The sequence below is a fragment of the Pipistrellus kuhlii genome, unplaced genomic scaffold, assembly GCF_014108245.1.
Source record: "Pipistrellus kuhlii isolate mPipKuh1 unplaced genomic scaffold, mPipKuh1.p scaffold_m20_p_13, whole genome shotgun sequence".
NCBI lineage: Eukaryota > Metazoa > Chordata > Mammalia > Chiroptera > Vespertilionidae > Pipistrellus > Pipistrellus kuhlii.
In genome coordinates this window covers 14982146-15446797 of record NW_023425438.1, presented here as the reverse complement: position 1 = coordinate 15446797, position 464652 = coordinate 14982146, and the positions used below count along the sequence as shown (strand labels likewise).

Below are 464652 nucleotides of genomic sequence, written 5' to 3'. Positions count from 1 at the left end.
CTAAAATTCCACAAACAGAAAAAATCGAGGCATCAGTGTAAGATATTAGATGAATCACAAAAATACAGGTTTTTAATGCATATAGTTAAGACAGAGAGAGGAAAGGCCACACACAGGTCAAAGTAATGTTCTGGGTTCAGGTATGTGTTTATCTTAGATTAAAATCTTTAACTCAACAACTTCATTCTTGTTTTAGTAGACGACAACAAGTTTTTAAAAGTGGTAGTTTAGATAATAATAGAAATATCACGTGACCTTGGAGTTAGGATGCCAGGTTCTAGGCCTGGCTTGCAACTCTCTATGAATAATGTGTAACTTTTCTGTTCCTTCATCTTTCCATTCTATATGATAAAAGCCTAATATGCAAATCAACCAAATGATGGAACGACCAGTCACTATGATGCGTGCTGACCACTAGGGGGCAGATTCTCAACTCAGGAGCTGCCCCCAGCCTGCAGGCCCCAGGCTATCCATGGCAGAGGTGCAAGCAGAGGCCCTCTAATCACCCTGCTGGTCGCCCCACAGAGGGAGGCAACCACCGGCAGCAGGGGTCAGGGACAGCAAGTGGGCGGCACCAGGCCAGCCAAGGCCGGTGCCAGAGGGGGCACCCTAGATTGCCCTGCAGTCACCCTACCAACCAGACCTTAGGACCCTCGGGCACTGGGCCACTAGTTTGTATAATAAGAGTGTAGATAATCTAGATGATCTAAGGCTCCACTCTAGGTGTCTTGGGCATATCTCCCAACTAGAAGATGCTTTCTACAGGTTGCTCTACACTAACAATACCAAGGTAAACTTGGGTGTTTATGATGTAAGCCAGGAACTTGGAGGTCACTCTTTATTTCTCTCTCATCTCTCATTTCCTTGATTCCTTTCACACACACACAAACACAACTGCTCCCTGCTAGTTCTATCAAGTCAATAGGAGTTTGTAGACAACCATTTAATGGAGGTTAAATTTTATAAATTAAAGTAGATTTTAGAGCTAATGATCACTAGATTTTAATGTAAATAAAACTGGTGTGCTTTTAAAATGCAGAATAATGTGTAATAATTCTATATATATATATATATATATATATATATATATATATATATATATATATTATTGATATTTTACAGAGAGGAAGGGAGAGGGATAGAGAGCTAGAAACATCGATGAGAGAGAAACATCGACCAGCTGCCTCTTGCACACCCCTTACTGGGGATGTCCCCGCAACCAATGTACATGCCCTTGACTGGAATCGAACCGGGACCTTTCAGTCTGCAGACCGACGCTCTATCCACTGAGCCAAACCGGTTTCAGCATGTGTAATAATTCTTTGATGTTTTAATCTAACTCTTATTAGCTCGGAAATTATACATATGCTGTGAAACATTAATTTAAGATAACCATTAAGGAAAAGAACATTTAGTATATTTCTAACCTCAGTAAAACTTTCAGTAGTTTCAGTAAATAATAACTTAATGGAATTCTGCAAATATATCTGAATTATATTCATTTTTTATTTCAGCAGCAGGGTCTCAGGTTCAGTCAACTTTATATTTAACCTACAATTTACATAAGCTGAGTATTGGGTTACCCTACTTAACAGGCATATAAATGACTTGTATTTTTAAAGTTAAAAATTTTCTTTTCTGTTGTGAACTAACCTTATCTAACCATATCTCTCAATATTGTCCACTAAGGATGTTGTGTGTTTACTTATTACTTTAGAATATATTTCAAATCACATGAAATTATGGCGATATACTAATTAGCATTTGATAATTTACACAATGGCAATATATACTGCTACAAACAATTCACTACAACACCTTTTTTAGTTGTATTATGTTAACTATATAAATACATAACATTCTTTAAATTTAGCTTAAGATATATAGAAAACTTAGTATGGGATTAAATATTTTGGTGACTTTACATTTGTATATATAACAACCTGAATGCATCCTCTAGCCTATTTTAATAAAACTTAGAAATATTTCTGTCTTATTTCCCTTTGATTCAGCTATTAGTTCATATCTAATGCTTTGTATTTAGGTTAAAAAAAAAACAACTGTCATCGTCTCATATAAATTCCAGAACTTTTTATTTAATGTCCCATCATAGTTGGAATATCTGAACAGCTGGCATGCCAACTGTTTCTTTTGGGCTGGGAAGTTTCACAAATGGGAAAACTAACAAAATCTTTCCCTGTCTGACCAGCTAGATGTTCATTCCTGAGAACATATTTACAACTTTACTTTGAGGCTCTATATATTTTTCTTTCAGTTCATCAGAACATATCTCTCATTCTTTACAATAAGTAAGTTACACAATATGAGATTTTCTTGACACTTCAATTCCAGGCTATCACAATAGTTTCTGTGGTTTACAAAGGTGAAAAAGGCTCAAGACCAAACTTAGACTAATGATCAAAGGAGAGAAAAACAGCCCTGGCCAGTGTGGCTCACGGTTAGAGCATGGGCCAGAGCACCAAAAGGTAGCGGGTTCGATTCCCAGTCAAAGGCAGCCCCCTTGCCCCAGCCATGTGGGAGGTAACAAGTTGATATGTCTCCCTCACGTCAATGTTTCTCTCTCTCCTAACTCTCTCTCCCTTCCTCCATTCCATTCTCTCTGTAAAGCAATGGGGAAAATGTCCTCAGGTGAGGATTTTTTAAAAAGAGAGAGAAAACAATTAGTAAAATAATGAATGAAGTCATGATTTAAATATGCTTCAATTCTTTTATTTCCTTTTGTTGCTGTTTTTTGTTTGTTTAAAATATATTTTATTGATTTTTTTGCAGATATGAAAGGAAAGGGATAGAGAGTTAGAAACATTGATGAGAAACATCGATCACCTGCCTCCTTCACAACCCTACTGGGGATGTGCCCACCACCAAGGTACATGCCCTTGACTGGAATCGAACCCGGGACCTTTCAGTCCGCAGGCCGACGCTCTATCCACTGGGCTTTCTATTTCCTTTTGAACTAACCTTTCTGCTTTCATTATTTTTAACCGTGCTTATGCTTGAAAGAATACAGTAGATTATCTCCTTCGATAACTGCAGCCATTTCTCCTATCCCACGTGCCTTTTGCAATGATCCTTTTCCTCCTCCTTTTACCGAGAGGGGAGGCCTCCTTCCCTCCTCCCTAGCTTGTGGCCTGTGACTTCCTCAGACACAGAATGCAGCAGAGGTGCCACTGTGCCACTCTGGCCCACCCCTCCCAAGGCCTGGTAGTTTCTGCTTTTCGTCTCCAGGGAAGCCTGCCGCCATGCTGTGGAGAAGCGTAGGCTGGACTACCATCCATAAGAAACCGCGTGGAGAGAGACCACTGGAAGGGATCAAGGCCTTCGTAGCCCTTCCCACTTGGTGCAGCCACCAGTGGAACGTAGCCAAAGCTGTGTCCCCAGCCAGCAGCAATTAGAACAGGGTCATGGCCCAGCTGAGCCCAGTCAACCCTCAGAATTACGGAAATAATACATCATTCTTGTTTTAAGCCACTATGATTGGGGATGTTACGTGATATAGCAATAAGGAACTGAAACGGTATGCTTTTAAATGAAACAATTGTGCTAATATGCTTTGTAATACAAAAAGCTATATAAATAGTATTACTTTTGTAGTACTACTTTTGTAAAAAGCTATATAAATATCATTACTGTAGAACTTTTGGAATATATTGACTTCTGCAATTAATAGGTGATCACCTAAAAGAAATGCATCGAATTCTTTTAATACAGTTGTTACCATGTTTCCTCCCTAAGAAGCATGCATGAACCTTCACCCCATTCAGCTGCTCATCTTTCACTCGGTGCCTTTTGCATTTCCAACATGAAAAGGCGCTTATTTTTAGCAAAGAAAAATGCCAAGTTTTTCTTTTTACCTCAATTTTGTTTATTAACACTATTTTAAATGTTTGCTTATTGTCTAGCAAACACTATCAAGTTATCAGGTACTGGGCAAAAACAGAGGAAATTAAGCCTTTAATGGATAGGTAGCCACAAAAAAAGGGGGGGGGAGGCGTCTATTGGTGTTAACCAGAAAGGCACACATTAAGATCTCACCAGAAGAGTTAAAGAAGACACCACCACCACTATCAGGAAATCATCGGACCACAATGCCAGGAGATTTCCTGAGGGTTGATATCACCAAAGATAGAAGAGTATGGCTGGGGAGGAACAACTAAATTGTGAAGAAAAGGCATTTTAGGTCTGGGAATACACAAAACCAATTTAATTCTGTGTTCCTTAAGCAGTCCTGAATAATTAGTGCCAGAAACCCAAACCTAACATTGTCACTGGTAATATTATATGTAAATGAAGCTGGCCTACCTTGATGGCTCTGAATGGTCAGAGCTATTAACTCATTGACTCTAGGTTGAGTCAATAGTGGTAAAATGTAAAAAGAGCTGGCCAACCTCTATGGCTCTGAATGGTCGGAGCTATTAACTCATTGTCTAGTTGAGATAGTGGTAGTTGAGGCAACTTTAATTTGTTGATTCTATGTAAATTCTTGTTGATTTTTCTGTTGTTGGAATTTCCCTCCTAAGAGATGTCTTTGTCTCAGAATCTCCAAAGGAATGGTAAAAGGCCAGAACACGGAGTAGTCCTTCCTAGAGGTGGACTCTGGCCTGGCCCCCCATTTTCTCAAATTAACTCTTTTCCAGTCCCAGTCTCTCTCTTCATTTTAGTGTGCGGCCTTCTCCAGAAACTGGACTCTGAGTGGGCTCTGTACCACGCAGGTCGTGTTAAGGGATCCCACAATTAGCTATCGGAAACAACTAGAGAAAAAAACCAACAGATCCGACTCTTAATTTAATCTGTGTATTCCAGCAATTAAAATTATATGAAGTGTCACTTCCTGAGGCAGTGAAGAAGTGTTGAGTGAGAAGAAAAGTCAGTCCCAACTTTAAGAAGCACTTGCAGAGAGGGGAACAAAGGGAAGAAGAGGGAAAATTGGTATTTGTCACTTCTCCTACAACAGTCTCCATCTCAAGATCACTTTTCCACTATTCACACCTTCCTCTTTCCTATTCATCCTTCGTTCTAGCCATATATCTACTATTTTTTATTTGAATCTCTATCCTGTTATTCTCAAGTTTCTTCCTTTACCAAATACCCATCATTCCACTCTCTGCTCTGGCAAATACCTGCTCCGTTATTCAGTTTCCTTCCTCATGGATTTGCAAATCTATTTACTACTACCTGCAATTTTCATCCTGAACAATCACCCCATATTTAACCTTGTCTAATGTAAGAACCCCCTATAAAGCATCAGTACTATGTTATATAAATTAAATTTTAAAATAATCTTAGATTGAATTCAAACAAATCCTAAAATAGATTTGCTTTATTTTTTAATTCCAATTCTTATTTTTTCCTCTTTATTGAATTTATTGGGGTAATACTGATTATCAAAATTATACACGTTTCCGGTGCACAATTCTACAACACATCATCTATACATGATATTATATGTTCACCAGCCCAAATCAAGTCTCCGTCCATCACCATTTATCCTTCCACCAAACTATATTTACTTAAGAGATTGACATCTCTTTAGATGCTCTATAATCTGCTATTCCTTAAATATATTCCCATTTAGGAAAAAAATCCCTCACCAAAATTGTCTTTATCAAATATTCCCTCTAAATCATTGGTTTTTAGCCATGAGTTGCTCTTAAGGGTTCCAGCAGACTCCCTCATCCACTTCCTCACCCAGATTCCAAATGTAACCAGGGGCCACTATTGCCCCAAACTCCAGAGCTCTGGTGGGATGCTGCCTGGACAGTTCACAGTACTTAAAAAAATAAATTTAAAAAGAAAATAAAGACATAGCAGTATCTTATAGGTATACAAATACGTTATGCCTTTCTTTCTTTGATTACCTGTATCAAGTATTTATCAGTTATAGTGGCCTTTTTATAGAAGCGAGACTTCCTCAGTCAATTTGCTGTATTTTTTTTTTTTTTTTAAAAACCTGGAACAAAGGACCTCTGCCCCTTTGCCTCTTCTGCATCCGGAGCCCGTTAGGACTTGGAATAGAGCAAGACCATGACTAATTCTGCCCCACGGGCTGACTAGTCTAGGAGAGATAAAAATCCCTTCCTCATTCTGCCTTAAATATTTAACATTTAGAAATTCATCTGGGTTCCAAAGTAATTCTACTGAGAAGATGGGGGAAGATAAAGTACCAGTTAGAATGTTTATGTGAATTTGCTCAAAGGAATCTCTTTCCCAAGAGCAGTTTGTCAGCAGTAACTGAAAGAACAGAGCCGGGGCTGGGGCTGCCGAGCTGCTGGGTGGCTAGAGAGCTCCCTGAGGGCCTTGGGTCTTTCCTTGGGGATTGGAAGTGGAGGGCACCACCAGGGGTGAGCAATTGAGGTGGAAATGTGTCTTCAGCAAACCATGTCTACTTTGAAAATTTAGCTGTGCCATCCCTGGCCATGGCTCCTTACAAAGAACATGCATGGGGTACCTTGGCCGGGTTGTAGAGCCAACTCTGCTACCAGCTGAACTGTGTTGAGCCTGTTCCTTTCTCTCTCTGGCCCCTCAATCTAGAGTAAGGAGTAGTCAAGCTCAATGTGTTTGAGATTCCTTCTAGCTGTGATATTTTGTGAAATGACATAAACAAACAACTGTAATCTGTCTACCCCTGGTCCTGTTCCTGGGTCCTCTTCCACCCTCCTCTTCTCAGGTCTGTCACAGATGGATGGGAGAGGTGAGGACAGAGAAAGGACCCTATAGGGACTGTGCTCGATCTGCTTCACCTTCCTGATCCTCTCCAAAATCTCCTTTCTCCGTCCTGTTTGTTGTGGAGGCTAGATCCATGGTGGCCAGTGCAAAATCCTGGGGTGCAGTTGCTTTGCAAGAGGCCAGCTTTTTAAAAATAAATCTTTATTGTTCATGTTGTTACAAATGTTCCTCATTCCCCCCCCATTGCTCTCCCCCCCCCCACCAGGTTCCCACCCCACTTTCTGCCCTATCCCCAGCCCCCATTGTCCTCATCCATAGGTGCACAGTTTATGTCTAGAGAGGCCAGCTTTTATTTTGTAAGCAAACCAAAAGCACATAAGAGTATTAGATGGTTTATACTTTTCAACATCGGGCTTGGTTTTTATTTTGTTACTGCTGTCATTTTGCCTTCATAAGCACTTTAATCTGCTTGTTGCCACAGAGAATGGCACACCATAAATAGATGAGCTAGATGCCACTCTGAAAAGGAAGAATGCCATTCTTGCCCAGTAAGTGTACAGCATGCCCTTAGATCAATAACATCAGCAAAGAAGAATACACATGTCTGAAAGGATAGCTATTATGTACAAGTGAAATCGAAGTTTCACTTCTCAAATTGCACAATTCCTAAGGATTAAAGTAAATCCTTGGCCGAACCCCAAGAAGACTCCATCTAGCAATGCTGCCAGGAGATTTTCCGGCACAATCAGTATGTAATATCCCAGAACGTTATTTACAGCATTTTCATTTTATCCCAGGTTGCTAACCACCAGTTACTTTATCTTGCACAAATTTACCAAGTGATTTTTGTGTTGTTATTTTTGATTTCTGGAATTTCTAAACCTATAAGGGAGCATTAAAGATGAGGGCAGTTCAGTATTTTAGGAAATTTGACTGGATCAAAACTAGAGAGAAGGATTAAATGAGAGAAATATCAAGCCTTCTGTAATACAAAGGAAATAATTTAAATCAATATTCTAAGTATAAAGCTGTTAACGTATTTTCCGGCGTATAAGACAACCCCCTAATTTTATAGTTAAAACATAGGCTTAGGCCTATTATTTGCTGTATAAGACTACCCCCCACTTCCGAGGCAACACCAGTTCTTTTTTTAATAGACCGCCTCTCTGACGCTAGCCAATCTGAGCAGGCTTTTTACTAGAACACAGTGTCGTCTTATACGCCGGAAAATACGGTATTTTAAAATATAAATTATGGAGGCATTAATGGAGGCAAATTATGGCTTTGTCATTCATTCAATTTCATTAATTAATGCAGGTATTGTGTATTTACATACATATATTATTATTACATATTTTTCTGATTCCAGAGATGATAACAGTATTCACATTATTTTAAAATTTTAAGCCTCCAGCCCTAGATGGTTTGGCTCAGTGGATAGAGTGTCAGCTTGCAGACTGAAGGGTCCCAGGTTCAGTTCTGGTCAAGGGCATATGCCTGGGTTATGGGCTCGATCCCCAGTAAGGGGTGTGCAGGAGGCAGCCAATCAGTTATTCTTTCTCATCATTGATGTTTCTCTCTCTCTCTTTCTCTCTCCTCCCTTCCTCACTGAAATCAATAAAGATATAGTAAAAAAACAAACGAACAAAAAACACCTCCAAACATTTTCCCACAATTCCTTCTCTTCAGAAATAACCAAAATTAAGTGTTATGTAAGCATTTCATACGCTCATCCTATAAAACTGCTTTGCAACTTGCTTTTCACTTTCTAATGAATCTTTATGCATCAATTTCTACACATTTGTCCCATTAGTTTGTTTGTTCCTAACATTGTTTTTAAAAGTATTCAAGACTTAGGGAGATGTTCATTGTCTGTTAGTGAAAAAAGCAGAATACAAACCATTACATGTGGTATGATCCTAAATTGGATAGAAGAGGGGAATGGAAAAGATCATGCACAAATTCATATAAAAGACTGAAAGAAATACAAAAATAATTGTTAATAATGGTTAGTTCTAAGTGGTAGAATTGTGGATAACTTTATTTTCATCTATATAACATTTTTTATTTTCTAACTTATCTATGATGAGCTTATTGAAAATAGCATTGGTTCTTTCTACATCCAAAAATAATTTAGGTTTCTTGTAGGAAATCTGAAAAATACAGATAAAGACAAATAAGAAAATAGGAAGTCACTCATAATCCATTACCCAGAGATAATAATTGTTGCCATTTAGATATATTTTTAAATAACTTCTTTCTGGATTGTGTGTGCATTACAAAAATAAAATTATTCTCTGCTCACTACTTTGTGATGGCAGAACAACACCTCTTCTCTTTAATGGCTAAGCCCCTGTTGGAAAGGCTTGCAGATCTTCGTGTGCTTTTCTTTTTCATGCCCCCTTGTGATGCCAGCCAGCACCGGAGTACGACCATCCAATGCAGGTGTCCCTGCTGCTTGAAGTCAAGCCAGGAGTGGGCTTAACTACCATCTCCTTTGCCTGCTAATAATTGATTTAGAAATATATCGCAGGGATGGACTAATCAATAAAAGGGACCAGAGACACCTTTCAGTCCTGCAGACACCATAAAACCAACCACAATAAACCACATAAAACCAGACACAATAAAACCATTATTCTTATAACTGTCTCTTTTCACTTAAGTGTATTGTGAACATTTAAAATTTTTCATTATACACTCTTCTACAAAATGATTTTTTGATTATACAGGACCCTAATTCATATATAGGATTCAGTTATTACCAGTTTTTGCTCTTATAATTGACGTACTGAACATATGAATGGATGAATCTTTGTGCGTATATACTGTACAATAGTTTCATCTGGATAAATTGCTAGAAATGGAATTGCTTAGTCATATGGTCTGCAAATTTTTAATGTTTCTGATACTTATTACCAAGGCATTCTTCAGAAAAGATTTAGCAAGTTTATTTCCCAGCAGTGGTATGAAAAAGTAGTCATTTTCCACGCTTTTAGGAGTGCCAAGTTTTAATTGGGAAAATAACTTTTAGTACTTTTTCTCTTACTAGGAAAAAGATAAATGTTTTTAACAGAAAAAATTATTATGTACAAATATACAGAGAAACTTACTATGGACAAATGTACAAAGAGAAGAAAAATTATTAAGGACATCATCAACCACTGATGCTCTATGAGTGTATATGTGTACTCATGCTTATATACATATATATAATTATTAAAAGTAAATTATGTAATAACAGCTAATACTCATTGAGCACTAACTCTTTGTTAGGTCCTGTGCTATGTTTTTAAAGTAAATTATCTCATTGAATCTTCACACATCTATAACATAGTATTTTTAGTATTTAATATGCCCATTTTCAAAAAAAGAAAAACTGAGTGGAGAGATTAAGAAACTTGTCCTAATGGTTGGCAAACTCATTAGCAGAGTCAAATATCAACAGTACAACAATTGAAATTTCTTTTGAGAGCCAAATTTTTAAACTTAAACTTCTTCTAATGCCACTTCTTCAAAATAGGCTTGCCCAGGCCGTGGTATTTTGTGGAAGAGCCACACTCAAGGGGCCAAAGAGTCGCATGTGGCTCACAAGCCGCAGTTTGCCAACCACAGACCTAGGCAATATAGCTAATATGTGGCAGGTAGAACTGAGATGAAACTGTCTTTTTTTTAAAGTCCTTATTCTTACACCCAATAGGAAGTCGGTCAGCTTTGCTAAAAGCGTAAGTACTGGCCCAACCCCTTCACTTAAACAAGAGCATTTATTGTTTTTAATTAAAAGGATGCTTGTAAGTGATTGAAAAAATATGAAATAAGGGTGAGAGGGCCCTAGCCAGTTTGGCTCAGTGGATAGTGCATCAGCCCACAGACTGAAGGGTCCAGGATTCAATTCTAGCCAAGGGCACATACCATTTGTAGCTTGCTCCCTGTGGGAGGCAATCCATCACTGTGTCTCTCTCAGATGTTTCTCTCTGTTTCTCCCCCTCCTTTCCATTCTCTCTAAAAAATAAATGAAAAAATATCCTCGGGTGAGGATTAACAAAAATAGATAGATGATAGATAGATAGATAGATAGATAGATAGATAGACAGACAGACAGATAGATAGATAATTTGTTTAAAAAATAAAATAAGGGAGGGAGGGACAAATCTTCTTCACAGAAGAATTCCAAATAATATATGTAGATACTGTTCCCTCCAAGAGGTTGAGCTCAGCTCCCCTCCCCTTAGTGACTCTGTTCCAAAAAATAAAGTATGAAAGCGGGAAAACGAGTGGCGTTAGAGTGGAGAGACCTAACAGCCCCCTCCTCACGTGGTCCAGGTTACCATCACCAGTGGTCAGTCTTGTTGATGTCATGTACCCCTAACCTGGGTGAAGAGAGAGGTACTCGCCTCTGCTGTTCTTCCCACACCCCACACCCCAGTGTAAGCATGAGAAATCAATACCAGACAAACCCAGACAGAAGGACGGCCTACAAACTACCTGACCAAGATGCAAAACTGCCAATGCAGTGAAAGTCAAAGAAAGACTAAGAACCTGTGACAGAGCAGAGGGGACATGATAACGAAATGCAGTGTGGGATCCCAGACTGGATACTGGACCAGAAAGGGACCTTTGAGGAAAAGCTAGTGGAGCCCAAATAAGATCTGGAATTTAGTTAATAATAATGCACCAATGTTGGTTTCTGAGTTTTAACAAATGCACAATGGTAATGTAAGATTTGGGGAAAATGGGTGAGGGTTTCCAGGAACTGCCAGCAGGTTTTTAATATAAATTTAGAATTATTCCAACATAAAAGTTTGTTGGTTGGTTGGCTGGTTGTTTAAGGGTGCTTGTTTCAATATGGACACCACTGAGGTTAGCAGAGATAAGGTTTCAACTATGGCAGGCTTTTCAAACTATCAGGGGGTCTAAACCAGTCTCCTATCATCTTGTCATGCCCAGCATCCATCCAGGGTGAGGCCAAAAGGGAAAACTCAGACAGGGTATGGCAGACTGATCTATAGCCCTGAGCCCAGGGAATCCAACTAGTTTTCCTATTGAGTTTGGTTTTATGATGTCTGCAGGACTGACATCATAAAAGGTGTCTCTAGTCCCTTTTATTGATTAGTCCATCCCTGCGATATATTTCTAAATCAATTATTAGCAGGCAAAGGAGATGGTAGTTAAGCCCACTCCTGGCTTGACCTCAAGCAGCAGAAACACCTGCATTGGATGTTCGTACTCCGGTGCTGGCTGGCATCACAAGGGGGCATAGAAAAGAAAAGCACACAAGATCTGCAAGTCTTTCCAACATGGGCTTAGCCATTAAAGAGAAGAGGTGTTGTTCTGCCATCACAAAGTAGTGAGCAGAGAATAAGCCATCAACATTCACAAGCATGTCAGGGAGCGAGCTGCAAGAAGTGAGCCCCGCCCTGGCTCAGTGGATAGAGCCTCGGCTTGCAGACTAAAGGGTCTCAGGCTTGATTCTGGTCAAGGAAACATGCCTGGGTTGCAGGCTTGATCCCCAGTAGAGGGTGTGCAGGAGGCAGCCAACCAATGATTCTCTTTCATCATTGATGTTTCTCTCTCTCCCTCTCCCTTTCTCTCTGAAATCAATAAAAATATATCAGAAGAAGGAGAAGTAGGAGAAGCAGCAGCAGTAGGAGTGAGCCCCTCAGGCACTCAAAGAGTTCTGGAGCCGAAACTGGTTTGGCTCAGTGGATAGAGCATTGGCCTGTGGACTGGAGGGTCCCAGGTTTGGTTCTGGTCAAGGGCGTGTGCCTTGCTTGCAGGCACATTCCCAGTGAGGGGTGTGCAGGAGGCAACTGATCCATGTTTTGCTCTCATAGATGTTTCTAGCTCTCTGTCCCTCTCTCTTCCTCTCTGTAAAAAATCAATAAAATATATTAAAAAAAAGAAAAAAGGGAGAGATCTAGGGAAGATCTAGGGAAGGCCAGGTGTGCTCACTGACAGGCTCAGCAATGCTGTCTGGGCCAAAGGAATGAGAAAGTCTCCTACTGGATCTGTGTGTGGTTGTCCAGAAAATATTATGAGGATGAATATTTAACAAAAAAAATTATATACATTGGTTAGCTTTGTACCTATCACCACTTTCAAAAACCTACAGACAGGCCCTGGCCAGGTAGCTCATCATCCCCAAACGCCAAGGTTTAATGTTTAATCCCCAGTCAGGGCAGATACAAGAACCAACCAATGAATGCATAAGTAAGGGAAAATAAAAGAGTATCAAGAACCCAGAGAACAATATAACCCTGTTTGTTATCTTTTAGCTGGACTATCTCCCCAATATTTCTTTTGATCATGAACCAGTGCTGTTTCCCTGGTTACAAAAGCCAGTTCTCTGGGACAAAGGGCACAGTGGATGTGTCGTTCCTGGAATTTGTAACGGCAAATGCCATGCTTTCATGGGAATGTGTATATTTGTGTCCTAAGCATTTGGGAGAGACTAATTGTAGATTTATAAGCTACGTTGGCTCTCAAACTGTGTAATCTGCTGCTTTATTTTTTCTTCACTTAAAAAATCATGAACATCTATCCCTGTTATTAAATGTTCCTCTACAAATCTTCCATAATGTGTGATGGTCTCAAAATGGCCATAAAAATTAAGGATGCACGTCAAAGGGATACCCTGTGGTTGTTTAAAAAAATGAGATAGCTCTCAATGTGCTCATACTGAATGACCTCTAAGAAGAATTAAGTGTAAAAAGCCAAGGGCAGAGCAGTGTGAATAGTATGCTACTATTAAATATATTTCTGCTACATATAAATGTATATCACACACACACACCCACACACACACACACACAGAAGGGTGTCTCTGGAAGGATTGAAAGGGAAGAAAGGAAGAAACTGGGACATTTGTCTTCAAGGAGGAAACTACATGGCTGAAGTATATGGGTAGAAAAATTGTATTTTTTATTGAATAGCCTTTTGTATATTTTTTGTAAGGCACTCGTGAATTATTTACTTTAAATGAATACTTTTAAAATATTATAACTTCGTAGTTAATGCCTGAGTAATATATACACCAGGCTCTTTCCAATGATTACTATTGCCTATAACGCTTCATGCCAGACTTAGTAGCGAAATCTTTGCCTACATTGATACTAACTTCTTCCAAATAAGTTAGTGTACATGAAATTACTGGATCAAAAGGTGGAATATTTTTAGGATTTTTTAAAATATATTTTAGCTGAAACCGGTTTGGCTCAGTGGTAGAGCGTCGGTCTGCGGACTGAAGGGTCCCGGGTTTATTTCCGGTCAGGGACATGTACATTGGTTGCGGGCACATCCCCATTAGGGGGTGTGCAAGAGGCAGCTGATTAATGATTCTCTCTCATCGACATTTCTAGCTCTCTATCTCTTTCCCTTCCTCTCTGTAAAAAATCAATAAAAATATATTTAAAAAAAAAATATATATATATAATTGATTTTTTACAGACAGAAAGAGAAAGGGATAGAGAGCTAGAAACATCAATGAGAAAGAATCATCGATCAGCTGCCTCTTGCACACCCACCACCGGGGATGCGCCCGCAACCAAGGTACATGCCCCTGACCGGAATCGAACCCGGGACCCTTCAGTCCGCAGACCGACGCTCTATCCACTGAGCCAAACTGGTTTAGGCCATTTTTAGGATTTTTAATGTTTTGCTAAATTTTTCATTTGTTCAATGAATTTACATATTTCCTTTTACCCTCACTAACAAAAAAAGAGTATATTTTCTTTTCACTTTGGTAGGATAATATTTTTGTTTCCTGTGAAGCACGTGGATGATAGGCTTTCCACATCCTTGCCTACGTGAGGGTATCCTAGTTGTATCAGTTATAGGTTTTACAGTCAGTAAGAATTTTCTCTCACAACTTTGAAGGGCTCTAAACCTGGCATCGCTGATCTTAAGTCTGGCATTGACTTAGGTCCTTTCCAAGTTACCAGGTTTCTTTCTTCCCTCTGGAAGCTTTCAGAGTTTGGGCTTTGTGTTAGTTGGCTTTCTCTGGATTAAGGTGAGTACGAACCTCCAAACCTTAGTAGCTTACAGGTGCTTACTTCCTGCTCACGGGAAGGGTCGGTGGCTGTGGTTCGCTGTTGCAGCTCTGCTCCAGGCTGCGGGCTGAGAGCATGTGCGGGCTCAGTGGGGACCAGGCTAGAGGAGCAGGTCCTATTAGGGCTGGGCCCTCATGGCAGCGGGTGGGTGCGGGAACAGAAGCCTGCTGGGAACCTGCAATGCCTCTAGAACACATGTGTCAAACACAAGGCCCGCGGGCCAAATCCATCCCGCCAGGCCTTGCAATGTGGCCCGCACCGCGCTGTCATTACTGCACTCCACTGCGTTTCCATCACAATGACAGTTTATGACTGTTCAGTAAACCATTCGGCCCGCGATTTAGGCTGGATTTTAGATTTTGGCCCCTTCTCTGATTGAGTTCGACACCCCTACTCTAGAATCTTCTGTTCAGGAGGGTGGAGATCACATCTGCTCACAGTCTGCTGCCCAAGGCAAACCCCTGGGCCAAGGACAAGTGAAGTCCACCTGCATAGAAAGAAGTTTTCTCCTTGGAGTTCTGAATTTTTCCCCTAGGAAGTGTCCAGCCATGAATTCAGCTCCTACTTTTTTTTTTTTTTTTTTAAGAATGGCTTTTTAAAAAATATATATATTTTATTGATTTTTTTTACAGAGAGGAAGGGAGAGAGAGAGCTAGAAACATCGTTGAGAGAGAAACATCGGCCAGCTGCCTCTTGCACACCCCCTACCGGGGATGTGCCCGCAACCAAGGTACATGCCCTTGACCAGAATCAAACCTGGGACCTTTCAGTCCGCTGACTGCCGCTGAGCCAAATGGGTTTCGGCCAGCTCCTACATTTTTATAAAAATTCTGTTCACATAAAGCAATCTGTGGTCTGTAGCCTTGACTAAGCATGGGAAGAATGCAAGACAGAGGTGGGGCATTTATAGCTGTCGCACACAAAAACTTCAGATTTGAATTTTGACACTCATGGGTGCAGAAGTCCTTTGACGCCCTCATCAGTGGGGTCTCTTAGCTTCCACTTTACCCATGTAGTAAGCAAACACCCTCCTTTTCTCCCTCCTCTCTGTCCTCCTACCGGTCCTCCTCACCCCTGAGTCTCTTCAGTTCTTGGAATTTGGGGATGAATGGGTGGAACTTGAACAGGAAGTGGCCGAGCTGACAGAAGATGATTAAGTAAGCCTGTTTCGGTTATCTCGTGCTGCATAACAGACCACCTCCAAACTCAGCGGCTGAGAACAACAGCCATTTTATTATCTCTCTCAGTTCTGTGGGCCCATCAGAGCTTGGCAGGGGGGCTATTTCCAAGGGTCTCCTGGGGCTGCAGTCAGGGAGTGTGGGGCTGCGACACCCAAGACAGCTGTCCTGCAGGTCTGGCTAGCGGGCTGGGGTGGGATGCTGGGCAGCCGGCATCTCCCTCTACCCCTGTAATCTCAGGCCCTTTCTCTGCCCAGGTGATCGCCACAACGCGCCTCCAGCAGGACTTCTCACGTGTTTGCACAGGCTCCAAAGCACTCAAACCTGTTATCCGAGCGGGACCTATAAATACGTCAAACGTAGACACTATCAGGAATGGGTAGGCCGTATGAATACATCCTTGAAATATATGTTGCGCCCTGAGAGGGACAGTATATGTTCTTTGTAATCTTTAAAATTGTTTGTAAAATTTATAATTTTTTAATTCGGTGTTTCCATTTTTTGGGGTATTCTTTTCTATTTGTTTGTAATTTTGTATTTTTCCTTTGTGCTTTATATATAAATAAATGAAAAAATATATATTTCATTTATTTTAATTAAGTATAAATAAAAAATAATAATAATCCAAAATTACGTCCACTGGACGTGACGTACTGACACGTCCTAGTGAAAGAGTACGCGCCCGCTGTGTGTTGCGTAATTAAAAAGGGAACTCCCGGTTAACAGAAGAAGGCCTCAGTCTGGAAGCCACTTTCTACTGAGTCCCAGGGCCAGCCTAGACTTAGTGGGGCGGGGGCTGCACAGAAGCACCACCAACAGGAGGCCTGCTGGGAGCTGGGGTTCCTAGAATACCACCATGTGGGGCTTTGGAACCCCTGTTGTGTGTCAGGGGGTGGGTGGGTAGGGAATGAGCACTTCAGCCAGGTGCTGTGTGTGTGATGTGAGGGAAGCAGGGGGGCATGGCTGATCAAGCCTAGCAGCAGGGAATGGAACCACTGTTTTCAGCTCCCTATTAGTAACCTGCATTTCCAAAGCACCTCTCCAAGATCCTTCATGGCAAATCAGTTTATATATAGCTTTCTCCAGAGCGATACCCCGCTGTCCATACGCCAAGCTACAGCTCTTTCCACATTCCATCATCCTGTGTAACCTCTCCTCATCCATCAGCTGTCTTTCATAGACCTGTTGACATATTTTCTCTGTTGTGGCTTCCCCTCCAGTTCTCTGTCATTTCGGGTTTCTCTGAAGCTTCTCAAGCAGAAAGCCTGGAGCCTATCAATATCTTTGCTTAGAAAGAGCAGCCTCCTATGAAAGAGAAAGGGGGAAATATGCAGTCAGTTTTCAAGAAACCATCTCTTCCTCTCCCCGTGCTCCCTTCTTACCCTTGACCCATGAAGTCATATCTACAGTCTTTGAGCGTTGGGATTGAGCCTCCACCCTTTCTCCCACGTAGCTCATCCACCTTTTCCTGAAGGTAAATCATCTGATGGGCGAGGTCAGGAAAAGGGTCTGATTAAAGAGTCTGAAGAAGACCAGGTCACCTTCTTCTCTTTTTAGGACCCTCTCCTCTTTCTAGTCTCACTCTCTCTCTCTGATTATGTAATGATTCCACTGTTAGCTGAGAGCAGTGAAACAGCCTTGGGGTTGTCTCCTGAAGTGACTTATCCATCTAGAAAGGAAAGTGATATTATTACCCATTTCTAATTATATCACACTTCGATTTCATTAAACATGCATCAAAATATTTTAATTTTTTGTCCATTCAGATCTTATGTGCAGAGTGCTTATAAGGAGTATATTAAAACAGTGGATGGATGAAGTGTGATAATTTCCAAAAAACAAAACACAAGGGTTATGCATAATAGTTTTATCTCTAAGTCTTTCTGGGTATATTTTATTTTCCACAACATGAAATACACATTTCCAGAATTCAGAAAAAGGAAAATGTCAAAACAAAATGTAACAAAGTAACTTTTTAAAAAATATATATATTTTATTGATTTTTTTACAGAGAGGAAGGGAGAGAGAGAGAGAGCTGTAATAGAAACGTCGATGAGAGAGAAACATCGACCAGCTGCCTCTTGCACACCCCCCACCCGGGATGTGCCCACAACCAAGGTACATGCCCTTAACCGGAATCGAACCCGGGACCTTTCAGTCCACAGACCGACGCTCTACCACTGAGCCAAACCGGTTTCGGCTGTAACAAAGTAACTTGATGTGAGACTTGAACTCGGGATGTTTTTAATTCTTTGTGGCGAGAGCCTGGAAAAGGGCTAGACTGAACTGGGTTTATGCAAACACGAGCTCTTGTTGCCTCATCCGTGGTGCTCCTTACGACTGAATAACTCAGACACGGAGAGATGTACTGACACCACACTATTTGCCACTGGTTTTTGCCCTCTCTGAGTGGAAATAGGCTTTCCCGTAAGAGAAATTGATATTCCCACTATTGACCATCCTTACATCAGATAAAGGAAGGCCTAAAGTGCTTTTGTTGCAGGGTGGAGCCACAGATGGGCGAGAACAGCCAGCAATAAAGCAAGCGAGGTGGGGCTGATGTGGACACTGAAGGCTCCTCTGCCAAGCTGCTGCCTCCGAGTGTTTTCTTCCCTTTGCCCACCAGTTTCTGTAATGAAGCATTTAAAATGACACCCAGGTATTGATGCACCGTGAGAAATGAAAGAGCTGTTATACAGATGTGATGGGACAGTTAAGGGATCATAGCTGATAGTGATGATATTAAAGTAAAAAAAAAAAAAAAAAAAAAGTAAACATTTGTAGTAAGGTGACTTCAAAATCCAGTGGTTCAACTACAGAGACGTTGACTTCTCTGTCACATGACAGTCCCAGGTGAGACTGTCATGTGACAGAGTGTTCTGCAGCCCCCACAGCTCCCAAGATCAAGCTGGTTATCACGTTTCAAGCCAAAAGGAAAGGAGAAGAGGGAGAGTGACGGGCCAGGAAATTCCTGTTAAACAAGAGAGATGGAGTTTTCACATCCCATTGGGTGAGCTTAGCACACAGTGGGCAAGGGAGGCGGGGCAGTGTGCTCTCTGGCTGGGCAGGCATGTCTCGGCTCCCTCTTTTCTCTATGGAAAGAGGCTGTTTACATCTTGAGAGACATGCAGCTTTCTCAGCGACAGTGATCATCGTAGAGACCAGGCGATGCCAGTGGAGTGGTGAGCTCAGCAAGCGTGTGGCCGCTTGAGGGCTTGCCTAGAGTAGAAGATTACAAGAAACACCCATTCAGGGCTGGTCTGAGGCAGCAGGGGAGTCTCAGGAAGAGCTAGTGGACACTTTGAAGGGGGTTCATTTCAAGCAATAAGGTTAATGGGGATTCATTATCCTAATCGGAAGGATGAATTTTTTCCCTTTGCTTTTATTGAGAGGCCATGTGGTAGAGTAGAAGGAGCAAGGGCTTGGGGTGAGGAGGCCTGGCTTTCAATCTTCGTTCTACTTGTCATTTAATAGCTTTGAGATTAGATGGTTCCCGTGTTCAGTTTCCTCATCTACAAACTGATAAGAACTTTCCTTCTCAGTTTGCAAGATTGTTGGGAGAATCAAATGAAACAGGATTTTAATGTCCTACGTAAATTATAAAAATCGGTGCAAATATAAAACTTATCTTGCTATGAAATAACATGATGCAAGAATCTAAACAAACAAAAATCTACAAAACCTCTGGGCAATCTCTCCTTTGCAAAGGAGAGCTCTGGGCTGAACGTTGCAGTTAATAGCTCATGCTGCCTCAGACCCATTTTGGAATGAGGCAAGGTTTGTATAAAAACATTAATCAAGGATCATAAATCTGGAGGCATTGCAATATGAGTCTTATTGTTGTCTGTTTTCACCATTTGGCTATGTGGACAGAAGACACCCACTCTTTGGCCCGTCAGAGCCTTCCTTTTGCAGATCTTGTGTAAGGAAGGACCTTCAGAAGTGATAGCCTCAATATTCGTCTCCAGCTTCAAGCAGCCACCTCTGAGACACAGCACCTCTCCATAAATTCATTTTAATTTATTTTTTTAAAAACATTTTTATTGATTTTTTACAGAGAGGAAGGGAGAGGAAGAGAGAGCCAGAAACATTGATGAGAAAGAAACATCAATCAGCTGCCTACTGCACACTCGCCACTGGGAATGTGCCCACAACCAAGGTACATGGCCCTGATCGAAATCAAACCTGGGACCCTTGAGTCCACAGGCTGACACTCTTACCAACTGAGCCAAACCCATTAGGACTATAAATTCATTTTTAAAAGGCAAAAGAAAAAATACTAAGTAAATCTCAAACCAAAATGCCGACTGTGAAGAAAGAAAAAGAGGTCAATAGTATTTTTCTGGGAACTTTTCGTTAAGTGACTCTGACATCCTGAACCTATCCCATCATGGACTCAAATGAAAGGCCATTTGCTCTGTCTCCTGAACTTCTCTGCACACAAACGCACTCACACTCATGAGGCCATTTTGCTTTTCCCTTTACCTGTATGAAACCCCAGGCTCAGAAAAGGAGCCTCTGTACTCATCCTTCCTTTGGTGGAGATGACTAGTTTAATTAACTTTTTACTTCTTCTTCTTCTTCTTCTTCTTCTTTTTTTTTTTTTTTTTTTTTTTTTTTTTTTTTTTTTAATATTTAACAGGATGCAAAACTTAAAGGCAAAGGAATAGATAGATCTCTACTTGTGACATTTCAGGTATCATTCAAGCTTAGTGCTTAAATGCCCATCTCCCAAAAGTCTCACATTAAAGACCTAATAATTTTGTACCTTTGCCAGTTTATTAAATGAAAAATGGTACCTTCTGGTTTTAATTTGCATTCCTTTCATTATAAGCTTTGCATGGGTGTTTTTGCCACTCATGTGTTTTCTTTGGAATGTTGCTTATTTAGGTCCTTCAGGAGCTTAGTAGAAAGATCACTGGGCAGGGAGGGAAAAGACCTGGGAGTCAGCCCAGCCCACCTCAGGCATCAGCTTTTTTTACCTATAAAATGGGGGAGGCTGGCTCAGGTAACCAGGGTATTTATTCTGTAAGAGCTTTAAAATGCATGCCTGACAACATACTGGTAATAACCAGATTTCTACTATTTTTTTTTTTTTTTTTTACTTAAAGATAGCCAATCTCTTCAACAAAATAAAACCAGGGGTCAAAATCATCTAGTGCCCTTACAAGCTTCATAAACAAATAGGAGTGACTCATCTGCAGCCCACACTCACATGAGTGAAGCCAATCTCACCAGCATCTACAGGCCTACACTTCTCTTGTCTAATTTCAGAGCAGCTTCTCACCTGAGCCCTTTCTCTGCATGAGTTATGTTTATAGAAATTAGTTTAATAATTGCCCTTCTTAGACCTTATCTACTATATTTCCCTTAAAGTCTGAGAGGGCTACATTAGATTGTATCTGCGCTGTTTAAATACTACATACAACCTCCAGCGGGTGGTTCAAGTGGTGAGTTGTTAAAACAAGTACCTGCCGCTACCTGATAAAATCCAGACACATCACCGAAACTGGTTTGGCTCAGTGGACTGAAAGGTCCCGAGTTCGATTCCGGTCAAGGGCATGTACCTTGGTTACGGGCATATTTCCAGTAGGGGGTGTGCAAGAGGCAGCTGATAAATAATTCTCTCTCAATGATGTTTCTAACTCTCTATCCCTCTCTCTTCCTCTCTGTAAAAAAAAATCAATAAAATATATATTTTTAAAAATCCAGACACCTCAGTAGAAGTGATGGCTAAAATATCACATTTCTGGTTACAAACATAATTACCTAAATCCTCTTTTGGAGAAGGGTAGGTAGGAGTTAGAGCACCTACATCAACATTTCCCTGGTATAGATTCTATCTAGTAAAGAAGTAGAAAGAAATTCCAGATGTAAAGATCCAAACACTCGAGACTATTTCTAATAAGCTCACACAAAACTAGGCCTGCACTATTATTGATAGATTTTTTTCTTCCAGGTTCTTGTTATTGGTTTTGAAAGATTTCTAGAAAATATATATTACACTTGCCTGTTTGTAACAATCTGGTCCAGAATGAAACAACCAAAGTTAGGAGTGACATTGAAAATAGGAAAGTTTAATTATAATGAAAGGTAGATTCTCTAGAGCTGTGTGTCCAATATGGTAGCTACAAAGGGAACTCTTGAGATACGGCTGGTTCTAATTGAAATGTGCTTATTGTGTGAAATATACAGTGAATGCTGAAGACTTAGTATGAAAAAAAGAGAGAATATAAAATATCTCATTAATAATGTGTATCAATTACATGGTAAAATAGTATTTTGGATATATTGGGTTTTAAAAGTTTTATGCATGTACTCCTAACATATACCTATATTTACTTAAATAATGCCCATATACCTGCTAAGCCAAACCATGTGCATTAGAAAATATTTATTTTAGTTATTGGTACAAAAAATTTTGCTCTTACTAAAAATATCATTATTAGTAATAACAATACATTTTCCCCATCTTGTTACAAAGTATCTTATAAATACTAGTGGCTCGCTGCACAGAGTTGTGCACATTGAAAGAAAATTACTTAGAAGAAATACTTTAATACTGCTATTTGCCCTTTCTCTATAATAGAAGTGTCAGCCAAATTCATGATCGACAATGACAGATGGAAACACGCATGTGATTGGAGCCAGTGAGAGCTTCATATGTATTGTGCATGTGCGAGTCAATGTTTATTTTTAAGATGCCACTGTGCATCATACACTGAGTGGCCAAACTATTATGATCTTTGAATGCATAATAATCTGGCCATTCAGTGTATGTGTGTGTATATATGTATATTGGATGGACATGGCCACCAAGTACAGTCACCTCCCAGAAACTCTAATATATATATTAGAGGCTTAGTGCATGAATTTGTGCATGGGTAGGGGTTGGCCAGCCTGGCCAGGTGGAGGAGATATGGGCGGTTGGCTGGCCTGCCTGCTGGTCGAACTCCTGGTCCAGGGGACAATTAGCCTTTTATTATATATGATATATACTGAGTGGCCAGATTATTATGCATTCAGAGATCACAATAATCTGGTCACTCAGTGAATGTACTGGATGGTCGGACAGATGGACAGTTGGTGACTTAGCCTTTTATATATATAGATTCGACTAAATCCATTTACATAGGCTTATCTAGCCTACAATATTCCACAAATACTCAATATGCTAAAAGACAAAGAATGAATGGAAGTTCCACTGTCAAACTACTCATGCCATGGAAACCCTCCTCTCGGATGTCACTGTAATAAATTCACAACTCTCAAGGAGAACTTAAAATATTGTTTCCATAGTTCCTTGGTTTTGTTCGTTCGTTTGTTTGTTTCAGCTGTTAAGATAAGGCAGTATTTCCCAAACTTTTGACTTATGTGTACTCCTTCTATAATTTTCATAACGCTGAGTACCCCTCGTACTCATGAGAACATAGAATTAGGCACAGCTAAGCATGGTGCAGTGTACAGTGGTGCCTCACACAACGAACTTAATTCGTTCCAGGAGCAAGTTTGTTATGCGAAAAGTTCGTTATGTGAAACGCGTTTTCCCATAACAATACATGTTAAGAAAAATAATTCGTTCTGTAGCATAAAATATGCTAAGATGACATAAAAAAAGATAAATTTTTTGTTATTATTTTTATTTAGATACATCTAAAAACATATTTAAAAAAAAAAACACACACACATTTTTTTAATTTTAAGACAGACTAAGTAGAGTCTACCGAATCTTGCACATCTTCATCCATTTTCTGCTTTTTGGCCGATGGTTTCATGAAAAACCTGTCCAAAGTCGTTTGTTTTTCTCTTTTCTCCAACATCTGCCGGAAATAACAGCCAAGAGTATCGGAGTAAAGATCGTTGATCCTGTTTGCTTCAGCTGAATCCGGATAGTGGGCATTGGTAAACTCCTGAACTGCTTTCCATTTGACCAGGATGTTCTTGATGTCAGCAGTTGGGATTGGTTGATTGTTTGATTGTTGCTCCTCGTTATCAGATGACGCTTCCCTTTGAGCATTGTCCTGTTGCTGGACCAGAAGTGCTTGGAGCTCTTCAGTTGTCAGCTCTTCTTCGTGTTCCTCAATAAGCTCCTCTACATCCTCTTCCTCTACCTCTAATTCCAACCTTTGGGCCACTGTGATGATGTCCTTCACCACTTCTGTGTCATCAACTACCTGTTTCATTTCAACAGAAATCACCTTCCTGCTTTTTTTAGAAGCCATGATATAAAAAAAAATATTGAGTTTAACTTAAAAGGACGACTGCCGTGATACGTGCGTGATTTAATTCGTAATGAAGAATGATTGCCGCGATACGTGCTTAAGTTAAGCGCAGTGACTAACGACTGCCTGCAGTGCCTGCGCGGAAGGATGCAATACATCGGCAGCGATCGTGGAAGCTCGGGCGAAGCAGTCGTGGAAGCTCGGGCAAAGCGGTCGTGGAAGCTCGGGCGACTTCGTTGTGTGAAACGAAGTTCGTTGTGTGCAGCGTTCGCTGTGCGAGGCGTTCTTTATGCGAGGCACCACTGTATATCCCCACCAAACTCTGGTGCAACGAGTACCCCCACCAAACTCTTCCCATACTCCTGTGGGTATGCGTACCACACTTTGGGAAACGCTGAATAAGGTAACATTCACCTGGAAAGAAACTGAACTGGAAGCTCGTTCATCTCAACTTAATAGTATCTCGCTTACAGTCTGCGAATTCTTGAGAATTTCCTGAATTTAGAGGAATACTCCCCTGCATAATGACTTTACTGTGTGGCATTCTATTCAGTGAGATTTCAACTTCAATGAAAATGAATTTGGTCAGAAAAGTATTCTGCTTGGATTTCTACTGAAAAAGGCCTTAAATCGTCAATTCAAACTAAAATGTAAATCCCCACCACACCCAACTTCCAGAGCCTAGGGAAGCTGGGCAGCTGGGGCTTCAGGGAGTAAGGAAAGAGAAGAGGGGAGACACTATTTTAGGAGCTTTACTGTTAATTACATCATCTACAGACTATAAACAAGTATATGGAAAAGGGATTCGAAGAGAGGTAAAGAAAATGCCTTGTCTATCTCTACCCACCAAGTGCAAAGTCTTATGTCTTAGCAGAAGCTGACAAGGACATTCCAAGAAGGATTGGGTGGACATGGCCACCAAGAACAGTCACCTCCTAGGAACTCTAGCACCTTCCATCCCCCAATCCCAGCCCCCAGAACAGGTGGCTGGGCTTTTTGCAAGACTTGTTTAAACAGCCAGTAAAAGAAAAGTATGTGTTTAATTTTGGAGAAAGGGCCTGCTGTTCTAGATGATTATTTTTAATTAGCTAATTTCTGGGAGTTGATTAAATTTGAAAATAATTACAACTTGTGAACTATTTAAGACCCTCAGGTTGTGACGCTAGGGCTGCCTCAGGAATTTGGGGATGGGTTGACACCCTGTGACCAATTTCCAGTCCTGAAAACAAGCATCCTTTGTCTACAGAAGAGACCGTGGTCATGCAAATTTTTTCTAGTTCTTCTCTGCCTGGAAAGAGACTCCCATCTGGCCAACTTCTCTTTTTTTCTCCATTTTCTTGTATAAAAATATGCAGAACACAAATGCATGGACCACCAGAACAGCAGATTATGTCGCATGCATATTGCAGATAAAAATTGAAATATGGCAAGAAGTTAAAATTTGTCCTTGGGAGAAGCATGTAAAAGTCAATTTATTTGCATAATAATATTATAAAAATTCTAATAACTCTAGAATGGAAAGACAAATAATTTTTGGGAGGGGGGAGAGGTAATTGCCAGTTTGAAAAAACTAGGCATGAATAAATTTAAGAGAAATCATTTTAAAATTTAGAATATTTAAGACTAGGATGTGAACTTGTCTTTTTTTTTAAATATATTTTATTTATTTTTTACAGAGAGTAAGGGAGAGAGATAGAGAGCTAGAAACGTCGATGAGAGAGAAACATCGACCAGCTGCCTCTTGCACACCCCCCCTCTACCGGGGATGTGCTCGCAACCAAGGTACATGCCCTTGACCGGAATCGAACCCGGGACCTTTCAGTCCGCAGACCGACACTCTACCACTGAGCCAAACCGGTTTTGGCTGAACTTGTCTTATAAATAGAAAATCTTAAGACTTTAAAAACACTGTGAAGATTATATGTCTGACTCAAATTTATAAAGCACTTTCACACCCATTATATTATTTTTCCACTATACACGGAAAAATACGGTACTCTAGTAAGCACTGAAATAAGAATCATTTTAATAGCTGTATTAAATTCGCAAATTAATTTTATGTTTAGGTTACTCTAGTAAGCATTGAGATATTTTTAATATGTTTTTATTGATTTTAGAGAGAGGAGAAGAGAGAGGGAGAGGGAGAAACATAGATCAACTGCTTCCCGCACACTCTTCACCAGGGATGGAGCCCAAAACCCAGGCATGTGCCCTAACTGGGAACCCAATCGGCAACCTTCTAACCATGGGACGATGCTCATCCAACTGAGCCACACCAGCCAGGGCGCATTGAGATAATTATGTGAATGTATTGTATTTAATAGATCCTAAACACTGTACTAATTAAAGACTGAAACCAAATATCTCATTTTATTATTCCATCATGTTCTTGCCAATTATGAATAAGTATCTTCTTTATCTGATCAAGGATCAGAGATCAGAGTCAAATTAATTAAACCTAAAGTCACAACAAAATACTGTGATTTACACCTACTCTGAACCAACCCAGGCTAAGAATCATGGGGACGTCAATATGGTTTTCAATAGCCTTTTGCCCTTTCCAAAATACTGGCTAAACTCTCTTACCTTGCTTGAATACATTTGTAGTGTAGAATACAATTTAGATATCAGGTTACTTCATCAAAGTTAAGGAGTAGACTTTGTTCCTGCGCTCAAGATTCAGTATAAATATAGGTAAGTGCCAGTCAAGAATCACTGAGTCTTCTTGTGTCCGACACCAAGGATGCTCTCAGTGACCCTGAAGCCAGGTAGGGAGAATACTGGAACAGTTTAAGGGGTAAATAAGGGATTACTTCGACACCAAATAGATGGAAACTGTAACTGATTTTATTAAACTGGTAAAAGCAGATACTACACCAAGAAGCAATAACCACAACTGATTTTAGCACACTGAATTTCCAAAGTGTTTGAATCCATAATGGAGAGGTAACGGGGGAGAATAAAAAAGTAGGGCAAAGTAAAGGAAAGTTTCACTGTATAAAAGAATGTCAGCTAAACAATCCACCAAATGAAAAGGCAGCCTGGAGAACGGGGGAAAATATTTGAAAGCTGTATATCAGATAAGAGGTTAATATCCAAAATATGTCAAGAATTCATACAACTCACTAGCAAAAACAAAACAAAAAAAACGCAACACAAAAAAACACAAGCAATCTGATTAGAATGGGCAGAGGAACTGAACATTTTTTTCCAAAGAAGACATACAAATGACCAACAGGAATGCGAAAAGACGTTCAATATCACTAAAAATAAAATATTTCAAAACCAGCCAAAACCAGTTTGGCTCAGTGGAAAGAGCGTCGGCCTGTGGATTAAAAAGTCCCGGGTTCGATTCCGGTCAAGGGCATGTACCTTGGTTGCGGGCATATCCCCAGTACGAGTGGTGCAAGAGGCAGCTGATCGATGACTCTCTCTCATTGATGTTTCTAACTCTCTATCCCTCTCTCTTCATCTCTGTAAAAAAAAAAAAAAAATCAATAAAAAAAATGTTGCTAAAAGACTTGATCTTAGATGTTCTCACCACAAATAAAAAAAGATAATTATGTGATAGCAACGTTAGCTAATACTGTGATGGTAATCATATTGCAATATGTAAATAAATATATCAAATCAACATGTTGTACACCTTAAACTTACACAATGTTATTTTATTGAGACAATTATATCTCAATAAAAGAGAAAAATACCAGCTGACAAATGTTTAATAAGTGGTGAAAAGTCACTTATTATTGAAACGCCAGTGTTATCATTAATTTAAGCAAGAATTATCTAAACCAGAGGTTCTCAAACCTCAGTGTGCATCAGCAACGAAGGAGCTGCCCCCTGATGGTCAGTACACTTCCGCAGGGGGATCACCGTTCAGCCAGAGGCCAGGCTCACGGCTGGCAAGCGCAGCTGCCGCAGAGGGAGCCTCTCCTGACTCCACAGCAGCATTACCGAGTGGTGGCAGCAGGCACAGCGCAAGCAGCTCCTCCCTGGCCAACTGCTGCTTGCTCACTGCTATTGAATACATCCCCTGAGGGGTTCCGGACTGCAAGAGGGTGCAGGCCGGGCTGAGGGATGCCCCCAACCAGATGCACAAATTTTGTGCACTGGGCCTCTAGTTTAAAATAAGCATTTAAAAGGGGGGTGGGGCCGGCCCGGGGTTTACCTCTTGCTGGTGAACACCGATGCGCTGGGGACCCTGGTGTCCCAGCCTTTCAGCAAGGCGTCGTCCCCACCTGCGGAGAGAAGCACGGCTGACCGTGGCCTGCAGCAGCAGGTGGTATGTCTCACAGCGGGAACCTGAGGCCGTGAGGGGAGGGGCCCCTTTTCCTGGGTTTCAGGTCAGCACCCCGCCCAGGCACCGAGCCACCACTGCCTTTGGACTCGGAGAGGCGCCTGCGGGGAAGAAGGGAGAGCTGGCAGCTCCGCGGCAGGCCTGACGGGCATTCCCAGGTCTCCGTGGCGCAACTCCGAGTGAGGGACAGCAACCCGAGCTGCCGTGAGGGCTCCGTTACACCAGCGAGGCCAAGCTCCGGGGCTGCCTGCACGGCCCTGGCCTTGGCGGTGACCTCTGTCACCTGCTCCTCCTGTCACTGCTCCTCTCGACTGTCCAGCATCAGGCTCCCCCACTCCAGGCCTCCCCACAGGACCGGCTCTGCAACGGGACCCTCTGCACCGGCGCAGCACCCTGGCCCCTGGCTCTATCCTTACCAGCACCTATTGCCTCGGCCCTCCTGTGCAATTGGCTAACTCAGTGGTTGGCAAACCACGGCTCTCAAGTTTTTTGCAAAGGCCAGCTTAGGAGGACCCTAATTAAGTTCATAACAATGGACCTACCTATATAGTTTAAATTTAAAAAACTTGGCTCTCGCCGAAACCGGTTTGGCTCAGTGGATAGAGCATCGGTCTGCGGACTGAAAGGTCCCAGGTTCGATTCCAGTCAAGGGCATGTACGTTGGTTGCGGGCACATCCCCAGTAGGGGTGTGCAGGAGGCAGCTGGTCGATGTTCCTCTCTCATCGATGTTTCTAGCTCTCTCTCTCCCTTCCTCTCTGTAAAAAATCAATAAAATATATTAAAAAACAAAACAAAAAAAAAAAAAAATAAAAGGGGGGTGGGGGGAGGGAAGGATCAAGAAAAACTAAATTAAAAAAAAAATAAAAAAAAAACTAAATCACAGTGGTAGAAATTACCAATACCTTTTTCTAAGTTCAGATGCTATCCATGCTCTTGGTCTTGGAGTCCTGGGATTGAAGAGGGCAGGCCTTCCTGGAACTCCTGCCGGGCAGGGTCACATCCAAACCCCAGAGCACTTCATTATTTATTTATTTATAATATATTATATTGAGTTTTTACAGAGAGGAAGAGAGAGGGATAGAAACCTAGAAACATGGATGAGAGAGAAACATCGACCAGCTGCCTCTTGCACCCCCCCCCCCCCCCCACTGAGGATGTGCCCCCAACCAAGGTACATGCCCTTGACCAGAATCGAACCTGGGACCCCTCAGTCCACAGACCGACGCTCTATCCACTGAGCCAAACCGGTTTAGGCTTTAGAGCACTTTGGGAAACAGAGTTCTACTTTTGTGTCTACTGCTAACAGACTTGTTTGACCTTGGGCAAGTACTCAGCTTTTCTTCAGGCTTTATCTCTTTACTTATAAAATGATGATCTTGGATTAAATGTTTCCCATGGGCCTAATGGCAATGGGTTCCAAAGCCTGAAGAAATTAGGCTAGAAGCAACGTCTGCCTCCTGCAGCTTTGAAATGAGAAAATGGCAGCACAGAGACACTGTCTCTAGTGAAAATGGTCCTTATCACATTACATCAGGGTGTTGTTGGTTTTTTGTTTTTTTTTTTATTAGAAAACTCTTGCCTTAGCATCTTAGCAATATAGATTCTAAAGGAACATGAAAGAAATGTTTTAAGACAAATTAAAAAAAAAAATCAATGTTGCCACAGACACTCTGCTGTATATGGGGAACTGGGAATCACTTTACTCTGCAGAAATAGATTAACTGAGTTCTACTGAATGGAGCATTACTTTCTTCCACGTGTAAAATCACAAACCACACTTATAAAATTCTGTGTGATAATGGGGTAAGATACAATAAAGGAGACCTGATCAGAAAATATGCTTCTTTGCTACTAGTTATAAAAGGTGGCTAGCCATAGCTGGTTTGGCCCAGTGGATAGAGCATTGGATTGCAGACTGAAGGGCCCCGGGTTCAATTCCAGTCAAGGGCACATGCCCAGATGAAGGACTAGATCCTCAGTAGGGGCTGTGCAGGTGGCAGCCATTCAATGATTCTCTCTCATCAATGTTTCTCTCTCCCCCTTCCTCTCTGAAATCAATAAAAAACATATTTAAAAATACACACATACACACACACACACACAAAATATATATATATATATATATATATATATATATATATATATATATATATATGATGGTTAGTTTATACTCAGTGCCATTTAGACAAGTTCCAAGCTTACCCCCTTTACAGATTCTTTATTCTGTCTTTTTTTTTTTTAATATATTTTATTGATTTTGTACAGAGAGGAAGGGAGAGATAGAGAGTTAGAAACATCGATGAGAGAGAATCATCGATCAACTGCCTCTTGCACACCCCCTACTGGGGATATGCCCGCAACCAAGGTACATGCCCTTGACCAGAATCGAACCTGGGACCCTTCAGTCCCCAAGCCGATGCTCTATCCATTGAGCCAAACCGGTCTTGGCTCTTTATTCTGTCTTGAGACCATTCTGAGTAATGCATGGAATTGGTGTTACTATGGTCATACCTTGAAGTAAGGGAACCTCAAAGACCACTTCTCCAGTCCTTTATACAAGAATTTCATCAACAAAGGTCCAGGAGAGGACAGGGTCATTTGATGGGCATGCAATAGACAGTTCTCAGTGGAAGGAGAGAAAAAATAGGAGTAAACATGGGGATTTGCTTCAGTGAATGTGCACAGAATCTCCGAGGAATTAGGAGCTTGGAGTTAGACAAGTGAGAGGCTTGAGAAGTGAGACTCAGGTAAGGAATAGGGAGACAGAGGTGGAGGCAGCTGGGAGGCCAGGATGGGTGGAGTGAAGCTCTGGTACCCGAGGTCTGAGCCTGTCTGTGGGGTGGGGAAGACGCAGATGGCCCGGAGCAGCCGAGCTTGCTTCCATTTTATCCTCATATTACAAGTGCATGATAATGCCACTTTCAGCCAAGCCATCAGGCTGAAGCCATGTAGTTCTGGGCTAGCCATGTTCATTGCATATTTTCCCCATGTCTCAGGCAGCACTGCCTCCCCTCTTCCTACGTCACCCTCCCCCACGCCAGCCACACACCCTTTTGTCAGGCCCCTCACAGCAGCGGGTTGTAGAGCCAGCAAAGGAGAGCAAAGCCAAGCCCCAAAAGGCTGTGACAGTGCAGTCTGCCAGCACACAAGTATTTAAACATCACATCCGATGATGAAAGAATAGCCAAAGGATCATATGGTGCCAGTTATCTGTACCGCTGTGTAACTTGAATAATAATAAATAAATAATAAATACATTGGCCTTTGCACTGGAGGATCTCCGGTTCAGTTCCCAGCCAAGGGCACATACCTGGGTTGCATGTCGATTCCCACCCCAGGAGAGGCATGAGTGGGATTCAACCAATCGATGTGTCCCTATCGATGTTTCTCTCTCTCTCTCTCTCTCTCTCTCTCTCTCTCTCTCTCTCTCTCTCTCTCTCCCTCTCTCTCTCCCTCTCCTCCTTCTCTCTCTCTGTCTCTCCCTCCCTCCCTCCCTCCCCCCTACCTTCCCTTCTCTCTAAAATCAATGAAAAAAATGTCCTCACTCCTTGAGTGAGGATTAAACAAACAAAAAATAACTAAAAAGAATATTAACAAAGTACTTAATCAGAACTGTTTCTACTGAATGCTCAGTAATAAGAAAACCTATTTTTGTCCAATCAGCTGGGCAAATTAAAACTCACTTCTTCTTTAGCTGTTACTGTTGCTTTCCATTCCAAGGTTTTGTTGTTTTGTTTTAATTTCTATGTTCGAGTTAAGGAAACAAAAACTACACAACCCATAAATCAAAGCAATCTCTTTCGTTTGTAGACAAAGGAGGTTCAGAGGAAAACCATTCCGAACCAGCAGCACTCTGCCTTGGGGAGAGAGACTTTTAATAGAATCCTTATGAAACTGTTTTCCTGGCATTCTCTTCATAAATCATGCATGTATAAGTAATTTTCAAAGATTTAGGGAAATGAACTGTTGCACAAGGGATGATGGGATATGCTATTATTATTTTTTATTTGTTTTCTTTCCCTTTCTTTTTTTTAGAACTGCTGGTAGTTTACTGGAAAGAAAAGAAGAGGTTATCTCTGTCAGACGCAGTAAAAGTGTCTATTTCAATAGAAGGTTGTGTAGGTCTAAAAAGGAGAAGAGAAATGTTGAAAAGAAATCAAATAATACAGGCCAGTAAGCCAGGAAGAGTAAATAATTTGCATTCTGCTTCCCTAAACAAGAGGGTAAACAGTTATGCCAAAGTACTTAGGGAAGGACTGATAAAAGAAATCTGACAGTTATTGTTTATTCAGAAAATATTACTTTAGAAAGCCCGCAAAAAGGACTGGCAAGGAAAATCAGATCTTAAAGCAGATCAGTATGTTTTTCCCCTTATACAATTCCTCCGAAATTTGGCAATACTTACTAAATAAATCACGGCAATACATTTCTTTGCATAAATTCAATAAGACCGGTCTCCAATAGTGGTTTTATTAACCAGAAACTTCGAGTAGAGTATCATGTCTTAAAGAACTCTGCCTGAACTCTAAAGACTTAAAGCCAATAAGAGTGCCACAGAGAAAGCCTGGTATCCTGCTTGGGAGCTCTGAACATGGCTGGTGCTGGAGCATCAGGCCCATGCCCTGCCATCACCGGCGGTTGGTCAGAGCAGAAAGGGAGCAATAAGGAGGACTCTGCATCCCAGCCGAACCCTACACACTCTAGGCCGTGAGGAGGAGGAGGGCTGCGGTGAGACTTGAAGCCTAGGGCATGGACCCGGGTAGAGCCACTACAGGTGAGGACTTCACCAAACTCAGCAGATACCACTGGCAGGCTGGATGGCAGCTGGATGGCTCGGCTTCCTGGCCCTACGGGGCCCATTAAGATTCAATCATGAAATTCATTCGGCAAAGGTAGTCAGTGACCATTTTTGTTGTGTTGACGCAAACAATCAGGCCAGATTAAATACAATAGAAACTCAGTCTTGATTTGGCTCTTTTGATAAACATGGGGGTAATTTGGAGGAGAAAAATTCCATTTCAATAGAAATTGTTAAAACGGAAAGGTTTTCCTTCCCTTCCGCAGGACCATTTGTCACCGTTTGTCTCCGCCAGGTCACAAGCCCACCTCCTTCGGTGCCCAGGCCTCCCTGTCCCTCTGACAGACAGCAAGGATCTCTGGCTCCGAGAGAAATCTCTGACCCGCCTCAGCGGGAAGAAGCTTGAAGAGCCCACCGACGTCCATTTTCCCTAAAAGAATTCAGAGTCAGGATCCTTGAGGTAATATCAGGCAGTTAGATCTGAGCAGAGCAAGGACGATGGGCCAACTAGCACTACCAGATGTAACGAAGTCTTTCCATCTCTACTTATGTGAGACAAGGGGACTCCCCAGAAGCAAGAGGGAGTGAAGCTGCAGCGGGAGCAGCCCGGGAAATGTTTCTCTCCTTCTCCCTTCCTTTCTCTCTAAAGCGAATAAAAACATACAAAAAAATAAAATAAAAATGATAAGGATGTAATAAAAATACAAGTTTTCCAAAAATGCCAGCTGACCAGAGGGCCTGACTGGCTCTATCATTTGCCATACGGACTTGGAAGAAAACAGGTTCTCTAGGTCACATGCATTTATCTAATAAAATCTAGAGTCACTCCCCTCGTCTGGAAGATCCTCTGAGCTCCCAATGGGGTAACAGCCCTGAGAGCAGAATGAACAAGGAATAAGACTTTAATAAAAAAATAAAAAAATAAAAGGTCACTAGTACTATAGAGTTCAGAAGTTATTACCACATCAAGGCATGAGGTCTGACTTCAAAAAAACTCAAAATACTATTTCAGATTTCTTAGAGATACTAATATCATAGGGATGATATTAGAAAGAGTCACTATTGGGTAAGTAAAATTCTCTCCTTTGGCTTATTATTACTCTATCACTCCGAAAAGAGCATTTCAAAATACAATATAAAAAGTTAAATAATTAGCCCTCTAGTTTGTCAATAATCATCAACATTGCTAATGTACTTTGCCACTGACCCAGCAGTCCACTTGAGGGAATTTATCTTCAGACATACTTGAATACAAGCAAAATAATTTTACTCATCGCAGTACTGTTTGTAATTAGAGATTGGGGGAGGGGGGAAGTCCTTCAAAAGAAAACAGATAAATTATTGTACACCTATGTAATAGAATTCTATAAATACATGACTGCTAGTGGATGTGAAGTTTCTATTTGGGGGTGATGAAAATATTCCAGAATGGATTGTGGTGATGATTGCAGAACTCTGTGAATATGCTCAAAGCCATTGCTCTGAACAACTTAAATGGGTGAATTATACAGTATGTGAATTTTATCACAATAAGCTGTTTTTTTTTGTTTGTTTGTTTGTTTTTTAATAACATATACTGCTGAAACCGGTTTGGCTCTGTGGATAGAGCATCAGACTTCGGACTGAAAGGTCCTGGGTTCGATTCCGGGCAAGGGCATGTACCTTGGTTGCGGGCACATCCCCAGTAGGGGGCGTGCAAGAGGCATCGATGACTCTCATCGATGTTTCTCTCTACTCTGTATCTCTCTCCCTTCCTCTCTGTAAAAAATCAATAAAATAAATTTAAAAATAAATAAAATTAAAAAAATAACATATACTATTTAACTACAAAGGGTAGAAATAAATTTATTTTTAAGAAATTTGGAAGACTTCACCTTAACCAAGTAATCCGAGTTAGTATCAGTAATGATGGGACAAACTGTCATTATGTCCCCTTGATATATGCTCAGAAGGACACGTCACTATGTACAATACCTGCCAAAAAATGCAAAACTTAAAAAAAAAAAAAAGCACAATCTGAATCTTATCATGGAAGAACTTCAGACAAACACAAATTGAGGGGACCTTATAAAACAGAACGGCCTGTCGTTTTAAGAAATGTCAACATCATGAAAAACAAAGACAGACTGAGGAACTGTTCCCGATTACAGGAGACGAAAGAGACATGGAAATTAAATTCCGTGTGCAATCCTGCGTTGGATCCTAACCCAGGAAAAACAATCTGTACAAAGAACATTGCGGAGACAATTGGTGACACTTGAATAAGGTCTGTAGATTAGATGATAGCATGTGGCAATGATAGCTTTCTAAGCTTAATCACTTTACGATGGTTATATGAATAAAAGCCCTTATTCTTAGAAAATGCACACTGATTCAATGAAATGTTTGTGGTGAAGGGCGATGGTGCATGCAAGTTGCTCTCTAGTAATGCTGAAGACATATACACACACACAGGATTCTATGTATGTACGTACCGTATTTTTCGGACCATAAGACGCTCCGGACCATAAGACGCACCAGTTTTTAGAGAAGGGAAATGAAGAAAAAAAGATTCTGAAACAAATAGTGTCCTAAAATATTTTATGTGCATTAAAACCCAACATCACAGTCATAAACACATGTAATCAACCCTGTAAAGTAAACAGCAGCATTTAGAACCATTTTAGAGCCGGGCAAGCACACAGAGACCACACAGAGCCGGGCAAGTAAAAAAACTTTTTTTTTAAAGTATATGTGTAGGCTATATTTGGACCATAAGACACAGGGACTTTCCCCCCCCCCACTTCTGGGGGGAAAAAAGTGCGTCTTATGGTCCGAAAAATACGGTATATATGTATCTAGAGACAAGGACAGGGACAGAGAAGGAATGATACCGCAAATATGGCAAAATGTTAAAAATTGGTGAGTCTGCATGAAAGGTATGAGAATCTTTGTAAGCTTTTGAAACTGTTCTGTTAAAAATTATATTTGTGGCCCGGCTGCTGTAGCTCAGGGTTGACTTATGAGCCAGGAGGTCACGGTTGGACTCCTGGTCGGGGCACGTGCCTGGGCTGTGGACTCGATCCCCAGGGCGGGGCACACAGGAGGCAGTGGATCGATAATGCTCTCTCATCACTGATGCTTCTATCTCTCTCTCCCTCTTTCTTCCTTTCTGAAATCCATAAAAACATATATTTTAAGAAAAAGAATGTGTGTGTTTAAATTTTAAGGTAATAAAACAGCTGTGTGCTTCCTTCTTACCAGTATCACAACAGATTCTTGTGTAAAACCTCCCCAGTTGCTGACACTGTTCCACATTGCTTTTTTCCTATCATTTATGACATATCTTAAAAATCTCTGACTGCCTCTTACGTCCTTCATAAATTTGGCATGAACGGAATACCATGTTATATAATTTTACTACTTATGTATGTACCCATAAAAAATATTAATTTTCTATTATTGTGGCATAATAACACATGACTCCAAAGCTTAGCAGCTTAAAAACAATACACGTTTATTATGTCACGATTTCTGAGAGTCAAGGATTTAGAAATGGATTCTATGAGTGGTTCTGGCTCCAAATCTCTGAAAAGGCTTTCAGTCAAGATGCTAACCAGATGTCAGTCATCTGCAAGCTGGACTGTGGGGGAGAGCTATTTCCCAGGTGGTCTATTCACATGGCTGAGGGCAGGAGGCTGCATTCCTCCCCAAGTGCTCTTCTCCATTAGGTGTTTGAGTGACCTCACAACATGGCAGTGGCTTCTCCGGGAGCTAAAATCACAATGTTGCCCTAGCTGGTTTGGCTCAGTGGATCGAGCATTGGCCTGTGGACTGAAAGGTCCCAGGTTCGATTCTGACCAAGGGCACATGCCTGGGTTGCAGGCTCAGTCCCCAGTAGGGGGCGTGCAGGAGGTAGCTGATCAGTGATTCTCTCTCATCATTGATGTTTCTGTTTCTCTCCCTTTCCCTTCCTCTCTAAAATCAATAAAAATATATTTTAAAAAAACAAAACAAAAGCTGAAACCGGTTTGGCTCAATGGATAGAGCGTTGGCTTGGGGACTGAAGGGACCCGGGGGTTCGATTCCGGTCAAGGGCATGTACCTTGGTTGCGGGCATATCCCCAGTTACGGGGTGTGCAAGAGGCAGCTGATCAATGACTCTCTCTCATCGATGTTTCTAACTCTCTATCTCTCTCCCTTCCTCTCTGTACAAAATCAATAAGATATATTTTAAAAAAAATAAAAAATAAAATCACAATGTCTTTTAAAATGTAGCCTCAGAAACCACATACGTAACTTCTACAAAATCCTCTTTTGCAGACTGATGATTAAATAAGATTGTCTACTCAGTGTGGGAGTGGTATCTGTACCAGGAGGTAAGATTCACTGTGCCATTGAAGAGGAGAATAAGACATTCTTTTGAGGGGGAGACCAGCAACCTGACTCTGCACCTAGTTAATCAGTATCCCTAAAGCACATTCCTGTTAGCCTATAGTCTAGTCACTGCCCTTTCCTTAATGATCTGGTCTTGTAAGACTTGTTTACCTAAATACTCACATAAACCATGAACCATACACAACCCCAGAGTGTGTTATCAGCGCTGGCACTCACAGCCCCCACCCCAACACACGGGGCTTTTTGCAAAGCCTGAGAAAGGTCAGGAAGTCTGATCCTTATTTGGGGGACAAAAAAAACCAAAGGGCATAAAGAGAAAGTTTCCTCCATATTGGTTTGCTCAGGACTTGGAAACAGGCTCCCCTGAGGTACTAATACATCTGGAAACAAATGGGTTATTCCTGTATCTCTGAGCACTCCTGTGTGTGTATTTTCTGGTTGCCTGGTAAATTCTGTAACACCATCTTGAAGGTTAGGTATCATAATAAATGCAACACAACTCAGTTCTACTTAGTTTTTTTGCACGTTATATAATAAATTATTTAGTAGATAGTTTCTGTGTCTTGCTCAATGTGTTTTCCCATGTTGGAAGTTCACAGGCATCCTATCTAATAAAGAGGGGATATGCTAATTGATCACCACTCCATCACAAAGATGGCTGTACCCACAGCTGAGGCCAAATTCCCATAAGGAGCCTTAAAGAGCAATCAGCAGGGACCTGAGGCTGTGCCCCCTGCCCAGCAGGGCTTGACAAGGGTGTGACTGGCCTAGTCTGGATCTAGCCCAGTGGGGGTGGGGGAGGCCTGGTCTGAATCTCACACAATTTTGAGGTGCAAGTTGGTGGGCAGAAACTTGACTCTGATAGGAAGAAGGTTTTCATATACATTTTACTAATTTTCTTTCATCTCTAATACTTCTATTATAGAGAAAGGGCAAATGGCAATATTAAATTATTTCCTCTAATCAATCCCCTTTTCATGTGCAGGAATTTCATGCACCGGGTCACTAGTATTTCCATATTACTAGTGCTCTTTTTTAAAGATTCACTTATGTTGAGGTGTGTGTTAGTTCATTTGGGCTGTTATTTAAAAAAAAAAAATACTACAGACTGGGTGGTATATACTAGTAAACAACGGATGTTTGTTTATCACAATTCTTGAGCTTGGGAAGTCCAACGTCAAAGCACCTGCCTGCTTCCTGATTCATAGATAACTGTCTACTCTTGTCTTCACGTGGTGGGATGATGGATGAGTGAGAGATAGCTCTGGGGTCTCTTTTATATTGGGCCACTATTCCCATTCATTATAACCTAGTCACTTCCTCCAAACCCCAAGGCCAAGTACCATCACCTTGGAGATTAGGATTCAGCAAAGGAATTGGGGGGGAGGGGGCGGGGAGTGGAAGGGCACATAAACATCCAATCTATTGAAATGTATATGACTTCAGTTTGTTTTTTCTTGCCCTATAGTATCCCACAATTTACCCATTCTACTGTTTATGCAGTTACAAACAATGCTGGGAGGGACTTTCTCTGGGATATATATACATATATATGCTATGAGAATACACATGCTTATTTACATAGGACATGCCCATGTTCATCTTTTGAAATAAGAAATAGTTATCTAAAGTAGTTGTGCTCACTTATTTTCCCATTGCAGTGGATAAGGGTTTCCATTGCTTTACATCCTTGCCAAACTTAGTATTGTTCGACTTTTTAAAAAATGTGCCAATTCAATGGGCATGAAATAAGTGTTTTCAAGGTGGTTTGAAGTTGCATTTCCCTAATTACTAATGAGGTGACCAGCTAACCATCATTATTTTTTCTAAGGTAAACTATCTGTTCTGGATAGTAATTTTTTTTTTGGTGATGCGAGTTGATGGCTGACACTACTGTGTTTATGCTTGCTGGGCTCTGAAGTTTAAGGGGCAGGAATCTGAATTGAAGTTGAGGAAGACTTGGGAGGGAAAGTCGCAACTGAGCTGTGAGGACAGCGTGGATTAAGAGTCCCACCATGAGCCATAACCGGTTTGGCTCAGTGGATGGAGCGTGGGCCTGCGGACTGAAGGATCCCAGGTTCGATTCTGGTCAAGTGCATGTACCTTGGTTGCAGGCACATCCTGCAGGAAGTAGCTGATGGATGTTTCTCTCTCATCAATGTTTCTAACTTCTATCCCTCTCATTTCCTCTCTGTAAAAAAATCAATTAAAAAAAAAAAAAAGTAGTTCCACCATGAGCGTGTCTGTGGGTGATGGATGGGGTGAAGCTGTTTCGGGTGGAACTGAAGCAAAAACTGGTTATGAGCATTCCAGGCAGACACAACTGCATAGGCAGGAGAGAGAGAGACAGACAGACAGGATAGGTTTATAGGAGGCAACATTACATTTTGAATGAGAGCTACAGCTGGAAAGGTAAGTAGTGGCCCCTATTGTGCAAGGCCATGAAGTCCAAGCCACGGACTTTGCACTTCGTTCTGGGACTGCAGCGGGGAGGACTCCTGAACGGGAGCACACTGGACCTGAGGTTTGCTCCAGGAAGAGAATCGTGGCTGCTGTATCCAGGCAGGGAACCCTGCGGCTGCGCCTGGCTGCGGTGCAGGGAGTGGAAGGGGTGGCGAGAGCGGAAAACCGCACTCCCACCTGCAGGGGGCGCGCCGCCCGGCGGCTCGCCCTCCCCACCCCCTTCCCTTCCTTCCCTGCAGCCGGAGTCCCGCCGCCCGGCGCTCGGAGCTCGCCTAGCCCTCCTGACACGCCCCCTCGGGCCTCGGCTACGCCGCCTGGGCCGGCGCCCTGCGTCACGTCCGCTGTGGCTCCGCCGGTTACAACCCGAGGGGGGGGGGGGGGGGCCCGCGCACGGACGCTCTGCGCCTGCGCAGCAGTGCAGCCAGCGCGGAGGGGCCCTCGCAGCTGCTGCTTTCGAGTCTGCACCGCACGTTTGAGCCCCCGTGGCTGTCTCCTCACGCTGCACACCCGCAGGTGTTTTGAGTTTGTCCCTAAAGCTACTATGCAAACGGTGCAGCGAGGGGGTGGGGGGACACCTCCCCACCCCTCCCCGTGGGAGGGCTCTCAGCTGAGAAGCGCCCGGGCTCTGCTCGGCGATGTCCCTGCGGCCGCTGGCTCCCCGTCTGCAGCCAGGACGTCCTTCCCAGCGAACACCTGCCCCCGCCACGAAGCGTGCCCAGCCCGGGCCGTGACCCGTGATCCCAGGGTTGTTTACCTCTGCGGTCCTATCAGGGAGTGGAGCTGAAGGTCAAGCCCAACCTCCTCCTAACCGTCCCTAACGTCCCGGGGGAGTGCATGTTCGGTGTGGTCTGTGTGTGTGTATGTGTGTGTTTTACATGCACACTCCCAAAGATGGTCCGTTTCCTGGGACAACTCTGCTTAGATAGTCTTCCTGGAAGTTGCCTACATTCAACTTGCATTCGTTCAAAATTATTTTTTGAGCACTTACTTTCCAGCGATAGCTCTCGCTTAAAATGATCCGTTGCCTCCTATAAACCTATCGTGTCTGTTTTTCTCTCCTGCCTAGGCAGTTGTGTCTGCCTGGAATGCCCATAAATAGTTTTGGTTTTTTCTTCTTCAAACCCACCCGAAACAGCCAAGTACTGGAGATTCTGGGGCTGCAAATAAGAAATTAGAGTGATTACAAAAGAGTGTTGATTTATTCGAGCTTGCATTATAGTAGACCAACGACTAAAAATTAACGGGACCGTGATTTATGCTGGCAAGGAAAAGAAACAGGCCACGGCTTACAGTGGGAATAGGTGGGAGCCGCTTAGGGTTGTCAGAGAAGGCCTCTGGGAGGTGGTGGGGATGATAACCAGCCGAGCGAACCTTTGGGAGCAGAGAGCAGAGCGAGTTCCAGGCTGGGGGGAGAACAAAGCCCTGGAGGCAGAGAAGAGGTTGGTGTCTGCTGGGAATAGAAGGCCAGTGTAACTGGCGTGTGCGGAGCCAAGATTTAAAAATGTGAGAAGGAAAAAAAAAAAAAAAAGGCTAAGAATGCAAACAGGAGCCACACGCAGGCTTAGTGAGCCATGGTCCGAAGTCTGAAAGGAATAGTGGGAAACCAAGGAGTGATTTGGGTCAGGAGCCTGACCTTAAATCCAGTTGCTTAGACTCACACAAACATATCCTACACCTTTCCCATCACAGTCCTTTAGATAGCTGCAGATGGCTGAAGGTGCAGGAACACTATAGATAATGCTCCTTTTAGCATTCCACAACCTTCCACGAAGTGCCTGTTCTGTGCAGAGCTCCTAGCGAGGAGGGACCTGCCTTCCAGGAGCTGGTCACTTCGGTGGAAGAGAAATCCTAGATGAAAACCCACCAGCGAAGTGGTGCGGGGCTGGGGAGCTAGCTGCAGGCGAGGTCTCCGTTTGCACGGGCGGTCAGTGGTGATTGGAGGCCAGTGGTGAACGGAGTTCATCGTGTGGAGTGGGTTTGAAAGAGGAACATAGTGAATTTTACACACACACACACACACACACACACACACACACACACGTCCACGTTTGATTCTGCGATGATGTGCAAAGGCGGATTGGAAACACTGGGATCGCTTCTATTATTCTCTCACAAATCCCGAGCAAGTTTTCCTGAGAAAGCCAGCTATCTTTTGTCCAGTCTGTTGACTAGGCTCTGGGGCAGTCGTCCTTATCTAGCTCCGTGTGTTCGGGAGCAAAGTACACACACACACACACACACACACACACGCACACACATGCACACACACCCCTTTCCGACAAGAAAGGCGCCGGGACTGCACCAGAAGGGGTGGGCTCCTCCGCGGCCCACGCACACCCTGGGCGCCGCCCCATCCTCCCTTCCCCGCTCCCGCCCCGCAGGGCCCACTCGGCCCGGGGTGCGACCTCTCGGACCCCCTCGCCTCCCCCTGCAGCCCCGGGGCGCCTCCCCCCTCTCCCCCCCGCCCCCCGCGGGAGCCGGAAAACCCGGAGCGAACCGGCCCTGCCCCGCGGCGCATGCGCAGCGGCGCGCGCTCCCGCTCGCTAGTAGGAAGCTCCAGCGCTGCACCGGCGGCGGCGGCGGCACCTCCTCCGGCAGCCGATCCCCCGCCGCGACCTCGGGCCTCTCCCTTCCCCCGCCAGACCCACCCCGGCCCCGCTCCGCGCCTCCCGGGGCCGCTCCGGTCCCGCGGCCGGGGACTGCCGCCGAGCGGGCGCAGCGGCCGGAGCGCCCCTCCACACGCCCTCCCCCAGCCGCCGGCTCCTCCGCGGGGCCAGGCCGGGCCAGAGCGCAGCAGACCCGGCGGGCGGGCGGGCGGGCGGCGCAGGGGAGCCCGGCCCGGGGCGGTGGTGCGGGATGCCGCCGCCGCCGCCTCCGGGCTGCCCAGGCTCTCGGCGGCGGGTCCCCGTGTCGGGTGGGCGGCCGGGCGCGGGCCTCGCCCCTCAGCCCGGTCTCCGGGGCTAGGCGGGCCGCGCGGCGCCCCGAGGGGGCCGGGCCGTCCGTGCGTCCGTCCGTCGGTCCGGCGGGGCCGCGGCCCTGCTCGCTCCGCGCTTCGAGCTCGCCCTCCCGGGCTCGGCCGCCGCCGCCGCCGCCGCCGCCGCCCCCTGCCCGCCCCGAGGCGCCCGGGGCCACCATGCAGGCGCCGCCGCTGCCCTACGACTTCTTCAGCGACGAGAACGCGCCCAAGTGGCGGGGGCTGCTGGTGCCGGCGCTGAAGAAGGTGAGCGCGGGGGGACCCGCCGCCAGCCGCCCGCCGTCCCCGCCGGGGCGCCGGGCCGGGCCGGCCGGGGAGGCGGGCGCGGGGCCGAGTCCCTCTTTCTTCCCCGGTCTCGCCGCCTCCGTGCACCGAGCGGTTCCCCCCTCTCGGCGGTGACATTCGCCCCGTGTGTGGCGAGGCCGCGGGCGGGCGGGGGGAGTGTGTCCCGATCAGACAAACCGCTGACAGGTCCGTGCCCTCCCCCGGCCGCCGCGGCCCGAGCCCAGCGGAGGTCAGAGCAGGCCGCGCCGCCGCCGCCGCCCCGGTCTTCGCCCCGGAGCTGCGGGCCGCGGGCCTCGGCGTGCAGGGGTGCAGGCTGCCCGCGGCAGGGGGCTCGGCAGTGCTGGCCCGCACGCTCGCTCCGTGCAGTGGCAGAGCTCGCCTGCCAGCAGCCACAGGGCCTGCCGTGCTCTCCCCCTCTGCGATCCCTCTTCCTTGTCCAGTGTTCCCTCCCTCCACTCAGGGGAGCAGGGGCCGGGGCACGGGCCGTTCTTGGCTTCCTAACGAATCTTGGTGCTGCTATCACTTGGTTTTGTGGATTCGAAATGTGAACCATCTTGGTTACTTTCATTTGGTTTTGTGGATTAGCAATGTGAACCGTGTGTGTGTGTGTGTGTGTGTGTGTGTGTGTGTGTGCAAGTGTGCCACATTGTTATCTGAAGTTACAACACGGTCTGTACTTTTTAAAACGTCTTAGGGAATGTGGCTACATTTTGTTGTGGCTGCTGCTGCTGCATTTTTTAAAGCTTCTAAAAGCAACATCCAACACATTGAGACCTCAGGAACTGGTTTGAATGGACATGAACTTTTCTGGTTTGTTTTCCTTCTGCCTTTCCTATAAACACAGGGATTGTTTTACTCTTTTAATCCTGTTTCTAAGTCCCGATGTCTTGTTGCTCCTACAGGGTTTCATCTTTTCTGGTGGGAAAAATTTTTTTACTCCTACTGAGCTTTGAGATTATGGGTAATATACCTTTTGTGCTAAATGCTTATCCTTTCAAAAAACGGTGTCTAAAAAAAAAAGAAAAAAGGTGTCTGGTATTCCTCTGAGGCCACCAACTTTTACTTTCCCTTTTGCTCTGTTCTCCTTCCCCCCCTTGGTGTCTCACTGAGGAGACTATTTGGTTTGTTTCGCAGTTTTACTCATATATTTCAGATATAAGTGACTGTTTTTTTCCCTTCAGGTGTCTGACTAGTTGCAGACATCTCTGTGATAATTGTTTTCCAAGAAAACCAAGGAGATGGAGTGTGCCTTGTGTTCTTTATTCATTAGGAATCCCATCAGGCTCTCCCTCTATTTACTTTTGCTTTACCTGCAGCTGGCATCCCTTTTCCTTAGATAATAAAAGGCTAATATGCAAATTTTCCCCAGGGGAGTTCGATGGGGAGACCAGGAGTTTGATATCTGGCCATGATGTATGCTGACACCCTCCCCCCCCTGCCAGTGCAGGACATGGTGGTGATGGGGGGCACCCAGTGGCAGGGGGCTGCTTGAGGGAGCCAGGGAAGGAAGAGGTAGGGAGCCAGGGAACCTGGGAACCTGATGGACCCTGATCGCTGGCCAGGCCTAGTGACCCTACCCATGCATAAATTTTGTGCACTGTCTAGTCTTAGCTCATAATAAAAGGTGAAAAAGAAGTCTCAGTGATGCTAGAGCTGATTGGTATCCTGACCAAGGTGGGGAGGAGACAGAAAAATTGTTCAGAACATACAAAAGAACTCATAAGACACCATCAGTTTGGGGCTATTTTGTCTAGTGCAAGCAATGCCAACCCTGGGGGAAGCACCAAGATACCCTCTCAGTGGAGGGGCCTAGGAAGTAGTGAAAAGAGCATTGTAGGCTTTGGCAGACAGATCTGACTCCTGCACACGGGTGGCCCTTGCTGAAATCTGTCCACAGACACATTCTGTTTGACTGGCACCGTGTTATTTTAATTTCAATGCAATTAGTTGCCAAAATTTTAAAATGGGACATATTACATAAAACCTGACTTTTGAGCTTTTCTTGAAGAATAGGAAGCTCTTCCCGCATTGGGCACGCATTCAAGCAAGGCAGTAAAACTGCCGGAGCTGCCCTTTTTAGACATAGCACGTGGTGTTTCCCACTTACCACAGTCCCCACCATCTCTTTGCTCATTGACATTAACCAACTTTGACTGGAAGCAGAGATACTCTTAAATGACAGTGGAAGTGATGGGAGAGGTTGGAAGTGTACACAATCCAGCTGATATGTAAGTTTCTTCCAATTCTTATTTAATTTCTTATTCACTAATGACGATACTAAGCCAACTAAGGCGAGATTGAAAATATATTTTATATGTGGATAAGCTTTTGGTGCCTCAAAACCTACATTTTCACCTGCCTGCAAGACATTTCATGTGGCTATCTCCGTGTCTTGAACTCTTCCTTTAGACTTCCTGCACTGCTGCAGATGCACCCAACTTGTGTTATCTCACCTGAGGCTCTTTGGACATGCTGTTCTTTTCACCTGGACTGCTCTTTGCCTGGCCTAACATTACTCATCCTTCTGGACTAATTTAACCTCAGATCTTTTCTCAAATCTTCAGTGCTGAGTTGGAAAATCTTTATTTTCTGTTAGCACCCTAGCCTAGTACTTAACAATGAATTTTAAGTTTCTATATAATTGTTCCCCCTGCCCTGTTCTTTCTCAACTATATTGGTGGGGCCTTGAGAACAGGGATAACGGGTGTGTGCGTGTATGTGTGTGTGTGTGTGTGTGTGTGTGTGTGTATTCCTGACTGAGGATATGTTTATTGAGAGAGAGACAGACAAAGAGAGACAGAGAAACATTAATGTGAAAAAGAAACATTGATCAGTTGCCTCCGGTATTTGCCTGCAACCTATTATGTGCCCTGACCAGTAATTGAACCCACAACCTTTTTGGTGTATGGGACGACACTTCAAAACAACTGAGCCACCCAGCTAGGGTGAAAATAGGGATGATATTCTAATCTTCATTTTACCCTCCATCCATGCAGTACCTGACACCTTGTAGGCACTTAACTTTGAATGAATGGGTGTCAGAATACTCAAACTAAAATCATCACCTACATCTCTTCCACCTACAATTAAAGAAATATTATTCCTGTTTAATGGCTTTTATGTGAATGGTTCAAAACTTTGGAGTCATCTTTGAGTTCTCTCTTTGCATTATTGCCCACACCCAGGCACAGAGCCGGTAGATTCATTGCCCTTTGACATGTTCTTCTAATCTATTCCCTCTTATTCCTAATGCGCTGAGTTTACTTTCGCATGTTACTGGGACAGTCTCTTAACTGAATTCACAGCTCCTCACTTTGCCTTTATCCACTTGTCAAATTTCAGAAGTTACAGTACACTTGTGAATGTATCATCCTGTTCAGAATTGTTGATGTCTTTTGAGGCCATAGGATGAAGTGCACATTCTTTAGCATGGAATTGATGGTGTCGATGATCTGGCTTCGTCCTGCTTTTGTGACTGGATTGCCTACTGTAATCTTTTTATTCTTTATGCTTCAGCCAGTCTGAACTTCTTTTTTTGAATATGCTCAGAATGTCTTTCCAGTTAAGTTCTATCTTCTTTATTCCATAAATATATGCCTACTACAGACCAAGTATTACCCTCAGCTTTGTGCTGAGGATAAAAAGGTAAATGACATCATCCAAAGAATGATGGGAAGTGTCAGCGGGTGACTGATAAGGAAACTAGTGTATAGAGAATGTTTTGTATGTTAAGCTGGGGGAGTTTGAATTTTATCTTGAGGGGATAGAAGTATAGAAATTTTAATAGGGGAGTGACATCAGAATTGAATTTTAGAAAATTCATTTGGCCATAAAGTGAGATGTGGTGATGAATTTTGTTTGAGATGTTTAAAAGGCAGAGTTGACAGGACCTGGTAACTCACTGAGCGATTGGGGGAAGTAGCAGGAGAGCAGAAAGTCTTAAGCTTTTGGTTTGAGAGCCTTTAGTCAGGATGGAGAATATAAGAGGAAAACCTGTTGTCGGGGTGGAGAGAACAGCATGCTAAGAAGAGTTGTGGACATCTTGATTTAGACGTCCTTTTGGGTTATCCAGGTGGACTTGTCCAGTTGGGAGTAGGTTGTTGGTACCTGGCAAATCTTATTTGGAACTTATGGTTATACACATAAAGCCGTAAGAACAGATGAAGCCTGTATCCGTACAAAGGCTTACACATTAATGCTCATGGAAGCTCTGTTCAGAAAAAAATAAAAATAAATTTTAAAAAATGAAAACAACCAAAATGTTTATCAACAGATGAATGAATAAACAAATTGTGGAACAGCCATAAATTAGAATACTGCTCAGCAATAGAATGAAGTATTGATACACGTGACAATGTGGCTGAATGTCAAAATAATTAAGCTGAATGAAAGAAGCCAGATTAAAAGAGTATATACCATATAATTCTATTTATATAAAAATTCTAGAAAATGCAAACTAATCTACAAGGACAAAAAGCATGTCAGTAGTTGTTTTAGAAGGGAAGATTTTATGCTCATTTATCTCCTTTGTGCCTAGTTTCAGGGGTATGTACATATGTTAAAATTTAACAGTGTCCAGCTCACATATATGCAATTAATTGTATGTCATTTGTTCCTCAAATAAGGTGCTACAAAAAGTAGATGAGGCCACTCACTGAAAATGATTAGAAGTAAGAGTGAAATAGGGCTGGCATTAGAACTGGGGAAAAGTGTATGCTATGATGTGTAGGGGGAGAGCAGAGGGAAAGCAGTGAGTAAAAGAGATTAAGAAGGAACGACCCTAGTGTCTGAAAAGCTGAGAAAGGCGTTTCAAGAAGAGTCACAAATGTGTCAGGCTAAAGGAGGTACCTGAAAACTATTAGACTTCACAGCTGGAGGGTCACTTATTTCTAGCAGTTTCAGTGTGAGAGGAGAAGATGGAAGAGCATGGAAAAAGAGTAACAAGGACAGATGACTTAAAGAGCTATTTCTGTGGCAAGAAGTGGATTCAAGGTTGGGAAAGACCTGTGTTTTTATTTGAAGAAGAGAGAAACTGTCTTTGGGGAAGGAGCGGAGAGAGAATGCTGGTGAAATACTGAACAAGGAGGAGATGAGCTCAGGAACACAGCATGGAATTTGCTTTGAACTATTTGCTGTACTATTTTAAGTGCCTTACAAATGTTCCCTGATTCTCACAGGATAGAATACTATTATTGCCTCCATTTTACAACAGAGGAAACTGAGGTTTGGAAAGGGTAATTTTGTTAGAGTCTGCATTTTTAAACACTTATGTATGCTACCTCCCTTCTTCTGAAATGGGAGGGAAAGAGATGAAGATGGTTTTGTAGGTTGAAAAGCAGGGAGTTCATGCCAGGTAGCTTCTGTTTTCATAAAATGAAAGGCAAGATTTTTACATAGAGTGAAGAAAGAGAAATGAGTAAGGAGTTTAATAAGCATGATCAAATTTTGGAATTGCTGCTCTGGAATATGCAGAAGGAGCCAGCAGTGAGTTCGGAAGGAATTGCTGAGTGGTGTGGAGTGTGGAGACTATAAATTAGTTGATAGCTGTGAGATTTTCCGCCAGCAGCACTCATTAGTTAATGGGTTGAGGGGCGATAGTTGGTTGCAGGTGACTGCGATAGGGATTAAGAAGATAGAGATATTTCAGGTGATAAGAGAGGAAATAAAGCTACTAGAGAAGTAATAAAGGTGTTAATGGGGGCTCCATGGATTAAAACCCTTGATAAGTTGGGAGAGGAAGGTGATGGGTGCAGATAGGGGACCACGGTTAGAATGATGATTATTTGAGTTTTAATCCAGAGGTGAAGGAGATTAGCTAATTAGAAGCTCTGAAGCTAGTGTATTGAATGATGAGTTGCATACATGGGTGATGGCGAAATCCACGAGGATTAGGTGTGTATTGCAGTGCAGAGGGAGACTGTGTGCCAGCAGTAGCAGGTAGGTCTAGCTATCACAGCAGTGAGGATGCTTTAGCCAAATAATAATGAAAGTGGCAGCTACTCACAACTCCCATAATGTGTTTTTTATTATAGCTATAGATGGAATAGGAAAAAAGTGTACTACATTTTAAAATACTTTTGTCTTGTGACCAAGTTTTTTACCCAACATTTTATTATGAAAAATTTAAATATTCAGAAAAGTTGAAATAATTGTAAACACTCATATACCCATCATATAGATTCTGTAATTTACATTTTACTGTTTGTCATTAGTCGGACATCCCTCGAGGGCTCCTGGATTGCGAAAGGTTGCAGGCTGGGATGAGGGACCCCCCCATCAAGTGCATGAATTTCGTGTACCAGGCCTCTAGTATAGATAGAATCATGCATCATATATTTTTTGGTAAAACTTTTGAGGTTGAGTTTATTAAGAATTCAGTTCTTTTTTTATCATATAAATGTGTCAGTTCATTTTTCAAGTAGGTGGTTACCTGGGAAGTTTCCAGTTTTGGGCTATTAAGAATAAAGCTGCCTGGCCGAAACCAGTTTGGCTCAATGGATAGAGCGTCGGCTTGGGGACTGAAGGACCTGGGTTCGATTCCGGTCAAGGGCATGTACCTTGGTTGCGGGCATATCCCCTGTAGGGGGTGTGCAAGAGGCAGCTGATCGATGACTCTCTCTCATCGATGTTTTTCTCTATCCCTCTCCCTTCCTCTCTGTACAAAATCAATAAAATATATTTAAAAAAAAAAGAATAAAGCTGCCTGGAATATTCTTATATCAGTATTCTTCTTTTGTAGACAACTGTTTTAATTTCTCTTGGGTAAATACCAGGAGAAATGTCCCAAAGAGTAGGTGTCTGCTTAGTTTAAAAGAAACTTCCAAACTTTTTCTCAAAGTGGTTATACCCATTTTACATCCCTACCAATAGTGTATGAGAGTTCCTGTTGCTCGACATCCTTGACAATATTTAATGTTATTAGTCTTTAATTTTAGTCGTTGTGATGGGTATGTAGTGGTATCTCATTGCGATTTTAGTTTCCATTATCTTGATGACTAATGACATTGAACACTTATTCTTGATCTTACTGGTCCTGAGCATTTGTATATCCTTTGGGCAGTATCTGCGTAAATCTGTTGCCCATTTAAAAATTTGAGTTATTTTCCTTTATAGTATTTAGTTGTAAGAGTATTTAGTATTGAGTTATAGCCGAAACCGGTTTGGCTCAGTGGATAGAGCCTTGGCCTGTGGACTGAAGGGTCCCAGGTTCTATTCCGGTCAAGGGCACGTACCTTAGTTGCAGGCACATCCCCAGTAGGGGTTGTGCAGGACGTAGCTGACTAGTGTTTCTCTCTCATCGATGTTTCTAACTATCCCTCTCTTTTCCTCTCTGTAAAAAAATCAATAAAATATATTAAAAAAAATTTTTTTTTCTCACCTAGGATATGCTTTCAGACAGAAAGGGCAGAGGGTAGAGAGGGAGAGAGAAACATTGATGTGAGAGAGAAACATCAATTGGTTGCCTTCCATACATTCCCCAACTGGGGATCAAACCCACAATGCAGCTATTTGCCCTGACCAGGAATAGAATTGGCAACCTTTCAGTGTACAGAATGACACTCAACCAACTGAGACACTCTGTCTGGGCAGTTCATTTTCCTAATGGTATTTTTCTTTGATGAGCAGAAGTTTTTAATATTGATCAAATTTATCAGCCTTTTTTCTTTTAAGGTTATTGCTCTCTGAGTTCAAGAAACCCCTTGCCTGCCACCAGGTTATGAAGATAATCTCCTAATGCTGTTTTCTAAAAGCTTTATAGTTGTTTTTAAAAAACAAAAATATTTTATTGATTTTTTACAGAGAGGAGGAGAGAGGGATAGAGAACTAGAAACGTCAGTGAGGGAGGAACATCGACCAGCTGCCTCTTGCACACCCTACGGGAGATGTGCCCGCAACCAATGTACATGCCCTTGACCGGAATCGAACCTGGGACCTTTCAGTTCTCAGACCGACGCTCTACCACTGAGCCAAACCGGTCCCGGCAACACTGTAGTTTTTAGTGTAGAAATCTTACATATCTTTCGTTAAGTTTAATCCTAAATCTTTTGGTTTTTTTTTTATGCTATTGTAAAGTGTTTTAAAAACTTATTTTCTAATTGTTTGTTGTCAGTACAGCGCTGCGCTGGCCAGCCATGAGCTGGCTTCTGGCTGAGCAGTGCTCCCCCTGTGGAAGCGACTGACCATCATGGGGCAACTCCTGTATTGAGCGTCTGCCCCTTGGTGGTCAGTGCGCATCATAGCGAACAGTCATTCCCAGTCATTCTGCCTCCACAGTTAGGGTCAATTTGCATATTACCCTTTTATTAAATAGGATTTTAAAGGGTCACTGTTTGCTCTCTAGAGCATAGATTCAATGACAGCAGAACTGCTGGCAAGAAGGCCAGTTAGGAGACTTGTGCAGCAATTCACAGACGGGGATAATGGTGGTCTGACTAGGGCAATAGCTGTAGGTATAAAGAAAAGTGGACAGATATTAGAATTGGGGGTGGATTGGTGATTGAATGACAGGGTAATGAGAGAGGAGTTAAAGCTAATTCCCAGGTTTCTGCCTTAGAAGTCTTAAGCTGTAAGGGTGATGAAAGAGGGAATACTGGGAGCAGAGCACACTTGGAGGGGAACTAAGAAACCATCAGTACTCTGGGAGAGAGTTTGTGAGAGAACTGTGATAGGACAGATTGACACTTGGGGGATAGCCGAGTGTGGCAAGCCTGGAAGGCATCTTGGTTGGACTGTCCTTGTTCATTGCAGGCAGGTATACTGAGCATTCTGATGATATCTTTCAAAGTACATTTCAATGCCATTTCCTTTGCAAAGACTTTCTACTACAACTCCATCCCCTAAGTCAGGCATCCTCAAACTTTTTAAAGTGGGGGCCAGATCACGGTCCATCAGAGAGCTGGAGGGCCGGACTATATGAACTACTAATTCCTACTGTAACACCTCGGCTGCGCTCATTGCCCAAAAAACCTGGCGGGCCGGATCAGACTCCTCTGCGGGCCGCATGTGGCCCGCGGGCCGTAGTTTGAAGACGCCTGCAAGTAAACGAATCTCTTAATTTCTTTAGTATTCTAAATCTCGATTTTAGCACTTAATGATAGTCTGCCCTTTAAAGTTTGTTTGTATCTGTAGTTTCTCTCCTCCTCTATATTGGGAGTTACTTGAGAACAAGAATAGGTTCTTACCTATTTTGTATTCTCTAGAATGCTTAACATATTTCTCATGTATAGCAGGTGCTCAGTACATATTTGTTAAATTGCACGTGGTTCTGAGTTTATCCCCTCAAGAATACTAATGTATGGAGTTAGGTGGGTTGAGGTCTTCACTTGTCAAAAAGCATTCGAATCTTCAGCCTAGTTTTTAGCAAACAAGGAGGCAACTGATCTATATTTTAGCAATGATTCATTTAAAATGGCTAGATTTTTCTTTTAAAGTATAATGCTTCAAAGGACAAGCAGATGCCAAGATGGGATCAAGCATGCAAGAAATGTATTAGAACTGCTTGTGAGAGAAAATGAGGATGGAGGTCAGGAGAGTTGTCAGACTCTGATGTAAGTCTGACTGTAAGTCAAGGAGAGGAGAGGAAGGAAGGAACTTTGGGTGAAAGTGTCTAACATTGCTGTGCAGTTCTAAGAAAAGTTCACCAGCCTCAGGAAGTCCTTGAGTGAAAGTTGCCTATCACAGGCATTCCTCAATCCCAGGATAGGCTTGTCTTACTATGTATGCCTGCTCTGCTCAGTCATTGACAGGGAGCAGTCAGTGAGAAGCTGGGCCCTCAGTCGTTAGGTTCCCTGTGGTCAGAGATCTGAGAGGTTCGTTTTCATAGCCAGCCCGGGTCAATGAAATTATCCATTCAAATGGGTACTAATTTGTTCCCCCCAAACCCTTTATGCTTAAAAACAAACATGTTAGAGTAAGTCTAATGGTCAAAAGTTAATTATTGACAGTAATAGTACACAAGCTGGTTATCAAAGTTTGCATTTCATTTTGAAGTTTATTTATAATTAAACCTTTGTACAAAACCACAAGCAAAGCAATAAAGATAAAATAAAACAATGCAAATGATACTCATGCTATTCCTATGTACTAGTGTATCAGGAATACTTTAGGCCCGTAGTCGCAGACTGTGGCTCGCGAGCCACATGCGGCTCTTTGGTCCCTTGAGTGTCTGGCTCTTGCACCAAATACCACAGCCTGGACGAGTCTATTTTGAAAAAGTGGCATTAGAAGAAGTTTAAGTTGAAAAAATTTGGCTCTCCAAAGAAATTTCAATCATTGTACTGTTGATATTTGGCTCTGTGGACTAATGAGTTTGCTGACCACTGCTTTTGTCACTTCAGGATTATCAGGAGCAGTCCAACCATCCAGCCATAAAGATGTTTGCTTGTTGACTTGCCATTTTAAGTTGTTACCTCAGAGCAAGTGAAACAAATCAGTGAAAGAAATTTTCATAAAGTCAAATTCTGGCAACCTTCCTTTGGAGTTGAGGATGGGTATACATTGAAGAAATTGAGTAATTAATTTTTTTTTTATATTATGGCCCCTGAATTACTCATTATTTTTAAAAATATATATTTTATTGATATTTTTACAGAGAGGAAGGGAGAGAGAAAGCTAGAAACATCGATGAGAGAGAAATATCAACCAGCTGCCTCTTGCACACCCCCTTCTGGGATGTCCCCACAACCAATGTACATGCCCTTGACCGGAATCGAACCTGGGACCTTCCAGTCCGCAGACCGATGCTCTACCGCTGAGCCAAACCGGTTTCGGCTGCTCATATTATTTTTAAAGGTTTTTTAAACTATAACATGGAGCCAAAACCACTTTGGCTCAGTAGATAGAGTATTGGCCTGCGGACTGAAGGGCATGTATCTTGGTTGCGGGCACATCGACCAGGAGGCAGCTGGTCGATGTTTCTCATCGATGTTTCTGGCTCTCTATCCCTCTCTCTTCCTCTGTAAAAACAAACAAACAAAAACCAACGGAAAAAAACAAAACAAAACTATAACATGGAGATGATTTTGGAAGAGTTTCTTTAATGCTACTTTCCTGTTAATTTTGAGTGATTTTGTTTTATTCACTAAATTTGTTAAGCACTTATTCTATAGTAAGCATTATGACTATCCAATTTAAAAAATATAATTGCTATTTTAAAAAATATATATTTTATTGATTTTTTACAGAGAAGAAGGGAGAGGGATAGAGAGCTAGAAACATCGATGAGAGAGAAACATTGATTAGCTGCCTTCTGCACCACCCTTCACTGGGGATGTGCCCGCAACCAAGGTACATGCCCTTGACCGGAATCGAACCTGGGACCCGTCAGTCCACAGACCGACGCTCTATCCACTGAGCCAAACCGGTTTCGGCCATAATTGCTATTTTTATGAAACATATCTGCTGATAAAAAATATTGTAATCTTCTCACGTGTGTTAAAGCATCCAAATTGCAAATGGGATCAATTCTCGTATAGTTTAGTTCAGGGTTAAAAATAAATAATAAAACAAGTTGAGATTTTTTAAAAGTTATTTTTAATTAGCAGGCTTTTTGTAATAAGATAACTTAAATTCCAGTTATTTTTTTATAATTGCTTAAACAAAGTTTTTTCTTTCTTATATAGACAAGTCCAATTTTCTATTTTACTTATAATCTAAATCATTTGCACATTAATTGATTTCTGTGTGTGACCCAATAATTTGTAATGGATTGCACTTACTGATAAACATCCACAGATATTTTGCATAAAAACTTGGGTAGGATTCTGATTTTTTTACATACATTGAATAACTTTTTCTTTTGATTTTTTTTGTGCTAAAAATATATAGTTTACATAAAATTAGCCATTTTAACAATTTTAAGTATTAATTCAGTGCCAGTAACTACATTTACAGTGTTGTGCAACCATCACCCCAAACAGAAACTCTGTACACATTAAGCAATGACTCTCCACTTCCCCCTCCTCTAGCCCCTGCCAACTTCTAATCTATTTTGTCTCTATGAATTTGCCTATTCTATATATCTCATATAAATGGAATCATACAATGTTTGTCCTTTTGTCTCTTGTTTCACTTAGCATAATATCTTCAAGGTTCATTCATGTTGTGACATGTATCAGAATTCCATAATTTTTAAGTCTAAATAATATTTCATTGTACATATATACCACATTTGTTTATCCATCTATCTGTTGGTTCTACCTTTTGCTTTTGTGAATAATGCTACAATGAATGTTGGTATATAAATATCTGTTTAAGTCTCTGTTTTCAATTATTTTGGGTATATAGCTAAAAGTAGAATTGCTGGGTCATTTGGTAGTGCTATTTTTAGCTTTTAGAGGAACTGCCATACTGTTTTCCTAGCAGCAATGAACAAAGATTTCAGTTTCTCTAAATCCTCACCTACACTTGTTTTCTTTTTTGTGTGTTTTTTTTAATTATCCTAATTGGTGTGAAATGATGTCTCAGTGTGCTTTTGGTTTGTATTTGTTTTTTCCTAATAATTATCACATGCTTCATTTCCATTTGTATATCTTTGGAGAAATGTCTATTCATGTTTATTACCCATTTTAAAATTAGCTTTTTTTGTTTTTGAATTTTAGGAGATCATTATATATTCTTGATATTAAACCCTTATTGGGGATATGATTTTATAAGTATTCTCTTCCATTCAAAGCCAACTGAAAAGTTGTCTTTCAGTATATTGATAATGTTCTGTACGCAAAAGCTTTTAATTTTCATAAAGTTCAATTTTTTTCTTTCATTGCTTGTATTTTTTATGTCATATTAAGAATCCATTACCGCCGAAACCAGTTTGGCTCAGTGGTAGAGCGTCGGTCTGCGGACTGAAAGGTCCTGGGTTTGATTCCGGTCAAGGGCATGTACATTGGGCTGCTGACACATCCCCGGTAGGGGATGTGCAGGAAGGAGGCAGCTGGTTGATGTTTCTCTATCATCGACGTTTCTGGCTCTCTATCTCTCCCCCTTCTTCTCTGTAAAAAATCAATAAAATATATTAAAAAAAAAAAAGAATTCATTACCAAATAAATTCAAGGCCATGATATGATTTACCCTTAGGTTTTCTTCTAAGAACTTCATGGTTTTAGCTTTTCTTTTTTTAAATATATTTTTAATTGATTTTTTACAGAGAGGAAAAGAGAGAGAGAGCCAGAAACTTCCATGAGAGAAACATGGACCAGCTACCTCCTACCCCCCCCCCCTCCCCCCCACCGGGGATGTGCCCGCAACCAAGGTACATGCCCTTGACCGGAATCGAACCTGGGACCCTTCAGTCTGCAGACTGACGCTCTACCACTGAGCCAAACCGGTTTCGGCCATGGTTTTAGCTTTTATATTTAGGTTATTAATCCATTTTAGGTTAAATTTTGTATTTGGTGTGAGTTAGGTGTCCAATTTCTCTCTCTCTCTCTCTCTCTCTCTCTCTTTCTCTCTCCTCCTCCCTCTCTCTCTCTCTCCTCTCTCTCTCTCCTCTCTCTCCTCTCTCCTCCCTCTCTCCTCTCCTCCTCTCCCTCTCTCTCTCCTCCTCCTCTCTCTCCTCTCCTCTCCTCTCTCTCCGCTCTCTCCTCTCTCCTCTCGTCTCCTCCTCCTCTCTTCTCTGTCTCCTCTCTCTCTCTCTGTCTCTCTCTCTCTCTGGTCTCCTCTGTCTCTTCTCTCTGCATGTGGCAATCCAGTTATCCCAGCACCATTTATTGAAGGGATTAATCTTTATCCATTGGATAGACTTGGCGTTTTTGTAAAAAAAAAAAAGAAAAATCAGTTTACCATAGCTGCATAGATTTATTTCTGGACTCTTGATTCTGATATATGTGTCTATATGTCTATATTTATGACAGTACCACACTGATTACTGTAGCATTGTATATTACGTTTTGAAATTAGGAAGTATCTTCTTTATTATTATTTTGGCTACTTAGGGCCCTTTGCAATTCCATATAAATTTGAGGAGTGGCATTTTCATTTCTGCAGGAAAAAAGATTATAACAATTTTGATTGGGATTGCATTGGATCTGTAGATTGTTTTGGTAGTATTGACAATATTGTCTTCCTAGCCATGAATACAGTATGTCTTTTCATTTGTTTAGGTGTTTATTTATTTATTTAGTAATGTTTTGTAGTTTTCAGGCTAAAAGTCACCTCCTTGATTAAATCTATTTCTAGGTATTTATGCTTTTATTTTCCCCCCTGAGCATTCTTTATTATAATTGTGTTATAACAGTAAAAAGCTAGGAAAATTACAGGACAAGTGGAATAGGGCCCTAGGTATATTATGCTTTTAGATGTTATACTTCTTTTAGTTGCTAATGGAATTACATTTGTAATTTTTAGATTGACATTGCAGGGATGTAAAAACAAAACTGTTCTTTATGTATTGGTTTTATTCTGCAATTTTGCTCAATTAATTTACTAGCTGTGGTAACTTTCCTATGGATTCTTTGGTATATATTTTTCTATATACAGGATTACATCATCTGCAAATAGCAAACATAGTTGTTGTTTTTCCTTTATGTTGTGGATACCCTTTTTTTTTTTTTTTAAGATTATGAGGAATTATCAGTTTAAAAAAAAGGGAATGAAACCTGATATATGCTGTAACATGGATGAACCTTGGAAACATTTGCTAAGAGAAAGAAGCCAGACAAAGCACAGGTGTTTTATGATTCCATTTATTTGAAATACCTAGAATAGTCAAATTCATAGAGACAGAAAGTAGAACAGTAGTTACCATGGACTAGGGAAAGGTGGTAATGTGAAGTTATTGCTTAATGGGAACAGAATTTCAGTCTGAGATGATGAAAATGTTCAGGAGATGGGTAGTGGTGATGTTGCACAACACTGAATGTACTTAATGCCACTAAGCTGTAGACTTAACTTGTTTAAATAGTACATTTTGTATATTTTACCATAATTTTAAAAAATGTTTATTGGATTCACCCAGGCATATTGAATCCGAATCATAAAACTTAATTTTTTTTTTTTTTTTTGCTGACAAGACTTTATCATTTGACAGCTCTACTGTTCTTGCTATGTTAGCAATACGTAATATTTAAAAAATTAAGATATACTGATTCTTATGAACTCTTAAGTCTATACATGCTGTTTCCTTTACCTAGCATGTTATTCCTTTCATTTTCCCAGCCCACTTTTCACCTAAATTCTATTCATCCATCAGATTTCTGCTTTAGTTTCCTTCTCAGAACTACTACTAGGTTAACTTAGCTCCACCTCCATAGCCTTACAGAATCCTCTAATAAGAACAATAGCATAACTACAGCTAATATTAAGTAAACACTCTGTACGGGCACATAATTATTATCAGAAGGATTAATTAATTTCCTCAGGGTTACACTCTGGTAATTGAAAGGACTGAAATTTGAATTTAGACAGCTTAGGCCACATTTAACCTCTTTATTACTATGTTTCTTATTATGTAGTCATTTTTGGAACTAATGTCTTGTTCTCCTGTAATTTTAAAGTCTGAGAGGGCAGAAACTATGTGTATCTTATATCCTTATATATAGCACAATATCTGTTGGACGCATGTGTGTATTCATGTATCATATTTGGTATATAGCCTCTTTTACTCAAAAAGTATGAAAATTGATAAAATGGAATTCACAGATGACAATGACCATTTTACCTTCTATAAATAAAAATAAGATAATGGCAATACATGTATTACGAATTTCTGCTCTAGCTTTAAAGATACTGTTTAGAATGGGATTGAAACTTAATAGGAGAGGATGGCCCATCTGGTGTGGCTCAGTGGTTGAGCAGCAACCATGAACCAGGAGGTCATGGTTGGATTCTTGGTCTAGCCTGGGTTGTGGGCTAGATCCCCAATAGGGTGTGCAGGAGGCAGCTGATCAGTGATTCTCTCTCATCATTGATGTTTCTTTCTCTCTCTCCTTCTCCCTTCCTCTACCTGAAATCAGTAAAAAAAAAACCCCACAAAAACCACTAAATAAAAGGCCCGTCAATATGCGAGGACACCAGGTCCAGCAGGACAAGGTCACTTAAAAAAAGATAGGATGGCTGAACCCGTTTTGGCTCAGTGGATAGAGCGTCAGCCTGCGGACTGAAAGGTCCCGGGTTCGATTCCGGTCAAGGGCATGTATCTGGGTTGCGGGCACACCTCAGTAGGAGGTGTGCAAGAGGCAGCTGATCGATGATTCTCTCTCATTGATGTTTCTAACTCTCTATCCCTCTCCTTTCCTCTCTGTAAAAAATCAATAAAAATATATTTTTTAAAAAATAGGATGGATAGGAGCATGTAGTGGGGAAGGAACATGGAAATTTTATAAAACCCTCCTAACTATGTTGGGGCGTTGCTGATAAGGGATTTCTGCCACAGTTGGAATACTCTTAAGTGTGGAGATTAAAAAGATACCCGGCCAGTATGGCGCAGCGTTTGAGCACTGATTTATGAACCAGGAAGTCACAGTTCAATTCTGGGTCAGGGCGCATGCCCAGGTTTTGGTATTGATCAGGAGACAGCCAATCATTGATGTTTTTATCTCTACCTCTCCATTCCTCTCTGAAATTAATAAAAACATATATATATATACATATATATATATGTTTTTATTAATTTTATTAAAAAATATATATATATTTTAAAGGAACATGCTTGAAGAAGAACTAAAAAAACATTTTCTGAGTCAGTTCTTTGTTTTATTGGTGTTATCACAAAGTAATAAAAATTTGGGAAGGTCATATGTATTGTTTTTAGAGCAAGACAAATGAAATATGATATGAACTTGGCACTTGATACATGTTTGGAATTTGATGTGTGTAGTTACTTTCTGTGGGAAAGGACTTTGAATATTGCCTTTCCCATGGCTAATGTACACACAACAAAACAATTATGAAACATTTTATTTTAATGAAAATTAAATGAAGTGAACAATTTCAATTACATTTAAAAGTTATATGTATACATATACACATAAAATGTTACAAACGTGCATAAATATGACAGTTATTTTCAGTAGTTTTTTTTGGGGGGGGGGTTGGTTTTATTCTTTTTTTCTTAACTTTCATCCTCACTCATGAACTGTCAGAACCCTGAATAATCCATGTTAACCTAGGTTATATTATTCCATATTTCTTTCCATGTTGTCATGTGCATGTACAAATGTTTATCTGAATTACATTAGAAACACACATATGTTTGTGTGTGTGTGTTTTTGATCATTCCCTGTACTTCAAATTGTTCTGTCTTACTCAGAATACTTTGTGGAAATCTGTCAAATGGCATAGCTCTAATTCCTTTTTTTTTTTTGAGAGAGAGATTTATTGTTCTACTTATTTATGTATTAATTGATCGACTCTTGTATGTGCCCTGACCAGGGATCAATCCCGCAACCTTGGTGTTCTGGGACAGTGCTCTAACCAGCTGAGCTACCCAGCCAGGGCTCACTTTATTCTTTTTAATGGCTACATAGTTGTGTTAGTTTGCCAGGACTTCAATAAAAAAGAACCACACACTGGGAAGCTTAAACAACGGAAATTTATTTTATTACAATTATGGAAGCTACAAGTTCAAGTTCAAGGTGTTGGCAAGTTTGATTTTTTTTTTCTGAGGCCTCTTGTTTTGTAGGTCGTTATCTCCTTCCAATGGTTTTCCCTCTGTGTATATGTGTGTCCAAATTTCCTCTTCTTATAAGAACAACAGTTGTATTGGATTAGGGCCTACCCTAATGACCTCATTTTAATTACCCCTTTAAAGACACAATCTTCAAATAGAGTCATATTCTGAAGTACTGGGAATTAGGACTTCAACATATGAAAATTTAGGGAATACAATTTAGCCTAGTGTAATATTCCATAATTTACTTAAACATTCCCTTACTGATGGACATTACATTATTTCTAAATTCTTATCACGATGAACTGTGGTGCAATAAAAATCTTTTGTTTGTGTGTCTTTTATTTTTATAGAACAAATTCCCAAGATGTGGTTGCTGGGCTATGGGGTATATTTATTTTTAATTGTAATAGCAGTATACAGCCAGACTGGGGGTTGAACCAGAAACCTGTTTGCCCTCACCAGAAATCCAACCCGCCACCTTTCAGTAACAGACAGACATTGCAACCAGTGAGCCACAGTGGCCAGGGCTGGATTACTTCTTTAAAATTCTGTTATCAGTTAGCATCTCTACTAGCAAGGTAATAGAATAACCTGTTTCTAGCATTGCTGTAATCATTTTAATTTTTGCTAGTCTGATCAGAGTAAAACATATCGTTCCTTTATTTTGCATTTCTCTTAATTCTGTTAAATTTTAGGATTATTTAATAGGTTTGTATTAGGAAATTTAAAATGTCAAGCTTCAATGAAGCTGTAAAAAGTTATTTTAAGAAGAACTTAAATTATTATCTAGGTATATTGCCTATTCCCACTTAATGAGTTGAGGTTCAAAAGTTCGTTTATAAGTTGCTTGGGATTTGAAACACCCTTTCTTAGGCAGTATTATAAACAGTGATTAGATTCTCAACCCACCCTACAAAGCATGCTTAACTCATAAAGTTATTTCTAATATTATATGGAACTTAACAGTGTCATTCATTCATTCATTCATTCATTCATTCATTCATTCATAAGTACTCCATGAATAGAACGCTTTTTTTCTCTGAATTATCCTTATGTAGTTAGGTTCTGTGGTTTCTGGGAAAGAGTGCAAGATAGTAGGCAAGGAGTGAAATGAACAGATGACATGGTAGTAATAATGCAGTATAGATAGGATATAAACCTGGCTCTATTAGAGGAGAGGTAATATTTCTGGGTTAACCACCAGTGATGTGTTTACACAAAACATTCATTAATTGTGTGTAAGTAGTGTATTCAATTCCTAGAAAAACTTAGATGTACTTTAGTTACATCTGTAGTTTCCCTTTTACTACCCACTCCTTCTTCCCCCCACAATGCCTCACCAAAACAAAAAACTTTATTTACGTTGAAAAACAAAATCTTGGGTTAGAATCCGTGATATTTCCAAGGTCTCTTCATCAAACAGGGCAGTAGCAAGCAGGGAATCAGATAGGGGCCATTACAGATTATTTTACGTAAGAGCATCACTCAGAGCAAGGGCAGGCCTACAATGGCAGAGACGAGGAGGTCTGATTCAGTCTTGCTCTGGCCTATATCTCCCCACACTGGGAGGTCACCACAGGCAGCTTGGGTTTATTGTTGGGGCACATGGGGACATTCTCATCACTAGAAGTCCATCAGTAGTTTTTCCTAAGCACCACATGCTTTCCATCCAGCCAATCACACTTAGAGGAAGTGATGAAGAGTTGACAGCCATTTGTACAGGACCTGTTTGCCATTGAAAGCAGTCCTGGAGCTGAGTGCCTAAATTTAAAATTTTCAGTATAAATTTTCATCTGCAAATGGTTCCCAGTCAATACTGGCAACTCCAGTATCATCCCCGTTAACAAACTCTCCACCCTGAATCCAATCCTTTATAATCCTGTGGAAAGTACTCCCTTTGTATCCCATCAGAACCCCATCTTTTCTAAATTCTCCAGCACACACCTACAAAGAACTACTAGATCTTTGTGGCCAACTTCCTGGCTGCCAGTGAGAATACCACAGGGCCCTTGCTGGTTTGTCTCAGTGGTTAGAACATCAGCCCAAGACTGAAGGATCATGGGTTCGATTCCTGGTCTAGGGCACATACTTGGCTGCAGTTCGATCCCTGTCCCTGTCAGGGCACTTGTGGGAAGCAACCAGTTGATTGTGTGTCACATTGATATTTCTTTTTCTCTTTGTCTCTCTCCCTTTCTCCCCTTCACTCTCTTTCTAAAGATCAATAGAAAATAATATCCTTGCGTGAGGATTAAAAAAACAACAACACACAACACCACAGGGTTCACAGGGTTTGAATTTGCCACCACCATGGCTCTAACCTGGAAGCAGAACTTGGGAGCACAAGCTTTCTCCCTTATACTTAGGTCTCATTTCAGTAGATTGGGGTTTAAAATAAGATTAAAAAAAAAACAAAACAAAAAACTAAATGGCTGGAGCCCTCTTTGTATTAAAATATAAGCTCAATGAGAGCCAGGACTTTGTATATCTTGTATACTACTGGATCTCTGACATTTAGAATAACATCTTGCACACAGTAGACCTTCGATAAATATTTTTTTAATAAGTCCCAACTGAGGGGAAATTTTTTCTTTTTTCATATTTTTATCCCCCTCCGCCATTGATACGTATAAGGAAAGAGACTTAGCCTAAACTAAACTAAGGTTTTAATATAAATGGTTCATAGCAAAGCATCCTTGTAGCAGAGAGATTCTTCAGCATACAAATCTAATTATGTCTATGTTTTGTTTAAAACTCTTCGATTATCCCGGGTTCGATTCCGGTCAAGGGTATGTACCTTGGTTGCGGGCATATCCCCAGTAGGGGGTGTGCAAGAGGCGGCTGATTGATGACTCTCTCTCATCGATATTTCTAGCTCTCTAGCTCTCTCCCTTCCTCTCTGTACAAAATCAATAAAATATATATTAAAAAAATTGCTATAAGTATTCTTTGCAGAAACCGGTTTGGCTCAATGGATAGAGCGTCGGCCTGGGGACTGAGGTCCTGGGTTCAATTCCGGTCAAGGGCATGTACCTTGGTTGCGGGCATATCCCCAGTAGGGGGTGTGCAAGAGGCAGCTGATTGATGACTCTCTCTCATCGATGTTTCTGACTCTCTCTCTCCCTTCCTCTCTGTACAAAAATCAGTAAAAATATATTAAAAAAACAACAACAAAAAAAAAACCTCTTCAATTATTTTCTGCTCCTGATCACTTCCCAGCTCCTTAATATGACATACAAGCCCTCCCTTTCTAGCCTTAGCTTTCCCACAGGTTCTCTTTGGTCTAATTCTTGCAGTTTCCCCAACACACCATTTTGTCTTGGCCTCTGTGTCTTTTTTATGTTAGCTTTTTTACTAAAATCCCTGCTTCCTTATCTTCTGCCTGTTGAAGCTTATTTATCCTTTATTCTCCAGTTCAAGAATGTTTTACTTGTGAAGGCTTCTGATACTTCTCACATATCAACAGCTAGATCATTCTCTTTTTTGGTCATCACTGTACCTTAAATATTAACTTCATTTTAGCTTCATCATATTGAAGTCTTTGTTTATAAGCCTACCTCCTCTGTGAGATGAAATCTTCAAGGGCAGATGCCATATCCTCATTCATTTTGTGTCCGCAGCAAATAAGGGGAGGAGGGGGGGTTTGCATATGCTATATATGTGGACCTAAAGACTGATAGGCCCCCCCAAAAAAGTTTTAGTTCATTTTATTTATAGAAAAGATTTAAGCTCTTGTTTATTTTTGTCTTTAAATTTTTTTTTGCAAAAGATTTCTGCTTTAACTTTTAAATGAAAATCAGAATGAGAAGAAATAAGCATCTACATTGACTCAACAGTCATAATACTGAGAGATTTAACAATACAAATCTTTATTATGGGTAGGCAACTAAGTAATTGCGGATTTTTTAAAAATCAAAGAATTTTTTTATGGAACTAAATAACTTTATTCTGTAATGTATTGCCCATTTTGATCAATGACCTTTTGCCATCTTTCAGGCAGCATCATAATCCCACGTTCAAAAAACTTCTGGTTTTTATTAGCAAAAAACTGAATCAAGTACGATTTGACATCATCATCATTATTGAAATTTTTACCATTCAAGGAGTTTTGTAAAGATCGAAACAAAAAGTAATCAGATGGTGCAAGGTCAGGACTATATGGTGGATGTGGCAAAACATCCCAACCAAGCTCCATTAATTTTTGCCAAGTGACCAAAGATGTGTGTGGCCTTGCATTGTCATGATGGAATACAACACCTTTTCGATTTGTCAATTCGGGCCGCTTTTCTTCAACTGCATTGTTTAATTTCGTTAGTTGTTCAATGTAGACATCAGAATCGATCGTTCGGTTGGGTGGTAAGAGTTCAAAGTAGACAATTCCTTTGTAATCCCACCAAACTGATAACAAAACCTTCTTTTGATGAATATCAGCTTTTGATGTTGTTTGAGTTGGTTCACCTGGCCTGCTCCATGATCTTTTCCGCTTGATATTGTTGTAAACAACCCATTTTTCATCGCCAGTTATCAGTCGTTTTAAAAATGGATAATTTTCATTACATTTCTTTAGCAAATCGCAGCTGCTAATGCGTTGTGTTAACTGTGATTCTTTCAGTTCGTGAGGAACCCATGTATCGAGTTTTTGAACATAGCCAAGTTGTTTTAAGTGATTTTCAATGCATGTATGTGATACATGAAGCTTCTCTGCAATCTCACGTGTTGTACTGTGACAGTCCGAATTGATTATTGCTTTGATTAGGGCGTCATCACTTCAACTGGACGACCAGAGCGTTTTTCATCTTTGAGTGAAAAATCACCAGAACGAAATTTGGCAAACCAATTTTAACACTGCCGTTCTTTTAAGGCTTCGTCACCATAAACAACACATAACTTTTTATGAGCTTGCGATGCGTTTTTCCCTTTGCGGAAATAAAAAAGCAAAATATGACGAAAATGTTCCTTTTGATTTTCCATTTTTCAACGAATGCCAAACGAAAACTACAAAACAGATCAAAAAACTTTTTTTTACTGATTAACAGCTGAATAGCCAACTATCAAATAACAAAATGTGTTTTACATTTGTACTACGTCTGCAAACCTAAAAATTCAACTGAAGCCATATATGTGTGAAACCCGCAATTACTTAGTTGCCGACCCAATATTTACGATTGTAAAGGTTTTGAGAATACCAGTTTTATTTCAAATTCTCCTGTTATAATTATAAATAAAAATAAAAAATCTGGGCTCAAGATACGACAAAATACAATCTAGAAGCCTTTCTGATTCTTCAGAAAGCCATTAGCTTAGAAAAGGCTATTAAAGATTCATCAGAATTCAACATAGTTTATTCTGGCAGTTTGCCCGAGGGATTCTGAATACACTTAGAGAACTCATATATCAAAGAGCTAGGAATTGATTTAGACCTAATCCTTTTGCTTTTTCAGATCCCACAAAATCTGGCAATACTAGCCAACAAAGTTGCTTCTGAATCTTAGAAATTACTAGAGATGAACTGTCAAAATAGAAGCAGGCAGTCCTTAAGGAAAGTTTAAAATTCAGCAGGTGGCACTTTTGTTGAAGATCATGATTATATCTTCAAAGAAATACTGTCATAATCATATGAATTCTTATTCATGGCTATCATTAATTCTTTAGTGAATTTTTTTGCATTTATTTTACTTAAAGTAATTGCATTTAAAGAAGTATATGAAGCTTTCTATGTCAATAAAACATAATATTTTCAAAAAATGAAAATAAGGGAAAACTCACGCCTAGTTTAAACCCAATTCTAATGTTAATTTTAATTATGAATGCACATGTCCGCCCGCACACACGCCCACCAACACACACACACACACACACACACACACACACACCCTCAGTGAATATCAACTATGAATGGCTTCAGAAGGCTGTCATAAGGTTGGCAGAGTAACCTATTCTGTATAACTTTGAATGATTGGGATCATTTGATCTATTAAATGTCTGTGTACATTTATATGGAATGGAACACATGGAATACTTAGCTGAAACACTATCTCATAGAAGAGAAGATTTTTATTCTATCTGTATAAGAAATGTTACACTACTGCCTGCTCATTGAAGAAATCTCTTAGCATATCTTTTTTTTGGTAACAGTTTTATTTTATTTTTTTTAATTTTATTTTTTTCCAATTTTTAAAAATTAATTAATTTATTTTTACATATTTTATTGATTTTTCCCCCTCCCTCCCTCCCACACATCCCCTCCCTTCCCAGAGCTTTATGTCCATTGGTTGTACTTATATCTCTTAGCATATCTTCCTTGAAAGGTAAAGAGCAAAGTCTGTGTATTTCAGGAATTGATGCTCTGCTTGTCTTTAAACATCTACCATTGCCCATGTTTTTCAGTCATAGGTTTGAAGTAATGTTTTTGTTTTTAAGGAAGTAAAATAATTTATTACTCTCTTGTATAAATGAACTTTGTGATCACTATTTGACAGATATAAGATACAATAAATGTTAATGTCCAGAAACTTAGAACAGTGGCATCATGCATTATTTATCTAATAGGTTATATTTATAAATATCAATGAATAAAAGTATTTGAATTTCTAAAAATTTGTTTTACAAGATGTCAAATAACATTTGAATGATATGTGTCTAAATTTTAAACATTATCAAGTTTTTGTTTGTTTTTAAACCATAGCATTTCACTGCTTTGGTTATATACAATTCATTTGATTCTGCATATTAGAGTATTAGGTCCATATGAGCAGGGACTGTTGTCTGTTTGTTTGTTTGTTTGTTTGTTTTTGGTTAATCCTCACATGAGGATATTTTTTTCCATTGATTTTTAGAGATTGTGAAGGATGAGGAGAGAGAAACATTGATGGGAGAGAGACACATCGATAAGTTGCCTCCTGCATATGCCTGGACCAGGACCAGGAATTGAACCTGCAACCAAGGTAGATATATATCCTTGGCTGGAATCAAACCCGGGACCCTTCAGTCTTAGGGCTGATACTCTATCCACTGAGCCAAATCAGCTAGGGCAAGAAACCACTTCCTTTGCTCATCCATAGAAGCAGCTTCCTTATCCATTAAAGTTTTATCATGAGATTGCAGCAGTTATGTCACATCTTCAGACTCCAGTTCTAATTCTAGTTTTCTTGCTGTTTCTGCTACATCTGTAGTTACTTCCTCACTAAAATCTGAATCTCTCAGAGTCATCCATGAGGGTTAGAATCAACTTCTCTTAAAGTCCTGTTAATGTTGATATTTTGACATCTTTACATGAATCATGAATATTCTGAATGACATGTAGAATGTGAATCTTTTTCAGAATGTTTTTAATTTATTCTGCTCAGATCCATTAGAGGTATCACTACCTGTAGTGGCTATAGCCTTATGAAATGTTTTTCTTTAAGTAATGAGATTAAAAAGTTGAAATAATTTCTTGATCCATGGGCTACAGGATGTATATAGTGTTAGCAGGCCTGGAAACTACATTAATTTCATGTATCTCCATCTTAGGTGACCAGGGGCATTGTCAATGAGCAGTAATATTTTGAAAGTAATCTTTTGTTCTGAGCAGTAGGTCTCAACAGTGGGCTTAAACAATTCAGTAAGCCATGTTGTAAACAGATGTGCTGTTATCCATGTTTTGTTGTTCCATTTATAGAGCACAGACAGAGTAGATTTAGTGTCATTCTTAAGGGCCCTGGAATTTTTAGACTGGTAAATGAGCATTGGCTTCAACTTAAAGTCAAAATACCAACTTCTGATAGATATTTACCTGATAGATATTGCCTGAAAATACAGCTGCAGAAGAAAAGGGAAGAGGTCAGAATATCAACATTAACAGGACTTTCGAAGAAACTGATTTTAACTGTCACGAATGACTTTGAGAGGTTCAACACTTCAGTGAAGGTAACTATAGATGTGGTAGAAACAGTAAGAGAACTAGAATTAGAACTGGAGCCTGAAGATGTGACTGACCTGCTGCAGTCTCATTAGCATCTAAGTAGAGAGCTACCCTGTCCTTGGAAGTTTTGAAGCCAGGCATTGACTTCTCTTCTTCAGCTATGAAAGCCCTAGTTAGCATCTTCCAATATAAGGTTGTTTAATCTACATTGAAAATCTCTGATTGAGCATAACCACCTTCACTGATTATCTCATGTATATCTTCTGGATAACGTGCTGTAGCTTCTACAACAGCATTTGCTGCTTCACCTCATGTTTTTATATTGTGGAAAGATCATCTTCCTTAATCCTCATGAACCAACCTCTGACTTCAGACTTCTTCTGCAGCTGTATTGCCTCTCTCAGCCTTGACAGAATGAAGAGAGTTAGGGCCTTGTTCTGGATTAGTCTTTGATTTAAGGTGGGGAGGTGGGGGGAGGAGAGAGTGTTGTGGCTAGTTTGATCTTCTATCCAGACCACTAACACTTTCTTTAGATCAGCAATAAAACGGTTTTGTTTTCTTTCCATTTGTGTGTTCACTGGAGTAGCACTTTTAATTTCCTTCAAGAACTTTTCATTTGCAGTCATAACTTGGCTAACTGGCACGAGAGGACTAGCTTTTTGCCTGTCTTGACTTTTGACATGCTTTTCTCACTAAGCTTAATTAATCATTTGTAGATTTTGATTTAAAGTGAGAGATATGCTGGTAAGTTTTACAGAGGCCAGTGGCTTGAAGTGCCTCCAAAGAAATAATAAAAAAATAAAGGTAAAGATTATTGTTTATGAATGAGTGACCACCAAATTATCTTCCTAAAGTATAGACAGTACAAATCATCAAAAGTACCCATTTGTATTCTTTGGTAGAGGGTGACTTTGTGTTCAGCCAACATTTATCAAGCTTGTATTATGTGCTCTGCACAGTGCTAGATGCTGGAGTTACAATGATGAATAAGATAAGAAATATCCCTCTTGGATTTTGTCATTTAGTAGGAAAGATATAGTTACATAAGGAACAGAGATCCATAGTAGTACAATTTTGCCCAAGTGGTATTGTAAGTAAAAGTTTTAGCTACCACTGGTACTTGACAACCATATAGTCTATATCTATCCCCGGCTCAGCCTCTCCCACCCTCTCTGAATTCCCACAGGGTAACTGATTTAAAAAAAATAAAATAAATTGAAATTATACAATTAGATATGTGGATCTCTAAGAACATGTTAATAATAAGCATGGATGGTACATGTGGCTGGGGAAAAAACGGTTGAGAACTTCCGACTCTCCTGACTTCTGTGTCATAACATTCAAATTTTTGTGAGCCATACCATGTTTTTGAGTACAACCCAAAGTGAAATTAAAAAAAAAAAATTATTTGGCCCTGGCCAGTGTAGTTCAGTGAAGTGTTGGCCCATGCACTGAAGGGTTTTGGCTTTGAGTTATGCAGGAGGCAACCAATTGATGTGTGTCTCTCACATTGATGTTACTCTCTCTCTCTACCTTTCGCCATCCCTCCCTTCCACTCTCTGAAAAGCAAAGTATCCTTGGGTGAGGATAAAAAAAAGTATATTGGTTTTGTTTGTTTAATTAGATGCCAGCAAACCTACATTTTAATTACTTTGCTTTTTGTTTATAGGTCCAGGGGCAAGTTCATCCAACTCTTGAGTCTAGTGACGATGCTCTTCAGTATGTTGAAGAATTAATTTTGCAATTATTAAATATGCTATGCCAGGCTCAACCCCGAAGTGTTTCAGATGTAGAGGTATGATAAATTTGCATTGTATTTAATATATAAAAATATATATGTGTTTATTGTAATTTTAGTGAAGGGGAAAGAGTTGCTCTTCAGTTCAACTCTTTAAAAATTAAGACTGGATTTATTTTACCTTTGTATTGGGAGAATGATAGCTTGTTTATACTTTAGCTGTCAAAGCATTCCATGTTTTGCTTTTAATCTAAAATGATCATTTGTTGGCCTCTAAACACTACTTCTTATGCTAAATTTCATACCTGTAGAGTAGAATATGTCCAAGTATTTTGTTTGTTTTGTAAAGCCAGCTATCCTTTTAAGGACATCACAACTAATTTTTTTTTTTTTTTTTAATCTTCAGGGGTATTACATGTATTTTAGATAGTAAGTGGACCCCTTTGTACCGATTGGGAGGGAAACACCTAAAAATCTAGGAAGGAAGTTCTACAATTTGTTTCAAAGATGACATTACTCCTGTCCTTTTAGGGTTATAGTTTAGTGGATAATAACATAATGTGATATATACTATAGGGGATGTGGGAAATTTTAAAAGGAGCAAACTAAAAGTATAGGCTTTGGGGCTTAAGGTTAGCATCTCAGAAGGAGAGCCATCTAAACTGAAGGAGTCAAAAGTTTGAGAAGAAAGAAATAAGATTTTAAGTACTGAAAATGTGAGATAGAGCTGGGAAAATAAAAGTAGCTTATGGCAATGATGGATCATTTGATATTAACCTGTTAACCGAGCAGGACCTATAAATACGTCAAATGTAAACAATATCGGGAACAGGTAGGACGTATGAATACGTCCTTGAAATATATGTTGCGCCCTGAGAGGGACGGTATATATTTTTTGTAATCTTTTTTTAAAAAAAATATTTTATTGATTTTTTACAGAGAGGAAGGAAAGGGGAGGGATAGAGAGTTAGAAATATCGAAGAGATGAGAGAGAAACATCGATCAGCTGCCTCTTACACACCCCCCACTGGGGATGTGCCGGCAACCAAGGTACATGCCCTTGACCAGAATCGAACCAGGGACCTTTAGGTCCGAAGGCCGACGCTCTATCCATTGAGCCAAACCGGTTTCGGCTATTTTTTGTAATCTTTATCATTGTTTGTAAAATTTATAATTTTTTAATTCGACGTGTCCCATTTTTTTTTGTCGGTATTTTCTATTTTTTTTTTGTAATTTTGTATTTTCCTTTGTGCATTATATATATAAATAAACGAAAAAAATATATATATTTCATTTATTTTCATTAAGTATAAATAAAAATAATAATATGAAATTATGTCCTCCGGGCGTGACGTACTGACACGTCCTAGTGAAAGAGTACGTGCCCGTTACAGGTTGCGTCATTAAAAAGGGAACTCCCCGGTTAACAGGTTAATGACCTCAAATGTATAGTTGTACAAATCTTTTTGACATTTCTTTTGCAGTACTCAAGTGTGGGCACACACAAAAAATAGTTGGGTTAAATGGCATTTCACCATGGATATACAGTAGAAGAACAGTAGGGCAAAGGAGTTGCGAAGACTGGTAATAGCAGTGCTTTATTGCCCTTTTCAGGACATAATGCACATCTCTACTAAGAAAAGGGTAATATCCTAATTAAACCGTACGACTTCCAGACGACCTTCCAGTGTCCTTCCAGACAAAGCCATGGTGGTGGGGCCAAGGCAGAGGTGGTTAAGGGTGATCAGGCCAGCAGGGGAGAATAATTAGGGCAATCAGGCCAGCAGACAGGTGAGCGGTTAGGAGCCAAAGGTCCCGATTGCAAGAGGGATGCCCAGTTGGTCCTGGATTGAAGAGGGTGCAAGCCAGGCTGAGGGACCCCTCCCCTCCCCCGAGCACAACTTGTACACCAGATATCTAGTAGAATATAGTAATGACTTAAAGCACACAGTAGCGAGGGAGGAGAGATCTCTGTCTACCCAAGGTCCTGTTCTGTTTCCCTGAGGGTTGAGGCAATCCAATGAGAAACTACTGAAAAGGACATCAGAGAATCTAAATTGGATAAGGAAAAAAGTGAAATGTAATAGCTGGTGTTTGAGTACTTGCTACAGTATCATGCACTGGTCTAAACACTTTTATGTTTTATATTTCATTTAAAGTTTTTAATAACCCCATGAAGATGATACTACTTTTTCCCCTTATTAGAATGTAAACTCCAGGGATTTTGTTGTTATTGTTCACTGCCAGATTTCTACCACCTAGAACTGGCACTGAGAAGGTACTCAGGAAATATGTATTAAAAGAATAAATGTGGAAACTGAAGCAGAAAGGGTAAATAAGTTGCCCAAGTTCACAGCTAATATGTAGTGAAGCCAAGACTGTAACCCAGAAAGTCTAAGATTTGGGGGCATACATTACCACTAAACTATTCTGCCAGGTGGGAGAGAGCAGGCAGATTGGAAAAATTTGGAGGGAACAAGGTATTGGATTTCCTAATAAGGTCCGAGAACTGAGAACACTGGAATACCTGAGTGAGAGACAGAGAATAGATTGGGATCAGACAGTTGTTGGTTTCTTTAGTAACATTGTTACAAAACAGGATGTGGCCATGTGGTGGTGGTTGGACTAGAGATGAAGAATTAAGAGGCCATGGTACTTTATGTATCCTTAATGTAAATAATAAAGTCCCTCAAGATGATGCAGGACTTTACATGATAGTGGGAAAGAGTGATGTTCCAGAAGCAGCTTGCAGAGTAGAAAAGATGCAAAATTCACCTTCATGTGGGTTTTGAGATAAGGCTAGTTCCTACTCTTAAGTCTTTAGGGAAGATCCAAATTTCAGTTGAGTAGAGAGATATTGAGAACAATGAATTACAGAGGTTGTGAATGTAGAAAAGATTGTGTACTATGGAATAATAATTTATTTGTTGTTCATAATTTTTATCTTTACCTTTTCCCCCCCCTCTTCTTAAAGAATACCCTTCAGCATTTCATGTAATCCTGGTTTGATGGTGATGAACTCCTTTAGCTTTTTCTTATCTATGAAGCTCTTTATCTGACCTTCAACTCTGAATGATAATTTTGCTGGGTAGAGTAATCTTTGTTGTAGGTTCTTGCTGTTCGTCATTTTGAATATTTCTTGCTCCCTTCTGGCCTGCATAATTTCTGTTGAGAAGTCAGCTGACAGTTGTATGGGTATTCCCTTGTAGGTAACTAACAGTTTTTCTCTTGCTGCTTTCTCAAGATTCTCTGTTTTTTGCCCTTGGCATTTTAATTATGTGTCTTGGTGTGTTCCTCTTTGGATTCCTTTTGTTTGAAATTCTCTGCACTTCCTGGACTTGTAAGTCTATTTCTTTCACCAGGTAGGGAAAGTTTTCAGTCATTATTTCTTCAAATAGGTTTTCTATATCTTGCTCTCTCTCTTCTTCTGGCACTGCCATAATTCGGATGTTGGTATGCTTGAAGTTGTCCCAGAGGCTCCTTAAATTATCTTCATATTTTTTAATTCTTTTTTCTTTTTGTTATTTTGGTTGGGTGTTTTTTGCTTCCTCGTATTTCAAATTTTTGGTTTGATTCTTGGAGTCCTCTAGTCTACTCTTGGATTTCTGTATATTCTTCATTTCAGACAGAGTATACTTAATTTCTTTCTGGTCCTTTTCCATTTTTTTTTTTTTTAAGCATTCTCATTAAGATCCTTGAAGGTCTCACTAAGTTCCTCAGAGGTCTCACTAAGTTTCTCAGCAGTTTCTAAAAGATTCTTGAGTAACCTTATAACTGTGGTTTTGAACTCTATATCCAGTAGTTTGCTTTCCTCCATTTCTTTCATTCATGAAATCTTTCTTTGTCTCCACATTTTGGCTGCTACCCTGTGTTGATGGAGTGGCTTTGTGTGGTAGGTGACCTATAGGGCCCAGTGGCTCAGCCTCCCCAATCACCTGATGTGGACACTCTTGATGCACCCCTTTGTGGGCTGGATGCACAGTCTTGTTATAGTTAAGCTTTGATTGCTATTGGTACTCTGGGAGGAATTGACCTTCAGGCCAATTGGCTGTGAGGATCAGCTGTGTCTATAATGGAAGAACTGCTGTGCTGGAGACACCCTTATGGGGCAAAGCTTGCTTCAGTGAGGCTTTGGTGCTCACTGAGTTTGCCTCTTGAGTGTGTTACTTATGGATGTGAAGAGTTGAAATCTGGTGTCGTCTCACACTGATCACTAGGTACACTGGCTCCTGGATCTTCAAGGAGGTGCAAGTCATCTACTTTCTGAGGCCACCTAGCAGGAGCTACAGCAAGATCTGCAGATTTCTCCTCTTTGCTTAGGGTTTGGAAGTTTTAGAGCTGACTCAGCTGCAGTTTGTTAGGTCAAGCTGCAGTAGGGCAAGCCATTCATATGTAAAAGCCGCTGCACACAGTTTGGGTGGTTTTGTAAATTGGGCGTGGTGGGGTCTCAGGGAATCACTAAGGCATGGCAAACAGTGATGGCTGTCAGTCAGCCATGTTTCTGCATCCCCAAGTCCCACTCCCCAGTGCAGTAAACTGATTCCTGCACGCACCTCTGCGAGAAAGCCACCCTCACTTTCTGACCCCATGCCAGACAATTCAGTTTCTCCCCATAGGAGTCTGGGTCCCCAGAGTCTCCCTGGAAACTGGAGTTCAGAGCCGTCGGGAGCTTGTGTCTCCCTCCCACTTGAAAAAGACAACCACGTCCTCAGTTGCCAGCCCTCTCCTCTTGCGCCTCCGTACCTCTGCTTTTCTGCGGCTCTGCACCTCCTACAGTCTCAATACACTTTTTTCTTTCCTTCTAGTTTTAGAATTTCCACTCAGCCAGCTTTCCTGTGGTTCTGGGTTATAGTCATTTTGTCTTTTAGTTGTAGTTTTGGTGTGGTTGTGAGAGACAGCACATGCAGGTGTATACCTTATGCTGCCATCATAGTTTCCTCCCCTTCTTTCTTAAAAACAACATATACAATTGTAATTTTAGGTAGATAAAATTGAGATGGAAAGGGATTACTGTTCTGTTTTCTTTTTCTTCCACCCCAATTCCTGGCTATAATTTTCCTCTGTAATGCCACCATGTGTTGTTTTTTTTTCAAAGATACATGTTGAGTATCTTTAGAATGGTCAGACTGGGTTCACCTTCTGTTTTCTTCTACTGCTTCTATCACCACTGTATACAAGTGCTTTTTAAACTCTAGGTCATAAGATCACTTTAGTGCATTGCTCATTTTTTTTAATGAATAGAAAATATTAGTTCATTGCATATAATGACAAGTTTTATACTTTGTTCCAGTTTAGTGTGTGTAATGGGTAAGGATATAAAATGTATTAAAGTTTTATTATTTCTTTCTATGAGTTTTAAGGTTAAAAAAAAGTTTAGCCACAGGGTCATATTATTATAAGGTTTGTACCATTGTTATACCGATTGAATTAACCGTGGACTAAAACCATTGATGTGAAAATTTTAATTGGGAATCATAGTAAAGTTGTTCTATTGGAATAGCAAGTCTATAATTTTGACTTGATGAAGGAAAGTAATTTTTGTTTTTGATGTTCCTTTCTATCCCTTCCCCTTCCCTTTTGTCTTTTTTTTTTTTTATAATCCAAACTGCCCCAATATTTTGGATTTTTATGTTTGCCTGTATTATATGAGGATAAACTATTCTGGCAAAAGCTTTTCAATTAGACATTTGAAAAAGTATGTAAATTCCATTTTTAACTACAATAATTTCTTTCAACACATTTCTAATTCCATTAATTAGAATTAAAATGATCACTTCTTATATTTGGCAACTGATTTAGCTTTGAATATAGACAGTGAGAAAGTTTATTAAACTTGAAAGAGTTAAACTATTCTTAATTTATAAATTTATTCTTAACATGTCCTAGAATAACCTGCCTATCCCCCAACCCCACATTGTATAAAAATCTATTTTTTACTTTCCATTTTAATAACAACTGAAAAAACTTCTTATTTAGATTTATAATAAGGAGTGATGTTTAATTTTATCTAGTAGTACTAAATACTAATTAAAAATCCATGTTAAAATTATGTAATAGCGACCTCTACTGGTTTTAATTATGGTATCCTGAAAGGTGATTTTAAAAACTTGAGAGGATGACAGTATTTTTGTTTGAAGTGAATTACATTAGCTTATTAAAGCAGGGAGATTCAGCTTTTACATTAACACGAGTTCTTGCACTTTCAGTGGAAATTCTAACGGAATAAGTGCTGGAAATTAAATTAAAGTATTTTGTTAAAAAGTAATAACCTATGGAGAAATCAAACTCTAATGATGAGCTACAGTGTACTAAAATTTGTTACTAATATAAACCTTTGGTTTCTATGATTTGTAAATAGGTTTGAAGGCAAATACCTTTGTATGATGGATATTGAAAAAAATTCTTAGAGGTTTCAAGTGTAAAATGAGCTTGTAATTGGTATTGAAAGTATGGACAATGAATGAGAATTAGATTTTAGATATTTACTTCTTGAGCTTGTCTTATTCTATGAATTTTTATATCAATTATGTTTAAAATGGCTTCTACTCATTCTTGTTATTAGCTTTATCATAGTGAAATTGAAATTCAGAATGTGATTTTTGCCCATAATACAAGAATTAAACATGCCTCATTGCCTAATTAAGAAACTAATACGTTGACAGCTATAGTTTAAGTAATTTTGTAGTATAAGAAGTATACCACATGTGAAATACTTTTGGTATTCTTGAATTTTAAAAGTAAATTGTATGAAGAGCACTATTTAATATATTTGTTGCTTAGTTGTTATTTTCCTATTTTCCAAGGAACGTGTTCAAAAAAGTTTTCCTCATCCAATTGATAAGTGGGCAATAGCTGATGCCCAGTCAGCTATTGAAAAGAGGAAGCGAAGAAACCCTTTATCTCTCCCAGTAGAAAAAATTCATCCTTTATTAAAGGTAAAGCTGAAATACTGCCTCTTTTTTGCCTTTTAAAAGCAAAATAAAACCCCTACTTTTCAAACACTAAGAATAATATATTTTATGGGTAATAGAGTCAACTGAAAAGTAAACAAATAATGTTTTTTTCATTTAAATTTCTCCATGAATTCATGTCATGGGGAGGTATGATATGATAATAGGAATGTGTAACTTGGGCAACATGATTTAAAGTAATTTCAACAGTAATAGTCAAGCAAATTGAAAGAACTAAGAAAGTTTTAATTGGATTTTGTTCATCTCAGAAATCAGTAGAAGAACCTATGAGAACTTATAAAACTTCTTTCTTGTTGGTTTGACCTGAATGTCCCTATAAGTCCTTCAGGTCCTAGTCCTTCACATCACTGAATGGCAGGGACCTCTGTGAGACTGCATTGGGCTATGTGCACCACTTGAACAATTATTCCGTAAAGATTACCTGGTCATCGGTCCTACTTGTTTAAATCACTCCATCAGCTGAATCTCACCAGAGATAATAGAAAGAGTAACTGAAGCAAACTCTTAATAATGCTATTTTTATTTTAATACAGTGAACAAACTATTGATTAACTCTTACATAAAAAATATAGGTATTATAAGAATTAAAACAATAACACTGATATCAATAATTTGTTCATACTATAATACAAGCAAAATGTTAATGCTTGCATGCTTGATCTAAGTTTTATTAGTGAGCCAAGTTATTATCATTATCCCAAGTTTGTAGATGAGGTAATTGAGGCAGAAAGTGATTAAGTAACTTATAGTCCAACTGCACAGGACTGTAAGTAACAGAGTTAGGAAATCCAGGTCTATTTAATCTGTCCAGGATTTAAGGCTAAATGATGTTTAAGAGCGTCAAAAGGTTATATTTTATACTCACATTGTTTGAATAGAATTATCTGCCTTTATCTTACTAAATGGTCTGAGGAAATAATTGCAAGATATATAAAATTACTAAACAAGTAGTAATTGCCTACTTTGTAATTCTCTTTTCATGATTTTTATCATGCATATGTTGAATTACATTCTAAGAATTAACAAGTTGAGATATGTGTATGCTGTATTAATAATCCTACATTTTAAGTTTTATGGTCTAATAATAGATCTTTCAACTTGTTAATATATATATATACCTTGTTGCTATAAATATTTAATAGTTTTTACATATCCTGTCATCAACTCATAAATAAACTTATTTCAAAGTTGGCTCCCCCCCCCGCCCCCATTGGATTGTTTAGAAAATATAATTTGTTTTCCTATAGGAACTGGTAAACTCCATAAAGCCCATGGTTTCTTTGAGGTCTAATAACAGACTATTTAACATGCTGTTAATAACCAGTATTGTTCCGTAGGATATAGCATGAACTGTTTTTCATGTAAACAGTTCAGATAGCAGGGTTTTGGAAAGCCCAGGTCCTTTGGAAAGATCAGAGGTATAAGGCTAATATTGGGCCTAGTAATAATTAATGTCATTTTTAAACATTTGTTTAAAATCTTTTTTTAAAAAATATATTTTATTGATTTTTTTACAGAGAGGAAGAGAGAGGGATACAGAGTCAGAAACATCAATGAGAGAGAATCATCGATCAGCTGCCTCCTGCACACCCCCCACCGGGGATGTGCCCGCAACCCATGTACATGCCCTTGACCGGAATCGAACCCGGGACCCTTCAGTCCCCAAGCCGACGCTCTATCCATTGAGCCAAACCGGTCTCGGCTTGTTTAAAATCTTGCTTGGCGTTGACTTGTATTGACATAACCTTCAAACATGTGGTATCTACAGAACGTGTGAAGTGCAATTAACAAGTTTTGCTTGAAAAAGTTTGTGTTTGGTTTGGTTTTTGTTGCAAAACTAGGGCTAAGAAGATGGCGGATGAAGAGCATATTCGGCACTGCATGCTTTACAAGTTCCAATTAGGAAGAAAAGCAAGTGAGGCTGCAAAAAACATCTGTAGTGCTCTTGGTTAAGATGCAGTTAGCGCCAGAAAATGCCAGCGTTGGTTTGAGAAATTTCGCAAGGGAAATTTTTCGTTAGATGACAAGAGTGGTCGAGGCCATGTGTCCAATTTTGATCAAGAAGCTCTTCAAGCTCTTTTGGTGCAAAATCCTCAAATTACCCAACAAGAGCTTGCGACAACTTTAAATTGTTCACAAAAAACAATTTCCAATCAATTGCGTGCACTTGGCAAAGTCCAAAAGTTTGGAAAATGGGTTCCTCATGAGTTGACTGACAACAACCGTAATCAAAGAGTCACAATTTGCAGTTCGCTTCTCTCTTGTCAAAACCGTTTGCCGTTTTTAGAGCAAATTGTTACCGGAGATGAAGAATGGGTGCTGTATGTTAATTTGAAAAGGCGGCCTCAATGGTTGGACAAAAATGAGGCTCCGCAGCCCACGCCAAAACCTGACTTGCATGCAAAAAAAAAAGTGATGTTGTGTGTTTGGTGGAATTTTAAAGGAATTCTTCATTATGAACTTTTACCATCTAACCAAACCATTACAAGTGCAGTGTATAGTGCCCAATCGGAAAGGTTAGCCCAAGCTTTAAGAAAAAAAGAACCCGCGCTGATTAATCGGAAGGGCGTAATTCTTCACCACGATAACGCATGACCGCATACTGCAAGAATCCCTGCTGAAAAACTGCGCCAGTTGGAATGGGAAGTTCTCCCTCAACCTGCATATTCTCCTGATATTGCCCCTTCCGATTACCATTTGTTTTGTTCTTTGCAAAACTTTCTTCTTGGAAAAAAATTTAATAATGAAGAATGCCTCAAAAATGCATTGACCGAATTTTTTGCATCAAAATCACAAGAATTTTACAACAGAGGGATTAAAATGCTTCCTGAGCGTTGGGCACAAGTAGTAGAAAACAACGGCAACTATATTGTTGATTAAATTTTGTTGTATTGTTTAAATAAATTCGATTTAAAAAAGTATTAGAAAACGACATTAATTATTACTAGACCTAATAGATACTTATTCACATACACCAGCACTGTATGAACTCCTGTTCCGGAGAGAGGAAAAGCCCTCTTTTGTCACGGTCAATTCCAGGCGTTCTGACTTAGGTCACAGCGAGCATGCCCCATTTCCCGAGCTTGGGCCTCCCTTCTTAGGTTATGGGTTACCTATTCAGCCATCTGTACTTCTTAAGCATTTCACATGGTGGTGGGTTATTTGGTCTTATCTTTTCTTAGCTCACATCTTCCAGTAGTAATTAATACATTATTCATAGATAAGCCACTTAAAATTAAATGTTGTTGATAATCACAGGCCTTAGTAAAAGGTAAGCTAAATTGTATGCATGTTTTAAATCACTATCGAAGTTATATTATATGATTTTTAAACATGCTTTTCTTTTAATTTTTCAGGAGGTCCTAGGTTATAAAATTGACCACCAGGTTTCTGTTTACATAGTAGCAGTATTAGAATACATTTCTGCAGACATTTTAAAGCTGGTGGGGAATTATGTACGAAATATACAGCATTATGAAATTACAAAACAAGATATAAAAGTAGCAATGTGTGCTGATAAGGTAAGATACTGATCTTCTCTGTTTTGTTCTTAAATATTTATGTGACAATGCTATTCAGACAGAATAAAATTGTGTATCTTGTGTTTACAGTAATTAATGGCAAGTACAAAAGATATTTTAAGAAAATAGAATATTACATATAGTATTAAAATGTGTTTAAACATGTCATACAGTTTTTCTTTTATGTGTTGCTTCAAGTAGAGTTAATAATAATCTCTTATTAACGATATCTTAAAATTTTATTTGGATTTGGACATTTGTGAAAATACTAAACCCTTGAGAGTTTTATTTTAATACCTAGCTTTCTTTAGATACTATTTTAATGATTTTACTTTAATAAGAGCAAACATTTTTTAAAGTTAAGCATATGTGATTCATCTCATTTGGTCCGTATGACACTGTTTACAATAGGTGCTCTGATATATCAATACATTGTATAAAAGGGAAACTGATGTTCATAAAGAATTTGGTCCAGAATATTCCAGGAAGTTTCAAAGCCTAGACTTGAACTCCAGATCTGACTCTAAAGTTCTTAGTCATTGCACTATACTACCTCAGAATTTTCATTTTATAAAAATGACTTTGTGGGGGGGAAAATTTTTTCTGATGAAGCATTTCATTCCCTTTTTTCTCAATATGTTGTTATTGACTTGGAATATTATTTCTGATTACTAAATCCACTTATGTTTTAGTATTTATTTGTTCTTTTAGAATGTGAATGTATAGAGTAAAAATCACCTGATCTGATAAAGGATTTAAAAGGGTTTTTATTTTTTATTTTTAAGTGAATAAATATTTGGTTTTAAAGTATTTACTTTTCAATTAACATAAAATATTTGATACTTTTAAATGAATCATATGAATATTTTTGAGTATATATTATGGGCTCACACAGGAAGGTGATGAAAGAGAAGTATAAACAAGGTTTCAGAGTCGATAGTTATTTTTGTGAAACAAGCAGAAAGTCATTCAAGAGAAGATATTATTTTATCGTGTTATGGGGATAATGATATAGAAGTTTACGGAAGAGGAAAGATGATGTTCAGCAAGAGTTATAATGGTAGACTTCTTAGAAAAAACAAGACTTATTTTTATCAATATCCAGCTAATATAGGCATAGAAGTTTATAAGAATTATTTGAATATGAGGTGGTAAGCCCTAACCAGTTTGGCTCAGTGCAGAGAATGTCAGCCTATGGACTGAAATGTCCCAGGTTCAATTCTAGTCGAGGGCATATGTCCTGGTTGTGGGCTCGATCCCTGGTAAGGGGCATGCAGGAGGCAGCCAATCAGTGGTTCTCTCTCATCATTGATGTTTCTCTCTCTCCCTCTCCCTACCTCTCTGAAATCAATAAAGGTATATTAAAAATAAAAATGAGGTGGTAAGACCCTGAAATGAAGTGGTGATGGCATATTTATAAAACAAGAAAACTAAGAGAAAAATCCAAGATAGGATTGAGAATAAATTAAAAATAATAAGTTAACAAGAGAGATAGACAGACAGAAACTAGTATTGATAGAGAACTTGGGGGAGTCTGTGATACCAGATGTTAAATTCTGTTTTAGAGAAACTGAGTTGGGGTGGTGGCAGTATAGCCAAGAAAAGATAATTGTGTTTGCTTTTTGTCATTTAAGAACTGTCTTTAAGAAATTGTTTAGACTGCTTAACTTTAAATTTGACTATAGATTCACATTTTATTACGCTTTTTAAAATCTCCTTGACTATATAGGTGTTGATGGACATGTTTCATCAAGATGTGGAAGATATAAATATATTATCTTTAACTGATGAAGAGCCTTCCACCTCAGGGGAGCAGACTTACTACGATTTGGTAAAGGCATTTATGGCAGAAATTAGACAATACATAAGGGAACTGAACTTAATTATAAAAGTTTTTAGAGAGCCCTTTGTCTCCAATTCAAAATTGTTTTCAGCTAATGTAAGTATCATTATGTTCATGTATATTATTGCATGGGTTGTTAATTTTACATGATCAATGAAATTTGAATTTTTATACTTCATGATTGCTAACTTGTTAAACATTTTTAAGTTGTGGGATTTAATTCATAGTGACTGATCACAAAGTTGCTACAACCATGTCAATAAGTTTAACATTATAAATTGAAAACTAGACAGATTAAATACCTGCAAATGAATCTTTAATGTTCTCCAAAGAAAAAACCTCTTATTTAAGCAGATATTTTGTTTTGTTTTGTTTAATTTAACTAATTTGAATCATTCAACCAACACTTTATCACTGCTACATATTTTAAGTGCCATACTTAGCAATGAGGATTCAAAGATGAATAAGGAAAAAAATTTCCCTCAAGTTTAATCTAGTCAAGACAAAGAATATAAACTTAAAATTAAATTGCAATACAATGTGGTAATTACCATGATTTATATATATAAAAGGCTGATATGCTAATTGTCCCTTCCTCTGTCTGAGCAGTCACTATGACCCTCACTGACCACCAGAGGGCAGATACTCAATGCAGAGCTGCCTGTCTGCAGTGACTTGGCAGTGGCAGTTACTGGTGACGCACCCTGAAACCAGAGAAGAGGGAACCCAAATACTTTTCATTAAAATGCCATTTATTGTTATTTTTAAATATATGTTTTTAGATTTCTGTGGTTTTAATTTCTAATATAGTAAATATTAATAGGTATAATTATAAACAAAGGCCCTTTGGGGTATTTAATAATTTTTAAGAATATAAATGTATCCTGAGACCAAAATATTTGAGAACCACTGACCTAGAGAAATGAAATGCATTTGCAAATTGTACATTATTGCAAAAGGAATTCTGGCATTATCTTTTACTTAAATTTATAAGTTGTTAAAATTTTGTGATTTTAAAATGATTTGACTCAAAACTTGTTTTTTATTATACAACCTAACTGAGTGTGTTTTTCTTCCCAACAGGATGTAGAAAATATATTTAGTCGTATAGTGGATATACATGAGCTTAGTGTAAAGTTACTGGGCCATATAGAAGATACTGTAGAAATGACAGATGAAGGCAGTCCCCATCCACTTGTAGGAAGCTGCTTTGAAGACTTAGCAGAGGTAAGTGCTTTAATTATACACCAAACAAAACTGCATAAAAGCCCTGCTTTGCATTGAAATTGGAATCTTAATTATTATTTCCAGCTAGGGTTATAGATCCTAACTGCTGTCTACTCTGCTTTATTGTCCCTTCAGAGGGTCATTGTTAACATTTGTTTCTCTTATGGAACCCAGATAAAATAGTCTCTTGTTCGTTAAAAAAAACAAAACACGCAAATCCCATCGAGGGGAGGCATTTACAGCTGAAATTGTCTATCTTTACATAGCAAGGATAAGAAAAGCTGATGAAGGCCCTATCCGTGAAGAGGCCATAGAATTTGGGTGTAAGACCAAACTATTTTATGTTCCATCTAAACTCTGCTACTTATAAGTTGTATGTAACCATGGGCAATTTACGTATTTCACATCTCTAAGCTTCTGTATTTATATTTGTAAATTTGGATTTTTGTGACAATTAAATAAATAACCTACCTAAAATATTTAGCTAACCATCTCCACACAGGAAGCTATTCAATATATAAAGACAACCACACATCTTTATTTAGAGTAGGAGTGGTGAAATGATTCAGATATCATGGGATTAGGAAAATGGTTACTCTCTCCTTGGATATTTCAAATGCTGAAATACATGTTAGTCCTAATAAATTAGCATTGATATTCATTCTGAGATTTCTAGCTCTTTCTTTGTTCTCATTTTAAAATCTACTATACTTTGCCAAAACCAGTTTGGCTCAGTGGATAGAGCGTCGGCCTGCAGACTGAAGGGTTCCAGGTTCGATTCCGGTTAAGGGCATGTACTTTGGTTGCAGGCATATCCCTGGTAGGGGGTGTGCAGGAGGCAGCTGATCGATGATTCTCTTTTTCATCGATGTTTCTAACTCTCCCTCTCCCTTCCTCTCTATAAAAAATCAATAAAAATATATTTAAAAAAAATAAAATCTATACTTTTTGTTATAACACAGGGTTATAAAACAAAAAATTCAAAATTTTTAGGCAAAAAAGATTAGAAATGGAATAGACATTCAAGGCAGTGAGCTTCGATAGCGGGACGTGAAAGAATAACAAAGACTAAATGTGTTCCATGGAAGTGGGCAAGGCTTCTTGCTTCAAGGCCCTGATTGTAATAGGGTAATGGGGAAATCTGCCAACCTGTTGCTTATAAGGGTTTATAGAAAGTTGTGGTGGACCTGACTGAGGAGACAAAAACACTACTTTACAAAACAGAATATTCCATAATATTAAGCCGATGTGATTACAGCCGAGACCGGTTTGGCTCAATGGATAGAGCGTCGGCTTGGGGACTGAGGGGTCCTGCAGCCAAGGTAGGGGGTGTGCAAGAGGCAGCTGATCGATGACTCTCTCTCATCGATATTTCTAACTATCTCTCTCCCTACCTCTCTGTACAAAATCAATAAAATATATTAAAAAAAAAGAATATTCTAACAGTTAATACATAGGTATGTATATTATTAAAATGTTTTTGAATTCTGTAAGTTTTGCATTTAAACCAGAAAATTAATCATAAAATCATCTATTAATTTACACATGGGAAGAGCTTGCCATTCTATAAATTTTTTCTTAAGAATAAACTTATGTGATTAGAGCTTGGATTCCCAGTTAGTTTTCAATTTTTTTCTCAATATTAGCTACTTTAGAATAATAATACTAGGTACTGTTTTTTTTAGTGCTTATTATGTACATACCCAATTATAAGCATTTGCATATGATATTTTTAAAACAACCCCTTGAAGTAGGTGTTATCTGTATTTTCCAATGAGGAAGCTGGCTTAGAGAAAGAAAGTAGTTTGTCAAAAGTCACACAGCCAATAAATATTACAATAAAAATTGGAACTCTGTGACTCTAAAGACATGCTTGTAAGACACTACACTGTGTAGCTTTTTCTTTATATATGTAGTTCTTATAAAAATTCTGTCGATAGCCGAAACCGGTTTGGCTCAGTGGATAGAGCGTTGGTCTGCTGACTGAAGGGTCCCAGGTTCGATTCCGGTCAAAGGCATGTACATTGGTTGCGGGCACAAAACCCAGTTGGGGGTGTGCAGGAGGCAGCTGGTTGATGTTTCTCTCTCATCGACATTTCTAACTCTATCCCTCTCCTTTCCTCTCTGAAAAATCAATAAAATAATATATTTTTAAAAATTCTGTCAATAAAGTTTATTGAAAGGGAAGGAGGGCAAACATCTGCTATCTATGATGTCTAGAGTTCAGGATACCCAAGATAGAAGCATCTGATCACATTTTTTCTCTCTCCCCCATCCACTTAATTCATACCTGACATCTTTCTGTTGTTATTGTTGAAACTCTCCATTCCAGTAAAATCTACAATGAGCTGGGCTGTAATTTCCAATGTTATATTATTATAGAAATTTTTAGTTGGAAAACAGTTGAAAGTATTGAAATTAGAAAATGAACTAGGTGCCAGCTTGAGAATTCTGATGACTTGGGATTTTGTGTACCATACTGCATTTCACAAAGAACAGAAGTGAGGTCTTCTAAGTCCTGAACATGTGTTGTTTTTATTCAGTCTTTCCTTTTAAAAAAAGAATCTGATACCATTAAGGCTAATTAATACATAAATGTCATTTTCTTAATCATTCCTTTTTATTTACTTTTACTTCATGTCTCCACTAGATGTCCCCTTCCTCTTTCTAGAATTACCCTTCATAGAAAGGAGCTCTTGCTAGAATGTAGAGCACCTTTTTTGTAATTTTGTTTTTTTTTACCTGGAATATGGCATAAGATGGGAAAGAGTAGAGATCCTCCTCCTGCTAAAATATAGATACCTGCCTTCTTTTTCCTCAGGAATCATCAAAACAAGTATATTATAATCTTTTAGACATAACTATTACATATGTTTGTTAATGATTTGTGATAGTAAATTTTTTGATAATTTGAATTAAATTGTTTGTCTTGTGAAAACTGTAACAATGAATTTTAGATGATTATAAACTGTTAGCTCTGACTTACAGAATGTGAAAGTAAAAGTCTGCCACTAGAAAATGACCATGAGAAAATAAATGTCTGGCACCAGTATCTAAATGTTTATCTAGTGGTAGATATCTATATTCTTCGGTGTTTAGGCTAAACTTGTTTTTTAGAACCCAAAGTCTCTCAATTCTTATGACCATGTTTATTGATACTCTACTAGAATCTGTTGATGAGATGTCATAACATATAAGGATCTCATTACTTACCAGATTTATTGTCTAACTTGAGAATATTAGATTTATTTTGTTAAAATTATAATTAATAGTCATGTAATATTGTTTAGAGGCTTTAAAGGAAAGATGTAATTGTGCTGGTAGAGATGTGCCCATAATTTAATATTTATGTTTATGGATTGTGGGTGTTTTTTTTTATGTTCTACTTGGAGAAAGATAATTTATGTTTTACCTTCTTTATTTTCTAAGGAACTGGCATTTGATCCATATGAATCATATGCACGAGATATTTTACGACCTGGTTTTCATGATCGTTTCCTTAGTCAGTTATCAAAGCCTGGAGCGGCACTTTATTTACAGGTATAGTTATTTTTAAATCAAGATATATGACATCTGAAATATAAACTTAAAAAATTAAATCACTTTGTTTTCTAGTCAATAGGCGAAGGTTTTAAAGAAGCGGTTCAGTATGTTCTACCCAGACTGCTGCTAGCCCCTGTTTACCACTGTCTACATTACTTTGAACTTTTAAAGGTAAGAAAAGTATTCAGTTGTGATACAATTTTTTTACCAACTTGTGTATGAATTATTAGGTGAGCACCCATGGACAATAGTCTGTATCTATTTTCTTTTTCTAGTTTAGAAGCAAAAACAAATGCATCTTCAGTTTTAATAATGAATTAAAGCAACGACCAGATATTTTTTATCATGTGTCCTTATATTTTGTTTACATTGTTGGTGATTTGGAAACAACATTGGATTTATGCATCCTAGTACCTATTTTGGGACCTTAGCAGATTTAGATACTTAAATATAATAGTATGGGGATAAGGCCAAATAAGGAAGATTTATTATCTCATTTTTTTTAGCTCAAGTTTGCAACTATCTCTATAAAACGGTTTATCTTTACTTTAGAAACAGTGAATTATGTATAACCCCAGTAAAAATTCACCATGTTATAATAGTTCAAAATACTCAATTTCAGAAGCACTGACCAAAATGAAAGGATTTTGTCCCCTACCTTTTTCCCCCCTGTTATACTGACATTAGCTAGGAAAAGGGGAAACCTTACTCTATATAAATTATTATTGAAGATAGTACTTTTTATTTTTATTTTTAAATATATTTTATTGATTTTTTACAGAGAGGAAGGGAGAGGGATAGAGAGCTAGAAACATCAATGAGAGAGAATCATCAATCAGTCGCCTCCTGCACACCCGTCACCGGGAATGTGCCCACAACCAAGGTACATACCCTTGACCAGAATCAAACCCGGGACCCTTCAGTCCGCAGGCCGACGCTCTATCCACTGAGCCAAACTGGTTTTGGCAAGATATTACTTTTTAAATATTTTATGTATCTAACTAGAGGCTCAGTGCACAAAATTTGTGCACAGGGGAGGGAGAGGTTCCTTAGCCCGGCCTGCACCCTCTCCAATCCAGGACCCTTCTGGGGATGTCCGACTGCTGGTTGAGGCCCACAATCTGGTACTGCTGGCTCCTAATTGCTCACTTTCCTGCCTGCCTGATCATCTCTAACCCCTCTGCCAGCCTTCCTGATCACATCCCTTACTGCCTCTGCCTGCCTGTCTGCCTGCCTGATTGCCCCTAATCGCCCTCCTCTGCCAGCCTGATTGCTCCTAACTGCCCTTCCTACTGGCCTGATCAGCCCTAACTGCCCTCCCCTGCCGGTCTGATCACCCCTAACTGCTCCCCTGCTCCCTGATCACCCCCTAACCGCCTTTGCCTCAGCCCCTGCCACTGTGTCTTTGTCCAGAGGAGGACCAGACAACCAGAAGATGTCTGGTCAAACCGGTCTAATTAGCATATTACCCTTTTATTAGTATAGATGATGTTGCCTTTTGATTATGGATAGCCCTGGCTGGTGTTGATCAGTGGTTAGAGTGTTGGCCCTTACACCAAAGGGTCTTAGGTTCAATTCCCAGTCAAGGGCATGAACCTGGGATTATAGGTTGGATCTCCAACCTGGTCGGGTCGCATGCAGGAGGTAACCAATTGATTAGTCTCTCTCACACCAACATTTCTGTCTTTCTGTCTGTCTCTCTCACCCCAACCCCCTCCAAGGGTCCCTTCTGCTCTCCCTAAAAAACAATGAAAAAAGTTACTTGCGTGAGGATTAAAATATAAATAAATAAAAATAGATTATGGATATGCTCTTAAAATGTAACCTTTTTAAAAAAGTTTTAAATATGTGAGATAATGTTATTGAACTAGCTCCATTAAGATAATAAAATAAGACATGCATTAATCTATTATTATTTCTTTAGCTTTTGAGAGAATTATTTATTAAAAATAAACAATAAAAATATTAAAAGTTCTACTTAATCTGATTTTGTTATGGCGAATGTATTACTAGAAATCATGTTTATAGTTTACGGGAGTACATAAGGAAATGGGCTCTCTATAATGAATTAGTGATGAATAGAAGCCTCTGGATTTGGTCAATTGGAAGAACTCACATCCCTACATTTCCCTATCTTTCCGCTGGTCTCTTGAACTGAAGTTACATTTCTCAAGTATGAATGTTTGAATTGGGAAAGGACTAAGGGAGCTAAAGCAGAATTCCAGAGCTCTTAGCTTTGTATTCTAGACTTCAAACAAAATACCATTTAAAGTCTTTGGTAATATAGGATAATTATTTTTAAGAGATTAATCAAGAGGAGCACTTTGTGCATAAAATTTTTCTTTACCAACAATTCTTAATGGGAAACCATTGTCAAAATGGGACATTTACAAACAAGTTGATTACATAGAATCCTTCTTCATAATGGTATCACTGATAATGGAATTTTTACCTAAAACTATAATTAAATTCTGAAGGATTAAAATTTATATGAAAACTCAAAGCAGTTATTAATTTATAAAAATAAAAAGCCTTGATGAAGTTTCAGAAAGCTGTAAAACCTAATCATCTTAATGAGAGAAATTAATTATTTACTACCCCCATGTATAGGTAACTAAAATATTTTGTAACAGTTTCTTTTTAATAATTGCATCATTCAGCAATTTAAAATATTTCTACTGGTTTAAACATATTACTGCTAGATTTTTGTGAACTAGATTTGAAGAATAGTCCTTCACTTTCCCCCTTAACATCTCAAAAAGTGTATCCCCAAATGCTTAAGTATGGGAATCATGGAAAAGGATTACAGATAAAAACTGAGAACTATGAGGTGTTGTGGGTGGAAAAGTTAGGATCAAGAACTGAGAAATATTAAACATTTTCCCTCCCAAAGTAGTCTCTTTTTTAAATACTATGTAAAACAAATTCAAAAAGGCAAATATGAATCGTGCTACCTCATTCACATTACACACCCACTAATGGCCTTCACATGGTGTGCCAAAAACTCTGTGAAGAAATATGCTCTGCAGTCCCCTTTTACAAATATCTTGTGTGCATGTGTTAATGGCTTTGGTTTGCTGCTTTTCCAGTTTGGAAACTGGACAATATCAAACATCATCTACTCTAGACCATTTTTTCTCTACTTTTTATGCTGTGCATGCATTTGGTGTAAGTGCTATATGCTCAAGACTATTCTTTTTACAATGTCCATGAGCTAATGTGTTAATACCAGCAATAAAAAATTTAGAAAACATAACTTCTCTCTCTCTCTAAGTCTCATCAGAATAACCCTAGTAGAGGTCTGTCTTGATTTTATTCACTTGAACTAGCTTTCTAAACTTGGAAATGATCCTGAAACGATGAGCTCGAAGCCGTGAGCTAAATGGCATTGTATTTGACCGCAGATGTTGAATGTCTAAAGTTAAACACAGAATAGTGTAATTTGGGAGCTGTTACAAGTAAATAGCTGATTATTGTCCTATTCCAATTCTAGATAAACTAAACTGTTGAGAGGGGCATTTATAGTTTTGGTAATTTTCTCTCTAGTAAGAAAAAAACATTATTTTAAAAGGTATTTTATTTTCATAATGAGAGATCCTTACATTTTTAAGTGTTGATTTCCTGCTTAAAGTTTTAGATTCCTTGCTACACTTCAGATTTCAACTTGCTTTTACATTATTCTTGCATTTTGACTATTTTTCTCTTTATTTCCTCTCCTAGAATTCCAGTTATCTATATTGGTTCTACTACTTTATGTTATTCCACAAGTCTCTGAAACTTTCTTTTTCTTAAATCCCTTTTTCTCATTTTCTTCAATTTGGTAATTTGTATTGATCTGCCAATTGAATTGTTAGTTATTATACTTGTTCTAGAATTTCCATTTGGATTTTGTTTGATAGTTTTCAGATATTCCCTATCTATCCACTTAATCAGACCATGTTTACCTTTAATTCTTTGAATGTGATCATAAAAGCCACTTTGAAGCCTTTCCTAAATTCAACCAACATCTGGGCCCATTTGGAGTCAATTTCTATAAATTGACTTTTTCCCCCCTGAATATAGGCTACTTAACTCCCCACCCCACCCCCCTTTTTTTTGTATGTGTGCTAGTTAACGACAGTGGGTTTTGTAGTGTTCAGGATTGTTAGTTTTTGGGGGGTTTGGGTTTGGGGATTTCATGCTGGATTGGGGTGTGTGTGTGTGAATGTGTGTGTCTATAAATATGTTGGTTTTCCTGAACTAAATTGCAAATTTGTCTCTTCTGTGTTATGTAGCAGCTAACACAACCTCTGTTCATTTTTACTTCCTTTTTTTTTTTTTTTTTTACATGCTTTCTATTTTTATTTCTAGTCTTATTACTATGGCTAAAACTTCTTTTGCTGTGTTGAACAAGAGTAGGGAAAGGGGATATATCTGTCTTGTTCTTGATCTTAAGGGAAACATATTTAGTTTCTCTCCATTGAGTATGATGTTGGCTGTGGGTTTGTCATGCAAGGCCTTTATTACATTGAGGTGTGTTCTCCTCTATCCCTACTTTACTGTGAGTTTTATCACAAATGGATGCTGTATTTTATCAAATGCTCTATGTCTATTGATATGATCATGTGGTTTTATCTTTCAGTTTGTTTATGTGGTGTTTCACATTTATTGATTTATGGATATTGTGCCAACCTTGCATCCCTGGAATAAATCTCACTTGATCATGGTATACGATCTTTTTAATATATTGCTGGATCCTGTTTGTTAATAATTTGTTGAGGATTTTAGCATCTATGTTCATTGGGGATATTGGCCTATAATTTTCTTTCCTTTAGTGTCTTTACCTGGTTTTGGAATTAGGGTAAAACTGACCTTGTAAAATGACCTTGGAATTCTTCCCTCGTATCTAATTTTTTGTTATAGTTTGAAAAGGATAGGTGTTCGTTCTTCTTTGAATATTTGATAAATGTCATATGTGAAGCCATCCAGTCCAGGATTTTTGTTTGTTTGGGTTTTTTAAATTACTGCTTCAATTTCATTATTTGTAATCTATCCAGATTCTCTGATTCTTTCTGATTTAGTTTTGGAAGATTGCATGTCTCTAGGAATTTAACCCTTTCATGCAGATTGTCCAATTTGTTGGCATGTGATTGTTTGTAATATTCTCTTACAATTCTTTGTATTTCTGTGTTGTCAGTTGTTACTTTCATTTCTGATTTTATTTATTTGGGGTCCTCTCTCTTTTATTCTTGATGAGACTAGATAAAAGTTTGTCAATCCTGTTCATCTTTTCAAATAACCAACTCTTGGTTTCATTGATCTTCTGTATGGCTTTTTTTTTTTTTTTTTTTTTTAGATTATTTCATTTATTTCTGCTCTGATCTTTATTATTTCCTTTTTTCTACTCACTTTGGGCTTTGTTTATTGTTCTTTTTCTAGTTCCTTTAAATGTAAAGTTAGAGTGTTTATTTGAGATTTTTCTTGTTTCTTGAGGTAGGCCTGTAATGCTATGAATTTTCCTCAGGGCTGCTTTCACTGTGGGACCCAGTGTGGAAATCTTTGATCACCTGAGCTGGGTGCCCTAAGAATGTCCCTTGTGTATGTTATGTGGCCCTGCTGTAATTGAGTTTTGATTTCTGTTGACTAGTTTGGCTGGCTGGCTGGCCGGCCGGCTATGATGATCAGCCCATATCACAGTGTATGAGCTGCTATGTGTATGCTGACCACAGAAAGCAGAATTTGCCTCAGTAGGGTCTGGTATCTGCCAAGAACTCCCTTTGGATATGCTGTTTGTGAAGCTGATTGAAACCTGTGCTGATATTGTCTGAAGCTGGCCACTGGATGTGTTGGTTTGGGGTCTTCTTGAGAATAACTCTGGTGCTGGCCAATGTCAGATGCTGGCAATGACTGGCCCTTGGCAGCCTGTTTGGAGATACAAAGTGATTGGCTGGGCCTATGTGTGCATGGAAAGGACCAAGCTATGCACCAAGCAGCTTTATCAGCACCAGGGCTAGGGGTCAGTCAGCAAAAAGTCCCGAGGTCCCTGAGACCCACATCCATCTGCTGGCTGCCTGTTTGTCTCAGTCACTGAAAGAGCCTCTGGCGGTACTTGAGTTGCATGAGGTAGATTCTCAGTGAGAATCCAGGTAGGGGGAATCGTGTTCACAGAATGGGTTCAAACTCTGTGCCAGTGTTGGGTGTGAGGCCACTCAGCAAATGTCCCAGGATATACGAAATTTACCTGCCACCTGCTGGTTACCCGCAGACCTTTGTGTTGGTATAGGGTCTCGGGAGTTCGTCAGTGAGGCCCACAGAATTTGTCAAGCCAAATTAGACCAAAATTTGGTCATACTCTGCACTGATCACATGTGCAAGGGGAAAATGGCCCCCATTCCAGAGCCACACAACTCAGTCTGTCCGAGATTCTGCTGGCAGATCCAGTGCAGCAGGCTGGAGCTGCTGGGAGCCAGTTGAGTGGGGCTAGAGGATCTCCCATGAGGGGGAGGTACCAGTCAGGTTCATGGGTAAGTGGGGGGGGGGGGATGGCCCGTGCCCCAAAGCTACACCACTCTGTCACTGACATCTCCTCAGTCCATACCTCTACACCCTAGCCCAGGTAGCTGACTCCTTAGGAGGGCATGTGCTCTGCAGGATGGGTTAACAGGGAATCCAAAGGGTGGGACTATTGCATTCCCCCAGGCTGATATCACATGGAGGGGAGTACCACCCAAGAAAGATGGCATCTGCCAGTGTTGGAGAGGGACTAAGCACAGGGGTCCTGGCAGCTGTCTCTATAGCTGTCTCCCAAGAGCCACAAATCCCAATCTCTTCTCATGAGACTCCAGTCTGCTCCAACTCTCTCAGCTAGAGCCTAGGGTGAGTGGCTGCAAAAGATATTTTGTGTGTTGGGCTTTTATAAGGGTACCTGTGTCTCTATGACTCTAGTTTCTCCCTGGCAGACAGAATTCCCACTGGTTTTCATGGCCAGGTGTTATGTGTGTGCCTCTTCCTGGGTCTGATGCTCTGGGATGGGGAACCAAGCTTGGGGTTGAGACCCCTCTTCTTTAGGAGGAACCTCTGTAGCTGAGATGTCCCTCTTCAGTCTCTGCCCTTCCTACCAATCTGAATGGCTTTTGTAAATTCTTGGTTATAAGTCTTTTCTTCAGCTAGTCTTCAGTTGGTTGTTCTATATATAAGTTGATCTATATTTTAGTTGTAATTCTAATTTGGTCCTCGGAGGAGATAATTGTAACATCCATCTATACCACCACCATCTTGGATCATCTCAGAGTGCTTTGATTTTTAATAACAACCTACAAAGTAGGCAGGCAGGCTTTTTATTAAAATACTAAGACAATTATCTGACAGATGAGAAATGTGAAGCTAAGAAATCAATTAGTTTGCCCCACGGTCACACAGAAGTAGAGTTAAAATTTGATCCTTAATTGTGTGTCAAGTTTCTTTACATTATATTGCATCTTTTTCTGTACATTTATCTTATTATCATCCCATTACCTACAACATTAATATTGGAATCATAAACCTAAGGCTAAATTCCACACTGGGGAAAAAAAAAAGCTCACCTATGTAGCTCCTATCACTCATTTCTTTTCAGTAATATGTATCTGAGAAACTGCATATTATTCCTGTCACAAGGGTATGAATTCTTTTCTCCTCTTTTTTTAATGTGGAAAATTTGCATGTTGATATGGATAGTAATATATAAAGAAGAAAAAGACTCAATATATTTTGACATGTTTAAAAATTTTATTATGGTAGGAAGAATCATTGTTAGCTTTATCCTTAAATGAAATGGGCTTATTTATTTATTGGTCCAAAACTGTTCCTCTAGTTTAGATTTGTCATTTTCACTCTACAGCAATTAGAAGAAAAGAGTGAAGATCAAGAAGACAAGGAATGTTTGAAACAAGCAATAACAGCTTTACTTAATGTTCAGAGTGGGATGGAAAAAATATGTTCTAAAAGTCTTGCAAAACGAAGACTGAGGTGAATATTTTTGCTTTTTTATAATCCCTTTTTTCCACATTGAATGTTATGGTATAAATTCAGAGATCCTAGTTCCCTTCTCAAGTAAACAATGAAAAAATAGTTTTAGTGACAAGCTTACTCTTTCAGAGGAAGTGACATCAAAGCCAAGAGAATTTGTTATTGTTTGAAAAACCTTTCATATTGTGCATTTTCCTTGCATACTCCCAGACAAGACCTCCTGAGAGTCAACTGGTAAGTTAAAGGAGAGATAGAGCAAAATGTATTGAATAGATTTATATCAACATCATCGTTCTATCCAAGTATCCCTTATTTTAAAGAGTATATAATTTGAGGCATTCTGATAATATTGCTTCCAGTTTCCTAATAATAATATGTGCATTTTTTTTTTCTTGAGCATTTCTAAATAATTTTTTAAACCTCTTAAGTTACTGTTTTTCACTATATTGAGCTATTTTATAATATGTGTTATTCTAAATATCTGTAGCCAAGCTAAAAATAATTATTCTGTAGCTGAATTTATGAGGCAGAATTTTGTCAATAGTAATTTTTCTTTTTAGAATATTAAAAGAAATGTCTCTACTATGTTGCTTCAGTTTCCAAATTTTTGCAGTTTTGTAGCACTAGCATCTTTCTAGAATTAGTGAATATCTTCCCAGTGTAACTTTTTAAAATATACTTTTACATTGCCCTTTATTTACATGAATTTTAGATTCTCTGTCATATGTGTACTAATGATGTTTTTTTTCTTTATCCCAGTGAATCTGCATGTCGGTTTTATAGTCAGCAAATGAAGGGGAAACAACTAGCAATCAAGAAAATGAATGAGATTCAGAAGAATATTGATGGTTGGGAGGGAAAAGACATTGGACAGTGTTGCAATGAGTTTATAATGGAAGGAACTCTTACACGTGTAGGAGCCAAACATGAGAGACACATATTTCTCTTTGATGGCTTAATGATTTGCTGTAAATCAAATCATGGGCAGCCAAGACTTCCTGGTGCTAGCAATGCAGAGTATCGTCTTAAAGAAAAGTTTTTTATGAGAAAGGTACAAATTAATGATAAAGATGACACCAGTGAGTACAAGCATGCTTTTGAAATAATTTTAAAAGATGAAAATAGTGTTATATTTTCTGCCAAGTCAGCTGAAGAGAAAAACAATTGGATGGCAGCATTGATATCTTTACAGTACCGGAGTACACTGGAAAGGATGCTTGATGTGACAATGCTACAGGAAGAGAAGGAGGAGCAGATGAGGCTCCCTAGTGCTGACGTTTATAGATTCGCAGAACCTGACTCTGAAGAGAATATAATATTTGAAGAAAACATGCAGCCTAAGGCTGGAATTCCAATTATCAAAGCAGGAACTGTTATTAAACTTATAGAAAGGCTCACATACCATATGTATGCAGGTAAGAAATAAGTTGCCTGTGACTTTTATTTTCCTGCTTCAGGTTGATTTTCTTTGCTGCACTGGTCATTGTGCCTAAAATAGAAAGCAAACTAACACAATACCTCTGCATTATCAGAGTTCTTTTTTTTAATTGAACATACTGCTGTTTATATTACTTGAAATTTTATACTTTTTCCTATCACATTTACATATATTATTTTAACTTCACAGCTAAAGCTAAAAATGAGAAAATAAATGTCACTTAGCTAAATGTATCCAGTTAGAAAGTGGCAGCAACAAAACTGAAGTAGTGATAGTCATCATTATGAGGGTCTTTCTTGAAACTTTTTTACACCTCTGCTTTCTTGAAACTTTTTTACACCTCTGCTATTTTTCCTTTCTATTACTGAGATTATAAAATCAGTTAAAATTTTAATCTATACCCATCACCAAAATTGTGATAGCAGAACAAATATACACAAAATTGCTTATTCTTAATGTCCATTCCTAAAAATTAACTAAATTTAGTAATCCTGGAAATCATTTAAGTTTTCAGTTTCTTTGTTTTGCTTTTTACAACTGCTATTATTGAAGAAAACAGTTTTACCTTAGCAGGGAAATTTTTAAAGACAAACATGTCCAAAACACCTACAAAGATTGCTAGAGGCTGAATTAAATATAATGTTTAAGAGGTAAGGAACATATATAATGATTTGTTTTTAAGTAATTTTATTTTTTCTAACAAAATTAAGTAACAAATAATAATCAAATGTTCTTCAACCTTCAATTTCACTACATATTGGGAGGTTTGATAATTGTAAAGCACTATATAGAGTGTGGTATAGTAGCAAAACCATTGAATTTAGATTTATACTTTCACTCTATTATAGTTCCTTAAGCTCTCAGAACCTTAGTTTTTCATCTCAAAAATCAACATCACAACAGCTACCTTAAAATATTGTTGGAAAGAATAAATAAAATACTGTATGCCAAAGCTCTTGTAAATACATATGCAAACTTATTTTCAGAGAATGTTTTTATTACCAAAACATATAAAATCAAATGTAAATATTCTTAAATAGTTGAAAGTGGACGTTAACCTACGGTAAATCTCCATATTTCTTGCTTAAATATATTCTTATCTCTAGGAGAAGTGTGTTTCTGGGGAAATTTTTTTTCAGTTTTAAAGTCCTATAAATGGGTTCTCACTTCTCTGTAGAAACAGTTCTGGAACCATTTAAATTGTGCTTTTAAATATATCCATTAATTCACTGTAATGGTGAATAGTATTTGATATTGTTAGTCAATTTGATGTATTAATGTCCAGTCAGAACTATTTATATGTCCTGGAAATTATCAGGGCCACCTTGCAAAAATGTAGAATTAGGTTAGAATTTTTTTATCAGTGACATCAAAGCACTTTATAAATATAAAATTGTTTCATTATTTCCACATGTCTCTGGGATGAGTAAGCCAATGTTTTGTTTTTAGTTTTTATTTGTGCTCTAATTGGTAGTTTTTTTGCTAGCCTTTTTCATAACAAAATAATAGTGTTTTCCATAAGCAAATTTTAAAAGCAATTTGGCTTTTAAAGTAAGCCCGGGGCTAAAATATGATGAATATAGTGAAAGAAGACTAGTCTGGGATTCCAGTTTTACTATTGATTTTTCACTTAGAAACTTCTATAATTAGTGTATTCATTTTACTGACCCCAAAATAAGTAAAGGCATAGGAAATTTAAATAAGCTGCCTAGGATTTAAAAAAAAAAAAGAAAGAAATTATTCTGTCATCTCTTTTACATATGAAACTGTTTTTAAGTTATATTAATTATCAGTAATTAATATAACTTACATATTTAGTTGATTTCATTAACTTCTCTTTTAAGATCTAGAATACACTACAAAATGTGTTAATAAATTACCCAAAATTTGTGGTTACAAATACTTATTTCTTTGCTACTTCTTTCTTTTATTGCTTAAAGTATTACAAATAGTAGAAGATATGTCTCCTTTTTCCTCATTTGATCACCCCCAGCCTTGCTCCGCCACACACACACACACACACACACACGCCCTCACCCTCCTAGTGCCTGTGTCTATTGGTTATGTTTATTTGCATGCATACAAATCATTTGGTTGAAATTTTTAAGGTTATGAAAGTTCAATTTGTTCTTCTTGACACTTCATTCTGATTTTTTAGTGTCTTAGAGGTTTCACAGAATTTTTTAGCTTAAACTTTCTAAATTGTCCATTTTATTTTAAAAACCTTGAGTTCTTATACTGTTTAGGGTAAAATTAATTCTCCCAATCAATAGTAAAACTAAGACAGAAGTTTTACTATCTTTTCCAGTAGAGAAATATAAGTTGCGAATGCTGAAGAAGACTTACTAGTGTTTATCATGTCAGTGGTATTTGAACTGGAAGACATCTGATCCCAAAATTTTGTAATATAATTTCTTCTATAAAACTCAGTTGTTAATGATTAAAATTTTATTTAAGTTGCATGCTATATATCACAGAAATAATTGTTAATGCTAAATATTTTCTTTAAACTGCTTTATTTCACAGATCTAACTTATAATTATTAATAAATAGTTGTAGAACTACAATCAAACATTTTTTTTTACTGGAGAACCGTGCCTTTATTTCATTATTTTGAAAGAATTTTTTTCACTTCATGGACCTTTTTTATTTTTAGTTTTTGAGGACACTTTAAAAAACACTAAATTTGAACAAGTATAGCTGCCAGTTTTTCTATGAAGTTGGCAGTCTTCTCTTAATGTACACGCTAGCTAAGTCTGTGGACAGTACTTTTGGCATGGTATTATGTTAGCTACTTTTGATAGTTGCTCTCATTTACATTAATTTTTAGCTTTTGAATAAAGTGATATTTTAAATGGTCATCTTTTTAAAAAAAAAAAAAATCTTTATTGTTCAGATTATTACAAATGTGATCCTCTTCCCCCCCTCAATTGCTCCCCTTCACCAGGTTCCCACCCCACCCTCTGTCCTTTTCCCATCCCCCATTGTCCTCATCCATAGGTGCACAGTTTTTGTTCAGTCTCTTCCCGCACCCCCACTCCCCTTTTCCCTGAGAATCATCAGTCCACTCCCCTTCCATACCTCTGATTCTATTATATTCACCAGTTAATATTGTTCATCAGATTTTTAAATTCCCTTGGTTTTTAGATTCACTTGTTGATAGCTACGTATTTGTTGATCATAATTTTTATCTTTATCTTCTTCCTCTTCCTAAATAACCTCCTTCAGCAATTCATATAATTCTGGTTTGGTGGTGATGAACTCTTTTAGCTTTTTTTTATTTGTGAAGCTCTTTATCTGTCCTTTGATTCTGAGTGATAGCTTTGCTGGGTAGATTATTTTTGGCTGTAGGTTCTTGTTATTCATCACCTTGAATATTTCTTGCCATTCCCGTCTGGCCTGCATGGTTTCTGTTGAGAAATCAGCTGACAATCTTATGGGTGCTCCTTTATAGGTCACTACCTGCTTTTCTCTTGCTGCTTTTAATATTCTGTCTTTGTCTTTTGCTCTTGGAATTTTAATTATGATATGTCTTGGTGTGGTCCTCCTTGGATTCCTTTTGTTTGGGGTTCTGCGGGCTTCCTGGACTTGTAAGTCTATTTCTTTCCCCAGGTGGGGGAAGTTTTCTGTCACTATTTCTTCTAGTACTCTTTCGGTATCTTGCTCTCTCTCTTCTGGAATCCCCATAATTCTGATGTTGGTTCGCTTGAAATTGTCCCAGAGGTTTCTTACACTATCTTCAACTTTCTGGATTCTTTTATCTTCTCCCTTCTGCAGAGGAGTGTCCTCTGGCTCTTTGTGTTCTAAATCTTTGTCTTGATTCTTGCGATCTTCCAGTCTGTTTTTAGGACTTTGTATAATATTTTTTATTTCAGACAATGTTTTCTTCATTTCTTGTTGATCCCTTATTATTTCTAGTTGCTCCCTTTTCATATCCTCATAGGTCTCATTTATTTTATCGGCCTTTTTTAGGATATTGTTGAATAACCTTATAACTGTAGTTTTGAACTCAATGTCCAATCTTTTCTTTTCCTCCATCTCCTTCCTTTGTGTCCTTCTTCTTGTCTGCATTTTAGTTGTTTCCCTGATTTGATGGAATAGCTTTGTGTGCTAGGTGTTCTGGTAGAGCCCAGTAGCACAGCCTTCTCAGTTACCTGCAGTGGACAGTCTTGGTGTAGCCCTTTGTGGGCTGTGTGTGCAGTCTTGTTGTTAAGCCTTGCTTATTGTTGGTATCACTGGGAAGCATTGATCTCCAAGCCAATTGGCTGTGAGGATCAGCAGTGTCTCAGCTAGGAGGGTTTCCGTACTCTGCTTGAATAGGGCGGGGTCTCAGGGTGGCGCAGACAATCTTTGGTTCCCTGTCAGTCTCGCCTTAGAAAAGTCCTGTTAGTGGAGAGTTTTGGAAGATTGGTTGCAGGCGCGTGCGCACCTCTTTGGTAAAGGCGCATACAAGCTTTGGATTCCTGCAAGTCCCTCCTTAGAGAAAGCCAGCCTCTGGGAGAGCTTCTGTGCTCAGCCACAGGTAGGGCGGAGTCTCGGGTTGGTGCAGACAAACTTTGTTTTCCCTTTGGCTCCTCCCCAAGTCCCGCAGTAATGGCCTCTGGCTTCACACACCTCCAAGAGATCTCTGCCCACTGCCTGACAGTCTGGCCTCTCCCTGTCTGGGGCCGATTATCAGAGCAATAGGGTGATTCTGTTTTCCTCTCGGACAAGAAAGCCAGCCGCATTAGCTGTTCGCCCTCTCTGCGCCAGGAATAAGCCAGTAGCGAACTCAGCCCGGCCCGCCCTCTCTGCGTGCAGGGAGTAAGCCAGCAGCAATCTCGGTCCTGCCCTTCCTCTCCGCACCGGGATTAAGCCAGCGCCTTTTTGCGCACACAGTTCTCCGCACCTTCACAGTTCCTGAGGTTCAGCGTGCCTTCTCTCTCCTTCCCAGATGGGAGAGCCTCCTCTCAGCCAGCCGTCTGGCGCTTCAGGGCAATGCCTCCCCTGTTTTTCAGTTCTAAATTCAAATTTGTTGTGGTAGGCTGCATTTGGGTGTCTACCCTATGCCGCCATCTTGGTTTCTCCTAAATGGTCATTTTTTTAATTAATATAAAATACTTAAATTTCTAGATTTATAGAACTTTGCGAAGTTGATTATATTCAAAGTTAAATTGACAAGATTGTCTTTTTTTAAGTTTTTAAAAATTCCTTTCCTTAATTTCTTAAAGAATGAAATGCCAGTGTTGGTTGTAAAAGTGTGTGGCTAAGTTTTTTTTTTAACATTTTTCTTTTCCTCTTTTGAAGCTTAATTTACACTATTTTAACTTACATCATTACTATATTACTGGTATAACTAGAATCCACAAGCAGCTTTTGTGAGTTGTGTTTACAGCACATACAACTTAATAGTTTGTTTGAGCTCTCTGTAGGGTCTGTTACTGACTGTATTACTGCCAATAGAGTGCTTTTAATAGACCATCTCTAATTTGTAAAATATGAAAGCAGTAATTTTTAAGCAGTTATTTCTTTTCCAGTTCACATGAACTGTGAGTCCTCACTACAATGATAACAGATCAAATTACCATTTGTTTTACGAACTATTGGTCTGCTCTTTTCTTTTTCTTTTTTCTTTTTCTTTTTTAGAGAGGGTGAGGGTTGGTTGGTAGGTATTTATTGGAGAGTATACAGTGCAAATTGTGGCTTACATTGAAACAAAAGCTAAAATTTAACTCGTACATTTAATTATATTGTATAGAGTTATAATAAAAGACATTGATTATAATACAATGAGAAACTAGTAACTATCAAGAACTATTGACAGGTTGATTTTTTAGATTATAGGTTGGTCACACACTGGCATAAAAAGCAAAAGAGAAACTAGTTTAATATTTAATACTTAATTCAGACTTCTCTTTGTCTCCAGTTAACTTGCTCCCTCAAGTATTTTAGCAATAATTTATGAAATAAAGCTATAGATTACTAGTGTTAGACAAAAACCCACGGTGCCTGAAACTTAAGTGATTTGCCAGAAGTCATATCAGTAGGTAATTACAGAATGAAGACTAGACATTACGTTTCTTGACCCTTAATAGAATATACTTTCTATCTTGTTATACTGACATACAAGGTATTACATTCAAGGTGAATTCCTTTAATTATAATATTTTTATTATGTGTAGTAAATAATAAAAATAAAGAAATGTACTTGCTTGCTTGTTCGGTGTGGCTCAGTGGTTGAATGTCGACCTATGAACCAGGAGGTCAGGGCACATGCCCAGGTTGTGGGCTCAATCCCTAGTGTGGGGCTTGCAGGAGGCAGGCAATTGATTATTTTCTCTTATCATTGATGTTTCTGTCTCTCCCTCTCGCTCCCTCTCTGAAATCAATTAAAAAATATTTTTCTTTTTAAAAAAAGAAACTAACTTGCTTGGTTTGAATTGCCAATAATACAAATGGTTTACTAATTTCTGGAAAATAGGTCTACTCTGAAGATATAGTCAGAGTAATTTTTTTCTTATTAGAATAGGTAATAAGTTCTAACTCTAAATTTTCATTTTAATGCAAATATTTTACTATATAGTTACATACTGATCATCATAAATTTAGTTTAAACAAAACCTAGTCATTAGTCTATTGGAGAGGTTTATTCTGTAATGGAAAGCTTTCTGAGAGAAAAAAATAAATGTAGGTGAGTTAAAAAGTGCTTACTTGCTTAAAAAGATTACAACATGGTCGAATATGGAATCTAAGATCCAGTCTTCTCAGAGCCAGTATTTCTGGACATATAATAATTCACTAAATATATCAGAACTTTGGAATTCACCCAAAGTGCTAAGGGGAAAATTACCTCGTTAGATGGAACATTCTGAATCCAGCAGGGATATGAAGAGACCATACAGTAAGAAGGCACAAAGCAACATGCATAAAGAAGAGGAGAGGAGGAATTTCACTTTGGTTATAGTTACAGGAAGGAAAGTACAAATTAATATTGATACTTAAAACAACATGGGTAAAGAAATGTTTGGTGATGCTGTGTCTGCTTTGTTATTCTATTTTAGACAAATGAGGTGACCTTGAGGTAGAGGTAATAAATCAAAGCTGACATTATATGGAAGTAAAAGCTTTTCACATTGAAGTGTGGGGAAGAGGTGTTTCCCATGTATGGTGAACTTCCCTTTCATGGAAAACGATACTGAAAAAAAAAGGCCAGTTGATATTTTTCTTTGAAGTATTTACTGGTATTTTATGCCTTCATATAGAAAAATCCTCAAAAATCTATATCAGATACTCTTTGAGTTTGTGTACTGTATAAGCTCAGTTTGTGTGTTTTAATTTGGGTGGGGAAAAACCCTTTTCATTAGTTTTTGATCTATAGGGCAGTGCTGTTCTGTTTTTAAATTCTTTTTTTTTTTTTTTTAAGTGTTTGTGCGTCAGCAGAGCGGTCTGTTTCCTTTTGTAAGGAATTCAGGAGTGATTGTTTATAAATCCTTGTTGAGGAGCTTATTGTTTCTTGCAGCTTTTTAAATGGCTGTATTAAAGGGAGAAGGATCATGTGAACACACATCCTGATGAACAGTGTTTCACTGGAGTTGGCTGGGGGAGGGGTATTCTTTGCATAACTAACTCTGGGTAATAAATATTTCATAAATTTCATCGACCTTGCCAAATAAAATGTCAAGTATCGATCAAAATAAGTACATAAGATAAAAATGATTGAATTTATCACCTCAAATCTAGTATGCTATATTCTGAACATTAATGTAAGTATATTCTGAGTTCCTCAGATTTTGAAGAACTGTGCAATAAAATACTGTATAAGAATCATTTTAGAGTGAGGGAGGTGTGCAGCTAGAAAACCAGCAGAAAATAGTAACTATAACTCAGGTTTGAAATAACCTGGCCTTAGACCAGGGACCTGATGGGAGTTGGCAGGTATTTGATTAAAGAGAGGGATGCTGAGCAGTCAAAAAGAAGAAGTTTTTGCCATTGTTTATATTGAAATCTATTAGGGTTTAGTTTAAGAAAGAGGTTTGTGGAATTACATCCATAAGCAAATGATAAACAGAAAAAGGAGAATATCAAAATGGTTGATTTTAAGTTTCTCCACAAATATTTGTTTATGCTATACTTTAAAATCAAACCAACCTGGCTTTTGTATTTTCATGCATTTGCCTTCCACTGTCTCTGAAATAATCATTTTATAATATAGGTAGATAACTGCTACTCACAACTAATAGAGGCAATATGAAACCTAGCTTTTATGGTTACCTGATAAATGTAAGTAGGTCCTTTGTTGTCTTTGTAAGAAAATTTATTTATTGATTTGAGAGAGAGAGAGAGAGAGAGAGAGAGAGGGAGAGAGAGAAACATCAGTTTGTTTGTTGCACTATGTATGCATTCATTGGTGGTTTCTTACACGTGCCCTGACCTGAGATAGAACCCGCACCTTTGGCATATGGGAATGGTGCTCTAACCAGTGAGCCACCCAGACAGCGCCAGTTCTTTGTTTTCTTACAAAATTATATAACCTGTTTTATCGGTGGATATTTTAAAAATATCAATTGCCTTAGTCCTTTACATCATCAGTAAGCTAAAGTGTAGTGTGTGACATGGTATATGTTATAATCAGTGATATGTTACAATCACTAAAATGGGCAAATCAATAGAAATAAAATTAGCTTCTGGAATATGTACCCTTTTTGTATAAAATTTAAAATGCAGATGTTATGTCCTCTATTAATATAAGTTTTTCATTCATTAGTAACTAAAAATAGAGTCTAAATTACTAAGTCCTGGTAATATATGCAGCCTTTAAGTACTTTCTTTGAAAGTACTTAAACTTTTGCCAAATTTCTTGGTTTATTTTTAGCCTCTGCTGGTTTTTTTCTTTTGGCAAGATTCCTCATTTCTAATCAAGCTAAAAACAACTTAAACTTGAGTCACTTTAGAATGTAGTACAACTGATGATTGTGGGAGTGTTTATTTCATTGCCAGCTTCAGAAACTTTTGAATACAGTGTACAGGAAGGTACAGTTGCTATTTCCTAAAGTCTGGAAGAAGGCTTAATAAGAAATACAGAATCACAATTAGACTGCTAATTTTTTGACGACTTTCTAGTACCTTTGCCCAAGATTAAAAGTTTATAGCTATATTCTGAATTAATATTTTATGTAAATTTCTAGACTGGTTATATAATTCATGGATTTCTTCTTTCTGATTAGATCTCATGGTAGTGTAAACCTTAAGGGATCCTTTAACCCACGGAGGTTATATGATACAGTAGGGGGTGAAAATCAGGAATTGCACAGTCTAGGTTATGGTATCATCTCTGTCACTCTATTGTGTGACCTTTGATAACTCTTAGTTACTTCCATCATATGTAGAAAATAAAAAATGCCCAAGCCCTGTCAGTTCATAGAAATTCTATGGGATGAATTATGAGAATGCTGCTTGAGAACCTTGCAGAACAGACATCAGGAATCGATGGGATCCCCGGACCCGTGTGGCACTGATGCACATCATGACTTCTCAACATTATCATCAGTTACTGATGGACTGAAATGGCCAGAGGTTTTGGTTTAAGATGAAAAGACCACTTCATTTTTTCCTATTTCTCATTTTTATTAGACATTATCTATAGCTTACAAAAGGGTGAGCTTTCACTAGTTTGTAATTTTTACATCCAGTATTAATGTAGATTTTAACTACATTTTTATTTATTATTTACTACTAGAGGTCCAGTGCACGGAAATTCGTGCAAGAGCAGGCCTTCCTTCCCCAGCTGCCAACACTGGCTTCCCTCTGCCACCCGGACCCGAGCTTCCCTCCTCCAGCTGCCAACAGGCACCTGGAGCCTGGGCTGCTTCCTAGGCGCCCGCAGGGCACCGGGAAACCGGCTGGCTTCCCTCTGGCCTCCGCTTTGCCAGGAAGGATTTCTGGTCTAATTAGCATATTACTCTTATTATAGATAATAAACACATGTCCCCTTTCTTTCCCCAGTGACCCCCCTCCACCTCTCACCTTCAACCCCGCCAGGCCTTCACCACACTATCACTATTTAAAAAATCAGATGCCTTTAAAAATAGCCAGCTTTTTAAAATAAATTTTTTAATTCACTAAGAACTTTTATTCTCTTTTTCAACTTAAAAGTACCTTGAATACCCCACAACTTATCAACCTGATAGGTGGCATTTGAGAAGAAATGGGTCTAGATACCGATTTTAGACTTTTAGACGGAAACAAAGTTTTATTTTTTAAAAAGGATGGGTCACCCTAAGTTTGGAACAGAAATCAGGGATACTTGAAGTACTTTGTACTAAAGATCTGGGCTCTCTCTCCAACAGTGACAGCTTAGCGTCTCTACCGTAGCCACTGCTTCTGCTTCCTAAACGTGATGTTTTGTGTAGCCTCACCTTACAAATAGATTTGCAGAACAGGAAGAAGATTCTTGAAAGGGAGGACTGTGATGAAACCGATATAAATCTCTGTTTTAAAATCTTGTACAGCCTTCTGTTTTAAAATCTTTTCTTCTGGATGAGACATTAGTCTTTAACGTTTGAGGATCTCTGTAACTGAAGACAAACAATAAAATACCAACAAAGGAAATTACCAAAGGGTTGTATGTGTTTAAATTACTTTTATCAGTAACCCACTCTAGCCTCAGGTATAATGCAAAAGGAGAAGAAAGTCATTTAAAACCAATGTATTTTTATTGATTTCAGAGAGGAAGGGAAAGGGAAAGATAGAAACATTAATGATGAAAATCATTGATTGGCCGCTTCCTTCACTCCTCCTACTGGTGATTGAGCCTGGATATGCCCTTGACCAGAATCTAACTTGGCACCCTTCAGTCTGCAGGCTGATGCTCTATCCACTGAGCCAAACCAACTAGGGCAAAAACCAGTGTATTTTTGTTATTAATTTTTTCTTTAACTTAAAAAAGCATTATAATCTTAAATTCAAGGTTGTCTCATATTTAAATCAATTTATTATTTTGATGACCAGATATACTAACCATTTGGGAAATAGATTTCAGTTTTGTGGTAAGTCCATGGATTAGCTTTTTAGGGAGAAAGAAGTTGATGTATTATTTTATTATAAAGTTAAATTTAGGGTGGTTCTTAATCAGACAGAATCAGCCTAAATAGAAATTTTCCAAAAAAATTAATTCGGATTTTTGCTAAATCCTATGCTAATAAAAGGCATTGTACTTACTTCCTGCAAACTGTCTACAGTGTATACATAGCCTAACAAAAATAAAGGTATGTACTTGCTACTCTCAAAGAGTTTATCATTAAACTATAGGTCCGGCGCATGAAATTCGTGCATGGGTACAGTCCGTAGGCCTGGCCACCAATCAGGGCCAATCTGTGTGGTGATCAGTAGGGTGGTCAGGGGTCCCACGCTGGCACCCGCCTTGGCTGGCCTGGGGCTGCCCACTTGCCAGCTGGCCCCGCTGCTGCTCCCACCACCAGTTGCCTCCCTCTGTGGGGCCACCGGTGGTGTGATGGGGGCGCCCCGCAATGGCACCTACCTGGTGCCTGCGAGCTGAGGGCAGCTCCTGCATTGAACGTCTGCCCCCTGTTGGTCAGTGTACATCATAGCGACTGGTCCTTCCACTGTTTGGTTGACTGGCATATTAGCCTTTTTTTAAAAATATATATTTTATTGATTTTTTACAGAGAGGAAGAGAGAGGGATAGAGAGTTTATAAACATCGATGAGAGAGACTCATCGATCAGCTGCCTCTTGCACCACCCCTACTGGGGATGTGCCCGCAACCAAGGTACATGCCCTTGACTGGAATTGAACCTGGGACCTTTCAGTCCACAGGCTGACGTTCTATCCACTGAGACAAACTGGTCTCGGTGGCATATTAGCCTTTTATTATATAGGACTAAAGACCTGGTGTACTAAATCCATGCACTTGGGCGGGGGGTGTCCTTCAGCTCAGTCTGCATTTCGGGGGATGTCTGACTTCTACAGAGGCAGGAGAAGCTGCTACACAGGCAGGAGAGACTCCCACCACCATCACTGTGCTTGCCATCTGTGAGCTCAGCTTCTGGCTGAGCAGTGCTCCCCCTGTGGGAGCGCACTGACCACCAGGGTGCAGTTCCTGCATTGAGCATTAGCCCCCCCTGGTGCTCAGTTCACATTGCACCTTGTCCTTTTGGTCCATTTGGTCAATTTGCATATTAGCCTTTTATTATATAGGATAGGATTAGAGTTTACCAGACTATAATATAAAATAGGGATTCTCTCAGTAAAAACTCAAGTTAATTAACTCTTTCCTCCTGCTTTTTAACGACTCTTGCAACTAAATGTGGGCCTTGATAAAATTTGAGTTATAGGAGTGATTTTTTTCCCCACTGTGGAAAAATGTTTCTCCCCCTCTTTATATATCATAGAAGATGACAGCCCAGGTCTCTTTTGCTGATGACACAACTTGAGAGAATACTATCAGGCAAAGACTGCAATAGGCCAGGCCTGGGGAAGTGGTCATACTTGGCCAACAACCTGTCTTACTTCATGGAGATGGGAATGAAAAGTCGGTCCTCTGCTGGAAGGGCTCGGAGACTCCTGCTTTTATTGTTATTACTTGAAATAAAAGAAATTAAAAGTTTTGAAAATAACCAAATCAGCATACTCTGCACATTTAATAGTTTTAATAACTTATAGGTGTTTGTAGCATCTTTTAGCAATTTTAAGGAAAACCTTTAACAAGTAAAATAATTTAGAAACTATTTAACATTATAAAATGCACTTTCTAGTTGTATCTTCTGTTAACATGATTGAAAGACACTGATTCCCAATCTTAGATAAATCAGTCTGCATGTCAGAAAAAGGAATGGATAACTTCTGTGGCCTTTCTCTTTATGAGGGAGACAAACCAACTGTTGATGTTCTGAGATCCAGGTAGCAGGTGGGAGGTTCTTTTCACGCTTGGCCTTTGCCTTTTCTTTCTTCCCTTCACATTCTCGTGGCCAGTAATGAGTTTAACATCAGCTAGTCAGAGTTGTACAAGGGTCAAGAAAATAGGTTGATGTAAAATTTTAGTGTCTATAGTTTTGTCACTAATTTAAGAAACACTAAGTCTAACAGTTCATTATAAAGTCTAAAGCATTCTAGGTGGTCAGACATTTTAAAATTGACTACTTAATCTCTTTTGAAAATGTAGACAGTAGTTTTAATCATTCTGAATCAAAGATTTGAATAAGATTTTTTTCTTTTTCTTTTTAGATCCCAATTTTGTTCGGACATTTCTTACAACATACAGATCCTTTTGTAAACCTCAAGAACTACTGAGTCTTATAATAGAAAGGTCTGTCAATTTTAAATGTTTAAATTCTTTTTTGTAAGATTGAACTAAGATCTTATATGTTTTTGGAAATATATTGGATAAGCTTTAAATTGTAGTTCATGAGCACTTTTTAAAGAAATAAAATCTCTTAAAGAGACCATTTATTTTATAATAATATGTTAATTTTGATTATTTAAATATACCGTATTTTCTGGCGTATAAGACTACCTCCCTCCCCTAATTTTACAGTTAAAACATAGGTTTAGGCCTATATTCGCTGTATAAGAGTACCCCCCCACTTCAAAGAAAAGATTTACTTTGCCATCAAGATTGGCTGGTAATTTTTGTGCGATTTTGGTCTTTTGCCCCCATTTTCGGTTGACTTTTTTTCTTTTCAAAGGTCGTCTTATACGAAGGAAAATACGGGTATATAAAATACATAATTTAGACTCAGGAAATTCAATTTTTGATTATTTAGATGTTCTAAACAGAATGTTTCAAATATACACAAGTTAAAGAAAAGGAGCTTGGCAGTGAACAAATACTATAATCAAGAAGTGTTTCATCCAACCAGAGATCAGTCAACTTCTCAAGCATTACCCTTAAAAAGTATTATGTTAATTGACTTAGTGTAATTACATGAGCCAAAAAAGAACATCTGTCCCATAACTTAGAGTCATACTTATTTTTAGATTTGAATGTATTCTTTATTGTGTTTCTAGTTAGTTTTATCTATAAGACATTAACTGTTACATTATAGAAACCTTGTTTTCACATTAACCTTAGTAATTTTTAACAGTGCTCTCTTGATTGTGGGGACTACCGTGTTTCCCCGAAAATAAGACATCCTCTGAAAATAAGACCTAGCACATGGAAAGATATTCCCTGAAAATAAGACCTAGTGCAACTTTAGGAGAAAAAATTAATATAAGAAACTTATTTTCGGGGAAACAGGGTAGTAAAAAATTTATAGTTTCCTATTTGTATAATTTGATTATAGTTAATATTTTCATTAGTTTATTCTGCTTTATGTTAGGTTTGAAATTCCGGAGCCTGAGCCAACAGAAGCTGATCGCATAGCTATAGAGAATGGAGATCAACCCCTGAGTGCAGAACTAAAAAGGTTTAGGAAAGAATATATACAGCCTGTACAACTGCGGTAAGATTAGATAAGTAACTGAAGTAAATAAGTCTTCATTGGACTTTTGTTTCAGAGTTGAAGTAAATAAAGAGTAAGAAAGGAGGAGGTAAAAAGTAAAATGAGTGAAAAGCAATTTCAGAAATTATTGTGTAAGTCATAACGTAGGATTTTAAAAGTGGTAGACCACTTTAGGCCTTCCTTCCCTTGGCTTCCAGCACCAGTTTTCCTCCGGCACCCGGGACTCAGCCTTCACTCCAGCGGCCAGAGTCTGCAGCAAAGACAGCAGACTCCAGGCCGGAGTCTGCCATCTTCGTCTTCACTGCAGACTCCAGAGTCTGAAGTATGAAGTCTTCGCTGCAGCCAGAGTGCTGCTCCTGTAGATCCCTCCACCCCTCCCCTCCCTCTCATAGCAGATGTCCTGCCCCACCTGCCTGGACACTTTGCACCAGAAGTATCTGAGCGGCCACCATCTTTGTCCTAATTTGCATATCCCCTCCTGATTGGCTGGTGGGCATAGTGGAGTAATGGTCAATTTGCATATTTCTCTTTTATTAATGTAGATTTAATTTGCCCAGCCAGTATGGCTCAGTAGTTAAGCATCAACCCAAGAACCAGGAGGTCAGGGTTTGATTCCTAGTCATGGCACACACCTGGGTTGCAGGCTGCATCCCAGTAGGGGGCATGCAGGAGGCAGCTGATCAATGATTCTCATCGTTGATGTTTCTATCTCCCTCTCCCTCTCTCTGGACTCAATAAAAACATTATTTTTAAAAGATTATTTAATTTGGTGAAAGTTACTCTGTTTTCATTTATACCATTCATTGTGATAAACATTTATATCTGAGTTCAGTTATTCTTCTGTGTTAATGCCATAGAGTATTAAATGTATGTCGGCACTGGGTGGAGCACCACTTCTATGACTTTGAAAGGGATGCACATCTTTTGCAGCGAATGGAAGAATTTATTGGAACAGTAAGAGGTATGGTGTTTTTTAAATTGAATCTATTGGGTTGACATTGGTTAATAAAATTTATAGGTTAGAAGTATACAATTCAGTAATATATCATCTGTATATGGTATTGTTTACTACCCTGAAGTATGGTTTTTTTGTGTGCCTAGTTTTATGTGTAATAAAAGTACGTATACAAAGACTATCAATTGATATCGTTACTGGTTATTGTTGTTAAGAGGTGTTTGTAGAGGGCCAGCATAATAATAGGACATTTTCAAAATTTTCATTATACCATATTTTTTACTTACAAATTGCTCAATAATCACCCTGTTAACCAATGTACTTTCATTTAGTAAATGAACTTACTGGTTATTTTTGAATTGGACAAAAAAAAAGAAGTCTCAGTTTATGCTGTCGTTACACTTACCTGAAAGTACATGTACCAAAGGACAGTTAGAAACTATTGTGCCATATGACATCACTGATGGAGGTTGCTGCGCCACCATTGGGTGAATAGTGCATACATCAGAAAGGCAGCCGAGCATAGTGAACTGAGAGCCAAGAAGCAAGAGTTTCTATTCCTAACTCTGCCAGTCATCAGATACATGACTTGGAAAAAATTACTTTGATTCTTTTCAGACAGCTAAAAACACATATTTAGAAAGGGAAACAAGAAACAGTGGCCACCAAAGAATCTTTTGAATAACTGGTAAATTTCAGAAAATGTAACATTGGTATTACAAAGTAGTCATTATCATATAAAAGATGGTTCTTGCAGCATCACGTCTCCAGAAAACATTTTCAGGGGCCACTTTTATTCTTTGTACTTAAGTTTCCTCATCAATATCATGAGGAGCTAAGCTTATATATCTCCAGAGTTCCTCTGCTATTTTTTTTTTAAATAAATCTTTATTGTTCAGATTATTACAAATGTGATCCTCTTCCCCCCCTCAATTGCTCCCCTTCACCAGGTTCCCACCCCACCCTCTGTCCTTTCCCCATCCCCCATTGTCCTCATCCATAGGTGCACAGTTTTTGTTCAGTCTCTTCCCGCACCCCCACTCCCCTTTTCCCTGAGAATCGTCAAGTCCACTCCCCTTCCATACCTCTGATTCTATTATATTCACCAGTTAATATTGTTCATCAGATTTTTAAATTCCCTTGGTTTTTAGATTCACTTGTTGATAGCTACGTATTTGTTGATCATAATTTTTATCTTTATCTTCTTCCTCTTCCTAAATAACCTCCTTCAGCAATTCATATAATTCTGGTTTGGTGGTGATGAACTCTTTTAGCTTTTTTTTTTATTTGTGAAGCTCTTTATCTGTCCTTTGATTCTGAGTGATAGCTTTGCTGGGTAGATTATTTTTGGCTGTAGGTTCTTGTTATTCATCACCTTGAATATTTCTTGCCATTCCCGTCTGGCCTGCATGGTTTCTGTTGAGAAATCAGCTGACAATCTTATGGGTGCGCCTTTATAGGTCACTACCTGCTTTTTTCTTGCTGCTTTTAATATTCTGTCTTTGTCTTTTGCTCTTGGAATTTTAATTATGATATGTCTTGGTGTGGTCCTCCTTGGATTCCTTTTGTTTGGGGTTCTGCGGGCTTCCTGGACTTGTAAGTCTATTTCTTTCCCCAGGTGGGGGAAGTTTTCTGTCACTATTTCTTCGGTATCTTGCTCTCTCTCTTCTGGAATCCCCATAATTCTGATGTTGGTTCGCTTGAAATTGTCCCAGAGGTTTCTTACACTATCTTCAACTTTCTGGATTCTTTTATCTTCTCCCTTCTGCAGAGGAGTGTCCTCTGGCTCTTTGTGTTCTAAATCTTTGTCTTGATTCTTGCGATCTTCCAGTCTGTTTTTAGGACTTTGTATAATATTTTTTATTTCAGACAATGTTTTCTTCATTTCTTGTTGATCCCTTATTATTTCTAGTTACACCCTTTTCATATCCTCATAGGTCTCATTTATTTTATCGGCCTTTTTTAGGATATTGTTGAATAACCTTATAACTGTAGTTTTGAACTCAATGTCCAATCTTTTCTTTTCCTCCATCTCCTTCCTTTGTGTCCTTCTTGGCTGCATTTTAGTTGTTTCCCTGATTTGATGGAATAGCTTTGTGTGCTAGGTGTTCTGGTAGAGCCCAATAGCACAGCCTTCTCAGTTACCTGCAGTGGACAGTCTTGGTGTAGCCCTTTGTGGGCTGTGTGTGCAGTCTTGTTGTTAAGCCTTGCTTATTGTTGGTATCACTGGGAAGCATTGATCTCCAAGCCAATTGGCTGTGAGGATCAGCAGTGTCTCAGCTAGGAGGGTTTCCGTACTCTGCTTGAATAGGGCAGGGTCTCGGGGTGGGGCAGACAATCTTTGGTTCCCTGTCAGTCTCGCCTTAGAAAAGTCCTTCACAGTTCCTGAGGTTCAGCGTGCCTTCTCTCTCCTTCCCAGATGGCAGAGCCTCCTCTCAGCCAGCCGTCCGGCGCTTCAGGGCAATGCCTCCCCTGTTTTTCAGTTCTAAATTCAAATTTGTTGTGGTAGGCTGCATTCGGGTGTCTACCCTATGCCGCCATCTTGGTTTCTCTCCTCTGCTAGTTTTAAAGATTATATGATTGTATAGGTATGTCCTGGATAACTTTATTTCTGTTATATTTGGCATTGTACATGCCAAATGAGAACCAGAAAATGAAGGGTTCAGTAGCAGTGCTTCCATGCATAATACCAAAAAAAGCCACATTAAAAACATTATGCAGAAATGAAGGACTTAGTCCTCTGGCCCTGTTTGGTTTATGAAATGCAATATTGATTAGATTAATGGTGATTGTGTATAATCTATCCTTATAAGTCTCTTGTGTAAATAGATCTTTGTTTGGAAGATTATAAAGTATTTAGAACTGAAGTTCAAAACAAAAGAAGTGAAAAATATGTACAAATAAATTAATTTCTAATATTTAAGAAGGATATGGAATGATATAAACTATGTGAAGAAAGATTAGTATAGGGAACAGGGAAATAATAAAGGGAACTTACATTTTTAAAATTGTGATCATTTAATCTTTTTATAGTAAAGATATATTCAGGTATCACTTGTATGATTTTAAACTATTTTTTTAAGTAAAATATATTTAAATATTATTTTAAATGTATTTCAGGTAAAGCAATGAAAAAATGGGTTGAATCCATCACTAAAATAATCCAAAGGAAAAAAATTGCAAGAGACAATGGACCAGGTCATAATATTACATTTCAGAGTTCACCTCCCACAATCGAGTGGCATATAAGCCGACCTGGGCACATAGAAACTTTTGACCTGCTCACCTTACACCCAATAGAAATTGCTCGGCAACTCACTTTACTTGAATCAGATCTATATCGGTATGTAATTTGGCATTCAAGCTGAAAAGTCACTTTAAAGAAGTTAATTTTTTAAATGAAATACTGGTTTCTGCTTTATAGGATTGGAATAAGACATAAATGAGATAGTATATGAAGTGTCTGGTAATAAGGTCTGATGTACAAAAGGCTCCTCCTCTTTCACTGCCCTATCTCCCTTGCTTTGTCTGGATTTATGGCTTTTTTCTGTTTACAGTCACCCCTCATTGGTAAAGCAAAGTTCAAATCCTAGCTTTACTATTTGCTGGCTTGGTATTCTTGGGCACCTTTAACTTTCCTTTGTAACTTTCATCCCTCTGCCTATTAGTTCTTTTGAGTAAAATGGAGCTAATAATATTACTTATTCCTGGGGCTGTTCTGAGGTTTAAACTACTCATTATATGTACAATGCTTAGTACAAAGTAAGGGCTTAATAAGTTAGCTACTGCCGTTATAATTATGAATTTAAATCATGGCCAGTTACAACCTTTTCAGTTTTTCTACATGTTAATAACTACTACCTCGAAAATGTCTGTTTACAGTTTTAAATGAGGACTATTTAGAATTTCAAGATATTTTTAATTACTAAATGAAGAAAGGAACTAAATTTATATATCTCCTTCCACCAAAGATCATTACTAAGTCTCAAAAATCAGTTTTTACAATCTATTTATTTATTTTTCAGGTTGAGTTTCCCTCCTCCTTTAGAGGGGAGAAAAAAAATTTTATGAATTGTAGTGATCACTATACCCTCGATGAACTTATTATTGTAACAGCTATATCATTATTATTTAAACTTGTTAAATAATATTTGTAAGTGCTGGGAAAGATATTATGAAGAAATCCCAACCTTGCCCAAAGCAAAAAGCTACTGTAAAGCAATAAAAAAGTACACAGGTATATGCATAAAAATATTTTAATATATATAAAAAGATGCTTAAATAAAAATTTTGTTATATCTTATAAACATTTCTGTTGGTATAAGTGGAAAGTTTATATGGGAATTTAGTTTTATTTATCTCATTTACTTAATAAAACAATATACTGAGGGAAAAGTATCATATAGAATTATTTATCAATGATTTTAGAGCTGTACAGCCATCAGAATTAGTTGGAAGTGTGTGGACAAAAGAAGACAAAGAAATTAATTCTCCTAATCTTCTGAAAATGATCCGGCACACTACTAATCTCACTCTGTGGTTTGAGAAGTAAGTATTACTGACATTCTTAACATTTCATAGCAATCAGTTATGTTATAAATTTCTTACAATTCTTTTCTGTATGTCTCACTTATTATTTTGTTCGGCTTTATTTTTGCACTGAGTGAATAGTTTTCTAATGTAGCATTTTAATTTCATTAAAATTGTTTCATTAAAATATTTTCAGGGTTGTTTTTTTTTTAGTAGTTGCTTTAAAGTTTACCATATACATCTTATCAGAATCAGCTTCAGATTTATATTAGCTTAATTTCAATGATATATAGAAATGTTACTACTATATAGCTCTATTTCCTTTATCCCCCTTTTTTGTGGTATTATTGTAATACACATTACATTTAATTAATGATGCAAATCTAACAATACATTGTTTTAATTATTGCTTTAAACCATTAGCTGTCATTTTCTTAACCCCTTATAGCTTTATTCCAGCGTTTTTCAACCGCTGTTCCGCGGCATACTAGTGTGCCGCGAGATGTTGCCTGGTGTGCCGTAGGTGCAGACAAGACAAGAATTTTATAATTTTTCACTATTTTGTTTACTTAATATTTCATAACAAAGTAATTATAAAATACTTTCTTTGTGTTTATTTGATTCCTATTCAAGAGAATTACTTTATATATAGTCAATATAGGCACAGAGTTAAATTTTTTAACATTTTCTAATGGTGGTGTGCCTCGTGATTTTTTTCATGAAACAAGTGTGCCTTTGCCCAAAAAAGGTTGAAAAACACTGCTTTATTCTTACCCATCTGCTTTGTGCAGTTATGGCAATAGTAGGGGCCCAGTGCATGAATTAGTGCACCTTGAAAGGAACTGTGGGCCGCAAGGCTGTGCTGGGCCTAGGGGTGCGTCTCGGCCCATCCTATGCACCCCTGCCTAGACCCTCCTGCTCTGGCCCCTGGTCCCCTGTCTGCCAGCAGCCCCCCTCCCACTGCCACCACTCCCAAATGTTTACAGCGCTGGTCTTATACCTGCTGGCAGCGTGGAGCAATTGGGGCCATTGCCAGCAGCGGGTGTGAGCAGGGCTGGTGTGAGCAGCGGGTGCAAGCGGTGTTTGCAGCTAGCCCCAGTCGCCCCTCAGGAACAGGGGAAGGTGGAAACGCCTTGAGGGGCAATCAGGGCCTGCAGCTGGCGCTCACACCCACTGACCATGCCTAGCGATCAGGGGTGGCGCCGGGCACCAGCAGCAGGTGTGAGCAGGGCTGATACCAGCTGCAGGTGCAAGTGCCAGGTGGGTCCACGCTGCGCAGGAGCAAAGAATTTTTAGTAACCACCAGAGGCTCACCCTGATGACAGCGACTGGCACCCCACCTTGGTCTGACGCCCCCACTCACCTCCGCCATCCCACCGTGGCCAATGCTGGCCATGTTTCGTGCTCTGCCACCTGCTGCCCATGTCCACCATGTTCCACTAGCACCTCCTGGAGGTCAGCGCACATCATAGTGACTGGTTGTTCAGCTGTCCTGTCTATTTGCATATTAGCCTTTTATTATATAGGAAACTATACTTCTCTTTGTTATAGGCCCAACAATACATTACATACACATTATTTTATACAGTTGCTTTTTTTTTTTAATTTTATTGATTTTTTCAGAGAGGAAGGGAGAGGGATGGAGAGTTATTTAACATCGATGAGAGAAAATCATCGATCAGCTGCCTCTTGCACACCCCCTACTGGGGATGTGCCTGCAACCAAAGTACATGCCCTTGACCGGAATTGAACCTGGGACCTATCAGTCCTCAGGCTGATGCTCTATCTACTGAGCCAAACCAGTTTCGGCTATACAGTTGCTTTTTAAATCACCTGAGAAACTGTGAGAAAATAGCATTTATAGTGTCTTATATTATCACATGATTACCTTTATTGGTGCTCTTTCTTTCTGTAGACTCATAGTACCATCTGGGGTCATTTGTTTTCAGCCTGAAGAACTTCCTTTAGTATTTCTTGTACAGTGGATCTGCTAACAACAAATTCTCCCTTTTTTTTAAATCTGGGAAAGTATTTTGTCTTCACTTTTAAACCATAGCTCTCTCTTCAACTTTGCCAGTTCAAATCTATTATTTAGCCCCTGTAGTAAATTTTTTATTTTAATTATTATACTTTTCAATTCCAGGGTTTACATTTGGTTCCTTTTATAATTCTGTATCTTTAGTGATATTCTCTATTTGATGCACTTTGTCATCATGCCTTCCTTTTTAAATCATGCTTTCCTTTAGTTCTGTAGACATATTCATATGTTTTAAAATATTTTTTTGTTAAACCTGACATTTGGTCTCCTTCCAGACAGTTACTGTTCCCTGCTTTTTCCCCCCAGTGAAAAGGTAGTACTTTCCTGTCACTTTGCATGCCTCATAATTTTTTATTGGAACTTGACATTTTATCTATTCCTGTCCCTTAGGGTTTATTATTATTATTACTACTGTTTATTTATTTGTTTAGTGACTAGCTGGGTAATTTTAGTGAAGTCTATTCTCCTCAGACCTTCCCCCATGCTGAGATGTTCCTCTTCTGGGGGTTATAGATTAAGGTGTGCCCACAGTCACCCTAAGAAGGCAGTGGCAAAGGTAGGGCTTTCTTCCACTCCTTGACCACTCCCAGCTGATAAACTCCAAAAATTTCCTGATGGCATAAATTTTCTATAAACTAATCCAATAATTTTTTGACTCCTTTGAAGGAATGGCTTCTGAAGTCTCTGTTTTGATATTTGCTCTGATCCCAGGAGGGCTTCTGCCAACTCTTTTATTCTCTAGTTCTCTCCTGCAAACTAGTTCAGCCAAAAGTCAAGGCTGCATCTTCATTAGATCTACAAATCTCCCAATTGCTCTTCACCACATCATTCACTGTTCTTGAGAGCACCTTTAGGTTTAAACTTCTCCACACTGTGTTGTAAATGATAAGAGATTAGAGCTATCTGTTTGAGCCTAGTCTCTGGAACTGGGGACAATGGCAAATTTCTCTGACATTCTTGCTCTCAGAGCTGAGTGTTTAGTGGTGGTGGTGGGGTGTGTATGCCCTCTCATGCATGCACACAAAGAGTAGACTGAGGTCCTCTTGGCTTGCTTCTCTTGGCATGGAACTATTGCCTCAGGAAACCGGGAATGGCTATCTTCCCAGTATTTTCAGTATGCCACATTCAAGGCAGAGCCTCTCCACGTAGAAGTGATGCAGGAGAAGGGAGTCCCCACTTCTCAGGTGCATTCCTCTGGAACTTAGCCTCAGCAGCCAGCAGCTCAGAACAGGATGAGTGAAATGCTCAAGTCCTGCTACTCTGGGAAGGAAAGCTCTCTAGCTGGGAGCTGGGTGAACAGGCAGCTATGCTCTTGGCTACAGCAGTCTGTAGACCACTATGTCCCACAACCCCCAGAGATTCTCTGGCAGAAGAGGGCAGGGAGCAGTCTTTGTTCAAATACCACAAACTCTTGCCTCTCTCCTACTGAATTTTTGTAGATTTTCCTGAATAGATATTCATTTACTATTTGCGCATAGGGCCATTTCCAGAGACTTTGAATGTTTATGTGTAATGCATGCAAATGTACATGAGTGTGTATCTGTGTCTGTATATGTTTATCTCTATATGTACAAATATATATGTGCACACATAATTTTTCACCAGTTTCACTAGGAAGTGAGTAAGCAGAGCTCCTTACACTGTTATGTCAGAAGTCCAGAATCTCAGTGCAATTTTTGTTGCTGTTGTTAATCTTCATCTGAGGATATTTTCTTCATTGATTTTTAGAGAGAGTGGAATGGAGGAAGGCAAAGGAGAGACATATCGACTGGTTGCCTCCCACATGAGCCCTGACCAGGCCAGGGATTGAAGTTGTAATCCAGATACAAGCCCTTGGCCGAGAATCAAACCCGAGACCTTTGGTGCACAGGCCAATGCTGTAATCCATGAGCAACACTGGCCGAGGCACCTCGGAGCAATTTTATAGTTGGGGTTAGAAACTGGAGTTTTATGTATTGGCCATATTTTTTTCTGAATAAAAGTAGTATGACTATTTGACTAACATTTTATAAGGATTATATCAGGTTTCCATAGATCATATTGGAATTACAAGAACAAGAGACCAGTGACAAAAGGGAATGACTGGAGCATGAGCGAAATGTGGATAAAGACCTGAAAGATTCCTAAATACAAAAAAGCATTCCAAGTAATCTAAAAGTTAGGACTTCCTTATATTTATATTAATTTTTCTCAGCCTCTAAAATGTAAGATGTTAAAAAAAAAAAAAGTAAAGATGTTAGAATTTGCCCTTTATGTATAGCTTCCTTGTTTCTTCATTATTAAGTTAAATAACTACATTTCAGTATACAGAAGGCTTTTTCCATCATAAGTAAAACTTATGTAAAGAGGAAACATAACTGATAAAACATAGGCACCTTTTCAATTCTGTCCTATTGTTTTTAAAGATTCCTGAGAACGCATTTCCTGCTCTTTTTCCTATTTCTTTTCTTTTTTAAATTGTATTAAGAATGCTTAGCATGAGATTTACCCTGTTAACAGATTTTGTACATGTACAACACAGCATTGTTATCTATAGGCATCATGTTGTACAGCAGATCTCTAGAATTTATGTATCTTGCATAACTGAAATTTTATACATATTGATTAGCCACAGAGCATATTTCATTCTGAGCAACCACAGAAGCTATTCTGTTCTTGGCTTCTATGAGTTTGATTATTTTAGATAAAACATGCAGTATTTGGCCTTCTGAAATTGGTTTATTTCACTTAGCAGAATGTTCTCAGTATTTATCCATTTTGTTGCATACTGCAGGATTCTTTTTGACTCATATACCGTTGTATGTATAAACCACATTTTCTTTATCCATTCATCATAGATGGACATTTAGGTTGTTTCCACATCTTAGCTATTCTGAATAGCATTGCAATGAATGTAAAAGTGCTAATATATATCTTCAAGATCCTGACTTCAATACTTTTGGATTAATTCCTAGAAGTAGGATTTCTGAATCATATGGTAGTTTTATTTTTAATGTTTTGAGGAATCTCCATACTGTTTTTCCTGCCTACACCATTTTGCATTCCTACCATCAACCATGTAGAAGGGTTCCCATATCTGCCTTTTCAGTGTGAAAGATTCTTGTTCATTTGCCACAGTGATTCTTAGCCATAGATGTGCATTAGAATTGGGGTTACCTATGAATAAATCACTCCAGACTTACCTGGTTTTTACAAAAGCTGCGGAGATGGTCTCAGTTTGTATGCCTAGTTAATATCAACTGAAATAGTTAAATGAAAGATGTAAATACATTATACTTATAACATTTTTAAATGTCTAACTAGCTACCCAGAATCTATAATTATAATAATAAAAGCATAATATGCTAATTAGACCAGACACCCAAATGACCTTCTGGATGAAGCTGGGGCTTCGAGGACAGAGCCCCTTGCACCAATTTTGTGCATTGGGCTTCTAGTATGATATTTTTGTAGAGATCTAACTAATGTTTTTTAAATATATATATACATTTTCTATTGATTTCAGAAGAGGAAAAGAGAGGGAGAGAGAGAAACATCAATGGTGAGAGAAATATTGATCAGCTGCCTCCTGCACGCCCCCTACTGGGGATGGATCCCACCACCTGGGCATGTACTCCACCGGAAACTGAGCCATGACCTCCTACTTATAGGTTGGTGCTCAACCACTGAGCAACACTGGCTGGGCTAGCTAATGCTTTAAACACATGCATATGTTAAGTCTAATTTGATAATAAGGCAAATTGTGATAGTTTTGCAATATTTTTTTCTTAGTGTCAGACCAGCCTCATCAGAGTATGATGTAATCTACAATTTTACATTTTAAAAAATGTTTAACATTGATTTATATTTATTTTTCTCATTTATGTGTCCTATTTTTTCTTGGACTATAAGGTATTTAAAACTACATCATTGAAAACCCAGTTTAAAATGTCTTTTTCTCTACTGATAACTAATTAGTAAATAAATTCTCTCAAATATTAGAAATGGAGAGTAAATGTTCACTGAGGAATTTTACTTTTTAGTATAGTGCACTTTCTTCTATATATTTATCAGATATATATACTATATATATACTTTCCAAGGATTTTGGATATTTAAGTGCTTTTATTTTCATTAACTTTTTTCCCAATGTCATTTAAAAAATTTTACTTTCTTTGTTGTTGTTAATTCTCATCTGAATATAGTTTTCCTTTTTTTTTTTTTTTTTTTTTTTTTTTTTAGAGAGAGACAGAAAGTGGAAGGGAGGAGGAGAGATGGAGAGAGAGAAACATTGATGTGAAAGAGACACATCACATCAATTGGTTGCCTCCCTTGAGTGCTCTGACCAAGGTGGGGAGCAAGCCTGCAACTAAAGTACCAGTTCATGCCTTTAATAGGTATCGAACCTACAATCGTGGGCCAACTCTCTTACTACTGAACCAAACAAGCAAGGGCAAACATTTTAGTCTTGATAGTGGTAAAAGACTTCCACTGATTTTTTTTTTACCTTATAGTGCTTATGCAAAGAGCTGTTTCTAGAAATGCAGCTAATTATTTCTGTATATCAAAGGAAGAAATTAATCACTAAAATCTTGCAATTAGATGAAGAATAGGGAGCACAGAATTCTTACACTCCAAAATAAATTCCCCTAGCACACACCCACATTCCCTAAACCAGCATGTTAGACTCATCAGTTAATTCTAATGCTGAGAAAGGATGTACCAAATATGCAGGAAAATGATTGACTGGTTGATGGTATCGGTCTGGAAGAGAGAAAAGAACAGCATGCCTGCCTATCAGGGCACTGCTTTATCCGCCAGTCTCCTACTCTTCAACCATCATTCTGAATATATAATCTCTGCAGTTAACACTGATAGCTTCTCCATACTCTACATTATATTATTTACTAAATTCTTTAACCTATATCTTCGTTGGGAAAACTCCACATTTTTAAATTAATTTCTGTCTTTGATTCCCAGATGTATTGTAGAAACTGAAAACTTAGAAGAAAGAGTAGCCGTGGTGAGTCGAATAATTGAGATTCTGCAAGTCTTTCAAGAGCTGAACAACTTCAATGGTGTCCTTGAGGTTGTCAGTGCTATGAACTCATCACCTGTTTACAGGCTAGACCACACGTTTGAGGTAGGTTTGCACAGGTGTTTTATTTTAATGAACTACTACATTTCCTGTTCTACGAATCAGGATTTTAACAATTATGATCTTTAATTTTTTAAGTACCTTACCTATCTTTCAGTAACAGTTTAAAAGATGGAATTATCTAAATTTTGAATTGACTTGGTTATTCTTTTTAAATTAGACATTCTCATTAAAATGCATTCACAGAAGAAAATGTTTTCAGCACTTAATTTGTAATGTAATGTACAATTATGCTCACATCATTGTGTGAGGAATTGTGAGAGATATCAGATTTCACACACACACACACACACACCTTTAAGTTTGCCCGAGGGCCAATGAAGATAGTCTCTTTGAGCCAGTATTGTTTTCTCTTAAAATCAAACTGATACAGTTGTGTTTGGGCTTTCCTCTTAGCCTGAAATTTTTTGGAAAAACCTTTGATTCCTTTTGTAAACTTATGCTCCCTAAATATGTATTTTTTTATTGTAGCAAATACCAAGTCGCCAAAAGAAAATTTTAGAAGAAGCTCATGAATTAAGTGAAGATCATTATAAGAAATATTTGGCAAAACTCAGGTCTATTAATCCACCATGTGTGCCTTTCTTTGGTGAGCATTTCTTCTTGAATTTTTATTTCATTTCTGGATAAAACAAGACACTTATTTCATTAAATGACTGAGTTTACATGTGTAAATATATCAACAGAAAATACTTATTTAACAAATACAGTGTGTCCCAAAAAATGTATACACACTTTAATAGCTGAAAGTGTAAAAGGATATTGATTCCTTCCTCAACCAAATCTCGCCTCTCTGCACCATCATCCAAGCCTGTAGCACTGGCTTTGCTCTTTCCTTCTTCTTCTTCTTTTTTTTTTTTAATATCTTTTATTGATATTTTTTTACAGAGAGGAAGGGAGAGAGAGGGATAGTTAGAAATATCGATGAGAGAGAAACAGCGATCAGCTGCCTCCTGCACAGCCCCCACTAGGGATGTGCCTGGAACCAAGGTACATGCCCTTGACTGGAATTGAACCCAGGACCCTTCAGTCCGCAGGCCAATGCTTTTTCCACTGAGCCAAACAGGTTTTGGCTGCTCTTTCCTTTTACACAGCTCTAATTCTGTGTCCTCTGTCTGTTTCTTGTCTGCTAGCTTCATCTCCACTCTTGCTTTCCTGCCATTTTAGAAATGACTCAATGTCTTTTGCATCCTTTCGTGCATTCAGAAACATTTGTTGGATGCTTCAATGTGATGTGCCAGGCCCTGGGCTGGGTGTTATAATAAACTAGAGCAGCAAATAAAAATAGCCTTACTCTCGATAAGCCCCCTTGAAAGAGCAGAAAAATAAATTGCAGCACCATGTAATAGATATAATACTGAATTGCAGAGATGTATAAATCAAAGTGGGAACAAAGTGTTATGGGAACCTAGAACTTTGAGCAACTATTTCCTTCAAGACTGGGAAACTTATGAACAAAAAGGTGAAACTTCACCCTTCTTCATTATTTATTTCATGATGCTCTGTTTTTCTCTCCCTAAAACAGTTGTCTCCACAGGATATATAAAATGTTCTATTGAAAAAACTAAGCTTTAACAGTATATTTATTCTATATTTTTATTAGAAAATTATGTTTATATATATTGAGAATGCATGCTTAAACATTTTTACTGATGTAGTAAACAATTAACAAAGTTTAGACACCACCTCTTTTGATCATTTGTTCTCCTTTAACTGGCCATTAATTTGTTATAAAATATTTTCCAAATTTCATCCTGAGCTTTAATCAAAATGCCACTTATAAGCATTTTTGCAACTTCATTCAAATATACTTTTGACACAACATCTCATAACTTATTATCTTCCATGTTTCCAGTGTCAGTCATTACACCACCACCCACTGAGTCATTCAACCACAAAACTGGATATTTTCTGAAATAAAACATACATTGATGTCTATAATGTTTCATTGCTGATTATTTACTATTGATTTCGAGTCGTTTAATCTTTTCAAGAATGTGGCCAAAAATTCCAGTATTGGAAAGTATGCTTGTACCACAAAAGCATTTAGAACCACCTAGTATATGATTAAACAGAAGTGCCTGTTATTTTGTTTGTTTTCCTCATCCAGTGCAAAGCCTGAAGTGACTGAGAAGGAATTAGAAATCCTAATCCCTTGCCTATGTCTGCTGTCATAAACTGCCACTCCTCTTCTCCCCTCACATCAGATCCCTGTGGTCTAGCCATACAAACAATATGCCATCTCTGAGTATACCTTCCAAGCTTCCTCACAAACCAGTGCCATTGTACATATTGCTGCTTTGCTTATTCTACTTATTAAATGTCTATTCATGTTTTGAGATTTATTTTAAGCCACACCTCATCTGTGATGCTTTTTCTACTTTTACCAGCTCATGGCAGAGCTCATACACCTCCTTTCTGCTGTCATATTACTATTAATATTGCACTTAATCAGATTGTACTGTAGGAGCCCACATTCAAAACTCTGAATCCCTTGAGGTCATGGACTGTGTGTCTTGTTCATCTTTGGATCTGCAGTACCTAGTGCAGTGCTTGGCATACAGCAGAGTCTCAGTACATGTGTACTAAGTGAATGAATTCAAATAGTCACACTCTTCTCCACACCTCCCTTCCCCCGCCACCACCACCAAAGCATCACAGTCAGTACTTTAGGGGGAAAGGCAGAAGCATAAGAGAATAGGTCAATAGCAGCAATAGCTTCAGCAATAACAACCATAGCTAATTAAGCATTTATTTTGGTTAGGCCCTATTCTAAGCCTTATATATGCATTTGTTTCTCACAATAGCCCTGTTATCCTCATTTTATAGATTAAAACACACACACACACACACACACACACACACACACACACAGAGAGAGAGAAGCTAATTAACTTGTACAGGATCACACAGTAGAAAGCAGCAGAGTTGGCTCCAGAACCTGTATGCTAGAACCAGAGAGGAACTACAGTGCCTGTTACTTGGTTCATTCTTCCTTATCCAGTTCACAGCCTGCAGTAATGAGGAGACAGGAGCTCAATTATTAGGTTGTCACTAATTCTAGAAATACTGAAGGCCAGAATGTACATAACGTACATGCATTCCTGTGCTTGATAGGCTTGCAGATCCTTACACATGCCCATGAGTGAACCTGTCCAAATGATACTCCCTTTGAATTACAAATCCCAGCCACCTCCAGGGAGGCCTGCAGAGCTGGGTCAGCAAAAAAGGAGGATTATCTGAACTTAACATTTTCCTCTTTTCTCGTATTATTAGTGATGGGTTATTCTTAAAGATCCTTTTATAAAACCATGACATATCAAATAATATGTGGTTTGGCAGGTATGGAAAATTGGTTATTTCTACTGAAAAAAATGTATTAATTTTCTTAAACTTGGTCTCTTTTTTCCTTGTGTATTCATGAAACTTCATTTTGTCACAGAAGAATTTGATACTCATAAAAATCTTCTCTTGATATTTACTTAGCTTGTTCTTTTTCATAGAATGGAAATCTGTGCCTTGATTCTTTGGTCTTGGTGATTGAGGTGGTACAGTGTAAAATCACAGCACTTACTAAGAAAGAAAGAAAACTAGTGTTCTCCTTCTTTATCCTTAAAGTAATCTCATTATATCTTTTAGGAATTTATCTAACTAATATCTTGAAAACAGAAGAAGGCAATCCTGAGTTCCTAAAAAGGCATGGAAAAGAGCTTATAAACTTCAGCAAAAGGAGGAAAGTAGCAGAAATAACAGGAGAGATCCAACAGTACCAAAATCAGCCTTATTGTTTACGAGTAGAATCAGATATCAAAGTAAGTTGAATTATTTGAAGATACATTTTTCTGATTCAATTTATAAACTGCCTGATGAAAGGCAGGTTTATTTTATAGAGGCAAAAAAGAAAAAGAAAACTTAAATAATTAAAATATTCTTATGTTAAATGTTTTCTTAAATTATTTTCATGAATTTAAAACTCAATTTAAAATATTTAATGTGTATAATTGTTTCTTTGCATTTATTTTAGAGGTTCTTTGAAAACTTGAATCCAATGGGAAATAGTATGGAAAAAGAATTTACAGATTATCTTTTCAACAAATCCCTAGAAATAGAACCACGAAACCCTAAGCCTCTCCCAAGATTTGTAAGCATTCATATATTTATGTTTCTTTTCATGTATTTACTTTTCAGTTGTCAGCTATATTTGGTGATTCCATCACTACCATATATATTATGCATGTTAATTTTCTATAAAGGAGTTCGGGATGAGGTATTTATGTGATGGAAAAAAGTAATGAATAAATGCCTAATAAATATGCTCAGGAATATCTCACTTAGTTCAAAATAAATGAGAATTAGTATTAATCAGAAGAAATCCTGATATGATAGATGAAATTAGGCAAATATGAAAGTTTTTATTTTTTTAAATAAATAAAAAATTATTCAAGATTTTAAAAAAAACTTTTTTAAAGGATAGTTTATTGATTTTTAGAGAGAAAGGAAGGGGAGAGGTAGAGAGAAACATGGATGTGAGAGTGAAACATAGTTTGGCTGCCTCCTGCATGCTGGGCATGTGCTACAAATGGGAATCAAACTGGCAACCCCTCGGTGCACAATCCCTCAGTGCCCAACCAACTTAACCACATTGGTTAGGGCTCAAGATTTATTTTGAGAGCAGGAAAATTAATTTATACTAATTCACTTATAATAAATAAATATACTTATAGCTTTTAAAAATAATAACTTAAGAGGCATGGCTAAAGATAATTTGTGGGGAAAATAAAGTTTCCTTTTTTTTTTTTTTTTTTTTTGTCAGTGCCTGGCCAAATTTATGTACAGTATCACCACCTCATTGACTAAATGTAATTTCCCTTATATTCAGAGAATCAAGTATCATGAAGTAAACATAAATGGCTTCTAAGTAACTAAGATAAATCTCAAAATGTTTGTGAATTAAAATTTATGTAGTTACCTCACATAAATATATCTCAAGGCCTAACAGTTTTTTTAAAAGGTGGATTAACCATAGCAAATTGGAAATAGTTATGTAGTCTGCTCCAATTAGGCACTCTGCTATCACTGAGAAATGATCACTCTGTATGAAAGCTCCATAAAAGTAACATAAATACAAATGAAAACTCAGGCAGTTTAATGCATTTGAAAATAGTTCAAGTGGTCCTGATGTACAGTAGTACAGCATAGAAATCATCTATATATATAAAAGCCTAAGTGACCACCCGACCAGCAGCTATGATGCACACTGACCACCAGGGAACAGACACTCAGCGTAGGAGCAGAAACCACAGGCATGGAAACATGGAACAGACTGGAGAGGGGAGGGTGGGAACAGATTAACCAAAAACCTATATACATACTAGAGGCCTGGTACACAGATCTGTGCACCAGTCAGGATCCCTCAGCCTGGCCATTGCCCTCTTGCATGTGGGACCCCTCAGGGATATTGGAGAGCTGGTTTTGGCGAGGAGAGGGACCCCACTGGTGCACAAGTCCATGCACCAGGCCTCTAGTAGTTCAAAATAATGTTCCTGGTTTTTCCAGGAAAGTTAAACCAGTTTAACATAGTCTGTTTAAAAAGTGAGAGAAATATGTAGCATATCTTAGAAAGATTTTCATCCAAAAATATTAAAATAAATACTCTGGTATTTATAGGACTAAGACTCGATTATTTAAAGAAATTAATTCCCTAATAATTTAGGTAGCCGAAGCTTTATGGAAATGGGATATTAATGCTTAAGTTTCAACAGTTTCATTTGAATCATTGTGTAAATTCTTTATTGATGGTATATGGTTTTCCTAGGTATTAGTTGCATTTTACCAGACATACATAGAAAAAGCTTCCATTCTATTATGATGTTGTAAATATTATGGGTTTTGGGGTTTTTTATGTCTACAGCCAAAAAAATATAACTATCCCCTAAAATCTCCTGGTGTTCGTCCATCAAACCCAAGACCTGGTACCATGAGACATCCCACACCTCTGCAGCAGGAGCCCAGGAAAATTAGTTACAGTAGGATCCCTGAAAGTGAAACAGAAAGTACAGCGTCGGCACCAAACTCGCCACGAACACCGTTAACGCCGCCTCCTGCTTCTGGTGCCTCCAGTACCACAGACGTTTGCAGCGTGTTTGATTCTGAACATTCAAGCCCTTTTCACTCAAGTAGGTGCTAAAATTTCAAGTGCTTTGAAGTAATTGTTAGTATTATATGTGCTAGAGGTAAAAAATGATTTTTTTTGTAAATTTGTACACAAATCGAATACCATTTCAAAAGATACTATAAAAATAGAAAACAAATTCTAAACTCCAGCAACCTGTAATTTTTTAAAAAATTGTTTGGAACAGTCCTCCTTAAATTTATTATATTTTACCGAAATACCTGGTGATGAAATTGCTAATTTTAGCTTCATTTGAGCACTTGTTTTCTGTTGGTGAACTTAAAATGCATTATGTCCTATCCAGAGGAAACAAAACTAACTCTTAAAACCTGCAAGGAATGTTAGTCCTGGACTACTTTTTTTTTTTCTATTTCAACTTTTTATTAAAATACCCCCATCTGCATCACAAATTTTTCTTTTCTTTTTTAATTGTCTAAAATTTTATATTTGTCTTCTTTTCCCCCAATTGGCCCCTCCCCCCCAGCCATTTCCACCCAGGCAAGCCCCCACTGCCTAGTCCCAGGCTTTTAATGCTGTCTCCGAAATTATTATATTGGAATACTACTCAGTGCATCATTCCCTTCCCACCAGACTGAAGTTTTTAATTTCACATTGTATCAAATTCAAGCTCCTACTTAACCTTTCTCAGTCTATACCGTCCATAGATCGCACATAGTGCCTGCTAGTACACTGCGTATGCTTTCAAGCCCAGCCACACAGACCTCATCTATATTTGGTGATTTACTTAGCTTGGCAACTGAGGATTATGGAGTCATGTTATTCACACAGGCAGCGAGACCAAGCAATTAAAGTGACAAATTAGCAAAGTGCTCCAAATTAACCAAATGTATGGATCTAAGCCTGTGCTGTATATGAATATGATCAAAGCCAAGTCCACGTCTGTGTGCACAAATGTGTATGCATAGGTGTAATCGTGCTTTCTAAAGTTTGTAGCTGACATGAGCTTTGTGTTTTTATGTTATTTCCATGTTTTTCTAAGTGTGCTACCATGTTCTTGAGGCTTATCTCCAGGAGGCATAGTTACTTCCTTTCTAAGTGTAAAGTACAGAAGCAGGTAAACATTAACCCCTGTATGTCATGGTGCCTAATAAGTAGAGAAGAGAATCACTGACAGAGCAACAGCTTCATTTAATATCAAAGTATAAAAATGAATTTTAATCTTCTGAGCGATACCTTATTAGGATTAGCTGGATTACTAATTACTATTAGTAATCCAGCTAATAAATATCAGTACAGATGGAATAACAGTACAGATGGAAAGGAGATAATGTTTGATTATTTGAAATTGGGGCTTTCTGAGGAATAAGACCACTGTATCTACAGAAGTAATCAAATTAATAGTGTAGCCAACTGAACCTGGAACATAAAATTATCCTTGTTCTGACCAAAGAAACTAGAAAAAGCAATAGTCCAAACTAAACAACTATATAGATTTAAAATCAGTACAGATTAGCCTTTTGTCTCAGTTCTTTTCTACTTTACTGCTCTTGGGGCCTTAGCTTTTATGATTTTCAATTTTTTTCTTAAAAGAATTAACATTGCTGAAATTAGAAATTCTTTTAAAATATATATATATCTTATTGATTTTTTACAGAGAGGAAGGGAGAGAGGCAGAGAGCTAGAAACGTTGATGAGAAACACCGACCAGCTGCCTCTTGCACACCCCCTATCGGGGATGTGCCTGCAACCAACATACAGGCCCCTGACCGGAATTGAACCTGGGACCTTTCAGTCCGCAGACCGATGCTCTACCACTGAGCCAAACCAGTTTCGGCTGAAATTAGAAATTCTAAATTTATCAGTGAGTTGCCTATATAAAAGATATCTAAGCAAGAAATGTTTATTGATTTTTTTTTAGTCTTCAAAAATATAGAAGAGAAAAAGCTATATCACTTTCAAGTTTGTTTGATAATACCCAAAGCTGTAGTTATTTTTTGATGAGAATATATGCCCCAAGAACATTTTCAAAGGTATCTATATCCTGTATAATAAAAGAGTAATATGTAAATTGACTCTAACAGAATGACCAGGGAACAACTGGTTGCTATGATGCCCACTGACCACCAGGGGCATATGCTCAATGCAGGAGCTGCCCCCTGGTGGTCAGTGCACTCCCACAGGGGGGAGCTCTGCTCTGCCACAAGTCAGGCTGACGGCTGTGAGCACAACAGTGGTGGCGGGAGCCTCTCCCACCTCCTCAGCAGGGCCAAGGATGTCCGACTGCAGCTTAGGCCCACTCCCCCCAGGAAGTGGGCCTAAGCCATCTGTCGGACATCTGCTGAGGGTTCCTGAGCTGCCAGAGGAATGTCTGACTACCAGATTAGGCCCGATCCCCTGAGGAGTGGGCCTAAACCACAGGTGGACTTCTCCCGAGGGATCCTGGACTGTGAGAAGGTATAGACCAGGCTGAGGGACCTGCCCGAGTGCATGAATTTTTGTGCACTGGGCCTCTAGTATATAATAATATTAGTAAGAAATTCCTTTTTATTTTATAATTTATGTAACAGAAATTCATTATTTACTACTTATTTTACAAATTTGAGTTTTCAAAATTTTAGTACATAACATATTTCTGTATGTCCAGCTGAATTCTTTGCTCAAATTGGGTGTACACCTATTTTAAGTCTTCCACTAATATAGCATATTTTAGTTTTCTTATGAATGCTTTTAATTTAATTATTGACATCAAGTAGTGAATCTAAAAGGAATATCCAAAATTCCCAATATGATATTAACTCAATTTAATTCTTTATTTTTCTCAAAAGTAAGTAGAAATGAGCTTTTACTAAAGACTATTATACCGTTCTTTAAACAAGAATGACAAAATAACGTTTTTATCCTAAATTTTTACAATTGAGTTAAATAGACCAATTAAAAAAACACTACTTTTTCTTGTTTCCTTTCACAGGCAGCGATGCCGTCTTTATCCAAGTTACACTGTCCCATGGCCCAAGTTAGTATATTTGGTTTAAGACTCAATTCTCGCTTTGGCTTTAAAAATTAAACCAAGTGTAACCTTTCCTGCTGAAACTCTTTTTGAGTCTGATAGCGTTGGTACCTTGCTTGCAACATCTTAGAAGTGAGGCCTTCACTTGTGCTATCTTTTGATCATAAATGATTTGCTTAAACTTATATACTTTTTATGCTTTTATAAAACCCTTTTCTCTTTTAAAAGAACAGTATTTTATGGATGGCTTCCACATTTAACCATTTCTCTTTTCCAACTGTAGAATTTCAATTATTTAATGCTCAACCTGATTAAAAAAAAAAAAGCAAGAACATGCATGCGCATATGGGAATGCTGGCAGCTATGTGCAGTTTCTAAACTACAAAACACATTTCACCTGGTGACAGCACAGATTGCAAATAGCTGTTGTTGATTTTAGAAGAACTATCTTATAATTGTAACTACTTAAATTATATGGCCTGTTCATCACTGTTAAAGCAAAATAAGGTTTCATTGTGGGTATTTGCTTTTCATTTTAAAGTAAACTAATAATTTACCAAATTATTCCATCAATTTTAAACTAATAAGCTAATGTCTTTTGCTGTCCTTCATACAAATGATTTCAAAATATGTACAAGAAATATTAATTATAAGCTAAATAACATAGTCTCTTAAGAAAAAAAAAGGTAGGTGATCAAAATGTTTCTCGGTTGAATAATATCAATACACAAAGTACTCTTTAAATTCTATATCATTATCACATTTAATTGACAAAATAGATGCTGTTAGTGCTTAAAGGAAAGAAAGAACCTGCCCATGTGATTTTGAATGATTGAATATTTTTTCATATCTTTTTTATAGTGCTCATAAACTAGCTAACAACTTAAGTTATATTTTTCAAAGTCTAATTATTTCCATGCCTATATTATGCCCTTGTCATCAAAATGTCTGTAAGATAGGTCCCAATTAAAAGCTTTACTTATTTTTTTGTGCCAGTTCATCAACTTATTCTTAAATCAGGTTCAGTAGCTTCTAATGTAATTTCTGTTTTTATTATCAGGGCTGCTTCACTCATCTTGAATAGCTCCATCACAATTAAAACTTGTAGATTAGAGTATGATGAACCTGACTTTGCTTGCTCACCAAGGAGAACCTATCAAAATGAGGAGAGACCCCTTCCGCAGACACTAGATTCTCTCTCTCCCTGACATTCTTGGAGAGAAATTGCTGGGGAGGGTGGTTAAGATCAGAAGCTAATCCCAAGCACTATCCAGTAAGGGTAGGAAAATTCTATACTAACAAAGTCGGGTAGGGAGGGGCGGTGTAATGAGCCCATCACAAAAGCTTAACAAAAATAATCATTCCAATGGTTTTTGATAGTTTGCCATCTTTCCCAGAAATCTGACAGACCCAAATCAAAAATTTCTAGTTATAAATTAGCAGTAGGAATGTTACTTTGTTCAAAAAGCAAAAACAGAATATGTTAGGCAACTTTTTTTTTCTTTTCTGAAAATTCTGCTAAAAATATTTCTGCATGCTTCTATAGCAGTTTGCTTTAATAAAGGAGTACTATTGGGTATTGGTTTATTGAACTGCTTTTGATGCTTCTGTATATTTCTTTTAATAAATACAAGCAGTTTCCAGCTAAGCCTTTTTAGGATTAATAGATGAAATAAAATTCTGTGACCTTTTTAAAAATTTTGACATTCTACAGGATCTGCTTCAGTATCGTCTATAAGCTTAACGAAAGGCACTGATGAAGTGCCTGTCCCCCCTCCTGTTCCTCCAAGAAGAAGACCAGAGTCAGCCCCTGTGGAATCTTCCCCATCTAAGGTAAAGTAGAAACCGTGTGATCTGGAAACCGGAATCGTAATTGCTATGTGTAGTTTAGTTCTTACTGGATTAGATTAACACTTCTGAGTATTTGGGCTACATGGAGATTAAACAAGAATTAAATTCAGATTTACTATTTTATTTATTCTGAAAGTAGTTTTTTGGTATATTATCAAAACCCTTGTTAATCTAAGTAATAGGTTAGATTAACAAGGAAAAAACAAGTTTAATCTATAAAGTAAGACTACTATAGTCTCAAACAGTTCTTAAAAAATACAGAGAAGGAAAGAGGTCAGAAGCATTATGTAAATGCACATTTTAAGTGCTGAATGTTACCTATCTGAACCCTTTTAATATTGAATCTGACATGCTCTTAAGTAGGATTTTCATGCAGATTCTGAGTTGGAAGAGACTTTAAAGACTCACATTAGCTACTTTTCTACTTAGTTAAACTTCTTTCTTTGCCAACTGTTAACTTGATTCGGTGGTTCTCCAAGTGTCCAAAGGCCAGAGCACTGGATAAATCAAGACACTCTTTATAGAACATGAAATATAAATATAGTAGGGTTAATATTATAAAATTAACAGGTAAATTACGTTAAAAAGAAAAGATCTTATGTTAGATAGACTGATAGGTAAGCAGTAGCAAACATCAAAATTTGAGAAAAGTAACTAAAGTAAAAACATAGAGAAAATTTTTTTCATGAATTAGCATACCCTCCCATTTAAAACATATGAAGAACTACCTGATCCATACTAGGCTCTTCCATTAGCATGTTGGAAAACCCCAACTTAATTTTAAATATGTTCTTGTACTACCTATGTGAAATCACTAATCAGTGCTTCGGTGTGTTTTTTTCATTTGTCTTAGATTATGTCTAAACATTTGGACAGCCCCCCAGCCATTCCTCCTAGGCAGCCCACATCCAAAGCCTACTCACCACGATACTCAGTCTCAGACCGGACCTCCCTGTCAGACGCCCCTGAGAGCCCTCCTCTGCTACCACCACGAGAACCTGTGAGGACACCCGATGTTTTCTCAAGCTCACCACTACATCTCCAGCCTCCCCCTTTGGGCAAAAAGAGTGATCACAGCAATGCCTTCTTTCCAAACAGCCCTTCCCCCTTCACACCGCCTCCTCAGACACCCTCTCCTCACGGCACGAGGAGACATCTGCCATCACCGCCATTGACACAGGAAGTGGACCTTCATTCCATTGCTGGGCCGCCTGTCCCTCCACGGCAAAGCACTTCTCAGCACATCCCTAAGCTCCCTCCAAAAACGTACAAGAGGGAGCACACTCACCCGTCCGTGCACAGAGATGGGCCCCCGCTGCTGGAGAATGCCCATTCTTCCTGAGTTCCTCTGTTCTGGATGTACATCTCCCTGTCCCCAGATCCATTGCTGGCAATGGATGCACTGAATGTGCCAGCACTGAGGAGTTAAATGAGAACTCCAAACACTAACGACTCTACTTCATGATGCAGTATAAGACAATTTTACCTAGACGAACATGGTATTCGTTTAGATTTAGAACATGGAAAGACTGATCTAGGGGAATTGGACAACTGATTGCACCTGAAACCCAATTAAAGGGTTTTTTTCCAGCCGGTGGGTTGGAGCCCTGTTTTTGTGAAGTGATCTTTATCATTAAAGGGATGGAAAAACACAGTCTCGTGTCCAGCAGGCCCACATGATGACAGTTTTTATAATTCAAAATATTATGCACTTTTAAAAAAAAATTTAAACAGGGATCTTCATATAACCCTTTGTTTTCTTTTGCTTTTACTTGTCAACTTTAGAATATTTTCTTTAAAATCATTCAAAGGACTGTGAGGAAAGGCTGTGGTACCTGTCCTTGTTGGAATCAAGGCCCAGCGTGTACTACAGTCCTGTTTACAGATCATTACAGTGAATTGAATGGGTACCAAGGCTTCACCAAAGAGGTACTTTTTTTTTTTTTTTTTAAGAATAATTATACCAATTTTAAGAGTCTATCCCCACCCATCCTCCCTATACAAACGAAACGCGATGGTGTTGCCTTCAAACGAGAATTTTTGTGTCATTAATGTGACAGAAGAACTTTTTTTTTTTTTTTAATGTAGCTGTCAAGTATACAATTTACATTTAGGAGACTGTTAATCTATGCTAGGTTGTCATTTCCCCCCCTTCTCCCACCAAAGTTTACTGGTAATCCACTTCATGGCTCGTAGCTGTCCCATAACCGTACTATGGAAATACAGTCACCCAGTGTGAAAAGAAGCACTTAGTTCTTGCTGGGTATCACTGACGCCATTCATGTTTTACTAATAGTTGAGTAATCAGCATACTACAATTACTTGCATTGCCTAAATCATGTGTATATAGTGAATGTTATATAATAAACTTGGCAGGTCTGTTTTAATTTAATTGAATAAAGATACAAATACGTTGTTGACTGGCATATATTAAATTATTATGTGGATAAAATGGTTGATTCTTTTTTCTTTCAGTTGAAACACACACACACACTAAGCATAGAAGCGCATTGTGGTATGCCTTGGTTTCTGGTTCTGGATGTATTCATTCATCTTAAAGAATGATCTGAAGTTACAGTTTGGCATGTAGGACAGCATTGGGTTAGAATAGGATGGGTATCTTTTAAGCAGAACTTTGCAGGTTTTTTTAATTTCCTAGGCAACATGTATACAGTTTGTTAAAGTTTATATTAAACATTCTCCCTTGCGTGAGGTCTTTGCTCTATCAGAACTATTTATAAGAGAACATCTACCTACATTGTTAAAATGGTAATATGGATTATTCATTAAGCCTATGTACTGATCTTCTGAGTCTAACAAATACTGTGACTGAAATGCATGCAACTTGCTGAAGAGAAAAAGTTTTCTTAATCTCCATTATAATGTCTGTGAAACGTGCAGTGTTCCATCCTTAGAGTCATCAGTTCATCAGTATCTGCATGTCTCTGAATAATGAAGCAACATGTCCGCAATTCTGTTAACCATGCCATTAGAGACATTTTAGAAGTGCTGCATTATGGTGAAAACCCAATACTTTAATAATTTCCTGTGACATGTATTAGAGCATTAAATGTACATTATAATAATACAGAATATAGTCCTTTAAGACCAGAATGTTAATTGCATCACCATTAAGCAATCCATCCTAGCATATACTTATTTATTTGTTAGCGTTGAATCTTTGTTTAATATCTGCACCATTCCTATTATGATAGGTAGCCTTTTAAAAGTCTCTCAAAAAATTAATTTCAAATCCACTGTTGTATGCACATGTCCGTAAGACCATTCGTTCAATAACTACTTATCTAAGTCTACTTACTAGTGCTGCTACAGTTATAATACACATTCCAGAATCTCCCATGACTTTATTAGACCAGTCTCATTGTCCCTAGGGTTTCCCTTTTATGTCTTATTAATCATTTCTCTTTTTTAATTACCCCATCCCCACTCCAAATGAGAGCCTGAGAAGAGTCACATTGGAGCCCATTCAATATCTCTGGCCAGTGTGTTCACCTTCAATAAGGGTTTTCAACCTGCCTGATCATATAAAGGGGGGGAGGGAGATCAAGATTTGGAACTCTAATCATACTTTACAAGGGGGAACCATTCTAGAATCCATGGTTCTAGGAGACCACTGCATTGGCTTTGTGTGCCTTGGGGGGAGAGGGATACTTTTTTATTTTGAAATGTGACATCTGGTAAAAAATTGTTTTCTGCAGTGGTAACTAATTAGGAAAATTCCAGTTGGATACCCTTAAATGGTGGTGAGAAAACTGTATCCTTGCCTTCACCTTTGCAACATTAACTAGCTGACAAATTTATTGTTTGTAATTAAAACGTACTTGGGTACAAGAAGTGGCTGAGAAGATAGATGCATCACCACAAAATTCTGTTTTTGAATTCAGGACATTGTAAGACAGTTAAGCAGCATGACTTTTTCAAAACCAGGTTTCAAAATATGGAACATACCTTTTAGAAATAGAAATGTTCTTAGATGTTTCATTATCTTTGGATCACACAATGAAAATATTTCCGGATTGGATTTATTTAAGTGTGCTAGTAACTAATATAACAGAAAGGGAGCCTTTTCACATATCTAAGCACTTTTAAAAGCAGGAACAGATAAGTACATGTTTCTAAATTTATTCAAAGGTTATTTAACCAGTCTTCAATGTATTTTAAGAGTACAAATTATCAGGAAACAAAAAACAAAAGTTTAAAAGTTGTTAGGTATCAGATTATGTATTTAGTAAGTTACTGTGCTCTAACAACTCAAGAATGTTTTGCTTTACTGGATCTGAATTTAGCAAAGAGCATGCCACATGAATTATACTACAATCAACAACAGTCTAGTGAACAAGTACTATTTCAGATGGAGGCTATATTATGGTTCTAAATTCTTAATGTGTTCCCCCCCCCCCCAAGTCAAAAATTAAGCAAACCAAAAGTTGGTATCTATGATCATGCTCTTGTCTTAATTCTCAAATTTAGCTTACTTTAGTCACGTATTTCATTATCTTTTATTAATGACAGCTTAAATTCAGTTTTAAATGGCTCAACAAAATGAGAAATGGAGGGAGGGGTGTCCCAATTTGTTAGTGTATATAATATTAAGAAAAACCAATTATTTCCCCTCCAGATTTAGAATGAAAAATTTAATCATTTATTTCTTGGTGTTCTGCTGCTATGGGTAGATTAACTTGTTCTTTTAACCTATAATATATTGTTTGTTATACAAGTGCAGGTCCTGTTGTGTTGCATATTAATCTTGACCAGTAAAATAAACATCACAAGGCTAGCATCAGTTTGGCTGAAAGAATTCTGCAGTAAGATTATTTATAAGAGGAAATGATGACTTAGTTTACTGATTCAATATTTTCCTTTTGAACATCTCATTACTAGCTTTTGAAGTCATTTCATAATCCTTTAATACATGAGCCAATACAATGTGTTGAGCTCTATTTAAGAAGCATGAGATCTATACGATAAATCTCAACAACAAAAGCACCTGCAACTTGTTTTTGTAAATTTCATGCCTTATTTTCCATTTTTGACACCGTAAAGTGCATTTTTTGTCGACTGTGATTAAATTTCCCTTTTGCCTTTAATGAAAATAGTGCATTAAGAAGCCAATTGCTGCAAAATTATAAAGCAAGTTAGCGAAAGGTGGATCATATTGGACTGCCACTCAAAGAAACAAGATGTATAATGGTGAAGTCACGTGTGTGGCTTTGGGAGCGCACACCTGTGCCAGATGCATGCCACTTTCAGTAGCTGCCAAATGTGCCTTTAATTAAGAACATCTCTAATTTTTTCCTTCAGATCAAGTCAGCATTTGGGGGCGGGATCAGGGCAGGGGACTTTGGGGTGCAAATATCTGGTGAAATAACCAGAGAAGAAGCCTTTGTTTGTCAAAGTGACATGTATACCTTTAGTTGAAACATGTTTATGTATATATGCGTGTATTTGCCTTTGTTCAGTAGCACAGTGTTTGCTAAAATAATTGTCAAAAATTGCTCTGTCAGTCTTACTTTAATGTAAAAACAAAATGGTCTGTACATCTAATATGGCCTTTGTACCTAACTAGGTTCGTAGGTAATCTTTATACTCTCTGTGCAGCAGTATTTGGTTTGCATTGAAAGTGAAAATAATGGCTGTTATTTTTCTGGCATTACTAAGATAAACTGAAAAATAATAAAGAAAAATGCCTTACATAGCCCACAGTGTGTCATTTTTGCATGCATTTATCTTAGAGGACACTATTTTTAATGTCATTAGTGTTTTCCATCTTAGCTCATACTTGCTTCAGTGAAATAGTTTGCTCTTTACTATGGCCTTGCCTGGAAGGTGCTTATTCCTGTTATCACAATATATTTTTTTTAAATATATTTTATTGACTTTTTACAGAGAGGAAGGGAGAGAGATAGAGAGCTAGAAATGTTGATGAGAGAGAAACACCGACCAGCTGCCTCTTGCCCACCCCCTACCGGAGATGTGCCCGTAACCAATGTACATGCCCTTGACCGGAATCAAACCTGGGACCTTTCAGTCCGCAGACCGACACTCTACCACTGAGCCAAACCGGTTTCGGCTGTTATCACAATATTATAAAAGAAGTTCAGTATTTCCTTCTCTATCAAGCCCTGTGATTGTAGTGAGTGGGAGGCCCTTGAGGTGAAAATTAGCACTTCAGTGATTGTGGGTGTCACCTGGATGAAGTTTCAGAGGCATTCGTAGCCCATGAAAGTTCTGCGATATCACAGTTCCTCCATCGGGAAGTTTTGCTGAGACCTGCTGGAACGTGGCAGCCTGACATTCAGCACCTCTTTCTAGGCGTGGCATGGAAAGGTACAGTTCACAGTTGTACATTGTAAATAATTATGCAAATGTAAAGTTATTCATGATGAACTAGAAAATGTAAAAACTGGTGAACCCTTAGAGAGCCAATATCCCTACTTAAAAATTGAAGCAAGTGAGGCCTGGAGCTGAGATGACTTAGCCAACATCAAGTGGCAGTCAATGGCTGAGAGCACCAACTCAACTTTGACTCCTAGTATTTGGAGGAATGCTTTCAGAAACAACTAAAATTTATTAGTGGTCCTCCCTACCCCACTCCCGGTTTAAAGACCAAATTTCACTTGTAGGCCACTGTGAAATCCAGGTATGTATTATTAGTATATAATTTAGGTAATCAGTAGCTATCGGAAAATAACTTTAATATTGATTATTAGTCAAACGATTCTGAATTGGTTCTTATAACATTACTTTCTTTGAATTTTAACCAGGTGGTTTGCTTTTCTATTTATTTAATCATGTTAACTACTCACAGATTCAGGGCGCTTAAGTCTCTAAGGCACAGCCCACAGCTGAGCCCGCCTCTTTGCAGATAGACGCACATGGTCTCCAGAGGTAAGGAGGGCTTTGATAGAGTAAAACCAAAAAAACAGTTATGCCCATTCTAACATTTTATGATTGTTGATTTCCACTGAAGGCAAGTAAAACACTAGAGTCATTTTCAGAAGGTGGTTTCTCTACCTTCATGATTCATCAAGAAAAGGAAGAATCATTGTGATACAAGAGTACAATAAGCAATGCCTTGAAAACACACACATCTGTGTTCACACTCTGGTTCTATTACCTACTAGATGTGTGACTTTGGAGCATTATTTAATGAGTCTCTGTTCCTTATCAATGAATGAGGTTAACAGATCTACTCTACTATCGGTGACTATTATGGGGTTTAAAGGTACACTAGTTCTCTATAAAGTCATCAATAAGTTGTGTAACTTTAAGCAAATTGACATAATGAAACCAATTTAACCATGGGTTATTTGATATGAACAAGAGTAAAGTTCCTAGAATATCTCATCAATGTTATAATGAAACAACATTCACGAAACACTATTATTCAAGGACCTGCAATAATATGTGTAAAGTCCAATGCCTTTTACTGAGTAGTTACACATTAAATGGTAACTGAAGTTAAAAGGGACATGTTTTCCAAGTTTGCCTGCTAATAGAGGTTGATGGTTCATCCTGAAGTCCCCATAGTTTGACTCTTTGCAGCTTCCTTTAATGTTTATTGTCACTTAAATAAGTTTTGCGTGACCTTAGTTATAAGCATTTGGTAAGGGCCCATCTGACTATTCAACTTTCAGCAAGTATTTATTGTTCCAGGTAGAGTTCTGATGTTAGGAATATGACACAGAACAGAACAGACAAGAATTCATGCCATCATGGGATTAATAGTAGTCAGAAGATAGAGATAATAGGTAATGAAAATAAATAGGTATATTATACATTAGAATGTTGCAACTGCTATGAACAAGGACAAGGTGGCTGGGAACGTAGGGGACAGGAGGTGAAACTTAAAGGTGATGGTCAGAGTCAGCCTCATTGACAAGGTGACCGATGAGTGAAGATTTGAAGGAGGTGAAGGAATGAGACAATATATCAGGTCCCAGAAACAGTCAATTCAAATTCTCACAGGCATGAGCTTACTTGGTACAGCTGAGGAACAGCGAGGCTGCTTGTATCTGGAGAGGAGTGAATGTGGGTGCAATAGGAAATGCCATTAGAGGTTTAATGTGGTCCAGATCACTTGCAATGACTTTGGTTTCTGTTTGAGAGAAACAGAATCTTATGACGGTTTGAACAGAGGCATGACATGGTCTGATTTACATTTAACGGGATCACTCTGGCTGCTATGTTGAGAATAATTAGGGGTTAAAAGTGGGAATAAGACCCGACTGGTGTAGCTCAGTGGTAGAGCATCAACCTATGAACCAGGAGGTTGTGGTTTGATTCCCGGTCAATTGGCTGCCCCCCCAGGCTTGGATTGCAGGCTTTGATCCCCAGTAGGAGGGGTATATGAGGCAGCCAATCGATGATTCTGTCATTATTGATGTTTCTATCTCTCTCTCCCTTCCTCTCTGAAATCAATAATAAAATAAAATAAAATAAAATAAAATAAAATAAAAAGAAGTGGGAATAAGGATGCTAGTCTAATAGAAGGCAGCTTGGCCAATGTAACAGCAGTGGAGGTGGTGAGAAAGAAGTCAAAATCTGGAAGGGGAAAAAAGAAAAAAGAAAAAAAAGAGGCTGGAGTCTGGACATATTAGGAAGACAGCCAATTTGCTGATAGAATAGAAGCTGGCTGTAAGAAATAGAAATGTCAAGGATGACATCAAATGTTTTTGGCCTTGGAAGGACAAAGTTACCATTAAAGTAGGTGGGGAATATATGGTTGAAGCATGCTTGGACATGTTAAGTTCAATTAATATATTAGACATCTGAGATATGCCAAGGAGGCAGTCGAAGATATAAGTCTGGAGTTTAGGAGAGAGTTTTGGGCTGGAGATATAAAATTGGAAGTCACTTTCATAAAGACCCTATTTTAAAGCTAGTGGACTGGAAAAAAGAAGAGATCTAAGCAAAAAAAGAGAGTTGGGGCCAAGAAGGAGCTGCCATTGAAAAAAGATGATCAGGAGGCATGAGTATGTTGTGTCCTTGAGGTCTAATGAAGTTTCAGGAGGAGGGAGTGATCAGGATGTCAAATGCTATTTGATAGAGAGAGCAAGATGTCTGAGAATGGACCATTCCTTTAGCAAGGTGAAAGTGATGAGCGGTCAGGGCCTACTGAATTTAATAAAAAAAAGTGGGAGGAGAGAAACTGGAGCAGTTTCTTCTTTCAAGTTTTACTATAAGAGAAAGCAGAGAACTGTCGATAGATTTCCTTTGCTTAAAAAATGGGAGAAATAAGAGCATTGTCTGTATGCTGAAGGGTCTTCACTAGTTGAAAAGGAATATGTGGTAATGAGGAAAGGGGATGTATCCAGGGCTAAGTGGAAACAACCCACTTAGAAACACAGATGGCATCCAGCCACATACATTTCCATTTAAAGATCCCACTATCTTTAGATGAATGTGTTTTTTATACACGAGAAAGAAGCAACACATTCCATTTTCTTGCTAATAATTAAGAGCATTTAATGCTACTATGTCTCTAGGGAATGGAGCAAGAAAGAGGAATAAAAAAATCACTATTTTATAGTTAACAAACTGGTATAGATGACTTATCCAAGATTATGCACTAAGCTCTTCAAAAACAACATTAATTTTGGGAAATAAGTTACTTGTATTAGGTACAAACTTTTTAACTACTTTGAATGTCTGACAATTTTCCAAAATAATATTTTCTTTCTTACCTAAATCACATCCTCATGTTCTTATGATGTTTTAAAATTCACGCTAGTGTCACATAACAATTTCTTCAAGCGCTGTCCCAAAAACTTTTTTGGCCAGTTTAAATAGAGATAAATCTAATTTCAAAGGAGTTCAATAATTCTGAGGAAATGGACAGTTTGACTTAATCTTAAATATTGGAAACCCCCAAACAGACAATCCTTAGGTGTTCCAGACCACCTATTGTTCAAAATTCTAAGGAATGAGTTCCTAAGTAGTCACCAGACAAGTAGAAGAAAACTTATAACACTTCAAAGTGAAACTTGCCCATTTTATCAAATAGTGCATTACTAGAGGAATAGTCTCCAAGAAATAAGTGTGGGTGCCAAGATTTTGAATAAACAGTAACCAAATTCCCCCAATTTATTATAGACAATAGCCTAGAAATGGACACTAATTGTTTAAACCTATTTTTTTTTTCTATTATGATCCTGATGTTTGGGGTATGTCAAGGACGTAGGCCATCTTAGACATATCCATGTGGAAACAGCACATTTTATTGACCCACATCCAAACAAGCCTCATTGCAAAGATTCTTGTCTGAGCTTTAAAAACTCTGTTTCTTTACAACTTCAGGAAAACAGAATAAGGTACTGCTAGACTAAGTATTCATGGCTCATATGTGAGCCATTAACACATCAATGTGTTGCCACCTTCCTTCCAGGGTGAAGGAAGATTTTAAGAGGATATGGCTAAATCAGTGCTCCCCCCCCCCCCCCCCCCCCCCCGCCAACATTCCAATTGGTCATGAGGGTGTGTGTAGCACTCAAGATCACTAGGGGATATCTGAGTCCTCAATAAAACAGACTCTGGACTGTTCCCATCTGCAGCAACACACACACACACACATACACACACACACACACACACACACACGTTTCTTTAGCCTCCAACTTTCTAAAGAAATCCTTATTTCCTCTACCGATTTTCATAACCATAGAACACCAGTAATACTACTCATAATGTTCTCTTCCTGTGTGGAGATCAATGTGTCTTTTGTATCATGGTATAAAATCTCCAGAACCAAAGAATGGCAACATGTAAAATAAATTCTGTTAAGTGATTCCTTTGCCTTAAGGAATGTGGAGTCTAAGAACACTGGGATGAATTATAAGCCAAATGTCTAGGAAGCATAAAATGCATATCCATGTTAAATGTGAACAAGCTAATGTCATACTAGGACAATGACTTCAAGGTGGAAGTTTTGATCTTACAAACGTTTATTTTCCTCCACATTTATTGTGGGGGTTTTTTTTGTAATACTGTGAAAAGTCTTCATTTCCCTTTCCCCAAGTGTTGAGGTTCAAAAAGCCAGTTCTCAACCAAAGACTAATCTTCATCTCTTCAATGTCTTGTTTGTATGTTGATTTAGTTTCATATGTAAGTATTTATATTAGTTTTCCTCAGGGATTTATACATCAATATATATTTTTTCCTACACAAATATATACAAGCTTTTGATCCTCATCTTACCACTTGACAATACAACTTTAAGTATGTTTTACACAGCTGTTCCTTGGTCAAGGTCATTTGCAAGAGCAAGTCGGTTTCTGAAGAAATCTTGTTTGGTGGGTGAAGGATCCATTGAGGGGTTCTCATTAGTTTTTTCCCTGTATTCTGATCCACTGGACCTAAAATCTCAGCACACAGATAAAGTACAGGTTGATTTGGTTTTAATTGTTCTCAAATATTTTATCTATCCAAATTGTTTTGCATTTGTATAACAGTTACCTCCTAGACCTGGAATAGTATTTAATTCCCCCGAATTTCATGACTCGGGACATGTGTAACTAAGATTTACAGGGAAGATAAAGAGAATATCTTTCTAATGCTTTATGGGGACAATTGTAACAAATGTGTATGTCAGTGTTAGATATTGTGTAAAAACAAGGTAAAAGGGGAACAAAGCTCAGAAAATTCAAGAAATCCTATTTTTTTTTTAATATATATATATTCAACCAAGTAACTACTCCACAAACAAGTAAGGCCCTTAAATTAAAATGAATGGAATTCATTGTTCTCAACCAAGGTTATCAAGGGTCTTTACTGAACTTGGGCATTACATTACAAACTCTTGCTTTTACTGGTTTTCATTTTTGAATGAGAGATTTATTGAAACCAACCACACACATATGCTACATTTGGTAGAATGCAGAAATTGGTACAGTAATCAGATTGAGGAGATTCTGTAATCTCAACCACCACGAAGGAGACCAAGCCCAATAAATAGTCAACAACTCAGATCAGTCCAATTGAATCCCCAGTCCAGGGTGCATTCTTCCTTTATCTTGGTTAAGCCAGTTGGGTAATCCATTCCAGCTCTGTACCTTCTCCAGTTTGTTCTCAAGTCAGAAGTCCCTGGAGGAAGGAGGCTTTCTGGAAATACCTCTGATAAGCTAGGCTGGGGCCCTTCGGCTAGCTTAAACTCTGAGCTAGAATAGGTAAAACTATCCCAGCGACTAGAAACCAGTATCTTAAAGACCTCATGTAGGATGTATGAAAGTGACGTTAGACATGAAGTTCTTTGTCCAAAGCTCCTACACAACTAAATAAGTTCTCCGTATGTGGAGGCAGAGTCAGGCATGCTTCCACCACCCACAGAGAAGAATAAGTCCTTTCCCTGCCATTGGCGTACTCGGAATCCTCACTGTTATTAGGTAAGTTAATTATGACTATTACTTACTGAAATTACTGGGCAGAATTCAAACATCCTTTTTACTTTATTAAAGGAAGGAAGTTAGATCCACACACAGAGTAAAATCCAAATGTCTGGAAACCTGATGACTGACTGCATAGTTTTACTTTCCACCCTGATAGTTGGTATCGCAGATGAGGCCACAGCTGCCCAGCATGCTTTCTACCCCTGGTCTTTCCAGTACATCCCAATGCATAGAAGGAAAACTGGTCTATCTCTCAACCCAAGTGCATCTGGGCAGTCATCAGATACAGTGACATCTGGGTGGGGTGAGAGTCCTCCTCCTTTCCAGGAGCCCCCTTGCAATTCTCCCTTGCAACAGCCTCCACAAGCCCACCCTGACAGAACTCTTGGCCTTCTCTCTCCTCTCAGAACTCCCACCTGCCTCCAGTTCAAGTTGTTAGGAAGATACTGACCATTTCATTCTTTTCCCCATGTAGTCTGTTACCCAGAAGACTAGGGAATGCCTATAAGTTTTAGGGGCGGAAAGTAGAAAGCAAGATTTGAATCTGGCTGGTGTTTTTTTGTTTGTTTGTTTTTTTCTTGAATTGTTCTCCTACGTGGCAGCTTCTCATCAGAAAGTCATTAGTCAAAGCTTGCAATCTCTACCTCACATTTCCCCTTGACTACATCTGATCTCTCCGAAACCCAACATGTCATATTTGGTTCCAACATGCAACTATTGAGTGTTTACCTGGAAATGGGAAAGCTTTGATGTCACCACCAGCCCCAAGGACCACAGAAATCTTCACCAGATGCGTTCCCATTTCTGAAACAAATGCCAAAATCGCCCTGTCTAGTTTTCAAAGTCCACGAACTCAGCTTAGTTTTTTTTTTCTTTTTTAACTGCTCTTCTTATACACCACCTCTGTGTGTCTCCAGATATGTGAATGTTTCTGTGCTTCTTAACATTAACTATTAATTAACTAATGGATAACTTGCTAATCCTTTTAAAAATCTAGTATCCACTGTAGCCATGACTAAAAGCTCATTTTTTCCATCTTTTTAAAGGCAATTTTAACAGACCTCTATGCTGCGTACATGGTAGGTAGCCACTTCGACAACTGTTCCCTTCCCAAGGTGTGGCTGTTAGGCTCTGCAGTAATATTGACCTAAATTGCTTGGAAATCACCTGCAGACTGAGGAGAAAGGGTCCGAGTATTGGCTTTTACTCCCTTTCTCTATAAGCGAGAAATGGCTTTTGAGCTCTTGGAACCACGACAGATTTGAGCAGGCACTGAAGACACAGGCAGGCAAACACTTGCTGGGTAAGGAAGGGTTCAACGCTGCCAGTACATTCCGACACCTAACCATCCAAGTTAAACTTGCTGCAAATAAACCTTGACAGTTTGGAGCTGAGGAAGGGGAGAGGGAGTGGAATCTGGTGCACAGAACCCTCTGACCTAAGAAGGGCTGGTTTTCTGATTGGAAAGACTGTCCACTTTGAAAGCTTCAGGAGCCATATCCCTGGAGAAGTAAGGGGCATGTCTCTCAGTAATCAACAAGGTGACTGACCAATGAGCTTTTGCTTGTTACATGTTTGCTGAGTGCTTACTGTCTTTAAACCTTGCAGCTAGGTTACCCTTACATTTGGGCTGTAAGCTCTTAATGCACTACAACTACCTCTTTTACTTCTTTCGTGCTAAACAGAACCTAGTACACTAAAGATCCTTAACTTAGGGGCTGATTTCAAATGACATTGTGTGAGAAACACAATAAGGTGTGAGTAATCTACAATGTCATCCCTTCAACTATCTCCTTCAATGTTAACGTTATATTGGGAAATAAAATGGGAAATGAGAAAGAACCCCAAACTAAGTATGAATGTGGAAGGGACTTGAGATAGGCTTTAGGAGGTAAAGGAGAAGGTGAGGGTAAAATTATCAATTGATTCTTTAGTAGTCCTGTATTCTATTACATTGTCTGTCCCACAGCCAAGGCTGGGGGTATGCATGAACAGCTGATAAGACACCAAAAGAAGAGGATTCACTGATACTCAATTAGATGGGGGACCTGCAGAACTACTCTCTCTGTGTGTGATTCAGAGACTAGAAATATGTTGATGTGATTGGTGGAGGGAGGGTAATGACTGGGAAGGAGCTACTCTGAGGTAAGTTATAACGTGCTAAAGAAGAATAGAATGGAAGAAGTAGAATTAATTATTTGGAAGTCGTATTGTTTATCTTCCACTGCTCCCAGATTTGAGGATAAAAAGGGAAAGCATCTGCATTCCTTAAACTGTCTTACATAATCCTCTTTCCCTATGTCACACCCCAAACCAAGAATTCTTATTAACCCACACCCCAAACCAAGAATTCTTATTAACCCGAGTGCAAGATTTATATACAAATATGAAGTAACATTTGCCTGAGACTTCAGGATACTCTATACTCAAGTCTTTGACAACCTCCATATAGATCCTTCTAGAATGGGATAGTTTGCCTCCCATCCTCTCAAAGGAGGGGGAGAAGAATTCATTCCAGCATCAGCCTATCACACGAGGTCTGCGCCTGGCTTCTAAGACTCCTCACTTAAAACTTTGAAGTCACTTAACCTGTTCAAAAGTTAAGATATGTGGTCTTTCTTCTGGTTAATCCTGGCCAGCTTTCAGAGACATAGGACCTGGTGTCTTATCTACCCAGGACAGATGTGCCTGAGATAGAAACCAGAGGATCATTCTTTTCCCCAAGTGCCTTGGGTATTTTTCAGGATTTTTTTTTTTTTTAAATGTCAACTTGACTCTCCCTTTTGAATCCTTGTGGGTATGAGCATCCGGCCCTCCCAGCCTCAGAGGGAAGAGAACCCTTTCCCAGGTTTTCTGTGGCATCTGGCTCCATGCCTAGCTTCATCCCGAAGCAGCATTCTGGGTGTGTGGGGCCACCAGCCAAACAAGCCCCTATGGATACAAAAAGGGTGTCAGTGTAGACAGGAATGAGCCTCCGGAGGGCTGTAGGGTAGGCAGGCAGTGAGCCCCAGATGTGACGCAGGCGGCTTTCCTGGCGCTGGTCCATTCTGGGCAGCTGAGGCCAGGCTCTGGCACGGTTCCAGTCCCCAGGGTAAACCACTTCCTGGTCACGGGGCTTGCTGCCAAAATGATCTCCCAACAACATGGGAGGAGAACGACCTGAGTCTCTTTCCGGTTCCTCCATCTGCCTGTCCACAGGCCTAACTTCAGAGACCTCCGTGACAGCTTCTACAAAAGCTTTTCTGCAGAGCACCCGTGACTAAGTCTTTCATGATTCCTGCACAAGTGTCTCACCAAGCACATGCGAACAAGAAAGAATGCCTAATGGATGAGAGAAGAAGGGCATGTTCTCACCTAAGAGCACCGGGCCTTTCCATGCTACACTGGGGCTTCCTTGTTACTCCTCTTTACCTTAGCATAAGGAAGCAAACTTCCCATGGTTTTTGGAGGGAAATACTCAGGAAAAGTCACTCAAGCTGTTTCTTGATCCCAGGCCAAACCCCCAAAGTGCTCATTGTGGTATCCTGGACATGAGGTGAGACGCAAGCATCCACTGGCGGTGCTCAGTCCTGCACCAGATGTAAAAAGCCAGGCAAGTCTGCCAGAGAAAGCAGCCCCTGTGTGGCTATTCATATAACGCTTCAACATTCAAACACAAAGCATGGTGGCAGCAATATGATTGATGCAGGAGGGACTCATATAAGAGAAAAGATAAGAGGAGTAAGGGAATTCATCTGGCTCTCTCCCCAAAAGTTGCAAGATAACTGGAAGCAATTAACCAACATGAACTTGAAGAGTCCACACAGCAAGTCCTCAGCGTTGTATTGAGGGCTGTCAAGGAGCTATAGAAAGATAAAATCAGGTCTTCCACACAGTGAGTCTTTAACATTACGGGTCACATTAATTACTTGTGTCAGATGTTAAAAAGATGTGACTATGCAGACTGACAAAGTCAAACCACATATAGTCAAACTACAGCACTCGACATGACTCAGGTGGCCATCCTGGACAATCTCTCCCCGGGGTGGGAATCCATGTCATAACATCCCTGACCAGGGTCATCTGCCTTCCACGAGAGAGAACCCACTCCCTCACCAGGCTGCCAGCTCCAGTTCTAGGCAGTTGCATTTTTAGAAAGTTCTTCCTCTCACACATCGCTCCTCGTTTCTACCCCCCTGGACACAGACAGGACAAATCTATTCCCTCTGCTTCAGCATTTTCTCCCATCTCTCCACAACATGGCAGTTTCTAAAGAGACCAGTGGTGGATCCAGGGCTCACTGCTTTCCAACAGACAGTACCCAGTCGTTATACATGGCAGCGGGCACAAAGTGGCTGTGTATTTTTGGGAATACTAATGTTCAAAGGACAAAGGTTCAAGCAGTGCCCTTAGGAATTTGGAGTCCTTAGAAGGACTTAGGAACCTAAGTCCCAAGGCCAGGCAGGGGAATTGTCTGCCTCCGGCTTTCACCGCCCTTGCCACACTTGACACAAGTAGGCGTTAAGACTGTGATCTTCAAGGGAAATACAATTCTTAACTCCTCACCCTAAATCTAGGGGATCCAGCAAAAGTCGTGCATGTGTGCAAGGGGCAACCTCAGCGAAACCGAAAGGGGACTCTGCAGAGTAGGGCTATTTCTGATTGAGTCGTGTTTCTGTCTCTGCCTATTTCCCCTTCTTCCCGTAACAACAGGTGAGGACCAGCAGAGACCCACTGATCTCAGTACCACCCTCCCCAAAAGAGAAGAACTGGACAAACTATAAAATAAAAAATAAAAAAAATAAAAAAAATAAAAAAAAGAAGTCCTCACTCCAGGCCTGCCCCCAGTTCTTTCATCAAGATAATTCATTATTTAAATCAGCCAAGAACCTCTACCTTTAAGAATGTGATTTTCCTGTGCTTCCTCGTTTATTAGAAACTCTCCAGAGGCAGCAATACTGCCGTGAACTTTTCCGTCCACTAAAATAGGAAGACTTGCTGTTCCAAACTGACTGCAAGAACCTCCTCCACCAGGAAAAACTAAGCAGCAGGGAGAAAATCTCTCTTAAGGAAGAGTGAAGGAGGCCCGAGGACCAGTGGAAATAGAGACTACAGTTTCTCCGGTGTGCAACGGCTGGCCTGGACATAGTATGTTCCTTACATTTCATGCTGGGATTAGACCACTGTTTCCCAGTATGTAAGACAGTAAGATGGTAAGTGCTGGCCTACAAGAAGGACCAGAGAAAGAAAATGGCTTGTTTTTGGTTCCTAAGGAGTGGGGAAACTCCATTACAGTGATCTTTTTTTTTCTTTTTCTTTTTAACTAAGGCCCAAGCCAAATCTATTCAATCGTTTCAGATCGGGAAGACACTGTAAGTCCCAATAAACAGTACTATAGGGCCCTCCAGGCGGAAGTGCTGAGATGCCTTAGGAAACTTTCAGTTGCAACCAACTCCCATAATGGATCCCCGTCCTCCCAGTCTAAAAGGAATGTCATTGTCACCAGCTCATTTCCCAGGGGACCTCCTCTGCTCACTCCACCCAGGACACAAGACTTTCCTAGCCACAGGACCACACTTTGAGAAACACCACACTAACCCATCAAGATGTTGAATCTTAGTAGACGGTCCTACATCTGGTTTTCCAGTAAGGTAGTATTTGGGCCAGAAGAAGTTAATCTCTATACTCTATAAACAGTACTATAGGGCCCTCAAGGAAGTAGGGCTAAAAGATGGAAGAGGCAGAGGACAGAGCTGAGTGTGCTTTTACTCTAGCAGATTGCAACGAGAAACATCTTCACCTGCGTGAACTGTGGCTACTGGGAGCAGGCACTGAGCTTGAAGCCGTTGTGTGAAACCAGGCTACTCCATACTTATTACTTTTAAAAAACCTCAAGACTTAGCCCAAAGGGAAATGCGTTACAATGCTGTCTTGTCTAAGGGCTACTCACTTCTTTTTAAAGAGCTTGCGGAAGGAGCTGCGAAAGCCCCCTTTCTGGTCTTGCCTGGGGTTTTGATCGCTGAAAGATGTTTGTTCACTTTCTCTTTCATCTTTTGGACAGAATCTGGTGGCGTCTTCTAAATGCATCTCCTGAAAACAGAAAAGAGGGATTTTTTTTTCAGTCTGTTCCGTAGTTAACATCTAGCCTGACTGGGGGACATTTTTTTTTTTTTTTTTTAAGCTCGGTCACTTTCCTCTTCCACCCCAAAGGCTAATGGTGGCTACCCTATTCCAACTTCAGCACACCTAAGCTAATCAAGAGATTAGTAGTTGAAAAGAGAATGTTTTCTGCTGGGTGTACAAGTATTTTTTATGTATTAAGGCAAAGAGTCTAGAATCTATATCATAATCCTATATGATATAACAAAAATTAAACACCAGGAAATAAAGGAAATTGGCAAATGTTGAAAGAGTATAGAGATTAACTTCTTCTGGCCCAAATACTACCTTACTGGAAAACCAGATGTAGGACCGTCTACTAAGATTCAACATCTTGATGGGTTAGTGTGGTGTTTCTCAAAGTGTGGTCCTGTGGCTACAGGATCAACTGGGGCCTTTATTTAAAATACTAGAGGCCCAGTGTTTGAAATTCGTGCATGGGGACAGGAGGGTCCCTCAGCCAGACCTGCACCCTCTCCAGTACAGGAACCCTTAGGGAATGTCCTAGGCCCACTTCCCATGATTCTCTGCTCTCTGTGGGGCCTGCCTGCTGCACACCATGGCCATAGGCAAGCAGGCCCTGCTGGGTGTTGCCTGTGGGCTAGCTTGCCTGCTCCTGGGTTGCCCTGGCAAAAGCCAAACAGGCCCTGCTGTCTGTTGTCAAGCTGCATGGCCACCCTCACCTCCCAGGCAGGTGATGGTCCCGGGAGGCTGTGGGCTTGGTGCTGCCCCGCCTCTGGCCGCTTGGCGCCTGATTGGCTGGTGGTCATTGAGGAGGTATGGTCATTTTGCATCTTTCTCTTTTATTAGTGTAGATAGGTCCCTAAGCCCCACCCATATTTTCTGAACCAGAATCTCTGGATCTATGCACACTTAGATTTTGAAAAGCAGTGGTGTAAGGTATGCTCCTGCCCAACTGCACTTAATGTTTATATGAATCATCTAGGAATCTTGCTAAAATGCAGATTCTGATTCAGTAGATCTGGGATGAGGCCCACATTCTGCATTTATAACAAGCCCCCAGATAGGTGACACATTCATTCCTGGGCCAAGAATCACATTTTCAGAAGTGGGCTTTTAGGGACTACTTAGAAACTAAATCTATTAATAGTTGAAGGAAACTCTTTCTGTGGAATCATGATCTTGATAATATCTTGCAGTAGTGTAGCATTCCATACTATGAAGAGCATAGTGACAAAGTTTATCTTATTTGGCCTGACCCTCACAACAGCACTGTGAGGTCAGAAAGGTATATATCGTCTTATTTTTACGGACGTGAAAACTGGAGGCACAGAGAAGCCAAGCGACCTGACCAGAAGCACACAGCCATCTGGGAGTGGAGTCAAGACTAAAACACTGATCTCCCGACACCTAGTCAGGTGTTCTTTGCAAAGAGCATGCTGTCTTTCTTTCTTAAGAGACAGAACACTAACGACTAGGGTCTGACCTCCTTAAATGTCAGATATCAAAATACTAAACACTGACATGGAGGCGGGCTGGTGAATCAATGCTTCCTTGGCTATTCTGTGTTGTCTCCGTCCTACTGGAGCCTGCAAAGTCACGTGACACCTGTTTCCCCATCAAAAAGGAAAGCAACAGGAAGTCAACTGGTCTTTGCCAGGAACTTCGCAGGGAGTCCACCGTGTCTTCCCGAGCCACACACAGAAGCTGGCACGGGTCAGGGAGGAGAGTGAGGTGGCAGTGTTGGATACTGTGAGCCTTTAAACCACATGTGTCAAACACAAGGCCCGCGGGCCAAATCTGTCCCGCCAGGCCTTGCAATGTGGCCTGCACCGCGCTGTCATCACTGCACTCCGCTGCGTTTCCATCACAATGACAGTTTATGACTGTTCAGTAAACCATTCGGCCCGCGATTTAGGCTGGATTTTAGATTTTGGCCCCTTCTCTGATTAAGTTCGACACCCCTACAAAGAGGCGTGTGTGCCTAACCGGCAAAGGAGGAAACAGACTGGCAGGCGGGGACGTGCCTGCAAATGCTTGGAAAGGGAAGCACCCTGAGGTGCTTGTGCAGGAAGGCAGAGGCGGGCCCTCACTTTTTCAGTGGGGTTGGGGGTGACGGTGTAAGCAGGTGTAAGAAGACTCTATGGCCCATCCAGAACTGAAATATCATTGCTGACATGTACACATAAGGAACTGTTTGACATTGAAATTGTTGGGTCTCAAAAGAACTGTTGGCCCAGAAAGAAACTACAGAAACTCACTCATTTGCTTTTCCACATCACCATTACTGCTTGTCTCATGTTCTGTTCTTATCAGTGTGTTTCTAGTAGCACATGACCTCACTCATCCAGGGGAAATGATGGACAACATAGACTGATGAACAAGAACAGACCCGGAGACAAGGAGGCATGGATCAGACTGTCGGACCTCAGAGGGAGTGTGGGGGAGGGTGGGGATAGAGGAGAGAGATCAACCATAGGTGTGCATGCATATGAGCCTAACCAGTGGTCAGGGCCAACAGGGGGATGGGGGCATGCGTGGGGAGTGGTGGGGGATGCCAAGGGGGGATGAGGACAAAAATGTGATACCTTAATCAATAAAGAAATTTAAAACAAAATCAAAGAGCAGAAGAAGAAGAAGAAGAAGAAGAAGGAAGAAGAAGAAGAAGAAGAAGAAGAAGAAGAAGAAGAAGAAGAAGAAGAAGAAGACGACGACGACGACTCTGTGTCTTTTAGATCTCTTTGCCATCAATACATATACACGTATGGCATGCCAGTTGGGTCTCGATGCCAAGTGCAGGACCGAAGCTCACACTCTCGGCAACTGAGGTCAGGCGAAGCCTTCACCCCAGCATCCGCCTTCACAGGCCGCTCCCCACCTGGCAAGGCCCCCTTCGAGGCTGCAGGCGAGGCCAGGCCGCTCCCTGGACAGGTAGTCCCGGGTGTGGGGTTGGGTTTTACTTTACCCTCCTTACTTCCAAATAGGTCTGCTTTTCGCTCTGGGACCTCTGCTGGGGGAAGTAGGTCCTGGGCGCGCCGCGGGAGGCGGCGGCCGCGGCGGCCGCGGCGGCGGCGGCGGCGGCGGCCGCGCCGTGCGCCTGCGCGGCGGCGCGCTCGGCCTTGAGCGGCGCGCGGCCGCCGCTGCTGCTGCGCGTGGAGTAGAGGCGCGGGGCCACGCCGTCGGCCGGCGGCGTGCGCGGGAACTCCTTGAGCGAGCGGCTCAGCGGCTTGGCCTTGCCGTGCTGCGCCTGCGCGTGCGCCTGCGCCGCCGCCTCCAGCTTGTAGGCGCCGCTGCTGCTCGCCGCCGGCGACGTGGCGCTCTTGGGCAGCGGCTGCAGCGCGTGCTCCGGCCGCTCGGCCTCCATGGCGAAGCTGACGGGCCGCAGGAAGCAGATGTCCAGGCTGGACTCGGAGGAGGCTGGCGAGCAGGTCTCGAAGAGCGCCGGCGAGTGGAAGGGCTCCTCGTCGTAGGGCGGGGCGGCGGCGGGCAGCGCGAAGATCTCGCCGCCGTACTCGAACTCCTCGTAGGCCGACGAGGGCACGAAGCCGCGGCCGTCGTTCCCCAGCGAGGGCTCGGCGGGCGCGGGCTCGAAGTCCATCTCCGGGATGGACTGCAGGGGCCCCGAGAGCGCCTTCACCTCCTGCTCGGCCGGGCAGAACTGCAGGCTCTCGGGCCGCTCGTGCTTCCGGCCCTCCAGCTCCCAGTCGCCGCCGCCGCCGCCGCCCGGCTTCCCGGCCTGCATGCCGTCCATCAGGCTCTGCTGCTGCTGGCTCTTCTTCATGGGGGGCATCAGATGCCTTTCGAAGGAGAAACAGTACGAAAGAAGTGTGCTTATCTTACCCGGAGTTAGCGTAGGCCTCTGCCCCTCCCGAGCACTTGGGTGTGTTATCCACCAAGCGCCCACGAGCCCTGGCCCCTGCGGGGAGGAGGGTGACAAGGCCCTGCTGGTGAGCCAAGGATGGTCATCGCTCCCCACTTGGAAGCTCTGAACCTCCCCACCAGGTGTCAGGGCCCCAAGGTAACTCTTTCCTCTCTTGCCCTAGCTGGTTTTGCTCAGCGTCAGCCTGCAAACCGAGGGGTCCTGGGTTCGATTCTGGTCAAGGGCACTAGAGCGGGTTGTGGGCTTTGTCCCCGGTAGGAACATGCAGGAGGCAGAAGATCAATGTTCTCTCCCATCATTGATGTTTCTGTCTCTCCCTTCCTCTCTGCAAATCAGTAAATCATATATATATATATATATAATTTTAAGAATAAAATCCAAAGCAGAAATTATCTATAGAATTGTCTATACTTGGTAAAGTGGGGATTTGGAATTTTGAGTTTTGGTTTTCCTTATCCTTCCAGATGTCCTGGTTCCAAAAGTAGCCAAGTTGACTTTATCCTTACTATCTTTCAGAAGTAAAATGAGTTTAATTTTACTTCTGAAAAATGAGTATTCACTTTAAATAGTCTAATCGTTACTTTAAAGATCATCAAGAAGTTTGCAAAATGAGAATTCAGCTTAGTGTGTTAGAAGGTTGTATGCAGAGACCCAGAAAGGCTGCCAGATCCATCCACTGCTCAGAGCAGCTTTCAGAGGAGCTGTCATACGTGAGGAAGGGCTTCTGTGGTCACTTTCTAAGAAAGCTTCAAGGAGAATTGGGAAAGGCTGGACAATATTCTTTCTGGATCACCTCAGACCTATTTTTATATTTATATAGATATAGATAAAATTTTTATTGATTTCAGAGAGGAAGTTAGAGAGAGAGAAAGAGAAACATCAATGTTGAAAGAGAAATATTGATTGGCTGCCTCCTGCATGCCGCTTCCTGGAGATCAAGCCTGCAACCCAGGAATGTGTCCTTGACCGGAATCAAACCTGGGACCCTTCAGTCAACAGGCCTATGCTCTATCCACTGAACCAAATAGGGCTCAAAACAATTTCTTATCCTCAGAGCCCAGACATTTTTTTTTTTTTTTTTATTGACCCCTGACTGGGATTCCCTTTCCCTCCACTCTGTGTTTTGGAAACCATTAAGTGGGTTCCCATTCTTCTGAGGGGTTGTAAAATGCCTTCCTTCTGGTGTCACTCTTATCATTGTTTAAACCCAGAGTCCTGTGCTGTAGGTATAGAGGATGGTTACCCACAATCAAGTTGTTGGAAGTAACCTCAAGCCTCTAGAGCACATGTGTCAAACACAAGGCCCTCGGGCCAAATCCGTCCCGCCAGGCCTTGCAATGTGGCCCGCACTGCGCTGTCATCACTGCACTCCGTTGCGTTTCCATCACAATGACAGTTTATGACTGTTCAGTAAACCATTCGGCCTGTGATTTAGGCTGGATTTTAGATTTTGGCCCCTTCTCTGATTGAGTTCGACACCCCTACTCTAGAGTCCAGGCCTAACCTTTAGCATTCTTAGTGCCTTCCTCGAGGATACAGATATTGGGCCAATTGCTTGCCTGTCACATACAGGCTTGATGGGGCAAGAGGGAGGGAGGAGTTCTGTGGGTCATACTCCTGATCCAGACTGGCCAGCCACCCCACACAGACCACCTGAAGCATTGTCAGTAACCTCTCCACAGCAGCAGGTGCTTACGCGATAGCAGGGCCGGAACCTGGAGCAGAAGAGTAGGGTTGCAGCACCTCTTCTGAGTGGATCCCACTGTCACGGACAGCCTCAGGGCCTGCGGCGGGGGAAGTGTCTTGCCCAGCATTGGCACACTGGGAAGCCAGCCCTTTATACAGCTTCGCCATGGATGACCTAACAGAATGGAAGTAATCTCAGGGTATACAGTGGGAAACTGGCTCTCTGAACACGCAGATCATGTCAAGAAAGATAGGGAAACAGTGTTTCTCAGAAGAAGCTCAGCTGTAAAGTTCTCTCTCCAGGGCCCTCTGCATACTGGGTTGCTTACATAACAGGGTACCAGCTGGATATTAGGCAAGAGTAATGATGCTGATTGATTGGCTGAATTGAGTGGGAAAGGGGTGGTACAGAGCCATGTCCTCCATTAGAGGAGCCATAGCTTGGAAGATAGCACCTTTTTCTTGTCCGTAAGTAACCACAGACTCAGTTTTCCTTATTGAGTTGTGATGAGGTTGAAGGAAATCCAGGTCATGAGGAAGCTCTGCTATTGGTTGCTTCTATTCTCTCAGAAGCCCTGATTCTCCCTTCTTAGCAAGACATCTATTCAGCCACCATCCCCTCCCTTTGTTTTATTTTTACCCATAGCACTTATCAGCTTATTTATTAGCTGGATGTCCAGGTCTAGAAAGTAAGTTCCATGTGGCAAATATTTTTGTATTTTTTTTTATTACAGTATATTCTTTATAGAAGAGTACCTGATAAACACAAATAGGTGCTCAATAAATATCTGTTGAATTAATGAAAGAAACCACATGCTGGCCTTTGATCAACCCTCTAGACTGCACCATCAGAACCTTACTTCTTGAGCTTTTTCCGTTTCTGAATAAGCAAATCCTCATTGCATTGAAACAGCAGGGTGTAGTGTGAGATAAATACTCGAAGGCGCTGAACACACACCAGAAGTAGGTAATAGTCAGGGTGTTCCTGCTCTGTGAACTTCAGGACGTTCTGGATGAAGGAAAAGAAGCAGCATTGCATAATTAGAATGAAAAGTTGTTTCGTTTCTTCCGTACCTTGCCTGGATGTGCTGTGAGAATTTGGTAGCCATTCACTAAAAACAACAATACATATGACCAATCTAATCATAAGCTGAAAAGTCAAACGTGCTGTTTTCTTTGTCCGTCACACCAAAGGAAAACAATACACTATCGCTCCTGTTTGAGTTGGATGTATACATAGGATAATGCCATCTGAAAAGTTGGATCTATTAATTAGATCTCTTGAGGTAATGGAGCCGTTTTAACAATTACTGTTGAAGAAGTGATATTTATAAGACTCATAGGAGTCAGACCAATGGTGAAAATGTGAAATACCAAGGCACTCTGGAAGAGGAGTGATGTTTGTGATCAAGGCTGGCGTGGTGGTTGCTCCTATTACATTGCCTTCTGTGCTGAAGTGGAACATTCATGCAACTTGAAATTGGAAGACTAACATTTATTACTTCCTACTGCCGAACTCTAAGCATGCACATATAATTTCTCATTTAGTTTTTACCATAGCCTCATTAGATAGGTAACATTATCATTTTCATTTAACAAGGGAATCAGGATATATAGCAGAGTCAACTAGTCTTCATTAGGTTACACATCTAGTTAGTAGCCGAGCCAGTAACTGAACTCAAGTCAGCATACTCCTTGCAACACCTGGGTTTTGGCCCTAATTTTTTTCATCTGTTAGTGTGTTAACTGGGCAAGTTATTTAAGTTCTTTAGCTCTCCATTCCTTATCTAAGAAGTGATAATACCTATTTCAAGAGACTGTTGAAAGGATTAAAGAAAATAATTATTGTGAGAAAATGATTTTAAGATCAAAAGCCACATACAGTAGAAGGTCTTTTGTTATTCTGGGCTACTTCTATCTGAGATAAATCCCAAGCATTTCTAAGATGCTTCATTGAATGACTTAGATCAGTCAGCAAATAAACCGGGACAATGGGTGGTAGGAAGAGGGACTGGTAAGGGTGTTGGTGAGCCTCTCTCTCAACTCGACTTCCTTCAAGGTGGACAAGTCCTGTGGGAAACGGGTGTGAAGAAGTCAGTTAATCAGTTTCTTCATACTTCTTCTGTGACATAAGACAGAAGCAATGTATGGTGAACCCTTGGAATCAAGCCAAAAAAAAGTAGGTAGAGTTACTTGGGCAGGTTACATAGACAGTTCTTAGGCATTGGGGTTAGGTGGGGGGACGGGATTAGGGGACATATTTAGATGGCTGTAGAATCAAGGTAGAATGGACTGAATAAGTACTTAGAGTTTAGCAGGAGCTGCTATAGAAAGATCCTGGATCAGCAGAGGTGGAGATTGCTGGTAAATGAAGATAGAACATCAAAGGCAGGCATCATGAACCAAGCACATTTTGAGATTGAGATTTTTAGCTCATATCACAAGGTGGGGATGGGGAAATCATAACAATCTTAAGTATTTAAATACTTCTTACAAATATTAATTATTCCTTCCTGACCCCTGACAGTGTTTCTTGAAACCCAAAAACGAGAGTTTAGCCTGAAAATCACTTCGGGAGCTTGCCCAGACATGCCTACCTGCAGATGTATCAGATATTCAGGGATGCGCTGGACTATATGAAAAAACAGTGTATAGATGTCGGATTTAATCTCTTCATCGCCCTGAATGAAAGAAAGATAGAGCCATTCTTCAATGTCCCTCCAACTCTGGCTGCAAACCCCCGTGTCAGTCCCAGCAAAATAGAAAAGGTTGACTCCCAGGGCATTTTCTTCCTCTACAGCAGCGTTTCCCAAAGTGTGGTTCGCGTACCCCAGGGGTACGGGAAGTTTGGTGGGGGTACGCGTTGCACTGGAGTATGGTAGGGATATGCACTGCACCGTGCTTAGCTGCGCCTAATTCTATGTTTTCATGAGTACGAGGAGTACCGTATTTGCTGGCGTATAAGACAACTTTTGAAACGAAAAAAAGTCAACCGAAAATCGGGGGTGGTCTTATACGCCGAGTATATCCCGAAAAAGTCTCGATATGCCGCTAAACGAATTTTCCAACTTGATCCAGCACCAATCACTGCAAGGCTCCTCGGACCGCCTCTCTGACTCAGCCAATCCAAGCAGGCTTTTTATGCATGCAAATTATACATGTTCTGTACCCGAAGCTACACTGTGTTCTACAATAGTAAAAAGCCTGCTCAGATTGGCCAGAGTCAGAGAGGCAGTCTATTAAAAAAAGAACTGGTGTTGCCTTGGAAGTGGGGGGGCAGTCTTATACAGCGAATATAGGCCTAAACCTATCTTTTAACTGTAAAATTAGGGGGTCATCTTATACGCCGGAAAATACGGTACTCAGCTTTATGAAAATTATAGAAGGGGTACACATATGTCAAAAGTTTGGGAAACACTAGAGTGAGAGAAAGCATTGGTCTTATTGGATAGGTCACTTGTTCAAGGACATGCTCTCGGAGACAACTCTTCTCTAGCAGGGAGGGTATCATATACTTGGTTTGTATCCACCCAACTTTCCAAACTATCCCTTCCATTCCACCCCCAGATATTAGCACAGCGCTACACAAAAGTGGGCATTTAATAAATTATATTTAAGTACTAGCTGTTTTGGCTCAGAGGATAGAGCGTCGCCTGTGGACTGAAGGGTCCCAGGTTCAATTCCGGTCAAGGGCACGTACCTCAGTTGCATTCTCGATCCCCAGCCCCAGTCAGAGTGTGTATGGGAGGCAACCAATCAATGTGTTTCTCTCTCATCAATGTTTTTCTCTCTGTCTTTCCCTCTTCCTTCCACTCTCTAAACACCAATGGAAAAATATCCTCAGGTGAGGATTAACAAACAAAAAATTATATTTAACTTGAATGAATTCATTAAGGTTCTCCAACAAGTAATCATTGCAATGGTTTGCTAATAAACACTGGGGATTGATTGGAATCACACGAGAGTGGGTAAAGGGATGTGGGTAGAAACTGGCCAGCTGGTTTGGCAGCAGGAAACATGGTGGACTTTATCCATACTGTTCCCTTCTTTTCCTTTCCCTTTCTCAAATATTTTCTGAGTACTGACATGTGGTAGGCATTCTACTGGGTTGGGTGTAGTGAGGTAATATAGAAAATTAAGACCTCACCTCTTACAAAAATTATTAACTCTTAACTTTAGGGCTTCTGTTATGGTTTCTTCCTATTAACCTAAAATAACTAGAATTGTTATATACTTATATGTGTGTGTTGAACACCTAATATAGTATTACTAGCACATTAGCAATTCTTTTTTAAAATATATTTTTATTGATTTCAAAGAGGAAGAGGGAGGGAGAGGGAGATAGAAACATCAGTGATGAAAGGGAAACATTGATTAGCTGACTCCTGCACACCCCCTCCTGGGGATTGTGCCCGCAGCCCTGTGCGGAATCGAACCCGGGAACCATTCAGCCTGAAGGCACACACTGTATCCACTGAGCCAAACCAGCTAGGGCTACATTGGAAATTCTTAAAGCTACATGACTAGAATCACTTTATAATCTTAGAAACTGACAGTTACAGAATAACTTAAGTTTAATATTTAGGTCATATAAGTTCGGATTCATATTGTCTGAGCCTAAATACAAAACAAAAACCCTCATACAGCATGCGGGCTATAGCTTAGAAAACCTATTCACTCTGCCTAACTTCCAGTGGAGTGAACAGAGGGTCAGTAAGGCAGGGCAAGCACCAAAGCAGTGGTACTGATCCTCGAGTGGGCTATTTAACCCCAGGGAGGAGTGTCAGTGGCGCTGTTCAAGCCATTGCTGACCTGGAGGACAACTTGGAGTGCATTTGCTGTATGTCCTGGGAGGATGAGCAGCATCACAGAGCACACATGTAAGCAAAGGGCTGTGCACAGGCAGCAGAGTGAACTCACCTCCTTCAGAACCACAACGTGAACCAGAGAGATGCATTCAGGCAGGTCCCTCAGATAGGCAACATAGTAATCCAAGAAATTATTCTTGAAAACAAATACAAAAATGCATGGTAAGAACCTGAAAACAGGAATGATAACTTTTTTATGCATTCATATATGTCAAAAAGAAGCACTTTGCAGAGATTTGGCTTACTTATTCATTTAATATGTTCATTAATATGTTTTTGTTTTTTATTCATCTTTTTTAAAAAAAAATCTTTTTGGTTTTAAGGTAGATATCCCTATGGAGTTGGGAACCAAATCTCAATATTCCTACATTAATGAGAGAAGTGAAATGATAAACCAAGGCAGAGAAGAGGAATTACTTAAAAGTATTTTAAATTGCTTAATGACAAAATGTGTTTTGTTTTAAAGTTACTTTTTAAATTATTTTTTTTATTGTTGATATTATTACAGTTGTCTCCCATTCTGCCCCTCCTTTACCCACCTCCACCCAGCCTGCCCTACACCTGCCTCTGTCCCTAACCACACTGTGTTCATAGGCTATTTATGTATGTTCTTAGGCTAATCCCTTCACCTTCTTTCATCCAGTCTCCTAAAATTACTTTTAATTTCAGTCATCTACATCCAAATGAGGAACTTTGTCCAACCCACTTGATAGTGGCTAGACCAGTGTTTCTCAACTTTTTCCCACTAATTGCATGATCACCTATGCAATATACCTCCAGTCAGGAAAACAGTTCTCAGCTTCCAAAATTATATTCCCACAGAAATAACAATTCTCAGCCCAAGAAGGCATACCAAATACAAATGAGTACAAGTGAATGTGGGGGAAAAATCAAATCTATACAACTAGACAATTTGTAAACTTTGTATTATCACAATCCTTGATATATAGAGGTTGACTGCTGGCAAAATCTGGCTTGCAGACCAGTTTTAATTATCACACATAGTGTTTTTTAAGAAGAAAATTTCACACAAAATTCTGGAATTTCATCTGCTCTTAAAATATCAGATCTGGCAACTCGAGTCTTGTCCCCCCTGCATAATAATTGGATAAAGGTGACTAGCTATTTCTTGTAGCAAAGCATATGTGCTCCACTTAAATTCACTTCCCAACAGTCCATGTTGTATTAAACTCAGCTTACTTCTATTCATTTATATCACTGCCTAATTTTGTAGGCATTTGAGTTTGCAACTTCTAACCTGGATCATATTTAATTTGTAGAACCACATAGAAATTTGAAACTTAAGACCCTCTCCAAGTGAAAACAAAAAACATTCCAGACAAATAGCTGCCCATCACATTTTTTCAAATCTCTAAGGAATGAAATTGTAAGTGCAATTACATACTTATATACAAACCTTCACATATTTATTTTATGTGTATGGACTTATACGTGCATGCATATATTGATACATACATACATATATGTACATACACATGCGTGTTCAATGGCAGCAGTTGTAGTACAGTGGAAAGTGATAAATTGAAAGTGAGGAAACGGGTTCTAGTCACAGCTGGGTGGTATTAGCAAAGTCTTAAGTTCTCTGAACTTTATTATCTTTAGAATGAGGAGGTTAAAACAGATCTTAGCAGTTCCTTTAATTCTGAAATTCACTGATTTTATTTTATTTTTTATTATTTTTTTAATATATATTTTATTGATTTTGTACAGAGAGGAAGGGAGAGAGATAGAGAGTTAGAAACATCGATGAGAGAGAGTCATCAATCAGCTGCCTCTTGCACACCCCCTACTGGGGCTATGCCCGCAACCAAGGTACATGCCCTTGACCAGAATCGAACCTGGGACCCTTCAGTCCCCAAGCCAACGCTCTATCCTTTGAGCCAAACCGGTCTTGGCATGAAATTCACTGATTTTAGATGCTCTATTAAGAGAAGTAGACGAGGGATACACAGATGATATAATTCATATTTATAAAGAATTAAAAAAAGAACTTACCTCATCATTTGTTAATTTCAGGAATAAATCTCCAAGAACTCCTTGGCGTGGCCATTTCAGGACCCTTTCCTGTAGAGCATGAAGCAAATCTAGGTGCTGCTGGACAAGGTACCGTAAAGAGCCAGGGAAGAGGCTTGGAACAGAAGAGAGACAGGATCACACAAACCAGGTATGGAGAAGAAAAGATCCTATAAGAATATGTGCAGTAGGTCCCATTTTCCCAGTTACTCAAAATATTCTCAGTCACAGGTCTACGTTTAGGATTAAGAAATAAAAGTTTGACCCTAGTCAATTTGGTTTGATGGATACAGTGTCGACCTGAGGACTGCAGAGTTCCGGATTTGATTCTGGTCAAGGGCACACGCCAGGATTGCGGGCTTTCTCTCCAGTGTGGGGCCTGTAGGAGGCAGCTGATGAATGATTCTCTCTCATCATTGATGTTTCTGTCTTTCTCCCTCTCACTTCCTCTCTAAAAATCAATAAAAACATATTTTCAAAAAAAGAAAGAAAAATTTGTCTTTGTCGACCTGACAGCAGATATCCTCAGGATATAAAAAGACCTCTTTCCTGATTGCTCCTATACTGTTGTATATTGAATTATGTTACAAGGAATTCTTCCACTTCTCTCTGCCACCCCTCCACCTGCTGGGCCACCGGCCTCCACATATGCGAGGCCACCTGATCCAGAAGTTCAATAGGAGAAGCCTCCTGATCTGAGCTCTTAGGCTAGTGCAGTGGACTTGGAAGATCTAAGTAATTCCTGTCCAGAGCAGAGAGATTCGGAGGGTGGCCCAGAGACAGCTGGACTGGGAGAAGACCATAAAGCTGATGGAAGAAAGCACAACTGATTGAACTGAAAGAATGTAACGCTGCACCAGCAAGAGAGCTGGATGTGAGTTTCTCCCCACCAAGAGGCTACCAATGACTGTGGGGAATGTTGCTGGTGTGACACTGAAAGGTATTCGGGCCTGGCGATGAGATCTGACTATGGGATGGGTATCTATATAGATTATGTAATCTATCTTGTATTGGATTATCTTTTTCTTTTTCTCCTTTCCTGGTGCCTCGCTCAGACCTTCTCTGCTCTGTCTCATCTCAGTCTCTCCTCCTCTCTTTATCCCTCCCTCTCTGCTACGCTCCTCTTCTTTTGAGAACACTGCCCTCTGCTGAACTGTGGCCAGTGTACTTGCAGAGTTGGAGAGCTAGTAACTTGGTTGGAGTCCAGGATACCTCATGGACTGTCACTGGGATAACAATTGGGATTTCAAGGTGAGGCCAGAGAAGGCTAATGCTCCCATCAAATATCACGGAAACACTTAAGTTACATGAAGACCAATGACTTACAGTGGGTTCTGTACCAAATATTGAAAACAGGCCTTAAAAAAAGTTTTTTTTTTAATTTAATAAAGATATTTGAAATCGGGGAGTGATGTGGAAGAAGTGAGCCAAGAGATGAAGAACAGAGGAAGAAAGAAGGCAAAACATACTGACCCTACTTCACTGTTTTGTATAATCCAGACCTGACTTCCAGAAGCAACTTTTTCATAACAGAAAGTATTAAGTGCTCAACTTTATCTCTGTTCCTTAGTAGGAGTAAAATTATGTCAACATGAGTATTAGCATATTCCTTTGGAAGCCTCCAAAGTTACTTCAACTCTCACAGTCCAGTACTTAAATAATGAGGGAAATAAACTAAAATCAATCAAGGAAAATCCAATTATAGTTTCAAATTGATAACTTAGTTCTTGCTAGATTAGGTTTAATCTCCAAAATTTATAGAGAACTCATGCATCTTAACAAAAGGAAGATAAACAGTCCAATCAAAAAATAGCAAAGGACCTAGATAGACACTTTTCGAAAGAGGACACAGAAGGGCAAGAGACATATGAAAACATGTTCAAGGTCACTAATCATCCGAGAGATGCAAATTAAAACGACAATGAGGTACCATCTCACACCTATCAGAATGGCTATCATCAACAAATCAACAAAAGACAAGTGCTGGCGACAATGTGGAGAAAAAGGAACCCTCATGCACTGCTGGTGAGAATGCAAGGCTGGTATAACCACTGTGGAAAACAGTATGGACTTTCCTCAGAAAATTAAAAATTGAACTCCCATTTGACCCAGTAATCCCACTTCTAGGAATATATGCCAAGAAATCTGAAAGGTATTTGCACCCCTATGTTCATAGCATAATTTACAATAGCTAAGATTTGGAAATAGCCTAAGTGCCCATCAGCAGATGAGTGTATTAAAAACTGGTACATTTACACAATGGAATTTTATGCTGCTATAAAAAAGAAAGAACTCTTACCACTTGAAACAGCATGGATGGATCTGGAGAGCATTATGCTGAGCAAATAAGCCAATCAGAGAAAGATAAATATCATATGATCTTACTCATTTGTGGAATATAATGAACAACATAAACAAAAATAGATCCAGAGACAGAAGCATCAAATAGACCGTCCAATCTCAGAGGGAAGGCAAGATCGGGGCGGGGGATAAGAGATCAACCAAAGGACTTTTATTCACGCATATAAGCATAACCAGTGGACACAGACAGTAGAGGGGGTAAGGGCATATGCTGGGGGTGGGAGTGGCTGGGTGGAGTTCAGTGGGGGGAAAAGGAGACATATGTAATACTTGAAACAATAAGGAATTTAAATTAAAAAGAAAAATATGTGCCATCTGGTGATGACCTGCAGCATACAACTTGAGTTCTTGGTGGATGTGGCCCTGAAGTTCAGCTTGTAAGGCTAATTGGCAATCCTATGGAGCTGACTTTGCGGCCCCCCCCCCCCCCAAAAAAAAAAAGATGTTCATACAAGGCTGATCCTGAGGCCATGGCTCACTCTATCTGGATGAATCAGACCAGAAAAAGCCAAGAACCCCAACTTCTGTGATCCTCCAACAAATGGGCATCAGGCTTCTCTGCCCTCCCAGTGATGGGCAGGGATACCTTGAAACAGGCTAAAGAGGCTTTTGAGCCCAGTGCTTTTTCCTAGGGAAAACCTGGGGTTCTATTTTATAGGCTTGAGAAGACATGACAGCCTCAGGTTTGAGTGCCAGATGTAGTTTATGGTGTGTGTTATTTTCACACCCTGCTCACTTTCCCACAGGGGTAGAAAGTGCTGAAAGCTTAGAATTTTTATAGGAAATGTAGTTAATAATTTTTTTTTTCAGTTTTGCATGGGGAAAAGCACCTGTAGGGAAAAGGAATGCTTTCATTCTGTTGTGTATCTCACTCAGTCGATCTACTTAAAGTACACACGGAAGCTTCCGAAAAAGTTTAGAAAACCTGTTGCTGCATATTCTCTTTTCAAAAACTATTTCTGGAACTCTACAGGTCTCAGAATTACCAAAGTAGAAACAATAAACACTTACCTTAAATCTTAATCAATCTGAAAAGCAAAGGCAATGAATACATGGATACCTTCTCTCTTTGGAATTCCTCTTTCCATCTGACCCCTGGAATGTTGCCTTGATCTTCAGGATCAGAGAGATGTTAATGACATATTTTCTTTCTGACTCAAGCAGTTCCAGAGCCACAGTTTGTCTTTTAGCTTTAAAAACAAATCAAGGAAGGAATTGTTAACCACTTCTCCCCAAAACCCTATCAAATGTTAGCAGTACAAAGATGAAAGCAGTAGCATATGAAAAGATGCTCAATGGGACCAGTTTGGCTCAGTGGATAGAGCGTCGGCCTGTGGACTGAGAGGTCCCAGGTTCGATTCCAGTCAAGGGCATGTACCTTGGTTGTGGGCACATCCCCAGTAGGGGGTATGCAAAAGGCAGCTGATCGATGATTCTTTCTCATCAATGTTTCTAACTCTCTATCCCTCTCTCTTCCTCTCTGTAAAAAATCAATAAAATATATTAAAAAAGAAAAGAAAAGAAAAGATGCTCAACATTGCCCAGCTAGTGTGGCTAAGCAGTTGAGCTTTGACTCATGAACCAGGAGGTTATGGTTCATAGTGCAAGAAGATTTTTTTCTCTCTTTCCCCCTTCCTCCCTTAAAAAAGATCAATATTTCAAAATATATTTGTATTGATTTCAGAGAGGAAGGGAAAGGGAGAGACATCAATGATGAGAGAGAATTGGTTGCCTCCTGCAAGCCTCCTACTGAGAATCATGTGCCCTGAGTGGGTATCGAACTATGGCCTCCTGGTTCATGGTTGGATGCTCAACCCCTGAGCCACATTGACCAGGCAGTAAAAATATATATATATATTTTTTTTAAATGAGTGGATACCCAGAATCATGGTGGTAGTCCCAGCTGACCATTGTGACCTCTATAAGGCTTCAGGTAGTTCATCTGGAAATGAAACTATAATCTAGGACCTAGGTGGTCTCATAAGTCCAGTGAATCTAAATTACAAGGATTCTAGCCCTTAGGTCATCGTGTTCTTTAGAATTTCAGCCTGCTTTCCCCTTGGGGCTTACCAGCTAAAGAAGTTTCACATAAAATATTTTCGAAGGAACCATGTCTGCCCTGGCCAACTTCCTTGAGTTTATCTGGGTGGTCTTTTGTGACATATTCCTCGCCCCATTCTTTCCCGTCCTTCGGCTGCCTCCACACACCAGATGGCACATGGCCCTTCGACTGGATGTCAGCTGTGAGGCAAGGCTTGAGGTTTTCTTCTGTTTCTGGAGTTGTTGGGTTCATTCCTGAAAAATAACATTTGCCATCAAGATCTATTTTTTTATTGTATTTGTTAGTAATTCTTAAATATCATGCTCCTGTGTGGGCTGAAATATCAACTAAGGATTAAAAGTCTCCACAGTTGCAAAGCATCACCTCTCTTTGGTTCTGGTCTATATAGCATCTATTCTTTATACATACTCTCTACTAAATAAGAAGTTTTTAAAAATAAATTTCTAAAATAATATTAATTTGTATAGTATGTATCGACTCATATTGCTTCCTTTCAGGTGAGCACATCAAGTACCAGTAGCACTAGGAAGAAAGTACAGAAAGAGACGGAAAGGGCCAAAGGCAGTGTCAGCTTTTGGAACTTGTCCCCCTTGGCCCTGATGATGGTAAGTTGCAAAAAGAAAGGAATAGTGAGTGAAGCAAGATTAAATAAGTTATAACATTTGGGTGAATTGTGTATTAAGTAAATAACTTTTTGATTAAGTAAACCAGTGATTTTCAACCAGTGTGCCATAAAAATTTTAAAAACATGCAGTACCTCTTTTCCATCAAATGGTTAAATAAATAAAAAATTATAATATTCAATCTGTGTGAATGAATAAAATTAGATCTACTTTTCGTTAGGCAAAAATATTTTTTTGGTGTACAGCAGAATTTTAATAATTAGTTTGTGTGTGCCATAAGATGAAAAAGGTTGAAAATCGCTGAAGTAAACTATAAAATGTGTGTTCATATGCAACTATGTCATGCTACATACAGCTGTGAGTTCTCAGTTAATGTTAATTCATCATTACTGTAATTGAAAGGAGTCAGAAAGAATCAAGAATACTGGTTTGATCTTAAAACTTCCCCAGCCCTTCTCTGTTTTGGGTTTGAGTCACTGACCTATTCCAGCACACATCTCAGAATCTTAATAACCAGTATTCTTTGTTTTGCCTGAGTTCTTTCATGCCTGGTTTGGCACTGAGGGAGTAGAAGCAGTAATAGCAAGGAAGGTGAAAAAAGGGAAAAGAAGGAATTGCTAGAAGGAAAAAAGAAGATCCACTTACCAGGACCCATCATTCCCTTCACATTACTATCTCCTATATGCATGGATCTGGACTCTTGAGCTGCAGAGAAAGGAAAGCCTTCACTCAGTATTCATTCCACTAACATGGACTGGGCACCTTCTGTGAGCTAGCTAGGCTCTCGGGACAGACTCACAGAATTCACTGTTTTCTGGGGGAGACTACAGGGGGAAAATACAATGTAATATGACAAGTGCTATTATCCCATTTGTAAAAAGATGTAATAGTAGTACTTTCCTCATAGCCTACCATAAGTATTAAATTAGTTAGTATTTGTAAGCTCTTAAAGTGTTACCTGACACACAGTACGAGCTAAATTATTGTTTAACTGATGGAGAAGAGGGTAATGATGAGAGGAGTCAGAATGGTGCGGTTAAAATATGTCAGACCCTGTCATTCCTCTGCTTAGCCCTCTGATGGCTTCCCATTTTAGTGCAAAAGCCAAAGACCATATAATGATGTAAGACCCTAAAATGTCTGCCCTTCTTCCCTGCCTGCTGTTCCCTTTCTTTTAAAAAGAAAAAAAAAACGCATCTCCTATTGGTAGTGGCTTTTCCCTTTCTTTCCCTCAGTATCATAGCTAACTTCCTTCAGGTCTTTTCCTGGTAGACACTATAAAATTACACCTATGTGTATTTTCTCCTCGTCACTATCTCACATACTATATATTTTATTTATCTTGTTCATTGTCTGTTTCCTTCAGAACCAAGACTCCATGAGGACAGGAATTTTTGTTGTTTTGTTCAATATTATATCCCATCATTTAAATCAATGCCTGGGGTGGATGAACGGATGGATGAATGGATAGAAGAAAGGGTGAGTAGGTAGAACCACCAACTTGACTGCAACCTCAGCTTAGCTAAGCCAGAGGCATCCAGCTAAGCTGTATATGTATTCCCGACTCAGAGAAACTGTGACATAATGAATGTTTGCTATTTTAAGCTACTATTGATAATTTTGGGGGTACTCTATTTTAGCTAACAGTGGATAAGTCAATCCTTTCTGAAAGTTTAGTCCTTTGATCTTGAGTTTTAACATAACCTACTACCAATAGTATACATAATATCTTATTATGACACATTATCCCCAAATTTTTGCAGCAACTTGGTAGGATAAACTATGTTATATAAACCATGCCTACTCAAAGTGAAGGAAGAAGGAGTTGCCATTAAATAGCTCATTTAAATCCATCTGAACACTTTACAAATATAATTTCTAATAATTTCTCTTGTAAAAATGTTCAGTGGCATTGGTCTGACCTCTACTTTGCAAGCCCCTCCTTAAATCTCCCCTGACAAGACCACCTTTTATGTCATGCTCTTCATGACGTAGAGCAAAGAATACAGACCCACCTACCATAAACCCACATCCCAAATGGATCAAGTGAGTTTTCCCAGGCTGCACCTATCCATCTCTAAAATAACTGCTCAAGTGGATAAAAACATTTTTAAAAAGCAAATCTGTACTTTAAAGTTAATACTGATTAAAAGCCATTTGATTTAGATTTTTAAATTCAGTTATTCAAAACACGTATATTGCCATTGAATATATGAGCCAAATTGTTCATTAAGCCAATTGAGGACTTTACAATTGGTTCAGAAGTCACTGAGCCTCTTTTGGAGACTTTCTACATAAGATGAAAAGAAAAGAAGAAAATTCACCTAAACATGGTTAATATACACATTCATTCTCCTGTAGGTGCTTTGTTAGATTTTGTTGAGGATACAAAGAAGTAGCAATCCTTTTTTGTTTTGTTCCTTTTCCTGAGTCACTTATGGATGTCTGCAGACATCCCTTGGAATGCCATTTTCTTCAGTACTGCCCAACTACAATTTCTATTATCGGTTCTAACATCTCTCAGAACAGGGATGTGGCTGGTGACTTTCAGCCCACAGACAGCACCAGCTCTGGTTTTCCAGAAAAAGAGAAGTACGAAGTTAGATTGCATGAGGGCTCTGCCTGCAGTTAGGGTAGATATGTCTTTCTATAATAATGTCAGTGAAGCGTTTGCTGAAAAAGAAACAGAACACACAATTTTATCCATGCTAAGAATATAGCTACTTTAAAATGTCTATGCAGAGAGACAAGGATTGAGAAAGTAATATCGGAAATAAAAATAGAGTAATTTTTTAAACATTTTCCTTTTTATGGTTGTACAACAAATTATCTCTGGTCCATTTGAAATTCAAAACACCCAGTATTTAAAAAAAGAAAAAAAGAAAAAGAAAAGATTTTTAAATTAGGCAGATTCTCCTGATTTTTCAGATCCTCTGCATTCTTTTTAATTCCAGATGCAAGAGGGAAAATTCTGAGCAATACACCATCTTCCTCTAACAGGGATGAAGGCTTTATGCCCACTTAAGCCTTCAGAATCAAGGGGGGGAAATCATGGCTAATTCAGTATGATTTGTGAGCTGTACCTTTTTCATAGGCCTGCGAAGGCATAAGGTTTGTGAAGTCTTCACTTGGAAGAACAGGCTCAGGGATATTGATTGAACGGAAAGGACTTCCTTGTGCTTGAGCAGGCCCAGCCTGTGAGCCATGCTCTTCTTTCTGAGTTTTCCTAGGAAAGGGAAACAAAAGATCTTAATACCTGGTGGGTTAGGAAGAGATTCAGTTCAGAATAATTCAAAAAATTTCTAAGTTATTGTGTTGAACCATATAAAATTGCTGTTTTAGTAAATTAACAATGATCAAACACTGACAATTTAATTCATCGCCAAAGTTGAAAAAAAATTAAGTATCTATAAATCACCTTCTAATTGTAATATCTACTGTACATTCTTTTTAAAAAATATATATTTTATTGATTTTATACAGAGAGGAAGAGAGAGGGATAGAGAGTTAGAAACATTGATGATAGAGAAACATCGATCAGCTGCCTCTTGCACATCCCCTTCTGAGGATATGCCCGAAACCAAGGTACATGCCCTTGACCGGAATTGAACCTGGGACCTTTCAGACTGCAGGCTGATGTTCTAGCCACTGAGCCAAACCTGTTTCAGCTGTAATATCTACATTCTTATTTCTCTGTTACTGGCTTTCCTATCATCAGGGTCTTTTATAGAGTTTGCAGTGGTGACAATTTGCTTAGGATGATTTATATTAATTTCACAAAGAAACACAATGGTACCAGAAGATAGAAGTCTTCAGCTGAAAACAATTAGCCATTCTCCAAAGCCACACAAATGTTAATTGCCATATTTCTAGTATAAAAGCATCCTATCTAATAAAGAGGGAATATGCTAATTGACCCTCACGCTGTCACAAAGATGGCAATATCCATAGCCAATAAGGAGGGAATATGCTAATTGACTGTCATGCCCTCAAAGATGGCAGCACCCATAACCACAAGATGGTGGTGCCCAGTCCTCTCAGCCCTGCTGGGGCGGCAGGCACATGACAAGGCCAGGCCCACATGCTTCCAGAGTCCTCCAGTCCCCTCAGCCCCCCAGCTGCCCAAGACTGGCCCCAGGCACAGGCAAGCTTCAGATGACAGCTGCCCAGCTGCCCAGGGCAGGCCCAAGGTGCAGGCAAGCCTCGGATAATGGCTGCTCAGCCACCCAGGGCTGCTTGATGTTAAGGTAACCAGGGCCGACTGAGGCTTGCACTGCTGGCAGTGGCAGCAGCAGAGGTGTGATGGGGTGTTGCCTTCCCCTGATCACCAGGTTGCCTCTCGCCAGTGAGGGCTCCTGGACTGTGTGAGGGGGCAGGCTGAGCTGAGGGACCCTCCCTCCAGTGCATTAATTTTCATGCACTGGGCCTCTAGTATAAAAATAAAGATTATGTATGTTTAGTGGTGAAACTATGTGAGTCAACATGGTTGAGGTATATATATATATATAAAAGGCTAATATGTAAAGTGTCCCCATGGGAGTTTGACCTGGAGACCAGGAGTTCTATCACTTGCTATGATGTGTGCTGACCACCAGGGGACAGCACAGAATGAAGGAAGGCCCCTGCTAGCAGCCAGGGAAAGGAGGCTCTGGCCAGCATCTGGCAGCCAGCAGTTGGGGAAAGGAGACCCCCAGCCAGCAGCCAGAAGGCCCTGATCAGCTCTGAACGCCCCAAGGGACCCAATCTGTGCATGAATTTCATGCATCAGGCCTCTAGTTGTTTATAAACTTATTTTCCATGGTAGAAGTAAAATAATAACATTAGAGAAATTTCAGAAAACTAAGAAAATCACTGGTGACCCTCCCATTCTAACACAACAACCATTATTTTAAAATATGTCTTGCCTGGCCTGCATGGCTCAGTGGTTGAGTGTTGAACTATGAACCAGGAGGTCATAGTTTGAGTCTTAGTCAAGGCCCATGCCTGGGTTGTGGGTTCAAGCCCAAGTGTGGGGTATGCAGCAGGCAGCCAATCAGTGATTCCTATCATTGATGTTTCTCTCTCATGCTCCCTCTCCCTTCCTCTCTGAAATCATTTTTTTAAAAATAAAATGTCTTTTTAGCTGTAATTTTACATGGTTTTACAGTTGAAATCGAATTCTACATGCCATTTTATACCATTTTCATTTTACTGCCTATTAAATGCATTTCCATTTAATAGTTACCATCAATTCTTAGTATTAACTAACTTCTATGGCACTCTAATCTCTATCCGATGCTGACCCATAGAGCCCAGTGGCCAGCTAGCTCTATACTGGCAGTGAGGAAGGTGTTCTCCGTGTCTCTGTAAAGTCATTACTTATGGCTTTGCCTTTGGTTAATTTTTTTGTAGAAAACTCACTTGGCTTTCACTTTTCGAGATTCTCTTCGCTTCTCCTGTTGAAGCTGTTCAATTTTCTGTTGCATCTCTTCTTGTTTGGAAGTGATTGCCTGGATCATTGACATGGCATTGCTCAGTTCTTCCTAAAAATTAAGCATCAATATGTATTTAATCTGGCACATGGGGTAAAAATATATAATACAGTATCTAGTATACAGTAAACTTTTAATTCATTTTTGTTGAATGAATGAATCAATCAGTGGATGAGAGGTGAAAATTTTACTTCTGTGGCCTAACTTTAACACAAAGATCCAAGAAAGAAAAGCATAAAATAGTTATTTTTCTGTGATAATTAATGAATGGGATAGTGGGAATATTCTTCTGTTTGGCTGCTATGTGAAAAGGTAATTTTTCTTCTTGTGTAACCAAGACCAAGGATCTTTCTTCAGCAGTGAAATAGAAGAGGGGGCCTACTTTGAAATAGTTTAATGAATTCTTCATCTCAGTAACTTTTTCTTCCATGGAACATTTGCAGGTCTTAACCTTTTCTTCCACAGCATATTCTCCATGTTGAATTCTTGACAGTTCTTGCATTGCTTCTGTGAAACCAGTTTTGAGTTCAGAGGCCAGGGCCTGCAACTAAATAATACACGAAGAGTGAATTCAATTTACTATAAAGAATTTTAAATAGCACCATTGTCCTTTTGAATTTTTCTTTCTGTTTGCGAAACCAGGCTCTTGAGAATTTACAGACATCATTTCCTATTACACTGAAGTTTGGGCAACCTAAGACAACCGTGGCCCCATGCATCTAGGGCAAGGATGGGGAACATCTGGCCCGCAAGCCATATAAGGCCTGTGAAATCATTTTGTCTGGCCCTACCAAGGCATTAGGAGTGAGTTAATTAAATGTTTGGCCAAATATAGCAGGCTAGTTTATAAGTTGATAATTTTGTATACTCCAAAAATTATGTTACAAATATCCAAATGACCCTTGACAGTAAAAAAGGTTCCCCACCCCTGATCTAGGGAAAAGAAGGCCCTTTTTATAAAGCACATTCTCCTGCTTGATAGTGACAAGAAAGCAAGCAAATAATTAATTTTACAAGTGCTCCTATAAGCTACTTACGTATTCTAACACCTTTGATTAAAAAGAGATTTACTTAAGCCTAGCCAGTATGGTTGAGCGTCGACCTGTGAACCATGAGGTTGCTTTTCAGTTCCTGGTCAGGGCACATGCCCTGGTTGAGTGCTGAATCCCCAGTGTGGGGCATGAAGGAGGCAGCCAATTAATGATTCTCTCTCATCACTGATGCTTCTATCTCTCCCTCTCTGAAATCAATTTAAAGAAAAAAATTTTTTTAAATAAGATTTACTTGAAAACAACATAAGCACATGAAAAGCAGTCTTGGTTCTGTAACTCTTCAATTCCATGAGAAAAAGGATGGGTATATTATCCCTGGTTGTTAGGAGAAGATGAAGAAATTTAGTTATTTCACTTAAAAATTAAATGATAAAAAGGATGATAACTAAATGTATCTGAGAATTTCTTTAAAATCAACTTTTTTAATTATTGAGTGATAGCATGAAAAAAGAAACAATAGTATTTTCACAGGCAGATTGCTTTAGTTTATAAGGAAGGCACAGAAGTATTTACAATGGTAGGAGCTCAGCATGTTGTTGATAGTGATATAATTCATCTTCTGCAGTCAAATCTGGTCATGTTGCAGTGCACACATTGGACTTCTATTGTCAACTTCCACACATAAAAAGGTGATTAATATTGGAGTCAGATAAAGTACAAATCTTAGCACTTTTCCACAAGTACTAGGATCTTAGACAAGTTGTTTTAACCTCTTTGTAGCAGTTTATAACCACAAAATAGCCATAACAACACCTATTTCACAAGGCTGTTTTGATACTAAAATAAATAAATGTAGATAAGGTGCCTGTCCTAGTACATGCTAGATACATTGAAGATGTTTAAGAAATTTTAATTCTCCACTTTTAAGTGGCAAATCAGGAAGTTAAGCACAGATAAGATCAGGCGTGTCCAGGAGGGTATGAACCTGGAAAGTATTATGCTAAGTAAAATAAGCCATGCTCAAAATAAGCCATGCTCAAAATAGAAGCATGGAAAAGACTGTCGAATCTCAGAGGGAAGGCAGGCATGGGTGGTGAGTGGGAAGAGATCAACCCAAGAACTTGTATGCATATATGCATAAACCATGGACACACACAATAGTGTGGTAAAGGCCTGGGGTGGGAGGTGAGAGCGGGTTAGAAGGGGTCAGTGGGGGAAAAAGGAGGATATATATATATATATATATATATATATATATATATATATATATATTACTTTAAATAATAAAGATTTTTTTTTAAGTTAAGCACAAACAAATGTGGAGAAAATGGAGCACTTCTAAAGTTGAGTTTTATTTATTGGACAAATGAAAAAGCATTTCCAAAGTTCCTGATGAAGAAACACAATTGAGATTTTTTTTTTCAGTGATAAAATCTGCTTATTTGTATTTCAAACAATGTAACTAAAACTTGATGTAAATTCCTCCTTTTTTGGCTTAATGTCATTTATTCAGTATGAAATCTTTATATGTTCCTTGTGTTAAGAGTAAATGTACATTAGATCTTGGTTAAAAAATAAGTATTTCCAACAGACAATAACTTAATAACAATAAGATAACATTACTTTCTTGACAAATATAATCTTATACTCTGCTAAGTAGAGGAACTCTTAGCTTCAGATCTCTCTGTAAAACACTTTTTTTAGATTTGTTCTATAATTAAGATATCCACCAACTATTCTATTTTTAAAACATAGTTTTTATTGATTTCAGAGAGGAAGGGAGAGGGAGAGAGATAGGAACATCAGTAATGAGAGAGAATCATTGATTAGTTGCCTACTGCATGCCCCCTGCTTGGGATTGAGCCTGTAACCCGGGCATGTGCCCTTGACTGGAATTGAACCCAGGACTCTTCAGTCTGCAGACCAACGCTCTATCCACTGAGCCAAACCAGCTAGGGCAAGTATTTTAATTTTAAAGGTACCTTAACAAAATTCCTTCAAATGTGTATTTCTTAAACATTTTGAAATTTGGTTGTCTAAATAGTTTCAACTTGCACTTCCCACTATAAGTTATAAACACACCACTTTTTTAAAATACAGCATTTTGTGGTTCACTGTGATTCACAAAGGTTTATCTTGAGGGCTGGGAGTAGGAAGAAATGAAAGGAACCAAAGATCATACAGACCTGTCAAATGTTTAGGAAACAACATGAGTAATCTGCTTTTTATTCCAATCATTTAAGTTTTATTTAATCTTTGTGATGGATTTTAGCACTTGTCCTAATGCAGTCATCATGATGGATTAAATCTCCAGATAAACTACTTTTGATCTGGTAATTGTCCTTGTGTAAATTCATCTGTGAGCAAAATAAGCCAAATCCACAGCAATATAGTATCAAAGCAAAATTTATGCACGTTTTAAAACTGAAGGGAGGAAACCTAGCATTCATGCAAGTGCTCTGAAATTCACTCAGGTTTCCTGCTTGAAAAACGGAGGGAACCAGTACCTGACAGAAATAGGTTTCATGATCACTGCTCTCATAGGTGTTTCCCCAGGAGCCGAATGGCAACAGAAGGATTTTTCCTCACTTGTAGAACCCCAGCTCTTGAAAAATTAAAAACTATCAAAATGTTTCTCTAACAGGTTATATAGGGACTTTGGGAATTTTGAAACCATTTTGAGCTGTGAGCCCTCTTCCTTCACATATGTTACTTTGAGCCCATTGGGTACCTGCCATTGAAACAGCTCTACTGCTTTAGATATAGCTTCACAGGCAGTGGCCAGCCAGGGAGCGATGCCATAGTGAGCGTAGTCGCACCCCTGACACAGCCTGTCCCTTTTAGGATGCTTGGGCCATGGTATCTTTAGTTGCTACAGGCTGGTTTTCCAGGGCCAACTGGCCATTCAGTTGTGAATAAAAAATACTCTGAAGACATGGACTTACATCTTTTACTCTGCTCTCTATCCCGCTTTCTTGTTTGATAGCCCACAACCCACCCCAAGGTTCAGAAACAGGTGTCTATGATACCTTGTTCTCCAGCGAGTTGAACACGTTGCTCATCTCGTTGACTTTCTCATGAAGCTGCTCTAGAGAGGTTATGATCCCTCCATCCTGCCGCTGAAGGCGGGCTCCCACTGGAGTCAGGTTCAGGGAAGGCTTGTACTTCGAAGCCTAGGGTACCACAGAGGGCATCTTAGGCTTAAAGAAATAGGGGAGAGGAGTCGGAATTCTTTCTATTTCCTGCTCTTAATTTCTGTTTCTCAGTTTTTTGTTTTGTTTTTGTTTTTTGTTGTTGTTTTTTTGCTTAACTCTTGCTGTTGTGTGTGTGTTTTAACTCTTCCTAAGATGAATTTTAGTCAACATCTTCCAATTTCCTTTCTACTAAAGATCCCTCAAGCTAAATTGTCATAAAGGATGCACATTGTTCCAGGTTGTTTTTTACACTGACTTCCTTTCTGTCTCATTATCAAGCTCAGAAAGCTACGAGGAGGCAAATGAAAGGGACTGTGCCTGTGCCTTGAGAACCCTGAAAACTCAGGAATGTCAACATTTGACAAACTTCTTCAAGACATGCCAAATTCCTACACTGCCTGACTAAATGCTCTATAAGAACAAAAGCCAACATGTTTTGAAATAACACATGATGGCAAGGATGCCAAGCTAATTGTTTTGGCTTCCCCTTAACCAGGATTGCTACAAAAGAAACATGGTCTTTCTGCCAGCGTCTCGCTCCCTAATTTTAGGCTTCTTTATTGATCCCCAGAAATGCAATGATTTAAAACACAAAGTGGGGCCCGGCCAGCATGGCCTAGTGGTAGAGCATTGAGCTATGAACCAGGAGGTCACAGTCTGATTCCTGGTCAGGGCACATGCCTGGGTTACAGGCTTAATCCCCAATGTGGGGTGTGCAGGAAGCAGCCGATAAATGATTCTCACGTTTATGTTTCTCTCTCTCTCTCCCTTTCCCTCTCTGAAATCAATATAAATATATTTTAAAAAGAACAAAACACTAAGTGAGGAACAAGTAAAAAGTAAATTTCCTACTATGATCTTCTCAGGCTCATCTGAATGTCAATTTTTCATAATAAAAAACATTCTTTTTAAAGTAAATTTCCCAAATCTCTATACTCCCTACAGAAGTTAACCCTTAAAATCATTACAGGGAACTGTTGAAACTGATAGGAAACCTGGTAAACCAAAATTGATCTTACTGATCCCTGGGTGCCTAATAGAGTTAACTTCTCTAGGGTTAAAAGACATTCCTCAAAGGTAAAAAGAGACTGAGACTCAAACAGGACTTATAAATCCTATTAAACTTTCAATGGCAGCTTAAATAATAAAACCTATTATAGTAGGACTGGTTCCCATAGTTTTTCAATTGGAGGTTCTTTTGGCACATAATTCATTTTCTTAAATTATTTTCATTACAGAAAAAAAAATAAAATAAAAGAATCACCCCAAATCTCATTACTTCAATATAACCATTCATGCACGTTTAGGCATATTTCCTTCTGTTTTGTTCAATGCAATTGACTGCAGGTATTTATATGGTTGAAATCACACTACAGATATATTTTGATTCTGCCCACTTCTTTTTGCTTAACATTCTTATAAATCCTTTCCAATATCCTTCATTGTTGAATGTCTATTTTTAATGACTGCATACTATTCCATCCTATGGTTATGCCAGAATTTAGCTACCCATTTACCCTTGTTGGATATTTATGTTGTTTGTAATTTTTCAATATTTTAATATGCGTTTTATTTAAAGCTTTGTGTATGTTTTAGATAGTTTCTTTATGATAAATTTATAAATATAAATTTACTATAAGTCAAAGGATGTTAGGTCATATTTGACCCAAAGGGAAATTTAATTTGGAAAGAGATAGTACATTCAATTAATTAATACACATACAAAATATATTTGACCAGAGGGTTTGAAAAGCTATAATATTGTGGTTGTATATCCTTGGAAACATTCTGTATCATGTGTAATATCCTAAATTAGTATATTTAGAAAAAACATGTCTCAAACAAGATACTAAATGGAGGAAGCTTCAGGCTGTAAGTGAGCCAGAAACATTCCTAAGGCTGTAAGTGAGCCAGAAACATTTTGAAGTTCAAATCATTAGTATGATAGTTACACTAGGACTAAATTGTGCAGTTAAAACATCTGTTGCCTTAACTGTGGGACCACCCCCACACTTCTCATGTTAATATAATCATAATTTTAAAATCCATATGTAAAATGATGTAATCAAGAGTGAAACAACACAATATGACTCTGAAAAAGAGATAGGGGTGGATTTGGGGAGAGCTACATACAGTGGACAAAGGATGAAAGGAAAGGAAATAGATCTGAGTTCAAATAAAAAGAAATATACTACGCTAAGGAGCTGTCAGTGTATCCACATTAACTCATCTGACCTGGCAGTAATTCTGCCTGGAATGAACTGGGAGATAGTAGTGCACATTCTGTGACTTGATTTGGGTCTCTGTATCTCTTCCTCTTATCAAGGAGGTCAAGTCCTGCCAAAAAACAGAGTCAACTATATAACCATTTTAACATTTTTACTCCATTTTAACTAATAACTTTCATTGAAGTTTCTGCCAATTTATGCACACTTATCAAAACTAAATATTATGGGGGGAAAACAAAACTAAATATTATGGGGGGAAAACAAAACTAAATATTATAGTCTTAGCTGGTTTGGCTCAGTGGATAGAGTGTTGACCTGAAGACTGAAGGGTTCTGGATTCATTTGCAGTCAAGGGCACATGCCAAGTTGTGGGCTCAATCCCCAATAGGAGGTGTGCAGGAGACAGCCAATCAATGATTCTCTCTCGTCGATGTTTCTATCTATCCCTCTCCCTTCCTCTCTGAAATCAATAAAAATATATTATTTTAAAATATTATTAATTATTTTATTATTTGCTAATTAGGTAGTAAAATAATAATACTCCTTGTTTTAATCACTGTTTCTTTGAGCTTCAACCTATTCTGGGTGCCTAATAGAGTTAACTTCTCTAGGGTTAAAAGACATTCCTCAAAGGTAAAAAGAGACTGAGACTCAAACAGGACTTATAAATCCTATTAAACTTTCAATGGCAGCTTAAATAATAAAACCTATTATAGTAGGACTGGTTCCCATAGTTTTTCAATTGGAGGTTCTTTTGGCACATAATTCATTTTCTTAAATTATTTTCATTATAATTTAAGCTAATTATAAATTAAGCTATTTATAATTTTACCTTGGTAAATTTTCTATTTCCTTTGCCTATTTCTATTTCCTTTTCCTGTATTCTAATGAGGTCTCAGAAGTTTTCTTTTTTATTGATTTCTATGAATATAATTATTATAAAGGGTTAATAGTAGGGATTTTTCCAATATTTTTATTTGCCTTTGAATTTTTTAAAAATATATTTATGTTGGAAAAAATTGTAGTTGTGATATGGATAAATGAACTCTAACCCTTTCCATTGTGATTTCTTCTAGTACTTTTTCATTTAAATATTTCACATCCAAAGACAAATATTCACTATGCTAAACTTTTATGGTTTTATTTTTTATATTTAACCCATTAAACACTTTAGAGTTTATTTTGACTAGGGTATGGAGTGAGGATCTATTCTTTTTTCCATAGAACCAAACAATTACCATTTGGTACCAAACTGAATGACTGCATTAGACCTCTTGGCTCCAAGCAATATACACATTTTTCAGGTATTCATTCATTCAACTATTATTTATTGAATATATTTTATATTCCAGGTGCTGTACTTAATGCCAAGAATACAACAGAAATCAAAGTGTACTAAATCCCTGCCCTTGGAGCTTACATTCTAGAAGGAGATAGACAATTAAAAAACAAAAGTAAACAAGTTAATATTTACTATAATGTAAGAATGGAGGGGTCTATCAGAAAATTAAATAAGAAGATAAAGTGGTTGAAATGCCATATTGTGCTTCAAATTTCACATTTCGCTCTCCCATTTTAGTGTAGATTGTATTCTGTTACAGGTAACCTTGCCCTGCTTCCCTCCTTCCTCTTCCTCTTCTTCTTTCTTAACTTCTCCGTCTTCTCTGGGTTAAATGTTGCTTGGAGTAAAACAAATTGGGGCTTAGAACGTGTTCTTTTAAAACAAGAATGGGGTTATAATCACAGCATCATAGATGTCATATAGACCAACTTCACTTCCACTGCTTCATTTGTTCCACTGTGAACAGATGCACTTGGATTTGTGATACAATAAGAGAATGAGGCCAACCCCCAGCTATATTTAGCCAACATTCAGGGAGTGACCTACATAGAGTTTATGATATACTTTAAATCATACCTGGGTTTAAAGAGATACTCACATTCATTCAAATACCATACACAGGTCAGATATTAACAGAGGGAGGTGGGCAGGGAAGGTTTTGGACAAGTGAGGCATCAAATCAGCATTGAATGAAGGCTCATTTCCAGGCCTTTGTTCAAGCTAGTCCCTCTGCCTAAAATATCCTTCCCCATATCCACTTACCAAATTATAAACTTGTCCTTGAATGCCCGGTTTACATCCTTCAGTCAGTATTAACTTATCCTTCCCCCATATCTCATAGAATTTTACCAATGCTTCTGTTGTAATCCTTCCAACAGTCTATCTTGTATGTACTTACCAGGACACTTAAAAATCAGTGGGAATGGCTCTAGCCAGTTTGGCTCAGTGGATAGTGTGTCAGCCTGCAGACCAAAGAGTCTCAAGGTTTGATTCCAGTCAAAGTACATCCTCAGTTGTAGGCTTCTCCTCAGCCTGGGCATGGAGGAGAGGTGGGGGAGTGCAGGAGGCAACCAATTGATGTGTTTCTCTCACATGGATATTTCTCTTTGTCTTTCCCTCTCTTCCACTCTCTCTAAAAAAACCAATGGAAAAATATCCTCAGGTGAGGATTTTTAAAAAACCTCTGAGAATGTCTGCTCCATCTGTCTTATCTCCCATTAGGCCAAGCAGTAGACTTTGCACATCGTAACTATAGTCTATATATATAAAAGCCTAAGGGACTGTCCAACTGGTAGCTATGACGTGCACTGACCACCAGGGGCCAGACGCCCAATGCAAGAGCTGCCGAGCTGCGGTGACTTGGCAGCTGCGGTTCTCGGGTGACACATCCTAACCAGAGAGGAGGGAGCCTGATTCTGAGGTGCATCACTTGAGAACCGCCCTCTCGAAATCCGGGACCCCTCCAAAACCCCTCCTGAGGTGTCAGAGAGCCAGTTTCAGCCCAATCCCTGCAGGCCAGGCTGAGGGACCCCACCAGTGCGCAGGTTTCCCTAGCCCACGCTGCTTTTACATTACAAATTATGTCAGAATAAACTTCTATATTTTTTAAGGACAGAAATTTACTTTAAATTTACAAAAGCCAAATAAATGCTATTCAGATAACCAAATAGCCCGATGTGACCCCGATGGCAATTATATTACAAAATGTTTTCCACTTTTATCTTCCTTGTAAATTAAATTATCACCATTGTTTAAATGACCTTAAATTTTTTTCTATTACTATATCTTAGCATTTGCAATATTAATACCTCTTTGATTCTCAATTCTCCCTGCTAAAATAAGAAGCTAAGAAAAATAGATCTTGCTCTCTCTTCCTCTCTGATAAAAATGTTATTGCACAGTGTTCTGGGCATGGTGATGATGGCAGCAGGCAAGCAAAGCAGAGGATGTGGGAGTGGTGGTGCTGTATTTTATAAGCTGGGTTAAGTTGTCCTTTAATAATCAGTTTTCTCAAAAGTGCAGTGGGAATGGTGCTCTCTACCCTGCCTGTCTAAATACAGTGAGCTTGTTAAGTGAACAAATATGATAATATATGTGGAAGCATTTGTGAGCACTAAAAGAAACTATACAGACAAGATGGTCATTAGTATAACACACAGGACTATTCGAAACAATCTATTTGTTTTACCTGGTAAATTTGTGTGGAAGGATTATTCATCGGCATATGTTCATTCTCTCCTGTAGGGAGAAAGAGCTTTGTTGAATCAACACTACTCATTCTGTCCCCGTCCTCTTCAGACACATGCAGGGAATAAGGGGGCTTATAGGACCCTAAATCTGTGCCTGCAAGACAATGGTTCAATAAGAACAAAGCATGAAATTGTATAGGTTACTTTATATTTACATCCTAATGACCAGATCAGACCGATCTGGTAAAACTCCTGTAGTAGAAAACCATGTTGTACTTGCATGAGGATGTTCTCAACCAAGCCGGGATGATTAAAAATCATTAATTACCAGAAGTGATTTCCCATGAAGGGTCTCACTTGTGTTCTTGGTGCTGACTGCAGGGTAACTGAGGGGTTAGCTCTACAGTCAGGAAGACTGCTGGTCACCAGGCACCTTTCCAGTTGTCACTCTATTGCTCTTGGGAGGCCAGTGTAAAATATCCTGCCTTTTCCTGCCTTTGATCCTTACAAAACTTCTGTACTCTGCCTTTCTGTCACTGTGCAGACCAGCTAAGTGACCCTTGCTGTTCTCCTAGGCAAGAGGGTTGATAGAAGGGAATTGCTGAAGGAAAAGGTCTGGGAAGGATGGAGGCAGAAAGAAAATAGTCTTGGCAACACTAGAGACTGAAACACAGGTCAAACACAAAGGATGTAAATAGGTTATAAAAACCATTTACAACCAAGGGAGAAAAGATATTAGCCTAGAATAATATACCTTTCAGAATCACATTGGCTGGCCGTGAAGATGAGGCAATTCATGTAAAATATGCAGCTCCTTGCCCATCCATTTAACTACGTCTCCATTGTGTCACATTTTATGAATCAAGCACTTTATACATGCAAACTCTAGTTGCAAACATTCGGTTATGTGAATGTGTATATTCTTCTCCTAAGACTTGCTGGTACAGGAAATCCTTTTTAGAGGAACAGCCACAGTATGTAAGTTCATAAGTAATACATAGCCTCAGCCCAGAACTTATGCATACAGAGGGCTGTCCCTATAAAATCCAGATGGTTTGAGATTATCAAAATGCCCAAAATAAGCCCAAGAAAAGATTCCTTAGCCCATTTATGTCTCAACAGCCTAGTATCATGGCAAGAACCAGAACTTGGGAACAGACCCGTCTCCCAGATTGAACTTTGACATTTTGTGATTATAGCCTGAATTCTCTAGGACTGTTTTCTAATTTGAAAACAGAACCTGTTTCTGTATTGCTGATTCTGTGTGGTAAGATTGAAAGAGAAGGCCTTGTATATTTAGGCTAGCATACGAGGTGTTAGATGTCTATTAGTTGAATGTGTATCTTGGCAGGTTATTCTGAGGCAGTTGTAAATTTATTGCTAAGAAAAATTAGATAACTGTTCAGACAAAAGTATATGAATAGCATTTTCTGTTTTTCCAACACCAAGTCTATGCTCTTTGTGGTCATTATGATAAGAAAAAGAGAACAGTAAAATGAACATATACTACAACTCGTATTTCTTAAATCTTGAGCCCTAAAGCAAGACATGAAAAACCTAACCTTGCTTTGTTTTGTTTTTTTCCATGGTGCCTGTTGCTTCTCTCCTCCAACTTATTCTTCAACATTGCATCTTCATTGTCCCTGGATCAAGCCATCTCCTCTTCCCTGGACCTGTCAATTGAAATAAAGAGTGAGGGATACCAGGTAAAACTGATGAAGTAATTGGACTTACTTCATGTGTTAACTTGAAATGAACACAGCTAGTAGAGGCAAATTGAGGTAAGGTTTATGTAATTTCAGAAGAGTGAAAATATTGAATAAATATTTAGCATAAAACTTAAAGGTAAATCTTTTGTGAATAAGTATGAAATGCATTAGTTAATATTATACTACCGTAGTTTTTAATATGGTGCATTCTTTTTGGGATCTAATCAATTAATTTAGACCCATTGATTTTATTAGCAGGTTATAGTTTAGGAAAATTATCTAAAGAAGAAAAACCTTGAGCAAGTATAAAGGCCAAAACATCTGTTTCTTTTTCATTAAACAGTAACTTTCTTGGTGGCTTTATCCACACATTCAACATCTTGTAGGCTCCTTTACGTCCAAAAGATGCTTCTCAAATGTGGCCTGTTTGTAGTGACCACCAGACATGAAGCTGCAAGTTCATGAAGTTTGATCAGATGCCTCCCATTATAGAGGCTGAAAGTGTCCAGGTTTTTCCAGCCTGCCTTGCAGCTAAGGAGTGATGGACACATGATCTAGGATATGTCACTCCAATTGACACAGATAGTTGCAGATTTCCTAAGGCACATATACTTGATATATTTTTTTTTATTTTCTAATAAGTTGCTAATACAGTTTAGGTGACTCAAACTGCTGCTTTTGATGGTTTCCTCACCAGAATAACTGTCCTATATGATTTGGGGCATCATTGCTGGCCACTTAATCCCAAACTTGGTTCACCAGTCTCCCAGCCATTCTAAATATCCTTCCAACAAATTCCCTTGCTGCTAAAATCAGCCAAAGTTGTTTCCTGTTACTTGCAACTAAGAAACCTAATTGAAACCATCAAAATATATGAGTATTACCCAAGTACTAGCTGGTTCAGATCAGTGGATAGAGCATCAACCTGCGGACTGAAGGGTTTCAGGTTCAATTCCAGGCTCAGGTTGCAGGCTTGATTCCCAGTAAGGGGCATGCAAGAGACAGCCAATCAATGATTCCCTCTCATCATTGATGTTTCTATCTCTCCCTTTCCCTTCCTCTCTGAAATCAATAAAAATTTATTTTTAATGCTATCCAAGACTGAAAAAAACTTGAAATATGTAAAGCCATATTTTTATGGATAAGTATTTTGTGAACATTTAGTTATCTAATCTATAACTAATTGAAAATAAACCTAAAATGTCTTCATAACTATATAATAAAAAGCCTAAGTGACCATTATGGCAGAATGACCAGTTGCTATGATGTGCACTGACCACGAGGGGGCAGATGCTCAACACAGGAGCTGCCCCCTTGTGGTCAGTGCACTCCCACAGGGGGAGCACCGATCAGCCAGAAGCTGGGCTCATGAGCCCAGCAGTGGTGGTGGTGGGAGCCTCTCCCGCCTCCACAGCAGCACTAAGGAGCAGCGAGCCTAGTGGTAAGGAGTAGCATGCAGGCAGGCGTTAAGGAGCGAGAGGTCCCAGTCTATGAGAGAAATGTCCGACTGCCGGCTTGGCTCTGATCCTTGGGGAGAATGGGATTAAGCCAGGAGGCAGACATCCCCTGAAGGGTCCCAGACTGTGAGAGGGCACATGCCGGGCTGAGGGACCCCCCAACCCCACCCCCAGTGCACAAATTTTGTGCACCAGGCCTCTAGTATTAGATAAAATGTAACTACACAGTTTCAGAGCTAGGACATCATCAAGCTCACATACAGGGTGTCAAAAAATGTATACATACTTTAAGAACTGATAGTTCAATTTAAAAAATGTTATTTAATAAACACCACCTTTATAATTATTCAAAGTGTGTATCTGCATTTTGGGGGGACACTTTATATATACATACTAGAGGCCTGGTGCATGAATTTGTGCATGGGTGGGGAACCTCAGCCTGACTGGCAATTGGAGCTGATGACGGCCGGCCAGCCGGAGATAGGGAACGTGGGAGGTTGGCTGGCTGTGGGAGGTTGGCTGTGGCTATGGGAGCGCCCTGACCGCCAGGGGGAAGCTTCTGCATTGAGCTTCTTCCCCCTGGTAGTCAGTGTGCATCATTTCTACCAGCCAGTTGTCCAGGCATCAGGCCATAATGTTCACTTAGGCTTTTATATATAGACTAGTGGCACGGTACACGAAATTCATGCACTCGGGGCAAGGGGGGTCCCCCAGCCTGACCTGTGCCCTGTCACAGTGCAGTAGCCTCGCGATCCGTCACCCCAAAGAGGTAGGCTCTTACCCATTTAGGGCTCCTCAGTGGAGTGTGTCAGAGAGGTAGGCCAGAGCCAAGGGAAGCCTGTGGACCCCCAGGCTGGGCCATGGCGGAGGCCTGTGGACCCTCAGTGCAGGCACACAGAGACCCCTGCTGTGGCCCTGCCTCTGGACTGGGCTGCGGAGGAGACCTGCGAGCCTCTGAGTACCTCAGGACCCCCAATGCATGCTCAAGGAGGCCCCCGCAGCAGGCCTCCTCCCCAACACTGCAAATCCCCACGAACCCAAGCCTGCTGTGCGCACAGCCTGCTATCAGTTATTACTATGATGGCGTCCTGACAAATTTGCATAGTATCCTATTATTAGATAGATGGTCAGTATACACTAATTTTAAGACATAATAAAAAGTATATAGTTAACAGAAAATGAATTAGAATTTTTATTTTATTTAATTACAAAGGGGAGGAAAACTGCATTAGAGAAAATTTGGAAAATCTAGAGGAATGAAACAACTAAAACAACTAAAACAAATAAAACAACTAAAACAACTGTCATGATAATTTTGTTTTACTGCCTGCTAGTCTTTTTTTCCCTTGAATATTTTATATGATTGTTGATTAAGCCCACCTATAATTTTACTTTTACTTTTTCACCTACATTATAGCATAAGCAATTTACTTTCTTAAAAATCAGATTATTATTACTCATGTTATTTATTTGTTTTTTTGTGGCCATTTGAGCAGAGTTACGAGTATTCCTCACTATTCCCAATCAATGTTAACTATCTGCTGGTGTCCTTCCATTCCTTTATCTTCATATGATCACATACAGACACATACAGAAAAAAACTAAAAGTGTTTTCCATAAGAACAGGAACCAGACACGGACGTCCACTTCCACCACTCATATTCAGCATGGTGTTAGAAGGCCTTGCCACAGCAGTCAGACAAGATGAAGAGATAAAGGCATCCAAATTGGAAAGGAGGAAGTAAAACTGTCATTATTCACAGATGACATCTTATACATAGAAAACGCTAAAGCCCTAGCCGATTTGGCTCAGTAGATAGAGCATCAACCTGCAGACTGAAGAGTTCCAGGTTCAATTCCAATTAAGGGCACATGCCAGGGTTGGGGGCTTGGTCCTCAGTAGGGGGCATGCAGAAGGCAGCCAATCAATTATTCTCTTTCGTCATTGATTTCTCTCTCCTTTCTCCTCTCTCTTCTCTCCTCTCTCCTCTCTCTCTCTCTCTCTCTCTCTCTCTCTCTCTCTCTCTCTCTCTCTCTCTCTCTATCTCTCTATCTCTATCTCTATCTCTATCTCTATCTCTATCTCTATCTCTATCTCTATCTCTATCTCTATCTCTATCTCTATCTCTATCTCTATCTATCTATCTTTCTCTGAAATCAAGAAGGAGAAGGAGCCGGGACTGGTTTGGCTCAATGGATAGAGCGTCGGCTTGGGGACTGAAGGGCCCCGGGTTCGATTCTGGTCAAGGGCATGTACCTTGGTTGTGGGCATATCCCCAGTAGGGGGTATGCAAGAGGCAGCTGATCGATGACTCTCTCTCATTGATGTTTCGAACTCTCTATCTCTCTCCCTTCCACTCTGTACAAAAATCAATAAAATATATTAAAAAAAAAAAAAAAAAAAAAAAAGAAGGAGAAGGAGAAATAAGTTAGAGAGAGAACCCTAAAGACTCCACCAGGAAACTACTAGAATTAATAAATCACTTAGGCAAGGTAGCAGGATATAAAATCAACATCCACAAATTGATGGCATTTCTATATACCAATAATGAACTCTCAGAAAGAGAAACTAAAAAAGCAATTCCATTTACCATTGCAACAACAACAACAAAATAAGATACCTAGGAATACACTTAACCAAGGAGGTAAAAGACCCGTGCTTGGAAAACTATAGGACATTGAAAATAGAAATAGAAGAAGATAAAAACAAATGGACGCATATACCATGTTTATGAATTGGAAGAATTAACATCATTAAGATGTCTATACTATGCAAAGCAATCTACAGATTCAATTCAATCCCTATTAAAATACCAATGGCATAAGAACAAGTACTCCAAAAGTTTATATGGAGCCATGAAAGACCCCAAATAGCTCCAGCAATCTTGAAAAAGAACAACAAAGAAGGAGGGATCACAATACTAGATATTGAACTATACTAGAAAACCATTACAACCAAAACAGCCTGGTACTGGCACAAGGGCAGGCATATAGACCAATAGATAAGAATAGAGACCCCAGAAATTGACCCATACCATTATAGTCAATTAATATTTGACAAAGGAGGCAAGAACATACAATGGAGTAAAGATAGCCTCTTCAACAAATAGTGTAAGAAAACTGGACAGACACATACAAGAAGATGAAACTAGACCATCAATTTACACCACTCACAAGAATAAACTCAAGGTGGATAAAAGACTTACTGTAAGGTATGAAACCATAAAAATCTCAGAGGAAAACATAGGCAGTAAAATCTCAGACATCTCACAAAGCAATATGTTTATGGATACATCTCCTAGGGCAAAGGACACTAAGAAGAAAATAAACAAATAGGACTACATTAAGATAAAGAGCTTTCATATAGCAAAAGAAACCACCATCAAATTGAAAAGAAAACGCACTGAATGGGAGAACGTATTTGCCAATGACACTTCTGATAACGAGTTAATATCCAAAATATATAAAGTACTTATACAACTCAACAAAAAGAAGACAATCCAATTAAAAAATGGGCAGAAGAACAACATACAAATGGCCAAGACACACATGAAAAAATGCTCAGTCACTAATCATCAGAGAAAAGCAAAACAATGAGATATTACCTCATACCTATTAGAATGGCTATCATCAAAATGGTGAGGATGTGGAGAAAAGGGAATGCTAGCTCACTGCTGGTGGGAATGCAGTTTGGTGCAGCCACTATGGAAAACAGTATGGAGTTTCATCCAAAAATTAAAAATGGAACTTCCGTTTGACCCAGCAATCTCACAAACCCCAAAACACCGATCAGAAAGAATATATTCACCCCTATGTTCAGAGCAGCAGTATTTACAATAGCTAAGATTTGGAAACAGCCCAAATGCCCATCAGTAGATGAGTGGGTAAAAAAAAAAAAAGGTGTGGGACATTTACACTATGGAATACTATGCAGCTGTATAAAAGAGGGATCTCTTACCCTTTGGGACAGCATAGAAAATATTATGTTAAGTGAAATAAGCCAAACTCAGAAAGACAAATATCACATGATCTCACTTATTTGTGGAATCTAATGAACAAAATTAATTGACCAACAAAATAAGACCTGAAGCATAGAAGCATGGAACAGACTGATATACCTCAATGTGGGGTTGGGGGGACGAGAAGAGATAAACCAAAGAACTTATATACTTACTAGAGGCCCGGTGCACGAAATTTGTGCATGGGTACGGTCCCTAGGCCTGGCCTGTGATCAGGGCCATCTTCCCTAGCTGCCTGCAGCCAGCCCTGTCCCCCGCCGCCCCCCATCCCGGTTCCCTGTTCACCATCAGGCAATTGGAGGCTGATGGCTGGGTGAAGGGACCAAGAAGTCGGCCATTCCCATCTGTTGCCCTTCCCTGCCCCCACCACGGGTTGTCCTCTGTGTGTGGGGCAACTGGTGGGGCGGGGGCCTTGGCCTAGTGCTACATCCCCCACCACCCACCCCCAGTTTCCCGTTTGTCATGAACATTCAGAGCCTGCCGGCCAGGAAAAGGGACCCAGAGGTGGTCAGTGCACCTCATAGTGACTGATCAAGCAGTTGTTCTGGTCGTTCTGCTGTTAGGTCAATTTGCATATTACCCTTTCATTATATAGGATAGAGGCTCAGTGCACAGGTGGGGGCTGGCCAGCCTGCCCTGATGGGGGCCCCTGGATCAGGGTGGAGGTCCTTGCTGGGGGACAGGGCCAGCTGGAGCGAGGGGCTGCAGTCATTCCAGTCACTGGGCTTTTATTATTTAGGATATACACATCCAATGGACATGGGCAATAGGGTAGTGGAGACCTGGTGGAATGGGTAGAGGCTGGGAGGAGGGAGGTAAAGGGGGGATTGAAGATATCTGTAATATTACCAACAATAAAAAATACATATATATTTTTTAAAAAGGTAATAGAGCATAGCCGTGAAAACATTTGGTCCTGGTGCCTCTTTAGAATAGGAAGGCTCATCTTTAAGTTCTTTTCAATTTCTTCAAAGATAATTAATCTCAACTTTTTTTAGTTTTGTGATTTATATTTTTCTAGGAAACCATGTATTTCCTTAAGTTTGTCTACAAATCTGTTAATAGAGCATAATCAGCTCTCTGTGCACTATCCCAGGAATGATAGAGAGGGAACTGACCTTTACTGAGGAGCTGCCGTGTGCCTAGTGCTGCACTTCATATTTTATTTATATTGTCACATTTAATTGACTCCATATATGTATTTAGTTTAGTATGTATTGCTATCCTCATTTTATAGATGCGAATGCTGAGGCTTAGGAAAACGAGGGAGTAATATGCCCAGGATCACAGATAAGAAAAGGCAGAGGGAGCCAAAATTGAACTCAGGTATCTGTGATTTCAGAACTGGTGTTTTAAATCACTCCTGGCTTGCTTCATATAGATGCACAATTATTATACTTAAACTAGTAGCCTTGTGTACGAATTCATGCACCAGTAGCTCTCTGCGGGACCTGGCCACCCCAAGCCTGCGGCTCAGACGCTCTCTATGGCCAAGAGGCCCATCAGTGGCTGGGATAGAACTCCAGTGGGGCTGAGAGTCACCCAGTCCCAGAGGGGGCAGCCACTGAGAGCAGGCAACATGAGCGGCCTGGTGGAACGCTTGGTGCTGCCATCTTGTGGCTATGGGCACCACCATCATTGTGATGGAGTGATGGATAATTTGCATATTGCCCTTTTATTAGATAGGGTAGTGAAAAATAGTGGTTTGAAGAAATTTGTCATTTTTTTATTTCGTAATTATTGAATATTAGGACAGTTTTCTTTTTTGGTTTTATCTTCTGTTTTGAATATAAAATAGATATATACCTTTTTTCCCCTCATATTAAGACATAGTTTCCTTAGGCTAAGTTTCCAGATGAGAATTACTTTTGAAAAGTATTATTATATTAATAAGTAATATGTACTGAAAGATTCATTTTAAAAGGGAGAATTAAAAAAAAAGAGAGAGAAAGAGCCTTATTACATGATGAAATCCCCTGTGAGATTTTACTTGTAGTCTGCTCTTTATTTTCATGGGAATCCCTCACTCTCTGAGCCCAGTAATTCTTTCCTCTGCCCTTCATAGACCTTCAATCACTGCTCACCCTTGCATAAATAACCATCAGATGCTACCACATTTCTCCCATCAGTTAAAATGGCCCCAGTTTCTTCCCCAACCCTCCTTTCCAGTTCCACATAGCTGTGCTAGCCTCTATAAACACACATCTGGGAAATACTGTTACATTTTTAGAAAAAGCATGTTGGTCTCTAAGCAGTGCCGATCATTACAAGCAACAATGGTTTTCAGTCTGTACTCTTTTTGAGCCTGCCTTGGGAGCAGAGAGAAGTCACCAAGCTAGAGGGGTTTAGGTCTTCCTCTCCATCCCACCCAACCAGAGACTTGCTGCTCTTGTCTGTTCCACATTCTGTAGCTTTTGGGGAAAATTTTCCTTTTAAAACAAGTTTCTGCTGCTTTAAAAAAAAAAAAAAAAAAAAAAAAGTTCTAAAATTATTGCAATAGAGAAATAGCGATGTTGAAACATTAACCTAGGAAGTTATAACCAGATTTTTATATAATTAATTCAAGTAATAAAGTTAATAGAAACCTAAAGAATATAGGAAAATTTCCTGACCCTCCCCCATGCTGACCTAGAATGTATTCCCCACCCCCCCCCCCACACACACACATACACGCACAAGACCACGGGAGCTTAGGATTGTTATTTCTTTCCAATTACTGCTGCGACAGAAAAGGAAAGTCTGGCACTTTGGGGAATTGAAATTAATTGAAAGCAGACTTGAGTTAATTTCCATTTCAGTGTCCTTTATTGAATGGGCCTTTAGTGCACATTTCTAATTTAGCAGAATGAGAACTTTTTCTGTTGGGGGGAGGATAATGAGGAAATATTTTCCCCTGAAGCGAAAGTAATTCATCAGGACAAATCCTGCAAATATTTTCACAGTGGAGAGTCTATAAGCTCCTTATGGTATAGAAAAAATGTTTGGAAAATATATTAAAAGGGTTGTTATTGTTTTTATACAGACCAAAAGCAACATGTATTTCACGGAAAAGCATATCTCATGACCTTGTTTATACCTGTGCTCTAGTTTTCAAAGTACACTTGTATACATTACCTCACCTATTCACTGCAGCTGTGCTGCCCAATGGGCAGGGCATGTCACCATTCACTTTATATGTAAGGAAACTGTAGCTTGAACAGTTGCTTACCCAGTTACATGGGAAGTAGCTACAAGTAAGACCATTTTTTAAATTATTCTATTTATTTAAATAAATTGCTTCATGTCATAGGACTTCATAACACCATCATATAAGGAACCACTTTTATTGTCATTAAAAATGTATCAGTTCCTGCCCTAGCTAGAGCATCAGCCTACAGATTGCAGGATCCTGGGTTCGATTCCAGCCAAGGGCACATTGCCAGGTTGCAGGCTTGATCCCCAGTAGGAGGTATGCAGGAGACAGTCAATGATTCTGTCTCATCATTGGTGTTTCCATCTCTCCCTCTCCCTTCCTCTCTGAAATCAATATCCTATATTAGGGGTGTCGAACTCAATCAGAGAAGGGGCCAAAATCTAAAATCCAGCCTAAATCGCGGGCCAAATGGTTTACTGAACAGTCATAAACTGTCATTGTGATGGAAACGCAGCGGAGTGCAGTGATGACAGCGCGGTGCGGGCCACATTGCAAGGCCTGGCGGGACGGATTTGGCCCGAGGGCCTTGTGTTTGACACATGTGTCCTATATAATAAAAGCCTAATATGCTAAGTGTCTAGTCTTGCAGTCAGCCATTCAACCAATCAAAGCATAATATGCTAATGATATGCTAAGGCTGCTCATTGGCTCACTATGATATGCACTAACAACCAGGGGGCAGACATTTGACCGGTTGACGAGTTGCTATGACATTTACTGATCACCAGGGGGAAGGCAGTCAACCAGTCATTATAACATGCACTGATCACTAGGGGGCAGATGTTCTGACCGGTAGATTAGCTTGCTGCTGGGGTCTGGCTGATCAGGACTGAGGGAAATGGCCAGACACACCCTTGGCCCTCCTGTGATCCCTCCCCAGCTGGCAACCTCCCGTATCCCTCCTTGGCCCCAATCGTGCACTGGTGGGGTCCCTTGGTCTGGCCTGTGCACTCTCGCAATCTGGCACCCCTCGGGGGATGTCAGAGAGTCAATTTTGGCCCCACTGGTGCACGATTTCACACACCAGGCTTCGTGTGTGTGTGTGTGTGTGTGTGTGTGTGTATGTGTGTGTGTGTATATATATATATATTCCTCTGTTGGCTCTGATAGCTATTTGAAAAAAAACAAGTTAAGTGAATTGAAAAAATGAGAAAAACTCTGGCAAGTCTGAGGAGAGAGGGAGATTGAGAGGAAGAGAAAGAGCACAAAATTATACAAAAAAAAAAAAAGAGAGAGAGAGAGAGAGAGATAACCACAAATTCATAGGCTATGAAATTTTATCTTAAAAAATTCTACTCATAAGTTACTGCTAATAATGTTTTTATTCCTTACCTGAGGACATGTTTTTATTTATTTGAAAGAGAGAGGAAAAGAGAGAGAAACATCAATGTATGAGTGAAACATCGATCAGTTGCCTCCTGCATACTTCCCAGCGGGAGTGTATGGGAGAGCTCCAACCAACTGAGCCACATTGACCAGGGCTGCCAATAACTTTTTAAAGCTGGATGAAATGAGGAAAACAATTTAGGGTAACACAAATTGCTGAATTCTGTTTTAAAAACGAATTTAACTAGAATAACTATAGAATGTATAGAAAGGGAAGTGTCAAATATCTACCCCCAAAATATGAAATAACCCAGGATAATAAAATAGGAAGTTTCTATCAATAACAATGACTGCATTTTTATTTAATCCATATCTCAGAATAGGGTATATGTAAATTCTACTAAATCCACTCTATGACGTTCTGGTACCAAATCTACTCTAAGATAGCCTAAGTATATAAATATTCTAAAATAAAATCTCAGAAAACACAAATAATACTATGATCAATAGAGTTTTAGAATATAAAAATGGCTTAATACTTATAAATTTATTAATATAATTCCTTAACCAGCATAATTCGGGAAAACAAAAAGCACAACGTGACCCTTAGAAGTGAAATGATAAGGAGATAACAAATTTCACAATACATGGGCATGTATCTAATTGTTTAAAATAAAGACACTCCAATGATAATGTAACATTTTATACCCACTTCCAAATAAATGTACAATCAAATCACTCTTAAATACACAGCAATTTAAAAGTGGCAAAGGCAATAAATTAAAGAATGAAGTAAGGTCTGTGCCATGAGACATCCTACCAGCGGTTGCCAACCAGTGGTCGACAGACCATTGGTGGTCTGTGAGGTCCAAAAGGTTGGCAACCACTGGTTTAAGGAAACCTATGGAGCAGCACTCGCCAACTAGTGGTCCACAGACCACTGGTGATCTGTGAGGTCCGAAGGGTTGGTGACCACTGTACACAATAAGTACTCTTAATTTGAAAATGGACCTGGGTCCTCAGGTCAGCCTCTTCCTTGACCTTTTCTCACATATGATCATTGCTAGAAGATGGTTGGCCCTGCCACTGAGCCGGGTCATAAGGCCACCATCCCAATCCCAATCCCATCCTTAGTTAACCGCCTAAATGCTAGTTCCCTCACCAGACTGTGAGCCGCTCTGGAGCAGAGGGGTCTTTTATTCATTTTTGTATCCCCAGCTCCTAATACCATTCTGGACATGGGTTCAACAAGTATTTGTGGAAGTAATTGAATTCTCATTTGGTAGACAGCAAAAGAAACCCACTCTTTACCAAACGTGCTTCACACAAGAAAATAAAAAAAAGAGTGGGAAATATAGAAACAGTTTATAGCCTGGGGGTGATTTTTGTTAGGGGGGAAAATACCATCCTATTTTCTTGTATCAAGTCAAGTTTCATTGGCAGAAATATATCCCTGTGCCTACCGCTAGGCTTGAAGACCTAGAGAGAGCAGGATTTCCTAATGAATTTAATTGCACATCAAATTTTTTTACACCAAATTTAATTGTAACTGATGTGCCACTCTTACCAACAACCTAAGTGCCCAGAGCCAGTAAGAAGAGGGCAAAGCACAGAGCGTGGCAGTTGGTGGCTCAGCAGCTGGCGAAGTTCTTTATGTAAACATATGGAATAACAGCGCTCCCCCTACCTCCCCTCCACTGGCACATTAATTTTTTTTTTATCACTTAATAATATCAGTCAGGATAGAGTAATTTGGTTGAGTTGCTATGTGTCAACATCAATCAGGAAAAACCCCCCAAAAACCAGCATGTTATCACACATTAAAAAAAACCCCCACACAAACCAGCCCTAGCTGGTTTGGCTCAGGGATAGAGCGTAGGCCTGTAGACTTGAAGGGTCCCAGGTTCGATTCCAGTCAAGGGCACATGCCCAGGTTACGGGCTTGATGTAGGGGGTGTGAAGGAGGCAGCAAATCAATCAATGGTTCTCTCTCATCATTGTTGTTTCTGTCTCTCCCTCTCCCTTCCTCCCTAACATAAATAAAAAAATATATATATTTTAAAAATACACAAAATCCAATGTCGAGAGATAATTGTTTTAAATTTAATAATTCTTCATTTTAGACATTAAAACATATTAGAAATTTCAGACCATATTACTTCCGGGGGCTCTTCCGACTTGTTGCATTGATGTGCATGCCTAAATGTGTCAGAACCTCATTTGTGAGTCTGAATGCTTTGTGAGCTATAGGTCTGGTCAGGAAGATGTGCTCAATCTCTCTTCTTATTCTGGTTTGACTTGCTTTAATTTCAGCCTTTCAAGTAGGTTCTCTCCTTGGATTCATCTGAATGGGAGGTAAAATCCTCTCGAGACACTCCATGCACAATGTTGCCCCAACACAAGGTAAATACCTATTTCCCCCTGAAACATGCCAGTCACTATCTTTTCACTAGGCCAGCGCTCAGTGGAAGAGAGGGGAGACAGTGAAAGGAAGAGAGGCTCCCGAGAGACTTGTGAAGGAGAAAAGCCCTGAGCTCCAGAAAAAGCTCCCTGCACCCCTAGGGTAACCCCCATTTGCAGAGAGGGTACAGCAGCATGGTAAAACCTAACTAGTCCTCAGGAAGAGCTCCTCCTGCTGCAGCACAGGCAGCCTCAGGGCTCACGAAGCTGAGTTAGTAGCATCTTGTGAAATAGATCATTAGTCACCAAAGCCTTATATAGGTGAGAGGGGAAACCAGGTTACTGCTGTCTCTCCTGGGAGAGTTTTTTTTCACAGTTCAGATGAGTCCAATTTGGATCTGCCTTTGGGACTTCAGAACTGCTAAAAAGGAGAAGAGAGTAAAACCCAGTCTTCAGAATTACTCTAATTTCTCACTGCCTCCCAGTGAACAAAGACTCCAGGAGTCGGGAATCACAGACAAACCCTGCAAATCTATAACCTCAGAAGAATAGTCCCCGGCCTATGCACCACTGACAGTGGTCAGCAGTGTTCTCTCACCAGTGAGACCACAGCATTCTCCCAGTGTACATAGTTTACCCAAAGGCCTAGAAATTCTAAATTAGGTGATATGATTTTGTTACAGCTAATGGCTGGACTAGCTGAACTTACTTAATTTGTTTTTCTGTTTTATAGTATCCCCAATAAAACTCTCTAATAGCCAGCATATATCAGAGAGACATGTAGGTGATCCCAGTTCATGCAGCTCATCAAACACTTGCCTCTCTACGATTGTTCCTCCCATCCTCTGTGCCTCGGATGTCTTTCCTTGCCTCATGAAATATGCCTCACCCTTCAAGGCTCAGTTCGGGCATCTCCTTCTCTATGAAGCCTTTCCTGTCCCCCCCCCCCCCCCCCCCCATCATCATCCGTCATCCCTTTCCTACTGCATTCTCAAACACACACATTGGCATCTCTCCCTCCTGGGAATTAGAGGCATGGAAACTTTGAGAATGTTTTGCAGTGGACACTTAACACAAGTTTGAGTTTAATCAAATTCCAAAGATTGTTTAGGTTAATGATTTCTTTCCTTAAAACAATAGGGAGCCGAGACCGGTTTGGCTCAGTGAATAGAGCGTCGGCTTGGTGAAGGGTCCCGGGTTTGATTCCGGTCAAGGGCATGTACCTTGGTTGCGGGCATATCCCCAGTAGGGGGTTTGCAAGAGGCAGCTGATCGATGACTCTCTCTCATCGACGTTTCTAACTATCTCTCTCCCTTCCTCTCTGTACAAAATCAATAAAATATATATAAAAAAAAAAAACAATAGGGAGAGGCTGTATAGTAAAAGGGTACACACTTTTAGTTGTAAGATGACTAAGGTCTATGGATCTAATGTATAACATAGTGACTATAGTTGATAAGACTACATTGTATAATTGAAATTGAAAGCTCTACTCTCTCAAGAAGAACTTAAATGTTTTCACCCCTCAAAAATAGAAGGAAATTCGTGAGATGATGGATGCATTAATTAACTTGATGGGGGAAGAGTCCTTTCACAATGTATATCAAATCATCACATTGCATGCTTTAAATATCTTACAACTTTATATGTCAATTATGCTTCAATACATTTGGAGAATAAAGAAGACAATACAGAACTTTATTCATATTAATTAACATTTTTTAATGAGCTAGAAAAAGGCAAACAGGAAAAGGTAATGCTATTGCCCCTAAATTTTAAATTTTGTTTTAATAAAAATTCACTATCTAAACATATAGACTGAGAAACCTGGAGCACTACTACCCTTTGGCAAAGACCGAATGCTTCTTTGTATTCATTTTTTTATGATACATCATACAAAAGTGCATGTACACTGTATGTACATGTTCAGCCTTCAAAGCCTTTATAGTATTTGATATGTACAATTTTTAAGTGAATAATAAATATTATCAAGGAAAATATCCTTGAGACTTTATAGTCTTGCCTCAGTTGTGAAGCTACTGTCGAGAAGTGGGTGAGACTAATACTGGATTTTTAGTTAGGTATAAAAGGTTAAGTAACAGCCAAGTAAAAATGAACCAGCTATGACATTATTTGTATGCTTTACTTTAAACCACATTATTTTAAAACCTAATTTACACAAATAATTATAAAAGCAATACCTGCTCAGTGTAGAAATATTGAGAACCTAACCCATTTCTTCCTGCTCTTTAGGAAGAATAGTCACTGGGAAATCACACAATCCATCAGGAGATACTGGAGGACAGCAGAGGGCATGGGTGTGCAGATCAGAAGTGAGTGATACACCCCAGGTGACTGACACTGGCCTGATTGTGCATGGCACACTGCATGGGGCAACGGGTGTGCACCTGAGTTAATTTTATCTTGCAAAGACAGTTTCAGAGCTTTATTCTCCCAATCTCCCTTGTAAAAGCAATGACCTTACAATAGAGTCCATCTGATTTTTAACAACTTAGCTTTTTAACAACATATTTTATCAATGATTCTCCAACAAATCTGAATTAAGTGGTCTTATCTTTGTTTTATTTCTTATTCTATCATCCATAGTATCATTTCCATTATCATTTAGTTAGTCTTGCATTAATTTTAGACTTCTTACCTACCTACCTATGAAAATCTAGATCAGAATTCTTTAGTGACTCTTAAAGTTCAAACATCCTAGCACAGTGGTCAGCAAACTCATTAGCAGATCGGTAAACCTTGGCACGAGCCTCAGTTTGCCGACCTCTATCTTAACACAATAGACCTCTGCCTCCACGATCTGTCCTCTATTCAGTTCTGCAAACTTGTCTTCAGTCTTCTCATACACACTAGGCTCCTGCCACAAAGAACGTTCTGTGGATCCCTGTCCTTTCTAGCCTCTGGGCTTTAAGAGTGTAGTTCCTCAGCGGACATCCTTCCCCAACCCTGAACTTGCTGTCAAACTTCTTGTGTCCTTCAAGATTCTGTGCAGGTATCACCCTTCCCTGTCTTTTTTGACATGTCTCAGTAAAACCCTTGCTTTTCTCTGCTGCTATCGTATCTTATTCACAATTCTATTTTAGTATTTATGATAAATGATTAATTTAACAATCTACTCATACAAGACAGAGGTCCATATTGCCTCAGGGTTCCTGAATTATAGGCAAAATTATATGTAGGTTTATTTTCTTCTAGGGAGAAGGTTCAGAGCTTGCATCATACTCTCAGAGGAGTCCATATGCATTCTCTCAACATCAAGAACCCTGCACCAGGGTTGAATCCCTAGGAAAAATAGAGTGAGTTCTGTCCTTCTTTCAGTCTCTAGAGTTGGATGCCCAAAGTTAGCTAAATGAACAATTCAGTTATTATTTTAAAAATAGGTGTTTATACTGTTAAGTACATAGTAAATTCAACCTCCTCTATTTATTAAATCTTTAAATGGATAGGAAGTGTGATACTGTAATGAGCACATGGGACAAAGGAAAGATACGGAAGAATTCATGGCAAACTACTAAGTGCTTATGCTTGGAAAGAGGGATGGAGATTGGTGGGATGGGCTTTCAAGGTTTACTTACACCCTTCTGTCTTAGTTAGCTTATTTATTTTACAATGTGTACATTTTAGTTTTGAAACTTAAAAATAATTATTTAAACTATGGAACTTATTTCTTTTAAATTTTATTGATTTTTTTTACAGAGAGGAAGAGAAGGGGATAGAGAGTTAGAAACATCGATGAGAGAGAATCATCGATCAGCGGCCTCCTGCACACCTCCCACCGGGGATGTGCCTGCAACCAAGGTACATGACATTGACCGGAATCGAACCCGAGACCCTTCAGTCCGCAGGCCAACGCTCTATCCACTGAGCCAAATCAGTTTCAGCTGGTACTCTTTTCTTAAGTGCATGAGACACCTAGCTTGTTACTCATTTTTGTGATCCTGGGAACCTTACTTAACCTTTAAAAACCTACATTTTGTCCACTGTAAAATGAGGATCATGCTCATCTATCCCACATGGCTGATATGTCACAAAGCCTAGCATAAAGTAGGGACTCAGTAAATATTCATTGAATGTAAATTGTGTTTTTTTTACAGGGTTTGTATTTTTTTTTTGCAATCCACAAAAACATCCGAAATAAAACTCAATTAAAACATAGTTCGTTGTTATCTCGATACTCTGAGTAAGCATTCATATATGCAATAAACTCTGAGGTAACATAGCTAGTTTATAAGGTGGCTATTAGTCCTGACTGCTAACTAATCATGGAATTGTATAATATGTTTACTTATTTGTTTTTAAACAAAGAAGTGTTACAAAATTCTTCAAAGCCATTTAGAATGCTTACATCTCAAGAAGAAAGTACAAGTACTGGTTTAAACTAAGTACAAGTGCCCCAGATTGAACTAAGCTCTCAGTTTGTCTGGGTTCTTATCAGAAACAAGTTCTTTGCAATTTCCACTCACCTCATGGCCTGCCTCCACCAGTAGACATCACACCGTGTTTTGTGAAGGCTTCCTGATTTCTCTAGAGGGTCTATAAAAAATAAAATGCCATTGATAACAACAAGCAGCAGGAGAACCAGAGGCTTAATCGCCTACATCACTTCTGTCAGGGTCCCTGTCCATTAATCTAAGCAAATCTTTGCTATTCCCAGCTAAGCTTGCTCTTTTTTCCTCTTATCCTTACATACAATTTTTCTTAAGCGAATCCTCTTTATGCATAATGCTGTTCTTTGTCCTGAAGGAGTACAAGCAGCAGCGTAAGGCCTGATCTTGATACTATTAGTCACTGCTAATTGCCACCCAGTTTCCATCCTCCCCTTTTCTTTAGTATCTCAGTTCAAAACACTCCCCCTTCGCCTTCATAGCTACGTGTGTCCACCAGAATAGATTCTCCCCATGAAGTGTGAGTAGAAATAATGTGAGCGACCTCTGGGAAGTCTCCTTCAAAGAAAGAATACGTATTTCCCCCCCATTTCTCCTCCTTGCTGATCGAACATCAGTGAGATAGGTGGAGTCCTAGCATCTCTGTGGAACACGACCTGATTCACAAGGATGTCAGAAGAGCTAGCTGTGGGAACCTCGTTCCTCACACAAGAACCTGCTTGAACAGCTCTGGGCTGGGCGGCTTTTTTAATTTATTTTTTAATCTAAGAGAGAAATAAATGTCTAGCTTATTTAAGCCACTGTTATAGACAGGTGATCCCAGCCTTATAGGCTAGCACTCCAGGAAGTTGTCTAGAACCAAGAGCCATTTTTTAGTCTTAAAGCTTCCCTCTTGCTTCCCTTTACTACAGTTTCTCGTGTTATGGTGACCCCCAACCATAAAATTATTTTCATTGCTACTTCATAACTGTAATTTTGCTACTGTTATGAATGGTAATGTAAATATCTGTGTTTTCCCATGGTCTTAGGCGACCCCTGTGAAAGGGGTCGCGACCCACAGGTTGAGAACCGCTGCTGTAGAGCCTAAGACCATCAGAAAACACAGATATTTACATTACGATTCATAACAGTAGCAAAATTACAGTTATGAAGTAGAAACGAAAATAATTTTATGGTTGGAGTCACCACAACATGAGGAACTGTATTGAAGGGTTGCAGCATTAGGAAGGTTGAGAACCACTGCTCTCATGTGTCGCTACAGTCCTTGTTCCCACCCTTTCTCCCTTGCATCACTCGTATTTTGGATATTACACTCATTTGGCCTCTTCAAATAGGAATTTTAACTCCCAGAGAGTGGAAAATGGGGCCACTCTGTCAGGGAAGAAAAAGGAAGTTGAGCTAAAATTAAGTCTTTAGCTTTCATTGTAGATGATAGGAAAAACAGTTCATGTCTGCTCAATAAGCATTTGCTAAGCACATACTATGTAAAGGGCCCTGTGTCAGGTGCTGGGACAATTATAAAGATGACCTTGATCCTCCAAGTGGAAATCTGGTAGGAAAGATGAGACACACAAGTGCGATAAACTATGACAGGTGCAATGAGAAAAGCATACGGTGCCTTAAAGCTTCCAGAGAAGAGAGGGTTCCATTGGAATTAGAGAAAGTTTTATGAAGATAGGGTTTGAGCTGGGTTTTGAACAGTGTGCAGAAATGATAAAAAGAGGACCAGCAAGGGAACAGAGGCAGGAAATTACGGGGCATTATTTAAGGATCCCAGGAGCATCAAGGGTAGAGGAGGAGGTAGGGCTGCGCAGGGAGGTTGGGGCCGTGAATATCTTCTTCGGAGGCTGCTCTGCAGTGGAGAGATGGAGTCACTGGCGGTTTTTAAAAAGGGAGTAACTAAGTCACACGTCTTCAGTAAGAAGCTGCCTCTTGTGGCACTTTAGAAGAAAGGCCAGCCGCAAAGAAGCCAGGGAGTGGCCACCTTTAATGCAAGTAAAAGGCAACTATGACCTGAATTAAGGAAGCAACCATCAGGAAGGAAAGGAAGGCACAGATAGAAGCAACATTTCAAAGGCCACTGCATGAGTTGCATGTCTGCTCTGCCCAGGAAGGAGTTGTCATTCTCAGATTCAGAAGTGGAGAATTCATCTGCTGAAGAACTTTTTAAATCCTTCTACGTTGTTTGAACTGGGAAACTAAAAGAAGGCTGAACATGCTGCAACCATGAATTTCTACAATTTTAGCAGAGCCTTAATTTTCCCCCCCTCAAGATGTCAGTCAGGAGTGCACTGAGTAACTGCTAGATGGGGAAAGAAGATTGAAATGTATTTCAGCAAAGAAATGCATCCATCCCTTCTTTTCCTTTGTGCATCCTTTGCCCAGGTGTTATGGTAAATAGCTGGTATCTGGGTACCTTACAAGTAAGGTTCTTCCGCTTTTCTCCAGTTATCCCTTTACCCACCCTCATTCATATTCCTACTCCCTCCACACACCTCCACACTCCCTAGTAACCTAGTGAAAATTTAAGAGACGGAGGAGGCTTTCTGGAGTGCATAAGGATTTTCTAATGTTTATCTCTGTTGCTTACTAAAACCGTGCCAGCATAGCCTGAAGAAAAATAAAAAGAGCTGGCATAGACCCATATAAGGCATTGTATTGTCAAATAGCTCTGAGATAAGTTCCACAAGCACCTCCCCCCAAAAATCCCAGACAGCTACTTTCTCATTTTCTGGGGCTATATTCTAGAGATTTCCTCAAATAAACAAATTTGAACATCTGATCAGCTGCCACGTTCTTTTTATTTTTCTAATTATTTTAGGAAAACTTAAGTGGGTATTAATACTTACTAACCTCTTTTCTCAATAAGGGCAGGAACAGACAACAAAACAGTCATGAACCAACCAATTAAGAGTGTCCTGTGTAACATCTAGCAATTTATGGTTTAGTTCACTTTATTTGGAGCATTGAAAGCAGCTTACAAATAAAATAATGAGGGTGGTCCCCCCCCCCCCATGACTCCCAAGGTGATTCCTGGCACTCTTGAAAGCACATACAATTAATTAAATCATGGGGGACAAGCAGCAGTAATGTGATCGTCAAAACTATGGGTATTGCCGAAACCGGTTTGGCTCAGTGAATAGAGCGTTCGCCTGCAGACTGAAAGGTCCCAGGTTTGATTCCGGTCAAGGGCATGTACCTTGGTTGCAGGCACATCCCCAGTAGGGGGTGTGCAAGAGGCAGCTGGTAGATGTTTCTCTCTCATTGACGTTTCTAACTCTCTCTCCCTCTCCCTTCCTCTCTGTAAAAAATCAATAAAATAAAATAAATTTTTTAAAAAAAACTATGGATATTGGTAATTGTGTTTCGTTCTCATGTAAAGTGTGTATGTGTATGTGTATGTGTGTATGTGTCTGTGTGTGTGTGTGTGAGTGTGTGTGTACTGAGAGATGATCAGTGTGAGAATCAGCATCTTTAGCATTGTCTCTGAGAGAAAACTATCAGGAATTATTAACCTAAACATTTTTACATTTTATGAAAATACAGAAACTAAGAAAAATATTTAGCAACTCATACTCCAGTCCTAAAACTCAAAATGAAAGGTTCTTAACTGGGGCCCCCAGATTACACCATCTGTAAATATGCTGAAATTGCATGGGAAATTTTGTGTGATTTGCAGAGGGGGTGGGTTGATATCCAAAGATTCTTAAAATTATACTTGACTCCCAAAAAGGTTAAAAACTACAGGCATTAAAGAAAAAAGGGAGAAACAAATGTATATGAAATTTGTACAAGGCACTTATCTGTTAACCTTTATATTTGTATTAAAACTTAACAGTATTTTTATCATCTTCCTTTCAAAAGCCTCTGAGGTTTCAGACTGGTTCAAATTGCATTTTCAGAACCAAGGGTATTAACAAAGATATAAATGTTAATTAAATTCATGGAAACTTTAGAGTAAAAATGACAAAAAGTTATTTCTCTAGTATAAATTTCTGTTCATTTATGGTAAACCCTACAGAAGTGCCTTCAATGAAATGGTTATGCCATTTGCAGCAATAAAATAATGTATTAAAAGGAGCTATTAACAAGGACAAAAGGGTGATAAAAATTAATTTCTATATTTTCAGAATACTATTGCTTTAGCATATAAAACCCATATAATTCCAATACTAACTATTGTGGAATTCTGTTCTCACTTTAGAAACCTTTCAAATGAAACCCAATTCTTCTCATCATGCTCTCAAAACCCTGCAAAGGTTTAGAATTAAGATTCACTAATGTCTCTGTAGAATCAGTACACATTTCCCTGTACATAAAGGAGTAACTCCTTTGTCCCTTTCTGTGTTACAAAAGGCACAAACCAACCTCCCTTCATTACCAATCTTTTCATTTTTTATTCTTAATCCTAAAGAAATGTTGGGTTAATTTGCAGTGTAAATCAAGAACCCTGTCATTCTTTTTTTAAATCCTGATTTTTATTAGATTCAATAAGCATAGAATTACATTTCAAAAATATAATCAGAACATACAAAATATAAAAATTTAAAAATTATAAAAACTATTTTCAATGAAAGAAAGAACCTTGTCATTCTTTAAGATTGCTCTCAAAATTTAACTCTGCTTCATTAAATATGTAAATATGTAAAACTCTTCAGTCCCCAAACATATCATTCATTGATAACCTACAAAGGCAGATTATGACAATTTTACAACTAAGCAAGAAAATGAATGTTTTATAAATGGTTATAACTTTTGAGTAAAAAGTTACTTTAAAATTTTATTCTTAAATTAATCTTAGCATATTTTGATTTGAAATTACTAAGGATTGATGGAATTTATTGTCTTATGTTATTTCCCATCTCAAAACACATAAAAGCACACTTACCCCATGATGCTTGCTGTGGTTATATCATCCTGGGATCAAGGCTTCTCTGGATTCTGAATTAACTTTAAGGTTACAAAAAGCAGCAGTAGAGAGGCTTGACTTCCCCAGAAAGGAGACTGTCATATGCTAACGAGGCTTTTAACTGAGCTAAAACTAGTGTCTCTTCTAATTACATAAGCTCTAGGTCAAATTCTAGCATCCACTAATCAAATAACTGAACTGTGTTTAGTTTCAAGGAGTTAAAGAAGGAAAACTGTTTAAGAGGGATGTCTTTGGTATCTTAAAAAGTTGGAAAGTTGAGCATTAAAAAGTTACTTATATATCAATAAAGTTAAAGATTTTAAAAGAAAAATAAGTATCTTGCTATTTTAAATAATTCAAAAAACTATTGGGGAAATTTTAGTTTGCAGGAAAGAATTTTTTTTTATATTTCCCAGAAATTTGAATTTGCATTATATGTACTCCTCCCAAAGACATCCTCTTGCCTTATCTTAACCTATCCAGTATTTATCTCATTAAAAATTCTAGTACAATAATATTTAATTCTAAAAGAATACCAGTTAATGCTAAGCAACAAATCCAAAAACGTCTAATTTTTAAACTATATCTTTGAATACTACTAAATATGGTCTTTTGAAATTAAATGTAAAGCTATTATTATAAAAACTAACAAAATTACCATTTTTATTTCAATATTGTAAAATTCATTTAATTTTTTAAAATTTGAGAGAGAATCAATTTGATGTTCTACTTATTTATGCATTCACTGGTTGATTCTTTTTTTTTCTTTTTTTTTAATTGATTTTGTACAGAGAGGAAGGGAGAGAGAGAGAGAGTTAGAAACATCAATTAGAGAGAGTCATCGATCAGCTGCTTCTTGCACACCCCCCACTGGGGATGTGCCTGCAACTAAGGCACATGCCCTTGACCGGAATCAAACCCGGTCAGTCCCCAAGCTGACGCTCTATCCATTGAGCCAAACTGGTTTCGGCTCACTGGTTGATTCTTATATGTGCCCTGACCAGGGATGGAACCTGCAACTTTGGTGTATTGGGCTTATGCTCTAATACCCATTCAACACAGATTTATAGTACAAAAAAAAATTTTAAAAATTTTTTGGCAATAATATATTGAGAAATAGACATTTTAATAAGATTTTGAATGAAGAAATGTGACCCAGAAGTTATCTATTGCATGCACTATTTTTTGTCAGTTCCAGAATAATAGTTTCAGCAAAAACCCTCATGTCTTTATTGTAATTTTTTAAATGTGTATCTGTCATGGTATGTTCTGGTAACTGAAAAATATTTTATGTAGAAGGTAAAGAAGCATTCTAGCCATAGAATGTGTGAGGACACAAAGATCTTTTAGAAAATTGAGCTATAATTCACATACCATATGCAGAATTTTCCCTTTTAATGTGAATTCAATGGTTTAGTATTCACAAGGTTGCACAACTATGACCACTAATTCTAGAGCATTTATATCACCTAAAAAAGAAACCCCATTCCTCCCAACTCCGTCCTCCCCTGGCAGCCACCATTCTAGACATTTCACCTAACAGCCATACAGTATGTGGCCTTTTGTGACTGGATTCTTTCACATAGTACAATATTTTCAAGGTTCATTCATGTTGTAGCTTGTATCAGTACTTCATCCCTTTTTATGGCTGAAGAATATTCCATTTTATGGATATACCATCTTTGTTTATCCATTTTTCCATTGGCGGACATTTGGGTTATTTCCAGTATTGGCTGTTATGAATAAAGCTGCTATGGGTATTCTTGTACAGTCATTTCTATTGGGTACATACTTAGGAACTGCTGGTTCATATGGTAACTACATGTCTAACTTCTTGAGAAACTGTTTTCCCACAGCAGCTGCACCATTTTACATTCCCACTAGCAATGTTTGAGGTTTCCAATTTCTCCACATCCTTGCTTTTATTATCATGTCTTTTTAAATATAGCCAACCTAGTGATTATGAAGTTGTATCTTATTGTGGGTTTAATTTATATTTCTCTAAAAAGTAATGATCTTGAGCATCTTTTCACTTGCTTATTAGACTTATTTTCTTTCTTTTTTTTTTTTAATATATTTTATTGATTTTGTACAGAGAGGAAGGGAGAGAGATAGAGAGCTAGAAACATCGATGAGAGAGAGTCATTGATCAGTTGCTTCTTGCACCCCCCCCACTGGGGATATGCCCGCAACCAAGTTACATGCCCTTGACCAGAATCGAACCCGGGTCCCCTCAGTCCCCAAGCCGACGCTCTATCCACTGAGCCAAACCGGTCCCGGCATAGACTTATTTTCTTTCTTTAAAGAAATGTCTATTCAAATTCCTTGCTCAATTTTTAATTGGGTTGTCTTTTTATTTATATACTAGAGGCCCAGTACAGGAAATTCATGCACTCAGAGGCATCCCTCAGCCCGGCCTGTGCCCTCTCCCAGTCGGGGAGCCCTTGGAGAATGTCCGATTGCCGGCTTAGGCTCGCTCCATGTGTGGAGCAGGCCTACGCCGGCAGTTGGACAATCTTAGTGCTGCTATGGAGGCAGGAGAGGTTCCCGCCACTGTTGCTGTGCTCACCAGCCATGATCCTGGCTCAGGGCTTCTGACTAAGCAGCGCTCCCCCTGTGGGAGCTCACTGACCACCAGGGGGCAGCTCATTTATTGAGTGTCTGCCCCCTGGTGGTCACTGTGTGTCATATTGACCAGTCATTCCACCTTTTGGTCAATTTGCATGTTAGCTTTTTATTATATAGGACTAGAGGCCCAGTGCATGAAATTCGTGCACTGGTAGGGTCCTTAGCAGCTGCTGGCTTCCAGCCAGGTACTCCCTTCCTTCCCCTGGCTGCCTGTCATTACTGCTGACCAGGGCCTCTCTCCCTTCCCCGGCTGGCCCCCACTGGTCAGGTTCCTGAAAGAGCTCCAGTTGAGGGGACAATTTGCCTACTATGCTTTTAAAATATAGGATATTTATATAAGATCTTTAACATTCTGGAAACCAAACCTTTACCAGATATGTGATTTCCAAATATTTTCTACCATCCTGTGAATTGTCTTTTCATTTCCTAGATGATATCCTTTAACACAGACATACTTTTTAAAGATGACAAAATTCAGGCACAGAATGGGACACTGACTTGGCCAAGATTTAGATATAATAGTTTTGCTGTGTTTATTAAAATGAGAAAACTCTGAACTGAATCATATAATTTGAAATAATTATAAGATGATGAAAGTAAAGTTAATAAAAAAGGCATACGTGAATGATGACTTTATTGGCAATATTATAATATAGAGATAGTGTATGAAGTTATTTCATTCCACATATTTGGTTTCCTTACAACTAAATCTTCAATTACCACATTAAACTTCAATGCAGAAAATCTACATATGGAGCTTTAGTCTCAGGCCTGGAGCAGCTGTGAAATGAAAGGTACCACACCATTCTAGTCCTTGGATATCAGTATATTGTCCTTCACCTTCTACCCTGAAATAGTAAAAAATAAGTTTGTTCATTAATCAAGACTAATAATTTACAGTCCAGATTTAAGACTATCTAGATTGTGACATATTATATACTATGTCTGAAGAATTATAGCTTTCCATTTTGAGACTTTGATTTAAAACCCAGCATCCTATTTTCATATCCTACAAAAAAAAACAAAACAAAAAAAAAAAAGCACAACCCCCCCCCAAACTATTAATATTACTATTTCAAATGAATTCGGTCATTACACACATTTTGGTGTACAGGATTTTAGGATATGCTAAGTTTACATAAAAACCCAATCAGTTAAAGAATGAAAAGTTTATATTACTGTATGTCATTTATTTATTCAACAAACATTTACTGTCAACTATGTTTGGAGTGCTGTGTTCCATGCTAGTGTTTCCTTGGACTCTTTGGAGTGATAAATATGCACTTCACTTACACTACAGATCTTTATTCCATGGTTAGATTTTTCTCCCTTTATTTATTTCTTAAATACGTTTTTATTAATTTTAGAGAGAAGAAGGGAAAGGAATATGTCAACATTGATGAGAAAGAAACATTGATCGACTGCTCAAGCCCACAAACAGGGCATGTGCGATGACTGGGAATCGAACCTCCTGGTTCATAGGTCAATGCTCAACCACTAAGCCACACCAGCTGGGCTGAATATTGTCCTTTTGAAGGCTCATGATGGTCTTAGCGTCTCATAAGATTTTTTTCTTCTAAAAAAATAGCCCAACATTTCTTTCCTTTTTTTTTTCTTTAATATATATTTTATTGATTTTTCACAGAGAGGAAGACAGAGGGATAGAGAGTCAGAAACATTGATGAGAGAGAATCATCAATCAGTTGCCTCTTGCACACCCTCTACTGGGGATGTGCCCACAACCAAGGTACATGCCCTTGACCGGAATCGAACCCGGGACCCTTCAGTCTGCAGGCCGACGCTCTATCCACTGAGCCAAACCGGTTTCGGCTAGCACAACATTTCTTACTCAATATGTTATAAATACATTTTAACAAAATATATTACAAAAGAATATTTAACATTAACTAAATATAATATTTAAGCAACCATGCCTGGAAAGAATCTTTTAGAACTATAGTGACTTTTTATTTTAAGCTTACCTATTTTCATTGAAATTTCCAGTGTACTTTGCCCCAGATGGGAATGTGTAAGTCCCCAGTCCATGAAACATATTGTCCTTAAAGTGTCCTTCATATACTGCTCCAGAAAAATGCTCCAGTCTTCCAAAACCATTCATCTGTTTGTAACAAAATTACAGTTTTGAAATAGCAACAAAAATAACTTTACGGTTGGGGGTCACCACAACATGAAGAACTGTATTAAAGGGTCGAGGCATTAGAAAGGTTGAGAACCACTGATTCAATCTATCATTATATTACCCTTTATTTCTGTGAAGCCCCCCCCCCCCCACCTCACCACCAAGTCAAATGTTCCTGATCTGGCGCATTTGAACGTCATGGTTGGAACACCATGATGATGTTACTAGGGCTCCTTGAGATACTTGAGTTATCAAAAATCTTAATGGGCAACTGTTTTAGTTACCTAGGAAACAGTACAAAAGTTGTGAAGAACAAAAATTATATTCAAGAAGACCTGGGTACACATTCTTGTTTCATCACTTATTAGGTGTAAGAAACCTGACCTTGATTTACCTCATTTGTAAAACAGAAGTGCTAATGATTGCTTTGAGGATTAAATGAGAAAATTTTGTAATGAGTTTAGTTTACTCAATGAATAGGAGATGAGAAAGATGATGATAACTAGCTCTCTGCATAAGTTTAATATTACTCATATATTCATATATATTCAATACTAAGACCTGGTACATGGATTTGTGTACAGGTGGGGTCCCTCGGCCCATCCTGCGGGAATCAGGCTGAAACCAGCCCAGTGCATAGATTTGTGCACCAGTGGGGTCCTTCAGCCTGGCCTACAAGATCGGCCTGAAACTGGCAGTCCAACATCCCCTGAATGGTCCCGGATTGTGAGAGGGCGCCGGCCAGGCCGAGCGACCCCACCGATGCACAAATCCGTGCACCGGGCCTCCAGTATGCATATCAGATCTTTGGTTAATCTCTTCCCGCCCTCCTCCCTGCTCCCTGCTCCCTTCCCTCTGAGATTCATCAGTCTGTTCCATGTCTCTATGCCAGTGCATTGAGCATCGGCCCCTACGTGGTCAGTGTGCATCATAGCTACTGGTCAAATGGTCAAATAGTTGGACACTTAGTATATTAGCCTTTTAAATATACAGATAACTATCTGGTTTTTCATTATATAGTCTACTCATGTTTTTAATTAATGGAGAAATGCCTGGAATCTCTTAACTCAGTGATCAGCAAACCACAGCAGCTCATGAGTTTGCTGCTCTGTTGACTAATGAGTTTGCCAATCACTGGACTAGACTAAATGTTACCCAGTAGTTGGAAGCTGTGAGGATTAGGTAATTGTGGCATATTGTGTGCAAGAGGTAAAGGGTAGTGTATGACAGCGATCAGCAAACTCATTAGTCAACAGACTGGCAAACTGCGGCTCAAGAGCCGTATGTGGCTCGTGAACCACAGTTTGCCGACCACTGACTTAACTAATAGGTTTACTTATCCACTGTCAGTATTCAAATCAATAATACCTTATCATCTTTCCAGTTTCCTGTGTATACAATCCCATTAGGAGTGGTATGAATACCTATTCCATTTCTCTCGACGATTCCAAAAGGTGTTCTTGTACAATCACCATCTAAATAAGAGAAAAATACTGAATATTATAAATGGGAACCCTGTTTGACTAAGTAATAAAGTATTTATAGCCCTAGCCAGTGGATAAAGCATCAGCCTGCAGATTGAAGAGTCCTGGGTTCAATTCTGGTCAAGGGCATGTACCTCGGATGCAGGCTAAAGGGCAAGTGCAGGAGGCAACCAATGGATATTTCTCTCACATCGATATTTCTCTCTCATTCCCTCTCTCTTCTTTTTTCTTTTTTTTTTTTAAATATATTTTATTGAATTTTTACAGAGAGGAAAGGAGAAGGATAGAGAGCTAGAAACATCGTTGAGAAACATCGACCAGCTGCCTCCTGCACACTCCCCACTGGGGATGTGCCCACAACCAAGGTACATGCCTTTGACAGGAATTGAACCTGGGAGCCTTGAGTCCGCAGGCCGGGGCTCTATCCATTGAGCCAAACCGGTTTTGGTTCTTTCCCTCTCTCTTCTCCTCTCTCTAAAAATCAATGAAAAAATACCTTCAAGTGAGGATTAAATACACACACACACACACACACACACACACACACACATATATATATATTCAAAAACAAACAGATAATAAAATAAAAAAATTTTTTTAAGTATTTATATTTAGGCCTAATCACAACTGCACATATGGGTCTCTTTGGCTTCCTAGCACTGAAACAAATGAGACCAGAGATGAGGAGCATACAAGGTCTTAGAGTCATTAAGACCCAATGACCAGGAAGACAAACAGATCCCATAGGTTACCAAGGCATACTGCCTAGACTTAGCATTAGAATTCAGATTTAAAATCTTCTACGTTATTTTATTAAATTAGTTAATATTCCAATAGTAGTTTTATAAAATGTGACTCTTATTTTTCCACTCTTCAGCTATTTCATTTTAGTCTGTATAGGCAAAGTAATTGAAATGTATGCTTACCATACTTGTCTCCATTTGGAAATATAAAGTTTATCTTATATACTTCTTCAGCTGTTTTAAAAGATTTAGAAAAAGTCACATAAATTTAAATAATTTTATGACATAACACCTATAACAAATGCACTTTAAGAGCTAAACATTGATTGACTTCATATGATCACAAGCATGTCAATGATAACTTGACATTACATTATCCAGTGTAGGGTCTTAGGAAATAATTTTGTCTAGATGATCTATTTTTATTTATTTGTTCGTTATAACAGCTTTTTTAAAATAGAATTACATACCACAAAACATAACCTTTTATAAAATTCAATATTTTTAGGATATTCAGAGTTGTGTAACTATTACAATCTAACTTTAGAATATTTTAATCACCCCAAAGAGAATCATTTACCATTCTCAGCTATTTTCCATTCCCTTAATTCCCCACTCCCGCCTAACCCACGCCCACTCCCATCCCTGGAAACCAATAATCTACTTTCTTTCTCTATGGATTTTCGTATTGTGGACATTTCATATATGTATGAAATCATAAAATGTGTAGTCCTTTGTGATTGGCTTCGTTTACTTAATATTTTCAAGGGTCAACCATGTTATAGCATGCATTAGTATTTCATCTCTTTTTATTGATGAATAATAGTCCATGTACAGAAATAACAGATTCTGTTTATCATTCATCAGCTGATGGACAGCTGGGTTATTTCCAGTTTGGGCGGCTATAAATAATGCTACTATGGACATTCATATAAGTTTTTATACGGACATATGTTTTTATTTTTCTTGGTTAGCCTATATGACCTGTTGATTGTCTCAGAGGTAAGGTAAAGTAAGGAATCTCTGACTTGGCAGAAGGAGGAAAAAGAAAATAAAGGCAGTAAATGATGAGGGGTGAGTGTGGGGGTGAGCAAAAAGAATGAGATTGGAATGGAGGCCAGGTAAAAAAGGAAGAGAGAAACCAAGGGCTGGGGTGGACCTATGCCTCAGAGCACTGGGACATTTAGTGGTCTAAAATATTAAACTATTGGGAAAGCATATGTTAAAAATAAATAAGCTCAACTTCTAGGACAATAGTCTACTAGAATGATACTCAAAGTATGGACCATGCAAGTTCCTAAGCTCTACCCTAAATTACTGAATCAGAATTGCTATGTGTGAGGCAAGAGAACTGATAATTTTTAATTTAAAAGTTGCCAAAATTGCTGAAACCGGTTTGGCTCAGTGGTAGAGCGTCGGTCTGCGGACTGAAAGGTCCCAGGTTCGATTCCGGTCAGGGGCATGTACGTTGGTTGCGGGCACATCCCCAGTGGGGAGTTTGCAGGAGGCAGCTGATCGATAATTCTCTCTCATCTATGTTTCTAACTCTCTATCCCTCTCTCTTCCTCTCTGTAAAAAAAATCAATAAAATATATATTTTTTAAATAAAAAAAATTAATTTAGGTGCCAGTTGAGAAAAGCTAGAGACTCATACTCTCTGAGGAAACAAAGTTAATAACACAATATGTAGAAGAGTTTAAAATACTGTAACATCCTTGAGACGGGAGCTGGTGGTTATGAAAAACAACAAATTAGCAGTCTAGAAAATAATTGATTAAATAAAACTCCTTGAAGGGCTGAATGGCAAAGATACAATTGAAAAATAAATTAGTGAACTGGAATACAAGGTTGAAAATTTTCCCCAGAAAGAGGAACAAAGAAAAACAGCAAAACCTTTTTTACCTTCCCTTATCCCCCCCCCCCCCCCCCCCCCCCCCCCCCCCCCTCCTCTAGGAGCCCCACAACACTCCGGGCCCAGCCATCCCAGCGCGCGCAGGGCCCTATTAAAACAAGGCTTTTGTGCACAACCCCCCCCCCCCCCCATCACTTTTAGGTCAGGGATCACAGATCAGCCCAATTTCTTTTCTCACCCTAGTGTCCAGCTCAGTCATTAGCACTTCCTAGTAGGAACTGGATGTCCAGTGAATGAATGGCACTCGGAGAGCAATCGTTAAATACAGAGCATTTAGTAACTTGAGCACACATTTAACGAGAAACCGAACTGCTTTTTCAATGGCTCTTAAACGCTTCCACATTCCAAACCTTGGAATGTTAAGAGCTGGGAGGACCCAAGAGGCGGAGGCCGCCCGGCAGCGCAGAGGAAACTGAAACCCAGAGAGGTGGGCACCACGGCGAACCCCGCGCCGAATCGGAGCCGGAATCTCCGTCTCCCGGTTCTCGGGCAAGGTTCTCCCCGCGCTCAGGAACTGTATCACGGGTGGCGGGCCACCGGGGGCTGCGCTCCGGGCCGGGGCGAGCTCCCTGACATCCGGGGCGCCGGGAGGGGGCCGCTCACCGGGCAGGAAGGTGCTGGAGAGGTTCTCTGGGCTCTGCGATTCCCCCGGAGCCGCCAGCTCCTCGGCGCCGAGGGAACCCGGCGCGGGCGCGGCGCGGAGTGCGTCTCGGTTGCCGGGGCGACCGAGCACCTCTCACCCGGAAGCGAAAGGGCGAGGGGCCAGGGCTGAGCCAATCAGAAGGCGCCAGGGCTGAGCCGCCGCCACTGGGCCGCGGCCGAGCAGCTCCAGGTGAGACGTGCGAGGGCGGCGGGACCCGGCGGGACTCCTCGCCGCGGGGCGCTCTCTGCCGCCCGCCACCCCGGGAAGCGGCGCCGCGAGCCGAGCCGGCGGCGGCCCCCCCGCGGCGGCCGAGGGGTGTGTCCGTGCGCGCGGGGTGCGCGGCGTTGTCCCGGTTGTCAGTGTGCAGCCCCGTCTACCGCCTTCCTCTGCCGAAGCGGTGGTCCGGCTCTGAGGACCCAGCTGTTGGGCGGGATCGCAGGCCCCGGGCCCGGGCCCGGTGGGGGTCGGAGGCTGGGCTGGCCCCGCCTGCGGGGGATCTGAATTCGGGCTGGGAAGGGGAAAGGGATGGATCGGAGGGATCAGGTTTCGTTTCCTGTCTTCTCCATCTCAAGCCAAATGGCTGTTTGGGGGGGCGTTGCATGCTCGTGGCGGGGGGGCAGAGGGGGGTACCTGGTCTGGGTGTCTGCATGGAGCTGGCTAGATGGGGTCAGTCGGGCCCGATGGGGTCAGTCGGAGGTTTGCCTGGAAGGGGAGTGGTGTGTGTCAGTGCTGAGTGCCCAGCCTAGTGATTCTGTGCTCAGGAACCAAACCTGGGCGTGAAACAAAAGATACTTCTTGCAGCCAAACTTAGGCCCCTGTGTCCATGGTGGAAAAATAGATAGCCGAAATCGCCCTATGCAACATGGGATAGAATAGTGGAGTCTGTCTATATGGATTATGCAACACAATTCCTGTCCCCTGGAAAACGGCCCAAGAAAGTCATACTGGATACAGCCCGCAAGTGTAAATGTAGAATTTGAGAGCAGATCTCAGATCGAGTTGTAAAGGTAATACTTTCGGGGGTTGGTGTGAGACAAGTTGTGGATCACTCTTTAGGCAAGCTTGCTGTGGCTTGGTAATCAATAAAATATTGATTTATTTGAGAGAGAAACATTGATTTGTTCCACTTACTTGTGCATTCATTGGCCAGTTGTATGGTCCCTTGACACCACTGTAATTAGCTAGTATTTAATGATAGAAAGGAGCAGTGGGAAGGCCAGATATTACAGGCAGGTCATCTGGGCAGCTTCACCAGGAAGCCACAGCTGTCCACTCCCCAGGCCTCCAACAAAGGGAAGAGCGAGGTAGCCCTTTAAGGTTGGAGGGGGCGAGGGAAGGGGTCTGGGGACAGAAATGGTTGTCCAGAATGGGTGTGGCCAATGCTTCTGCTCTAAGGTTTGGAATACATAGTTCCCTCACCAGAGGAGTCCTCTTTCTCCGTTCTCTTGGGACTCCTTGAATCTCTGGGCTTGTGGGGCCTTTTTGCTCCTGCTTCCCTGCATTCACCCACTGAAAAACTGCAGGCATTTCCTCACTGGCCTCTGGTTTCCCCTCCTCACTACCACCACCCAGTCCTTTTACTCTTCGCCCAGCACTAAAGTATTTGCTTTAAAGCATAAGTCAGTCCTCTCTAGCTTTTTTCCTCAATGGAAAAATATTCTCAAGTGAGGATTAACAACAGCTCAAATAAATGAATAACAAAAATAAAAGCAGTGCTTCCAGATCTGCTTTTAAAAACAGGCTATCTTCGTAACTTTGAAAACAAAGAATTATTGTACTTGTCTGGTTTCATGAGGTCCGTGTTCCTTTTTGCTCTTGCAGGCGAAAATGAGTTCTTCAGGAAGAAGAAAAGGCAAGCCAGGCAAAGGCGGCGGGAAAGGGTCTTCCAGAGGAGGAAGAGGAGGCAGGAGTAACGCCAGTAAATCCCATGGTGGCGGCGGCGGCGCCGCTGGTGGTGGTGGCAATAGGAAGGCCTCAAGTAGGACTTGGGATGATGGCGATGACTTTTGTGTCTTCAGTGAATCAAGGTCCTCAGCCAGGTATTGTGCTCCCTGAATGTTCAAATATGGAAACTCCGAGAAGGGGGAAGAAAAGCCAAGGAATTCCGCTCAAGTTAATTCTTCCTCTTATTTTAAAACTTTGCAGTCCCCCTCTTTATAATTTAGTCTGAAGGCATGATGGCAAATAACAGCTCTTTCTTTTTGCAAGTTCAAAATGTGAAATTAACCTGAACTTCCACATGATGCTGTGAATTGAGTATATTATTATAACCAATGTTACAAGGAAAGTAAATATTGGAAATGAGGAAAGTAATGCAAATTATTTTAAGAACTAGAGACCCAGTGCATGAAAATTCATGCACTGGGGGGAGGGGGGCGCGGGGGGTTGTCCCTCAGCTCAGCCTGGGACCCCTTGGAGGATGTCCACCTGCTGGCTTAGGCCTGGGACCCCTCGAGGGATGTCCACCTGCTGGCTTAGGCCTAATCTGGCAGTTAACATCCCTCTGGCAGCCCTGGAGCCCTTGGGTGATGTCCGGCTAACGGTGGGGAGCTGGCCTAAGCCCTTATTCGGACATCCTTAGCACTGCTGCGAAGGCAGGAGAGGCTTCGATCACCACAGCTGCGCTGGCCAGCCATGAGCCGGCTTCTGGCTGAGTGGTGCTCCCCTTGTGGAAGCACACTGACCGCCAGGGGGCAGCTCCTACATTGAACATCAGTGCATGTCATAGCAACCAGTCTTGCCTGGTTGTTCCACTGTTAGGGTCAATTTGCATTTGACCCTTTTATTATATAGGATGTCTTAGGTTGTACTGAAGGTTCCAGTATGTGGCCTGGTTGGACTCTGTCTTTTTAATTGATGAATGATCTCTTTTCCAAACAGATTGACCAAATCTTCACCGGTGCATCACCTGATAACCAGTGATATCTGGGCTTCTCTCATAGTCAATTTTTAAATAATGAATAAAGTCTGATAATCCTAATGAATATCTAATGAGCGTAAAGATGTATTACTGCGTACTATGCAATATGTATGTAAAATTGTAATTGTCTCTCAAATTGCCCTATGAGCTTTCTATGAGAATTCTTAGAGATGGAGATTTCTTTAGAGCTACACACACACACACACACACACACACACACAGTTCTGAGAATAACTCTCACTAAATATTATTAGAAGGAATATAGATGAGTGCTAAAGTTTAACTGTATCTTACATGCTTTTAGTAACTTAAATGAATTCAACTATATGCATTCAGGAAAAAAAGGGAAACAGCATTAAATAGTTTAAACTTGCCACTAAAGGAGTCCCATAGTGAGCAAGAAATGGAGAAGAATCTGCTACTCCCTCAGTCAGTCTCAGTTTTGCGAGTGCTTCTTGGAGTTTAAGCCTCTGATGTGCTGAGTATATGATGTTAGGATTTTTTTTTTTAATAAGTTTTTATTGTTTATATTATTACAAATGTTCCTTCCCCCCCCCCCCCCCCGACCTTTGCTCTCCTCCACCAGGTTCCCACCCCACCCTCTGCCCTTTCCCCTCTCCCCAATGTCCTCATCCATAGGTGCACAGTTTATGTTCAGTCTCTTCCCACGCCCCCCTCTCCCCTTTCCCCCAAGAATCGTCAGCTCACTCCCCTTCCATACCTCTGATTCTATTATATTCAACAGTTAATATTGTTCATCGGATTTTTTTAATTTCCTTGGTTTTTAGATTCACTTGTTGATAGTTACGGATTTGTTGTTCATAATTTTTATCTTTGTTTACTTTCTCTTCTGAAAGAACCCCCTTCAGCAATTCATATAATTCTGGTTTGGCGGTGATGAACTCCTTTAGCTTTTTTTTTATTAGTGAAGCTCTTTATCTGGCCTTCGATTCTGAGTGATAGCTTTGCTGGGTAGATTATTTTTGGCTGTAGGTTCTTGCTATTCATCACCTTGAATATTTCTTGCCATTCCCTTCTGGCCTGCATGGTTTCTGTTGAGAAGTCAGCTGACAATCGTATAGGTGCTCCTTTATAGATTACTACCTTCTTTGCTCTTGCTTCTTTTAATATTCTCTCTTTGTCTTTTGCTCTTGGAATTTTAATAATGATGTGTCTCGGTGTGGTCCTCTTTGGATTCCTTTTGTTTGGAGTTCTGTGCGCTTCCTGGACTTGTAAGTCTAATTCTTTCACCAGGTGGGGGAAGTTTTCTGTCTCTATTTCTTTCAGTATGTTTTCGATATCTTGCTCTCTCTCATCTTCTGGGACCCCCATAATTCTGATGTTGGTTCGCTTGAAGTTGTCCCAGAGGTTTCTTACATTATCTTCAATTCTCTGGATTCTCTTGCCTTCTAGCTTCTGTGGAGGAGTGTGTTCTGGCTCTTTATGTTCCAAATCTTTTACTTGATTCTTGTGATCTTCCCTTCTGTTTTTAGGACTCTGTAAAATATTTTTTATTTCAGAAAATGTGTTCTTTATTTCTTGTTGATCCCTTATCATTTCTCGATGTCTCCTTATTAATTCTAGTTGATCTCTTTTCATATCCTCATAGGCCTTATCCATCTTTTCTAGGAAATTCTTGAAAAACCTTATAAGCGTAGATTTGAACTCTATATCCAGACGCTTTTTGTCCTCCATTTCTTTCGTTTGTGATCTATTTTGTTGTCGCATTTCGCAGTTACCGATGGGATGGGGTTTCAGGGTGGAGCCTGCAGCTTTGGCTTCCGTCAGCCCCGCCCTATGTGGGTCCTTCAGTGCTCGCTGCCGGTGCCTCTGAGAGAAAGGTGCCCTCGATTTTCGCCTGCTGCCAAACAGTCTATGCTCTCCCCCAATGAGCCCGGTATTGGGGTTCAGTTCAGTTGGAAGTGGAGTTGGAGGTGGCGTTCAGAGCAGTCTGGAGCCCCTGTCTCCTTCCCGTCAGGGCGATCCCGCGGCACAGCTGACCGTCCCTTCTCTGTGCGCAATGTGCGTGCCTCCGGGACCTCCTTCCGCCTCTCCCCGGGGTTCCGCCTTACAGCCCGGCTCCCTATGGCTGAGCCTGAGTCCCCGGGGTCTGGCTTAAAACTGGGGTTCAGAGCAGTCGGGGGCCCAGCACAGTCGGAGTTTTATCTCCTTCCCGCTAGGGAACGCCCGCCAGGCAATCCGCCTCCCCCTCCTCTCCGGCTCCGTCCTCTCCGCGCGCCGCGTGTCTCCGTACCTTGGCTTTTCCAGCTCCTCCGCGCCTCCTTCTGGTTTTCTCCTTGCTTCTCACTGTAGAATTTCCAGTCAGTCAACCTTCCTGTAGTTCTGGGCAATGTCCGTTTTATATTTTAGTTGTATTTTATTGAAATTGTTGTGTGCGGCTGCGGCTAGGTGTTCACCTGGGCGCAGCCATCTTGGATCTCCTCTGATGTTAGGATTTTAATATATATTGTATTGTTTTGTTACAGAGAGGAAGGGAAGGAGATAGAGAGTTAGAAACATCGATGAGAGAGAGTCATCAATCAGCTGCCTCCTGCACGCCCCCCACTGGGGACGTGCCAGCAACCAAGGTACATGCCCTTGTCCGGAATCGAACCCGGGACCCTTCAGTCCACAGGCCAACGCTCTATCCACTGAGCCAAACCGGTTTTGGCTGATGTTAGGATTTTAAAAATATATTTTTCACACATAGTGCATAAAACAACCAAATACTTCATCTGGTATTCAAATGGTCATTTTGGACATATTGAGAAATAAAATAGCCGTCTCAAACTTGATACCATTTTAAGGACTTTTCCTAAGTAATTTAAACTACATTTTCACCTTAGCTTCTGACTTAAGAGCCCAATTTCTGAGTTCAGTGCAGTGGCATTCTTTTTGAAAACATATCACAGGTTCTTGCAGTCTTAGATGGTCATTCAGACAGCAAATATTGACTGAGTGCCTACCGTGCACCAGGGACTGACCAGGGACTAGAATTACAGCAATGAGTAAAATACTGTCCTTGTCTTCCTAGAAGGAGATTTGAGGTGTAAAGACCATAAATAAATATGCACTGTTTCAGGTGGTAAGTGGTATGGAGAAAAATGAAGGATAGAGGTGATATAAAATACCAACATAGATTGCTGGTATTTTCATTAGTTGCTATTTCATGCGCAGTGAGCAGAGAAAGCTTCTCTCATGTGTCATTTGAGCAGGGACAAGAAGGAAATGAAGGAGTGAGCTATGATACTAGCCGAGGGAACAGCATTCAAGGCAGAGGGAATAGCAGTTGCAGAGTCCCTAAGCCAGGAGGATGCATGGAAGGTTTAGGAAATGGCAGGGAAGCCAGCGGCTGGAGTGAATGGGCAAAAAGGAGAGTTCTAGGCAGTTAGTGTGAATGCTACCCTTTGTATGGGCCACAATGGGGACTCTGCTTTTGCTCTGAGTAAGATGGGGAGTCATTGCAGGGTTTAAGGCAAGGGTGTGTGACATGAATCACTCCGATGAGAGGTGCCGCTCCTCAGTATGTGCCTTTATGTGATTTAGAAAGTGCCGTCCTTTCTTTGGGCTCTTGTAGCCTCAGGGCGCATGATTTGGTGAGTACAGCATGGACTGGAGTTTAACCCTTGCTTTTCCCTCCTCCCTCACCCATCTCCCACCGCTGCCAAGAGTCTTTGCACAGTACAGTCTGTGCAGTCACACTGAGTAGCCCTGACTCAATATGGAGAATAGACTACAGGGGCCCGGGTTAGAACTTGGAAGTCCGGTTGGGAGGTACTCTTCGAGAGGAGCTGTGTTTATATCTGTGTGGACGGTGTTAAGAACCGGTGAATCTAGATAAAAAGGTGTTTATCTTTGTAGGTTTAAAATTTGTCCAAACAAAATGTCAGTGGAAGTTATGGATTTGAGGTGGCATTTCTTTTCTGAGGTTGCAACTAAGTAGTTAAAAACGACATTCAACTCTTATTTCTCCTTTGCTTTCCCAGTGGTTCTTATCAAAGTCTCCGTAATATGTTGCATTTAAATACAGATAACATTTCTTCCACTTCCCTAGATTTGTAAAAATGTATAATGAAACATGCCCACCCCTCTAAAAAAAAAAAAAAAAAAGAGAGAGAGAGAGAGAGAGAGAGAAGAAATTTAGTGAATAAAGTTAAACCTTAAAACTTATGATTTAAATATTAAAATGAATCCTTTAAAAAAAAAAAATCTAAATTCCGCCGAAACCGGTTTGGCTCAGTGGATAGAGCGTTGGCCTACGGACTGAAAGGTCCCAGGTTCGATTCCGGTCAAGGGCATGTGCCTTGGCTGTGGGTACATCCTCAGTGGGGGATGTGCAAGAGGCAGCTGATCAATGTTTCTCTCTTATCGGTGTTTCTAACTCTCTATCCCTCTCTCTTCCTCTCTGTAAAAAAATCAATAAAATATATTTAAAAAAAAAAAAAGCTAAATTCCAACCATGAAAGGTTAATGAAATAAATTCTAGTACATCTATATCTATAAGTAACCATTTAAAATTATGTTTTAGGAGAATTTTTTTAATTTAAGTTCTTTATTGTTTAAAGTATTACATGAGTCTCCTTTCTCCCTGCATTGACCGCTCCCTGGGCGCTCCCTCCCCCGCACGTGCCCTCATCCCCTCACTGTCTGCGTCCATTGGTTACGCTCAGATGCATGCACACAGGTCCTTTGGTTGACTTCTTACCCCCTCACCTCTCATCCACTCCCTTCCCTCATAGGTTGGGCGGTCTGTTCGATGTTTCTATGTCTCTGGTTCTATTTTTGTCCATCAGTTTATGTTGTTCATTATATTCCACAAATGAGTGAGATCATGTGATATTTATCTTTCTCTGACTGGCTTATTTCGCTTAGCATAATGCTCTCCAGTTCCATCTATGATGCTACAAATGGTAAGAATTCCTTCTTTTTTATAGCTGCTTAATATTCCATGGTGTAGATGTACCACCGTTTTCCTAATCCACTCATCTACTGATGGGCACGTAGGCTGTTTCCAAATCTTAGCTATTGTAAATTGTGCTACTATGAACCTAGGGGTGCATATATCCTTTCGGATTGGTGTTTCTTGTAGGAGAAGATTTAATTTTAGGGAAATGTCAGCTTAAATTTGATAGTGAAATAAAGCAAATTATAAAAAATTATATATGCTGTACAATTTTTAAAAGATGTATATGAAAAAGATAATGTTAATTAGGGTAACCTCTGTTTTTGTTGTTGTTGTTGTTGTTGTTCTTTACTTTTCTACAGTGAACATGTTATTTTTTTATGATCAGGAAATAATTATATTTTAGGTAAATATTTCAAAAGTAGGCCAAGTATTAACTCATGAGTATTGACAACTAAATGGAACTCTTGATTGCTTTCAGATTGGCCACCTAACATAGAATACAATGAATACTTTGTATAGCATATTTCTTTCTTTCAAAAGTTCTCTAGTGCAGAGGGAGTCATGACAGCATTGCTTTTCCAGATGTTTCTTGAGTTAGTGAACCAGTTTTAGTGATTAAAAATCTGCTCCGTGTTTTTTCCAGCAGTTCCAACATAATGAAGCCTAGTAAGGATTGTAGGAAGAGAACCTCTTCCTATCCCTTGTCACCTTTTGTAAGATGCTTGACAATCTAGTTCACATTATATATATATTTGGGAACTCTCAGGGGACTATAAAAGTTCTGATTACAGGTAAATGTGTAACTTTGTTACTGTGTCCTTTGCAGACCTAGCAACAGTAACGCAAGAAAAGGAGACGCACGCCCCAAATGGAAGCCCAAAGCCAAAGTGCCCTTACAGACTCTGCATATGACTTCTGAGAATCAAGAGAAAGTGAAAGCTCTTCTCCGAGACCTGCAAGAACAAGATGCGGATGCTGGATCTGAGTAAATTATTTTATTTGGATAAATTACTGTAGTAAGGAAGATGATTGGCATTTTCACATACAGTGAAGATCCTGTGTGTCCTTAGATTACTGTATCAATACTGATCCTGTTGTAAGTTGAAAGTGAACTAAGAGAAATGCAAGAGTAAAAGTATTCAGCAACAGTTTTAGAGTGGAGCTGTTTTGCAGTATCTGTGAGCACTGGTACAGATTGCCATTTCTCTCCCCTCCCCCCCACCCCGCCCAGGACAATGCTAGTATGAATTCAGTAATTGCCTTATTGATAACCTTCCAAATAAAACCTTGTCGTGAACAAGTAGAAGTATTCTAGGAACAAATAATGAGTTGCTCCAATAAAGTCTTAAGATTTATACTACTCATGTCCATCTGCTTTAGAGAAACAACTTGTACTCTTTCGACTATTTGGCTTTTTTATTGCAGTAGTTAATTTTTTCCACTTGCAAGAATTAATTGTCAGTCATGAGCAGCTCAATTTCCATCCTATCTACAAATCTCATATCTATCTTAGATTTAGGGAAAGTGGTTATGCAGCAAAGCAAAAAATTAGAGGTGATTTTATGAATAATAAGAAAAAAGAGAGGATAGCCAAGACATATAGTAAAGAAGACAGGCTCTGGGGTTAGACTGACTTCGTTAAAAGTCTCTAGTTGCTCTTAACCGTGTAACCTTTGGTATACAGTTGGTAGTTACTAATCCTTTCTAAGTTTTAGTTGATCATCTGAAAATGGAGATTCTAATAGTATCTCATTGGGTTATTGGGAAGATTTTAAAAGAGGAGTACATAAACAGAGTATCTGGCATTCAGTAAGTGCCTGATAAATGTTAATTGCCAAGATATAAATTAATAGGTGAATAAAAGATTACATCAGTGACTAAATAGTGGTCAGAATTCTATGTCCTTTGGCTTTCTAAATTAAATGCTTAGACTCGCTAAGTTTTCCTTTGAAGTGAGTAAAAATTACTATGTAATATATGCAAATGTTGCCTTTTCCAGAAGAAGCATCTCCGGGGAGGAGGAAGACGATGAGCCTGACTGTGATGATGCACAGTACTGGCTAGCTGGGCAAGAAGCTTCCCTTGTTCCCGACTCCGATCCTTTGGATTATGCTGGCTCAGGCCCAGTGGAGCCTTATAATCCAGAACTTGCTGTCTCAACAGTTGCAGTGCAAAAACTTTCCAGGTGATTGCTCTCAGTGTTCATACCAGTTGGGAGAGAATTCAGGGAAATAGAAGGCATATCGTGAACCCAACTACCCTCCCCCGCTTTGAGTGTTTTCCTGTTGAATGCGTTCCAGAAGTGCCGATATGTCGAACATTCCCTCTTTTAGGTTAGAGAGATTAAGGAGGAATTAGTATTGTCAAGACTCTTTTTCAGAATACAAGCCCTGCATAGATGTAGTTATAATTTCACACAGGTGTATTTAAATGATTTCTTATTACTCCTTTTTTGTCATGTTTCACACTTGGCAGGTATGGTTTCAACACCGAACGCTGTCAGGCAGCCCTGAGGGTTTGTGACGGAGACGTGGGGGCATCACTAGAATATCTACTCCTCCAGTGTTTCTCTGAGACGTTTGGAGAGAGGATGAAAGTCTCTGAGGCAGTTGCACGGATGAGTGCAGATGAGTGTGTGGAGCCACGACAGGAAGAGGCATTTGCTCTCAGGTCAATCTGTGGAGAAAAATTCGTGGAAAGAATTCAGAACAGAGTTTGGACCATTGGATTGGAACTGGAGTATTTGACAAGTAAATTTCGCAAATCCAAGCAAAAGGAAAGTACCAAAAGTATACAGGAGACTTCATTTGATGTCTGTAAATTTTACCTCAAAGGAAACTGTAAATTTGGATCAAAATGCAAATTCAAACATGAAGTGCCCCCAAATCAAATTGTTGGAAGAGTAGAAAGAAATGTAGATGATTCTCATCTTACTGCTATTGAAGATAAATCTTTTTTATATGAACTTGAAGTTCGATTTTCTAAAAACCACAAATACCCCTACGAGGCTCCCCTGGTGGCATTTTATTCCACCAATGAGAATCTACCTCTGGCTTGTCGTTTACATATTTCTGAGTTCCTTTATGGCAAGGCCTTGACTTCTGCAGAAACTTCAGAACCTGTTGTTTATTCTTTGATTACCCTTTTAGAGGAAGAATCAGAAATAGTCAATCTACTAACAAATACCCATCACAAATACAGTGATCCTCCAGTGAACTTGCTGCCAGTACCCTCTGGGATTAGAATAAATAATCCCTTCTGTCGTAAATCAGTGATTCCAAATAACTCTCTTGTTTCCAGTCGAGTTCCAGAAGGTATGTAAGGCATTGATCACATAGAGTGCATTTTGGGGTGGGGGGTAAGGGCATTCAGAATGATGGACTAGAGAAGTCAGAGGTTCTGAGGGATAGTCTACAGCTCCCAGGGATCTTAGGCGAGTCATTCTCCTCAGCCCCGGGCAAAGAGGAATGGGAATCCCCGGGACTAGGGCCTGACTGTAATTGCAAGGCCCAGTTTTGTCACTGTGATTCGGCTCCCTGAATTGAGAGTTGGAAGTGGTTTGTAAGTTTACTCTAGCATCTTCCCAGCAAACCTGTTTCATTTAATTCATTTGGTTTTACTTGTTTATTTCTGGTACTTTATGTGGCATTACTTTCGAATGAGTTTTTAGAGATGGTTCTCTTTCTATACTACTATTCGTATCCTCTTGATCTTAGTACACTAGACCACCAGAACCCATTGGAGTAGAGCTATCTTCATGAATCCCTAAGTCCTCAAATAAAGAAATGTCTGCACGGGCTGCTGGCTTTATCCAGACCCAGGTTTGCTATGTAATTCTTATACTAACAAGAAAATCCCTCTAGTTCATCAAAGAATTACCTCTTATTGGTTGCTATCTTCCTTTCAGAGGAATAACTTTTCACTGTTTCACAAGAGTTCCTAGGTAAACGCCAATAAGTAGAGAACAGTGAAGCGGCCCTGAGTAACGGGTGTCGAACAGGTGTCTGGGTTTCCTCACTCGCCACTTGACTCACTCCCAAATGTCAGCTTCTAGCACTGGGATTCAAATGCACTTCTCAAGAAATTACAGATTGTGGGTTGTGGACTTTTTAGAAATTATGGCTTTATTGAGATGTAATTTACACACCGTAAAACTCACCCTTTTAAAGTTTACAGTGAAATGGTTTTTAATATGTTCACAGAGTTGTGCAACCATATACAGTCTAATGCCAGGACATTTTCCTCACCACAAAAAAAGAAGCCCCATGCCTATTATTAGTCCCTCCTCTTTCCCCCCAACCCCTGATGACCAAGAACCTGTATTCTTTCTCTATGGATTTGCCTATTCTGGGCGCTTCATAGAAATGAAATCATACAACATGTGGCTTTTTGTGTCTGGCTTCTTTTACTTAACATAATGTTTTCAAGGTTCATTCATGTTGTAGCATGTATCAGTATTTCATTCCTTTTTATTGCTGAATAATAGGCCATTATGTGAACATACCACATTTTTTTAATTAATCCATCATTTGATAGGTTGTTTTGTGTCACGGAATTTTACGTGCATTTGCCAGTATTTTAAACTTTCAGTTAATTCATTGTGTAAAGAGTCTGCTGGATTAACATTTAGCCATGCCATGATTTTCTCTTGTTTTTAATTTAATTTTGTTTTTAACAGTAGCTACTTATACTTAAAGTAAAGTGTGTGTGAAGGTGCATTTTAAGTTCTTTAGCAGTAGTAGTCGTAGTATTGAAATGAATGAACCTGCTTTATTCAAGCTTCAACTTTTTCTCCTATTTTATGGTTTTGTTGTTGTTGCTTTGCTTTGCTAGACGATGCCTTTCCCCCTTTGATAAAGAAAGGGCTCTGCATCGAAAATGTTTCCTTTTGTCCCCTTCAAGTTGAAAAAGAATCAGAACCTGAGGAGGAGACAGATGAGGATGAAGGTCCTGCACCAGTGGTAGTGGAGAATGAAAGCTATGTGAACCTTAAGAAAAAGATTTCCAAAAGATATGACTGGCAGGCAAAATCAGTACATGCTGAAAATGCTAAAATCTGCAAGCAGTTCCAAATAAAACAGGTAGGGTGTTCTGAGAGAATGGCCAGCACTGTCTCCCCAATGCATGGATGAAGGGATGAAGGAATTGGGAAGCTGTGACTACCCTCTCTAGTATACCTTTGGTTCTCTTTTACTGAGCGGTCAGTCTCTACATGCCACAGCAAACTTGAGCACATGATCTACATAGTTTTGGAAAGTCCAATGGCTGGTGAAAATGAAATACACACCTGTATGCCAAGTATTCTCAGAATCCTGTGGCTTTGGTACTCTGACCGACAAACTGATGAGTGGGAAGAAAATTAATACTGTACTGTGACTTATATTAGAGGAATCACTGTAGAAAAGGAAAAGGAGCCAAAACCGGTTTGGCTCATTGGATAGAGCATCTGCTTGTGGACTAAAAGGTCCCAGGTTCGATTCCAGTCAAGGGCATGTACCTTGGTTGCGGGCACATCCCCAGTAGGGGGTGTGCAAGAGGCAGCTGATTGATGATTCTCTCTCATCGATATTTCTAACTCTCTATCCCTCTCTCTTCCTCTAAAAATCAATAAAATATATATTAAAAAAAAGAAAAGAAAAGGAGAAGGAAACAGGTAAGGGGGGAACTTTTATGCATTTCAAAGGCTCACAGAATAAATAACTTGCCGTAAAGTGACACAGATAGCTAGTAAGTAGCAACATGGAGGTTCAAGCTAATTCTGTTTCCAAAGCCTGTGTTGTTTTTACCCCATTCACAAGAAGATTATTTTAAAAGAACCTGCCAGTGAACTGTGAAGGCAGAGTTGGATGTGGGACAAAGGGGAGTGGCTTAGCCAATTTGGGGATTGGATTAGAGATGCTGTGTAAAGGCCTTTGCAGGCCAAAAGTTCTGTGATTCTGATTTTGACACAGTATAAAACTATCCCATATATAGTACAACTAGAGGCCCGGTGCACGAAATTTATTAACTTGCGGGAGGGGATCCCTCAGCCCAGCCTGTGCCCTCTCGCAGCCCGGGAGCCCTTGGGGGATGTCCGACTGAGGGCTTAGGCCCGCTCTCTGCAGGGAGTGGGTGTAAGCCAGCAGTTGGACATCCTTAGCGCTGCCACAGAGGCGGGAGAGGCTCCCGCCACTGCCGCTGTGCTCACCAGCCATGAGCCGGCTTCTGGTTGAGCGGCGCTGCCCCTGTGGAAGTGCACTGACCACCACGGGGAAGCTCCTATGTTGAGCGTCTGCCCCCTGGTGGTCAGTGTGTGTTATAGCAACCAGTCATCCTACTGTTCGGTCAATTTGCATATTAGCCTTTTATTATATAGGTTACCCATAGAATGTCAAAGTGAGTAGAAAATCACACCTTAGGGTAGAAACAAAAAAGTAGCATGTTCAATTGGTCGGTGTGTTTAGAAGTGATAAGTTTATGTGATAAAATTACATGCAGAAAATTATGTTGGTATAAATTTCTTACCTTATTCAAAAACACATCCAGTTTTAATGTGTAGTACCATGTAGCATTGGCTTTTAAATATCAGGCTGAGTTGCATAAATGTGATGATTGGCCAAAAAGAACCTTTTAATCAGTACTCTTACTATTACTGATTTTGGTAGAAATCTGATAATCGTGTAGAAATGTGCTGTCCAATATGGTAGCTTCTAGTCATGTGTGGCTATTTAAATTTAAATTCACTAAAATAAAATAAAAATTCAGTTCCTCAGTAGCACTGGCTACAGTAAAGTGTTCAGTAACCACTTGTAGCTCAAGGTTACTATACCAGACAATGTATTGTAAATATAGAACATTTCCACCACATCATAAAGTTCTATTGGACAGTTCTATTGGCTGGTGTAAAAACTGCTGCTAGGAAGGACTGGATCAGTACTCAGCAAGAGGGGCTTCTTTCTCTTTAAGGTCTTCCAATTTATTCCGATGACAAAACCACAGATCCCACAGCTTATTCTGGCTGATTCTCTGAGCAGCCTCAGTCTCCAACCCCAACAAATTTGCAATTTCTCTGAATAAATCATTAAAGAGCAGAAAAGGGTGGGCCTGTGGTTTTTCCCATTCAGAGCTTTATGAGAGGTGATTCAAAGAAATTGAACTCATACCTTATCTTTTATTTTATTAGACCTCCAGACAGTTCCAGTCAATTCTGCAGGAAAGACAGTCGCTGCCTGCTTGGGAAGAAAGAGAAACCATTCTCACATTGTTGAGCAAGCACCAAGTACTGGTTATCAGTGGTATGACTGGGTAAGAACACCGTTTATTGGGAATGCAGCTTTCATCTATAAATATGCTATTACCCCATTTACCACAGCCAGTTCTATTTTTGAAAAGCCAGTAGTTGATATTATTTGCTCTCTTTCCTGTCAAATAATATTTCATAGGAATTAATACTACAGCATCTGTAGCCAGCAGAGCCAGATTACACAAAACAAACATAAAACTCAGAAATACATCTAATTCAATAAATATTCATTGATTGACACAAAAAAAGAAAAGAAAAGAAAAATACATCTAGGAATTTATAGACATTGTACATCTCTGCTGGAAGATAATTTTAAGGCAAAAGGTTTAGCTGAATGCTTTTAACAAGGCCCATCTTAAAAGGTAAAGAATAGCTCCAGAAAACTCATCTTCTAAATGTATTCTGCTTTCCTTAGAGCTTTATTTGTTCTTTTAAGAACAACTTAGAGCACATTCTTTTCCCTATTTCACACTCTATATGTTATCAAAACCTAGTTAGCAGGGGCCAGTCACAGGCATAACTTAATTTTCTATTCAAGGGTTCTCAGTGTGATCATTACATTTGTGCCCAGACTCACTGATATAGTATTAACTATGTATTTTGTAGTTCTTATCTTTCTAACCTCAGTTCACTTGCAGCCAAGTCAATACACATCAAAGGGAAAAATATAAAGTATTCTATTCTCAAGACAAGACTGTTGTTTCTTTAGGGGTCATGTGTTGAGTTCATGGTCCTAGACACATTTATAGACCTTAGTAATGTCTATTCAGTAGTTCCAATTTTACGTGATACTAAACTATTCTTTGATTGCCCTGTTAGTGAGTGCAAATTCCTAGGAGTTATCAGCTATAGGTAATAAGTCAGTATAGCTTTAGAGAAGATAGATGAGGCTGAACTACTTTTATTCTACTTGGCTTTCTGTCTTTTCACATATGATTGCTTCTTTGGTCAACTGGCACTTGTAAGCTCTCGTTTTAGAACTTACTTTTTGTGACGTACAGATGTGGGAAAACCACACAGATTCCACAGTTTATACTGGATGATTCTCTGACCGGACCGCCGGAGAAGGTGGCTAACATCATCTGCACCCAACCCCGACGAATATCCGCCATCTCTGTCGCTGAGCGTGTTGCTAAAGAGCGAGCGGAAAGGGTGGGTCTGACTGTGGGATACCAGATCCGCCTGGAGAGTGTCAAGGTTTGTATGTTCTGCTTAGTTTTCAAGTATAAAGAATTCTTGATGTTTGAAAATTAATGGGAAATTTGGAATATACTTCAGAAGTCTTTTTGGAAATGTTTTGGTATAAAAACTCTTATTTGGATATACTTAACTTCCTCTATAAAGACCTTTTATTGTTATTTTAAAATATATCTTTATTGATTTCAGAGAGGAAGGGAGACGGGGAGAGAAAGAGAGAAACATCAATGATGAGAGAGAATCATTGATTGGCTGCCTCCTGTACACCCCACACTCGGGATTGAGCCTGAAACCCAGGCACGGGCCCTCATCGGGAATCAAACCAAGGCCTTGTGGTTCATAGCTCAGTGCTCACCCACTGAGCCACGCTGGCAGGGTAAAGACCTTTTATTCTTTATTGGCGGAAATGACCTAGTAAGTGCTGTTTTATTCTCAAACCAGGGAATTAGTCCTTTTGTTGAATAAGGAATGGACAAATTCAGAACTGATTTTATCACTCACTGTTGTTTTTATGTTTAATAATATTTTCTGAATATTTTTTATGAGACCTGAACTTAAATTTTTTGTTGTTGTTGTTAATCCTTCCCCGAGGATATTTTCCCATTGATTTTTAGAGTGGAAGAAACATCGATTGTGAGAGAAACACATCAATTGGTTGCCTCCTGTATGAGCCCTGACCAGGGCCCAGACCAGAGAGGAACCTGCAGCTGAGGTGCATGCCCCTGACCAGAATCGAACTGGGACCCTTCAGTCCACAGGCTGACACTATCCATTGAGCCAAACTGGCTAGGGCTCCCATTGACTTTTTTTTTTTAACCACTGAGCCACACCAGTCAGGGCCTAAAGTTAAAATTTTGATATGAAATAGAAAAGTTTTAATTGTCATCAGCAAGAAAGTGCACTTGGTCTGGTTTCATACTAAATGGAATTGCTATTGTTTTCAATTTTTTTTTTTTTTTATCTCCATTCACAACGTCTTTGCCAGTTAAAGTGTTTCCTTTTTAAAAGTTTCATGAATGCTTTCTCTGCCCTTTTGCATGCTAGTCCTCAGCCACCAGACTGTTGTATTGCACCACAGGAGTGCTGCTGAGGAGGCTGGAAGGAGACACGGCTCTGCAGGGAATCACCCACATCATTGTTGATGAAGTGCATGAGAGGACGGAAGAAAGGTAAACAGAGGCTTCCCAAATGCACACCCACACACAAATGAAGACATGGCTGAAGGAATTTTATTCTGCTTCCAGTTCAGTTTCCCCGCATGAGTAACGGTAACTTGTCAAAGGAAGGCCTAAGTCATAGAACAGGACCTGCTTTCTGGCCCCGGGTCTGTAATACTGAAATGCCAGGAGAGCACCTGTTGTCCAGGCCGGTATGGCTCAGTCGCTTGGCCACTGCCCCGTGCACTGAAAGGTTGCCAGTTTAATTCCTGGGGAGGGCACATGCCCGGGTTGTGGGCTCAATCCCTAGTCGGGGCATTGGCAGGAGGCATCCGGTCATTGTTCAGGTTGATGTGGGTTTTTTTTTCATCCCTCTCTCTCTCTCTCTCTCTCTCTCTCTCTCTCTCCCTCTTTCTCTAAAAAATCAATTAAAAATTAGGAGGAAAAAAAGTCATCCTGCTGGGACTGGTTCGGCTCAATGGATAGAGCCTCGGCTTGGGGACTGAAAGGTCCCGGGTTCGATTCCGGTCAAGGGCATGTACCTTGGTTGCGGGCATATCCCCAGTAGGGGGTGTGCAAGAGGCAGCTGATCGATGACTCTCTCTCATCGATGTTTCTGACTCTCTATCTCTCTCCCTTCCTCTCTGTAAAAAAAAAAAAAAAATCAATAAAATATATTTAAAAAAAAAAAAGTCATCCTGTTACATGGACATTATGTAATAAGCAATAACTGAACACCCTCCTGGAGTCATGCTGAGCTGAGGACTGTACTCAGCAGAAAGAGCAGGTGTAAAGCATGCAGCACTGATGGACTTCATTCGGTCAGTCATTCTCTCCTGACATCCATTTAGATGTTACAGTGAACAAATGTACGTGGATCTCTTTCATCTCTTATGGTCTGGTAGGAAAAACAAAGAATGAAAAAGCAAACAAATACATAATTACAAATTGGAATAAGTATTATGAAGGAATAAACAGGAATCTGTGTTTGGGTACAGACCAAGAAGATAGCCAGATATCGTATGTCTGAAGAAACAACATTTGAATTAAAACCCAGAGTATGAGCCGAAGCCGGTTTGGCTCAGTGGTAGAGCGTTGGTCTGCGGACTGAAAGGTCCCAGGTTCGATTCCGGTCAAGGGCATGTACATTGGTTGCAGGCACATCCCCGGTAGGGGGTGTGCAAGAGGCAGCTGGTCGATGTTTCTCTCTCATCGACGTTTCTAGCTCTCTAGCTCTCTCCCTTCCTCTCTGTAAAAAATCAATAAAATATATTTTAAAAAATAAATAAATAAAACCCAGAGTATGAGAAGGAGTCCTATGTGGCAAATGGGGACAAGGCCAGTATTTGCAAAGATTTCAGTGGGGTGGCCTCCAGTGGAGCCCACAAACTGGCGGAAAACCAGTGCAGCTGGTGTGTAGTGAATAAGAGGGAGAGTAGCAGGAAGTGAGTGGTGGGGCACAGATCATGTCACGTAGGGCCTTGTTAGTGAGAACATCACTTGAAGAATTATGAGCAGAAGGGTAGCACAATCAGATTTACATTTAAACAGAATTATTGGTCTGTTATATTGAGAATAGATTTCAGGGGGCAAGGGCTGGAACAGGGATAACAGTTAGGATATTGCTATTCTACAGTAAATACTGTTCTACGACTTGAGCTTTATTTACGAACACTGCATAGAAATGCTTTCATGTCAGTATCTAGCACTGTACCTTATTCCTTTTATCTGCCGCATGCTATTCTACCAAACAGATGATATTGTTATAATTAGCAATTATAATCTTGGTTGGTTGACATTCAGGTAGTTTCCATTGTTTTATTACTATAAACAATGCCATAATGAACATCTTTGTATATGCATGCCTCTTTAAATACATGCAGATATCAAAAAATAGAATTATCAATGTAATGATAAATCCTACTGGTATTCTAATTGGTGCTACACTGAATTTAGTTTATTTGGCGGGAGATTGATACATTTTTATTTGTTTGTTTGTTAATCCTCACCAGATGATATTTTTCCTATTGATTTTTTCCCCTTTTCTTTTTAGAGAGTGGAAGGGAGGAGGAGAGACAGAGAGAAAAACAACAATGTGAGAGGGACACATCAACTGGTTGCATTCTGCACGTGCCCCAACCAAGGCCAGGGATCGAACCTGTAACTGAGGCACATGCCCCTTGACCAGGAATTGAACCTGAGACCCTTCAGTCCAAAGGCTGATGCTCTAACCATTGAGCAAATCTGCTAGGACTGATATCTTTTTGATATTAAGTCTTCACAACCGGGAACATGACACATCTTTGTATAAACATTATAATTGTTTTCACATAGGTCTTAAACATTCCTTGCTCAAAATATATCAAACGTTATTAATTTTCACTCATTGACTTTGTTTGATCCTCGGGTGTTTCTTTTATTTCTTCTAGTGACTTCTTGCTGCTAGTTTTGAAAGACATTGTGTTGCAGAGACCAACGCTCCAAGTTATTCTGATGAGTGCAACTTTAAATGCTGAGCTCTTTTCAGAATACTTCAGTTCCTGCCCAGTTATTACTATTCCAGGTGACTAAAATACATCATTAAATATATGTTCTAATAAGCAAATGAAATTATTTTAAAGCTAAATTGAGACATAAATTCATAGGTATTTATTCCTCTTTCTAGAGAAGAAGTGATTAGTTTGTGACAAATAAAATTATAACCATGTAATGAAATTAATAACGAGGCTACATTATGTCCATTTTCTGGGAGATTTTAATTTTATATGTGCTGTTTTGAAAAGTTCAGGTTATTAGTGTTTCTAGCATTTTATTGTGTTTAATCTAAAAATATGAATTTATAACGGTATTCTGTCAGAAAGGAGGAAGTTGAATGTGTGAAGCGCATATTAGTTCATTGCTGGGTTCTGCTAAATTTCTAGATCTTTGCCCATTCTGAGAGAAAGTGAAATTGGGTAGCTGTGTCTGCTTTTGGTGCTTTCACATTTTCATTGTGGATTAATTTACCACCTAGCGCTCCTGTCTATCCTTCTGCAGTTGATTGCGAAGGAACAGTTGGGAAGCACTGACTAATGAGTAATAGTCCTGTTTATTCTAATTATAGAGAATTTTGACAGTGGATTTAAAGAAGAAATTATACAGGGGCCAATGGGAGAGAAAGGGGACACATGTAATATTTTCAACAATAAAGAATTACTTTAAAAAATAAAATAAACTCTGGCTTTATAATCATTAAAAAAAATAAAGAAGAAATTACATGCTTGATCTAGAGTACAGTTGTTAAATCTTTAAAGGTTCTCTGTGGGAGGGCAAGGGAGGATAGGAAAAGCATAACAAATTTTTTTTAAAAAGGCAAAAGGTTTTATTAGCAAATAATCATCTTTTCACCTATATACTCTTTTTTTTCTTCTTCACAAAACTGGACTCTTACCCCTCCAATTTCTAAGAACTTTTTAAAACTATTTTTATACTTTTAAGACCACAAAACGAATAGTACCTTATTGTGCTAAGCTTTGTTTTAAGAGAATTTTGCATATATAGTGCTCGCTTCGGCAGCACATATACTAAGAGAATTTTGCATACTATATAAACTATTTTAGGATAGCTCAACAGGTATTCCGAGGCTTTACTATTTTATAGTCTATTTTGTTTTTCAAGGTCGGACCTTTCCTGTTGATCAGTTTTTTCTGGAAGATGCTATTGCTGTGACAAGGTAAGGAAGACATTAATTAAGGCTTGGTGAAAGTCTTTGAAAACAGAATTACTCTTTTACCTCAGAGTATCGAGATACTAATAAATGTGTTCAGATTTCCTTCTAATATTTCTATTTGAGGATTTTTTTTTCCCTTTCTTTCAGCAGATATTTATTATACAAATTATTTGCAATTTGCAGGTGATATATTAAGAGTAATGACTCTTGAGCCCTAATGCAAACTACGGACTTGAGGTGATCATGATGTGTCCATGTAGGCTCATCAGTTGTAGCAAATGTATACTCTGGTGGGGGATGTTAACAGTGGGGAGGCTGTGCATGTTTGGGGGGAGACAGGGTATATAGGAAATCTCTGTGCCTTCGCTCAATATTGCTCTGAACCTAAAACTATTAGCATCTGAGCACCAGAATAAAAACACCCTGATGTCTGGCACCTTACACTCCACTCAGAATTTTTCTCCTCCCTGCTCCTTTCCTTCCTAATAAATCCCCCTCCTAATTCCCTATTTATTTCATGGATCATATTCTCAAATCAAAAACTGGTTCTCAAACTTCAGTGTGCAGTAAGCATACTTAAAAACTGTTGTTTTTTGGGTGCCCTGTTCCACTTCTATTGAATGTGAATCTCTGGGCAAAGCATCTTTCAACTCGTTTAGCTGCCATTATTCCCTCACTTTTTCCAATTCACTGCCTCCAGAATTATCTTCAGATAGAGCCAAGAGCATTCCAGTGTGTTCCCACCAGAAACAGGGCAGAGCCAGCAGAATCCTGGACTGGTGGGAGAGTGGCACAACAAAGAGAAGCAGCAGCATTCTGCTGAACGAGCGCATAAAACCGATGAATGTTTTCCTTCGCCAGCAGGCCACCTGCACACAGACACGTTCCTTTGTCTTCCCCCCTCAGGTACGTGTTACCAGACGGGAGCCCATACAGGCGCTCCATGAAACAGATGTCAAAGGAGAAGCTCAAAGCGCGGCGCAGCAGAACTGCGTTTGAAGAGGTGGAGGAAGACCTGCGGCTTTCCCTTCACCTCCAGGATCAGGATTCTGTCAAAGATGCAGTGCCGGATCAGCAGTTAGATTTTAAGCAGCTCCTGGCCCGCTATAGAGGTACTGGGCTTCCTGGGGGGAGAGGACAGTTGTGCTGAAGGGAGCTACAGCGTGAACTATGCGACGCCACTTACATACATGTCTTTTAAATAAATGTGATAAATATATTTTTTTATTTCCTTATGATTTTCCGAATAACATTTTCTTTCCTCTGACTCAGTGGTCAGCAAACCGCGGCTCACGAGTCACATGCAGCTCTTTGGCCTCTTGAGTGTTCTAGCACCACTTCTTCAAAATAGACTCGCCCAGGCCGAAAACCGACTTCTGCACATGGGCCATGAAGTTTCAGTCGCACTATACATGCGCGCCCGCACGTGGTATTTTGTGGAAGGGCCATACTCAGGGAGCCAAAGAGCCGCATGTGGCTCACTTAATTTATTGTGAGAATACAGAATATATTGATAATACAAAATATGTATTATCAGCTGTTTACGTTACCGGTTAGGCTTCTGGTCAGCAGTAGGCTATTAGTAGGTAAGTCCTAGGGGAGTCAACAGGTGCATGGATTTTCGACTGTGCAGAGCGATGGCTCTCCTAACCCCCATGTGGTTCAAGGGTCAGCTGTAGTTTTATTCCTGCACCATCATCCTGAAGGAGAAAGAAGGGGCTCTTATTTTATAGTTACATTGTCTTTAATTCATCAGAACAACCTTAAACATGGAAAAAGAGCAGTTGCAATGCATATTATATTATAATAATTATACTTACCAGCGGGCTTTTTCTAATTTTAAAAAAATATAGATGATCATTATAGGAAAATTGTGAGGTAGTAAAATATAAATTCTTGAGTATTTTGTAATTTTTTATTTTGTTACGATTTCAAATTCAAAATTAAAGTTTGTAACACTATACAATGAACTCATATATTCTTTATCCCATTTCATCAGTTGTTATTATTTTGCTTCATTTGTTTTATAATTTGTTCAGTGTACATATTTTTCCCCTGAACCTTTTGAGACTAGGTTGCAGATATGATGCTGCTTAACCTCTAATATTTCAGTATGTATTTCCTAAGAATAAAGACATTATCTTCCATAAGCATCGGACATACTCAAAATGAAGGCATTTAACTGATACTGATATTTAATCCACAGTCCATATTTTAATTCGGCCAAATATCTCCATAGTGCCCTTTACTGTTATTTTTTCCTGGTCCAGGATCCAACCCAGCATTACATATTGTATTTAGTTGTCATGTGCCTTTAGCTTTTTTGTTTTTGATTTCTATTTTAATATGAAAGAAATTTTCTTTATTTTTCTTTTACACACTTGACACTTTTTTTAGCTTGGGCTAGTTTTGTCAACTGTCTCTTCCATTTGGGTTTGTCTAATTTTTCCCCATGATTCAATTTAGGTGATACATTTTTGGTTAGAAAACCACAGAAACAATGTTGAGTCCTTCTCAGTATGTTATATCAGGAAACACAATGTTGATTTGTCCTGTTGTTAGTGACGTAAACCACTGAGCCACACCAGCGGACTGTTTTTTCTTTTGAAATTTTAGAATTTTCTTCAAGAGTTATAACTAGAACCTCAGAGGGACAGTAAGGGAGGATGGGGGTAAAGGGAAGAGACCAGCCAAAGGTCTTGAATGCATGCATATAAGCCTAACCAAAGGATACAGATACCAGGGGGGTGAGGGCATGAGTGGGGAGGGGACAGTGGAGGGATAAGGACACATATGTAATACCTTAATCAATAAAGGGGGGAAAGAGTTATTATTGCATCTAAGCAAACACAGAGGTTACCAAAGTTCGGAAAGCACTACTAAGAATTCCTTTCTAAGAAAGAAGGATGGCAGATTTGGGTCAGAAAACCCAGCTTTGCCACTAGCTTCTATAGGGTGCTGAGCTGGTTGTTTAGCTTCTCTGAGCCTCCCTGTCCCTGTAAAAATATAATTGATTTAGTTGATCTCGGTGCTCTTTCACTTTTCAGAAAATCCTATATAATCAAGAGGTAATATGCAAATTGACCCTCACACCCTCACAAGATGGCTGCCTGCAACCAGGCGAGCAAGAGTGTTAGTGAGGGACGACAAAACAACTAAACAGCAGGCTGTGTGGGGCCACCAGGCTGGCGGGGGGGGGGGGGGGGGGGGGGGCCAAGTTGGTGGTGACTAGGTAAACATGGGGCCAGTGAGGGGCGACTAGGCCAGGGGGAGAGAGTTGGGGGTGACCAGGCTGGCAGAGGGTGGCAGTTGGGGAAACCAGGCTGGCAGGGGAGGTAGTAAGGGGTAACCAGGCCGGCAGGGGAGGGGGGTAGTTGAAGGTGACCTGGCTGGAAGCGAGGGGCAGTTGGGGGTAACCAGGCTGGGGGGGGGGGGGGCAGTTAGGGGCGATCAGGCCAGCATGCAGAGGCAGTGAGAGGCGATCAGGCAGACAGGCAGGTGAGCTATTAGTAGCACAGCAGTCCAGGATTGTGAGAGGGCAGTCCGACTGCTCGTTCGGGCCCAAACCGGCAGTCAGACATCCCCCAAGGGGTCCCAGATTGGAGAGGGTGCAGGCTAGGCTGAGGGGACTTCCCCTTGCACGAATTTTGTGCACCGAGCTCTTAGTTAAATAATGTTTCTGAGTTCAATTTTTAAATCTTTTTCTAGTTAAAAAAAAAAAAATCAGTCTTTTAAAGTATATAATTAATTAGTAAAAGCTGCCAAAGTATAAGAACAAATGTTTTTAAGATGTCTTCCTTTTTGTGCAGTTAGTTAATCCTTTTTCCTTTTTGAAAAATCTGTTTGGAACCTTGGCAATTAGAAATGTTTCCTTCTTTGCCTTCCACACCCAACCACACCCTTATTTATGTAGCCTATTTCTTACTTCCTTTTCATAGTTAACCAACAGCCTAGGAAAGCATTGTTTAGAAACTGCTTTTTTTGCTTCTTCAAACTTTTCAGCATTTCCTTCCTTGATCCCAGTTGCAGTTATTTTGTCCCAATGAGGCTGTATTTAGGGTGACAGACCATTAGGAGGATCCAAGACAAAAAGGCCGCAGTCTTTGGGGAGTTACTCTCCCCATGATACTTGTTTTTCAAAGACCTGGGGCGTACAGTACAACCTGAAGATCTGTATATTTTATTAGGCCTCAGATAAATTAAAAGGAAATTGTAGATCCTCAAACTGAAAGTTCATAGATAGACTTCAGAGATATTGGTGAAGCCATTGGAATCACCTGTATGTTTCAGAGATGCTCATAACTTTTATCATTTTCTCAAATGAACCAAAAGGTCAAGATTCTCTGTTGTAAAAATGCTGGTGAAAGTTGTGGTTTCTATCTATTAAATTTCTATGAGTTAATGTTACCTGGACAGACGCATGACTTGGTTAAATCTGGAAGAGGTTTCTAAAATGTATTTGACTTGGAATTTTATTTCTAGGACTGAAATTGTCAACAAGTGTGTGATGGATAAAAGAGGGACAGGAAGGAGTGGGGGGAAAGTGGCCTATCTCGAGCTAGCCGGTTTGCTCAGTGGAGAGAGCATCAGCCTGCCCGTGCGGGAAGCAACTAACCGTCTCTCTCACATCAGTGTCTTTATTTCTGCCTCTTCCCTTCCCTTCCGCTCTCTAAAATCAGTGGACAGATATCCTTGGGTGAGGATTAACCAAAAGAGAAGAAAGAAGTGGCGTCTCTGGGCCTTCCCGGCAGGGTTAGGAGCTTGCTCTTTGGGTCATTGTTCAAGCAAAAAGTTTTTTGAGTAAGCATGTACGTTCTGAGAAACTGGACGAAACAAAATGCATTTTACAACAGTTGTTAATATCCATGTTATTAAATCACATCAGAACACTCACCTAGTCCCCAGGCATATTGTCTTCAATGAAGATAATTATCCTTCTGCTTCTATACCTTTCTTTCAGGGGTTAGCAAGTCAGTCATCAAAACGATGTCCATGATGGATTTTGAAAAGGTTAACCTTGAACTAATAGAGGCCTTGTTAGGATGGATTGTGGATGGAAAGCACTCCTACCCCCCAGGTAACTGTTTCTTGTCTTCATGTATGTGTGAGATGGCAAAAGGGTAGGAGCTGACATCCTGAGATCATGAGCACCCCCTTCCTTCCTGGAGCCCTCACCCACCCCAGTTATATGTAAAGTCGCTTGTTAGGCTTTTCTAGGAGAAATTTTACCTTTTGAGGTTTACCCACTGTTGCTCTCACCAAACAAAAAGATGTTAACAATTCAAAGTCCCAAAGGAAGAAAACCGAAAAGAAGGCCCGGATGATGATCCATTGTTACCCACTCAGGCCCTGGCTGAAGGGGAGCCTGGTAGTGAGTGTTGGAATTTCATGAAGACCTTGCACACCGAGGCCAAAGGGTCTGCTAAACATTTAGAGTCTGATAAACATCCCAGCTCTACTTCTCAGGAACTCCATAACCTTGGGTAAAGTAAGCATTACAGATATCCCTGAAATAGATGGCCAAGCCATGAGGGTAGAACAGATCAGAAGACACATAAATATATAGACAAAATATTCTCTTCCATCCATATAGATTACCGTACTACTCTTAAAGGTGTGGTATTTTAGTAGGGAGGAGCATGCAGGATGTAATGAAAAAATAATGGATCTGATACTAGACACCATAGGTTTGTGTCCATGCTCCACTCTTTTTTTTTTTTTTTTTTTTTAAATATATTTTATTGATTTTGTACAGAGAGGAAGGGAGAGAGATAGAGAGTTAGAAACATCGATGAGAGAGAGTCATCGATCAGCTGCCTCTTGCACACCCCCTACTGGGGATATGCCCACAACCAAGGTACATGCCCTTGACCGGAATCGAACCCGGGACCCTTCAGTCCCCAAGCCGACGCTCTATCCATTGAGCCAAACCGGTCCCGGCCCATGCTCCACTCTTACTAACTCTGTGACCTGACCAAGTTACAGGATCACTCTAAGGTGGCTGTGAGGATCTACTGAAATCATGCCTGTGAGCATGCTTTGTATACTATGAAGTGTTAAAATCAACTCTGAAACATACCTTTACCCTTCTTCAGAGTTTCATTTTTGTAATAACATTAGTGACCCAGTGCATGGATTTGTGCACATTGAGAGGAAATTAATTAGAAGGTGGCCGGTGGGGCAGGCTGGGCAAGATGGGCCGGACATACCCTGGAGCAAACCTCCCTCGGTCCCTCCCCAGCATCTGCCGAGTGAGCAGGGTCCCTCTGGCAGGTGGGGTCCCTCGGCCTGGCCTGTGGGGATCGGGCCGAAACCGGTTCTCTGACATCCCCCAAGAGGTCCCAGAGTGTGAGAGGGCACTCTGCAGGTTGCTGTCCTACAAGGTGGAATGCAGACATAAGTTTGCAGTAAACCAGATTCGGGCCGATAGTGCTCCAGTAACAACATAACCAACAGCCGAAGGTGGGATCGCATGGCCCCGCAAGGCACCCCCCTCTTTGGTCTCCAGTTGCGTCACCTGAGAACCGCTGCTGCCAAGTCACTGCAGCTCGGCAGCTCCTGCACTGAGTGTCTGCCCCCTGGTGATCAGTATGTGTCATAGCAACTGGTCAGACAGTCAGACACTTAGCATATTAGCCTTTTATATACATAGACTAGAGGACCAGTGCATGAATTTGTGCATAGATGGATTCCCTCAGCCTGGCCAGCAATCGAGGCCATCTTGCCCAGTTCCAATGGGGTCCAGCCAGCTGGGGAGGGACTGCGGGAGGGCTCCAGAGCATATCCAGCCTTCTTGCCCAGTCCCGATTGGCCAGGTAACCTACCAGTAGGAGCATCTGGCCCCTGGTCAAGTGGTTGACTGATCTTAGCATATTACCCTTTTATTATACAGGATAGTTTCCTTTTTTAGTGAGGAGAATAACTGCAATAAATAACAGGTCAGGAGTTCTTATGGACAGATCTTTGTTTTATATCCCATTGTACCTAGCACAGAGGTGACATAGGGATCCAATAAATGTTTGTGAGATTGAAGATGTGTGCCAATTTCCTCTCCAAATAAAACATGGAAGAAAGTAACTATCACTGAGTGATTGTTCTCAGCACAGAAGTACACTATATAATCAGTTATCATGGCTTATTTTCTTTCATGTCAAAATTTAAAAGTCCGTAAACCACCCTGGCTGGTGTGGCTCAGTTAGTTGGGATGTCATCGCATGGATTCCCAGTCAAGGCACATGACCTAGGTTGTGAGCTCAGTCCTCAGTCGGGGCATGTACGTGAGGCAACCAATATCTAGCTCTCGCTTTCTTCCTCCTTTCCTTCTTGCCTTCCTCCCTCCCTCCCTCTCTCTCTCTAAATAATCAATAAAGTATAGTCCTTAGTGAGGATTTGTTTTTTAATCTCATAAACCATTAAATGGCATGGTTCGTTAATGTGCTACATTTTCACATATGTCTCAATTTAGATTACCAGGTTGGCAAGCAAATTAGACTTCCTATGTCTCATTGTCAGTCAAATGTCTATGGATATTTTTGACCAGTGCATTAAAATATGTTTAAAGAGCTTTGCTAATGATGCTTGTAGAAGTTAAGGCATTCTATTTTTCTACTCTTCTGTTTTTCCTTTTGCAGAAAAATAATATCCCATTTATTTTGTAGTAATTAAGTCAGAAAAAATATTTTTAAAGTTTGTCATCTATTAATTCCTTGGGGACTTTACAAAGAAAATTGAAAGTGAAAAATCTCAGATTACTTTTTTCTTTTTTTCATTAAAAATAGCTTTATAGTCTGCTAGTTTTTCCCTTTTTGCCTCTATCCGATTGATCCTCTTTATATATCCAGGTGCTATACTTGTATTTTTACCGGGATTGGCAGAAATCAAAATGCTTTATGAACAGCTACAGACTAATCCTCTTTTCAACAACAGGCGAAGTCATCGGTAAGTTAACTGCTTTCTGTATTCTCAATCATCTATTGCAGTTATATGCGGAGAAGAGTAACCAGAAAGGTCTTTTTAATAATCATCACCTTCTTTAGATTCTGCTGTCACTCCTCACGAATACATTTGTTTCTGCCAGCTGGAAATAGACAAACATGTTTGTTCCAGAAAATCAGTCACTCCCATGCCATTAAATAAAAATATTTCTCTTCACATCATAGTGACTCAGCGAAATTGCATGTAATTTCAGTTGCTAGATACGGAGCATGGGAGAAGCCAATGTTAGTAACAACAAAGAAATAATCCCATTTTAAGAAAAAATAATTTTCAGTGATTTCTATTCTGGTGGAAAGAAACACTGGGTGTGTCTTCATATCGAAGGCGACAACTACTTGACAGATGAAAACTCCCTAGAAATATAAGAATGAAATTTCTTAGTGTATGTCACTGTCTTTGCCTCTCTTGCTCTGGATTTAAAGGTAGTGGGAAAAAATGAACACATGCTCTTGTAAAATGTCAACCATTTAGTCTTCTTGATTATTTACTACTGAATAACACTCCAGTTTTTCCCAAGTTGATGGAAGGTTTCTAGCTTCATAGGGTGAGTAAATACGTTGTCAGAATCAGAAAGCACCTTCCCATCCAGAGGAGCTGAGCCTGAGGGTGGGTGCTGGTGGAGAAGTTGCCACTGATGAGATAGAAATCCACCCCCTGTGGTCCAGTTTCAGCGCTTTCCGCTAGAATACTCACTGTGCTTTTATTGTCTTTCAGGTGTGTTGTTCACCCACTTCATTCATCTTTGTCCAGTGAAGAGCAGCAAGCTGTGTTTATAAAACCTCCTGAAGGTGTAACTAAGATTATAATTTCCACCAACATTGCTGAGACATCCATAACCATTGATGATGTTGTCTATGTCATCGATTCTGGGAAAATGAAAGAAAAGAGGTATTGTCTTTTGGCAGTATAAGGGAGGGGCTAAAGATGTCTCATTAGAATGACAAAGCTCTTAATGCTTTTAAACTACATGAATTGTGTACCAAAACTATATAAATATGTGAGTGAGGCTAATCGGAGATCATATTCTTAAAGTCAGATGGAGATGGAAAGTTCAAGGTTTTATCTTGAAAGTAATTAATTAGTTTTCCTCCTTTTTTCCTGTTTTACATGTGCTTGAATGAAAAAAGCATTGATATGGAAGTTGATATGTGTTAATTAGTTTGATGTTGGAATCATTTCACAATGTCTACATATATCAAAACATCACATTGTACACCTTAAATATATGAAATTTCTATTTGTCAAAAATAAAGATGAAAAAAATTTTTTTTTAAACAGAAGTTAAATAGATTGTATGTAGTAGCGTTCCTTACCCTTTAAAGTAGCACTAATCTCCTGCCAGGGACTCAACTATCGCAGAACACAGAGGACACTGTGTCCTTCTACAGAAGGAAAGTGGTTCATCTAGTCTGTCCATGCTTAGTTGAGCTTGGCCACGTCTTTGTAAAATAACCCTTTCTGACATTTTCTTTTTCTTTATAGATATGATGCCAGCAAAGGGATGGAAAGTTTAGAGGATACCTTTGTCTCTCAAGCCAATGCTCTGCAAAGAAAAGGTCGAGCTGGTCGTGTTGCATCTGGGGTCTGCTTCCATTTGTTCACTAGCCATCACTTCAGTCACCAGCTTCTAAAGCAGCAGCTGCCAGAAATACAAAGAGTGCCATTGGAACAGCTCTGTCTAAGGTACATCATGTTTTCTTTTTCTTAGTAGGAGACATTTTGCTGAGGATGAACATAGAAAGAGCTCCTTGGTGTTACCTATACCAGTAGTCGGCAAACCGTGGCTCACGAGGCACATGCGGCTCTTTGGCCCCTTGAGTGTGGCTCTTCCACAAAATACCACATGCAGGCGCTCACGTACAGTGAGATTGAAACTTCGTGGCCCATGTGCAGAAGTCGGTTTTCGGCCTGGGCGAGTCTATTTTGAAGAAGTGGCGTTAGAACACTCAAGGGGCCAAAGAGCCGCATGTGGCTCATGAGCCGAGGTTTGCCGACCACTGGCCTATTCCATTCCTTTTAAGTTTCTGCACATAAGGATCTCTTACATTGGAGAGGATAGTCCTATAATAGACCTTAATACCTTTGTGAGTCAGAAAAATAATCTAGCTTAATGAGAGTAAGTTAGAGATTCCACCAATATTAAATTATCACATGGAAAAAATCTACAACCTCATTATCAGTTAGATCAAAGTGAACAAAAACTACTTGAAAACTCCATTACTTACAAGATGAACAAATAAGAATAAGTATCATAAAATGGAATGTAATGAATGAATGATCAAACTCAATATTATGGCAGTTGGGAAATCTGTGGTTCAACCTTTCTGAAATTTGCTTGGCATTATACAAGAACTCTAAAACTGTCCACGCCCTTAGACCCGCTCATCACTTTGAGGGAGTATGCCCAGAAAATAGTGATGCAAAGGAAAAAAGTTACTTGTGTAAAGATGTTATAGCTCTTCTTTTATCCAGCAAATTTATTTTGAGAGCCTTCCATTTGCCAGGGGTTGGCTAAGCACAGGGCTACTGTAGAGTACACAACACAGTACCTGCTTTCCCAAGTGTTCATGGTGAGGTCTTAAGAATCTGGACAAGCCGAAACCGGTTTGGCTCAGTGGTAGAGCGTCGGTCTGCGGGCTGAAAGGTCCCAGGTTCGATTCTGGTCAGGGGCATGTACATTGGTTGCGGGCACATCCCCGGTAGGGGGTGTGCAAGAGGCAGCTGGCCGATGCTTCTCTCTCATCGATGTTTCTAGATCTCTCTCTCCCTTCCTCTCTGTAAAAATCAATAAAATATATATTTTTTTAAAAAAGAATCTGGACAAGCAGATGCCTTGAGTTAAGGTAGTAACAATGCAAATGAAGAGCAGTGAAGGGATTTGAGAGAACTTTGAAGTTGATTGATCCTTGAGGGAGGATGAGAGAAGTGGAAATGTTATATATGTAGCACATATGATTTAAGAACAACCCAAATACAACAGTGGGGAAATAGGTAAATTATATAAATCAACATGGCTCATTCTTTTTGCTAAATCAAAATTTAAGTAGATTACTGTCAATGCACGTGTTAAAATGAACATCTATATGATCTAAGTGGAAAAAAGCTAGTTACCAAATATATGTCCATTAGTAAATATGTAAAATTGTATGTTTGCCAGTATCAGTTCACAGCTTAAAAAGGAAATGCATATAAGTGAAATAAAGAAATCTATATATATAAAAACCTAATATGCAAAGTGTCCCCTAGGGAGTTCAGCCAACTGGAAGTTCATTCGCTCACTATGATGTAAAACTGACCACCAGGGGGTGGTTTGGAATGAAGAAAGTCACCAGCCAGCAGCTGGGGAAGGGAGGCCCTAGCCAGCAGCTACTAGGGATCCTATCTGTGCACGAATTTCATGCACTGGGCCGCTAGTGTTACATAAGATTTTCTCCTCTGAAAACTGCTTAAATTCGTAATTTAAACTAATAGCTTTTCAAGAGCTGTCAAAAGGCAGGACACAGTGCAGATTGATTTTATAAACAATTATTATCCAATTTCAGATGTGGGAAAGAAAATAAGTGGATTATTCCAATTTTATTTCATGATTTGATTCCACTATTATGGAAAGAAGCATTTTGAAAGTTTGTAGAGAGAATTTTCTAAATCTCAATAAGTTTCAGAATCTGAATGTGTTTCTGCAATTTATTGCTGGAGAATGAGGAGACATAAGAGTTTTTTTTATTTTATTTTAAACTAACACATTGTCTGGCTTATGAAAGCATATATCTAGGAAATTATAAACTACTAAGTGGCCCAGTGAATGAAATTTGTGCACATGTAGGCCCCTAGCAGCTGTCTGCCTGGGCCTCCCTTCATTCCACACTGTCCCCTGGTGGTCATCGCACGTCATAGCAAGTGGTCAAACTTCCAAGGGGACACTTTGCATATTAGGCTTTTATATATATTTTATTCAAGAAAGAAGCTTATTTCTTGGTATGATCTCATCATAAATAAAATTGTCAAATTATTTTTTTCCCCCAGAATTAAAATTTTGGAAATGTTTAGCACTCATAATCTCCAATCGGTGTTCTCTCGGCTCATTGAACCACCACACCCTGATTCTCTTCGTGCCTCAAAAATACGATTACGAGACTTGGGAGCATTAACTACAGATGAAAAACTGACCCCCCTTGGGTATCACTTAGCCTCTCTGCCTGTGGATGTGAGAATTGGCAAACTGATGCTGTTTGGGTCTATCTTCCGCTGTTTGGATCCTGCTCTCACCATAGCTGCCAGTTTGGCTTTTAAGTCTCCTTTTGTAAGTAAATAACATTCATCTAAACTGGAGTCAAGGCCCCGCTGGCATGGCTTAGTGGTTGAGCATCAGCCAGGAGGTCATGGTTCAGTTCCCAGTGGGGGACACGTAGGAGGCAGCTGATCGATGTTTCTGTCTCTCTCTGTCCTTTCCTCTCTGAAATTAATGAAAATATATTTAAAAATTTAAAATAAAAATAAACTAGAAACCATTGGCCTCTAAGGGGACCCTGGGGCCACAGGGTTATGTGAACCCCTAAAAATTTTCTTGTACATTGTATGTGAATTTCTTTTATCTGATCCTCAAATCCATGCCCAAAATGAAGATTAAGAGCTGGAGATTTAACTTATTAAAATAATCTAATTTTTTTTTTATTATATCAGCTAAACTGGCTCATTATAGGAAAATCAGAAAATGCAAACAAGTACTAGTAAAAGGTACCTCTGCATGATTTTACTAGGGATTAAATAAACTGGACCACTTCTTTTTTTTAACAGCTTTATTGAAATACTAGGAGTCCAATGCACAAAATTCACGCCAGAGGCTGGGCCCCCTGCGGCCGCCTTTGCTTCGGCCCCTCCCACCGCGGCCGCTGCCTCTGCCCCAGCCCTCCCCTCCTCGGCTTTACCGAAGGTCTTCTGGAAGGATGTCCTAGTCTAAGTAGCATATTATGCTTTTATTATTCTAGATAATTTATCCGAAGTGTATAACTCAGTAGTTTTTAATACTGTGTGCAGTCATTACCATAGTCAGCTTTAGAATATTTTACCACCGCATAAAGAGACTCCATAGCTATTCCTCCCCAGTTCCGTTTAATCCTCCCATCCACTTCAGCCCCGGGCAACCACCAGTCCACTTTCTGTCTCTCTAGATTTGCCTCTTCTGGACATTTCATATTGATGAAATAATACAATATGTGGTCTTTTCTGACAGGCTTCTTCACTTAGCATAATGCTTTTAAGATTCATCTATATTATAGCATGTATCAGTACTTCAACCTTTTTATGGCCAAATAATATTCCTTTGTATGAATATACCACATTTTATTTATGCATTCAGTACTTGATGGACATTTGTGGTTGTTTCCATCTCAAATTTCCTGATTTCTGACTTTAGTTTTTCTGGTTATTTAGGCATGTGTTCTTTAATTTCCACATAATTATGAGTTTCCCAGTTTTTCCCATTATTGACTTCTAATTTCATTCTCTTATGGTCAGAGAACATATTCTGTATTATTTCAGTCCTTTAAAGGTTATTAAGCTTTGAATTATGGCCAAGCATATAGTCTGTTTTGGAGAGTATTTTATGTGGACTTGAGAATGGATATTCTGCTGCTGTTGGATAGAGTGTCACTTGGCCTTTTTCACCATGGCTTATCTCAGAGAGATTGGGGAATAGATTAATATATACCCATTTTATTCAGCTTTAATGTTATATTTCATGAAATCGTAAACACATAGATCTTAAAAAAGATCTTAGCTCAGTCCCCTCATTTAACAAACAGCAAACCAAGGACCCGAGTGGGTAATGTAGCTTCCTCAGGGGCATATGGGTCGATGTTGTTGTGAGTAGGACTGCTGTCTCAGATCGTCTAAAATTTAGACTCTAAATAAACTTTTCACTGGCTGCTTTGTTTTATTGGAATACAGAAATATTGATGTTCATTAGAAATACTGATATCATCCTTAGCCTAAACTCAGCATCTGTCCTTTGCTAGGTTTTGTAAACATAATGTTAATTTCCCAAATATAATCCTTTTCCACCGGCCCTCCTAAAAAGGAAGGTGTTTGAAAAGTTAGAACTTTGGATTTCAGATCTAGCTTTCCGAATGAGTGTCTCTTTGATTACATCTTGCCACCAGGAACTGAAAGATCTAGTAGAGCTTATTTGGGATGGCAGACACTCACAAAGGCAAATAGTGGTAGCTTGCCCGATTTCATGCTAATGTCTACAATCAGCCACTGAGAACTCTTGGTGCCACACAACACACTTCCCGAGGCACTGCTTCAGCAGTAGGAAAGCCCCTGTGAAACCAGAAGTAAAATGTCCTTCAAATCTGACGTTCCTCATTTAGGTGTCTCCCTGGGATAAAAAAGAGGAAGCTAACCAGAAAAAGTTAGAATTTGCATTCGCAAACAGTGATTATCTGGCCCTCCTGCAAGCATATAAGGTAAGAATATAACCTAATAGCTGAGGATTATTCCAGAGCTGGCGCTAAAGTCAGAGAAAGTTCATTTTGATTTTCTCCAACATTTAGGGGTGGCAGCTGAGTATGAAAGAAGGTATGCGAGCAAGTTATAACTATTGCAGACAGAACTTCTTGTCGGGCAGAGTTCTCCAGGTGAGTGGTTCTGTGGCAGTTTGTTCTCATTCATTTTCTATCATGGCAGAGGGGCAGAGGGTCTGCAACTTAGTCTGGTGCGTCCTGCCTTGGCACTGAAAATGTTATTTCTGGAATATGCTCAGCTTCGCCAGCTGTGGGAGACACACTCCTGAACTGTGCATACCATCGGCCTTCAGTGCTAAACCCCTTCTTTTTCACAGTGAGCTTGTGTTTACTTACGGGGAGGACGGGGAAATGTAAATTCTCCAAAGGTGACTGCTTACTTGAAGTCAGTTTCTTAGGTAATTTTACCAGGTATTCTTTTTTTAAAATTCTTTATTGTTTAAAGTATTACATGTAGATATAACTAGGTATTCTTAACCTGGATCCATATCGCCTAACGTTGTATGCAAAATCATAAGCTTGTACATATGTGCCTTATTCTGGGAGAAAGGAATCAAGCTTTCAGCAGGTTCTCAAAGTGGTGTATGAGCATCCTTAACCTCTATCCTCTTCCTCAAACCAAGGAATGAATACTGAGCCAGATTTTCCCCGTGAGTTTTCCTTATGCCCACCAGAGGCTACTTGTCAATGATAAGTACACAGGAAAGAAAAAGGTCTATCATCTTCTGTGTGGCAGCAGGCAGGGTCCTGTCCTCTATTGTGACAGTGTTTCTAGATCCCCCTCCAAAGTAGCACAAGCCTCCAGTTACTGACGGTGCACATCTTTGGGTAATGTTTTATTCCAAGGTTTTGAGGCTGGAAGGGTGAAGAACGTTACTTTCATATTAAAAGGTGGCCTGGAGCCGAAACCGATTTGGCTCAGTGGTAGAGCGTTGGTCTGCGGACTGAAAGGTCCCGGGTTCGATTCTGGTCAAGGGCATGTACCGTGGTTGCGGGCATATCCCCAGTAGCGGGTGTGCAAGAGGCAGCTGATAGATGATTCTCTCTCATCGATGTTTCTAACTCTCTATCTCTCTCCCTCCCTCTCTATACAAAATCAATAAAATATATTTAAAAAAAATAATAATAATAATAATAAAAAATAAAAGGTGGCCTGGAGTAGAACACAAAACCGGTACCTGACACTATTTATGTATCGCTCTATCCCAGAAGCTCCATCAGAGCAGAGACTTTATCTGTTTTGTCCAACTCTATCCCCCGTGCCTAGAACAATATTTAGCACACAGCTGATGCTCAGTAAAGGTTCAGCGAATAAATGCATGTATCCCAGTATTCGCCTTCACTCCCCTCTGCCTTTAGATGTGCTCCAGTGAGGCGTTTTGAGAAAGCGAAGGTTCTAGCTGTATTCTAAGTACATAGAAAGCAATAATTTATCAATTATGGCTGCACATTAGATTCACCTGAGGAGGTTTAAGACAAAAAAGTGAAAATGGCCAGGTCCCACCCCTGCCAGTTTCATCGGATCTCCAGGGGTAGGGTCTCGGCATCGGTTTACTGTCGCTATTGTTGACCAAGTGATTCTAACACACAGCAAGAGTTAGAACACTAATCTAAAGGACATTTTTATATGTAAGATGCAATAATAAATATTTCCTCTGGCCAGTTAGATTTTTTAAGTATAAAATTGTATTTATTTTAAATTACATTTTTTACTAATTTTTTTTTCAGGATACATGTAGATTTTACTGTGCTCTGTGAGGTCCATCAAACAGAGTTCCCTCTTTTCACTAAACTCTAGCTTACTTTAACAAGAAGGCAATTAAAGACATGTATTTATTTATGGCATATTTAACTCCGGGTTATATTTTGCCATGTTCCATGTGTACTTCAGACATTCCTAGAAAACACATCGTTATCAAGGGACAGGATGATGTTGCTTCGCTCTCAGTTCCCATGATGTCTTTATTTCCTTTTCTATTGTCTGATGTGCAGCTTATATTTGAAAAGAAGCCAGAAGAGAAGGAGGCTTGGGCTTTTTCTTTCTCATACTTGTGCTCAGCTACAAAAAGGAGGGTCTAGATCTAAACCAGTTAATAACGTTCCTATCCCCAGGGAAAGATGTGAGCCAGCGAGGCCACCAGTAAGAGAAAGGGAAAGTGGTGAATGCAGAACCAAACACTGTAGGCTCAGGTAAAGAACCAGGAGGACCTGAGTGCAAATGCCGGTAGGGAAGACCTAGGCAGTGTCACAGTACTGGGCGTCAGGTCCCAAACAAAATGAACTGCATTGTTTGCTGACCAGGAAAATCAAACCTATCCAAAAGCTGGTGAACATGATTTTTTCAATGTAATCTAGAGGTAAATAAATGATCTTTGGGGTTTTCGTCACTTATTGATTTCTATGTACGTAACTATTTAGCCCTGCCAGTTTGCATACATGTAAACAGCCTTTTTGGGAATGGCCTGTTTGATGAACCCATATGAGCCTCATTACTGTCCACTGAAATAATGAGTGACTGTCTCACCTTACCTTTGATACGTTGATGTCCCTGCTTAAACACCTTTTCCACTTCTTTTAGGAAATGGCCAGCCTCAAACGACAATTTACTGAACTGCTATCAGATATAGGCTTTGTGAAGGAGGGACTCAGAGCCAGAGAGATTGAGAAAAGGGCCCTGGGAGGAGATGGTATCCTGGAAGCCACAGGAGAAGAGGTAAAGAATGTATAATTAGCTCTTACTTCTCTTTGATTAGCACATGAATAGTATTTTAACTCAGGAACACATGTAGGCATCCTTCACTTACGCCTGTGAGCAGTGGTTTTGTGGCAATCTTTTCTTCTTATCACAAATAAGTGTCAGCTAAACAAAAACCAGTAGGGTTTTTGTTTTTTAAATTTCATGATTCTTGATAAATCCGTAAGAGGTAGAATCGAGCCGAGACCGGTTTGGCTCAATGGGTAGAGCGTCGGCTTGGGGACTGAAGGGTCCCGGGTTCGATTCCGGTCAAAGGCATGTACCTTGGTTGCGGGCACATCCCCAGTAGGGGGTGTGCAAGAGGCAGCTGATGGATGACTCTCTCCCATCGATGTTTCTAACTCTCTATCTCTCTCCCTTCCTCTCTGTACAAAATCAATAAAATATGTTTAAAAAAAAAAAAAAGAGGTAGAATCGACTTTCCAATAATGTCTTCTTAAATCAGACCAGCTTTTTCCCAACCAAGAATAGTTTTTTGTATCACTATAGGAAGAACACTTCTTCAAGATGAACCTGATGCCACTCTGTTCTAACTGAAGTTAGTACTTTCTGGAGAGTGTGAGCATCTCATGAACCAGAATCTTTCTCTCCTAAGCCTTAGGAACATGGGCTTTGTGGCTGCTTTGCAGAAATCTGGGAGGAGTTTCCATTGGCTTCTTGGAGAGGGTCCTGTGAGGATGTGTTCCAATAGATCTACTTTTCATTAAAAAATACAATTTTTCTAGCACAGGATAGAAGTTAGATGCTTTTGTCTGTTTTAAGATAGAAATCAAGTGACATATAATGGTAAATCCCAGGGCACAGATAAAAGTAGCCACATTACTTATGAAATTAATGCTGCATTTCTCTCACAGGCGAATTCCAATGCTGAGAACCCCAAGCTGATATCCGCAATGCTGTGTGCTGCTCTGTATCCAAACGTAGTGCAGGTAACAGAATGCTTTTCCTGGATTCTCCCACAACTTGTCTCTCTTGCAGCCAAGGATGTAAGTTAAGTCCTAGCATTAATTATCTCACGCAGCAAATACACACACAGCTTTTTACACTTAGTGTACATTTCTAATCCTTCATTTCCTTAAACCTGTTTAGATGCATGGCTCAAGAACATATATTGTATAAAATAGGTTGCTTCTTTAATCCTTCTGAAATGACATTCCAGGAATTAAAATGGACATGTATGTCACTTTCTCAGCCAACCTGTGCCTAAATGACTATCCTTCTTTGTTAGATAGGAACTTGATTTGACTCCATTTCCCTGGACTAACCTTAAATTAAGAACAAAGTCAAACAAGTCAGTGGTTTGCCAAGGACCACTGTATTGCCATTAAGAATTATGTGGGGTGTTGCTTTTTTTTTTTTAAAGGAATTATGTTTTAGGAAAATATTTGTTCCAAAAAACTTGGAAAAAGTTCTCAATATATTAAGTTTAAAAAGTATATTTATAGAAAATGATCCTATATTAGTATCAATGTACATCAGTATTTATATTGTGTTTATAGTTTTCTACATACAGTATAAAACATAAATCTAACAGACAAACTAAAATTATATTTATTAAATAATAATGCTAATTATTTCTTATTTATGTGATGATTACAGGAAGTCTTTATTTTCTTTTTTTCTAATATGTTATTTATACAGGAAACATATTATTATTTTTGTAATATATTTTATTTATTTTTTTACAGAGAGGAAGGGAGAGAGATAGAGAGCTAGAAACATTGATGAGAGAGAAACATCGACCAGCTGCCTCCTGTACACACCCCACAGGGGATGTGCCTACCATGAAGTCACATGCCCTGACAGGAATCGAACCTGGGACCTATCGGTCCGCAGGCCGATGCTCTATCCACTGAGCCAAACCGGTTTTGGCAACGTGTATTATTTTTATAGTACATATATATATATATATATATACATATATATATATATTTCGTGTGTGTGTATATATAGATAGCTTTTCAATTTCTTTTTCAAATAGACTAATCTGTTTATTCATGATTTTCTTTTTCTGTTCATGCAATGTTTTCTTGCTGTTTTGAAAGAAACTCATTTGGAAATGTGGGATTGAGATTGATAGTCAGCAGATTCCAAATCTCTGTACCTGATAATTAGTACAGACCTGAAATATCAAAGTAGTTTCTCCCCATGTGGCTGCTGTGTGATGTAGTCACCCAGTGCTACTGTACCTTCATTCACACTTTTTTTTTTTTTTTCAGAGAGGGAGAGAGAGAGAGAAACATCAATGATGAGAGAGAATCATTGATTGGCTGCCTCCTGCACAAGCCCCAGTGGGAACTGAGCCCACATTCTGAGCATGTGCCCTGACTGGGAATCGAACCATGACCTCCTGATTCATAGGTCAACACTCATCACTGAGCCACACCAACCTGGCAAGGTCACACTGTGTGATGGTTTGAACAGAAAAGCAAAAAATATTCTTATATTGCTTTCAAATGGAAACTAAGTGAGAGAGGGAAGAAACAGCAAAGGCATTCAAACAAGTCTGGTTTTGTGCCAAGGAATACAGCCTGCAATGAAAATGTACATTTTAAATATCTATTTTTACAAATACCTATTGTTTAGGTGAAAAGCCCAGAAGGGAAGTTTCAGAAGACCAGCACTGGAGCTGTCAGAACGCAGCCAAAATCAGATGAGCTGAAGTTTGTCACCAAGAATGATGGCTATGTGCACATTCACCCTTCGTCAGTGAACTACCAGGTCAGGCAGGCAGGGTGCGGTGGGATGGGAAACAGTCCCTTAAGTTCAGCCAAACCGTGCTCTGTCCCTTGCTGTGCCCAGCAGCATCACTGGGCAAAGACAGGTAAGCAAACCATGTCAGCTTGGTGACAAATGTTAGGAAGAGAAATCAGTCAGAGAGACTGAGAGAGAGGAGAGAGGCTGTTTTCGGTAGAGTGGTCAGGGGAGGACTCTCTGGGGAACAAACCATGGAGCAAATCCTAAGGGCCGGGAAGGGCAAGCCATGCAGGTATCTAAAGAGAACATTCCAGCAAAGGAAGGAAGTGCGAAGACCATGAGAGGAAGCATGTTTGGTGTGTTCCAGGAAGTGCAGGCTGGCGGCCAGGGCAAGTGCAGTGGGATGACTAGGGTGAGGGTGGCAGGTAATTGGGACACGCAGGCAATGGTCAGGTCATGTAGGACCTTGTGAGCCATGGCAAGGATCTGGGATTTTGTCTTTGGGAAATCATTGAGCATTTTGAGCCCTAACTGGATTTGTGTTTGGTTGCTATGAGGAATAGAAGCTGTAAAGGTGCAAAGGAGCATGGCAAGGGCTTAGTAAGCACTGCAGTGGTCTGTATGGGTAATGATGGTTCGGACAAGGGGATGGCTATAGACGTGGTCAGAACATGTCACAGTTCTATATTGAAAACAGAGCTGCCAAAACCAGTTTGGCTCAGTGGATAGAGCGTCGGTCTGCGGACTGAAGGGTCCCAGGTTCAATTCCGGTCAAGGGCATGTACATTGGTTGCGGGCACATCCCCAGTAGGGGCTGTGCAGGAGGCAGCTGGTCAATGTTTCTCTCTCATCGACGTTTCTAGCTCTCTATCCCTCTTTCCTCCTCTGTAAAAAATCAATAACTTATATTAAAAAAAAAAAAGAAGAAGAAGAAGAAGAAAACAGCTGACAGGACTTAGCAATGAGGTAGATAGAGTGAAGGGGAAAAGTACAATCAAGGGTGACTCTTTTGGGGTTTGAGCAATGGGGTGAATGGGAGTGCCATTTACTTAGATGATGAATACTGCGTGGAGGGGAAATCGAGAATTTCTTTTGAACATAAGAAATTTGATGTGCTTATTAGATCCCAAGCGGAGATGTCAAGTAGGTAGTTGCACATACAAGTCTGGAAAGGTACAGACCGGAGATGATTTTGTACGTCGCTGACAGGTGGTATTTGCATCTGTGGGACGGGTGGAGGTCCCCTCGTGTTATCGGTGGCATCGCTGTCATCACCTGAGGTTTTATGCTCCAGGTCAGATACTTTGACAGCCCCTACCTGCTGTACCACGAGAAGATCAAAACGAGCCGGGTGTTCATCCGCGACTGCAGCATGGTGTCTGTGTACCCGCTGGTCTTGTTCGGAGGAGGCCAAGTGAACGTGCAGCTGCAAAGGGGAGAGTTTGTCGTCTCCTTGGATGATGGTTGGATTCGTTTTGCAGCTGCTTCCCATCAGGTAAGGACAGATCCATCCTGTGAACCTGAAGCCCTGAAGGGCTTTGATGATAAGAAGTATGGGGCATTCCTTCAGGGACCCAGGACAGCAGAGCTGGTTAAGGGTGAATGATGGGTCTGCAGTGAGATACTCAAAAGGCTGAGGCTGGAGTGACGCCAGGGGCAGAGCCTTAGTAAGACTTCCAGCAGCACACCTGAGAGGGTGAGCCCAGGCTGGGCTGGTGTGAACAGTTCTGGATGGAAGCTGAGTGAGGTGTTGGACCTTCCTCATTGACATGCAAATAATGTGCTCACCAAAGGAAAATTAGAAAATATAGATGAGCAAAAATAAATAAAATCACCCTGAGTCTACCCCTACCATTAATAAAACGTCAGGGATCTGGATTCTTTTATTCTCAGGTCTCAGTTATGCTCTATGGAGCCTGCAGAAAACATTTAAGAGCAGTACATATGTTTAAGGAATAATTCAGTTTAACACTTGCATCTGTTAGAAATCTTATGTTGCCAGAAGCAAAAGCACCAACTCAAATAAAGGGAATATACTGGTGCATTTAACTGTAAAGTCTAAAGCAGCACAATCTAATAGAAATATGTGAGCCACTATGTAATCTTAATTTTTCTAGTAGCCACATTTTAAAAAAGTAAAAAGAAAGAAGTAAAATTATTCTTAATATATATTAAGGAACCTAATACATCTAAGATATTTTAATTTCAACACAGCCTATACAATAAAGAGCTAATATGCACGTGGTCATAACACCCTCATGCCGCAAAGACCAATCAACAGGAGGCTGCATGCATGGCAAGGCCAGGCATTGTGAGGCTGTTACTGTTTATTAATAAATTTATATATTATTTTCACATACATTTTTCTAATTTTAATCTCCGACAGTTCTATTATAGAGAAAGGGCAAATAGCAATATTAAAATATTTCCTCTAAATAATTCCCTTTTAATGTGCAGAAGTTTTGTGTGCTGGGCCACTAGTAATCAATATAAAAATCTATTGGGATATTTTGCATTCTTTTTTCATACTAAGTCTCCAAACTCTGGTGTGTGTTTTACATTCACAGGACAGGTTGCTTTGGATCAGCCACGTTTCATGTGGTCATTAGATTAGCCACATGTGACTGCTGGCTGCCATATTGGACAGTGCAGATCAAAAAGGCCAGGCCGAGGAGATTTAGTTCAGCAACTCAATGGCCATAAAGCCTGGCCGGCCTGTGGGTAGCAGGTAGCATGAGGCCTGACCTCATGCAGCTTACTGTCCAGAGGGGAGACCACATCCTTTCCTAAAAGTTCCATTGGACCTTCTCCTCCTAAACCAGCTCTTGGCCAAAGGAAAGTCATGGGCGCTAAGGCGAGGATTACCGGAGCCATTCACCCTGGCGAGGATGGCATGAGCCTGTTTGATTTAGATCAGGATCCGAACAACAGGGGAGGGGCAAGGCAGATGTTGGGGAGACATCTATCTACAGGGCCACTGATATATCAGCACAAGCAACATAAAAGTGCGGCTTTTCACCCCACAAAAGCATAAAGCGTAGCCCAAGGCTAAGAGATTTTTTTCAAATTCTCCATTTTCCAGCTTCTCTTCTTGGAGCAAATTATAAAAGCTGGCCAAGCTTTAATGCGGAGAACACTGTATAAAAGCCTTTCTTTCAATGAGATGTGATAGAGGAGCCCATTTAGTATATCAGAGCTCACAGTGAGTGAATGTTGCATCAAGAACTCTTAGAATTGCCGAAACCGGTTTGGCTCAATGGATAGAGCGTCGGCCTGCAGACTCAAGGGTCCCGGGTTCGATTCCGGTCAAGGGCATGTACCTGGGTTGCGGTCACCTCCCCAGTAGGGGGTGTGCAAGAGGCAGCTGATTGATGTTACTCTCTCATCGATGTTTCTGACTCTCTATCCCTCTCCCTTCTTCTCTGTAAAGAAGTCAATAAAATATATATATTTTTTTAAAAAGAACTCTTAGAATGAAAATGTGTTTAGTTCCCACCCCCACCCCACTAATGAGGTTAAAATTCATACCCGGAGTCTCGAATAATGATAATAACTGGGGCATTTCCTTTGATAATCTCCCTTTCCTGCTGGTCACGCACTGCTGACACGGCTCTCCCTCCTAGGTGGCTGAATTAGTAAAGGAATTGCGCTGCGAGCTTGACCAGCTCCTCCAGGACAAGATCAAGAACCCGAGCATGGACCTGTGCACGTGCCCACGAGGGTCCCGCATCATCAGCACCATCGTGAAGCTCGTCACCACACAGTAGAGGCCCGTCCTAGGAGGGTGCCTGCTACTCACCTGCTTCCTGTTCACCTGGGACACAGCAGCAGCAGCTTCTACCTCGAACTCAAGCTCCGGGCGGGGCCGGCCCTGACGCAGGAGCCCAGGGCCTGCGCTGCCCAGGCTGCTGAGGCTCCGCACTCCCTTAGGGAACTGGTCCTGACCGCGTTTTTCTCACAGCGGTGGGCGCTCCCAGCACAATTGGAGTGTCGTGGTAAGACAGTCTATAGACCACCTGCCTGTCTTTTTCCCTGCAACGGTCCTAGAATGAATGAAATGCGCCCGATAGCACACAAGTGAATGTGTATTCCGTCTTAATCTGCATATTCTTCTTCTGCTTTTTACTGGGGTGAGATAGGGGCATGAGGAGAGATACTGATTGTTATTTCTATCATACAGGCTCAACTGAGAGACCGTTAGAACAGAGAAGAAAAAAAAATCATGTGAGCAAGAAAGATTAAAATTTCACTTTAGGCTATTGGCTACAGACTAAACTTGATTTGTGAGGGATTTTTTATTTTTACTCATTCAAGGTAAGCCTTAAAAAAACAAACTTAATTGTTATTAAAATGCAAGCTGGTCTTATCCATAACACTCTAATTCTTAAAAGCAGAACAGTCTGGGTGTCTTTACTCTCCTGTAGGTTTTCCGTTTAGAAATGACTCTCTTCTGAACTCTACCCGGATCTCAGCCACATTTCACATTACCCAAAAGGAATTTTAATGGTATTCTCAGAGCAACGTCGACGTGGTTGAGAGAGAAAGGGTTGCCATGCCAGTATCAGATTTACAACCATAAAAATACCTTCCATGAGACTGCTTATTTCAGCCACCTCTTAGGTTAATGGGGCACTGGCATTTTATATATTTTTCCTGGGCATTTATCAGCATGGCCCAGAAGAACCCAAAAAAACTGGGTGGGAAAATATTCCCATGTTTGTCTAGCCTTCAGGTTTCATACCATAGCTAATATTCAAAAAATCAAGAAAATCCACCCAGCCGAAACCGGTTTGGCTCAGTGGATAGAACGTCGGCCTGCGAACTGAAAGGTCCCAGCTTCAATTCCCGTCAAGGGCATGTACCTTGGTTGCGGACACATCCCCAGCAGGGGGTGTGCAAGAGGCAGCTGATTGATGTTTCTAACTCTCCGTCCCTCACTCTTCCTCTCTGTAAAAAATCAAAGTATATTTTTAAAAAACAGAAACCACCTGAATGGTGTTCCCTTTTTCAGATTTTATTTTAGTTAAATAAGCCTCTTAGACTGTCTAAGTTGATCATTATGAGGCATATTTAAGCATCAGTGCACGTAAGCATAGTGCAGACAATATCCAAGCCCTGACTCGCTATTGAAACCAGGCTCAGATGACAAAGATGATTAGGCTTGAACACTTAGGAAAAATGAAGGCAAAAACTGCACTGAGCCTCTAAAAAAGTTTTTAAAAGCCGTTTTGATTTTTGGTGCTATCGTGGAGTCACGCTGCCCTCGCTAGAGTGGTGGGGACTGGTGACACGTTTGCAGCAGAGCACACAGCTGGGAGAGCTGACAGCAAAACTCCCCATTCCAAGTGCTGAGGAGTGGCTCCCCTCGGGAAGCTGTTCTTGGGCTGGCTACTTGCAGCCACATACAAATGCACAAACCCTATCCTTCATAGATGACCCGGATGTGAAAAGGTTTGAGACACCTTGAATAAGGAAATCCTCAGCCCAAAACTCTTAAAATTATGAACTATGAGATAAGATTACTCCTTTGTGATTGAAGGTCAAAATGCAGGAGAGTATTTCACATGGCCTGGATTTCGAAGCCCCAACAAAGTGATCAGCACGTAGTGTTCATGTTATTAAGAACTCTGTGGATGTTTTCTTAAATATTTGTTTTACTCTTACTGGATTCTAGTTAGGGAATTGTATTAATAAAATACTTGCTACAAAATTAGTCTGCACTACTGTTTTGTACTATGTCTAGCCGAGAAGTTCTTAGAAAATTAGAAGAGCTAAACATTCTTACAGAGGTGGTCAAAGGTTGACAAAGCGGCCAGGACCGGTTTGGCTCAATGGATAGAGCGTCGGCTTGGGGACTGAAGGGTCCCGGGTTCGATTCCGGTCAAGGGCATGTACCTTGGTTGCGGGCATATCCCCAGTAGGGGGTGTGCAAGAGGCAGCTGATCGATGACTCTCTCTCATCGATGTTTCTAGCTCTCTCTCTCCTTTCCTCTCTGTACAAAATCAATAAAATATATTAAAAAAAAAAAAAAAAAAAAAAAGGTTGACAAAGCATTAGCTCTGTCTTCCTCCTGGAGCTCATCTCTGGTTAGAGCGCACCTCTCTGTCAAGGGCACCTACCTGGGTTGCAGGTTCAGTTCTGGCACCAGTGGGGGGGGATGCGGGAAGCAATCAATCAATGTATTTCTCCACATTGATGAGTTTTCCCTCTCTTTCCTCCTCTCTCTCAAAATGGAAAATATCCTCAGGTGAAGAATAACAACAAAAAAGAATTTGAGAAAATTCTATGTACAAATAAGAAAAGCCATGCACATATGGGTAGAGATATCTTTTAAAATATCCTACCGCTAAAAACAAAAACAAGGTCCACCATTAAATTTTGATTTTTAAAACACTTATTTTGAAAATGTGAAAATAAGTTAAATTGTGCCTGTTGAAGATATGACATACGTGACACTAAAACTGCTAACACTTTCCACTTGAAACTTGGGTTCTCACACTTAGGCCCACATTAAAATGTTTAAAATATACACACACACACACACCCTTACCTTATCTTTGTGTTATCTTAAAAGAGTCCAACCTAGTAGACTTTGGCCAATATACTAAAACACAAATAGGACTAAAAAGGAGTATATAGTTCTCTAGGTGAATGACTATAAAAAGTTTACATTTAACATCAAGCCTTATAATAGTAACCCTTCTATAGTTTGAACTGGGGAAATCATTATAAGTAAGATTACCAGATCAAATGTCAAAAGTTGTGTTACGTTCTTTAGGAGACAGATGTCTTTGCAAATCAGGGGCCATGCTGTCCAATGGGCAGCAAGGGACTAGCTGCATGAGGAGGAAACAAATCCAGATTATAGGCCCAGCACAAAACAATCCAGTTTTATGTTTCTGTTCATGCTACCCTTCTGTCTCTGAAACTCACCGGTGTACTGCCCCATGTAAACTCCAGCTGTCCCCATTTCTAGCCCATAAACCTTTATTCTGTCCTTTTGTACAGTAAGCCTGGCTAAGACTGGACTAATTGAAGCATGTAATCTGATTAGTCAACAAGAGGCCAGTTGTTCCGTTTATAACTAATGTGTGCTATTGCCTGTCTAGTTTTGAAACCATATTGGGTCCACAGAAATTCTTCCCACATTTATACTAATAGTTTCACTATAACCACCTTAAACAGGTGCCATGTGCCCGTCACCCTGGGAACTCAGGATACAAAGATAAGCAGGGACACAGGAAAGACAGGGTAACAATAAAGTGTGCTTGAGTAAATCCAATCAGGAACATAATAACCCCCTGCCAGAGCCTCTGAAGGTTCTAAAAAGACTGATGTGTGGAACCTAATGAACAAAACAAACTGATGAACAAAATAAATCCAGAGACTTAGAAGCATGGAACTCTAGAATCTCAGAGGGAAGGCAGGGAAGGGTGGCTGGATGGGAAGAGATCAACCGAAGATTTTGTATGCATATATGTATACAAATTGTCCATGGATTCAGACAGTAGGGTGAGGAAGGCCTGATTTTTTTTTTTTTTTGGGGGGGGGGGGAGACATATGTGATACTTTCAACAATAAAGATTTTTTTTAAAAAAGACTGGAGAGCCGAAACCGGTTTGGCTCAATGGATAGAGCGTCGGCTTGGGGACTGAAAGGTCCCAGGTTCGATTCCGGTCAGGGGCATGTGCCTTGGTTGCGGGCATATCCCCTGTGGGGGGTGTGCAAGAGGCGGCTGATCGATGACTCTCTCTCATCGATGTTTCTAACTCTCTGTCTCTCTCCTTTCCCTGTGCAAAATCAATAAAATATATTTTAAGAAAAAAAATAATAAAAATAAAAAAAAATAAAAAGACTGGAGAGAAAACCAAGATGTGGCATAGGTAAACACCTGAACTGCTGCCTCGCACAACTTCAAAATTCCAACTAAAAGACAAAACAGACATCATCCAGAACCACAGGAAGCCTGGCTGAGTGGAAATTCTACAACGAGAAGGGAAGAAAAAAGCACAGAGACTGGAAGGTAGAGGTAGGGAGGAGCGGATGCGCGGAGAGGGCTGGCAACTGAATGTGCGGCTGTCTTTTTCAAGTGAGAGGGAGAGGGGGTGCAGGAAGAGACTAGACAAAAATTGTCCGCCTATGGATGAGCACAATGGGGGTTAAGGGCAGAGGGTGGGGTGGGAACCAGGTAGAAGGGAGCTATGGGGGAGGGAGGGGGAAGAGGAACAATTGTAATAATATGAACAATAAAGATTTATTGAAATGGGAGGGAAAAGACTAAATGAATATGTAGAAATTAAAAAGGTACTGCCTGGCTGGTGTGGTTCAGTGGTTTAAGTGTCGACCTATGAACCAGATCATTGATTCCTGGTCAGGACACATGCCTGGGTTGCAGGCTGGATCCCCAGTATGGGGCCTGCAGGAGGCAGCCAATGAGTCACTCTCATCATTGATGTTTCTATCTCTTCTTCTCCCTATCTGAAATCAATAAATATATATATTTTTAAATGTTTTAGCAAATGAAGGTAGGAAGCTGGATTTGTCCCAGGGGCCCACATTTTGTTCACCCCCTGTCCTAGGGAGTCAGGGTCTTGGAGTTCTAATCTGACCCTGCAGTCATTCTAGACAGGCCCATGGAAAGACCCCAAACTAATAACCCGAGCTGCCTTTCCCAGCCAGTCCTGGCGCTGCCTGGCTCCCGTGAAGCACACTGCCTCCGCCCCCTCAGGAAGCCTACCCTGAGGAACTGCGGGTGAAGGAACTGAGTTGAATTCAGCTGCAGGCGACCTGTCACATTTACCTTTTCCCTCAGAGATATTAACTTGCTCTCACTTTAAAGGCTTTGAGGGTTATATGGTTTGTGTGTTAAGATATTTACCATTAGTCAAAACTTCGAAGTTTCAAGCAGTTTCATTATTACACACACACACACACCAAAAAAAAAATTTTAGACCGACACACATAGTTAGTGCAAAGGACTTAATGCATTTTATGTTCAACATGTTGCATTTTTCCAAATACACCTCTTGCAGGTATAAGCTCCATCAGAAGGACTTACAAGCCTAATGTCCCTGTGCTAATTTTGTTGCATGTGATGTTATCCTTGCAACAGTACACTTATTAGCATTCATAATCCACGTCTTTAATTTTAAAAAATTAAAACACACACACACACACACACACACACACACACACACACACAATGTGTGCCTTTAAAGTCCTGTAGTATGACGGCCTTAACATTCAAGACATTTTATGAAGAAAAAATATTAGTCTTATTTCAGTGCACCCATAGTTCTTGGCTTCTCATTGGGAAGCTGCAAGATGTCCTTGAACAAGATCCTGAACACGGGACAGAATAATCTCATTCGAGCTGCTACAGTTTTCTGGACCATAAGGTGGGTCTATAGTCAGGACCCCAGCCACACAGAGGGTCCCTGGCGAATCTCCCTGTTCAGTGACCGGGATGTGGTTCTTCTCAAGCCATTTCCTCAGGCTGTTCCTTCTGTTTTCCAGATCCTCCAGGCTGAATGCCTGACAGTCTCCAGAGGCAAACAAATGCATCAGCTTCTCTCTTACTCCTTGGTCCCCTTCGCTCACAGTCTCAACAGTCTGCACGGCGTGTCCCATAATCCCGGTCACAGACATGCTGCCATCTTCAAGGAAGTTCACGAGGACAATACTTCGGAGAAAAAGTAAGTTCAGAGAAGATTTGCAAAAGAAAAACCTAAAGGCCCTTAAAACTGTGGAAGAAGCAATGGAATAGGAGGCATCAACCCCAGCAAGTCATTAGAATAATAGGGAATGCTCTTCTCACCACCAGATGTTTCCACTTGCTCAGTAAGCATTCTCTGAGGGTCCTAAGCATCTAAACTTTTGTCCAGCCTAAAGCACTCATTGTGAAAGGCAGTGAAAGCATTACTTGGAGTTACAATAAAATGTAGTAGGAAATGTCTCACCCCGTTGGCGTGGCTCTGTGGTTGAGCATCCACCTATGAACCAGGAGGTCACTGTTCGATCCTGACAGGGCACATGGGTTGCAGGCTCGATCCCGTGTGGGGCGTGCAGGAGGCAATGATCGATGATTCTCTCATCATTTCTGTCTCTCTATACCTCTCCCTTCTTCTCTGAAATCAATAATATATATATATATATATATATATATATATATATATATATATATATTTAAATGTCTCATTGCTAGGAAATTGGTTGGTCTGACAAGGTAATCCATAGGTAGAGCTGCATTTATATTCAAAGACAATAAAAAAAAGTTTTAAGCAGGTATTTTTAAAAATATATTTTATTGATTTTTTTACAGAGAGGAAAGGAGAGGAATAGAGTTAGAAACACCAATCATCAAAAAAACAAACAAAAAATACCACCAATCAGCTGCCTCCTGCACACGCCCTACCCCTACTGGGAATGTGCCCGAAACCAAGGTTGACCGGAATCGAACCTGCGACCCTTCAGTCCGCAGCCGATGCCCTATCCACTGAGCCAAACCAGTCAGGGCGACAATAAAATTATTATATGGGAATAATAAGCCTTTCATTATCCGCTTTCTGAGTCTGTATATGAGAAGCAGCACAAAGGGGCGTCATGATTTCAGGGAAGCAGGACCCATACTCACTTGGCAGAGACGGGGTCTGTGGTTAAAACCCATCCTCTATAGTCCTTCTCACTTGCTGTCACTCTGACTTCTTTGTAAGTGTAATCGTGCCACTCTAAGGGGCCTCTCTTCGTCCATTCATTCACGGCTGCCATCTGGCGAGATCTAAAAGCACCACCAATTCGGGTTAATATCCGTTCCACCCCAGCAAATCCCTAATCTCCACCGCCTAGAGGTAAAGAAAACCTGTCATTTGCCTCCAGTTCCATATCAGAAAAACAGTTATAACACAGAATTTACCATTCGGCCTGAAAGCGGGGCCCAGTGTCCACCCCCATCCCGGTCCAGATGGCCGCCGCGCGGGCTCTGAAGGCCGGTCTGTGGATGCTCAAACCCTTCCACTCTGCTCTCCTTCCCCCAGAGGAGTCCACTCCACACCACTTTGAGCCAAGAACTGGAAAGGGAAACTCAGCTCTGCACCCACTCGCTCCTGGGCTGTCTGCAGGATCTCCCCGGCCGATGGGTCCCAACGTCCTCTTAAAGTTTGTTTGGAGGCCGCATAAACGAGCTGACTTCTTGGCCTCTCCTGCAGCCGCGTGGCACTTAAAGCCGTCCTCAAACCAGGTGGTCCTCAAAGTTTGATCCTCGAAAACGAGAAGAAAAAAAACAAAAACAAAAACAAAAAACCGCTTAAAATCGCTGGCAGCGCCCAGTACTCGGCAACCACGTTAAGAGGAAGAAGTTTCTCCCCGAGCCGAGCCCGCCGGGGTCCAGCATGCTTTGCTCCATGTCGTCACTTCCTGCCCCCAGAATTCTCTGTTTTGTAGTCCTCGGCTGTAATCAAACCCAGAGGTCTGAGAGCCGCGGCCGGGAGGGAGTGCTGAAGGCTGGATGCAGGGTGTGGGCAGGGACTGAGATTTTTTTGTGCAACAATAATAAGCCTTCTTGTTCGCTAGGGCCACCCCTCTCCACTGCCACGATGGACATTTCTAAAAGAAAACTCGAAAGAGGAAAACGCTCGTGCCAGATCCCCGTTGATAGTAGAAATGGAATGCCACTGTTGCCATGGATTCAAAGCACATGAACCCTCCAGGTAAATCCTAAAGCTCTGGAAGCGTGAGGTGAAAGTGCCTTGGACAAAAGCGACAGAGCCCAGGCATTTCTTGTTTGCTCTGTGTAAGGCAATTTTAAGGTGCCTGCTCCTTTGGGATGTGTCTTGCTATTGGGTCCAGTCCTGCAGGAAGTGCAGAAGCTGGTAAGAAAAGCACGGGGTCTGATTGAATTCCACCTGACCAAAAACTCGCTATAAACGCCTCCACCCACAAGTGGAAAAGTGCAAAAAGACTAGTTCCAACCACAGGTTTCTGGTCGCCTACCTAGTTGGCTCCCGGTTGGCTCCTGAAAATGATACAAGGTGAACACTCAAGGAGACTTAGAAAAGCTGGATTAGAGGACTATTAAACCACTGCGTAGCCCAGCCACGTGGCTCAGTCGTTGAGCTAGACTTATGAACCAGGAGATCACGGTTTGACTCCCATCAGGGCACAAGCCCAGAATGTGGACTGGATCCCCAGTAAGGGGGCGTGCAGGAGGCAGCTAATCAATTATTCTTTCTCATCATTGATGTTTCTATCTCTTTCTCCCTCTCCTTTTCTCTCTGAAATCAATAAGAATATATTTTTTTAAATACACACAGTGTAGAAAACATTGAAAATTAACCAGCTTGACTTAAGTTACCCCTTTTAAAGTGATGAGACAGCAATTTCTTTTCCTTCTCTCCATTATTCCATTAGTCTCCTAACTAAAGGCTCATTCTCAGCATCCTTGATGCAAATCACTGATGCAAATTCTCCCTAACACAAGTTCTCAGTAGGGAGAACTGTTAGTCTGTAGTGACTGAGATGAGATGGTACATGTCCTTTCCCAGCACACCCTTCCCCCGTGGTCCACCTGATGTGTCCCTCATACCATTTGCCCATTTTCTCTCATTCTCTCCTTTTCTCCCTCTCTTCCCAGTCCCTCTCCCTCCATCTCCTTCCTAAGGTCTGTCTCCCCCTCAAACCTTCACACAAACACTTAATCCCTTCTTCTGCCAATACCAAAATGGCTTATTTTAGATTTTGGAGTATATTTATTTTCATTTTGGCAAGAGATATTTCTTGCCCAGTCGGGTGTGACTCAGTGGTTGAGCCTCGACCCAGGAACCGAGATATCACTGGTTTGATTCCCAGTCAGGGCATATGCCCACGTTGCAGGCTCAGTCCCCAGTGTGGTTTATGCAGAAGGCAGCTGATAAATGATTCTCTCTCATTAATGATGTTTCTCTCCCCTTCTTTTACTTCCTCCCTGAAATCAATAAAAATATATTTTAAAAAAAGAAATATTTCTGCTGAAACCAGTTTGGCTCAGTGGATAGAGCGTCGGTCTGCGGACTGAAGGGTCCCGGGTTCGATTCCGGTCAAGGGCATGTGCATTGCTTGTGGGCACATCCCCAGTTGGAGGTATGCAGGAGGCAGCTGGTCGATGTTTCTCTCTCATCGATGTTTCTAGCTCTCTATCCCTTTTCTTACCTCTCTGTAAAAAAAAAAAAAAAAAATCAATAGAATATATTTTTTTTAAGAAATATTTCTTAAAGAAAAGTTTCCTAAATGCCTTGATAAGTTTAAAAATTGTCAATGGTCTTTATTGTTCACTGTTCTTTATCATGGTGCAAAGATAAACCTGACCTGCCAGGCCTGAACTATCAAAAATTTCAATCCAGTGTTGGGTGGTCTTAAAAGTAGGTAAAAAATGAAGTGGGAATGGGTTGGCAATTTACCATATTTTTCATGCAAGGTACGGGCAGAAAAAAGTAACTCCAGTCATTTTGGCCCAAGACTTATTGATGATTTAGCTTTTTATTTATTCAACAAGTAGAACCTATTAGAAATGTCTGTTTGTTGTTGTTGTTAATCTTTACCCAAGGATATTTTTCCCATTGATTTTTAGAGAGAGTGGAAGGGAGAAGGAAAGGGAGAGAGAGAAACTTCAATGTGAGAGACACATCAAATGGTTGCCTCTACATGAGGCAGGGGATCAAACCTGCAACCCAGGTATGTGTCCTTGACCGAAAATTGAACCTCAACCCTTTGGTAGGTAAGTCAGAGGTCTAACCACTGAGCCACCGGCTAGGGCTACAATGGGTTCTTCTGAGGCAGTTTAATTGGGTTCCTGTGCACCACTATCTACTCATACCAGCTTTAGGGCTTTGGAAGTCATTTGCCTTCTTAGATTTCTTACCTATAAGCAAAATGTGGGATTAGGTGGCCCAATATCCTCTCAGCTCTAAATTTTCATGAATAAGACACACATGGTCCTTCAAAAGCCCTGCAAACCCTCTAATGGCAAGGGCCATGTTTGTTTTGTTTACTACCATATATCCTACATCTAGACTCTAGATTCTAGAGCATTGCCCAGTATTAGCAGGAGGTGCCCAGTTTGAATTAAATTCTTATTTCTTAATCAGTTATATGGCACCTAATATATGCCAGGCATTATTTTAATAACCTTAAAACATGAACTCATTTTATGAGTGAATAAACCAAAAGAGAATGTGAAAAATCTGAGTGATTCAATGACACAATGAAATTGGTATGTTAGAATGACACTGAGAAATTGGATGTGGGTGAAAATAGGGAAGTATGGAGCATATACAGCATGAAACTATGTAAAATGTAGCCTTTTTACTCAACAAAGCAGTGGTATTATTAGGTGTGTGTGTGGGGGGAGGGATTCCAGAACCACTTTTCAGTTGGAACTCCAGTTTACGGGAGGCAGTATCTCCAGATAAATTCATTATCAGGCCTCCCCAACCTTGCCCGGAGGGGAGATTTTATAACCCCAGAGAGGGAAGGTTATTTTCCCCTGTCGGTAGAATGAAGATAGGACTTTCCTAGGATGACTGTGCTTTGAACAGGCTTTGTGAATTCTAAAATACTAAACAAATGTACCCTATGGAAGTTTAGGACACGGCTACTTCATACATTGCCTGCAAATACGCCCAGAGAATATCGTTATGGCTAAAAGCCAGTGCCATCTTTTTTCTTTTTTAATATATTCTATTGATTTTCCACAGAGAGGAAGGAAGAGGGATAGAGAGCTAGAAACATCGATGAGAGAGAAACATCGACCAGCTGCCTCCTACACACCCCCTACTGGGGATGTGCCCGCAACCAATGCACATGCCCTTGACCGGAATCGAACCTGGGACCTTTCAGTCCGCAGGCCGACACTCTATCCACTGAGCCACACCGGTTTGTGCCGGTGCCATCTTTTTTCATTTATTTCCTCTTATTCAATGAGGTAAACAATCTCAGTAGCAATAATATAGATTTTACATAATTTTATTTTGATTTGGAGGGGGAAAAAAGTGGGATTAACTGTTTTTATTTTTCCCTGTAATTGTCTTGGGATAATAAAAGGATATCTAGCCCTAGCCGTTTGGCTCAGCGGATAGTGTGTTAGCCTGTGGACCAAAGGGCCCCAGGTTCCATTCCCAATCGAGGACACCGGCCTATGGCGCAGGCTCCTCCCTGGCCCGCGCCCTGGTCAGGGGGACTCCATGCAGGAGGCAACCAGTTGATGTGTTTCTCTCACTTCGATGTTTTCTCTTTTTCTTCCCCTCTCCTCCACTTTCTCTAAAAATCAATGAGAAAATGTCCTCAGTGAGAATTAAAAAAAAAAGGGGGGGGGGGTATCCACTACTGAGTTCCTAAAATTATAAAGAAATTTAACACTGCAGATATTAAACCTGGGCCAGTTCAAGGCCAGAACCTAGACTGTGGCTAGCAATTTCACCAAAGAAATGTCAATGAATAGATTTCCTGTTAGATCTGCAGTCTTTTCCAAGTGATTCCTTATTCTCATTGTTGCCTTGTCACCCTCTGATATTATTTTGTACCCTGCTCCTCAGGGGTGATCGGGGCAGCTGCTGCTGCTTGGACCCGCTGGTGGCACCGGCTCCAATCGTGCCCTCAGCGGGTGCAAGTGGGGCTGGTGCTGACCGCTCATGGGAGCAGTGGTGGTGGTGGGGGGAGGGGGCTGCCAGCAGACAGGGGACTGAGGTTTGCAGCAGAAGGGGCCGGGTGGGGGCACAGAAGATGGGCCAAGACCCGCCCCTGTGCCCACCACAGCCTCACGGCCCACAGTTCCCTTCAAGGTGCACTGGGCCCTTAGCCTTTTATAATGCACATCATTTGCCTTTTCTTTCTCAGTAATGTACATCACTCCATTTGCCAGTGTAAGGTATTCCATTTTATAGGTATGGAGAGGAGGAAAGAGGGAAAGGGAATTTCTTGTTACATCAGATTCTTAGTAGCTGTCTCTTCTTGGATTTCTCCCACAAAGGAATTATTTTCCTGCCTGTTAATTATCTTGCTGACTGTAGATACTTCACTCACAGTAAACAAAACTACACTTTGTATTCTAAATCACTTTGCTTTAGCTATTTGTTGAAGAGCTATATGAGTCTTAAACTGTAAGCGGGCTTCCATGGAATAGTCTTTGTAGTTCTTTATGTTGTCCAGGTTTTTCACGGCACTGCTATAATCTCCTTTCAGATAGTGCAGAACCCCCAGCTCGTAGTAAGTGTACGGCACCAAATAGTGGTCATATTTTAGCAATTTCTCCTTTTGGATGACACGACTGAAGTACTGCTCAGCCACCACGTATTTGCCCAAGTGTTTCAGGCAGAGACCCTTCAGTAAACTTAGCAAACATAGGTCATCCGTGCCATACTCTTTATTTGGTCTTTCTCGTAAAAGTTCTTCTCCTCGGTTAATTATTGCAAGCCAGCATGAAATCAGGTGTAGTCTTTTGCTCATGACTTGGAAACCACTCCAGGCATACATGAATTCCAGGACGGGCTGTGCCAGAAACCAGCCTTTAGTACTGCCATAGCGCTGACCCTTCTCAGCAATGAACTTCTCTATGGGCACAGACGTGCCTAAAAGTTTGATTCTCTGGCTCTCCACACTTAAGAAGAGAGAGTTCATGTCCTTGCTTTCTGTCTTAGCAAACCCAGGAGGAAGCAGAGCCAGCAGCATGGCTTTGCTGTATGAATACACTGCCTTGGACCACTTGCTGTCTTGAAGCAGCACATCAGCATAGCGGTAGGCCTCCTTCCAATCCTGCACAAAAATGTGGCACCACATGAGTTCCCAGTAACAGATGTGGTCAAGTTGCTTCCATTCGTTCTGAATAAAAATGCACTCCTGCAATGCTAACTGCGCATTCTCAAATTTCCCTTTCAGCATGCTTATGCGTGCATGAAAAAATTTGAATATGACACACTTTGGAAATTTCTGGAGATAAGTTAGGAAGAGATGGTCTATGGGATAACAGTGAATTGTTTCAATATCGAAAGCTACGCAGGCATAGCTGTAATAGAACAGCAGAGTCAGAATACTTAAGACATTATTGATATGGGATTCAGAGGCACTCTCATGAAGCAGAGTCAAGGCTACCTGTTTATCACCATGATATCCAACAACGTTGAGTAACTTCAGTGTCTTTGGTGGCATGAGGGACAATATCAAATTGAATGCTCCGAGTCCGAATTTTACGCCTCCAACCAGGTGTCTAGAGGTTTTGCTTTGGTTGGTGGGTATCTGTGTTAATATTTGTTGACAGTCTTTGTAGATTTGGTAACTTAACCCGATGTTGATCCCACTTTTAAGAAAGCCAAGCATGCTGTCATCCTGGATAAAGGTCACAGCAGATTTCAAGATCAGGCACTCTGCATAGCAGACTTCAGCGTGCAGCTCCTCTTCTTTGATAGCCTTTATGCCCTGCTTACTCACTAGACGAGAGAAACTAGTCATCCTGCCTTTCCTTCGGAAGCTGTTACAAGTTTTCAACGCTTCTTTGGCTGCAGTCATTCCAATGTCTATATCCTGCGGGTCAAAAGTCAAGATGGCTTTCACCACCATGAGGATGCTGTTGACTAGAGCATGGTAGATGCTGTTTTTTGACCACGGGTAAATGAGATTTATGGCATCTGAGAATCTGTTATTGAGAAACAAATACAACCCAGTGGTGCATTCTTCCAGGGAAGATACTAGATCCATTGTTGTTGCCGCAGGGATAATTTCAAAGGCGTCTTCATACGTGTCGTCCTTGTCATTTTCTTCTTTCCATAAAGGAAATGATGTAATGGCATCGTTCTTATAATTGTCTCTTTTGCTTAGAATACGTGACATATTCGCTTTCTCACTCTAGAGGTGAGAGATATTTGGCTGCAGTGATGAAGCTTCTGTTCTGATTGGGTCACTTCTTCCACAACCTGACGTGTTGGTATTATAATGGAGGCAAACAAACTTAAGAGCTGTAGGTGTAGCATTAGGATATTCTCATCTAGATCAGACAAACGGGGGAAAAAGATAACATTAGTTACCTCGAAGATCTATTGTATTTCTGAAAAATTCAAATCATTTGAAATGTACTAAAAAAAAAACACAAAAGAACCCTACACACGTTTTTTAACAACATTGTGAAGTAAATCCTTTGTAAACAGATGAGTTATTTTTTAAAATATATTTTTATTTATTTCAGAAAGAGAGGGAGAGATAGAAACATCAATGATTAGAGAAAACCATTGATTGGTTGCTCCCTGCGCACCCTCCACTGCAACCCAGGCATGTGCCATAACAGGAATCAAACCATGACCTCCTGGTTCATAGGTCGACGCTCAACCACAGAGCCATGCAGGTCTCTTGTTAAGACACCAAGGTGGCCAAGTTCCTTTCATGAATATTCTTTCTTTAGAGAGAAACAACATAAATGATTAGTTGAAGGCTTGATAGTTTTACAATTTCCCACTTTTTAATGCAATCAGGCATTCCTCAGAAAGCCTCACTTTCCCTTGATTTTTATAAAATCACCCTATTGGTTGATATTTGTGTTAGCAGGTACTCCTGCATCCCATTTTCCTTCTGCCTAGTTTCACTCTTTGATGTTGGACAAAGCACTAGCTTTCTTTAACTGTTTCCCCTCACCCCCCCCCCCACTTCAATAATGATTATGGTCCAGTACTTAGCTAATGAGAAATTAATTTCTTTATACATTACAAAAATATATATATAAATTTGCCTATAATAATTTTTCCTTCCCAGAATTCTTAACTGCATTCTAGAAGAAAAAGAAGATTAGGAAATGTGGGGGGTGGGGAGGGAAAGAAAGTTGTAGCTGAACATAGCTTGACCTTCAGTACATCCATACTCAGCATATAACATACATAAATATACATTAAAAGACTAGTGTTTGTAACTACAGACTATTTCATTATATTGACAATTGGTACATGTGCAAAAGGTCTAAACTATATTTTCCTGTTTTAAGGTTTTTCACATCCAAGCTAAAATGGTGCCAATGACTTAAAAGTGAAACTAAAATGGAGAAGAAAATAAGATACTGTTTCTTGAATGCTCCCCTGTAAATACTGGTCTAGGAAATGCAGATAAAATGTGAAAACTGCTGTAAAAGGATTAAGAAATCCCACCCCCCCCAAAGCTAATATTATCCATGTTTAACAACTGTAATGTGTTAAGAGCTACTTAATATTTCATATTAAAAAATATTAGAATATTTGTTGAATTGAATTAGTAAGTAGCTTTCACATTCAAATTGAACCTGGGAATGTGGTTTTAATTAACACAGAATCCTAGAGGCAAAAATGTAGGTGAAACTGATTTAAAAAGAACCAGCAGGAATAGAAGTACTCTTTACCATAAAACCTCCCTGATTTAGATTAACATTTAGTGAAAAGAGTTGGTTTGCATGTTCGTAGAACAAGAGTGTTTAGTATAAAAATGTACAGAAGTAGTGTACAGTATTATTTATTTTTTTAAATGCAATTGATTTTAAGGAGAGAAAGGGAGGGAGGGAAAAGAGGGGAGGGGGGGAAGAGAGAGAGAGAGAGAGAGAGAGAGAGAGAGAGAGAGAGAGAGAGAGAGAGAGATCTCAATGTGAGAGATCAGCTGCCTCCCATACACACCCCAGGCATGGAGCTTACAACCTGGGCATGTACCCTGACCTGGATTCCAACCAGCGAACCTTCGGTGCATAGGATGACTTTCAATCAACCGAGCCATCCCGGCCAGTACTAATGTGTTTTTCATGGCACCTATGTTAGCAAAGCCCAGACTAGAGCTGGCCCTCTTGTAATAGAGGTAAATAATATGTAATTGGCTTATCAAAGTGCCTGTCTCCAAGACAGCAGGCAAGTCAGCCAGGGTTTACCCCTTTTTCTTCTTTTGTGCTTGAAAGCAGTTTGCTGTAAGTTAGAAAATTGCTTCTTTTCATGTTGTTAGCATTATTATTTGCCTAGAAATTATCTTTTATACAGTAGACTTTTTATTCAGAGCCAAAAATATTTATTGAGGCCTGTTAGGAGCTATATAACATAATTATCTTTTCCATCCAAGTACTAACCAGACCTATCCCTTCTTAACTCCTGAGGTCAAACCAGATCTCAGACTTTCAGAGGGGTATGGCCAGTGACTAGTAAGTACTCTCTTCCCATAAGTTATTTATGTTTTGTCCAACAGCAATTTTCATAAATTCTTAATAGGAGGAAGTTGAATTAGGCTTTATAAAACTGATACTATATCTTTCAGGGAGGATGTAAAAATATTTTTATCATTTAATTCTTTTAAGACAAACCCTGATAAGTAGATGACAACAAAGAATAACAAGGTTAATAGAGAACAAATATAACATACTGCATAGAACTGATAGGGGCTCAGAGGGAATGGTGGGGTACCTGTAATATTCATAGACATTATTAATCAAGTCTGTCCTGTGTTGGTCAGAGACAGTAGACCCTGACTGGTTGCCGGGTCAGGATGCTAGATCGCCTCTGGGAGTTTGCCTCAGGAATGCTGGCTATTCTCCGATTCCGGGAAATGGCTAAGCTGTTTTTTGTTTTTGTTCTTTTTTTTTTTTTTTTTTTTAATGTTTTTATTTATCTCCTTTTTATTTATCTCAAAGAGGGAGAGATAGAAACATCAATGATAAGAGAATCATTGATCTGCTGCCTCCTGCATGCCCCCTACTGGGGGGTCGAACCCATAACCCAGGGCATGTGCCCTTGACAGAATAGAACCTGGGACCCTTCAGTCTGCAGGCCGATGCCCTATCCATTGAGCTAAACCAGCTAGGGCTAAGCTGGTTTGACGTCGTAAAAAGATTAACTACCTTGTTATTGGACTCTTGAGATACTGGAAGCAGACACACTGATCACATGCCCCACAGCCCTTATCCTGCTATCCCCTCCCCACTGTGCTTAGCTTTGCTTTCTCACCCCTATGTAAGCAGCCAACTGGCAGGAGATGTTAGAGCAGTTTTTCAGGTACCAAGCGCACTGCTCTCTCCTATAGCTGGCAGTTCAAATAAACACTCATGAAAAACTCAACCTTGTCTCTGCTCATTGGCTAAGTGGCAAGAGGAAGTAACAGGTTTGCTGTGTCTGGTACCAGAATTTCTATTTTCTTGCTAGAATTCTTGAGACAGATTAATTTTTTCCGTAATTTGATAAATCTGAAAAAAAATATGTATAAATTCATGCCATTACCAGGAGAGAATCCATATTTTATTCACCTGAATAAAGGCTTATTCAATTAAGCCTCTCTCCTATACTCTGTATCCAACATCTATATACACCAAGTGAAGATAAAGCAGATTAAAAAACAAGTACAAATACTTAAGGAATTGCTCTTTTATGTGGAACATTTCCAACTTGTGTATCCCAATTATTTATGGTGCAATGTCTTTTTTTGGTGGATGGTAAAAAAAAAAAAAAGTTAAATCTGTATTTGTAGAGTTGGTGTCTGGTAAATGCAATGTGTAAAATCAAAACTGGATTTTAAGCGATTCTAACGAAATGAAAAGGTTTCCATTTCTTTGCTGTGGCTTAAGCAGCAAGAGGCTGCTACTGAAAGACTTGCCCTGGGTGTGGCGCAGTTGGTTAAGCATCCTCCCATACACCAGGAGGTCACCAGTTCGATTCCCATGCCCGGGTTGCAGGAACAATCCCCAATAGGGGCTTGCAGGAGGCAGCCTGTGGATGTTTCTCTCATTGATGTTTCTATCTCTCCCTTCCTCTCTCTGAAATCAATAAAAACATTTTTTTCTAAAAATCCTTAGGAACTGAGTCTTTAGTGGATGTGTTACCCAACACACACACACACACACACACACACACACCTAGAGGGGAAGCACAAATCAATTGTGTTTCAAATGCAAACAAATGCAAATAATGTCAGAATTGCCACAAACCACTAGCCTGAACGTAACTGGTGGCTTTAAGAGTTAGGGTTTTGCCCCTACCCGTGTGGTTCAGTGGTTGAGTGTTGACCAAGGGTCACGGTAGGATTCCCATCAGAGCGCCAGCGGGGGTTGAGGGCTCCATCCCCAGTAGGGGGCGTGCAGGAAGCAACCAATCAATGATTCTCATCATTTGTGTTTCTATCTCTCTCCCTCCCTGAAATTAATAAAAATGTTTTCTAAAAAAAAAAAAAAAAAAAAAAAAGGATTTAGTGTTTTGTCACAATTTCATTATAAAACACACACGCGCGCGCGCGCGCGCGCGCACACACACACACACACACACACACACACACACACACACGAGATAACTATTCCTTTGTCCCCAGACCCCAAGAAGTCAGAGCGTGTTGGTGAACATGGGTAGTTGGTTCTTAAGGGATTAAGAGATTTTTAGGGTGGGTAAGCAGGGCGGGATGCCCAGGGGCTTCATCCCTTTTGAGGCCTACAGTGTAGAGACCGCTACTCAGAATAGCGGGTTCCTGGAATTCTCACCGTGGCCGAACTCCCAGTTACCTCTGACGAGCCCCCAAGATCACTGAACATTAGCCTAGGCCAGGTCCCCGCAGCAGAACGGCGGCGGCGGCGGCGGCGGCTGCAACACCGGCCTTTCGCAGGCCGGCCTAATGCACCTGCAATAACATCGCCAGCGCCGAGGGTCCCCGGAGTGGGCGGGAATCGAAGGGGAAAAGGAGAGGGGAAAGGGGGCGGGGAGGGAAATGAGGAAGGTACAGGAAAAGGGGGGGGAAGGATGGGGCGGGGACACCGCTTGGGAAAGGCCGAGGGTTTTACTGGCGAGATTCTGGCGTTCCCATGGAAACGCATCCCTCCGCTTGTGATTGGCCCCTGACGCTCCTCAGTCCCCGCCCTCTTCGCGCGCCGCCGCTCCGGCGTAGTTTCCGCCCAGCTCCTTTGTGCCGCGCGGAACGCGGAGACGACGCATGCGCAGAGCAGCCCGGCCGCCGCGTATATAAGCCGGAACCCAGGCGCTTCCTCGTAGTGCCGCTGGGACCGTTGGCGCGGACAGGGCTCTGCAGCTCCTTTTTGTGTGTGTGTGTGTGTGTCACTCGTGTCCTGGGCTCTGCGAGCTGAACGAGCCTCGCTCGCGGGCCAGTCATGTCGCGCTACGGGCGGTACGGAGGAGGTAAGCGGGGCTAGGGGCCCGGCGAGGGGACGGGATCGCGGGGGCTGCGAGGACCGGCGAGGCCACGGGGCTGGCGCGGCGGTTGGGAGACGGTTATTCCGCGTGCGTAATGGCGGCCTCGGCGCACGCCGTACGGAGCCGGAGCAGCGGGGGCGGGATGATGAGGGGAGGGCGGGTGTCGGTCTGGTCTGGGTCAAGTTCTAGGTCCGTTCTTGGGGCCCTTCCCGCCTCGCGCCCCGGCCCCTCAGCCAGGCGCACGGCCGCCGCTTCGCTGCTGCCCTTCGAGCCGCCGGCCGTCTCTGCCCCCCGCCCTCCCCCCGCCCTCGGCTGCCATTTTGCGCACAATCACGAGCGTGCACGGTGGCGCATTTCCCCGCCGCTTTCCCGCCACTTTATAGCGGGGAGCCTCTGGCCGCGGCCATCGGGGTCCCCGCGGGCGGTCGGAGCCCGGACACGCCCGGCGGCTCGGAGCCGCGCTGCCTCGTGCCGCGGCCGGCCGGCCGGGCTGCGGACGGGGACGGGGACTCCGCTTAGCCGCCGGGCGGCCGGCCGGCCGGTTTCTTTTCTCTCGTCGCTCTCTCGGGCGGGGCAGGGAGCTGGCGTCTCGGGCGAGCCCGCGCCCGGGGCGGTTACCGCGGAGGACGGAGCCGGTGCGGCCCTGCTCCCCGGTCCGGCCCTCCCGGGGCCCGCCCGCCGCCCGGGTCCGCGCGCTCCGGGCCCCGAGGCCGCCGGGACCCCGGGGGCGGGCCCGGGCGGGACCGCCTGGCGCTCGGAATACCCTGCCACGCTCGTCTGCTCCCGTGTTTTCCCACCATGTTAGAACGTTAGGAGCCTTGTCACACGCCTGATCTCCGCGGGCATTCACCGACTCGGCCGGTTTTGAAGCCCCGTTCGGTTCAGCACAAAATGCGCCGCTGTGCACAGAATCTTAAGGGGGCGCGAAAGAATCCATTCAAACTCTCGGGTCAAATGTTTGCATAACGTGCGTTGTTCTTCTGTCTGCCTTCTTTTAAAACAGAAACCAAGGTGTATGTCGGTAACCTGGGAACTGGTGCTGGCAAAGGCGAGCTAGAAAGGGCTTTCAGTTATTATGGCCCCTTAAGGACGGTGTGGATCGCGAGAAATCCTCCGGGATTTGCCTTTGTGGAATTTGAAGATCCTAGAGATGCAGAAGATGCAGTTCGAGGCCTGGATGGCAAGTAAGTGAGATGCCAGTCAGGAAACCTGCTGGATAGTATGCTGGGCTGGGGGATGAGGTAGGCGCTGGGCTGGGGTTGTGTGGTCTAGAGGAACTTGCACATTTGATCTGCTTAAGGAAGGGAGTAGAGGTGGCCTGCAAAGGGCTACAAAGATAGCGGAAGCCTGTGAAAGCAGAGGGATGGAAAGTTCTAAATCCAGAGGTCGTATGTGTGTGTTTTTAGCATTAGAATTTTGTTGCTTCTGTTTTACAGGGTGATTTGTGGTTCCCGAGTGAGGGTTGAACTATCCACAGGCATGCCTCGGAGATCTCGTTTGGATAGGCCACCTGCCCGACGTCCCTTTGATCCAAATGATAGATGCTATGAGTGTGGTGAAAAGGGACATTATGCTTATGATTGTCATCGCTATAGCCGACGACGGAGAAGCAGGTATTTATTTTAAAGAAATGGTTGGTGTACTGGTTAATCAAGTAATTCTTTTATTAGCAAGGCAGAAACTAATATTTTTATATAAATTTGTATGTTAATTGTACAGGTGTATTTTTACAATTTTTTTGTTTAATTAAACAAATGTTAATATATTAATAATCAACCTGGTCAAAACCTTTCAGGTTTCTTCGTTTGAGTCAGTCGCCTTGATTCAGAATGTCACGAGCCTTATGATATGCTGAGGCGCCTTGCAAATCCGACAATTAAGATCCTCCTAGACCTTGAGGTGATCAGCATAAGAGGCCAGATCCCCTCGAGTCATCTACACCTAGCTTCACCTTATTCTTTAAAGGGCAGAAAATTTGAGTCGGTGATCGCCGTAACAGTAAATTTGGCTTACAATTGGGGCCCCCTCCGGTTTAGAAAGAGGAACAACAGATTGACCACATTTCCAACTAGAAAAATCTTCTTGCGTCAATCAAGCCTCACCTGGCTCATTTGGCTGTCAGTTTGATCGTCGTTAGATTGAAGAAAACATCTAGATGCAGCGATCGGCTATAGATACTTCTAGATCGTCTAGATCTACTAGACCATGGGCCAAAGAGGGTCGACCTGCAAACTTGCAAGGTTTATTTTAAATACACATTACAGTGCTTTATATTATGTAATTCTAAGATGTAATTCAGCTTTTAACAAATCTTTTTTTAGGTAGTTTAAAAAAAAAAAAACTGGACAACTAATAGGCCCAGAATTTATTTCCAAATGAGATAGTAAATTTAAATAGTTTGAGACTTGATTTCAGCAGAGGGACACAAACTACAAATACGAGTTGCCATCTAACATTTTGTTATTTTTCCCAACTTGAAAAATAGGTCACGGTCTAGATCACATTCGAGATCCAGAGGTAGACGATATTCTCGCTCAAGGAGCAGGAGCAGGGGGAGGAGGTAAGAGATCTTTAATGCAAGTTTTAGCAAGCAATAAAAGACTTTAATCGGAGATGGACCTAAACCTCTTTGATTTAATTTTTAGATCGAGATCAGCATCTCCTCGAAGATCAAGATCTGTATCTCTTCGCAGATCACGATCCGCTTCACTCAGACGATCTAGATCTGGTTCTATAAAAGGATCGAGGTATTTCCAGTATGTACCATTTTTACCCCCGCTTATTTTTATTTGGGTTGTCACGTCTTAATGACAAAAGTAGAGTGTCTTAAGGACATAATTTGGCATGATGGGGGTGAATTTAAGACCTTAGAAAGTTTAGGGGAAATAGTAGTTTACATATGGGTGAGCATGGCTTGTTTAGCCAGACACTGAAATTAAGAGGGTAGAAATCAAACTAGGAACTTCACCTCTTTTTACTTCCTTTGAAAAAGACCTGTAAAGGTGATAGAAATGAATAATGTCTATAAAATAAGGAGTTGACAGTATTACAGATGATGATGAGTCTCCTAGGTAGGTAATGCCATTGGGAGATACTGTTTTATAAATCTTTAAATGCAGAGATTCTAAAACTTGTGGTCCATTTGCAAAAGCTCTGGACCCCCTCTCTAGACAAATGAATTTAATTTGATTGTTGGATCTCATATCAATCTTAAATGAAAACCATCTACTTGTCTCTTGGATACTTAACTGACAGTCTAGCTCATTGGGTATGGTAGAAGCAAATAATTAAAATAGTTATTTATTTGATATTAGACCTTGTTGAAAATGTGACAATTTGTTCAATCTTAGACTGATAAAAGGCAAGAGTGGCATCTTGCTCAATTTAGTCTTTGTTCCAAGTGTGCCTAATGTGCTCAGAAGGTGTTTAAGGAAATTACTAGTGTGGGCTAATTGGTGTAATTTTTGTTTTTAAGATCACGGTCAAGATCCAGATCCAGATCCAGATCTATTTCACGACCAAGAAGCAGGTAAGGGTGAAAAGTTGAATAATGCTCTTGTGGTTATATGGCACCAATATCCAAAGAGTTCAAAGTGTTTTGAATTGTTCAGGCTTCAAGTGTTAGCCCTAAACCTAGATGTTGAGTGGGAACCTAATACCTTGTTAATGAACTAAATTTTAGAACTTCATTTGTACATGCCTTTTCTGGATGATTTCCTGGACAAGGGAATGGCAAGATATAGTGAGAAAGCAGTTTGTAATTTTGCTGTTAATACGCCCTTGTTAGAACTAATAGGTGCATGGAGAAGCATTCTGAGATAGGTGAGCATCCTGAGATAGGCAGATGAATCATAAAAGCAGTTCATTTTATGAAGATTAGTTGGAAGATGAGCTTTTGCTAGCAAAATCTGATGGGCTTTTTTTTTTCTTTTTTTTTCTTTTTTTTCCTTCCAGTTTAATTGCAGCCTCATGTTTTAATTTTAGGACATTTTGGGGGTTCATTTCATGGTATTGTGACTGTAAGAAAGGGATTGGTTAGTACTTTCTCTTAATAGAATTTCTCATGTTTTGACAGCCGATCAAAGTCCAGATCTCCAACTCCAAAAAGAAGGTAAGCTACATAATTTGTTGTCAAATTTTAACTGTCAGATGTGGCCTCTGCAGGATTTGTTTGCTTCCTGCCTACTTTGCAGGCTTTGATTTTGAGCTCTTTGGAAAATTGGTACTATATATATATATATATATATATATATGTAAAAATATTAAATACTAAGTTTCTTAAAGGATTGCTTTTCCCGTTTCATTATCACCTTATACTTTATTGGAAATATTTAGTCATAAAGTGTTAGACGATCAATATGTGTTTAGTCTTGTGAACCCTTAATTGTATAATTTCATGTTAAGACACATGCTTTCCCCACACATAGGAGACAGTAATAGGTAAAAAGGAAATGAAGAAAAATTTGTAGGTTGAAATCTTGAAGCTAAACTATTATCCATGTAGTTGCTACTTAATAACCCTCCCAAAGAAAAAAAAACCCCCAAATTCAAATAGTTAGCAAGGATGCTAATCTTAAACAGGGACAAATGACTTGTATATAAATCTTTTTCAGAGAAAGGAAGGGAGAGTGATAGAAACATAAATGAGAGAGAACACCAATCAGCTACCTCCTGCATGCCCCTTACTGAGCTTCATACCTGCAACCTGGACATGTCCCCTATCAGGGAATGGAACATGACCTCCTATTTCATGGGTTGCCACTCCACACGCTGGCCAGGCTATTTATGATTTTTAGATCTCTGCTACAGAAATTTAACTTCTTTTGGCCACCTCTGAATTTATTGAAACATGTTCGAGTGCGTTTCAGTGAACACTAATGGGTTCCAAACCTGATGCTTTTCTTTTCAGTCGTTCCCCATCAGGAAGTCCAAGAAGAAGTGCAAGTCCGGAAAGAGCGGACTGAAGTTCTCACGTTCACCTTTTAGGGAAAAGTTATTTTGTTTACATTATTATAAGGGATTTGTGATGTTTGTAAAATGTAACCTAGGGAGATTATTTCAACCATCTAATCAAAATGGATCTGGATTATTACTCTGTAAATTCACAGCAGTAAGATAATATAAATTTTTGTTGAATGTATTAACATCTTATGGTTTGCAAATGTGAGTTTTTATTTGGCACATTTAAATAAAATGTTTCTAACTAGATTTTTGATCTGTGTTCAGTATTCATACTTAAGCTTCAGTAGTCAATCTTGATATCAACCATATAAGTACAGACAGACATTCAAAGTTTAATGGTGTGATGCCTTCAACGTCATTAGCTGTAGTTATTTATACACTTGGAAAATTCCCTTTTACCTGTAGAGGTTTGGTTAAGATAAGAACTCAAATCCTTCTTAATAGCATGAATGCATCATCACAAGTCCCTGAATTAATTGGAGTTATATATTATCAGGCTAATGATATTGACCTGTTAAGCAAGAGAAACCTGATTTGCCTATAAATAAGCGTGATAACTAAACCAAGAGTTTATTAAAGGAGTAATTGGACTCAATGCTCGAGGAACTGGATTATTTTTTAAAGCTATTTTTAAGTACAGTGACAGGTTTTCAGGCTATTTGATGGGATAATGTCAACTTATTGTAGAAAGTTCTCAGTGTTACTTGAGACAATTTTATAACATTTTTGCATGTTTGAGGAATTGTCTAAATTTGGGACAAAACATGTAAACCAGCTTTGCAAAATTTTCCAGACACTTCTCAATCCCTACAAATGGATTGCCTTATTTTGAGCAGAGATATGTTCATTCTAAGCTAGATCTTTTCAGTTCCCAACCACCAACATAACTATCTTATTTTGCCAGGCTGGTGCAAAGTGATTAAGGATGTCAATCAGAAATGTTCATGGGACACAGTTTTGTAAATCTCACCTATATTAGCAATACCTTATGTAGTTTTTGGTAGCATCAGGTAGACCTGAGACTATTATAGCCAGTAGGTTATTTAGACTAAATGTCTTTTGTAGGGCAGTAACAATTATTTGAGTTTCCTGGTCAAGCTTTTCCCAGGTATTCTCTAGCTTTGGTACGCGCGCGTACACACACACACACACACACACACACACACACAAAGTGCAAAATGATGAATGCTGGTGGCACAGGTATCTGCCCTTGTCCATTTCTTTATGTTGAACAAAGTTATTGGATAGCATTGCAATGTGGGAATACTGCTCTGCCTCCAATTATTTGGTCTGAATGATCACTAGTATGTTGGGAGTTGGGTACATTGTTTTTGGAATTTTAAAAACTGGCTGAATTATGGTTGGTATAAAGCTGTAATTGGTAGGCTTATTTGTTGCACTTGGTCGGCTTTAACTGTTCTGTATTATATAAAGATAAATTTTCTCAAAAATAAATGTGCGGAAAACAAATAATCATACTCAATTTTTGGAAGTGGGAGTTTTGAGCCAAGAATAGGAGTCATTTCTGTAGCTTTTGGACAGATTATTAGTGTCCAAGTTATTAGTATGAGGGAAAAGATAGTGTAGGAGGGGTGGGGGCAAAAGTGGTTTTAAGAAACGAGCACAGAAAGTTCCATTCTTAGGGGAAGGGAAACATGGCAATTATCAACAGAGCCAAATATCAACAGTACGATTCAAGTTTTGTGGTTTTTTTAAAAATATTTTTTACTGATTTTTTTTTTTTTTTTTACAGAGAGGGATAGAGAGAAACATCGACGAGAGAGAATCATCTATCAGCTGCCTCCTGCACACCCCCCACTGGGGATGTGCCCACAACCAAGGTACATGCCCCTGACTAATCAAACCCGGGACCCTTCAGCCTGCAGACCGACGCTCTATCCACTGAGCCAAACTGGTTTTGGCTGAAGTTTTTTTTTGAGAGCCAAATTTTTTAAAGTTCTAATGCCGCTTCTTCAAAATAGACTCTCCCAGGCCGTGGTAGTTTATGGAAGAGCCACACTTCAAGGGGCCAAAGAGCCACATATGGCTCGGGAGCCTCAGTTTGCCGACCACAGATCTAGGTGAACACCTTTCATACCATTGACTACAACTACCATGTTTCCCGGAAAATAAGACATCCTCCGAAAATAAGACCTAGCGCATAGAAAAATAAGACATCCCCTGAAAATAAGATCTAGCGCATCTTTGGGAGCAAAAATTAATATAAGACACTGTCTTATTTTCGGGGAAACGGTATGCATTTGCCTGGATGTTACAAAATTTATTCAGGGGTACAACTCGGTACCCCTGTGTTTAGAATACATCTTCAAGTGTTACACTTACCTGGTCTGCTCACCTATGTGTAGAGAGGTAATTCGCTTCACAGTGGTAGTTCCCTGTGGGCTTTGCGCTAGGCCAAGTATCAAGTGATCCTACATCTTGCAGTGTCCCATCAGAGAACAAATTTGAGGGTCTTTAAATGCCATCAATTTGAGACTTGGTTAAGTAGTGGTGTAGGATTGTGATTTGTCATCTGTAGCATGTCTTGAAGTCTAAAGGAGCACTGATTTCCAAGATACATTAAACTAGTAGAAATAGGAAACTAAAACTGATAAATTGGCACTTATATGAATGAAGAATAATAGCAAAAAATTCATTAGATCTGGCTTAGCAACTGCTGCTTAGAGACCTTTGGAAGGCGGGGCTATGTAACCTGGAAGGTGTATACATAATTGGAAAGATATGAAACAAAAGTCAAAAGTTTCAAAAAATACTAGGGGCCTGGCTGGTCTTGGAGTGTGTTGAGAATTGATGACAAGGAAAGATGATGACTAGGTATTAAAGCTGTTATGTCCAGAATTACCTATACTAAAAGCCTTGGGAGTTGATCAGGCTGGCAGGGGAGGGCAGTTGGGGGCAACCAGGCCATCAGGGGAGCAGTTAGGCCATAGGGGAGTGATTAGGAGGCTATCAGGCTGGCAGGCAGAAGCAATTAGGGGCAATCAGGCAGGCAGGTGAGCAGTTAGGAGCCAGCGGCCCTGGATTATGAGAGGGATGTCCGACTGCAGGTTAGTCCCTGTGGGATTGGGCCCCCAGCAGTTGGACATCCACTGAGGGGTCCCAGATTGAAGAGGGTGCAGAGCAGGCTGAGGTGAACCACCCCTCTATCTCCCCTGTCCCTTGTGCATGAATTTCATGCACTAGGTCACTAGTCTTCAATAAATAAAGGGAAAAAAGTACTGATTGACAGTTTCAAAGCCTGAAAGTTTTTTCCCCCATATCTTACAAGTTTATTGTTACCATTCCAATAAAAATATTAAAGAACATTGTCACTTAATCCTTGCAACATGTTAGTACTGTTAACCCCATCTCACAGAAGAGGAGATTGGTAACTTGGCTCGGCGTGTTTGATAACTACTATTAATCTGCTACGAGGTAGGAAAAGTTTGAATCCTACTTATGGTTTCAAAGACCTGGCTCTTTTGAACCAATAAAACACTACTGCTCCTTTAAAACAGAATCACGTTATGGAAAAAACAATACACAACCAACGCTCCTTCCTACCCATTGTGTATTATACCATTGTTAATAACTTGGTTAATAACTTTCCAGACCTAATGGGGAAACAATGATGAATAGAAGGATAATTCTGGACTATTTGGAATATAGTAGTCAGTTAATGTAAGGCCGGGTCTCACACTTAGTATTTTTTTCCTACAGGCCATTGGCTTAATCTATTTTCATTTCGTTTTTAGACTTGGTAATATATTCAAGGTGTAGACAGAAGGCTCCCTACGCCCAACTCTCAGCCACTCCGTTATCTCCCAAAAGGCAACCATTGTTAACCACTTACGTAGCCAGATCATATACACATTTTCCCCCCCTTTTTTCTTTTAACACAAAATATAAATAAAACGGCACTCTTATCTTTTTTTTTTTTTTTTAATGTTTTATATTATTTGCCTGGATGTTACAGAATTTATGCAGTAAAATTTTGTGCCGTTCAATGTGCTAGCTTTGGAATACAGAAGCGAACAAAGTATCATGGAGCTTAAATTCTGGACAGCCAAATATTACCTCTAGATTCCCTGACTAAAGGGAATTTTAGTGACTAAAGCTTGAAGATGGCTGGATGTGATCCCATACAAAAAACAAAACAAAAACAAAAAAAAACCTGTTATTTTTTTGGGGGGGTTAACACATCTTCAGGAGATCTGGATCCCAGAAAATGAATCCTTTCATGGCCAAGGATCAAAGGATCTGGCTGTAGGGAAAATATACATGGCAGAGGTCAAGGTATTTGGGCGTTTTTCTCAGGAGGACAGTAGTTCCTGGACCAGAATGTACTGCTTCCCTTGCTTAGGAATGAATATGCTATGCTTTTTTTATACTGCTTTTTTCTTTTTTTTTTAATACTGCTTTTTTTTCAGTGTACCGGCTTATTTGTTAGAGCAGGATTCAGGAAATTAGGGCCTACAGTCTAGATCTGGCTTACACTTTTCATACAGCTAATGAGCTAAGATGGTCTTGACATTTTTATGTGGTTGGGGAGAGGGGGGGGAAGGATACTAATAATACTTCAGGACATGAGAATTATGGGAAATTTAAATGGCAGCATCCACAAGGTTTTATAGCAGTGGTTCTCAACCTTTCTAATGCCGTGACCCTTTAATACAGTTCCTCATGTTGTGGTGACCCCCAACCATAAAATTATTTTTGCTGCTACTTCATAACTGTAATTTTGCTACTGCTGAAGAGCCTAAGACCATCCGAAAACATATTTACATTACAATTCATTAACAGTAGCAAAATTACAGTTATGAAGTAGCAGCAAAAATAATTTTATGGTTGGGGGTCACCACAATATGAGGAACTGTATTAAAGGGTCACGGCATTAGAAAGGTTGAGAACCACTGTTTTGTAGGGACATGCTCATTCATTTACCTATTGTCTATAACTTTTTGCTACAATGCCAGGAGTAATTACAATAGATTATAAGTCTCACAAAGCTTAAAATACTCTGGCCCTTTATATAAAACTACAATAGAGGCCTGAAATTCATGTAGGGGGGTTCCCCTCAGCCCAGCCTGCACACTCTCTAATCCAGGAATCCTGGCTTCTAATCACTCACTTGCCTCTCTACCTGGTTACCCCTAATTCTACCCCCTGCTGGCCTGATCACCCTTCACTGCCCCCACTGCCATTCTGATTGTTCCTAACTACCCGACACCTGCTGGTCAGTTTGCCCCCAACTGTTCCCTCCTTGCTGGCTGGTCACTCCCTCTCTGCTCTCCCCACCCTCCCAGCCTAATTGCCCCCAACTGCCCCTCCTGCTGGCCTGGTTGCCCCCAACTGCACACGCACACACCCCTAATCCCATCTCTTCCCCCCTCCCCCCCACGGCCTAGTCGCCCCACACAGCCTGCTTGTTCAGTTGTTTGGTTGTCCCTCACTAACCCCTCCCTGCTGGCCTGGTCATAGGCAGCCATCTTGTGAGGGCATGAGGGTCAATTTGCATACTACCCTTTTTATTATATAGAATGTTTGCCAACCCCTGGTTTAGACATGTATCTTCACCTATTTACAATCTTCAAAATAATCTCTGAAGACTTCGGTGCCAGGATTATCGATAGGATTTGCAGGGCCTTACCAAGACATGCTTTTGTTAGTCTGGGAAGATTGTTTCTCTGTGACTCATTCTTAAGAAGGCGCTTCATGAAACCAGGATGCAAATTCTAGCTGAACACATTTATGCACTTGAATATCCATTCCTGGTGAGTGTTATGAGACAATAATGGGGAAAGCTTTTACTCTAGGGCAGTGGTTCTCATTCCTTGTTTTATTAGGAACTGAGGAGCTTTAAAACCAAATGAAAGCAAAATTGCTGAGGGCGAAGCCTAGGCATTAAGATCCCCAAACCTCCCCTGGTGATTATAACAAAGTTAGCAGCCCTCACACTGTGTCCTCCAGGATTCTCGGATCCTTTCTGTAGCCAAACAACCCCCATCCTGGAATGGAACCTTCCTGTGAAAAAAGGTGGAGTCTGCATTTCAGTTCATATTGGTACCAGTAGAGGTCACTGTGCTCAGAGAAATAGTCATCTGGGGAAAAAGTGATTGTTCTGTTCAGGTTATGTGGAACAGTATTTACATAACTATTGGGTTATGCCAACACCAACGCTACCCCAGGCATGGCCTCTGGTCATGATTATTGCTTCTGTTAGGTGCATATCAAACAACTGTTAAATCTGATGGGTTGATGCTTTTATCATTATAAAATATCGACTAGTAATATTTCTTGTTTTAAAGTCTATTTTGTCTGATATTAAAATAGCCACTCCAGCCGAAACAGGTTTGGCTCAGTGGATAGAGCGTCAGTCTGCGGACTGAAGGGTCCCAGGTTCGATTCCGGTCAAGGGCATGTACATTGGCTGTGGGCACATCTCCGGTGGGGGGTGTGCAGTAGGCAGCTGGTCCATGTTTCTCTCTCACTGATGTTTCTATCTCTCAATCCCTCTCCCTTCTTCTCTATTAAAAAATCAATAATATATATATTTTTAAAATAGCTACTCCAACTCTACGATGATTACTATTTGTATGGTATATCTTTTCCATCTGTTTCAGCTTATTGGTGAAGAGAGGTATATCTAGTTAGTTACTAGATTTTGCTTTTTAATTCAGTCTAGCAAAATGTTTTTGGGATGTTTAATATGGTTGGATTTATAGTTGTTATTTTGTTGTTTTCTGTTTCTTTTTTTTGTTTCCTTGAACTGCCTTTTTAAAAAATATATATATATTTTAAATATATCTTATTTTTTTTTACAGAGAGGAAGAGAGAGGGATAGAAACATCAATGAGAGAGAAACATCGATCAGCTGCCTCTTGCACATCCCACCCTAGGGATGTGCCCGCAACCAGGGCACATGCCCTTGACCGGAATCGAATCCGGGACCCTTTAATCCCCAGGCCAACGCTCTATCCAGTGAGCCAAACCGGTTTCGGCGAACTGTCTTCTTTTATAATAAATATCTTATTGTATCATTTTAGCTCTTTTGTTTATCTTTTATTTTTATTATGTCCTTAATAGCTGCATCTTAATTTATTATAGTCTCTTTTGGATTAATATTTCAATAAAATACAGAAATTTTGCTCCAATGTATTTTCTTTTTCTGAACTTTCCTCTCTAGTGCGCTTTTTTTTTTTTTTTTTTTTTTTTTTAAACACACCTATTTTATTGATTTTTCACAGAGAGGAAGGAAGAGGGATAGAAAGTTAGAAACATCAATGAGAGAGAAACATCCATGAGCTGCCTCCTGCACACCCCCTACCAGGGAATGTGCTTGCAGCCAATGTGCATGCCCCTGACCGGAATCGAACCTTTCAGTCTGCAGACCGACGCTCTATCCACTGAGCCAAACCGGCTTCGGCCGTGCTCTATTTTTTAAAATACATTTTTATTGTTTTCAAAGAGGAAGGCAGAGGGAGGGAGAGATAGAAACATCAATGATGTGTGAGAATCATTGATTGGCTCTTGACCCTAATCAAACGTGGGACCCTTCAGCCCGCAGGCCAGTGCTCTAGCCACTGAGCTAAACGCTAGGGCCTGATGAGTTACCCTGTTTCCCCGAAAATAAGACAGTGTCTTATATTAATTTTTTCTCCCAAAGTTGCGCTAGGCCTTATGTTCAGGGGATGTCTTATCTTTCCATGCGCTAGGTCTTATTTTTGGAGGATGTCTTATTTTCGGGGAAACACGCTATTTTCCTGTTGCTGTCACATTTTCTCTGGAGGTTGTTGAGCGTCTTGGATATATAAATTGATGGTTTTCATAAAATCTGGGAGGTTTTTCCCCCAAAATTATTTTTTGAAATATTTTCTGTCCCTTTCTCGTCTCTCCTTTTTGGACTCCCATTACATATATGCTGATGTACTTGATGTAGTCCCACATGTGTCTGAGGTTCTTTTCCATTTCCTTCAATCTCTTCTCACCTTTTCAAATTAAAACAATTTCTATTAATCTGTCATCAAGTTCTTATTTTTTCTTCTGCCATCCTGAATCTGCTTCTGAGCTTCTCTAGTGAACTTTTAATTTGTTGTATGTTTCACCTTTAGTGATTTCATCATAAAATTATGCTCACATGCCATACTGAACATGCCTCATAACTATGTAATGTCTTTTCTCACGCACATTAAAGTTCTCCTTTGTGTGTGTTTCACAAAAAAAGAATAGACTGGTTGCCACCACAAAAGATTAATTTCTCTAACATCTTACTTTCATCAGACTTGTAGCTTGACAATCAAACTTTGCCTCTTTATTGTCTTCCATAAACACAATTAATTAAAACACCAATAATTTCTTTCAGCTGCTCTAACGTTGAATATCCTTATTTGGGCTACTCAGGCGAGGCTTCTGGTAAAAACAATCCTATTTTCAGAGAAAAACAAAGTACTTTGCCTTGCAAGTGAGAAAACAGGCGAATTAGTGAAATTAGATTGTTTGCCCTGCAGTAGATGCCAGGAGCAAAGTTAGTGTTAGTTCAGGGCTCCCAATTGTCAGTGCAATTCTACATCATCACATTGCTGTTGGCCTTTCGCTCCCAGAGATGGTGATACCCCCGCGGGAATATATCACATCTCAGACATCACCTGCTTCCCTTGAAAGACCCAGTAGAGAACCGTGTGCAGAATAGGTACTCAGAAAATCATGCTGAAGTGAATTAAAAATAAACACTCTCTTTGGTTTATTGTGGCTGCTAAGGGGGATGTATGGGAGCACAATGGGCTGCCCGTTAGGTGGCTTTCCTCCAGGAAGGTGCTGGGCTCGTACTGGAGAGCACAGTAGAACCTGGAACACACCCTATACTTGGTCTATGTACGACTTGAAGGTAAGTGAAGAAACTGAAGTCTTTGAAGGTACTGGGCTTTTTATTTATTTATCTACTTATTTATTTATTTATTTACTTATTTTATTGATTTCAGAGGAAGGAGACGGGAAAGAGAGATAAGGGCGGAGAATCATTAAGGGTAGAGATAACCAATAAGGGTAGAGAATCATTGATTGGCTGCCTCCTACATGCCCCACACCAAGGACCAAGCCCACAGCCCGGGCATATGCCCTTGACCGGGAATGGAACCCTGACCTTCTGGCTCCTAGGACGACACTCAACCACTGAGCCACAGCGGCTGGGCAGTGTAGAGTGTTTTCAAAATTTCAATTGCGCCCTAGCCAATTTGGCTCTGGGGTAGAGCGTTGGCCTGTGGGCTGAAGGGTCCCAGTTTGGTTCCGGTCAGGGGCATGTGCCGAGGTTGCATGCTCCATCCCCAGTAGGGGGTGTGCAGGAGGCAGCCGATCAATGATCCTCTCTCATCACTGCTGTTCCTCTCTTTTCCTCTCCCTTCCTCTCTGAAATCAATAAAATATATTTGGGAGAAAAACATTTCAATAGGTTGCTAGTATATAAAAGGTATATTTCTTTAAAAAGATGATTCTACTCTTCAGGAAAGGAGGGAGCCCCAGCCTCATGTACATCAGATACCATCTGTTCCGGGTGCCATGTGCAGTGCTCAGAAAGGCCCTCCTCACGTGGGCATAGCTCCTGACTCTGTGCTTCCTTCCTTCCTTCCTTCCATGCTGCGGCTGGGCTGCGCTTTCTCAGATTACTTCAAAGGCGCAGAATCAAAATTACAGGCTCTTTAAGTCACTCCACGTCTAAGGCTCAGAGACAGGTAATCACTCAGAATAATGCTTTTTATAAAAGTGAATCTGGGGCCGAAACTGGTTTGGCTTAGTGGTAGAGCGTCGGTCTGCGGACTGAAAGGTCCCGGGTTCGATTCCGGTCAAAGGCATGTACGTTGGTTGTGGGCACATCCCTGGTAGGGGGTGTGCAGGAGGCAGCTGGTCGATGATTCTCTCTCATCGACGTTTCTAGCTCTCTATTTCTCTCCCTTCCTCTCTGTAAAAAATCAATAAAAATATATTAAAAAAAAAAAAAAAAGTGAATCTGGGAAGAAGGGCTGGCTCTTAGCAATAAGGGTCAGACCCTGCTTTGCCCATTAGCTCTGGAGGGTAGAAGAGGAGCAAAGAAGACTTGAATTCACATGTTTTGGCTGACTTTGTTCCTGGCTGTGGGCAGTTAGGTGGTTCATTTAGCTTCTTTCAGCCTCAGCTCCCTCACTGTCAATCAGCTACTCTGGGCAGAGAGCTCCACCTGCCGGCATGCTGAATGAACACATGTGACCTCTGAGAACTCCAGAGGGATGCTCAAGAGCAAGGAGGTCTGAGGTAGAGGAGGAAGACAAAGAAAAGGAAGGAGTGTCGGCTCCGAGAAAGGAGGGGTGAAAAGTAGAAAAGAAAGGCGGGTGGGGGGAGAGATGGAGCCCACAGCATGGGGTCTGGGCTGGGGCTAGGTCTTGGATGATGTGTGGTCGTGGGTTCCCGTAACTACACAGAGAATAGAGCTGGCTATTAGAGCCCGTCATTGGAAAGGCGATTGGTATTCAGAGGGGCTGTCATGACAGCTTCCAGTTGTGTAATTTTAATTCGCAGGATCACTTTTAAAGCCTCTAATCGCCATCTCATCTCTGAATAGGAGACAGGCTGCTGCTGGGCTCCCAGCGTGGCCCTCGAGCGGTCGGGTCTTCACACGTCCTTAAGCCACTGAGAACCTGAACCAGGTGGTGTGGTCGTACTCCTCGCCGGGCCTCAGCAGCACAGGAGGGAAGTGGGGCTGTGAAGGGGAGAAAACACAGGTTACACCTTGCCAGCCCAGACTGCGCCCTGACCCCGTCCATCGGCAGTGGAAGAACTGTTTACTACTGGCTGGCCAGCGTGGCTCAGTGGTTGAGCATCGACCTAAGAACCAGGAGGTCACGGTTCAATTCCCAGTCAGGGCACATGCCCAGGTTGCAGGCTCAATCCCCTGTGTGGGGCATGCAGGAGGCAGCCAATGGACGATTCTCATCATTGATGTTTCTATCTCCCTCTCCCTTCCTCTCTGAAATCAATTTAAATATATATATATATATATATATATATATATATATATATATATACACATATATATATTGTATATGTGTGTGTGTGTGTGTATATATATATATATATACATATATATATATATATAAAATCAATAAAAAACATACTAAAAAAAACTTTTTTATTGGTTTCCTATGAGATAAAGAATGAAAATCAACCACATCACTAAGCACACTTGGTAGCAGCAAGACTTTCTTGAAGGAAGCAGCGTGTTGACTTATACCTGGTGCAAGCTGCATGCATCTTATCCTAGGCTGGTGCTTTGCAGAGCATCCACTGCTCCAGGAAATAGCTAGGAAAAGTTATGAGGAAGCAAACAGGAAGAGAAGACGCGAAGGATCGCCTTGAAAAGTGTGGCTGTAGAAGATGAGTAGGCATTGATAAGAAACATGAAACGGAACGAAGGCTCTGAAGGTACAAAATAAGAGGTATGTTTAAAAACATGTCAGTGCCATGCTAGTAACTTGGCTCAGTGTTTCCCGTGTCTATCGTGACTCGGAGACGAGAACACACGTGGACTTTTGACTCACACAGACCTGAGCCACGCCCTCCGTGCTCCCGTGTGGCCTTGGCCACACCGCCCCCCTCGCAGGCCAGCCTGTCGCGTTACCTGGTTGACGGCGTCGGGCCAGTGCTGGGTCTCCAGGCAGAAGCCGGAGTGCCTGGGGTAGACGGCGCCGCTCTTGCCCTTCAGGGTGCCGTCCAGGAAGTTGCCCGTGTAAAACTGGACGCCGGGCTGGGTGGTGTGCACGTCCAGCACCCGCCCGCTTCCGGCGTGATGGACCCTGGGGACAGAGCCACATGGAGGGACATTTGAAACAGGTAGGGCCCAGCCACAGAGCCGGGAGACAGGGAGTGACGGCATCCTCCGTGAGGCACTGGAGGGTGGTTCTGAGGATCCTCAGTAGTGACTTCTCACCTGATTTTGGTTTCTCTGGGGACGGACGGACGGAACAGGTTCACCCCACCAGGTGTGTGGTGTGTGAGTGAGTGTGTGTGTGTGTGTGCGCGCGAGTGTGTGTGTGTGTGTGCGCATGTGAGTGTGTGTGGTGTGTGTGTGAGTGTGTGTGTGTGAGTGTGTGTGAGTGTGTGTGTGTGTGTGTGTGTGGTGTGTGTGTGTGTGTGTGTGTGTGTGAGTGTGTGTGTGTGTGTGAGTGTGTGTGTGTGTGTGTGTGAGTGTGTGTGTGAGTGTGTGTGTGTGAGTGTGTGTGTGTGTGTGTGAGTGTGTGTGTGTGTGTGTGTGTGTGTGTGTGAGTGTGTGTGAGTGTGTGTGTGAGTGTGTGTGTGTGAGTGTGTGTGTGTGTGTGTGTGAGTGTGTGTGTGTGAGTGTGTGTGTGTGTGTGTGAGTGTGTGTGTGTGAGTGTGTGTGTGTTGAGGGCAGCCAGATTGGAGAGAGGCAATTTTAGGGTTTTGGGGTCCTGGAGGGGCTGAGATACTTGCTCATAAGGAGCTGGAGCGAAATAACCAGCTGTTTTTGGAAGACATGCTTTCCTCCCTGGGCCCAGAGCGGGCTGTGCTCTTTAGTCAGCTCCCCCCTACATCTGCTGGGGTTTCGGTCTTTTGCTTCCAAACCAGGCTTCTGCCGAGGTGAGCCCCACCTGGCCTGGGCCTCCCAGTCTCTCTGAGGAGTAAAAGGTGCCCGCCCTGTGGCCCACCAGGAAGCCAGAGGGAAGGCGTTTTGGGAAGAGGCGCTTGGGAGGGAAGGCAGGGTCTCCTCGGTGCGGGCAGGGCCGGAGGAAGGAGCAGGGGGCCCAGCGGAGAAAAGCAGGCTTGATCTGAAAGAACACAGCCGGGCCCTGACCGGTTTGGCTAAGTGGATAGAGCGTCCGCCTGCCGACTGAAGGGTCCCAGGTTCGATTCCCATCAGGGGCATGGACCTTGGTTGTTGGCACATTCCCAGTGGCGGGTGTGCAGGAGGCGGCTGACTGATGTTTCTCTATCATTGATGTTTCTGGCTCTCTATCCCTCTCCCTTCCTCTCTGTAAAAAAATCAATAAAAATATATTAAAAAACAAACAAACAAACAAAAAACACACAGCCGGGACCTTGGTCTGGGCCTCCGTGGGGAAGCAGGCTTTTTCAGTTCTCTTTCTCTTAGAGTTTGGATTGTTTTCTCCTATTAAAAATCCACTCGTTCTCGCCAAAACCGGTTTGGCTCAGTGGTAGAGCGTCGGTCTGCAGACGGAAAGGTCCCAGATTCGATTCGGGTCAGGGGCATGTTCCTTGGTTGCAGGCACATCCCCGGTGGAGGGTGTGCAAGAGGCAGCTGGTCGATGTTTCTCTCATCGATGTTTCTAGCTCTCTATCTCTCTCCCTTCCTCTCTGTAAAAAATCAATAAAATATATTAAAAAACAAATTCACTCGTTCTACACACACTCATGGATCATGCGCTAGTGGCAAGCATGGCCTGAGGCAGAGGCAGAGGCAGGGGTTTGCGAAGCTGAGCTGGCAGCTGGGGCTCAGGGTTAGCGGGGAGCGTGTGCCCACACACGGCCTCTGGGGCTGAGCAGAGTCACTCTCCAACCGCATGGACGTGGGCGGAGCACAACCACAAGTCAGGGGAGCACCGGGGCTCCGGGAGCCCAGGGGAGGCGGGAGGGGCTTCACTCCGGGGGGTTAGGGCTCCTAAGAGAAACGGGGCCTTAAAGAACAGGCGGAGCTGGAGAGTGGGAGCAGAGAGAGGCGGGATGCCGGGCAGGGCGGATGGCCTTGGGCGGGGGGGACCGCGGGAAAGTTCTGCAGAGCTCCCCCGTGAAATACAAGCTTTGAAAAGACATGGGATCACTTATCTAGGGGAAATAAGGAACAACATGAACCGATGAACAAACACAGACCCGGAGACAGGGAAGCATCGATCAGACTGTCAGGCCTCAGAGGGAAGGTAGGGGAGGGTGGGGTAAGGGGGAGAGATCAACTAAAGGACTTGTGTGCATGCTTATGAGCCTAACCAGTGACCATGGACAACAGAGGGATGGGGGCATGCGTGGGGGGGGGTTTGGGGTGGGAGGGGGGGGGGATGAGGACAAATATGTGATACCTTAATCAATCAAGAAAAAAAAACCAATAAAATTTATCAAGTGATTAAAAAAAAAAAAAAAGACATGCGACGCGGCATGCGGTCCCTGTGGCCAGAGGAAAAGCTCCCCCAGCAGGGGTCGCCATCCCCTCTCCCCGGCGGGGGCAGGAGGTGGGAAGTACCTACCGCGCACAGAAGTGCTTTTCCTTGGAGCCCTTCAGGCAGAAGTTGTGGTCGAAGCCGTCGACGTGGAAGTCCTGCAGGTGTTTCCCGAGCGCCACCGGCTTCCGCAGGTCAAACGCGGTCCCTTGCACCGGGGCCACCTCTCCTGTGGGCGGAGGTGGGGGAAGGGGGAGGAGCCCCAGTCACATGTGTGTGCCCGGGTCCTAAGGCACCCAGGCTCCCCTTCTCTGCCTGCATTTCTTTATTTTTATTTTATTTTATTGATTTGCCACAGAAGAAGGGAGAGGGATGGAGAGCTAGAAACGTCGATGAGAGAGAAACACCGACCAGCTGCCTCTTGCACACCCCCTACCGGGGATGTGCCCGCAACCAACGTACATGCCCTTGACCGGAATGGAACCTGGGACCTTTCAGTCCGCAGACCGACGAGCCAAACCGGTTTCGGCTTTGCCTTCATTGCGATTTGTAAAGGAGATATGTGTGTGTGTGTGTGTGTGTGTGTGTGTGTGTGTGTGTGTGTATGTGTGTGTGTGTGTCCAGATCCTTTGAAGGAGAATGAATTATTCGATTTTTAAAATTTCTAAGATGCTACCGATTGCCAAGGCAGTGGTCGTAACATCCAGAATCATTCGCACGCGGGAGAAATAAAAATGAGATGCATGATTTCCATTATGAGCTAAGCTGGATAAGGGGTGATGGTTGGCCTAACCCCGCGGTCGGCAAACTGCGGCTCCAGAGCCACATGCGGCTCTTTGGCCCCTTGAGTGTGGCTCTTCCACAAAATACCACGGCCCGGGCGAGTCTATTTGGAAGAAGTGGCGTTAGAAGAAGTTTGAGTTTTAAAAAATTGGCTCTCCAAAGAAATTTCGATCGTTGTACTGTTGGTATTGGGCTCTCTGGACGAATGAGTTTGCCGACCACTGTCCTAACCATTGAGTCAATCACTTGGCTGACATGTCTCGCTTTAGGGCTGAAATATCCCAGGGCCCATAACCAAGCATTCGCACCTGGCAGTGGCTAACCAGGCAGAGAGGGGTGATTCTCAGCCCATGCGGGCCTGGCGGCCTGCGGAGGAGGGTCAGGTGTCGCCCCTCTTCCTGATGAGCTGCACCTCCTCGCCCCGGAGGTGGTTCTGCAGGAAGTCGAGGGGCGGAGGGTCTGCGGGTGGAACCAGGGCCTGCAGCTCCCAACGGGCCTGGCTCAGGCTCCTCCCCACGGCCAGGGCGGCTTCCATGCGCCCTGAGTTTTGCCCACTCCTCTTGGGGAGGCATCAGGGCATCCTGGGGAGAAAGTGGCCACCGCGCTGGTTTTGCAGCTGTAAGAGACTCTCAGCGCCTCGTGCTTCTTCGCTGCAGATTCTCAGAGACCCGCGCCCTCCATGGCCACAGCGTCCGGTCGAACGGAAGCCAGAGAGCGGTAGGTGCGGGAGCCCGCAGGTGCGGGCTGGCCGGGCGGTTGACCGCTGCCTCCACCTCGCTGGAGTGATCCTGACGGATTTGGGAGCTCATGGTGGTTGGGCAATAAGTGAAGGTAAAAAAGAAACCGGTGTGTTGGCTGGTCCCAGAGGTGGTTCAGAAGGTGGGGACTGGATAAGGCAGACGAGGGTGGCCGGAGGCTGGAGGAAGAGGGGTCCTTGGGTCTGTTCCGTCCACACGCAGCTGAAGCAAGAGACAGACCCAGGACCGCCGAGGAAAACCGTCTGATTTCCTTTTTGATCCAGGAATTATTAAGACTTAAAACACTTGTAGGTCGATATTGGCTGTGTGACTTATGTCTTGTGAAAACGCCTCGGGTTTCCTTCACGAGTCGATGTGCTGGTTTCGTGTGACCCTTCCTTGGGAGCTGCATCCGTGATCATGACAAGGTGTCCTCTCCGATGCGATTTCATGCTTTCTGCCCTGAAACCAGCCTGTCCTGGCGTTGAGATGGAGACCCAGCCCCTTGGGCTTTCGGGTGATGGGTGTGCTCTGTAAGTCTCATATTTCCACCCTTCCCGTTCCCTCGGTCTGTACCGGCATCCCGCTGGGTTCTGCTCTGGGAGTCCATCTCGGAGACTTTGTTTAATAGGGGCATTCCATGGCATTAACATGACAAAGACGTGTTCTAAGTGTCCTTTGGTCTGTCCTTCTATTTTGTGGCATGCTTTCTGTGTTTATGAATTCTAGTTGTTCCTTTTTTAAAAATCTTTTGCTAGGATCTGTTTGGGTTTCTGATCCGTTAGAGAGTGTGTACTTTTGTGTGGTGGTTGCATCTGTCTGTAAGGAGCTTCAGTGTAATATACTTGGTGTTGTTTCTTAGATTCCGCCTAGCCGCTCCTTCCTCTCCCTTCCCGCTTCTCCTCTTTGCTGAGGAGGATTTCGGACGTTTCCAACTTTAAGTATTCTCTTTAAAAAATATTTTATTGATTTTTTACAGAGAGGAAGGGAGAGGGAGAGAGAGTTAGAAAAACCGGTGAGAGAGAAACATCCATTGGCTGCCTCCTGCACACACCCTACTGAGGATGTACCTGCAACCAAGGTATAATACATGCCCTTGACAGGAATCGAACCTGGGACCCTTCAGTCCACAGGCCGATGCTCTATCCCAGCGTTTTTCAACCGCTGTTCCGCGGCACACGGATGTTGCCTGGTGTGCCGTAGGTGCAGACAAGACAAGAATTTTATAATTTTTCACTATTTTGTTTACTTAATATTTCATAATAAAGTAATTATAAAATACTTTCTTTGTGTTTATTTGATTCCTATTCAAGAGAATTACTTTATATATAGTGAATATAGGCACAGAGTTAAATTTTTTAACATTTTCTAATGGTGGTGTGCCTCGTGATTTTTTTCATGAAACAAGTGTGCCTTTGCCCAAAAAAGGTTGAAAAACACTGCTCTATCCACTGAGCCAAACCGGTTAGGCGTAGGGGTGTCAAACTCAATCAGAGAAGGGGCCAAAATCTAAAATCCAGCCTAAATCGCAGGCCGAATGGTTTACTGAACAGTCATAAACTGACATTGTGATGGAAACGCAGCGGAGTGCAGTGATGACAGCGCGGTGCGGGCCACATTGCAAGGCCTGGCGGGACGGATTTGGCCCGCGGGCCTTGTGTTTGACACATGTGGGACAATGTTAAGTATGCTTAACAAGGGCCCTTTCCTTTCCAGCAGATGGTGCTAGAGACACGACAGAAAGAGCTTTGTTTGTAAAATAAACATCGGCCTCATTTGAGTTCAGATTCAGCCCTCTAACCCCTGACCTGTTCTGGGAGAATGAATCGTTGAACTTTTTGGATCGGTAAGGCCAAAAGCCAAATCTTGGCAGTGACCTCCCCCCCCTCACCCCAAGGCGCTATTGTCCTGTGAAGTCTGGGTGACCAACCACCTCCCAAAGTGACTTAAAAAAAAAAGGGCAACTGTTTCCTGATGAACCGATTAGGCTGGGAAAAAGAAGCAGCTGGCCGAAACTGGTTTGGCTCAGTGGATAGAGCGTCAGCCTGCGGATGAAGGGTCCCAGGTTCTATTCCGGTCAAGGGCATGTACCTTGGTTGTGGGCACATCCCCAGTAGGGGGTGTGCAAGAAGCAGCTGATTGATGATTCTCTCTCACTGATGTTTCTAACTCTCTATCCCTCTCTCTTCCTCTCTGTAAAAAAAAAGCAATAATATATATATATATTTTTTTTAAAAAGAAACAGCTGTTCTCAGGGGCTCACGCATGTTTTTTAAGGTTATCCACCCATATGCTGAGTGGGAACTTACGGTATGCTTTCTTCCCTTATATGGTGTTCACAGCAGTATTTGGTTCTTCCCTCAAGCTATCCTTGTCTCAGAATCTAACCCCTCTGACAGTCCCCATGCGATTTGTCTAGGTCAGTCAAGGTTACTTCTCTTGAGAGTTGGAAAAAAGAAAGTCATGCGGTTTTCATCATATCAGGACCCAAGGGCGAATTTCCAGTCTGTTGACCAGCTCTTGAGCAATCTGCAAATCAGTGTTTATTTTACTCTCCTCTCTGTAAAACAAAGCTGCTGTTACTCGCTGCTTTACACATTACATGGAAATATTTGGCCATGTCATGGCAAGGAAGCCCTGGTTTTAAAAATGAGAAACTTGGGGGATCATTCTAAAGTGAGGTTTGGCTAAATGAAAAGAAAACACGCAAAAAGGTTCCACTCTGTGCTTTCCAGCCTCAGGCCCGCACACATTCTTCCTGTGCCTCATGGTTGGGTGCATAGAAAATGTCCCCAGATTCACCCTGTCGCTGGGCCCTTTCTCATAAGCAGAATGTCCTTTCTGTGCCGCCGCCCCCCCCCCAACACACCCACCCCCCACGCTCTGGCAAAGTCCCCGGGATCACTTATGCGTATTCCTCAATGCCATTTCCTCTGTGAAGGGCTGCAGCCTCCACAGTGAGAACTAATCCTCTTTTCTACTTTGTTCCCATCACGCTTTCTTATTATTTTTACATATATTTTATTGATTTTTTTTTTTTTTTTTTTTACAGAGTGGAAGGGAGAGGGATTGAGAGTTAGAAAGATCGATGAGAGAGAAGCATCCATCAGCTGCCTCCTGCACCCCCCTCCCACACCCCCACTGGGGATGTGCCCGCAATCAAGATACATGCCCTTGACGGGAATCGAACCTGGGACCCTTCTATCCACAGGCCGACGCTCTATCCACTGAGCCAAACTGGTTAGGGCTCCCATCACACTTTAAACATACATTCCCCCAAACATTCATCCCATTACGGCGTATTTACAGGGTTATGTCAAGCTGTTTGTCTAAAAGAAGTGTGAGTTCCTAGAGGGCCAGGGTGGTGTCCTATTTATCTCTGTTCCCCCCCGGGCGAGAAGCAGACTCTTTCTGGATGGAAAAACTGATGATGACAATGAAAAAAACAGGGGGGGTAACTGTGAATGGTACCGTATCCTGTGACAACCTCGCCTCGTCCCTTCACTGACAGACGATGAGGCTGGGATCCAGACGGCTGAAGGGACTTGCCCAGGGTGACACGTGCCCCTCCTCCAGCCCCTTCCCCCCGCCCCCCCGCCCCGGGAGCGGCCTGCTCAGAGCCCCTTCCACCCCCGCCCCCACGCGTTCTTGGTTTTTCTCACGAACGTGCAGCTCTAGCGAGGTGCTTTGGAGCTAAGAATAGAAGGAGATGTCAAAATAGCTCTCCGCAACGATGAGTGTGGAGGAAACGCGGCGGAAACGGAGAGGGTGCCCTCGTAGAGGAGGTCGCATCACCAGACTTTGGTTTTGAAGCTGCCAGGAAGCTGAGGTGTTGGCAGAGAGAGGCTGTGTTCTGAAGAGGGCTGTGCTGCAGGTCAGCCTGGTGTGCACTGAAATCTGACAGCAATGCCCAGCGGATGGTTAGGGTTAGGGTCAGGGTCAGGGTTAGGTGGGCACCGGCCCGAAGGTGTGGGTCTGAGGCACAGGCGCCCCCTGAGGAGGCATGTCTGCTTCCCCATTTCAGGGAAAGGCTAACTGTGGGCACCATTAAGGACCTAACTGGGGTTACTGTCAGAGATTCAGAGTGAGAACACCAGTAGCTGCCTGTTGGCACATGTGGAGGGCGGGCAGGGGGGATGTGAGGGGGGCGGGTATTGACCAGAGCTGAGTGTTGTTAGTAGAATACAAAGAAGAGGAAGGGGGCAAGGGAGTTGAGAGCGGATGTCGAGGGACAATTCTAACGATGGACTTCTGACCTCATCGGGGGGCAGTGAGGGCCCGTGAAAAGGTGCTAAGATCAGAGATTATACAGGTATTCGTAGCATCGAACAATTATTGGAGCTGATAGACATCCTCAATAGTAACCATGGGAGGCTGCCATTGTGACCATAGGAGTGAGTGGAGGATAAGATCATTGGGAGAGAGGATGTGCAGAAGCTGAGAAGTTGGAGTATCATCCATATGGGCAACGAAATAACCGAGAATTATGACAAGAGTGGCGTTGGAGTGACATGAGCAAGGAACGAGAAGGGACTGGGAGTGGGGTCTGTAGGTGACCTCAACAAAGAGGCACTGGCAGAGATACAATTTTTTTATATCTATTTGCACTTCCGGCGGAGATATAATTACCCGTCCTCTGGAAGGAAAGGAAAAACCCACTGCCTTCGTGAAACCCACTTCCTTGAGTCATTGCTCTTGTCTCCCCTCAGAGATTTTTTACACATATTCCATTAGGAGGAATTGGGCCTTTTCCCCATGGCTGCATTTGGCAAATGGCATTTTTAATATATTTTATTGATTATTTTTACAGAGAGGAAGGGAGAGGGACAGAGAGTTAGAAACATCGATGAGAGAGAAACATCGATCAGCTGCCCCCCGCACACCCCTCACTGGGGATGTGCCCGCAACCAAGGCACATGCCCTTGACTGGAATCAAACTAGGGACCCTTCAGTCTGCAGGCCTTACGCTCTATCCACTGAGCCAAACTAGTTAGGGCCAGGTTACCCATTTTTGAGCATCTTTTATGCACCAGGCATTAAACTAACCTCAGGGAGTCTAGAATCTGGTCAGAGAGACACCCAAAGTATAAAAACGTGCAGGAGAGTGTGGCAAAGGCAATGAGTGGCACTCGGAGGCTCTGGGGAAGCAGAGAGAAGCAGCCATGGGGGCAGGAGCCCCCTCCTGAAGGGGCGGCGGCTAACGGGACTAGCCACCGAAATAGACCCCTGCCATCTGGGAAATGGCATTTGGGGCACAGGCAAGGCACATTCATATGACACACGTCCCATGGACTCCTAGCTCTGATTTATTTTGGGGCGAAAGACTGAAGAAATCAAAGACGAATGAATTCTTGTGGACTCCTGACCAAATAACTAAGTTGGCAAAATGTGTTTTTTTTTGTAACATCGGAGCATGAACATTCTCTCTGGGTCTGACAGAAAAATCCACCTGGGGTGAATTTTAATCCAAAGCTTTTAATTTCCCATCATCGGAGAGAGCTTTTATCTCTGCCTGGTGGCCCCCGTGGCTGACTCGCTGAGAAGGCAAACAGATGGTCACTGCAGGAGCTGGGATTCTCCGCGGTCCCTCGTTTGGAGCCCCTCCCTTCCTGGCGGGGCCTCCCTCTCTCATTGGCACCCAGCCCAGTAACACCATCGCTGGAATCACAGCACAGCCCGCCACTCAGGCCTCAGCCCACAGGTCCTGTTTATCCAAATAATTACGCATTATTTTGGAAAGAGAGAAAAGAAAAAAAGAGGGGGAGGGAAATCTGGCATAGACTTCTAGAAAAATTTCTCCAATAATTTCTTTTCTCCCTTAAAAAGGCAATGTTAAGAAATATTGAGTATATCATTAATTTTTTTTTATGATTTACCCTGTATTTTACAAATCTAGGTACGACATATTAGAATTTAGATGGACTTACTCACTGACCCTGGGAAAGTTTGCATGCCTCGGTAAGATTCAATTTCCCCATATATAATGGAGTTAATATTGGTATCTACCTAATACAGAGACTGTGAGGTTTACTTGAGGGAATGCTATGAAAAAGGTCCTATCTCTAGGCTGGCACATTTCTCTCTCTCTCTCTCTCTCTCTCTCTCTCTCTCTCTCTCTCTCTTTCCAGGAATACAGAACATAAATCATTCATAAGAAAGAAAGGTCCATTCCTGCACCTCTAGGAGAATTGGCATTTTCATTAAAAAGGAATTCAGATATTTTGTTTTGTTTTTAAAAAATATATTTTATTGATTTTTTACAGAGAGGAAGGAAGAGAGAGGGAGAGTTAGAAACATCTATGAGAGAGAATCATCGATCAGCTTCCCCCTGCACACCCTCTACTGGGGATGTGCCTGCAACCAAGGTACATGCCCTTGACCAGAATCGAACCCAGGAACATTCAGTCTGCAGGCTGACGCTCTACCACTGAGCTAAATCGGTTTCAGCAGGTGTTTTGTTTTTCGAAGCTTCTTAGTGTTTTTAAAATCTGGAGCAATGGATTTTAAACTGCCTTTTTTTTTTTTTTTTTTTTTTTTTGAGTCACAGACTCCTTTGAGCATATTATAAGAGTTATGGGTTCTCCAGGAAAGTGCATACACACATACAGAATGTTCCCAGGCCTGCTGAAGCCCAGCCAGTGCATGCCTGGTTCAGAATCGCTGAGCTACAGGCTGCTGAAAATGTTCTGCCTACATGGCTGCTCATCACCAAACGAGATGCCCCCTGGTGACTGGGTACTGACATGCACCTCTGCGATGATGCAGTCACAGGGCCTCCAGCGTCTGGTGCAGAAGTGCCTGGCAGGTTCCTCCTCTGGCCTCACAGCAAAGGCTTTGCATAACACACCCAGGCCTCCTGCTTAGCATTCCTCCCCCTCCTGGTGGCACGGGCAGCACACTGCCATGGGAAAGGCAGAGAAGCTTGCCTTTATCTGAGCAAATCAGCTGCTTTCAGAAACGGCAGGAAAATGAGGCCTCAGAGAAAGTGGAAATTGCCCCCAATGACAGCTCAGAAAACGGGGCTGATTAGGCAAACTGCGTGCCCCTGCGTCGCCGAGGATATCCGGAGTCTGATCACCGATGACTGCCATCAGCCTCCCAGGGCACCCTGCTCGCCTGTTTGGCGGTCAAGCTCAATGGACACTAGAATGGATTTTGGAGCCAGGCGGGCCTGGGTGGACAGAAAGCCTGGCTTTCCTGGCTGTAAAAATCTGTGGAGGTTGCTCAGCGTCTCTGAACCTTGCTTTCCTCATCTGTCAGGGGTGGATGGATGACAGGAGTGTCTACCTCATGGGATCATGGGACTTAAATCAGATAAGGCGCCGAAACCGGTTTGGCTCAGTGGATAGAGCGTCGGCCTGCGGACTGAAAGGTCCCAGGTTCAGTTCCGATCAAGGGCATGTACCTTGGTTGCAGGCACATCCCCAGTGGGGGGGGTGCAAGAGGCAGCTGATCGATGATTTTCTCTCATTGATGTTTCTAACCCTCTATTCCTCTCTCTTCCTTTCTGTAAAAAAATCAATAAAATATATATATATAAAAAGATTGAAAAAAAAATCAGGTAAGGCATGCCCAGCACCCTGTCCCACCTGTAGGAAGCACCCAGCAATGCAGCGGTGAGTACGGGCTGTAGCTGAGGGGGATAACGGCACAGGCATTGGACTTGGGGAAACTTGGCTCCACCGATCCCCTGGTTAACTCGGTGCAGGTTACCCCACCTTTCCACACGTCTGTTTCTTTAACGGAGGCAGGACTGACACATAACACCTACTTCTCACTAATCAAACCGGGATTACAGAGCGCCCCCCCCCCCTCAGGAAGTTGTCACGAGGATTAACACGGAGAATGGAGGCCTAGTGCTCAGCACAGTGATGACGGCGATGGTCACGAGGGTGATGATGGTGATGGTGATCGCTAGCGACTAGATGTGCTTCCCACCCAGGCTGGTTCCAGAGCCCGGGCTCTTACGGTCCGCCCGCCCCCCTCCCCCCGTTACACGGACTCTCAGACGTGCTCCGTCTCATGGCTACGGCTACGGCGATGACATGAGCCCCAGCAGGCGTGAAAACGCCTTTGAGGATGTGGTTGGCAGTCAGTCCGATGGGCGTCACGTGGGGTGTGATGAGGAGGAGACGGTTTTCGGTTACGTTTCTCAGCACAGGCCTCCTGGGCCAGACGGCCAGTTCCCGGCGAGGGAACAGCGAGGGCCTGTGGGTGCGCTGCCTGAGGAGGAAATTACTTGGGGGACACACGATAGCTGCCTCCCGTGGCCTGGAGCCTGCTCTGTAGGGACCCCGGAACCAGCCCAGGCGGGGCTCAGCTCTGGATAGACAGATTTTAGTTCAGTATCAGGAAGGCATTTCTGACACGCTGACCCAGGATGGACGGTGCACTTCCCATCCCGGGGGCACCTGAGTGCCCGCAGACCCCCCATGTTTGGGATTCAAACACTGGGCGGGTGGAGAAGATAAGATCCTTCCCAACCATGGCGTTCCAGGGCTGAGGGCCACTGGCTCACGTGACAAACAACGGAGCAGGTTGTTCCCTTCAGGACGCAAGGTAATGTCTGGTATCTTCTACCTCTTTTCTTTTTCCTTCTTAAAAAAATATATTTTGATTTTTTCACAGAGAGGAAGGGAGAGAGATAGAGAGTTAGAAACATCCATGAGAGAGGAACATCGACCAGCTGCCTCCTGTACACCCCCTACTGGGGATGTGCCCGCAACCGAGGTACATGCCCTTGAGTCCGAAGGCTGACGCTCTATCCACTGAGCCAAACTGGTTTTGGCTCCTCTTTTCTTTTTTAGTAATATATTTTTTAAAATACATTTTTATTGATTTCAGAGAGGAAGGGAGAGAGAGAGAGAGAGAGATAGAAACATCAATGGTAAGAGAGAATCATTGATCGGCCACCTCCTTCACGCCCCCTACCGGCCACCCGGGCATGTGCCCTTGACTGGAATCAAACCCAGGACCCCTCAGTCCACAGGCAGACACTCTATCCACTGAGCCTAACCATTTAGGGTCTTCTACCTCTTATTTATTTATGTTTATTTTATTGTTTTTTTATAGAGAGGAAGGGAGACGAATAGAGAGTTAGAAACACGAATGAGAGAAACACCGACCAGCTGCCTCCTGCACACCCTCTGCTGGGGATGTGCCCACAACCAAGGTACATGCCCTTGTCCGGAATCAAACCTGGGACCCTTCAGCCCACGGACCAATGCTCTATCCACTGAGTCAAACTGGCCAGGGTCTCCTACCTCTTTTTAAAGTCAAACTTTTAGCTTGTCTTATCCTCAGAGGCCATTGGCTGAGAGCTGCTTTTTGTAGAATGACAATGGCTTTTGGTAAGAGATGGTGAGTGGGGTGTGTGGAGGGGGAGAGAAATGAGAGTAGCTAAGGGCTGAAACCGGTTTGGCTCAGTGGACGGAGCATTGGTCTGCGGACTGAAAGATCTCAGGTTCGATTCCGGTCAAGGGCATGTATTATACCTTGGTTGCGGGCACATCCCCGGTAGGAAGTGTGCAGGAGGCAACTGATGGATGTTTCTCTCTCATGGATATTTCTAACTTCTATCCCTCTTCCTCCCTCTCTGTAAAAAAAAATCAATAATAATAATTAAAAAAAAAAAAGTAGCTAAGGGGGCAGCAGGAGGACACAGGGCTGCTGGGCAGGGGAGCAAATGCGGACAAATAGGTGCCAAAAGAGGAAAAAACAACCAAGTCACCGGAGCCTAGACAGCTTTATAGAGAGCCTTTAAAATAGCCTCTCAAGGCGTCAGGTGGACCCAGCACCGCATCCCCTCAGGATGGTTAAAAATATGGACCCACGGGCTCCACCCCAGGCTAGCGGAGTCAGAATCTGCATAGGAACAGGTTTCCCAGGGTCTGCGCTCATTCCAGGCAAAGGGCACCCATAGGGGATCACTCAGGGAGAGCCAGGCTCAGGCAGGCTGTGCCTGCATCTCGGGAGAGAAAGGGAGGGGAGGTGCGCTGGGGCGAGGGGAAGAGCGAGAGTCTGGTCTCCATGGGGACGGCCCTGCTGGGCCTCCAACCCCGCTGCTCCAATTATGCCTCCTTATCTCGTCAGGTTCAGAGCAGCCCGTCACATTTGCACAAGGAGGCAGAGGTAATGGGGCTCCCGGCACAGGTTGCCCACGTGCCTCCTAATTAAGCCATCTTGGTGACATCGTCTCCAGAATGCCTGTTATTATTTTAGGAAGCAACATCAAGAGAAGGATCGTGAAAAGCAACGCCCCGGGTGGGGGATTTCGACTTCATTCCAGTGGTTGGCAAGGAAAGCACCTTGGATTTTTTTGTGAAGTCCCATTTCTGCAAATGTTCACAGATCACACCAGCAAAAGCTCGCCTCTGCGGCAGGCCTGCCCTTGCCTCTGCCGATGCTTTATTCTGCTGCTTTTTCTTTTTCTTTCCGCTGAGTAGTTTCTGATTTTGCTTTGACTTGCCGTGGGGGAGGGTACGCCAAACCCAGTTACATGGCGTTTTCAGATAAGAAGGTAATTTTGCACTTCACGGTTGGGCAGAAGATTTCCATGCAGAGAATTTTTCCATCCTAGACTCCATCCGGGGATTTGCTGCCTTTGGAAAGCTACCCAGGGCCTGACGGCAGACTTCCTGCCGGGCGTGCTGTTAGGCCTGCCCCCTCCGGAGTGAGCCCTGTTCTCCAGGCCCCTGCCATGGCACCCATCGGGCCCCTCCGGTCCTCTGCTACCTGCTGGGGCCCATTGTCTGTGGGCCACTTGGTTAGTGACACTCTTTAAAAAAAAAATTAAAAAAAAAATATATATATTTTAAAATTGATTTTTACAGAGAGGAAGGGAGAGGGATAGAGAGTTAGAAACATTGATCAGCTGCCTTCTGCACACCCTCCACTGGGGATGTGCCCACAACCATGTGTCCTTGACCGGAATTAAACTTGGGACCCTTGAGTCTGCAGGCCAACGCTCTATCCACTGAGCCAAACCGGTTAGGGCAGTTAGTGACACTCTTACTGACTTACCTTACACCCTGTCCTGCTGCCCCTCCTACTTGACAAAACCCCAACTTGGGATCATCCCACAGTCTGCCTCCTGGGCTCCTCACTCCACGCTGCTGAGAGAAACAGGGAGAACCCACGGAAGCGCTGACTGAGGCCCTGCCAGCTCACAGTCTGTCTCCACCTGAGCTCTCCACCCTCAGACAAACAGTGTGCTTGCCCCCATCAGCTCCTCTCCCCCTAAGAACCCCTCCCTGGGTCCTGCCTCTACCGTACGGAGCCACCTTCTCGTCTTCTTCTATTTTTTTTTTTAAATATATATTTTATTGATTTTTTTACAGAGAGGAAGGGAGAGGGAGAGAAACATCGATGAGAGAGAAATATCGACCAGCTGCCTCCTGCATCCCCCCTCCACTGGGTACGTGCCCTTGACCAGAATCAAACCTTTCAGTCTGAAGGCCGATGCTCTATCTATTGAGAGCACAGTCAACCCCGTGGCTTCTAGAGGTGCAGATTCCCAGGCTCATTCTAAAGCAAATGACAGACCCAGAGATAAGGAGCCATGGGCGAGACTGTTGGACCTCAAAGGGAGGGAGGGGATAAAAGGGAGAGATCAACCAAAGGACTTATGTGCGCACATATGAGCCTAACCAGTGGTTAAGGACAATAGGGGGGTGGGGACAAGAGTTGGGGGGGGGGCGGTTGGGGGATTGGAATGGGGGGGGGTTGAAGACAAATATGTGATACCTTAATCAATAAAGAAATTTAAAAAATAAATAAAGCAAACGAACCAGAATCTCTGGGTGGGAATTCGGTATTCAGGGGCGTTACCTTCCTCAGGAACCGCTCATTGGCCTGTGCTCCCTGGCTCTCCTCACATTCACTCACTCCTCCGACTGTCACCATGGCACTCTGTGAAGTGGGGTCAGCAGGAACAGCCGCCACAGCCCACGTATGCCCTGGCCTGACCGCTCTGGGATCTGGCGGCTGGCGGTCTCCCCAGGACTGCTGGTCACTCTTTCTCCTCCCCGCCTCTCCTTCTGGTCACTGCCCTTGTGCTTTCAGTGCGGGCCTTTTGCACCTTCAGTATTGGTGTTTTTCTTGGGTTCCCCTGGGTGCAGTCCTTAGACCATTGCTCTTCTCAGCCTCAGGTTCCTCCATGGGAGATCCGCTTGACTTTCTCTACAGAGTTCGTGCTGATTAAACTCTCCTGTTCTCGTTTGTCTCCTAACATGTACCCATCTGATTGCTCGCTGGATATCACAGGATGCCCCACAGGCACCTTAATCTCAAATATTTTCTAGACCAGATCCATAGTTCTCCCAGTCCCTGCCAACCCCTGTCCTGCCCCCATGCCAGCTCTGCCTCCTCCTTCCCGTCTCCCTCTATTTATGACTCAGTAGCTCCATGTCTACTGGAGCTGTCTAGAAACCTAGGAGTCATCATACAACCTTTCTGTTTCTACCACATTCAATTCAGGCCTCCTGATTTTACCTCTTCCATTCTGTTATAAAACTGCAGTTCTCCCATCTGCCCTCTAGTCTAAGTCCTCTCCTCTTGCTTGAACTACTAAACTAGCCTCTTCAGCCCTAGCTGGTTTGGCTCAGTGAATAGAGTGTCGGGCAGCCTGCAGTCTGAAGGGTCCCGGGTTCTATTCCAGTCAACAGCACCGGGTTGGGGGCTCAATCTCAGTGAGGGGCGTGCAGAAGGCAGCCGATCAATGACTTTCATCATTGTTGTTTCTTTCTCTCTCTCTCTTCTTCTCCCTTCTTCTCTGAAATCAATAAAAATATATTTAAAAATAAATAAAATAGCCTCTTCACTGGTCTTCAGTGAAGCCCCACCCCCAACCGCTGCTGGGTGGTATTTCTAAAACGCCAAGCTTGCTAGGGCAATCCCCTGGCTTGAAAAATTCAAAGCGCTCCATGACCTAAAGCGATACCCCAGCTCCTCAGGATGACAAGAAGGTCCAACTGCAGGGCTGGGACCAGGGTGAGGCAAGTGAGGCCCTATGGTGCAACATTTAAGGGCACACTCACTCTCAGGTGCTGGTCCAGCAGGTACACAACCCTGAGAGTGAGTGCGGCCTTAAAAGTGGCACCCTAGGTGCGGCACGTCTCGTATCACCTTAACCCCCACCCTGCTCACTGCTTCTCTGGCTTTTCGGATTGACAACGCATCCCCACCCCGCCCCCCATTCTGTGCTTTAGCACTCTCTCTCTCCTGGCTGCTAGATCTTTACAGAGAGAAGCAGCTTCTCGCAGCTCAGGGGGATCTCAAGCAGGCCTCCTCTCCCCTGGCCTCTGTGCTCCCTTAGTCCTCTGGGCGTCGTCTCTGTCAACGTGCTGACCACTCTGGATGGCCTTCCCATGGGGCCTGGGCACACGAGAAGCTTTTCAAGGGCAGAGACAGTGTTCAGTCTTCTCCTAGGACCAGTGCCTGGGGCAGCAGGGAGCAGCCAGGAAGTGCTCTCTATTCTGTGGGCCGAGCTGGTTGCAAGTCCGCGCTGGGAGCCCGCCTGAGTCAGCCTTCCTGCCCACGGCGCAGAGCCCACTGACTCCCAGCCCCTTCCCAAGGCGGCGGCCTCTGAGGATGGCTGTGCGCCAGCCCCTGACCAGACCCGGGTGGGGCAGAGCGAGTGTCAGGCCATCAGCTCTCCAAGGGTGGCAGTCAGAGCTCTAGCAAATAACTCTCCCGACACAGCTACTTGACGTGGGTCTGAAATTTTCACAGGAATTACACAATGCCCGGCCAAGTGCTAATTTCTGAGCTTCCTGCCAAATTTCCCAGCGTGCTGGCTCAGGTTTGCCAGTCTCTCAGAGGGGATGTGTTTCCTAGCAGGGAGCACAGGAGCGTTGGGAGTTATTCTGGGCCCTCATAAAACTCTTCTCGGGATTTTTTTAAAAAAATATATTTTATCGATTTTGTACAGAGAGGAAGGGAGAGAGCTAGAGAGCTAGAAACATCGATGAGAGAGAGTCATCGATCAGCTGCCTCCTGCACACCCCCTACTGGGGATGTGCCCGCAACCAAGGTACATGCCCTTGACTGGAATCGAACCCGGGTCCCTTAAGTCCCCACTGCCACGCGCTGGCCTTTGCAGCGTTAGGCAAGCCTTTTCTGAACTCGAGCCTCATCTCTCTGAGGACAGGACCTGTGCTAGGTGCATGGCTGCATGTTCTCCAGAGCTATTTTGCTCAAGGTTGCTTCCCTAGGGCTAGCATTACCTGGCACACAGGAGGCACCGGCTATGAGCCGGTGATGGGGAATGGGGAAAGGAGACACGTGGGGAGTGGGCCTGGAGCGGCAGGGGCTGGCTCATCTGCGGAAGTGCGGAGCTAAGAGTGAAAACCAGAACACCACGCCCTGGCTTCCCACCTACCCCGAGGTCCCAGCACGGCTGCCTGCTTCTGCGCCTGCAGTAGGGCGGGGAACATCCGGCCCGTGGGCCATATGAGGCTCAAGAAATCATCTGGTCTGGCCCTGCCAAGGCATTAGGGGTGAGATAAATGAAATGTTTGACCAAATATAGCCAGCTAATATAGTCAGGGGCATGTGCCTTGGTTGTGAGAATATACCCAGTAGGGAGTGTGCAAGAGGCAGCTGATTGATGTTTCTCTCTCATTGATGTTTCTAACTCTCTATCCCTCTCCCTTCATCTCTGTAAAAAAAATCAGTAAAATAATTTTTTTTTAAAGAGCCTAAACCAGGACAGTGATTATGAAGATGGAGCCACAGAATCAATAGTACATATTGAGGAAGCCGATTTGAGAAATACTTGGGCGTTAAAAATCACCAGGACCTGATGACTAACAGTATCGGGTTGTGGGGCAGGGGTGGGATCGAAAAGGAAAGGGGTAGCATATTGATGGAAGGCTGAAAGAAATAAGTCCGATATTTTAGAATTGTATGACGTCTAAAGAAATCTCCTGGAAGAAGCTCCAGGGAGATGAAAACATGTGGATCAAAACAAGACTCCCTCTGCGCCATCTTTGAACCAGGAGTCTGCTTTGGAATTCGTTATTTCTGCAGAGCAGACACCCGTACCGGCCCAGGGGAAGTAATTATAAAACCGACTGCTCTGCTCGCTGCGCCCACAGAGGCTGAGGGAAAATGCACAGGCCTCGTGGGTCTCCCCCGCAGCCCACGGTGAGCCTTTCCCGCCACAGCATCCTAATTTCGTCACAACGGGCTTGCTTTCATGTAGTTTTAAAGTGAGCTTTCAAACGCAGAGCAGCAAGAACAGCAAGTCAACACAGATGGGCTGCTGGAAAGAGTGGGCTGGGCTAATTTTTGTAAAAACAAAAGGCACCTTTTCTCAAGAAAAAGAATAAGATGGGCTTTGGCTAACGCTATTGGAAGAGGCGAAGGACCTGGTCAAAGCCTTCATTTGTGTTCTTTCTCAATTCCTTGTCTGCAAATAAAGAGCAGCAAAATTAAAAGAGAGAGGAGTGCTACCCCCCTACTCTGTCTTCATAGCTCATATTTTCTCCTTAGCAATCTTTCCCCCCTTCCTGGGCACCGTAGATCCTTGGTTGCTCGGGGTTTTGCAGTGACATAGATGATCTATCTCTTTTAACTCTGTTGCTCTATATTTGCGATCAAAATTTAAAAAGAATAATCGAGCCAAAGCCGGTTTGGCTCAGTGGTAGAGCGTCGGTCTGCGGACTGAAGGGTCCCGGGTTCGATTCCGGCCAAGGGCATGTACATTGGTTGTGGGCACATCCCCGGTGGGGGGTGTGCAAGAGGCAGCTGATCAATGTTTCTCTCTCATTGACGTTTCTAGCTCTCTATCCCTCTCCCTTCCTCTCTTTAAAAAATCAATAAAATATATTAAAAAAATAAAAAGAGTAATCGATACTCTTTCGAATTCCTGCTGTTATGCGCTATGAATGCCGTGAGGACACACGCTCAGCTCCGCCCAGTGCTGTCTGTGGAGCATCAGCTATGTCTTGCTGGGCAGGCTGTCCAGGTCGCCTCAGACTCGCCGCTGTGTAAGGCGAAAGGGTGGAATGTGGTATTTGCGGCCCTGGGAACGAATCTGCCCCCGGAGAGACAGAGGGCTGCGTTTTCCCACCTGCGCACAGTCAGCCAGCTTTGTAGGAACAGGGCACCGGGACCAGTTTCCCCCTTTGCCACAGGTGGGGCACTGGGCCCTGGTCCCGGACCTACACTGCTGGCAGGCAGCCCAGGGGGCTGGGCCTGGAGTGCTCTCCTTCTCTGGACATCCCTTACATGCCTGTCCTTCCTGGTACATGGCTTCCAGGAGTTCCAGCTCTGGGAAATTACAGGGACAGCCCTGACAACAACAATAACCACACACACACACACACACACACACACGCGCACACACGTGCATGCACGCACATGAGCAAGAGGACTGAAGATGCCCAATAACAGAGTGTGCCCATCCTAAGTAGCAGCAAATGCTTTATGGCCTGCAATTTGTTTGTAAGTGAGGAAAACAACTGCTTGGAAGAAGCAAAGCTAAACTAACTGCCAACATGCAAGCCCAGCCTGACAGCTCAGCTGCAAACCTTGCTCCTGGTTTGCGGTGAAATGAGCCCTCAGCCTCGCAGATGGAGGCCCTCTGTCTGAAACTGCAGCACAGCCGAGAGGCACCTGAGAGCAAGGACCTTGTGCTCAAAACACCACTGCCAACTCAAATAAAGACGCGCCCAGCTCATCGCCTCTACTTATAAGCTGCTTAGCTCGTTTTCTTCCTTATCAGTCACAGAACAGCCACCACCACGTGCAGTTCGCAACATACAGTTCAAATATATCAATTCTGCATCCAGGACAAGACGGGCCAGCTCACTCAGGCTTGTCTATGGAGCTATGTCAACACCAAAAGATGGTATGTCACCAAGACAAATATAAGGAAGCCTTCAAAGCCAGGAAAGCATTCGACACGGTGATGCCAAACATTTGGATCCATGTATCCTGATTTCTCATTCTCACTCTAATTAGTTTCATAGTCACTGCATTTAAGGGAGTTCCTAATTCCTGCTGTTAATTGAAGTTGCTGTTTTGTATGCAGGCTCACATCCTTACCTTTTCCCTCCCACACATTTGATCAGGCAGCCATAAACACAGCCATGGTTTTAAAGAGGCCAATGTAGAACAAAAGGTCTCACCTGTAGTAAGGCCGATGCCCAGTAAACTTAAAGCAATGTCTTACTTAATGCCCTGGACTTGTGCGTGTGTGTGTGTGCGTGTGTGTTTAAATTTTGAAAGAATTTTAGTGGTAAAAATTGTATATCTTTGTGTATCCACCACCCACCTTTCTCTAATGTTACTATCTTACATGGCTGTGGTACAAGATCACGACTAAGAAGTTTAATATGGGAACAGAACCGTTAACCAAACTATGGACCTCACAGGAATGCCACCAGAGTTCCCTAACGCCCCTTTTCAGCCTTGGGAACCAAGCTGGAACCCCGCACTGCAATTTGTTGTCACATCTCTTCAGTGTCTCCTCTGGGACCGTCCTTCAGTCTTCCTTTGACTTCCATGATGTTGATACCGCTGCAGGGTTCTGCTCAATGGTCTTGTGGTTGGGCTCATGGGATGTCTTCTCCTGGCTGGACTGAGGTCATGCCTTTTTGACAGAATGCCACAGGAGTGGTGTGCTTTTTCAGAGCGGCATAGGAGGGGGAAGGCAGTGCCTTAATGTCTCAGGTCTGGTGACATAAGCCTTGTGTACACACACATCCATGAGGTTGATTTGGGCAGCACCTTGCTTCCCCTTTTGACACCCCGCACTCTCAGTTCCACCCTCTCTCCCCCCACCCCACCCCCAGCTGTGTCCCAGAGGTGATGTGTCTGCATTTGTCCTGCTCAGGCTATAGCTCATCCTACCCTTCCCTCTTCCATCAAAAACCACGTGTTCTATCAGGGCCCCGCATTGGTGAGGTAATGTTCAGGTAACTTCATCTCTGCTAAGGTGCTCACAAGCAACAGTTGTACATTTTCCTTACTTACTTTTTCAGATTCACATTTTAGTAAAGAACTTCTGGAACCTAAGGCTCGGCTAGGATGGCCACAGGACCCCGTGTGTTTGGGACTGTCCCCGTGTATGCATGTTGCCCTGGCTCAGTCAGTAATAGCACCTCCTTTCTCTCTCAAAAGGGTCCTGGTTTCTCTGTCTAATAATATGGCCACCCAACCTAAACCAAAATAAATGACTAAGCATGGTAATCACAGGCATTTTGGTAGGCCAACAGGGAAAATAAATTCAGGTAAATGATGTTTCGGTGTTTCTCGAACTGCTCCCTAGCTCTAGGTTACTATACAAAGTGAAAGTTCACCAACCTGTAGGAATCAGGGTTTCGTCCACAGGCAAAAAGGCATCCGCTTCTATGGTGACTTCGTGGTCGTAAATATTTGGGGAACCCTGGGAAGGAAGAGGGAGTCCTATTAAAGCTTAGTCCTTGTTCATATATTTGCTTTATAACTTCTCTTGTAGAAACCTGTCCAGGCATTGACAGAAACGTTAGAAATCCCTTTTAAAAATATATATATTTTATTGATTTTTTACAGAGAGGAAGGGAGAGGGATAGAGAGTTAGAAACATCAATGAGAGAGAAACATAGATCAGCTGCCTCCTGCACACCTCGCATTGGGGATGTGCAACCAAGGTACATGCCCTTGACCAGAATTGAACCTGGGACCTTTAAGTCCACAGGACAACGCTCTATCCACTGAGCCAAATTGGTTAATTTTTTGCCAATTTTTATTATCTTTTATAAATATATTTTATTGATTTTTTTTTTACAGAGAGGAAGGGAGAAGGATAGAGAGTTAGAAACATGGATGAGAGAGAAACATCAATCAGCTGCCTCCTGCACACCCACTACTGGGGATGTGCCCACAACCAAAGTACATGCCCTTGACCGGAATCGAACCTGGGACCTTTCAGTCCGCAGGCCGATGCTCTATCCACTGAGCCAAACCGGTTTTGGCTAGACATCCATCCCACTTGGCCTCTGAGATGGCCGATACGCTCCTTTAAGTGTAGTTGGACAGGGCCTCAAAACAGCAGCTGATACATTTGGGAGAAGCTTTCAAGCCTGACCCCAGCATGCATGTTCTTCACTAAATGAAAGTATAACGGTGCAAAGTCAGGGAGACACCAGGAGTCTGGATGCTGTTTGGATTTCGACTTACTAGCAGAGGGTTTTTTTCCACCTTCCTCACACGCCGGGAAAAACAGAAGAGCAAGGGTCAGTGACCCGCAGCCCACAGGGCTGGACGGCCACGGCCTTGCCTCCGGGCTCGCCAGAGGTGGGGCACATCACCCTTTCTCTGGCCCAGCATGCAAGATTTCAGAGATCTTGAGAATCTATGTCTAAACACAACAGAAAGTGTTTTACTTGACCTACTAAGAAGGTCTGTTTCTGAGGAACATCTCTGGTAGCCTGCTGGCAGGCCCATGCTGGGCTGGGGCAGGGATCGGTGGCAGGGCGGGCTGGGTCAGAGCGTTCCCATCTGCTTACACCATCGTAGCCGCTTACTTGGCCTCTGCTCTGACCTGGGAGGGCAGGTCCAAGATGGGAGGGGCCTAGGACAGCTGTAGAGCAGAGGGGTCATCGCCTGTGTGGCTCTCCCTACTGCCATCCACTCATGGCTCAGGGGTGCAGCCAGCCCCAAGCAGGCCTCTGGGACCGAGGGGTGTCCCTTCCCTGAATCTGAGACTGTGTCCTTGGCTCTACCTGTTCAATGCTCAGCTCAGGTTTGAGTAGTGTCCCATTACGTGACTACATCACAGCTTGTTTACCTGTTCTCCTGTTGACGGACTTTGGAGTTGTTCCAGTTTTTTCTATGATGAATAAAGGTGCTCAGGGATTTCCTTTTTCTGTTGGTTTGTCAACAATAAGGCAGAAAGAAAATGATTCTCTACGAAAATCACACACCAAATACACTGGTGAGTCTGAGGTGTTAGCAAGAAGCCAGGGAGGGGAAGGAAAAAACCTTTATCAGGCACCACTGAGTCTTACTGGTTCCCGGGTCACCGAGCAGCACCAGCGTTCCTCCCTGAGCGAAGCGTGCTTCACTCTGTGACTCCTCTGGCCAGGAATGATGCAACCACCCACTCTGGTGGAATATTTCTGTTGGCTTCATTTCCTTCCAGGCGGATGAAAACTTGGCAAGGAGTGCTGATGCACAAACAGAACTCGAGGTCCACCTCTGAGCTCAGTGTTTTGGTGAACTTGGCTTGGCCGTGACTGGCCTGTAACATTAACCATGTACAGAGTGGGCCTTAAAGACTTCTTTTGTGCGTTGTCACTACCACTGCCTTCATTCAGCTCCTATCGCCTCTTGCAAGAATAACAGCCATCATTGGTTACTACCAACCAAGCCATAGCAACTGCCTGCCCAGCACCTTCCCCTCCCCTGGGAGAACCCTGGCCTGTTGCTTTATCCTGTGCTAGGTTATAGATTCAGGGCAAGGACTTCTACCATGGTCCTAGAGGGCTAATCCTGATTGGCCTAAGCCCGTGGTAGGGAAACTGTGGCTCCCGAGCCACATGCGGTTCTTTGGCCCCTTGAGTGTGGCTCTTCCACAAAATACCACGGCCTGGGCGAGTCTATTTTGAAGAAGTGGCATTAGTAGAAGTTTAAGTTTAAAAAATTGGGCTCTCAAAAGAAATTTCAATCATTGTACTGTTGATATTTGGCTCTGTTGACTAATGAGTTTGCCGACCACTGGTCTAAGCCAATCCGTGCGGTCTAATTCCCTTGTTGGTGTTTGGTTGAACAGGGCACAGAGCACACTTTTGGCCAACAAAATGAAGGAAAAGTCTGGAGGGGAGTTTCTGGGGAAAGTTTTGCTTGTTCTTAAAAATGGAACGCGAGAGAGATGAAGAAAAAGGAATAGGTCCTTTTTTGTCTCTAGAAGTGACTATATGCAGAGGTGGTTTCTAGAGCTGTGACAGCCATCTTCTGATCATGAGGGGACAGCCTGAAGGCAAAGGCCACAACACTGGAGAAGCAGAATAGAAAGACGGAACAGCCCTAACCGGTGTGGCTCAGTGGATAGAGCGTCGGCCTGTGTATTGAAGGGTCCCAGGTTCGATTCCAGTCAAAGGCATGTATCTTGGTTGCGGGCACATCCCCAGTAGGGAGCGTGCAAGAGGCAGCTGATCAATGTTTCTCTCATCGATGTTTCTAACTCTATCCCTCTCCCTTCCTCTCTGTAAAAAATCAATAAAATATTTTTAAAAATAAAATAAATAAAAAAAGAAGAAGAAAGAAAGATAGCAGAACCTGGGTCCTTGATGACCACCTCCCTAGCCATCTGGAACCAGCATTACTGCCCGTCACCTCCCGGTCCCCTAGGCCTGCTTTCATTGCTCTTTAGGTAAAGTTTCAGCAAGAAACATGTTCTCCCAGTTTTGTGTTAGACAAAAGCAGGAACAGCAGAAAAAGGAGAAAACACAACCAACCTACAACCCACATAACTTTCCCATACTCTGAAAAACAGTTCCCCCTTCCTCCCAGGCCCCCAACACTCAGACTTAGAAGCGATGAGTCAGAGCTTGGCCCCAAGTAGAACAAACAACATCCTATTAAATTACTAGCAAAGAAAACAAACAAAAGGAGAAAATATATAAGATGAGCTGATTACCTTAAATACCAAGCTTTGACCTATTTCCCTGCGGAGGGTTTAAGATATAAGATAATGTGTCCGTGGGTAGGGCAAGAGATAGTTTCAAAATGCAGAGGGGCCCTCACCGGTTTGGCTCAGTGGATAGAGCGTCGGCCTGCGGACTCAAGGGTTCCAGGTTCGATTCCGGTCAAGGGCATGCATAATACCTTGATTGTGCGCACATCCCCAGTAGGGAGTATGTAAGAGGCAGCTGATCGATGTTTTTCTCTCATCCATGTTTCTAACTCTCTATCCCTCTTCCTTCCTCTCTGTAAAAAAAAAAATCAATAAAATATATTAAAAAAAAAAAAAAAAAAAAAAAAGGAAAAGAAAATGCAGAGGGTCCTTGACCTCAGGCCTAGTGACTGACCATCCACTTTTACCTGAGAGCTGGAGGCTGCCCATCCCTAACCCTGGAGCTAGTGGCTGTGGATGCAAGCTGCACTTACTGAGACAGTGACAGAAGGGAACCCTGACCATCCTTCTACCCTGTCTCCCCGAAAATAAGACAGTGTCTTTTTTTTTTTTTTTTTTTTTAACAGAGAGGAAGGGAGAGAGATAGAGAGCTAGAAACGTCGATGAGAGAGAAACACTGACCAGCTGCCTCTTGCACACCCCCTAATGGGGATGTGCCCGCAACCAACGTACATGCCCCTGACCGGAATCGAACCTAGGACCTTTCTGTCCGCAGACCGACGCTCTACCACTGAGCCAAACCGGTTTCGGCAAGACAGTGTCTTATATTAATTTTTTCTCCCAAAGTTGCGCTAGGTCTTATTTTCAGGGGATGTCTTATCTTTCCATGCATTAGGTCTTATTTTCGGAGGATGTCTTATTTTCGGGGAAGCACAGTAGGTGGGGCCTTTTATCTGGGAAATCATTCAGCCTCTGTTAAGAGATTCAGAAATACCTGTCACTACAGCGATGGGCAGGGTGTAAAACTCTGGTCAGGAGGGTTCTCTGCCAGGTACATAGGAAGAGCCTCGGTGAATCTTACATTTCCATGACGTCTCCTCCGTGGGAACACATTGGCAGAGGTGATACTTCACACATCATTCCTCTCTCTATTCCTGAATCTATTCCTCTAGACCACCCCAGCTTATAAACCGGATGTCTAAGTAGATAAAAATGTGGAAAACAATAAAAAGTCACCATGATATGCTGCCTGCCTTAAACCATGAATACTTTGTTCTATTTTTGTCAAGTTTCTTTCTGAACTTATTTTGAAAAGGAGGGCCTTTATGGTCATTATTGCAGAGCCTTCTATGGCTGAGTGTGTTTGTCTTGCTTTTGTGTTTTGGTGCGTCTTTAAGATCTCAAGAAAGCCTAAACCAGTTTGGCACAGTGGATAGAGCATCAGTCTGCAGACTGAAAGGTCCCGGGTTCGATTCTGATCAAGGGCATGTACCTTGGCTGCGGGCACATCCCCGGTAGGGGGTGTGCAAGAGGCAGCTGGTCAATGTTTCTCTCTCATCGACATTTCTAGCTCTCTATTCCTCTTCCTTCCTCTCTGTAAAAATCAATAAAATACATTTTTAAAAAAATCTCAAGAAAGACGGTGGACGTTCCTGAAGATTCCTGAAGATAAGGAGAGAGCAAGTGAAGAAACGTCTTCCTTACTTTTAAAGGGAGAACTTTGGAAAGTATATAAGAACCAATTAACTCACGCTATCTGAAAAGATCCTAGAGGAAAAAAATCAGCAGATCATCAGCAAACTCCTAAAAGCGTGTGAAAATGCAAGCCATTACTAGCTGGCTGCGAACATCATCTCTCGACAGAAAATCAGGCCAGAGCGAGCGATTCAAGTACAGTAGGCGCTGATGAGTTCTTCAGATGAACAGGAAGTAATAGATATAATCTGCAGAATTTAGCTGAGCTTTTTGTATTTCGTCTCACGCAATCACCTCCTCAACCAGCTAAATTATTAGCATTAGGAAGGAAGGAGGCCATTTGGAAATTACTTAACGGGGGTTGTAATGTCTCTACCCCACACTTAGGGTGGGCTGCACAGTAGGAGCACACAGATATCCTCAGCACATCTAGAGGGCTGGGGCAGGCGGAGCACATTCCCGGAGGCCAAGGACAGAAAGCACTCTTCTTGGAAGTCAGTTTTTAGGGGAAGGGGTGTAGGCGTGAAGTAGGTGAAGCCAATGTAAGTACATGTTACTAGCTGAGAGGGCATTCTTAAACTAGCCAGCTAGCCAAAACTGGTTTGGCTCAGTGGATAGACGTCAGCCTGTGGACTGAAAGGTCCCGGGTTCGATTCCTGTCAGGGGCATGTACCTTGGTTACGGGCACCTCCCCGGTGGGGGGGGTGCAGGAGGCAGCTGGTTGGTGTTTCTCTCTCATCGATGTTTCTAGCTCTCTATCTCTCTCCCTTCCTCTCTGTAAAAAAATCAATAATATATATATATATTTTTTTAATTTATTTTATTTATTTATTTTTTAATTAACCAGTCAGCTCCCTGAGCGTATGGGCACATAGTTCTCTGGGCAGTAGAACATACTCATCCCCTCTTTCCCTAAAGCTCCCATTTATTGAGCACCTACGACGAGCCAGATGCTTTGCTGGGCACTGTCCTCATCATGGGGTGACTGCTCCCCCTCCCCACCAGGGCAATTTCATGCCGGGTCGGTCTCTCCAGTCGCTCCCCCAGCTCATTCCACAAGGCACATCGCAGGCGACGGGAGGCACAGTCACTCACCTGGCCGGCCAGGTTGAAGTAGGAGTGGTTGGTCAGGTTCACGGGCGTGGTCTGGCTGGCCTGCGCGCGGTAGTTGATCACGAGCTCCCCACCATCCAGCGTGTATGTCACCCAGACTTTCAGCTCCCCCGGGTAGCCTTCCTCACCGTCTGGACTGACCCGGGAGAACTGGACGCCATTCGGCAGCACCTGAGGGGTCCAGAGGACCTAAAAAAAAAACGTGTTTTCACAGCTGTTTAGTCACTCCAATCCCGAGCTAAATGCCATGTTTCACTATTAAAGACCACTGATTCCAGGAAGGGAGACAATGATACAACCCATAAGGATGGAAATAATAGCCTAGACTTTAGTTATTCTGGAATTCTGTTTTAAACAGAACTGGAGAGAAAATAAATTTTCTCCTTACCTACTTACACTTTTCCTATTCGCTTTTCCCCTGAGTTTATCCATATGTGTCTACAATATTTTCTTCCCCTACGTTGAGACTCTTTTTGTTGTTGAAATCTTAGCAGCACATTCTGAGTGTCATATGGCGAATATCTGCTATCTGCTAATAGTATTCAAAATGACCTTGCCCAGCTGGCGTGGTTCAGTGGTTGAACATCCATCTGTGAACCTGGAGGTCACGGGTTCGATTCCCAGTCAGGGCACATGCCCAGGTTGCAGGCTCAATCCCATGTGAGGGGAGTATAGTGGGCACTTTGGCAGACATGAGACTGTCATTGTTGAGTGCTCACCAGCCACTGACGTGGTGCTTTTACATAAATCATTTCACAAGGTAAGGGTTTGGTGGGACCAAAAAAATTATCACCTTAGCAGGTCAGAATAGTTGAACAGTGGCAATTTCACATGGTTCCAATTAATATTATCACTCCCATTTTACAAATGAGTAAACTGTGTGAGTTCAGTGGCGTTAACTTGCTCACTTCTACCTCCCACATCCCAGGGGAGTGGAGTAGAAACCTTTAATAACTCATGCCCACTGTTTGAAGTGTGTGTGTGTGTGGGGGGGGGGGGGGAGGGTTGAGGGGTGTCAAGTCATACATGTAATTAGTGACAGAGCTAGGATTCAAATTAAGGGTCTATATTATAACACATCTTGGCTTCACTGGATGTTTTGTTCAAATCTCTCCGTGAGTATATGATTTTTAAAAAGGAAATAAAGAATTCAAATGAAAAAGAAATCTCTATGAGTTGAGGCCAAATGCTGTCATTCCAAATGGACTTGAAAGATAACAAGGCCTGAGGAATGGCCATGAGCCCAGGCTCTGCTCTCCCCCTCTCCTCCCCTCCCCCGTTCCTGGCTGCACCGCTCAGTGACTGCATTTGCCAGGAAGGCGAACCCAGCGGGAGCGGAGGACTGCCTTCACCGACGGTGAAAGCAGCTGGTATCTGAATCACGTTCACTGGCCTTAGAAACAAATTAATTCCACACCCTCATTACCTCCCAGGAAGGCTGAATTTTCAAGACACTGAGCACATAAAGCCCGTCATATATGTGATTAAAGGGAAAAAAAAGAAACTTCCAAATGGAAAATTTTAGGAATAAAAAACTTGAAATGTTCTTACTTTGCTACCTTGTTTTTCTCCTTTAGAGAAAGAACACAATGGAAACTTTTTTTGAGTGTGTAAACCAATATGATCAGATAAGTATAATACCGTGGGAAGTATAATTCCTATTTGTGGAAGGATTTCCCTGGCCCTATAGTTTCCAAATTTCCAGAAAATTTCCTGATTTGCACCTTTAGGCCTACTTATCCCATTTCCAATCCTGTCAGGTTCTTCACATTTCATCTTCAGAAAACACATGCCTCCAAAAGAACAGTTATTCCGAAACTGTTGAGATCAAACACAGCTGAAAATAAAGTTCATCTGATACTGCTCATGGTACTATATCATAACCTACTGTTCAGCCCTGACCAGTTTGTCTCCGTGGATAGAGCATTGGCCTGAGGACTGAAAGGTTTTCCGGTCAAGGGCATGTACCTTGGTTGCAGGCACATCCCCAATGGGAGGTGTGCAGCAGGCAGCTGGTGTTTCTAACTATCCCTCTCCCTTGCTTTCTTTAAAAAATCAATAACATATATTGAAGGAAAAACAAACAAACCCCAAAACTTTCCATAATAACATTCAGAAACTTTCCATAATAACATCCCAAGTGTTTCCCCACTTCCCTCTGGGCTGTTTGCACGGCCATTCTCTCCAATATCAACACAGTGAGTGAAAAGCTATCCTTCCTTCAAGAGCAGTTCAAATCCCACCTCCCCCGCTGCTATGCATTTGTCCATCCCCAGTTCCTCTGTCACACCACTGGCATCTATAGGATGGGCTTATACAGGGTCCCGCTCCCTCACTGTACTGTGAGCCTCAGAAAGCCCCATCCTATGGTGTGCCCTGGTTCAGAGAAGGGGCCCAGCAGGCACATTGCATTCAAGAATACGTATACAGGTACCCTCGCCATTTGCTGCGTTCACACAGGGCACACATGCTAAGCAACATGTATGCCCTGTGTACCACTATGGGGGAGAGGGAACAGGAACAAGCAGGAGCTAGGTGCTGTTCTGAGGCTCCGCTCAAGATCCCTGTCCAGCCGAAACCGGTTTGGCTCAGTGGTAGAGCGTCAGTCTGCAGACTGAAGGGTCCCAGGTTCGATTCCGGTCAAGAGCATGAACATTGGTTGCGGGCACATCCCCGGTAGGGGGTGTGCAAGAGGCAGCTGGTCGATGTTTCTCTCTCATCGACGTTTCTAACTCTCTCTCCCTCTCCCTTCCTCTCTGTAAAAAATCAATAAAATATATTAAACAAAACAAAACAAAAAAATCCCCCTGTCCACCCGGAGCTGGACCTCACTTCTTGGTTGCGGTGTGCCCATGGACTGGGCATAAGCCAGAGGCCCTCTGGCTCTGAGCCTCCCGGCGTGAGGACGCCCATCACCAGGAAAAGGGAGCTGGCGGGCAGTCTGGTTCTGAGCCACAGACAGGAAGCTGGCGGGACGGGGGAGCAGGGTAACCAACTTCCTTCTCCGGGACAGACGGCAGCCAGGGGCAGAAAGGAAACGGTGGTCCCTAGCTGCACATGTTCCTGTCTTCCTTGGCTCTTCTCTAGGACGTCACCTGGGGGTGTGTTTGAAGGGCAAGCTGGCTCCCGAAGGATCTCCCTCCCAGCCCGAAATGAGACGTAAGAGAGTCTCGGGGTTGACCAGCAGGCCACACCCAGCAAGGGGGGTGAGGGGGCCAGGCGCTCCTGTTCAGGGAGAAACTGTTGGGCCCATTTGCTTTCCTCTCCTCATTTTCCCCGGTCTCTCTGGGGGAGTGAGAGTTTTATTTTTATTTTTAAACATATTTTATTGATTTTTTTACAGAGAGGAAGGAGAGAGCTAGAAACATCGATGAGAGAGAAACATCGACCAGCTGCCTCCTGCACACCCCTCACTGGGGATGTGCCCGCAACCAATGTACATGCCCTTGACCGGAATTGAACCTGGGACCTTTCAGTTAGCAGACCGACGCTCTATCCACTGAGCCACACCGGTTTTGGCAGGGAGTGGGAGTTTTAATGTGGAAAGAGGGAACTGGGGTGAACGGGGGGTAATTTGGGGGCATGGAAAGGTAGGCCTGCATGCAGCAGAGCTTCACCACAGACACAGGGGTGCGTGTTGGATTGGGGGCACCCGCAGGGGTGGCTGAGGTGGAGAGCAGCAGTTGTGAAGGAAGAGGGCTCCTGGCCAGGCAGCCCGACGTAGGAGTGCGTGGCCTTTTGAAGCCTCAGGTTTCTCATGTGGGGATTACACAGGGTTCTCTAAGGGTGAGAGATAACACCTGAAATACCTCGTGCAGTAAGTGGTCAGGTATTATTTCAGTCTTCCTTCCTGCTGTTCTTAAGGTCAACTCGACTCCCTGGTCCAACACCGGGAAGCTGTTCCCTGTCTTCCTAAGCCAAGGCCGTAGTCCTCTCATAGGCAGAGGAGTTGGGCAAGGACGGGTCCTGAAACAGCCAGTGCACCTGCTCCTCCGAACCACGGGAGCGGCCTCCTTCCTGAGTCACCTTCCCACGCACCTGCTCCGGGGCCTAGGGGTGCGCCTGGGAAGCAGGAGGGATGCCAGCGGGGGCTGTGGGAAGTGTGAGCCAGGTGAGGACTCCACCCAGTGCCCCCCGACTCACCTTATCAAACCCTCTGATACCTCCATGCAGACTGTTGGGCCCATTGTTGATGGCCAGCTTATACTCCTTCCCGTCCACAGTGAATGTTCCTTTGGCGATCCGGTTGGCCACCCTGCCCACCACGGCTCCAAAGTAGGGCTGCTTCTGGAGGTACCCTGCAGGGACAGGGGATGACAGTTTTGTAAACTTCCACCTGAAGGCGAGGCTCACACTGCTACCCACCACTCTCTTCTGAGGGCAGCTGCCAAGTAACCACTTGGGCACACCCTCAGGGCAGCACAGAAAAGGGTATCCTCTACCCATGACCTTTGCCCTTCCTAGAGTGGTAAACACTTTTATATTTTTTATTTATTTTTTATTTTTTTAAATATATTTTATTGATTTTTTACAGAGAGGAAGAGAGAGGGATAGAGAGTTAGAAACATCAATGAGAGAGAATCATGGACCAGCTGCCTCTTGCACACCCCCTACCGGGGATGTGCCCGCAACCAAGGTACATGCCCTTGACTGGAATCGAACCTGGGACCTTTCAGTCCACAGGCTGACGCTCTATCCACTGAGCCAAACTGGTTTCGGCGAGTGGTAAACACTTTTAAAGAACGTTATAAAGTGCAAAGAAGACACTGAAACTATCCTGACCTCATCACCAGACAGGTCCACTGATTTAAAAAAAAAATTTTTTTTGACTGTTTTTAGACAGAGATATAGAAACAGAGAGCGAAACATCAAATGGCGGTTCCACTTATTCACTGGTTGACTCGTGCGTGTGCCCTGGCGGGGATGAACCTACAATCATGGCACCGGGAGGATGTGCCGACTAACTGAGCCACCTGGCCTCACACATGCATAGCCTTCCCCATTATCAGCATCCTCTACTAGAGTGGTACATTTATTATAATTGATGAGTCTACATTGACACATCATCAAGAAATTATTGAAGTCCATAACTGACAATAGTGTTCACTCTTAGTGTTGTATATTATATGGGTTTGGATAAAAGTATCCTCCATTATAATATCATACAAAGTATTTTCACTGCTCTACAAACCTGTGCATTGCCTATTCATCCCTCCCATCCCCCTAGACCCTGGCAACTACTGATCTTGTCATATAGTTGGAATCATACAGTATGTAGCCTTTTCAGATGGGCTTCTTTCACTTAGTAATATGCACTTAAGGGTCCTCCCTGTTTTATTGTGGCTTGATAGCTCATTTCTTCTTAGCACTGAATATTTCATGATCTGAATATACTCCAGTTTATCCATTCACCTACTGAAGGACATCTTAGCAATCCACACTAATTAAAAGAGTAAGATGCAAATGGACCATACCTTTGCAACACCCACCAGCCTATCAGGAGTGAGTATGCAAATTAACTCAACAAAGATAGTGGGTTAATTTGCATACACAGGTGCTGAGCGGCTGGAGGTGGGGCAGGATGCTTGCGTCATTGCTATGGCGATGACACAGGTGCATCGCCCCAGCCATTCCAGGCCTCTGGGCAGCATGGGAAGGCGGAAAGGTGGCTCCAGCTGGAGCTAAGGTAGTGCCGGCAGCCAGGGGAAGGAAGGCCCATTCCTGCACAAATCTTCATGCATCAGGCCTCTAGTTATGAATAAGTTACTATAGATATCCCAGGTGCAGGTTTTTGTGTGGGCATAAGATTTTAGCTCTTTGAGTAAATACCAAGGGGCATGACTGATGGGTCATATGGTTAGAGCATGTTTAGTTTTGTAAGAAACGACTAAACTGTCTCCCAAAGTGGCTGTATCATTCTACACTCCCTTCAGCAATGAATGAGAGCCCCTGTGGCCCCTCATCCTAGCTGCTATTTGGTGTTGTTGTGTCTGAGCTTTAGCCATTCTATTAGGTCTTGTTTGACTTTGTGTTTCCCTTATGATATATAATGTGGAGCATTGGCTTGTTTTTCAAGAGCTGCAAAATGCAAAGAAAGCAGAATTTCTGTTCAAAAATCGTTTGGCTGTATCTACCTCCGATAGCCCAAACCTTAGCCAGAGTACCTTCAAGTCGCAAACAAAATTGCTCACTAGTCTCCGTCAAAACCCCCTCATGCTGATTCACTTTGGCTTTTTGAGAAAAACAAACATTAATTGACAAGCACTGTAAGCTTACCACATATTTTATATATTTTTCAATGGCTGCTGGTTATGCCAGATGAATCTCCATGCTTTTCCCCCCCCCCCCCCCCCCCCCCAGCGCTAATAAAGTGAAATAAAAAGTTCACGTACTGCGAGGGAAGATATTTGGGGGCAAAGGAAGGAAAGAAGATAAAAATGATTACTTGTTCACCACAGTCAGATACTATCACAGCCAACAGCACATTTAATCATCATTATCCGCTTGTTTCGGGGAGGAAATAGGTCTGGAGAGGTTCAATAACTGGCCCAAGGTCACACAGCCCTCAAGGACAAAGCAGGTTTAAACTGGAATCCTCGATACTCCCATAAGGGCACTCTGGGGCATCTGTAATATTAAACTGCAGCCTCTAAACCGGTCCCCCTTCCTCCAGGGTACCCCCTCTTATGAGCTCAGGTTTTCCAAAAACACTATATTTATTTTTTCTAGCTTTTCCGTAATGGCTCTCATGACAGTAATAGCTGGGTGTCTGGTGGTAAGTGGGGGAAAGATGGAGGGGAAGGAGTTGCATCGATATTATGGGTAGGTTGTTCATATCTGTGGCTTATACGCCAATGCTCTCATCACAGGTTTGGAAAGAAGTCATAATGATTGCAGGCAGGACATGCAAATGAAAAACAGTTAAAAAAATATTTTAAATACAAAAAAAAAAAAAAAAAAAAAAAGGCAGAAAAACTCACTGGAGGTGTGACTGACTCTCCCAGCCTGTAATGAAAAGACCATGTGATTTACCTCTTTAGAATTCTACAGAAGAAAGATCTCATTGACCCAAGGAGGAATTGAACTGTTCTGACCTCAGGTCATGGCCATCATCCAAGCAGTTTATGTAATCTGTTTGGGGAAATTGGAGATGGTTCATTCACATCCATCTAGCAGTTACAAAAGGACCACGTTTCATGGAATTACCCACACTCAGCTCTTCCCGGTGGCTCAGAACCCTGGCTCTGTCACATCTTATTGCTTTAAGTTATTCGCCTCAGTTTGTTTCTTTAACACTTACATACTCGGACATTCTTAGACTATGTAGTGAACATTACATCTCCATCCTATCCCTGTACCCCAGCTATCCAGCGTCTTTGCTTCAGGGCGACCACTGTTGCCGATTTCTTAACATGGGTTTTAATACACTAGAATGGATGAAAATAGTAGCAGAGAGCCATTCCATACGTCTGTTAAGAGCAGCTTAGTGATGGGGACACATTGAGAGATTTTACCTTTGTGCAGACATTACTGAATGCACTTACACAAACCCCGATAATATGGCTTACTATACACGTAGGCCAGTGGTCGGCAAACTTTGGCTCGAGAGCCACCTGTGGCTCTTCGGCCACTTGAATGTGGCTCTCCCACAAAATACCACGTGCGGGCAGGCGTGCACATACAGTGCAATTGAAACTTCGTGGCCCACGCGCAGAAGTCGGTTTTCGGCTCTCAGAAGAAATTTCAATCATTGTACTGTTGATATTGGGCTCTGTTGACTAAGGAGTTTGCCAACCACTGACCTAGGCTATATGGTTGGTATACTACTGTAGTGTGGTCTAATCTTGGCCGAAATATTGTTATGCAACCATAACTGTATTCCGATTGAGACAATTATGCTTCCTGTTGTGAAGTCTTACTTATTGTTGGCAATACTAAAAGAATACACACACACACACACACACACACACACACACACACGGACAGGGCCTTAGGAAGGGAACAGGGGGCTGTCTGCATAATCTTGAAGATGGCTGGATCGATTAGAAAGTATAGCTTGATATTCTCAGCACTTTTTCCCCCCCACCTTCTCTTTTGAAAACAGCTTGACTTTCTTTCAACATAAATTATTTAAATGACAGCCTAGAAATAAAAATGTCTCAAACGACAAGTGTTGGCGAGGTTGTGGAGAAAAAGGAACCCTCGTGCACTGCTGGTGGGAATGCAGACTGGTGCAACCACTGTGGAGAACAGTGTGGAGTTTCCTCAAAAAACTGAAAATGGAACTCCCATTTGACCCAATAATCCCACTTCTAGGAATATATCCCAAGAAACTAGAAACACCAATCAGAAAGGATATATGCACCCCTATGTTCATAGCAGCACAATCTACAATAGCTAGAATCTGGAAACAGCCTAGGTCAGCAGATCATTGGATCCAAAAACTATGGTACATCTACACAATGGAATACTATGCTGCCATAAAAAAGAAGGAATTCTCATCATTTGCAGCAACCTGGATAGAACTAGAGAACATCATGCTGAGTGAAATAAGCCAGTCAATGAAAGAGAAATACCACATGGCCTCACTCATTTATGGATATTAAAAAACATTATAAACTGACAAACCAAAAGATAGATATAAAGACAGTAAAGCAACAAGCAGACTGTAAAATTACAGCGAGGAGAGTAGGGAGATCTGGGGGAAATAAGAGATCAACTGAAGGATTTGTATACATGCATATAAGTACAACCAATGGACACAAAACTCTGGGGAGGGAGGGTATGTATGGGAGGGGGGGACAATGTTAAAATATGTACACAGATAATAATTTAATAAATAAAAAAACAGAAAGAAAAAAAAATAAAAATGTCTCTTGCTGCTTTTTGTGAAGCCTGCGACGCATGAGGTTAAGACAATTCTATTTAATAACATGGAGGGCAATACAACACAATCCAGGGGATCAGGTGTGTTTTTCCCCCCTCCCTTTTAAGAACAATTAGGAATATTTTCTTTCACTCAGACTTCCACGAGTCATAGACTCATGGAGACAGTTGTATAAAAGCACTTCTATGCCAGCACTTCCCCGGTGCCAGGTCAACGTGACACATATTTCATATGAATCCCAGAAAGCCACCTTGTGCGTTAAGATCCATGTGACTCACATCAGAACTAAAAATGGTATGAACTCTGTGTGTGTGTGTGTGTGTGTGTGTGTGTGTGTCTGTGTGTGTGTAGAGGGAGGGTAGTGACTTCCTGAATAGTGATAAGGCCGAGATAGAAATGAGATGATAAAAACAGGTGCTCTTAGCTTATCAGCTCCAGTGCTTTACTGGTTCTGCAACTGTAAGCCAAGTACCCAATTCTTTGACTCCACGGGCAATTTCGCACCAGTCAAGTAAGCTTTTTATGGTTTGTTTCAGCCTGGAAAATGGTTATGCTATAGTGACAGAGAGGGGTGACTCAGCAAAATGAGGAATCCTCTTTGGTCATTTGTCAACCGTACCTCTTGCCTTCTGACTTGAAGACAGATGTGAACACCCACCTCCAGAAATTCAAGGGAATACGGAGCTGTTTCCCCCACATCCCTGTTCTTTCATGACCTCCCCCTTCCCCAAACCAAGCTGTAGAAGCTCCAATGCAGATGAAGACAACCAGAGGGCAAGGAATAGGATCCTCAGGGATGTTCTTAGAACACATTTTGATAAGGAAATGGGAAGCAAATTCCAGTCTCCTCAGGGAAACCCAATACTCTCTCAAGAGTTTTCTGTTGACATCCACCTCGGAGCCGTGCTACACATCTGAAGAACCGGGTGGAAAGACACACCTACAAGAAAACCTCAAACCTCCTCGCTAAGCTGATTTTGTTTCCGCTTCTACAACGGCAGAGGACATCAACTCTCAACAGTGTCCCTTTGCCAACTTTATTTCAGACCTCATTTTTCTGTCCAGTCATACCCCCACTACCAAGAGAACACTATGCCTGCTCTCCTTTATTGCCATCGAACTGCAGTTGTAATTATTTATTTATGCCATTATTTGGCAAATGTCCCCAGCTAAACTACAAGCTCTATGAGGGTGGGGACCTCGTCCGTCTCATTGGATGAGGTAACTGAATTAACAGTTTTTAAATGCATGAATGCATGTAGTAATATATGATTACATATTAAATTTTATATATATATATATATATATATATATATATATATATATATATATATATCACTGATTCCTTACAGAGAGGAAGGGAGAGGGACAGAGAGTTAGAAACATCGATGAGAGAGAAACATGTGCCTCCTGCACACTTCCCACTGGGGATGTGCCCGCAACCAAGGCATATGACCTTGACCGGAATCGAACCTGGGACCCTCCAGTCCGCAGGCCTACGCTCCATCCACTGAGCCAAACCGGTTAGGGCAGTAATATATAATCTTAATTGCCCATGGATTCTAACCGGATAAAAGTCCACCCTAGCTAGAAGAAGACCTCATTTCTAAAGTAGGCCTTCCACCTTCCATTCTGTGCGGGGTCCTTGAGCAGCCAGAGCCTGCTGGGCACTAACCCCACCAGACCAAAGCGAAGAAGCTGTGTGCATCCCCTGGGTATTTCTGAGACAAACTCGCCTCCAAGAGAATCTGATCCAGGAAAAGTTAGCAGAAAACGCACGTCTTTGCTTTTCCTTGTTGAGAAAGGGCAAGAGGGCGGAGCTAGGAGCCACACCCCCTCCAGCCTGCCTTTTCCTCCTCAGCTGTGACTAAGACCAGGCGGTTCAAAGATCGCTCCAGGGCTGCCGGAGTGTTCTCTTCCCTGACCCTCCACTGACTTTTTAAATCAATCGAGGTAAAGCCTGAATGGATAAGCAGAGGCCAACTCCTATAGTTGTTCATTCTGTCTTTTTCCGAGCACTGGCTACACCACAGGGAGTTGGCAGGATCCAAGCCTTCCAGTCCCTGCTCCTGCCGTATGCGGGGTGGGCCTGAGGCCCGCCTGCAACCGGGGGCAGAGTTCTCACCCACCTTCCAGCTCGGCAAAGCCCAGCACTACATCCGAGGCTCTGCCCTGCCTGTCTTTGACCTCCAGGGCCGAGATGGTGCAACCCCAGGAGAGGATGTCCACTCCCAGCAGGTCCGACTGCAGCCGGAACTTCTCCACTGTCCCTGCCCCGGAGGGCAGCTCTCCAAACACGGATCTGGTCACCGACACCATGGGGAAGGCTCAGGCTGTGCGCAGGGACCCCTCCGCTCTTCCAACTCCTGCAGCCAAACTGGGAGCGGCAGAAGTTTACTGGGAAAGGGGTGGGACACGGCTCAGACTCCTCCCCTTCCTGGCCTGGATTGGGGAGTGACCACTCCTGCAAAAAATGCCCCCTACGGCCTGTCTAATCACTTCCTTGCCCAAAGGGCACTGAAATGCAAAATTTCCAACGGTGCTTTGGGTTCTTTTCCTTTGCTAACCGTTGCTGCATTGCATGTTGGGAATGGTAGTCTTTGGAAGGTGACATTGCATTTTGGGGCTTGTAGTCTCTTTCCAAACCCAATCCTGAACCTACAGGATTCTACCAGGGGCCTCAGGCCCAAGGTTCTTACCTTGCAGAATGCTGGTGGTTGACTTTCAGACTAAATGCTGGAAAACGCAACGAGCAGAATTAGGGACGTTGAAAGGGATCTTGCGGGGAAATTCCAGTTTTAAGTTAACGCTTTGATCCCGAGGGGAAAGAAGTAGAGGAGTTGTTCAGAGAAGGGGTAATGCAGGCTTCGTGGCACACTGCACATTCTGTTTGTCCCCCAGGGAGACGCTCTGGACATGTTTCTGCTGGAGCTGCTGCCCCAAGGCCCTCCTGACCGCTGGCCTGGAGTGGCCGCCTGGGACAGGGTCAGTCCTGGGGGGTCAGGTGTGCACAGGGGTGAGCAGAAGCAGCCTCCCACTTTCTTCTGAAGTTCAGAGTTTCTTTAAGAAGGCATTAAAGAAAGGAAACAAAAAGAATAAGGTATTAAGGAAACAAATATTTAATAAGGTCCTTATAAATATCTGATACTGCACTTTTATTATCTCCTTTGCACAGTGGAAAAAGGCTTTAAAGATGTACTGCCAGGAGAGGAAAAACACTGAGGTCGTTAAAGAATTGTCATGCTTTAGTGCACCTCGGAATTATTGAGTGCACTTGAGATTTTAAAGTGCATGTTCCCAGGCCCATCCCCGGTGTTTCTGAACCTGTAAGTCTAGGCTGAGCCTCGGGAATCTGCCTTTTTCACAGTTCCCCAGGTTATTCTCATTCAGGTCCTCTGGAACCAAGCTTTGAGAAATACTGCTGTAAGTTTAGATGACTAATTTTTGGCTCCGATGGCAGAAAACGAAAACAGAGTTACGAAGGGCCTTAACAGGATTGTCAGATAAAATACAGGGTCCCGTGGATGCGTTTCTTTGTTAAATCTGGCAATGCTAGACAGGACTGGGCCTAGGAAGGAAGGATGCAGGAAGCCTGAAAGCTTGTTTTATTTAACTGTTTGCACACTCATCTCATCTTTGCTTGCTGCTGCTTTTGATTTGGTTCCTAGGTGCTCCAGAGAGGGTCGAACGAGGCTCGGGTGAGTGCCAAAAGCATCTACGATTAAGAAGTTAGGAGGATTGGGATTGTTTCTGGAATCAGATGCTAATAAAATATAACTGTCTCTTAGCCCTTTCTGTCTGTGTAGTTGGAAGGAATATTTAGGATTCTTGCCACTAAGCCTTAATGCTCATTCATGAAGCAGAGGAATCCTGATAGCAGAGGAAAATGAGAGCTTGCAGCAGGCTTCGGTGAAGCATAACACATGATAACAAAAAGACACGAGTCAAATTACAGACTGTACCACACACAGACAATAACCGATGAGCACTCGTGTGTGTGGCTTCATCTGAAATCCTCATGAACGCTGTAGCCCTCACCAACCCACTCAGCATTTATGGCTGACTCATACCCAAGCCCTTGTGGCTATGCCATGTTAGCAAGGATGTCTTAGGATCTCTTCCGTGAGCAGGAAGACTGCATTTCTTTTCTTAGCCGCTGGTTCTCAATGTTCTGCCAGGCTCATGTTGTCACTGGAGAGAAATACATTTAATGGCCAAATAAATGTCACTAGGCGAGGCCTTGTAGCTTGACTTAGTAGAAAAAGAAACATACCATGATGTCTCTTTAAAATGTAAAAAGTACACAGACACACACACACACACACACACACACACACACACACACACAGACACACACACAGAGGAAGGGAGGAGAGAGAGACAGAAGCATCAATGATGAGAGAAAATCACTGATTGGCTGCTGCCTCCTGCATGCCCCCTACTGGGGATTGAGCCAGCAACCCAGGCATATGCCCTTGACTGGAACTGAACCCAGAAACCCTTCAGTCCACAAAGCTGATGCTCTATCCACTGGGCCAAACCAGCTTGGGCACACTTATTGATTTCATTGTCCTTTTGCTTTTAAGGATTTGACAGAAAGAGCCAAATAGGACTACCTTGTGCTAAGGCAGGTGCCAGGCACAACTCTTGGTTTTTATATCTAATTTCTCTAGTCTCACAGTCATACTCTAAAGAAATATTAATGCACTTAAAAAAGTAAGAAATCTAAGAAAATATTCTCCATCTCCAAGATCAGAAGCAAGGTAGTAATCTGGCAAAGAAAGGATTGTCAAATTCTAAGGGGTATTTATTTTTATTTTGGAGATAGGGGCTAAGAGGAAGGTTATGAGGTAATCGGAGTAGGAACTGTGACATTTATGTCAATGAGGAGTTACTTAGAGTTACCTTTTCTTTCAACCAGCGATGAGTGAACTGGGGAAGAATAAGATCTGTCCCTGTTCTCAGCTGCAGGTCAGTCCCCTAAGTTGAGTGCTGGGGGGCCAGAAGTAAGGAAATCTGGGCCCTGACACTAGGCTCCAGCCCCTTATTGTACACAAAAACTACAGGTGCCTGGGGCCTGTCAGACTCTGGGCCCCTGAGGAAGGCTGGCTCCAACGCCTTAAGCTGTTGACAGGCTGCTGCTGTGCAGAGGAAACTCTGAGATATAACAACAAAAACAACTGACAGCACCTCTTGTCTATGAAGAGATCTAGAATAGATTCTTTTCGATTGGGTTGACACATCACCACCTTCCTGTTTTCTCTCTCCTGGCTGTGAACTCTATTAGTGTTTATTGCCAGTGCTCTTCGTTGGGCACCCAGCATGCACTGCCTGAGATCATTGCTTATCTTTCCACGAGTACATTTTGTTGTTGCAACTGTTGACTCAACGATTGGCTAGCTGACTCAGTATTTCGACTTTTTCTTTTCTTTCTTAACCCAACCATCACTATGCTTGGTTTCAGATGGAAACTACTTGTACCTGGAAAACAGGAATACCTGGGAGAATCCCATCAAGTTCATGAGAGGTAGAATTCTTCACAATCAATTCAGCTCTGTTTCATCAACAATTTTGGAGCAGCTGCTGGGGAGGCATTCTGGGGGCAGGTGAGAAGCTATTGAGGAAGATAGATGAAATTTAGCTTCATGACATGTTGCTCATTTGTCAAATATTCAACAAGTATGTGCCAGGCATTGTGCTAAGTGCTAGTTATTTATTGATAAGTAAAACACGATCATTGCCTTTCAAGGAATTAACAGTCTAATATGATAAATGCTCATCTTTTCTGATACAGAAATGGAGATTTAGAGAGGTTCAGCAACTTGTTCAAGGCCACATGGTCAGTAAGTCAGAAAACCAAGATTTGATCCCAGGCAGCTTGACTGCAGAGATAGGAACATTTTGCCACTTCCTTATATGTTGCCTGCTATTGAGGTCATCTCCGTAAATTCTAACACATTACCCCAGTGTAAAATGTTCATCTTCTAATTTTTTTTATTAAATTATTATCTGTGTATATATTTTAACATTGCCCCTCCCTCCCCAGAGTTTTGTGTCCATTTGGTTGTACTTATATGCATGTATTGTGGTAATTACGAGTTTTTTAAAAAATCAGCTTCTTGAATAGGCATGGCTGGATCTGGGCCAAAATTGTGTCAGTAAATCTTGGGATTTATCTCTTCCTGATCCAGTTTTCCACGGTGATGGCACTATTTTCAGGACTATTCTTTCTACTCATGATTTCTAGCTTATGTTATTCACAATAACAATGTCAGTAAAAACAACCAAAGTCCCCTCATGAAGTCACTTGATTATGGGCCCTACTGAACCAAGTACCTGGTATAATTGTCAGCTTCACTCAACACTGTGGACCAAGAGAGTGGGGAGAGGGGACTCCCTAAGGGAAAATCTAGATGCTATTCCCAAAGACAGAATGTATGCTAACCAGGCAAAAGCAACAAGCACCCACTGAAAAGAGTAACGGAGCTAATTTCATCAGAGAGTTCACACATCTAGATTCTTTCAACACAGAGAAATACCTGTGTCTCAAAAGAGCTTTCAACATTTTGTCAGTGGTTCAGCAGCAGGTGTTGCCACATCCTCACTTCTATTTCTGTTTTATCTTTGTCTGCCTCGGTTCCCGGGCTAATGTGGTAGTGATGCAACCCTGCTTGAACCCTTCTGCACATTTTCACCTACCTTGCTGTTTTTCAAAGGACAGATTCAACCTATCCAGAAGCAGATTCATCCCCTACCTATCTAAAGGCAGGTCAGGGAATTGCTTTATAAGATTATCCTTATAATACGAAATCTTGTATCAAAAAGTATAGGTGAGCCTGGCTGGCATGGCTCAGTGATTGAGCATCAACCTATGAAATAGGAGGTCAGGGCACATGCTGAGGTTGAGGGCTTGATCACCAGTATCTGGCATGCAGGAGGCAGTCGATCAACTATTTTCTCTCATCATTGATGTTTCTCCCTCTCTCTTCCTCTCTGAAATAAATAAAAACATTAAAAAAAAAAGTATAAGTGAATATAATTCTTGGCAGAGAGTAACATTTAAGAAGTATTTAAAAATTATCTGACTCAAATAAATGTGTAGAATACATTGTCATGATCTTGCCAGCGTGATCCAGTAACTTTTGATTCACTGCCTTTGATATTACTAACCATGAAAACCAGCCATGGTATGATTTCCTTAATTCCACTTGCTTAAGAGGTCCCAAGAAGCAGTCACTCTTATAATTTCTGGCTTTTGAATGGATCTATTTGGCACAGCTTGGATGACAAATTTCTAATGAGATGTTATAACATTCCCCCCCCCCCCCCCCAAATCAAAACAATATTCCTAGGTCTAAGGCAAAAGATGTCATTTCTCACTGCATAGCAAGCAGCATGCACATCATGTTGATGCTGGTTCCCCAAGACCAACATGGAGGGATCAAGGTGGACACTCTACACTCAGTAGGTTTGCATTATAACTGGAATCTACCATTTTGCAATAAGTGGTAAGCAAACCTACTCTTTGAGAGATGCTGTTACCTCATGCCTTGAGCCTGCTCATTGCAAGCTCAATCCTGAGAAATGGTTACCTGAAGAGTGGTCAGCAGTATGCATTCTTGGCATTCCCAAAAAAGATGTGCAGAGATGCTCAGGGCCATGGTAGACTGCTTCTCTCAACAGGTGGTCCAAGGTTAGTATAGCTGTTCTGTTCAATGTGGGCATCTGGAACATAGGTGCCCTTTAATTTGTTGCTTTGCCATCTGGTAGGTTATGTTCTGAAGTCCACTTGTCCAAGGAGGTATGCTACCATGTCCACATTTAGGGCAGCAGGATGAAGGAGAGGGGGCAGGGAGAAGGAAGACCCTTCCCTTTAAGGACACATCCTCAAAGTTTTACACATTACTTCTTCTCACACCCCACTGGCCAGGACTTGCTCACATAATATCAAACTTCAGGGTAGGTGGAGAAACGAATAATCATTACTCTAGGAGTTCTGTTAGTGGACTATAAAGGAGAAGATAATGGGGCGAAGTAGTACTCTGCCATATTCTTTTCTGAAAGTTGATGGTATTTTAACACATACTTTACCGGGACTTTGTAAACAGCCACCAGGTTCCTCCTATCCTTTGTACATGTGAGAATCTGAGCCTGTGGCTTGGGTGTCTAGTCGAAGCCAGATTTCTGTAAACACACGACGAGGGTGAGTCTACATATATCAGATACATTTCAGGCATTGCCCAAGGTGAGAACACTAAGAAGTCAGATGATATCCTGGGATCTGAGAGAAGACAGGATCCTACTCCAGAGGATGGTGAATTTGTGAGTCTGGAGTAAGAGACTCTAAGAATCAGTGTCACCCTGACCAGTCTGGCTTAGTGGATAGAGCGTCAGCCTGCGGACTGAAGGGTCCCAGGTTCGATTCCAGTCAAGAGCCTGTACCTTGGTTACAGACACATCCCCAGTAGGGGGTGTGCAGGAGACAGCTGATCGATGATTCTCTCTCATTGATGTTTCTAACTCTCTATCCCTCACTCTTCCTCCCTCTGAAAAATCAATAAAATATATTTAAAAAAAAGATTCTGCCGAAACCGGTTTGACTCAGTGGATAGAGCAATGGTCTGTGGACTGAGGGGTCCCAGGTTCGATTCCGGTCAAGGACATGTATATGGTTGTGGGCACATCCCTAGTAGGAGGTGTGCAGGAGACAGCTGATCGATGTTTCTCTCTCATTGATGTTTCTAACTCTCTATTCCTCTCCCTTCCTCTTTGTAAAAAATCAATATATATATATATATATATATATATATATATATATATATTTATATTTTAAAGATTCACATACCCTACTGACCAAGAATTCTGCTTAAAAAAAAAAATCAAGAAAAAAAAAAATCAGTGTTGAGGTCTGACAGACTTCTCATGGGAGCAGCTCATTATGCCTAGAGGCTGAGGACCATTTTGAGGGTGATGGTTTTGTCGAAGGAAGAAGGACCCATCCACATCTGATTCCCCCTCCCCTCCCACCACCCTCACAGAACTGACTCCCTACAGGCGTCCTCAAACTTTTTAAAGTGGGGGCCAGATCACGGTCCCTCAGAGAGCTGGAGGGCTGGACTATATGTACTACTAATTCCTACTGTAACACCTCGGCTGCGCTCACTGCCCAAAAAACCTGGCGGGCCGGATCAGACTCCTCTGCGGGCCGCATGTGGCCCGCGGGCTGTAGTTTGAAGACCCCTGCTAGAAGGACATGGAGAACCCCAGTCAGCCGCCAGGCAGAGGACATGGGCTGTTTGTGTCTTGGAAGAGGAGACCGAGCCACTATGGGAGGGCGGGATTTCCAGGAGTCAGTGCTGACGCAGTGAAGTTACAGGAAGGCATTCCCTGGGGCCGAGAGACCGAGGTCCTGGGAGATGACTTTGCAGCCGGCAGGTCCTCTCACTAGTTTACGGTGGCTCTGCAAATGGCTCTCTGGTGGCAGGAAGCTTCTCCCTTCATGGATGACCGGAGCCTCCGTTCAGAGAAGAAGCACTTGGCCGGTTTATTCCACTTGGACTTCCACAGCCTATTCGTCCTCGATCATGTCCCCTGATTTTGTGCCGTCTCTTTCCAAAGTGACTGTGTCTCCCACCCTGCAGCTGGGCGAGACGAGCATTGGCCAGTTTAACTTTGTCTTGAATAGGGTCCTGGCAGAGGAAGACCCTGTCAAAATTCACACACACACACACACACACACACACACAAAGACTAGAATGAGGCCCCTTTGAACAGGTCTACCAAGGTAAGTGACATGAATTGGCAAAGCTGTGGCTTCTCCAGGAGAGGGAACAGAAGGCAAGAAAGGGGGGGTGAGAGGATTGTCACAGCAAATGCACAGCTGGGCCCAGGCCTGAAGCCAGGAGAGGGAGGCCTATCAGCAGAGACGTTGCCTGGACTCCTGGGACACATTCTAAGTAGAAATGCTGAGTGAGTTTATTGTGGCAACTCTGGGGCCCGAAGAAGGCTTGAGCTACTGATAAATGGCCAGGAGGAACCAGGGGCTGGCAGACCCCTGCAATCAGACCTGAAAGATCGAGGGGGACCTCAGCTCACGTGGTGTCCAGCCAGAGTCAAGGTGGTCAGTGCGTCCATAAGGTGATTCTAGCAGATGAATGGGCTTGTGTCTTTGGCTCCCGGCCTGCTGAGTACTGCCGCCTGGCCACGGAGGACTGTCAGCAGCTTCTGCCCGCCTCTGGGTAGGGTTAGATGGGGACAGGGTGAGCCCCACGTCTGCGCCTCTGAATTCAGGTCAGAGACATGCAGTGGAATTGGCCGTTTCTTCTGGGTTAACCACATTCTATAAAGAGGCATGACACAAGGGCCACGTGAAGTCAGAAAGGAGACAAAAGGCGACAAAGCCCTGGTATGGTTTTGTTTTTGAAACCACGCCGGACACTAAATGTGTGTTGTTTTTATTTATACACGCCTACCATTTCTATCTATGGCACCAATTGGGTACCCAGCAGATCAATTTAATTGTGAAATGGTCTACCTAGAGTTAGGGTCATATCCTGCCATTTAAAGGGCTCCGTCCCACAAGACTGTCCCCACGTCAAACATCAGCTGCTAATGGAGTACCCAGGCTACGCACACTTCTGACCACAAATGTGAGAGTTTCCATGAGCTCCTCTCAGGTTTGATAACTTGCGGAAATGACTCACAGAACTCAGGAAAACACTTGACTTATCTTGACTAGTTCATTGGAAAGGGTATAATCCAGGAACGGCAAAACGGAAGAAATGCATAGGGCAAGTTATGGGGGATGGGAGTAGAGGTGGTGATGGGTATCGATCTTTTGTGCTCTTTCCTGTCCTGCCATTTTCCCAGCACCAGCCTGGACGGACCCACTATTCTGGGAGCTCATTAGCATAGGACACTTTGATCACGGAAGAGATTTTAAGGGTTTGGGGAGCTCTGTGTCAGGAAATGGACACAAACTATTTTGTTTTATTTTATTTTTTTATATCGTGACCCCCAACTGGGCCCCACTTCCTACGTTGTCTACCAGAGCAACCAGGTCAAGGAGGAGAAGGGAGAAACTTCCAGAAAGGGCAGCGATTCTCAAACTCTGGTGCACATTAGACTATTCTGGAAAACTTAAAAATATAGATTCCTGTATCTGAGTCTCAGAGACTCGGTCACTGAGGAAGGGACCTGAGTTTCTGTACTTTGAATAAACTTCCTAAATGACTCCCATGCTCCCTGAAGTTTGAGAACCATGGGACAAGCAGTTCCTGGAGTCCTCCCCAGCCCTGATACCTCTCCTCCCTTCCAGGAGCAGGTCCAGTTACACCCTGAAGGCAGAGCCCACGCTTCTCTGCCGGTGGCATCTTCTCCTGCTTTCAGGACAAAGAGCCATTACCACTGAGTGGAGAGCACCCTTAGGTGAAGCAGATCTTTAGGATTCTGGAGATTCTGCCCCAGGATCTCAGGAAAAGGAATCAGGATTCACATGGGTCAGTGTCTGCCGAGTGTCGGAGGAGAGGCCTGCTTGGCGTTTTTTTTGTTTGTTTGTTTTGTTTTTTAAATATTGTTATTGATTTCAGAGAGGAAGGAAGAGGGAGAGAGAGAAAAAAAACATCCACGATGAGAGAGAATCATGGATCGGCTGCTGCCTCCTGCAAGTCCCCAACTGGGGATCGAGCCCACCACCCAGGCATGTGCCCTTGACCGGAATTGAACCTGAGACCTTTCGGTCCCCAGGCTGACGCTCTATCCACTGAGCCAAACTGGCTAGGGCCTGCTGGGTGTTTTTATGTGGTTTATCTGTGGGGAGGCATAACTGTTATTATTTCATGACTAAGAAAATGCAGTCTTGTCAGGACCCCAGGATTTGCCCTGATTAAGGAGACTAATTCTACATTCTTAAGAGACTGAGGCATAAACTAAAAGCCTATTCATTTGAAAGGTGGTTATACTCTTCTAGCCTTTAGTATGAAAGACTGACAACGATGAATTAGTGGTCAAGGGCCATTTGAAGAGCATGGCTTGGAGCAAAGCTCTGGAGAATCTTGGGCTACAGCCACGACCCACAAACTATACCTGCTTCACAGCGGGGCCCTCTCTGGGGGCCAGATTGCTGACGCGCCCTGGACTCAGTGCTTCCTACAGACAAAGATAAGTACAACCAGCCAATGTTTGCATTTCCATTCTGCTTTTTCTGTGCTTCTGGGTGAGGGTGGCAGCATTGAACTTGTGCTGCCACCCTTTGTGCAGAGAAAAATGGATTTTTCCTTTTCTTTTGTTCACAACCTGACTGGGCTTCTTGTCAGCTTCCACCTACTTAATTCTCTGTCGTGGTGATTATCCAAACGTCTGCTCTGGTTTAAAGCGTGGCAATGCCGATCATCGAAATGATCCCTTTAGGCATGTGAAAAGAGCAACTTCGGTTTATTGACATTTTTGAGTTGATCTGAGCAAAAAATTGATTGGACTTAGGGCGGTGCCAAACCCAGCGTGGTTAGGAGCCTTGGCTGACGGGAGCTTGGGGAGAGGCTTTTCGAGAGAAAAGGCGAGAAGCAACAATTATTGGTTGGCTGCTGTGGGAAGCCTGGTTGGCTGTTTGTGGCTGGCTGTCTTAGGTTTTGACTTTATTACCCTGAGGCGTTGACAGACTTAGGTTGGGGTTTGCTTATGTAAGCCACCCCAGTGGCACTCAGTCTAATGGCTTCTTGGCTTAATTACTTTAATAGGTATGGCCAGTTTCTCCCGGACAGAAATAACACCCCTCCCCTGTCACCTCCCCCTCTTCCTGCTTGTTTTCCTAAAATGGTGCTGGGGAAAGGGGTTGGTTCAGGAGCCTTTGCCACAGCAAGAAGAGTCGTGCCCTTGGGCTGGAGAGGGATGGGGAGTGTCTGCGCCTCTGCCCACCTGTTTGCCACACGCTGTGCCGACGTGTGAAGCTGCGGCCCGTATCAGCCTTGGCAATGCTTCCCGGGAACACGGACTCCCCTCGCTTGCACACATGGTCTCCCCTCAGCCTCACCCTGAGCCTCTGCTTTGTCCTCCATTGGCCCCCCTGCCCTGAGGGCTCACCGTAGCCTCTGCAGTGGGGTCTTCTCTTTGTTCAGATCCTTATCTGCTCCCATTAGTTCTACTGCAATAATCTCCAAATAGCCTGTCTACCTATGGCCTCCTCCAATCTCTTTTCTTTTCTCAGACGCCGTGTGATCATGCCACTCACTTCCTTCAAAACCTCTGCATGCATCCTGCTTTCCGTAGGATGACATTTAAACTGCTTCGTCTGATCTGCAAGACTCTGAGCATGTGACCTCAGTTTGCTTTCCAGACTCCCTTCTCTCCCCTTCTCTGGCCTCACAGGCCCCTCTTGTACATCCTGTCCTTGTGTGCCTCTGAGCTCATGCATTCTTTTGGTTTGGAATTTTCTTTTCTCTCCGTTCTTTAAGGCCCAGCTCAAAATGCTTCCCTGTGAGACAATGTTTTCTTTTTTTCTTTATGTTTGCACAGATGTCTAGCATGGCCCTTATCTTCTCTAAAAGAAAGATAAAATAGTTTAAATGAAGCTTAAAGGCTTAAGGAAAATTCATGTCTTCCATAATAATTTAAACACCAGTGAACAATAAACAGTCTTTTCTGTGCATAAGAAGCAGCCCCTGGCCGAAACCGGTTTGGCTCAATGGATAGAGCATCGGCTTGGGGACTGAAGTGACCCGGGTTCGATTCCGGTCAAGGGCATGTACCTTGGTTGCAGGCACATCCCCAGTAGGAGGTGTGCAAGAGGCAGCTGATTGATGACTCTCTCTCATTGACGTTTCTAGCTCTCTATCTCTCTCCCTTCCTCTCTGTACAAAATTAATAAAATACATTAAAAAAAATGTTAAAAAAAAAAAAAAGAAGCAGCCCCTGGACATTAAAATAAGCCCACTTTGACACTGGCATGTCTAAATAATTTCAAAATATGTGAGTCTCATAATTGGCTTGTTAGGAGTGCTTTTGGTTGCAAGTAACAGGATACCTGTCTGCAACAGCAAGTTACAGCAAGCTCACAAGAAGAGAGCTTCCTTTTTCTTATCTCAGGGGAGCTCAGAAGGGAGCCGTCCAGCACTGGTACAGCTGCCGAGAAATGCTAACAGGGACCAAGGCTCTGTCAGCCTTTCTGCTCCACCATTCTCAGTTTACGGGCTTTGGTCCTCATGCTTGTCACCTCATGTTGCCACCTGACTGCTGCATCTTCCAGTCTTACGTCTGCTTCCTAGGCAAGAGGACAAGGGGGGGAAATGGCAACAGGGTGAAAGGGGCAAACAGGCTCTGCCAGGTGCATCTGAAAAGCACTATACTAGTCAAAGCTCCCTTTTCATCTGGGAGGTAAACGTTCTGGGAGACCGTGCCTAGGAGAGTTCTGCTTACATTGTATTGGCCAGAACTGACTCCCCTGGCCGCCATTAGCAGCAAAAAAGGAAATCAAGTATTTTGCTTTCCAGCCCCACTAGTGGAAAAGGAGAAGAGAATAGGACATTATGAATGGCATTGTCTATCACAAGGCTATCTTTCCCGAGACTGATTGTAAAAAAGAGCCTTGATGGGAGGTGGGGAGAAAGAATGGCGAAAGGCTCGTGTATATATCAAATCAAAGGCTAGGATATATCAAATCACAAAACTCGGGTCTGTCCTGGCCTTAATGCTCTAACAAAGTGGTGTCTCAAATCCAAGAGACTTCTAATTTCTCTTCATGTTACTCTTCTCTCTTTCAAATTCCTCCTTGAGGATAAAAATCAAATTGATTAAATTATTAATGTAATTTATGAACCATAAAAGTCACTCCTTTACAGTGTGTCATTCAGTGGTTTTAGTATATTCACAAAGTTGTGTATACACCTACCACTCAAAGTTTAGAACATTTTCTTTGTCCCATAAGGCAGCGTTTTTCAACCGCTGTTCCGGGGCACACTAGTGTGCCGCGAGATATTGCCTGGTGTGCTGTAGGTGCAGACAAGACAAGAATTTTATAATTTTTCACTATTTTGTTTACTTAATATTTCATAATAAAGTAATTATAAAATACTTTCTTTGTGTTTATTTGATTCCTATTCAAGAGAATTACTTTATATATAGTCAATATAGGCACAGAGTTAAATTTTTTAACATTTTCTAATGGTGGTGTGCCTCGTGATTTTTTTCATGAAACAAGTGTGCCTTTGCCCAAAAAAGGTTGAAAAACACTGCCATAAGGCAACCACTAATTCACTTTCTGTTTGAGAACAAATGTCTACCCGTCTGATTTTCTGCTGGAAAGTCTAGTGAAAGCACTATAAAATGCATGCCAGGGCATAAAGTTAGATTTAAATATATTATGAAAGGCAATTCATCTGCTGTGATGTTTTTTTCATTTTATTTTATTTTTTATTTTTTATGAAGAGCCGATTCGGTATTACACTCGCTTAAAGCAGGATTTCTAAGCACCTTATCCCTCTCCTCATTTTATTCATATATATATATATAATTGAGTTTTACAGAGAGGAAGGGAAAGGGATAGAAAGTTAGAAACATGGATGAAAAAGAAGCATCAATCAGCTGTCTCCTGCACACCCCGTACTGGGGATGTGCCCGCAACCAAGGTACATGCCCTTGACCAGAACCGAACCTAGGACTCCTGAGTCCACAGGCCGATGCTCTATCCACTGAGCCAAACCAGTTAGGGTTCCTCATTTTGTTCTAAAGTAGGGGTGTCGAACTCAATCAGAGAAGGGGCCAAAATCTAAAATCCAGCCTAAATCACGGGCCGAATGGTTTACTGAACAGTCATAAACTGTCATTGTGATGGAAACGCAGCGGAGTGCAGTGATGACAGCGCGGTGCGGGCCACATTGCAAGGCCTGGCGGGACGGATTTGGCCCGCGGGCCTTGTGTTTGACACATGTGTTCTAAAGGATCATGCTGTTTCTCTTTTCTTTCTTATTTTTAAATATTTTTATTGATTTCAGAGAAGAAGGGTGAGGGAAAGAGATAGAAACATCAATGATGGGAGAGAATCATTGATCAGCTGCCTCCTGCATGCCCCTCACTGGTGATTGAGCCTGCAAACAGGACATACATATGCCCTGACAGGGAATCAAACCGTGACCTCCTGGCTCATAGGTTGAGGCTCAACCACTGAGCCACGCTGGCCGTGCCATGCTGTTTTCGTAAATCCTGTCTGTCTTATATTTCAGTCTTTCTGTAAGGTAAGTGAGATTTATAAAGACACTAGAGGCCCAGAGCATGAGATCTGTGCGCTGGTAGGGCTCCAAGGGCTGCCATGCTTCTGGCCATTTCTCCATTTCCCTGGTCGGCCTGGGAACTCCCAGAAGAACCCGGGTCGAGGGGACAATTTGCATACTACACTTTTTATTATATAGGATAAAGTAGATATAAAGTTGCAAAACCCTAAATTCAAACTCAAAGTTTCACCAGTGGAAAAGCTTTCATTAAAGAAAACAGATTATCTAAGACCTGTGGAGGCCAAGCCAGCTGCTGATTGACAGTGATCACAGAAGCCAGATGCCTTTTCTTCATTGTAGCTTGTACGGGGAGGACAGCCCCTGCTCCACTTTGAGCATTACACAAGAGATAATATCACTTATCTGCCAAAATGAAAGGGAGCAAATGGGCCTGAGATGCAAAGTAACTGCTTTCACTATTGTTTGCAACATTCCCTCCAACTGTCATATCCTGCTCCGCTTGTACCTGTTGCATCGAGATGAGAGAGAGAACAGGAAATGAGGCATGGTTGAGCACAGGCAAAGGGCGGTCACCAGGCTTTCTGATCAGAGGTCTGAGGAGCTGTGGAAAGAAACAGAAAATAGGTGCCAGGTAATCCTGAAAACAGAAAAACTGTGCCCCTGAAGACGTGAGGGGACATTTGAGTGAGTCACCTTTGCTGTTGGACTGCACACCACTTAAGAAGAACTCCTATTCCCGCAGGCTCGAACGCTGTTCCTTTGCTCTCAGTTACAACCAAGCTACCAAGTTTCTTTTCCTCTTAGCTGTTTTTCCTCTTTAGCTTTTCATTCCTATCACCATCTCGGGAAGGTGTTTTATACCAGTTTGCCATGACAAAGGGTGTCCAGTTAGGTTGCCTTCGTGTGTGTCTCTCCCAGTGATCTCACACTATACTTCAGCATCAGATGTTCTAGACTAGTGGTCGGCTGTGGTGGGCGTTTTCTCTGTTTCCTGCATCCCGCACGGAAAACGACAGGGTCCTGAGTGGAGGAGCTGGGGATGAAGAAATTAGAGAAAGAAAGAGACAAGAGGCAGAAATAGAGTCATAAAACTAGGCGCTAGGTAGGTGCCATCTCTCTGATGGAGAGACAGTCACATTCACCACAGACAACACAGCATATTTATTGGTTTCCAAAGGGGAGTTTAAGGTCAAAAGGAGTTTCGGGTGTGCTCTGGGTAAGCACATGAAGATCTGGGTAAGCTCCTCATTTTTTTTTTCTTTCTTTTTTTTTGTACAAGATTTAGCATATCAAGATCTGGGTAAGTCAAGGTCCTATTTGTTCTTCATTCTAAGCACATGGATAAAGATAATAAATCAGTACTGATAACAGTATTCTGCCAGCGCCCTCGGGCTCAGCTGATAAGAATTAAAAGAATGTCCATGTGCCTTCCCAGACGGCTCTCTACTGTTGGCAAACTCATTAGTCAACACAGCCAAATATCAACAGTACAACGATTGAAATTTCTTTTGAGAAATTTTTAAAACTTAAACATCTTCTTCAACACAGACTCGCCTAGACCAAGGTATTTTGCGGAAGAGCCACACTCAAGGGACCAAAGAGCCCTACATGGCTCGAGAGCCGCAGTTTGCCGACCACAGCCCTATACAGTAACTGCTCTGTAGTCTTCTCCCCAAAGTGATTTTTTTCCCCCCGTAAACCAGGTAGCCTAGATTTTTAAGTCCCATCTTTCTTTGAACAAATTCCACTGAAATGTAGCAAAAACCAGTCCAGAATCTTAAATTTACTTATATAATTTAGCTACGCAATAGTGTGTTTTACCAGTTATTAGCTGTCTGATTCTGGTAGATGATATAATTTTTCTGAGTCTGAATTCTCAGTTCTAAAATGAGGCTAATAATATTGACCATATACGCTTCCTGCATTGATGAAATGAGCCAGTATACTTTAAAGGATCTTGTCTCCAGGCAAGATCTAAATACATGTATTTATTTAAATATATATCTAAATAAATAGAGTGTATTTACTAATAACGATGATGGCAGGAATAGCAAACACTCACGTTGCACTTATGTGCCTCTGCCTGTAGTGACTTGAACAAACCTCACAGTAATCTTCTATCTGGTTACAAACCTCACAGTAATCCTTGAACAAACCTCACAGTAATCGTCTGAGTGTGTGTTACGATGATCTCAATTTCATAGGGAAAAAGAGACCTCATAACCTGGGAGGTGGCAGGGCCTGGCTTCAAAACCAGGCAGTCTGCCTCCACAGTCCATGCTCTTACTCCTTTCTGCTTCTTACTCTCCTGCTGCCTTAATAGGAACGAAAGAGTAAGAGGCTGTTCTAATTCCTTGGCTATTGTTATGCTGTTTTGCATATCGTTGTTCTTATATCTTTGTTTGTGCATGTATCAGATTATTTCCTTAAGACCCTTGAGTATTTTCATTTATAATATGAAATCAAAGTATGGGAGAAGCCTTGTGGTATGGAAGCATCTAATATTTTCAGTTACCCTATGGGAGAAGGGATCCTCCCACAGCGGTTGCAAAAGACCTCTTATTTCACAGTTAAATAGTCTGGGAGTCCTTTCTGAAATATCAGGAAGGAGACGGCACCATCATGAGCATATCTACGAGACGGTCTATATGAGGTGCAGCATAAAGAAATGCTCATGTGCTATCTTTGTGTATCTGTTCCGGTAGCCTAGCTCCTTGCCTCTAAGGCAGTGGTTCTCAAACTTTCTAATGCCGCGACCCTTTCATGCATTTCCTCATAAAGGACCCCCAAACATAAAAACTATTTTTGTTGTCACTTCACAACTGCAATTTTGCTACTGATAATGAATCGTAATGTAACTATCTGTGTTTTCCGATGGTCTTAGACTCTACAGCAGCGATTCTCAACCTGTGGGAGATAAATCTTCTCCAGCTTACGTGTGTGTGTGTGTGTGTGTGTGTGTGTGTGTGTGTGTGTGTCTCAGGATCTATTTAAGAGCAATTTGACGGAGTGGTTGCCATGGTAAATGCTTTTCATAAGAACTAGGTAATTGTTGGAAGCTGTTATAATTTCTCAGTATTTAGTTTCAGAGTGATTTGAATGTTCTCACTTTCCTCCTTAATGTAAACATTTTATATCAGAATTCTTGTTTTAATTTTCTCTGGACAAGGCATACCTCATGAAGGACTAAGGTACAGTAGTTACAAGTGAAAATAGATGCTTCTCTCTGCCCGTAAGAAAATGGTCAATGTGGTTTTGATCTGCACGACTTAAAGCATCTGACGCTGACCACACAATATATAAACCAAGCAACAGGCCTCAGTCTTCAACAGTTCAGGACAAAAGGGCAACTGAGCTGCTTTATACTGGAGGAAGTGTTTAGGAATGCTCACGTTATAAATGCTCTCAATAGCATCATAATGGAATCATAGTCCATTCAAACTCTAAAAGACACAATTTAAATGCCGTTTCATAGCACAGATGATGAGTCCTGCAGCTGTGTAACAGCATCTACTGCCAAGTGTCCTCTGTCTCATGCTGCTGATATGCGGTATTCAAAGATATCAAAGATAATGAAATATCCTTAAAATGAATAGGACTCACCCTAGCCAGTTTGGCTCAGTGGACAGAGCATCAGCCCGAGGACTGAAGGGCCTGGGGTTTTTAGTTCGGGTGCAGGCTGGATCCTAGGCCTGGTAGGGGCATGTAGGGGAGGCAGCCAATTAATGTGTGTCTCTCATTTTGATGTTTCACTCTCTCCGTCTCTCCCCCTCTGTTCCACTTTCTCTAAAAAATCAACAGAAAAATATCCTCGGGTGAGGATAAATTGAAAAAAAAAGGGGGAGGGCAGAGAAAAGGACTCTTAACACCAAATTGACATCAAGAATTTGAATTGATATTTGTCAGCTATACTCAATACAGAAAAAAAGCAATTAAGCATAAAAAAACAATAACAATTATCTTAGAATAGGCTTGCCATTTTATTAAATTATTATCTGTGTACATATCTTACCATTGCAAACCTCCCCCCCCCCCAATACATAAATACATACCTTCCCTCCCCAGAGTTTTGTGTCCATTGGTTGTACTTATATGCATGTATACAAATCCTTCGGTTGATCTATTATCTCCCCCAGATCTCCCTACCCTCCCCGCTGCAATTTGACAGTCTGCTTGTTGCTTTACTGTCTCTACATCTATCTTTTGGTCCATCAATTTATAATGTTCTTTATTATCCATAAATGAGTGAGGTCATGTGGTGTTTCTCTTTCATTGACTGGCTTATTTCACTCAGCATGATGTTCTCCAATTCCATCCAGGTTGCTGCAAATGATGAGAATTCCGTTTTTGTTTTTTTTTTGTGGCAGCATAGTATTCCATTGTGTAGATGTACCATAGTTTTTTGATCCAATCATCTGCTGACGGGCACCTAGGCTGTTTCCAGATTCTAGCTATTGTAGATTGTGCTGCTATGAACATAGGGGTTAGGCTTGCCATTTTAAAATAAAGCAGAACTTCAATAAAGAACCATGAAATTGAAATTTGAAAAGAAAAAGAACTTGAATTGATACACGAAGGATTGGACCATCAGGTGGAAGATTTTTGTTATAACCACATGCTCATAAAAATGGCCAACCCGCCAGAGTCCAAATGGGCAGATATTCTTTCATCTCAGGGTTGGAGCAGCCTTGCTTTTGTCCCTCAAAATCTAAAACTTGTTATTTTCTAAGATAGTATTGAGGACCATTTATTGTGGACACATTTTTTTTTTCTTTTCTAGAATGCATAATTCTCCCTATTAGTGAGTTACTTAGACATGCATTTGTCTCTTCTCTTTTCCTCCTCTCTCTCCCTCCTCCCCGCTCCCTTCCTCCTTCTCCTCCTTCCTCCTTCCCTCCCTCCCTCCCTCTCTCCCTTCCTCTTTTCCTCCCTCCCTCCCTCCTTCCCTCCTTTCCTCCCTCTCTCTCTGTCTCTCTCTCTTACTTTTTTGTATGAAATTCTTGGTGATGGTGCTAGGACAGTCAGCTTTCCCTGCTGGGTGGGATGAGCCAGGTGGAAGCTGTATTCCCCCAGATGCCAGCCCTTGCAGCCTCTGTGGATCCTTGCTAGCCACCAGATTTGAGCAGTATGTTTTGCCTCTCTCCTCAGTATGTCTTACCTTCTCCCTACTATAATTCTGTATCTTGGTTCTTGGTCACAGAATCATAGAAGAGCTCAAATAAGTGCACGATGCTGTACCTAACAGCATCTGGCCCTGTTTGGGGGGCTGTGACTACAACTCCCAACTTGGCTCGACTTTCTTCCTGATCTGGTTTTCCTCTGTTTGGCTGCTAGCAGCTCAAAAACAAATATGCGGCTGAATGAACAGGACATGGGCTTTGTGTATGGGGCACATTGTGTCTTTATTGTCTAACCTTCATTGACCATGTGTCTCAATGTTCTTCCTTTATACATTTTTTTTTATCCTGAATATCCTGAATAGTTTATGAATTTCTCTGAAATGCTCCACTGTTTTTTTTTTTTTTTTAGTAAGAGAATAAAAATCTAACAACCTGCTCTGGTAAGTGGGAGTTTCCATTGTTCCTGATCCAGGAAAACTCAGTCAGCTGACAAGTAACAGAAAAAAAATTTTTTTTTAAATATATTTTTTATTGATTTTTTTACAGAGAGGAAGGGAGAGAGATAGAGTTAGAAACTTCAATGAGACAAACATCGATCAGCTGCCTGCTGCACACCCCCTAACGGGGATGTGCCTGCAACCAAGGTACGTGCCCCCTTGTCCGGAATCGAACCCGGAACCCTTTAGTCTGGAGGCCGACGCTCTATCCACTGAACCAAACCGGTTAGGGCAGAAAAAGAACATTTCTTATTAGAAGGATTAATTATTTCTTGTACTGAGGTACATTAGGTGGGGTAGATATCTTCATTTATTAATTTTCTATGAACTCTTTGTGAATCTTTTCCATCTCATAGTTAAGTAGATTTTGATGCATTAAATGAAACTCCCATGAAATATTATTTGGATCTGTGGCTTAAAGGTCTATTTTGTTTCAACCCTTTCCTCTCCACCCCCCAATTATATGATGTCAATTTAAATATTTCCCTTTTGACTTCTCCCGAAGGAAGAAACAACCAAGACTCTTATCCTCAGGAATTTAGGGGATTTGGGACTAACCTCAAGTAGGTGGCACATGTGACCAACCTGTGGGCCTGTGCAGGAATGCCGACGCAGACTCTCACATTCTCTGAAAGCGCCAAAGCATCAGTGTCAAAGTAGTTTCTTTTGATCTTCTTATTTCATTTTTATTTATTTATTATTATTTTAAAATATATATATTTTATTGATTTTGTACAGAGAAGAAGGGAGAGAGATAGAGAGTTAGAAACATCGACGAGTCATCGACCAGCTGCCTCTTGCACACCCCCTACTGGGGATATGCCTGCAACCAAAGTACATGCCCTTGACTGGAATCGAACCCGGGACCTTTCAGTCCCCAAGCCAATGCTCTGTCCATTGAGCCAAACCAGTTTCGGCCTCATTTTTATTTTATTTTTTTAAATTTTTTGTCTTTCAAAACCTTTTTGAAATGTGAATTTCCCTTTGAAAGGTAAACCACCTTCATGAGGATTTGCGGACAAGAAATTTTTATGTTTGGCGTCTGGCTGGGAACCAGAGTTTGAAAGGATATGAAAACACGTAAACAGGAAACTGGAGGTGCTGTGGCAGGCAAGGAAGCCTGTCCCTCTGCCTCTGAGGAGCCCCTCCCGTGCTGAGCAGTCCTTTTTTATTCCCGCCAGAATGTTAAGACCCTTTCTCCCTTCTTTTCTTCTTTCCCAAATATAAGGTTCGACGGGTTTGGGTCTACATAAAAAAATAATTATTATCAGAACTGACTATGGAGCGGAAAGTCATTGATGGCACACGGGAAATTTCCCCCCCAGGAAATGTGCAGTACATTTTCCCTCCCTCGGGTCTCTGTATTAGAATTTTTCCCTTCAGAAATTCTTGATGCAATTCAAAGTAATACAACCTAGCATCATCCTTCATCATGGAAAAAACAAAACAAAACTAATTGTCCCGTAGAAACACCAGATGACACATCTCTGAGCTGTGGTTTCCCAGGACGGTGGCGTCTCCGGAAATGAGGTTACGCAGTGGGGCACCGGCTCAGACACATCTGTCTGTGGACCTGCCAGGCTGCGGACAGGGTCGGTTCAGGCCTCCTGCCAGATGTCGTAAGATAACAACCAAGGGCAGCTTGGCCTGATAGATCCTTTATTTATTTATTTTTTTTAGCAAAACCACATTCCACTTTGAGAAAGGTCAGCTGCGGTGCACGGGTATAGCCTTTTCTCCGCTGGCCTTTCAGAACCTTGTCACTTGAAATAAGACACGTGGCGAATTTGCAAACGGAGATAATTTCATCCCCAAGTTCCTAATTCTCTGGGCTCGTCTTCTGTGGGTTTATCTGGTGGTTGGTTTTTTTTTTCTTCCCATGATGAAGGATGATGCTAGGTTGTATTACTTTGAAAAGCGACTGACCATGTCTTCCTGGTTCCACCTGCTTCCTGTCCTCTATCTGCCTCCCCTTTTCTATCAAACAGGGTCTTTCCTGGAAGTGTAGAATTTCCTGTGGATAAGCCTCAGAGTTATTGGTCATCATATCGGGCCAGATTTGCCAAGCGAACGCCTTAAAACCATTAAAACAACAACAACACGCTAGAGGTGTGCATATTCCTTTGAAGGTCCAAGTGGACATTGGGCAGGGAAGAGGCAGGCGGAGAGGGGCGCTGGCCAGATCAAAGCTGGTCTTCAGGAAAGGGTGGCGATGTCTGGGGGTTCACGGAAGGCATTTATTCCAGGGATGGGGGTGAGGTCATTTTTAAACCACAGCCTAATGTTGTATTCAAACCCAGTACTAAGTCGAGCCTGAAAAAATACTCCATGATCACCTCATGAGATCTGTGAAGCCTACTTTCCCAAACTTTAGCAAGTAATTAAAATCTCCATTGCTGCCAGTTAAAGCAAGGAGGTGGGTGACTGCAGGGGGCGGGGGGTGGGGTGTGGGGTGGGGTTTGCACACTGGGAGGCAGGAGCTTGAACTGTCCCCCAGCCATGAATAATAGTTTAATGTCATCTAAACTCTGCTTTTATTGTCTCATTTTGGCAGACAAATGCAAAAGCCTGGGCCAGGTGACCTTTATTAAAAGATCTTATTTCAAAAGTAATCATGCTCATTGTAACAAAAACAAAATAAAGCAAGAAAGTGAAAATGCAGAAAGGGATAAAAAAAAGAATACAAAAGTAACCCACATAACCAATAATACCACCTGCCCAAAGAGATGAATTAATGCTTACCGAATGAACTACTTCCTTTGTTCCTTTTTCTGCATAACTGAAATCATTGGTATAATACAGTTTTGTGTATATATATATGAAAAGTATTACTTTATGAAAAGTATTATGTGTTCTCCACAAAAGAAGGCTGGGAACCAATGGAAAAGCAGACCCTGTTTGTGGGTAGGAAGACTTAATGGCATAAAGATGTTAGCCCATTAGAGATGGGCAGTTTCCAGCAAAATGACAAACAGATACACATTTGCATCCAGTATTCTACTTTTACTAATGATCTCTAGAGACAGTACCTAAAAATATTACTCATTGCAGTTTTTTTTTTATAATAGCAAAAAATTGGGAGCAACACGAATGTCAATCAATATAAGCCTTGTTAAATAACTTAGGGTACTACTACACTATAGAATACTGTACAGCTATAAAAAATAAGTAAGTGCTTCCTGTGTTGATTTAGAAAGATCTTCAAGATTACTAAATGAAAAAATCAAGGTGCTGGAAAACGTGGGTAGTATTTTATTTATATAAAAAAGGAAGAAGATAAAAAATTGTCCTCTTTCATCAGGACCAATTATTATACATCAATAAATGTAGCTTCTGGAAGGCTAACCAAGGAACTGCTAATGTTGACAACCTATGTTGGGGTTAGGAAACCAAGTGGATCCGGGACAGGATAGGAATGAGACTTTTTACTGTGCATATTTTTATATTTGTTTGATGTTTGGATAATGTGAATATATTGATATTATCCATTAGCATTAAATTAAAATAGAAGTAAAAAAAAATTAAAAATAGAAGTAAAAAAGTGCTGTCCTTTGCTTCCTAAGATGATAGTTGATATTATTATTATTATTTAGTATTTTTATTGATTTCAGAGAGGAAAGGAGAGGGAGAGAGAAACAGCAACATCAATGATGAAAGAGAATTATTGATCGGCTGCCTCCTGCACGCCCCACACTGGGGTTTGAGCCTGAAACCCACACATGTGCCCTGACTGGGAATCAAACCGTGACCCTCTGGTTCATAGATTGAAGATCAACCAATCAGCCACGCTGGCCGGGCAGATGATAGATATTATTTATTCATCATGAGCAGGACTTTCGGTTTTAGTTTAATGTTAACAGTAATACATTTGCATTGCATCAGATACATTTCTTCAACACTGAGCTGCATATTTTCCATGTATTAGTTTCTGAAATCAGTAATTTCCCCCCTCCTACTGCACAGAAATATACTCTACTTTATTTGGCTGTTACTGGACATTTAGGTTGTTGCCAGTTTCTTTTTTCCCACATGAATAATTGCCCCACCCTGTTTTGAATCACTAAAAAGTGGTCTTTATTGATATTTTTTTAAGCCCAAGTCTCTTTATTTGTGAAACCTACTTTGTATGACTTAGTATTATACATGTTGGCACATGGCAGTTTTCGGTAAATATTCTTTTTGTAACAAAAATATTTGTTGATGTATAACAAAAATTTCTATAGAACAGATTCCTGAAGATATTTTTTAACCAAAGAGCATAAACAATTTAGGACTCTTGATAGGTGTTGGTAAATTGCTTTTCACAAATTTGTATCAATTTACCTTCCTATCAGCGTAAAACATCAAAAAACTAATATGATATTTCATTTGAGAGAGGATAGTATTTCAGTATTAAATTTTAATTTATTTTTAATACTTACTTGGTTCATGGAATATTTTTATTTTTAACCCTATATTTAACTGTTAATTATATATCCTCTTGTTGGAATTTGCCTATTATTATTTTTTCAGTGGAAGGCTGCTCTCTGGCTGTGTCTTCAGATGGCCAAAAAAGCTGACTTTGCTTACTCCTGACTTCTGTTTAATTTTCTAACATGGTCTTCGTATTTATCTGATCAATTTATATGAACTGTATACAATATTGATACTCTAACTCTGTATCATTTAAACATTTTCAACATTTTAATGTAGTGATTTTTTAAAATAACTCGGATTACCCTTTAAATAAAAAAAAATGAAAATCTTAAATAAAACAAAAGATATAGCGTGTTTGTGCAGTTGAAAGATTAGTGATAAAGTGAACACTTCTCTCCTCCCCACTTAGCTTAAGAAGTAGACTATTACCATTATTTTTGAGGGCATCTGTTTGCACCTTTCTAATCTTAAACCCTGGGTTACCAAAGTTTGAATTTTATTTCTCACTTTTTAAAATAATTCTACCTGGTACACATGTATCCCTAAATAATATATACTGCTTGACTTTTGCCTGTTTTCAACTTTTGTATAAATTCATACATACTGTATGTATGCTTCTATAACTTGTTGCAATGCCAGTTTTGTTATCTATCATATCCCCATTTGTAAATCTATTTCTGGATTATCTAGTCTGTTCTGTTAGTCTATTTGTCTCTGAGTTAATACGGAAAAGTCTTTAATATTATAGCTTTATAATAATTCTTAAGGTTCAGTAGGACAAATCTCTACATCTGTGTTGTTTTTTTCTGGGGTACCTTGGCTATACTTGGCACTTTGCTCTTCCACCTGAACCAGTGATCCCCAGCATGGGGCACCCCCCCACCGGGGGCAATTTGATTTTTAAGGGGGACAATTCAAGAATGAGTTATTAAGAGTGAATTTTTTGCGTTTCTTATGGTTCTAGGGCCCTCACATACAGAATATAAATATATATTGTAACAGATTTATGCATTTCAGTTCTCTATTATATGTTTTGAAACTTTACTTGCTATTTTTTCATGTTTTTATTTTTTTTTAAAACATCTTAGTGATTTCTTCCTCAGTACCTCAACTGTCCTTTGGGTCTCTTATTTTTCTCTCTCATGGATGCCATGGTCTTTGGAAACTTGTTTAGACCAAGTTAATGGCCTTTTAGGCTTCCTCCACGTGAATAGGAGCTCACTTTTTGAATAATGAGAATTATATGTCGTGGCGGGGTAGGGGGGAGGGAGGAGGCATCAGGATTTTAGAGATGCTTAGGTGGGGCACCCCCCAAAAAGGGTTGGGAACCACTGATCTAAATGCTGAAAGAAACTTGTAAAATTCAATGGTAGGATTATGATTCATAATGGCATTGAATTTACAAATCACCTTGAGAGAATGGACATTTTTAGGCTGTCCTATTTATGAAGAAGATACATCTTTCCATTTAGGTTTGTGGTAGACTGATTTTGCTGTTTGCTGTTTCTGATGACTCTCATTTGTGGTGGTTTGACTTCTTGTGCGTTTTATGATTTTTGGTTGTGAGGTCATGTCCCTTGGAGCTTTGTGGGGATTCTTTGAAGCCTCGTTTAAAGTGTGCCCCGCCAAAGAGAAAATAGTTTTGTCCCTGCTTAATGCTTGGGAGTGTTGGCAGTCTTGGACCACTCAAGCTACGTTTTCAGATTGGGGGGTTTCAGACCATATGGGCAGTGTGAGTGCTCAGGATTTATGTGAGTATTTGTCGGTAGGACATCTCTATGCCAAGGCAGATAAGGATCTGCCCGTTGCACTTTGCTGGATCCCCTCCCTCCCATATATCATTCATTTAGTGAGTCATCTTTAGAACATTCTAGTGAGGGTCTGTATTCTGATCGCTCATCCTGTGTAAGACTTTTCTGCTGCTGCTTTCCTACTTGAGAGACTTCTGAAAGCCCATGGACTAAATCATCAGGGATTAGCAGATGCCCCAGGGCAAACACTCACCACTTGCTTTTCTGGTTATTTCTGCCCCCCACAGATTTCTTTTATATTCTTGCCAGCTCAACCATGCACTTAAAAAAAACCAAATTTTTAAAAATGCGCATTACAAAAATCTTTATCCAACTCTTTTAGGTGTTTTTACTGGAGACTTATTCTGAACAAAAAGGCTACAATATTGCTAAAAATTAAAGTCCTTGATCACCTTTTGACATTTTTTTCTAAAATCTCAATATATGCCCAGCCGGTGTGGCTCAGTGGTTGAGTGTCAACCTATGAATCAGGAGGTCACAGTTAGATTCCTGGTCAGGGCACTTGCCCAGGTTGCAGGCTCAATCCCCAGTGTAGGTTGTCTAGGAGTCAACCAATCAATGGTTCTCTCTCATCATTGATGATCTATCTCTCTTTCCTCCCCCTTCCTCTCTGAAATAAAAAAAAATACATATATATTTTTTTAAATCTCAATATTTGATGATGCTTTGGGTCTCAAATTATGAAATATTTTACATACTCAAAGTAAATGAAATATTACAATGAATCTCTATCCAAACAATGTACTTGTAACGAAGAAAACGTTACAAGTACATTGTTTGCGATGACTGAAACAACGTGAATATCCAATAGGTATTCCGTTTCCTTCTTTTGGAATAACATGGTAGTTAAGAACTCTGGCTCTCTGCCGAAACTGGTTTGGCTCAACGGTAGAGTGTCGGTTGATAGTTGGCTCTGTTGACGAATAACTAGAAGTTTGTACCCTTTGACCAATAGCTTCCCCATTTCCCCCCTCCTCCCAGCCCCTGGCAATTAACATTCTACTCTGAGTTAAGCTTCTTTAGATGACATAATTTCTTTAGACAAATACTACATAAGTGAAGTCATACAGTATTTGCCTTTCTCTGTCTGATTTATTTCACTTAGCATAATGCCTTGAAGATCCATCCGTATTATCACAAATGATAGGACTTACTTTTATGGCTGAATAATATCCTACTGTGTACATATCACATATTCTTTATCCACTTATCCATCCATGGATACTTCGGTTGTTTCCATGTTGAGGCTGTTGTAAAGAACATGGGAATGCATATATCTTTTAAAATTAGTGTCTTTGAGTTCTTTGGATAAAAACCCAGAAGTGAGGCAGCTGGGTCATATGGTAGTTCTGGTTTTAACTTTTTTGAGTAACCCTCCCCCACCCTCACCCCTTTCCCCCACTGTTTTTTATAGTGGCTGCACCAACTTGCAATTTGTACAAGGGTTTCTTCTGCAACACAAGTGGGAGGTGGAATAGGGAAGCAAGGAGAAAAGAGGAAGTCAGGAGACTCATTCATTCACTGAACTATTTATTATATTTAGCCCTACTGTATTCCAGATGCTGTTCTTGAAACTATTGATAGAAACATATCAAAGACCTCTGTGTTTGGAGCTTGAGTTCTTGAAGGATAGCGTTGAATACGTTTTCACCACAGCATGTACTGGATATGAATGAGTATGGGAGTTGTTGATGCACAAGGACAAGTTCTCACTTAAATCTGTAGTGTGCTTCCTGTCGCCGCATTGGAAGCTTGTCCTGGATGTTACTTACATTCACCTATGAGGCTTCTGACAGTGATTGGGGAAGAGCTGTTTGTTCTTGATGCTGTTGGTGAGCCACCATCCACCACATGGGTAAGGTGTGCAGAAACCTGAAACTCAAGTTAGAAGGGAGAAAGAAGGCTGGAAAATGTTCTATACATGTATTGTTTTTGCCTCAAGTATCTGAAACTGTGGATTTTTCCTAAACTTTGTTATAAGAAAGATAATTAAATGATATCATTGTAGAAAGGCTAAGCTCTTCTAGTCTGGAAGGGAGGCTCCATGATCTCCAGGGACGTTTTTCAGGTCTTCCTTCAGATATGTTGCTACTCAAGAAACCGGTTTGGCTCAGTAGATAGAGCATCGGCTTGCGGACTGAAAGGTCCCGGGTTCGATTCTGGTCAAGAGCATGTACCTGGGTTGTGGGCACATCCCCAGTGGGGGGGGTGCAAGAGGCAGCTGATCGATGATTCTCTCTCATCAATGTTTCTAACTCTCTATCCCTCTCTCTTCCTCTCTGTGAAAAATCAATAAAATATCTATTTTTAAAAAAAGACTCATTTATGATCTTGTAAGATGTTAGATTACAAGCACATTTCAGAAAAGTACTTTTCAATGTGAAGACTGCTAATTATCTATTCAGTGAACATTCCCTCTTCTTTTTTGTTAATTTTGTTAAGGCGGCAATGGCTCGTTCCAGCATACACATGAATTTTCCAGGTGCTGGTGGTGCATGTGACATGGCTCTGGCCATTAAGATGATATCACAGAAACAGTTATAGCTGGCACCGTCCTTGAGTCCTTCCTTCCCTTTCCTGCCTTGAACAGGATGTGATGACTGAATGTGCAACAGCCATCTTGGGCCATCAGGGTTACAGTGAGAAAACCGCAGAAGTACCATTTCTGACTTAATTGAGATGTTGAACCAATGCCTGCAGCTGCTACCTCCATCTTCTTGTTGGGGGAGAAAAGTAAACCACTATAATCATGCATCATTTTAGTCAATGACAGATCACATACGTGGCAGTGGTCCCATACAACTATATTGGAGCTGAAAAATTCCTGTTGCCTGGTGTGATGCTGTAGCCATTGTAATGTCATAGCACAATGCATACTCATATATTTGTGGTGATGCTGGTGTAAACAAACTTACTGCACTACCGGTTATATAAAAGCATAGCACATACATGATGTCTGGCTTTGCCATCACGGTTTGTGTAAGCACACTATGATGTTCACACGATGACAAAATTGCCTACCAATGTATTTCCCAGCATGCATCACGTGGTCAAGAGGCACATTGCTGTGTTTGTTTGAGCCACTGTGGTCTAGTTTTCTGTTACTTGCAACTGAATGTGATCCTAGTGGATATGGGACACTGAGGGCTCTGCTGATCAAACCTCCTTGCAAGCGCTCAACTTGACTCTTTCCAGGGTCAAGAACCTCTGGTTTCCAACACCTGGATTTCATTTTTTCTCTGTTTGTTTTGGGATATGCCTTTTGGGTGTAGGTTTTCCTCAAATGTCTGAATTCATTAGTTGGCTATTAATTTTTAAGACTGACTCATGAAAAAGTTCTTTGGAAGCTCTGGGTTGTATGGACAGGGATTGTTGCCTGGAAGGCTTTGCTGTAGGATGACTGGGTAGTGAGCCAGCCTTATTACTACTGAGGGACCCTCCGATGTCAGTGTGTGGAGGTCTTTCCTCTCGGACTGTCCAGTTTCTCCAGTGGAGGAATATGCTGGTTGCTCTCTCTGAGCAGGACAGGGAGGTGCCTGAGGCTTCCATAGTTCAGTGTATAGCTTACATAATATACCAGCTTCTTACAAAATATACCAGCTTCTTACAAAATATACCAGCTTCTTACATAATATACCAGCTTTCAACATGCTGACTTGTCCTTGCCTGCATGTGGCTTGGACTTTAACTCCAGAGCCTGTTGGGTTAATTTCTCCAGAGTCTGATCCTCTATTCTCCTGTGGGGTGGTGAGTAGAGAGGAGACTATTTGTTTGGCTACGTAAGAGTTGGGAAGGGGACCTGGGACTAGAGGTCCAACCATTTTCCATCCATATAGTCTACCAACCCCACTAATTTTAGAGTCACACCTTCACTTCCACCTTTTGTGAACCTTACTGCCTCCCCACACCAAGACTCTCAGTTTCTAGTTTCTTAGTCATTGAAATTCCCCGCTGCTCAATTTCTTAATTCTTCTGTTCTATTATGTTAGTGGTGACTTCTTCATTCACTTTCCATCTTCCAGGAGTTTAATGAACAGTCTTTGTTTCTGTTTCTCTCCATTTTATTGTTGGAGGAGAGCCCCAGAAGTCTCCTTCAGGATCAATTCCAAAGAACTGACACGTGGCCCGTTCAAATTCATAAGAGCTTTAATAGGAGAAACTTTTAAAAAAATGTATTGATTGATTTTGAGAGAGGGAGGAAGAGAGAGAGAGAGACATTGATTTGTTGTTCCGCTTACTTATGCATTCATTGGTTAATTCTTGTATATGGCCTGACCAGAACCTTGGTGTATCATGATGGTGCTCTAACCAACTGAGCTCCTGGCCAGGGCCTAATAGGAGAAACTTATATATGGACAAGGCAGCTGCTCTCAGTGGTAGCCCGCCAGGGGTGGGGGTCAGGGATCCACACCCCTCCCAGGACAGGGTCTCTCTTTTTCATATGGTGGGTAGTCACATAGACAAGCAGAAAGAATGATGCATTCCTAAGTTAACTGATGACATCAGGCAGTTATCACACTCTATACATTCATTAACCTCCTTCCTGGGGCCTGACATTTATCTTTGGGTGGCATTCCAGTTTTCTAAGTTAGCCAAGCCTCAGGTTATGGAGGCTTAAGAGTCCAACATTTCCCAGGCACCTTTGCTGCTAGAGCACATGTGTCAAACACAAGGCCCGCGGGCCAAATCCGTCCCGCCAGGCCTTGCAATGTGGCCCGCACCGCGCTGTCATCACTACACTCCGCTGCGTTTCCATCACAATGACAGTTTATGACTGTTCAGTAAACCATTCGGCCCGCGATTTAGGCTGGATTTTAGATTTTGGCCCCTTCTCTGATTGAGTTCGACACCCCTATGCTGCTAGAGTCATATTGCATCTCTGTGAGTTCTCCTACTGGAGGGCTGATACCTTTTCACTGTATTTCTTCACTGTAATTTTTACTGGTGTTTTGGAGCGAGCACTGGTGTGTGGTTGCTCTACCATGTTTTCCTTCCTTTCTCTAGTTAACCTGACTTTGAACCCCAGGACTTATGGTAGTGAGCATCGCAATGATTGGTTGTAGGAATGAAAACCCCTGAAAATGGTTTAATAGTTCAGCAGATTGTAGCAGGAAATTGAATCATTTTTTAGAGAAGGAAACCCTGTCCACACAGGTTAAAACAAAAGAAGAATTTGTTGTCTTATCAAAGTTGGTAAGTTTAGAAGATTGATTGGACAATTTTGGTCTATAAGAGAAATTCAGAGAGATAATCTGTTATGCAGGAAGAAGAAAAACTACCTACATTAGTCAGTAGAAGTAAAATAAGTTAAATTAGCAAATTCAGAGCAAAGCAAACATGTGAGCCCTAGCTGGCTTGGCTCAGTGGATAGGACGTCGGTCTGCGGACTGAAGGGTCCTGGGTTCAATTCCAGGTCAAGGGCACATGCCTGGGTTGCGGGCTTGATCCCCAGTGTGGGGCGTGTAGGAGGCAGCCGATCAATGATCCTCTCTCATCACTGATGTTTCTATCTCTCTCTCCCTCTCCCTTTCTCTTTGAAATCAATAAAAATATATTAAAACAACAAAAACAACAACAAAACATGTGAGTCAGTAGTTTTGGAAGGAGAAACAAAACAAGGAGAGACATGGGCAGGAACTTCAGGACGTCTGTTTTTTATGAATGCAAAAGCAAGGGGAACCAAGAACACAGCGAGAAGTGAACCTGGTGTGGGTCAAGCTTCACTCAAGCTGTGATGTGCTCTTTCCCCTTAGTGGTTCTGGCAATGGAACACCTTCCCTATGATAATGACCAAGACTACATGCAAATGAAGGACATAACAACTAGGGGCAAAACCACAGACAGTCTAACTGAACCGTGGGGGACTCTTTGGAGAAGAGGGTTTTTTTTGTTTTGTTTGTTTTTTAAATATATTTTATTGAGTTTTTATAGAGAGGAAGAGAGAGGGATTAGAAAGCCAGAAACATCGATGAGAGAGAAACATTGATCAGCTGCCTCTTGCACACCCCCCACTGGGGATGTGCCCGCAACCAATGTACATGCTCTTGACCAGAATCAAACCCGGGACCTTTCAATCTGCAGGCCGATGCTCTATCCACTGAGACAACCCGGTTTCGGCATGGAGAAGAGTTTTGAACATGATTTGTAGAGGAGCTTTGGAAATGATTTGGCCACAGATTAGAATAACGTCATGAGGAAAATCGTTTCTTTTTGTAACAAGGATGATCTTCCAACCTGCTGTCTTTCTCCCTGATGGGTTAACGTTCATGAAGATAATGAATCACAGGTTCATATGTTCTCGGTCTCACTAGTTGTTTCATTGGCATCACTGTCGGGAAGGAAATTTTAGGAACTCGGGTCCTGGAAATGGTGGGGTTTTTTACTCTTGCTGAGCTGGGTAAATTATAGTGGGATCAGAGCAACTGAACCTACTGAGTGGATGATAGGAGAAGAGAGGAGAGTTCATATAGAACCAGCTTCAGACATAACTGGATCCAGGGACTCAAATGATGCCATCAGCACTATTTTCCTCTCCCTCTCCCTCTCCCTCTCCCTCTCCCTCTCCCTCTCCCTCTCCCTCTCCCTCTCCCTCTCCCTCTCCCTCTCCCTCTCCGTCTCCCTCTCCCTCTCCCTCTTCCCCCTCCTCTCCCTCTCCCTCTCCCTCTCCCTCCCCTCCCTCTCCCTCTCCCTCACCCTCTCCCTCTCCCTCCCCTCCTTCTCCCTCTCCCTCACCCTCTCCCTCTCCCTCTCCCTCTCCCTCTCCCTCTCCCTCTCCCTTATCGTATTCAGCACTTGAATACTTGCTTTGTTCCATCCATTCAGAAGGAAATGAAGACAATGTCCCCAGCCCCCTCTGTCTTTTATGACCTGGGTCTCAAAACAGTGCTGCATGTACCCAGTCTGGCTAAGTATCCTGAAAACATTTCTTTAACTTCTAACACTATTCTCCCCCCCCCCCCCCCCACCCCCGCCACCCCGCCACCCTACATGGACCTAAGGAGTCCACAAGACCAAGGGGGTTGGGTGAAGTTTCCAAATTCTCCAAGCATCCAGCCATAACTAAGTCAAGCATCAAACACCCCTGTGTTGGTTTACGGCTTCAAAAATGTGCCCCAGATCAGGAGAGGCTGTGTGTCAGCCACGCACATGCCTTTCTCTGCCAAGTCTCAGGGCCACCAGATCACCTGCCTCTCAGACAGATGGCTCTTCAGAATAATGTCATCCAGACTTTCAAAAACAGTTTTTAATCATCTGTTCTAATAAAGCAAGGGACAGAATGGCTCTGTGAATGTTGGCAATGGTTTTATTCTTTCCCAATCCTACACTGTTCGGAGTAGCCTACACTTTCTTTGTTCTACATTTTATACATTTTATTCTTGCCGAATTACTCAGCACATATTCATAACTGAGGCTCTATTTCTTGCACAAACATTGATCAAAAGTGAGAATGAAACACTGTATTCTGCAAATGTTGCATACTACAATACTTAATACACATTTTAAAAATAAAATTGGACATTGTCAAAATATTTTCAGATACTTTCCCATTGAAGCCAAAAATACATTAAGTTTTGACCCAAATCCAGTGGTAGAATCAGTGACAAAATAATTCAGGTTTTTTTTTTAAATTTGTACAAAGTTTCCTTTGAAATGGATGGCAGTTCTGAATGTGGGCTAGTTCCAAGAAGCATTCTGCTGAATAAGAATCACATCCTCTATTTCATGAATCATTCTGTCCTTCTTCCTCATTTGAGGTGCATATCAATTTGACTTTTGGAGTTATAAAAAAATGATTTTTTGCAGCCATCTAAATAAAGTTTCTTTTCATGTTCTGATTATAGCGGTGAGATTAAATTTAATAATGAAATGTATGGCAATCTGAAGATTAAAATTTCTTAGAAGAGTTTGTAAATCATAATAGTACTCAATTTTATTTTAACCTTCTTCATATTTTATTAGAAAAATATTAAAGAGAATGTTTAAAAGTTTTAATGACTTTATCATCGTATTAAAAGTGCCTTTATAATTTTCTTCAAATTCCCTCCCAGCTTTGTCTACGTGCGTGTGTGTGTATGTATATATATACATATGTGTGTATATATATATACACATACACATACATACAATACACACACACACATATATATATACATACACAAACCTAGGATCTGAGGTTTGATTCAATAACATTCCTGCTATTAAGGAATGTGTACACTCTCTCTCATACTTATGCACATAGGTACTCACATACATACATATCTATATACACATATGACTTTTTAGTATCCTATAAATGTGTGGTACAAAACCTGCGGTCTAGTTAAGCCAAACGTTTCATTTTTTTAGGTGAGTGTGGAGGATTGCACCTAACAGGCATTTCATCTCCGCTTCAGGATTCAAGTATGCTTTCTGTATTGCAGAGATCTGTAAGCCAAAAATCACATCTCCCTGACTCTCTTGCAGCTATTATGGACGTGCTTAGGTTTCAACCACCAGATGCTCCCAGGTAAGCTATGGAGAGCTATTTCTCTGATAGGCATGGTGGTGGAGGCATTTTATTTTTCTTCAGCAAGGGCCCCACTGTTCCGTCATAAGCTCTGTGAACATTATGGGATATGCATCCCTTTTTCTGGTTCAGATAACAGTAGATATGGTACGTTCTGGAGCTGGCTGTGGAAGCGGCAGCTCTTGGTCCTGGTTGTGATGATGTAGTTCTGAACTGCAGCTGACTTCTTGGGGTGAGGTGGGCCATTTCCAAGATATATTTTTTTTATTCTGCTCAAATTGAAAGAAAAACAAAAACAAAACAAAACAGAAAGGATTGAGAGCTTAAATTTAGCAACAGTAGTTAAAAGTTACTCATGGATCCCAATTATTTCATCTTCTATCTTAACACCTTTCTAAGTGCGAGCAACTATTTGTTTAATTTTGTTGGATCTATATTGCTGCATGCAAGATGAGTTTACTTTGATAAATTCTATTGAGCCTCAACTGGGGACAGGAGACCATGCTGACACCTTTTAAAAGTAAAAATTATGGATTTCTAAAGCACTATCAACTCACCTGAGTCAGAGAGGAAAGTAAATTAAGCATTATTTCTAAGACTAAGGATAAGTGGCTATCATCTGAATTTTACCCGTCAGTATGTAGTAGATGAGCTAGTTTTTTTAAGGTCATTCTGTTTAGTTTTGCAGGTTTATCACAAATTACTATATATATATATATATATATATATATATATATATATTTTTTTTTTTTTTTTTAAAGAGGCTACACACAGTGGCATCTCTAGCCCCAAAGCAGGTGTGCATGACCGTGAAAGCGAATACCTACTGCTGTGGTTACACTTGACTGCACTGTGAGCCAACAGTGTTTGAGGCAGTTCCCAAGGGGTGCATCTTGCTTGAACTGTGGCTTCTTTTCACCATAACTAACCAAAAGTGAACGGAATTAAAGGGGCTAATTTGGGTATCAAGACCACAGTGCCATTTTCTTGGTGATCTCTGCCAAACAAGGAAGATGATATCATCACAAATAATGTACTCAGATTTGACAACGTTTCATAGCAACTAACTGATTGGTCTCTGAATGGACTTGGCTCTAAGCTGGATTTATGCTAAACGCATCTTAATGAAAACACACCTCTGTGGTTCCAATCCTTTGGAAACGTGACTCAACAATAAGGTGTGCTTGAAAGTTTTGTTTTATCCCCCCCCCCCCCCCCCCCCCCCCCCCCCCCCCCCCGGAGCTGAGGCAGGAAACAAACGTTTTGTATTTTTCAATGAAATAGCAGCAATATTGGAAACTGGGTTTTGGTATGAAAAGCTCACAGTTTGCATCTCTAGTTGTGCAAATGATGTAATTTTTAAGGCTTTTTTTTTTGTAGACATTACATTTTAAAAACGAACACTAACACAGTGTATTATATTTGTAATTTCCTATGGAAGATAATTGAATTTCCTTAAACCACTAAAAATGGTGACAGTGGGAGTTTATTTGCCCCTTCCCATAATTAAAGTTGTATATGCCTGGTAAAAATTAGTGACTGAATTAGTATCATGACAAGGGACTATAAACTAGATCTATAAGTTCATGGTGGTAAACGCAATAATTAAACCATCCATCCTCTTGATGAAGAGTACTGGTGCTGGAATTAGATTGCTATGGTTCCAATCCTGGCTCTCTAGTTTACTGTGTCTTCTAGAGCATGTCTCTTACTCTCTCCTCCATTGTTTCTTTACTTGTATAATAGTATGGACTAGTTAGTAACGCCTCCGTTGGGGGGCTTCTGTCAGAATTCATTGACATGATTCTTGAAGCAGTTAGCACAGTGCCTGACACAATGGAAAGGGCTGTTATTATTGCTGCATGTATTGCAGAGACCTGTAAGCCAAAAATCACATCTCCCTGACTCTCTTGCAGCTATTATGGACGTGTGTAGGTTTCAACCACCAGATGCTTCCAGGTAAGCTATGGAGAGCTATTTCTCCGATAGGCATTATATTATATATATAATAATTGCATATAATATATATGTGCCTTTAGCCTATCTTTGGGCTGCAACTTAGTTGCAAGCTTTTCTCAACTTGATTGCAAGCATTGAGAAGGCAGGGACCAGCTCATAATAGTTTTTAGCACAATGTCTTATCAATTACATAATCAGCAATGAGATTTAAAACCCAAGGGCAATTTGGGGCTAGATTGCCAAAGACCTTGACTCAGTTTCCACAGGCCTGTTCTGGACCTGTCACCCACTCTGCTATAACCTTGAATCCTCTTTGAATTACGGCAGAGGGAGTTCAAGGCAGCTTCCTACCCCAAGCTACAGCAGACCAACCAATGAAGCATTCAGACCATTGGTCCTTTGGCTGAGGCTGTATGCAGTGGCACAAAAGATCCCAGATGGATATGTCATTTATTTAGGAGCTGTTTCTAGTATTTGAGGCATTTCTGACTACAGGCAGCGTATAATTTCTTTATCTCAAATAAGTTAATTTATGTAGAATACAATTTATGCCCTCATTCCTTTCCCTTTCTCATGGTATAGTGATGAGCGAGCTAGCATTTTTCTTATCAAAGAATATCACAGACTGAACAGCTCATCTGCAGCAGGCTCAAAGGTCACTCAAGGTCAACGTGCTGACCTTTGTCTTTTAAACATGTTAAGTTTTACTTCTTCAGTGTTTTTTTTTTTTAACCTAACAATTTGATTTAAGCTAGTCCAAACAAGAATTAAGTTTAATACTCGTACATACTGACTTCTACTTACAGTTCATGAAATGAACACCGAGTAGAGCAGCAAGATTCGGCAAGCCTGGGTTTCCTTACTGCTTGGTATGACAGTTGCACTTTAACTGGTAGAATCCATAGGTTGGATGAGGGCTTTGAGAATGTAAAATATTTTCATTGTCACACAAAGTATTTGGAACGTTTACATAAGGCCTTCAGGCTCTTCTCCTTCTTCCCGGTGCTCCGCAATGACATTTCCTGGTCTGCAGCTTCCTCTTTCATGTTCTTTCTGTCCACTTCCACTCTATCTTAATTTACAAAATGAATTCCCAATTTTATTTTATTTTTTTTAGTTCCTATTTGTTAGTGATTACCTGCAGGCATACACTAATTTGATTATAGCGTTATGGTGTGAAAAAGCTTGCAATTGGATTCCAAAATGACAGGCAGTATAAATGATAAAGTACCGTGTTAAAACACTGTATTAAAGCACTGTCAGCAACAAATAAAAATGTTTAAAGAAATGTTTTGGAAAGGAGAGAGAATGAGGCTGGGAGAGGAAACCATTCACACCCAGCAAAGGAAGAGCCACATTTAGGGAAGAATGTGAGGGACAAGGACAATAGAAAAACTTAAGTAACTTTATTTTTAATACGGTTAACATAACAAAACTAAAATCTGACTCACATGCAATATATTAGTTTCATATATGCAATGTAGTTATTAAACATTTGTATATTTAACAAGTGATCACGATGATAAATCTAGCAGGCGTCTGACACTGTGCAAAGTTATCACATTATTATTATTGAAAGCTATATTCTCTATGCTGTACATCACCATGGCTGATTTATAAGTGGAAATCTATGTCTTATTCACCCACCTCCTTTCCTCCTCCTTTCCCCCACCTCCTTCCCCTCTGAGAACCATCAGTTTATTTTGTATATCTATAAATCTGTTTCTTTTGTATCTTGAGATTCCACATATAAATAAAATCATACGGTATTTGTTCTGTCAGATTTCTTCCACCTAGCAAATATGGTCTAGGTCAGTGGTCAGCAAACAGAGGCTCGAAAGCCACATGCGGTTTGCAGACCACTGACCTGGAGGATATTTGGTAGGTGTCATATACCACAGTCATATACTACCCTTTACCTCTTTGCACACAGTATGCCATAATTGCCTAATCCTCACAGCTTCCCACTACACGGTAACATTTGGTCTAGTCCAGTGGTTGGCAAACTCATTAGTCAACAGAGAGGCCAACTGCGGCTTGCAAACTTACAGGTGGTTCCGAGCAGCGGTTTGCTGACCACTGCTCTAGGTCCATCCATGTTGTCACAAATAACAAGACCCTATTCTTTTTCATGGCGCAGCAATATTCCATTGAATATATGTACCACAACTTCTTTATCTATTCATCTATCAATGCGCACTTAGGTTGCTTTCATATCTTGGCTATTGCAAATCATGCTGCAATGAACATAGGAGTGCATGTACTTTCAAGGCAGTGTTTTCTTTGGATAGATACCCAGAAGTGAAATTGCTGGGTGTGGATCCTCAGCAATCCTTCAAGGATTAAGTCACAGAGAGCATTAGGTTGCATTAGATTTGCCAGTGACTCTCCTGGAAGATGTAATGGATCTTTACTTCCCAAGGACCATTCGTTCGGTTATTGTTGAGCCCTAATGTGTACGGGGGACTGTACTGGAACTAGGTTTGCAAAGATGAAAAGAGCAGTTCCTGTCTTCAAGCGCTTTCAGTCTTTGAAACAGAACATCCTAAGAGGCAAGTATAAAGGGCCCAGCTGCAAAGAGAGAAAGTAGCAACTAGAAGCTGGGAAGAGTCCTCAAGGCTCAGCAAGAGAGCTGTGGTCTAGGTGACAAAGAGAACTGTGATAGGCTTTTGTATCTTTCAAAAAAAAATTAATGTGAAGCACATCAGCTCGTGCATAAAGGAAAGAGGGTTGGGATGATGACATTTCATATGGAAGGTTTAAAACATTTCACTGGAGCAGGAACGTACACTGACAAGTCCCCCTTTAATCGGCAGGGAAGAAGAAAGAAAGGCCCAGAGGACGAATGAGTGCTAACTCATCCAACTGACATTCCCGGAGCACTTGCTGCCTTTAGTCATTGCCGACTAAATATCTCCAATATCCAGCTACTAGGGGCAGGGAGTCCACCATTTCTATCCGATTTTTGCACGCAGCGTAGGAAGAAGGCCACTGTTGCAGTTCCAGACCCTGTTCTCCCCCTCTCCTCCTGTCGTCGTAAAAGGCAAATCTGCAGGAAGTCTAGCGGTTTTCCCTTCTTTTTCATGACAAATGCAAGCATTTAAATTAGGGCGGTTAACACCCGCAGCCCTAACACCTTTGTAAGCCTCCCTGTCCGCTCGCCCAGCTTCAGGGTAGCCCAACAGCGCCGACCGCCCGGCGGCTGCAACCGCTCCTCCCGAGAGGGAGGCGCGCGGCGGGCGTTGCGCGGTCAGGGCTCCTGGGCCAGGGTCGAAGCTGGGAAGGAGCCGGGAAGGCGAGGGCGGGTCTTTGGGCTTTTGACGAGCAGTCCTTCTAGCCAATGGGAAGCCTGGTCGGCTCTCCCACCTGCCAATAGGGACGGAGGCAAAGGTTGTGGGGGGCGCTTCCCGCGGGCTGCGGCTGGATTCCATCCTGCGCGGCGCGGGCGCGGGCGCGGGCGCGGGCGCGGGCGCGGGCGCGGGCGCGGGCGCGGCGGGCGGGGCGGAGGCCGAGCCGGGCGGTGGGCGGGCAGCCGATCAGGGGAGGAGGAGGAGGAGGAGGGAAGACCGGAAGCCGCGTCCGCGTCCCATCCTTAGATTCGCTCCCTCGGGGTGTGGGACGGAGAGACGGCGGCGGAGCGGGCCGAGGCCGAATGTCGGCTCCTTGAGACGAGGGAGCGGCCGCTCGGGAGCCTCCTCCCCGAAGCCACCGGCTCCTGGGCGCGCCGCCCCCGCGCACGCCCGCGCGGGGCCGGACCGGCCGGCGGCCCCGAGGCCCGCACCACGCCGCCGCCCCTCGCCCGCCCGCCCGCCCGCCGGAGCCTCGGGCCGTCGCCATGTCCTCCTCCTCCTCCTCCCCCAGGGAGACGTACGAGGAGGATCGGGAGTACGAGAGCCAGGCCAAGCGCCTCAAGACCGAGGAGGGCGAGATCGACTACGCGGCCGAGGAGGGCGAGAGCCGCCGGGAAGCGGCGCCCCGGGGCGGGGGCGATGGCGGCGGCGGCCGGAGCTTCTCGCAGCAGCAGCCGGTAACAAAGGCGCGGCGCCCCGTCCGTCCGTCCGTGCGCCCGTCCGCCCGCCGTGCCCGGCAGCTCCCCGGGAAGCGGGGCCCCGGGGCGGGGACTGGCTCCGGGCCTCCGGCCCTTCGCTGCTGCGATGGCCGGGGCGCCGGATCGCCTCTTCGGGGGCGTTTAGGATGGGCCCTCCCTTTGCCCCGCACCCCGATCGCGGCCCCGGCCCGGCCTGGCCGCAGGCCCTGAACTTGGGGAGGGTCCGGGAGGGGCGGCGGGAGGCGTCGCTTCCGCTCGGGGGGCTCAGGGGCCCTTTGTTGGTGGGACTCTCCCGGCTGCGGCCCGGCCGGTCCTCTCGGCCCCTCTGCCCGGCATCCGCGCGCGCGGGTCACGGTTGCGGGATCGCGGGGCGTCTGCTCGCCCAGGGGCGGGGGAGGCTCACCGAAGGGCTGGCTAGGCTCTGGCGCCCCCGAAGGTTTCCCTGAAACATTAGGAGTCTTGGCAGGGATGGCGTGCATGCATGCTCTGCTACCCAGTTGTTGTTTTTTTATGATTATTGCGGAGTGCAGCTTTTTTAGCTCTTCTTGGGGTAAGAATGAATGTATTGGTAGGGAGTTAGGATATCCCTACTTTCAAGGAAAACGGATCTTAAAAATCATCTCACTTCTTCATTGACCGTGTATACGTACCCGCCTTGAACACACGCTGCTGCATTCTTGTTCCTCTAAAAACCGCTGGAGGCGGGAGGAATGGGAACATGGTTTCATCCACAGCAAAGGGTTACTCAGGCTCCCGCTGGATGGAGACTTGAAGGAAACAAGCAAGCAAAGGAATTGTGTGGTTTTTTTTTGCCCTTTTTTGTTGCATAAGCTATCTTAATGACTTAGATGTTCTTGGAACATGTAACACGCCTTAATTGTGATTTTGTTTTTCATTGTTTTTTTGTTGTTTATTTTTTCCCTTGTTTTTGCCCCCCTCCCCCAATTCTGTTCTGCAAGTAACAGGAAATTAAAGATTGTTGAAATGGTTTGTTTGCTGATAAGATGAAAATGTATTCCTTAGTTTTTATTAGATTTGCAAGATGGCAAAATGCCAAGATAAAAATGTAGATCCCAGGGTTCTCAAATAAAGGAATGTATGTTATGTAGAGAATCTAGTTTGAAGATACATTAATACTCATTCACGATGCACTTTAATGATGATAGGAATATTAATAGATTTATTGGGTGAATATGAGATGGGAGATGGGATGAAGTCACTTTGTTAGCTCCCTCAGGAGAAGCTTAGAGACCGTGTGGGTGAGTCTAGCAACTGCACTGTGTGGAATAAAACATTGCAAAGAGGTGTGCTCTGGAGCAGTAAAATGGTTAGCTACACTGCTACAGTAAATGATTTTCAAGCCTGGTTTGGGAAAGAAGTGAAAAGCAGTAGGTATTACCACCTTTTGGCTTCATTTCTTCGTGGTAGAACAAGAATGAAAAAAGCTGTTAATAGAGGCGTCAACCCAACCTGGCAGATGCTACCTATCACACGAGGTGGTTGGATTATGATCACTGTGAGCTCTTAACTCATTAAAAAATCTCCTGAGCCCCTACTATGTATGTGCCAGGTGCAGTTCTTAGTGATATAATAGTAAAAAAAAGTCTGTTATTGGGAAGTCGGTGAGTTTACATCATTCAGTGCTTTCCTTTTTCCTCTGTGAAGTTGAATGTAACTTTCAAAGCTCACAGTTACAGTCACAGCAACTGGGATGAGCTGAAGCAAAACAGAAAGGGGTCAGGGGTAAGGAATTTATTCGCCCATATCACTGGGAAAGCCAAGTTGTGACACTACTTCCAGGCATGGCAGGGCGCAGGGATTTAGATGATGTCATAGAGACTTGATTCTTTCCATGTTGCAGCGCTATCTAACTAGCAAATAAAGAGAACATTCTCTCTTCCTCAAGGCCCATATTTATCTCTGATCAACCTGTTTTTTGTTGTTTTTTTTGTCTCTCACTTCATTCCCAGAACTAATCGTGCTATCTCTGAAGTTGGGGAAGCAAGACTGATTGAGAATACCAATATAATAATGTGGATTGGAGGAAGTTTTTTGTATGTGTGTGTGTGTTTAACCAGAAGAAATGGAAAGGGGGAAGGGAGGGTTTCTGGGTAGGCAAAACCAAAGGATTTGTAGTACCTGAGGGGGAAAAAGGTTATTTTATTTATTTATTTATTTATAATATATTTTATTGATTTTTTTACAGAGAGGAAGGGAGAGAGATAGAGAGCTAGAAACGTCGATGAGAGAGAAACATCGACCAGCTGCCTCTTGCACACCCCCCCACTGGGGATGTGTCCGTAACCAACATACATGTCCTTGACCGGAATCAAACCTGGGACCTTTCAGTCCGCAGAGCCAAACCGGTTTCGGGGGAAAAAAAAAAAAAAAAAAAAAGTTATTTTTAAAAAGTAATTCGAATCACATGGCTTTTCTTTTTTAATTTTTGTTAGGTGATCAAATATACCTAAAAACTTCAAATAGGAAAATTAAAGCGGTTCTTATATTTTGGATATGCTGAATTGTTTCTTTTTAAAAAGGACAAGTAAAGAGATGTGATTGTTTGATAAGAAAAAAATATAAACTCTAAGCATAGTGTGAGTTCAAAAATATTTGCAGCTGCCCCTTAAAACTAGTTTGTCCTTTGTCTATATAAAGTCTTTAAAGTCAAAGAAGGGATAATCTTGACTATCTGGAAATGCTGTATTCCTTTCTTGATACTACATTGATAAATTCTTAAGTATCCAGAGAAAGATTGCCAGAATGGCGAGGGCACTTAAAAACCCCATCATAAGCCCGTCCAGCATGGCTCAGTGGTTGAGCGTCTACCTATGAACCAGGAGGTCACTGTTCGATTCCCAGTCAGGGCTCATGCCCAGTTGGGGGGTTCCATCCCAGCAGGAGGCAGCTGATCAGGGACTCTCATCATTGATGTTATATTTTTTTTTTAAAAATCACATCATAAGAAGAATGTTAGGAGAAACTGGAGGGACATTTATCCCAAAGGGTAAACTTAGTGGTGCGATTTAACCATTATAAGCAATCAAAGACTCTCATGTAGAAGAGAGAAATATAGATAAAGGCAGGAGTGCCAACATTTATTGAATAACTACATCTTGCACTGCTAAGCATTTTTTGTTTCATTTATTTATGGTAATCTTACATGGTTGAGGGTACTGTTCTTTTTTAAGTCAAACTGAGAAAGATTAAGTAACTAGCCTAAGGTCACTGAGCCAATAAGTGTCCAAAGATTCAAAAGCTGATCTGACTCCAGAAGCCATTTTGGATGGGAAACTACAGGGAGACAGGAATGGATGTCATATTATGAAGAATTTTCTCAAGTATAAGGTGTTGTCTCACTAGGTGGTGATGTCTCACTACTCTACCTCACTGAAGTAGAAGGTGTTTAAGGAGAGGCTGGATAACCACTTGGCAGTGGGTCTGCCTGGTGTTGGGGGATGAATTACTGAATTTGAGGTGGTCTTTCTTAATCCTATCACAGGGCGGAGAAGACAGTTGAGTGGCTCCTGAACAAATGGACATGGAGATGCTGGGAAAACAAAAAGCATGAGGCCCTTGTGAATTTACAGCTCAGCTGTTGCTGTTCTGTATGAAGAGATACTAATGCATCCTGCTTATTCCTCTTAGATGGAAGCTTCCCTTCTCTGTTATTTTATTTTTTAAATATATTTTATTGATTTTTTACAGAGAGGAGGAGAGAGGGATAGAGAGCTAGAAATGTCGATGAGAGAGAAACATCTACCAGCTGCCTCCTGCACACCCCTCACCGGGGATGTGCCTGCAACCAAAGTACATGCCCTTGTCCGGAATCGAACCCGGGACCCTTCAGTCCGCAGACCGACGCTCCACCACTGAGCCAAACCGGTTTCGGTCCTTCTCTGTTATTTAATAGAGTTTGGTCTTCAACCTCCAGTTGTCAAAATTAGCACTTAAGATTGGGGTTACTAGAGTTTGTCCCTGAGGTAGCCTTTGAGGGAAGGGAGTTTGGATTGCTTATGACGAGGCTGACCTATAGCCTGCAGTGGGGATCGAATAATGCCTTCATAGTTGGCCAACAAGACCTTCCTAAGTGGCATTTGATGGGATGATGTCTGGGTACCCAGGAGCACCCTGGGCATAGTCTGGGGAGATAGTCCAGTTCGGCTCTGACCCACACTCATCTGGGCAACCCCTTCTCCCAGCCTCGGACCACCTCCTCCTTGCCTAGCATAAACTTAAAGCGCTTGTTTCTGTCCAGGGAGAAATCAGGTTTCTTCCCATCTTCAAGCACCCGGGTGTGGTGCACCCGCAGGCCTGCCCTGCTTCCGGAAGGGGCACGCATCTCTCCCCGGAAGCTGCGGTGGCTGCAGCTGTGGCCCCCGGGAGGCGGGGTGGACCAAGACCCCATCTGGTGGTGGCCGTGGTTCCCAAGAAAACACTGATTTAGTAAAGTATTTTGGGGTGGAGGAGAGGAAGGGTTGAAAATATAGTTTGAAAAGAGATCTTTAATATGTCAGTTTTATATTTGGAAACAACCCTAGGATTGTGGGGTTTTTTTTTAAGTTTTTTTTTTTTTACTTTTATAATAAACTACAGAAAGGATGAGAAATTTTAAAGTTAAAAGGAGACATAATTTAAAGATAGAGAAATATCAATGGCAAATCCATTGAGTGGGAATAAGGGAAATACAAGAGGTTGGAAAACGTTTTCTGTCTTGAGGTTGAGATAATTGTGAGATATTCATATCTCCTCCTAAATATCATACTGATAGCATTCAGTATTTTCCAGCTTCTATAGGATGAATTGAGTTTCCATCTGTTTCATTTGGGAAATATAAGTCATAATATATTAATCAGATCTTTTGAGAGATTCTTAAATTGGTCCTATAATCCATTTCTTGGTGAGAAGACCAGTTTGAAAAAGTCATGTTCCTTAGCACTATCTGAAGATAGTGTTGATCCGTGATGGGAAGGGAGGTAGGAGAGGTGTGTTTAACTGGTTGGTAGTTTCAATTAATAGACTGGGTAGTAAGTTATATTGTTCGTACCCTTTTGCAGATCTTAAATATATAATGAAATACTTTCCCAATTTTTTATCATATAAAATGTTCAATTAATATTTTTAAAGTGTTATTTGGGATTTTAATCTCTATATCTCTCTACATATACATTTCCCCCCTAAACTATTTGAAAGTAGTTTATAAGCATTACAATTATCCTTAAGAATCGCAGCTATTCCTAAGAATAGAGATACTCTTTCTTAAACCGTTACCATTATAATGGTATCTAAGACAATAATTCCATTATATAATCTAATATCCTATTTAAATTCTCCAATTGTTCCTAAGATGCCTTTGTAGCAGTTTTTATCTGTTATAAAACGAAGGCTTACATATTGCATTTGGTTGTTGTCTCTTTCCAATCTCATTCTGAAATCTACTGTTTTTTGATATTAACTTTTTGAAGAGTCTAGGACAATATAGGCACTGTTTTTTTTTTTTTTGCATTTTAACCTTTGCCAGCTGATATCTAAGGATCGATGGAGATTTTAGAGTAAAACTTGTTATTTCTACTTTAAATGCGTGTCTAAATTCAGGTTCTTAGGTTTTATTTAGAGCTCTATTTTTACATTGCTGTCCAATTATATTTGGAGCTTAATATGGTGATAATGCACATTTGGTTGTTGAGTTTCACATAGGCAGGGTTTCGTTTGTTAAGGTTGCTAAGAGAATGTTGGTTTACATAGGGAACAATCAGAATGATTTGTTTTAAATGTAGTGACATGTAATGAATATCTGTAAGCATAGAAAAGACTAAACCTAAGCAATTACAATGAAATTTGAAGGACTGAATTAATATTTGCAAAGGACTGAAATTGTTTTTTGTCTATGCCAATCATATAGCATAGTTCCCTGGTTACTTTACATATTTAAATCAGTTCTTTTTTTAAAAAAATGCTGACATATTTTATTGGCATATGTCTATTTTTCTAGTCTTTATAATGAAAAAAATTGGCAAGTCTTTTAAAATAGCCATAAAGGGATTTAAAATTTTCTTTAAATGATTTAAGTTTTATAGTGCTTTTAGATTAGTCTGTTTGGAGAACAAAGAAACCTTTCATTTAATAGATTTTTGGGATATCTCTATATATCCATATATACACTTATATATCCATATATGAGTGAACTATATATGGGAATAATTTCTGATGAGATGCAAGAGAGGTGCCCTGTAAATATAAATCTTTGCCTTAATAAAACTTGAATAAGTAAATGAGAGAGCTATTTTAATTTTAAAAATAAAAATATAGTAGAATCAGGGCCATAGAAAGGGAGTGGACTGACAATTCTCGGAGGGAGATGGGTAAGGGGGGTGTGGGAAGAGACTGGACAAAAATCGTACACCTATGGATGTCTTTATTGCTGAAAGTATTACACAAGTCCCCCTTTTTCAAACCCCTCCATTGACCCTCTCCACCATGCTCCCCTCTCCCAGGCCTTCACCGCAACTTAAAAAAAAAGTTTGTTTTTTAAGACAAAGTTGAATGTGCTAAGAAATATAATTTGAGTTTTTAAAGTTTTTAATTACAAATTATTTTCTCTTGCTAGGAGGCAGGTGGAAGTCATCATAAGGTTTCTGTTTCACCCGTTGTCCATGTTCGAGGACTCTGTGAATCTGTGGTGGAAGCAGACCTTGTGGAGGCTCTGGAAAAATTTGGGACAATATGGTAAGGACAATAGGACTCCATGCAGATTGAAAACAGCATGGTAGACCCAGCTGCTGGGTTGCTGTTGCCTTGATGTTATCACTGAATTTCTTTAGAATCTTGTTTTTAACCTTTCCGGGATGATGCCTGGTTATATTTTTGTGGCCTTGATCACCTCTCACTTCCCAACTATTGTAGGTTGTATATGTAAAATTATTGCTTCTTTCATCTGATTTCAAATGAGTCCATGTTTCCTTCTTAACACTGCTTTAAACCAATGAGTTGATTACACCCTTCATCTTCAAAGTTTCAAGTGGTTAGCGGTACTTAAATACTGATTTTAATCCTCACCCAAGGATATTTTTTCCACCAGTCTTTTTAGAGTGTGTGAAAGGGAGGGAGGGAGGAGGAGGATGGAGAAAGCAACATCAATGTGAAAGAGACACATGGATTGGTTGCCTCCCTCATACACTCTGACAAGAGCTACACCCCAGCAAGAGCCAGGAATTGAACCTGCAACCCAGGTGTGTTCCCTTGACCAGGTATAGAGCCCAAGACCCTTTGGTGCGAGTGTTGATGCTCTGACCACTTAGCAACATTGGCCAGGGCTTAAATACTGATTAAGAAATTATTTTGGAATATTTAGGAACTGGCAGCTAAAAATGCATAGATGAAAGGTAGGCATTATTTGTTTAGTTACATGTTGTGGTGAGCTCTTATGCAGGTCCCGAGCAGTGTTTTATCCTAGCATATTCACACAGCTGGTGTGTGCTTATGAATATTGATTTAAGTGAAAACATAATTAGAAAAGTGAAACTGCTACCAAAAATAGACACATAAAAATTCTTCCTAAGTTATTTTTGGAGTATGTCTGGTTATTGCTCTCTTGTTAGCATGGATAATCTAGAGTTGATTTTTATTATTTTTTTTCCCTCAATGAATATGTTTGGAGTTTTGTTGTAGGCCTCAGTGACACAGACTACATCAAAATATATAAACAGAAATTTCTATTTATTTGCTGAGATGGCTTGATTGCTTCAATTTTATAAATATTTATATGGAGTTTTTAACTATTGAAAGGATGGTATATAAGTAGATAGTGAGGGAGTGGTTAGAGATATCCAACAGAGCTGAAACCGGTTTGGCTCAGTGGATAGAGCATCAGCCTGTGGACTGACGGGTCCCGGGTTCGAGGGCATGTACCTTGATTGCGGGCATCACCCCATTAGAGGGTGTGCAAGAGGCAGCTGATTGATGACTCTCTCTCGTCGATGTTTCTAACTATCTCCTTTCCTCTCTGTAAAAAATCAATAAAATATATTTTTTTTAAAAAAAAGATATCCAACAGAAAGGAATAATTGCATCAAAAGTTTTAGGTGATAACTTCTATCATGACATTTTCTTAATTTCTTTGGTGACTTCATTGAGAGGTAGATAACTTGGCAAACCTGTTATCCTCAACTTACATACCTCAGAAATCACTGACATACATAATGTTTATCCTTGCTCCACACATTTTATAACAGAACTTTTGGGATCTAATTTGTATAGTAAATCTTGTGCCTCTCCCTGTTTTTATTTAAAATTTAGTAAACATGTCTTGAGTTGTAAGTTGAAAGCACCCACTATGTCTCTTAGCCGTTTTGGTTACTTTTTTCTCTCTCTGCTCTTCCAATCTTCCTAACATTAATGCTTTTAAAAGATTTTTAAAAAAATTATGTGCCAGAATACAGTTTAAGTGTATTCTTAAAATATGTGTGATATTCTAATAAATACCTTTTCACATTCTTTAATATTTAAAAATATTTCGGTTGAGATTTAGGGGAGAAATTTGGTCAGTTTGCAATTGATTTTGTTTTTCTGTTCTCTGTTTTAGTAAGATAAGTGAAAACATAGTCAGTTATAAGTGTGTGCACTTATTTATTTGGAAAAATCAATAGATAGTAGTTATTAAATTCTGCTTTTACTTGGTTGAAAACAAATAATGTTTTATATTTGGGTATTCCCTCCCAATCTCTTTCCAGCTATGTGATGATGATGCCATTTAAACGGCAGGCTCTTGTGGAATTTGAGAACATAGATAGCGCCAAAGAATGCGTGACATTTGCTGCGGATGAACCTGTGTACATTGCTGGTCAACAGGCTTTTTTCAACTATTCTACAAGCAAAAGGATCACTCGGCCAGGAAATACTGATGATCCTTCAGGAGGCAACAAAGTTCTTCTGTTATCAATTCAGAATCCTCTTTATCCAATTACAGTGGTATGGATTTTTAATATGCCAAATTAAATTAAAAGAAATTTTGGACTTTTCCATTAGGATGACTAACATAGTTTTCTTCACTGCCATCTAGATATTTAAAAACAGTGATTGTCTTAATTTTGATTATTAAGCTTAATGAACAAAGAAATGGTGAGCACTGGTACTAAAAAGGTCAGAAGCACAGTTGCCATAATTTTAAGCAAGCAAATTTAAAGCATCAATGTTAACTGTTTCTAATAAGAAATTAGACAGACTTGGAAATGATCTAAGAATTCTCTCACTTACACCAGCACACGTATCAAAAGCATCTATTAGGTAATGACAGGCTCCCATAGTATGTTGTAAGATGCATATGTCATTATTATAAGGTCTTTTGATAAACTTGTTAAAAACTGGCCTTATTTCTTTAATTAGTACCATTTCTAGTAAGGGTATATGATATTGGGACATAAATTTAAATTGTATTTTATGCTTTAACTTTAATTAGACATTTATCTTTATATTTATAGGCTTAATAGACTGTTACTATATTTGCAGTATTTGGTATTTTGGAAAAAATATATAACTTCATCTAGTACAAGTACTCTGATTTGTTTATTGTTGTATCCCTAGTACCTAACGGTAATTTCTTGATAGTTGAAGAATTATTCGTAAGAGGGTGTTTAAGTTCTCTCTTAGGTGATTCAGGCATCTTGTTCGAAGTCATCTAACACTGTATAAATGATCTTTCTTGGGTCTTTTCTGAATAACCATTGTTCCTTAAAAAATGGATACTGAGCTATTCTACTACCACTTAGTAAATATCTACCGTATTACTGTAATTCAAGTAATTGTAATATGAAACATTGCTTGATGATATTTGGAAAAATCATTATAGTTTTGTAATTAATTGTGTATAGCCAGTATTTTAGTCACCTATTAAGAAAATAAAAATTGAGGATTCATTTAGGGATCAAATAGGTAAAGTTCAAATGTTTCATTGGAATTTCTCTAATGTGTTGGTATATTGTATAGGTGAGGAAGTAACTTTAGCTTTATTAAAGTATAACAATTTTTAAAGTTTAATTAGCAATTAATAGAAGTGACACCTTGATAGTTTTTAAAAATTTTTTATTGTTGAAAGTATTACATATATCCTCTTTTCCCCCCATTGTTGTCTCCCAGCCTACCTCCGCCCTTGTTAGTTTTTTAAATAAATGAAATCAGGGTATAGCTTTAATGTTTTTCCAGATACAAAATATGAAGAAATCTTTTCCTTTCCTTCTTAGGATGTTTTATATACTGTATGCAACCCTGTTGGAAAAGTGCAACGTATCGTTATATTCAAGAGAAATGGGATTCAAGCAATGGTTGAATATCCTTTATTTATAATGTTTTTATTTATATGTGTGAATGCTGTGTAACATAGACCTTAGTTTTTCCTATGTAATCATTTCTAGGCAAGTGGTGTTTATTCCCTCTCAATCTCTTTTTCTGAGATTTAAAAAATGAAACTGCTACACCCATAGAGAATTTTGCTTGCTACCATGAAACAATTCAGTGCTTTGCCTTTTTACTGGGGGAAAAAAATAACACTTTGATAATATGTACACTTTTACCCTTTTTTCTTTTTTTTAAATATATTTTTATTGATTTTTCACAGAGAGGAAGAGAGAGGGATAGAGAGTTAGAAACATCGATGGGAGAGAATCATCGATCAGCTGCCTCTTGCACACCCCCTACTGGGAATGTACCCGCAACCAAGGTACATGCCCTTGACCGGAATCGAACCTGGGACCCTTCAGTCCGCAGGCCGACGCTCTTATCCACTGAGCCAAACGGGTCCCGGCCACTTTTACCTTTTTAAAATTTATCTTGAATGAACTTTTCTGAAGCTCTTTTTAAAATAGGTTATTTGGAAGTACCAAAACTTTAGAATCAATAAATCTTTCTTTATTAACTCTTAGATGGTCATAGTTTATGTAAGAAATATTTTTTTATTAAATTAGTTATATGTTGAATAAAAAGAACAAGTTGTAAAATAGTAAATAAAGTACAATCCCACTAAAAAACTTTCTAGAGAAAGGTTAGGGCTTTATAGTAAACTCTAATGGTGCTTGGGGAGAGATTTTTTTTTTCCTGACCATTTTTGTGATTTGATTTTTGGAAAGAATTACAGAATTTAAAAAATTACAGACATATTTTAAAAACCAACAAAATGAGGATAGTTACATGATTATAAAACACCTGACTTTTCAGAAATAAATACAAATTCAATGTTTGTCTTGTGTTACTTTGGTTCTTTGTAATGTTAATAGTAAAATATTGCCTGTTTCGAGATACAACTTCCCTTTTGCTGGGGAATGTGACCATGCCCCTTTCCCTTCTCTCTAATTTTAAAGTATTTCTGATTACTTAGAAGGATTAATATGTAGATAGGTAGGTTGGATTATGTTACTTTTAATATCATTGATCCTTATTTTTCTTTTTAAATTTATTTTTAAATTACAGTTGGCATACAGTATTATATTAGTTTCAAGTGTACAACATAGTTCTTAGACCTTTATGTACCCTACAATGGTACCTTTGATATTAAAATTAAATTCTCCTACTAAAATTCATCTAGAAATTTTATTTGGTAAAACATTTCCAGAAGTGAAAGAGTTGTTTCTTATTTTTTAAGTCCTTTCTTAGGGATTGGATAATGATTAAACATCGGTCATCTTAGCCAGAACCGGTTTGGCTCAGTGGATAGAGCGTCGGCCTGCGGACTGAAAGGTCCCGGGTTCGATTCCGGTCAAGGGCATGTACCGTGGTTGTGGGCACATCCCCAGTAGGGGGTGTGCAAGAGGCAGCTGGTCGATGACCCTCTCTCATTGATATTTCTAACTCTCTATCCCTCTCTCTTCCTCTCTGTAAAATATCAATAAAATATATTAAAAAAAACAACAACAAAAAAAAACATCAGTCATCTTAAACCAGATTTCCTTAATAGAGCTTATGTTTGAATCAGTCCTTTGTGCCCAGAAAGCTAAAGCAGCACTCAATGGAGCAGATATATATGCTGGATGTTGCACACTAAAAATTGAATATGCAAGGGTAAATATTTTTTTCAACACTTCACCAAAGAAATATTTATGCTCTGATATTATATATTAAATTTGAATTTTCTTTTTAATCTTAACAGCCAACTCGTCTAAATGTTATTAGGAATGACAATGACAGTTGGGACTACACTAAACCATATTTGGGAAGACGAGGTAAGTATTTTATGCATTTTAGAATTGTACTTACATCTGAAAATTTTTACATGCAGTTTAGATTCCTTTTTCCTGAGATGAGCTAGTTCATTCAAATGAAAATGTTGGTGAATGCTTTTGTTGCAAAAGGCCATGTAATGCTGGAAAATAACCTTGAACATTAGTGCCCCCTACTGGTATGTACTGAGTTATTTATATTTAGTTCAACAAAGGAGCCCACACATACAAGCACGCCCGCAGTTCAAGGACTTGCATTTCTCCAAGCAGCTCTCTCTCTTTGGAGGAGAGGAAACTGATTCAGAACATTCCTTACAAACTTCAAACTTGCACACTGCTTCTCTATGGAAAGGACTTTCCCCCCAAGCTGGACAAGGCATTAAGAAGGATAGAGGACTCCAGCAGGCTGACTCTACACTTCATCATGCACAACATCGGCATCAGCAAAAAGCCCTCTGAAAAACTCAGACTTGCAATTCACCTTGACTGCATACTGCATGCACCATCACCCAAGTTTTTAAAGGAGGACACTTAACAGTACTTCAGACTTGGCATGGGATGAACACCATGATAGACTGTGCCCATGTATTCAAGTTGTATGTATCTATTGGTCTGATTTCCCTTAAGGTTTCAGTTGTAGAATTTAAGATTTTACACTAATGAATGTTAGTGTAACACTAGACGTTACTTACAATGTTGTAAATATTATTGCCCTTTACTGTAACTGTTTGCAGCTTAGATTCAAATTGTTAATTGGCAAATACCAGGGCCAATTTATTTACAGGTCTTGGGAATTGATAATGCTCAACCAGTCCACACAGATATTAACGACCAAAGGATTAGAAAGGTGCACACTTGCTGCACTTAAGTTTTTCCCCTCCAGTGTGGGCATTGAATAGAATAATATAATGAAAAGGTGCATGATATGTAAAAGACAATTTTCTGTGTGGTTTGATTTTTGTAAAGTGGCTGTTTATAAGTTGTTACTTCTTGTAACAATTTAAGGTTATCACTCATGTTAATTTGTGTAACTCGAAATTTTGACATTTCAAATGTAGGTGAAAATAACATGTCTGTTCAAGGTAGAATATATTTAAACTTGATAAATCTGAATATAAGAGCAGTTCATTTGAGATACATTTTCACCTATAATCTATAAATGCTAGATTTCATGAGCATAGATTTTACTGGTAAACTTGTTCAATGAAGTGTGTGGCAATTTTGGAATATACAGGTTAAAATGTGGATCTTGTAAAAACAAGGGGGCTGCAATATTGGCTACATCTCAACTACAATATCAGCATCTGAACCATATGTTGGGAAAACTCACCAAGATGAGAATGTCTGTAAAATTTAATAAAATAAGAAAAAATTTTATGGCATCCAAAACATCTTGGGCGGTAGGGACTCTATAATAAGAGTATGTACTCTTGCCCAAAGAAAAAATACAATGCAGTGGTCCTTGGACTCTAAATATTTAGGACTTTTGGATGATTGGCCCCTTTAATTCTCAATTTTCAGGAAATTATCTTGCCTTGTGTATGGGGTTACAAAAGATTTGTTTGGTAATGCAGCTTTGTCTGGCCCCCCACATTTTTCACTTCTCACAGTAGTCTGCTTGGTGCAGGCTTGGTGCAGTTGAATCCAGTATTGGAAAACAAAGCCTTGTTGCTCAAACAACAGAACAAGTGGTTGATGAGAAATCTCTCACTTCTGTCAAATTATAGTCAGTTATTGAACACTCAGGGGTATTGTTTTACTTATTTGAAATAGGGATTTTGGTTACTTTTTTTTAATGTCTCTTAAAACATTTATAGACATACTTCTTATTTTGATAGTGTTAACATCTATTCTTTTAAAAGATCAAAAGTTTATACAAATCCAGCTTACATTAATTTCTCATGCAGGGAATTGTAGTCAGAAAAGTTTAGGATTGTGTAAGGTAGATATTTAAACAGTGAAGTAGATTAAAGAAAGTCAAACAGAATTTTAGTTGGTTATGCTTTCAAGGGAAAAGAATTTTTGTTGTCTGGCAAGATGATAGCAGTTTATGTTTTTGTTGTGACTAGCTTCTACTCAAGTTGATATTGAAGTGTAACTTTTCTACCAAAACAAAGTGCTTTTATAAATATAAGCCGGACATTCTAAGCCTGGACTCCAGAGAATCCCTCCTGAAATGTTAAGCAAAACTTGTCTATATATGTATGTTTTGGGAGAGAAGGCCCACATCTTCCATCAGATTTCTGATGAATCCAGGAAAGGTTACAAACACTATTTATAGACTGGTGTGTTCAGTGTATGACTCTTCTGTACACTTCTATTTTTTTGTGACCTTATATTAGGTAGTAAATGCTTCAAATAAAGAGAATGATTAATAATGAGGATGTTTGGCTGAAAGATAACTTGGAGAGTGTATCTACCCTAACTTCTTGATTTTATGAATGAAGATTTTTCCTATGATTTACTGCAAATTAGTGGTTAAGTGGGGATCTGTTTCTCAATCCACTGCTCTTTATAGCACATCATTAACTATCTCAATAAAATGGAACCCTGAAAACAAGCTGATATTGGTTGAAAATTTCTAGATTAGATTTGTATTTAGTGGTTGGTGGCATGCTTAAATAGAGGCACATTAGTACAGTGTATTAGCAGATTGGATTGATTCAAGAGGAGTGAGACTTAAATGATGCTGATTTAATGAAAAAAGGGAACTGTGACTACTTAGTCCGGAGAAGAAATGACTTTGGGGAAATGGAGTGGGAGGATCATAGCTTTGAAGCACTTGGAGAAGGGTATTTGGAGAAAGAATGAGTAAGGCCCCAAATGGGAGTAGAGGACCAATTTCTGTATACCTGAATAATACAAAAATTGATTTCCTTATGATTTAGACTTACCTGAAAATGTAAGGGAAAGCAGTGAGTATCTTGTTACTGGTTTGGGTAAGCAGAGGCTAGTCAGGGGTAGGGAACCTTTTTTCTGCCACAGGCCATTTGGATGTAACATCATTCATGGGCCATACAAAATTATCAACGTAAAAATTAGCCTGCTAAATTTGGTCAAATCTTTATTAACTCACGCCTAATGCTTTGGCAGAGGCAGACCAAATGATTTTGAGGGCCTTATGTGGCCCGAGGGCTGGACGTTCTCTACCCCTGGGCTAGATGGTCCCAATTGATGTAAAGAAAATTTATACACTGAATAAAATATTGAACTAAATGACCTTAGTTTCCTATCAATGCTGTGATAACTTGGAATAAGTAATTAAAATTATATTTCTCTAGACTGAGGTGAAAATTAAAGTATTTCTCATCTCCCATAAATCTCATTTGTTTAGTTGACTATAATGATATAAAGAGCGTCTCTCTCTTTGAATTTTCAAAGACTAGAATGACCAGATTCTTAAGATATATTAAAAAAAAAAAAATCTTACTGGACACTATAATTTGACCAGCAAATTTTCTAAAAGTATTGTACAATGAATTTTTAAATTTACTAACCAACATTGGAAGTGCTATTTTAGAAACTTACTTTTTATTGACACCTCAAATTAGATTTGGGAACGTTGGCATGCCTTCCCTGAAGATATAGCTAAAATAAAAATTATAGGAGTATTGTAGTATTCTCATCCAATAATGTAGCCCCCTTGGTTAGCTTTATCTGGCATATTAAACGTTGGGGGGTGCTCATAGTCCTACCTGGTGTTAAGCTCTATACACATACTACAGTCTGGGCCAGTGATGTGCACATTCCCAGCTCTGAAGTCTGTAGGTGTTTGTAAATATGTGTATATACATACAAAATACTCTGTGTTTACTGATTGTGAAACCATGTAATACAGGTTGTTGTTGGCTTATGCTGAACTTCTTGAAAGAAGCCCACTTTGAAAATGTGTTGCTGTTGAAGCTAATAGTATGATTCAGGTACTGTCTTTCAAAAGTACTGCACTTAAAGCTTGTTTTAAAGACATGTATTGGTAAAAACTTCTGTACAGTGTCAAACCCTAGCATTGTGTACATTCACTTTCTGAAAAGTATCCATTCTTCTTAATTTTGAAAGTGTGATTGTATTTGGCATTTGCCAAAAAGATATTTTCAAGTTAAGCGGAGTTTGTTAGATAGAAGTACTTTCTTAAACTTTTGGTGTTTGTATTTAAAATGGATATGAATGGATGTTTAAAGTTAACCAGGAATCATATTTTTTTTTATTATGAATTGTAATGGATGTTTTGAATAGGTTTTCCCATGTGAGAACTCTATTAAGTACTTGGATCAAAATTGTTAAAACCATGTTTCTACTTTTGTGTCAGATAGAGGAAAGGGTCGCCAGAGACAAGCCATTTTGGGAGAACACCCTTCTTCGTTTAGACATGATGGCTATGGTAAGTTTGTCAAGGCAGAAGGAAGGGAGTATAGACGAACTGTTAGCATTTTTGCATTTCTGATGAATGGCACATTTCTTGTTTCTATATTTCCTGCTCATTTGACTTGGTTTATATGGGATTGGTCCCTTATAATGTACTCCCAAGGCATTGTCCAAAACCTTTTTTTTTTTTTTTTTTTTTTTTTTAAGAATATTGATATATTTTATAATTCTTGAGATAAATGAGTTATTGGTTGGGGATTCGAAGTTTTTTATTTTTTTATTTTAACCATTATATCTTGTTTTGTTTTGTCTTGGTTTTGATTAGTAATGGGTTCTGGTTTTGTCAAAGGACCAAAAAGAAGTATTATTGCTCAGTAAAGTGTATTTTCTTTCATACTAGCAATTATGAACAAAGAGGAATTTTGAGTAAGAAAGGCAGAAAGAACGGGATATTTATTGAAAAGGAAACTCGTTTCTGGTTAAATCTTGATTTTAGTTCTACAGTTGGTATTTTGGTTTTAAATTAGTTTTATTTAACTTCTCTTTTAAAACTTCTTTAGTTTTTTTTTTTAAAAAGTATATATTTGGTTTTAATGTTTGCTATGTTGGCAAGTTTAAGATTATGAAACCAAGAATAATCTTCCTTAGGAAAGAGCATTCTCAGGCTATTGTTCTTGTGAGTAGATGTTGAGAATTGCTATTGATAAGATTAACTGGTTATAAGTTCTGTGGTTTTAAATATTTTTTAGTTTTTATTGACTACCTATTTTGCGGTTTAAAGTTGAAGTCTAGTGCTATTTGGAGTAGTAGAAAATGGAAATTACTTTTGTCATAGCAAAGTGCCTGGTGTTGCCTCTTGTCTGAAATGTCTACATGCTTGATGACTATTCTTAGCTGTGAATTTTAGCTTATTCCCTGTTGTTTTTTTGAACTCCAGGAATTTATTACATTTGTTTGTTGATGTTTCTATAGTAGTCTTCATGGCAAAAGACTTCGAACAGGAAGTGTGGTATATAGAATGAAAATCTTACTGTGGACTGTCAATTTAGTGAGTGTGTTCCTTGATGTTTGTCTTTTTCTTTAACTGTAAATGTTAACAATGGTCGGGTAGTTCTGACCCTCCGTAAAGAAACTCTTATTAGGAGCCTACTGTGCTTTGCCTAATGGAGGGTTAAAAAGAATTGCTGACCACAGGTTTGTAGTGGAGTTGTGGAATACATAACTGTGTTACAGGTGTCAGCTGAAGGTTAAAATTGGCATAGCAGGCTGAAAAAATCTGTGAAAGAATAAATGAAGGACAAAGAACTCTACTGTAGTAGTGTTGACATACTTTTCTCAGTGTGAGTTTTCAGGTTTTCCTTCTTTTATAAAATTTATCTGATTGAAAAGTTGTATAAGTAAAAATATGTTTTATGCCCTAGAAGAACTTTATATATGTATATTTTAAAACCTATAATATTATACTCTGTCAGCTTAATGCCCTAATTTATTTGGAGTGTTCGTGTGTGTGTGTGTGTGTGTGTGTGTGTGTGTGTGTGTGTATGTGTGTGTGTGTGTGTTTGTAAGTATTTTAAAGCACAAGTTTATTTAAATAAGATGCAAAATCCTTTGGAATGATGATAGTTATTAAATAGGGATCCCTCAGGAAAGAGGAGGAATGGTTGTGGTGGGGTTGTGTAGGGCATCTATTCTGAGCTATGTCCATTGAAACACTTCACTGAGAATAATTCTCCTTTCCCAGAGAAGTATGAGGAATAGGGTATAGGAGGGGAGAGGGACTGGTGGTGGGGTGAGAAGGGAGAGAAGGGGATGGAGAGAGGGAAAGAGAAAGATGAATAAAGAGGCAGAGAAGTGGGATGTGAAATTGGGAAAAGGTGGTGATGGCGTGGGTGCTAGTGCTACTGAACTGAACCTTTGTACAAATTGTGCAAATCACACCTGTATTCCGCAAAACAGGCTTACTTGCATTTTTGTGCCATATCACGTGGCTTAAGAGGTTTAATTATTTAATTTAGATTAAATTTGTTACTTAATTTTTATAACAGTTTAAATCTGTGCTTTCAGAATTCTTTAGCTTTTTAAATTTTGGGAAGCCCAGCCTATGAGGTGAACTGGTAAAAGCCCCAATACTTTAAAAGTGGCAAAAATAAACATACAGATTTATATGGGGTGAGACCAAGAAAAGTTTGTGTATTAATTGTTAGTATCTTTGGATATAGTTCTGGACCAAAGATTTTAGAATATGCCTTCAAAATATTGCCTATTTATGTAGCATTTTTTCACATAAGTGAATTTTTAAATACTGGAAGCATTTTTTAAAGCAGCAAAACTTTTTTGCATGAACTAATTAGTATAGAAAGCTTTTAAATGACTTTTATGTTTTTTTTATTTTCCTAAACAATCTAGGTAACAATTTAAGTTCTATAGGTAACATATTGTAATTTAATTCTGATGGCTAAAGGTCCTAATTATAAACAAAAGTGATATTCTTGCACTGAATTTTATTGTTACATCAAAAGTTTTTTACTTTGGCCAACTTAACGTAGAATGGAAAGTTTCTGCTGCCCATCTACCATACATCTTTCCACTTTCCATGGAAAAGAAAATCTAGTGATAATAGTAAAGTGTCATTACTGTACGAGCAAGTGGTGGGATGCAATATAATATGTATGTACACTTTTGTAAGAGGGAAAAGAATGATTGATATATGACCCCAATGTATGTATAACAGTTTAAATTAGAGGCCAGAATATGTATAGTTACAAGTAACTCACCCTGATCTATATTGATTGTTTTGATAAACTACCAATTACCAGCAGAAGAGCAGCTGAAAACCATGACCAATTTAAGGCAACACTGATGACAATGTATTGATAAATATTCTTTATAACAATGATTTTCAACCTTTTTCATCTCGTGGTGCACATAAATTAATTACTAAAATTCTGTGGCACACCAAAATTATATTATTTGCTGATCTGCCAAAAAAAAAGGGTACAATTTTGATTGATTCACACTGGAAGGTTATTGTCATGTTGGCTTTAGTCATTTTTTTATTTGATGATCTAAGGGAAAAGCGGTCAGTGTCCCTGACTAAAGAGTCAGGTATTGCATGTTTTAAAAATTCTTGTGGCACACTAGTTGAAAATCGCTACTTTATAAAACCACAGGAATTTACATCATTTGCATGTGCTCGGTGGTGGTGCTGTGTTACGAATCGCAGCTACACTTAGAATACTGAATTGGAGTCCATGTGAGCTCTAATAGCATGCCATTATCCATAGTAGTTCTTAGTAGTAACTCAGTGGATGACAAGTGTTCCTTAGTCTCATAAAAATGAAAGTCAGAGGCATTATATTATATACTCTTCACTTTTGAGAAACAAGGAAAGGACTTGGGAGTTTGGATTGGTTTCTTGCCCATCACGAGGACCTTTGCATGTTTCAAGAATGTGCTTTTATGATCACGAACTCAGGAGCTGCTGAGATGTACTTCTGAGTTATTTGTCTCCAGCTTCGTTGTCCCTTCTGAGTTCTCATGTAAGAACTTTCTCCAGACTCCCTGATTCCTGTCTGTTTCACTCACTTGCGCTTTATTTTTCTTGTTCCTTCCCATCAGTTGTGGATGGGAAAAACAGATGAAGTTGTTTAGAACTACAAAGTTAGCAGATGGATTCTTAAGGATTTGTATGAGAGATGTATGTTTTTGTGTTTCTGTGACAACAGGTTCAGGTATTCAGTATTTTCTTCTGGTTCTTGATGTTGTTGCAAAAAATGGGTTGCTGCATAATGACACCTTGGAACAGGTGTGATATTAACTGAATTAGAAGTAGAATAAAATACTAACCTGAAAGTATGTTATAGTAAATTATATTTAAAGGAGAACTAAAGATGTTCTTTTGGTTATATCTGTATATAGTTTTCTAGATTTCACTGTATATGTTATGGTATTATCCTCTAAAAGACTTCGGCAGAAGGGATTTTTAAAAAAAACTTAAGGTATAATGTATATAGAGTAGCCCAAAGATTTATTCTGATTTCCCCCTCCCCATTTATGGCCTGATCTTACACACTTTTTGGGGAGGGGGGATTTAAACTACTATTTTTTAAAACACAGAAACATAAAATCTGATGTATGCAGGTACATGCAGGCCTACGCATATGGGATCTGGTACAAATGTAGATTTTATTATTCATACAGGTTATATTTGAACATTCACACATTTGAGTTTTCTTTGGCCATACATCAGTCTAGTTATAGTAAGAGTTTATTTTTTTTTTTATGTGGTATAGTGTATTTGCTAAAGTTGTATTTCTCTCTCTCTCTCTCTCTCTCTCTCTCTCTCTCTCTCTCTCTCTCTCTCTCTCTCTCTCTCCCCCCTCCCCCCTTCCTTCTTACCTTCCCTCCCCTGCCCTTCTTCTCTCCTTCCTTTCTTTTTGGTCATTTTTGTAGGGTCACATGGTCCGTTATTGCCTTTACCGAGTCGTTACAGAATGGGTTCTCGAGATACACCTGAGCTTGTTGCATATCCATTACCACAAGCTTCTTCCTCTTACATGCACGGAGGAAATCCCTCTGGTTCGGTTGTGATGGTTAGTGGATTACATCCACTAAAAATGAACTGTTCGAGAGTCTTCAACCTATTCTGCTTATATGGAAATATTGAAAAGGTAAGTTCCTTTTTTACAATTTTTTTGCTAAGATAATATAGTAAGAAAATCTGAAAAGGCAGCAAATACAGGGTGTCCTAAAAAATGTATACATACTTTAACAGCTGATAGCTCAGTTTTGAAAATGAAATGCATTTTAATAAAACTGCCTTTATAATTATTCAAAATGTGTGTATACATTTTTTGGGGGAGGTATCCTATATATGTTTTTCTTCTTGAGTTAGGAACATTCAAATTACTTTAGTAACTAATGAACCACATGAGCTAAAAATCCATTAAGTAGGAACTCCAGAATTTATTTTTTGTAGGTAAGTGATCAGTATAGGTTGTTGCTACTAAAAATTTTTTTTAATATAATATGAATAGAAGCCTAAAACAGTTTAATCAATTACTGAAGTATTATAGGCATAAGTCTTATTTTTTTAAATCATTTTAAAGAGGTAATAGCATTTAGCATGTTAAACTGTGGAATTTGGAAGAACTAGGTATACATAAATATGTCTCAGACTTAGCCATAAGTCTAGATTTAGTATATACCTGCCTCCCATGTGCTAGAGTTCTTGTATCTTCTGAGCAAAAATGCACTTTTAGACCCACTTTGATGGAATGTGTTCAGAACTTTCTGTTTGGTGGCTTATACTCCAAAAGGAGCAAAAATTTAAATTAAACATATTTCGAAGATATTTAAAATTTTAACTTTATTTCCACCAGATAACTAACTCTGTGGTTCCCCCAGGTCTCTGATGTTTTGTTCATTGATAATCATAGAAATATTTAGGATACTTCCTATCACAAAGCAGATAGATATTAAACTATTTTTGAAAGAATTGTGGGAAATTTAACTGGGCAAATTATTGGTAATCTTAAATTACTAATTGTTTGAATTACTTGCTAATTGAGTTTTAACATTGTGGTAATGATGCTTTTCCTGTTATTTTATGTGCTTTTTTTTATGTTCTTTTTACAACAAAAAAGTGTAAGTATGTGAGTTACTTAATACTCATAGTTCTTACTTTAATTCTAAAGCCTTCCTGAATTGATAAAGGAACTTGGAAAAATATCTGAAATAAGAATTTCCTCAACATAACTATTTGACAACATTTAAAAGAAAAAGAAAAATTCACATTTGGTATAGGGGGATACATTTAGAATATTTCTACTTATATAACTAGTTAAGACTACATGGGACAGATTTAGCAACATTGGGGCAAATAGTTCAGATTTTTTTCATACAGACATTTATCTTAGACACCTGGGCATTTATTTAAGGTGTACTTTAACCTTCTTTACATAGTGTTAACTTTTCTGTTTGTGCTTTTCACATTAGTAGATAATCAGAATCAGTTTAATCAATATCTTTAGTAGATCTTTGTCTTTTATGTTATAAACTGACTAGAGGCCCGTGTACAAATTGTGCACCAGTGGGCTCCCTCAGCCTGGCTGGTGGGATCAGTTGAAACTAGCTCTCTGACACCCCCTTTCCCCTCTGGGATCTCAGATTGTGAGGAGGTGTAGGGCAGGCTGCGGGTCCCCACTGGTGCATGATTGGGGCTAGGAAGGAATGCGGGAGGGCTCCAGAATGTGTCCATCCTGTCTCACTCAGTCCCTATCAGCTGGACCCTGGCAGCAAGCTAACCTATAGGTCGGAGCATCTGCCCCCTGGTGGTCAGTGCATGTCATAGTGAACAGTTGAATGGCCTTAGCATATCATTAGCATATTATGCTTTGATTGGTTGAATGGCTGACTGGTCAACTGGACACAGCATATTAGGCTTCTATTATATAGGATAGGATTATCATATGATTTAGAAACCAAATCACTTTGTCTAATAAAACTTAAGTTTTCTGTATGTTATTTGAACAATTCTAATATCTCCACATATCAATAATTTTAAGACATTTTAAATGATATAATATGATACATTAAACAAAAGCCATAATATTCTTAAAATATCTTTGTATAATTAACTGTACCTAACTTCTTTTAAAGATTTACCAGCATAAGCACTACCTACTTCGCATACGTATTTACTTACTATTAGATTTGTAGATGTTATTGGAGTTAGTCAAGGGAGAAAAATTTTGCCCATAAGAAGACAAATGAAACTGAAAAGTTTTGCTGCAGTTGAATTTTGTTCAAGTATAGTATAAAAATTTTGTTCAAGGTGTAGTATAAAAATGCTAACATAGCCCATTGAAAGTTGCGATGGTGAATATAAATGCTATGTTGCATTTGTTGTGTAAGTACATTGCCAATCTTCTTTTGAGGTTAACTGATAAGGAAGCATGTTCAAGATGTCATGGATGTTAGTAATACTTAATAGCTATTTACAGTCTTTCCAAGGAGAGGAAAATCACTATGCTGAGTGATTTTCATACTTGATCCAATCTAACCCTTACAGCATTTACACTAAAATTGGAATGTGCCTCTGCCCCAGATATTATGAAAATTTGTGAAGTATTGCCTGTTTTTTAAACTGCCCCTGCTTTGCACCAGCCTTTTACTGGAAATGTTGTCTCAAGGCCTTCTTGTATTATTTCTTGATAGGATTTTGTATATCACTGCAATAGCACTCTGGTTATTTGGTAATTATCACTTTCAAATTTCTGACCTACCTACTAGAATATAAACTTCAAGAAGACATGGCTGGTTATGTTCACTAGGGAGAGCCTAGCACAGTGATTATCAAAGCATATTGGGCATTTAATATTTGTTGAATGAAAAAATGTTGAGTCCTGTCAGATATTATTATCTCCAAGTTGAGGCTCAGAGAAGTGAAGCAGTTGCTGTAGATTACAGAACTGATAAATAACAGAGCCAGGGTAAGCCTGTGCTCTTCTGTCGATTATATAATTATAGTCTTTTTATAAAAAAAGCTTTATTGAATTTTGATATGAGTTAAAAGTGTCTAGTAATAATATATCAGAATAAAAGTTTAAGATTCCAGGTGATCTTCTGTATTTGTCATCAGCTACTTAAACCATATTATTTTTTAGAAATTCTATTACTATAAAAGGGAATTAAATGCTCACATCTATAGGACTTTGTATTTACAGGTAAAATTCATGAAGACCATTCCTGGTACAGCACTGGTAGAAATGGGTGATGAATATGCTGTGGAAAGAGCTGTCACACACCTTAACAATGTCAAATTATTTGGGAAAAGACTTAATGTTTGGTAAATATCTTAAGTGGTAAATTTTAAACATCTTTTTTATTAAAGGCATGATTTTAATTTCAGAATATTTTAGTGTAACTGAAGGCACACCTGAAACTAGCACCTATAGTGTTGTTATTTTAGACAAAATATTAGGATCATATAATTCAGATTTTGCTTACCTGTGCTTGGTTTTTAGTTTTAAGATCATACAACAGCATGTTTAAATGGGCACATTTTACGTTAAAGTTTTCTAATAGAACATATTCAATAGATTTTTTTCTAGTTAATGTCTAAAATAGAAGAGTGATTTAACTAAAATTAAATATTTAAATACATGTTCGAAATACTAAATACTTAAACCATGTTTAAATAGCTATGTGTGCTTCTTTGGTAAGGTTGGTGGAGGCATATATGTTAACATTTCGAGGCTGCCTACTTGCTGCTTTTTTTTTTTTTAACAAGATGCATGTTCTGTACCGGTTTCCTTTCTTTCTTCAGTGTGTCTAAACAACATTCAGTTGTTCCAAGTCAAATATTTGAGCTGGAGGATGGTACGAGTAGCTACAAGGATTTTGCAATGAGCAAGAACAATCGCTTTACAAGTGCTGGCCAAGCATCTAAGAATATAATCCAGCCGCCCTCGTGTGTGCTGCATTATTATAACGTTCCACTGTGTGTCACAGAAGAGACCTTCACAAAGGTGGGCATTGAAATACAAATTGTGTAAAATGTCCCTTTTTTTCGTTTTAAAATGTCTTATGTCAGCCTCATTTTAAAGTCTTGCTCTGCTCATCTACTTTTGATATTATTAATATTCTGTTGGTTTGTTTGTTTGGTACTTTATTTATATAGTTTATTCCTTGGCCATTATACTTTTCTGACCTCCATTCATCATTGGTCTTGTTTTGGTTTGTGGCACAACCTTTTTGAGAGTTGGAATTAGAATGAGATACCCTTATTCCTGCATTTGGAAAGTGTTCTTACTGTGTTCTTAATTCCTACACTTCAAGAAGACCGCATCCGTTTTGTTCACTGTGGAGTAACTGGCACAGTGCTTACTAAGACAAAACAACATTTTACATGTCCCTGCCTTTCCCCCTAACTGTAGGAAATGCTTCAGTAGAGAATTGACTTTCTGGAACTCCACTCCTATTGGTCAAGCAGTAAATCCTGGTCTACTCTGAGAATATGTATTTCAGTTACAAACCTGTGGTTTTTGTACAGCACTAACTGTACATAGTTTGTAGACTATCGCTATTTTTGACTTTTCTCATACAGCTTTTTGATCTAAAAACATATGACTTAATTCATTTATGACAGGGTCAAAACTTAAATGCTACCATAAAGTTTAACTTTCTTTAGAAAAGGTAGGAATATTATTTTGGCCATATTTTTAATGGAGCTTTTATTTCTTTAACAGTTATGTAATGACCATGAAGTTCTTACATTCATCAAATACAAAGTGTTTGATGCAAAACGTAAGTGCACACTCCCTCTTTTTAGATTTTCTGGTTAAGTTGATGACAAATAACAACTGGATTTGTGAATCTTTGTTTTAGCTTCTGCCAAAACCCTTTCTGGACTCTTAGAATGGGAATGCAAAACTGATGCAGTAGAAGCCCTTACAGCACTTAATCACTACCAGATAAGAGTTCCAAGTAAGTAAAATTGTGTCATTTTTTCAGTGGGAGGTGCCATCAGAAGCATTGACAATAATTTAAAAATAACATTTATTAGCTTTAAAAAATACAGAGAAGTACAAAGAAAACAAGGTATATAAATCCCACGTAATACTTGTATTAGCTAACATTTACCACTTTAAACCAGCAAACATTTATTATCTTGCTCTTTCTGAGGGTCAGTAATCTGTGTGCAGTTTAGCTGGGTAGTTCTGGCTGGGAGTTTCTTAGGAGGCTGCAGGTATCTGGGTCTGCAGTCATTTCTAGTCTTTTTTTTTTTTTTTAAATATATTTTATTGATTTTTTACAGAGAGGAAGAGAAGAGGAATAGAGAGTTAGAAACATCGATGAGAGAGAATCATTGATCAGCTGCCTCTTGCACACCCCCTACCGGGGATGTATTCGCAACCAAGGTACATGCCCTTGACCGGAATCGACCCTGGGACCTTTCAGTCCGCAGGCCGGCACTCTATCCACTGAGCCAAACTGGTTTTGGGCATTTCTAGTCTTAACTGGGGACTAGAAAATCAACTTCCAAGCTCATTCGTGGCTGTTTGCGGGCTCAATCAAGCTTCCATGGTAACTGGCTTCCTTCAGAGTGAGTGATCCAACAGGGAGCAAAAGACCAAAACAGAAACTACAATGTCTTTATAACCCAATATTGGGGTATTATCACTTACTCTGTATTCTCGTGATTACACAGACCAACCATGGTACATTGTGAATACCAGGGCTTTGAATACTTTCAGGCGTAGGGATCATTGGGGCCATATTGGAAGCTGGTTTCTATAATATCTCTGATCTAGAAGAAAACAATGCATGTATCCTGGCAGGTGTGGCTCAGTGGTTGAGCATTAATCTATGAACCAGGAGGTCAGGGTTCGATCCCCAGTCAGGCACATGCCCGGTGTGGTTTCGATCCCCAGTGTGGGTCATGCAGGAGGCAGCCGATCCATGATTCTCTCATCATCATTTCTTTCTCTACCTCTCTTTTCTCTGAAATCAATAAAAATATATTTTAAAAAGACAAGATTTCTAACAAAAGAAAAAAAAATACCAGAATTGTTTTTTTTGCATAATCAGTTGATGAAGAGTTATCTTTGCTTGGTCTGAAAAGTTTAAAAAAAATGCATAAAATGGAATTTTGTGTGTGGATTATACCCAATTTTTTAAAAAAGTGAATTTAAAATTGTGAATTTAAAATTTACATAACCTGTTGATCAGAGATTTAATATTATATGTCCTGAATTTTTTTTCAGCTTATTGATATCTTCCTGTGCACTCCAGTTTTCCCACTTCCCAAGTTACATTTGAATTGGTAGAGGAATTACCATTGGTAATATTTTCTGCAAAGTGAGCTTTACCTCATGGACACAGGCCTAATCCTGATACTATTAACTTACTAAAAGAAAAACATCAGTGCCTTCTATGTGTCAGATAATGTTTAGAACAGTAGGAATGTGGCAATAGACAGAGTCCCTGCTTTCATGGAACTTGCCTACTAGTAGATATGAATAAAAGTAATCTTCCCTGCCCTGACCAGTTTGGCTCAGTGGGTAGTATCGGCCTGCAGACTGAAGGGTCCCGGGTTTGGTTCTAGTCAGGGGCATGCACCTTGGTTGCAGGCACATCCCCAGTAGGGGGTGTGCACGAGTCAGCTGACCAATGTTTCTAGCTCTCTATCCCTCTCTCTTCCTCTCTCTAAAAAAAAAAAAAATCAATAAAATTTATTTTTTTAAAAAGTAATCTTTAATCTTACATAGACATTTTCCTTCTTTATTTTTCTGCTTCTAATACTATACAAAGTAAAATAATTTATTTGGCTAATTTAAGGTAATCTTGAAAGTTGGAAGGAGTGAACTATTAACTTTGTTTTTTAATTTTTACAGATGGTTCCAATCCCTACACATTGAAGCTTTGCTTTTCTACATCATCCCATTTATAAGAGAAGAGCATGCTAGAATTTATGTTCATGGTTACTACAATTTTAAAGCTATACTTCATTTGAAAAATGGAAAATGGTTCATCTAATGTTGCCTTGCTTACTTTGACTTAAGATCCTGTTCTGTAATAAATATTTTGCCTTGAGTAAATTTGTTGTAAACTTACATATTGAATTGTTTTCATTTTAAAATAGAATGTCATAATGTAGACTATCTACAGCTTCCTTGTAGATTGCTCAAATATATCATTTCTAATCTTATTATTTTTCTTCTGCAGTGAAAATATATTTGCATTTTTAATGCTAATTATCTGCAAGTATTTTTCCATTGTGTATGAGATTAATGCAGGTGAGAGTATTGCATTTTAATATTATAGAATTCCTATTAAATGTTTAGATGTTTAAGTATATTGCAGTTATTCATAATAAACATAACTTGTATTTATTAAGTATTTTAACCAAGTTTGAGAAGAACATACACATATTAAATTTTAAGTACTACAGATTTAGCTGATTTATATTTCTGAAAGGCTAACAGACATGTGGGTACACTTGTACAGTATGCACTCAAACTTATTTAAATTTTTTTTAAGTCATTGTCCATTTATATTGATATGCCTCTGTTTCTAGTTCCAGTTTGGAGATTTTATAAAGGTACAACACTGTGTTCATCTTCACTGGTTGCATGTGACTTGATCTTGAAAACATGTCTAGTATTCGACATTGAGATTTCAATAGAAGTTATGATTAACAGTGTCTCTTCTAGATAATCTGAGATCCATGGATGGGCTTTAGGGAGTCTGTGAACCCCCTAAAATTGTATGTAGGACTTTGGGTACTTGCATTTTTATTTTTTACTCTTGAATCCATCAGTAATATATGTATTTTTCTATATGGTGTGAGGTATACGGATCTAATTTTATTTTTATTCCAAACAGATAGCTATTTGTTTCGACACCATTTATTAAACATTCTTTCTCCCAGTGGATTTGTTTTTGTTTTTTTCCTTTATTTGCGAAATAATATATCACATACATAGGGCAAGAAAGATGTAAGGATTAAGAGACTATTGAACACTTGTTATCAAGGTCAAAGCTTTTTTGTTATCAAAAACTGATACAGTGATTTTTATTTTCATCTTAAAAGAGGGGAGAATATGTTTCATCTACTTAGAATAACTGAAGTTTATAGTTGGCAATAGTAGTTTTGTGATCTTGAAACTTTTAAACAAATTTGCCTATAGAAATTCCATTTAGATCTTTCTAAAAGCTTTGTTTTAAATTTTAACATAAAGAAAACAGTTTGCCTTAATCTTTTTAGAAATGAGCTTTAACAAATTTAAGAGCTATCTAATAGAAAGTTTAGATAGAAACTAAACACATTTACCTTTATTTCCCCTTAAATTTTAACAACAGTGGACCAGTATCTCTTTAGCCCTATAAAGATTTAGAAAAATTTAAATTCAGCCTAGAACAGCGATTTTCAATCTTTTTCATCTCATGGCACACAAACTAATAAAAATTTTGCAGCATACCGAAAGATACATCTTTTTGCCAATCTGACAAAAAAAAGGGTATAATTTTGATTCATTCACATTGGATGGTTATTGTTGTGTTGGCTGTTAACATTTTTTAATTTGATAATTTAAGGGAAAAGAGATTAGTGTCCCTGACTACTCAGATATTGCATATTTTAAATATTCATGCAGCACACCAATTGAAAATTGCTGACATTGGCATTTTAGACCCTTATTATGGAATCCAGTAACTTATGCAAAGGGTAATTTGCATATGAACTGTTAAGTATATGATAACTGGACTGTGTATATTCTTCATTCATTGCCAATTTAATACCTAAGTTTATCTAACTTGACAATAAATAAAGCTTTTTTTTCCCTTCCCTGTAAATACTTTTCTTATAATACTATAAGTATGTTTGCTGTTAAATTGAAATCTTAATTTTAAAAAGTAACTTGTGACTTTATGTAAAGTTGTTTCTTTTCCTTCCCCTCTGAAAGCTTATATGGATGTCAGTGTTATAATTATTGTTTTTTTAAACTCTTTATTCTTTAAAGCAGTGGTCACCAACCCTTCAGACTTCACAGAGCACCAGTTGGCAACCACTGGTTTAAAGTATTATGTACAATATTACATAAGTCTCCTTTTCCCCCCATTGACCTCTCTCCGGACCCCCCACCCCTCGGCACATGCCCTCATCCCCCCAGTTTCTGTGTCCATTGGTTATGCTTATATCCATGCATACAAGTCCTTTAGTTGACACCCCTCCCCCCCAAACCCTACCTTGCCTTTCCTCTGAAGTTTGACGGTCTGTTCGATGCTTCTGTGTTTCTGGATCTATTTTTGTTCAGCAGTATGATGTTTATTATATTCCACAAATGAGTGAGATCCTGTGGTATTTATCTTTCTCCTATTGGCTTATTTCGCTTAGCATAATGCTCTCCATGTCCATTCATGCTGTTGTGAATGGTAAGAGTTCTTTTTTTACAACAGCGTAGTATTCCATTGTGTAGATGTGTCACAGTTTTTTAATCCACTCATCTGCTGATGGGCACTTAGGCTGTTTCCAAATCTTAGCTATTGTAAATTGTGCTACTATGAACATAGGGGTGAGTATATCATTTCTGGTTTCTTGGGATATATTCCTAGCAGTGGGATTACTGGGTCAAATGGGAGTTCCATTTTTAATTTTTTTGAGGAATCTCCATACTGTTCTCCACAGTGGCTGCACCAATCTGCATTCCCACCAGCAGTGCACAAGAGTTCCTTTTTCTACACATCCTTGCCAGCACTTGTCATTTGTTGACTTGTTGATGATAGCCATTCTGATAGGTGTGAAATGGTACCACATTGTCATTTTGATTTGCATCTCTCGGATGATTAGTGACTTTTAGCATGTTTTCATATGTCTCTTGGCTTTCTGTATGTGTCCTCTTTCTAAAGAGGTGAATGGTGACAAGGCTTTACTTAATTTAGATTTGCTTTTAGATATGAACTCTGTCTTAATGTTCTCTGCACTGGTGTGTCAGTCCTGTACCATTGTCATCAGTGATTTCTTTGACAGGTTACTTGGGCATCACCACTGTAAATGGAGTTTGGCAACTCTATTTGGCAACACTCCCTCTTAGCCTTAGCGACAATGTTTTTCCCTGGGTATCTTTCTGTTAGTAGGAGAACCTGAAAAAGTAGATTTTATAGATAAAAAGAATTAATATAATGTTGATTGTATTTTTTAAATATTGAAATTCCTCTCCATATCCAAATCCAATTACATGTTTGATAATAAATTTGGTAAAGAATTATAAATTCATTAGATCATCTGGAAACCAGATGGGCTGAGCCCCCAAATGGTGCCAGCCTGTAAGCTGCCTTTTCAAGGTCATTGCTTTTTTCTGAAACCTAGTATTTCCACCAAACGGATTCAAGTGTTCATTGAAACCTAATCACCCTCCTAGCCATCTCACTTTTAACAGGCTTTGAATTTGAACAGATATAGTGGACTTTGCTTGACTAATAAAAGCATCTTCAATATGAAGCCATTTATTTGAGGGAGCACTTGAAATTCTCTTTAGTTTTAATTTATGAATGAGGAAGTTAGAAGTGGTGGGTGGTGGTGCCTCTCTACCCTCTGTTGCACCCTCGCCCAGTTTGTAGAGCAGTCAAGGTTTGAGTGAGCCTAATGGACATAGTCTTGTACTGTCCCTTTCGGGGACATTTTGACGGTTTACTAGGGTTGCTTTTTTCCCTGGTTTGGAGAATACTACAAATATTTGATGGGCAGGGACCAGAAAGAATTGTCCTGTGTCCTACATGGCTTTCCAGTATTCCATCAGATATTATCGTATCCTAGAACGTAATGCTGTTTTGTGTATAGAAACAAACGAATTTTCTAGGAATGCAACTACCTTGTGAATCAAATAAAGATGATTGTTTTGTTTTATTTCTAAGAGTTCTTCACCATTTTGGAAAACTACATCATCAAAGTGGTATTTGAGTTAATATTACAACACATCAGGGTCAGTTTTCATTTGTAGCAATCACATTCATTTCTTTATGTCTAATATTATTCCTAAACATTTATCTATCACAATGTACATCTTATTGTTAGTTTTATTTCTCTTTTATATCAAGTTATGGTTTTATTTTAGTTGTTTTTGTTGCCAATGTGTGTTTGTGTAAGTAGGCTGATATACCTATCTAGGAATATTATTTCAGCATAATAAAAGAGTGTCAAGTTTCCTGGGTTGGGAACCATTGCTTTAAACAGGTAATTTGGTTCTGGGTTGATCCAAAGGTAAAACTAGGTTGATCCAAAGACGGTGAAGCTGGGATTTGTTGAAGAATGGTTGAGGAGGTGCTTTCCTCGAGGGGTGTGGTCTGCACGTGAGAGGTAGGCCTGTGACTGCTGTGGCCCTTCTGCTATGTATGAGAACTTACCTGGGAGAGAACAATGATACAGAAGAGAGTAGAACTAAAGGCACCCTAATTTCTTTTAAAAATATATTTTATTGATTTTTCACAGAGAGGAAGAGAGAGGGATAGAGAGTTAGAAACATCGATGAGAGAGAATCATTGATCAGCTGCCTCTTGCACACCCCCTATTGGGGATGTGCCCGCAGCCAAGGTACATGCCCCTGACTGGAATCGAACCCGGGACCTTTCAGTCCGCAGGCCGATGCTCTATCCACTGAGCCGAACCAGTCCCGGCCCTAATTTCGACAGCACACAAATCAGCAGGAGCATAGGCTAGTTTGCCCATTTCATGCTCAATGGACCTCTGTCAGAGTTTCCTTTTCAGTGACAAGCCATAACTACATATTTTAAGAATCTATAATAGCCTACATTTCACCTTTAACTCCCTGTGCTAATATACAAACAACAGTCACATGAAAGAGCATTGAGAATTGTTTGACGGAGGGCCTTCCTATCTTTAAACCTGAAAAATTTATCTTTTTTTGTCAGTCTTAGGCCCGTGACCCATCTTAGTTTTTCATCAATGCCACGATAAAGTTTAAGCAGGCGAAGAATTTCTGGACCCTTTTCTAGAACTGAAAACATTCTCTGTAGATTTGTTAATGACTCCTTTATTTTCAGGAGCAGAAAGTGTATATATACGCAGTTTTATTATGTAACAAATCTTTTATGTAAATAGAACTGATAACTGAATAGAAGCATTGAATGTGAGTGGCAGTTTCTGACCTGGAAACGTACGTAGCTCCTTTGTGTGGCAGTAATCACGTACGCTAAAGCTTCTCGACAACCTTGAAATGTTTGCTTTGAGTTGGTTTGGTAATTTGGTTATAATTTCTGTTTTTTGTTGTTGTTTTGTTTTGTTTTTTCTTCCAGAAGTAAATACCAAGAGAAATCAAGAGCAATATTAACCCTGTCAGGGTGTGTTTTTAGTTTTCAGTCTAATGAAGTAGCTGTTTTGTGATGATAGGTCCAAGGTTTATTCATTTTTTAGTTGTTCCCTTCCTGGGCCTCTGCAGGTTCTGAAATGTAGCACACAGAACTGTTTTCTCCCCATCATTAGTGAACTCCGTAAAGGCAAGAGTGTGTGTGTGTGTGTGTGTGGGGGGGCAGTGCACAGGTTTGTGCACATTGAAAGGAAAATAATATTTTAATATTGCTATTTGCCCTTTTTCCCTCGTGCCTGGGAGTCGGCACCACTGGCCACTGTTTGCAGGGCAATTGGAGGGGCGATTGGCACCCCCCTCATACCTGTCTTGGCCTGGCACCGCCTGCTCACCTATTCCACCATTCCTCTGTGGTCCAGCTCTTATCAGGGCCCATTGTGGCCAGTAGCGTCCCCACTGCCACCTGTTGCCAGCACTGCTTTACTGATGCCTTCCATGTTCCATGCTGCCCCCTGGTGGTTGTCACACATTATTGTGAGTGGTTGAACTTGTGGTTGAGGGGATAATTTGCATATTAGCCTTTTATATATTTATATATATATATATATATATATATATATATATATATATATATATATATAATTTTTATTGATTTGGGAGAGGGGGAGAGAGATGGAGACATCAAGCATGAGAGAATCACTGATCAGCTGTCTCCTGCAACCCCTCCAACCCCCCTTGGCATGTGCCCTTGACTGGAATTGAACCCAGGACTCTTCAGTCCTTGGGCCGATGCGCTATCCACTGAGCAAAACTGGCTAGGGCAAAGTCTTTGTATTTTTATTCCCTCTTCAGCACTTCACTCACAGAGTTAGGGTCTCCCACATGAAATGGTTTTCACAGACAAGGGCTTTATTCATTGGTGCCAAGGCCGCAGCTTGACCTTGTCTAACTTTGTGGCTAAGATGAAGGAACCAGCATGCTTGTCGAGGGGAAGATAATGCAGATCTAAAAGGAAATTATAACTCTGAAGGCCACAGAATCAAGATTAAAAACAATCTTGGTAGTCTTTGGACAATCGGATGAAATTTGAGATAAGAAAAGTTTCCTCATTTAATATTTAACATTAATAGCTAACATGTTTTGAGCATTTACGTTAGGCATCCTGTGATGCCTAATTCTCTGAAAGATGAAGTAGATACCATCATTATGAAGATGGGAAATTTTTTTTAAAATATATTTTTTATTGATTTTATACAGAGAGGAAGGGAGGGAGATAGAGAGTTAGAAACATCGATGAGAGAGAGTCATCAATCAGCTGCCTCTTGCACACCCCCTACTGGGGATATGCCCGCAACCAAGGTACATGCCCTTGACCGGAATCGAACCCGGGTCCCTTCAGTCCCCAAGCCGACGCTCTATCCATTGAGCCAAACCGGTCCCGGCGAAGATGGGAAATTTGATTTCAGGAAGGGGGAGGGATAGAAACATCAATGATGACAATTATTGGTTACCTCCTGCATGTCTCCCCCCCACCCTATCCCCCCTTTTTGGGGGATGGAGCCTGCAACCCAGGCATGTGGCCTGACCTGGAATTGAACTGTGATCTGTTTATAGGCTGATGCTCAACCACTGAGTCACATGCCAGCCAGGCAATTTATTTTTCCAAAAATGGAGTAATGCAGCTCATTTGGATGGGGTGAAACATCAAGGCCACCTCTTAGGGTTATCAGTTGGTAATTCAGAATTGTTTGGCCTCTCGCTGAATGTTGTGGACTTTGAACTGGGCACTCCGGGCAGACTGGATGGTTCTTTGGAGAGCCTGTCTAGCCTGAGGCAAAGATACTAGATTCTGACACAGAGGGTTTCTTTTGAAGTGGGCAGTTACCCTGCAGAGAGGGCTGCTAGCGAACCAGCCTTGCCCATGCACCCAGAGCTTCTGGTTGGCTTTTTAGTGTCTCCCTCTTGAATATGAATGAACTGCCATGAAAGGTGAAGATCTCCCCCAAAATTAAAAACCTGGAGAAAACGGACTATTCAGAGAGCGGGAGAAAAAAACAACTTTCACATTCTTAGCATGAGAAAAACAAGTATGGTATGCTTTTAAACAAAAAACAACCATAAAGAACTCTTAAGAAATAAATAAAAAAGTAAAAAGTCACTGAGTATTAACAATCAGAAATTGAAAATATTTAAGGTGCCAATTACAGTAGCATAAAAATAGGAACTATTTAGGGAACAAACCTAACTAAATATGTGCAAGACCTGAACACTGGAAACGCAGAAATGTTGCTGAGAGAAATTAAAGGACCTAAGTAAGTTGAGAGGTATCTTAATCACGGGTCAGAAGACTCAGTACAATTAAAATATAAATTCTCCCCAAATATGTAGATTTTGATAATCCCAACAGTTGATGTTTTAAAATTGAAATTTATAACCTGGTTCTAAAAATTCATATGGAATATGAAGGACCTGCAATAGCCAAAACAATTTTGAAAATGAAGTTGGAGGACTAAAACTACCTGGTTTCTAAAATTATACAACTCTAGTAATCAAGACAAGTGGTTGATGGTATAATATAGAAATAGATCAGTGAAACAATAGAGTATAAAAATAGATCATTACTGATTTTTTTTTTTGCAAAGATAAAAATTCAGTGGCGAAAGGATTGTCTTCAACGAATGCTGCTGAAATAATTGGATATGCACATGCAAAGGAATTTCAATTCATATCCTGTATCATATGCAAAAATTAATTCAAAATGGGTCATAGACCTAAATGTAATAACTAAACTATAAATCTTGTGGACAAAAACCTAGGAGAAAAACGTTTGTGACCTTGACTTAGGTAAAGATTTTTTTCAGTTATGACAATAGTTCTATAAAAGAACAAACTCATAAACTCAAAATTAAAAATTCTTTTTTTTTTGAAGTGTTTTTTTTTATGTACGAAGAGATAGCATTGTCGTAAGGTAGATAGATGTCTTCAATGACCCATTCACGGAAGTTCCCTTAGTCCAACTTAATGAAGCCGATGCCCTTCGCGAACTGGCGGAAACACTGGCGGCACATGTTGAGGCCGTACTTCCGGATCAGGCCGTGGTGGTTGGAGCAGACGCGGCAAGAGCGAGAGCCCTGGCCGAATTTCCTCGGGTGGCTCCAGTAGAGTTGCTGGTGACCCATCTTGCTCACTCGGTAGCAACGAGGCAAAAGGAAAGAAGCAGCGCACGCATGCGTTCTTGATATTTTGGGAACAGTCTCCCAGAATCAAAATTAAAAATTCTTAGAGATTGAACTGACAAGTCACGATTTAGGAGAAAATACTTGCAATGTGTGTACCCAATAAAGAACTTGTATCTAGAAGATTTAAAGAACTCTCAAAAATTATAAGGAAGCATCCCTGTTAAGATGTGGCAAAAATATTAGAACAGGCATTTCACCAGAGAAGTTGAATAAGCCCATGCAAAGATGCTTAACATCACTAGTCATTAGGGAAATTGAAATTACCACTCCATATCTATCAGAATGGCTAAAATTAAGAAGACAGACAATACTAAATGTTGGTGAGGATGTGGAAGAACTAGAACTCTCACTTCAGGTGGAAATGTAAAATGGGACACTGCAAAAACAATTTGACAGCTTCCTAAATGTCAAATCACACACACGCCTACCATATGATTTAGCCATTTAGTGGAGAAAAGAAAGTATATGAACCTACAATGACTTGTACACCAATGTTCATAGCAGTTGTATTTGTAATATTCCCAAATTGGAAAACAACCAAATATCTGTCAGCAAGTGACTGAATAAGCAAATGGCTTCTCCATACTTAGTGTCACTGCCATGCCACAGCCTCCCCAGATTCCAGGGCAGGGAACACAGACCCCACCTCACCTGCAGGAGTGTCTGAGTCACAGCGTAAGAGGAGCACGTGGGAGGAGAGAGATTGTTGAACATGCCACAGTGTACCATGTATGTTCCCTTGGGAATGCCCTTTTTACAGCCCTACACCTCGTGTCAAAGTCAACACAGAATCATAGTCCCACAGCTTGACTCAGTGCCCCTGTTTGTCGAGGACCCGTTAACAGCACTTCCTCTGCTTACGAGAGCTCTTCCCTGAAAAGCAACAGAGTGAGTTCCATCATGACTCTTCAAGAACGGCCTGAGCTCAGACAAATGCATACGGGATTGTGGTTCAGGGTCAGATGTGAACACTGAAGTCCGCCCGGTCAACACTCACCATGGCTACTATGTTCAGTGGAATATTTCTGGTTGCTGATCATGTCTGTGCTGTGTGGCCACACTTTACTGCATTGTTTAGTTCTACAACCACTAGACTTTTTGGAGATACTGCAAAAGGACTCCAGGAATTAGACTCAAGTGACTATTGAACTAGCTTCTCCTTAATTTGGTAAAGGAAAAGAAACATTTAACTTGCCTTTCCATTTTTTTTTAAGGTTGAAAAAACAGCTCCAGATGATTAGGAAAATTTTCTTTTACCAAACAATGTATTAAGACTGTTAGAATTGGCACATCAGCATCCTGCCAAAATCTTAAGTCAGGCAACAATTATCAATGGCCTTTAAAGCATTAGGCATATGGTTGATGGGAAAATTCATACAGAACCAAAGTGATCCATATAGATCCCTTCCTAGTTGCAAGGGAAAACATGTAATTCATATCACGGGACCAGAAAGCCGTCACCCTCAACAAGCGGCCGATCTTAGCTTCACCAATGGTAGGTCTATCAGAGGTTACGTTGATTCCTGATGTGATACAGAGATGAGGTCAACAGCGTTACTTATGGTGTATAGCCAAACTTGACTCTATCAAACTGTAATAGCCCATTGATAAGCAATACAGAAAACGAGGGGACAAATTAACACCATAAAGAAGTCTGCAGAAAACCCAAAAGATGCCACAGCCTTAGCACATCTGGCCTGGTCTATTTAACAAGTCAGTTTTATAGAGAGAGGAACTGTTAGTGGTTTAGAAGAGAAAACTATTATAATGCCATGTGTGGGTGATTGTAGGTTATGAAATAGCATGTACAGAATGGTCTGATTTTGGTATAAAAAATGAAATAGCCGAAACCGGTTTGGCTCAGTGGATAGAGCGTCGGCTTGCGGACTGAAAGGTCCCGGGTTCAATTCCGGTCAAGGGCATATACCTTGGTTGAGGGCACATCCCCAGTAGGGGGTGTACAAGAAGCAGCTGATCGATGATTCTCTCTCATTGATGTTTCTAACTCTCTATCCCTCTCTCTTTCTCTCTGTGAAAAATCAATAAAATATATTAAAAAAAAGAGAAATATATGCATGCAAATTATCTAAAATGGAACATAGCCATTTTTGTAAGCGACCAGGTGATTCTGGGACTGATGAGGAAATGGCACTAGCCCAGAGCAGTTTCTGTTTTTTGTTTTTGTTTTAATCAATAGCTTAATATTTAATAATTTGAAAACATTTCAATATTTTGTGTTTACAGTGATACACATTATGAATATGAGTGTAGTTTACAAGTACATATACCTTTATTGGGGATGTGCTCCAGGTCCCTGCGATGAGATACACAAACAGAAGCGTTTGGAAGCCATGGTTTAAGCCATTGCCCACATTTTGCTTGGTATTTATGCTTCTCACAGATTATGTAGCTATATGTTTTTCCTCCCAGTTTCTGTTGACATCACCACTAAGCAGAGGTTGGCTAATCTTTGCGGAAAGGTCCAACTGAATTTTTCTTTTTTTAAAAATCTTTGATTATTGAGTTAATTGCTCAGCAATCCCTCCGTTGCCCACGGAAAGAGAAAGGAAAGCATAGCGGTGAGATGAATGGCCTGTGCCGTCTGACAGCGGGTTTGAGTACCAGCTTTGGCACTCATTGGCTGTACAGCCTTGAGTACGTTTCTGAACATTTCTAAGTCTGTATTCTTGTAGATCAGTTAGGAACGCTGACAGAACTGTCGTGGGGATTCAGTGAGAAAACATGTAAAGCATATGTAAGTCTCAACAAGGAGCAGTTCTGTTGTGATCACGTTTCTGTTGCCGAACAAGCCATGAATGCACTTACTACCCCTGGGACCTCGCTTGTGCCACCAGCCTCGCAGATAGAGGGTGTCTCCTGGAAAGCAAAAAGAACCCCTCTTCCCTGCTCCTCCTACAGCTCCCCTGCACCCCTGTCCCCCACAGCCCCGCGGAGGTGGGTGGAGTGGTGGCCCCAGCCCTCGGCTGCACACACAGCACTTCATCTCCTGCTCTGAAGTCTCCGGTCTGGTTACAGGAGATTCTCCAGTCTCTTTTTATTTATATTTACTTACTTATTTTTAAACCTTTATTGTCTGGTTTTCCAGTCTTTTGAACTCACCTTGACCTTTCCGGCTGTATTTTATTTCTTATCCAGCCTAAGTCTTAGGAGGCAAGATTTTCTTGGCAGCATCATTATTGTTGCCCAAAAGGGGAGAGGAGTTCTTCGAGATCCCCGCTGTTTTCTTAGTGGCGGACACTCCTGCGCTCTGCAGCAGCCGGGCGCTGGCATTGTCCTCCTTGGGCTCCGTCCGTCCGTTCTGAGACAGGGAACAAAACCCCAGAGAAGGCAGTTCTGGTGCTGCCCCTGGTTGTACTCATTGGGGGGGAAGGTTCGTGTGGTTTTCATTGTGTTTCTTGCTTTGTTTCCTTTGTCACCTGTGCCCCCACTCTGTACTCTCACCTGTATTTTGTGCAGCGCTGGGGTGTCTCACGCGGTCTGATGAAGTATTGAGAACTGCCCCAAAGCCCCGCTTACTGTGTGTGCCGCCTCCAGAGGGCTGTGAGCAGCTCAGACCGAGGACATGTGAGCGGTCAGGAAGGCTGCCCCCCGTATGTCCTTCTTTACTCCATATAAGGCCGAGGGGGAATTTTACCCCGAAAACAAGGGAAATTAAGCTTCCGTTCCCCTCACTTGCCAGGGCCTGGTCTCTCCTAAGGCACTGGGTGGGGACCTAGTGATGTGTTCATACGTTTTTTTTTGTTTTTTTTTCATGTATACTTTTTTTCTTTAATTCTTTCTTGTTTCAAGTATTACATATGTCTCCTTTCCCCCCCATTGACCTCTCCTCAGCACTCCCATCTGTTCATATGTTTTTATTTAATTAGCAAAAAATAAGATATTCTTGTATTTTCCCCCATTAAAGATGATCTCAACAATTTTATAAGGTTTAGGCCCCTCATGCTTCATTCCCGACAGGGTTTCCTCTCTGTCCACGGTGGGTGGACACCCCCTGCACATACCAGACAGCAAGCAGCCTCCAGGTCAGGCCGGGCACTCTGGGATGCCAAGGGCCAGGTGGGGTGCCAGGAAAGGGGGCACCCACCACCAGTTTGCTGCTGGATGCAGAGAAGACAGACCCCCGGGGAGAGACCAGCCTGACGGGGCCTGGTGGGAAGAGTTCCTTTGTCAGAGGGGAGGGCAGGAAGCGGCACTATCCAAGGAGTGGCCGTGTGACTTTGGCCAAGTTATCACCCCTCTCAGCAACCAGACAGTCACAGCGGTGCCCCTACGGGTGACTCCTGCTGCTGCTGCTGTAATGATACGTTTCTAAACTATTCCTCTCTATTTGGATAACCCCTTCCGTATTAAAAACAAAAGAGGCCCTGGCTGGTTTGGCTCGGTGGATAGACCATCCGCCTGCGGACCGGAAGGTCCCAGGCTTGATTCTAGTCAGGGGCACATGCCTGGGTTGCTAGCTCGATCCCCAGTAGGGGGCGTGCCAGAGACAGCCAACCAATGAATCTCTCTCATCATTGATGTTTTTATCTTTTCCCTTCCGCTCTGAAATAAATAAATGTATGTATTAAAAACAAACAAAACAAAAGAGGAGAGGAAGGAGGGAGGAAAAGAAAGGCATAAGGAAAAGGAGGAAGAGGAAAAGGAGGAGTCTGAGTCCCCATTAATAACAGATTCCAGAGAACGGTGCCCAGGAGGCCCAGAGCAGGAAAGAAAAACCCACCACAACCACCCTCTTACCCAACCACCTTCAGCTTCTGAAATGTGAGGGTTCCTATGCTTTATGCGATGGGGAGCTTATTTTAAATAGAAAGTTTAAGTTCTGGGTAGCTTTAAAGTTGGACTTCCCCTACTGCTCTTCCAAGAAAAGCTCCAAAAGGCAAAAATAAAATCAAATCCCAAGGCTGTTGGGTTAGGCAGCCTCAACTCTGAAATGTGGATAACTTTATGATACAGAGGTAGGATTTGAGGGATTTCTATAGCGATACGAGGGCATTAGCATGGGAAAATACGATGCACATGTGGGGAGGGATATTAATGTGAAGAAAGATTGGGCTGCATGGGGATTAGGAAATTAAAATGATATCCTGCCAAAACCGGTTTGGCTCAGTGGTAGAGCGTCGGTCTGCGGACTGAAAGGTCCCAGGTTCGATTCCAGGCAAGGGCATATATTAATACATTGGTTGTGGGCACATCCCCAGTAGGGAATATGCAAGAGGTAGCTGGTTGATGTTTCTCATCGACGTTTCTAGCTCTCTATCTCTCTCCCTTCCTCTCTGTAAAAAATCAATAAAATATATTTTTAAAAAATAAAATGATCTCCTGCTCAGTAGATATGCCAGATATGAGCCTCTCGTCCCAAGAACTGCCTTCTCTTTAGCAAATGAGAAGACCTGTGAGCATTTCCAACACTGAAAGACTATTCATGTCATGTCAAAGGTGTGGCGTGAGTAGGCAGCCATGCGCTTGGTTCTGAGGAGGAAATTCCTATTTGTGGTGTGCTCTTTGTTGTCTGGGCCAGCCTAGATGAAACAGGTAGTGCACAAAGCTGGTAAGATAGAACCATAATCCACTGGGCAGGTTTGGTAAATTAGGGTCTGTCCATTCCATGGGATACTGTGCAGTCACCAAAAAGAACAAAACACGTTTATTCGTATCAAGTTGGACGGCGTAGCAGACGTTTTGTTAAGTGAAAATGAGCAGGTGGTAGCGCAATATGAAGAGCGTGATCGTGTTTTTGTAAAAAGGAAACATGAGACCAGGAATAGATAATTCTATGTTTGCAGTACCAGCTACTTCAAGAGGGTGGAGTTGGACAGAGGAGAAGAAAGGCTTTAAAAAAAAAATCTTTCTGTAATTCAGTTTGTACGAATTGTTGTTACAATGAGTGTGTATTATAATTTGAAGGGGTTGTTAAAAACAACAAAATTTTATATCCTTAGGCCTCACCAGTGTGTAGCTGTATGGTGTCACACCCATAACGGTGACATTTTGTGCTTCGCAGAACCCCAGCTCCCCACTAAAACTTACCCGTGATTTCGCAGCCAACCCTGGCCCCTTTTGGGTGGGGCCTGAGCACCACCGAGGCAGATGCCCTCCCCTAGGGGGCGCTGTCTGCACTCAGTGCTCCGCCAGAGCAACTAGGCCACGCATGCTCCGTCAGATTCCCCAAGCTCCAGTCTTAGCTCTGTGCCTTATCAAGACTGTGACCCGAAGCTGCGTCTTAACCTCTCTGAGCTGCAGAGCCTGCGTCAGTGCCCCTGACGAAATAATTAGGTGTTGCATGTTTTAAAAATTCTTGCTGCACACCAGTTGAAAACCTCTGGTTTGGGATAAAGAAGATGTGCAAGGACCCACCTCTCTTTAAATACATAGAATGTTTGTGGAAGAGACAACATTATTCTGTGTAGGATTAGAGGTAAAAGCTGGGACCAAGGAATAACGTACTAGGAAGCAATTTTCGCCTCAATATGAAAACTAGTCCTCCTTGCTCTCCAGGAGACATTCAATAGGGTGCTGCTGACTGCAGGCCGTCTATGGGAAGGAACTTCTTGGCTGGAAGTTCCTCCTCCTCCTCCTCCTCCTCCTCCTCCTCCTCCTCCTTCTCCCCCTACTGGGGATGTGCCCGCAACCAAGGTACATGCCCTTGACTGGAATCGAACCTGGGATCCTTCAGTTCGCAGACCGACGCTCTATCCACTGAGCCAAACTGGTTTCAGCAGGACACCCCTTCCTGCAATCCGTTGTGCAGGCTTTCTGGGACAGTCCTATTTTCAATAGTCCACTGTGGTGGTGGCCATAAACAGTCCCATCTCCCAGAGCCGCCATTACACCCACATTCACTCACACCCCCTGGAAGGCCTCTTGCTTTTAGAAACAGAATGAGGATGTTTTGTCTAATATACTCTGCCCTGTGGTTTGAAAAATGTAGGCAAGGTGCTAGAGATTCGTCCAACTCTGCAGGTTAAAAAAAAAAAAATCATTTATCAGATGAGATTTAAGCAATCCCTTGAGATTACCCAATGACGTAATGGCAGAATGGGATCCGAAACCAAGGACCTGGCTTATTGATTTGAGCTCTTTTGAGACGTTTACAAGTTCTGGCTCAAAAGGGGCTGGCTCCCTGGTGAGAATCATCTTGGTTTGGAACGTACTTCCCACCTCTCCCTGTAACATCTCCATGGTGATGGCTTTTATCGGTGAGCTGGGATGCCTGAGGAGATGAGGCAGAGCTCACTTGGCGAGTGTGTGTCTCTCTGGAGAGGAGCTCTCCTCTGTGCGAGCCCACCTTCTGCAGGAACAAGCTCTGGTGTCATCCTATGTCCCCGGACTGGCTGTGTGTGCGGAGAGTCTGCCTTAGAGTCTGCAAGTCCTTGAGGGCAAGGAACAGGAATGGCCACTCTGAATCTCCAGGCAGCTGATAAGGTGGTACACCCTGTGGCCATGGGCTAGCTCTGTGCTTTTTGCCTCTCTTCTTCGACCTTGGGAAATCTCAATGTTCCATCATCCAGGCAGCCCGCTCCTCCACGCCCAGCTTCCGGAGATGAGGCTTCGGCAGGGGAGCATGTCTTCCCACAAAAGGCTGTTTCCCGCTGGCTGTGTGTATGTGAGCGCCTGGGCGCCATGGGGCCGGGGCGGGGGAACAGAAAGGGCGGAGAAGGAGAGTAGAGAAAGGGAGGACCCAAACACCAGGGGGCTGGAGGCAGGATTTCTGTAACATCACTATTTACTCTGAGCTGGCAGTGTTTCTGCCGCGTGCCTCCTGCAGCCTTGCTCCTGGGACATCAACGCTGTCTGCTTCCTGTGCGTGTGTAGCCTCGGGCCTCGAGCGGTGGAGAAATGCTGACTTCAGTGCGTAAGGCTATCCACATTACTTCCCTTACAGTGGGAACAGAAGTCACTCTGCCTTCCTGAGGAAGCTGAGGTTCAGAGATGGGCTTGTGCAGAGTCACGCTGCCAGTGGGGGGCAGAGCTAAATTCCCGCTCTGTTGCCTTGCCTGGGCCCCCAGCTGTGGAGGTTGGCCGAGCAGTGACGGGAATCCAGGGCAGGCTGCAGACATCCAGAGCGATTGGGGCAGTGCCACCAGGTTAGAATGAGCTGTGTGGAGCGACCCAGTCACGTAGAAACAGCTGGTGCTTGTGCATGAAGCCGCAGAAAAACGTGGTCAGCTGCAGAAGACCTTTTGCTAATTTTATATCTGGAGACAAAGGAAAGTGTAGGCCGTAATGTATCCTGTTTTGGTGCCGGCAGCCATTCCACACAGCTCCCAGCCAGCACCAGTGTGCTTCAGTGGTCTCAGCACCATCCGGCTGTGCTAACCCAGACACTGGTCCCAGGACGGTCACACGGCGGTCTCCATCTCTGCTCAAGGCAGACCGAGCCAAAGAGAATCCTGGGCATGGTGGGCACATTGCCACCTCATTTCTATGCGTGTCTGATGAACTGAAGGACAATCCTGCAGATTCTTGTCTCTGCACCTTCGCTTCTGCTGAGTCCACCCTCTAGAATGCCCTCTGCTTCCTCCCCACCCCCTTCACCGGACCATTAGTTTCTTCTTATTGGCGACTTGTGTATCTTCTTTGGAGAAATGTCTATTTAAGTCCTTTGCCTATTTTTAAATTGGGTTATTGTGTGTGTGTGTGTGTTTGTGTGTGTGTGTGTGTGTGTGTTGATGTTGTTGATTTGTAGAAGTTCTTTGTATATTCTAGAAGATATTAACCCCTTAACCAGGTATATGATTTACAAATATTTCCTCCCATTCTGTCAGCTGCCTTTTCCCTCTGTTGACCAAAAAGATGAGGCTTACCTCTCGTATCAGTCTGAAGTTTTTCAGGGGAAGAATTGCATTTTGGGGGGATCTTAGCAAAGGATTGTGGAGAGAAGCAAGGTTCGTACACTGAGGGTGATGAGGCAAACATTTTTTTACTGAGGCAGGACTTGGAGGTGGTCCTAAAGTCACGTGGCACCTGACCCTGTTTGTCTCCAGGGCAGCCTTGAGCTCCTCCGCTCCTCAGCCCGGAGCGCACCATTGGGAGTCAGCCAGAAGAGGGCGCCCCAATGCAGGAAGGGGAAGGGGTGCATGTCCTGACCTGAGGTTGTATTAGGTCTAGTAATACTTAATGTCGTTTTCTAATACTTTTTAAAATCGAATTTATTTAAACAATACAACAAAATTTAATCAACAATATAGTTGCCGTTGTTTTCTACTACTTGTGCCCAACGCTCAGGAAGCATTTTAATCCCTCTGTTTTAAAATTCTTGTGATTTTGATGCAAAAAATTCGGTCAATGCATTTTTGAGGCATTCTTCATTATTAAATTTTTTTCCAAGAAGAAAGTTTTGCAAAGAACGAAACAAATGGTAATCGGAAGGGGCAATATCAGGAGAATATGCAGGTTGAGGGAGAACTTCCCATTCCAACTGGCGCAGTTTTTCAGCAGTGATTCTTGCAGTATGAGGTCGTGCGTTATCGTGGTGAAGAATTACGCCCTTCCGATTAATCAGCGCGGGTTCTTTTTCTCTTAAAGCTTGGGCTAACCTTTCCAATTGGGCACTATACACTGCACTTGTAATGGTTTGGGTAGATGGTAAAAGTTCATAATGAAGAATTCCTTTAAAATTCCACCAAACACACAACATCACTTTTTTCACATGCAAGTCAGGTTTTGGCGTGGGCTGCGGAGCCTCATTTTTGTCCAACCATTGAGGCCGCCTTTTCAAATTAACAAACAGCACCCATTTTTCATCTCCAGTAACAATTTGCTCTAAAAACGGCAAATGGTTTTGACGAGAGAGAAGCGAACTGCAAATTGTGACTCTTTGATTACGGTTGTTGTCGGTCAACTCATGAGGAACCCATTTTCCAAACTTTTGGACTTTGCCAAGTGCACGCAATTGATTGGAAATTGTTTTTTGTGAACAATTTAAAGTTGTCGCAAGCTCTTGTTGGGTAATTTGAGGATTTTGCACCAAAAGAGCTTGAAGAGCTTCTTGATCAAAATTGGACACACGGCCTCGACCACTCTTGGCATCTAACAAAAAATTTCCCTCGGGAAATTTCTCAAACCAACGCTGGCATTTTCTGGCGCTAACTGCATCTTGACCAAGAGCACTACAGATGTTTTTTGCAGCCTCACTTGCTTTTCTTCCTAATTGGAACTCGTAAAGCATACAGTGCCGAATATGCTCTTCATCCGCCATCTTCTTAGCCCTAGTTTTGCAACAAAAACCAAACCAAACACAAACTTTTTCAAGCAAAACTTGTTAATTGCACTTCACACGTTCTGTAGATACCACTTGTTTGAAGGTTATGTCAATACAAGTCAACGCCAAGCGAGATTTTAAACGAATGTTTAAAAACGACATTAATTATTACTAGACCCGTTAGTTACAGTTCCCCTCTGACACATTCACTACTTAGATTCTAGACCATAATTGAAGAATCTCAATACACTTTATTTCCTTTGGAAGATGAAAAGGGGCAATCTACATGGCTGGTAAACTTATTCTGAAGACTAAATGCTTAAAAAAAGGATTTATTGTATTTAATAACACAATGTGCTTCATCTGTGTAGGCCCTGTTCTAAGCACTTTACATGTATGTAACTCTGTATCTTAATTCCTCCTCACAACAGCCCTACGAGGGTGGTGTTATCGCCCCCTCCCACTTCTGTAGACAGGGAGACGGAGGCCCAGGGGCACCACGATGCTGGCCCAGGGCCGTGGGGCAGGGCGTGGCAGCCTCAGACTTTGAACCCCCAGCCTGTGCCCGTGGCCTTGAACGGTTTGGCTTTTATTTGCCAAGAAAGTTTTTCCACTTCAGTCAACTTGAGCCAACAGGCTGTGTTATAAGGTCATTCTCTTTCAGACTCCAGCTTCTCACCTGCAGCTTCTGAAGACTTCCCGGTTGACCTGGGCTTTTGATGCAGGACTGAGGGCCACGGAGCCCCAGGGATGGCTCCCTGGGGGTTCAGAGTCACCACTTCGCTCTGTTGTCCAGATACCCGGGAACCTCACTGAAAGCCACACTTCAAAAAATAACTTAAAAAGAAATCTGTAGACATAAGGAAATTACCTCTGAGAAGGGTTTTAAACCATACCATACCATTAGGTAGCAATTAATAACAGTTCCTTAATGTGATCTAATCCTAGGGTTCAATTTTCTCTGATTATTTCAAAACTGTCTTGTCACAGGTGCCCCTGGTTGTAGGACCCTTAAGTCTCCTCTAAATCTACGAAAGAATGCCTTCCTTTTGTTGGTGTACGTCTCACTCGTTGACAAGACGGGGCCCTTTATCCTGTGGAGTAACCAGGCAGACTGAGAAATAGGGCTTAAGATGTCTGTGCCGTTTTCTTGGTCTCTGTCCCCTGGGGCTGTCCAGTTAGGATATAATGGAATAATTCTCCCCAATGTGGTTATGAAAGCCACTTGATACACTGTCAGTTTTATTTATCCCAGTTTGCTTTTGACTGATGGGGGAGGCCTTTTCTAAATATTATAATTTTGTTTTTTTTTCTAATGCCGCATAATGTCTATGTGGCTGAAAGTTGAAATTATAAAAAAAAGACATGAGCAGAGCCGAAACCGGTTTGGCTCAGTGGTACAGCCTCGGTCTGCGGACTGAAAGGTCCCAGGTTTGATTCCGGTCAAGGGCATGTACCTTGGTTGCGGGCAAATCCTCAGTAGGGGATGTGCAAGAGGCAACTGATCAATGATTCTCTCTCATTGATGTTTCTAACTCTCTATTTATCTCCCTTCCTCTCTGTACAAAGTCAATAAAATATATTAAAAAAAAAAAGACATGAGCAGAGATGAGATGTATAGCTTCCTGTCTTCCCCCTTCTTCGACGGTCACTCTCTTCCTTGCCTGAGAGAGAGCAGTCTTTCGTTAGTTCTGCTTTATTCTTCCATCGTTATTTTTTAATTTTTATTTTTAAATTTATTTGTATATTTTATTGATTTTTTTACAGAGAGGAAGGGAGAGAGATAGAGAGCTAGAAACGTCGATGAGAGAGAAACATCGACCAGCTGCCTCTTGCACACACCCTACCGGGGATGTGCCCGCAACCAAGATACCTGCCCCTGACCGGAATCGAACCCGGGACCTTTCAGTCCGCAGGCCGACGCTCTACCACTGAGCCAAACTGGCTTCAGCTCCCATAGTTATTTCTAGGCTGTATCCTCGCGTTCCCCTTCCCTTTCTGACAAAGGCAGGTAGCATCCGTGCTTCCCCGGGTGACCTTGTCTTTCTGGAGACCATCCTTCTTCCTTTTCACAGCTGCTCAGCGCCGAGTCCCCTGGTGACGGACATCGGAACCGTCTCCAGCCTTCGCTGTCACAGCGAGTGCTGCAGGGGACAACCTTGAGCGCAGGCGTTTCCCCATTTTGGGAGTTATTTTGGGGGCAGACTCTCAGGACTGTGACTGCCAGGTGAAAGGGAAAAGGCACAAACAAACTCGCTGGACGTTACAAAACTCTCTCCGTGGAGATTAGACCACTTTGAATTCCCAGCAGCGAAGCACGGGAGGGTGGAGATTTCCCCAGAGCCTCCCCCAGAGCGTACTGTCAAACGTTTGTATTTTTGCCCACCTGAAACTTGAGCAAGGTTATCTCGGGATAGCTCACATTCGCCATCTTCTTGTTATGAGCACCGGAGACAAATTTTCATTTGCTTTTCTTTTTCTGTGAAATGCCTGTTCATATAGTGTGCCAATTTTTTCTATCTGGTTACTGGGCTTTTTCTTCTTGGAAGCTCTTTAACTGTTAAGGATATTAGCCCTTTGTCTATAACATGATTCGAAACGATTTTTCCCCCTAGCTTTTTGTTTGCTTTTTGATTTTACTTAAGATGTTTCTGTATTGCCATCGAGACAAAGTTATTAATCTTTTCTCTTATTACTTCTGAATTTTACCTCTCACTAGCCTGGGAACATAAACTTTTTTTTTTTTCTTTTGGACTCTCCAGTCCTGCATCAATGCCTCTGGACCTCCAGGTACCCCTGTAACTCCCCTGAAGGACTCATGTATTACCCCCTAAAGGAGCCTCGTATACATCCACAGGACACCCCAGGGCGTGGCCGGATCTCTGGGCACCCACCTTCCAGACCACCTGGTGCCCATCATCCTGACTGTCTGTCCTTTGACTGGGACTGACCTGGATCAATCCTGGTGCTAACAAGTCAGGACTGGTGATTCTCAAGAATATGCCTTTTGCTATAACAACTTCTCACTTTTCTTTCTTTTTTTAAAAAAACACACACATATATATTATTGATTTTTGTTTTTTTTCAGAGAGGAAGGGAGAGGGAGAGATAGAACATCAATGAGAGAGAAACATCAATCAGCTGCCTCCTGCACACTTTCTACTGGGGATATGCCTGCAACCAAGATACATGTCCTTGACCAGAATTTAACCTGGGATCCTTCAGTCTGCAGGTCGATGCTCTATCCACTGAGCCAAACTGGTTAAGGCTCACTTTTCTTTCTCCTTTGGAATCCTTCTGGGTTTTTGCCTAGCTGTGCTTCCAGTTGGCAAACTCTAAGACCCTTCCCTAAATCTCTCGTTTATTTCTAGCAAAGCCTCTCTAGACTCTGAGTTTGTTCGGCAGTTCCTTGCTAGGGTCAAAAGCCTTGGTTGGTGCAGCCCCCAGGCTTCTGTGTTTGAGTCCCCTGACCTTATCCTCCTGCCCACTGAGCTCACCCAGAGCCTGGCCAGGGGTAATATTCATTCCTAGACAGGTTTCTCACCAAGAACTGGTGTCTCGGCCCAGGAGGCTGCCCCGGGAGAGGCTGTCCCCTGGACGCTGCTCGCAGAACTGGAGCAGACAGAGGCTCTTGTTTGCAGTCTTGTCCTCAGTTGCCTGACACCAGTCTCCATGGGAATTCACAAAAGGCAGCTCCAATTTCAGGGTCCATACTTCTATCTGAGGCTGTGCCGTCGTCTCCCTCCATGGACCTGCACCACATCCTCGCAGGGATACGTGAGCCGGTCTCCTTGTGGAACGACCTATACACACAGCATGCCTTCCGTGGGCGGAGAACTGGGACAATACAGGAGGGAGCGCCGAGGCACTCGCGAGTTAAGCAGGGCACACGCGGCTGGTCAGGAGCCAAGTCATTAATGTGTCTGCTGATTTCCCCGTGGAGCCGCCAGGAACTGCTCTCGTCTCACCTCTGCATCTTGTGTCCCCTTTGATAATCAAGGTGGTGGCACTCAGCAGCGGGTGCCCCAGTACCTTCCCATAAACTCAGTCTAGCATCTCCTTTCTTCCTTTGCTCTTGGGCAGCCATCTTCACACCCAATCTCCGTGCTAACCCTGTCCCCACCTAATTTTCCCCTGGGCCTGGTGTTAGAGGTGTTAGTTATGGTCTTACCCATGAGAACTTCCTTGCATCCTCACTATCTTAGCACCAAAATGGTAACAAACTAATTTAATTAATATTTCCAAGTCAAACGAAGGAGACTAGAGGAACTCTGGTTTCCTTTGAAGTCTCTGTATAGGTCCAGGCACAGCATCCCTGACTTTGTGATTCAGAGGCTGGAAATCCCTTATAGAGTGGGTGCTGCTTTTGGGCCAGTGGGTCATTCAAGTGGCCTTATGTGATACCGGACACCAAAGTTTTCTGTAAATTACAAACAAAAACGTGAGACAGCCATCATGCTCCTAAGCAATAGACTAAGTTGTGCACCGGTGAAGGGGACCAGGGCTCTGGGGAAGCACTCCACCACAGAGATGATCCGTCACCTGTTTAGTGACATTAGTTCATGCTTCCTTCCAGCCCCACGATTAGCCATTGAGGAATAGCATCTCCCACTTAGACTTGTCTAGGATAATGTATAGCATTGATCAGTCATAGCTTCTTTTTCCAGGATATAGAGTAGTAGTTGCCAATGTATGGCCCTGAAGCCAGCAGCATCAGCATCACCCTGGTACTTGTTAGAAAGACAAATTCTTCTTCCTTTTTTTATTGTCTAAAGCTTTACATATATCTCTTTTTCCCCCAATGACCCTCCCCCTCACCCCCCAGCCATTCCCACCCTGGGCAAGCCCCCACCGCCCCAGTGTCTGTATCCATTGGTTATGCTAATGTGCATGCATACAAGTCCTTTGGTTGCTCTCTCATCCCCACCCCCCCATTTGTCTCTGGATCTATTCTTGTTCATCAAATTATGGTGATCATTATATCCCACATATGAGTGAGATCATGTGATATTTGTCAGAAAAACAAATTCTCAGGCGCCATCCCAGACCTATGGCCTTAGACACTGTGGGTTTAGGATTTAGCAGTCTCTGCTGGAACGCATCTGCCAGGAGATGGTGGTGCACACTCTGGTGTGAGAACCACTGGTGGAGAGTAACCTGTTAGCCCGCCATTCTATAGGATTTCTAACCGGCTAATAGTCTATTGCCTGCTCTAGGTGGAATTCCGCCTGCTCCTTTGCAGGAGGTCTCCCAGAGAAAATAAAATTCTTGCCAACCTTGTCTTTTATTTAATCAACTTACCTTGTTTTGCTTGGAGATGTGCGTTAGATGGGGAAGAGGGGACAGCAAGCGATGCAGATAAGACTCTTGGGAAGCGCTTGCTTAGCACAGCTGAGGGCTGCAAACAGAAGGGGCACCTGGAACGAAGTGCAGCTGAGTTTAAACTGAGCCCAAGCGGAGGCCCTGGGGGCTGCTGGGCCCCACCATTGCAGGTGTAGGTTCCCTGTCTGCTCCGTGCTTCTCATTCATCGCAAAGAGCTGGATAAACGACTCTTATTGGTGTGTGGACTGGTTTTAACATCAGGAACAGGACTTGTCATCATAGGGGTGATCTACATGGCCTTTCTCTTGACCACGATATAAATTAGATTGGAATTGATTTCTGCCAAAAGGAGGTATTTAGAACCATAATGGTTCCCACTGACGGCATGCTTCCTGTGATCAGCGTGGCCACACCAGCTGATGGAGCCCGGTAAAATGCCAGCTCCCTCTGCATTTGCTGTTCATGACCCTTCAAGAGAGCCACTATTGTTAGCCTACTTATAGATGGGGAAACTGAGGCTCAAAAAGGTTGAGTCAACTGCCTGCTGGAAAGGGACTGATCTGGTGCTTAAATTAAGCAGCTTCAAAAGCCCACCTGTCTAACCATCAAGCTGGGCTCCCTCCCATGAGCCTAACGGGCCAGAATTGTCCATTATTAGTTTTTCATGAAATCTCGGCTTCTCTGCTTTCCCCATACCCCAATCTTCCTGCCCCCATCTCTCTCCTTCAGTCTGTTGACAGTCCCAACTGAATGCTTTGTTTCCAGGAGTTTCTATGGGTTCCTCTTTGCCTGTTTCATCCATAATTAATCCTAAAAAATAATCAAAGGCAGAAATTTATATGTAAAAGTATTTGTAGTCTCTCCTCACACAGTAGGGTTTGAATAGCATGTATTTGCTGAATGAAGGACCAGCAAGTGGGTCCCTCTTAGATGTGGAGGTGTTAGGCTGAAGCAGATGCTGTAAGTAAACCGGGGACTGCGGGAGCCCCCAGAGCAGTCCTTCTCAAGGGAGTCTGGATGAGTGGGCTAGAATATCATAGTAAAGTCAAGAAGAAGAACAATTATTTTTTGTTTAAATAATGACTTGCTGATTCCTATGCCTCTCTTTTCTTCCCACTCACCTTCCCCTTCTTTTTTCTCTTTATCGGCCTGCACTTGGCAGCCCATGGAGACCTTACACAGAATAGCAGTTTCTGTGAAATCAAGAACAAGAACAATGGCTTTTCAGTCAATTCTCGTTATCAGGAAAACACCAGAGACTGCAGGGTCACAGGAGCAGTGCCCTGTGGCTCCTGCCAATTGAAATAATTTATCGTCTGAAAAAGAGGTCAGGGCTGCCCTGGAGCAGAGTCACTGGCAGGAACCCTGGGGTTACCTGAGGTCTGGGCCTCGGTTGTCAGGATAGGAGAAGGGACATGACGGGGTGGGGCTGGGTCAGCGAAGGCTCCCAGGACGGATGCAGCTCCTCCCCTCTGCTCTTGGACTTCTCGGGACCTCTGTTCATTTACTGCGTGGCCATATTATCTACTGTGCTGACCTCACAGAGTTTTCACTGTAAGAATTAAACTGCGTACACAAAACTCACTCCAGCCGAAACCGGTTTGGCTCAGTGGTAGAGCGTTGGTCTGCGGACTGAAAGGTCCCAGGTTCAATTCCGGTCAAGGGCATGTACCTTGGTTGCGGGCACATCCCCAGTGGGGGGTGTGCAAGAGGCAGCTGGTCAATGTTTCTCTCTCATTGACGTTTCTAGCTCTCTATCTCTCTCCCTTCCTCTCTGTAAAACATCAATAAAATATATTAAAAAACAAAAAACAAAAACCAAAACAAAACAAAAAAAACTCACTCCATGCACACAGCTCTGTGCTTAGTGGCTGCTCATTTCAACGGAACTCATTCTTCTTGGTTCACTGGCAAAGAGGCGAGATGGGCCGGTACCGACACCCCATTACACTAGAGAAGTGACTCAGCGGTTTTCCCACAAACCTCCCCAGGACTCACACAGCTTGATCAGGCATCCACGCTGGGTGCCGGCCATGACTTCACTTAATCCTCCCAACAACCCCAGGAGGAAGGCATTTCTTCTTAGACGGAGGGAGAAACCAGAGCTCAGCAGAGCTGACCACACCATGCCTGCGATCCCACGGGGATTCGAACTCAGATCCGTCTGGCTCAACACACTTTCACTGTTTTTCACTGTGCCCCACTGGCTCAGGGCTCTGATGGAGATGGCAATAAAACCCAGGCCTACACGCCAAGTCATCAGGACACCCAAGTAAGCCAGTGACACGTGAGAGAAGAGATCATGGCATCCCGACAGGGGTCACCTTGCCTTTGGACTGTTTTGTGAGACAGCTAAGGGCCGACGAGAGGCGTGTCCACTAAATGGACATCCCCTCTTTCTCCTCTCCCTCCTTCTCTAGTATCCACTTAGGATGAGCCCAAAGCCAGTGGTCCACAGGACACATTTCTTCTGGCCTCACACAGGTTTCCCCAAGCTGTCCGATTGCCCTTCAGCGGTCAGACCGCCGGACAGGGGAACCTAGTTGGGGAACAACTTGAGAGTTTAGCAGGGGTGGGGGTGGGCCGGGGGCAGGCTTCACTCTGACTCCCTTTCTCAACGCGGTGCTGCCTCCTCCTCCTCCTTCTCCTCCTGGCCTGTTTCCTGATGTCCCCAAGGCCTTTTCACGGAGGGGGAGTGGAAGGATAGCGTGGACGCGGCCAATCAAGAAACGGCATCCTCTAATCAGGTCACCCAGGCAGCCCCTTGTCTAACCCAGCTGGCTCCGAGCCCTTTGCCTGGGGATCATTCTGTTCTGTAACAGTAAAGCTGACCTCCAGCGAGGCCTTGTTTAGATCGTTGTTTCATCTAAACAAGCACAGCGCTTGTCTCCCGGGAGAGTTTTGTCCTGCCGGTAGGTCTCCACAAGAGGGTGATGCTGGTTAGCCGGGGAGGAAGTCCCCCTGCTTACACCATGTGGGTAACCAAGGGTAAGCACCTGCTGATGGGTTTTCCAGGGATGGAAGGATCCAGACTTTCGAGAGGGGTGTGAAAAAAGAACTTCATACAACTTATAAGAGAATGTATCAAAGTTACTAAATAGAAGATCATTATACAAAAGTCACTTTATATTTTTATGACCGATCAAAATTAGAAAACAAGAACTTTTAAAGGTAACATCTATAAGAGAGACAAAAGCTAATAGGGACTAGAAATAAGCCTAATGGAGCAAATGCATGACTTTAATGAAGAAAATTGCATTTCACTTCACTTACTTGGGTGAAGTGAAATGCAATTTCACTTCACCCAAGTAAGTGAAAACTTACTTGGGTTCATAAAATGAAGATGCACTGTTATTTTTATGTTTCTTAAATCAATCTGTAAGCTCAACGTGACTCCAGTCTTTTGTGTCACTGGACAAGATGAGTCTAACCTTGTTGTGGAAAAATAAAGGGCCAAAATGGTTATGAAATTTTGAAGAAAACACGATGAGGCAATTTGACGAGTACGTTTGACATGATTTGTCTTGGTCACACTAACCCTGGAAGGAAGCTAATGAGAATTTTGTAAATCTTTCACTTATTAAAAACAGATAGAAACCGAAACCAGTTTGGCTCAGTGGATAGAGCATTGGCCTGCGAACTGAAAGGTCCCAGGTTCGATTCCAGTCAAGGGCATGTACCTTGGTTGTGGGCACAACCCCTACTGGGGTGGGGGGTGGGGGGCAGGGGAGAGAATGAGGAGGGGCCTCTTGTGGGGAAGAAGGGCTAGGCTGGGAGGGCTGTGGGCCCCCAGCGTGCCCCCTGCTGGGGAGCTGCCGCACTGGCCCTGCCTTTGTCTAGCTTGAGGCTGAGGTCCAGCGGCTGCTCTGAGTGCTGTCCTGGAATTCTCATTATGTCGCAGGAATCCAGTCCTGGCCGGTGATGAAATGACAGACAGCAGGGTCCGGCCTCGCCTAGGTGACCCAAGAGGGGAAGCCTCTCGTCTGGAGCCTGGCTTTGGAACACCTCCCAGGCCTCTCTGCCTGGGCCTTGTCCCCAGTTGCCTTCCTGAACTGTTTACTGGCCCCTGGCTTCCCGTAGGAAAGTGTCCCTCCGCTGGCTTTGTCAACACAGTCCTCAATGAAGTCAACAACAGGTGATCAGCACTAAGACCTGGGCTAGGGCTGCACGTAGGTGGACCAGAGCAGGTCTGGCAGCCAGAGTTTTCAATGAAAGGGAGCATTGTTTTATTAAAAAAAAAATCTTATTCAGAAAATATTTATTGAACCTTTCAGCATCCTTGGGAACAAAATTCTCACCTTAAAAAAAACCAAAAAAGATTCCCACCTTGTCCTCAAAGCACGTAACGCTCAGAGGAGAAAACAGACGAGTGAACAGGAAGTGACCGAAGAAGGAGACCAGGCCTGGGGCAGATCAGGGCAGGGCTCCAGGTGCCCACTGCGCCGGACCTAACCCCAGCCTGGAAGTCGGAGCAGGTGCCCTGGGGAGGTGACAGCTCCACTGGGACTGGATGGACCAGGGCCTTGCCAGGTACCCTCTGTAGGGGTTGGCGTGGAGAGAGGCTCACTGTTGTGATGGGACAGAGAGGACCTTCCAGGCCAAGGAAATAACCCAGAAAGCCTTTGTGGCAAAGAGCTGGGACAAAAAGGGTTTGGAAGAGGAAATGCTGGGCAAGGGAAACCAGGTGAGAGCCTGGGAATGGAAGTGTCCTTATGTCCGCAAGGAGTCTATTGGAAGAGGCTCCTTCCCTTCTCTTTCTTTCTTTCTTTCTTTCTTTCTTTCTTTCTTTCTTTCTTTCTTTCTTTCTTTCTTTCTTTCCCTCTCTCTCTCTCTCTCTCTCTCTCTCTCTCTCTCTCTCTCTCTCTCTCTCTCTTTCTTTTAAAAAAATATATTTTATTGATTTTTTACAGAGAGGAAGGGAGAGGGATAGAGAGTTAGAAACATCGATGAGAGAGAAACATCGACTGGCAGCCTCCTGCCCACCCCCCACTGGGGATGTGCCTGCAACCAAGGTACATGCCCTTGATTGGAATCGAACCTGGGACCCTTCAGTCCACAGGCCGATGCTCTATCCACTGAGCCAAACCGGTTAGGGCTCCCTTCTTTTTCTTTTCTTCTCCCCCTCATTACCTACTTCATGGTTCTCCTGTGCGTTGGCAATTTATTGGTGACTCAGATGAGAAAGGCTGATGGCAGCGGTGTGGGTATGGGAAGAGGTGTGGGGTAAGGCAGAACAATCACCCGAACGGCAGCAGAAACAGGTCATTTCCCAGTCTCCAGGAAGAGACACTGCAGATGAAGTTCAACTACGATCTCCAGGTGGGGGAGATGAACCGGGGTTGTCTGGGTGGGAGCCAGGTGATCACAGTAATCCGTGAACAAAGGTCAAAGTCAGAGAGAGGTTTGAAGAGGCTGTCATGGGGGCCAGGAGCCAAGGCAGGCAGGCGGCCTCCGGAAGGAACGCAGCCCTGATTGGGACCCAGGGCAGTCCATCTGGACCTCTCACCCCTGGAATGGTAAGATGACAAATTTATGTTATTTCAAGCCACCAAGGTGGCAGTGATCTGTGACAGCGGCAGTAGAAAATGGATATAAGTGGAACTGATTCTAGAGCGACTCCTTACATACCGTAGTTTTCGGACCATAAGTCGCACTTTTTTCCCCCCAGAAGTGGGGAGGGAAAGTCCCTGCGTCTTATGGTCCAAATATAGCCTACACATATACTTAAAAAAAAAGTTTTTTTACTTGCCCGGCTCTATGTGGTCTCTGTGTGCTTGCCCGGCTCTAAAATGGTTCTAAATGCTGCTGTTTACTTTACAGGGTTGATTACATGTGTTTATGACTGTGATGTTGGGTTTTAATGCACATAAAATATTTTAGGACACTATTTGTTTCAGAATCTTTTTTTCTTCATTTCCCTTCTCTAAAAACTGGTGCATCTTATGGTCCGGAGCGTCTTATGGTCCGAAAAATACGGTAACTCGATTAGAGAGAGGAGGCGAGAGAGAGGCCTCCCTGGGTTTCTGGGTCAAGCATTACTGGGAACCCAGGTGCGTCCCCCTGAGCCGGGACTTGGTGGAGAGCACCCCGGGGAGGAGGGGTGGGGATGGCATATTCCGTGGTGCGTTAGGTCTGAGTGTCCATGCAGGCTCCAGGGAAAGGGGTTCCGTACGCAGTTGTCCGCCAGCAGCCAGACTGGCCTGGAGCCTGAGGTTGTACGCGGTAAGGGAAGCCCTGGGCCAGGTGGAGATAACCCGCAGAGAGTGCCACTGAAAAGTTTGCTGAGGACAGAACTCTGCATTTGAGAGATCAACCCTTTATAGGCAGAGACATAGAACAAAGCATAGCTCTGGTGAATTGTTTTTTGTTTTGTAAACCCTTATACTCTTAAAAAAAAACCCAAAAAACAAACCCGATATATTTTTTATTGATTTCAGAGAGGAAGGGAGAAGGAGAGAGAGCTAGAGACATCCATCCTGAGAAAGAATCATGGATCGGCTGCCTCCTGCACGCCCCACACTGGGGTTTGAGCCCACAACCCAGGCATGTGCCCTGACTGGGAATTGTTCTGTGACCTCCTGGTTCGTAGGTCGATGCTCAACCACTGAGCCACGCCTACCGAGCAAACTCTTCTGTTCTTGTGTTCTCTTTGCTCCCAGGGCTCCTATAAGATCTCTTGTGTACAGCGGGCAGCTTTCAGACCTGCCCTCCTGGATTCTCTCCTTTCCCCCCCTGCCCTCGTCACGCCTTCCCAGACTCAGAAGGCCATGCACACGGGCTTTACGATGTTCCTGGGTTCCAGGTCCCACTCTTTCTTCCAGCTGAGCAGTACCCCTCTTACTCGTTGGGAACTTTCTGGTCTACAGCCAGCCAGCCGCAGCGTGCCTGCCATCCAGGCTGGGCCAGCTCTCCCAGGCAGCGTCCCCCTGGCCCACGCAGGCCTGCAGGCTCGCCGGCTGCCTGGGCAATCTCCCTGACCTCCCGTCTCCCCGCTTCTGTGTCCATCCAGTTCCTACCCACCCTCCTCTTTCTGGTTCTACTCAGACTGGGCCCCTTCAGAAGGGTCTGCTCCTGACATTTGAACTTGAGCTTGTTACTCTTTCGGGATTAGAGACCCTCGGCCGTACTGTCCGGCTTTTGCCTGGAACTCCCTCTGTAAGAACCCACCAGGCCGGCCAGATTCAGTCTCACAGCCCTTCTGCAGGGCCTTTGTATACACTGGAGACACTTTCCCTTGATGTGCCACGTGGATGGTGAGAGGCTGTGTCACTGGCCCGGGTCCCTCTTCCTGACCACGCGCCCCTTGTGGACGGGGACCCTGGTGCATTTATTTTGGGGTCCCCAGCAGCTGACAGCGTACGTGGTGCAATAGATGTTTTTGTTGAACTGGTCCCGAACCCTTCCAGACTGCGTGCCTGTCCTCACGCCGACAGCACCGTGAGCTTGCAAGCTTGCAGGAGCAGGCGGATTCTTTCCCTGACAGGCAGGGCACGCATTAGCAACAGGTGAATAGCAGACCCACGTGCTTTGCTTACATAACAAACCTTTCTTCTCCGCCTCCATTAGCTCCTCCAGGCATTACGCAAACGCCCCTGGCCTCCTCTTCTCCCCCTGCCAGGAGCTGGAGGGCCAGGAGCTGGAGGGGCAGGAGCTGGAGGGGCAGGGGCTGTAGGGGCAGGGGCTGTAGGGGCAGGGGCTGTAGGGGCAAGAGCTGGAGGGGCAGGGGCTGTAGGGGCAGGGGCTGGAGGGGCAGGGGCTGTAGGGGCAGGGGCTGGAGGGGCAAGAGCTGGAGGGGCAGGGGCTGTAGGGGCAAGAGCTGGAGGGGCAGGGGCTGTAGGGGCAGGGGCTGTAGGGGCAGGGGCTGTAGGGGCAAGAGCTGGAGGGGCAGGGGCTGTAGGGGCAGGGGCTGTAGGGGCAGGAGCTGGAGGGGCAGGAGCTGGAGGGGCAGGAGCTGGAGGGGCAGGAGCTGGAGGGGCAGGGGCTGTAGGGGCAGGAGCTGTAGGGGCAGGGGCTGGAGGGGCAGGGGCTGGAGGGGCAGGGGCTGGAGGGGCAGGAGCTGGAGGGGCAGGGGCTGTAGGGGCAGGGGCTGGAGGGCCAGGAGCTGTAGGGACCCCACAGATCTCAGCCCCCTGACAGGCACCTGCCTTTGGCCTCATGGATCTTGCTCGACAACATGAGCCAGGCAGACAGGAATCGCCTCCCTCTTGGCATGTGTTGGCAGGACTGGCACCCCACGGAGAGGGCCGGCTGGAATGTGCGCTGAGCTGAGGGGAGGGACGGGAGTGGGGCTGAGGGGTGACGCAGGCTGCTGTTGCGTCTCCAGGGGTATAAGATTCCGTGTTCCTTGGGGGCAGGGTGGGAAGCAGCGGCCGGGAAATGCCAGCGTCATTGAACTTGAAGAATGAAAAAGAAATGGGGAAGCATGTGAGCAGGCTTAGCTGTTACTTGCCTGTCACATGCTCCCTCTGCGCTCTCGCTTCCAGCGGGAAGCACCAGCTGGTGCGGGCAGGTCTTGGGGACACGTCTCAGGTGCCCCGTGGACGTGGACGCAGGCAGCTCGGAGGGAGCCCCCGCAGCCCCGCCTCGGCCCCCACACACCGCTTAGTTTACTTTGCTGCGTTTCCCGGCGCCCAGAAGAAAGGCAGATCCAAGGACTTGATCCAATTACCTTCTGGCCCCGTTGTGCCTCCTCCTTGCTCCCAAGGTTAAATTAGTTGACCCAACAATGTGCACAATAACCCGGAAACACTGAGCTATACGTCAGAGAAACCCTGTGCATTCCTGCAAAGAACGTTTACCTACAAAAGCCAAACACTCATCGATAAACAGCAGAGGGGTGAAATATTTAGTAGTTTTGTAGGTCCATGAGGCTGCCACTCTGCTAAGGCTGCTGGCCTCGCCCCTACAGTGTCTGCCGCTTTAGGTCTGGGGTCAGGTAGGGCCTTGCTTTTTAAAGTTCCCAGGTGATGATGTTGCTGCTGGCCCAGGGACCCTGCTTTGTTTGTCTAACAGCTAAAGAAACTTAGAAAAAAAAAATAAATAGCCAAAGCCGGTTTGGCTCAGTGGATAGAGCGTTGGTCTGCAGACACAAGGGTCCTGGGTTCGATTCCAGTCAAGGGCATGTATGTTGGTTGCGGGCACATTCCCGATGCGGGGTGTGCAGGTGGCAGCTGATGATGTTTCTGACACTCTATCTCCCTTCTTCTCTGTAAAAAAAAAAATCTATGAAATATATAAAAACAAAAGCAGACACAAGTTCTGTGTGAGATCCTGGCCTCAGGGCAGTCACAAATAGAAGACCTCTGGACACTTTTAATGCCCTTTTGTGTGGTAGGTCACCCTCTTCCAGAGTAACCAAGGTTCGGGAGAAATGGCTTCTCCAAGGGAGGGGGGCCCCCTGGGCCTCGCAGCCTTTCCCCTGCCTGGCTCCTGCGTGCAGCCTCTCGGTGCAGACAGGTGTCAGGGCGAGGCCCATGGAGGACCACGGGACCTGGCGGCTAGAGGCTCAGCTGGTGTTAACCACACATACCCCACAATCATGTCCCAGCCCTTCCGTTTCCTGCTCCCCTCTATTCCCCCCACCCCAACTCTGAGTCCTGTGTCCTCTAAAGCGGACTGGAAAGCCAGTCTTCTCCTGGGGCCATTTCCCCCTCGTCTTCCCCAAGAGCGCACACGCTTCTCTGTGGAAGCGGCGTCATTGCCTGTGTGCTTGACTTCCTGAGGCAAGATAATCTCCTGTTCGGGCTCCTCATCTCCCCTTTGATTCACTCCAATGTCACTCTCCCCGAGGCTCCAGCGGTCTCCGCACCCCTCCCGCCCCCCCCCCCCCCCCCCCCCCCCCCCCCCCCCCCCCCCGCCCGAGACCTCTGGAGCAGGACTCCCATCTCTCCCCACTCCCAGGTGGCAGCCTGGAGCTTTGTCCTCCCCGCCCTGTTGCAGCGCCTACTTTACACCGCTCTGCAGTGTAAGGACCACCCCCCACCCCTTCTCCCGGGGATGATCTCACTAGGCAATAACACACTCCAATGCACCTGCCCCATCCCCTCTCCCCTAGGCTGGATTACCGGTTTGGTGGAGGGAGGAGGTGGAGGGTGGGAGAGGTGGAGGTCATTTGCTAATGACGTATTCATGATAGAGAAAAGCAGATTCTTGTGCTGCTTCCTTTACACTAAGAAAAAAAAAGGGGTGGGGGATTTGGTGGTGTTTTATTTGGGGTGAGGTTCCTTAATCGGCTCTGTGTTTATGGTCTCTGTCTCCACTGGGCTCTGACCACAGCCAGCTCTGACTGCAGGCTGTGTTTTGGTGAGAGGAACACCATTGCTTAGCAGGCGGTGCTGGTTTTATTGGCTCACGTACTGGTTGAAGGAAAGAAGGCTTTTCTCTCATGGGTTTCCATGGGCCTTCGCCTCACTGTAAAACGGGAGTAACGATCACAATGTCGTTCCTGATGCAGACTTCGCCTCAGGAAATATCCTAACTTAGAAAAAAAAAAAATCGAGGTTGAAAAAGAGAAGAGTAATTCTCTCCTGGAGGAAAAGGACAGGTCACAGGACAGGGCCTGCCGGGCTGGGTAACTCGGCGCAAATGCTCAGCCACTCGTTTCCTGCCCTTCGGCCTCTGCGGGGCGGTGGCTGGTGTCCTCGCTGAGGCTCGGGGATGGAGCTCTGCTGTCCACGGAGCCAGCGTGAGGCTCACTCACGAGGCAACAGCTGAAGCCGGGCCGCGGAGGCCAAGGTCTGGCTCGGGATCTGATTCAAGGACAAAGGTCTCCACGCCATCTGAGCCAATACCAAGAACTGGCCGCTGTTGCGTGCCATTCGTGGCTCACATCTGGGGGTTAAGAAATCCAGCCTCGGAGCCAAAGATGTCCTGGCCGCCCATGAATGCTGCCATTGACGGAGGCCGCAGCCAGCAGCCAAGCAAACACAAAGGGGCCGCTCAGGCAGCGGCCACCCTCCTCTCCGGTCCTCCTGCTCCGGAGGGAACCCTTCTGAAGGTCACGTGATGACCATCTCCGGCCTGTTTGGATTAGAACCACTACAGAAACAACAGTGATGGTTGGCAGAGACGGCGGCCCCCGCCCCCCTCCCCCACAGCCCTTTGCCACAGAATGGTCAGCCCGGGCCAGGCCCCCAGGGTTCGGCCCTCACTTGCTCACGTTGCTCGCTCATGGCTGGCAGAGTGAGGTCTTTGCAGGCTGAGTTCATGACCTCCCCACCCCCCCGGGCCCACCAGCGGGGTTCAATAACCTTTGCTCCCAATAAAGGGCTCTGCTGAGAAGAATGTACTGAATTTTGGAAATAAAACTCCTATGAAAATTTCCACCTTATCGAGAACTCAAGGGAGGCCGGGGTGGGGCTTCTATGACGCCTTCACTGTCTGTCTGACTGCTAAGGACAACTGTTTAGGTAGCACATTGCGTACGCCTACTAGAGGCACATATGTGATCACATTTGATTTCTTTGTACAACAGCCCTGGCAGGTAGGTAGCTGTCCACTGAGAAAGAGGTCAAGCGCCTTTCTCAGGCAGCCTTACTACCCTGTTTCCCCGAAAATAAGACATCCTCCGAAAATAAGACCTACTTACAGGTTTCCTTCTGAGTGAAATATAAGGCAGGCCCCCCCCCCCGAAAATAAGGCCCCCCTAGGCTAAACATGAGAGATTTGGTCCACTGATTCTGAAAGAAATGGAGTCACAAGAAATTCACCAGGAAATTCAGGAATTGGATTGTTATGATGATGTTCCAGAAGATGATGACATGATTGTCATTGAATAAATGAGTAAATTCTTGATACTGTAGGATTCACAGTTTGTCTGGTTTGTGTTGACAACTACCGTACTACCGTACTGTATACAGGTAATAAATTTCCTTTATTTTCATTTAACAATAAATGTGTACCGTATTCTTCTTCATGGAAAAATAAGGCATCCCCCGAAAATAAGACCTAGTGCATCTTAGGGAGCAAAAATTAATATAAGACACTGTCTTGTTTTCGGGGAAACACGGTAGTTAGTATTGAACGATGCAGGACTGTGATTCTGAATGCATGCTCACTGCACTGACCCAGAAGGCTGAGTCCTGTGTGTGGGATCAGGAAGGAGAAGTGATGTCCAACACCGAGCTCGGTGTCAGGTGGGTTAGGGCCCAGGCCTGAGCCATCATGGCCGGCTTCCAGAAGAGACGGGAATACTCGCCTCCAGGTGCTCTTGGTTTGCAAGGACCAGGCAGGCCTGCCTCTCCTCGGGTGGCGGGTGCTGACTGTAAGGCCTCGAGAGAAACCGAGGAGCCTCAGAGAGCCGTCCCAATGGTGGCACAGGCACTTTGTCCCCATGCTCCCAGCGCTGGCCCCGGAGCGCCTGGAAGAGGCGGGACCACGGCCGGTCCAGCTGAGAGTGCGTTGACTTCCTGTGGCCACTCCGGTATGATCTCTGTAAGAACCTCCTATTCATCCTCCTGACAGCGGATCTGAGGATCGGTCTCCATCAACAAGGAGGACCTTTTTAAAAAAAAAAAAATAAAATATATATATATTATTGATTTTTTTACAGAGAGGAAGGGAGAGGGATAGAGAGTTAGAAACATTGACCAGCTGCCTCCTGCACACCCCCTACCGGGGATGTGCCTGCAACCACGGTACATGCCCTTGACCGGAATCGAACCTGGGACCTTTCAGTCCTCAGGCCGAAGCTCTATCCACTGAGCCAAACTGATTTGGCAGGAGGACCCTTTTTGGATAGAGTGCTCACCTGCCCGCTCCCTGGTCTGGCCTCTTTGGGTCCAGTGTGCGCATTCTTTCTGGCCCTGGACGCTTTCTCTGTCCCAGGAGGCCCCGGGCAGGACTGCAAAGCTGATTTGCTTCAACGTGCAGGACACTCTCCAGAGCCACGTCACCGGAAGAGCTCCCTGGACCCCCTTCCTCACAGGGGGGCCGAGGGCTCCCTCGGAGGAACAACCAGCGGCCTGTTTCAAGTCAATAAATACAAAGCTAGAGCTGGAAGAGCCCTCAGAAACCACCTTTTGATTTTGTTGAAAGCCAAGCTTAGCGACTCAAGACATTTGCTCAGGGCCACGGGGACTGCTGGTGGCGGAGCTGGAAGCAGAGCTGGGCTCCCACCTCCAGGCCCAGCACACATCCTGCTGTCCCAGGAGATGGCCAGGAGGCCTCCTGCTCTGCTGGGTGCTTGATAAGAGCTGTCCAGTCATTACAAAAAACAAAAACAAAAAAAGCAGCAGGGCTTTCGTGGGCTAACCTTTCCCTATCTCCTCTCCTCCCCACCCCCCGCACCCCCGCTGTCTGATTTAACGCAGGCTGTAGGCTCGGTATAGAAGGGACAGGAAGGCATGAGGAAATCCCATGCGACAGAGCCAGGAATCTGTCTGCAGGAGGCAGCGCTGTGGGAAGGATCAAGCAGGTGGGCAGGTATCAGACACCACGTGTCTTCCAGTCAACGGCACTGCTGCCCAGCACTGCCCAGGGCTGCCCGGTGCTGCCCAGGCTTCCTGGCACCGTCCACCACCCCCCGCGCCCCCAAGGGGATGATCCAGCCAGAGGGCACAGAGAACCCGCGAGGCATGGGACACCAAGTAAACAGCCCCTAGGAATTCCTTCGACTTGAGTTTCAGTTCATTTACTTGGGAGCATCTGTCTTCCCCGCCTGGCCAGGGCGAGGGAGCCTGGGGGTGGGGAGGCTGAGGTGCCATGTCCTCCTGCCCGAAGGAGGCTATGCGGCCTAGAGGCGCAGTGGTCCCCGGACACTCTTCCCAGGATGTTTGCGGGGGGGGGGGGGGGGGTATTGGGGGCACCGAGGGTGGAGGAAGGGAAGACTGAGAAGGAAGCTGGTTCCTGTCACCTCTCTACTCCCTGCCCCGAGACTCGGCTTCTCAACCGCTTTAAACAGTGTGTTCTGCCTACATTTTGTTCCAGGCGATGGTGCTGTGGCTGGAACTTTTGAGAAGCTCTGAGCTGGAGGGAGGATGGAGGGAGGGAGAGAGCAAGGTTTTAGGCTCACACCTGTCACCAGCTTCGGGGTGACTTTCATCAAAGCTGCCCCTCCCGAGAGCCAGGCTTTGGTCATTTCCAGTTCAAAGAGGGTTCACCTGGGCTCTGTGCTCTCTTCCCTATGGGAAGGGGGTCAGGGTAACAGCCTCGGCAAGTTGCCCTTCCTTGGACACATTCTGCCTGTTCTGCCTGTCCTCTCAGGCCAGCCTCCCTTCAGACTCCCCCACACCCCTGCCATTCCATCCCTAGTGTCTTTCCCAGATGTACCCAAAGGTGTGACCCTAACTGGAAAGAGAAAAAAAGATGATTAACGATCAGGGTGTCATCATCACCTAAACTGACAAGGAAGAAGAAGGATTGGGGGCGGGAGAGAGGGCAGGAAGGGGGAGGAGGGATTCCGCCTGCAGGCACTTTCAGGGCTACTTTTAGCAACGGGGACATTTACTATCGAGTCACACAAGCTTGGTGGTTTCCGTGGGAAGGGATGCAGCTCTTGCTGGCTCCGGGGAGGCCCAGCATACGAATCAGGATGAAGTAGGAAGCCGGAGAAGACATAACTACTCCTCCGATTCCGAACGAGGCTCATCGAGCCAATGGGAAGCATGCCACAGGGACACACCCTGCTGGAAAGGTCAACATCATCGAATGAAAGCTGCAGAGAGATCAGAAGTGTCCTCTGACGTTCAACCGAGATCCACACGTCTGGAGCCCCAAGAGGGACCAGCGCCTTTGCTGACTGCTGAGTTCCCTCACACGAGCCCGCTCTCCCAATTCCATGATGAGCCTAACGCTCTGTGTCCCTGGCGCCTCCTCGCTGTTCTGTGAAAGGAAAGTTATCTGTTAAAGGAAAGATGACTTTTTAAAGGAGCATTCCCGAGGTAGTAGGTGTTCAGGTGGGGGAGACTTAGGTGATTGGGGGAGTAATGATGATGATGATGGAGAACATAAAGAAGGAGAAATGGCACTATTACAAACAGGTTAGCAAATAGGGATTTTTCAGTCATATTTGTTAGGCTATCTATGCCCCCAAAATAGAGGTTACGAAAGAGAGAGAGAGAGAAAAAAAAAGCCCTAAACTTCCCATTAAGATTCTTTGGAACAAATGGATTTCAGCCCAAGGGAATGATAGCATAGTAATTCAATTCCCTTGTCCCCACGACTAAAAATAAGGATGATTAAAGAATGGAATCTTAGCTCCCCATCATCCCAGACAGCGAAGCCTTGTCGCTGGACCTGCAAATGGAACAAGCGAGCACACGGGAGGAAGATAATTGTCTTCATACATATTTTGACTGCCATCCACCCCGTATTAGGCAGGAAGGCTGAGGGCCACAAGGTCACTATTGGGTCTGCCTTGGTTTCTTCCTCGGTCAATGCTTTTTGGATGGGTCAGAGTCCATGCTTAATGGCTCTCAATCATCTGATCGCTCAGGCCATCTGTCTGCGTATCCCCGTGTCTTCTGTAGCCGGTGGCAATTTGCATGTCCTCCAGAATTCCTCGGGCTGGATCTCCAAATGCCGTCTGCGCTATTTGGAATGCCATCCTCATGTCACAGCCTGTTTGCTCCAAGCAGGGATGTCTACCATGGCATTTGCTGCATTTACATTGGGAGCTTACACTGCCACAGCTGCAAGAGGAGCCAGAGCCAGGGAACAGGTGAAGCTGCCACTTAGCTTCTCAGACACGGTGAAATCGTTCTAGCAGACCACAGAATCCAAAGAATGTTGCTGTTACGAAGGCTAGTCAGTGAGGCACATGCATCCTTAGGGGCAAGGCTCAAAGATTTCAGGACAGGGTCAAGGCTAGTACTGTGGCCCGATGGGGCAGTAAAAGACTCTGCCTAGGGCTGGGAGAAGCAAAGGTAAAGGATACAAATGCATCCTGAGATGTCCTGACCTGGGCCAGCAGAGGACAGATTTCATACCAGCCCATGAGTATGTGTGAGTGTGTGAGTGCATGAGGTGTGTGTGTGTATGTGTGTGTGTGTGTGTGTGTGTGTGTGTGTGTGAATGTGTGTGTGGTGTCTAAATTGCTTTTGGGATTCCCCTATATTAAATTCCCGGAGACTCTGAAATGACAGCAAGTATTTATATATATAAAAGGCTAATATGCAAAGTGTCCCCTTGGGAGTTCAACCAGGAGTTTGATTGCTCACTATGACATGCGCTAACCACTAGGGGGTGGCTTGGAACTAAGGAAGGCCCTGGCTGGCAACCAGCAGCTGGTAAAGGGAGGCTCTGGCTGGCAGCTGGAAAGCCCTGCTAGACCACGATCCCTGGCCAGGCCTAGGGACCCTATCCATGCACAAATTTTGTGCACTGGGCCTCTAGTAGAGTATAAATTGCTCTGTGTCCTATTTGCCTTTTATTAGAATTGTACACATTATGATAGTCTTTGGCCCATTGCACATTTCCATGAAAAGTAAGGACATCACATAGGGATCTCCACACACACACACACACACACACACACACATACACACATACACACACACACACACACACACACACACACACACACACACTGTAGGACATTTTTCCACCCAGCTCCCCAAACCCTCTCCCCTCTGTTAATCTGTACTCTCTACCTATGAGTCTGTTTCTGTTTCGTTTGTTAGTTTATTTTGTGCATTAGATTACACATATAAATGAAATCATGTGGTATTTGTCTTTCTCTGGCTGCCTTATGCACTTAGCATACTTCCCAGGTCCATCCATGCTATCACAAAAGGTGAGATGTCCTTTTTTATGGCCGAGTAGTGTTCCATTGTGTAAATGTACAACTTTTTTTACCCACTTTTATTTCTAAAACTTTCTTTAAAAAAAAAATGTTTTTTGTTGATTTTTTACAGAGAGGAAGAGAGAGGGATAGAGAGTTATAAACATCGATGAGAGAGAAACACCAATCAGCTGCCTCTTGCACACCTGCTACATGCCCTTGACCAGAATTGGACCTGGGACCTTTCAGTCCACAGGCTGATGCTCTATCCACTGAGCCAAGCCAGTTTCAGCTCTAAAACTTTCTTATCATCCCAAACATAAACTTTGTATACATTCACCAATAACTCCCCACTTCACCCTCCCCAAGCCCCTGTTAACCTATAATTTAATTTCCATCTCTATGAATTTTCCCATCTGGTTATCCTATGTAATAAAGAGCTAATATGCTAATTAGACCGAACAGCAGAACGACCATCCAGACAACCTTTCCGACAAACCGTCCAGATAAAGGCGGGGCTGCGAGGGCCAAGCCCCTTGCATGAATTTTGTGCATCAGGCCTCTATTTTCATATAATGAAATCATACAACATTTGCTCTTTTGTGTCTGGCTTACTTCACTTATTTTAATGTTTTCAAAGTTCACCCACATTGTAGCATGTATCAGAACTTCATTCCTTTTTAGGGCTGAATAATATTCCATGGCATGTTTTTAATCCCGTCATCTGTGTGTGGCCACTAGGGCTGTTTCCATTTTTTGGCTGTTGTGAGCAATATTGCTATGAACATTGACATAGAAGCATATCTGTTCGAGTCCCTGCTTTTAATTCCTTTGGGTATCTACCTATGAGTGAAACACCATCCACTTTTAATTCCCTCCCCCATCCTGCCTGCTCACACCAAGCCAGATAATTAATGCTGATCCTAAAAATAGGCAGAGGTTTAGATGTTCTAGGGCAAGTTAACTGCAGTGTGACCACTTAGAAGTACCTGTGTGAGTCCGTTGTCCCCTCACAGCCACAAATGATAACACTCTGGTCTGGGAGTCGCCAGCCCCCATAGTGTGCGGGGGGGATTCCGGCTGCTTCCCTCCTCCCTTAAAGAGCAGGAAAAGAGCAAACACCCCATTGTTGTGGAGGGGAGCGGCCCCTTTAGGAGTAAGGAAAGAGGAGATTGGCACATTGACCTTTCTCTGAGGGCTAGGCACTGGGGCTGGATGTGTTCATCTGTTGGCTTATGTAATCCTCTGGGCCATATGATCTGTTTGTGTATTTCACCCCCATTTTATAGATGAGGAAACTGGCTAAGAGAAGTTACCTCGCTGACTCCAAGACTTAGTGGCAGAAACACAAAAGTCTGGAAATCCAAACAGATGTTGTGTTCTGAGAGAGGGACACACAGCATGCTGTGGGAGTTTGGGGCAGGGAAGGACCACGGCTGCTGGGGAGTCGGGGCGGGGGGGGGATTTTCATAGAGAAGGTGAGCCAGGAACCTGGATATGAGGATCATTTTATTTCCACCAGAAGGTGGAGGGGTGGGGGTTGGGAGAAGCAGGAATAGATGCTGCTTAGCAATATGGGAATTGGTTTGGAATCCTATTTCTGTTATACCTGGTTAAATCCCAAAGTCCGGAAACCACTGTCCTCTGCCTCAGTGCTCAGGGGTTTCCTGGGAAGGAGACCCTGAGATGAAGATCAGAGTGCAAGAGGTCGACAGGGAGTGCCTTGGGGGTCGACATCTGTGAGAGGGAGGGAAAGGGAGGGGAGGAGAGGGCACAGGATTTGAGGAGGAAGCTGGACTGCATTGCCTGTCAGCAAAGGCGGGTCCTTTCGTTGCCCCAGGTGGGCTGAGGGAGCCAGGCCTTTCTCTCCTGCATCGAGTCAGTCATCGGATATGGGCTGTACTTGGGAGGAGGTATGACCTTGGGGGAGGCAGTACTCTTCCACCAAAAGACTTCTCAGAAAGGGTTGACAGCTGAGACCTATCAGCTGACAGCCATCTCAGCACCTGGGGGAATCAGCTTTCCATTCCCAAAGGGGGATCTGGTAGCACAGCGCACTGCCTCCCCGAGGGTCTCCCAGCTGCTGTGCATTCAAGGCTGAGGACCTTCAGACTCCTTGGGCCTCTGCTCTCTCCTCATCCAGGTGATGGTTTAAAAAAGCTTGAATATGCCGAAACTGGTTTGGCTCAGTGGATAGGGCGTTGACCTGCGGACTGAAGGGTCCCGGGTTCGATTCCTGTCAAGGGCATGTACCTTGGTTGCAGGCACATCCCCAGTAGGGGGTGTGCAAGAGGCAACTGATCGATGATTCTCTCTCATCGATGATTCTAACTCTCTATCCCTCTCTCTTCCTCTCTGTAAAAAATCAATAAAATATATTTAAAAAATAAAATAAAAATAAAAAAGCTTGAACATGATGAGCATTTCACATGTGCAACATCTTTGATGTGAGACATATAGGCACTTATTAATTTGATTAATTTAAAAGAATGTGTTTATCCTCTATGCAAAAATGTAAATATTAGGTCTAGTAATAATTAATGTCGTTTTCTAATACTTTTTTAAAATTGAATTTATTTAAACAATACAACAAAATTTAATCAACAATATAGTTGCCGTTGTTTTCTATAATACTACTTGTGCCCAACGCTCAGGAAGCATTTTAATCCCTCTGTTGTAAAATTCTTGTGATTTTGATGCAAAAAATTCGGTCAATGCATTTTTGAGGCATTCTTCATTATTAAATTTTTTTCTAAGAAGAAAGTTTTGCAAAGAACAAAACAAATGGTAATCGGAAGGGGCAATATCAGGAGAATATGCAGGTTGAGGGAGAACTTCCCATTCCAACTGGCGCAGTTTTTCAGCAGTGATTCTTGCAGTATGCGGTCGTGCGTTATCATGGTGAAGAATTACGCCCTTCCGATTAATCAGCGCTTGTTCTTTTTCTCTTAAAGCTTGGGCTAACCTTTCCAATTGGGCACTATACACTGCACTTGTAATGGTTTGGGTAGATGGTAAAAGTTCATAGTGAAGAATTCCTTTAAAATTCCACCAAACACACAACATCACTTTTTTCGCATGCAAGTCAGGTTTTGGCGTGGGCTGCGGAGCCTCATTTTTGTCCAACCATTGAGGCCGCCTTTTCATATTAACATACAGCACCCATTCTTCATCTCCGGTAGCAATTTGCTCTAAAAACGGCAAACGGTTTTGACGAGAGAGGAGCGAACTGCAAATTGTGACTCTTTGATTACGGTTGTTGTCGGTCAACTCATGAGGAATCCATTTTACAAACTTTTTGGACTTTGCCAAGTGCACGCAATTGATTGGAAATTGTTTTCTGTGAACAATTTAAAGTTGTCGCAAGCTCTTGTTGGGTAATTTGAGGATTTTGCACCAAAAGAGCTTGAAGAGCTTCTTGATCAAAATTGGACACACGGCCTCGACCACTCTTGGCATCTAACGAAAAATTTCCCTCGCGAAATTTCTCAAACCAACGCTGGCATTTTCTGGCGCTAACTGCATCTTGACCAAGAGCACTACAGATGTTTTTTGCAGCCTCACTTGCTTTTCTTCCTAATTGGAACTCGTAAAGCATGCAGTGCCGAATATGCTCTTCATCCGCCATCTTCTTAGCCCTAGTTTTGCAACAAAAACCAAACCAAACACAAACTTTTTCAAGCAAAACTTGTTAATTGCACTTCACACGTTCTGTAGATACCACGTGTTTGAAGGTTATGTCAATACAAGTCAACGCCAAGCAAGATTTTAAACGAATGTTAAAAAACGACATTAATTATTACTAGATATTTAAGATACATTTGAAAATGTAATAATGCATTCTCATATCTTTATTACTTTTAAGTGAGATTCCTTAAGGAAAATGTTAAGACCCCTGTAACCCTTTGGAGCAAAAGTAACCAATCCCCAGCCCCTGGGGGGAATCAGAGACAGGAACGGTTCTTACATACGTGGAGAGAAGCAGGGGCAGCTGCAGCCCTTGCTCCAGCTGCTCCGATCCCTGCATTGTCTCTGGACTTTCTCACTTCAGTGTGAGTGGTTAACTCTTAATGAGCCAGTGGGTGTTTCCTTTTGGGAATAATCAAAGTAGGTTTTGGACAACATTTTTGTATCCATTTTTGTTGCGTTGCAAACCACGATTAAAATGGGCTTACACAAAAAGGGAAGATGTTGGCTCGTGTACCTGAAAAGCTCAGATGGCGTTAAGAATTGCTGAAACCAGTAGTTAAATAACAGCAGCAGATTCCAGCTTCCCTCTATCTCTTGGCTTTGCCTCGTCTCAGTTGGCTCCTTTCTCAGATAGGCTTTTACCTTGTAGTGGAAGATAAATGTAGCAGCGCAGATTTTTCAGGTTTACCTTCAGCTGGAAAGAGCAAGCCTCTTTTCCAGGATTGTCACATGCTGAACTGAGAAATCAGGGACAGATCTCCTCAACTCTCCTCTTGAACATATGGATTGACCCAATTAAAGTTAGAAGCTATGGCCAGAATAAGAGTATGGCAGGGACAGTTGGTTGCTGTGGGTACATTCTTCTGGTGTGCCTTCCTGGATATGGGGGATTAAGAGCTAAGAATTATATTTCTCAGACTCTCTTGCAGCTATAATTTCTGCGGTGATTTGATTATGCCCATTGGATGCTCCCCTACAAATCCCAGATCACTAAGTTGAGGTGGGGCCAAGGTTCTTCCAGCAAATTCAGTTGGGAGGGGGTGTATGTGTTTGGTTTTTCTGTAGTAGCTGTAGCAGAGAACTCAGCATCCAGTCTCTGGCCTTATTGGTGTCAAGAGTAGATTGAACTACCGTGTGTCCCTGAAAATAAGACATCCTCCGAAAATAAGACCTACTTACAGGTTTCCTTCTGAGTGAAATATAAGGCATCCCTCCCAAAATAAGCCCCCCCCCCCCCCCAAGCTAAACATGAGAGATTTGGTCCACTGATTCTGAAAGAAATGGAGTCACAAGAAATTCACCAGGAAATTCAGGAATTGGATTGTTATGACGATGTCCCAGAAGATGATGACATGATTGTCACTGAATAAATGAGTAAATTCTTGATACTATAGAATTCGCAGTTTGTCTGGTTTGTGTTGACACCTACCTTACCACCGTACCGTATACAGGTAATAAATTTCCTTTATTTTCATTTAACAATAAATGTGTACCGTATTCTTCTTCATGGAAAAATAAGACATCCCCTGAAAATAAGACCTGGCGCATCTTCGGGAGCAAAAATTAATATAAAACACTGTCTTATTTTTGGGGAAACAGGGTATCTGTTGAGCTGGTGTGAACCACAGCAGACCCTGAGTAGTCAAGGAGATAGCAGCCGTATGGGTGGCTTCCTCATCATAGCCAGGGCAGGGTGCTTCCAGAGCCTTTGACTTTCTGAGCACAGACCAAGATAGCAACTTACTTGGTGGCCCAGTTCTGCATGGTAACCTTAGGACTCTTTCCTGAATGATCAACCCAGAATCTGCTCCTTCAACCCCCCACAACAATTTTGTTGGCCAATTAGTACCCTGAAACAAATATCTTCTGCTTCATTTAACAAGAACGAATTCTATTTTCTGCAGCTGAACCCTGTCACCAGCCCTACAGCTGTCTTTTCTGTGCACTTCTGACCCCCATATCTTCCTGCTGGCAGAGCCCCGTTGGAAATTATTTCTAGCATCCTTTGCAGCTGAATCTATGTTGGGCATGTGTATGTGAGGAGGGGAGCATTCCTGGACAAGTTTCTATCCTAATAAATAGAGGCATTTAAGATCAATCTTCCTTCCTTGGGATGTGGTTAGGAGAAAGTGTGCTGTGTGATGCTGAAGCAGCCCTTGTACAACCAATTTTGGAATTGGAAATTACATGAGAATTTTTTAGTGTGTGTGTGTGTGTGTGTGTGTGTGTGTGTGAGAGAGAGAGAGAGAGAGAGAGAGAGAGAGAGAGAGAGAGAGAGAGAGAGACTCAGACATTCATCTTCTGACTTCTTTAGTGATAAGTACATCAAGCTTGGCAGAGGGATGGGTGGTTGTAGCTCCTCTTGCTGGTTGGCATGGGTGGTGCCCCTTCATACCTGCCATCCTCGATTACTTTTCATGAAACAGTATAGCTCTTACAGATGCTTTCCCAAGACTTTTTATGCCTGTTTTTATGTTACCCTACAAAATCTCCCAGGTAGTAGGGAAAATATGTGCCCTATATTTGTGATGAGAAATCTAGGGCATAGACTTAAATTGCTGGGTCAACCTCACACAGCTAATTAAGGAAGGCACAGAGTTGTGACCCCTGCTCCAGTTTTATTTCTGCTACCTCACATTGCTGCCTCTAAACTGCAGAATGATTTGTGTGTGTGTTTTAATTAAGTGCCTAGCAGGGAAACAGCCTGTGGGTTCAGCCTCTGGGTTCTCAAAAGGCAAGAGGCTGAGGGAGGTTGAGACTTCATCCTTCATAGGGAGACTTCACTGGTCTCCCGGGACCACACATGTTTTTGGCTTTCTGTGTTCAGCAGAGGCAGGGGATCCCTTGCAAAATTGCCCTTTGGCTTACTCGTGGATGGGGAACAGAAGCCTCAAACACGCTCAAGTAGGGGGAGTTTCATAAGTGTGGTAATACTGCTCGCAGAGCAATAAGGAGCATCTCACAGATGTGCAGGACAGAAGGCAGCTGGAGTCACTCACAGGGGAGGGCTGGAGGCAGCTCCGGATCACGTCTGGCTTGGGGGACCTTGTGGTGGGCATTGGAGACCTTCATCTCAAGCTCCCACATGTCACTCAACTGCCCTCTCTGTCTGCTTCTTTTTTTTCTGCCCTCAGCGTCTTTCTCCGCTTCCTCATTGTTTCTCTTCCTGACAACGCTCTCTTGCCTTAGGCCACTCATGACCAGTTTGGCTTCCTCTAAACAACTCAGAGAAAGGACAGTCAACAGAGCAGGGGTGCAAAGAGCACGAGGTGAAAAATGCAACTACAATATTTCACCCAACTGAGCAAAGCTGCCTCACCAACAGCTGTCTGTCATTACCACGAGAACAACCCTCCCCACTCCTGCCTCCTGACCCATCCTTTCACACACTGGCCAGGCAGAGCCACCTCACCCAGCCAGTTGTGATGGTGAAAGGGACAGCACTGGAATAGGGTCAGATGATCTAACCCCCAGGATCCTGGACCCAGCCCTTTGCTAGAGGCAGTTTCTGTAGAAAGGGCTGAGGGTGACAGGAGCCAGCAAACTTGTCTACACAACCCCCTTCCTGGGTTCTGATCTGGATGCTCTTCCCTCAACTGTGGAATTTCCTGGGCAGTTGTGCCTTTTCCAGACTCATGAATGAGCTCTGAGGGTGGGTTTTGCTTCTAGGATCATTGCCCTGGGTTACAGCTGGTTGCGACCTTCTCTCCTCTGGGGACTTGTTTCTTTCTCTATTACCCAGGAGATACCAAATGATTGACGGATGACCCCACTGTGGTTCCAGCTTTGTTTGCTTTAAGGGAAACTAACCAAAAGGAGGGTTTAAAACATTTACCAACTTCTCTTCTAAATCACTCCAAACCCTTTCCAGCTCCTGACAGCTCCATGCTCAACGTTTTTTCCCCTGGTCCCTAACACTCTAAGTTCTTGGGCTCAGCTTTGGATAATGGGCTAGTGTGGAGCTGAGTAGAAACAGAATGGAGAAGACCCTCTTCCCTGCCAACGTTGGCCTTGCAAAGTCATAGACAAACTGTGAACCCAAATGAACAGGAAACCTAATAGTGTTTGGCCACTGGATGGAATTAGACTATTTTTAGATGAACTATTTTAATATTACCTCCACCTGCCTTGCATTCATGTCTTTATATTCTTCCCTGAAACTTCCATTTGTCGATAGTCTGTCTTATTTAATTCCTGACTGCTAAAGGAGTGATAGGAGCACCTGCCTTCTGGGTTATTGTGGGGCCAGCTGCTGCTCCGTAGACCAGCTGTCTTGCTGTTGATGTGTGTTAGAGCACAGTCTTAGCTTGCTGATCAACTTTGCTAAACTTCCTGTTTTCTGTAGCCATGCTCAGTTCTAAGTCCAAAAGTGGAATTAATGTGGGGATATTGGTGCTAAACAAAGGCATGTTGAACAAATAAATAAATGACTAAGAAAATAAGGAAGTAGCTTTAGTGTAGGCCATCTGCGGTTGCCTTGTCTTCTCACTCTGGTCTACTTTTCCTTCCGTTGATGACCTTGGACACCACGCATCCTCATATTGTCCCCTGTCTACCTCCAGTCTCTCCCCTTTGGCTGCCCTCCAGGATTCTGTTTTCAAATGGGATTCTTGGAGAATGGAATGGTTAGTTAATCTGAAGGAAGGACTCTCCAATGGTAGACTTCCAGACATTGGCAAACTGGTCAAAGGACAATATTTGGCTAAGATGGGGTGGGGTTAGGTGGGGGACAGCAAGAAAACCTTTCTCAGATCCCAGCTCTATAAGGCTGGGATATATATATATATATATATATATATATATATATATATATATATATGATTTGTTTCTTGTCTATTTGTTTCCTAGCACCTGGTACAGTACTTGACACATAGAAGGTGCCTGTATATGTGCTGAAAGATTGAGAAAGAGAATAGTGTGTGTTTCTAGAGGACAGTGCTATGCATTTCAGTATCACTATGATAGAATAACTTGTACGCATGAACAGTCACAAACTGTGGTCATGGTTTAGTGAATCCCATGAAAACAGCTTCTCTTGGCCTCAAGCAATATAAAAAATATATTTTAAAAAGGCTCTTACCCTGTGTCTGGAATACTGATAATGTATGTGAAGGACAAGATCAGAGCAGAGAAAGAAAAATGAATTCTAATAAGTTACAGACAGAGAGAGAGAGAGAGAGAGAGAGAGAGAGAGAGAGAGAGAGAGAGACTCAACCACTCCAATTTTTTGATGTTACTAGCAGATCTTGGGTGTTTGCTCTGAATTCTGTAAAAACAATTACACTGACCTGTGAGAAAAAGCAAATGGCAAAGATGAGCTGAAAGCTGGGGTTTTATTTTAAGAAGCAACCCCAAGGGTGATGGATGATTTTACAGAGATCCAGCTTAATCTCACAGGAGTTTTGAGAGGGTGATCTTTGAGCTGAGGTTTTGGCATTACTGGCATCTGGCCCCAGGGCCCAGGCCAACCTGCTTCCTCCCCTGGGCCTCAGCTTCTGCAGGCAGGAAAGTGGAGGAGTTGGTGAAAACTGATTTCCAAGGTCTCTTCCACCTCTGAAACTCTATGATTTGGCATCTTTTAAGAAAATATGTTTTTATTGATTTCAGGGAGGGAGGGAGAGGGGGAGATGGGAACATCAATGATGAGAGAGAATCATGGATTGGCCACCTCCTGCACACTCCCTACTGGAGATTGAGCCCGCAAACCTGAACATGTACCCCGATTGAACCATGACCTCATGGTTCATAGGCTGCTGCTCAACCACTAAGCCACACCAACAAGGCTGGTTCTGCATCTCCACAGGGTTTTCAATTTGTCCTCAGTAATGCAGAGATTCAATTAACCAGGACATTAAATTCCATGAGCATTATGGTTAATTGGATCTTTACTAAAATAGCCCCCAATTTTGTTTATTGCTTTCAAAAAACGAGCAACATGTTTTTTACATTATTTTACATCTGTGGGAATGTAAAAGCATTTGAGTGTGACAGCTGAAGTTTGGGCTATTGTAGAGAGAGGAGAAGGTGGCAGAGGAGGAGGAGAGAGATAGGAATATAGGAGGGAGAGAGATAGGAACATGGGAGAGATAAAAACATCCATCAACTGCCTCCTACACACCCCCTACTGGAGATGGAGCCCACAACTTGGGCGTGTGCCCCGACCTGGAATCCAGAATTGAAACAGTGACCTTGCAGCAGGGGATGAGTCTCAAACAACTGAGCCACACTAGCCAGGCTAGAAGTTATTCTTCACAGCAGTTTCCAAACATTTTTGACAGTGACCCATGGTTAAAAAAAACACTCCTTTCACATTTCACATCACACACACAAACACACACGTTTTCATACCATTTGAATTGCTTTGTCATTTCGTAAGACCATGACAGTGACTGTGTTCTGTGTCCACCTCCAGGTTGAACTGGGACAGACTGTGCCCACAGGGCTTTAGATTTCTGTGGCAAAAGGACTTAAAAGCCTCTCCTGGCGTTTAAAAGAATTCTTTCTGGACTGAATGCTCCTCGGGAGACTCTTGCCATTTCTTAGAGCTCTTTGCTTAGTGCTTCCTCCTGCCTCCTTTCTCCTTTCTCACACACCTCTCCAGCTGCCATCAAGTTCTTAGAGTTTTGCTGTTTAGCTGACTTCCTCTCCCTGCACCCCCGCCCCCCCATGTATATGGGGGATATTTGGATGTGGCAAAGCAGCCTTCCTGGAGGTGTTCCATGAATGATGTACCACTCTGAATGATGTACCACAGTGGAGACCCTGGTCTCCAGGGCCTCGGCAGGCCTTGTGTGAGATCAGAGTTGAGGTGCGTGTAATCCGGGGTGTACACCAGCAAAACCATCAAGCTGATGCCTGAGCTGTAGCAATTCTTTGTCTTGTGGAATGGTGGCAGTCTGGGCACCAGCTGTGGGTGTGCAGACCACACTCTGAGGAGCTGTGGCTTAGGGACCTTCCTCCTCCTGTTCTACAGGAGACATGTACAAGGGTAGCTTTGCTTATAATAACTAGAAGAGGAAACAACTCAGAAATCCATAAATAAGGGGATAGAAACATAATCATGGTATATTCATACAGCAGAATCCTCTATAGCAGAGAAAGTGAATAAACTTCAGCTACACATATTGGCATGTAACATACATACACACACACACACAAGCACACACACACACACACACACACACACACACACACGGGCGAATTTCAAAAATACTATTGAGCATAAAGAGCAAATTGAGAAGATTATAATTAGTATGGTTTCTCTGTATGAAGTTCAAAATCACCATTAGACACTGTAGTGGTTATTGATCAATTTAAAATGAATTGAAACTGTAAAGAAAAGCAAGGAAGTGTGTAACACGTGTGTTAGGTCAGCGACTTGCCTGGGTGGGAAGGGAGAATGGGACAGTTGGAAAGTGGGTGAAGTGGGGGTGGGTGAGAGGGGAGACACAGAAAGAACCTCACGGCATTGCAATATTTTATTCCTTAAGCTGGGCGGTAAGTGTTTATTATTACTCTTTAAACTGTACATATATGTCATGCACACTCCTGCTAAGTGTGATCTATTTCACAATGAAAAACATTAAACAGTAATTTAACCAAAGCCGAAGCTCTCCCCCACGCCAATAACAGGCAGAGGTCAGTGTGGGTGAATGGTATGAACCAAAGGAATGAGATCTTTTCCAAACATGGTGCCTTGGAGTTCTGGCATGGCTTCAGGGAGAAAGGAGGAAGGTAAGCTGGCTTTGGCACTCCCCTCCGCTGCACTCCCCCCGCCCCCCCCCCCTCAACACCAGTCCTTGACTGAGATGTGTCTGCTCTCCCGGGACCTCCTGCTCACACGACCCTGGGACCACAGCTTGCCTGCTTCATACCCCTTTCTTCCTGTACCACAGTCCTCCGGCTTTAGCCTGTTTCGCTTTCCTTTTAAGAGCCGTCACCACACGCTCCACACTTCATCTCATGTGGCTTTCCCATGGCTGGCTGCTGAGTGGAATGGCATTTATCCTCACTTTTTAATTCTTTGACACCTCCCCCCCCCCCCCCCCCCCCCCCCCAAGAAGTGTGCTGGCCCGTTTGGAGTTAAGAGAGTGAAAGCATTTTGTCAGGTGGAGTTTGTCTGAATACACTTCCAAAGCTGGGTCACTCACCCTCTGATTACCTTTTTAGGGAAGGTTTACCCTTTGTGCAGCTGGAGTTTATTTTAAATTCTGTCTGGTTTGCAAACACATTCTTAGTTGACAGCTCTAGCTTGAAATGTTTGGGCTCACTTTGTTCTGGGTAAAACGCATTGTCAAATCCTTTTTAAAACCCTCTTGCTAGATGGTTTTCTTGCCCTGCAATTGGGTGCTGCAAAAGCTTCGCATTAGAAGGGACCTTGGAAGTCACCTGTCCCACTTCCCAGCCGATGAAATCATTCCCCCCCCCCCCCCCCCCCCGAAATATGCCTGATTGCCAGCCTCCGGTGGCTTGCTTTCGAAAGGGCATTGCCGTTGGGATAAAGAGTACCATCATTTACAAACTCCCCATAAAGTTTTGCATAGATTTTCATTTTGTCTGTGAGAATCAGAAATCAGGGCAAGCAATTCAAAATATGCTAATTGGGTTAAACTGAGCGCAGGCTCTTTCAAAGCCAGTTCTTAAAGGTGCAGAAGGCCTTGCTTGGTCGAAGACACCTTTAATGTACTTAATGTAATCACTCCCCACATTATGAGGGACAACGAGACAGCGGACGATTGGGCCCATCCACACACTTGGAAGTAGGGGCAGAGAAGCAGGGAGATTAGGTTAATCTCTTGGGGGTCCCATGTGTACATTTCCCTCTGTTTCTTGTCTCTGCTTTCTTGTCTTCTTAAGGGGAAAGCAACAAGTGCAGACATTGCTTCTTCACAAGATATAACTTACCCCTTGCCCCTGCTGAAGGGAGCAGGACTGGTCTCCTTCTCCTTCCATCCTCCCACCTCCTGGGGCCCCGTCCATCCCAGTGTCTGAGCCCCCCCCAGAGATGGTGTGATGTGTGTTAAGAGTTGCCTTTTGTTCTGCTCTGCTAGGCTTGAAACCAAGCCATGACCCCAGCTGCCATCATCGTTAGGTGGATTTGGGCCCTGAGCGGGGATGTTGGTGGCACAGGTCCTCCAGGGTGAGGGAAGGAAGTCAGACATGAAAAGACCAAATTTAACCCATTGGAGCAACGGGGTTTTTCCATGCTGAACTAAGCTCATACAAGCTGGGGAGAAATTCTGGGCTAAAGAGGGTGGTTGAAGATGCTTTTAAAAGATTGGGGGGGGGTGTAGAAGGGGGGCAGGAAGTCCAAGCATGAGTCAGGAGGGTTTGATTAAAGGTGCAGACCCAGCTCAGACATGCATTTGTAAGTCCAGTGTGCACGAGGGTTTAGCCATGGTTGTAGATGAGCCCTGGTTGGTGGGGCAGGGCCTTGTGGCAGGAGATGCACAGACTGGGCAACTGGATCCTTCACAGCAGGATGTCCTGGTAGAGTCTGTGCAGGTGAGAGGTGGTGGGGTAAGGAGTCAGGGTTCTGCAAATGGGACAGGGGCAGGGGCAGGGGTAGGCTAGAGCCAAGTGGGGTGTCAGGACCTCTACCTGATGGTCAGGGAAGGCCTTGGAGCCCAGCAGGCAATCAGGGGCAGGAGTCTTCTTTGCAGGCTGTGATCCTGCTCTGCACAGTGCGGTTGAAGCATTAACACACCTGCCTGGGTCCCCTCTAGGAACGCGGAGGGGCCGTAGGAAGTCTGGGGCTGACTACCTGAACCACTCGGCTCCTAGTTCCATGAAATCAAATCAACAAATACTTGACCGAGTCTTTGTGCCAGGGAGTCCAATGGGATCAAAACAAGGGGTTGGGTGGTAGCTGGATGAGGAGATGCCATCTGGACACCATACAGATGATCAGCAAATTGCAAAACTGAAGTGCCTCGGTCATTACTCAATGCAGGCAGCCCCAAGTCTCTGCTTTCTTGGAGCTTACAACCTAGTGGGCCGAGACGGTAAACACATGAGTAAAAAGTAACGAATGTTAAAGGTAGTATGTTCTGCGGAGACAGGAGCTACGGAGCCCTGGGGGTGGAGCGGGAGGAGCAAGCTGCACTTTTATTTTTATTTTTAAATATATTTTATTGAATTTTTTACAGAGAGGAAGGGAGAGGGATAGAAAGCTAGAAACATCGATGAGAGAGAAACATCGACCAGCTGCCTCCTGCACACTCCCCACTGGGGATGTGCCCGCAACCAAGGTACATGCCCTTGACCGGAATCGAACCTGGGACCCTTCAGTCCACAGGTCTATGCTCTATCCACCGAGCCAAACCGGTTTCGGTGCAAGTTGCACTTCTAATGAGCATCTCTGAGAAGGCCTCACCTAGAGGGTGGGCATGAAGGAGGTGAGGGACCTGGTAATGGGGCTTGGTTACTATTTTAGGGATGTTCACCTGTACTTTCCAATCTCCCCCTCCTCCCCATTGAAAACACCAGTCAGATACAAGCCTAATCGCAGGGACTATGGGCCAAGTATTTTGGAGGGAAACTGGGCCTTTTGGATGCCTCATATTCTGGTGGGTGGAGGTTAAGCGCACCCAAGGTGAACTGGGTCCACAAGTTGCATGGGGCCACCCCGCTGGGCAGGCCTTCCCAGAGGACATGACTTTTGAAAACGGGAATGGTGACAACACAGCCGTGTTGCCTGGGCAGGTGGAGCCTTGGTGACAGGCTTCGAGAGGGCCAGTCTCATCATGGCCTCGATGGAGTCTTTCCCCCCCACAAGCAGTACATCTGCAGACGGCAGCGAGAACCCTTTCCTCTTGCTCTATTACAACAAATACAAACAAACAAAGCCCTGCTATGCCTTCTCTTTCTGGAACCTGATCCCCTCTGGGTCATTAGAAGCCAGACTGAGCCTCTTGCTCGCTTTTCAACCAGACTCCTCTTTTTTAATACAACAACCCTGGGCTATATAACCCACACATATTATAACCGCTGCCTTCCCCAGGCTCTCATTATCACCGTGATTTAAGGGAGTGGCAGGGACAAGCACAGTAGGTTTTCCTGGAATGCCAATGAAAGGGATTAAAGAGAACTCCTGGGCTGCTTGGGCCTTGCAGATCTTTATTACTGAGGGACTCCGGGCCTTAGAAACTCGGTATTATAGGTTTTTGTTGTGATCAGGAGCAATGCTCTGTACCCACCACTGTGCACAGGGACATGACGTGACCTACATATTCATTAATCCGAAGTACCAAGCAGAAATTTGTAACAAGGCTTTTAATGTGTCTTCTCTCATTATCCGAGAGGGGCCTTCCCTGTGGGTACTCACGCTCCTCAGAGTCTGTGGCAGGGGCCAGAAAGAAATCAAGGGAAGGACCTGCTCTCGGATATATCTTTTCCTGTGTTCCAGAGACTCGTTTAGTGTCCTCCCAGCCAAAGTTCTTTATTTCTTTGCGTGGCACATGATTATTGCCGGGGGACTCCGTGGCTTTTGAGAGGAACAGAAATTGAAATGCAAATTGGTATGATGTATCCAGCTTGCTTTGCAAAATTCTCATCTGCCATCTAACCCAGTCAGGCAAAGCAGTCAGATCTAAAAACTTTGTATTTAATATAATACCTCAGAAGAAATACAAGGCAGGCAATGAAAGATGTTAGTAAATATGAAACCCATGTTTCCCTAGTCTCCGACTCTATATTTCCTGGGTACCAATACCCATAAGCATCC

At 41.7% G+C, this 464652-nt stretch overlaps 10 protein-coding genes, 1 long non-coding RNA gene and 1 pseudogene across 34 annotated transcripts; 5 read left to right on the top strand and 7 right to left on the bottom strand.

The window, feature by feature from the left end:
* The first annotated feature begins 42633 nt into the window (after nt 1-42633).
* Nucleotides 42634-137648, top strand: SOS1 (SOS Ras/Rac guanine nucleotide exchange factor 1). 4 transcript variants are annotated; one of them, XM_036435073.2, is made up of 23 exons: nt 42638-43291; nt 70508-70633; nt 77380-77511; nt 80904-81068; nt 82798-83007; nt 83995-84138; nt 87568-87678; nt 87754-87852; nt 95540-95667; nt 96427-97082; nt 110326-110407; nt 111423-111545; nt 112403-112506; nt 115621-115843; nt 116929-117048; nt 124028-124190; nt 124677-124794; nt 127845-128017; nt 128230-128346; nt 130117-130381; nt 133307-133351; nt 135060-135178; nt 136050-137648. In XM_036435073.2, the coding sequence occupies exons 1-23, from the start codon at nt 43205-43207 to the stop codon at nt 136536-136538; spliced, it is 3999 nt and encodes a 1332-aa protein (XP_036290966.1). In that variant the 5' UTR covers nt 42638-43204; the 3' UTR covers nt 136539-137648. The 4 variants fall into 4 exon arrangements, with proteins under 4 accessions (XP_036290968.1, XP_045436616.1, XP_036290967.1 ...); XM_036435075.2 differs by lacking the exon at nt 128230-128346 and having other exon boundaries at nt 42634-43291; XM_036435074.2 differs by lacking the exon at nt 133307-133351 and having other exon boundaries at nt 42636-43291.
* On the bottom strand, nt 61984-69018 carry LOC118717717 (annotated as a pseudogene).
* An 8494-nt stretch (nt 137649-146142) lies between the features above and the next one.
* Nucleotides 146143-210761, bottom strand: ARHGEF33 (Rho guanine nucleotide exchange factor 33). 7 transcript variants are annotated; one of them, XM_036435080.2, is made up of 19 exons: nt 210028-210761; nt 205218-205287; nt 188192-188302; nt 186629-186678; nt 177067-177231; nt 176614-176735; nt 174297-174439; nt 171859-171918; nt 170599-170823; nt 169589-169718; nt 166150-166282; nt 164186-164269; nt 161863-161946; nt 160126-160274; nt 159276-159440; nt 156665-157496; nt 153530-153669; nt 148330-148404; nt 146435-146571 (listed from the first exon to the last, which is right to left on the bottom strand). In XM_036435080.2, the coding sequence occupies exons 3-18, from the start codon at nt 188214-188216 to the stop codon at nt 148353-148355; spliced, it is 2559 nt and encodes an 852-aa protein (XP_036290973.1). In that variant the 5' UTR covers nt 188217-188302; nt 205218-205287; nt 210028-210761; the 3' UTR covers nt 146435-146571; nt 148330-148352. The 7 variants fall into 7 exon arrangements, with proteins under 7 accessions (XP_036290971.1, XP_036290969.1, XP_036290973.1 ...); XM_036435081.2 differs by having other exon boundaries at nt 146550-146578; XM_036435082.2 differs by lacking the exon at nt 146435-146571 and adding an exon at nt 146917-147298.
* On the top strand, nt 156565-166318 carry LOC123652210. Its single transcript, XR_006741402.1, has 2 exons — nt 156565-156630; nt 166171-166318. It is a non-coding gene; the product is annotated as an uncharacterized LOC123652210 (long non-coding RNA).
* Nucleotides 210762-213296: 2535 nt separating the features above from the next.
* Nucleotides 213297-221125, bottom strand: MORN2 (MORN repeat containing 2). Its single transcript, XM_036435098.2, has 6 exons — nt 221018-221125; nt 219559-219688; nt 217227-217277; nt 216185-216291; nt 214659-214795; nt 213297-213524 (listed from the first exon to the last, which is right to left on the bottom strand). The coding sequence occupies exons 1-6, from the start codon at nt 221123-221125 to the stop codon at nt 213422-213424; spliced, it is 636 nt and encodes a 211-aa protein (XP_036290991.2). The 3' UTR covers nt 213297-213421.
* On the top strand, nt 219680-265382 carry DHX57 (DExH-box helicase 57). Of its 4 annotated transcripts, XR_004987390.2 has the most exons (25): nt 219680-219913; nt 221420-221637; nt 228251-228409; nt 229424-229609; nt 229900-230738; nt 232327-232505; nt 234587-234708; nt 235708-235903; nt 236948-237072; nt 239490-239623; nt 240718-240772; nt 241676-241881; nt 245730-245846; nt 248611-248707; nt 249479-249652; nt 250247-250447; nt 252788-253064; nt 255136-255231; nt 255319-255402; nt 257867-258001; nt 258898-258972; nt 260630-260764; nt 262035-262235; nt 264364-264735; nt 264921-265382. XR_004987390.2 is itself a non-coding variant. In XM_045580659.1 (24 exons), the coding sequence occupies exons 2-24, from the start codon at nt 221426-221428 to the stop codon at nt 264505-264507; spliced, it is 4149 nt and encodes a 1382-aa protein (XP_045436615.1). In that variant the 5' UTR covers nt 219680-219787; nt 221420-221425; the 3' UTR covers nt 264508-265382. The 4 variants fall into 4 exon arrangements, 3 of the variants coding, with proteins under 3 accessions (XP_045436615.1, XP_045436614.1, XP_036290964.1); XM_045580659.1 differs by having other exon boundaries at nt 219680-219787; nt 264364-265382; XM_045580658.1 differs by having other exon boundaries at nt 264364-265382.
* Nucleotides 265383-269710: 4328 nt separating this feature from the next.
* Nucleotides 269711-272123, bottom strand: GEMIN6 (gem nuclear organelle associated protein 6). Of its 5 annotated transcripts, none has more exons than XM_036435096.2 (3): nt 272041-272123; nt 271375-271518; nt 269711-270423 (listed from the first exon to the last, which is right to left on the bottom strand). In XM_036435096.2, exons 2-3 carry the CDS (start codon nt 271506-271508, stop codon nt 270048-270050), a joined length of 510 nt encoding a protein of 169 aa, XP_036290989.1. In that variant the 5' UTR covers nt 271509-271518; nt 272041-272123; the 3' UTR covers nt 269711-270047. The 5 variants fall into 5 exon arrangements, with proteins under 5 accessions (XP_036290989.1, XP_036290987.1, XP_036290986.1 ...); XM_036435094.2 differs by having other exon boundaries at nt 271375-271580; nt 272041-272058; XM_036435093.2 differs by lacking the exon at nt 272041-272123 and adding an exon at nt 271838-272031 and having other exon boundaries at nt 271375-271582.
* Nucleotides 272124-276535: 4412 nt separating this feature from the next.
* Nucleotides 276536-283629, bottom strand: LOC118717257 (tetratricopeptide repeat protein 39B-like). 2 transcript variants are annotated; one of them, XM_036435085.2, is made up of 2 exons: nt 283210-283629; nt 276536-278745 (listed from the first exon to the last, which is right to left on the bottom strand). In XM_036435085.2, the coding sequence occupies exon 2, from the start codon at nt 278589-278591 to the stop codon at nt 276822-276824; it is 1770 nt and encodes a 589-aa protein (XP_036290978.1). In that variant the 5' UTR covers nt 278592-278745; nt 283210-283629; the 3' UTR covers nt 276536-276821. The 2 variants fall into 2 exon arrangements, with proteins under 2 accessions (XP_036290978.1, XP_036290977.1); XM_036435084.2 differs by having other exon boundaries at nt 283231-283629.
* A 55-nt stretch (nt 283630-283684) lies between these two features.
* SRSF7 (serine and arginine rich splicing factor 7) lies at nt 283685-289961 on the top strand. Of its 5 annotated transcripts, none has more exons than XR_006741401.1 (8): nt 283685-283858; nt 284877-285057; nt 285310-285486; nt 286359-286433; nt 286519-286629; nt 287349-287402; nt 287949-288108; nt 288139-288301. XR_006741401.1 is itself a non-coding variant. In XM_036435090.1 (8 exons), the coding sequence occupies exons 1-8, from the start codon at nt 283831-283833 to the stop codon at nt 288835-288837; spliced, it is 708 nt and encodes a 235-aa protein (XP_036290983.1). In that variant the 5' UTR covers nt 283685-283830; the 3' UTR covers nt 288838-289961. The 5 variants fall into 5 exon arrangements, 4 of the variants coding, with proteins under 4 accessions (XP_036290983.1, XP_036290982.1, XP_036290985.1 ...); XM_036435090.1 differs by lacking the exon at nt 288139-288301 and adding an exon at nt 288783-289961 and having other exon boundaries at nt 286519-286620; nt 287949-287984; XM_036435089.1 differs by lacking the exon at nt 288139-288301 and adding an exon at nt 288783-289961 and having other exon boundaries at nt 287949-287984.
* Nucleotides 289962-299343: 9382 nt separating this feature from the next.
* Nucleotides 299344-340227, bottom strand: GALM (galactose mutarotase). 2 transcript variants are annotated; one of them, XM_045580656.1, is made up of 7 exons: nt 339895-340227; nt 333022-333176; nt 328861-329067; nt 322818-322899; nt 303077-303214; nt 300480-300658; nt 299344-299561 (listed from the first exon to the last, which is right to left on the bottom strand). In XM_045580656.1, exons 1-7 carry the CDS (start codon nt 340082-340084, stop codon nt 299484-299486), a joined length of 1029 nt encoding a protein of 342 aa, XP_045436612.1. In that variant the 5' UTR covers nt 340085-340227; the 3' UTR covers nt 299344-299483. The 2 variants fall into 2 exon arrangements, with proteins under 2 accessions (XP_045436612.1, XP_036290979.1); XM_036435086.2 differs by having other exon boundaries at nt 300480-300654; nt 303073-303214; nt 339895-340226.
* A 39612-nt stretch (nt 340228-379839) lies between these two features.
* Nucleotides 379840-409345, top strand: HNRNPLL (heterogeneous nuclear ribonucleoprotein L like). 2 transcript variants are annotated; one of them, XM_036435067.2, is made up of 13 exons: nt 379840-380321; nt 386950-387068; nt 389072-389309; nt 390578-390663; nt 392291-392387; nt 392476-392548; nt 396852-396923; nt 401360-401577; nt 404635-404756; nt 405237-405438; nt 406159-406216; nt 406298-406396; nt 408307-409345. In XM_036435067.2, exons 1-13 carry the CDS (start codon nt 380130-380132, stop codon nt 408360-408362), a joined length of 1632 nt encoding a protein of 543 aa, XP_036290960.1. In that variant the 5' UTR covers nt 379840-380129; the 3' UTR covers nt 408363-409345. The 2 variants fall into 2 exon arrangements, with proteins under 2 accessions (XP_036290960.1, XP_036290961.1); XM_036435068.2 differs by lacking the exon at nt 396852-396923.
* Nucleotides 409346-416731: 7386 nt separating this feature from the next.
* Nucleotides 416732-416992, bottom strand: LOC118717251 (40S ribosomal protein S29-like). Its single transcript, XM_036435069.1, has one exon. The coding sequence runs from the start codon at nt 416910-416912 to the stop codon at nt 416742-416744; it is 171 nt and encodes a 56-aa protein (XP_036290962.1). The 5' UTR covers nt 416913-416992; the 3' UTR covers nt 416732-416741.
* Between the last annotated feature and the right edge of the window lie 47660 nt (nt 416993-464652).

What these genes read in the sequence shown, in the direction of transcription:
- SOS1 (XM_036435073.2), top strand. Translation starts at nt 43,205, where the DNA reads ATGCAGGCGCCGCCGCTGCCCTACGACTTCTTCAGCGACGAGAACGCG. An exon ending in GGCTAGACCACACGTTTGAG is followed by an intron (nt 124,191 to 124,676) that starts GTAGGTTTGCAC and finishes TTTTTATTGTAG; the next exon opens with CAAATACCAAGTCGCCAAAA. An exon ending in TGGAATCTTCCCCATCTAAG is followed by an intron (nt 135,179 to 136,049) that starts GTAAAGTAGAAA and finishes CATTTGTCTTAG; the next exon opens with ATTATGTCTAAACATTTGGA.
- ARHGEF33 (XM_036435076.2), bottom strand. Translation starts at nt 186,718, where the DNA reads ATGAGTAGTGTTGATTCAACAAAGCTCTTTCTCCCTACAGGAGAGAAT. An exon ending in ATTCATTAAACTATTTCAAA is followed by an intron (nt 176,736 to 177,066) that starts GTAGGCCCCCTC and finishes CTTAATTTTTAG; the next exon opens with GAAGAACTGAGCAATGCCAT. An exon ending in CCTATTTGGAAGTAAGGAGG is followed by an intron (nt 153,670 to 156,664) that starts GTAAAGTAAAAC and finishes TTCTGTTTTCAG; the next exon opens with GAGATGCATTTAGAAGACGC.
- MORN2 (XM_036435098.2), bottom strand. Translation starts at nt 221,125, where the DNA reads ATGCCTGCAGTTTTTCAGTGGGTGAATGCAGGGAAGCAGGAGCAAAAA. An exon ending in CTCCAGCACCTTCCTGCCCG is followed by an intron (nt 217,278 to 219,558) that starts GTGAGCGGCCCC and finishes CTTTTAAAACAG; the next exon opens with CTGAAGAAGTATATAAGATA. An exon ending in GGAAATTTCAATGAAAATAG is followed by an intron (nt 213,525 to 214,658) that starts GTAAGCTTAAAA and finishes TTACTATTTCAG; the next exon opens with GGTAGAAGGTGAAGGACAAT.
- DHX57 (XM_045580659.1), top strand. Translation starts at nt 221,426, where the DNA reads ATGAGTTCTTCAGGAAGAAGAAAAGGCAAGCCAGGCAAAGGCGGCGGG. An exon ending in CCCAGTTATTACTATTCCAG is followed by an intron (nt 239,624 to 240,717) that starts GTGACTAAAATA and finishes TTGTTTTTCAAG; the next exon opens with GTCGGACCTTTCCTGTTGAT. An exon ending in GATGCTATTGCTGTGACAAG is followed by an intron (nt 240,773 to 241,675) that starts GTAAGGAAGACA and finishes TTCCCCCCTCAG; the next exon opens with GTACGTGTTACCAGACGGGA.
- GEMIN6 (XM_036435096.2), bottom strand. Translation starts at nt 271,508, where the DNA reads ATGGCAGCCGTGAATGAATGGACGAAGAGAGGCCCCTTAGAGTGGCAC. An exon ending in ACAGACCCCGTCTCTGCCAA is followed by an intron (nt 270,424 to 271,374) that starts GTGAGTATGGGT and finishes TTTTCTCCGAAG; the next exon opens with TATTGTCCTCGTGAACTTCC.
- LOC118717257 (XM_036435085.2), bottom strand. Translation starts at nt 278,591, where the DNA reads ATGTCACGTATTCTAAGCAAAAGAGACAATTATAAGAACGATGCCATT.
- SRSF7 (XM_036435089.1), top strand. Translation starts at nt 283,831, where the DNA reads ATGTCGCGCTACGGGCGGTACGGAGGAG. An exon ending in ATTTCACGACCAAGAAGCAG is followed by an intron (nt 287,403 to 287,948) that starts GTAAGGGTGAAA and finishes ATGTTTTGACAG; the next exon opens with CCGATCAAAGTCCAGATCTC. An exon ending in TCTCCAACTCCAAAAAGAAG is followed by an intron (nt 287,985 to 288,782) that starts GTAAGCTACATA and finishes TTTTCTTTTCAG; the next exon opens with TCGTTCCCCATCAGGAAGTC.
- GALM (XM_045580656.1), bottom strand. Translation starts at nt 340,084, where the DNA reads ATGGTGTCGGTGACCAGATCCGTGTTTGGAGAGCTGCCCTCCGGGGCA. An exon ending in CGAAACCCTGATTCCTACAG is followed by an intron (nt 303,215 to 322,817) that starts GTTGGTGAACTT and finishes CTCCGCCCACAG; the next exon opens with GAGAGGTGGCCCCGGTGCAA. An exon ending in CAAGGAAAAGCACTTCTGTG is followed by an intron (nt 300,659 to 303,076) that starts CGCGGTAGGTAC and finishes GTGGCTCTGTCC; the next exon opens with CCAGGGTCCATCACGCCGGA.
- HNRNPLL (XM_036435067.2), top strand. Translation starts at nt 380,130, where the DNA reads ATGTCCTCCTCCTCCTCCTCCCCCAGGGAGACGTACGAGGAGGATCGG. An exon ending in GCTTCTCGCAGCAGCAGCCG is followed by an intron (nt 380,322 to 386,949) that starts GTAACAAAGGCG and finishes TTCTCTTGCTAG; the next exon opens with GAGGCAGGTGGAAGTCATCA. An exon ending in CTACCAGATAAGAGTTCCAA is followed by an intron (nt 406,397 to 408,306) that starts GTAAGTAAAATT and finishes TAATTTTTACAG; the next exon opens with ATGGTTCCAATCCCTACACA.
- LOC118717251 (XM_036435069.1), bottom strand. Translation starts at nt 416,912, where the DNA reads ATGGGTCACCAGCAACTCTACTGGAGCCACCCGAGGAAATTCGGCCAG.